General features: G+C 43.3%; 2 protein-coding genes across 2 annotated transcripts; both read right to left on the bottom strand.

The window, feature by feature from the left end:
- Positions 1 to 36,067: 36,067 nt before the first annotated feature.
- LOC146350290 (maestro heat-like repeat-containing protein family member 6) lies at positions 36,068 to 70,713 on the bottom strand. The gene is made up of 15 exons (XM_084845528.1): positions 70,351 to 70,713; positions 68,329 to 68,481; positions 65,947 to 66,101; positions 63,461 to 63,626; positions 61,130 to 61,299; positions 54,509 to 54,643; positions 54,316 to 54,430; positions 46,603 to 46,746; positions 44,484 to 44,654; positions 43,128 to 43,283; positions 42,528 to 42,620; positions 40,786 to 40,888; positions 38,850 to 38,915; positions 38,276 to 38,387; positions 36,068 to 36,131 (listed from the first exon to the last, which is right to left on the bottom strand). The coding sequence occupies exons 1-15, from the start codon at positions 70,711 to 70,713 to the stop codon at positions 36,068 to 36,070; spliced, it is 2,166 nt and encodes a 721-aa protein (XP_084701654.1).
- Positions 70,714 to 169,754: 99,041 nt separating this feature from the next.
- On the bottom strand, positions 169,755 to 453,945 carry NALCN (sodium leak channel, non-selective). The gene is made up of 44 exons (XM_084841809.1): positions 453,838 to 453,945; positions 451,851 to 452,033; positions 430,802 to 430,858; positions 418,894 to 418,977; positions 417,277 to 417,416; positions 411,987 to 412,115; positions 405,902 to 406,056; positions 358,778 to 358,920; positions 358,534 to 358,638; positions 356,817 to 356,903; positions 313,463 to 313,594; positions 308,061 to 308,228; positions 296,210 to 296,401; positions 274,545 to 274,682; positions 269,326 to 269,400; positions 233,491 to 233,627; positions 230,780 to 230,921; positions 218,743 to 218,816; positions 215,537 to 215,638; positions 215,062 to 215,131; positions 209,395 to 209,486; positions 207,474 to 207,596; positions 206,473 to 206,529; positions 206,090 to 206,210; positions 205,860 to 205,991; positions 202,035 to 202,202; positions 200,161 to 200,265; positions 198,362 to 198,468; positions 190,649 to 190,769; positions 190,457 to 190,555; positions 189,420 to 189,513; positions 188,631 to 188,737; positions 188,363 to 188,437; positions 186,180 to 186,299; positions 184,553 to 184,621; positions 183,266 to 183,414; positions 182,527 to 182,620; positions 181,569 to 181,701; positions 180,264 to 180,379; positions 179,761 to 179,918; positions 177,690 to 177,840; positions 172,969 to 173,118; positions 171,968 to 172,085; positions 169,755 to 170,004 (listed from the first exon to the last, which is right to left on the bottom strand). The coding sequence occupies exons 1-44, from the start codon at positions 453,943 to 453,945 to the stop codon at positions 169,811 to 169,813; spliced, it is 5,274 nt and encodes a 1,757-aa protein (XP_084697935.1). The 3' UTR covers positions 169,755 to 169,810.
- Between the last annotated feature and the right edge of the window lie 122,771 nt (positions 453,946 to 576,716).

Genomic DNA, 576,716 nt, shown 5'->3' with positions numbered 1-576,716 from the left:
TGTCAATACACGTGGAGTTACTGTGCTGTGAGTCGCACTGTGCATTGTACCTGGGACCAGCCCACTTTGAAGGAGGCAGTCCACAGTGCCCTGTGCAGAGCGATCTTCCCCTTGGCACATGCTTTGGCAAGAGAGGGGGAGGATTGTGCTGCGCTTGCCAAGAGAGGGCAGGGACCATGCTGCAAATTGCCTCCTTTCACTTGGCAGTTCCCACTTGAAAGACAGCAAATATTTTCGTTCCTGTTTGTGTCCCCCCTCCCTCTTGAAAAATTGCTGGAATGGGTGTGTGTGTGTGTGTGTGTGTGTGTCAGTTTGTGTGTCTGTGCAAAGGCTTTAGCAAAAAGAGGCCCCTGTTTTGGCTTAGCCCTAGTTAATTCCTTTTTAACACCTGTACTTCTTATCTGTCTCTTTGAGGTGTAATGTCTTTGATGAAAATATCATTTTTTTAAAACCTCAACTTTTCAGCATTAAGGATAATATCCAACAGGCTGTTTACGCCCCCGCCAATTCTCTTGCAGCCTGCCAATTCTGTTGCGCAAGTGGTGGGTCCCACCAATTCCATTGCGCAAGCAGAACACACTGCTTGCACAACAGAGATTTTACACTTCTTGAAGGAAGCCCAGAAACAAGCGGAAACACTCGTTTCTGGATTGGGGCAGGTTGGTGGAGCTCCTTTATGTGAGCTCTGTTGACCTGCCCCATTCCAGAAACATGCATTTTCACTCCTTTCCAGTTGCCCCCCAGAAGCGCTAAATCTCTGTTCTGCAAGCAGTGGGCACTGTTTGCGGATGGCAATTGGCGGAGTGCAAAAGAATCAGCAGGGGCGTAAGCGCCCCATTGTATACTGCCCAAAGTCTACACATTCCATAAAACATACTTTAATTTATTCCAGGAAATGCTGATTATAAATTGCATAAATAGAACTCAGAATATAGAGTTTACAGGCAAAGATGGGTCTTACCATTAAATTAATGAGATTCATTTAAGCAGAAATTCAAACAAGGGAATCTAGTATATGGGAGATTTTTTTTGTAACCTAACAGATGTCTTGGCAATGGTTTGTGGGTCAAAACAAGGCTGTATCAAACATCTCCCAATTATGCTGTTGACAACGTAACTTAGTATCTTCACTAATCTATACATGCTTCTCATACAGAAGAGCTTTAATTATTCTAGGCATCAATGGATAAATAATATTTTGGAGCAGGGCACATATAGAGGCTAATAGGGCATCTTGCACATCATTTCCAGGCCAGTGAGCAAGTCAAAACATAGACATCATGTTAGCACCATTCCCAGCCTCCACCCCCACCCAACTAAATAGGCTTGAAGTACTCAAGCACTATGCAAACCACTTCCAATAAGAATAATAGGGGAAAAAGCAGGGTAGAGAGGTGGGGGTGGACAAAAAAGACAAGCCAGTTTGATCATCTTATCTATCTCTTTGACAACGTTCCATCTGGTTTATATTGAATCGCCCACCTGCACCCTATGAATAGATTCTGTTTTCTGTGCTGTTCCTTTGTGCAGTTTTTTGGGTCAATCTTTGTGCATTCAGTTTTTGATGCCATTTTAAAATTGTGCTCCCTTATATAGTATTTTATGGTACTTTAATTGTGTTTTATTGTTCACTTATTATTTTGTAAACATGTGGGATAGTAAATCCCTGAGTCGTCCGCTATCTTTTCACTGACGTTTGCAAATGCATCACCTGCATCAGATCCTGTTGATCTAGAACTGGCCTCTCCAGACACTAGTGGAAATGTAATACCAATTAATTCAAGAAGTGCTGAGTTCAGTACATTACAGAGATGGCTGGTTGCCACAAATGGATAATTTAAGTTCACTGCCTTCATAACTTGCCTACAAAGCTGAATAAACACCTTGTAGGAACCCTAGGCACCTGCCTGCTCTTTTAATCTCTTGTCTCCTTAAATATCAATGCATTGTTGGTAGGGGAGAATGATTTAGTGAAGGCAGTGCATACTATCTTGTTCTTCTATGACTCATATTTATATGGTGATCTACATAAAGTGGTTGTTAGTGCTGCTCAAGTTATTAAGTCTTCATAGAATAATGCACACAGATGCTTTTACAGTTTCTGGCACTTTCCCCAGTTTCAAATGTAGGTGAGGTGTATATGACTGATTCCCCTATTAGAACACATCACAGAACTCAAGTATCGAAACAACCTCTGATTCTGCATAGTTTTACCAGACAAGTGCAGAAAATGCTGATAATAACCTTTCTACCCAGAAGAGACATGTTTTCTGTGTCCTTTGCTTATGCTGTTCTGATCCATGTTTCCTCGATCTGTCAGATGAGAACAGGTGGTGGATTAAGGTCTGAGGGAGAGGTGGAGATAGAGAGGAGGCTATTAAGAATGTATAAAATCTGGAATTGAGATACTGGTGGGTCTTGAAAGTGCCTAAGAGCAGGTCTTTGGTGGCCAAGGCTACCCTGCACATTAATGTGGATGCCGTGGTATAGCAAGGCCTTGGATAAGGATAGAGCCAGTCCTACTATGAGGCAGAAATGAGCGGGCTGCCTCAGGTGGCAGACTTGGTGCACTGCAAAAAAGCAAGCAAGCAAGCAAAGTAACAGATCTGCAGCTATTCCATTTATTATTTTATTTTTCTACTGTGAGAGCATGAAGTGCTGCCTGGATTTTCTTCATGAAATGCCAAAATATTTTGGACTGGCCCTGCGGGGTGGGAAAAAGCTTCTGAGTAAACCACCAAACTGCCCTTACAGCAGATTAAGGGCATAGTAAAACTCAGAGGCAACAGGCAACAGTTAGAGAATTCTGTCACGGATCCCAGAGAGGCCGAATTCCAGTGAATTCGGCCCCCCGGAATCCATGGCGGAACGGAGCAACCTGCCCCACCACCTTGCAAAAGCCCTGCGAAACGGAGCCTACCTGGCTGCGGTGGTGGCGGCTCCTGCGACTCCAGCCGCTGCCGGGCTGCGGCTGCCATTTGTGCCCTGGCAGGCCGTGATAGACTACGTAAGTATCTACGTAGCCTATCACGGCTCAGGGCAGGGACACAAATGGCGTAACCGCCGCCATTTGCATCCGTGTCTTTAGCCGTGATAGGTTATGTATATATTTATGTAGCCTATCACAGCAAAAGACAGGGGCACAAATGGCATAGCGGCCGCCATTTGCACCCATCTTTTGCCGTGACAGGCTACGTAAATATATACATAGCCTATCATGGAAATAGGAAGGAACGCAAATGGCGGCCACCGTAGCCACCGCCATCTGCGTCCGTGTCTTTAGCCGTGATAGGCTACATGTATATTTACGTAGCCTATCACAGCTAAAGACACGGACGCAAATGCATCCCTGTGCAGCCCAGCAGCCGGATGTCCGGCTGCGGGCGGCCCCGGCCGGTGGCTCCACAGAGTCGCAGTGGAGCGGAGCCGGCTGGGGAGGATTCCGGGCGGAGGGACAGAGCGCCTCCCCCCCACTGTGGATTGCCCGGCGCGGAGCCAGGTAAGAGTTTCGTACATCCCTATTAGGGACATTCCAGTTCTGTGCTAATATTGTACATGAGTATCAGGAAGGATGACATATCCAAAATGCTCTTGGGGTGCTCTTGGACCCAGAACTGTCACTTGAGGCACAGGTGAACTCAGTGGCACGGAGCACTTTTTATCAGCTTAGGCTGGTATACCAGCTACGCCCTTATCTGGACAGAGATAGCTAGCTACAGTTATCCATGCTCTGATAACGTCTCGCCTGGATTACTGCAATGCGTTATACGTGGGGCTGCCTTTGAAAACGGTCTGAAAACTTCAGCTGGTCCAAAATAGGGCAGCAAGATTGTTAACAGGGACTGGCCAATGAGCTCATATTACCCCAATACTTTTCCAGCTGCACTGGCTGCCAGTCCATTTCCGGGCCTGATTCAAAGTCCTGGTATTAGCATTTAAAACCCTTAATGACTTGGGGCCAGGTTATCTGAAGGATTGCCTCCTCCTATATGTGCCTGCCCGGACCTTACAATCATCCTCAGCCGCCCTTCTCCATGAGCCCCTGCCAAAGGAAGTGAGGGGGGTGGCTACTAGGAGGAGGGCTTTTTCTGCTGTGGCACCCTGGCTGTGGAACGAGCTCCCTAGTGAGGTTCGCCTGGCACCTACATTGTATTCCTTCCGGTGCCAGGCGAAGACCTTTTTATTTTCCCAGGCATTTTAGCATTTTAGACTTTTAGCTTTGCTATTTTAAATCTGTATTTTAAATCCCTGCATTGCTGCTAGGTTTTATTCTGGTTGCATTGTTATACTGTGGTTTTCATGTTTTATATATTTTGTATTGTTTTATTGTGTGCTCTTTGGTTTTAATTTTTGTGAACCGCCCAGAGAGCTTCGGCTACTGGGCAGTATAGAAAATAAATAAATACATGTTCCCTGTGTACCTCACCTGTGCTCCATCAGTCCTCCTTGGGTAGGAGAAACAACAGAGAAGGAACTATACTTTTGTTAGATCTTCTAGACTTCTGCTCTACAAACAACATTGCTTTATGCTGCTTTGTGATTTGCATGGGGTGGGGAAGAGAACAGTCAGTATGCCCCACCTCAAATATGTTTTTGCTGGCATAGCTAGACTTTGGACCAGTAGTAAAAAAAAATTCTGGCCTTAGATTTATTTTCTGCCTTTTAAGAAGCAAGACAATGGACCTTTGCTGATATTTGAAGGCTTTGCAAAGTAAGGGGACCATGATCAGCCCCCCCACGCCTTGCTGCCCCAGTGCACCTGCCCTGCCTGCTGGACTTGCTTGACGCCCATGAATTGGACATCATGTTTGCATAGGGACTGTGTGCGTAGAAGAAACACGTGACCTGCACTAGCAGGTGGCATCCTTGCCTAGCTACAAGGACATAGCATCCCAGCAGGGCTCACTGGGGATGCCTGCCCTGGGCTCCCCTGTCTAGCCCCAGTGCAAGCACTCTTGCTGCCTGAGGCAGGAGAGAACACACACCACTGCATCGCACCTCCCTTCCCGTTCCATTGCTGTTGCCACATCAGCTCTATGGAGAGCCGCACAGCTGCTTCTTCCAGATGTGCGGCTCTCTATAAGGCCAATGCAGCAGCAAGGGGAAGGGAAGCATGCTGGAGGCAGCAGGGCAGCAGTGGCAGTGGGTCCTCCTGGAGTGGGGGCATGGCACAATTCACAACTCCTGCCATTCCACTGTCTGATGCGGGCACCTCACCCTGAGGGTCGGCCCTGCCCCTTTGATTCTTTTTTTTTTCTTAATGGCCCAGCACTCTAAGCACCACTGGGTGGCTAGATCTTGCCACTCTTTAATTTTCCACTATACCCCCAACCTAGTGTTGCTTTAACACATCATGTGAAATTAAGAGTGGCTAGACCCAGACACCCGCCCCTGCTTGAGCTCTGCTGCCAGGTAAGCCCATCAGGGACCACTGATAGAGGAGGGCCCCCAGCAGAGGTCACTTTGCCAGGGCATCCTCCAACCTGGCACTGGCCCTGCATGCACACCTACTCTGTGCAACTTGAATACCTGATTTTGTTATTTGCACAGACTCTTGTGTATCAGGTCTGCCCCCACTGGGCTCTACACACAAAGGCCGCTATATAGACATGACAACTATCTGGCATATGAACTCAGTCCTCTCATCACCACCAGCCCTCCTAACATGTACCTAGGGTATATTTTGTTTCTGAAAGAGTTTCATCTCTTGAAAAGACCAAATAACTCAAATATATTTACCTTTCTATGATAGGTGCCTTCTCATGATTTTCTAATATGGATTCAGCTGCTAGACAGACATAGCAGCTGGATGCATATACACCTTTTTGGGATAAGCAGCAAACAGCTGGACAAGGGCAGAGAGGAATAGCAAAGATGTTTAGGCCACCTGAAATGGCAAAGGCGTCAATGCAACATGGGATACATGACTTTGATCACTGCAAATATCGTGAGCAATCCAAGGAAAAAATGAAGAAGAAACACTCTGAGGATGCAATTGGGACCATCGTGGGATTATATTAGGCTTGGCTTCAAGGATTTTCTATTCACCAGAGGAGGCTAAAATTACTTTTGATGAGATGATGTTAGCAGCTGCACTATTACATTATGCAAAGGGCTTTTTATTACTCATGGAAGGAACAACAACACTATGCCATCATTTGCTATATTTTGAAATAGATTGTCATCAGTTATGTGTTCTAATTTTACATATTGTGGTTTCCTATTTTGTTATTGTTGTGATGGATACGTTGAGGTGGGGAAAATAAAGAATTCTTCTACAACATCATATTACCCCCAAACCAAGGGCAATGCACTGGATGGAAAAAAGAGAATTGCATTTGTGAATTTACTTTGCTTGGGTAATCTGACATCAACATGATAACTGAGGTAGACTTGTTTTCTTGAAGCAGGCAAAAAAGAAACATATCTTGGTACAATACTGATGTGTGTGTTTAGAACATCCTTTCCCATGATGATGGGAGTTGCACTCCAACACATCTGGAAGGCACCTCGTTGGGTCAAACCTGGTTTAGAAAGAGCACAAGGCACCCTTCTGCCTATGGCAGCATACGGTCACACACACATACACACACACACATACACACACACACACACACACACACACACACCAATTCAACAGTAAAACAATATAAAACACAGAAATGGTCACATAATTATGCAAGAAACAAGCCAAACTGTGAAACAGCAATTTACACCAGTTTTTCCAACATGCTAGAATGCTTAAATAAAATGTATTTGCCTGATGTCCAAAAGTCATCAGAGTGGGTGCTAGGCAGGTTTCAATTACTTGAAAATGTGGTAAACCAGCCCCACTGTGTTTGGGGGCCTTCCTGCATATTGTGCTGAGTGGAGCCCTGGACATATGCCTCAGAGTTCTGCCCTGATGAAACCACTGGCTGTTGTGGAATAAATGAATGATTCTCATTGTAAGAATAATTAGTGCCATAAGATTGTCCCTATGTTCATCTGTGAAATATTGGGAGGTATGCATTTTAATATGAATATCTTAATATGATATCCCTTAGGGCTGGGATTGTCTGTACTGTGTAAAGTGCCATATACATAGATGGAGCTAATTATTTAATTCATATATTGGAATATTACTAAAGAAGTAATTGGAAGCAATACAGTCTGCTTTGATATCAGTGCCTTTATGTATGATATCATTATCTCTTTGTGACTGAATGACTCAAAGCAATGTGGGAGCATATTTTCTTCAGTGTCCTGGAATTATTTCAAATCATTTCATTGTAACATAAGTAAGTAAGAGAAAACATTTCTACTCTTTCTTTTGCGAAGGTACCAGGAGAAAAGGGGAAGGACAAACTCACTCCTTTGTTGCCATGGAGCCATACCCATGATCCTGACTTCTGACCCAACCAGTAGGGAATGCAGTATAAACTTCCCAGCTCTGGATTTTATTTTGCATACATTTTTCCCTGCAGCCATCTCACTAGGGGACACAAGATGGTGTGTCTTGGGCATCGCTGGCAGATATCAAAAGGATAGTATTTCATTTTTAAATGTTTCACTGTTTTTCTTTTTCTGGCAGCCTGCCATAAATTATCAATTTCTGAGTGCAGTGAACAATTCAGCCTCGAAAAGTTGAATCTCTTTTCCCATTTTGTATAGGAAGCCCCTCAGCTTGAACTCTGAGGAGCAATGAAGGTTAATATATAAACATTGTGTTTGATATCCTAGCTTTTCTGTTAGCATATGGCCCCAGGACTCAGAAACTAGACTTTGAAATGTTGGTGTGAATTTTATATCTATATCCAGGGCATCATTGTGCTCTATGCTCCAAATTCTATGCCACAAAAATCTGAATGACTTCATAGTTGTATACTCTGGCAACAGCTGTCTATGATGGTGCTGTGCAACTAGTTGCTATACCGTTCTTGTGCGGCTACATACCCTCCAGCCCAAGTCATTTACACAATGCAGCTGCACAAGGTAAATCAGAAATAGGTAAAGAAAGAGTGGTAGAAAATGGATGGGTATTTGTGGCTATGTTAGGCAATCATCCTAGGATGGGACTCACTTCTGGCTCCAGGTTTTGAAGGCACTTGGGCAAGACACCCTCAATGGACTCTCTCTCTCAGTGAGTCTACCTTCTCACCACCATTTGCTTGCTTGACAGACAGACAGAGAGCCAGTGATCAAGTAAGCAGTAACTTCCACTGCTCCTCCTTCTCACCACCACTGCTGTCTGAGCCAGGGTGTGGCAGGTGAACAAGCAGCTTTCAACAGTGAAGAGGAGGAGCAACTCCAGCGGGCTCTTGTCAGTGGGCCCCTGCTGGGGTGTGGGCCCTCGACAGATGCCCAACCATACCTACTTTTGATGCCAGACCAGGGTGCTGCACTTATGATCTTTTTAATGGTGTGAACTACATTGTTGAGTGAAAATAGGGCACTGTCTAGCTACTTTAGTCATCTTAGTGGGCCCATAGGGTCAGACTGGCCATTATGCAAATAATAATACTTGGCATTTACATAGCATTCAACGTGCTTTACATACATTATCTTACTATAACCCTGTATGGTAGGTAGGTCAGTATTATCTCCATATTGCAGATGGGATTGGGCAGACTGGAGGCTGAGAAAGAATAATTTGCTGCCTAAGGCCATAAGGTGAGTTCATTTGGAAGGAGCAAGGCAGGAACCAAGGACTTCCTAATTCACAGCCCAGTCTCTTAGGGTCTGATCACTCAATAGCCTTGGTGTGGGCGCAGCTCTTTGTGTTCCATTTTTTTCTTTAAATGAGGAAATTCACACTATCTATCATAGTATCGATCACACTGTCAAAGTTTTCCGCCTGCCACCTAGGTATGTAATGTGATTTCCTGTCCGCATACCTACCTTTAGTCCCACCCCCCTGCCACCTTTTCCCCACCCCTCCACTACTATTTTCCTTTGCCCACTTCTTCTCCCTCTGTGGGCATATGCACAGGTGAGTCAATTCACCTGTACACACACCTTTCTTTTAAAAATGAGGAGGAATTGCACAAGACTGTTACGGTGGAAGTCTGCAAATGTGCATTTTCAAAAGGAGGTAACCCCAGAAGTGTGCAAGTATTGGGGCATTAACATTTAAAATAAGGGGAAAACAGCCGTGGTTGTGCTATGCCAATTGGAAATGAAATGACACAAAGGAGAGCAAAACTGTGCTACGTGGACACACCCATTCAGAACATCCCAACCACACCCCCACAGAAATTCCACATGGTTCCGAAAACAGAGATCACACCAGTGGCTTTTTGTTGTATTTTGGCACATCAGAAAAAGTTAACAGATTCTCCTCATGAAAAAAATACAGGCAAAGCTGGGGGAAATCACGGGGTGGCTACAAAACCATGATGTCATGTGGACAGCTCGTGAAATCCGCATGCAGGGCAATGGTGCATTAAAAGCTTGATCTGCTCAAACCCTTAGTCACTGTGCTATACCAGGTCTCTACTAATAAATAATAATGCACATGTGTATATTTTGTAGGGGAGAACAAACTCCATGACTTCTGGTCTGGGGGAGAGGTCCGCAGCAGGGAAATCAGGGCTGCTTAAGGCCCCGCAGATTTCCCTTACCGCATCTGCTGGATTTTGCGAGGTGGCTCTCCTCCATGGGGCTGGCCGTGCCAGGACCCTTCTTCCCTGTGCTGGCTGTTAAGGAAGCCCCACCGGGAGGAAGGGCCTTGGTGGCGCCCCAGCACTCTTGCCCCAGCACCATTTAGAATGGAGAGCCACCCCAACAGACCCAGAAGTGAGTGGGGTTGGTCCACTATGGACTTCGCAGGTCAGATTCCTGAGAATCTGGCCTGACTTGAATCTACAGCAGATTTCTCCGCCATCCCTAATATTTTGGCATGGTTTCTTACAGGAATGCTGGTGGTGGTGTGGGTGGGGCATGGAGAAACCCTTCTCTTGTCCATTTGAAAACCTGCTTTGGCTTCTGAGATTTTTACATATTTTTGTTTTGTCTGTTAAAAACTGAAACCAAAACTTTGGGTTACATTGATAAGATATATTTGATACAAAAGATAACACAAAGGCATACACCTGTTCACCTTTTTTTAGTTGCATGTGTGCCTGTGCAGGAGTGGAGGGGGTGATGAAATAAAGGGAGTAAATATAAATTTGGTGTTTTTTTAAAGTGGTATAGAAATCTTCATAAAAAATAAATATAGAAAATATGAAAGATCAGTAAACAAATATAAGTTTGAAACCACACCTTAATTAAGAAACAGGATTAAAAACAGTTTAAAATACCCAATTTGAGGGAGTATTTCTTGGCTTTCCTAGCTGAATCTATATTTGTTTCTGATAAATAAATGGAAACCAATGGTCCACATAGGTATCAGAAGAAAGGCCCCCTGCAGATCAGGACTTGGACAATTATATTATCTATTATGATGGGCTCCCACATTCTTACAACTCTACAGAAGACAATACTTTTGATTTCCACTGCATGAGGGAAATTTGGAGAAGGTCATGACTCTGTTCTGCTGAACTATTAAAAGCTAGAAACAGGAGAGGGGATGCCTTTTTTTCACTGCAAATAAAGTGCCCATAGGTCAGTGGTAGAGCACATGCTTTGAATGCAGAAAGTCCCAGGTTCAATCCCTGATTTCTCCAGGTAGGGCTAGATGTTGCCTGAAACCCTAGAGTGCTGCTGCCAGTCAGTGTTGGTAATACTTGGATAGATGGACCAATGGTCTGGCTCAGTGTAAGGCAGCTTCCTGTGTGCCTATGTCTTAGAAGTATAAAGACCTGGTCCAGGTTATTTAATTATATATAAATTATGTACTGATAATTTTCTGTGTGATTTATCATTTAAATGGGCATTCCAGCAGACATCAGTAAGCACAACCTCAAATGTAAGGCCCTCTTGTATCCTTAAATACACCTTCCTATCCCCTGAGGCCGATTATCATATAACATAAACAACAGGTATTGTCCCTCTCCAGCCAGTGGCTTTGTGCTGAAAGGCTTTGAAACTGATCATTAAAGAGTAATTTGAAAATCCTCATGACCTGTAGGCAATATATACAGCTTTAATTGAACAAAAGTTGCTCATTAACCTTAGAATTCCAATTTTAAAGCCCCCTAAATCCCCTTAGGACTCAACTGTCTAGCACTGGGCTGCACCACCCCTGTGACATCAGAACACCTCACCTAACAGCAAGCAGAAGGGTCATGACTTCTGACTGCCAAATACTTAAAGGCTATGCAAAGTTGTCCTGTTTGATTTAAACGGAGAGTAACGCTATCCTAGAGCTGTCTTCTCCAACCTGCCCCTCCAGCTATATTGGATGACAACTCCCAGCATTCCTGACAACTGGCTATGTTGGCTGTGGCTGATGGGAGCAACACATCTGGCAGGCACCAGGTTGGGGAACACTGTTCTTGAATCAATTATAAATCGGTAGGGTCCTGTTTTAGTTTGCAATGAGTATTATACTTGATATTATTGTAAAATATTGGACATAGCAATGGATTGTTATTAGGTAACATTTAATTATATTCTGAGTGGTCTGTCCCAATTTTTAAAAAATGTATTATTGAATGACTGGGGATATGTAATAAAGATGTGATTTGCCAGAATGTCCAGAACAGATATACATGGCATTATTTTATTTTCCTTCATATAAATACTATATGGACTCACTAGGTTCCCTTCTGGGTATATAAGATGAAAATGTTTACACTCAAGGTATATTCTCATACTCTCCAGAAGGCAGTATATTGACTCGCAACTGATGGTTTGAGGATACTGGGGGACTACTGACATGGAAACATTCTATAGATTGGTCAAGTTCACCACAATAAAAGCAAAGCTAAGCTTTGTGGGGTGGTTTGGGAAAACTGGATATTGATTTATGTGCAGGGCTGATGATTTTTAGTGTTGTTATTATATTCAACTCAGTGGTACTAATCTAGGTTTCACACATTCACAGAAGATTACAGCACTTACCCACACAATGCTAAAGTTCAGACACCAGATGTGTGATTCTTAGGATCATTTCTTTCAGAGAATGTTGTGAAAACTGTGATTAAGCAAAGCAAATTGATTTTCCAAACTGCACATTGCACTCCTTGTTCCTCCCTCCTCACTATGTTCCACTTATGCTAGTTAGCGCTGTATTTCATAGCACAAAAATTAGAATCCTATTGTAAAATCTCACTTAGTGATTCAAGTTAGTATTTAAACTGCAATGATTTTTTTTCCTAAACAACATTTCAAAATATACATGATAACTCTACCTGCAAAAGAAGGATATTATTTTTCATGCAACATCATCTATTCCTCCTACAAACTTAACTAATTTTTTCCACATACCATTTGTTTGGAAACTTTTAATCACACCAAATATATTAATAGACAGAAACAGGATATTTTATTAAAATGTACACACAAATAACCTTTGTTAACTTGATAAAGGAATGCATTTTTAAACAATTATTTCATAAGCACCATTTCACCCTTGGAAGTCTTTCCATGACACTAGTGCAGTTTACTTCTGCGTAACTGAGATTCAGAGACTTGTGCGTGCTCAGATATGCGCACGGGCTTTAGCTCAGTGGTGCAGCACATGCTTTGCATGCAAAAGATCCCAAAGTTAATCCTTAGTTTCGCTGTGTAGGGCTGGGAAAGACCCCATCTGAGGGCTCGACTATATGTTATTTTTAAGATGTAGGTGTTATTATAATTATTACTATTAACATTTCTATACCTCCCAATAGCCGGAGCTCTCTGGGCGGTTTACAAAGATTAAAAACATTAAAAATACAATATACAGAGATTAAAAACCATTCATATAAAAAACACATGAACAGACAATATACACAAAAGAAACGTATATCTAAAACAATTTCAAACAAACAATCTCAAAAACAACCATAAGACATTCCAGGATCTATTAAACACTTACCATATACTGTCAAATGCCTGGGAGAAGAGAAAGGTCTTACCCTTGCCCTGAAAAGATAACAATATTGGTGCCAGGCAGACCTCGTCGGGGAGATTATTCCATAATTTGGGAGCCACCACCGAAAAGGCCCTCGCCCTTGTCTCCGTCTTCTGAGCTTCCCTTGGTATAGGCAGCCCGAGGAGTGCCTTAGACGGTGAGCGTAGTATACAGCTAGGTTCGTGTCGGGAGAGGCGCTCCATCAGGTATTGTGGTCCCAAGCCGTGTAAGGCTTTATAGGTTAAAACCAGCAACTTGAATTGGGCTCAGGAACATACAGGCGGCCAATACAAGCGGGCCAGAATTGGTCTTATGTGCTGAGACCTTCTGGTCCCAGTTATTAATCTGGCAGCTGCATTTTGCAGAAGCTGCAGTTTCTGAATAGTTTCCAAGGGCAGCCCCAAGTAGAGTGCATTGCAGTAATCTAACTTGAAGATTACCAGAGCACAGACAACTAAAGCCAGGTTATCCCTGTCCAGATAGGGGTGTAGCTGAGCCACCAACTGAAGTTGGTAGAAAGCACTCTGTGCCACTGAGGTCACCTGAGCCCCAAATGACAAAGATGGCTCAAGGAGAACCCCCAAGCTACGAACCTGCTCCTTCAGGGGGAGTTCAACTCCATCCAAAACAGGTTGAGCACCCTCCATCTGGTCAGCAGAACCACCCACCAACAGCATCTCAGTCTTGTCTGGACTGAGTCTCAATTTATTAGCCCTCATACAGTCCATTGTCGTAGCCAGGCATTGATTTAGCACATCCACAGCCTCACGTGAAGAAGATGAAAAGGAGAAATAGAGCTATGTGTCAGCATACTGATGACAAGGTGCCCCAAAACTCTGGGTGACCGCACTCAACTGTTTCATGTAGATGTTAAATAGCATGGGGGACAGAGCTGACCCTTGTGGCACTCCATCCTGGAGAATCCATGAGGCCGAGCAATATTCCCCAAGCACCACCTTCTGGAGCCGACCATCCAAGTAGGAGCGAAACCACTGCAATACAGTGCCTCCCATTCCCAACTCAGACAATTGTCCCAGAAGGATACCATGGCTGATAGTATCGAAAGCTACTAAAAGATCAAGGAGAATCAACAAGGTCATACTCCCCCTGTCTCTCTCCCAACGTATGTCATCATACAGGGTGACCAAGGCTGTTTCCATGCCAAAACTTGGCCTGAACCCCAACTGAAATGGATCTAGATAATCAGTCTCATCCAAGAGTGTCTGGAGCTGGTTGGCAACCACCCACTAAAAAACCTTGCCCAGGAAAGGAACATTTTCCACTGGCCTAAAATTACTAAGATTTTCCAGGTCCAGGGAGGATTTCTTTAGGAGTGGTCTCACTACTGCCTCTTTGAGGCGGCCTGGGACCACCCCCTCTTGCAAAGAGGCATTAATCACTTCCCTGGTCCAGCCAGCTGTTCCTTCCCTGCCAGTTTTTATCAACCAAGAGGAGCAAGGATCCAGTACGGAAGTGACTGAACAAACTTGCCCAAGCACCTTGTCAACATCCTCGAGCTGTACCAACTGAAACTCATCCAGGAGAACAGGACAAGGCTGTGCCCTGGATACCTCACCAGATTCACCTGCTATAACACTGGCGTCCAAGTCCCGGCGGATGCAAGAGATCTTATCCTGGAAGTGCCTAGCAAATGCATTACAGCGGCCTGAGAGGGATCTCCTTAGGGCCAGCATGTAATAGCCCCTGGACAACTCTGAAAAGCTCCGTTGGGCAGCAGACAGAAGATTCAATAGAGGCAGTAAGATGATGTTGCCCTCACTGCCCCTGAATAAACGTTACCATAGGCACATACCAGCATTCGACTGCATCTACTAGGAGTTCTTCCCCATCTGTACTCAAGCTGTCTCCTATATTGCTTCATGGCTCTCAGCTCTGGGTTATACCATGGAGCAGTTTGAGCTCTACTCAGGAGAGGGCGCTCAGGTAGGGATGGGCGGAATGCTTACCTGCCGTTCCGGGGGGGGGGAGGTGATCTGTCCCACCCCCTGAATCCTGGCCGGCCAGCTCCGCTCCATGGCAATTCTGCGGAGCCACTGGCTGGCTCCAAAGCGCCAGTGATATGGCTGCCATTGCTGTATCGCTGGCTGAGGGGGACTGTCTCCGGCCGCAAATGGCGTCCAGTATGCCATTTGCAGCCGTAAAGGTCTTAGTTTAAGGTAAATGCAGCCGTAAATGGCTAGACGCCATTTGTGTCCCTGCTTTTTCACACGATAGGCTACGCAAATATTTTTTGGTGGCTTCTCACTGGCAGCTACACAGTCCCAGGCAGGGCCAATAAGGTGGTAATTTGGCCCACCTTCCTCTGCCAGCTGCCTTCCCCTGCCTGTCCAGGCTTTGAGGTAGCCTGCTCCAGGTAGCAGCTACATCTTTTTTTCTTTATTTTTTGTTACAGTTCTGATTTGGGGGGTGGGGGTGGGGAATCACCCTCTATGAATCCTTCTCTTCCCAGCCTTGATGTTTTCTAATCCTCATAGATGCACCAAGGGTGGAGGATTACAGGTAAAATCAAGCCTGGGAAGAGAAAGATTTAAGCCTCTCTTCTCCATGTGGGGGTCCCAATAAAAAATGTAAAAAAGGGGGGATGCATGGCTGCTAGCTACACATGTAGTTCATCCCTGAATGACTCTTCCGCTAGTCATTGTTGAGAGCTAGATGAACCAATGGTCTGACTCGGGGTAAGGTAGCTTTGTATCTCCTGCATATCATTTGAGAGGCGCAAAGGGCTTCACCACACCAGGCTTTTAATCCCGCAGTTTACCAGGGCTTTTGTTTCTGGATTCTTTGCAGGATTAAGCTCGGCTCCTTTACACATGCTTTGAATTGGGAAATTCCTTTCTTGGCAAGTTCTATATGTTTCATTTTACAGCCTCTAGATGGCGCTGTGGTTATAGTGGAACTGCACGACTTCACCCAGCCGATATATCAGATTAACATTCTTTACCGAGTTATCTCTGATCTTTTAAAAAGTGGGATAAAGTTCAGAAAGTGCAGGAGATGCCCTGGAGGTTGATGACATCATGTAATGGACCCACAAACGTCCGTGAGTGACCAATCACGACTGTGCAATAAACGCCTTATTTAGAAACGCTTAAAGGAATGAACATGCCAATCAGACTCCTCCACTGAAGTGAGGGCAGTGCCAGCTCTGGATTTTGGGGGGAGGGAGGGTTGGGCAAGATGCCCCTCAGTGTTCTCTTCTCTCAGTGGGGGAACCTGCTGATCCTCCTCACCATTGTTGCTGCTTGCTCACTTCTCTGCTTTCTCCTGAGAGGGCCAGTAGGGAAGTGAGGGAGTGGCAGTAAGAGAGGCCACTTCTTGCTTACCTCATCCTCTCCCTCTTTGAGCTGGCTGGAAGTGAACACAAGCTGGGCCCAATCCCCACCACAGCTTAGAGGGAGAGGGCAGGTGAGTGACTAGATGGTGGCTGATGTTCCTGCTCCAAAAGAGGAAGACACTGGGCAAGTGGACAGATGGCAACAGCAAGGAGGAGTATCAGTAGGGGACAGGGAAGTTAGCTGGCAGTGGACCCTGTGCTGAGCCACGAGGTGACAAACTATGCTGACTGCTGATGCCAACCCTGAACAGAGAAGCCATTGTGGGAGAAGCAATGTGTGTGTGCATATGATTTCCTGCACTCAAACGAAAGAAGCACATTAAATGAATATGTTCAAGATAACAGGGCTTGTAGTTCACAAAGCCTGGAAAATTTTATCCGGCATTTATCAGTAATGTTTACAGTGGGAAATGCATTTACAGAAGGATGTTACACTGGATAAAATACAGATATTCTCCACTGAATAAAAGCAAGAATGTCCCCTCTCCAAAACTATTGGAACTCCATCCATATTATGTTCTCCTTTACCTTTTTTTAAAACTGAACCATCACTAGTCAGTCTGATCAATAGCAAACCACTACCCACATTTAGGTTAGATATTGTTCAAGTACTGTACCAAACCAAGTTCTTGGCTCACATCTTAGATCCAGGGTGTATCCTATGGCTTATTCACACAGCAGGGCAGGCTCAAACTACTATACTGCAGTGGCGGCAGAACAATCGTAAAGGGGGAGGTCATCCTTGGCGGAAGATCCACCACTTCCCAAGCCCTGATGTCTTGCTCCAGCCAGGGCAGACAGAGGAAACAGCTCGCCACTCTGCCCCAGGAGTTCTTCATTGTTGTTATCTTCCCTACCACTGGAAGCAACAGGAGAAAAAACAGCCATGCCAGATCTAGGTTGACAGAGGTCTAGGGACATGTCAGGGGAAGAAGGTTTAGGGGCCTAGCACCAACAAAAACAGTGCTGGTGGTGCTCCTACACCTCTGGGGCTTTCCACTGACATACAGCAGTGCTTCTACAGCAGATATGCTGCCCCAATGGCAGTGTTCCTCTCCACCGATGGAGTGGCACTGCCCCCCCCATCCTAACTCCCTTCAGCCCACCTTCAGCACAGTTTGAGATTGCACTCTAAAGTTATTCAATGAAAGGCAATAAAGGGAATACTTATATATGAATGGTTATAAGATCAAATACATATGACTATAAAAATGATCACAAGTTAACACTAATTTTAAGAGTGAACTAATACATTGTGTTAAGTGTTTCAGTTTTGCTTTCTGTCCCAGCATACGTGCAAATCTCTCGAGACCATTCCAAAGTAGATGTTTTACAGGAAGAAATAGGTGCTGTAACCACAAAGTTGGAAAGCACAGAAGTAAGATAAAAACACACATACTGTGGCTGTAATAATGTGCTTTAACAAAACATACAACGTGTTGATAGTTTTAATAGCTGGATTGTAATGGGGATATTACAGGTATCTTCCTCACCATCTCACCTATAATGGTGATAATAAGTGTTGAAAGAGATTTAGCAGTTTCTGAAAGTCTTCATCTGTTGTTGTCGCCACATGGGGCTAGAACTTGTATCCCAAAGAATCAAGGTTCGACCTGCAATGACCTTGATCCTCATGCAATAATAGTCCAACTTCTACCTCTCTTAGTGTCAGCTTCATTTTTGGTGCCATTTCATTGACTGAAAAAAGATATTATGTCTGAGGACCCCAAAAGAATTTCTCTTTCACTGCTATCACCAAGAATGTAATGAAAGGTTCTTGATCAGGCATAAGGAGACCTGTCTATTTTTTTCACATTGAGGCAAAGTGGACTGATGAGTTTTTGAGAAGGGTGAAACCACAGACATACGCTTACTTATCTGCTGTGGTTGCAGGCTTCTGGGACACAGCAGTTCTAACAGATGTGGAAGCTTGACAATAGAAGTCCCAATTGTTATTGGGGTGGTCTTGACAATAACAGAAGAACAAGGGCTGGCAAAACTTTACCTCATTGCTTAACATCTTAGGCGCTTTCTGCCTCACAGCCAAATAGAGCAGATTCCTTTTGTAATAGGGTTGGAGAACAATGCTTGTCCTAGGCCTCAGGGGTTGGGTCTCACTGAAAGAGTCTGTATTGGAGGGCAAATTCAGAGGGTTGGGAATCCACACTGGCCACCACCCCAGAACGCTGCTGGGGGCACACCTCTCCCCGACACTGGAAATGGCCACCGCTACCACCAGAAGTAGCCGCACTGCCAGAATCCCAGCAGAATTCTGTTCTCTGCAGAAACAGCAGATTTATTTATTTATTCATTCATTCATTCATTCATTCATTCATAGAAAGCATTTCTATCCCGCTCCTCCTTCAAAAGACTCCCAGAACAGCATACAAGAATCAACAATCAGACAGTCCCTACCCTCAGACTCACAATCTAAAAAGATAAAAGACACAAGGAAAGGGATTGGGAGGGAGATGGAGGGGGATTCAGTTGCCTACATGGATGGAAATATATCAATTGAATTCCACATCTATTGTCCTTCTGGGCTGACCTGTTCCTCTTTTCTTTCTCCTCGTCTGCAGTTTCTCTTCTTTTGAGTTAAACCTTAATCTGTTTCTTTTCCTATCCCCTCAGGGCAAGGTGTTTCCTCAGAAGCCCTTCTGGTGGCAATTGGGAAGGGAGCAGCCACCACTAGGAGATAGATGGTGGCAGCTCACTGAGCTGTGTCTGTTTCCCAGTTCTACTGGGACTGCACATTGTTTCCCAGTTGAATCATGCTCCCGACAGCCCACCAAACAGCTGTTGGGAGCCCTATTCTGGTGAGAAACAAGGCACGTTCACTCCCCACGTGCCTTGCTTCCCAGCAGAATTGCTGGGATTTCAGTAGTAATGGTGACAAAAGCGGTGGCAGCGGTGGCAGCAGCAGAAGGGAGCAGGTGGGGATGCACAAAGAGCCATGATGGGCTGCATGTGGCCCACATGGCTGCATGTTGTCCACCCCTGCTCTATGGTTACAAATGCAAAGGACAAGCCAACTGAAGACCAATATGCAGATGTTTTTGAGGGCATAAGTAAATTAGGAACTGAATTCAAAATAGTTAGCAGAACCCAATCATCTAGTTATCTGTGCCCCCAGAAAGGTCCTATTAACTACAATAGAAAGGAAGGAAGGAAGGAAGGAAGAGCTAGACAGAATGATGGCCCTACCTGTCCTTATACTTTTCTAGGCTGCTTCCTCCTGCTCACTCCTCAGACTCTGCTCTCACTTCAGGCTCTGTCTGTCTGCCCTTACTGGCTCTCTTGCTTTCTCTATATACCCCCCTCCCTCAAAACTGAAAGTATCGCTTCAAACCTGAAGAAATGAAGCCTAAGTGGAGAAATGAAACTGACACTTAACTGGAGAAATGAAACTACTCCTCTCAGGGTTTCCCCCTCCCAACAGAAAACTCCAGGCCTCTAAGCCTGAACTTTTTTCCCATTGCCTCTGTTGGCCTCAAACCTTCACAGCCTTAAAAATCATTGACAAGGAACTCACTGAATGGGTACATTCATTAGCCATCATTAAAAAAAAAAAAGAACTTAAGACTATGTTTATATCCCCAAAAGCTTGCTAAATAAGTTAAAAGACAGCATTTTCCACTGGCCACAAGAGAGGATATATTTAATTAAATTGCTGGTGCAAAATATTTTTCATTTCTGGATTCATCCTCAGGATTTTGGTAGGTTCCACCATATGAGAAAATTTCAAGGCTATATCAGCAGAGGGTGGTGGCTTTGATTTTAGTGGAGCTCTGAATCCACTCTGGGTTTCAGTCAGAACCAGTCAGAACTCTAAAGGAGCTATCGAAGGTGCTGAACCTATTTTGGGGATAGGGTTCAGCACACTGGATAGCTCTTTTAGAGTTCTGGTGGGTTTAGACTATAAAACCCAGAGTGGATTCACAGCCCCACTGAAATCGGAGCCACCAGACTCCCCTGGGCTGTGTACTTTTAACACACCTTTCAGGAGATACAGCTTTCACAGACTCCCATTTGGCCTCAAATCTGTACCAGGAATGTACAGTTCCTAGTGTCAAGGTACACATGAATCATAGCCTTGTATGGAGCAGAACTAAAGAGGAACATAATCAGAGGTTACAGGAGGCCCTGGAGAGGGCTAGGAAAGCTGGGCTGAAACTTAACAAGCAAAAACACAAATTCAAAGTTTTAAAAAATCACCTAACTGGGGGAAAGAATATCTGAAAATGGAGTGTAAATTGATCCAAAGAGAATAAGAACTATCTCAAGCATGCCATGACCACAAGACAAGGAAGGGGTTCAAAGATTTCTAGGGATGGTAACTCATATAGGCGGGTATAATGAAAGCCTGGCAGAGCGCACTAGCAGCCTTAGGGCGCTCATTAAAAATAATTATCAGTGGACCTGCAGTGAAATCATGGACAATGCTTTTGCAAAGCTAAACAAGTTAATTGAAACAACTCCACTTCTCAGGTGTTTTGACAGCAAGAGAAAGATTGTCCACAAATGCTTCCAAATTGGTTATGGGACAACACGCTAGAAAAAAAATTGTGATCATTGGAGGTCAGTAGCACACACATCCAGAGCTCTCACAGGCATAGAAATACTATATGCACAAAGAAGGAAAGTTGTCACTCTTGTCAATGGATGCAAACAGGATGTTTTTATATATGGGAGGTCTGCTGGGTCTGAAACTGACCTCAAGCCTTTGGTAATTATTGCTAGAAAAGGATAAGCTGCTATACCTCCCAGACATCAGAGACTTTTTTTTAGTTACAACCGCATGATTTGAGATGGGAATACAAACCTCATAAGGACCTGGTGGTTGCAGACACTTTGTCTAGGCTGGTTGAAAATGTTGTTGTTGATGATAAATTGGACATGAATATTGTACAAATCAATGAAATATGACAAAATTACCCAGTCCTAGTTGAGATGTGCCAAAAATGTTTTGTGGCAAACGCATAGGACGGTGTGTTGCTAAAAATTATAAAAGCTGTCAACTACGGCTGCCCAGCTCATTGCCTCCCTTCTCCATATTATTAATGGAGCGTAAGCTCTTGCTAACAGGTGTTTTGTCCAATGGTCAAACAGTAGTATTTACAGCACTAAGAGCATTCATGATTGAGACAATTCATGCCGGTCATCTGGGCACTGAAAAATGCAGACAGAGGGCCCAGCATGTCTTATATTGGCAAGGTATAAATACTAAAATAGAAAATGCTGTTCATAAATGTAACACATGCCAGATATATTAGCCTAAGAATAAAAAGGAACCTATGTAGATAGATGATGAAATACAAGAGCCATGGTATAAAGTGAGAATTGATTTATTTACCTTAGCATGCAAAGCTGCTTTGAATGCCATTTTTCTTGATAGAAAGGTGGTGTACAAATCAAATAAATAAATAAATAAATATCTGTTATTTCTAGATTATTTTTCTCACTACCCTATGATCACTTCACTGGATGGCACAATCATGTCACAGTTTATACAGTATAAGTGCCAGTATACGGCACTCAAAGCAGCCTCTTCATAAAAATGCCAGGGCAGGTGATAACATTACTGTTACTTTCCATGGTGTTTATACCTATTGAGAACACAACATGAAATTCAACAGAGAGCAGTAGAGTGATCGACTCATTCACCCTGAAAATGGACCACTGGATGACATAATACCAGCTTGTTAAGTGACAATGAAAATAGCAATGTCGAAAAAAGAGCATTACAAAATTCTTCAGGAAATCTTGGAGATAATGTGCTTCCATCTGGCTTGTGCTGGTAATACATTATCTTTTCCAAAAAAGAGGGCAATACTGAAGGTGAAAAATAATCTTTAAACACATGAATCCATAATAAACAAAATGGCACAATGCATTTTAGAAGTGTTTTTACACTGGTAAAGTTACAACAAGCCTCTCAGTATAATTGATTGTCCAACATCTCTTGAAAAGATCATTCAGCTGCTAGGGAGCCATAGCCAAGCGGGCTACCCATTAGTTAATTCCCTTGCTACCTAGGCTATCTCTAACACACACACACCTGCCTTAAAAGAATCCCTAAAAGAGAGAACAATGGAGGAAAGGAAAAATGCAGGTATCCAAAAGTGGAAATGAAAGAATCTGTGTGGAAATCTATCTATCTGTCTGTCTGTCTATCATCTATCTGCCTGTCTGTCTGTCTATCTGTATATCTACATCTGTCTTAGTCCAAATGGCCTTAATCTGGAGGACAATTCGTAAGCAGTATGCCAATCATACCTCTGTTTTTAGTTCTAAGGAACTTTCATCTCCAGGCACTCCAAACTGCCACTCCTGATACCCATTTAACAGCATAGCTACTGATGAGAGGGGAAGCTGAAACGTTTAGCTTAAAATATTTTCAAATACTCTTGTTGTTAATCTTTCTATCTTTCTTATACATATTACCTTAAGACTGACTGCATCCACAGTGGATCCAGAGCCTCCTTGTTGCTTTGCTGTTGTGCCACTTTACACCAACCTCTACATTATTTTCATAAAGCAACTAGCATCTTTAATGGATCCAGCACCCATGGAGTTGAAAAATAACAACCACCAAAGCCATCCTACGTATGCTGTATTCCTTCAAGAAAAAAAATATCACCAAAGATATGCTTACTACTGAACATCTTAGAACCTATACATCCTTTTCTATCATCCCCTTGGGCCTCGAGTTCCACACAGCCTAGCCATCTCTGAAAGGGTGTCTCCCTCTTTAAGCTGGCAGTTGAAGAGACACGAAATGGATATGTGCCTTTTGTCATCCTTGATTGACCACTGTGTACATAAAGTGGGAAACCTAAAAAAACAAAATTACAACAAGAACTTCAAAACCAAGCAATGCACCTAAATATGCCAGACTTTGGGTGCAATCCTATCGAGATAGGCATCCGCCTCCAAAATCGGAGGTGACCACCTATCCAAAGCAAGGCAGGAGAGGCACAGGGGGGATCATTCCTTCCACACCTCTCCTGCCCTGCTATTTTCCGCGGGGGGGGGGCGGCGACCAGGAGAGAAGGCTGCTGTACGACACACTGGATGTGTCATACACACAGCTCCACTCTCTCCACCCTGGAACGCCCCCAGCCCCACCCCTTTTCAGTCGCTCTGTGCTCCTCTTCCGAGCATGGAGGATGGGGCGTCTCTGCACTGCCTCTGAGGCAGTGCGGACATGGGGGGAGGTCAGTTTTCTGGGAACCAACCTTGGAGCCCGGAACTCAGCATATCCTATGGCCCTCTAGACAGTGTCTAGTGGCTATAGGATTGCTCCCTTTAGCTCTGTTTTTAAAAAGTGTATTTAAAACCAAACAAATTACTTTTCTGAGAACATTCAGAGAAAAAAGTCAAAAAGTCAGAAAGGGTGTCTTATCTTAATCTTCCTGTGCTCCCTAATAATAGCTAGGTTAGGAACTCCATCTTTAAACACATTTTTATACATACATTGAAGATGGTAAATCCTAAGAAACATAAAACAGACAATTTAGAAGACTTCAGCACTGTGAGACTATGTACCAAAAGTACTCCCAAAACTTCCCAGATTCAAAGAAGACTTTTATAGTGGATCTCCTACAAAAATTAAACTGCTGTCTAAAGGCCTTAACTTCTGCCCTACACCTAGAGAGCATGACCTGGTCCAAATGAATGCTGATGTTAAGCCATTTGAGAGAAGATGCAGGTTAAAGGAATATTTCCATGATAACAAAACTCATATTTTGAACCCATGTCATTATCCTCTCTCACAATTTCTGCCCCCCAAAACCTGGACTAGAATAGAAATCCAGTATTAGACACCTTCCTTAAGGGCACAATCCTATGGGGATAGGTGGCTGCCTCTGAACTTGGAGGCGACCGCCTATCCAATGCAGGGCAGGAGAAGCATGGAGATTCCCACCTGTACCTCAACTTAAATTCATGTCATCAGAACCATCTTTAGATGGTTATATATATATATAACCTTATATATAGTTTGGCTCTAGGATAAAACACATTTGTAATAACAAAGAAAATTTCTCAAGAAGATGTAATGAACTTAAACGTAATGAACTCCACGAGACCAGGGTTGTTGAGTGCATGTATTGGAGGTTGGGCCCAAAGGGCAGTCTGGGGATTCTGCTCGCGTACCGCCCACCCCGCTGCATGACAGACTCCTTGGCCGAGGTGCTTGAGGTGGTCTCTGATGTGCGTGTGCAGTCCCCTAACTTATTGGTCTTGGGGGACTTCAGTGTACATTCAGAGGCCATCCTCATGGGGGCACCTCAGGACTTCATGGAGACCATGGCTTCCTGGGAGCTGTACCCTATTCCAACTGGGCCCACCCATGTAGCTGGTCATGCACTAGACCTTGTGTTTGTTGCTGGAGAAGTGGGGAGTGATCTGGAAGTCAGGGGTATATCCACCACCCCCTTGTCATGGTGAGATCACTATCTGGTGACGGTGGACTTCTCGGTTCCACAACACCACCGCAGGGGTGGAGAACCCATTAAAATGGTCTGCTCCAGGCGTCTTATGGATCTGAATGGATTCCTGAACGCGCTTGGGGATTCTCTGGAGCACGCAAACGGCCACTTGGTTGAGACCCTGGTGGGTGGCTGGAATGCCACAATCACTGGGGCATTAGATCGGGTGGCTCCGAAACGTCCTTTCCCTCTGAATAGGGTTTGAACTGCACCATGGTTTAATCTGCAGTTATGAGCTGTGAAACAAGAGGTGAGATGGCTAGAGCACTGGTGGCAGAAGTCTCGCTCCGAAGACAATCGGACATGGGCTAGAGCTGTATCTTCAGCCTATCATGTGGCGATGAAGGCAGCAAAAAAGGAATATTATGCTGCCTCTATCGCATCTGCAGAGTGCTGTCCCAGGAGGCTGTTCCAAGTGGTCCGAAGCCTGGTCGGTTCAGTTGCTCCAGAATCACTGGAGCATTCTAAGGCCTCCTGTGAGGCCTTGGCAAGGCACTTGGCAGATAAAATTGATCAGATCAGGAGTGTTATTCCATGCGTCATGGGTACAATTAGCGAGCGAGAGGCAGCCTGTGGCAAACCAGTTTTGTAGGATCGGTTCCAGCTTCTTCCTTCTGATGAAGTGGACAAGGTGCTTTCATCTGTAAAGCTGACCACTTGCTTACTTGATCCTTGCCCATCTTGGCTCATTATGAGCTGCAGAGAGAGATTGGGTGAGGGGATCAGGGCAGTGGTGAAAGCCTCCTTTAAGGAGGGAGTGATGCCATCAGCCCTCAAGGAGGCAGTGATAAGACCACTCTTAAAGAAGCCCTCCTTGGATCCCCAAGTTTTGAACAACTTTCACCCAGTCTCAAATCTGCCATTTTGGGGCAAGATAATGAGTGGGTGGTGGTGATGCAGTTGAAGGCACACTTGGAAGAAGCTGATTATCTAGATCCATTTCAATCAGGCTTCAGGCCTGGGCATGGGACAGAAATGGCCTTGGTCGCCTTGGTAGATGATATGAGGAGGGCTTTGGATAGGGGTGAGTGCTCCTTCCTTGTTCTCCTCGACCTCTCAATGGCTTTTGATACCGTTGACCACGGTATCCTCCTGGACCACCTGGAGAGGCTGGGCATTGGGGACATTGTATTATGGTGGTTCTGGTCCTTCCTCTCTGGCAGGTACCAGAGGGTAGCACTGGGAGAGGAGGTTTTGGACCCATGGCCGCTCACTTGTGGGGTACCACAGGGTTCCATCCTCTACCCAGTGCTATTTAACATCTATGTGAAGCTACTGGGGGCTATCATCAGGAAGTTTGGGGTGCACTGTCATCAATATGCGGATGACATGCAGCTCTACCTCTCATTCAAATCTTCACCAGGGTTGGCTGTAGAATCCCTGTCCAAAGATCTGGAGACGGTGAGTGGCTGGACGGGGAGGAATAAGCTGAAACTGAACCCTGACAAGACCGAGGTACTTTTGGTGGGAGACAAGAGGAGGCTGGGGGATGTTGACCTGGTGTTGAATGGGGAACGGCTACCCTTGAAAGACCAGGTCCGCAGCCTGGGGGTCATTTTGGACTCCCAGCTGTCCATGGAGGCTCAGGTGTCAGCTGTGAGCTGGACAGCGCTGTACCAATTCCATCTGATACGGCGGCTGCACCCCTACCTTCCCGACCATCTGCTCCCATCACCTGGTCTCCTCTTGTCTAGACTACTGTAACGCACTCTACATGGGATTACCCTTGAAGACGGTTCAGAAGCTGCTGCTGGTGCAGAATGTGGCGGCTCGCCTGATTAAAGGCAGCCGCCGGCGTGATCACATCACTCCAGTGCTGGAGTTGCACTGGCTACCAGTTGTTTTCTGGGCCAAATTCAAGGTGTTGGTTTTGACCTTTAAAACCCTATACCGTTCTGGCCCAGCTTATCTCAAGAAGCACCTCCAGCAACACCAGACAGGCCACTCAACAAGATCAGCCTCGGATGGCCTTCCCTCTGACCCATCAGCCAGGACAGCTAGGCTGGTGAGGACAAGGGAGAGGACCTTTTCTGTGGTGGTCCCCACTCTATGGAACTCCCTCCCTAGGGAACTCCGCCATGCCCCCTCTTTAATGAGCTTCCGCTATGCATTGAAAACTTGGTTGTTCAGGCAGGTATTTGGGGTGGGTTAGGGTATTTTTAGATGATGTTTTAATGTGTAATTTTACTGTTTTAAATTGTACTGTTGTACATCGCCCAGAGAGTGGCCGGGTGACTGGCCAGATGGGTGATTAAGAAATTTAATAAATAAATAAATATAATTAAAGAACATCTCCAACAATGCAGATAATCTAGTCACATTATTGACTACAACATCAATCAAGCATCAGTAATATCCAGAGACAGCTTTTTTTATGAAGTAAAGGCTAACTCTTTGAAAGGAAATCGTATTCCATTTGTTGTGGACTACCATCCTGCTGCCCCAAGTACCACAAGATAATTAAAGATAGCGATCTTATTATATCCTATTGTGCTCGTTTAACGGAAACCATCAATTCTCCACCATGCATCGCATTCAGAAAACCACCCAATCTGTGTAAATCGTGAACGCTGCACTTAAACAAGATATTTGCAACTCAGGATCATACCACTGTAAATCAACACACTGCAGTACCTGCAGTTACCTCCAAGAAACCACTTCTTTCAGGAGCACAATTACTAACAACTTATTGCATTAGACAATCGTTAACATGCAGTTCTGCTTGTGTGATTTACTTAACAGGAGGTTAAAAAAAAAAAAAAGGATGTTGTATGCAATATGTAGGGAAAACTACAACGGAACTAAGAACAAGATTCCAAAACCACAAATCTGCGATTCTAACAAAAAAATTGGAGCAGCCTGTGGCAAGACATTTCAGCTCTTCTGCACATAGTCTCTCGGTTTTACAGTTGGTTCCAATAGAACAAACAAAAGACACGGATATGTTTGATAAAAGGGAAAATTTCTGGGTCTATAGACTCAGAACTGTTAGTCCAAATGGCCTTAATCTGGAGGACAATTGGTAAGCAGTACACCAATCATACCTCTGTTTTTTCTCCTAAGGAACCGGGATGGTTTAGAATCCTGTTTAGTTGTGGGAAGCCTGGGGCCTGAGAACTTAGTTCTGCCTGGTTTCTCATCCGATGGCAGGCTGAGGGAGCAGGGGCTGGTTTGGGCGTGCTCAGGGTGTGGAACATCAGAATAGTGAGAACCTCGCCCTGCCTGGCCTCCTATCTGATTTTTAGAACAGTGGTTGCCTGGAATCTACTCTGTTGAGATTCTGACTTAGAATCTAATGTTGGACTTGATCTCTGACCATGTGTGATTTCTAGCCTTGAGACTGCCTCTTGAACAAAGCAATATGCTGGTAGCTTTGCTTAAACTACCGGATTTACAGTGAGATTATGAACGTGTAAAGCTAAGTACTGTGGTCTCTGAAGTGCTGATTTGTGTAACTTGGTCTGCTACAATAAAGAGCTTCACTGAGATCTTTGTCCATGTTGGTTACCAAAAGCACATCAGAAAGCCAGGCTCTGACAGAAGGTAAATGAGTTCTTAAATATAATTTCATTGATCTACCTGGAATAGGTTCAACCTAAGTTTGTAAATGAATTTTTTCCCTGTCTGATGGGATGCCAGCAAAAGCCTTATTTGTGAATTTCCATATACTACAGATCAGTGAATTGTAGATCTCAACCATAACATAATTCATATGTGAATGTTGGAGCCCCAGATAAATTTTATGCATGTCTGAAAGCGCAGGGAAGACAATGGTGTATACCGATAGCAGAATGACGTGACTGTTAGTATTTAAGTCGGAATATTGAGAAAGTGTATCGATTTTTGGACACACTCAATATTTATCTCAGATGGTCCATGTTTTACATACGAAAGTCAGCCTTCGCTATGTTTTGGACATCAGTTGTAACATACATAACCAGGTTAGACCTGCTCAATTAATTGTGTACAAGCTGCTGGATTAGTAAACCCAACTAATGCATCTCAATACATTGTTTATGCTGTGTGTTGCATTAAGATAGAATCCAAACTGATTTTGCAGATGAGGGTGAGATAGCTCATATTATTATGTTTGAGAAAAGTACTGGATGTATGTCAGAGGGCAGTGGGGCAATAATTAACACAGCCATGGTCTCCAATGTCCGATTGGCAACGTCAATGGCTAAAATAACCTAGAGGAACATAATAAGAGACTGTAGAATTCACAACCCATACCTACTACAAATTACCACATTGGTTGCTCAAAAATGTAATCTGTTTATCACTTTGCCATTTCACATCCATTAAGCATGCTTGTTGAATACTGCTTCATGTATACATAATGTTAAAACAAACTCTGTTACTATGGTGATTTATTATCTATTTCTCTTCTTTACTTAAGAAAAACCCTTTTCCACGGTACATACTTCAGTTAAATCCTGACAATTTGTTTAAAATCAAGTTTGAGAGAGAGAGAGAGAGAGAGAGAATGAGCATCATTTTATTTTAATGAGATTTCAGATGCGTTGTACAGTAACATTCTTTCTTTACCCAAGTATTTTAACCTAACGCTTTAGCGAGTCAGATTTAAAGAAATTATGACAGGCACAAAAAAGAGAAGGCCATAGAGAGATCCCATATATTTCACATAGCTGTATATTTCTTGGTTCTCTTCTCCAAAAACAGTTTTCTTTCTGGCAGGCCACCCCAACCCTCTGCAAATTCAGCTATTCATGTCTGTGTGAGAAAGTAAAGGTGTATACTTGGTAACACCATTGGGATGGAAACCCCCTGTTTCAACCGGTGGGGGGAGGGAGAAGAGATTTTGCCCCTTCTTTCAAAACACATTGCCAATCAAGACAGGCTGACTGTGTTCCATACAGAACTCAATAGGAGCGTCTGAAAACTAAAACCAATCCAGTCTGCATAGCTCTGTCCCTTAATTTATGTTGCCCTGTCTCAAGTTCCATTTCTCTGACTTGATTTAAAAGCGATGCTGCAAGTGTAAAGAAACTCATCCTTACAGAGTTACACACAGCTGGTGCTATATTTAAATCAGGTTCCCAGTCTCTCAACTTGCAGCGTTGGCACACCAGGAATCAGTGTTCTGGCTGCACACTGTATTGGTGTATGAACATTATTTACCATTTAAGCATGATGCCAGCTATATGTAACTGTGCATGGGTATTATGAGGGCTTTTCTCTCCCCAGTACTTCCACCACCTATGGGGTAACTGCTCTTTCAGTCGGCAATCCCACTGATGGGGTTTCTTATTTATACCAATGCTTTCAGGGCTGTGGGAACTCTCTGCCACTGTAACTCAGAATTCCACAGGCTGACCTTTTCTGGCTGCCACCAGTTTTGTTAGAATACTTTAAAACCTCCTAGTAGCTGGTATAAGAGGCTTAGGCACCAACACATTTCAGTTGGAGTTCAGGCCAGGTTTGGGCACAGAAACTGCTTTGGTTGCCCTATATGATGACCTATGTTGGGAGAGAGACAAGGAGAGTGTGACCCTGTTGATACTCCTCTATCTCTCAGCAGCTTTCATTACCATTGACCATGGTATCCTTCTGTGACAACTGTCGGAGCTGGGAGTCGGGAGTACTGCTTTGCAGTGGTTCCACTCCTACTTGGAGGGCCAGCTCCAGAAGGTGGTGCTTGGGGAATACTGCTTGGCCCCGTGGACTCTCCAACATGGTGTTCCTCAGGGGTCAGTTTTGTCCCCCAAGCTATTTAACAGCTACATGAAACTGCTGAAACCGGTCATCCAGAGTTTTGGAGTGTGTTGTCAGCACACAGCTGTTTCTCCTTTTCATCCTCACCAGGTAAGGCTGTGGATTTGCTAAATCAGTGCCTGGCCACAACAATGGATTGGATGAAGGCTAACAAACTGAAGCTTAATCCAGACAAGACTGAGATGCTATTAGTGGGTGGTTCATCTGACCAGACGGAAGGTGTTCAACCTGTTCTGGATGGGGTTGCACTGCCCTTGAAGGAGCAGGTTCATAGCTAGGGGGTTCTCCTGAAGCCATCTCTGTCACTTGAGGCTCAGGTGGCCTCAGTGACACAGAGTGTCTTCTACCAGCTTTGGCTGGTGGCCCAGTTATGCCCCTATTTGGACAGGGATAACCTGGTTTCAGTAATCTACGCTCTGGTAATCTCCAAGTTAGATTACTGCAATGTACTCCACCTGGGGCTGCCCTTGGAAACTATTCAGAAACTGCAGCTTGTGCAAAATGCAGCTGCCAGATTAACAACTGGGACCAGAAGGTCTCAGCACATAAAACCAATTCTGGCCCGGTTGTATTGGCTCCCTGTATGTTTCCGAGCCCAATTCAAGTTGCTGGTTTTAACCCATAAAGCCTTACAGGGCTTAGGCCTGCAATACCTAACGGAATGCCTCTGCTGACCTGAACATACCCAGACACTACGATCAACATCTGGGGCCTCCCTCTGAGTGTCACCTCCAAGGGAAGCTCGGAAGGTGGCAACAAGGGAGGAAGGTGGCCTTCTCAGTGGTATCATCTTTTCGGCTCCAGTTAAGACCACCCTCTACTTTGAGGTATTTAATGGTATATGATGGGACATCTATGTCTGCTGTTTTTGAACAAGTCTATTAGGAAAATGTTGTTTACTTAAATTGCTTTTAGCTGCTTACATTGTTTTAATTTTTCTGTGTTAAAAATTTTAGGCTGTTTTTCCTATGTGTTTTTACAATCCTGGTGTATTTTTTATAGATTGTTGTAAACCACCCAGAGAGCTTCAGCTATGGGGTGGTATAGAAATGAAAGTATAAATATTATTATTATTATTATCATTATTATTATTATTATTATTAGAGACAAGACAAACTATTAAACAAGTAATTTACTAAAGGGATATTTTGTACATAAGGGATTACTTTACTTTAAAGTAAAAAGACTGCTTAGTGACAATTCTTAAGGACTCTGCTGCTACAAGCCTCTCTTAATGAATTCTTTTACCTCAAGCCAAAGTCCCCAAACCTCCACCCCAGCCAAATGCAATCTTCTGTTGTATTTCTGGCTGCTTGGACAGTTTATCCAGGTTTTTACTGCCTGCTTGCATAACCTTCTTCTGACAAGATGATAGGGCAGCCTTCTGGCACAACACAGCCACCTGCTCCCTACACCTGATCTTCACCAGCCATGTATGCTTATCCCAGAGAAGGCAGAGCTTAATACCCAGGCCTTAGCCATTCACTTTCTCCTCAGCTTTCTCCTAGTCCTCCCAAAACACTACACACCAACCTGAAGATCTCCTCCCTCTCTACCACAGACTGACTCTCTCAACTGTCAACTATCATACCTTAACTGTCACTTCTTTAGAGGCATATTTCTTTTACACAGTCCGCAGCATCATTTTTAAATCAGTCCTTAGTCAGGGCAAAACTACTGGAGATGTGTGAATGCATCTCTCGATGTTTCTTGTTATTGTTGTCGCTAACAGCAACACAGGACTATGATTTAGGGCCTGGCATGAGAGGGTTTTTTTAGATACTTTCTTCCCACACTGATTTTGCAGTGTAAATTCCTCCTCCCAGAGCTTCACTGTCGGAGAGAAAGCAAATATACAGGAACAATATAGGTTCTTGTATGTTTTTACTCTTGGGTGCAATTTGCATTGGGGAATTGGCATGGGGAGAAATAACCCCCTGAGCTATGGTTCCAATATGAATTGCTGCCCCCACAGCTGCTTTTTAGAAAAACTATGATCATTATGATAATGATGATGGGAGATGATTCATACATATTTAATGTCATATCTAGTTTGCCCATCACACTAGTGTGACAAAGAAATGTGGAGAGCTGACCCTTATGTATATAGATAATTACCCTGATCCAGAATCCATATAATCAGCATGTGAACAGCCTTTGCCTTCTATGGCAATGGAGGGGGAAATCCGCCTAATCCCCCAAAGTCACCTCTCTTCTTGGTGGACTGGGAATCATGGTCATAAATCAGATACATGCATGCAAGTGAGAATATAATATTTTTGCTCTGTCTAGCTTTGGTTGGGATGCACATTTGGATATGCATTTGAATGTTCATCCCTGTCCACGTCCACACATTTTTAAGTGCAATTAGAACTTTGTTGCATTTATGAAATAGTTTATATCATTTTATTATAAAGATTATTAGCTAATCTAATAATGGGTTGTACTTGGAAAATAATGGTGGGATATAGATTTTTAAAATAAATAAAATAAAAACAGTACTAAATCAGGTCCAGTACTGATGACTGACCACTGCATAATATGACCTAGAGGAAATAAATGCGCCATTTTAGATTCATTAAGCCTGTCCGTTAGTATTGTGTATACAAGTCATATGACTCTGCTGTCATTGATAACATACAGCTTTCCCAAGAAACGCATTCGGACGCACTCATTTTGCTTGCTTATATTAGCAAAATGGTATGGGCAGGGTGATTCATCTTGTGAGAATCCGTGGGTTCTTGGCACACAGTTTTCACTCCAGAGAATCTCCACATTCCTTCAATAGCCCCCGACCCCAAGCAGCAAACATAGTGGCTAAGACAGGGGTTTCCAGCCTTTCTGGGGAATTGTGCACATTTGGAATTTTGATAATGTGCCATGGGTACCATAAGGATGTGCCCATTCGCAAAAAGGCTGCTGTGGTGAGCATTAAACACCCATTTCACAGAAAGACAAACTGGTTATGCGAAAAGACAAGTAACTTGCCCAGGGATCTGAATACATGAAGAGGTGGGATATGGGCCCTAGAACACAAGCCTGCTCCTTTGAACCCACACGCTCACCCCACACTTCCAGAACACAAGGTCCACTCACCCCACATTCCCAATCACCCGAGTCTCTTCCCCCCACACACACTTTTAAATCTGGATCACCTCTCCACAAAAAACTCTTCTCTCTAGATGAGAAATGAGCTGTGAGATAAGTCCCTGGTTCAAATGTCCATGCAGCCATGAACTCACTGGATGGTCTAAGGTAAGCAACTACATCTCAGATTTAGCCCCCTATCTGCTTATATAGCCTCTTGTGTGTAATATGAAGATCATTTTGGCATAGATTTCTTAGCTGATATAAGAAATGAGCTAATATATATGAAGACTTTTGAGTACTCAGGGAAAGTGCTTGATAAATATTTGGCATTTTTTAGCATTACTACTGCAAAAGGCTTTTCTACTACAAATGTCAACCTCTGGGTTTATGTAGGAAAAGTCACAGCTTCGGGTGATACACCAGTTACAGCTACAGAAACTATACCTGGCCTTCTTCATTCATGTACTAGAGCTAAACTACATAATACTTTAAATATGTAGCATGCACATGAGTCTCCCGTTCTTTTTTACTTCCAAGTAAGCGCATTCTTCAATATAGATCTGGGCCACTGTGTGAAGGTGAGGTTTAAACCTTTCCAGTCAGTCACTTCCCGGCCTTAATTTGCCCCCCCACATGCACACAAAGGGATGGGGGGGAGTACAAAATTGCTATCGGCACCAATGGAGGTTTCCTCCCTCTTTTAACGCCCCAGTGCAGGGGGTAAGGGGAAGCAAATTTAGTGGAGAAAAGCAGCCGGGTATGAAATTTTAAACCTCCCTGGCCCATGTGTGGTGGCCCTGATCCAGACTGAGGCCCATACGGTTACTTGGAGGTAAAAAAAACAGGATTGGCTACACATTATGTATTTAATGTAGTGTGTAGTTTAGCCCTTAGTTACAACAAGATATTAATGTACTGTGCCTTACATGAAGTTGTCTTTGAAGACACTTTAGAAACTTCAATTTGCTGGTGCTAGTATTTTAACTGTGACAAGCCAAAGGGCTCTTTTTTTACCTTTAAAGCATTATGCAGTGAGTGGCTAGGATATTCCATATGAGCCTGTCCCAGCTTTAAGATCAACAACAGAGGGGCCCTGTTCTGTGTGCCATGACCATCAGATGTATGCTTGGTGGGTGCATAGGACAGTGCCATTTTTGTGGTAGTGCCAAGGTTACAGAATACTCTCCCTGGGGATGCTCTCCCTGGGGAAACCTGCCTCTCCATCATTGTTTGCCTATTACAAGGCAGTCAAGACATATTTACTCCAGCAGGCATTTGGTTAAAACAAGTGAGGCCATAGCTCAGTGGTAGAGCACACACTTCTTACGCAAAGGCTACAAAGTACCCAGGGACTTAATCCTTCCCATCTGGATTTGGGCCTGAAAGACCCAGGAAAAGTGGGGGCACATGGAGGGCAAGTTGTAAGCAAGCACAATTTGTGACATTACAGAATATTGTTACTGATCACCGGGCATGTCAGCAAAGGCATCAGCCTTGGTTTCCAATTTCCTGGCTTTGTGTAGCTTGAGTCAACATGAGATAGCCTTAACTCTTGTCTTCAACTGGTAGGTTTTTAAATAATCAAATATTGTTTATCAGTGAAGCATAATGAAATATTACTTTTTTCCATTCTGTGGGCATCTCTACACCAGCCTAAAATCCTGCATTTAAAATGGGGCTTTCTGCATCCGTTTTAGATGCAGGATCACGTCAGACTCCCTTTACACATGCTTCCTCCCCCCTTTCCCCCTTATCGAAGTCTTCCATATGTTTTATTGGTCTAGCTCCTCTTATGGCGGGTTTTCTTCTTTTCACAAGGGAACTGAAGTGGAACTCAGGCGCTGTAATTTGATAGCTCATTATGTCTGATCTATTTAAAAATGGAATAAAGGTCATTTAGTGTGGGAGATATCCTGGAGGTTAACGACGTCATCTAAAGGACCGGGTCTCCATGTGAAGAAGCCCTGTGATTAAAGTACTGTGAATAATATTGCCTGCGAAGTGACACACAACAGCCTGACAACTTCGTATTTATGAGGCAAATAGAAAGCTTGTTAGGAAATGTTAGAAGCAGTAGTGCAAACTTTCTGTTCTGCCTTGTGCACTCTGGACAGCTAACAAATCAGTTAACAAGCGAAGTGAATATGCTAGTAACTTCCTATCTGGAAAGATCAGGCTCAGTAATTACTGCAAGACATCAGTCATTTTTATTGCTCCAGAGAGCACACGCCAGGTGAACTGTTCCAGCAATTGTTAATTTCCCTTCCACTTCACAGATAAATATACCACTTGACACATTGTCCTTGGTGATGGATGTACTTGACCCCCAAATCCCTCTTTGTTTTCTTGTATATTCCCAAACTGGGATTTCACCCAGCTCATTCTGCATATTTAACATGGTGCTAGGACAATCTAGACATCTTTATGGCTGAATGATAAACAGTTAATGATTACTTTTTCTTCCTGAGAGCTAGCACTTAAAAAGAGAGAATCAACCAGCAAACTACACATTATACTCAAAAACATGTAATTAAACCCCAATTTAAAAACAAAACAAAAGCACCCTTGGGAGACTGTGATTTTGAGTGGACCAATGGCAGGGAAGGAGTGCTTAACCTTTACTTTTCCAATAGCAGAAACCTCCCAGGTGGTTCTCCACCACCACCATCCCCTCACAGGGTTCTAGATGCATATTTACCCTTGTAAATATTAAGTTGGAACCCTGCTAGGTGGGGGAGAAAGCAGCTGGGAAGTAATTTTGATCAGAAAAAAGATCACTAGGAAAATACTTAAGGTCACTACACACGCACACCCCCACACACCCACCATACCACCCTTCCTCCACTCAAATTTATAGCCTCCTGACTCTACTTTTCATTTTAAAATGTCAAGATTTCATTACAGTCATTACATGTAATACATAGTTTGCATCTGAATACTAGACCTTTCTCAGTTTCATGAACATGTACAACTCAGTTGCAAGCTCTCCTGTCTGCATTTTTACCCGTATTCTGGAATCCGTCAGATTTTGGTCAGTCTATTTTTTCCCTTCTTAAGCATCACTAGTATTACCTGCTTCATAATTTCAAGCTAAATGACTGAATGAATAAATGAATGAAAGGAGCGCTGGCAGCTGTGGGCAGCAAGCAAGCTAGCTGCTGGAAGGAAACACGACTGAACACTTCTGACTGAAGGAGCGTTTTAGGAACATAGGAAGCTGCCTTATGTGAGTCAGAGCATTGGTCCATTTAGGTCAGTATTGCCTGCACTAACTGGCAGTGGCTCTCTAGGGTTTCAAAGAAGGGTCTTTCCCAGCCCTACGCAGAGAAGCCAGGGATTGAACCTGGGACCTTTTACATGCAAAGCATGTGCTCTACCATTGAGCAACAGCCCTTCCTCAAGTAGTTTTGATTACTATTTAGAAGACAGATTTGACTGAGATAATGCCAAAGAAGGACAGTGGAGGTTTCACCTCTGCCTGAGGTTTTACCTCAGTTCTACTCTCCTGACAGAACTCTTATCTAATTCTAGCAGCAAAAGCTGCCTAATACTGCAGAAGGACTCTTGAATAACCCTTCACCATGAAATTTCATACAGTGCTCTTTATTCAGATGGATATTAGGTTCAGATACAGCCATCAAATACAGGACCTGTGAAGTAGGAAGTCAGCAAGAAAAGGAAACCTAGTTAGAATTTTAGTAGTGATAACAAACATATCCTTTTGTGCTCTGAACTATTTGTTCAGGTCAGATTCTCTAAGAACAGAGAGATTTATGCACTGCATAACAACAACAACAACAACAACAACGACTAGTCTGTATATTCTGGGGGCCAAACCAGATAGGGACAGTTATGGGAGACCATCATAATGCACCCATCTTCTCCATAAAGCGGAGGTGAGTGAGGTGGCTGCCTCAGTGGACTGATTCTGTGTGTCACAAATAACAGCAAATTGCTAGTTATTTATATTACTCTTGTATTCTTACTGCCAGGGAAGGGGAAAGGTGCTTGTAGGATTTTGTTCTTCAGGTGCCAGAATAACTTGGCTGGCCTTGGGTATATGTACCTTGACTTTGGAGGGGATGGGGTGGAGATGCCACTTGCTGCTATGTCTCAGGACAGGTAGAAGAATCTCTTGGTCTGGCTCTGCTTACTTTCTTAGTAAGTGGAGTGTGTAGAAGAAGGGTTCTCAGCTCTCCCCCTCCTAAACATTGTTACTCTGTAGTTGGGTGCTTCAGACACTTTTCTGCCTTCCTGGATCTTAGCCGCAGAGAGCTCAGTCATGGGAGGGATGGGTTCAGCAGCCCTCTTCTGCATGCTCCTTTTACTATTAAAGTAAGACCCCTTTCCACATATTCACCCCATTGTCTTATACGCCTTATATATGCTTATAAAGTAATAAAAAGGCAATGTGCTTATATTGCCTCATATGCAAACAGGATGGACATATGAAAAGAAACCTGTGTACATCTCCATCAATTCATGTCTAGTCTGGCCCTTAGGAACAAAATTGTTCTGCAATGCACCCTGCTTTCTATCAGCATGTTTTCACTTTTTTGTCCTTGAAAGCAATCACATGTATTGTTTCATTTCCACATTACAAGTTGAAAAGAAACGTACCTTGGGAAATAGCGGGAACATCTGAATAGATCTGGGCAATACCTGTGTACTTTCTCTGGTTCCAGAACCACAGGGACAGGGCGCTGTTTTTCTGATGGAAAAGAGCTGAAAGCTAAACCAAAGATCAAAGGGCAGATCAACAACTTAATGCAGGAATGACCTAGTTCTGCTCTCTGTCAACTACACCACCTGCTTTTGACAGGGCTAGATTAATTGAGAAGCATTCCATGCTGTAGTGGTGGGAACTACAGACTAGAGAGAGACAGAGAAAGTGCTGTTTTTTCTGTATGTATCAATGTTTTTATGACAAAGGTGGGAATGAAGCAACAAAACAAATGTTGCGATGAGTAAAAATACACAAGTTCTATAAATTCTTTGATAAGAATTTGAACAAGAACTCTCCTGACACTCTCCTAGAAAGGATGATCTTAAACATGCTTTGGGGGGCAGATCCTCTATAGGTATCCTATTTGTATGCATATTTTATTCCTGTTCTTTTCTGGATAGGCAGCAATAGGCAGCCAAATCCAGTAACAACACAAGAAAATCCATTGGAGTATATTATTATATTTACCTTGCCTCAAGAAGTCCACTTCTGGCTTTGGTACAGGACTGGATTCCATGAGCTGCAAGATGGAATCTAGAGATATGCCATACTAAATGTAAATAAAAAGACCATTTACATTACTTTCAATTACATTTTCTCGTGCTTTCTGGTGATGGTGGGTAGTATTTATGTTTGACATCAATGTCTGCAATAACCCAGATTGTTATCTGGAGATTGTGCCTAAAATGTATTTATTGTTTTTCTGAAACAAACAAACAAACAAACAACACAGCTCACTTGAACTCCCAGGGTGGCTCCTCAAAATAATATTAAAAAGAAAAGCAAAAATATAAATAAGCAAAACTGAAGAATAGCTTTTAAAAATAATCAGCTGAAAACAGCAGGACAATAAAACCAATCCCCAGGTAATTACATAGGTATAATAAAAACTAGGTCAACTGCCACCCCCAGAAGCCTGATGGAATAAAAAGGTATTTACAATAATTTCAAAGTGCATAACAAAGTAGTCCTTGCAAGCATCCCTGGGGAAGGAGCTCTGGGGACCGAGAATTTGGGAGAAAGAGTAGCTCCTAGACATGACATGGCTCTGGAAAATGCTGGACAGGTGGCACTAACAATCCCATCATTGTGGGGTTTTTTAATTTTTAAATACTGCAAGTACCAATTCCCTCCCTAGCCATGATCTCAGTAAAAATCAACCCCTGCATAGTAATTAGCAAGAGGAAACAAACCCTTGCCAACAGTTTTCCCCTCCTAATGTCCAATAATACCCCTCTCTGTGCTCCTGATACTTAATTTAAAAAACATGTTGCTAATTTGCTAATTAGCAATTAATTGCTAATCATATTGTTAGCCTCATGTGTAGCTAGGCCTTGAAATTTCCTCATGGGGAAGTCTAGAGTTGTAGTTGTTGAGCTTCCTTTCCTCTGGGAACCTGTTCCACATAGAGTTTGTTCCAGTGGATTTTGGGGTGCATACACCCAGTTTACATGGAACACCACCCAGCCTTGTTAGGCTCTGTGATTGCCCACTTGAACTGTTAGTATGCTCTATAGCACCCTCCCCCACTCCCCTAAAACTATACATTGTAAGAGAAGAATGATAATGGTGGACAGAGGTCAATCTGTCTCTCAGAGAAGTTTGTCTGCCAATACTGTTCTCTTCAGTGAGGATCCCCTGATAATCTTCCAAGCAACCTTATGACACCTCAAGATACCATTTGAAAAACCACGCTTTTCTACATGAAGCTTTTAGCTGCACCTTTACCAAGGCTTCTGCTTCTGGACTCCTTGTGGGATTGGCTCCTTTACATGGTTTTTTTTCTCCCCAGGGATTTTCTTTCTCTGCCTTTCTATATGTTCCATTATATAACCACTAGGTGGTGCTGTGGTATAGCAGAATTGTGCAATTACACAAGATTTCTATGGTGTTGTAGAGGCCTTTTGGAAAAAATAACACACTTTCTCAGTAGACAAAAACCCTGCGATAATGGTCACAAAGCATGGGAGAGACCCTGGAGAGGATGACAGTGTTGTGTAAAGGACCCATAAACTACCATGAATAAGCAATCATGAGTGCACAATAAAATCCTTGTGTAGAAAGGCTCTTAGAGGGAGTGAACTGGGGAGAGACAGATCATGTGTCTATAATGTTTTTCTCAAGTTACTAATGAATATGGATTGAGTGGATTAAAGGCACAATCTTATGTATGTTTAGACAGAAAAAAGCCCTATAACTCCCAGCATGCCCCAGCCAGCCATGCTGGCTGGGGCAAGCTGGGAGGTGTAGGACTTTTCCCATCTAAACATGCATAGGATTGCGCTCTAAGTGACTTATGAACGGGGCAAAGGGATGAGCTTCTCACCCTGACAAACACAGTAGCCTTGGGAGCTGTGGTAGCAGTGGGGTGGCAAATTGAGATTAAACAATCATATTGATATACCTATGAACATGGTGGCTGCAACCCTTGAAGACTTTTGTGGGCTTTGGCTATGGTCCCGTGCCTGGTCCAGAAAGCTCCGCACTTTTCCTGGGTGCTCCTTAACCTAGAATGTGAATATTTTGATAACTGTTAGCATGACCACCCACACTGGGTGTTTTTGTCTAATGCCTGTTGACAAGGGAACGTTTTGAAATGAAAGCGTAACTTTTAAAGTTATTGGACCAGATTGGCTGATCCCCCCCCCCCCATCCAGCCACTTTTGTAGACGGGAACATGTGCACACGCACCCTCCCCATCCACTTGGCGCACCAGCAGCCCTGCCTCTGAAATCCTTGATTATCCATTTGGGGATGCTGTATTCAAATACATCTTTATGCATGTATAATCCAATGCCTGTAAGCCAAAACCGTGAGGTCAACGTCCTCAAAAAGTATACATCCAATAATCGCCCATGTGATTTTTGGACTACATGTGTTGGATTTTACATGTATATGCTGAATTCGAATGTTACATCCTCATCTGATTGGCCAGGGATGTTGGAGGTTGGTATACTTGGTGGGTGGGCAGGGCTAATGTGCTTGAATTCTCTTTCATACAGTGGGCTGGATTGGTGTGGGATATATCCAGCTCATGGAGAATAACTTTCTTCCTAATAACAAGTAAGGAAAAAAATGTGGCTGTAGATTGACTGATTTATGTTTGAAATACATTTTTAAATGTCATATTAAATTTTATTATGTAACAATAATGCTGTCCTGCTGAGTAGAGATCTGTCAGGGTGGACACTGAGCCCATAGAATCCCAGAGTAGTTCTGATTCTGAGGAAGAGCCGTCGCTCCTGGGAGAGGAGCGCGCTCCTTTTTCCCAGGGCCAACAGCTGATGGAGATTCCTCCCACCAGCATTCCTAGCTTAGATAGCAGTCCTAGGAGTGACAGAGCGCAGGAAGCAGACTTGATGGACACGCGACGCCGACGCAGAGAGCGGCACCAAATGGAGGGCGCAGAAAGGAGGCGTAGTGCTCGGTTGGCGCGCAAACAACAGCTGCGCCCAGAGGATCCAAGGGAAAAGGGGAGGGACTCTCCCTAGTCCTTAAGTTCAGGGGTCTGCCAGTAATTCCCTTTCAAACGGGGACCAACTGTTCCAACTTAGGGCATAGGTATTCTGCTGCTCATATCTAGTTGCTAACGGTAGAGTTGTTAAGTTGTAAAAGAGGAATAAAGCTTTGAAAAGAATCCCTTGTCTGTGTCTGGACTTGGCTACTGGATTAGACTGAGAGAGGCCTCCAAGGAGCCCTTGACAAGATCCAACACAAAATTTTGCGAGTCAGGTTTTGACCTGATCCTTTCAGCTTCACTATAAAGTTCAGTAAATCTATATTTGAAACAATTTTTGCAGTGATTGGTCATGTCTCTCTCTCTCTCTCTCTCTCTCTCTGTACCCATAGGTATAATCAAATTTGTGAAACATTGGCAATATGTCAAATAAATCTGAACATGGCTTGAAACTTTTTCACCTTCCGAGCTGGACAGCAACAAGGTTTCTTAGTGGGAGGTGAGGTAGAATGCCAGTCGTCCAGTTCTCCAAATCCTAGAGAAGGGTTTCAAATTGCTCCCTAGTGAGGGGCATTCAAACTCTTCATTGTACCTGCAAGAAGTCTGTCTTCCCCTCCCCCTATTTTTGCTGACTCATTTGAAATCGCAGATAATGCTGAAAGAGGACCAGTCTATTTGAATGGCCTTACAAGGTGCTTGCAAATCGTGTTCCAAGAGTCCTGGTTGTCATTTGAAGTCCACCCCAAGAAGATTTTGCACTCTTTTAAGCTGTCTCTACGACTCTGTAAAACAAGAGGAGACAAGAAGCTTTTCCCAGAATCAATGAGAACAGAAATGATTTTAAAATGTATGAATAAGTGTAAACCAATTCTAGAGTGCGGAATTACAAACTATATCTATTTGCCCCAACAATACAGAGAAATGTGATATAGAGCTGCCATTTAAATTTCCCACAATGTCCCAGTGTAGACACTGTGGGGGATGGTGGAAAATTAAAATTGTGGCTCCCAGCTGCCCAGCACTAATTCAGAGCTCAGCTACAACTGCCTGTTGTTGCCATCACTGCTAAGGCCCATCAGTGTAGGAAGGGACCCACTAGAGAGCACTTTGCTGAGGGTCCCCTCAAACATAGCCCCGGGTCTCACCCTGTTGGAAGTATGTCCCTTGAAAAGGCAGTTGAATGGCGTCAGGGAAGCCATTCATGTTTTTGTGTTAGTCGACGGAGCTTGGTTGTGTCTTGCACCGGTGGAAGTGGTCAAAGTTTTGCAAGTAGGTAAAACATCAATTACCTTAGCCACATCCAGATGCGAATCTTGCAGATTTAGCATCAATGTCACAATACTGGCAACAACCTGGTCCTGCATAGGGGATTTGTCTTTCATGTCTACATTCTTAAGCATGTCTTGAAACAGCCTATTTGCAGCATAGCAGACTTTGCTCCTCTCCTGGGAATGAAAGATAAAAGGAAAGACTTTACTTCATGACCTTCCCAAGGGGACTTGCAGATAACTCAGACTGAAGCTCATGACAAGAGGAAAACCTAGATAAATTTCTAAGAACTGCTTTCTTCCCTTTCTGTATAAAATAAATCTAAAATGCACAGTGATTCAAACATATGTTTAAGGTTGCAACCATAAACATACTTAGTAGGAAGTAAGCCTGGCTGAACACAACGGGACCTACTTCTGAGTGAAGATGCATCGGATTGCATTGCGTGTCTGTTGCCTTCCTGCAGCTTGGCTTCTGCTTTTGGGAATGAATGCCATGACTTGTGTGTAATCATGGAAGGGCAAAGCCCACCTGACATGGTTGGAATGCAAGTCTATTGTTTTGTTTCACCAGTTCAGGCTGGTGACATTTCCTGTGCCTACAGCAATAATGGTAACACCATCTACTCTCCATTCCCTTGAAAATAAAGAAGCTACTAATGTTTGAAAAAGAGTACACAGAGGGCATATCTTCATGAGAAACTGATAGTGATTTTATAACACTTTAATTGTCATAGGCCACCTGCATAAGAATATTGGGAATTGTATTTTGGTGAGGGGCACTCAGAATTCTCCATTAGAAATGCTGAGCCTCTTTTCTATGAGGAACAAAAAACAGCCTGACATGTAACCTTCTTGTATTGAATTGCTAGTATTCTTTAAGTAGCTCTTGAAGGCTGGAAGAAAGAGTAAGATCTCAACTGGTCACTTGGAAGCAATTTGTGTTTGTCTCAGTCAACCAGGCCAATGACTAATTGCAACCCTGACAACTCTAGCAAAGTCCATGTAAAAACACTCTATGTGCATATTATCTGTGACTGTCATAGCAACTAAAAAAAATTAAATAACTTAATTCGGTGGCCGAGTATAGATACTTTGAATGGCAAAAACTCTTGGACAGACAGATGAAGAGCAAACATCATCAGGCAATGGCCATTATAAGAACATCTATTTTAATTCAAAAGCTTGCATAATCTCAGTCAAAAGATGTCACTTTTCATAACAGGGTGGAATGCATTATGCCAGAGGCTATGGCTATTTCCCCAATATTAGACTCCAAGATAATTTTTGAAAGGACTTCCCAAATTCATCCTTTAATCTTCCCTTCCATATTGAAAAGCTTATCCCATACTGATGAACAATTCTTCTAAACCTTACATCCGCCAAGAATGGTTGAAGCTGTTTGGCGATCTTCACATATACATTGACATTGCTCTTGTGTTGTGCAACAATCTTGGTTATAACCTCAATAGCTGTGAAGGTCACCTTCTCATCAGGGTCATTGAAACTTTGAAGGATACTCAGAATTAGGCTTGTGATTTCTTTCTTCTGAAAGGACACAATTTATTTATTTGATTTAATATAATTTATATCCCCCTCTTCCTACCTAAGAAGATTAGAATGGCGTACAGTAAAAATAGTGAAACAATATAACAAGTAATAATAAACAGTAAAACCCACAGCAGCCAAAATATCTAGGAGGGTCCAAAAGCCTGATGAAAAAGAAAAGTTGTAACTGCATCCTAAATGTCAGTAGTGAAGGAGCCATATGAATCTCCCAGAAGCAGGAGTTCCAGAGGCAGGGGGCTGCCACAGAAAGGGCCCTCTCACACATTTTCACATTATAATATTGAAGAGACAGTGAGAAGGGTCTCTGTGGAAGATCTCAGTTCTTGAGCAGGTTACATGGAGGAAAACAGTCCTTTGGGCAATCTGATCCCAAGCCATTTAGGGCTTTATAGGTGAAAACCAGTACATTGAGCTGTGCATGGAAAAAAAGAGGCAGCCAATGCAGTTAGTACTGGGGGGTGGGGGGTGAGTGTAACATGAACCCGACATCCCACCCCATAAGAAGCCTGGCTGCAGCATTCTGAACCAATTTAAGTTTCCAAACTGTATTCAAAGGCAGTCCCATGTAGAGCATATCTACTCTCTAATTAGAACACTAAGTTCTAATTAGTGTTCAGGACTTGGACTAAAAGCATGTGCAGAATCTTATGTTACATTCTCAGCTGGGGAAGAGCTCAGTCAAATGACATTTGATTTGTAATACATACAAGCATTGTGAGTTGGACAAATTTGTATTCCAGGCCAGGTAGTTATGGACTTCGGTGATGTCATTAGGTACATATATACTGCTTAGACCAGCCTCCCACAACCTGGTGCCTATGTGATAGACTACAGCTCCCATCTCCCAGCCAGCAATAGGCATCCTGGGTGGGGATGATGGGAGTTGAAGTCTGATGCATCTGGAGGGCGCCAGATTGGTGGATGCTGTCTTAAACAATTATTCATTTTTAACATGAGAGATATGGGGTTTAAGCTTTGCCATACCTAATAATGTGGAAGTTCTTCCCCTCATGTGAGAACTGAATGCATTATTAGGTTCTTCGGTGTGACAAATTATTGGACTATTTTCAGAATTAGGAAACTGATCCTGTTTATGTAAAGGAGGTGATTCATTCATAGCTGCTCTAGGTTGCTACAGGAACATACTATGTATGTATACATAGGCTTTGTTCAGAAAGAATGATCCCAGTCCAGTAAAACAAGATTTACTGGACTGAAAAGATATATTGTTCTTACACACTCCCTCCTCCCCTCCCCCCTTCTCTTGCATACCATAATGCAAAATGTCAGGTTTGTTAAACCACATTTTCTTGTTTCATTTGAACTGGGAAACTGTGGTTTCATTTCTGACTACCAGGATATGAAACCCATTTTTAATTTACATCTGAACTAGCCCATTATCTGTTTTTGTTACCATATTTATGGCATAAATGTTTAGGAAGAAAGAACTTGCTAAAGCTGAACTAATTTTTCCAATTTTAATCTCTAATTGAGGTGGAGTTGATAGTTGGAGACGTTTTTGTTTACAAATCATGGGCATGGTTCCTGAGCATTTACTGGGATGAAAATGTAACCCATATGAGTTTCACATCTGTGCCATAGTCTCAGGATGGTTCCATCTAGTTGTGATTGTTCAGTGATGAGGAAAGGTACTTTGCACATGCGAAAGGAAACTCCACATTTCTTTTTTTCTTCTTCACATATTCCAAAGTTTGAGCCCGGGGATCCAACACTGGTTTTGGAGCTCTCAAAATTCTTAAACATAGTCTCCCCAAGTCTTGATTTCACTATGGTTTGTTTTATTTCTGCAGAGAGAATCTGTTTATTTTGGTTCACCATGTCTGCCTCATGTTTACCAAGAGTTTGCTTTTTTAAAAAAGAAAATGATAGGTTCAATGGTTGGAGGGGAAAAAGCAGTACCACTCACATTTTGCAGATGACGAGCTACATTACCCATCCCATGGAGACTGAGCCAGCGGTAGGTTGAGCTCGAATCAGTCTGCCAGTTCTTTAATAGGCCCAGAATGTAATGTTTTTGTAGCACTGTGTACGTGGACTCAGAAGAAAGAAGCTAAACGACACAAAATAGGAAATATATGGCAGGAAACTCACAGAACTTTTCCTATTAATTGCTTGTAATAGAAAGGTAATTAGAATATTATAATTATTCTCAACTATTGCTGATGATTTAGTGAATGGATAAGGATTTCCCCCCTTTTTCCCAAGCCACAACAACAACAACAACAACATCTTGGTAACGTGGCAGGGTGGGCTGGAATATTATTAATTGGTTTTTACATTGTAATCATAATCTGTTTTAGCCACCTCTAGTTTTTCTGCTAGGGAACTGGCTACAATTAGTTTAGCTGGAAGTGTCATGCAGACTTTTGGAGTAGTTTTTCACAGTATGGTTGTACTTCCACAACACACACAAATAAAATATGGGTTGGTGCTGAGTTGAATGGATGAGGACCATCCCCAACGTTTCTTTTCCAGTGTTAAGTGACCAGAGTGGGGTGGAAATGCAGAGCTCCTCCTCCTACCTGGCTCACAATGGGCCACCCCAGCCTTCCCCAACCTGGTGCCCTCCAGTTGTTTGGGACGACTTCTCCCAGCATTGCTGACCATTGGCCCTTCGGGCTGGCGCTGTTGAAAGTTGAAGTCCTAAACATCTGGATAGCACCAGGTTGAGGAAGGTGGGGCAAGAACAACCACCCTCTGGGTCGACAACCAGCACTGTGCAGCCCTGTCCAGCTACAGCCTCTGCCTTTTCACTCTGCGGCTACCAAACAATATCCTCTGGCAACCAAGGGGTCCTTCCTACTCCCTTGATTGCCATGATGCAGTCATGGCAGCTATGTAAGGAAATAACTTTGAAGCAGAATGTTGACCTGGGAAGGGGACAAAAATAAATATACTGGAAAATTCTGATTTTCTGTTCATCACCCCTTCTTTCTCTTCCATTTTCTTCTTGTTTTATTTTTTTACCTACCCAGCTGGGTGGGGAGGAATGAATTTCCCTACTAACAGTAAATTGTTTCCTGTTCTAATGGAAAGTATTTTGGGTGACTTGCTCCTGAATGGGCAATTAAGCCTTGCAAAAGGCCTGCTCCTGGTGAAGATGAAAACTGCTACCACTGGTTTGTTGATAAAGATCAACACAGCTGCCTGCATTTTTGGACTCTCCCTGGGGGTGTGCCTATAGCAACTGTCATGCTGAGCACCTGCACTTCAAAATTTACCACTGCACCAGTGTACAGAAGGCAGAACTTAAGCATGAAGCATGGGGGCCAGAACATACCGAGGCTGGGCGGCAGGCGCTGGCGGAGCGCTAGGGGCAGGCCATGCCAGCTAAGGGGAACGAGGGAGAGATGTGTAGTATCTGTCCCCTGCTCCGGGCCTGTCCAGAGCCAAAGGATGGCTGGGGGAGGCGTGACCCCATCTTCTGGCCTTCGTTTGCTGCTCTGCAATGCCAGGTCTGTTACCCAGAAAACCTCCCTCATCCATGACATGATCCTGGATGAGGGTGCAGACCTGGCATGTATTACGGAGACCTGGCGGGCCGAGGCTGCTGCTCCAACCCTTGCAGCCATGTGTCCAGCTGGATTTTCGTATGCACAGCAGCCGAGGGCTGGGGATCGGGGAGGGGGAGTGGCTGTTATCTACCGAGAGTCCTTGGTCTTCACCAGACCCCCTCTCCGGGAGACCAAGGTTGTTGAGTGCATGTACTGGAGGTTGGGCCCGAAGGGCAGTCTGGGGATTCTGCTCGTGTACCGTCCACCCCGCTGCACGACTGACTCCCTGGCCGAGGTGCTTGAGGTGGTCTCTGATGTGCGTGTACAGTCCCCTAACTTACTGGTGTTGGGGGACTTCAACGTACATTCGGAGGCCATCCTCACAGGAGCACCTCGGGACTTCATGGAGACCATGGCCTCCTGGGAGCTGCACCATATTCTAACTGGGCCCACCCATGTAGCCGGTCATGCACTAGACCTTGTGTTTGTTTCTGGAGAAGCGGGGAGTGATCTGGAAGTCGGGGGTATATCCACCACCCCCTTGTCATGGTCAGATCACTATCTGGTGATGTTGGACTTCTCGGTTCCACAACCCCTCCGCAGGGGTGGAGGACCCATTAAAATGGTCCGCCCCAGGCGTCTTATGGATCCAAATGGATTCCTGAACGCGCTTAGGGATTCTCTGGGGCATGCCAACGGCCACTCGGTCGAGACCCTGGTGGGTGGCTGGAATGCCGCAATCACTGGGGCATTAGATCAGGTGGCTCCGAAACGCCCTCTCCCCCTGAACAGGGCTCGGACTGCACCATGGTTCAATCCGCGGTTACGAGCTCTGAAACAGGAGGTGAGACGGCTAGAGCGCCGGTGGCGGAAGTCTCGCTCCAAAGACGATCAGACACGGGCTAGAGCTATATCTTCAGCCTATCACGTGGCGGTGAAGGCAGCAAAAAAGGAATATTATGCTGCCTCCATCGCGTCTGCAGAGTGCTGCCCCAGGAGGCTGTTCCAAGTGGTCCGGAGCCTGGTCGGTCCTGTGGCTCCGGAACCACTGGAGCATTCTAAGGCCTCCTGTGAGGCTTTGGCAAGGCACTTTGCAGATAAAATTGATCAGATTAGGTGTGTTACTCTGTACACTGTGGATACAGTTAGTGAGCAAGAGGCGGCCTGTGGCAAACCGGTTTTGTGGGATCGGTTCCAGCTTCTTCCTCCTGATGAAGTGGACAAGGTGCTTTCATCTGTAAGGCCAACCACCTGCTTACTTGATCCTTGCCCATCTTGGCTCATTATGAGCTGCAGAGAGAGACTGGGTGAGGGGATCAAGGCGGTGGTGAACGCCTCCCTTGAGGAGGGAGTGATGCCATCAGCCCTCAAGGAGGCAGTGATAAGACCGCTCTTAAAGAAGCCCTCCTTGGATCCTCAAGTTCTGAACAACTTTCGCCCAGTCTCAAATCTGCCATTTTTGGGCAAGGTGATTGAGCGGGTGGTGGCGGTGCAGTTGAAGGCACACTTGGAAGAAACTGATTATCTAGACCCATTTCAGTCGGGCTTCAGGCCTGGGCATGGGACAGAAACGGCCTTGGTCGCCTTGGTGGATGATATGAGGAGGGCTCTGGATAGGGGTGAATGCTCCTTCCTTGTTCTCCTCGACCTCTCAGCGGCTTTTGATACCGTTGACCACGGTATCCTCCTGGACCGCCTGGAGGGGTTGGGCATTGGAAACACTGTATTGCGGTGGTTCCAGTCCTTCCTCTCTGGCAGGTACCAGAGGGTAGCACTGGGAGAGGAGGTTTCGGACCCGTGGCCACTTACTTGTGGGGTGCCACAGGGTTCCATCCTCTCCCCGATGCTATTTAACATCTATGTGAAGCCACTGGGGGCTATCATCAGGAGGTTTGGGGTGCAGTGTCATCAATATGCGGATGACACGCAGCTCTACCTCTCATTCAAATCTTCACCAAGGTTGGCCGTAGAATCCCTGTCCAAATGTCTGGAGACGGTGAGTGGCTGGATGGGGAGGAATAAGCTGAAGCTCAACCCTGACAAGACCGAGGTACTTTTGGTGGGAGACAAGAGGAAGCTGGGGGATGTTGACCTGGTGTTGAATGGGGTACAGCTACCCTTGAAAGACCAGGTCCGCAGCCTGGGGGTCATTTTGGACTCCCAGCTGTCCATGGAGGCTCAGGTGTCAGCTGTGAGCCGGACAGCGCTGTATCAACTCCATCTGATACGGCGGCTGCGCCCCTACCTTCCCGACCATCTGCTCCCATCGGTAGTACATGCCCTGGTCTCCTCTCGTTTAGACTACTGTAATGCGCTCTATGTGGGGTTACCCTTGAAGACGGTTCGGAAACTGCAGCTGGTAGAGAACGCGGCGGCTCGCCTGATTAAAGGCAGCCGCCGGCGAGATCACATCACTCCAGTGCTGAAGGAGTTGCACTGGTTACCAGTTGTTTTCCGGGCCAAATTCAAGGTGTTGGCTTTGACCTTTAAAACCCTATATGGTTCCGGCCCAGCCTATCTTAAGGAGCGCCTCCAGCAACACCAGACAGGCCGCTTAACAAGATCAGCCTCGGATGGCCTTCTCTCTGTCCCATCAGCCAGGACAGCTAGACTGGTGGGGACGAGGGAGAGGGCCTTCTCTGTGGTGGCCCCCACTCTGTGGAACTCCCTCCCTAGGGAACTCCGTCATGCCCCCTCTTTAATGAGCTTCCGTCGTGCATTAAAAACGTGGTTGTTCAGGCAGGCATTTGGGGTGGGTTAGGGTATTTTTTTAAAAAAAAATTATGGTAAAATTTTATTGTTTTAAATTGTTTATGGTGGGTTGTACATCGCCCAGAGTGGCTGGGTGACCAGTCAGATGGGCGATTAATAAATTTAATAAATAAATAAATAATAAATAAATGAAGGGGAAAATTTTTATTTTTCGAGGAGCTGAACATGTTTATTTGTTATTTAGGTGACATATGAATCTCCCAAATAAAGCGTTTGATGCCAATTGGTCTTTGATGATAGAGGGGATGTACACATGACTCTTCCTGCTGAAATCATGTGTGGAGGGAGCAGTAGCGGCTAGCCCCGCCCACTGCCTTCACCCCTCCCTTGAGGAATGTCCAGCTGATGTTTGTGAGAATGAGTACTCCACGTGGGAGCTCCTACAGTCAAGAAAGCACCCTACCCAATCAGGGTGTCTCCTCGAGCATAGCAGCTCTCCATGTATGCAGATGTGCGTATGGAAATATGACTGTTAGGGAGGAGGGGCACAGCCTACTGTTTTGGCAGTGGGCAGCACTAGCTGGTGAGGTCCTGAGAGCCGCTCCATACTTTCACTGAATGCGTGGAGGGCTTCTTGTGAACCCCTCTCATGTGATACCGAAATATTCCTCTAATTTGCTCAGATAAATTTATGCAAGTATATACATGGATTTGTAAATTATGGCTGGGCTTCATAGCCAAGCATTAGTTTCTATTGGTCGGCTGAGAAGTCCAGTTCCAGCAGGGCAGCACAATATTATTACACAACTTTATCAACACAGTTATTTCTGATGAAGTTACGTAACTCAGGCTTTATGTAAGTTAATTATTTTTCTTTTAAGCTGACATATATTCCACAGCTTTTGACAGGTTTTTTCCCCATTTCAAATTGTTAGGTCTTGATTTTGCACCCACACAAGTATGTCAAATATTAAACAAATTTTACATTGCTGTTTTCAGGTACAATTACAAAATGTGGGCAGCATGTGGAATTTGGCCAGTAAGATGTTTATTTTGGTTTTCTAACTAAGACATGGAGGGAGCAATCCTATGGCCCCTAAACAGCTTCTGAAGGGCAATAAGATATTCCGGTTTTCCTGATCTGATGTTGGAGACAGCGCTCTGACATCAGAGCAGGAAATCAGAGCTCTTCTCCCCCACCCCCTTGCAGCCAGTATGGAAAGAATGGGGGAAGGGGAGAAGGGGGCATTTCAGGGCGGGGGGAGGAGACTGGAGAGGCCAGGATGTGAGTTATCCTGAGGCCTCTCCAGCCTCCTTTCCTCCCCCTCTGACATGCTCCAGCTAGACGAGTAAAAGGTCCTCTAGTGAAAAATGCAAGGTGAGTGGACGAGGAGGCGAAGATTGCCTCCGCCACTCCTCCCACCCTGCACAGGATAATTGTAAGGCTCTGAGTTCGGAGGCTTATGAGCATCAAGGGTGCAACTCATAGGATCGCACTCTTAACTGCACAAAGGAAGAATGGCCAGTTTTTCAAGGAGGAATCCTATGGCATTAAAAAAAACCACTCTTTTGTGCATGAGTTTTCAAAGGCTAGAGTCTATATCTCAGATGCAGTTTTTTCCAGGCTGGATCACTGAAACTCTCTGCCCATGAAATTTGGAAAAGGTTTGTCAATTTTTAAAATCATAACTCATGAGGAAACCATTGTTTTAGCATGAGAGCTCCTTCATTTGGGGCCTTGAGAATGGTGATGTGTTTCCTCCTCCAACAACTTGCACGACCAGTAGACTAAACCCATAATGCTATCACTAGTACATGCCACTTTGCTGTTAATGCTTAGCCCTAGTGTGAACATCCAAAATTACACAAGATACAAAACTGATTTACAACGATTGTCAGATGTTGTTAATTTTATTTTTAACTGAGTCAAGTTCTGTGATCAAACTGGGTGATGGCTATTGTATTCCAATTATAATTAATTGTTCAACTACATACTTTAATTCTTAGGGTTCTTCCAGTAGAAAGAACCATCCTGCTGCATTCATGGAATTTTACATGTGTGTGTTGTGTGTCTAGATGCTGTTATCTTCCACATGTAACCCTCCAGTGTTTTCCCACCACTTCATCTCTTTTTTCTTACCACAAAAATCTGTTAAGCAGGGAAAAACAGAATAGCTGCACAGTGGCTCTGATTGGAAGCACCAGGGGCTCTCCATCTGGAAGCTCCCTAAGGGCACAATCCTATGCACTTTTAGATAGAAGAATTCCTATAACTCCCAGCATCCCTCCAGCTACCTATGCTGGATGGGGCATGCTGGGAATTTAGGACTTTTTTTTTGACTATGCATAGGGTTGCGCCTTAAGACAGCTATTTATGTATATTTACTTTGGAGTAAGCTCTACTGAACACATTGGTGTTTGCTTTAGAGTAAATGTGCATGGATTGAACTTGTCAAACACACTGAGCATTTGTTTAACAAGGTCTATTCTTTAGCCAGCAGAAATGCAACCATTAGTATTTCTTTTAATTAGAAATGCAAACAACCTCACAAAAGACTTTTACCATTTAAACTCACTTAATTTCCAGAGAGGGTTGCCGCCTTATGTCTGTTGCAGCAAACGCAACAAATAGCGTAATCCTATATCCAGTATGTCTAATCAAAAGTAAGTCCCACTGAGTTCATTGGAGCTTACTGCCAGATAAGTGGGTATAGGGGTGTGCTTTGCGGCACCATAAAGGCTAACACATTTCATTATAGCATAAGCATTTGTGAGCTGGAGTCCACTTCATCAGATGCAACTTAATCCGATCCTAGTCTGAAGTCGGTACATCAAAGGAAAGAGAGAAGTATTCTTCTGCTTTATTCTTTGCACCCTCTCTGTTTTATTACTATTTCTCTGTTCTTGGTATTTAGTCCCGTGCAGTTCAAACTAGTAGAATTAGAAATATTGGAACTCAGTGACTTGCAAAAGAGTTGCAGATGGAAAGAGGATCAAGCTCCACCCTCCATTTCTCCAGCCTTTTTAAAAGGTGGAATCCTGGCTTGCTCCGATAGTTTAGCATTGAAAAGATCAGGGGTGGGCAGAAGGTCCATCAGGATCTACTGATAGATCTCTGGGTAATTTGCAGTAGATGGGCAATGATTTCTGATTCCCATTAAGTCTACAACAGCAAGTAAAATGGAAAGTCTCTGCCATGGCTGGCTTTGTGCTAACTGCTTATCTCTTAGCCTCAGTGCCCCTGGCATCATGAGCTGGTCCTGCTTGCTCCTAATGATGTTTGAGAGCACGGACTGGACATGGATACATTCACTGTTTTGTGTGTCGTTTCCTATCATGTTCTGCTAGGACTATGCCTCTACTCAAAAGAGCTAGTAGTACTAGGTGCTAGTCAAACAAGAAAATAGACCTACTGCAGTGAAAAAGGCCATTGCTGTTAGCTTCTGTTTTTCATCACCATGGTGGAGAAGTGGTATCACCTTGGTGAATACAGCATAATCAAGTCCACGATGATGTTTGACAAGGGCTCTGGAAGGACATCAATAACGCTTTAGTTTTATATATAGAAATTATGCTGCACACAAACTCAGATCTTCCCTTATTTACCTGGCCAGGAGGAGAACCCCGTCGAGGTAATTCTCTGGTGAAGACAGAAGGTCCCAGCTTCCCGTTAGACTCGTAAAACACGTCTGAGGAGTCTTCTCTCTTTTGACTAAGGCTTTTAAAGCTTCCATGGTACAACTGAATTCAGGATAAGAAAAGCATTTGACTGGTGGTGATAACTTCCCTTCAAATCTTGTGGTCCTGAAGCCCTAATTCATGAGTTTTGTTAGATAAAATGATTAAATCCTTTACAAATGCTTTTGGCTTGAACAATCTGTATATTGTAGAAATTATGTTTCCTGGAAATAAGCTTACTATCTTTTGTCTTGCTGACCAGAAAAAACAAAAGCGTGTTTTTAGGGCAGAGATGCGGAACCTCCGACCCATGGGCTTAATCCCACCCACAGAGTTTCTGCATCCAGCTGACAGAGCCTCCTTGGATTCCTCCACCCCCGCCCCCAGAGAAATCCATTGTTATCTCCAACCTGAGATCAGAGATAACAGCAGGGATGTGGGTGGCAGGAGACTCAGCTGGTGCTAGGAGTGGCTGCTCTCCCCAGTGCTGGCCGAGGGGATTCACATGGCACATGCTGCCCCTATGAGGGCAGTGTGTGTTGTGCAAAGCCAGGGACTTGGCTGGCAGTGAGAGGAGTGAGCGCTTTTCCCAGAGTCAGCCGAGTCCTTTTGTGCGATGGGGATGGCACATACTGCACAAAGCCAAGGACTTGGCCAGGTCTGGGAGGAAAGCTCTTCCCAGTGCCATCCAAGTCCCTTTCTATGTGCCTCTCCCAGCACAGAGAAAGGCAAAATAGCCCAGGGGGTAGGGTGCTAACATCAGTGGCCATGACCACACCCACTGACATTATCTGGTCTGTGAAGGGCCCAGTGGGGGGCAATTCCACCTCCCACCTGAAACAGCTTCTGCAATGATTTTAGGGCAACATGGTAGTTACTGAGCACCACAGAAGGCCACTTTGATGGCTCTAGATGCTTTGTATAATGCAGTCCCATGTAGAGGCCAGTTTCCTATTACAGTTTTAATTCCCTGCAATGCACTCATAGGTCACCCCCATGATGAAAATCACAGGTAAACGATGGAGAAAAATTGACATTTCAATGACCGACAGAATCGTTAGCATGGGCAGAGATCCATCCCACCCACACTTCAATTATCTATCTGATTAAAACTGGCAAACCTAGTTCCAATTAAGGCTCAGTCCAGAGTACTCTGCTCTTCTTGGGAACATTTCCAGCACTGTCAAAAACAGGGCTGCAACATTAATCCATCTATCATAGAACACTTCAGTTTTTCAAAGTCATTCCTCACCTAAGCATGTGCAGTGGGTTAAAGCACATATGGAAGAGAAACGTCTCAGGAGTCTGGAACAAAGTTTTTATTTGTAAAAAGGTGCTTTTAAACAAATAAAATCTTTGTTCTAACATCTTGAGACATTTCTTTTCCATTTGTGGGTCTATTTTAGATGCTCTCCTGCTTTTGCACTTTTTGTTTAAAGCACATATGGGCAACCTGCAGCCCTTGGGGGCCTCCTGTGCAGTCCACTGCGGGTGCCCATTCCTGCCACTGTCCCCCAAATCCCCCCACAATTTCCCCTTGTGCCACCAGTGCTACCGCCACGATTGTGTTGGGGCTAAGGGCCCACAGGGATGATTCTCTTCATGTGCCTTCTGCCTCAGCACAGTCGGGCTCTTGCCAGCCTGCCAAATAGCTGTTTGGTGCGCTGCTGAGAGCGCAATTTAAGTGGGGAAGATGGTGCAGTTGTAGTCTTCTCCATTTAAGTCGGGTGCCATCCTCCCTGCCCAGCTGATTGGTGGAAGAGAGGTACAAAGTGCTCTCCATGTGCAGGGAGGGGAGGTTTATGTTGCAAGACCAAATGAACCGCTTTAATCAAATTTAATAAATTTGCTGTTTAATAAAAATAGTAATTTTTAAAACCCTGGCTCAATGAGAAATTGGCCCTCATTAATCGAAGCAACATTCCCACCCACCCTGCAGACCTGCTGACTACCAAGACAACCTGTCCTATTTAGAAGGTTTGCAGTGCATGTGCCTTCCTCTCTCTCTCTCTCTCTCTCTCTCTTTCTTTCTTCAGCAAACACCTTGGAAGTGATGAGGCACCAACTCTGACCAAGGAAAGTGGCCAAGAAAGACCCAGGGAATGTGGAAGAGAGGCATTGGCACTGCAATGGGCTGAGCTTCCTTTGTCTCTTCCCTTCCCTCTGGAGCAGTAGCAGCAGTGACCCTGACATGAGAAATAACTGAGGCGCAGCCAACCCCCCAAGCTGCTATGCCATGGACTCATGGGGAGATCCTCACTGTCTTCTACAGGGGAGGCTTTCCTGCAGCTGAGGCCTCCTCTCTCTCCCTCTCAGGTGATTTGCTGCTCTCTTATTGAACCTTCGTATTTTTGACTTTGAGAACACTTCTTTCTCTCTCTCTCTCACACACACACACACACACGCACACTCACATACCCACACACACACACACACACATACCTGCCTGGTGGCAATGTGTCCTACTTTACAGAGGACAATCTTCTAATTGAAGGCACCCTCTATTTAAAGAGCAGTACAGTGCAAGATAAAGAACCTTAAAAAGGGAGAGCAGGGTCTCTGAAGTTGCCCATCAACATGTTGCAGTTTTTTCTTTCTCCATGCAGAGAGAGGCATGGACATGTGCCCCTCTCTGCACAGAGAACAGCACTCAACCAGTGGCCCAAGGAGCAGCTTCCTGGCTGAGTCCATTCATCTACTACTCACCATCCTGATCAGAATGATGAGTGACAGGTGAAGAGACTCCGGCAAGCATTGGCTGGGGGTGCAGGCACTAGGGATGTCGGGGAAACCCGCAAAAGGGTTCAAATGAGTTTGGATTTCTATAAATCTGACCTGCGGATTCCACGGTGGACTGGCTTTTTAAGAGTTGCACAGATGCTGTGCACAAATGAATCCCCACCCAAAATTAAGGAAGCTATGTCCTATGCCCATGATTTCCACATTCCATAGAAACGGAATGGCTGGAACGGCGGACATTTGGGGGCTATTTATTGAAAGTGGCTGCCAATTGTGGCATTGCTATTGTTCTACAAGTCTGAGCTTTCAGGAACAAAGTGTTATAAAATTTGGTAAATGCTTTAAAATGGTGTCCTCACAAATGGATCCCAGTTCCACTGAAAGCAGCATTTTAAGGCTATATGCCTAAGTACACATATATGGTATAGGATCACTTAAGTCATGACTAACTCAAGTCCCATCAATTTCAATGGGCCTATCCTATGCATGATTAAGTCTGGATCCAACCCCTGGAATTAAATTCTTTTTAGAGCAATGGGACTTATTTCTTGTTGTTGATTATTCGGTCAGTCGCTTCCGACCCTTCGTGACTTCATGGGCCAGCCCACGCCAGAGCTTCCTGTCAGCCGTCGCCACCCCCAGCTCCCCCAAGGTCAAGTCCGTCACCTCCAGAATATCATCCATCCATCTTGCCCTTGGGCGGCCCCTCTTCCTTTTGCCTTCCACTTTCCCTAGCATCAGCATCTTCTCCAGGGTATCCTGTCTTCTCATGATGTGGACAAAGTACTTCAGTTTTGCGTTTAATATCATTCCCTTAAGTGAGCAGTCTGGCTTTACTTCCTGGAGTATGGACTGGTTTGATCTTCTTGCAGTCCAAGGCACTCTCAGAATTTTCCTCCATCACCACAGTTCAAAAGCATCTATCTTCCTTCGCTCAGCCTTCCTTATGGTCCAGGTCTCGCAGCCATAGGTTACTGCGGGGAATACCATTGCTTGAACTATGCGGACCTTTGTTGTCAGTGTGATGTCTCTGCTCTTCACTATTTTATCAAGATTTGTCATTGCTCTCCTCCCAAGAAGTAAACGCCTTCTGATTTCCTGGCTGCAGTCAGCGTCTGCAGTAATCTTTGCTCCTAGAAAGACAAAGTCTGTCACTGCCTCCACGTTTTCTCCCTCTATTTGCCAGTTATCAATCAAGCTGGATGCCATAATCTTGGTTTTTTTGAGGTTTAACTGCAACCCAGCGTTTGCACTTTCTTCTTTTACCTTTGTCATAAGGTTCCTCAGCTCCTCCTCGCTTTCAGCCATCAAAGTGGTATCATCTGCATATCTGAGATTGTTAATGTTTCTCCCAGCGATTTTAACTCCAGACTTGGCGTCATCAATAGGGATGTACGAAACACCTACCTGGCTCTGCGCCAGGCAATCCGCAGTGGGGGGGAGGCACTCTGTCCCTCCCCCCGGAATCCTGCCCGGCCGCCCGCAGCCAGACATCCGGCCACTGGGCAGCCCTACAGGGACGCAAATGGCGGCTGTCGTAGCCGCCGCCATTTGCATCCCTGTATTGAGCCGTGATAGGCTACGTAAATATTTACGTAGCCTATCTCGGCAGGGGGAAAAACCCCAGCGTACGCAAATATGCTGGGATTTTTTCCCCCCTGCCGTGATAGGCTACATAAATACTTACGTAGCTTATCATGGCAGGGGGGAAAAAACCCCAGCGTACGCAAATGGCGGTAGACGCCATTTGCGTACGCTGGGTTCCCCCCCCCCGCCATGATAGGCTACGTAAATAATTACGTAGCCTATCACAGCTTCTGCAGAGACGCAAATGGCGCCCCTGCGTTAGCCGTGATAGGCTACGTAAGTATTTACGTGGCCTATCACAGCTATGAAGAGGAGGAAACGATTGGTGGCTGCAGGACGGCCGCCATTCGCAAAGCAGCGTGGACGGGAGCAGGTAAGTGCTCCGTTTTGCACGCCTTTCATGGGGTGGGGGCGGCAGGGACTTTGTCCCATCCACCTTTCGTGGGTTGGGGGGGTGGGGGCTTTGTTCCGCAACGGATTTAGGGGTCACCGAGATCTGTTGCGGAATTCTCTGACATCCCTAGTCATCAAGCCCAGCACGTCGCATGATGTGTTCTGCACGTCGCATGATGTGTTAAACCAGTCCGTTGTTCTGTGGTGTGTTCTTACCGTTGCTACTTGGCCGTTATACAGATTCCTCAGGAGGCAGGCAAGATGACTTGGTATCCCCATACCACCAAGAACTTGCCACAGTTTGTTATGATCCACACAGTCAAAGGCGTTAGAATAGTCAATAAAACAGAAACAGATGTTTTTCTGAAACTCCCTGGCTTTCTCCATTATCCAGCGGATATTGGCAATTTGGTCTCTAGTTCCTCTGCCTTTCCTAAACCAAGCTTGTACATCTGGCAATTCTCATTCCATGAATTGCTGGAGTCTACCTTGCAAGATCTTGAGCATTACCTTACTGGCATGTGAAATAAGTGCCACTGTTCGATAGTTTGAACATTCTTTGGTGCTTCCCTTTTTTGGTATGGGGATATAAGTTGATTTTTTCCAATCTGTTGGCCATTCTTGTGTTTTCCAAATTTGCTGGCATATGGCATGCATCACCTTGACAGCATCATCTTGCAAGATTTTAAACAGTTCAGCTGGGATGCCGTCATCTCCTGCTGCCTTGTTATTAGCAATGCTTCTTAAGGCCCATTCAACCTCACCCTTCAGGATGTCTGGCTCTAGCTCACTGATCACACCATCAAATCTATCCCCGATATTATTATCCTTCCTATACAGATCTTCCGTATATTCTTGCCACCTTTTCTTGATCTCTTCTGCTTCTGTTAGGTCCTTGCCATCTTTGTTTTTGATCATACCCATTTTTGCCTGGAATTTACCTCCAATGTTTCTAATTTTCTGGAAGAGGTCTCTTGTCCTTCCTATTCTATTATCTTGTTCCGCTTCCGCGCATTGTATGTTTAAAAATAATTCCTTATCTCTTCTGGATAACCTCTGGAATTTTGCATTTAATTGGGCATATCTCTTCCTATCACTGTTGCCTTTTGTTTTCCTTCTTTCTTGGGCTGCTTCCAGTGTCTCAGCAGACAGCCATCTTGTTCAGGAGGCGGCAACAAAAAACGTCCCAAAGAAAAAGAAAACCAAAGTTTTCTTTTTCTTTGGGACGTTTTTTGTTGCCGCCTCCTGAACAATGTTGCGAACTTCTGTCTATAGTTCTTCCGGGACCCTATCTACTAAATCTAGTCCCTTAAATCTATTCTTCACCTCCACTGCATATTCATTAGGAATATTCGTGAGCTCATATCTAACTGATCTGTGGGTCTTCCCTATTCTCTTTAGTCTGATTCTAAATTGTGCAGTAAGAAGTTCGTGATCTGAACTACAATCAGCTCCAGGTCTTGTTTTTACCGACTGCATAGATGTCCGCCACTTTTGGCTACAAAGGATGTAGTCAATCTGATTTCGGTGTCGACCGTCTGGTGAAGTCCATGTAGAAAGTCATCTCTTAGGTTGTTGGAAGAGAGTGTTTGTTATGCACAGTGAGTTGTCTTGGCAAAATTCTATCAGATGCTTTGTGGTAATGTCATAATGGAATGGACAATCTTTCAAGATTAGGTGCTATCGTACTAGGACATTTTAATGACAATGATTCGCATGCTGAGGTACAGGGATAACTCCCCCAGAGTCTTTCCTTAAGAGCTAGAGAAAAGAGTATTTCATTTCATCGAACACAAATATTTACCTGCTTGGTATCCCATTAGCTGTTACCTTATATAGCTTGATGCTTTGAGTATATCCTCCTGTCCAAATTCAATGTCTGAACAGTTCATCAAGTAATGCAGCTGAATCACCAGGAAGATGATCACAGATACATAAAAGCTGTTCATAGGGATTTTGGACTTTTTATCTCTAAATATAATGCATAGGGCCTTTGTTGCCTGAAATAGAATTTTAAACAACAATATTACTTCTGGACAATTCGACTGCTGTCTCACAAACATGTTATCACTCTTTATTTTGGTTCTCAGATCAGTGTAGTTTAACCCTGAAACCAGGGGTTAGGGTTGCTGTATGGCCACAATGAGTGCTATTCTAGCAAAAGCTGGAGACAAACATCCTAGAACTTTTCATGATCTTTTTTTCTTCCCTGGTTTTGTCATCTTTCTCTAAGGCCTAATTTCTGTAAATGGGTCATCTGCAAACTAAACAACCAATATTGCTGTGAGTGATGGCACTCTGGATTGCATAATGGAGCACACAGATGCTTCAGCACTGGCACATTGGAATATCATGGTATAAAGAGCAAGTCTGACCACAAACTGTCCTATTTCAATAGTTTTAAGTGCAGGGCTGGCCCAATCCATTTGGTTGCTTGAGGAAGTTACTTACAGTGGTAGAGCAGATGCTTTGCATGCATAAGGTCCCAGGTTCAATCCCCGGCTTCTCCAGGTAGGGCTAGGAAAGAATCCTGCCTGAATCCCTGGAGAGCCTCTGCCAGTCAGTGTCAACAGTACTGGGCTAGATGGACCTATGGTCTGACTCAGTATAAAGCAGCTTCCTATGTTCCAGTGTAGCCAACCAAACTGGCAGTTGAATGTTACTTAAACAATGGGGGTTACACAGTGTACTTCAGAGCACTGGAGGCAGCAGGGTAGCTTAGGGGGCATGTGGCACAGGGCAGGTCTGTTCTCAAACACCTTGCCTCTGCTCGTTCTCTGCTTAAATGCAATGCAGCAGCGCCAGATGATCAGAGCAATGCATATACCCAAATGATGCCTGCCAGAGTACAAACTCTGGGCAGATGCCTCTTGCTCAGTTAGGGGCATCTCCTAATGGCACGGTGATGCTTTGGAAATAGGCGACTAGGCGAGACAGACAAGAGAGACAGCCCAAGTCAGGAACAAGCAAGTATTGCTGCCATCAGGGCACCAGCTCTGAAGGCTGGAAATGGGCTTGCGAGGGATGGGGCAGCTCAGGAGGTACAGGGGTTCATCACATGGAGCTTTTATCCTGCTATTGAGATGGCTCTCTCTCGGACATTTGCGGACTCTTTACATGACGCAGTTACCATCCAAGGTGCCTCCTGCAATTTCCCCCAGGCTATCTTGTGTTTTCCCCAAACACAAAAAAAGTGATATTTTTTCCAGCCCATGGAACAGGAGTGCCATAACCTCCCAGTGAAATTCTCCAGTAGTGGAAGAAACTGCTGCATCTGCCTGCTGTGGGCATTTGTTTTCAGTTGTTGGGGGTGCGGTCAGGATGACAAAGGCATTGAGGATGGGAGCGGGGTTGCACGGAAGGAGACCCGAGCAGATTTGACAGGCACGGGGGCAAGAATCGCCTGCCAACTGTGTCTACTGCCTCTGCATTTCTCAGTTGGAGGGAGAAGAGGGTAAAATGCCTCCCTGCAATGAAGGGAGACACATCTGATCCCCCACCCCATCAAGCTCAGAAGCAACATCCTCTGTTGTTTCTGAGCACCCTATTAAGTTCAGTGGGGCTTACTCCCATGTAAGTGTGCCGAGGGTTGCAGACTTACAGGGTGATCTTATGTCTACTCAGAAGTAAGTCCCAATGAATTCAGTGGGGCTTACTCCCACATATGTGTGCCAAGGGTTGCAGACTTACAGCACAATCTCACATTTTATGTCTACTTAGAAGTAAGTCAGAGGTTTCCTGGGGGTTGCAAGAAAACAGTACAGCAGAAGTTATGCTATGAAAACAAGATTCCTCCCCCTCCTTTGCACACATACTAGGAAGAGAGGGAGGCACTCCCTCAGTTCAAACCATGTGGCTGCTGTGTAAAGAAGCCCTTCCTAATCCTGCAAAGAAAATGAAAGCAGAAAGCTCTGGAAAGTATGTGGGTTTTAGCTTAATACTGAGACACCCACAGGAAGCTGCAGCGGCTTCCCAAACTGCCTGAGGCAGTTACTTCACTCTGCCTAATGGTAGGGCCAGCCCCAAAGTGCACTTTAGCTCTCCATTGGATTGTGGCTCTTGATCACAGTTAGGCATCTTTCTAGATCACCGTGTGTGCTCTTTCACAGTGCAGCTTGTCACACGTGGAGGTAAGTAAATAATACATCTTTTGTTGCTCACTGCTAGCGGTAGAAGGGAGGAATTATCCTTAAACTTTGTGTCCAAATCAGGGCATTCACTGCTGAGGCAAGGTTTTCTTTTCAGCATGTCAAGAAGTTTTGCAAGAACCTGGAGTCTGACAGGCTGTTTAGCTTGGCCCAGAGCTTCCCAAATTTGAGTGACATGCCTGAAATTAAAACAACAAATAAACAAAACAAATACATACTAATACAGATACAATCATTGCTAATTTCTTCCCCTTGCCACATGACTAGTATGATCTAAAGTGTGGTTTTGTAGACACACACACACATACACAGAGAAATCAGTAAATGAACAAGATGTACCCATGGTCGCCATCAAGGATAGGCCTGGTCAGACACCTACCCACACCCCAGCAAGGGCCCACTGACAAGAGCCCCCTGGAGATGTTCCTCCTCTTCATCACTGCAACCTGTTATTCACCTGCCTCTTGCTCTGGCTGAGATAATAGTGGTGGTGAGAATGAGGGACAGTCTCCCTGTTTGCTCACTGGCTCTCTGCCTGTCAAGCAAGCAAGAGGTAGCAGTGATGAGAAAGAGGAAGAGGAGCAATAGCAGCTAGTGACAATGGCAGTGAGAAGGTATGCTCACTGAGGGAGGGAGCTCGTTGATGGTGTCTTGCCTAAGGGCCCCCAAAAACTTGCAGTCAGAGCTGGTTGTGACCAACAGATCTGGAAGTTTGTTTACCACTAAGGATCACAAATGATTTGCTGTCAGATTTCCACACTCACCTTTTCAACCATGAAGGTAGAAACTTTTTTTTTTTTTTTTTGCATTGACATCAGTCTAGCAACACCCCCTCCTCACCAGACTGTACAAAGCACCCTAGAGGCAGCCTTTCACCCATCCTGTTTCTCTGCTGTATAGTACTCATCATTCTTTTGTTGATGTACATTTTTCACATTCTTCTCCAATATCCCCCTTCTCTATTTGTGTAACACTTGCTGCCTTGTATTTTTAGTATTTTGAGCAGAAGATGGTTCACTCAGCATACTGCTACAGCATAGATCACTACCCTGAGGACTCGGTTGGACAATGTGGCAGAATACAAATAACATACAATGGATCACGCAAAAATAAATAAATTGTCCTGTAAACTAGTCAATATTTAGTCTTCCATGAGCAGCCTAAGTATGCCTCTGGGAGGCAATCTTATAATGCAATACCTTCAGAGCAGCAAACTTCTCCTCTAAGACTGTCATGCCAGTGCAGCTTGCATATAACTGAGCTTCATGCAATGCAATCCTATGCATGTTTACTCAGAAGTAACTTATTGTGTTCAGTGGGGCTTACTTCTTATTAAGTGCATTTAGGATTTCAGACTTCAGCATGTTGCTGTCCAGAAAATGGCTCCTCTTTTCTATTTGTGTAGACCAGACTCCCAAACCTGGTGCCCTCCAGATGTTTTCGACTACGACTCCCAGAATGCCTGACCATCAGCCATGCTAGCTGCAGCTGATGGGATTTAAAGTCCAGAACATCTGGATCAGGTTGGGGAAGGCTGGTGCGGATCAATCCCTGGAGCTCAGCCCTCATGGTTCTAAGTTAGGAGACTGAATATGCTGCTTCAGCACATCAGACCCAGGATTCTTCACCTAATGCTACCAACTCACTTGATTAGGGAGGAGAAAGGGACACAGCTTAGTAGCAGAGCACATGCTTTCTGTGCAGAAGGTCCCACATTCAATCCCTGACTTTTCCAAGTAAGGACGGGAAAGACCGGTCTGAAACCCTGGGGAACTTTTGCTGGCCAGGGTAGACAATACTGAGCTAGATGGACAGATGCTCTGACTCAGTGTAAGACAGCTTCTTATGTTTCACTTGGCTGATGCAGATGATGGTAAGACCACTGGAGGCAATGTGTGACCCTCAAGGTGGTTTGGCCTAAAACTCCCATCAGACTTAGCCAGCATTTGATGATGGGAGTTGTAGGCCAAAACATCTGGAGGGCCACAAGCTGCCTGCCCTGGACTGAAGGGCTCTGCAGACTGCTGGCTTCTCATGGCAGTGAAGGGGCTTCATAAGCATATACCCCAAGCTGGTATACCTTGGTGTACCCTTGCCTTTGGTCTAAAGGTTCCCATGAATAAGATAAAGAAAAACCTTGGGGTGACAACTGCCTCACTTCAGGTGCTACGCCAAGATAGCCGCTCAACCTTCCTGTCAGTTCAGTGGAACTGAATTGCCAGTAATCTATACATTGGTTAAATTTATTTATTTATTTATTTCTATACCGCCCAATAGCCAGAGCTCTTACTACTACTTACTTACTACTAAATAAGTGATAAAGGGTACATTTATCCACAATATTCTGGTAAAAGTTATGAATGGCAGGGTATTTGGAAGATGGAGTCAGCTACATTGTTGTTGGCTTGGTCCACCGATTTCTCCAGCAGAGGCAGCAGGTGAAGAAACTTCCTTATAACTTCTCCCTTGGGAACCATGGACATCAGCTCAATTCCTCACCTGTCACAAAGCAGTGAGAGCCTCAGAAGACTTGAAATGGCTTCATCTGTGTGTTTTTCAGCCAGAAGGCACACAGCCCCTATGGCTGCTTCTCTTGCACTAGGTTCCTGGATAGCACGCAGGTGGAAATAAATAATCTCAATGATTTCTGGCACCTGGAAGAAAACAAAACATACACGGGCTTGTCACTGATGATTCTTCCATGGTTTCTGATGCTTGTTCCCATTTATATTTTCGGTCCTCATTTATGAAGACAGCAGTGCTTGGCATCTGGGTGAGACTGGTTGGCAGTGCAGCAGATAACATAACTGTTACGAAAAATGGCAGTGCTCTTTTCATAACGAGGTTAGAAGACCATGTCTGCATCTTGCGAGCTGTAATGATGAGGTATGCTGCACCTCCAACCAGTAGGTGGTGCTGCACTATTTCCTTACTACTTAGGTACTGTTCTGTATGTTCTGACCCAAGAAGAATCTTGAAGTTTAGACATTTTCTAGACATGGTTGTGACTAGAATGGCTCGCACTATACTGAACAAACCATGGTTTTTAAACACAAGCATTACAGTTAGTGATTGGGTTGAATGCAGAATTGGGGGATGTTGGAATATGAAACTCCCCCAGTGTGGACAGCTTCACACCATTGCACCTGAGTCATGCTCAGACTGCTCTGAATTTGGATCCTTCTCATAACTGTGCTCCTTCTTGCTGCTAGGCATCCCCTCCCTGCCTGTACTACACACCCCTTCCAAGCAGAAAATGCCCTTGAGAAGCAGGAGGGGGTAACCGGCAGCAGCAGAGAGGGCTTGCTATTCAGAAAGGAGGTGTCACTTCCTGTTAAAGAGCAGCCAGCAGTGCATCTTCTACATCTGATGAGTCCTCCCTACTGTTGTGCATCCCTCTACTTTCTCAAGGGTAACTTTTTTGCTTTGAAAGAGGGTGGCGGAACTGCCGGAGATGGGTTTGTGGGCACTTCATTATTGTTTTCCAAGCTGCCTTGGAAAACCTCAAAAAGAGTTGAGGCGGGGGGGGGGGGATTCCTAGGAAAGCTAAAAAAGAAAAAAAGGATTTGGAGGTGAGCCAAGGGGGCTTGTCTGTCACTAATACTTACCTTCTTTTCCAGTGGAATTCTAGCGCCATTGATTGATGTGGCCTTGGAGTGTATTTGGAGGGGCCTTTGCACTTGCAATTTGGCATAGGGCCATAGACTGCTCTACCCCTTGGTATAATGTATATCAAGGGGTAGATCAGGGTGGGCGATGCGCAGCTAGTGGGTCATGTATGGCTCCCACTGCCCCTTCAATTGTAAAAAAATAAAAACTAAAATGGCTTCAGAAACAGCATGTTCAGCAGTACCTGGCATAAGTGGGAAGAACTTGGAACTACTGTCCTATGTATCTCTGACATCATCATGATTTGAAACATCTGCTGAAGTTACTCCAGAACCTTAGAGGCAATACCCTGCTAATGTGAAGAAACCACCTGACAGGCTACACCTGTAACCGGGCTAGCAGATCAGCCAGCAAATGAGAGAGAGCCAAGTAGTTCTCCTAGTTTATAAGTGTTAAATATTATCTCGTCAAATGTGATATTAGGGTATTCTTAAATAAGAAGTAAGGGAAGAATTGTTGAGTACGTTCCATATCAAGCATACAGAGCAGGGATGGGAAACCACTTGCCCAAGGGCCAGATGCGGTCCTGGGGGTTCCCCATCCGGCCCACAAGCGTCTTCTGCTGTTATATCTGATCAGTGATTGAAGATAAGTGTATTTAAAGGCACTTTAAATACCCTGCATAGAACTGAGCTGTGTTTTACAGGCATGACAGCTGTTACACTGGAGCTTACTCCTGAGTAGGTGTGCAAAGATTTGAGCTGTGGCTTGCATGCTTGGTGGGAAAATGTGCAAATTAGTACACATGACATATGGCTTCACGCACTTCACTTTGGCCTCACCAACTCTGCCTTTGGCCCCACCCACTGCTGGAACACATTCTTTGAGACCCTTCCCCAATTGGTATTTTGTCCTGAGGCCAAAAAAGGTTTGCCTCTAGAGCAGGGGTGGGCAGAAGGTAGATCTCCAAAGGTTTTTCACTTCAGCTCCCCAAAGCCCCTGCCAGCATAGCCAATGGTCAGGAATTCTGGGAGTTGAAACATCTGGAGATCTACTTTCTGCCCACGCCTTCCCTAGAGGGCTTCAGTTGTCTCTGTGTTAGTTCAGAATAATGCAAGGCTGAAAATAAAATATCTTACTAACAAACAACTGCTGCTCCAGTACTCTGTCTCCTGATTTCATCACTAGGGCCCACAGAAATAACATATACAGCCCCGATTTCTGAAACCCACAGTAGGAAAAAAACCCTGCAACTTTCTCATTTCTTTGTACCTTTCCCCTCAGTTTGTTCTTCTCTTTCTTCAGGACTGAATTCAACATAGCTGCAGCTGCCTGGATACTGGTTTTGTCTGTGTCCCTCAGGCTAGCCACAGCTAAAAGTACCTGACCAGTCACTGTGGCTGTTGCATCAGCTTGTTGAGGTCTCTGAAATAAATCAAGAAGAGGACGTTTTGGGTGATTCTTCTGCAAATGTCAGTACTCAACATGGGTGACTCCAGCCTCATCCTTTCTGTTCTTTTTTAAACAACTTTAAATGTTTGCTAAAATTGCCCAGCATTATAAAGAAATGTGGCAGGCAAGTCTTTCTTATCTCCAATGCCTTTGCCCCCCCCTCCCCCATTAACTATTAGTTTGAGTTTTGAGATGTTTGTCCTGCATGGGACTCGGCAGGGGGAGGGAAGGGGGGAAGCACAGTGGAAGGAGAAGGGAACTGCAGTTATGTCTGGGAATGGAGCTGGAGAGATTCCATAAAGTGGTTCCAATGTCATGGGCTAATGAAGCCAGAACCAGATAGAACTCTAAAGGAGCCATCCAGGGTGCGGAACCTATTTTGGGGATAGGGTTCAGCACCTTGGATAGCTCCTTTGGAGTTCTGACTGAAACCCAGAGAGGATTCACAGCCCCACTGACACTGGGGACACCAGCATCCAATCCTCTTTGGAAATACTGAAATTCCTATCTTATGGAGTAATGAGCAGACCTAAAAGCCAGCCCCAAGGTGTGATCCAGGGACAGGGCTCAGAGAGATTAAGGATAAGGAAGAGGATGGCAGTGGCAGCAGCTTTAGCTGTCTTGCTTAGCACTTCTCTTTACAACAGGGATGGGGAATGTGTAGCCATCCAGCTGTTGTGTTGCTGGACTGCAGCACCCATTATCCCTCATCATTGCCCATACTGGCTAGGGCTGATGGAAGCTGCAGTCCAACACCTGGAAAGCCCAATGTTCCCTATCCCTGCTTTACAGGGGCAGGCTGAAGGAGTACCAAACACCTGGAACTGTGCTGCTTTCAGTACCACTGCCCACCCCCTCTGCTAAACTGCTGTCTATCCCCTTCTGCCCCCTGGTAAGCTTTGCAAGAGCTTATCAGGGAGGCAATGGGATGGGGTGGGGTGGTGTCTTACCAGGGAGGGTGTTTGGGGGACTCACCAGAGGACACCTTGCCCATGGCCCTCTCAGACTTGGAGCTGGCCCTGAAATGTATCCATCATCTGAAAGAATAATATCCACAGCAGACTAGCTAAAAGCATTGATAGACTGGAGAAGATTGGCGCTGGGTGAAATTAATGCCTTAACTTCTAATATAGGTTCACATATATTCAGACATCACATTTATTCCACTGTGAAGCAGTGTCAGAAATGCTCTGAAAGCTTCCCTAGACTGTGTGCCTTTCTAGTGGCATTTATTGTGCACTCAGGAATCCTCACTCACAGTAGTTTGTGGGTGTTCTATGTGAGATTCTCCTCCTCCAGGTCCTCTCCTATTCTTTGGAATTATTTTAACATTTTGTTTTTCAATGAGCAAAGTCTGGTATTTCCGGGAATGGCAGTATGGAACCCTAGTGTAGTTGCGCAATCCGCTATACCATAGCACCACCTAGTGGTTGTGTAATGGAGCATATAGAAAGGAAGAAAAAGAAAAACCCTGGGAAAAAGAACTTATGTAAAGGAGCCAATCTTAATCCCAGAAATAATCCAGAAGCAGAAGCCTCAGTAAAGTGGCAGGTTAAAAGCCTCATGTAGAAAAGTTCTGTGTGAGATGTACAGGGAGAACAGCCTAGAGGTCTGAGACAGAGTTAGATGCACTCATTGACAATTGTGCCTTAAGAGCTGCAGTCTTATACCCACTTACTTGGAAGTAAGCCCCCCTGAACTCAGTGGGATTTACTTCTGAGTAAACTTACATAGGATTGTGCTGCATGTGTGGCATTGCGAACACAATGTATGAAGAGGTGGAGCGTATGGAGAAGACAGACTGGAAATAGAAGTCCTACTATCTATACTGAATACTTGTACCTTATTAAATTCTTCCTTAGCTGGCTGCAAGGAGATATCCTGATGATCCAAGTGCTTGCCTGCATCCTCTTGTTTCTGTTTCTCCTTTGGAAGGACATTCCCAAGCTCTGGCTGGACAGTGGAGGCTCTCTCTTGTATCCTGGTTTTAGTTTTCAGCAGATAATACTTGTCTTTACCAGGCAGAAACTTATGAGCTGTATATGAATTTGCCTTCTTTTCCTGAGTCAAATCATCTAACTTGTCCTCAAAGGAAGTTTGCGTAGCCTGATCTAAGCAGATAAAGTCTGGTTCACTGGCAAATGCCATGTTCAGCCCAACGTGAAGTGAGCCATAGGTCTTTCTTATCTTCTCTTTTACAACCATCGTTGTTCTTGGAGAAAAAAAACAATCCTGCTTTATCCTGTTATTATCACAGAACTTATGGATGCAATTCTAGACTGGTGAATATGGAGTTGCTGAAGGAAAGCCCATGACAAAATCCCTGCTACTCTCTCAGTAATGTATAGTTAAGGAATTATCTGATGGAACATCATCACCTCTTGGGTTTCCTTACATCACCTTCCAGTAGCAGTCCGTAATGTGGAGTGGATGTGGAATAGATGCTGCAGATGACCATGCTAACACTTGGACATCCGTAGGTGTGACTAGGCAGTGCATCCAGCATCAGGGGCAAGACAAAGAAGACTAAATCCCTACTCCCAATTACTCACATGATTCCCCCTTCATGAGACGAAAGGAATTTCTACACAAGGCTTTTATTGTGTGCTCATGATTGGTCAATCACATTTTTTGTGGGTCCTTTATACAAAGTTGTCAACCTCCAGGGCCTCTCCCTTGCTTTCTTGCCATTATAGCAATGTAATTCTCACCAGGGATAATGCAATAAGAGATTTTATCATGCTTTGAAGCATGATAAATTTCCAGTGAATTTCTGGAATCCCACTTTATCACAGCACCATCTAGTGGCTGTTTAAAGAAACATATAGAACTTGCCCAGAAAGACAAAACCCAGAAACAACCACACGCAAAGGAGGCGAGCTTAATCCCTCAAGGAATCCGGAAGCAGAAGCCCCAGTAAAGGTGTGGGATTTTAACCTGGTGTGGAAAAGCTCTAAGAGTGCTTTCTGGACAAGGCTTTGATAGTGCTACCACCTTGCCTCAAAATTGTCAGGATTCCCCTGTTGCCTACTGAATACTCCAACAGCCAAATCAACACTCAGACAAAAGGGCTGCTTTCCAAGGCTTTAATTCCATTTACCCTAATGAGGCATGCAGATGCTAATTGCTAGAGACTCAGAGAACTACAAAGGAACAGCCATCTGGGGGTTTCTGAGGGTTAGGACGTCAGTTGATCTCCGTTTGGGAAAAGGGCAGCAATTCTCTGAACTTAAGGGGTGGGAGGGGAAGATCTCCCCCTCTCCCGTGATGCTTCTGGGCGCAGCTATTGAGGTTGAGCCAATCGGGCTGAGCGCTGAAGCTCAGCTAATGCGATCTCCCGCTTGTGCCTGCGTCTGCGCCTCGCATCTAAAAGTTCAGGTTGTCCTTCCCTTTCCACGCCTTGTTTGCTGTCACTCCCAGGGATGTGAGAAGGGGGGGAGCGTCTCCAGTTGCGCCTCTGAAGTTTGGGAAAGTTCCTCCTGCACGAATTGCCTCTCTTCCTCAGAATCAGAGCTGCTCTGAGACTCTATGGGCTCAGATACAACCCTGACAAAAGTCAGACTACACATTATGCAAATTGTGTAGCATGTAGCTGAAGGGTAGCTTTCCATTTCCTTGAGTGTAAGCACATGTGGCCCTGATTTGAATCAGGACCACCATGCACCAGGAGTGAAGGATTAAATCTACCCTCCCAATTCTGCCCCCCAGTTGCCCCCTGGGGGGGGCAGTTAAAAAAAAGTTTCCATTAGAGACTTTTTTTTCTTTTGTTCCCCGCCCCCCGGTGGTGATGGTAGGGAATTTCAGGAAATAATGGGAGGAGTTTAATCCTCCCCTCCAGGTGCATAGTGGTCTCAATCTGAATTGGGGCCATGCACGTTTACACTAGACTAAATGAAACGCTAAACTTCAGCTACACTCTACATGATTAGCATAACATATAGTTTAGTCCATATTCACAGAATTTTACGGGGCGGGGGGAGATGATTTCATCTTCTACTCGTAACCCTCTGATGTTTTTCCACGGTTTTTTTTTCCTTACGATGGGAAATCCGTTAAGGAAAAAAAGACAGAATTGCTGCACAATGCCTTCTGACAGGAGCCTCAGTCTGGAAGCATCATAACATATGAAGGGGACTTATATATTTTATCATATTATTCCATAGCAGCATGTTACAAATAGAGAAGCAGAAACCTGGAATTTTTACCAGACCTCCAATTTCACTGCAGTGTCTAGTTCTACCTGATGTAAGAGTGATGATCTAACTGTTTGAAGCAAGCCAGATATTGATCATTCCTAGATTTTAATTTAGCAGTTATCAAAGTGCATTACAAGTCTCATACATAGAGAAGTGGAAATTCATTCCAAATCACATGCAGTTATGTTTTTAGGGATTATTTCCCTCCCGGACATAAAAGAATGGCCAAATCCAAATGCCTTGGATTTTCAAACACCTACAAAATAAATCTGGATGGACTAGAATCAGACATCTAGCATAAAATGAAACAAAGCTTAACACACCCAACATACAAGGATGTAGCTACTTGGCCATCAAACTAAAAAGAATGAAAATACACATTAAGTAATCAAGACTTCTGGAATGTTTCAACAGAAAAGAGTTCGAATTGACTAAAGAAAGTTCAAAACAGCAGCAGCAGCAGCAGCAGCAAGAAGAAGAAGAAGAAGAAGAAGAAGAAGAAGAAGAAGAAGAAGAAGAAGAAGAAGAAGAAGAAGACTGTAGAACAGATCAGCTGATATGCCTGGCACCAGCAAAACCCTGATGAGCTAATGGAGGCTACAGAAGCAACTGACTACATGGGGCGATCTACTTACAAGTCTGCATGGTTGGAACCAGTGTTATATATTTCCCTTTCTGTTGCAGCAGTTTCTGCCTCACTGGAATGTGGTAATGAAAGGATCACTGCTCATCAGGGCACAGGTCACAATGGATTTCATCACGTCACAACTTTTGTGGCTACCATGGAAACTATATTACCAAGGCTGCCCCGTGTGCCAATGGTTGTCATGGGTATCACTGGGGCTACCAACTGAGGCAGAGTTATTTTCAGTGGCAGAAACTCAAGAGCCCAAGAGATTTTAAAGATTCCCTTTTATTGAAAAGAAGACTAACTAGAACGGCTTCAGGAATGGAGAATCTCTCTTAAGCAAAGGACAAAAGAAACCTGGCCTGTTTTGACTTTGAAAAAATAAGATAAAGAGAGAATAGGACTAGTTTACAAATTCACTGGAGGGGCTGCAGGGATTTTAAACAAAGAAGAATTAATTGGGGTGAATAAGACCATGGCTGCAACCATAAAGGGCTACCCACTAGTTAATTAAAAAAAAAAAAAAGTTGGAAATCAGAAGACAGTTTTCTACCATTAGATTAGGTGTGGGCAATTTGTGGCCCACCAGATGCTTTTGCCTACAGTTCCCATCAGGCCTAGCCAATGGTGACGAATAATGGGAGTTGCAGGCCAAAATATCTGAAAGGCCACAAGCTGCCGCCTGCTGCATTAGAGGTATAGAATTCTAGAATGGATTCTCACAAATTGCTATTTTGCAATGACAACAAAGAACCGAATTGGTTTTATGACAGAGCTGGATCTATTTATGACAACTATTTTTGTTTCCTGCAAACACTTTACAAGGGGTTATCTGAACAGTACAGCAAGACAGGTACGCATTCATAGTTATTCACTCTTAGGCAAATGACAACACTTTCCCAGTATGGTTCCTGGTGGTTGTAGTCCTTTCATCATTGGCTTGTTCTGAGGACAATAACCACATATTGGGGGAGACCTTAACGATGAGGAAAAACTCAGCTCAGTCTCCGATGAAGCAAAATCCACTGGAGATCGAGAACACCCTCAGATGCTGCGGTAGCAGTGGTTGTCAAGGAACTAAGGGGGAAGAGTGGGAGACACACCTTTTGAGCATGTGCATTGAAGGTAAAGGCCCGGTTCCCATCAAAATTCTGCAAAGGTCGAGAACAGGGGTGGGCTCCTGCAGCCCCCCACCACTGCTACCACTGTGCTGTTGAAATTTGCAGTGACAGCAGCACAATAATCACCGATTGTCAGTGATTTTCAGCAGCAAACCGCTACAGAATGCCACAATGGCCAAATTTAGCTTGTTTTCAACCTGAATTTGTGGCAACTCTGTAATTATTTTGCCACCACCAAATTGCATAGTGCTGTGGCAGGAATGCAGCCTGCTGTGTGCATGAAAATAACCTCCGGACCTGCTGAAGTTGCCAACCTCTGCTCTAGAATGTTCCGGATGAAGCTCTGCACAGGTGCGAAAGCCAAATGTGCAAGTCACAGAGACCACAAAGGAGAACAGCAGAGATGCTGAAATGATAAATGCAGAATTTAAACAGCTGCGTATGTCTGTTTGCAGCAGACTTATCAACGTAAGGCTATTCCCACCCATGCAAAGCCGGGTCCATTCACTAGTTACAAATAAACTAAGGCAAAAACAAATTGAAGCAGCAGCTTCAGATGTGCATGCTTGATCATTATATGGCTTTTGATTGAACTGTAGACACCAACCCTATAAATAGAAAGGAAAAGAAAAATGCACACACAATTATTTGGATGTCAGTTCATAATAATGCTTTGCACAAAGTACTTGTCATTAAAATCCATCTGGACTGAGCTGATTAATTCTTGGAGCACAGGTGCAGGCTTCATCAAGTAGGAGATGTGAAGATGAAAGGATCTTTGACAGCAGAGAACCAAGAAACAGCACTGTCAACAATATCAGTGCATACATGATGCTGCCAAGCCCTAGATCGCTATGATTTTCCATTATTTATGTCATTACTTGTATTTTCCACAAGCCAACTATATATACTGTATGTTTTAAAAGTAGCTAGGGAACAAATGCATGTCACTGGGTCATTCAAAAGTACCTATACAGCTGGAATGGTTAAAAAGTAGCTTCTGTCCCATATAACCCCCACTTCGGCACTGTGAGATGAATGGATGATTCTTTGCATGGAGAGCTGCCTCTTTCTGTGGTTACATCATGTGGTTCTTACTGAGTCAAAGCTTTCTCAGTAGTGCTACTATGCAATAGCTGCTATGGTTGCCAAGCTCAAAGCTGGAGGAGAAGATTTACAGAACTTTAAATCTCCCAATGTGTCAGAAGAGGAGGCAGCTTTCACTTATTCTGCCTGTTTCCTCCCCAGCCATGTCAGGGCCGGCCTGACCAGCTGGCAGAATGAGGCACCTGCCTCAAGCAGCTGATTTGAGATGTCATGAAAGGGGAGCAAATTGTTGGTTATTTGATGTATTATTGTTGAATTTCTAGTCCCAGGGAGATGCGCTTGTGGGATTTTCTGTCTCAGGGGCCAACATAACTTGACCAGCCTTGAGTACCATCCACCTTGAGCTGGGGACAGAGGGAGGGGGGCGCCATTTCCTATTCCACCTCAGGTAGCAAAATGTCTTGGGCTGGCCCTGAGTTATATCATCCAGCACCCTCCCCTGCTTGCTGTGTGGCATACCTGGAGCCCTCATTAATTACAGCAGGATGTGAGGGGATGGATGGAGGACAGGACAAAGGAGGGAATGGGAAGGAGAAATTGTAGCTGCCTTATCTCCTGCCACATTGGGAGATCTGAAGACCCAATTGAAGCATATTTTCCAGCTTCAAATCTGGGTACCCAAACAACTGTCCCCTCACCTGAAAAATCCTTTATTTTATCACAGGATTTGGGCAAGCTAGCTTTTAGTCTGATAATATGCCAGTGACGTTACTAGCTCAGGAGTGGGGAAGAACAGGCCCAAGGGCCAAATCTGTCCTCCCTGGCGTCCAAGCCAGCCCTTTGGGATTCCCCAGATGGCTCCACCCCCTTCCAATGGCTCCACCCCCTTCCCCCAGCTACCAGTCATTCTGTGATTTCCTAGTTTTGCATGTTTTCTTCCCATTCTAAAAGGTTGAAATGTCTCTCCTAAGGCTACGCTACTGGAGTAAGAGCTTGAAGCTAAAATATGCTGGGGAGGTTTGTATATTTGGCCCCACCCTATTTGCCTTTGCCGCTACCCACTGGAACGCGGCTCCTGAGACTTTCTCTGAAATGGCATTTGGCCCTCAGGCTGAAATAGGTTCCACACCCCTGTACTTCGGATGTCAGTAGTTATGATGGGAAGGATTAACATTCTACTGCTATGCATCTATTTTCTCAATATTCCCTGTTTTATATTCAGCATCAACATTTCACATCCAAAGTGAAACAATTAACACTGTGGGTTCCAAAGGTGCACTTCCATGAACAGAAGGATTTGGTCCAGTGGAGGCTCCTGCCAATGCAGAGGTGGGCAAACTTTTTGCTCCCAAGAGATGCATGTAGCAATAGGCAGTGGCTTGGGGGTCACACCCCACATATTTTATTTATTTATTTATTTACAATATTATATACTGCTCCACATCAGAAGATTTCGGTGTGGTGAACAACAAAGATAAATGAATAAAACACCAGGTTAAAAAAGTTAAAACATTTTTTAAAAAGAAATTCCAGTAAGGTTGAATTTAATAACCTGGCCTGCCTGACCTCCAAAGGCATGGAGTTTCACAGGAAGGGGGCCACCACACCGAAGGCTCTTTTCCTGGTGGACTCCAATTGGGCCATGGGTCCATGTGGAACCACCAGGAATATGCCCTCTGATTACCTCAGTGACTGGGCAGGTTGGTAAAGAAGGAGGCGCTCTCTCAGGTATCCTGGTCCCAAGTTGTTTAGGGCTTTGTACACTAGTACTAATACCTTCCCCTTCATAGATCACTGCCTTGTTGTGGAGAAGGGGCTTGCGTAACTCGGTGAAGCCATAAGCTATGCCGCTGGGGGGTATCATCAGGAGGTTTGGGGTGCAGTGTCATCAATATGCGGATGACACGCAGCTCTACCTCTCATTCAAATCTTCACCAAGGTTGGCCGTAGAATCCCTGTCCAAATGTCTGGAGATGGTGAGTGGCTGGATGGGGAGGAATAAGCTGAAGCTCAACCCTGACAAGACCGAGGTACTTTTGGTGGGAGACAAGAGGAGGCTGGGGGATGTTGACCTGGTGTTGAATGGGGTATGGCTACCCTTGAAAGACCAGGTCCGCAGCCTGGGGGTCATTTTGGACTCCCAGCTGTCCATGGAGGCTCAGGTGTCAGCTGTGAGCCAGACAGCGCTGTATCAACTCCATCTGATACGGCGGCTGCACCCCTTCCTTCCCAACCATCTGCTCCCATCGGTAGTACATGCCCTGGTCTCCTCTCATTTAGATTACTGTAATGCGCTCTACGTGGGGTTACCCTTGAAGACGGTTCGGAAGCTGCAGCTGGTACAGAACACGGCGGCTCGCCTGATTAAAGGCAGCCGCCGGCGAGATCACATCACTCCAGTGCTGAAGGAGTTGCACTGGTTACCAGTTGTTTTCCGGGCCAAATTCAAGGTGTTGGTTTTGACCTTTAAAACCCTATATGGTTCCAGCCCAGCCTATCTTAAGGAGCGCCTCCAGCAACACCAGACAGGCCGCTTAACAAGATCAGCCTCGGATGGCCTTCTCTCTGTCCCATCAGCCAGGACAGCTAGACTGGTGGGGACGAGGGAGAGGGCCTTTTCTGTGGTGGCCCCCACTCTGTGGAACTCCCTCCCTAGGGAACTCCGTCATGTCCCCTCTTTAATGAGCTTCCGTTGTGCATTAAAAACGTGGTTGTTCAAGCAGGCATTTGGGGTGGGTTAGGGTATTTAAATTTTTTTTTATGGTAGAATTTTATTGTTTTAAATTGTTTTATGGTGTGTTGTACATCGCCCAGAGTGGCTGGGTGACCAGCCAGATGGGCGATTAATAAATTTAATAAATAATAATAATAATAATAATAATAATAATAATAATAATGCAGGGCCACCCAAGACGGACAGGTCATGGTGGAGAGTTCTGACAAAATGTGGTCCACTAGAGAAGGAAATGGCAACCCACTCCAGTATTCTTGCCAAGAAAACCCCATGGAACGTATCACAAGGCTAAAAGAGATGACGCCGGAAGATGAGCCCCTCAGGTCGGAAGGTGTGCAATATACTACTGGGGAAGAGCAGAGGGAATTTTCAAGTAGCGCCAAAAAGAGTGAAGCGGCTGGGCCAAAGCCGAAAGGACACTCAGCTGTGGATGTGTCTGGTGGTGAAAAGAAAGTCCGATGCTGTAATGAACAATATTGTTTAGGAACCTGGAATGTCAGATCAATGAATCAAGGTAAGCTGGAGGTGGTCAAACATGAGATGGCAAGATTGAACATCGACATCTTGGGAATCAGCGAACTAAAATGGACAAGTATGGGCGAATTTAATTCAGGTGACCATCATATCTACTATTGTGGGCAAGAATCCCTTAGAAAAAACAGATTAGCCCTCATAGTCAACAAAAGGGTGGGAAAAGCAGTACTGGGGTACAATCTCAAAAACGATAGAATGATGTCAGTACGAATCCAAGGCAAACCATTCAACATCACAGTAATTCAAGGACAAAGGCTAATAGAGTTTTGCCAAGAGAACACACTGATCATAGCAAACACTCTTTTCCAACAGCACAAGAGGCGACTCTACACATGGACATCACCAGATGGTCAATATCAAAACCAGACTGATTATGTACTTTGCAGCCAAAGATGGAGAAGCTCTATACAGTCAGTAAAAACAAGACCTGGAGCTGACTGTGGCTCAGATCATGAGCTTCTTGTTGCAAAATTTTGGCTTAAACTGAAGAATGTAGGGAAAACCACTAAACCATTCAGGTATGACCTAAATCATATCTCTTATGAATATACAGTGAAGGTGAGGAATAGATTTAAGGGATTAGACCTGATAGACAGAGTGCCTGAGGAACTATGGACGGAGGTCCATAACATTGTTCAGGAGGCAGCAACTCAATCCATCCCAAAGAAAAAGAAATGCAAGAAAGCAAAGGGGCTGTCTGATGAGGCTTTACACGTAGCTGAGGAAAGAAGGGAAGCGAAAAGCAAGGGAGAAATGGGAAGATATACCCAACTGAATGCAGATTTCCAGAGAATAGCAAGGAGAAACAAGAAGGCCTTCTTAAATTAACAATGCAAAGAAATTGAGGAAAACAATAGAATGGGAAAGACTAGAGATCTCTTCAAGAAAATCGTAGCTATCAAGGGCTATATGTGTATAGCCAAAAAAGTGAAGTGTAAATATAATAAGCATGTCTTGCATACTAGGCAGCTGTGATTAGCTGCAATGCCTTGGTGTGTGTAAACTGAGGGGCAAACATGGGTTTGCCTCTACATAATGGGCACAATGGCCCTGGGTCAATTCTGATGCAAGGGCAAAGTAGAGGGATTGAACTTCTCATCTGCCTGGGCTCCTTTCATTGAAAATATTTTTTATTATTTTATTAATTTTTTAGGCTACCTTTTAGGGTACAAAAACTCTTCAAGGCGGCTCATGAGGTAAAAATAATAAAACAACAAACATCATAATAAAAGCCACTGACAATAATAAAACAGACATTCCGTCTGGAAAATACTCAAATAAACAATAATGGTGCAATCAAAACAATCAGCACTCCCACAAAAAGCACAGCTCAAGAGAAGGCTGTGGAAAATAATGGAGTTTCGAGGGATATTCCAGAGATGTGGGGACACTGTAGAAAAGGCCCTCTCCCTCATACCTGCCAACCTGACCGTGCTCAGAGGAAGGCAAGTGAGAAGGGCCTCCGCTGCTGATCTCAAAGTGTAGAAAGATTGGCAAAGGAGGTCCTTCAAGTAGCTTGGACCCAGACCATGTAAAACTTTAAAGGTTAAACCCAGCACTTTAAATTGAGCTCGGAAATGCACTGGTAACCATGCAACTGGAATAATATTGGTGTCACATGAACTGACTGCCTACCCCCCCAGTTCTTGAGTGGCCTTATTCTGCACCAGCTGAAGTTTCTGATCCAGCTTTAAAGGCAGCTACACCTAGAGTGCATTATAGTAGGTCAGCCTAGACATCACTAGTACATGGATAATCAAGGCAAGTAGTTCGTAGTTAATTTTGCTCTTCAAAGCTATGGTGAATTAATTTCATGATAAGAGCATTCAGGAGCAGCCATAGTAATTATGGGGGTCAAGCCAAGGGAGAGGAAGTTTTCTTACAAAACATTCTGGTCTGCCTGTGCCTCTATCACCTGTGATCAGCAGATATTGGGCCAGTTAGAAGTTTCACATTGATGGACAAGGGACAGAGGCTGAAGGTGCAAAAGAACAGGACTTTTGGAATCCATCATCATTAGCACCTCTGGTAGTTTGGTAGCTATGGCTATAAGGCAAGATTGCTTGAGGCCATTAGGTCAGTTGGAACAGGCGCACAGAGAATACACAGAACAATGGACAAAGTGTGATTACCGTTGGTTCATCTCCTATTAATCACAACTGGATCCCTAGACCTTTAAGGAGTAGGGTCTTGCATGGCTACATCTGTTGCACCTTCCCAGAGCTATATTAATCTATGGAAGTACGGCACGGATAGTGGGCTAGACAGATAACACAAGTGGAACTAAGCAGACACACATGGAGTTAGTGGTTTTGCGGGTGTGTGGCAAACTCCCTTCCTTCCATACTGCCACCTTCAGAGGTGTGTTTGGTGGCGACATGAGAGAGGGCCTTCTTGGTGGCTGCCTCTAGGCTGTGGAACTTCCTGCCAAGGGAGGTTAGGTTGACCCCCTCTCTGCTGCCCTTCCGATGGCAGGCAAAGACTTTTGTATTCAGGCAGGCCTTTGGAATGTAAGCTGATCTCTTGGGTTGGGTGCTGTTATTCTGTTATTGTTGTGTTTTAATTGTGTTTTATTATTGTTTTAATCAAGTTTCTATTAAACATTTTTTTACGTTCCTATCATTTTAAGCCACAGTGAGTGCCATTTCATTGGTAAAAAGGCAGGGTACAATCAAATCAATCAGTCAATCAGCTCCACCCACCAAATCTTCCAAAACAACCAGCAGTATTCCTAAATCTTACACAATTTCTGTACACAAGCAAATTATGTTGTGTCTAGAATACCACTATTTCTGTCATCTGCCATAACTCTGGATACTTCTGAAATAATCAGCTGTCATACAAGACAAGTAACAAGAAGAATACCTGAGCATCAAACATTCATGTTTCCTCTAAAGAAATCTGTTTTCTCATCCACTTTAGAAGTTGGATGTCAGCTACATGGTTATAGGTGGTTTTTGAGGAAGATTCTTTAGGGAGGGAGAGGCAAAGTTTAAAATACTTTTTTTTGCCATGCATTGGTCTTTCATCTCTTCCCATGTTTCTGATTGTTTTGTCTTCTTTAGTCATTCTGCATAGATTGCTTGGAATGCAAATGAGTTCATATTTGGTGCACTTGAGAGGTAATTAATAGTAACAGCAAACATCCAACTTGCACTACATCTGATGTGTTTTGGATTTGAGACTTCAGACAGAGATCTGTTTAGCATTCTCCTGAAACTGCGGAACTCCCACGCCTACCACTCCCTAACCAACAAAGTATGGCATGGTTTTAGCTTTGTTCCTTTCATTTCTGAAAAATGCATGGAATACAGTCCTATGTCTATACACTCAGGGCTAAATTTTACACGGTTGTATGTAATGCGGGGGTGCCTGGGGTACAATAGTCGGCAGCAGTGTGTGTGTGGGGGCACTGCTGATCCCAGTGTCCCTGAGCCCTGCCCCAATAATGCAGCAGCACCAACACAAAAGCCAAAACCAGAGTAATGGCAAGGAAGATAGCAGTCATCAGCCATTACCGTAAAAGCAGAACCATTTTAACCTGCTGTCTGATCATAAGCGAAACGGGATGATGAACCTCCCAAAGCAGTGAATTCCATAGTTTGGGAACTGCCAGCATAAAACCCCATCCTTGCTTCCCCATCCGTCACACCTCACAGAGCGGAGGGACATGTGGAAAGGTCTCTCTCAATTATTTCAGTGTTTAGTTAGGTTCATGCGCAAGGAGATGATCCCTCAGATATCCGGGGATGCGTGCACATTAACCCAGAGCTGGGAATGAAAGAAAGAAAAAAATGAATGTGAGTAAAGCTCTTGTTCCAACTTAAAAAAAGAGGCATGGAGCCAACAACAGATTGAGGGAAACAATGGCTGTGAACAGGTGGGAAAAAATAAAATAAAATAGAAGGTTTTCTCACTGGCCTTTTTGCTCCCACTAGAACCATAGTTTCACATTGAAAAATCAAACATCATGAACATTTGGCACAGTACTGGCTTGTGGAATTATTTAAAACATGGCCTGTCTCTTCCCCCACCCCTTTTCCTCAACTTAATCCTTCCAAAGTGTGCAGCCATGGCAAAATGAATATTATTATTTGGCAAGTTCTAAAGTTGTGTGTACCTGACTCCCTCTGCTTCCCTCACTACTTAAATAAGTAGAAAAAAACAAAACTCTTAGCACTGAGTGAGAATTCCAAGCTTGCCATGACAAGCCTTTCCTCATCTTCCTCTTCTTTTTCCTCCTCCTCCTCCTCCCCAATATAAAATCCTAACTAAGTCTCTTTTGGCAGTTGCCATAATGGCATGTCTGATTTTTGCTGTAGCAATGTCTTCTGCAATTTAAATTAGTCGTGGACCAGTTACTGTTCATGCACTATGAAAAGAGCAGGACAAGGAAACAAATGTATCTTATGGCAGTCGTTAACATGAGCCTCTTCAGCTAGGCAGTGCAGGGCAGTATTCCTGGGTACAGAATGGCTTAAGCTGCATCTCTTTTTACAGTCACCTATTAACTGGGCCATATACTATATCAATAAACCTCAATTACACTTAGGAAATTTGAAAAGTGAAGCTCAATAAAACCACACAGGCATATTAGAGCTGTGTGGAACACTGACATCCATCTGGTATTTTTCCACGATTTCTAGTCAATTACAACATTTCATCATCTGTAATCCTCTTTTATCTTCAGTTCCCGCTGCTACGGTAATTCTCACTCTGCTATATCTATGGCTTCACTGTGAATTTTTATCACCTAGGAGTAAGTGGATTCAATTCTCTCTTTTGCTAGCATCATTTTTTTTTTAAGTTGTAGCAGCTAAAAAAGAAGAAGCTTAATTGCAAAGGGAAATGAAACAGATTCGAAGATGTTACGGTAAATATGTAAATCACACTGACAGCAGTAAGAGAAGCAATTTAATACTGAAACCGCAATAAAACTAAACATTCAGTAAATTGGTGTTAGCTGGGGAGACCCTCCTTTTTAAGAAGTAACTCCTTGTTCCCTTTTATAAGCATGTTGAAAACCCATTAAAAATGAGAGGCTGTTGGTAGAGACAAATTCTATTTTTCCTGAGACAAAAATACAGTTTAGAAATGTAGTCCAGGACCCAAAGAGCCTTGCAACTGGTTCCATCTTTCCAAGGCAGCACTGGGCTTCTGTTTCTCAACACACAGACCCATGGCAAACCATTCTTGAAAGGAAGCCTTCCCCAAACAGTTTGTGATATGACAAAGGGAGGTCTGGTGTGTTCAAAGAAAAATAATAATCAGAAACCCCACTGGGTGTGCCCAAACATTTGGGCATACCTAAAGTAGCTCTTTCTTTGGATCCCAGACTTGCCTTCATTTCATTTTTAAAACGATATTCTTTATCTAACAGTGCAATCTTATGCATGTTTACTTGAAAAAAAGTCCCAATGTGTTCAATGGGGCTTACCCCCTAGTAAGTGTGTTTAGGATTGCAGTCCTAAATATTTTTAATATATATATAACAAGGGTACAGAGGAATACATAACAACATATAGCAATGTATAAAAATACATAACAATAATATGGAACAAAAGGGCATTTACATGTAATACATAACTATGGCTGCAATCCTATGATACCTGGGAGGGTGTCCCAGGGGCCATAGGATTTGTTGGATCTCCCCCTGTGAAGTCGGACCACAGATTCCCCACCTCAGCTACCATGAAAACTTCCATAGTGGTTATTTTCCGACATCGGAACTCCAACAATGGGAAGGGGTGAAAGGAGGCATGCCCAGGGCAGGCCAGGGAGCCAGGAAAGACTGTGGATCTGCAGGATCTACAGCTCTTTTGTCCCCCAGACACATCCCCCAACCAATAGCCCTGGAGTTGCTGTCAATCAATTCCCTCCCACTGATTTCAATGGGAGCAAATTCATTATAAAAAAAAGGGCAGGGGGACAGTCCTGGGGAAAAAGGGAAAAAGCAAAAATGCTGCTTCTCGTCTTCTGTGCCATGCCAGTGGGGCTTTTGAATTCCTCAGTTTCCCCCTGTCATAGTTATCCCAACCCTACTGCAGCAGTATTATTAATAATTCGAGCTGGAGCTATAATCTCTAGGGAAAGAAAACACAGGCAATAATTTTTCAGCATTCTTTGACTCATTTCAGCATAAACAAAGGAGCAGCAGTACAGAGAATTCTTAGGGGGGGATGATTTCAAGCTAGCAAAATTCCTCTCATTATGGTAGGCAAAGTTTACATGAAAGGGGGCAGGCGGTATGTCACAGAGACCCCTGGGTCTGTGTAATGTGTCTCTGTGTATTATTTGTACATTCCAATAAACAGAGATTTGAACACAGTTTATATAATCCGAATGTTATCTTCTTTTAGTTTGCATTGTCACACAGATACAGCAAATCATTTCTATAGGCTGAGCATTCACATGTTGAGCAGAAAGATCATCCTCTGGTATGAGTAATGCTCTTTGGTTTTGCTTTTATAACTGGAAGGAGAATTTATAATGTTACCTCCTTAGTAAGTTTTGGACCCATCTGAGTACAAAATTAAGACAAACATCAATTCCAATGTCTGCTAAGAGAATGTATTGGGGGCAAGCCAGTGTAGTGTAGCACTTAGAGTTTTGGACTGGGAAGACTTGGGTTCTAGTCCCCACTTAGCTATGGAGCTGACTGGGTGACTCTGGGCCAGTCACTGACTCTCAGCCTAACCTACCTCGCAGTGTTGTTGTGGGGATAAAATGGAGAGGAGGGGGACTATGCAAGCCACCTTGGGTTCCTTGCAAGAGGAAAAAAAAGTGGGATATAAATGTAATCATAAATAATAATAAATAATAAATAAATAAATAAACAGCACAAATATATCACAAGCGTATTACCTTTTTATGTTCCCAGTGTGGCACACAGTAGTCCTCTGGGGATAACAAAAGGAGACCCCAAAGGGCCAAACTGCACATTACATTGGAGCTCCATGTTTATTTATTTATTTATTTATTTATTAAATTTATTAATCGCCCATCTGACTGGTCACCCAGCCACTCTGGGCGATGAGTTTAGAGAGCTTTGGCTATGGGGCGGTATAGAAATGTAATTAATAATAAGAAGAACAATAACAATAATAATGTAATTCTATGGGGCTGTCCTCATGGGAGATTTGCCGCAAATTGGGAGCATTTCGAGGTTATTGGCGGCAGGTGACACTATGACCAATCTGCAGCCACCCCAAATATTTCCGGTGGAAAAGTCAGATTTTCTGAGACTACTTTTACTCCATTTGATTTCTTAATTTGGGTTCCCCACACTTCTGGTGCTGTGTGGAAAAAGCGGCCAATTTGGATTGAGGCTGTGGCACAAGAAGAAGGGGATCTAACCTTTTCTCCCTGTGGCACAGATCCAATCCAGATCCCCCCACTCCATAGCTACTATTAGCCATAGAGTTTTCTGCTCTGTAGCTGTGACCAGCTACAGCAGGGTCATTTGGATTGGAGCTGCAATGAGGGAGGAAGGGTTAGATCTTGCTCTCCCTGTGCTGCAGCCCTGATATAAATCAGCCCTGCCCCCAAGCAGTGGTTGCTTTTATGAAAAAAGAAAACTATACTGGGAGGTCCGAATATGGAGCTCTGAGGGAATGTGTACTTTGTCCCTTAGATCATGCAGAAGGGGGGATGGAAGCAGGTGGGGGTCAAAGTGTGAAGGATACAGGAGGAGAGGATGGGCAGAGGGAAGGTTCTGCTAAGGGGGGTAAAGTGCTAAAAGCTAGACTACGCATTAGAAGGAGAACAAGGGAGAACATAATTAATCAAGGCTGATGGACTTCAATGCAAAAGTACAGTGTTCTCTACCTTTCCATGCTGGGCTGGCCCAAGACATTTTGTTGCCTGAGGCAAAGGATAAAATGCCCCCTTCCCTCAATTCCACATACAAATGGTGACTGCACTGGTCTCTGAATCTTATTTCATGTAATCTTATTTCAACCACAGTAAGATCCTCCACCACACGAGAGGGCAGCAGGCTCGCTTAGATGGTGCAGGGCGACTCACATGACACACACAGCTCTGTCCTGCAACACCTCATCGCTTCTCCCCACTACTCAGCACCTCCTGCCTCAGGCAGCCACTTGACTCTATCTTACGGTACAGCTATCAGTGCTCAAGGTTCCATGCATGCAAAATCATAGTTTTCCCTTTTGAGGAGAGCCCTTATTCTGAAACAAAAGCAAATGTCTTTTCACCATCCAGTAGTCAGGATTCTGGCTTGGTTCCCACAGCCGCCCTCCCCTGCACCCCCGCAGTGAAAGTGCCAGAGCTGTCTTGGAGTGTGAGTTGACCTCAGATATTGACACATATTAATTCTGTCACAGAACATGGTGAATAAGTTAAAGGAGGTCTGGCTGCCCTGAAGAAGTGCCTTCTTGTTGCTGTGTTTGTCTTGTTGTGATGACTGTTGCTGAAGTAACCATTGAGAAAATATTGTGTTATTTCCTTTATACTAGTTCAGGACACTGTGACTTGCAACCTCAGTTTGAGGACCAGAGCAGTACAGACTGATATGACAACTTCAGTAATCCTTCTCCAGGAGCCCCCACCAAGGGAAGTGAGGTTGGTGGCCACTAAGAAGAGGAATTTTCTGCAGTGGCACCCTGATTGTGGAATGAACTTCTCAGAGAGGCTCGCCTGGTGCTTACACTGTGGTCTGTTTGGTGCCAAGTGAAGACCTTTTTATTTTCCCAGGCATTTCTGATTTTCAGTTTCTGTTTTAAATCTGGTATTCTATTTTAAATTATTGCACTGCAGCTAGGTTCTATTTGGTTATTTTTATACTGTAGTTTTAAACTTTTAATTTTTTTATACTGTATTTTACTAGCTTGTATTTTATGGTTCTAATTGTTGTGAATTGCCAGAGAGTTTCAGCTATTGGGTGGTATAGATATGTAATAAATACATACATACATACATACATATTTGTTTTCAATTAAGGACACAGAATGAGAATTACTGGGGGTAATCCTAGTACAAAAACCTCCATTTTGTGAACTGCCCAGAGAGTTTTTGCGATTGGGTGGTACAGAAATATAAATAAATAAATAAGAGACAATTCCACTACCTGAAATTGCCTCTCAACAGAGAACAGTTTCCCCCCTTTGGAGGAAAAACATTGGCCTTGTTCACACATAACAGTGGCAAATTAAGGGCTAATTACCCCACAATTTGTTGTAGTTCATGCTCCCGCCATTTTGAATATGCAACCTCTGATTGGGCCAATTGGAGTTGCTCCATGACATCCGAACCCAGACACTATGGGTTACTTCATCCATAATTTGGCGGCATTACGTGCGTACTAGGTGATTGTGTACCATAACCCAGGCTTTTTACAAAACACCACCAATTATGTTTATAATCATCACTTCATTCTTTAGTGCAGTGGTGTGACCCTCCAGATGTTGAAGTACAACTCCCCTCAGCCCTAGCCAGCAAAGCCAATGGTGAGGGATAATGGGAGTTGTAGTCCAGCTACATCTGGAGGGTCACACATTCCCCATCCCTGCTTTAGTGCATGTTCTCAAGATCATTTCTTAACCTGAACAAGTTACACTTGAACACACTTTGTTTTCTTATGCTCACACAATCAGAGTGATTCTAGCATCATCAAGATCTAGATAAGTTTCCTGCACCTTTTTTGATGTAGGACTATACTCTCAATTTCAGCTCTTTTATTTTATCTACATTAATTAACCTGGAATGTTCTCATGGTCAGCACAATAGTTCAGAGTTACACCCTACACTTTAAATGTTAGTTGAAAGTGTGGAAGTCTCTATTCTTTATTTGCAATCAGACGAGTGAACAAACGTTGAGTAATATGTGTGAAAAACTAGGTATTGCTGATTCTACACACACACACACACACACACACACACCTGTATTCACATGTGGATTATGATTCAGCATAACAAATCACAACAAAATGTTTCCACATGGTGCTGTCACCACTATGTTTGCAAGCTGCTTACCCCAGTTTCATCACTTTAAATGTTGCATTTGAATTTCAGCTTTGAAGGATACTTTTGAGAACCTCAGAAGTTAAGGACATAGGGAGAGCCATGGTGGATGAGACCAAGCATCCATCTTGTCTAGCATACTGTCTCCAACAGTGGTCAATGGGGTACCTCTGGAAAGCCAAGAAGCAAGCACATAAGCAATAAACAACGCTTACTGTTCGTCTTTAGCATCTCTTTTCACAGGTATTTTCCTCTGACCATTTAGCTATCATTGTTAGTAGCTGTTGACAGATCTATTTTGTTGATGAATTTCAAGGCAGCAGTGTTAAGTATCTGCTTCCCAGATTCAGATGAGTAACTCCTTTTTCTCTGAAGTCCCTAAAGCCAACAGCAGTTGTCACTGGGACTGTTGAGGGGTGAGGGGAATCAAATTCTTTTTGCAATCAAATCTGAGTTAGGAGAATCATCCCTCTCCCCCGATTCATTTCAGCTCTGTATTCATCATATCCAAAGCTTTAATGAAACATCTGTGGCATACATTTAGTTTCCAGGCATAGTTCTTCTTCATTAAGCACTGGGTATTCTGCATATTTCTAGTGTTTAGGAGTTCAAATGTTCACACTGTGAAATGTTCCCAGCCCTAATATTCACCCTAGCTCAATGTTCTTCTTGCCATTTTATTTATTTATTTATGATGTACTGCATTAAAATAAAGGCTTGTCACTGCAGAAACAGTCTAACGCCTACCCCCTGCATTCCGACTGATCTCCAGATTACTAGCAAAATTGCTGCCTTTGTATAGTTACGGACTGATGTGATAACTGAAAATAACTTCCATTAGCACTACAGAAACTCCAGCTGATACCAAATGAATTTCATTTGATACCAGCAGAGAAAAATATTGGCTACTGAGATATTTTTCCTTCATGGTCATTTACAGTTAGCTGGGACCCATGCACCATTGAGGAAGTCTCCAGATGTTTTCTTTTCCTTAAGATCCTTACTGAAAGCTTTCCCACTCTCAGGTCGACTGACTGCAATTTATTTAAAAGATAACATTTCTCTCTTGTTCTGGAGGTCCCTAGGATATGGACTGTGAGGGGTAATGTGAATTGTTTGGAAGCATTACCAAATGTACTTTCTTTTGAATGGTGCCTGTTTTGGATGTTTTGCAGTTGTGCTCTCTTGACTGCTCCTAAAAGAGGCAACTACTACCATACCATTCTCCTTTCACTGTATCAATGACAAACCAGGTGGTTGTTTGTACAATAATGCACTCTGATCCTCTGCGCATGCAGAGGCATAAGCAGTGGCCAATGCAAAATCTTAGCCCTGGCAGGCAGAAGAGAGTTATCTGGTTCTGTTCTTTGCCAAAAGAAATCCCCTACTCTGTCACATGTATATAACGCTGCTAAGCAGAACAGCTTGAATTCATTATCATCTAGGACTCAACTTGCCAACATCGTTTTCTTGTGCAAAAAGAACCTTCTCTGGTTTGAGGCCACAGCACAGGGGAGGGAAGTTTTTTAAAAGAAATCCTCCATTCCTAAATGCAAATCCCACCCCCACTCTCAAGATGTTATTAGCTATGGAGGGGGAAACATTTAGGCAGAAAAGAAAAGAAAGAGTGAGCCATGGATGGCACAAAAAATCCACCTGAATTCCCCCACCACCACACACACACACAAAAAAACAATAATATGTACCATTAAGATTTTCTTCTACCACTAGTACATTTTCCTGCATGCTACTGGTTCTTTGGTTTACATGTACAGCACAAAGATAACTGTTCAATTTTTAAAAAACCCCTCAAGGAACAGCATCTAAATCTATATGCTTTGATAGGCAAATGATAGATTTATTTATTTATTAGATGTATTAGCCGCCCATCTGGACGGCTATGCAGCCACTCTAGGCAGCGTACAATGGTAATTTACAGATTGAAAAGATTTGGATGTTAGGTAGTTATTGCACAATTGCTCCAAAGTTTGTAGTTTGTTTGCTTTTAATCTACTGGAACCCAGTGAATGCATTGCCTTGGCTTTTGGATAACCATTCTTTTTCTAATTGCTTGCTTCCTGTCAAGGATGCAATCCTATGCATGTTCAGAGAAAAATAAGTGCTATAACTCCCAGCATGAGAATGCTGGGAGTTGTAGGACTTTTATTCTATCTAAACATGCATAGGATTGTGCCCTTGGCTGATATTTTTTCAGTGGCAGTTAATGGCTAGGAGATGATTTTCCTAAATGGGCAACTGATCTGCAGGTTGAGGTCTGAGAGCAGCTCAACAGGGTAGGGTGGGTGCAAGAAATGAGTTGGCAATTTGAATTTGGAGACAGATAGCTGGGAGAGCTGAGAGTTCACTGTTGTGTTGCTATCTTTGAAGTTCTGACTCAGAGTTAATAGCTATGCTTTCTGTTAAGAAAACCTATTTGCTTCCCAAGAGCTCTACTTGGATATCTGCAAATAAACAAATTTTACAAAGACATAATCAGTGGTCTCTTATCCAAAGGAAACTAAACCCTTCAGCTCTGACCTTAAAAAAATGGGCAGCGCTTCAACACATACACTCTATTCTCTGGAAGGCATGCATTGATTCCTATGTTACACTTGTAACTTTTCTAGAGAGAACGCTGTTATTCAGTCTTCTGAGATTCAGAGTCTAATAAACTGGGTCAAGGTCATTTCTAAGGTACTTCCAATCCAAGATGGCAGAGTTGGAATGCTGGTTTTAAAGGAGAACATAGATACAGGGGGCATAATGGAAACCTGGTGGAATGGAGAGAACCAGTGGGATACAGTAATCTCTGGATACAACGTCTATAGGAATCAAAGGGGAGAGTGTACTGGGGGGGGGGTGTTATTCTGTATGCTAAAGAAGGCTTCTGTTAAACTAGAAACCTCGAACTGGGCAGACTCCTCCACAGAATTGCCATGGGTGACAATACCAGGCCCCAAAGTAATGTAGTTTTGGGGACATGCCTCCTGAGCAAAATGCTCAGGGAGTCCTTGACACTGAGAAGGAAATCAGGGAGGCCAAAGGAGGAAGGGTTGTAGTAATGGCTGACTTCAGTTACCCTCACATAGGCTGAATAAATGCATGTTCCTGTTATGAGAAAGAGGTACACAATTTGATACCCTAAATGACAGTGTCTTAGAATAGTTGATGATGAAATCAAGCAGAGGGGAGGCAACCCTAGTTTTAATCCCACAAGGACTTAGTGGGATTCACACTTAGTGTGAAATCTAAGTGTTGCTGAACCAACTGGAAACCAGGACCAAATTTAATCTACATGTAAGTGAAAAATTACCAAGGAGGCCCAACACAATCACATTTTGATTTCAAAAGAGGAAACTTCTCAAAAATGAGGGGATTAGTAAAAGGAAGTTGAAAAGGAAAGTCAAGAGGGTGAAATCTTTCCAGAACACTTAGGGGTTACTCAAAACCAGGATAAATAGGTGTTCAGCTGCAATCTATACTGCAGGTCAGGAAAGGTACTACCAAGTCGAAGAGGTCACCAGCATGGTTAATGAAAGGGACACAAACCTGCACAAAAGAAATGCAAGCAGACAAGGGATCCCCCCCCCGATTTTGAGGTGCATATTATTAATCACATTAAGAGTAACATAAAAAATACATAAGAACAGGAAATTCACTAGGGAGGCAGTTGTACTATTGGATGACAATGGAGTTAAAGAGAATAACGAGATTGCAGGGAAGCTTAATGAGTTTCTTATGTCTGTCTTTACTGCAAAGAATCGAATGTAGGGCAGATATCCATACATAAACTGACATTTTCAGGATGGGAATCTGAGGAACGGGGGCAAATAGTGGTAGGAAGAAATGTAGTTCTAGGCCTTATTGACAATCTGAAAACAAAGAAATCACCAATCCAGATTAGCATCTGAGAGTTCTTAAAGAACTCAAATGTGAAATTGCTGATCTTCTAATAAAAATATGTAATGTGTCCCTAAGATTAGCCAGAGGAGTGGAAAGTGGCCAGTGTAATGCCAATTATTAAAAAGAGACCGGGGGAGGGGCGGGAATCCAGGAAATTACAGGCCTGTTAGCTTTATGTCTCTTCTGGGTAAACTGGTAAAAAGTGCCACTGAAGATAAAATTATTAAGCATGCTGAGACTTTCTACATGAGGCTTTTATTGTGCACTCATGCTTGCTCACTCACGGTAGTTTGCAGGTCTTTTACAAGATGCTGTCCTCCTCCAAGGTCTCTCCTGTGCTTTGCAACCATTATTGCAGGGGGTTTTAGAGTGAGGAAAGTGCAGTAGTTTTCTGAATGGCATTATATTTATAGTATGTAATTGCCCAATTCTGCTATATCACAGTGCCATCTAGTGGCTGTATAATGAAATATAAAGGAAGGCAGGGAAAGAAACCCCTGGAAAATAGCCTGTGTAAAAGAGCGATGTACATCACTGTGGTGTACTGGGTGGATTTCGGGCTTGGTTTTCCTATGTATGGATTTACTAACCTGTTTTCCATTTTCTCAATGCAGCTCCAAAATCATGACTCATGAAAGGGGATCACAGCACAGAGGTAGAGGTGAAATAATAGACTATTCCAAGTTCTCTACCCAGGTCCTCCTCTGCAGAAAGACGAAGCGAACAATCACCATCACCTGCTACAGCTGAGCCTACCCACCTTTTTCAAATAATTACAGCTTCTTCTTTTGAAGAAGATGCTTACTAATAAATGAACTTAATAGGCATTTTAAAAAAATTAAATACAGTACAATATTCACATCATCATGTAAGTTCAATTCACAATAAAAAACTTGTTGTTTAGACAGTGTTTATTATAATCAGTCATCGCTTAAACATGATACATATATATTCCCTGACTGTTTATTTTTTTAAAAACAGTAGAGTACAAAAAGGTGAGAAAGAAAATAGATTTGGTCTATAGCAACAACACAATGACAAACTTAAAAGAAAACAGTAATGGCTTCCTTCTAAGAACACAGAAAGGAAGGGAAGTTATTTGTGTGTGGCAGCGCATAGCTAATCCCTTTAGGGCAGGACAGGGAAGTGGAGAAACAAATTCAGACATAGACTTGGATGGGTTAAATAATTGGCCACAATTTTATTGGTTCAGCTTGGAATAGAGTTGGCAGGGGCATAGGGCACGGATCTGTTAATCGGACTACCCACCTGCAGTCCAATCTCGTCAACCTGGCCCGCCTGCCAGGTGCTTCATTGTGGGGGGCAGGGGTCAGAGGCACACCCCACAACGCTGAAGTGAGACCCTTTCTGCTTCCCTGGGATATGGCCCAGATTGCAGACCCACTCTGAGCTGGGTCTTAATGCCACCCCCCCCGTGGTCCCTTAAGGGGGGGCCCCTCTTGAAGGGGAAAATGGGACACCCAATCTCCTTCCCCATGGAACTAGCCCAATGCCTTCCAAACCTACAAGTTGTGACTTAGAACTGAAAGTTTTATAACCACCCTTACAATTATACTTGTCAAATCTAAATATCACCAAGTTAATATTCTTGCAATGGGGAAGGTAAACCCCCTGCACACTGGAACCAATCTGTGAGCAGGTAAAATTCCTTCCCAGTCCCGTTGTCTGGCGACTAACCGTAATCCATGGCACTCAATGAGTTACCCTGGAGTGGATGGGTGGGGAAGTTGGTGCAATGCAGAAGCCACATGGGCCGCTCTTAACAGCCTCTGGCAGACTAGAGGGAGGGAAGTTTTCCCTCCCATCCGCCAACAAAGCCCTCTTCCCGCTGAGCCAATTTAGCCCTAATTGGCTCCCTGTCTCTCATGTGGGTGCACATTTGGCGCCACTAATGCAGCTCGGCTGCCCCCTCCCTGCCTCCCCATTGGGACTGCGCACCACCACAACATTGCTCCTTAGGTAAGACGGGAGCTGTGTGGAATGAATCCTTTAACTCTCACCCCTCATGTTTTATGTGTACCCCAGAATGGCAATGCAGAGTGCCGTTGGCATCTGCTTAAAGTGTCCAACAGATGCTTGTGCTTAGTGTGAACCAGAGTTACGCCATGTTTGTACGCTAGGTCATCCTGCCTTAGCTCCACAGTCTCTGTGAGAAGCAGATTACAACCTGTCAGCAGTTTCTCTGAGAATTGTAAGGGAGGATGGATTCCTCCCCAGGCTGCGGGCTGATAACATTGTACTTCGTGCAGTAACTGAGTGTCAGTAGCTGGCAAGCGTCCACCCCTGTCCAGGGAAAGAACATTTAGTCCCTTTCCAAATAACACACTGTGTGAATGCCTCCAAGTAATGCGGCTACTAGAGCATGGCTAGAGTTCTTCCCTATATGTGACGTATTTTGCTGTATAAAGGCCTGCCCCACTGAACACTCAGGGCTCTCTGCCCCTTTGCTGATAGAGCGCCTTGCTGGCCATGCAATAAAGCGCTTTCAGATCCAGAGTCTTACCCGTGTCTAATGTGATCCATTGTCCGGCTAGACAACTAACATGTGAGCATGTTCCGCTCTAAACAACAATTTGGCAACCGCGGCAGGACCGTCTGGCTCGTGTCTGTTTTCTCCTCCACCCAGAATCGACACCCAGCCGCCACTAGGTGAGTTCAGTGGTGAATAAGGGATGGGTCAACATAAAGGGTAAGACAGATCACAAATAAACCAAGTAAAGAAAGGTGAAACATTGTGTCATTTTCCGGACTGTTTCCGAAAGACTGGGGTTGAAGTCCCAAAGTTCTAAAATTAGATTTTCGGGTTTAAGTCTGAGAAGTCAGAACTTGGGTTGAAGTCCAAAGTTCTAAAATTAGTTGCGAGTTGAAGTCTCAAAACCAAGATGAGAAACACGTGTGCTGCCCCATTGGGCAGTCCTCTAGAGGTGATGATGAAGTCTTTCAAGAATATGTCTGGTACTGCTGGTTTGTCACAGAAACATATGTGTATTTTGTGTTCTGAAGAATGGCCGGTCACATCTCATTCATAGCCAAACACAGGATCCTTTCACCAACAAAAGTTGAGAGACTTAAGACTAGTCTTAGAAGATAAAATTTTCCTGGCCAGATGGATTACTTTGGGCAGATGAGGCTTATAAACAGAGCCAAAGAGGAAAGGTTTTTGCCCCAGAAAGCCTTATCTCCCTACTAATGGCTCCGCCTGGTTATTTAGCTGCCTCTGCCCCATCTGGTTTGTATCCCCTTTTTAGTTCCACTATACAAATTTTTAACCCCCGCTGTCCCAGGTGGAGATAGAGCTCCTGGCAATCCTGCCAGAACCAGCTTCTTCGTTGCTAAAGTTTTTTGTTGTTGTTGGCAATTTTCATGATTTTAGAGTTTGTTCTCATAGCTATATTCACATACAGTGAAAGCCACGCTTTTTGCTACCAACAGAAGCTAAAACAATGCACCATAATCACTCTTCACACTGTGTACCTTCTAACTGATAAGGGATGCTTCTTTCTGTACTGAGAGAACATATTTTGCTGCCAAAAGAGAAAGGCCTTGGTGAAGGGGGGGCAGCAGCGTATGTACTTCCTGTCAGTTTTCTAACTCAGTGAGACTTGCTCTATAGAATCCTGAGCATATTAGCCAAATACCCCCTGCCTTCGTGAAAATCGTAGTAGGGTTATAACCAGAGTTAGAACCATTTTCGCACCCACCGTCTGTCTGTGGTGGATATAGTTCAATTGTTAGAAGTCCTTTTGGCTACTGATGAAAGGGCAAAATTATACACCAGGAGAGTTTTTCTCCAGACTCGTACAGCGGTATGGACTCAGAAGTTGAGCAGAGAAAAAAATGTTCCTGGGTGGCAAGGAAAGTCTGTGTCAGAGGTTTTGAGTTTGGCAAACACTTTTTTTTTAATGGTAGAGATGAGAGAGAGAAGAAAAGAGAGAAGGAGTGAATAAATAGTGTGAAAATGCTGGCCACAGGAATTTCTGAAGGTAGATTTTACAAGACACGACGGAGAGGACGTGAGCGAGGAAGAAGCCGAGGAGGCCAGCCACAGGGCCCCCGGCAGCCACCTCAAAATGCCCGCGACATCTGTAATTATTGTTTGAAGGGTTAGCAAGTGCAGAAGGAGAAGACAAAGTGCAGAAAGAGAAGAGAGTGGGCAATGACAGTCCCAGGGAGATTTCTACATAAAAGCCAAAAAACCCTTCCCCGACACCTAACAGTTGGAAACTGAAATTGAATCCCCGTTCTTGAAAATCAAGGTTGGAGAAAATGAGTACTCTTGTCTAGTTGATACTGGCGCCAGTTGTTTTTATGCTAAATACCAAAGAACTTCCCCTCTCGGGACGCCAAGAGTGGGTGATGAAATTGATGGGATTCACCAACCCCTTAATAAAGAAGTCATGATGTCTGTAGGGCCCTTTTAAAACAGACCATGCTTTTATACTAATAGACCATAGTCCTGTACATTTATTAAGAAGACATTTGTTAGTAAATTTTGAGCTGAATTTAAGTGTGACCCTAATAACTTGTGGGTTTTGCTGCCATCCACTCATTTGATGGCTCTTACTGAAGGAGTGGAGCCAAAAAGTTCCTCCCTCCCAGAAGCCCTTGGGAAAATAGAAAAAAAAATGCTGATCTCCTTAAGAGAAAGCCACCCCTATTTATCTCGTGTAAAACAAATGAATTTAATAGAGAAACAAAATAAGTTCCGTTAGAATTTTAGAGATGAAGACAATCTCTTGTTGTTTCAGTCTTGTCAAGCTTAAACAAAGAAACAAGCCCAAGCACAGGCTTCGCCAAGAGCGTGTGTTGAATTGTGTGCTATTGTAAAAAGATGTTACAAGTTGGCATATACCATACAATATGAGAAAGGCAAAATTGTAGCTTAGACTGCACTTGTGTTTACCAGAAAGGAAGATATTTTTGAACAAAATAATGCAAGTAAAACTGAAGGTTTGTGAAGAGATAGTATATGTGCTAAAATTGTTATGATTAAAATGGGATTTTTATATGGTTAAAGTAAGTGTAAACTTTTGCTGAAAGTCACCGGTAAGAAGCAAGTAAACAGGAAGCGTAGAGAGGGCACCAGGTTGGAGAACGCTAGAGTAGAGGCTTGTAGAAAACCGGAGTGTGATAGAAATGTTGCAAAGCATAGTGAACTAATGAAGGTCAAGCGAGAGTTGCACCAGGAGTGTAGGAAGAGTTGCTTTGTGTGTAGAACATATAACCACAAATCATTTATGGGTCAGGATGTACCCAAAACTGGAAAGTTCAAATTAGTGAGTTGCTTAAGAACGTGTGCTTTGTTCCACTGAAACAAGAAGTGTATACTGAATTGCTCCTTTTGTTTATGCTGTTGCTGTATAAGTTTAATCTCTGAGCATGTGCAGATGTATTTCTGACTATGCTGTTACAATTCCTTATGAGAGTTTTGAATCAGCTAGTCTCTCCGCTCAAGTAGCTGAGCTCATTGCTCTAAAATCAAAAACTGTTCACTGATTCACAATACGCTTTTAGAGTAGTTCATGATTTTGGTCAATTATAAGAAAAGAGAGAGTTCATGACTTTTGCAGGAACCCCCACTGAAAACAGAAATATACAGTGCTTCAGATTTGTTAAAAAGCAGTTCTCCTGCCATCTTCCATTGTTATTATTTAATGTGCAGCTCATACATATGAGCAAGGTGTTGTGTCTCACTCAAATTCCCATGCTGATGCAGCTGCAAAGGGCTGCTGGCTGCACAAATATCTTGTTAATCTTTGGGACCTCAGCATAGCCCAAGATCTTGCCCCCAAACCTAATGAATCCAAGTGGATTCACGCAGGTTGTTTTTTACACCCAGACTCTCTTTGGCGCTCCCCAGGCAGCCGCTTGTTAGCGCCTGGGTGACTCCATTTCCTCTTGGCCAACATGCTTCGTCCCTTTCTGCATGCTGGCAAAGAAGGATAGGCTGTCCATCAGGCCATCCGTCTCTGTTGCGTCACCTGTCAGTCCCACAATGCAGAACATCTTGTGAAGGTTGCGCAAGGATACAGAGGTCTCTCAGAGGGTCCGTTCTGACATCTGCAAATGGATTTCATTCAAATGTCCAAGGGTCGTAGGTTTGAATATGTGTTAGGAATTGTGTGCCTGTTTTCCGGATGAGGGTAAAGGCATCACCTTGCGGGAGGGCAGATGCTACCACAGTCACTAAGAAACTTTTGAACTTTGTAACTCCTAGAAACAGGTGTGCAAAGTGATGAACTTTCCCCGACACTTTCACTGCCCACGCCCTCGAAGTTTGGGAAAAGCGGAGAACAAATGGGATACTGAAGAGCAAAATGTCAAAGTTATGTGCTGAACTGAACTCTGATTAGGTAACTATTTTGCCATTAGCCGTGATGTCTATGAGGGCCACCTCAAAACAGAAAACACCACTTGTCTCCATATGAAATTAACACTGGCTGGCCAATGAAATTAACACCGGCCGGCCAATGAAATTAACACCGGCCAGCCAATAAAATTTTTTTGTCCTCACCTCCCGAATATGAGGACTTTGCCTACACTCATTCACTGACCATAGACTAGCGTAAGAAGTTAATGAAATGTGTTAAGAACTTTCATTCACAGCACATCCATTGTGTCCAATCATGAGCAGCGTCACAGCCTAGAAGTTAGAGATGGGGTCTATGTGCAAAGACATCAAGAAAAGGAAGCCTGGATCCATCCTACCCGATGCAAGCGTGCCAGTCCACCAGATGACGAGGTAGCCAAAACCTCCACCTTCTTTGGACCAGAACGAGAAGCAGACGACAACGAGGTAGCCAAAACCTCCACCTTCCCCAGGCCAGAGGAGCTGTGACAGACAGCTCTGTAGAGTCAGGGCCAGAAGAAGCTGACATCACAGGATCAAGCTGCCCTTCCCCTGACCAGGAAACAGGGGGACTTGAAGCAGCCGGCAGCGGACTTCGAGGGAACCTCACTAAGCCACCTGACCGCAACAAGGGTGTGCCAGAAGCAGACGAAAAGTGTGCCGCATCATGGCAGGCAACAAACCTAGATGGACTCAAGTTAAAATTACAGCACTTGTCCTAAGTATGTTTCTTTACTGTACTGTAGCCTTAGTCAACCTGTTCCTTTGCGCATACTGCAAAGTTATGAGTATACTTTCTGCAGGGGGGAGAAAGCTGTGTTATTAATTACAAAAAAAGAAAGTAGGGTTATCTGCACCAATCCAGTGAGCCCTTAGGTGCAAGATGTCATAAAATAATTTTAGAATAATGAAATGGGCTCCCCTACTTCCCCTCCTATAAATATGGGCATCCCAGGGGAACGCGAAAAACTGGCAGTCACCACCACACCTGAGCTGATTCCTGGGAGTTGGGGTTCAAACACATATTGACATTTATTAAGAGTTATAGCTGCCAAGATCGACCACCCTTGTTATGTCTGGGCTCACACCCCCACTCATGGCCATGGTGGAGTCCCTCTAGTGGGTATCCCAATGACCATTTCACAGTTGGCACAAGTACAACAGTTAAACTTGACATCTTCTGACATGAATGGCCAGGCCAGACTGTCCTTAAGTGGTGAGGTTGTTGTCCCCTTTTGTGTTACTTACCTCCCTGCCAACCAGTCCAACATACACCACCACAGTTGCAACGTATCACTACAGTTTAATGAGACAAACTGGACTGTAGAAACAGAATTTTCTACAGAAGTTGTGGCAGATGTGGTTAGCGGTTGGGCAACTGTTTCCCATAATGTCTTTTATCCCTTTACACAGAATGACACTATTTCCACTTTGAGGCTGCCAGCGGGAGTTTGGTGGCTATGTGAACACACAGCAACACTAGCGCTATCATCTTTGAGTGCTCCGTGGCAATGTGCCCCAGGGCTTGTTGTGCCAGGTATGTGTATTGTTACAGACCATCCCCAGGGCCACCAATGCAACAAACGCAGTTGGGTTGGGTTTGGTCGTGGCCTCATACCCACATATGGAGTTGCAAAAAATTATGTTAATTTTTATTTATCTATCTGAATCCCTCACTCAGTTCATTAATGAAAGTGTTGCAATTACCAAATCTCTCTCCTGTGAACTAGCCGAGGTAAACAGGCTAGCTCTAGACTACCTCTTAGCCCCGCAAGGAGGTGTGTGTTTTAATTGGGAATAAGCGTTGTACACGAATAACAGATAACCAACCTGACATCTTGCACCACCTCAATAATATAAACAAGATCTCTAAAGATGTCTCAAATATAAGCAAGGATGCTTTTAGGGATTGGCTGAGTTCCTGGCTTCCCTCTACTGCTTGGGTAAGAAAACTAGTTATTGCAATTGTTATTATTCTTGTGTTAGTAATTGCTATTCCATGCTTTGTGCAATGTTGTATAAACCTTGTTCCTCCTTTATATAACGGCTGTCAACTTCCTACAGGCCAGTATGCAGCCATGCCTGTGAATAAGTTCCCCCTAATTGAAATCCAGTTCTCTAGTCCATTGCCTTAAACTTAAAGAATTCTATTCATGATCCAAGAATGTACAAAGAGTACTATTTGGCTCAAAGGGCAGATTGTGGAAAGAATCCTTTAACCCTCACCCCTCATGTGTTATGTGTACCCCAGAATGGCAATGCAGAGTGCCGTTGGCATCTGCTTAAGGTGTCCAACAGATGCTTGTGCTTAGTGTGAACCAGAGTTACGCCATGTTTGTACGCTAGGTCATCCTGCCTTAGCTCCACAGTCTCTGTGAGAAGCAGATTACAACCTGTCAGCAGTTTCTGAGAATTGTAAGGGAGGATGGATTCCTCCCCAGGCTGCGGGCTGATAACATTGTACTTCGTGCAGTAACTGAGTGTCAGTAGCTGGCAAGCGTCCACCCCTGTCCAGGGAAAGAACATTTAGTCCCTTTCCAGATAACACACTGTGTGAATGCCTCCAAGTAATGCGGCTACTAGAGCATGGCCAGAATTCTTCCCTATATGGGATGTATTTTGCTGTATAAAGGCCTGCCCCACTGAACACTCAGGGCTCTCTGCCCCTTTGCTGACAGAGCACCTTGCTGGCCATGCAATAAAGTGCTTTCAGATCCAGAGTCTTACCCGTGTCTACTGTGATCCATTGTCCAGCTAGACAATGAACATGTGAGCGTGTTCCACTCTTACAACAGCTGCATTTACACAATTTAAAATTGCCTGGCTAGGCTTTCTTCCTTGGTTTGGTCTTGAAAACAAAAAGAATTACCTTGGTTGAGAATTAGACCTTTTCATCTGTTCCACTGTTGTCCTGTGCAGGCGAATGACCTTTGTGGAAATACATCTGTTCTTCCTTGTGAGTTATCCTCAGTGTTCTTTGCCAGACACCTTGCACCTCATTCCTGGCTATAAATCCTGCAACACCCCCCTACTCCGAAGGAACACGTAACTCTGACAGCACAATCCTATGCACGTATACTCAGAAATCAAGAGTAATTTGCAATGCGTGTTCAGCAGGGCTTAGTCCCAATTGTGCTGTATTACTGTGTTGTACGACACTGACAGGAACTTCTTTTTAGACAGGAGACTGCATTCAGGGTGAGGGTTGTGTTCCCAAACCTTGCCATTCCTGAGTCTTAACACTGCCCACGCATTGGCTGCATTTGCACAAAACAGTAAGTCAGTATTCTAGAGAATTTCTGCGTCAGTACAGGTAACATATGGCACAGCTTCATTAAATTAGCAAATTATGTGTGAAAAGACTCTATAAATTGTACTGGAGTTGTAGCATACAGTTTTTCTAGATCGCTCATTCACAGGAAAAAAGCACATTATTGAGCAAGACTCATGCCATGGCAGAACACACTCAACATCTGCTATTTCCCCTACAAACGGGTATGTTCACAAAACAGCCAGGCTGTTTGTGTTTGGCATTCATGGGATTCGCTACAAGTCATCCCAGCCTGGAGCTCAGCTTTTAACAGGTTCTTCTTTAAAAAAAAAAGTCAGGCCAAAACAAATAGTCCAATAAACAAACAAAGCAGAATCCCAGAAGAATCTGGGTGACCTGCTGTTCCAAAATTCCTTAGCAGCCAGGCCAATTTGCAGCAGCCAACATATACTGAAAAACTGCACTATTGTTAAGTGGTCTATATTACTAGTGTTTAGTGAAGGGGGTTGAAACCCACCATCTTGATTTGGCAGGGACCCAGTCTTTCTGAGCTTTTAAACAGAATTATTGGGGAAATCCCGCAATTTTTCCAGAGAGTTGTTCGAAAACTGGGCCTGTTCTAGACCTCTGCTACCCCAGTCTTCCTTGCCATCTCTCCCATTCTTCTCCCTTTATTGAACTTACCTTGCGGGTGAGGGGAGAGAAGCAAAAAATAATTAGAGTGCTGACAAGAGAGGGCCCAGCTTAAAGGGCCCACTGCGCTCCCAGCATCATCAGTGGAGACTTCCAAGCATGCCCAGAAGCCTTAGGATATGTAGTTTTAATTCTTTGAATGGATTGAGCAGTAACAGAGGGCTTCTAAGCATTCTGAACCTCATTCACCCACATTGCCAGTGAATGTGGTCAACTATGGTGATACATGTGATTTTTTAAACAAATGTTCTATGACAACACTGCATAAGATGTAGGATTATGACATCGCTAGTAGAATGAGGTGAGACACTACATCAATTAGGATTAAAATGACTGCACAAACAAATGAATCTGAGGGCAGTGATGGCAAAGAGTAACAAGAGCACTGGAACAATACATTTGCAGCAAATGTGGAAAATTGCTAAAACAGGAGGTGCTTGATGCTGTTAGAAAAAAAGAGACTCCATAACCGTTGGCGCCTCGGTTACGTAGGAGCCCGAGTGGCAGGAAAAATGTGGGCGAAGTCAAAAGGAGAACCATAATGACGCGCTCATGACTAACGGCTTGGAAAGCTGATACTGACTGTTTATTGGCTATTGACTTGCTAAGCTGATGCTGACTGTTTCATTGGTTACTGGCAAGAACAATAGAAGTGATATGGTATAAAAGGCTTTTGCACACGTGTCTCGGGGTCCAGACTGCTCTGCACCCGTTTTGCAAAACGTTCAATAAAATAGTGTTGGATCCACTGCTGCCTGCCTGGCATCCTTTTCTTCTAAACCGAAGAAAAGCCGAAACCACGGCTATTGGTGCCGTGACTCGGATCCTGCTTCGGGGCGCGTCCCCTTCGCGCTGAGCCGAGGGGCCGCGGAGGAGAAGTGGCCACAGGCGGTTGTTTTACACTGCCTTCTCCTCACGACGACGGCGGGGGAGGCGCTTGGGGACCAACGCCAGAGGAAGAGGGAGACGTGATCACTCCTCTTAGGCACCGGCAGTGGATTAATAAGCAGCTGGATGCAGCTGCGGGCGGGACAGAAGAGGCTTTTGGGGTAAGTGAAACAGCTTACATTAGGGGATAAACGCGGGACGGTGGTGTGTTTGTGATTGTGTGAGACGCCTACAGGCGAAGCGAGTGGGGAGCCCCGATCTGCATTTCCCTACCACGGAGACGGGCTGGGTCAAAGGAGGGCGAAGCGCAAGAATTGCTGACTGAAATTCCCACCGTCATGGGCGGGTCCCAATCTAAGTCTGTGAAGAAGTCCCATACGCCCTTGGAGTGTTGTTTGCGCAATTGGTCATGTTTTAAGCAGGATTATGGAACTAAGATGACAAAGGATTGTCTTGTCTTTTTTTGCACCCAGGAATGGCCAATATTAGAACCCAAATGGCCACCCGAGGGGTCTTTTGACCCAACCTTGGTATCTGATGTGCGAACAACAGTAGCACAGAGGGGAAGTTGGGACCAGTTCCCTTATATTGATTCATGGGCAACTTGTGTGCCCCTTGGCGGCAGGCCCGCTCCATGGGTTGTTGAATGCATGTCCCTTGCCCTTCCCGTGGTGGTCAAAAGGAAACCACCAAAAGAAGGACCACCTAGGGTCGTGGCCACAGCACCGGAGGACCTATTGCTTCCTCCTCCCTACGGGACAGCCGTCGCAGGGCGACCACGCCCGTTGCAACCACCATCTTCTCCTGAGGGGCCCGCCCAGAGGTTAGATGCCCCTGAGAAGGGCCCCTCTCACGAAATAGTACCAGAGGACTCCACCCCTCTAGTTGAATGCCGGGACACTCTCCAAGATCGTCTACATTCCCTAGAGGAAAGATTGGAGGTCCTACAAAGAGAAGCAAAAGGGGGACCTAACTATAACCTGCGAAAGGACCCCCAACCACCGGTGAAGTTCACCTTCCCCATCAGAGAAGTCCCCGACCCTACCGCCCAATATCCTCAAGGGACGATGTTTGTTTATGTCCCATTCACGACATCTGATTTGTATAATTGGAAACAATTTAACCCCTCCTTTGAAGAGGATCCCGGGCCACTCCTGTCTCTGATGGAGAATGTGAGGCTTACTCACAACCCCACATGGGACGATACACAAATGCTATTGAACACCTGTTTCCTCAGCCAAAAGCCAACCATCCTTGCGGGGGCGCAAGCCAAGTATAGGGAGGAAAATCCCCAGGCAATTGAGGAGGAGACGGCAGAGGTTCTGCCCACAGGGCGACCCAATTGGGGGGTGGCCACAGCGGCACATAGACGCTTACATGCTGACTATTTTCGGCTCATTTTAGCAGGCATGAAGCAAGCCGCGAGAAGGGCCCCCAATTTGCAAAAAGTCCTGACTCTAAAGCAAGACAAAAATGAACCTCCTGCCGTGTTCCTCCAAAGGCTGAGGGAAGCCTTCGCTAAATATACTGACATTGACTTGAATGATCCAAATAATTTAAGGATCCTCATGACTCAGTTCGTGGGAAATAGCTGCCAGGACATCAGAAAGAAGTTGCAAAAAGTTGAAGGAGGGTTGGCAGCTGACCTAGGAGTTTTAGTTGAGGTAGCTCAAAAGGTTTATGAGAGGCAAGAAGAGGAAGAAGGAAAAGAAAAAGACAAGAGGCAGGCCAAACTCCTTGCTGCGGTTCTTAGACCTGACAAAGAAGGAGCTAGAAAGGGGAGGAAAGGGGGAAGGAAGGGATCTCCCCTGGGGAAAGATCAATGTGCCTTCTGTAAGAAAATGGGGCACTGGAAGCGTGATTGTGAGGCTTTGAAGCAGAAAGAGAGAGGGGAAAATACGGGAGGAGCAGAGAGAGTTCTGTATGAACAAGAAAGAGATTAGGACAGACCGGGGCCCAGCCCCCTCTTAGCCGTCTCTGAGGCAAGACGGGACCCCATGGTCAAAATAAAGGTTGGGGGCCGCTCCTACAAAGCCCTTGTGGACACAGGGGCCGCCCTGTCCGTCCTCCCCCTCAGTGAGCCCCCAATGGGAGGTGGGGGGTTCACCACCATAATGGGGGTCGAGGGAAGGACAACCCAAGTGCCCCTCTCTCGTCCCCTGTTCACCAAGGTTGAGAAAACACACCTAGAACATGCATTTGTCTGTACCCCCTCCTGTCCGGTGGCATTGCTAGGAAGGGACTTATTGACTAAACTCCAAATTGAGATTGCTTTTACTCCTGACGGAAGGATGGAGATACGGCTCCCTAAACAGCAGAGTAGTAACTACCAAATGGCCCTTTTGAAGGTTGCAGAAGAATCCACCCCAGAGGCCACCGAGGACTGGAGCCTAATAGAAAACAGAGTCAACCCTCTAGCTTGGGCCGGGATTGGAGGGGCCTCTCGTGCCAAGTCGGCAGCACCATACAAAATTCCCCTCAAGGAGGGAGCAAGGCCTGTTCATGTGAAACAGTATCCCCTTTCCCGTTAAGGAAAGGAGGGCCTACATCCAGTAATAACAAAGCTCCGAGAAGAAGGCCGGCTCACTGAGATAATGTCCCCTTATAACATGCCCATCCTGGCTGTGTCAAAAGGGGGGGGGGGCAAGGGCTTTCACTTAATGCAAGACCTCCAGCTCATTAATCAGCAAATTGAGGCCCCCCATCCTGTGGTCCCCAACCCACACACCCTCCTTGTAGGAATTCCGGAAGAGCACGCCTGGTTCACTGTCATAGACCTAAAAGACGCCTTTTTCAGCATCCCCCTCCACCCTGATTCAAGGCCTTTGTTCGCCTTTGAATGGGAGAGCCCAGAGGGGGGGGGTGTCAAAAGTTCAATTAACATGGACAGTAATCCATCAGGGGCTGAATCTCTCACCGTCTCGAACCCTGGGTCCAGCAGCACTCAGAGGTGCATCTCCTCCAGTACTGTGACGACCTCTTGATTTCAGCCAAGGCAAGAATGCGTGCCTGAGTGGGACGGTTTCCCTCCTCAACCATCTAGCGGGGGGGGGGGGGCGTTATAAAGTGTCAAAAGAAAAAGTACAGTTGGCCCAACCAACTGTAAAATTCCTAGGCTACCACTTAACTAAAGGGACTCGGAGCCTAGGGCAAGAAAGAGTCGAAGTCATCCGTGACACTCCTGTACCTAAGTCCCCCCGCGAATTGAGGGCCTACCTGGGGCTGACCGGATTCTGCCGACTATGGATAGCAAACTATGGGGAGACAGCGCGGCTGCTGTATGAGGCGCTGCAGAAAGATAGACTGGATAAATGGAAATGGACTAAGGAAATGAATAAGTCTTTCCTCAGTCTTAAAGCTGCTCTTGTGTCACCACCCGCACTGGCCATACCAAATCCCAGCTGGCCATTTAGACTTTATGTGCATGAAAATAAGGGCATAGCTTCGGGACTGCTTTGCCAGCGAAAAGGGCCCTCTTGGAGACCAGTGGGATATTATTCCAAGGTCCTAGATGTCGTAGCACGAGGATGGCCAAGTTGCCTGAGAGCAGTGGCGGCAACAGCTCTGATCTGTACCGAGGCCGAGAAAATGACAATGGGAGGACCCATTGAAGTTTGGGTGCCGCATGGGGTGCCACAAATTTTGGGATCAGGAGGAGGAAGCAAATTTCTCAACCCGGCCCGGCATTCCCGATATGAAATAGGTTTACTAACAAATGAAAACCTCACTTTTAAGGCTTGCTCTAGCTTTAATATCGCCACACTACTGCCAACATTACTGGGCACAAACGGATCGGGACTCCCAGATCATGACTGCCTTGAAGTATTAGACCTAGACACCAAAGGCCGACCGGACCTTGAGGATGAACCAATAGAGGGAGCCAGAGACCTGTTTGTAGATGGGTCTAGCTATATGCTGGATGGAAGGCGCTACACAGGAGCAGCCGTCGTTACTCTAGACGAGAATGTGCAAGAGGAAAGGTTGCCTCCTCATTTCTCCGCCCAATCCGCTGAACTGGTAGCCCTGACAAGAGCCCTGCAAGCCAGCAAGGGAAAGCGAGTAAATATCTATACCGATAGCAAAAATGCCTTCGCCGTTGTGCATGCTCATGGGCAACTGTGGAAAGAGAGGGGATTCCTTACAGCAAACGGATCTCCAGTGGCTAATGGCGGCCTAATAGTGGATCTTCTGGATGCCCTCCGGCTACCCTCACAAGTGGCTGTTGTCCACGTCCGAGCCCATGGGAAAGAAAAAGAGGAAAAATGGAGTTAGGGAAACCAGAAGGCAGATGAGGCCGCAAAAAGAGCAGCCAGAGAGGGAATCCAAGGAACATTCCTCATTCTACCCAAAAGAAAAGAGCGCCCCACATACTCCCCTGCTGAATTACAGATGGCACAAGAACACGGAATAAGTCCCTGCGACGACGGATGGATCCAGATGACAGATGGAAGACTGCTTCTTCCACAGACCATGCAGAGGGTTGTTCTAGAACAAGTTCACCATTCTCTTGGACACCCTGGGGCATCAGCCATGATTGACTATTGCAAGAGGCTGTGTGTCTCCCCTGGCATAACTGTATGCGCCCACCGACTGGCCGCAACCTGTGAAGTCTGCCAGAAAACCAACCGTCCCAGGGCACCGCCTCCTCCAAAAGGAGGGCGACCATGGGCCTACTATCCTTTCCAGAGGGTGCAGATTGATTTTGCTGAAATGCCACCATGTAGGGGTTACAGCTATTTGCTTGTAATAGTGTGTCAAATGACAGGGTGGGTAGAGGCGTTTCCATGTAGGAACTGCCAAGCTAAAACTGTTGTTGCTAAATTGTTACAGGAGGTGGTGCCCCAGTTCTCCCTGCCCGAAGTTATAGAGTCCGATCAGGGCTCACACTTCACCTCAGTTATTACGCGGGGACTGGCACAGGCTCTGGGAGTAGAGTGGCATTTACATTGCCCCTGGAGGCCCCAGGCAAGTGGACAAGTTGAAAGAATCAATCGGAGCCTCAAGGAGACTTTAACCAAACTCCAACGAGGGGTGAAGCTCACTTGGGTTGAGGCTCTGCCAATAGCTTTAACGAAGCTTCGAAGGATGCCAAGAAAGGACATAAAATTGTCCCCCTTCGAACTGATGTTTGGGTTCCCGCCTCGGGTACACTGCGGAAGGAGGGAGGAAGTCAAGTGGGAGATGGGTGATCAGATGCTAAGGGATCAGTTGACTTCTCTACAGTCTGTTCTTTCACAGCTACGAGCTTATTCCGTTCCGTTCCAGAGATTGCCGTTAGATGCACCTATCCATCTCTTCCAGGCGGGAGACGAGGTGTTGCTGAAAAAGTGGAATAAAGAAGCTTTAAAGGAAGGGTGGGAGGGGCCTTATTTGGTGGGACCAACCAGCCACTCGTGTGTAAAGCTTGTGGGTTCTAGCAAATGGACACATTGCAGCCGGATAAAGCCATTTAGGCGACCCTTGCTTCCTTCTGTCACCTGGAAAGAACAGAAGGACACGGGCAACAGTCCTTTGCTCCCTGGCACCCCTCCGGAAGCTGCCAGGGACACAGGCGAAGAAGCCATCCAGGAGCCACAATCACCTGTAATATACAAGTCACAACATCTGGGAAAAGCTCGGGTTCGAATTACAAAAAACTTGTAATATGAAGCAAGTATTGTGGGTGGTGTTGGTAATGTTAGTCAAAGAAATATTAACATGGATGGTGATACCTCAAGGACTTGGGCTTGACAGCTTTAAGATAAAACCCCGAAATGTCACACCTACACCCCTCAAGGATCTGTACCACTTCTGGTACAGATCCCCGAGAAAGAGAGGCGTCCCTGGAGAACCAGGTTAGGAATCCCAATAACAGAGGAAACTGATAATGTGTGGTTAGAGTGGATAAAGTATACAGCCAAGTCCTTAAATAAGTCTGACTGTTTTGTTTGTGCCACAGGAAGATCAGTAGCAAAGATGCTGCCTTTTCCTCTGGGGTGGGACACTCCTTCCCTCCTCACCTGCGTGATCCGTTTGTTCCAACACCCTGATGCATGGGGAGAGGAGGAATGCCAAACCCTCAATAAATTATACCCCCCACTCAAATTAAAGGATCACGTCAGACCTTCCACAGTCTTCTTGCAAAGAAGAAACCATACCGGATGCATACACCGAAACCTTGCAGACACAGAGGGGCGTATAGGGAACCTGACGAGTAAAATAAGATGTGTTAATTCCACCCGCTTTAGGAATAATTCCCTTTCAGTTCCACGGGCTGATCTCTGGTGGTATTGTGGTGGTCTAGAGTTGTATGAGGTATTGCCCTTCAATTGGTCCGGAGCTTGTGGGTTAGTTCAGTTGGCAGTCCCCTTTTCAATTGCATATCATCCAGCAGAGAAGACTAGCCAACCCCGGCAGAAACGATCAGTAACCCCTTTTGATGATCAAATATACATTGACTCCATAGGAGTACCAAGGGGAGTGCCAGATGAGTTCAAAGGAAGAAATCAAATTGCTGCAGGATTTGAATCTACCCTGTTTTGGTGGGTGACCATTAACAAAAATGTAGATTGGATCAATTACGTTTATTATAATCAACAGAGATTTATAAACTATACTCAAGATGCTGTAAAAGGATTGGCTGAGCAGCTAGATGCCACCAGCCAAATGGCTTGGGAAAATCGGCGTGTTCTTGATATGATGTTAGCATAAAAGGGGGGGGGTTGTGTCATGCTAGGTGGACGGTGTTGCACCTTCATCCCTAACAACACTGCCCCAGATGGCACGGTAACAAGGGCTTTGCAGGGCCTCAACGCCTTGTCTGAAGAATTAGCTGAGAATTCGGGGATTAACAACCCCGTGACCGCCTGGTTAGAAAAGTGGTTTGGAAAATGGAAACACCTAGCAGCCTCAATCCTTATCTCGCTTGTAGTGGTAGCAGGAGTTCTGGTATTATTTGGTTGTTGCATTATCCCCTGTGTTAGAGGCTTATCCCAGCGATTGATAGAAACCGCTCTGTCAAAACAGATGCTCTTGCTTTATTGTACCAATAAAGAGGCTCCGTTTTAAACGCTTTAAGACGTGAGTAAAGACTTAAAGGAGGGAATTGTTAGAAAAAAAGAGACTCCATAACCGTTGGCGCCTCAGTTACGTAGGAGCCCGAGTGGCGGGAAAAATGTGGGCGAAGTCAAAAGGAGAACCATAATGACGCGCTCATGACTAACGGCTTGGAAAGCTGATACTGACTGTTTATTGGCTATTGACTTGCTAAGCTGATACTGACTGTTTCATTGGTTACTGGCAAGAACAATAGAAGTGATATGGTATAAAAGGCTTTTGCACACGTGTCTCGGGGTCCAGACTGCTCTGCACCCGTTTTGCAAAGCGTTCAATAAAATAGTGTTGGATCCACTGCTGCCTGCCTGGCATCCTTTTCTTCTAAACCGAAAGCAAGAACTTTTTATCTAATAATGCTAGCAAAAAGTACACAAAATGGGACCACTCTAATAACCAGTTAGAAAGAAGCTGAGGGCCAGCTGAGCATTTTTCAAAGATGCCAACCTCAGCTGACTGTGTTTGTTTTGAAGACAAATGGTAATGTTACAAAGTTTGAAATGCAGGTGACTGTGTTGTGCTTGATGAGAAAACTCATAAGCTCCGAGGTTCTAATTGTGCCAGACGGTGTTCATAGTGCTAAATTATCCCAAGCAATCTGAGGGAAAAAAATCTCAGGAGTAATGGGAGTAAATTAGGTTTCAATAGCAAATTCTGCTGTTTGGGAGGAAAGACACATCTTAGAAAATAATATAATGTTAAAAACAAACAACTTTTGTTGTCTTGAAATCTCTTTTCTGGAGATTGCTTATTTTAGACTGAGGTGGTGGTGTTTTTTAACAAGCATTAGGTATCCACAAAGGTGAAGGTCTCTTGATAGGCTACTAATGTTGTTTACTGAAGTATATTCTTATATTGCCAAGGAGACCAGATACTCTATTAAAGAACATCTTAGCAACAAAAAAGCACTTGCCACATTTATGGCATCTTTGCCTGAACATTTTCTGAACGCATTTTATGAACCCATTTGCAGGAAATGAGTCAATACTAGACATAGGTATTAGGTAGGAAAGTGGAATAAGCTGCTATTTTGTTGTACTCTGACCTCAGAAATGATATCAGATTGACTATCACACTGCAAATCATCCACAGTGCAAAAACATGAGTGATTTATTCTGGCACACGTACTGTTGGGTTCCTACTGATAACTGTGGAATTATTGCTGTTTCATTACAGGAAAGTGTGCGTCTCCCTAACCTCAAAGAAATTGAGAGCAGATGGTAGACAGAAATAATTGAAAGAGGAAGGTAAAAAAGGGCTGGGGTGTGTGTGTTATGAGCTTGGGTACAGAAGCCTGCTTTCTAATTCCCTTAAAGGCACCATTTATGGCCTTTAGGAAAGTGCTAGGATTTGGCAGGCACTCTCATCATTAGGCCTGTTACAGTGCAGTCCTGTGCACATTTACTCAGAAGTCAGCCCCACTGTGTTCAATGGGCCTTACTCGCAGGTAAGTGTATATAGGATTACAACCCTAATCTTGAAGGATGGGGCATACAAACCCATAACTCTCCCAAGCTGCCTCTACCTGTATTTAGGTGTTGTGTGCAAACTGAGTATGATAACTGTCTTGGGTCAGTGGGCCCTTTCCCATTCTAGGTTCCCCAGAAAATGCCCAGTTTTGCCAAGCTCTGGAGCAGGCCCTGTTTTCAGAAGAATTTACAAGGACATGAATATAGAGAGGTCACACATTGTCAAAAAAGAAGAGAAAATAGGACTCACATTTGCAGAAAAATTGCATATGCTAATTCATCTATGTAGATACACATTTCGAAATAATTACTACAATTTAAATAGAAGTACACTTAGGGCCAGTGCCAGGCTTCAGTGGACTGTCAGCATAGTGCTGCCCCTACCACTGAAGCCCCTTGCCCGCCTGCCTGCTTGCTGAAGCCACCTGCATCCTGTCTGACTGCTTGATGAAGCCGCCTGCCCCCACATCCACCCACTGAAGCTGCCGCCTGCCTGCTTGCCAGAGTGGTGTAAAGACTGCCCTGCGTCCTCATTGGTTGTGTGCCCCCCAAGCCAGCATCTGATTGGTTCAGATTGCTGCTACTCAAAGTATAAGTAAAAAATGTTTTGTTTTGTTTTAAATGGGGTGCCGCAGCACCTGCAGACTCAGCCATTGGAATTCCTTTTGTCAGTGGCGCTGGTTGCGAAGGCGAGGAAGAGGATGGCAGAAGCTGCAGCACGCTCAGGGACAGATGGGCCCTTCTAAGTGTGTGGGCCCTCGGCAACTGCCCATCTATGCCAACCGCTGACACCAGGCCCGAGTATACAACATCTAACCATAGTGGAGAAGACTGTGACCATTAAGTTTGCTCACTCTGTTCTCCAAGTGCTAACTGTTGATGAGCAATTTCAAGGCCCCTGCCCTCCCTTCTTATGGTTCTTTATCTTTAATCTAGGCTTGGTCTGGACAGCCCATCAAATAGAGGACTGTCCTCTGTAAAGTAGAACACATGGCCACCCTAGTTCAAGCAGAGCATTTCAGTCACAGGCAGCTTTACTTATGCGGACATTAGCTTACACAGCCTTTGATATGTCTGCACTGGAATAACAATAACAAAAAAATTAACATGCCCTGCTCTGGGTCTGGAATATATATATATATATATATATATATTTCCAGCCCCAGAGCAGAGCATGTTAATTTTTTTGTATACATATTAATGGCAGTTAGGGGCAAGAAAATTCCATCTCCTTTCGAATCTCCATCCTTCCTTCTTGCTGTTTTCCTGTCGTCTGAAAAGGAGCTGCAGTCTCAACTACATCTTGTCCAACTATATTACACTACTTATGTGAGTAGACCACCTTAATGAGCAGATATTTTGCTGGCATCAACTGGCTCTTTGAATCATTCTCTCATCATAGGGGAGACTATGAGCATCTCTACACCAGCCTAAAATCCCATATTTAAAATGGGGCTTTCTGCTTCCATTTAAAATGCAGGATCATGACGGACACCCTTTACATGCGCTCCCCTCCCCTTTCCCCCCTTATCTGAGTTTTCCATATGTTTCATTAGTCTAGCTCCTCTTCTTGCAGCTTTTCCTTTTCCTCAGAGGGAACTCAAGCGGAACACAAGCGCAGTAATTTGATAACTCATCATCTCCGATCTTTAAAAAAAAATGGAATTAAGGTCATTTAGTGCAGGAGATGCCCTGGAGGTTAACGACATCGTCTAAAGGGCCCACAAACTTCTGTGAGTGAGCAATCTCATTAGAAGGATAAAACTTCCATGTGAAGAAGCCCTATGGGAGAGTGTAATTCTTGATCCTCCCTTTGTAAACAGAATGAGTGTTGAAAGTATGTTAAATATGAACAAAATCTAATTAGGCTGACATGTCATACACACTTACTTGGCAGTAACATCCAAATCCTGGGGAAGTCTACTTGGAACTAAGTCCCATTGTGTTCATTGGGACATACTCCCAGGTAAATATGATTAGGATTGCCGTCTAAGGACCACAGAAATTACTCGGACTTATTTCCAAGTAAAGATGCATTGGGTTGGCCGGTACATGCTGTTTTGGAATACTCACTCAACAGTGGAGACTGGTGGCTCCGATTTTGGTGGGGCTGTGGATCCATTCTGGATTTTAGTCAGAACCAGTCAGAACTCTAAAAGAGCTATCCAGGTGCTGAACCCTACCCCAAAATGGGTTCAGCACCTTGGATAGCTCCTTTAGAGTTCTGGCTGGTTCTGACTAAAACACAGAATGCATTCAGAGCCCCACCAAAATCGGAGCCACCAGCTTCCACTGCCACTCAAATTGAAATTGTATGCTGTTAGCTTAGAACAGAGATATGGAACCTCTGGCCCATGGACCTAGTCCAGCTCACGGAGGTCTTGCATCTGGCCTGCAGAACCTCCAGGGGGTGGAGCTTGGAGACCAAGCCCCACCGTCTGGAGGAATCCCTGCTGTTAGGTCTGATTGGTGATAATAGTGGGGATTCCCACGTGCACTGCTCCTCCTCTCCACTAGAAAAGGGAGCAGCAAGCAAGGGAGTCTCCGCTGTTATCTGAAAGTGGAGATCATAGCAGAGATGCAGGAAAATGGGGATTTGGCCAGCACTGGGAGGAGCGGCTGCTCTCAGTGCTGGCCAAGCGGCTTCATGCAGCGTGCAGCACACCTATGGAGATTACGAATGCTGCGTGAGGCCAGGGACTCAGATGGTGCCAGATGAGTGGCTTCATGCAGCGCCCACATGGGGACAATGTACACCACACAAAGCGAACGTAGTTACACGGTTGCTTCTTTGTTTCTCTTTATTATATGGCCTGAGTTAAGAAATGCGTTAAGCTCAAACTGTCTCTCACTGGATCTAAGATTTCATGGGATCTAAGTTTTTTTTTTAACTTTTGCAATTACACCATAATTGCTTGATGGAATGGTTTATATAGATAAGAAAACCAAAGCAAATTTAGCATATTTTACACTGTTTATATGAAACAGTGTAAAATAATGTAAATAATGTAATAAAAAAGTACCCTTAAAGATGCAGTACATGCTTTTCAGCTTACTATTAACAGCTCATCAGAGCTCATCAAGCAGTAATGTTGTCATCAAACAGCAGGCAACTTGTTTTATATTTTAAGATGCAGTTTAGAGACTATTTTCACATTCTTCTTGAGAGGTTAATGTGTAGAAACCCCCCAGCTACAGCAACAATTAACAAAGAGTAGTATCAATGATTCATAATTTGGCCATAGAATTTGAGAAGAGTTGCTTCTCTGTGGCTCTGGTAACATTATGGGACAAAAGTTATTAACTTGTTTCTCATCAACAGGAATCTATGAGACTACAAAAGAAATGAGATAGTAAGCATTTAAACTTTGTCGTTAAAAATCCCCTAAATAAATGGAGTAAATGTGCATATCTTTTAATCTAGAAAGATGGTGATTTGCCATGATAAAGTGAAAGTCAGCATTATAGGTGCATTGATTTCAATTTTTTTTTTAAAGCAAAGGTGTTGGACCATAAGAAGAAGAAAAAACCACACTCCAAAATCTATAACTGGCCAATACCTTTATTAGGACCAATCAAAATGTCACAAAATAGTGAGCACATTTTTAACTTCTCCAGAAATCTTCATCAGGTAAACAAAGCAGGTGGGTGGGAAAAAGAGGAAAAATAAACAACAAAAATACAAAACGTATGCTAGAGGTTATAGCTATGAAGCCTGGATTTAGACCCTGTTTCAAGATGGAGATTGCAGGCTGAATGAATCACTACTAGGTGCTGCAGATATCAGGTTATACTTAGGGCTCCTTCAAGTGGAGCTTTTATCCTCCTATTGAGATTGCTCACTCATGGAAGTTTGTGGGCCCTTTAGATGACATTGTGAACCTCCAGGGCGTCTCCTGGCTCTAAACAACCTTTATTCCATTTTTAAGTAGATTGGAGATAATAAGCTATCAAATTACTGCACTTGTGTTCAGCTTGAGTTCCCTCCTGAAAAAGGAATAGCTGCAAGAAGAGGAGCTAGATCAATGAAACATATGGAAGACGCAGATAAGGGGGAGAAGAAGGGGGTGGGGAAAAAGGAAGCCCGTGTAAAGGGAGTCCATTATGATCCTGCATTTAAAACGGAAGCAGAAAGCCCCATTTTAAATGTGGGATTTTAGGCTGGTGTAGAGATGCTGTTTTGGTTCTGGAACAAAGGAACAATGGCTTACCCCCATTTTTGAAAAAATAAAGCTCCATGGTTACCTAGATCTGTCTCCAGTCTTAAATGAAACACACAAGTTCCTGGCTAGGCAGAGAGCAGAAGTGAAAGAAACATGACTATATTACCAAAGCCAGCGATTAATTTAGGGTGGTATACTAAGTTTAAAAAGTCAGTTGAAAGTACATTGTATATTATCACCTAATGTGTGGAGGAAATGGAATCCTCAAAATGCAAGGTGATAGAAAATCATCCTCATCTTTTCTGCAGGTAGTAGGAAACAATCTTACTCTGGTTGTAGATCCCATAAGTATATAGGGGGAGGGACCACAGCTCAATGGTGGAGCAGACACTTTTCATGCAGAAGGTCCCAGTTTAAATCCCCGGCATCTTCAGTTTAAAATGTTCAGGTAGCAAGGGGCAGGGAGGACTCCTTCGCTTGTGACCCTGGGGTAACGGATGCCAAATAGAGTAGAAATAAGAGTTACGTTTGTCTATCTCAGAGCTTTCCAAACTGTGTGCCGTGACACATTAGTGTGTCGGCAGCGGTGTGTAGGTGTGTCATGCGAAATGCAGAAAATTGTGCGGAAGGGCACTGCGGAGCTCCCTTACTCGTGTTTGCTTCCCTTGGCCCCTCCCCTGGAACTTCCTAAAGCAGCTAATGTTAAAGCAGCTTAGCTGCTAAGGCTTAGGTGCTTTAACATTAGCTGCTTTAGGATCACGTGGCGACTTGACGTAGGACACACGTGATTGGCAGTGTTGGAGCAGTACGGTGAGGAGTGTGGTAACGCTGGCTGCATGAGGAGTGTGGAGAATTCGAAGTTAGCGGAGCAATTAGTCGAGCAATTTTCAATCAGCTCGGGCGAGAGGCTACCCTGCATCCTCGGTGCGGCTGCAGGGCAGCGGGGGAGAACAATGGCCCGCTGGATGCCCCCAGAGCAGGGAGGGCTGTGCCGGGAAGGCGAGGAGCTTCGAGCCTGCACTCACCGGAAAGGTAGAGGCGCGGGGCGAAGGAGGGGAAGGGAGGCACTGCCCTGGGAGCAGAGCTCAGCCAACACTGGCGCGGAGAAGTGGCAGTGGCCACCAGCCCTGCGTGGTTTCGGGCGTGCCCTTCGCGGACTTCTGCACCGCGCTGCAGCGCGGCCAGGCCAACTTAACACGCAGGTGGAAACGCCACCTGGGACTGCACTGAGCGGGCCATCCGCTATCTTGGCCAGTTGGAACGGAGCTCAGTTGATTTCTGCCATTTATTTTTATTTTTACTCTGCTGTAATTGTGGATTAACCACCCACTGGCAGTGTACCACCGGAGAGTGCTGGAACTGGACTCTGGACATAGGCATTGCAAATATTTACAGCAGTATAGCCTTGTAGTGAGGCATATATATTTACACCATTTTTGTTGGACTTTTGCTTCTCTACTTCATGTCTTTTTGCAGCTGAGCTTCTACCTGGACCTATGTGTCCTAATATGTATTGTAAATACTTTAGTTAATTTTGTTTATTTTTCACATTTTCTCCAGGTCCTGATTCCTATCTTTATCTCACTTTATCACTGTGGGAGTGGAGCGCAGGTGCTGTTATTTTCATAAGAAAAAACAGAGAAAGATAAGTGCTAAAAACAGTCCTGTTATTTTCATATTTAGTTAATGCTAAAACCTAGAAATAAATTTGCATAGATTTATTCATTAAATTGCAGTTGAATTACCCATAAAATGGATACCTTTCTAATTAAGAAAAGGAAAGCTGGTAAAGATGACGTTTGCAATGAACAAAATGTAGCGGCTATAGAGGAAGCTACACAAGAATCAACTGTTGAACGGTCTGTATTAGTACGTAAGAAGTGTAAAGGAACAATTTCCAAGCCTCGTTGTAAACGAGGCAGTAAAGATTATAGTAAAGATTATATGAAACTATAATCATATAAACAGTAAAGATACTGTTATCAGATACAGTAAAGATTATATGAAACTGGGGTTCACATTTTCTGGTAATGAAAACAATCCTTGTCCCCAGTGTTTAGTTTGTGGGGATATACTTGCAAATGAAAGTATGGTACCAAATAAATTCCCCTTCATGGATCACTGCCTTGTTGTGGCGAAGGGGCTTGCGTAACTCAGTGAAGCCATAAGCTATGCCGTGCAGGGCCACCCAAGACGGACGGGTCATGGCAGAGAGTTCTGACAAAATGTGGTCCACTGGAGAAGGAAATGGCAACCCACTCCAGTATTCTTGCCAAGAAAACCCCATGGAACGTATCACAAGGCTAAAAGAGATGACGCCGGAAGATGAGCCCCTCAGGTCGGAAGGTGTCCAATATGCTACTGGGGAAGAGCAGAGGGTATTTCCAAGTAGCGCCAGAAAGAGTGAAGCGGCTGGGCCAAAGCCGAAAGGACACTCAGCTGTGGATGTGTCTGGTGGTGAAAAGAAAATCCGATGCTGTAAAGAACAATATTGTTTAGGAACCTGGAATGTCAGATCAATGAATCAAGGTAAGCTGGAGGTGGTCAAACATGAGATGGCAAGATTGAACATCGACATCTTGGGAATCAGCGAACTAAAATGGACAGGCATGGGCAAATTTAATTCAGGTGACCATCATATCTACTATTGTGGGCAAGAATCCCTTAGAAGAAATGGAGTAGCACTCATAGTCAACAAAAGGGTGGGAAAAGCAGTACTGGGGTACAATCTTAAAAATGATAGAATGATCTCAGTACGAATCCAAGGCAAACCATTCAACATCACAGTAATTCAAGTCTATGCCCCAACCACTGAGGCCGAAGAAGCTGAGGTTGATTGGTTCTATGAAGACCTACAACACCTTCTAGAACTAACACCAAAAAAAGATGTCCTCTTCATCATAGGGGATTGGAATGCTAAAGTAGGAAGTCAAGAAATCACTGGGATAACAGGCAGGCATGGCCTTGGTGTACAGAATGAAGCAGGACAAAGGCTAATAGAGTTTTGCCAAGAGAACATGCTGATCATAGCAAACACTCTTTTCCAACAGCACAAGAGGCGACTCTACACATGGACGTCACCAGATGGTCAATATCGAAATCAGATTGATTATGTCCTTTGCAGCCAAAGATGGAGAAGCTCCATACAGTCAGTAAAAACAAGACCTGGAGCTGACTGTGGCTCAGATCATGAGCTGCTTCTTGCAAAATTTCGGCTTAAATTGAAGAACGTCGGGAAAACCACTAAACCGTTCAGGTATGACCTAAATCATATCCCTGATGAATACACAGTGGAGATGAGGAATAGATTTCAGGGATTAGACCTGATAGACAGAGTGCCTGAGGAACTATGGACGGAGGTCCGTAACATTGTTCAGGAGGCAGCAACTCAATCCATCCCAAAGAAAAAGAAATGCAAGAAAGCAAAGGGGCTGTCTGATGAGGCTTTACAAGTAGCTGAGGAAAGAAGGGAAGCGAAAAGCAAGGGAGAAAGGGGAAGATATACCCAACTGAATGCAGAGTTCCAGAGAATAGCAAGGAGAGACAAGAAGGCCTTCTTAAATGAACAATGCAAAGAAATCGAGGAAAACAACAGAATGGGAAAGACTAGAGATCTCTTCAAGAAAATTGGAGATCTCAAGGGAACGTTTTGTGCAAAGACGGGCATGATAAAGGACAAAGAAGGCAGGGACCTAACAGAAGCAGATGAGATTAAGAAGAGGTGGCAAGAATACACAGAAGAACTATACAGGAAAGATCTGAATGTCCCTGATAGCCATGATAGTGCGGTCACTGAACTTGAGCCGGACATCCTCGAGAGTGAAGTCAAGTGGGCCTTAGGAAGCATTAGTAACAACAAAGCTAGCGGTGATGACAGTATTCCAGCCGAGCTATTTAAAATCCTAAAAGATGATGCTGTTAAAGTGCTGCATTCAATATGCCAACAAATCTGGAACACTCAACAGTGGCCACAAGACTGGAAAAGGTCAGTTTACATTCCAATTCCAAAGAAGGGCAATGCCAAAGAGTGTTCAAACTACCGCACAATTGCGCTCATTTCACATGCCAGCAAGGTGATGCTCAAAATCCTACAAGCTAGGCTTCAGCAGTATGCGAACCGAGAACTACCGGAAGTACAAGCTGGGTTTAGAAGAGGCAGAGGAACTAGAGATCAAATCGCCAACATTCGCTGCATCATGGAGAAAGCAAGAGAATTCCAGAAAAACGTCTATTTCTGCTTCATTGACTACGCTAAAGCCTTTGATTGTGTGGATCACAACAAACTGTGGCAAATTCTTAAAGTGATGGGAGTACCAGACCACCTTACCTGTCTCCTGAGAAACCTGTACGAGGGTCAAGAAGCAACAGTAAGAACCAGACATGGAACAACCGATTGGTTCAAAATTGGGAAAGGAGTCCGACAAGGCTGCATATTGTCACCCTGCTTATTTAACTTATATGCAGAGTACATCATGAGAAATGCCGGGTTGGATGAATCAGAGGTCGGAATTAAGATTGCTGGGAGAATTATCAATAACCTCCGATATGCAGACGATACCACCCTAATGGCAGAAAGCGAAGAGGATCTAAAGAGCCTCTTGTTGAGGGTGAAAGAGGAGAGTGCAAAAGCTGGTTTGAAACTCAACATTAAAAAAACTAAGATCATGGCATCTGGCCCCATCACTTCCTGGCATATAGAAGGGGAAGAAATGGAAGCAGTGACAGATTTGACTTTCTTGGGCTCCAAGATCACCGCAGACGGTGACTGTAGCCATGAAATTAAAAGACGCTTGCTCCTGGGGAGGAAAGCTATGGCCAACCTAGACAGCATAGTAAGAAGCAGAGACATCACCTTGCCGACAAAGGTCCGTCTAATCAAAGCTATGGTTTTCCCAGTAGTAATGTATGGCTGTGAGAGCTGGACTATAAGGAAGGCTGAGCGCCGAAGAATTGATGCTTTCGAACTGTGGTGCTGGAGAAGACTCTTACGAGTCCCCTGGACTGCAAGGAGGTCAAATCAGTCCATCCTAAAGGAAATCAACCCTGAGTGCTCATTGGAAGGACAGATAATGAAGCTGAAGCTCCAATATTTTGGCCACCTAATGCGAAGAGAAAACTCCCTGGAAAAGACCCTGATGCTGGGAAAGACTGAAGGCCAAAGGAGAAGGGGACGGCAGAGGATGAGATGGCTAGATAGCATCACGGATGCAATGAATATGAACTTGAGCACGCTCCGGGAGAGAGCGCAGGACAGGAAGGCCTGGCGTGCTATGGTCCATGGGGTCACGAAGAGTCAGACACGACTGAACGACTGAACAACAACAACACCAAATAAATTAAAGCGTCATTTTACCTCAAAACACTGTCATTTGTCAGAAAAACCAGTAGAATACTTTATTGAGCTTTCAAAATCTCTAAAGAAGCAGTCTGTATCATTACAAAGAGAATGAAGGCATCAGCGAAAGCTCAAAAGGCAAGTTACTTGGTTGCTCAAATAATTGCCAAAAACAAGGACCCACACGCTATAGCCGAAACCACCATAAAGGAATCTTGCTGTGCTATTGTTCGAACAATGTTTGGGCCCGAATTTGAGATAGAAGTTAATAAAATCCCTTTGGCAGATAACACAATCGGAAGACGTATTCAAGACATGTCTGATGACATTAAGCAGCAAATGAAGGATATTTTTCAAGACAATAATATGATCTTTACATTGCAATTAGATGAAGCAACAGATGTCAGTGGGTTAGCACAATTATTGATTTTTATACGTTTCATTCATACTTACAGAATTACTGAGCAATTCTTGTGTTGTCTAGAACTTCCAATGAGAACTAGAGGTGAAGATATATTTAAAACTGTTGATTGCTTCATGAAGGAAAATAATTTGAAATGGTTAAATTGTGTAGGAATATGCACAGATGGCGCACACTCAATGGTTGGTTCAACAAAAGGTTTTATAGCTTTAGCAAAGAAAGAGAATGAAAATATTATAATTACTCATTGCTTTTTACATCGCGAAGCACTAGTCGCTCAAACTATTGGAAATGAATTAAGAAAAGTTTTGGACAAAGTGGTTCAAATGGTCAATTACATTAAAAGTAGACCTCTTCAATCAAGATTATTTGCTCATATTTGTGAAGACATGGGGGCAAGGTTTAAAAAGCTTCTACTACACACAGAAGTTCGTTGGCTCTCAAGAGGTCGAGTGCTTTGTCGTGTATATGAATTGAGGGAAATGATGCTTAAACGTTTTGAGGAAAATCAGCAAAATGAATTCTGCGATCTAATTCAAAGCAAACTTTGGTGCACAAAATTGGCATATCTTGCTGAAATATTTGAACATTTGAATAAAATAAACACCAGTATGCAAGGAAAAGGAGAAAATATCTTCACAGCAGTAGATAAAATTTGTGCTATGAGAGACAAAATAGCAATTTGGAAAATGAAAGTGAAAGAAGGAAATTTTGAAATGTTTTCCAAAAATGCTGAGTGCCAGCTAAAATGTGATGTCAGCTCGCTAATTGTTGACCATTTAACATTGCTTGGAGAGAAAGTTCATCATTACTTCCCAAATGTTGAAATCCAAGACTATGATTGGATCAAAAATCCATTTCTTTCAACTGCAATGAGGAATTTTTCACTTATTGAAGAAGAATTAGCTGACATAAAAAATGATCGAAAACTGTTAATGATGCATGAACAGGGCGACTTAGACAGCTTTTGGATTTGCATTTCAAAAATGCATCCAAACATAGCTAAAAAAGCGTTAAAAATTCTTCTGCAGTTTTGTACTACATACATTTGTGAAGTATCCTTTTCAACTATGGCAAACTTAAAGACACCGAAACGTGGAAGCTTAAAAATGCTTGATGACGAAATGCGAGTGTCTTTATCTAATATTCCACCAAATATTGAAAAGCTGTGTTCATCCCATCAACCTCATACATCCCATTAAAATGGTAAGTAGTTATTGGTGTTATTCAACTTTTTAAAATTCTTGCACATATTTACATACTGTTACTCATAAATGACAACAATGTATGTTATTATCTTACAAATCATATATTTTTAAAAATATAAATGAAAGGTTTTCATGAGATACGTTGTATCCCCATACATTTCGTTATTACAATTTATGTATGGGGATTATGTATTATAATTATGTATTCATAAATTATGTATTAATTTAAGAATTAAACCCAAATTGATATGTAGTTTTCAAAAATGTTATGTAGATTGCTATGGGCTGTGAATTTCCAGATGTTCCATGCTGTTATGATCAGAACTGGTATATGTGACTTCCCAATTCACTACAAAAATTGGGATGTTGAATTGTTATCACCAAAGTCTCTATTCTCCTGTGTTTATTCATACATTCCTGAGTAGCCACACTACAGTATGAGAACAGGTTAGATTATTCATTTATTTTTATTCATTCATTTATTTATTTATTAAATTTATTAATCGCCCATCTGGCTGGTCACCCAGCCACTCTGGGCAATGTACAACATATAATAAAGCAGTTTAAAACAATAAAATTCTACAATAAAAACATTTTCTAAAATACCCACCCCAAATGCCTGCCTAAACAACCACGTTTTTAATGCATGGTGGAAGCTCATTAAAGAGGTCATTTACAACAGGAAAGTTTGCACCTACGGTTGAGCACAGATCATAGCTTTTCAGATATTTTGAGGCAGTGTAAGTGTGGGGGTGGGAATGGGGTTCAAAGAAAATGTCTGACTGAATACTTAAATATATATATATTTTTAATGGATGAGGGGAGCTTCAAGGCCATTCAGGCTAGCCCTGGCTGCCAACATTCCCAGTAACCATACCTGTCTGCATGTTCAGTGAGCAGGAGAAAGGGCTCTATGAGCATACCAGTGTACTTGTGTAGAGCTGGCAAAATCTGGGTTTCCTCTTGGAAAGAGAAGCTCTACACACATACTTCTGTATGTGCCTAGAGCCCCTCCTAACATGCACCAAACACATGGACGAGGAGGGTGGGGGAATGGCTGCCAGCTGGCAGGGAGTGTGTCCAGTCTGTGAAGTCCTGTGCTTCAACCCTTTCCTTTGAAGGGAATGGTTGTCTGTACAAGAGAGTGGTTGTCTGAACTCCCCATATTGTAGCCCATGGTGCACATGGTCATTGTTTCTGTTCTGTCATTTGATCCAGTCAAATTGTTTTAATAGATTTTCATAGCTGTTCAAATCGTTTTCATAGTTGCCTCCCCCCAACTCTGATCTGTGTGTGAGCCTAACACATAAGGAGCCATAAGAGTGTTTTAGCATGAAAATAATGGGGCCTGTCACTGCCAAGCTAAATTACACTTATGGATCCTACACTTGAACTTAGTGACCACTGTAATCTTTCTGATAAAATCCAAGAGGCAAACGATCCATAGGGCATTTGTATCATTGTTAGCTGCAATCCTATACTGTTAGGTGTGTCCAAAATCCATTTATCTTATGGGAATTTTGAACATCTTATCATGACCAGGATTCTCACCATTATTACTGGCATAATTGTTAATTTATGTAGTGCTCCTAAATTATGAGCACTACATAATTTATGTCTGGTGCTTGCCAATGTAACATTTCCATGGTTAAGACATCACGAGTGCAATCTTTATACTTCCCCTTCTCTCCTGTTTGTTCCCCCCACCCAGATTTGCATGTTCCTTCCTTTTCAATCCTGTTGAAATTCCCAGTCCTTTCCTCTTTCAGTGCCAGCCAATCTTCTGGTACTGAATTTAACACTAACCATAATTTGTTTTAACTAGGTGGCCACTTATGTCTTACCAAAAAAGAGGAAATTCATCACCAAAAAGGACAAAAGAGGACACAGATGTATATAACATGTGCATATGCAAAAGTATAGGTGCAAAATTAGAAATAATAACCATAATTTAAATAGAAATACAATATATCTCACCATAGTGAAGAAGCCTGACTAGGTGACCTGTGCCTGATCAGTCTGCTGTCCAGCTCCTAACTGTTGATGGGCAACCTCAAGGCCCTTGTTCTCCCTCCTGATGGGTATTTGACTTTACACCAGACTGAACACCTTTTCAAATAGAGGACACCTTCAAATAGAGAATTGTGCTCTCCCAGTCCTCCAAAACAGAGGACTGTCCTCTGTACAATTGACACCTGGCCACCTTAGTTTTAATCCAGTGTATGAAATCAAGTTCCAGACCTGGTTCCAAACTCTGGTATAAAGCAAATGTAATGATAAACTTGCTTAGTGCTGAAAAATAGGGGACATTTGTCAAGAGGAAGGCGGCGGGAGGAAGAGGGTAGGAGCACATGACTCTTAGGGCACTCCTAATCTTTTAACTATGGTTAAGAAATCATGAAATGTTAGGTCTGCAATAGACCATAAGGTGTTACTTACTGGTCATTCCACCAGTTCTTCCTTGAAAAGATGAGGAACTATTGAGCCTTCAAGTAGATGAATATGGAATTCAAATATACCATGCAATATTTGAAATAAGAAACATTAAATACAGGAGGACAGTGAAGTGAGATAAGAAATAGATCCAGATAAGAAATAAATCCAGTAATGTTCATGTATCAGCTGTGTTACACTGACTGAATTATGCAGTATTTTTGTCACAGATAGAAATTTAGGAATGTACTTCCCCGTATTATCCACTTCATTGGATAAGCGACATATCCTCTTTGTTGCAGACTGTTTTTGCGACAAGCATTCTTGCTTTACTAATATAGATTAAAGTTAAGGCCACAAGTCCCTGGCTTTGGTTTTTGAGGCTCTGAAGTAATTTACTATAAATGGCGCAGGATATAACATTAATGTGTTTATGATTATTTTCTTTAAATCACTCTTATATGGTTGATACAATTTTTTAAGAGCTGTAGAAAGTTGTGCATGGATAATTGCAAGTTCACTCTCCAAACAAGAAATAATAAAGTACATGGCGAGTATGAGGTTCCTTTCATGTTATAAAGAAGTGCTCAGTTTCCTGGCCAACCTTTTCCAAACTGAGTCTGACATCCTCAAATTGCTTTCCCTAGAGTAGTTCTGTTTGAAGTCCATGGAAGTAGCAGTCAGAGCAGGGGCGTTGCTAGGTTCTTAAAAGATTCGGGGCACAGGCCCATAACACAAATTTGCATACACATACACGAGTCTAAGCGCATGTCTAATATATATGTGTGTGTGTGGTGTGTGCATGCAGTGTGCTTGCGTGTGTGTATTGATTACATACATACATACATAAGAAGTGTGCACTGACCCCCCACCCCGCTTCAACTCAGACCCTGATTCAGCATTTTGGAAAACATCCCGCTTCTGTTCTGGCCAATTTGTAGTCAGACCACTTCAGCTCAGCACCAAACCTGAGTCAATGTTTGGAAAAATGAATCTTTGTGCTATGGGAAATTAGAAAAAAACTGTAACTTTTTTCTCTTGGTCAGAACTGGATGATAATTTCAGGCATAGTAGCCCCCTAGAAGGGGATTACACCTGCCCAATGTCAGAAAAATAGGTGCAGGGCTTATATTTTGATTTTCTTTTAAAGAGAACTGCCAATAACATTTTAATTCCGTGGAAGAATTGGATACACATTTCAGGATTCATTGCCCCATCAGAGGAGATCATGTCTCCAAATTTCAGAATTTCAGAAACCACAAGGGTTTTTGTGCAAGGGTGGCCTTGACATTTTGAGGCCTCCAAAAGAGGACATACTTGTCTCCCTATGTTCCCTGTGGACCATTTTTCTGAAAATTACAGACAGCCTAGAAGTGTCCCTAACTAAGAAACCAGCAAAGTTTCAGAAGGATATGTGCAGCGGTTCATGTGGAAGGGGAGTTCTCCAATTTGGAGGAGGGAGTGATTTGCTTCCCTTTCATTCTCCTCTTCCCCAATAGTTTTTGGGTAAATTTGTATGAAAATGCATAGGTCATTAGAGGTGTCCCCCAGGCAAGAAACCTGCAAAGTTTCTGAAGGTTATACATGCATGCAAATTTAGAATGACTAGAATTTATTTACATTTCACCAAAGTTAGCGACGGGAATGTGGGTGGGAAAGTGATACAGCACTCATGTCCTGCTTGTGAGTTTTCCTGTGGGCATCTGGTTGGCCACTGTGTGAACAGAATGCTGGACTAGATGGTGCTTGGACTGATGCAGCATGGCTCTTCTTATGTTCTTAAATATAGAGTGCCTCTAAGCATGTGCAGAATGTTTTTCTTTCACCACTGGGCACTTAGTTTCTTGCCCTACCAATTCTATTCCGCTCCATGCAACCATCCCTTCTCATCCTACCGCCCTCCAGCAACTCTTCTTAAAAGCAGATGTATTGTTTCATGCAACTCCTCTCTACCTCCTTGTTATGCACAAGCTCATATTGTATCTTCCTCCTCATAACTTCATTTGTGCCAAGACTTCACCAGGATTCAGCCAATGAGTCTGTTTTCAAAACTAGGGCTAAGTTATGGAGAAACTCTGAGCATGTACTAAGTGCCTTTCCCTCACCACTGAAGCTAGAGTTCATGCAAAAAAAACCCCAAAGCCACAAATGACAAAACATGCATAGGACTGAGCTGAAGGGGTAGTCAATTCATTAGGTGGAATTGGGTAGGCACTGTGTTAAGCTTGCAGTACCATGCTCACAACTCAGGACTTATTTCTGAGTAAACATGCAGAACATCAAAGTGCAAACCTCCCTGCAAAAGTAACTTGTGCTGGAATCCTGTGCCCACTTTCCTGATGGTAAGCCTCATTAAATGTAATGGGACTTCTCAATAGGCATACATAGCTGTCAGGAGTGCCCTAGCTGCCTCTTGCAGTCCCCACCAATAGCCAACTCAGGACACAGATGATGAGGATTCTTTCTGAGACTTTATTCCTTTATTACTTTATGACTCTTTCAGATACTAATCACTAGCAACAAAGCAAGGAATAGCACTGGGGAAAGATAGCAGAGTAGCCTAAGCTCCAGGTAAGGCAGTTGGTCCCCGTTTGAAGGAGAACCATGGGAAGACCCTGAACTTATGGGCTAGGGAGAGATCCTCCCTCTTTCCCTTGGGTCCTTGGGATGCGACCGTTGTTTGCGCGCCAAGCGAATGCGACGCCTCCTTTCTACGCCCTCCATCTGTCGTCGCTCCCTGCGTCTGTGCCGAGCGTCCATCAAGCCCCCCTCCAGCGCTCTCTCGCTGCCAGGGTCACTATCTATCCCAGGAATGCTGGCAGGAGGAATCTCTGCCAGCCGCTGTGCTTGTGAGAGATGAGCGAGCTCCTCTCCCACGGATTGCTGTTCCTCCTCAGAATCAGAACTGCTCTGGGGCTCTATTGGCTGAGTTTCCACCCTGACAATAGGATTGCATAAATTAGCAATATTTATCTCCCCTCCACTTAAAAAACAAACCAAAACCTCCTATTTTTTAATTAAAGCTTTCTGTTCATAGGAACATAGGAAGCTACCTTATAATGAGTCAGACCCTGGGCCCATCTAGTGCAGAATTGTTGATACTGACTGGCGGCAGCAGCTCTCCAGAGTTTCAGGCAGCATTCTTTCGTAGCCCTACCTGGAGATGCTTGGGATTGAACCCGGGACCTTCTGCATACCAAGCATGTGCTCTACCACTGAGCTACAGCGCTTCCTATTGCTGGATAATGGCAACTGACAAACAAAACAGCCCCAGATTTGTTTCTCTGCAACCATGTGAACCCACACTTCTCAAAGACTGGAGTGAGGAGAAGGAGAAAAACCAGCCCTCTTGTCTGTTTGTATAAAGTCAAATACAGTTCAGAACTTCTCTTGCCCACTGAAGAGAAGTTTCTTTAAGAATTCCCCAAGATATGCTCTGGATGGAATAAAGAAGAGAGAGAGAGAGAGAGAGAGAGGGAGAGAAAGGAAGGAAGGAAGGAAGGAAGGAAGGAAGGAAGGAAGGACAGGGGAGGGAAGAAGAAAAGAAGAATGGTGATTGGAAATGTGCGTGGGGTTGGGGGGTAGAGGGAATTCCCTAAGCCTAGTGGCTCCTTTCAAACAGGTGGTACTTCAGAGGAATTTAGGAGGCTGTGGTGGGTTTGTAAGGATTGCACGTACTTAAATGAACTCTATGAGGTGAGGTGGCTGAGGGTTTTTTCCTAGCTTTTTTAAAACTGTAGAAACTATTTAAAAGCCCCAGCAGTTTCTTGATCTTGACGCCACATAGTCCTAACGCTCTCTTTGGGATTATTTGGGTCCTACAGCTATTTAGGAGAAATTAAAGTGGAGGGGGAGAAAGAAGTTTGTGGAAGCTGATTGGATCCTTTGCTGTACTGAAGCTACTAAACTTCTGCAGAAGCCACTTCGGGGCAGTAAAATCAGATGCAGTGTGAAATACCAGTATTTCACATGGAGCTCTTTCTTCCCTTCCTTCTCACTCCTCAAAATTTTATTGCAGGCACAGTGGGCATGTAAGAGCAGAAAAGTAGGGGGAGAGAGGATTTTTGCACCTCAAAAAAAAAACCCTACACCAGAAATTAGGGATAGTGACTAGGGATGTACGAAAGTCACTTACCTTTTGACGAAATGTGATTTGAGGTGTGGGGGAGGTGCCCGTCCCTCCCCCCGAAATTCTGGCCAGGGGGGAGCTGCCCTGTCCCTCCCCCCCAAATTCTGGCCAGGGGGGAGGCGCCCCGTCCCTCCCACCGCGAATCCTGGCCGGCCGGGTCTGCAAATGGTGGTGGCCATAGCCGCCGCCGTTTGCGTCCCTGCAGTCAGCCGTGATAGGCTACGTAAATGTTTACGTAGCCTATCACGGCTGAGTAGAAAAACAAAACAAAACCGCACGTACGCAAATGGCGGTGCCCATGGGTGCCGCCGTTTGCGTTCCTTATTTTGGCACGTCTAGTCTACGTAAACATTTACGTAGACTACGGCGAAAATAAGGGGACCACAAATAGCGAAGACACTATGCTATTTGCGTTCCCCTTATTTTCGCCGTAGTCTACGTAAATGTTTACGTAGACTAGACGTGCCAAAATAAGGAACGCAAATGGCGGCACTCATGGGCGCCGCCATTTGCGTACATGCGGTTTTGTTTTGTTTTTCTACTCAGCCGTGATAGGCTACGTAAACATTTATGTAGCCTATCACAGTATTTTTTAAAAATCTAGCCGTGATAGGCTACGTAAATCTTTACGTAGCCTATCACGTTGTTTTTTTTTTTACTGGAAATGGCAGTGGCGGCAGCCGGTCGGAAGACCAGCCACCGCCGTGCCGCTGCCAGAGCTGCCGCCGCCGTCAGGGAGATTCGCCCAAGGTAAGTCCCATCCCGGGGGGGGGGGCAGACCGTTTCGCCACTGATTTCAGGGGACCGAATGCGCTGGCATTCGGCCTCCCCGAGATTCATGGTGAAATTCTCTGACATCCCTAATAGTGACCTCCTAATGGTCACCTTAAACAACTTTTGATTAGGATCCCTAATCCCCTGGGTAGCTTGACAGTTTTTACTTTTTGTTTTAGACTTTGAGAAAAGGAAACTTTATGCATGGGTAACGCAAAAGCCACTGGTCCTAACTGTCTGAAATTTGGCAGGCTCAGTCATCTCTATAGGGGCTGACAGGTCCCCAAATTCCATGCACATATGTGGAAGCACAAAAAAATTATTGCTCTTTGCTTTGACAGATTTTCTTGAAAATAACAAATTTTACCTGTGACTAGCACAAAAGCCACTGGACATAACTAACTGAAATTTGGTATATTCAATCAGCTCCATGGGAGCTACCAAGCCTCCAAATTTCATATATTTGTTATACACACTAAAAAAGGTATGGCCGTTTTTGTTTTCCAATGCAAGTCTATGGGAAAATGTTAAAAAATGGCCATTAGGGCAGCTCAAAAGATCCGGGCACAGCTCAAAAAAACATCCAGGGCCCGTGCCCAGGTGAGCCTGTCATAACGATTCCCCTGAGTCAGGGGAATAAAATGTCAGATGTCAACACAGCCATGTGAACGTTCAGCAACAACAGCATTCCCCCCCTCCCCGTAATCTGTTTGGATGTGTTAAATGTGCTACTTTTGGAATGATTATTGATAGAATGCCAGCAGTGGCTTTCTGCTATTTCACATTTGGCACATTCATTTATTTATTATATTTATTAAACACCGCATAAAATAAATTTCTCTTGGCATTGTAGAGTTTGATTTAAAATAATAAAATAAAATAAAATAGTAATACAACAAAATCATAATGAAAACATGAACATCCAGCACAGCATAAAACCAAGAGACATTTACCAACTCAGTATAAAAACCCCTAAAATCAGGTGCAATAGACAAAACCCCAATGTAGAGACTAAAATAGTAGATATTAAATACTGAAAATACTAAAATACTTTAAATGCCTACGATAACAGAAAAATCATGAACTTCTGTAGGGGGAGCATTCTAGGGATGGGGTGGCACTAGGGATGTACAAAAGTCACTTACCCTTTCGCAGAATTGATTTGCGGTGGGGGGGAGGCGTTCCGGAATCCTCAACGCGGGGGGAGGCGATCCGGTCCTCTCCCCCAGAATCCTGCCTGGCCGGCTCTGCTCCGCGGCGGCTCCGTGGAGCAGCCAGCCAGGGCCGTCCGCAGACGGAGTTCTGGCCGCGGACGGGCTGCTGCGGACGCAAATGGTGGCCGCCGTGATAGGCTACATAAGTATTTACATAGCCTATCACGGCTGGGCAAAAAACCAAACAAACAAAAAACAGCGTACACAAATGGCGGTGGCTACGGCGGCCGCCATTTGCGTTCCCTATTTTTCGCTGTTTTATCTTATGTAAATATTTATGTAGGCTATTACGGTGAAAAAAAGGGGAACGCAAATAGCGTAGTGGGCGCTATTTGCGTTCCTTTTTTTCCCGCCATAATGGCGTACGTAAATATTTACGTAGGCTAAAATGGCGAAAAAAAAGGAATACAAATAGCGCCCACTACGCTATTTGCATTCTCCTTTTTTTTCCGCCATAATAGCCTACGTAAATATTTACATAGGCTAAAACGGCGAAAAATAGGGAACGCAAATGGCGGCCACTGTACCGCTGCCATTTGCGTATGTCGTTTTTTTTCTTTCCCCTTGGCTTGCCATGATAGGCTACGTAAATACTTACGTAGCCTATCACGGCAAAGACCAGGATGCAAATGGCGGCCGTGGCAGCTGGTCGAAAGACCAGCTGCCACCGCCGCCGGAGCCGCCACCATCCGGAACATCCACCCCAGGTAAGCTTCGTCCCAGGGGGAATCCGCGGGGGGGGGGGGCGGGGGGGCAGGCCGTTGTGCATTCAGCCTCACTGAAATCCGTGGCAGAATTCTCTGCCATCCCTAGGTGGCACTAGTGAAAAAGCCCTTTCTCTTACTGCTACCTTCTGAGCCTCAGAAAGAAAGAGCACTTGAGGAGGGACCTTAAGTCACGGGTAGGTACATATGGGAGCAGGTGTTTGAGAAGCTTACCTTAATTTTACTATGGGGACTTCTGAAATACATGAATATGTACATTCTCCCTACTATGTTTAATTGGCTATATTTACTGTTCGTTGATTTATTTTGTTGGGGTAATTTGTTATTGTCACCTCCTTCTTCCACCCACAACACAGGATATGGGTGTTCTGAAAGCCTGAATAGGACTATGGAATGAAATCAGTAGCAGTGTCCTTGATGAAAATAAGTGTTTGGATTCTTTCACTTTTACAAGGGTTGAACTTGAGCAACACAGAATGACAAACGTTTTTTAAAAAAACCTAGCTAACAAGGTACATCCTGTACTATCACAAGTCCTCAGACATTATACAGACATTATACATTATAATACAATATTTCTTCAACAGCTTTTGGGGAAAACTGTTTATACTCTCCTTGGGAGGATGGTCATGTATCGCTTTTAACACTTCCTCCCAGCATCTCTGATAACTGTTGCTGCCATTGCCCATAATCCTGACCTGGTCAGTGGTTTAGCAGTTGGCCTGCCTCTAACTAGCCAGCAGAACATCATCTCAACCAATGGGTAGTTCTATTCATAGCTGCCTCTCTGAGGGCACTCATCAGCAAGGGAAGCTGGGAGCAGAAACACCGAAGGAAGAAATGCATGAAGAGGACAGAAAAAGAAGATACATTCAGCATCAGCAAAGAAGGGTTTCAGAGTGTTCATTTACAGCAGAAAGATTTTATCTGTGTTGTGTATGGTCAACTACTTTGAGTCTTTGTGAAAAAAGTGGGGTACTGATGTTCCAAAATAAACAGTGCTGCAGCCAGGGTTGATGGGACCCTGGGCATGATGCATTCCACGGGCCACGCACACTCCTAGCTCCACCCAGTTTCTCTCCCCTCTATTTCTCCTGCTGGTGCCCTTTTTCTCCCCCACCCCAACACTCTTCCTCTGTCTCCCCCCCCCACTCTCCTTTTTCTCTCCCCACCCCACTGATGCTTTCTCTCCCTTTTTCCACTCCCCTGGGACACTCTCTCCCTTTCTCTTCACTCTTTCTCCCCCCACCCCCACCAGTGCTTGCTCTCCCTCCTCCTTCCCAGGCTGTGGAATCTTTTATTTCTCTTTCTTTTAACTGTTAGAAAAGGTTGAGCATGCTGCAGAAGAAGGTGCAGCCGCACCTGGCATCTTGATTTCCCCAGAGTGCCTCTGGGACCAAATGGGACTGCCTAGAGCGTCTTTGGAGAAATGAAGATGTGGGGCATGCCTGCAGCTTCTTCTGCAGCACGCCTAATCTTTTATACAGGTTTTGCTTGGTAACAGAGGGGTGTGTGTGTGTGTGTGTGTGTGTGTGAGAGAGAGAGAGAGAGAAATTTATTTATTATTTATTATATTTATTTATATCTCTCCTTTTCCCCAATACTGGGACTCCCAGTATTATTTATTAGCACTCCCAAAGTGAAAGCAGGGCCCCATCTACGTGAGCCTTTTACTCCAGAGCGGCCGCGGGTTGAAGTCCCTCGGGACAGATGACGCAGTTGCCACTTCACATCCATTTGTGGTTTTCTCCTGGAAAATGTGGATTTCCATGGAGGCATTTTGCTATGATGTTTTTAGTTTGCTGCAGGTTTCCCCACAGTTGCGAGCCGTCTATCCCTTCCCCAAACCGACTTCGCATTTTGCAGTGGGCGTGTCATAGCCATGCGTATTGCTTGCGTCATTCTGTGACACACCCCTTTACTTCCCCTGTCCCTTTGCAGCTGTGCAGTTACAGAGGCACAAAGAGGCATTTTCATTTATTTAATCACATTTACACACATTTTTGCGGCTTTGTATCTTCGCAATGGTTGCTTTTGGACTCAGTGCCGAAGTGCCAGGGGGGTCTTGAGGGAGGACCAACTTCGCTCCGGCTACCATTTTGGAGTGATGGGTAGGCACGTACTGCTCAAGCTTGTGAGTGCGAACCATTGCGAGAGTCTCAGGCTGGGGAACTGACAAACAGATGGTGTGGAAATGAAGGCACACAGAACACCTACTTTTTACCTAACGAGGGACAGAAAGACACAACAGAACCCCTAAAATACAAAACAGCCACTCGGGTGTCACATCCCCACACTCACAGGACCGCATAGCTGCGCATTAAAGTATAATGGCAAAAAAAGAGAAAAAGGGCACGACAGAGTCTGTTAGGGAAGCCTGCAGTAAATTGCGAGTGTATCCCAGCAGAAGCTAATTCGAAGCTGAAATGCTGTGCAGTTGTGAAGGAGTGATGGGTGACAGCAGTGCCACGGAGATGGGGCCCTAGTGTTTCTTGAGGGATTTGTTTCTCAGTTTCAGTGTGGAAGCTGGGGAAAAGGTGGAACCTCAGGCAGGAACGCCACAGTGGCCATCACTACATCTTGTGACATTCAGCATTGTGAAATGCTGAATCAGTGTCAGGGATCAGTGAATGAGGACCATAAACTGAAGCTCAATCCTGACATGATGGAGGTGCTGTTGGTGGGTGGTTCATCTGATCTGGGAGGTGATGCTCAACTTGTTCTGGATGGGGTTGTACTCCTCCTAAAAAATCAGGGTCACTCTCTGGGGGTGCTGATTGAACCAGCCTATCACCAGATCCAACCTGTCACTGGAGGCCCAAGTGGCATCTATGGAGTGTGGCACCCTTTGGGCTGCTGGTGCTTCAAGTGTGACCCCTCCTGGATAGTGAAAGCCTGGCCACAGTTATCCATGCTCTGGTAACCTCCAGACTAAATGATTGCACTCTGTTATTGGGTTGTCTTTGAAGACTTCTTGGAAACATCAGTTAGTTCAGGATAGAGGCTGCAAACTGGGACTGCCCCTCTTGAAATAACTTCCACTGGTCTCCAGCCCATTTCTGAGTGCTTATATTGATAGCCCCATATAGCTTGGGACGTGGGTAACTGAAGGACCATTATTTCCCATATGTGTCAGCCCATGTTTTGAGATTGTCATTGGAGGTACTTCTCTGGCACCTGGCCTCTGAGGTTAGGTGAGTGGTAACTGGGGAAGAATGCCTTTTCTGCATTTCAACGGCTTTGGGAAGCTCTCACCAGTTTGGTATTCCTGGTATCTACTTTGATGTCTTTTATAAGGACCTTCTTAGTTTTCAACATCAGTTGGATTTAGTTTTATTTATTTCTCTTCAATGCTCCCTGCTTCTCTAATTCTTATTTCTAGTTATATGTTGTTTTATACTTTTAACTGAGTTTATTGATTGTTAGATTCTTTTAAAGAATATTACTGAACAGGGCTGGCTTCCAGTTTGAAAGGGCCCTGAGCAAATTGCACGCTGTTAGGGCCCCTTCTTTGTTGGTGGCCCCTGGCAGGTTCACCTGGCAGTGACCGAGCACCACCATCTAAATTTCCCATAATGCCCCACAGTGACACTACGTCAGGGCCATTGTGGGAAATGAAAAGAGCATCTACACTGACTCAACTGTCTGGTGATACTCAGAGAGCTTGGCCCACTTTTTTTAAAGGGGTCCTCAGCAATGGACTCTGCCAGGGTTTGGGCAGCAGCTGCCCAAGTTTCTATGCTAGGCCTGTCACTGAAGGATGGTGTGTACACCCCCCGCCCACATATATTGTAACAGACACACACAGAGTATGTGTGTGTGCAGATATAGTAAAAATAAAAATAAAATAAATAAATCTGTCTGCCTACTGATGCAAATGGGATTCTGGACTAGATGGAAATTTTGTCTGATCCCACAGGGCTCCTCTTATGTTATTTGAATTCTTACAGCTGCTCTTTACATAGAATTAGCCCTTATTTAGAATTTTCTTTATTCTTGCCCCCACCACATATCCCCTTCCGTTGTTGCTGTGCAATTGAGACTGTTTAAACTACTGAGCAAATGCCTAGAGAAAACTTGTATATCTTCTAGAGCAATAGTATAGTCTTGATATTTGTTTCATGCTGTTGTGATATAGCAAAGATCCCAAGCTAATTCTGTTGGCACTTAAATGGCTCACTGATTCATAATAGCTTGTTCCAGAATTTTTTTGTTAGCGGCGCTAAAAAACAAATAACGGTAAGTGTTTCTTTGAAATGCAGATCTGGGCACACGGAGGGATTTCTGTCTAGGGATATAGATTGCTACTGATAACTGTCTATCTGCCTGAGCGGCTCTGGGTACTCGAGTGTGGAGCCACACAGCTTATTGTAACACGTCCTAAAAATGGCTAGACTAGCTGGGTCCAGGTAACGACCCAAGAGGTCCTGGGCATAAGAAACGAATGAGGAAATAGATTCGAAGAGAGGCCGTCTCTGTGGATGATCTTTGTCAGCTTGGGTGTCCTTATTAGAAGAAGCTGGTCAGGGCTGGAGTGGGTGGAGAGTGTTTTCTTTTTTCTTTTTACTTGCCACTTATATTTGCTCTTTTAGAAAGCTGCTCATTTGTTGAGCATAGAATAATGAAGAAATAAGCCCCTGGAGACCTGGTGCATTTAAAATGTGCAAAGCAGGCAGGGCGCGATGCCATCTTTCCCCCTCCATGGGATTCATTTGGAGAGTTCAGTTCCCAAAGAACTGTCATCCTGACACGTTGCATGGCATCCTTGCCTGAGTGTTTGTTTAGGAATGGAGGTAGGAGGCATTTGAATCAGTGCCATGGCCTGCCAAGAGCGAAGGAGGGGGCACGCAGTATCAAATAAGCGTAATGTGACAGAACATCTAATGGCCACAAGTGAGACGGCATTGTTGGGATTGCACTCAGAAGTGCATCCCATGAGTGGTTTACCTCTGTGCCAAAGATAGCTGCCACAGCCAAAAGCTGCTTCCCACAGCGAGAGGAGAGCATGTGTGAATGCCTGAGTGGCAAATGGTGATGGACATGCAGCTGAAAAGTTTGAGGCTGGAGGACTCAAAGCCTTGTTTGTATTCACTGCACACTAAAGCTTTTAAAATAAGTAGCTTCTGATAGAAAACAGAAGAGATTTCCAAGTCATGGGGTGGTATCCACCATGGACTCACAAGTGGGTGGATCACTAGATTGACGCTAGTGAATGTCAGGAGCCCTTTATTTAAGAGGAGGTGGCTCCTATGCACTGCAGCAGCTCTGAGATTTAGAAGGTCTGGTGTAGGAGTTGTGGGGAGGGCTTCCACTAGAGTTGGCCGAGGCCAGCTGCTTGTGCAGATGGGGAATCGTGGTGTTTTTTTTTTTAATGCTTCTGTTCCTGCTCTGCAGGAAACTGTGTAGTGCATACCAGAGAGAAAGGAATTAAAAAGCATTACTGCCTGCAACCCTGAACTGGCCAGTTAGATGGGGAAAGGGGAGGCTGCGCAGGGTATGCGTTTGGGGCTAGGTACATGGAGCAGCTGGGGGTCCATAGGGATGGTGTCAAGACTAGGGATGATGTCAAGACTAGGCATCGTTGAGCACCTGTCAAGGGCCCACACTGTTCCTCTTCACCACTGGAACCTGCTTGTTCACCTCGCTCTGTCCCAGACAATGGTGGTGATGAGAAGGAGGGGCAGTAAATGCCACTGCCTGCTTGCTCACTGGTTCTCTGCCTGTCAAGCAAGCAAATTATATCAGTGATGAGAAAGAGGATGAGGAGAATTAGCAGCTGGTGAAAATTGCAGTGGGAAGGTAGACTCATTGAGGGAGGGGGCTCACTGAGAGTGTCTTTCCCAGGGGTCTTCAAAAATCTGGAGCTGGGGCTGGGAGTACATCAGATGCCTGGTTGCTGTCTGGATAAGGGTCATGAAAATTACAACTGTGGGAAGGGATTTTGGAGGCAATGTTTATATATGCCCCCTGAGAAAGGGTGTAAGTTGGTTTTTGTTTTTTTGTATTTTGGCAAAACTTTAAGAACTGGGCAGATCTTCTGGGAGCCAGCTAGGAAGGAGGGAGAGATGGAGATCTGAGTGGTGCCAATGAAAGAAGAGTTCCAGTTCTTGCTGATATACTCTGATTGCTCTACTTTCTTCCAGGCAGATTTAATTGAGAATTGCCAGACCTCAACTAGTGTATCAGGGAATACCTGCCAATGGCCATTAGGAATGAAGGAAGTAAGAGGAGGAGATGACCAGATTCCACATGCAGTAGCAGACATGCGGGGAGGAGAAATCTGCAACCTGAGTTCCAGTCACTAGGGCAAATGTTTAGGTGTCAATGGCACATAGAGTTTTGTACCCCTGCCTTTCAATAATGAGGTATCTATGGAGGATTTTATAAACAAAGATCAACATAATACTGGCCAGCTTGACATTAGAGCCTTCCATTTAAAAAGTGCTCTAAACTCCATTTTAGAAAGCTAGCACAGCCTGCCAAGCAGCTAGATCTGTGTGTGTCACACTTTGTATATCCAGTCTGCCAGAGACAGTGCCATGCAGTGTCTGCTGTCACACCTTTTCCCTGACCAGGCCCGCCTCCTAGGAAATGCTTGTGTGTTGTCTGCCTGTCCTCATGATTTGCCATGTAATATGTCTGTTAGTAGGCAAACATATCTACTCACCCTTCAATACATGAAAAATGGAAAAACATATTCGCATCAGATCTCCTGCTTGGCTTTTCAAAGCCCTGCCTCTTGTGATCTCTCTCTGATATATGCTGTTGATGGGTTCACGTTACCTGGGTGGTGGACATCCTCTTTCCAGTCCTCATGAATTGCTTGAAGACCGACTCTCAAGAGAATCATGGCTGATTTCTGGATTTGTGCAATATTTGGGGAAATGCATCTATGAAATAGTGAAAAGTAGTATGGCACAGTATTAGACTGCTGTATGTGTGAAGCCCACAAGCAGATCCCTGCACATTTATGAATATCATTGGATAACCTCAACAAAGCAGTCTCTCAGCATAACATACCTCATGTTGTTGTTGTGAGGCTCCTTGGAGGAAGTAGATGAGAAATAAATAAAACAACAACAAAAACAAATGTACACCAACAAAAATCAAGGTTCCCTAATAAAAATTCACACACACAGTTTCAGCTACCACCAGCAAACTGCAATAAATTTCAAAGCATGCCCTGGCTGCACTGTTGAAGCCTAGCAGTAGCTAGTTATAGGTTTAGTTGACATATCTCCTATCTGTCTCCTTTAAGATATTACGTGGGAAGAGTAGAGGCTCTGTCCTCCAGTCATCATGTGAATGACAACTTGTCTTTGGCACTACATAAAAAAGATAGTTTTATCTTTATATCTTGCACTGCAAAAATAATTGAATTGACGTCATGGCAAAATAAATAGAGGTCTAATAGCCGGGTGCCATTACAGTTAACGTAGGGTTAATGGCTGGGTTATTTTACCTCCTTGTCCTATTTTGTAGGTTATCTTTTTCATCTGTAATTGGTTTGACCGTCAAGATGAGGGTGGCATTTCCAAAATGCCATCCCATGTATAGGTCACAGCAGTAATGAAACCAGAGAAAATGTAGGCGTATTTCCTCTTAAAAATGAGGAATTTTGTGGCCTGTGGACAGAAGAAAATAAAAGGCTAACAGAAAAGCCAACAATTACATTATTTGGTGATATATGTGTGTGTGTATGTGTGTGTGTGCGTGCTTATCTGCAATGTCACTAAAAATGCTCTTGGGGGATGCTGGGAGTTGTTGGACTTTTTCTGTCTAAACATGCATAGGATTGCACCCTTATTCATTTATCTGTTTTTATATGCATAGCACTCAGGTCTTTGCCAGGGTCTTTGCATGGTAAATGAACTGGAGCGCACTGGATGAATGGCAAAGGTCTCAGTATCCACTCAGTGCCACAGGTACTCATATTGTGATAGTTCTGGGGTGCCAGGGCCAACTGTTGCCTCCTGTTCCTGGTGCAATATAGCTTATATTAGGCGTATGTGAAACCTGCTGGAGGAATCTGTTTTTCAGTTCCGTTCTTGAGCAGCAAAACTCCACAGAATATACAGGTGCCAACTGCATATTTTAGTGGGTTTTGATTGTACACCAATCTGTTCAGAAGACACCATACTTTGGTACGCTTGACTCACTTTAAAGTTTAAAAGAGGGAAAACACTTGTCTAATGTTAAGTATCAACTTGTGCCCCCACCCACTCCAAAGCCCCCATATTCTGGCCACATCTTTGGGGGAATGAGTGGTCCTGTGAAGGGGTGTATGTGTATGGAGAATTTGCTCAGCCTGTGGCAGCTTGTTGCAGGTCCCACTTGTTACATCATCATCATCATAGCCACACCACCCACACACAAGTGAGAGAGATTGGTAGGCTCAGCATAACTCCTAGGTTTGCAGATGTTCAAAAAATCTCCAGGGAAAAGAATCCTAAGGAAGTGAAAAAATCCCAAAGAAAAACTCCCATAATAACTCAGTGGCATAGGCTATTGAATGAGTGAGAGGAAAACTGACAGGTGCATGGGAGAGGGGAACAGAATGGTCAGAACAAAAGGAGTGGTCAGAACAAGAGGACAGGTATATATATTTCCCCTAGAAAGCATCATCTCATTGTCTGGATAGGTCACTCCCCGGTTCATGTAGAAAAGCTATTTTTAAAAGTTTCCAAGGACCAAAAAGAGAGCTGCACATAGACATCAGTGGAGAAAATAAAGACTTCAGTATAGCTGGGATTGGGCACAAGTGTGTCCTCCCCTGCCCCCTGCAACTAATGGGAGCAGCAAAGAGAAGAGTTCCTGATCTCAGTTTTTATTTAGTGTGAAACAATTAAAAAATAACCCTGCTAAAAAAAATTCCAAGGCAAATGAAGCTCATTGTCCCCAAATTGCAGGTTAGAAGGGGCTGTTGCTAGAAGAGAGTGGCTTATTACAGGTCCATAGTGTAGTTCCCCCTGAATACCATAGGGCAGGCTCTAACTGGTTTACAACAACCCTGCAGTTGTTGTAAACCAATTAGAGCAACCCTTGATGCTCTGACTTGGATTCCTGCATTGAGCAGGGGGTTGGACTCATTGGTCTTATAGGCCCCTTCCAACCCTACTATTCTGTGATACTATGATTCTATGCAGTGTTATCCACAGATATTAGACCCTTACTGCAGGTTGGGGGATGGGCTGAAGCTGAGAGAGTAGCTTACAACAACCCTGCCATTTTGTCCACTTATTTATCCCCACAGTGCAGGTTGGGCTGAGAGAATAGGATAAAACAACCCTGCAGTCCAATTCACTGTTTTAACCCCATTAGAGTTGGGATTGCTGTGCTGTGAAAGAGTACCTGCAGCCCTGCAGTGCAGCAGCCCTGCAGTGTATACTGCAGTTAATATTGCTGGCCAGAGTTGGGGCTACTTAAATTGCACCCTTAGACCTCTTCCTAGGCCAAGTCAAGTGAGAGATACTGGCAGCCTCAGAGTAACCCTGAGATTTGCAGACATTAAAAAAAAAAATCTTTAGAAGAACCTCCTCCTAGGCCAAGTCAGGCACTTAACTGCATGGAAAAACCTCATGCTCAGTTGACTTGCAGGCAGACTGATTGTGTTTTTTTAATATTCAAAAACTTCATATAAATAAATGAATAAAATTTGCACATGAAGTAAGACACCAGCTATTGCAAGGAGTCTTGATGTGAACTTTACTTTTTTCAACACCCGCAGCCACAGGAGCACATAACACATGCATGACGAGGATACACTGCAATATTTTGTGAATGCTTTTGTTGCAAGAAGTCATTTTTGTGAATACCTTCATTGCAAAAAATCCCTCTGTGAAGAAACCCTGTATTTTTACCTGTTTTGTAGTGTTTGTATTCTGTAAGTGACCTCTGAAGTTATAATGTCACTGAATAGGCCAGAAGCCTGGCTTTGCTACTATATATTGAGCATAAGACAGTGGTGGGTGCCTTGGTTATGGTTGCTATGAGAGGGTGGCTTTGACCGTTTAAAAATGACTAGGGGGTAAAAGCTGCCTTTGTTTGCATTGGTTGTGGGGTGGGGGCAATAATTTGGATTGGTAGTTAGAAAGTCCATGAAGAATATGATTGGTCATAGGTTCTGAGGAGAAGATTTGGGCAGATGGGGTGTCAGTTGGTGACAATACTGTGGCTGCTTAGAAGAAAGCCGTAGAACAGAGCTGGTAAAGGAGCAGGTCTTTGAGTCTGACACAACCCCATGGGAAGATCTGAAGACTGGAGCTGGTTGCTGAGGGGAGCGTGAAGCTGTGCTGTGAGTTCGTGGTGAAGCTTCAAGCAGGCAGCAAAGCCCAGCACCAGAAGGTTTCAAGAAGAGGCCTGACCAGAGCAACTAGAGCAAGTAGTCCTTGAAACAGAATCCCCCTAGAAGCCAGAGCAACGGGAACAGCTAGAGGCAGAGGAAGAGTGCTGTACAGTTGTGAGGGATGGGGTGGAGTTTAGGGATCTGGTCTGGTGGAAAAACTGTTGGCTGGGGAAGGCCCTCTTACAGCTTAGGAACACTAACCAAATGTATTTAAGTAGTTTTAAGCAATCGTAACCCATTGTTTGAAGAGTGACATTTTATTCCCTTTTTGCGAATAATTCCCTTCATATACATCTCAGTTTTGTGAATCTTAAAGGTTGTCCATTAGTAGTGGTCATACTCCCACACCGATGTTATAAGTACCAGGCTACTGAGTTTCTTGTAGGGAAAGAGGATTTATTTTAGTGGCAGCCATTAAGGGTTTCATAGTTGAGACAGCATTCTGTAATGGTGATGTCTGTCTGGGAACTTTATTGAAAACCGGCAAGGAATTCCGTAGAATTCAAAGTATTATAAAAAGTAATCATAGGTGGGATATCCAGTGGTGTCTCATCTCATGTGGTCACAGCGGCTTGATAACCTATGTTGTTCCATTAAACCCTCCAAAAAGAAATTTGGGTTGCTGGTGGACCAGTGTCCTCGAGGGATTTGTTAGCATATGTTATGAAAGGGAACCATACTTCTTCAGACTAGTCAGACTTTGTATTCCCCTGTGCAAGTTTACTGTGCTGGGTTAATTGTTCCCCCAGATTGTTCCAGTTTCCCATATCCTTTCAAACCAGCCCTTGAAGGTTTACCCTGATTCCACATCTACTGCTGCCAGGAGGAATTTGATCAAGTTTTTGTGTAACAGATGACTATACATCTGTAGTGTAATTGATAGCAGCACCATTAGTCTGTCTGGGTGCACTGGTTGGATTAACACCCCAATGATTGTAATTCCATCACACGTGGTAAAAGGGCCCCACTTCTTTACAACCACTCCAGCAATATCATACTAGCATGAGGTGCCATCAATAATAATTGCTTTCTGATAATGTTGACTTGTTCAATCTGAATCTCTTTCCAGTCCCTTCAAATTTTCAATTACCTTCTGCCATTTCTTAAATCACTTAAATCACATTTCTTAAATTGCCACTATAAGTACTTGGAAAAACAGAGACATTTTGGAAGAAGATACATTTTTAATGCTCCAATCCTGCCTAACTATGAGAGCCTTAGACATTCCCAGGACATAATTTCTTGCTTTAAATCTTGCATTAAGGGGCCTTTTTGTTTTTGCTTTTTGAGCTGCTTCAGGACTTTAGGAATGACAACTTCCAAGTATCTAAAACTGCAGTCAAATATTTGAAGGGTCCTTCACACAAGTTCGCAGTCTTTTTTTATTAGTCCAGTAGCTTTGCTGATAGTGACCTCTGAAATCCAAAATACCGTATCCCTTCATTGTATCACAAATAGACCTGGCGTTGTATTTTGACAAAAATAAACAGTGAGCTCCTCTTTAAGTTTATCTCTCGGACCACCTTATTTGAAAGGTAATTCAAGTTAAATCCCCAAGTGAACGTATGGGATTGCTGTTTTTGTCATATAATGTCTGTCAACAGTAGAGCTTGGTCTGAGAAAGAGATTACTCTGGTTTTGCCTCCGTTACCTTTGGTCACAGCTCTGTAGTCTACACTGGAGTACATCTTGATGAGCAGTGAGTATAATCACTCAGTGTTAAATGTTTGCTATACCACGCATCATATTACGTGAGAGAATGAAATCAATTGTCCAAATCATTATTCAGTGCAACGTTTAGGTCCCCACCTAATTGATTCACTTTGCTTGATGGCTTGCAATTTGCTAAGAGTTACATTTAGAAATACCTGCTGTCTTGCATTCAGACAATAGATGGAGCCCAATGTGAATTGTTCCTTTCCTGTGCTGGCCTTAACAAATTCCAATCAGCCCTGTGGATCTGCTTGTCAAGTTTCTGTTTCTCCATGAGCAGGAAGGGGTATTATTTTGCTATGAATACTGCTACCCTCCTGGATTTAGAAGGCCCAGTTGAAAAAAAAAAACTGTTCACCTAGCCTCGCAGCTTATTACTGCTTGGGGATTTTTTGATGAGTCTCTTGCAAGAAGATAATATTTGAATTCTCCATTTTCAACATTACTACAATCCAGGATCTTTTAATGACAGTGCCTAAACCTTTTACAATGAAGAATATTATACTTAATTTATCTGACGACATCATTATGCTTCTGGAGTGAGTGTCCAAATATGCACAAAATTAGTACCTTTATGTATCTGTCAGAACAGCATTCTCTACTTATGTATTCTAGAACATACGTGTAAACTTAACCATCACCACATTAGCATATAAAAACAATCAGTTCTCAGGATAAGATAGCTGCTTAATAGCATGATTTTCCGAGATGCTGGGCTGGAAATTACCACCTTTCTCCTATAGCAAAGGTGTAGTCTTCAGATTACTTTACACTGCCTTCCTCCAGCTAAAGGACCTAAGAGTGTTAGGCGATTTCAAGGTTTATGATTTAAAGTAGCCTTGTTTTCCTGTTTTGTTTTAACTCCATTAAGCTTTTGCAAATGAACATTAGTTCCAACATTATCACTTAATCAGGGCCAGCCTTTCTATGAGGTGGGGTGAATCCCCTGCTGCAGGGGGTGGAGTGGCAAATTGTGTGCTCCCTCTCGCCATCTAAAGGGACCCGGCCACTCTTCCACTGCTGCCTTTGCAGGAAAGCGGGGCCGTCATTCAGCCAGTGGCACATAGCAGGTGCTCTGGGGCAGCCACAGTGGGAGAGCAACTAGCGGGGGTCTCCAGAGCAGCTACCCGCCTTCTGGCTTGATCTAAGGATCCCCTAGGAGCATGTCAGAGGGTGACCTGCCCCCCTGAAGAGCTGTGTTGATCAGGAAGCGCAGCATCACCCCCCCTTTGCTACCACTTCCGCAACAGCCATCGCCCCCTGCCATGTTGCCCATAACTCCCTACCCCTGCTGCTCAGCTTATTTAGATTGAAACATTTTAAAAAATAACCCTGCTGATATAAATTCCAAAGCAACCAGTTCATTGCTCCATCCCCTGATGGAGAAGGGGGATCTCCAGAGGGTATTTTGCCCAAGCCCCCATCAAACCTGGAGCTGGTCCTGACTTCAGCAACCAGATTTTAGCAACTTCCTAAAAAGTTTCATCAGTTCACTTAAATTTAGTAACTAATAAAATAGTTGTTCTGAACTTTTGGATCTGAAGGTTCCCATCCATCATAGCTAGGAATTGAGCTATGGCATTAGCTGATATTCTGCATAATGTTTTTCAAAACACATAGATACAGAGCCTTTTCTGAATGAGTTCTGCCAATTGGTTGGCAATGTTCACATTAGGAGAGTAGGATATCGTTTGGCCTTGTTTCCTTAGCCATTTAACTTCTTTCCATTCATTCTTCAAATCAACAGAGTAATATCTTTGGATTCCCAATCAAATTATTAGAACAGTACAACAAATTGCTGCCTTCTATATACAAGACGTGTATGAATGGATATTGTAAAGGGTGGAGGGGACAACGAGATCTTCTCCCTTATTTATGTAACTTTCACATCTTAGTTTTGTTACAAGAGTTACAGACAAGTGGGTTGTATCCAAAAGAACAACACAGAAAGAAAAATGGCTGATGCATATTAATTTATGTTAATACATTCTTTTCAGAATATCAGAATGATGATATAAGGCTACCTCATTAAAACTGAAGAATTTGGTCTCTAGAGCTGATGAGTCATTTAGATATGCCACTAAATAACCTCAAGCATAAAAAAGAATACAAAAGCCGAGAAAAGAGATTTAAGATGTAAATACAGAGCGCTAAGCCTTGTTTACAGAGGTAGCCCTCACTGGCTCTCCAATGCAAAGCTTTGTTTACCATGACGCAAGATGAAGCAGAAGCCTCAAGTGACATGCTTTTAAAGCCATTAGGGCAACAGGGAGGAGGAGTGAAGCAGAATCTGACCCGCTGAAAACTTCTCTTGTACAAGCCTCATAGAAATGAATGGGATCTGTGCAAGAGCACTGTTTGAGGCTTCAATGAGGCTAGTGCAAGACATGCTCCCTTTGGATTGTGTCCCACAGAAATTAGTGGGAAGCGGTGCCACCTGAATTTTTTACGCTAGCACTGCTCCTGTTCGGTGGGATATGCACACTGAACTCCTATGTATGTTGGCTCCCCTGTTCATTTCAATGGGGGGAACCGCTCCATGCCTATAAAGGAGTACACGAATAGAGATTCCCCACCCCTACACACACATACACTGAAATAAGTTTGCATCAGAACCTCTGCATCTGCCACAACTCATGACTGGATGCAAAAGTGGTAATTTCATCCCTATCGATATAAAAAGAACTCATTGAAAATGTGCCCACTGAAGTAAATGGGATTGAATACACAAAGCTGGATGCAGGAACACAGCGTGTGTCACTTTAATCTACAGTGCTTGTACTGTGTTGGCAATGGAACAGCAGAGATTTCTATGTGTGACCCACAAAGCAAAGGTCTTTGCTGTTCTTAGCTAGCGATACAAGCCATAAGTATGCAGGTTTTGCTGCCAACTTGTATGTGGCCTGTGATCAGCTCCCAACGCTGCAGATCTTAAAAGGACTTACTAGCTAGTAAGTCCCATTGAACTCAATGAGCATTACTGAATTTAATAAGTTTTAAAGACTCCTTAAAAGTCATTTTAGGATTTTTGAGAAAAGAATCAGTGGCCTTGTAAAATAATTCCCAGGCAATTTCCTCGAATTTGAAAATATTGATCAATATGTCTGACTGCCTTTTTGGCTAAGGTGTTCAGAAGAACAGGGGTGGTTGGTCTTTTTCCTGACTTGAAAGTCTGGCCCTTTCTTCTCTCTCATTGGCTTCCTTTCATTTAAGTGAACCTCAAGTTAAAATGAGAGGTTGGTCATACCCACAGGTTGCTAATAAAGATGTTGAAACCTTCCAACAAATAGGATTTAGTAGGTGCTACCATTTTTATATGGGTGAGTGATTTTTCTCGAATTATTTTTATTCCTGGACTTGGAGCTAAGGAAGGGATTCATGGAAATACACTTCCAGACAATACCTTCTTCATATTTGGATGGGAGGTATGCAAATGTTCTGATATTTCAGCTTCTTTGTATATGTGAGGCTCCACAAATAAAGGATATTATTCATTATATTCCTCTGTGAATTGTACAGTGACTCCAGGAAAAGATCTCTTGCGCCTTTGTTGGGAGAAATGTCTGATAGAACTTTGGCTGAGCAAATGTATAAACTACTTGTAGATAACGATCTGTAATAAGTCAAGTAGCTTTATTTGTTGTGGCTGTATGGAGGGAGATGAGAGCCATTCCATCAGCCTACTGAAAGACTACTTAATTGTTTCCTCTTCCCTTCCCAGACCTGGCCCCAGGCATCCTGCTGCCTCAAGCAAGGAGGCAATGTTGCCCCTGGTGCTGGCGCCACCACCCTGCTTCTTCTGGAGGATGGTGGCGGTAGTGGCTCCCCCCCTTCCCTCCCTACTTGTCAGTCACAGGGGCCTCCTGGCAGGGGGCTAAAGGATGGGAGAAACCAGTCTGGGACTGTCACGCACTAAGAGGAGATCAGCTCAGGGCATGTATTTCTGGCACTGACAAGTCCTGCATTTTGGATTCCATCTATAGCAGGCCATGGTCCACCCAGCCAGCAGCATCAGTGTCTGTCAAGAAGACAGTATTGGGCAGTGAGAAGGAGACAGTCTACTCCAGGCTGTGTCCCACCTACCAGATTCCTTCCAGCTTAACCCAACAGCAGGATTCCAGTCCTCATCAGGATGGAAGCCAGAGAGGAGCTGCTGCTGCTGCTATCTCTGAAGGGGCATTCAGCCTAAGTGAGAAACAGTGAGGCCACTTCCCTTTCTGTTTCATTACAGGGCTTCTGCTGCACTTATGTGGAGGCAAATGGTGCATGAGAAGGATTTTCAATGCTCTTTAAACAAGTGGTGGCCCCGTGCTACCTGCCTTCACCCAGAACTGTTATAACCTCGGCTTAGTAAATGAGCATCACACAAGACAGAGCAGTTTTTGTCTGAGCCTAGGAGACTGTGTGTGTGTGTGTGTAGAGAGAGAGAGAGAGAGACCTGCATCCATGTGGCGGTTCTGCTGTTCCTTTCTCTCTCTCTGCCTCCCCGTTTTGAAGCACCGAGTATGAAGCCTGAGGAGGAGCTGGATGTGAAGTATAGCAGCAAATTTGAAATGTGACATTCCCACTTTTTTGTTGTTGTTTATTTGCTCAGTCGCTTCCGACTCTTCGTGACTTCATGGACCAGCCCACGCCAGAGCTTCCTGTCGGCCATCACCACCCCCAGCTCCCCCAAGGTCGAGTCCGTCACCTCCAGGATATCATCCATCCATCTTGCCCTTGGTCGGCCCCTCTTCCTTTTGCCTTCCACTTTCCCTAGCATCAGCATCTTCTCCAGGGTGTCCTGTCCTCTCATTATGTGGCCAAAGTACTTCAGTTTTGCCTTTCATATCCTTCCCTCAAGTGAACAGTCTGGCTTTATTTCCTGGAGTATGGACTGGTTTGATCTTCTTGCAGTCCAAGGCACTCTCAGAATTTTCCTCCAGCACCACAGTTTAAACGCATCCATCTTCCTTTGCTCAGCCTTCCTTATAGTCCAGCTCTCGCAGCCATAGGTTACTACAGGGAATACCACTGCTTTAACTATGCGGACCTTTGTTGTCAGTGTGATGTCTGTGCTCTTAACTATTTTATCAAGATTTGTCATTGCTGTCCTCCCAAGAAGTAAATGTCTTCTAATTTCCTGGCTGCAGTCGGTGTCTGCAGTAATCTTTGCTCCTAGAAAGACAAAGTCTGTCACTGCCTCCACGTTTTCTCCCTCTACTTGCCAGTTATCAATCTAGGGATGGCGGAAAATTTCTCCACGAATCTCCGGGAGGCCAAATGCCGACGCATTCGGCCCCCCGAAATTGGTGGTGAAATTCTCCCCCCCCCGGGATGGGACTTACCTCCTTCGAATGTCCCTCTCGGCAGCGGGTCCCGGTGGCGTTTTGGCGGCATTTTGGCGGAGGCGGGGGCTGCGGCCGGTCTTCCGACCGGCTGCCACTGCCACCATTACAAAGTAAAGTAAAAAAAAACACGTGATAGGCTACGTAACGATTTACGTAGCCTATCACGGCTAGATTTTCAAAGTCAACCATGATAGGCTACGTAAATCGTTACGTAGCCTATCACGGGTTTTTTTATTATTATTATTTACTTTTTTAATTTTGCGGCCGGGGAGACGGGGTGCTCCCCCCTGGCCTGAATTTCGGCGGCGAGGGATGTGGCACCTCCCCCCCGGCCTGAATTTTGGCTGGGAGGGACGGGGTGCCTCCCCCCCGCCAAGAACTTCGGGGGGAGAACCGAAGCGCCTCCCCCCCACCGCGAAGCAAGCTGTGGGACCAGGTAAGGGACTTCCGTCCATCCTTATATCAATCCAGCTGGTTGCCACAATCTTGGTTTTTTTGAGGTATAAATGCAACCCAGCTTTTGCACTTTCTTCTTTCACCTTCGGACATTCCCACAGCCTGCACTATCTCTGGGGTACCATCTTTGAATTAGTGACTGATCATGTCTCTTTACAGTGACAGTATAGAATGAAAGAAACAAATCCTAGATTAACCGGAGGCGAGGGTACTTCTATTACAACCATATGCTTTTATGGAGTCTCACTGTAAAGGGATGCAAAACGTTAATGCTGATTTTTTTCCTCTTGCCAGAATGAACAAACAGGTTCCCTGGAGCCATCTGAAGACCCCAGTGGACCTCTCTTATGGGGAATCATGTCACCTGTGAGAGGGTTCAGTTCCATTGCAACTCCAAAGATAAGTCATTCCAAAGATAAGCTGCTGCTGGTGGGCCCCTCCATCTGATTTGCAAACAAGCAGACCACAACAAAGTCTCGCAGTCCAAGCTGGAAGTGGTGTTGTGAGTAGGGCAGGGCAAGGCTACTGGGGAGAAAGCTTTAAAATGGCAGGGGAGACCAAGGAGGGCAGGGGGAGACACAGTGGAGGAGGATGGGGGAGGGCGAGAGGTAGCACAACGGAACAAAGGACAGCTAACAAACATAGGCAGAGACGAACAAAGAGGGAAAGGAAGTTAGAGGGAAACAAAAAGAGGTTGTGAGAACAATGGGTTAGGGGAAAAGTGTGCCAACTAGACTGAAAGCCTCTGCCTTGGAAAGCAGGAAACAACTAGTGGGGAAGATGAAGCTTCACCACTTATACTGGCGTGGCTGGCTGAGCGTTCACAAAGGCATTTAGTCAGACCAGCTCCTGCTTGCTCTCACCTTTCCCAGATCCTTTATTTTCATGTACAAGGAAGAGGATTAACCAGTATAAAGAGAGCCAGTGTGGCGTAGTGGTGGGAGTGTTGGACAAGGAGCCGGGAGATCTGGGTTCTAGTCCCCACTCGGCGCAATACAGCTGGACTTTAGGGCAAGAGGAGGGTTTAATTTCCATCCCTAGAGTCCAGCCCAATACTTTCAGAGCGGCAGAGCGCATTCCACTTGGGAGTCTCTTGCCAATCCCAGGAAATTCTGCCATCACCTCTCATGCACTCCGATGCTTGCACCCCACCATCTGCTCCCTGTAAGAAGGGATCTGGGAACTCACATCTTGGACTGGGAGGAGCCAAGTGTTTTCAGCAAGGCCAGGGTCTCAGCACCCTCACCAGACAGTGAGTGAAATGGGCATCATCAGCCAAGACACATTTGGACTAGACATATCTCTACTTCTTGGGCCAAGTCATACTCTTTTCTACTGATGATAAACTAGAGTTACTCAGATTGTATTTCCCTCTTTGCCCCCTGCCCCCAGTTGCTGCTGACCTCCATCATTTTGCAGCTAACCAGCCAGAATCACCACATCAGAGTAAGTGGGCTAGCAGCCACTTTCCAACTAGTGGACAAGGTTGAGAGACATGAGAGCAACCTGGGGGAGTCTCTGATGTAGCACAGCGCTGCCAAACACTCAAGGCTGCTTCTTCCAGGCCCAGCATGCATTAAAATTCACTATGCTTAGCACTGAAATAACACCTGAAAGCACTTCATGGACAATCAGCAACCCCTACAACACCCTGTAAAGGTAGGCTAGTATTATTATCTCCATGTTCCTGATGGCAGGGCTGAAGCTGAGACAGAGAAGCTTTTTGAAGGCTTTAGGATGAGTTCATGAGTAAAGTGTGATTTAAATTAGGATCTTCCCAACCTACATTCTCCTTCAGGAAAAGCTGAAACCAGCAATATCTATGAATTAAATTTGTTTTGCATAAAAGTTCTCCTAGTTTGCATAAGTTATGCTGCTTCTGTGAGGGGCAAAGAGGTGAAGCCCTCTCCAGACCACTGGAAATTATTCAGCCAAGTTCTGGCTTCTGAGATTTCAGCAGATGTTGCTTTATGCACTTCCAAACAAAGTCTGCTGCCATAAGAACTAGAAACTTTAAAACAGAAAAAGAAAGGTGAATTCTGTATCCAGTACTAGCTTCTGTGCCTATTTCTTTCTGCGGTTCTGCAGAATTGCAGTATCCACCCTGTGCAAGCAATCACTGTAGATGCCCAAGTGTCAGGGATCCATTCTATGCCCTGGCAGGTGTCCTGGAACAAGGCTTCTCCCAAAGTTCTTAATGGCGGTGGGGATGAGGGGAGCAATATATGGGTAGAGCAGCTTCCTGGGGTGCCTGGGATCCAGCTGCTTGGATCACACTCCAGAGCTAATGGGAAGCTAGCACAGCCAACATCTGGACCCTGATTTTCCCAAGAACGTCTTCTGCCTGGGCCAAATTGCAATAGAGCCATCACAGTACTTCTACCTCTTGGCAAAGTTCTTAGCTGCACTTATTGCATGGCCTGTTTTCTCCTGCACCTTCTTGTAGACCCCCTTCCCCCAACAGCATCATTACTAAATCTTTTATCAGCTATGTTTTTGCAGGACAGAAAATACAGAACTAGCAAATCTTTCAGTACAAGTACGTTTGCAATATGTATACCAGTCAGACCTTCTAGCTTAGCAAAATCTACTCCACTTGGTCAGTTCTCGCTGTATGCGACCTGAGACTGATTCTGTTTCATATGCTTTGGATGGTTCCAAGTGCGGTTTGCACGGGAACTATCCCTATCCCTTCTTTACCCTTTTTATTTTTTGTACTGATAGATCACTTACCGCCCAGTGTCCATGCCTTGGTTGCTGGGAGAGAGAGAAAAAAGGGTAGTGGGTCTTTATATGTCCAAACTTATTGTGCCAACGAACAGAATTTAAGCAACGCTTTCTTTGCATTGCAGTTTTCCAACATTTAGATGCTGCCAAATTTTCAAATTTGGAATTGGATTTTGAGACCAGAATACATGGGTTTCCCTTGATTGAATGAATGAATGAATGAAGTTGATATAAAATTTACAATGGCTGCACCCTATGCTCCCTTAAGGTGCAATCCCATGCATGTTTAGACAGAAAAACGTCCTACAACTCCCAGCATTCCCCAGCCAGCCATGGGGAATTCTGGGACTTTGTAGGACTTTTTTCCATCTAAATGTGCATAGGATTGTACACTTAAGCGATGAGTCAACCCACTGAACACAGTAGGATTTACTTCTGAGTAAACATGCACAAGGGACATTGATTGTGGCAGTGTGATACCTCCCTGGTGCTGTCAGACATTGCTGCTCCATATCAGATTCCTTTAGTGCTGGCTGCTATCGCATGCCAGCCATCAGACACTATTGAATGTCAATAAGCATCAGATGTCAATTGCAGGTACCAAATATTCCCTCAATATGCTGAGAATATTCACTCCCAAAATTGTCAGAAGAGAATATTTAGGGGCAAATTCTTTTCAGCTCTATGTGGGACCATTAGGAATCTGATGTCAAGCTGTGTTTCCATAAAGAGAGGCCTGAAGAAGTATGTAATTAATTCCAGGTGCCTATGGGCTTTTTGGGCCACCATTTCTAAAACAGCAGCTTTCTTGGTCACATAGCAAACTGTCTTTGAACCTAAGGGGATGTTTGGAAGCACTTTGTCATATGGCAGGACCTTAGATGGCTTCAAACAGGATTAGGCAAATTTATGGCTACTAGGCATGATTGATATATGGAGACAGAACCTTTTAGGATACTTTTAGAATGCATGAAAGGCTTTTAGGATGCCTTGTAACTGAATGGTACCATGTGAATTTGCAACTGAGTTTGTTTATATTTGCTATACATTTTACTATTGTTGCTGTTTCATAATACATTTTATAATGTGTTACAGCATCATTTTTTAAAAACTTGTAAGCCACTTACAAGGTAAACCATTAAAACATGCACACTGAAATTCTGTGCATACAGATGTACACAGAAAAACAATTTGGTTCAGAAACATTTGGATCTTTAGATAGGGAACTGCTTCAGCCCAGAGCTTTGGATAGGTGTCACACTTTGGTTGAGATCCGAAACAGAGCCTTGGTTCAGTACATTTTTCAAAACTTTGGAAGTATCTCCATTGAGTATAAAGGAGAAATCAACAAATGGCTATACCTTTTTAATGCATTGTCAGAACTGGATGAATTTACAAACATAGCTGTCCCTTCTGAGGGGATGAAGCCCACCAAATTTCAGACAAATAGTTGTAGGATGTGTGTATCTGTGTGTACACAAGGGGAGGTTTTACGATTTGCAGAACCCTATCTTCTCTGTGGTCTTGTGGGCAATTTGCACGCCAGTGTGCTCTACCCATGAGCTATAGCCTCTTTCCTGGCTCTTTCCTATGGGGACTTTCTGTGAGCATCTCTATACAAGCCTAAAATCCTGCATTTTGAACATGGCTTTCAGCTTCCGCTTTAAATGCAGGATCACGACAGACTGCCTTTACACACGCTTCCTTTCCCCCCTCCCCTTTCCCCCTCCTTCTCCCCCTTATCTGAGTCTTCCATACGTTTCATTGATCTTGCTCCTCTTCTTGTGGCTTTTCCTTTTTCATGGAGGGAACTCAAGTGGAACACAAGCTCATTATCTCCAATCTGTCTAAAAATGGAATAAAGGTCATTTAGTGCAGGAGACGCCCTGGAGGTTCATGAAGTCATCTAAAGGGCTCGCAAACTTCCATGAGTGAGCATGTGAAAAAGCCCTTTCTTTCACTTATTTTCTGCCTTTTCATAAAAATGGTGCTCAAAGAAGCTAATAACAATGTATAAAACCAGATTAAAAACAAAATCTTAATTAAAACAATATATAAACTAATTTAGAACAGAATTTAAAAACACAACAATGAAAAGCATGGACTTGTCTCAAGATAAACCCCAAAGCCACCATGCCCCTAGACCAACAAGCCTGAGCTACATCTGAGTGAAACACGACTCTGTGGTCCATTTCTGCTCAACACATCTGGATCTCTCAAGTAAGGGCTCTTTCCTATTACACCCTTGACTCCTAGTGTACTTGGCAATTTTCTCTCCTGGTAATGCTGGCCTTGTTTTGGTTACAGGAAGCCCCTGGAAATTCTGCGTCTCCTCCTGAAGACCATTTGTGGAGACTCCACACTGCTGGAAACAGCTAAGCAGCCCAGAAAACTTACACTAGAGTGTATCCAGATTAGTGGGGTATTAGGAAGTATGTTTTTGAGATCTTTGGAGGTGAATTTTTAGGATCCTATGAAGTTGCTGTGACTGTCTACATCAGTGTGAGGGGTATAAAAATTGTGGGGAATCTCTTGACAGATGAGGAGAGCAAGCCCTATACCTCTTTCTTGGGATGTTGAATATGAACTTTAAAATAGCTGTTCCCCATGTTTCTTGAAGAGAAACACCTGGCATTGCTTCCTTTCCACTAAGTGTAGAGGGCCCTTAAGGCCTAATTCTGGGTCCCAGCTGCCATACTTGTGCCACCCTGTGTAAGGGACAGTAAAACATCTCCAGGAATGGAACTCGGAAGCAGCCAAAGGAAATCAAGGCCAACAGCAAAAAACCCCAAGGATCAGCATTCAAGTTGGGAAGGAAATTGTTCATCATCCATCCACCCATCCCACTGCACTCCAACAGAGACACTTATCAGATTCTTCTTGCAACCCATGTAGACAAGAGTCAAGTATGTGGCCAAAATTGAGGCCAACTGAGAGACCCTGAACTGGTTTGAGGACAGCAGCCAGTGCGTGCAGAGCAGCAGCCTCAGAGGATTCATTTATCTGAACAGCAACTTCAGAAAGTCACCCAAAGCATGAATTCATGCACAAATTCCCTTGTTGTCATATTTGATAGTAGTTTTTTTGTTTTGTTTTTTTAATGAGGGCTGACTTGGAGCTTACTTTAAATTCTGGTTAAGTGGCAGTCATGATTAACTTTAACCCTGGTTAAATGTAGTTAAGGTTAGGGCTGGGAATTTGTGCTCCATGAGGAAAAGATGGGGGACTAGAATCCCACAGCTTGCTGCAGGTTGCTTAACTATGGCACATCCATCAGTAGCAGCATTACCCTTTGTCAGCTTCGGTAGCCGTGTCTCATTACCTTTGGCAAGCAACAGGCTGATGGGTGAAAGTGGGTGGAGATGGTGGTACTTCTTGGCATACGTGAGGTCCCAGATTCCACCCTTGCATTTCCAGTTGAAAGGATCTTGCATGGCTGTTCATAATAGAAGGGCTTCTCAAAAGTGCTGATGGCAAGTACAATCTTCAAAGAGGCATTCTTCTCTCAGACATAGGAGGGGATGTCTCTTCTGAGGTGAAGTCTGTTTGAAAGACAGAAAGCTTCTTGCTGCAGAAATATTGTTTTACCCATATGCAATCAATTAATCATCTCAAAAGTTATATGATTAACCAAATAATGTTTGTTTACCCCAGTATATGCAGTAGGCTCTGTCCAAAGTGCTGAATTCTAACAAGTGACATCCTCCCCATGGTCATGAACACTGTGGAGCTAGTTCTCACGGTCGGAGAGGTGAGTGCTACATATATGAAGAGGCTAGCTGCAAGCTACTGCACCCTGAGCAATCACATGAGTATTTTGTTGTTGTATACCAACCACTGTGTGTGTAGCTCACTCTTTCCTTGGATAATGGCACACCACAAATGTGTGTGTGTGTGTGTGTTCTGAATTCACATAATAAATTTATTTATTTAAACTTTCTATCCCACTATTTGGCTCAACCTAAGTCCACAAGGCACTGAGAGGAAGAAAAGCGGGTAATTAGTAAATCAGTTCTTAATCCACTGAAATGGAGCCCCAATTAGTCAGGAAACAAATTATTTGAAATCATGGTTATTCGTAATAGAACTACTTCTCAAAACTGTCAATAGCAAGCAGAATCCTAGAAGAGGCATTCTTCCTTCTCTCAGATGTAGGAGGGAATGCCTCTTCAGAGACAATGCCTGCTAGAAAGCAAGCAAGCAAGCAAGCAAGCAAGCTTCTTGCTGCAGAAATATTGTTTTACTGATATGCAATCAATTAATCTCCAAAGTTACGATTAACATTTCTTTAATTGGGTTTCAGCCCTAATAACCACAGAATCATTTTTTTAAAAATTCCCTACCTAGATTACCCCTCCCTGAATCATTGCCTGCTCCCCAAAGACCCAAACCTTGTGGGCTAGCAGGAGAAGAATCCCTGCTGTTATTTCCGATCAGTGATGGGAGATAACAGTGGGGATTCCTCTATGCGATGCTCCACCTCCAAAATGGGGGGGGGAGCGGCACACTAAGTGCTTTGCCCGCCCCGCATCCTCCCCAATGGGGGAAGGTGTGGGGCAGGCAAAGCTTCCCTGACTGAAGTGCCGGGTAGGGGAACTCAGCTCAAGTGCTGGCTAGAAAGACCCACAGAAATGGCCCCACGCATGTGCTTCTGGGCTTTTCAGTATCACACTTGCATCATCAAAGGAAACCATGGCAAATTGCCTCCCAAGATGCTCCTAGGTACCCAATATATATATGACAATAGGAAGTGAAGCTAGAATGAAATTCCATTTCAGGCCACGTCAGGAAATCCACAGGGGAGAGGTTTCATGAGAGGCAGTCTGGAAAAGGCAGGCTGATGGTTGGGATGTGAGGGAGCCAGGCAAGACTGCCAGGTCCTGGTCCAGAAACGGTGCCTAAATCTTTCAGTGCTGTGAGACACAGCATCTGGGGCTAACAACCTCATCCTCCATAGTCATCTGTGAAAGCTATATTTCCTGCTCCTGGCAGTTTAGGTATAATACCCAGCAATTTAGGGTTGCTTTATTTATGATCTCCCTTGTACTGAGATATGCACATGCAGTGTAAATCAGATGCCATGAAGCTACTGACCACTGTAAGCATTGGTACTTGGGGAAAGGTTTGGGGAATGGCCTCAGGCCTCAGATCACTTAGGTCCTTTGCTTGATAGAGGGTACTCCCAGGCCGAGGGCTCTTGCACTAATCGGCAAGAAGGCATTGTGCAGCAATTCCATCTGTTCTTCCTTGATGAATTTTCCACACTAAGGAAGGAGATTGAAGAAGCAGTGGGAAAACATGGGAGGGCTACAAGCAGATGATGTTGATGTTCAGATCCCCCATAAAATTCTGTGAATGAGCCAGGGTGATGGCGCCATATAAGCCTTGTCTGGAAGCACCCAGAGTATGTTGTGTTATACTGAGCTTTGGCTGTTCTCAGCCCTGTTTTGTGTCACTAACAACTTAGGTCTCATTGTTCTCCTCCCTCACCCATGATATTGTTATTTAATGGTGCAGATCAAGGCACTGAGTTGGGTTTTCTGCTTAAGTGTCAATGATGTCAATTTGTAGGACACCAGAGATGATGGACCTTACACCCAGTTTTCACTGTATTTGAGCTGTCTGTTTCCCATTTCCTCTAATTGCACTGTCATTGTTCTCTGTCCAGCACTCTTTGTTGTGAATGCTTGCATTAGGCCAGCTGCCTTTATAATTCATGGACCTACTTATGTAGTGATGTATATTCAGATTCCATAATATGTGAGCCTAGGTCCTTCTTTGCGACTTTAACAAGCATAAAATAATAATTCCATGATCGAAAAACCTGCCAATTTAAGACCAGAGTTAAGGCCCTCCCATGTTGGCTCAAGCTCCAGAAAACCAGAAGATTGGAAGCTATGGCTGATGCCTTAACAAATATGCCCCATGATCAGTAATGTGAAACACATGCTTGTTTACAATTTACTCTCCATACACCCATACTTTTCCTGAGTCTTTCAGGCCCAAATCCAGATGAGGAGGATGGAGTGGCTAGGACCAAGAAAGATGCCCCACATTGTCCTGGCCCTGTATTGCCATATTTATTTAATTTAGGCTGTCCTTAAGAGTGGAACCCCTGCAAGGTAGTGTACAAGGTAAATGCCATACAAGGTGGATACAACAAAAATCATTAAGTACATATTCAATTAAAAAGTCCATTAAAAGTCCTTATGAGGCAACTAGAGGAATCCTTCCGTGAGTTGACCCATACCTGTTTGCTTGACATTCCTCTTCAACAAGAGATGTCTCGCCAGCCTCCTGCTATTCCAGGGGCTCAGACTGCAACCATGTTTCACACCATTGTTGGGAGACCTCCTGGAAAGAGCTTCCTAGGGGCTGATACTGCCACTTAGCATCATACGTTTGAGATAGAAGACCAACCTACCGTTGATATTGGGCTTCATCAAGATACACTATCCATGGCAAGCAGTTCCTCCCCTGCTAATTTGTTCCTTATAAATAATAAACATCACCATCATAATAATTCTTTTAGTGTCATTACAACCTGCAAATGAAGGATGAAAAGAGAACTGAGAGGAACAGGGAAGATGACTCGAGTGTAAGACCTCATGGTGTTATGCTTATATCAGTAAGGCAGAGAATCCTTCAGAAATTTATTTGCTGGGTTTGGAGAAGTTTTTTTTTATATCTCTGTTCCCAGAAGCTGGGAGGAAGTTCATATGGGGTGTTATATGTAAGAAAGACTGTTCTCGTGGTCTTTTTTCCAGGCCAGTTTCAGAATAGCACCCCACCCCCCAGTTCAAATCTTCCTCCCATCTTTCTTTAAGCCTGATAGACTGGAGAGTTCAGCATCCAAAAAATTTGCAGAGGTTTTACAGTAGTTTCACCAATGCCAAGTGCACCTTAGTAGTTTTTACAGGTAAAAAGAGAGAAAACTGACAGATTTTCCAGCAGATTATCAACACCAGTCTATCTATGGAGGCAATGGCTACATGGTCTAGTGTGTGGTTTTCAGAATATGTAAAAAGTTCCAAATTCCTCCTTAGCAAAAGAATTAGGGGGATGAGATTTAATTCACCATTTTCTTCTCCTGCCTCCCTAACATTTGCCTTTGTCTCAAGGTTCAGTGATGGCAACAGCAAAAATTAAATAAACTTGCCTTGAACATTCTCTCATATAAAATGTGAGCATCCTGTAGGCATACAAGAAAGCAGAAAGGCTGTGAGATTTTTCATTTTTTTAAAAAAGGTTATTGATTTTGATAATTTCTGGCTAAGTGTACTGTATGTTGGAATCTCCAATTAACTGAGTGGGGAAGATTTTTTATAAGCTCATGCTGAGAGCAAGGAGGTACCAGCATGTAAAGGTTAAGAAAGTCTGTAAGAGACTCTGCTAGAAAACAAACCACTTTTGTACATGTTGGAGGTCAAGTGTGAAAACAGTTTCCTACTTAGTCTAGGTTTATCTACAAGCTGAAGATAAATCAATAACCTGATCTAGTGTACAGCCCTGAATAAGAACGAATGGGTCTATTCATGTTGCTTTGATGTGCAAAGAAAGAGCAAAGAAAGGTAAGACAAAGCAAACTAAATAAATTTTCTAGCCACCAGTCTGAAGTGGGGAAAGTGCAGTGTTGCCATCATACACCTTCACCCTTTCCAAAGGCACAAGGGGCAACAGTACAATTGTTCAACATTTAATACGGAAGCATCTCTGGGAATTGCAATGCATACAGAATTCCTGTACAAACAATAAGCATCATGGGAAAATTGGTCCATTGGATCAGGGTCTTTTTTGCCCTGCCCCCAGTGTTAGGTCACTTGTGATCAATAACATAATTTCACCCACCTTCTTCCACAACTGAACATTTTCCACTGCTGGGTATTGCTTTTTTCCCCCCTTGAGCAAATATTGATTTTATTCTCTGTTTCTTATGGCGCTTTTACTTTTCAAGGCCCATCTTCTTTATACTGTGTTACTGCCAGCACCATCAATAATAGTAAGAAGAGCTTTGACAAGCTATGGTACGAACTGAATAACTGAAAGCTCCCACACACATATACCACAGTTACAGCTCTAAGTTCCATATAATTACATAATAGTTCACAAATGCAAATGTATACTAGTAAACTGCCTGAAACTAGAAATAGTTTTGACATTTTTTTTACCAGCCCCTATTTGCTGTACTTTTAACAGCAGCTTAATTTGCAGACATTTATTTGTGATATTTATTTTCCACACCACAAAAAGTTTACATGCTGATTTCTGCAAATTCCACTAAGATTACATACGTTCTCAAAATACAGGTCCCGGCCTGTATTTTCTGGTCAATTAGCACTTTCAGAGAAACGGTTCTGTGTTGGAACCTCCGCTATACGTATTACTGTGGCTGTGTTGGGTTTGGACTTCACCAGCAGTAATTTAATGTATTATCACTAGAAGATCCAGCATTAGTTTCAGGCATTGCAAGGAAAACAGAAGTAAAGAGACAGTAGGGATGGTGCTGGAGAAGATATGGGCTGGATCCAGACTTAGTCATCTTTAGAGTAGACCCACTGAAATCAATGGGACTTGTTAGTCATAAGTCCTATTGATTTCAATGGGTCTACTCTAAGTATTACTAAATCTGGATTCAACCTAGTAACTGCTTCCAACCAGCAGACCTGAGTAACAAGCCTTTTCAAAACCAGTGTCCACCATATACCCTTCTTCCCCATCTGGCCTGCACTGCTGCGCTGCCTTGGATTCCTCTAGGGGGCAGGACTTGGCCTCCAACCCCCACCCCCTGGAAAAATCTCCCCCAGAGGATTTTCAGATTCGATATAACAGTGGGAATATGGGTGGTGGGGGACTCGGACCCTGGACTGGGGAATGGTGCTGCACCTTGCCACTTCAGGAAAGCCCGCGTACAGCAAAGTCAGTCCCCAGCCAAAACGCTTGGCTGGAACTCCAGCCAGTGCTTCAGCCAGCAACCAGATGATGTCAGAGATGTGGCCATGCCCCTGATGTCATCTGATCTGAGAAGGGCTGGGTGGGGAATCATTTGGCCTCTCACCCAATTCCCCCCCCCCCGCCTTATTCAGTCGAAGGAAATATGAATATGGATTTTCTCAATGTGGAGACAAAACAACATAGAACAAGCAATCAATTCACACTGAAGTGGTGATGTACAGGCAGTCCAGGATAGAAGTATTTTGCTCCTGGAACAATGTGGGAGTAGACTAAAACCAATAAACAACAAATACACCCTTAAAAATAACCAAGTTGGCCTATATATGGCCTGCCTTCTTGATCTCCATTTTCAGGTTTAACACTTGGTTGAATGCCAATGGGCAAGACTTGGACTCAGAACACTTTATGGGTACTGCTTTCTTCCAATCCAGGTGGAAAACTTGCTCATGGTGAGGCCGTTCTTTGAGTGGTATGTGTCAAGCAAAGACTGGCTTTTCATGCTGTGACTCCACCCACAGTTGGGAGGTTTTCAGCAGTGCAAGATGGTGAGCCGTTCACATCCAAAGTACATTTGAGTCCAGCCTTCCATTGCCAACTCTTTTCATGGCAGGGCTCCTGGGTCTTTTAACAACTGAATGCCAGGCAGAAGTTTAACAAGTGACCCTTTTCCCAGCATGGTTATGAAACGGAAAAGCTCTACCTGCTTAAGAATTGTGCAGAAGTGGGATTTGGGGCAGATCCAGCTTGTCACACAGAGGTGAGAAAAGTTATGCTTTCTGAAAATTCCCTCACATGCAAGCATTGGAGACACAGGAGCCATGTTCTCCTTTACATCTGGTCATCCTAATCATGATGCATTCTGGGCAATCTTATTTCCTTATTTATTTTAAGAAATGTATATCCTGCTTTACTTCAAAAAGATACCCAAAGTGGCTAACATGAGAACATTATAAAAATAATATATATTTAAAAAATAATCAAAGAGACAGTAAACAGCAGCCAGCTAAACAACTGAGCAGTACAGGAATAAAATCATACCCTGGGACTGGAGTGAAATCAACATGGCATGACAAAACTTGCTGGAATAGAAACATTTTCCCATCTGGTGGAAAGGTAATAGATGGATCTTCCTGGGAAGGGATCTAAAGCCCAGGCGCAGCCACTGAGAAGGCTATCTCTCATGAGCCCACTAAATGTGCCAATTTGGTGCCTCAGCCACCCTTGACAACTGGCTTTGCCTTTTACTTGGAAAACTAGCACTGTTCTAAACAAAATATACTGAAATTATTCCTTTTTAAATTCTGAAATAACAATGAGATGTTAATCTCTTAGATATTTCCAGTTAGGACTGAATGATCACAAGACCTCGCAGACAAATCACAGCAAATACAAAGCTCTGGTCTTAGAACAAAGCTTTTACAATGTTTTTGCTACCATGAAGAAAGTGGACAGGCTCCCATCTCTGATTACTCTCATCTGGAGAAATTCACAGTAAGGTAATGCTGGCCCTCTAGTGTTCAAAAATTAGAAGTTTAATTTTCACCAGTCTGGAGTACACAGATACAGCATCAGGCAGATTCACACATAAATGTACATCATTCAGTGAATAGCTCATAGCTGAATGTGCGAAACAGCATCTACAGATCCAGGTGGCATGGCATGAATGCTTTAACTGTGGTGTTTGGTTTGTATAATGCACACATTCAAATAATCACTTGACATTGTAGTCAATCAAAAGTAGAGATGTTCCAGAAACAAAACTTGGTGATTTGAAAGGCTCACTTGTAATACATGCAAGCATTGCTATCTCCTGAATACTTCAGATGAAAAGGAAGGTTAATGGTATTCTTCCAGCCAGCCTCCTTTGGCTGCACAAGAGTTGAACAACGCAAGACACAGGCCCAGTATGTATGTATCGATCTTTAAGCCATGGAATTACACTCGGAAAGGAATTACACGACAGCTTATTATTCCTGTGAATCCAGCAGATATAGACATCTGGCTGTGTATAAATGACAAGTCAGCATGGTTTTCTGACCTCAGAGCTTGAACGATGTTTGGGGAAGAATTAAAAGGCACAGCACATTGGGCTGCCAACTCATGAGCCAGCCAGGTGGGGGCCTCCGGTGCTTTGAATAGGTGTATAGCAGATGGCAGGTGCAGCTTTGTCCACTAAGGTGCTGCTGCAATCTCCTATCTTCCCTCCTCCCAATCTGCTGTATCTCAGAATACTCCAGCTCTGCCCTGTAGCAGATGGGGCCAGATGGTTGCAGCACAGAGTATAGGAGAGGCCATAACGGCTGTCTCCCTTGCATCCATCAGCTGAAACCACAGCCTGTCCCTCCCTTACAGTCAAGAATTGGAAGGCCTAGCAGCAGAAGCTCAGACCAGAGAGCTGCTTTCAAATAGTTTGCTGGATTCAGGAATCCTTAGATTACTGGCTTGGTCTGTAACCCTCTGGACCTTTTCTGTAATTTGGTACTGGTCCTATAAAACCATTACAGCTGTTTGGTGCCATTGTAGAACAACTTGGGGTGCCCTGGAAACCTGTTCATGCTGACGGTCTGAGTAAAGATGAGAGTGACTCAAAGAGGAGGGGGAGGGGGAGGGAGGGAGCAGGAGGAAGAAGCAGAGGAGAGCAACCATCTCATAGGAACTCACACCCGGGCAACATTCGTAGTTCTCTTTCTGATAATTATAATTCTGGGGGCTGTCAAACCATGAAGTATTTTAGCTTAGTTTATCATTCTTTCCACAACTTAATTGATTTAAGTTAAATAAATGTAGACATTATTAAAATCTTAATGTAGGCATCCTTTTGAAGGTAGTTGCACTTTAATAAACAAACCCTATCATAACCCAGCTCTGTTCATGCTTTCCATGCACTGACAGGTTGAAGACAGAGCGGCCTTGCTTGGGAACTTTTAGCAGTAGCCTGACACAAACATTTAGCAGGTGATGCTAATCTTCAGGTCAGAAAAAGCTTCATCTAAGTTTTGTGTGCAAGGGAGCAGGGCTAGGGGGGAAAAGTGACATGATGACTGAGCTGCTGCCTCTGCACAGCTGCCCAAAGGATCAGGCAGTAAGTCACAAGACTCCAAATAGCATGCGGCATGAGCACTCTCTAATGGGCTGTAGTTCCCAATGGTCAAGTGCCTTGCAGAGGGGTCATAGCTCAGTGGCGGAGCATATGCTTTGCATATAGAAGGCTCCAGGTTCAATCTACAGCATCTTTCGTTAAAGGCTGTCAGGAAGGGTGATGATGTAAAGTCTTGTCTGGAGAGCTGCTGCCAACCAGAGGTGACAGGGCTAGCTAGACAGTCTGACTAGGGTATAAGGCAGTTACTATACCTTCAACTAACTGACACAACTTTTCCAGTTCCTATTTGTCAATGCTTGTTTTGACCTGTAGGGCTTTAGATGGCTTGGGAGCTGGATATTTTAAGGACAAATGTGCTCCCATATAAACCTGCTCCCAGAAGGCCTTCTCCTGAGGCCCTGTTCTGCGTGCCTCCACTTTCAGAGGTAAGGTGGATGGCTATGTGGAATAGGAACTTTTCTGTACTGGCACCCTGATTTTAGAACACCGTCCTCATTTATTTGTGAACTACCAGCATTATTAGTGTCCAGGTGCCAGTTAAATACTTTCCTATTTGACCAAGCTTTTGATGGCACCTAACTGATCAACTGTTTTTGTTCCATTGGTTTTGTCTGTTGCTGCTGATTCTATTTTCTGTTTTAACCATAATTGTTTGAATTACATTGAGAGCTGCCTCAGAGACCGATATTTGGTAGGAAAGTGGTATGAAATGCTTTAAAGCAATAAATAAATTGTTGAAATATTCACATCGCATCCAACATGTGAATCACATGTAGTAACCACACTGAAAATGAAACTTTGAAGAAAGGCATTCCTGAAAGCAACTTACTTTTATTGACACAGTATGGCAAAAGGGTAATGTTTGCCAGAGGTTTAAAAAGAACATTTGCCATAGTAACAACTAGGAAAGGTTCTGCAGTTCAGCACATTACTGAAAATTCAAGAAAACATATTTTATAAATCCAACAATGCTCCTGTTGTCTGCTTCTTTTTGATACAAAATCTGAGGTTCAAATGGACATAAAAGAAAAGACAAAATAAAAGTCCTTGACAATAGTAGGAGTGACATTAAGTCTTTGCTGCAATCTAATTCAAACAATTGAATGCACAGATTTAGTAAACACACTGTAGGAACTTTGACTTCTCAATCTAAATGTTAAACATAAACTGTAAAAATGTACACACAGACAAGTACATCATAATGTTTTAAAGACAACAGCATTTAAAATAACATGTGGCCAAAAAGCAGATCGAGAATCAAATGTTTTCAGAGTACATGGAAACACATCTTTTGGTTCCGACAAATTTTGCATTAAGAGCAAAAGCGTGAGTAAACCCCCAAACAACTCTTGATCATTCAGTGTTGCTGGGGGAGTATTTTTGTCCATAAGGCTATCAGAGAACATGGACAATTTCCAGGTTTTTTAAAATTAACATTTTATTAGCGAAGTCTTACATTTCTGGTGAGTCTTTTAGAAGATCCAGACCAGACCATAGTAATGCAACATAATTTCCATAGGAAATAATGGTAGTGGCAAAGGTCCCATCCCAAAGGTGCTGAGGTTGGGAAGCAGTTACAAAATCCTAAAAGCACTATTGTTTGTACGAAGGCATCAGAATCCTGCCCCAACCCCCCAATACATTTAATTGTATTGTAGAAGTAATAAGATGGCTGTTATTCTTTACAGTTTGGTCATGCTATATATGACATCCAGCTACACAGGAAACTGTTAGTTGTTCAAGGATTACTTTTACAGTGCAATAATATGCACGTTTACTCAGACATATGTTCAGTCCTAGGTAAGTATGTATAGGATTGCGGCCTCAGTCTATTAGTCTTTCCAGGAAGTGGCATTTATTCTTCCTTAATTTAAAATAAAATAAGGTGACTGAATTTTGATATAGTAAAATAAATGAAACAAATCTTATGCTGTTCACTTGTGTTATGGGTTTGGTATTATCTTCAGCAGCAAAATAACTGGTAACCATTAAAAGGACAGCACTGCCAAGATTTGAAAGAAAGCATTCCACTTCCTGGTGGGATCAATACGCTGATTTGATGTCTGTTCTATCACCCTGTAAACTTTAATCTTAGAGTAGCAGATTACACTTATCTTAGTGCAAACACAAGCCTTGCCGTCCTGTTTTTTATTTATAAACCAGTCTGTTTTAGTTTTATATGTGCAGGTGTGTGTGTGTGTGTGTGTGTGTGTGGTGGGGGGAGTATTTCAGAGGTTGTAAAGAGAGGGCCTTCTTAACCTTGTTTGTAAGTGAACTTGCAGATACGAAACTACAGCCAGGAAGATGGTTGATATGTCATTTTTTGACATGTCAAATTGGCCCCTGTCGGTAGCTGGATTGTTGTTGCTGGGATTGCTCACTTCTGGTATAGCTGTTGTACTAGATCAGTGGTTAGAGACAAGTCTTCTTGTGGGTTTCCTTTAAGGCTTTTGATATCTTTAACTCTCCCCTGTATCCAGTGCTTCTCTCTGTGGTACTCTGATGCATATCGAAGTGTGCTCCTACATGTTCCTTTGCTGCCACCCCCTGCACAAACGGTCTTGAACTCAACAGGCTCCACGTTTACCAGGGTGACCTGAATTTTAGAACTCCAAACAACAATTTGTATCACACAATTCTAAAAATTAAAAAAGACATTTCCAGTGAGGACAGGGAACCTGATAATGGCATAATGTAAATGTCAACATCACATGATTAATATACATGAGAAATATAACACAGTGATAACTTTTACACAGTGAATTATCTAAAATATACGTTTTTTTAGTCTCTTTAATAAAACTTGTTCATTTTCCACAAGACTGATCAAGCACTATGCTTTGAGTAGATTGCCTTTCTAGATGTGCTCCATGTGCCAAAACGGTGTTATACTGCACACCAAATACCCCGGTAGGTGCACATGAGGATCCTTGCTAGATTAGGCCACCAATATCCCTTAAAACCGCCAATGTGCTTAACTCTGTCAGCTTGGAACATTTGTTTGGAAGGAAGGATGAATCAAATTCAGACTTCTCATTTCCCGGTCCCAAAATTAACAAGTGACTAATATTGGCAGAGATGGCAGTGCTAGAACCTATTCAGCGGGTGTATGAGCAGGTGTATGAGCAGGAAATCTGTGCAGTGTAGTTAAGTTCTTTACATTAATAATAAAAATGAATGATAAATCCCAATTAATTATTTTCTGTTTTTTCTAAAAGAACTACCCTATATTCCCATATTAAAAAGAAAAGGTAGATACTTACAATTAAGAAGCTGAAATACTTGCAAACATACTTTCACTTAGAATAAATTCCAGCTCATTCATCAGTACTAATACTGTATAGGCAGAGGATTGGAGAAAAGGACTATGTAATCTACATGGTGGTTATTTCCAGGCAAAATAGGCGTTGACTGGGGTAGAAACAGATGTAATACCTATGCACGCATACTTTGCTACAAATCAATTATGTGACACTTCTCAAATTTGTTTCTTAAGTGTGCAGAAGGGGGCTTGTATATATTCAATGGGGACTTACATTTTTTCCAGTAGCAACCATCTCATTGTATTGCAAACTACTTTCTTCTTTAATTTATATATGGGGGGGGGGGATGATTTAGAATTAACACAGAAAAATAATCAATTTACATCCATAAACAAGAGCACATATAAAACATACATAAACTATGTGTAAAGCAGGTTCGTTTCTCTATCGATCTCTCTATATGAAAAAACTTGAAAGTACTCAAATCCTAACACTGACAACATTTCCATACAAGTATTTTATTTCAGATATTTTCACTTCAATGGCAGTTTTCTCCCAATGCACCTTAAATAAATTCATAGTGTTCTCATGGCCTGTCCATACTTTTAGAATTGTAGAAACGTTTGGCATAATCAGCTCATGCCAGTTTTTTCTACATCAGTCATCAGTGGCTTTGGGTTTTTCCAGGTTTTTTCTTTTTTGCAATCAGCATCAAACTGCTTTCAAAGGTTCCCCCAATTTAAAAAGCAGCTTGGGATGTGATGTGGAGGCTGTGGAAAGATAGAAAGCCTTGCTAAAAGCCTGATGTTATTCTCCTGATGCTTGGGACTGGGGCCAAAAGCCCTCTGCTTTTTATGAAGATTGTAATTCTTTGTTGTTCTTTCTTTACAGCAATATCATCATATGGGCCAGTTCAAAATAATTAGTAAGTGGTATACCTTGTCATATTGAAGGACAGTGAGTTCAAAGGTTTATCTTGATATGAATGGCCAGTCAATAAGAGCAGCAATTTCAAAACCAAGAAAAATTGATTTCATTCCATATGTATGTTGCATAAGGGGTGACATCAACTGGCATCTTTTCCCAGTCAGATATCAAGCAGGTCCTCTCCGCTCTCATCGCTCTCCACAGTGAGTTGCCGTGTCCACCATTTCTTGACTTCTGATCCACAAGAAGTCACGTCTGACATGGGATTCATCTTGTACACAACAGACTTCATAGTTGTACGGCCACCCAACCGTAAATTGACTGAAGACACTGAATGGCTTATTGGCTTTGGGGCTAGGAAATTAAATAGAAGACTACTTACTACCACAAACATGTTTCACTCAATTACTGTTAGGCAGAGCAATCCTATGCAGGGCGGTGGGAAGAATCCATGATGGAGGAACTGCTACTTCGTAAGCCCTGTTGGGTCGCACTGGCCAGGGTGGACGGTGGGGAGGGGCGGGGCGGGGCGGGGTTGAGTTTTTCCTTTCCCCTTACTCCATTTTTTAAATTTGTTATCTCCAATTGACACAATACAGGGAGGTAAAATTACTACTCTAGCTTCAGGGCTGGCATTGTTATCGTCGTGTGTGTGTGTGTGTGTGACGGAGTGTGTGTGTGTGTGTGTCTCTCTCAGAGGCATGAGGGGCCTTTTAATCCCCTGTGGTTCCAAGGCCTCCCCTGATCTGCCCCCAACTCACCCTGGAACTCCCCTTTTCCTCCTACAGCCAGCAAAACACCACTGGTGTAAGCCTACAGAACTTTCCACTGGTGTACCAGGTGCTCCCGGGGGTGTGCCAGAGCCTTCCGCTGAAGCTCTTCTTTGCCAGCACAGTGGCACTTCCGCTATATTCTACAGCCTGTCGGAGGGCAGCTGACTGGCTGAAGGGCTGCATCCTCACTCTTCTATATGCAGTAGTTGGGGTGTTTTTATATGCACTAAATGTTTTCACACAATAAAATGCCTTTGAGACTCTCAAACGCTACATTGTGCTGTACCCTAAGTGCATTTACATTGTATCCTATATGGTTAATATACAGAAGAAGGAGGAAGAGAGCAACTTCTAAATCTTATGTATGCTCCAGCCAATATAGGCCTTACATATGCATTACAAATGTGGAAACCTTGCACTTTCTTGCCCTTGGCTTCCCTTGTATCATGTGATTTGGCTTGCTTTCTCGAGAAATCTGGAATGACTGCTCTTTCTTTTCTTAGTTATGGCACAATAGGGACTGGATTGTGCAGTGTTTTAGGGGTAGATAGATGGTCCTGAGGCAGGGTGGGGGTTTGAAGTAGCCACTTGTTCCCTTTCAATTCTGTGATCCTACATTAATTCTATAGATTTATTTGGGAAGCTGTTTCCTATAGATGAGTTATTTTCAAACTGTGTTCCTAGGAATGTAGGGATGTCTCTCAGGGCTCCTCAAAGATCAGTAATGGTGGACAGCCTGTCTGCCACTATTGATCTTCTGAGGAAGCGTGGCCACAGGGGACACTCTTCCAGTTTGCATGGGGCACCAGACAAACCTAGCAGAATTGTGTAGAACTACAAGTGGACCAAGAAGGTGATCCATAATCTTTCCCAATGGTCAGGGAACCCGTTGATGAAGAAGATGGGTTCCACAGCACACAAATCGATGTGGAAAGTGTTCCCTGAAGGCATGAAGTTTGAAAACTACTGCTGTAGACTAGAGGTGGGCAGAAGGTAGATGTTTTGGACTTCAACTCCCAGAAGCCCCTGCCAGCATGGCCAATGTTCAGGAATGCTGGGAATTGATGTCCAAAACACTTGGAGCTTGATAGGTTTTACTCCTCCCTTCTTCTTTCAGATTCTACTAAAGAACGTACCTTTAAGGTGGCAAAATTCTGTGCCTGGGCATGTTCTATTAGGAATCAGATGGTTAAATCTTATTACAATTCATCTTAGTATTAGCTGATACTAATAGATACTGTCACTGAAGCTAGTTCTGATGTGAACTTGCTATTCTACGTATGCTTGTATTTGTTAGCCTGATCCAACCATCCGTAGTGGTTGGTCTGTGACTGTAATTAAATTTTTAAAAATGGAGACACACTTTCTGCCCACTCCTGATGTAGATCACTCCAGTGGAGAAGGAGCAGATCTTCATCTCCTTTCCCTTTGGGGTGCATGCTCCCACACCTTTATGTTGATTTTCTGGATTTTCATTTGCCAAGTCCATTTGGTGTTCATTAGATATGATAATATGATTATCCTTTATGATAACCTTCACCTACCTGATGGCAAACGCCATTGTCCAAACTTTCGCTGAGGTTTTCCAGCTTCAGTAGAGTCTTGCCGATAACCACCTCTGTCAGAAAGGGTTGGACTAAGGAGCTGCTGTTGACTACTTGTCTGAATAGAACAAAAGAGAGAGAGAGACATTAATACACATTTAAGTTAATCGTATCTGAAATGTGCAAAAAGAAAATCAAACAACAATGCCTTTTGTTGCTGACCCTTATTTAGCTGGTCATAATGCACTAGAAAAATTATATTCATTGTTGCTGGAAAGCTTTTTGGATCGTTTATTCTGGGACAAGAAAGGTTGGAGGCTTAGTCATTCTCACACTGGTCACATCTTGCTGATGAAGTAAAGGCTGGTTGGACCTGATACTAGTCATACCACTGCCACACTTCACGTGGAGGGGGCTTAGGGGTAGGGCACATGCGTTCAATGCAGAGAAGGTCCCAGTTTCAATCCCTGGTAGTGGTATCTCCAGGTAGGGCTGGAAAAACACCTGCCTGAAACCCTGGAGAGCTGCTGCCAGTCAGTGCCGACAATACTGGGCTAGATGGACCAAGGGTCTGACTCGGTATAGGGCAGCTTGCTATGTCCTATGTGTAGACTACAGAACTGATTTATCTTCTAGACCACTGAAAAATGAAAAAATGAACAGAAAACATGAATTGAAACACAGGAGAAAAAATAAGGAAAATTTTAAAACCCTATAAGCCTAGTTTGCTTGGCTCAGGAAATCAAGGCAACACTCTTCACAACATTAATGCTGTGGGAGCTGAAGAAGAACTGAGAGGGAAGGTGTGGGAGCTTCACCTTTAGGCTTGAGCTCTGGACCTGTGGCAAAAAATGTCTAGCTCTCCTTCTGAGATGCTATACACAGGCTTTCCCATATGTAAGTCTGCAGAAAGACCGTGAAGAAGAACAATTTATCTTAACCCTTCCAGTCCACTGGGTTACACCAACCTTTTGAAAATAAGGACTTGAGCCAAACAATACCTCAGGCTGTGTACTGTTATCCTGGTTATTAGCATTCATATCTTCACTTGGTTGTGTTGTCTCAATGCTTGGTGGATTTAGGAAACGGCTAAGCTCTTGTTGTTGACTCTCTCTGAGACTATGGATAATGCTGCATGACTGCTGCTGTTTCTATAAAAAATAATAAATACAGTAACTATTCCACTTTATTTTAAAGTGCTCTTCAAAAAATGAGGTTTGCTCCTGTTTGCTTTGTTCTACATTCCCTTTATTGTGTAACAGTCATAGTGGCTTCTTCCTGTGTAATTTTCATAAAGCTACATTTGCCATTTAATTTTATTTCAGTCTGCCTTATGATGCTACCCAAAGAAACATTTAAAAGAAAATGGTCACTTAGAAGAAAGAAGCTTTTATAGAGCTCATCCAGAAGATACTGAAGTAAATTGCTTTCAGTGGTAGTTAAATTAAACACTAGATAAGTTTAACAAGATGGAAACTCCCTTAGAAAACTATCAAGTGTGACTTTCATGTTGTGCATTTTATGTATCAATGACATTTATCCAAAAGGAATGCATAATGGATATACCAACATTCTAAACATCTTATGTACTAGCTGGAAATATTAAGTTTTCTGCAGTTTTATGCCATTTATTTATTATTTAAGTATTTATAATACTTCTATACTTTTTAATATATTTTTTACATCCCTTAGTGGTTCACATGTACAGATAGTATTGGAATAAAATCCAAAACCAGGGAATTCTTGAAGAAGGGAATTCTTCCCCTTCCCCTCCAACATAGAAGTGGAGCTTTTTCAGCTTCAATGAATAAAAATCTGGAATATTACTCTAATCCACACCCCAAATTGGGAGTATGTCTCTCTGCAAACTGGAAGAAAATATATTTTAATGGATCTCCACCAAATCTTGTATGGGAGGGTGTCCTTTTCACCGTATTTATAGGGAGTATCAGTGCTACAAAATACCAATTTACAAGCTGATTTTCACATTTTGAAAAATTGGTATGTTTTTGCCATAAACGTTATAAAAACCATGAATCAAAACAACAAAAACTGAAAAGCAAAACAAACCTTTCCCTTTGAAGAGAGGAAACAAATATTGTAGTAAAAATAGTTGACACACATCCAATCCTACAATTGAACTTCAGAGGAGGGCTTTTCAGATAATAAACATATTGCTCCCTTGATGGTTAATCAATCATTTTTAATGAGCTTTTTAATCCAGCAGTGTCTTATACATCTGAAAAGACTACAGTGATGCAGCTAATGATTTGAATCCAATCCCTTCCTGCTCATGAAGATTACAGACATTCCTGGCTTTCTGGCTTCAGCTTCATGCAAACACAGTAACATCATTGGAAACAAAACAAATTAGATAAAGCAAGGAGATGGCATACTCTGTCTTGCAATGTCTTTGAAATGTCTCTTCCTCTGTGCGTTAAGGCCACCCATGTTTGTTATCCCTACTTATCCTTTTCTCTTCCAGCTGCCCAAAAGTCTCCAAATGCTAAACAAATAGACCCATTTCCCTTTGCTGCTCCCTATGTCTAGAACTAGCTCTCAGAACACCTACAGTACCTGGTGCCATATGGCTTCTTTCAGAGCCCTGCTCAAAACCCACTTTTCTCCATGAAGCTTTTCACGAACATTTTAGTCTTCATCTCGAATAGAAATGAAGCCCGAGTTAATGTAACTGCATTCGTTCACATTCATCCCTTGTTACTAGTGATGGGTGAAATCCCCTCTATCTCGACTCATAATTGGCTCAGATATTCCAGGCTTCTTGGATAAGCATTTTTAGAGTTCCCCTAAGCTCAGAAAGACCCAGCCCAGGGAGCATCTTTGCCATCATAATCCCTCTACTGCCTGTTTTACTCCTTCGGCTTTCCCATAGTTTTAAAATGTCTCCAGGTCTGAGGGTGTGGATGAGGAAAGGTAACTACTAGCAAAGAAGATAGTGAGTGCTTATCCTAAGTTTCCATAGTTCCTGTTTGCAAATAAGGTTTCATAGAGTCATAGAGTTGGAAGGGACCTTGGAGGTCGCCATGTCCCCTACTAATGCAGAATCTGCAATGCAGGGTGCAACTGCAGCATCCCCAAGAGATGGCCATCCAGCCTCTGCTTAAATATTTCCATTGAATATTTCTGCCCACCACCTCCTGAGGCAGACTTGTTTATTGCTGAACAGCTCTCAGTGTTAGGGTTCTCCTAATGTTTAGCCAAAATCTACTTCCTTGCCATTTCCCCCCCACCCATTGGTTGTAGTCTTACTCTCTGAAGCAACAGAGAACAAGTCTGCTCCACCTTCTGAGTGACAGCCCTTCAGATATTTGAAGACAGCTATCCTTCCCTGGGGTAATCCAGTGTTGGTGCCTGCTTGGTGTCTGAAAGCTGAGTGAGGAGTTGTTGTTGTTAAAATTCCTTTTAATATAAGAACAAGAACAACAAAACAAAACCAAAAACACCTTGTTCAGCTTTCAGGCACTCAGCAGACATCCACACTGGAAAGCCCCAAGGGAGAAAGTCCTGGTTCAGTTCTCTAGTGGGCTTTCCAGGAAGTACAGGCAGCCAAGAAGACTGCAAAGCACAGAATGGGACAAAATTTGTAAAATAAAGAGCGCATACAGCCCCCACCCCCAGCTACCTCCTTACAGGAAGGTAAGCACTGAAGCCCTGTGCACTGAGAAATTTCTGTGAAATTCTTAAAATCCCAGTGAAAGACCCAGGAAAATGATTGCCTCTTTCTCAGGGCAACAAAGAGGGTGCAAAATGCCAGGTGGTTTTTCATCACAGCACTACTAAAAATACAGGCTTGGAGTTTCTGACATGCTTGCAGCTTCCATTGCAAACTAGAATTTTGGAATTGTAGTTTCTCTAATCCAGTGTCCCTCAAACTGTGGGTTGGGACCCACCAGTGGGTCTCAGCCCACTTTCAGGTGGGTCTCAGTGCTGTAGACTGCCCAGTGCCTCTTTCCTTGACGGCCTTTGTGCCACAGCCACACAGTGCGCACTGCATAGGCAGGTGTGGCAGCCGGAGTTGGGTAGAGAGCAAGGTTAATGTTTTTAATAAATAATATTTTTAAATGGAATAAAGAGGAAGGGGATAAGAAAGGGATGCTGCTTTAGGAGGAAGTGAATGTAAAAGCAGCAGAAGGGGGTTGAAAGAAACTGGCAGCTGGGGATAGGGTACTAGTTAAGTGTGAAAGAAGAAAAGGAAAAGATGTAACAGATGGGTAAGAAGACTTTGAGAGGCATGTGAAGGGAGAAGAAAGACAATAGAAAATAAACAGTTTTCTCTACTTAGAGCAGGAGTCCTTAACCATTTTGTTTTGGTGGGCACCTTTGGAATTTTGAGAGAATCATGGGCACTCACAAAACAGCTGCCATGGAGGGGCTTGCCCATTCATAAAATGGCTAGCATGTGGGTACACCCAATCACAAAACCTTTGTTTCCCAAAAGGCAAACTGGTGAGACTAATAGAAAAGGAACTAGCCCAAGAACCCAAGTACAAGGCAGAGGGGGGCAGGGTCTGAGTTCCAGGGAACTGTGCTCCTCGCCCACTTGTAGCTGGGGCAGAGAGAACTGCGCCGCTCCCGCCTCCGTGCTCATAACACGGAGCACAGAGGGGTGAAAACGGGGCATTCTTGGGGGCAGGGATGGGAGGGGACTATGGAAGCTGTTTTAGACAGCTTCCTATGTGGTCTCCAGCCCCGTTCCCATTCCCTCCCTGAAGCCGCACTTAGACATGCAAAAATGTGCATCTAAGGCAAAGTATAGGGCAGTTGCAGCATGGAGGGAACCCTCTCCTCTGTGCTGCTTCCACCCTGCATTGGATAGGTGGTTGCCTCTGACTTCAGGGGAGGTCAGAAGCTCCTGTCTATCTCTACAGGATTGCACCTTAAGATATTTAATTCTCTGGATAAGCTTGAACCAGTCCCCATCCCTCAGCCTAACCTACCTCCCAGAGTTGTGAGGATAAAAGTGTGTGTGTGTGGAGTGGTGGAGACCATGTATGCCTCCCTGAACTCCTTGGAGGATTAAAATTAATGATGATGATGATAAATTCTGTGGAGGAATAAGCAGAGTTCCCATGCGTAGGGGCTTCAAGGATGCTCAGAAGCCTTCACTACAGACAGAAACCATGGGAAACTTTGCCCTCATCAGTCTTCTCTGTTGTCAGCTTCCCTCCTCACCTCTCTTGCAACTTGGTCCGTTTGGAAAGGGGGCAGGGCAGCATAAGCAAAGGGCTTGTACCAAGCCATTACAAGTCAAGCTAAAACCTGGAGTGAGGTTTGGCTTGGCTCATAACGGCTTGGGGATGTTCAGACTTCTGAACCCCAGCCCCATTTCCAAAATGTGCTTCCACCACTCATTCTTGCCCTCTCCTCTCTCTTTCTGCTCCTTCCTCTCTTGTGTCCTCCATCGTCAAAATCTAGATGGTGAGCCCCTTGGGGCAGAGAGACCTATCTTTTTTGCTTATATGGTTATGTAAAGAACCATGTACGGTGATAGTGTTATATAAAGAAGCGAATATGAATCATTATTGCCCATGTCTTTTATGTACTGAATGTTTGATGACAACTTTTTAGTATGAAAATCAAATGTAGCATGCATTTGATGAGGAGCACTTAAGGGGTATGCTACACAAGCTTCTGCTATTGGTCGGTATAGAAATGTAATAAATAACATAAATAAATTTTATGTTTCCCTGGTTGAACTTACTGCTCTAATACGCTTCAAACACTTCTTCAACCACATGCGTATGGTCTGTTTGGCCACTTCTTCTTCTATGGTGTACTCCAGTTGTTCCCTGGCAAGCAGTTCTTCCAGCTGAAGACTTTTTCTGATGTCAACTGATCTATAGGAGAGCATGCTAGAAGAAATGTATATTGTCATCGTCATCATCCATTGATAGTTATAAGTGAAACATGTGAATTATACAGCCGCCCCATTATAGGAAGTGTAGCATGAAATTAGGTTTCTGTACACAAATATGTTCAACTGTTAGTGCAAATGAGGTAAAACCCATCCACGCCCTGTGACAGGTTTTTTAAGGAGAAAAGCAATGCTGGATCAGATAAAAAGCCTGCCTAGTCCATCATCCTGTTCCCACAGTAGCCAACCAGATGCCTATGGGAAGCACACAAGCAGGACATGACTGCAATAGCACCCACCCACTCATGAACCCCAGTGTCAGGATTCCTTTTACCCACACTGAACTTCAAATGCCGAATCAAACACAGACAAGAAGCTTCAATCTATGGCTTTTAAACCATTACCACAAAAGGTCATACAGATGCAAATTCTCAGTGACTCTCAGTCTGCAAGGAAATGCCTTCAGGGGGTTCAAAAAGTATGTACGAAAGTTGCCCACCATTTGAAAGAAAGGCGGTCAAACTAGCCTAAGTTAAGGGGTGGGGGGAAGTCTCTCTCTCTCTCTCTCGCTCGGCGTCTAAGCACTGCTGTTCATGCAGGGCCAATTGGGTAGACCTTCTAAGTTCCGCCCTGGCCTTCTCCCTCTTGGCTCTGCGTCTGCACCTTGCATCTATTAATTCAGACTCAACAAACACTGCCTCTCCCTGTTCGCTGTCTCTCACCAGGGTGTGTGTGTGTGTGTGTGTGTGTGTGTGTGAGAGAGAGAGAGAGAGAGAGAGAGAGAGAGAGAGAGAGAAGAGGGGCCTTCCTCCTCCAGCTGGACCTTTGAAACCTGAGGAGCCTGCCTAGCCATGTCTGGACTAGCCTGGGAACATACCTCCCCCATGTCTGGTGGTTCTTCTTCAGAATCTGAACTACTCTCTCACTCCCTGAGCTCAGAAACACTCCTGACATCCAGCAACTGGTATTCAGAGGCATGGTTAATAAGTAATCAGCACTGACAGCTCTCATAGTTCCAGTTGGCTTTTAGGAGAGGAACAGGAAGAAGAACTGGATCTAGTTACCTGAAATGGTATAGCAGTAAATTTTGAAGTACGGTGCTTCTCATGACAGTCTCAATAGCCATGCCCCCAAGGAGAGTCCAAAAATGCAGGTGGCTGTCTTGGTGTGTGTGTGTGTGTGTGTGTGTGCGCGTGGTGTCTTTTGTAAAGCTTATAAGTGTTAATTATCCATTCAAGACCAAGCCACCCCTGCATTGCACCAGGGATAACTCACAACAATATATAGTTGCTGGGGAAATCCATTTCCCCACAGCTACTGTGAGGATTGCAGCTAAACTAAGCTCAGAGGGAACAGGGAAACCTGAAGGGGTGGCTGATGGCATCATTGTCCTTGCTAATCAAAAAGTCACAGTGCTTTGACTCTGTAAACCCGGGCTCTACTCCACCAGTGGCTACAGCTCTTATCATGAATAGAGCAGCAAACGTGCTGTTCCCCAGACAGAGTATTTTCCTTTATTTAAGTTCTTTCTTCTGCTGAAGTGGCCGTTATTATGTGATAAATTCACCTTCATTGATAATAAAACTCTTTTGATAACAGAAATGAAATGTCATGTGATACTTGCAGTTATTATGCGATGAATATAGTAGTTAGAATTGGCACTCCAGACATTTGTGTATTAGGAAAAGTGGCTCTGAATGAAATCTGGTATGTCCCTAAATGAAAATTCTCCACAACCCCTATAAACATGTCTATATTGCTACTCTGTTTCATATGCAACATTTGTAACGGAACCATAACTGATTTAGAGTCCAATCCTTTACAGGCTTAGTCATATGTAAGCTTCACTGAGTTATGTAAGGCTTCCTCCCAGGTACGTGGGGATAGGCCTGCAGCCTTGGTGTACCAGCCAATATACCTCAGCACATCGTGGAATGTTACATCTCCGCCATTATGCAGCCTCTCCATTTCATAGCACATGTGCTTGAATAAGAGTTTGTCCTTATCCAGATCCACTTCCAACCTCCCACGCAGCAACCTCAGCAAAAACTTGACCCGGAAAGTAGGGATCACTCCCTGGAAAAGAAGGCACAACAGCTTGTAAGCCATCGACACTCGCAAAGAGCTTCAGGTGATTACATACCGTTGCCCCGAAATACATAATTTAGTGACACGGAGATGCGCATCCAGTCCTTTCGCTATTATACATTATTGTAAATCCATTCACACCTTTGAAGCTCAAACGTGCTTGAGCATACGGACAGAAAGGAACAGATGTTGGAAGAGTTTGCTGTTCCTCTTGATATGAACATTCAGTTCCTTTAAGGAATTAGGAATGCTGCAGTCTCTTTTCCTTGCTAGCAGTTAATTCAGAGAGCAACAACCGAATGAAACTTGTTGAATTGCAGTTAAACCTCTTACCTCCCTTTTGTCATCAACCATGTTCCATATAATTTGAAAATGTCTAAGATCGTTATAACTTAAGAGTTGGTCTTCCTCCGTGGAATAAAACAGTGAGAAATTTTCCACAATTATAGCTACAAGAAACAGAAACATTAAACAAAATATAAGAGCTTTCAAATGATATGTGCATTAATAATCACATAGTTCACTAAGGAATGAATGTTCACTTGGATTTATGAGGCTGGCAAAAATGTACAAATATGCAATATACTAGCCTCATAGTAATATATTTCATAATAATATAAATAATAAGATGTTCAATATATGCAATATATGTTTACATTAGGTAATTTCATCCACCAATATTAATTAGAACACAATGTTTAAACTTAAAATTTGTAAGTGTTCTACTGACATCAGGGAAAATTAGACAGCATAATGGGCTCTCCCAAGTCTACCAGTACACTCAGTTCATATGCACATACAAAGTGGGAGTTATTCCTATTTAATAGTCATTTTTGTTTCTGAAACGTATTCTCACCTATACTACTGAACAAAGAGTAAGCTTTTTATTTTTTAAAAAAGAGGCTGAACTCCTGCACATACAAAATAGCAGCAAGGTCATCCTGCCAAAAATAAAAATTCTTTTATTGAGAGAGTTCAAAAACGGAGTGAGCTGAAATTCCTTAAACACAGTGCTCATAAGCCTGTTTTAGTGAGCACCTTCTCCCATATGAATTCCCTACTCTATACATGGGATCTTGAACTGAGGCCTTGGTCCACTTACATCTTCCTGATGAGGTCCAGGTTGATAATTACAAGGGGCTTTCTGTGGGGCTTTCTGTGGTGGCATCTTCTCTACAGAATTCATTCTCAGGAGAGGGCCACCAGACCAGTTGTTTAGAAGGCTTCTAAAACTCCTGCTTGGTCTTTTGGGGTTGTTTTGGTGGTTTTGTTATCAATCCTGAAACTGACTGTGTTTTACTCTTTCTTATTTTTCAGTTTTATGATGCATTTATGTTATTAGTCATTGTTATTTCAATTACCATATTTATGGTTTTGGGTTATGAACAACTGTGAGGGCCATAGGAGAATGAAGAGTAAATTCTAAATATCTAAAATAAATGTATATGTAGGGTTGGATCCAGACTTAGTCATACTTGGAGTAGACACATTGAAATCAATAGGATTTAAGGTAGTCATGACTAACCCATTGATTTCAATAGGTCTACTCTATGTATAACTAAGTCTGGATCCAACTCATAATACAGTTAAATTAAATAACGCATATTTCTATTGCCAAATTCTGCGATCGAGACTTACCCACAAGCAAATTTAGCATTATGTATGCAATGATGACATAAAAGGAACAGAAATACATAAGAGCACCAGCATAGTTCCCACAATCTGTCTTCCAGTATGTGCTGTTATCTGGAGTACAAAAAGGAGGCTGAACCTTCGAAGGAAGGAAATTAATTAATTAATTAAAAGGCATACGATTGCATTTGTGCAATTAACCCAACATATGCACATGCATACGCTTTGAAGTGTAGGTCCCAATGAGAGAACAACAATGGCATTAACATGACAGCAAGAGGAGCAATAGTTAATAACGCTCTGATGTGGATGCCAGGACAAGAGTGAGGGCTAAAGTAGGTGCAACGGTGGCTGGTCCATGTGTTCCAAAATGTATATCTCTCACAATCATTTTGAGAGTGGTGTGGAGCTCCACTTTTAATAGCAAAAGGGGTACACCGATGGGGAGCAGAGATCCCTCCCTCCCTGCCCACTGCTTAGCTCCTTGTCTACCCTTGAAATGTTTTTTCTCCCAGCCAAACACACATTTAGTGTCTGAAGCAGAACTCAGCTGAGGAGAAAAGCACACGTAGAGTGGGATGGGAGGGGTGGGGCCCGTCATGGAATATAGTAGGTGGTGTGATTCTGGTGCACCGTGCTTTCTCCTCCTATCACCGCAATGAAGGACTATACATTTTTCCTCACAGTCAAAGTGAGTTTGTACTGCTAGATGGAGGCTATGTAAATTGGCAAGGGGTGGACTCTCAGGGGCAATAAGATAAGCCCTTCCAAGTCAGACCAAAGCTCCATTTTTATGGGAGTTTATGCATTTATTCCTATAACACATTTAAAGAAAGAACAAATGAGAGTTTGTGTGAAGGACAGCATTTGTTTAAAAGCACAGCATTGTTAAGATACAAAGCTAAGGTGCTAGATGTGGAGAGGCCTCAACATTATGTCTATTTTAAAACTGTGTTCAATTTACCATGCAGTCATGCATTATCTTGTTCCAGTCTTCCCCAGTGACTATTCTGAAGAGCACAGTAATGGCCTTACCAGCTGATGAAAAGTTGGCATGCCTGTTTTTAAACAAACAAAAAACCTCATTCAGTGTTTCAAAAGGAAAATCTGGCATAGAAAACTTTAAGGCATTGAATCTTCTCTCCTCCCTCTCCTCCCTGACTAGCCCTAAGCATGAATATACCACAGTATCCAGACCATTACTTATGAGAGGTCAGATTTATCATCATCATCATCAACAACATTTCTATTCCGCTCTATAGCCGAAGCTCTCTGAGCGGTTTACAGAAGTTAAAACATTAAATACAATATAAAAAGTTTAAAATCCATTTACATAAAAACACACGGACAATATACACAAACAACATATAACTAAAAACAACTTTGAACTGTCAGTCATAACTAAAGACACAGATTAAACCTCCTATATATCTCCCTGGCCTGCAGAGTAATCCTGATATATAAACAACATGGACTAGGTACACACACACACACACACACACACACACACGACTGAGAGTAGCACAATACCACTGTTGCATGGATTTTGTACGTTCTTAACTATACTGCACAAGCATGGATTGTGATACTCGGCACAGGACCCAATTTCCTGAGAATCTCAGCAATACAACAAACATTCTAGATCTACAACAACAATACCACAATACCAATTACTTTCTGATGGAGTAAAAAAAGTGCCATACCTATTGATGTTCTCTCCATATTTCACAGTGCCAAATAAAACCACACCAGCAAAAGCATAGCAAAGCAACAGTAAGAACATCCCTACTATGATGAAAAAGCTCTTGTACATGCTTACAACCACTGTCAGCAGCAGCATCTTCAGGGTCACCTGGAAAGATATAAGGAAAGCAAAGGAGAAGAATGTTTGATACAACACACGTGGAGCATAATTAGAAGCCTGTAGCCAATGAATTGACTGGATAGTTCTAATCATATATTAGCCCTTAGCTTGTACTGCTTCTTGGCCTGCATTATATCCTTAGGGTTGCCAGGATATGCTCCAGTGACAGCAGAAATAAAAACAGCACAACAAGGCATGCTTGCAAAGAGCTATTGTACCCACTATTGCTTTTGATCTGCAATCAGCCATAGATCTAGATGCACGTATGTGTTGTTTACCCAGACATGAAGTCTCCTGCTTAAAAACTCTAGCCAGCTCCTCCTATTATCTGGGACAAAAGGACAACAATTATTTTGTTTTTAAAGAAGTCCTGGTATCTTGACATGCACGCTTGGTAATTCACAATGTGACTCAAACAAACAGCCATGGAGCAGAACGTATGGTCCATAATTCAAGCCTTCAATCATCACAATCAGAGGGGTCCAAATGGTCCCTCTGGCATGATTTATTCTGAGCAGCCCCAACAATGATGTGGTTAGGTATGGGGTGTTTAAAGAGGAAACTACAGCTGTCCCCCTGGATCTGATAGAGATACACAAGACAGTTGGGAACAAGGAGATTGGTACCAACAGTGCCGTTGTGGTGGAGCATAAAAGGATTAGTGCCTGGGGACGAGGCTGATGTAACAGGTTTAGCACCTTGTCCAAGCATAGTAGCTAACACCAACTCAGAAATACTCTCAGGGAGAGGAATGCTCTCAGGAATACAACTCAGTAGGCCTTGACACAGCTGTAGTGTACTTTATTCTTTTAAAATATTTGCATTGTACTTTACATTTTTAACTGTGTGTACTGCATTGTACTTTTTCAATTGTTTGTAATCTGCTCGGAGAATGTTAGGGGACAGATTAAAAATATAATAAATAAATAAAACTTTGCTGTGACCAGGTACCAGTGATGGTGCTCCTGGAAGCACAATGAAGGGGATCTTCTATGGTACAATTACCTGGACAGTGACTGACCCCAACCCCAAAGGGTGTAGGTGTCACAGGCTGTATTCCGACAAATAAACATTTTTTTTACTCAATATTTATCCAGTATTTTTTTAAAATCATAATTGTACTCACATGCTTTCCACAGATTGAGAAAAACCTGAAAACGATTACACATGCCCCCATCATGTATGTGTAGGCATTCTGGAACCAAATACAAGAGTTGTTTTTGCTCAGTATTGCTTCTTAAAGAGCAGCTTATGAATTACACATTCTATAATCAGGAGAAAAAGTACTAAACAGTTCAAGAACAACTTCTAGATGTAAGTAGAGTTGCTATGTCATTATTTCATTATTATCTCATTCTTACATGGAGCCTGCAGGGTAGTAATAGCCTGAGAACAAAAGCATGGCCAATGATCAGGTATACTGGGGGCTGGAATGGCAACCTTGCTCATCTGACGAGCATCTGGAAGGCCATAGGTTCCCCCACCCCTGCTATAAGAAGAGCCCTGCTGCAAGACAGCAAAGGCCCATCTAGCTTACTGCCTTGTTTCCAAGAGTCACCAGCCAAATGCTTACAGGAAGCCCACAAGCAAGGCGTGAAAGCAACAGCCCTACCCCACTGCTTGTCCCTGCCATCTGGGACTCAGAGGCATACTGCTTCTGAACATGGAGATTCCATATAGCTATCATGGGTAACAGCCATTGATGGATTATCCTCCATGAATTTGTCCCAACCATTTTAAAGCCATTTAAGCCAGCAGCCATCATGGCAGCAAATCCCACAGTTATGCTTTGTGAGAAGAAGGACTCTGTTTCATCTGTCCTGAACCTTGAAAATGCAGCTATATGGAGACACAGTTCCAGTGGCAAACAGTTTCTATCATGCAGCTCCTGATAGGATTCTGGCAGTTTTTATTTCTTTTCTGCAGTTTTGTTACCATGATGGGAGTCTCCTAAAATGTGCATGCATGTGTGTGGAGCATCTCATAGAAATGAGGATGCCTCCATGCTGCTGCATTTTCAAGTGGGTGTCATGCCACAATGTGCGGGTGTGTACTAGCCTAGGACATGATAACAACTGCACACACTGCATATTTTCCCCTAAAGCTCAGTTCAATTAGCTGGGTAATTATGAACTTGCAGAAACTGCATGGGCCTACCTAGTGTGAAGGACATACTGGGGCCTGATTCACACGACCACGTAGCAACTTGTACTTAGCCAAGGTCAGTTTTCTGCTTCACTGCATACCAAAAACCAAGTGGCCTAAGCCCTATGTGTAGGGCAAAAGTGTGTAGGGTGATGTGCGTGCACACGTAACCCCTCCCCCAAAGTACCCGCACATCCTGCAGTCAGTTAGACTTTTGTGCATTGAGCCCTGTGAAGGGCTCTGTAAGTACATTCAGCTGAATGTACTCCCAGAGCTCCTGTGATTGTGCTGAACGTGCTTGCAGAATCCTTTACAAGGCTGAATGCGTGACGGTTGGGAGTGCTCCTGACTGACTATTCTGTGATGCCAAGCATATGCTAGAACCTAGCATAGTTGAAGATTGGACCTCAATAATTTCTCCTTTTTTCCAGCCTTGCAAAAACGATCCCACCCTCCTCCAGCTGCCCAGAGCTACCTGGTTCCTGGCTACCTATAAGAGAAGAAGGAACCACTCCACTGGTTCTACTTGGAATGGCTCCAAGGAGCTGCCATGTGGCCTGCTCTGAACACATACAGAAAGGTTGAAAATGCAGTGTGTGGGTACTTACAGTTATGGCAAAGTGGAGTATCACCCATATGACACCTAACGATGTCACCAAGAGATCATAGCGATTTCTTCTGCTCTGCCAAAATCCAGCAGGTGACATAGCAATTATTTTCATGGTAACCTAGAGGAAATAAATGCATATATTGTAACTTTTCTTTGAGGCACCATTCATCATTACACAAAGGTAATATTCTACGCATACACAGAGACATTTCATTAGTATTTCAACTGGGAATTATTGAAAAATAAATATGAATCTCATGAGGTTAAATAGTAAATTTAGGTTGATATCCAACACCAAAGTTGATGTAAGAGGGAATGATATAATATTTGCCATTTGAGTGCTCCTGGTTGACTTTTTGGTCACAATTGTTAACTCAGGAGAGTAATTCCATCTATTTTAGTGTATTGCTTCATCTATCTATCTATCTATCTATCTATCTATCTATCTATCTATCTATCTATCATCTATCATCTATCATCTATCATCTATCATCTATCATCTATCATTATTTCTAGGCTGCCTTTAAGGATAAAACCCTTTCTCAACAACACGAAGCAGTGACAGATTTTATTTTCTTGGGCTCCAAGATCCCAAGACCTCAGACGGTGACTGTAGCCATGCAATTACAAGACGCTTGCTCCTTGGGAGGAAAGCTATGGCAAAACTAGACAGCATAGTAAGAAGCAGAGACATCACCTTGCCAACAAAGGTTCGTATAATCAAAGCTATGGTTTTCCCAGTAGCAATGTATGGCTGTGAGAGCTGGACTATAAGGAAGGCTGAGCGCTGAAGTATTGATGCCTTCGAACTGTGGTGCTGGAGAAGACTCTTATTTATTTATTTATTTATTTATATCCCGCCTTTTTTCCTCTTGCAAGGAACCCAAAGCGGCTTACATTATCCTCCTCCTCTCCATTTTATCCTCACAACAACAACCCTGTGAGGTAGGTTGGGCTGAGAGTATGTGACTGGCCCAAAGTCACCCAGTGAGCTTCCATGGCTGAGTGGGGACTAGAACCCACATCTCCTGGCTCCCAGTCCAACACTCTCGCCACTGCACCACACTGCACTCCCCTGGACTTCAAGGAGGTCAAATCAGTCAATCCTAAAGGAAATCAACCTTGACTGCTCATTGGAAGGACAGATACTGAAGCTCAAATATTTTGGCCACCTAATGCGAAGAGAAAAGTCACTGGAAAAGACCCTGATGCTGGGAAAGATTGAAGGCAAAAGGAGAAGGGGATGGCAGAGGATGAGATGGCTGGATAGCATCAGCGATGCGATGAATATGGACTTGAGCACGCTCTGGGAGAGAGCGGAGGACAGGAAGGCCTGGCGTGCTATGGTCCATGGGGTCATGAAGAGTCGGACACGACTGAACGACTGGACAACAGCAAGATTACTAATGCATACCACTTTCTTTTAATAACAGAGAAACCAAAGACATTGACAGAACTTTCCCCTTTGCTGCTTATCACCACTTTAATTCTTTTCATCCTGGAAATTTTCTTTTCCCACCCATTAATGTTGCATCTGGTGTGATATAGGGTTGGCACAGTGGCTGTGACATGAGATCTCCATGTCACATGTTTGGAGCGACTGATGTATTTTTGCCACTGTGCCTTGTCCCCAATCCAAATCATTTTACCTGAAGCTGCTATAAGCTGGAAGATAAGGGTTTAGGCCCATTTTTTTCTCTCTCTGTGGTTAATAGCAGCTTTGCATGTGTGTGATTGGGACTGGGAAAGTGATAAACGGTTTAACCGCCCTCCTCCGTGTTGTGGCCCTGATACGAACTATGCCCATGGATTCTTTTCCAGATACAAAAAGATGTTGGGGCTCCAAGCATGGTGCTTCCATGTTGTGTCTAGTTTAATTTACTCCTAAGAGCTAGAGCTGCAAACTAGAAGTTTCCTCATTCAAATTTTGCCTGTGCTATGAACTCAGAAGGTGGTTTTAGGCAAGCCACTCTCTGTCAGCCTCCATCTCATCTACAATTATAGTACTTGATTTCAGGCCAGAAAAGGCCTTCACTTCTTTGAATATGTATCTCTTTCCTCTGGAATCACTATATCACAGGAGATCTGAGTGGTTGGTATCTATGGATAGTGACATTTCTAAATGTATGAAACAGCGATAATCTGGTCGTATTAGAAGAAATGATTAAATATTAGCCTTACCTCAAGAACAAAAATGAAGGTGAAGACAACAGACATTGCAGCCAAAGGACCAGTCACTGGGTCTTGATCATCCCACTTATGTAAAAGAAGAAACAGGGCTTTATAAAACTTCAGCTTCATAAAAGTTTTCTGAATTCTTTTTTTTTCTGTTCTAAGTGTTACACTAATCAATAATGGTTCTGTGGGCATGATGGTCTCTACAAAAAGCTGTATCACATTTTTTTCTATCTATGTAATCGGCAAGATGTTCACAATCACACTGCAATACCTTAACAGATAACAACACGGACTGGGCCAAAACAAGCACAGCGATGGTTCTCTTAAAGAATGGGTGCTGAGTTATGTCATACATCTTAGCCCGAAATCCATCATTATCTGGAAAAAAGTTAAAAGCAAACAGTTTAATAAAGCATATAATGCTTTTGTTTCCTTCTCTATTTATCTAAATCTTGTCTAGTTTTCAAATAAAAAAAGGTAAAGGTGTCCCCAGCCAGTCGTGTCCGACTCTAGGGTGTGGTGCTCATCTCCATTTCTAAGCCGAAGAGCCAGCGCTGTCCGAAGACGCTTCCGTGGTCATGTGGCCGGCATGAGTGAACACCGAGGTGTACGGAACGCTGTTACCTTTCCCGCCGAAGCGGTACCTATTTATCTACTTGCAATTTCTTGCTTTCGAACTGCTAGGTTGGCAGAAGCTGGGACCGAAGACGGGAGCTCACTCCGTCACGCGGCACTCGGGTCTCGAACTGCCGACCTTCCGGTCTGCAGTTCAGCATCTTAACCACTAAGCCACCGCGGCCCCACTAGGTCCAAATACACCAGGGTAAAAGCCTGTAACCATCTTAAAATGTAAACAGTGTTTTTGAACATGTAATTTCAAATACTGAACATCAAAAGGACATTTCGGGTTGATATTAATGCTCTTGTGCAACAATTTATAGCACAAACTCTAAGTGGGTTCATGAATTTTATTCCTAGATTCTGAACTTTACTGTTCCACTGAACACTAAATTCTGAACTTTAGTGTTCAAGATGAATCAAAGTGAAATAGCCTTGATACCTGGGCGAGGTGGAAGGTGAAGAGGTTGTGCTATCTTTAGTCTGCTCTTTAGATCTTCCCATCGCCTCTGATCAACAGTCAGCAAAGCTGTTCCCTAATGAGCCAGAATAACAACACAAAATAGATTTTAAAGAAATTACTTGAATGGACATAGCCTATTTCATATCTAGGAACTTGGTGTGAGTGGCTGTATACTAACATTTCTATTCTATTTTGGGCTGCCAAAATGGGTTTGAATAAAAACTTCTTACACTACTTCTAAAAGACACATGAGCCCTTTTCACATGTGTGTTTTTAGATTAATATTTTTACATTCTTCTTCACATGTTTAAAGGGGCAGTGGGGCTGCACTGCTGACCCTGGTTTTAGGCCGAGCAGCTCTACACCTCCTGGCATACATGCACAGGCTATGGATGATTGGGAAAGGAAAGCCTACGTGTATAGCCCTCTACATGCATAGGCTTCCATGGGAGCTGGAAAACTGATCATGTATTAGCTGCAAACAGACTTCTCAGGAAGGAATTCTAGAGCTTGGATGCAAAGGCCATTCCTGTGTACACACCTGCCTAACCTCAGAAGGCAGGAGGAAGCAGAGCAGGTTGTCAGCTGATGACCGAAGAGACTGAACAGGCTCACATGGGAGAAGATGGACCATAAGATAACGAGATCCTATTTAGGGTTTTAAAAGTTAACTCTACTACTTTGAATTGGGCCTGGAAGCAAATAGGGAGCCAACACATTTGATGCAGTAACAGTGTTATGTACACCCTGTGGTTGACTCCAGTTAGAACTTAATGTCACATTATGTACCAGTTAAACCTTGTGAACACATTTTGGAGTGGCCAGTCAAATGTCACCTGGAAGGGATTCAGCTGATGGACCAGCCTAAGCTGGTAAAAAGTGTTCCTTGTCATCTTTCCGTCAATCACAACCTTAGGTTATACCTTCAATATTTTCTAATACTATATGACCACACTTAGAAGATGCAACACAATATAAACATAATTTAATGAAAATTAGAAAGCCTGTGCTGTTACCTTATTTTCATTGAAATTAGCAATGACAACTCCGACAAAAAGGGTCAGCCCAATCATGCAGCCCAGGAATACAAAAACATGAATATAGATGCCATGAATCTGCATAAATAATTTTAAAAAATGGTTATTCATCTCTAAAAATTAAAGGAGGAATTAAAAGTCTGACAAATGCTGAGTAAGACAAATACTCACCGGCCCCACACGGTGAATGATAACGTCTCTGACTTCCACCCATCCCTTTAGTGAAAGGACTTCAAATAATGCCAACATTGCATTTCCAACATTGTCAAAGTTAAAGTTCCGAGGATTGGCCCTGCAATAGGAATGAAGAGTAAATTGGCCAACATAGGAATGAGGAGTAAAATAAATGCTTTCAAGGTCCCTATATAAAGCACTGGCAAATCTCTGTGTAACATCAGTGAGTAATTTAGAACCAAGCTATTTTCCTCTCTTTCAGCCACAGAGACAATCAAGAAGTCCTACTGATATTTTTAATATCTCTGATTCTTTCTCTCTTATTTTCTTGGTCTAATGAAGAGAGACGATAGGAATAACAGTGCTATTTGATTCCTGAACATCTAGAAAAGTAGAGTAAGGCTTCAGTCCTGTACAGACTTACCTGGGAGTAAGCCCCAATGGGACGTACTTCTGAGTAGATATGTATAGGATTATAATGTAATGTAAAGATCCCCAGAAGATTTAATGATGTGAACCTCCAGTCCCACATTTTATATCTCATAGTATGCTGCCAAGTGTGTCAATATGTAGTCCATGATGCAATCTGGGTTGCAGAGAAGCCCATGGATAAAAATGGAGGATATCAGGTTTTCAGAACACACTACAATAATATATTTATTAATTGCTTAATGCAGCTGGGCAGCTTTGGGGCCTCTTTGAAGTGCAGTCAGAATCAGTAATACTTTATCATACTCGACACTGAACCATTCTCTGTGCCAAACCCCCCAGTCTCTTCACTTATCACATGGTAAATACATTTTCTCACACTAGCAAAAAGGGTTCGTAATGTTGTGTTGGATCCAGACTCAATCATACTTAGAATGCACCCATTGAAATCAATGAGAGTTATGTTAGACATGACTTAGTTAATTTCAGTGAGTTACTCTAGGTATGATTAAGTCTGGATCCAATCCATTGTTAGTGCTGCTGATTAACGGAAGTTAGGCTGCAATCCTATAAACATTTCAGAGTAGACATACATAGGATTGCACTGTTAGTTATTTACGTTTCAAAGTTGATCGCTACTGATGTGTGCTTAAGGGTGCAAGCCTATGCACGTTTTAACAGAAAAAAGTCCTACAACTCTCAGCATTAGCCCAGCCAACATGGCTGGCTGGGGAATGCTGGGAGTTGTAGGACTTTTTTCTGTCTCAACATGCATAGACTTTGCACCCTAAATTGTTTACTCATACAAAATTGGCTTCTGGGTTTTGTCTAAAGGAAGCTGAGGCTAAAATAATCCTGCAGACACCACAGCCTTACCAACTGTTCAAATCACAGTTCTTTATTTCATCAGAATTGTTGTTCAGTCATTCAGTCATGTCCGACTCTTCGTGACCCCATGGACCATAGCACGCCAGGCCTTCCTGTCCTGCGCTCTCTCCTGGAGCGTGCTCAGGTCCATATTCATTGCATCAGTGATGCTATCTAGCCATCTCATTCTCTGCTGTCCCCTTCTCCTTCTGCCTTCAGTCTTTCCCAGCATCAGGGTCTTTTCCAGAGAGTTTTCTCTTCGCATTAGGTGGCCAAAATATTGGAGCTTCAGCTCAGTATCTGTCCTTCCAATGAGCACTCGGGGTTGATTTCCTTTAGGATGGACTGATTTGACCTCCTTGCAGTCCAGGGGACTCATAAGAGTCTTCTCCAGCACCACAGTTCGAAAGCATCAATTCTTCGGCGCTCAGCCTTCCTTACAGTCCAGCTCTCACAGCCATACATTACTACTGGGAAAACTATAGTTTTGATTAGACGGACCTTTGTCAGCAAGGTGATGTCTCTGCTTCTTACTTCGCTGTCTAGGTTTGCCATAGCTTTCCTCCCAAGGAGCAAGCGTCTTTTAATTTCATGGCTACAGTCACCATCTGCGGTGATCTTGGAGCCCAAGAAAGTAAAATCTGTCACTGCTTCCATTTCTTCCCCTTCTATATGCCAGGAAGTGATGGGGCCAGATGCCATGATCTTCGTTTTTTTAATGTTGAGTTTCAAACCAGCTTTTGCACTCTCCTCTTTCACCCTCAACAAGAGGCTCTTGAGATCCTCTTCGCTTTCTGCCATTAGGGTGGTATCATCTGCGTATCTGAGGTTGTTGATAATTCTCCTGGCAATCTTAATTCCGAGCTGTGATTCATCCAACCCGGCGTTTCTCATGATGTACTCTGCATATAAGTTAAATAAGCAGGGCGACAATATGCAGCCTTGTCATACTCCTTTCCCAATTTTGAACCAATCGGTTGTTCCATGTCTGGTTCTTACTGTTGCTTCTTGACCCTCGTACAGGTTTCTCAGGAGACAAGTAAGGTGGTCTGGTACTCCCATCTCTTTCAGAATTTGCCACAGTTTGTTGTGATCCACACAATCAAAGGTTTTAGCGTAGTCAATGAAGCAGAAATAGACGTTCTCTTGCTTTCTCCATGATCCAGTGAACATTGGCAATTTGATCTCTAGTTCCTCTGCCTCTTCGAAACCCAGCTTGTACTTCCGGTAGTTCTTGGCTCGCATACTACTGAAGCCTAGCATCTAGGATTTTGAGCATAACCTTGCTGGCATGTGAAATGAGTGCAATTGTACGGTATTTTGAACACTCTTTGGCATTGCCCTTCTTTGGAATTGGAATGTAAACTGACCTTTTCCAGTCTTGTGGCCACTGTTGAGTGTTCCAAATGTGTTGGCATATTGAGTGCAGCACTTTAACAGCATCATCTTTTAGGATTTTAAATAGCTCAGCTGGAATACTGTCATCCCCGCTAGCTTTGTTGTTACTAATGCTTCCTAAGGCCCACTTGACTTCACTCTTGAGGATGTCCGGCTCAAGTTCAGTAACTGCACTATCATGGCTATCAGGGACATTCAGATCTTTCCTGTATAGTTCTTCTGTGTATTCTTTGCCCCTTTTCTTAATCTCATCTGCTTCTGTTAGGTCCCTGCCTTCTTTGTCCTTTATCATGCCCGTCTTTGCATAAAACGTTCCCTTGAGATCTCCGATTTTCTTGAAGAGATCTCTTTTTTGTTGTTCAGTCGTTCAGTTGTGTCTGACTCTTCGTGACCCCATGGACCATAGCACGCCAGGTCTTCCTGTCCTGTGCTCTCTCCCGGAGCGTGCTCAAGTTCATATTCATTGCATTGGTGATGCTATCTAGCCATCTCATCCTCTGCCGTCCCCTTCTCCTTTTGCCTTCAGTCTTTCCCAGCATCAGGGTCTTTTCCAGAGAGTTTTCTCTTCGCATTAGGTGGCCAAAATATTTGAGCTTCAGCTTCAGTATCTGTCCTTCCAATGACCACTCAGCGTTGATTTCCTTTAGGATTGACTGATTTGACCTCCTTGCAGTCCAGGGGACTCGTAAGTATTCTGTTGTTTTCCTCGATTTCTTTGCATTGTTCATTTAAGAAGGCCTTCTTGTCTCTCCTTGCTATTCTCTGGAAATCTGCATTCTGCATTCAGTTGGGTATATCTTCCCCTTTCTCCCTTGCTTTTCACTTCCCTTCTTTCCTCAGCTACTTGTAAAGCCTCATCAGACAGCCACTTTGCTTTCTTGCATTTCTTTTTCTTTGGGATGGATTGAGTTGCTGCCTCCTGAACAATGTTACGGACCTCCGTCCATAGATCCTCAGGCACTCTGTCTATCAGGTCTAATCCCTGAAATCTATTCCTCACCTCCACTGTATATTCATCAGGGATATGATTTAGGTCATACCTGAATCGTTTAGTGGTTTTCCCTACGTTCTTCAATTTAAGCTGAAATTTTGCAACAAGAAGCTCATGATCTGAGCCACAGTCAGCTCCAGGTCTTGTTTTGACTGACTGTATAGAGCTTCTCCATCTTTGGCTGCAAAGTACATAATCAATCCGATTTCGATATTGACCATCTGGTGATGTCCATGTGTAGAGTCGCCTCTTGTGCTGTTGGAAAAGAGTGTTTGCTATGATCAGCGTGTTCTCTTGGCAAAACTCTATTAGCCTTTGTCCTGCTTCATTTTGTACACCAAGGCCATGCTTGCCTGTTATCCCAGTGATTTCTTGACTTCCTACTTTAACATTCCAATCCCCTATGATGAAGAGGACATCTTTTTTTGGTGTTAGTTCTAGAAGGTGTTGTAGTTCTTCATAGAACCAATCAACCTCAGCTTCTTCGGCCTCAGTGGTTGGGGCATAGACTTGAATTACTGTGATGTTGAATAGTTTGCCTTGGATTTGTACTGAGATCATTCTGTCGTTTTTGAGATTGTACCCCAGTACTGCTTTTCCCACCCTTTTGTTGACTATGAGTGCTACTCCATTTCTTCTAAGGGATTCTTGCCCACAGTAGTAGATATGATGGGCACCTGAATTAAATTAGCCATTTTTGTTCGCTGATTCCCAAGATGTCGATGTTCAATCTTGCCATCTCATGTTTGGCCACCTCCATCTTACCTTGATTCATTGATCTTGCATTCCAGGTTCCTAAACAATATTGTTCTTTACAGCATCAGATTTTCTTTTCACCACCAGATACATCCACATCCACAGCTGAGTGTCCTTTCGGCTTTGGCCCAGCCGCTTCACTCTTTCTGGTGCTACTTGGAAATACCCTCTGCTCTTCCCCAGTAGTATATTGGACACCTTCCGACCTGAGGGGCTCATCTTCCAGCATCATCTCTTTTAGCCTTGTGATACGTTCCATGGGGTTTTCTTGGCAAGAATACTGGAGTGGGTTGCCATTTCCTTCTCCAGTGGACCACATTTTGTCAGAACTCTCTGCCATTACCTGTCCGTCTTGGTTGGCCCTGCACGGCATAGCTTATAGCTTCATTGAGTTACGCAAGCCCCTTCACCACAACAAGGCAGTGATCCATGAAGGGATTCATGGCATGGCACATTTTTCTATTCAAATATTATACTTTTTGCACATTTAAATTATTTGACTGTTTAGCTGAAATTACAAGAATCTAACCTAATTTCCAAAATGCATAGAAGAGAATTAAAGAGAATTTTCACATAAAAGTAGTGGATGTTCCTTTACAATGATGTTTTAGAAAATAATAGAAAAATGGCTCCTACGCTGTTATTTGGAAAGTAATGGAAATTTTAAAAACACAATACTATGTGTTGGATCCAGACCCTGAATACATGAATCTTGTGAAGAGATGCTTCATGCAAACAACTTCCAACATGAATCATGATTGCATTTCAAGTGGTAAACATGTCACTGTCTGGATATATGAACTATGCGATAAAGCCAAAACCATGTTACATACACTTAGGTGTAACATTAGCCTGATGGTATTTTTTTTAACTGAAGTGGGGATAGGGAGCCCTTAATCCTTTCCCCACCCATCGGTTCTCTGATCCAAATCTCCCTCCCTCCCTTCCTCACACACACACACACACACACACACACACACACACTGTTCAGGGCTTTCAAAAGAAGAACTAGATATAATCAATCAGTCAATAAATAAATTACTTGCTCTCTCCTATAAATTCAAAGACAAAGATTCCATAACTTCCCTTGGAACATTTAAGTCTTTTAACATTTGGGGATTTTGTTATAATATGGTTCTAAATCTATGTGGCTGCAACTTAAAAGCCTGCTCCCACAGTGACAAGGCAGAGCTATTATATCCAGCATCTCTATCATAACTTTTATAGCTCTTGAAAATTGCTTTGTTTGCCTCAATTTTTACAATTCTCCCTAGGTTACATGTACTCAGTTCCATCACTCTCTAGGCACAGATAAACTACTGGAAAACTTTGTTTCTTTTAACCAACCACTACTGTCATTTCAATTATTTGTTGTGCAATATTACTAAGCACGTGTCCAGATGTGCTGCCGGTTGTGTGATTTAGTGCTAATACGAAAGTGTGAGGAAGGATACTTGGGGGAAAAATCACATTGGGCCAATCCTCAGGTTCTTGCAGCAATGCTAGCACACAAATTATATCATGTGTGAGCTAGGCATATCGACAGACAGATGTATGTGCTATTTGCCTGCTTTCCATGACCATTCCCCTCCCCAAAGGGGTGGAAGTATCAGGGAAACTGGGCAAACGCACAGCTCAGACACGATGTCATTTGCTTAGCAGCAGTCCATCCATCCCCCGCCCGCCCCACCCCCAAGTTGCTTACTGCCAGGATGAATTTCAGAACTGGCCCAATCCTGCGTCACATTTTGTTCAACAATCTCTAGACAAACTTTCACGTGGACAGTGGCATCTATATTGCCAATTTCTCTGGGCTACAATCTGACAAACCAGGCTCAACTCCACATGTGTCTTGCAAATGCTGGGTGAGCTTAAGCAATGGGTCAGGCCCAGATTTAGTCATGCATAGAGCAGACCCACTGAAATTAATGGGACTTAAGTTAGCTGTGACTAACTCGTTCCACTGATTTCAGAGGGTTTACTCTAAGCATGACTAAATATGGATCCAACACAATGTCTCTGAAATCTGAAAAATTATCTATCTGGGGGCACTCCAATCTGTTTCCAATGTTAGCCACCTTTTTAAAAGCGCAATGTATTTAGAACTCATGCTCATCTTGAGATCCCAGTGTAGCCTAGTGATGATAGACTGATGAATTTAGGGCAGATCCAGCTAAAAATGGCCTCTCAGCCATGTAGCTCAGTGGGTGACCTTGCACCAGTCATACTCTCTCAGCATAACCTACCTCACAGGGTTGTTGTCAGGATAAAATTGGTGTTGGAGAGAAGCCATATAAGCTGCACAAACATTCTTGGCAGAAGGGTGGGATAAAAATATAAAGGTGTTAAATGTACATACCTGATGGAATGTCTCTCCTGACAAGAACCTACCCAGACAGTACAACCAACATCTGGGGCTTTCCTCCAAGTGCCTCCTCTGAGGGAGGCTTGGAAGGTGGCAACAAAGGAGAGGGCCTTCTCAGTGGTGGCCCTCAACGATGGAATGAGCTCCCTACTGAGGCCCACCTGGCACCAACACTCTTATCTTTTCGGCAGCAGATTAAGACCACCCTCTGCACCCAGGCATTTAATGGTATATGATGGGGCACTTATGTCAGATGTCTTGAAATTGTTAATGAAATTAATGAAATTTAATGTTAATGAAATTGTTTACTGAAATTGTTTTTAGCTATTTAAACTGTTTCAGTTTTGTATGTTATACATTTTTAGACTAGGTTGTATTATAATGATGTATTATGTAATGGTTTTTATAATGTTGTAGTTTGTATTTTTGTGTGTGTGAATTGTTGCAAGCCGCCCAGAGAGCCTCGGCTATTGGGTGGTATAGAAATTAAATTAAATGAAATAAATAAGTAATAATGAAATGAAAGATGTAATTTAACATGATCCACCATAATCCTCAGATCCTTTGTATGTCAATCATGCGTTTCTCCTCTTTCCTGAATATTATACAATATTGGACACATGAGCAGGATGTTTATTGAGTCCCTAGCAGGGCACAATACTTGGCTGGTGGGCTGCATTTGATTTGGTGGGCACAAATTGTGCAGGATTATATGCATGAGAATTACTCCTGCCAGCCATTTTCATTTTGCAAGCAATGAACAAACCCTAAAGCTGTAGTTATCACTATTTTCTGGTTTGCACAAGTTAGCTATCAAAGCCTAGTTTATAGTGTCCACTGCATACCCTAGATTACTAACTGAATCTTCTTAATAGTACAGCACAAGTGAATATATACTACTCACCAGACTCGAGGGACCCAGAATCCAGGCTTTTTTTCACCAGGTCTTAGTTTTAAATTCAGATTTTTGGAAACACTTACATTTATTCGGAATATGCCATGACAGTCTTCCTATCATAAACATAAAATAATTCTTGTGAATTAAGAGTCTGCATATAAACAAAAATATTCCATATGACAAACACTACAAAATCTTATCATAAAAGACATGTAAGTATTATGCTTAATTTAATTTAAGGGGTCAACACTTAAATTAACCATCATCCACATATGAAAGATGATCTGTGCATGAAAAAGGGTACTACTTATGATAAGAACCCCTCCCCTCGCACAGTCAGCAAGCTGAACTGCATCATCTGTGATGATGTGTCCTTGATTAAGTCTGCATGTACATAGTAGGCAACATCAGATCAGCAGCACCAATTATGTGCTTAGTGAGGTGGAGGGAATTAATCCAGCCTCCTGCTTTCCCTGTCTACTTACGAACTGCTTTCCTGATCAAGTTGTCAGCATCAACAATCTGTTCTGTAACCACATACATGCACACTTAATAGGCCACTGCTCTGTTATGGGGGTCTGTAAATCAGGACCACAGGACTGAACATACAGCTCTGTTTCACAGATGCAATGTAAGTTTGTCTTGTCTTGTATTTTATTTATTTATTACATTTATATCCCATCTTTTTTCCTCTTTAAGGAACCCAAGGTGGTGTGCATAATCCTTCTCCTCTCCATTTTAGCCTCACAACAGTAACCTTGTGAGGTAGGTTGGGCTGAGGATCTGTAATTGGCCCAAAGTCACCCAGTGAGCTTCCATGGCTGAATGGGGACTAGAACCCAGACCTCCTGGCTGCCAGTTCAATGCTCCAGCCACTACAGCACACTGGCTCTCTCGTATCACACTTAATGTCTTATGCAGGTCTCACGAGATACATAATCATTATTAGTGAAAGATGTGGTTGAACCAAATAGTAGTTGTGCATGGGCTCGCTATGTCAATAGGATTCCATGTTCAATCCCTAGCATCTCCAGTTAAAGGATCTCAGGTCCCTGGCACTGGGAAGACCCCATGAGATGCTGAAGAACTGCTGCCAGATACAACTGGGCTAGACCCCCTTCACCCATACCAGCCTGGCTACACTTTAGAGACCAGCCTCAGAGACCATGCTTGCGTGCCTGCCTGTGGAAGCAATCAGGCTGGTGAGCATGACAGACAAGGCCTTTTTGGCTGTGGCCCCACAACTGTGGAACTCTATTCCAGTTGAAATATGTAATGCCCCACCATTGCAAGCATTCAAGTGGGCTCTAAAGAGCTATTTGTTTATAGCTCCCTTCTCTTGAATGAGGATCTTGTTAGGTTGCTGTATATATGATGCTACTGTTGTTTATAATTATTTGATTTTACTGTTCCTGCTGGGCTGAATGCTGTTTGTAATTAGTATTATTAGTAGTTCTTGATTTTTTTAAAAAAAATCAACTGTATTTTAAGATGTTTTATGGTTTTAAACTTGTATTGGTTTTATAATATGGATTTATATGTTGGAAGACACTTTGGGTGGGTTTGACCTGGAAAGTAGCCTAGAAATATTTCACATACATACATACAGGAAAGGAGGAAGAAATGGTCTGACTCAGTATAAAGCTGCTTCATATATATTTGCCCTTTCTATGCATTTTCTGTCTGCCTTCATCAAACCTCAAATGTCTCTTTCTTCCCCTGGCTCTGGAATGAGGCCTCAGCAGCCAATGGGCAAAGAAAGGAACGTGTACGAACAGACTGATGAAAGCAAAACTTCTTCTTACCCTTGCAGTAATATGTGGATCATTGCACTTAGCCAGTTTCCCAGCAAATAGCTGAACGCCAAAGCTTGCAAAGACAAGCATTAATGTCAGTAAAAGAATGGAAACCTGTAAGAGTAAATTAAACGTGATCATTTTTGGTTCAAAACAGCCTTTTGTTTAATGACTGATCTTCTGTGGATACCTCCTCTTAAGCCATCAGTTTGGTCAAAAGGCACATGGAATTTGGTGCTGACTGAGCCCCTGCCTGGGTCTCCTCTTTTATTCATACAGTGGTGGCTGGTGCCTAATAGGACTGGTAGGGCAGAGGGCAAGGCAACTAATGGTAGACAGAGCCAAGGGGTCACATTTATCCACAGCAGCAACCCATTGTACAGAAAAGGAAAACTGAGGCAAATTTGAGATCATGCCTGCAAAGCCGAGGATTGGGTGGGGGCAATCCACACTGCAACACAGAAGTACTCCTTTGGACCCACATTGTTCTGTTTCAGCAACAACGCCTGTTGCACAACAAGGAGAAACTAGACAAGTAACATCAAGATTATTCATGTAAAGCGAGGGGGTGTGATCTCGGTTTTACACACACACTCAATTTTACACTCTATTTTTTACTTTAAGCACATGGGTCCCAATCCAAATTGGCGCTGCCCCACTTGCACAAAGCAACAAGCTGCCCCTGTATTCATATATGTATAGTTGAGAAAGAGAGAGAGAGAGAGATTCCTTTGGGATGTGGCATGGAGTTTCCACAAGATCAGTGGCTTTTTCAACCATATTGAACCACAAGAATATATCTTCTATAATAATATGCAGTATGCAAGTGACTTCCCATTATAAGATTGCAGGGCGGGAAAATAGCTTACAAAACTAGCGTTTTCTGAGGAGGATGGCAGCTAAGCGCTTCATTCTTTTCCATTAATTTATGCATTCTTCCATGCACTCTTCCATCCCTTCACCCATGTTCATGTGCATTCCCTCACCTCATGCTGTCCCTCACCTCATTTGAACACACTCTTCACTCCATCCAGGTCTCCAGCCACATGCCCTGTATTTCATGCCGACAGATAACCCCTTTCTATAGTCACACACACACACACACACACACACACACACACACCACCCAGTAAGAAGAGTCCTGCAGGTTCAGTCCAAAGGCCCACCTAGATCAGCACCCTGTTTCTCGTGGTGGTCAACCAGATACCCCCTGGAAAGCCCACAAGTAGGACATATTCATATCTATACCCCTGGCACAATGGGGTGCAATGGGTACTTCAAAATTTGGTGGATTCTCCCCAACCTGTATTCAGAATTTGGGGGGGGGGGCATGGAATAGTTGCACAAAACTAATTGTCTTGTTTTATTAATTGCATGTAAGCTGCTCTGGGAGTCTTTTTGGCTGAGGAGTGGGATAAAAATACTTTAAATAAAACAAACAAACAAACAAACAAACGACACAGCAGCATTCCAAGCTGCAAACACAACAGAAATTAACGCACTGTCTAGCAAAAATAGAACACTTTCCCAGGTACAAAGTACTGCACATGACATGTTTAGAAAATGTGATATCACCACAACAGTGGTACTTCAGTCTTAAAGGAAGACGTATAGACTGTCTGCCACAAATAAATCAATCATGTGGTGCGAGCAGCATTGTCTCCAATTATTCTTGACTTCCCCTATTCTCTGGATACGGTAAGAACTTATAAATAGATAGGACTAGAGAGTTACCAGATGTAAGAACAAATGGGATTTTAACCTATACTCTTTAGGATGCATTAACCTTAAAACTATTGAACAGATATTGTTGGATGTAATACATTTTAATCGTTTTACTTTTAAAACTGTTTTGGAACAGAAACAAAACAAATTATACTTACTAGAAAAATTTCCTTGAAGCCACTGAACAGCTCTCGGACAACCTTTCTCATCTGAGGCACCAGTTTAAAGATTCGAAGGGGTCGGAGACACCGTAGCACCATTAAGAGCTGAGCACCAGATTTAGCAGGAACATTCTGTGGCATCCAGCAGAGAAATATCAAGCTTACCTTTTGAAAAAGGAGAAAGAACAATTGGGAATATAGCGTGATGTTTTTAAATGTTTTCTTATATATTGTTAGCAACAAAGTAATCTTTCATGAGTAGCTTCCTTATTAAAATGATGTTTTCATGTTATTTAAGAATATGAAGGGGTTAAAAGACATGTAAGAAGTGATCATTAATTTCAATAAGACTTTACCACTCCTTTTTTTGGAACTGTGACCCATTGATTTCAATAGGACCTAGCGCCAAGCAAAGGGATTTAAGAACTGGAGTATGTATCTTTTGATTGCTTTAATTATTTAATTAAAAAAGATCACTGGAATGTTCTCCACTGCCAAATAAAAGTGTGAAATGTAAAATACTTACTACGCTGAACTTCATTGCATGACCTTTTGTCACATTTTTTAAGATGTTGGAATTTTATAGAAACTGAAGGTTCAGTGCAAATTTTTGTTATTGCTGTTGTTCAAAGAAAGAACAGGAGAAGAAGAATTTCTGAGAAACGACCTCATTTTCTGCCTTCAGACACGCAAGGCTTGAATACAAATTGATTGTGACAAATTATATTCATTATATCTGTGACAGCCTAATATCTGCAAGATTTAATCTAACTCATAATGTTTTCACTTAGAAATCTTGTGGAGATACATTGCTATGAATTTTTAAAATATTCCCTTTTAGAGAATGTTTTAGGGAATAGGGATTCAACCTGTGCTGGATGCGGTTACTCTCCCCCTGAAGAGTTAAGCTCGCAGTTTCCATGTATTCTTGGACTCAGCCCTAACCCTGAATGCCTAGGTCTCACCGGTAGCCAGGAGTGCATTTGCATGGCTAAGGCTAGTGTGCAAACTGTGTCCATTCTTAAAGACATCTCATCTGGCCATGGTCACACATTCCTTAGTTACATCCCGTTTGGAGTACTGTAACACGCTTTATGTGGGGCTGTCTTTGAAAACTGTTCAGAAATCTCAGCTGCTGACTGGGGCTAGTTACAGAGAGCACGCGACTCCCTTGTTACAGCAGCTTCACTGGCTACTGGTCTGTTTCTGGGCAGAATTCAAAGTGCTGGTTATGACCTATAAAGCCCTATATGGCTAGGGATGTGGCTATCTGAAAGACCACCTTTTCCCATAGGAGCCTGCCCAGTTCTTTAGGGGATCCTTCACATGGGGCTTTTATTGCACACTCATGATTGTTCACTCACAGATGTTTGAGGGTCCTTTACACGACGTTGTCAACCTCCAGGGCACATCCAGGTTTTTTTTGCCTTCATTCCACTTTTTTTAAAAGGTCAGAGATAATGCAGTGTTTAAATGTAAATCTGCTTTAATGGCAGTGTGAAATGGTGCAGTTTTGCTATAACCACAGTGCCATAAGGTAAATACAAGGTGGGTCCATACGATAAGCTACTCTGTCATGGAGGAAGGGAAGATACTCTGGGTTAGTCTCCCCCCTCCCTCTAAAGTGCCTTGCAGGATTTTTCTATAAGGAAAGGAGACATGTATGCTGCTCTGTGCTCTTTGGAAGAACAGAGGGATAAACATGTAATATGGAGTTGATATTCTGGGTGGTCCTCTCTGACTGGATAACTTGGGGTGCCCTCTCTGCTACCTCACTGGAGTCAGCAGGATAAGGAAAAAAAGAAAAAGCACAGCACATTCTGACAAAGCATCCCCCTCTCAGCATTTTCTCTCCCCCCCCCCACTCCTAGACCAAGCAGAGAGAGACAGCAAATTCTGAGGAGGTGGCAAAGAGGCTGCGAGAACCTGCCGAGAAAGACAGCCCCGAAAAAATAGCCTGTGTTAGCCCATGTAAGGGAGCTGATCTTAACCCTGCAAAGAATCTGGAAGCAGAAGCCCTGGTAAACTGCAGGATAAAAATCCCCATGTGAGGAAGCCCAAGATCTTTAGGAGAGGCTCTTCTTTTGAAACTGCCATCTTCAGAGGCATGTTTGGTGGTGATCCGAGAGAGGAACTCTCTACCAGTGGAGGCTAGGTTCGCTCCCTCTCTGCTATCCTTCTGACAGCAGGCAAAGATCGCTTTTTTCAAAAAGGCCTTTGACCTGTAAGTGGGTCTGTTAGGTTGGGTGCTGTTTATATTATTATTCTGTAATTATGTTTATCGTATTTTAATGCATTGCATTGTTTTAATCAATTTTAATTATGCCTGCAAGCCATCCTGAGTGCCATTGTTTGGTAGAAAGGTGGGGTACAAATCAAATAAATGAATATTAATTATTTATACACTGATGAATAAGGACAGTTCAATATTAAATAAAATAAATTGTGTTTATTAGGTGCCCAGTATAAGAATGGACTACATCACCTTAAAGTATTATAGATCCTTTAAAAAAACTGCAAATACCATCAGCCAAGCCTGGGTGGAGGCTGACAATCATTGGGATCACAGCCAGTTTGGAGGGGGAATTTAACCCTTCCCTCTCTTCCTGAAGTTCTGAGGAACATTCCACTTCTGAAGCTGGGATTTACTTTTGTTGGGGGTGGGGGGAGGTGGGGGAGGATGGAATCCATCATTGGTGCCAGTGGGAGATTTCCTCCCAATGCAAATCCCAGGTTCAATAGAAGGACTTTCCTGAAGACCACAGCATTGTAGGAAATGGTTAAATTCCCCTGTCATGCCTGTTGCAATCCCCGTAATTATCAGTTCCCCAGCTGATGCCATTTACATTGTTAAAAAACAACTGCATGTTACTAGTTCGGCTTTAAAATAAGGAAAAGTTAGGCAGAAAATGTGGATTTAATGGTGAGAGCAAAGGAAATATTGCTAATGTTATTTTGGAATGGAAGTTCAGCTGCAAGGAAGAATTGGCACTAGAAAATGAAGGTTACTTCATACAATGGTAGCACATGGAAAGCGACGGGGGCAGCACAAATTTGCAGTGAATACCATCGACTGTCATCGATGAATGTGCATGCATGTGTGAATAAGCACTCAGCCACCCAAGAAGTAACAATTAAAAAACTGCAGTGCAAGACTGAATATAAGAGGGAAAGATGCATTTGAGAGGTGATGGAGACCAAGAGACTGCAAGTAGCAAAAAGTGTCAATTGATTTGGGGTGCCATCACATTTGTCAACAACACCCCTGCTACTCCCATACGAGCCTGCCTGGTCCTTAAGATCTTTTGGAGAGGCACAGGTCAATCAAAACCATTGTTCAGCTATTTTTTCTGGTTCTACAAATGGAAAACAATGATGTCTGGACCCCCTAAAATTTCCGGGAATGAGGCAGAGCCATTGCACTATAAGAGCCTCATCTCGAAGCACCCTTGCTGTGGCTTCTTTCCCCACTTCTGGAATAATGTGGTGATTCAGAATGCCAGAGTGCAGTGAGATGGAGATAAGCTAGTAAGAAGCATGTTAACAGTAACAGTGCAATTGAACAATACCTTTGCATATACCTTTGTGAAACATCTGCATGAAAATAGGCCTTTGGATGCCTACATATGATGGATATACTACTGAAAGTATTTTGAGGTGTAGATGAAAGTTGGAACTAAGTATGCACATTATTTTTGATTCCTAGTGTGGGGTCCAATTCTTATTAGTTCAAATTTAGCCTGAATTTTTTTTTAATTAACCGTGTGAGGCATAGAAAATTATGCATGCTGGAGAAAAAAATAATAAAGAAAGAAAACTTACAAGGTATATAAATATATCCATGACACCCCCAAAGTCTCTTATTACTGCCGTTGGAGTAAAAAACAAGCCATCAGCCATAATCTTCAAATTAAGTTCAATGCTCATGAATATTACAAAAACATATTCAGCGATCTGAAAAGCAAAGGGGAGACCAATGAATATTTAGCACTATACTTAAGAAACCAAAAAACCTAATTATTTTGCACAACTAGTTACTTCCATAGATTTACCTGAAGTGTTGGTGCATGCATCACTCTTCGAAAGGGAGATTCAAACATCATTGAAATGCAGGAGCATATAGTAACAATTATCATTACCCAGTCCAGATAAGTAACCAATCCCAGCAAATCACTGCAAACCAAACCAAAACAAACCCCGTTAGAGACACCAATACTGATGACAAATACCTATCCAACATGCAGCATGGACTGGAAAGGCAGCCATAGAAAATCTCCCTCAATTTTGACATGTTAGAAATGCATAATAAAATGATTCCAGTGACATATTCCTAAAGATATTAATCCCATGACATATTAGCAAATCAACATGTTCTAGAGAAATGTATATTTAAGAAATCATGCACATAGACATATCATTTCCCCCCTATACTTACTACAGTTGATGATATTTGGTATTTTTCACTGCTCCAGTAACAGGGTCTGTTTTAGAGCTGTAAAAGAGGAAAGATGTCTTCAGAATCCTAAAGTTCAAGCTCTGTTATGCAATGTTATGATTAGATAACAGAGTCCTAGGTCTGCATTTTTTAAACTTAAAGCACTCACAACTATGGTCATTTTAAATCAAATTACTACCCAAATGCATTCCTTGATGGCAGCCTTTCCAAACCTGGTGCCCTCCAGATGTATTGAACTGCAATTCCCATCATTCCCAGCCATGGCAGTCCAACATACCTGAAGGGCACCAGGTTGGGGAAGGCTGATTTATGGCTTGCCAGAACTGAGAGAAGTTATCTAAAAACCAATCACAGAAATCTAATACAAAGTTAAGTTTAGAGTGGGTTTTAATTTAGAAACAAGAAGACTAGGGGGGTGACAGATGTGGTAGAAAATTATGGATAAAGCAAAATGTGGCTCCATCTTTCATAATACTTATAATTTGGGGTCACCCAATGATGCTGAGTCAGAGTGGGTCCTTGACTGACTGACTGACTTATTCATACAATATGTAATAAATAAAAATAATCAATACATATATGGGGTTGACTACCCCAAGATACGGTGATGGCCATTTCCTTAGATGGCATTGAAAAAGAGTTAGTCATATTCATGGGGTTGGATCCAGACTTGGTCACACTTGGAGCCGACCCATTGAAATCAATGAGACTTAAGTTAGCTAGTGGATTTTTCATTTATTTCAATGGGTCATACTCAAAATATTACTAAGGGTGCAATCCTATAGAGACAGTCGTCAGCTTCTGAGTGGTGACTGTTTTAGGTGTTACAGCATGGGGTGAAAGACATCACCATCAGGAAGAAGCTGGGCTGAGCATAAGGCAATGACCAGATCAACCATATTACTTGAAGTACAAGGTTGTGAAGGAGTATCCTGGGCCAAAGCAACAAGTATGTTATTACAAAGTACTCATATACTTACGCATTAAAGCGAGCTCGCACAACCACTCGGCAGAAATTTCTGAATCTGTGTTCACGACCAACTATGAAAAGCGGCTTGTCAAAATAGGGGTGATTCTCTCGCAACTCCTCTTCTTGGACTTTTCTTTTAAGAATGATATAAAGGGGTGTAAGAAAGTCAATCACAGACAAAGATGTCAGTCAAAGATATACATATTCAGTTTGTTTTTAGACTGAAGTAATAGAACCACTGGGATGGAAAGAAGTGTTGAGCATGGAGCTTAAAAATCCTCTGCTCTGCTATGATGATCACTGGATGGCTTTTGGCAAGTCAACATCTCTGTCAGTCCTAACACAGTCTGATGAGGAAACTTTCCGCATCTCTTGGTGTAGGTATATATGAGCTGGATGACCAAGGCTCAGGAGGAAAATAAGCTGGGAAGTGGAGACAAAATCTTCTAGCAGGGAGTTACAGAAGGCAGACCTACCTTGAAGAACCAGAATGTGAACCTGCAAGAACCAGAGTGTAAGTTCTGCACCCAATTTCAGGGCAAGTTTTCATCCCTTCAGGAGAGCTCTAAAGACTCAGTGTTGTCAGAGGCCATACCTGTCTAGTGGTGTTCTTGAGCTTCCTTCTAAATTCCTAGCTCATATTATGTGAAGACATTTGAACCTAGGTGGTTAAATCCTGGACACTTCCTTGCTCACACATACATAATATAAGTTAAATTGGCTTGGAATAAAAGAACAATGAAAACTATTGAGGTTGGACTGTTGTTGATTACCCCCTCAGGCACATCTCTTCTAGAGACAAGTAGCAGAATGCTTCACAGGATTGTTGAGAGTATAAAGCCCACCTGCCCCAGTCCCCAAGTTCCTGAAGAGAAGGGCAAAATACAAATAAATATTTCTTGCCACTTCAGATGAAATTTTTTTATATTCAAAAAATATTCTTGAATAAGAAATACGCACATACAGAGTTGCTTATGAACATGCAAGTGAAATCCATTTTCTGTTCAGCATCTGCTCATATTTGAAAAGAAAAGCTACAATTTATATATGTGAGCTCCCAATGTAATAGACACCGTACTCTCGTGTTTTGCTTTTGTGAATCCATTCCCAAGTACAAAAACGATGCAAATGGAGTAGCACAGCTCTGCTCCATCCATCAGTACAGATTAGAGCTACAACATTTACCTGACTAATCAGTTGGATTAACTTATTATTTTTAATTTTTTAATTATTTTTTTCTTAATTGACTAAAAGATACCCCTGATTAATTGGGCAGCAAGTATGCGGAATGGGAGAATCCAACTAAAGTTCCATTTGGACAACTATTGCACAACCAGTTACAGTTCTTAGGTTTATGAAGTGGCCCGCTAGCGCCTGAGCAACTGTTAGCACAATGGGAACAGAGAGCACAGCAACTTCTTTCCCGAATGGTACGTTGAATTTAGGCCACTATATTTAATTGTTGCTGTTTTTTTCTTTGTTCATTCTTGTTTTTGTTGTTTACATTTATACGTTTTTATTCTGCTGATATTGCTCAATTGCTGCTGATATAATATTGTTATTATATTTTTAGATTAAATAATAGTCTTGTGGCACCTTAAAGACTAACATATTTATCATAGCATGAGTTGTTGTGGACTCTGTCCAATTTATTTTTAGATTTTGGTTTTATAGACTGTAATTTGTTATAGTGAAATTTTACCTTTTAATATATTGAGAACTGTCTTGGGATGGTTAACCCCCCAAAATGGGTTTGTTTGTGTGTGTGTTTTTTTTTTACCCATATACACCTTATGCAACTTTAATCAATACGTTAACTGGCTAGCCAACTAAAACTCATCTGATTAACTGATTAAATTTGTTCAACCGGAGCACAGCCCTACTGAACATATTCAATGTAAGAAAGCCATAGAAATTGAAATTGTAAATACCTTTTCATTTCTGCTTGTTCTTTCTTTTCTTGTATCATTTTTATCTCGCTGTCTTCCCTCTGTGCATTTCTGTACCTCACTGTGTTAGAATGCTGGAAGGAGAACAAACATTTTATAAAATTGGTTCTGTTTTTCAGTATAATATCAAAGCAAGACAATGTATGCAATTACATGGAACATTTTTTTAACCAAGTAATATGAGGAAAGGGTTTTCTTCAGGTTGTGAGAAAATTCATAACTTGATTAGTAATTACATTCAGTTATTGCCACCTTGTTACTCCACCATTATATATATTAGCTAAGGTCATGATCCATCCAAAATTAATCACCTTTACATCCCACTGATTTTACATGAGTTTTACATGTAGGCAAATTATGCCTACATTTGTACCACTGATATGAGTGGGACTTTTAAAGTGTTTATCATTGGCTAGATTGTACAACTGGTTAATATCACTTGTTCTACTCAACCGCAAAGTATTATGTGATATATATACAGAAAAACTAAAACGTTTATTGCTAACTATTCCTTACATCTTTGAACCAAAAGGTTAACCTCAACAAAATGAAATCATACATTATTTATTTACTGTTATGCTTCCAAGTGCCTCCTCCAAGGGAGATTCAGAGGATGTCAACATGGGAGAGGACCTTCTTGGTGGTGGCCCCTCGAATTTGGAATGTTTTCCCCACAGTGAGGTTCACCTGACACCAACATTGTCATCTTTCCCATGTCAGATTAAGACTTTCCTTTATTCCCAGACATTTGACAGTATACAATAAATTTTTAATAGGTCCTGGTATTTTTATTGTTGATGGTTCAAAATGGTTTTATATTTTTGTATGCAAATAGTTTTATACTACTTTATTATATTGTATTTTAGGGTTTTAATCTTTGTAAACCATCCAGAGAGCTTTGGCTATTGGGCAGTATAGAAATGTAACAAATGAAAGGAAATAAGAGAGGCTTTGTGAAAAAGCATTAATTATATGAAAATATCTCATAATAAAGTTTCTTTCTTTTAAAATTATGGCTGCTTTAGAAAACTTGAAAAATAGTACATCTTCATAAGTATAATTATATGAAGTTTACTTATCTGAAGTTTGTTTGATCTTAGCAAAGTACTAGTTTAGCTTATTTTACATGCTGGGAGAAGTCCCAGGAAACTACACTGGATTCACAGAAGCCAATCGATAAATACAAGATAATTGCTACAGTCTTCCTGGAGAACCCTAAATTGATGCTCACCAGGTGATTATCAGCTCCATCAAAAATATAAAGATATATATCCCTGTGAGGAGCCATTAGAGGTCACCATACAATCTCTCAAGTTTCCTAGGTTACCCAGCAACAGTGGCCAATCACAAGTAGAGCTGGGTAAACAGAAGAGGGAATCTGGACAAGTGCTCTTAAATGGCTCAAAGACTATGAGGAAGAAGGAAGAGGCAGGACAGAAGCACAGGATAAAAGTCTGAATGCTGGAAGCACAGGAGAGGAAAAAAGACAAAGCAGGAGCAAAGAATATCAGGCAAGGAACAAAGACCAGAAGGTACAAAAAGGGATGGCAGGAAGGAAAAGGGGCCAGTATCCTTATTAGAAAGTAAAGGAGTTAAATCAGAAGACTTGCTCCTAGGAATGGTGAAAGAAACCTTCTAGTACAGGCAGCAACAGACAGAAAAGTACAAGACCAAGAGGACAAGCAAAGCCTTTCCCACCTCTACAGCGAGCTCAGTACCAGATCATCCTGACCCCACCATTACTTGCCTACAACTTGTACTGCTATGTGGGCAAGTATTCTGATCCTGTGGCTACTTACCTGTGTTGCAGTGTTGGCATCCACCCTCATCCTGCAGCTACTTACCTGGTCAGTGGGCATTCCTTCTAATTCTACCAATACTTAACCATATTGCTCCATAAGCATTCATCCTGGTTTTACATCTACTTACCAGTGTTACTCTGGGGGCATTCCACTTTATCCTGCAGCTACTTACCTCGGACCCTAAAAAGGGACCCTTCTCTGGGGGCATTCCACCTCCTCCTGCAACTACTAACTTCAATTATTCTGTGTTGTAACAAGGATTAATGAAGACTAGAGTTGTTGTACTTATACTGTCACATCCTTCCTTCTAGGGGGGAACAGGGGAAGTGACATGGCCCCCTGATGGAAGGGACACCCTTTGTGACAATCACCTTTTCCTTTCAGGCCTCTCACTAAGACTGAAATCCTGTGCAAATGTTGCTGGGAGTAAGTCATAGAATCATAGAATTGTAGAATAGTAGGGTTGGAAGTGGCCTACAAGGCCATCGAGTCCAACCCCCTGCTCAATGTAGGAATCCAGGTCAGAGCATCCCTGACAGATGGCTGTCCAGCCTCGTCTTGAACGCCTCCAGTGTGGGAGAGCCCACCACCTCCCTAGGTAATTGGTTCCATAGTCGTATTGCTCTCACAGTCAGGAACTTTTTCCTGATGTTCAGCCGGAATCTGGCTTCCTGTAACTTGAGCCCATTATTCCGTGTCCTGCACTCTGGGATGATCGAGAAGAGATCCTGGCCTTCCTCTCTGTGACAACCTTTCAAGTGCTTGAAGAGCGCTATCATAACTCCCCTCAGTCTTCTCTTCTCCAGGCTAAACATGCCCAGTTCTTTCAGTCTCTCTTCATAGGGCTTTGTTTCCAGTCCCCTGATCATCTTTGTTGCCCTCCTCTGAACCCTCTCCAGTTTGTCTGCATCCTTCTTAAAATGTGGTGCCCAGAACTGGACACAGTACTCCAGATGAGGCCTAACCAGTGCTGAGTAGAGGGGAACTAGTACTTCCCGGGATTTGGAAGCGATGCTTCTATGAATGCAGCCCAAAATACCATTTGCCTTTTCTGCAGCCACATCACATTGTTGGCTCATATTCAGCCTGTGTTCTACAACAATTCCAAGATCCTTCTCGCTTGTAGTGTTGCTGAGCCACATTTCCCGCATCTTGTAACTGTGCATTTGGTTTCTTTTTCCTAGGTGCAGAACTTGGCATTTATCCCTATTAAATGTCATTCTGTTGTTTTCTGCCCAGTGCTCCAGTCTATCAAGATCACTTTGAATTTTGTTTATGTCTTCCAAAGTATTAGCTAACCCGCCGAATTTTGTGTCATCTGCACATTTGATCAGCATTCTCTGCACCTCCTCCTCCAAGTCATTAATACAAATGTTGAAGACCACTGGGCCCAGGACTGAGCCCTGCGGTACCCCACTCATTACCTCTCCCCAGTTTGAGAAGATCCCATTGAGAAGCACTCTTTGAGTCTGATTCTGTAGCCAACTGTGGATCCATTGCTAGTTTGCTCATCAGGATATCATGGGGCACTTTGTCGAAAGCTTTGCTGACGTCGAGGTATATTACATCCACAGCATTCCCACAGTCCACAAGGGAGGTTACTTGATCAAAAAATGAGATCAGATTTGTCTGGCAGGATTTGTTCTTGACAAATCCATGTTGGCTTTGAGTAATCACTGCATTGTTTTCAAGGTGCTTACAGATGGATTGCTTTATAATCTGCTCCAGCAGTTTCCCAGGGATTGATGTCAAACTGACTGGTCTGTAGTTCCCAGGTTCCTCCTTTTTACCCTTTTTGAAGATAGGGACAACATTAGCCCTCCTCCAGTCATCTGGCACTTCCCCCGTCCTCCATGATTTCTCAAAGAGAATAGACAGTGGTTCTGAGAGTTCTTCTGCCAGTTCCTTTATTACTCTAGGATGCAGTTCATCTGGCCCTGGAGATTTGAACTCATTCAAAGTAATTAGGTGTTCCTTGACTATATGCCTATCGATCTCAAGCTGCAATCCTGCTCCTTCAGCCTGTACTTTGCCTTTGCCAGGGGGGTCATAGACCCTCTTTTGGGAGACAACTGAGCCAAAGTAAGAATTGAGCACCTCTGCTTTTTCTTTGTCCTCTGTTATCATTTTGCCATCCCTATTTATTAGCTGAACCACCATTTCTTTCCTCTGTCTTTTACTATGCACGTAGCTGAAGAAAGCCTTTTTGTTGCTTTTAGCATCCCTCGCTAACCTCAGCTCATTCTCAGCTTTAGCCTTCCTGATGCCATCCCTGCAATTCTGTGCTACCTGCCTGTACTCTTCCTTTGTTGCTTGGCCTTCTTTCCACTTCCTATATGTGTGCTTTTTTGTTTTCAGGTCATCTCTAAGCTTTTTGTGAAGCCACATTGGCTCCTTCTGTTGTCTTCCACCTTTTCTTCTTGTTGGAATTGTTTGTAATTGTGCATTGAGAATTTCCTTTTTTAAAAGCTCCCACCCATCTTGGACTCCTTTTCTTGTTAGAGTCTCTTGCGATGGGACCTTACTGATCATTGTTCCGAGTTTATTAAAATCAACTTTCCTAAAATCCAGGGTACGCGTTTGACTACACTCGGCATTTGCTTCCCTTAGAACCAAGAACTCAAGTATAACATGGTCACTTTCCCCCAGAGTTCCTGTAATTGCTACTTTATCCACTAAGTCATCCCTGTGGGTTAGGATCAAGTCAAGGATACCCAATCCTCTAGTTCCTTCCTCTAATTTCTGTAGGAGGAAGTTATCTGCCACACAAGTCAGGAATTTCCGTGGGGGGCATGTTTTGCAGAATTTGTCTCCCAACAAATATTGGGGAAATTGAAGTCCCGCATTACTACTACATCATGCTTCCTTGAAACATTGGCTATTTGCTTTTCAAAAGTTTCATCCTCATCTTCTCCTTGATTGGGTGGCCAGTAGTAGACTCCGACCACCAGATTCCTTTTATTCTTTGCTCCATTTATTTTGATCCAGATGCTCTCGATGGAGCTATCAAGCTCATGCTCCTGTATTTCTGTGCAGAGATATTTTTCATGTACAGTGCAACCCCACCTCCCTTTCTGTTCCTCCTGTTCTTTTTGAACAAGTTATATCCTTCAATTGCTGTATTCCAGTCATGAGAGTCATCCCACCAAGTCTCAGTTATACCTATCAAGTCATAATTTCCCTCTTGTATTAAGAGTTTGAGTTCGTTCTGTTTGTTTCCCATACTCTGGGCATTAGTATATAGACATCGAAGACCATGGGCTTCATAGTCTGGCTTTCTTCCTACATGTGTCTGAAGACTATTATTGGGCGCTATTAGAGCTGTTCTCTCCATTGTGGTGCATGAGCCTTCGTCCATTGTTACCCCCAACTTTACATCTCCCTTCCCCGAAGGATTCAGTTTAAAGCCCTCCTGATGAAGTTCTTCATGCTGTGGCCAAACATATTCTTCCCAGCCTTTGTGAGGTGCAACCCATCCCTTGCCAACGGCCCATTGAACTCAACAGGGATAGGATTGCACTGTAAAAGAGGTTTTGCTTTCTTGTAGCTGAATAATTGTCACTCCCTGCCTTACTGTTTTCAGTTAAACTGATCACATCTGTATTTTTCCATATGTTTTCTTTTACCCCTGAATTTAATACTAGCACTCTTTTTGTACTTGGCTGGAGATTCCATTTAAAAAGATCAGTTCACAAATGAATGTATGAAATGAAAACCAATTTTATAATGTTATATAATCATTATTGCAGTATTTACTATTAGTCTTGGATATCATAACACTTTAAAATTCATCAGTTCTTAATTTCATTCAGATATTACTCAAACCATAATATCTATATAGACTTACATCTTGAGTTAAGGTTTCAAGAGATTTTCCTCTGCTGATTCGTTGACTGTTGGAACCATGCCTTAGCGACCTGCAACAATCACATTCATTTGGGTGATAGATACTGAAATCAAGTGTTGATTGATACATGATGACAGCATACAGTGCAGCAATACAGAGAGCTTAGTAATCAGTTTTGCTTAAGTTTACATCAAAAACTTTTATAGTCTTCAGCCTAGTCTAACCTACTATATAAACCACTTTTTCTGATCTTTTAAAATAATGGCTTGGATGGCATGGAAATAAATAACATTTGAAATATAAAAGCCTTTCTCTGCTTTCTCATTCACAGTGCACTTCATTGTTGCCATAAAAATGTACAGAGTGGTTCTTCGTGCAACTCGGTTCTAATTTATAGATATTTGATACACAGTCTACAAGTGTTTGATGCACATGGCAAGATTTTCTTAGAGGATTTTGCTGTAACTGTATTTACCTGCGCTCTTGGCGTATATGATGCTGGACGCTAAGAATCGACCTTTCTTTTGCAGGCTGCCCCTCGAAGGATCCACTCAACATGCGCTGACGAGTGCATGCCCTAGGAAAATGAGTAGCATTACAGTAGGTAATAAGAAAATCTAATGGACAACCAGACAATTCAAGGAGTTGTTTTTAAAATGCAGGACACAATCCATAGCCTTATGGGTGCTCTTCTTGGCCATGTATGCACTCAGAAGAGGCCAGTGTCTAGCCATCCATCCACCCCTGTCCTCCTCAAGCCTATGACTTTGGCATACAAGTTTGTCTTGCTCCAGTCAGGGCAATGAGAGAAGAGTTGTGGCTATTAGGGAAAACACCAGCATCCCAGTTTAAGTAATAGCTGGATGGGGAAGGAAGAAGATCTCCATGGAATCTGATCCTTATCGCCTCCCATGTAAATCACTTTTTCCTAATCTTTTAAATTGAGGGATTGGATGTAGGGATATATGAGAAATTTGTTTCAGCTTGTTTATATCAGGAGTTTACCAGTTCATACCTTCTGGACCGAACACTGACTCAGACACAATCTGCAGTAAAAGTCTGTACATTTCCAAGCTTGCATTGCGATTCATGGACCAAAAAACCCAGCATGAATACATTTCAAAAATGCAAACAATTGATGCGTACATTTGGAAAAATATGAACGGAAATACGCATGGATTTTCATGTGAAAAGAAAAAAACAAAGCTCACAACCTGATACGGCCTCGAGTTGGAATGAGCTTCGAGACGGAATTTGGAGAACTTCGGCGAGCTCAAATTTTGCTGATTCACACATCCCTACTTGGATGTCATGGAAACAAACAAATTAGATTGTTTTTCTTCAATGTCAATTTGTGCATGGAAAAATGAAATATTCTGAAGGTAGCTTTTGCTCATACATTTCAGGTGCAATCCTATGTATGCTAGCTGGGGAACGCTGGGAGTTGTAGGACTCTTTTCTGTCTAAACATGCATGGGATTGTGCCTTTAATTTTCTAAGAATTATTTTCTGTCAGCAAATACTTTTACTTGAGTTTTTTCCTCTCTAAATAACTTTGTAAGTAGAAAATACTTTTGAAGTATTTAATGCATTTAATACGTTAGAAGAATTGTGATGTCACAGAACTTAAAAGTTGTAGTCCTATGCCCACTTACCTGAAAGTACACTCTATTTAAATCCATGAGACTTATTTTCAAGTAGACACATATAGGATGGCATTGTGATACATTTAACAATGCACTGGATTACCCAAATAGAATCTCTAGATATTTGAAACAATGAAACAATCTGGCTGTAAGTCAATATGCTAAATATTTTCAAAGGTACATTATGCTTTGCCTGTTAATATTCTGACAAGTGGAAAAGGTCATTCCATTTCAAATAATATTTTTAAGAGCAGCAGTTTGAAATACCAACAGACTGCCAAAACTGAATTTATATTTCTGGCAAGGCAATAATATATTTCATTAGAAGCACCACTTTCAGAAAGGTGCATCTAATGCATTTAGCTGGTTATACCAACTGAAAACATAACTTGTGCATGTGATATGCTATTCAAATCAAGCAGAGTAAAAACATCAGAGGAATGTTGTCTAGAGAAGGAAGTACATTGTGGTTTGTCTACAGTGACAAATAAATGAAAAAAACACTTTATTTCTTACCTCTCAAAGTTAGAAATCATTACACACCTATGATGAAGTTGGCTTTCTTGTGAGCATACTTTTTTCAGCAGTCTTTGAAATTCACAAGAAAGTATTTAAACATTTGGGTTATGATCCAGCCCTCCTCATTTTTGTTCTTGGACTTGCATACTTTCTTACAGGGGAGGGAGGAAGAGCCACTAGATGACCCATGGAGAGAAGTGGAAGGGCTTGAAGGGTTGCTGTGCTGTGACTTAGTGTACTGCTGCACACCTGGTTTGGCTACAGCATGATGGATGGGACAGGCAGTCTGGATGACAATTATAGAAGACCTCCATACCTTGCCATGGTCCAGTCCATGATGAGTAGCTTAGAACGAGTGTGAGGTTACAAATGTAGAATGCATGAAGCTCTTAGAATGAAGGTTTCTGATCACCTAGTTTTATAGAAGGGCCACTTTGTGGACTGGAATGAGGGTATTGGGACAAGATCTCCCTAGCATCTCATAAAGTGGACTGTCAGCAAATCCCATTGGTACAGCAATCACCTTCTTCACTTATCTCATGCATCAGGCCTGAACACTGTGGCCAGCTGTAAGATACGTAGGCTGGATTTGTCACTTGGACCTCTAGCTTCTGACCTCTCTGTGGAGGCCCTCCATGTAATAATCAGAGTTCTAAATCATGTGGAGAGCCTCAGAGGAGTCAGAGGACAGAGGAGGCTTGTCCCTCCAGAGAGTCTCCCTTTACACATGGAGGGCAACAAGAATGGTGACAGAGGGGGTGGAGCTTGCATGCTTGTCCCCACTCTCCCTCATCACATGTAGACCCTACCCACTTTTAGAACCACGAAGAGAGCTTTAAATTAATCCCTTTTACCCCTGCTGCCCTTATCTGTGAGCTTTCCCCACCCATCCTTTCCTAAAACATAAATGTTGAGGTATGAATGCTGCCACACAAGCATGGGCAGCAGCTTCCAGGTGTTTTAGGGAACATGGGAGATGTAGTTTTCCAGCTCCCCAGCATCCCTGGCCTGCACATGCTCATGGCAGTGACCAAGCCTCAATCAGGGGTCTTATGATTCCTGCACACCTTCTCTAATAACCCTGTGCCTTATGTTTGGGGGAGGGCAATGGCAGAGAGAGCTCATGTCTGGAGTGACAGTGACGGGGAGGCCTCAATGCATTTCTGGTGACACAATCAGTGGTGCAATGGGACTGAGGGTTCTTGCTAATGTGGAATTGACCCATTTTTAATTTAGATTCATTTGAATGTCCATTTCAAATCGAACAACCATTAAATTCATCCAATCTAAATTGATCCATTTCAAATTAGACAAACTGGGATGTCTGTCCATATCTAGAAGCGTTTTAACTGGTTGAAAGCTTTAGAAAACATCAAGCTTTTAGTTGCTTTATGGAGAGAGAGAGAGAGAGAGAGAGAGAGAGAGAGAGAATATGGGACTAGGCAAAATGTTTCATTATTCAGCAGCAGAAACCTACTTGTAAATTAAATGAAAATGGAATATCCAGAGTTATTACCTAAGAATTTTATTGATTGCAGTTTCCTTTTCCAGAAGATTTCTTGCCCTAATGCTGAAAACAGATTTGCGGAGCTGTGAAACAAAAGGAAAAATAGCTTTACATAGTTGTACATCCTCTTGGGGGCCAGACTACTCACCTACTAACAGTGTGAAGTTAAATTGTAAAAACTAAATGTGAACACAGAAGTCCTGTTATGGTGAACCAGGTATCTTTACTTATTTGGAATGTGCACCTCCCATGGAGGCCTTCCTTATAAATCTGGAGCAGCCGTGTTAGGGTGATACTCGTGGGAAAAAAATAGCCTACTGTGATTACCCATAGCTACCCGTAGATTACTTGGATTGTTTGGGGTGGCTTAATTTGGAGACTTGGATTGTTTGGGGTGGCTTAATTTGGAGACTTGGATTGTTTGGGGTGGATAAATTTGGCAACTTACTTTTAAAGAAAGACGCCACCAAGTTTATATGCATGCTCTGAAAATATAGCACATTTCTTAATGTGACAAGATGCACTTGAGCACATGTATGTCCACATAAGAAAGTTTAATTCTACCTTAGATCAGTAGTTGTAAGGTTATATGTATTTTGTGATGTTAGATCCCTTCCATTTGTATTTTGTCATGCACTAAACCTAATTCTATGGCCACAGAATATAGCTGCTCTAAAAAAAATCTGATTATGACAGAAAATCTGCTGAAGCTACCAGGATTATAAAATTGCTTTAAGGAAGGCAGATGGTTTCAGCAGAAAGGAATGACAAAAATGCATCTGTTATATGAATGGTAAGCCACCACATTTGACAACAACCCACACTGCTATCTTTTTGGCACTAGCTAAGACTTCCTTGTTCTCCAAGGCTTTTAAAATCCTTTAAAGTATTTTAAAATATTTTTGTATTTTTGTGTTTTATTAGTTTAGTCCCTGTAATGTGTTTTTTACTTCTTATACCTGATATTTTTATTTATTTAAAAATATTTCTAGGGCACCTTTCAAGGCAGAAGCCCTCCCAAGGTGGCTTACATCAATAAAATCCCATATAATAAAAAACACTAAAGTAATAAAGCAGCAAAAAATCATAAAAACAACAAACACCAGCAGTAAAACATCTCATCTAGACAGTACTAAAAACCTACAACATAATTGTGACTACATACAATTGCAACTATAAACCAGAACAGTCCAGTCAAACATTTTGACATATTTTTTGACACATTTTCTTGTGAGTTGTTGTGAACTGCCCAAAGCCCCAGCTATTGGGCAGTATAGCAATGAACTAAAAAAATAAAAACATAAAAACATAATCAGGGGAAGGTGATAGTAAATAAGTAAGTCTTCAGGGCTTTCCTGTAAGTTTGCAATGATGTTGCAGACACATTGGCAACACATTCCAGAAGTAGGGGGCCACTGCAGAAAGGGCCCTCTCTCATGTACTTGCCCACCTAAATATGTGCTATTATCATCTGTTTCAGAGGGTGAGTATAATTATTCACCATCTGGGAATGAATCTATCTATCTATCTATCTATCTAGAGTGAGTTTTGGTCTGAGTGAAGACTTCCCATCTGCTCTATTTTCCCAATCAACATTCCTCCCCCATCCTCTCCAGTTGTATATATCATGGTGTAATACAAGAACCTATACTTTCCTTCTGCAGGACAAACTACAGTCTGGACAGAGGGGTGTGCGATCAAGCAAACAGCACAAAGGAAAAGTGTTAAACACCCTTTCACATCCCCCCCCCCCCCCGCTGCAGGGATATTAGCAGCCTCCTAGGGCTGCATTTCACTATTTAAAAACCCAACAGGAGAACAGTCATGGATCTTTCAGCATAATATGCAGTTTGGCTTTCAGAATTTTACCATTAGTAAGATTTCTCAGTCATCTCTGAATGACATGAGAAGGTAAGACTGGCGCATAAACCTGTGTTTAATGCAAGATCAAAGTCACATCTAGGTCAGAAGTTCTGAAATGAAAGAGTAACCAAGCAAACATTTGGTATTAAGTCATCACTCAACATTCATGTCAAAACCCACAAAATATAAAAATAAGGAAGTCAAAAACTTAAAATTCAAAACCCAAATTTTAAAAGTGTCCATGATTCATGTGTGTTGTTGTTGGGGGTGGGTGGGTTGTTACATAAATGGGCCCCCGTTTAAGTAAAAAGGTTCCTGAAGTTTGAATGAAAAAAAGTTACCAGAAGAAATGTACAGTATTAAAGAGAGAAGAATTAGAAAAAAACAAGGTATGTGTATGTGCAAAGCTAACCAGAAAAACAAACAACAAGATGGATGTAACTAGCTGAGTTTGGGGGAAAACTCTGGACAAAAGGACTTCCAAAGATTAACCCAAAACCTGAAGCAAAGGTCATATAATTCAAGAACGTTGCCAGCAAGTGAGGGCTTCTAAAGAAAAGGTGATGCTCTTTATCCTCAAACAGCAACATTTCCAAAAAATCTAGTTAATATACAACCAAGACACTAGTCAACAGGTGTATTTTTCCACATCCTACAAAGGCAAAAGCTTAGGGGGAAAAAAGGATTTAAGATACCCCCAAATTAACAGAACTCTGAGAAAGACCGGAACACCAAAAGAAGGAGCTGCATGCAGCATATCTCCTGCTTCTGGGTATACGATCTGCCTGGCCACCAGATTCTGTTGCTCCAGCATGAGTAACGATCTGAGTAAATGTAGAAAGTGTGATTGGATTAAACTGCATTCTATTCAAATAAAGGTGTTCTAGAAATTGCATTTGGATTTTGAGTCTCAGTCTGAATATCACTCCAGCTATTTATAATGGGGAATTAATTTTTCATTATCATTCACATTATTTATTATTTTTTATTCACATCTTTTACATCAAAACCAGGTGAGGCAGTGACTGTTCTGAACCAGTGCCTGGGCACGGTAATGGACTGGATGAGGGCTAATAAACTGAAACTCAATCCAGACAAGACGGAGGTACTGTTAGTGGGTGGTTCGTCTGCCCGGCTAGGTGATATTCAACCTGTTCTGGAGGGGGTTGCACTCCCCCTAAAGGATCAGGTTCGTAGTTTGGGGGTGCTCTTGGATCCAGAACGGTCACTTGAGGCACAGGTGAACTCAGTGGCACGGAGCACTTTTTATCAGCTTAGGCTGGTATACCAACTACGCCCTTATCTGGACAGAGATAGCCTAGCTACAGTTATCCATGCTCTGATAACTTCTCGTCTGGATTACTGCAATGCGGTATACGTGGGGCTGCTTTTGAAAACGGTCCGGAAACTTCAGCTGGTCCAAAATAGGGCAGCAAGATTGTTAACAGGGACTGGCCTGCGAGCTCATATTATGCCAGTACTTTTCCAGCTGCACTGGCTGCCAGTCCATTTCCGGGCCCGATTCAAAGTGCTGGTGTCAACATTCAAAGCCCTTAACGGCTTGGGGCCAGGTTACCTGAAGGATCGCCTCCTCCCATATGTACCTGCCCGGACCTTAAGATCATCATCAGCGGCCCTTCTCCGTGAGCCCCTGCAAAAGGAAGTGAGGCGGGTGGCTAATAGGAGGAGGGCTTTTTCTGCTGTGGCACCCCGGCTCTGGAATGAGCTCCCTAGTGAGGTTCGCCTGGCACCTACATTGTATTCCTTTCGACGCCAGGTGAAGACCTTTTTATTTTCCCAGGCATTTTAGCATTTTAGCTTTCTAAATTTTTATCTTTGCTGTTTTAAATCTGTATTTTAAACTCCTGCACTGCTGCTAGGTTTTATTGTGGTTGTATTGTTATATACAATTTGGTCTTATGGATCCAAATGGATTCCTGAACGCGCTTGGGGATTCTCTGGGGCATGCCAACGGCCACTCGGTCGAGACCCTGGTGAGTGGCTGGAATGCCGCAATTACTGGGGCATTAGATCGGGTGGCTCTGAAACGCCCTCTCCCCCTGAACAGGGCTCGGACTGCACCATGGTTCAATCCGCGGTTACGAGCTCTGAAACAGGAGGTGAGACAGCTAGAGCGCCGGTGGCGGAAGTCTCGCTCCAAAGACGATCAGACATGGGCTAGAGCTATATCTTCAGCCTATCACGTGGTGGTGAAGGCAGCAAAAAAGGAATATTATGCTGCCTCCATCGCGTCTGCAGAGTGCTGCCCCAGGAGGCTGTTCCAAGTGGTCCGGAGCCTGGTCAGTCCTGTGGCTCCGGAACCACTGGAGCATTCTAAGGCCTCCTGTGAGGCTTTGGCAAGGCACTTTGCAGATAAAATTGATCAGATTAGGTGTGTTACTCTGCACACTGTGGATACAGTTAGTGAGCAAGAGGCGGCCTGTGGCAAACCGGTTTTGTGGGATCGGTTCCAGCTTCTTCCTCCTGATGAAGTGAACAAGGTGCTTTCATCTGTAAGGCCGACCACCTGCTTACTTGATCCTTGCCCATCTTGGCTCATTATGAGCTGCAGAGAGAGACTGGGTGAGGGGATCAAGGCGGTGGTGAACGCCTCCCTTGAGGAGGGAGTGATGCCATCAGCCCTCAAGGAGGCAGTGATAAGACCGCTCTTAAAGAAGCCCTCCTTGGATCCTCAAGTTCCAAGTTCAAATGGCAAAAATCTGCCATTTTTGGGCAAGGTGATTGAGCGGGTGGTGGCGGTGCAGTTGAAGGCACACTTGGAAGAAACTGATTATCTAGACCCATTTCAGTCGGGCTTCAGGCCTGGGCATGGGACAGAAACGGCCTTGGTCGCCTTGGTGGATGATATGAGGAGGGCTCTGGATAGGGGTGAATGCTCCTTCCTTGTTCTCCTCGACCTCTCAGCGGCTTTTGATACCGTTGACCACAGTATCCTCCTGGACCGCCTGGAGGGGTTGGGCATTGGAGACACCGTATTGCGGTGGTTCCGGTCCTTCCTCTCCGGCAGGTACCAGAGGGTAGCACTGGGAAAGGAGGTTTCGGACCCGTGGCCACTTACTTGTGGGGTGCCACAGGGTTCCATCCTCTCCCCGATGCTATTTAACATCTATGTGAAGCCACTGGGGGCTATCATCAGGAGGTTTGGGGTGCAGTGTCATCAATATGCGGATGACACGCAGCTCTACCTCTCATTCAAATCTTCACCAAGGTTGGCCGTAGAATCCCTGTCCAAATGTCTGGAGATGGTGAGTGGCTGGATGGGGAGGAATAAGCTGAAGCTCAACCCTGACAAGACCGAGGTACTTTTGGTGGGAGACAAGAGGAGGCTGGGGGATGTTGACCTGGTGTTGAATGGGGTACGGCTACCCTTGAAAGACCAGGTCCGCAGCATGGGGGTCATTTTAGACTCCCAGCTGTCCATGGAGGCTCAGGTGTCAGCTGTGAGCCGGACAGCGCTGTATCAACTCCATGTGATACGGTGGCTGCGCCCCTTCCTTCCCGACCATCTGCTCCCATCGGTAGTACATGCCCTGGTCTCCTCTCGTTTAGACTACTGTAATGCGCTCTACGTGGGGTTACCCTTGAAGACGGTTCGGAAGCTGCAGCTGGTACAGAATGCGGCGGCTCGCCTGATTAAAGGCAGCCGCCAGCGAGATCACATCACTCCAGTGCTGAAGGAGTTGCACTGGTTACCAGTTGTTTTCCGGGCCAAATTCAAGGTGTTGGTTTTGACCTTTAAAACCCTATATGGGTCCGGCCCAGCCTATCTTAAGGAGCGCCTCCAGCAACACCAGACAGGCCGCTTAACAAGATCAGCCTCGGATGGCCTTCTCTCTGTCCCATCAGCCAGGACAGCTAGACTGGTGGGGACGAGGGAGAGGGCCTTCTCTGTGGTGGCCCCCACTCTGTGGAACTCCCTCCCTAGGGAACTCCGTCATGCCCCCTCTTTAATGAGCTTCCGTCGTGCATTAAAAACGTGGTTGTTCAGGCAGGCATTTGGGGTGGGTTAGGGTATTTAAAAAAAAAAAAAATTATGGTAAAATTTTATTGTTTTAAATTGTTTTATGGTGGGTTGTACATCGCCCAGAGTGGCTGGGTGACCAGTCAGATGGGCGATTAATAAATTTAATAAAATAAATAAATAAATAAATAAATATTGTGGTTTTAATGTTCTGTATATTTTAAATTGTTTTATTGTGTGTTGCTTGGATTTAATTTTTGTGAACCGCCCAGAGAGCTTCGGCTATTGGTCGGTATAGAAATGAAATAAATAAATAAATAAATAAATAAATATTGTGGTTTTAATGTTCTGTATATTTTAAATTGTTTTATTGTGTGTTGCTTGGATTTAATTTTTGTGAACCGCCCAGAGAGCTTCGGCTATTGGTCGGTATAGAAATGAAATAAATAAATAAATAAATAAATTATTAGACATTTGCATTAATTTAAATAAATATCTATTTTAGCTCTAACTGAAGGGGAACTCTGAGAATAAGGCCTCTTCTATTTAGGATAAAAGAGACAAATACCGTCAGGCACTTTGCACACTAAAAAGGGCAATATAAACAGTAACTTTTAAGAGCTGGAGGATGAAGAGGAGGGGAGGGGAAGAAAAGAACAACTCCTCAAGTTCAGTATCACCAATCCAGCTCTGTGCATGTAAGTATATTTCAGCATATGCTGCAGAGCGTATGCTTGACATTAAACTGTATATACCTGTGCCGCTGAATGATCCATTTCAGTGACCTAGACTATGTTATGAAGCACACAATGTCATTTTATTGCACAAAGCCAAGAAAGTATGGCCATACGGTGTAGAGCCAGTGTGGTGTGGTGGTTAAAATGTTGGACTGGGACTTGGGAGATCCAGGTTCTAGTCCCCACTCAGCCATGAAGCTCACTGGGTGACTTTGGGCGAGTCACTGACTCTCAGCCCAACCTACCTCACAGGATTACCTCACAGGGTGGTTGTGAGGATAAAATGGAGAGGAGGAGGACCATGTAAGCTGTCTTGGGTTCCTTGCAAGAGGAAGAAAAGTGGAATATAAATGTACAAATAAATAAATAAATAAATAAACAAACAAACAAATAAACAAAATGTACTGGCTGCCAAGCTATGCAAGCTGTTTTTTGGACAAAGAGAGGATTATGTTATTGTCCCCCTGTAATATACATAGCTGGATTCGGAAAGCAAAGAATGTTTATTTATGTAATACGATAATGACAATGTAGATATGAGCTAGTCAAATTATAGACAAAATTGTTCATCCACAGTAGTTAAAATAAAAACAAGTACTGCATCAAGAAGTGTACATTCTGCATTAAGGATAAACCATTTGGTAACAGTAGTGTGGTTACATCACCCCCAAAATTGACTGCATAACTAGAAAATCCAGTCAGGGTTGGGAGGGAAAGCACAAACAGGAGGACTGGGAATGAAGGATGCTGAGAGACAGGGCTTGGAAGCCCAAGAAAAGAAGAACTAAGGGCACAATCCCCTAAGCATGTTTAGATGGAGAGAAGGCCTACAACTCCCAGTATTCCCCAGCCAGCTTTGCTCCATCTAAACATGCATAGGATTGCACCTTAACTGTGTGGTATACAGAAACTGTCTCCTATAATCCTCTCCCAGTCCTACATGTGCTTCTGATCTTAAAGTGAACACTGTATGCGCACACACACACACACACACACACACACTTCATCTATATTCTCCCCCAAAGATGAAAGTTAGTATCATGGAGAGTTAGGAACAGAACATATTATGTTACAGAAATGGCACAGAATTCTCTGTTTATCTGTATAAGGGAACTATCCCTCATTCAAGGTTATCCTGGGTGTTAATTTCACAACAAAGTTTCCTATAAATATACAGCCAAGTCTTTTGTTGGGGGGCTTCTGTCTGGAATTAGTAGAAGCTATGTTCCCTAGATTCTATACTGCATCTACTACTAAGAGGGCACTAAGGGCCGAACTAAACTTTATGTTAACCATGCATAGTGCTAACAAAAAGGGGGGAAAAATCAATTGACTCCAATGGAGAGGTTTTTTTGTTTTATTAATCCCCCCCCCCCGTGGGGGGTGTAATTTGATTGGGGGGAGGAAATACATGTGTGTGTGTGAAGGCTTAACCTCCCTCCTCCCAGAGTGCCACGTGAATCAGGGCTGCACATGCTTACACAAGAGTAAGGGAAACTATGATGTATAGCTACACTCTGCTTGATTAGCAGAATGTTTAGTCTGGCCCCGAGAGACTAATTTCTGACTCCAACTACAGCCTTTGGCTATGGATCAATAGCAGTCATGTAAAATATAACCTATCTGCCTACTGTATGTACATTTGGGAAAGTACATGAAACTAGAATCATTTTTCTCTTTTATTTAATTGTGATTCTATTTTCTCTGTGTTTGTTAATAAACCTAACTTGCATTCTCATTTGAGGGGGGAGGATTCTAATTAATCTTAATTTTTGTGAACCGCCCAGAGAGCTTCAGCTATTGGGCGGTATAGAAATGAAATGAAATGAAAGAATGAATGAATAAATAAATAAATAAAATCCCACCTCAGTAACCCTTAAGGGGTGTTGGTTGGTTAGATTTTTGGAAGCTGACAGTTTCAGTTGGTTTCCTGTTAGATCCTTCCTTCACACATAAGAGCCTTCTAGCTCTTTAACCTAGGGTGCGATGCCAGGGTGTCAGGGTAAAGACAATGGGCAGGGCTTCCAAGAACCCCAGGGACAACAGAGGACCAGTTTAGACATAATAGTTAGTCAGACTTCTTCAGCATGAGCAAATGTGCTGGTGAACACTGCCCAAACACTCCCTTGTGGCTCCTGCCAATAGGAGCGGCTAAACCAACCCAGGCTGTGTTTCCACCAGCGATTTACTTCAGCCTGGCTGCGTGGTGAGGTCTCTGTGTTTCCATGACGTTGTGATCATGCAGCACCAGCCCCGCATTTTATCACGGAAAAACCACTTCTTCTGCTACTGGTTATAGTCCGACTTTTTCTGCTTACTTCAGCTCCATTACTGACCTGTTTCCACAACCATACTGGGTTTGGTATCATAGTCCTGCCCATGGGTCGTGTAGCCCAGCCCTTGTGGGTGTGTCGCTCACCTGCCCGTGACCTCACCAGAAGCAGCGTGTGAAGGAGAGGGGGAGATGACACTGGAGGGAGCAGTCAGGCAGAGATGAAGAGATGCACACATAAGCACCCCTGACATACCAGTGCAGTGTCCGTCCACCCTGGGTATCCATATGAAGTTCCCAGTGAAGGTGGTGGCAGGGAAATCAGGAGATCCTCAGTGACGAGTTGTTAGGGCACGTCCCCAGTTTAGGGGAAGAAAGGGTTTAAGGGGGGGGGATGCTGCACACACGACTTTGTTTCTTCGCTCATTAAAGTGAAATTCCACTTTAAAACTCACTTTAAAGGAAAAAACCAAAGGGATCGGAAGGCAGAGAGGAGACTGGCCAGAGTGGGAAACTGGAGCAGAGCAGAAGGGGCAAGGGGGGCAGAGATGAAGGGATGCACAACTAGTATACCATCCACTGGTTCTCTTTGCTATTTCCTCCCTATGTATTTCCCCTTTAGCGCTTTGCCCCTCTTTGTATGGGTGTATGCTAGGGGGTGTTACTTCTGAGTAAACTCATTGGCTGTAAGGCTTTCCTTTCCTGGGGGTAAGTGCCATTGAAATCTGTGTGGCTTGCTTCTGAATAGGCATGCATAGGAGTGCACTGTAAGTCTACTTAGAATAGCAGTCTTAAGGTCTCCCATCCCCTTCAATGCATGTATTTGGAACCTCCCTCTCCCATTGACTTCACTGACGGCTTCTTCTCCCTTTTGCTCACCAGACTGATGGGCTTTTTTCCTCCCAGGTGATGGGGAAGTCTCCCTTCTCAGCCATGCAATAGAAAGGCTTGACAGTTAGGATTTCAACAGGGAATTAAAAGTGCCTTTGATTGGGAAGCCAGCCAGCCACTACCTCTTCTTCTAGCTCACCTTGCATGGTCATTGGGAAGCCAGAATAAGGGGGAAGAGCAACAAAAGTGCGGGGGGCAGGGGAGAGCCAGCCACCATCTCTTCTCCTAGTCTACCTTGGAGGGCCATTGGGAAGCCAGAATAAGGGGGAAGAGCAACCACAGTGCTGGGGGCGGGGAGAGCCAGCCACTATCTCTTCTCCTAGTCCACCTTGCAGGGTCGTTGGGAAGCCAGAATAAGGGGGAAGAGCAACCACAGTGCGGGGGGTGGCGGCGCAACAAGCCGGATCTAATTAAGAAGGTGTCCCAGCGAAGTGGTCGCCTGCGTGTGTGGGGGGCGCTAGGGATGGGGATGCTGCACACACAACTTTGCTTTTTCGCTCCTTCATTGAAGTGAAATTGCGCTTTAAGTCCCTGTTTTAGTGGGAAAGGGGGTTTAAAAGGGGGGGGAGGCTGCACACAGGACTTTGCTTAAAGGAAAAAAAAGGGGGGGCTTGGAAGGCAGGGAGGAGACTGGCCAGAGTGGGAAACTGGAGCAGAGCAGAGGGGGGCGAAGGAGGGGGAAATTGGTAAGAGGAGGAGGTGGGAACAAAGATGAGGTAATAAGACCCAACCCAGACTCCGCTCAGACTCCACCCAGCCATGAAGAAAATAATTTGATTAGAGCTCAGTAGAAACAGCACAGAGCCCCAGGCTACAGAGATGATAAGCCAGATCTTTAAGGGCTGTGGAAACAGGAAAAGGAGAAGATGTGATCAGGGAAACATCGCAACAAAGCTGCAAACAAAGTGAAGCGGATAGCGTGGAAGCACACCCCAGGAAACCTCTGTTTATAGTTTGTTTAGATCCCAGGCTTGTTGCTCTCCTATCCAGGCTAGAATCGTAAGCCAGGAACAAACCCTGGCTTATGATTCTGGCTTGACAAGAGAGCACAAACCAAGGATACCAGCTGAGAGCAAATGCTAAACAATTCACATATGGGAGTTTTCTGGTTAGTTTAGCTGCTCCCACTGGCAGGAGGAACCAAATAGGAGCAACCAGCTGGTCTGCACCAGCAAGCCATAGTAATAGATACATCTGAACCAGCCCACTATTAGAAACTTGACTTTGTTACATGATGAAGTATAATTCTTCATTTTATATACTATGCAATGTTCTAGCTTCTCCAATTCATGTTGCATGAAATATAGAGATAGCATGCACAAAGGTGGCTGCAACAGTCAGCAGAACTGCTCTTTTATTATTGTTGGTTTCCATGTCGTGTGTTTAATTAACATCCCCCTCATAGCTCATGCTTCTTTCTGTTCTACTGTGTACGCTGACAATTATCCATTTTTAAAGTTATTATTTCAAATCTGTCTTGAAGAGAAGAGAATTTGAAGGAAATTGGTACATTTAAATGGGATGTTGCTATGGTAATTATAACTGCGGAAAGCCAGAATCAGACTAAAAAAATGCAGCATAATGTTCCATCCAAATGGATGAAATACCCACTTGGTATATAAATACCCACTATCTTGCAACAAGTCAGTCAATGTAGTGCAATATTGTCTGCCAGCAGTTTTCCAAGGCTTCAGGCAAAGGTCTCTCTCTCTTCCAGATCAACTACCTCCTTTTAACGGAGATGCTGAGTATTGAACTTGGAACCTTATTCATGCAAACTATGTGCTCCTTGGTATGGAGCTTCAATCACTGTGGCAGTGCTTTGCTAGATACGTCATTTTGTCTTTGTGTTTCACCTGTTCTTACAAGTCTCATAGTTATGAATCTTATATATGAAGCATGCCTATTGGTGTGCAAAATGTGTTGATGGGGAACTGAACTCCTGGATGGCTTTGAATGAGTGAACAAAACAAGCTACCCATCTTTTCACTACAGTGCAATGTCATTATGGAGTTGTTAATATTTAGAAAGATTGTGGAGCTTTTATTGAAGCAAATTTATTTTAAAAAATTATATGCAGGCCCCTTTTATTTATAGCATTAATCAGAAACCTGGACCATAGTCTAGCCAGGTAGCCCCCTCCCCAATTCCAAGCAGGGCTTTCCCTGCTGGCTACAAAAAGGGTCATGAGTTCCATGCGCTCTGTCTGCCACATTGAGCAATACAGGCCCCATGTGCTTGCAGGACTGTAGATCATGGCACACATGGAAACCTCATTGACTGCTATGTATTGCTGTTTACCTTCTGGTCAATGTATTTGTTGTCTTCAATTGCAAGTCTTTTAGAGTGGTCACATGAGGAGGAAGAAGCTGATGGAAGCCTTCTCAGTAAACAAGTTGTATCTTGTTGCTGTCGATCAATAAACTGCTTCATAAAGCTTTCCCTTGAAATTACAAAACAAAGACAGAGAGGGGAGTATTGAAGGAAAACTGCTGATTCACTTTGCCTTGTTTATGCTTTCTTTGTTAGTAACTAAAATAATCGTAATGGTCCTTGTCCGTGACATGTCATAATTTCTTACTGCTAGGACAAGAGGTAAAATGAAAACTCAAAACTATACAAGGCATAATATGCAGAACAGATATTGATAAAATCACCAAAATAACATTAAATTTGTATGCAGCTGAACTACAGTCTAAAGCAGGGGTGGGGCAGGGTGGCCATGTGTCATTCATTCATTTTCATTCATTTCTTTCATTTCTATACTGCCAATAGGTGAAGTCCTCTGGATGTTTTACAAAAATTTAAACCTTAAACATTCATTATAAAAACCATTTACATATAAATATATAAACAGACAGCACACACAGAGACACACATCTAAAACCATTTAAAACATTCAACAATAAGAAAAACCAGGGATATGATTAAATCTTTTACAGATAGTCCTCTGTTTGAAGGTGTTCTCTATTTGAAGGGCTGTCTAGTCCAATTCCAGTTTAAAGAGCCATAAGAATTGTTGCCCCTCATCAGTGAGCACGGGACAGCAGACTGAACAGGCTGAACACAGGTCACCTGGTCACAGGCTTCCATACTATGGTGAGATGTATTGTATTTCTATTTAAACTATAATAATTCTTTCTAAATTTGCATCTACACCTATCAATTAGCACATGCAACTTTTATGCAAATCTGTGTCCTCTTTTGTCTACTTTTTTGGTAATGCATTTCCTCTTTTTTTTGGCAATTCCTAAGTGGCCACCATGTGTGTGTGTGTGTGTGTGTGTGTGTGTGTGCGTGGACCTGTGGACCTCAGCCTAATTTCAAAAGCCGTCTGCAAGTGACCAGTTCAGAGCAATCCGATCTTCCCAAAAGGTTAGGAAGAGACAGACAGACAGACAGACAGACACAAGGGGGTGTCAGGGAGAGAGTGAGCAAGATAAAAGTGGAAATCTCATCCACTTTTGGGTCTTGTGCCTCAACAAATGACCCCCAAGGGAATGTGGCCATTGACCAAACAATGTCCCCCACTCGTGGTCTAAAACAAGCCTTTTCTTCTTTAGTCATGCTTTCTTTTAAATATTTACCATTTGTTTTGCACTTTACATCTCTTTCCAAGTTTGAAATGTGATAACTTCCAATTTAAAAGCAAAACAAATGCTGATATAATCTTAGAAGTCCTCTCTCCAAATATATCTATATCTATCTGTATCTATATATCAATCAATCAGCAGGGTTTCAAATTAGATCTTTTTTGTGAAAAAAAAATCAAATTTGACTTTTGAGGTATTTTGTCAGACTATGCATGACTAACTAAAGCTTCAGTCCTACACATGCTTACCTGTGAGTAAACCCCATTGAACTCATTGTGACCCACTTCTCACTAGACATGTATAGGATTGTACTGCTAGCCTGGATGAATCCACCCCATTGATTGTATCCTGTTTGCCATAGCCTGCACAGGACTCTTGTCTCTACTTGATGGTTGCCATTTTGTGAAGGATAATTATTACTGCATCTGGTGAAAGATGAGCCGGGCAGAAGATCATATAATCAAAGTGAAGACGAGGGTGTGTGAGTGTGAATGACCATAGGAACAAAGGAAGCTGCCTTATACTAAGTCAGAGCATTGATCCACCTAGCTTAGTATTGTCAACACTGACTGACAGCAGCTCTCCAGGGTTTCGGGCAGGAATATTTCCAGCCCCACCTGGGGATGCCAGGGATCGAACCTGAGACCTTCTACATGCAAAGTACATGCTCTACTACTGACCTACAGATCCTTCCCTATGACATACAAAGATTTAGGTTGAGTAGAGCCAACCACCTGATACATATTTACTGTGTGCTAGTCATAATCTAAACCAGGGGTAGGCTGTGGGCACATTTGGCAATTTGAGAAACTGGTGCCATGAGAAACACGGCAAACCACAAATGACCTGCCCAAAAGACTTACAAGTCAGAGGTAGGGTCTGAGCCCCAACGCCCTAAAGAACTCCTTTGAAACCAGTTTTCAGCACCAACAGAAATCTATTTCACACCAATCCCAGCTGCTGGTAAGAAAATACATTTGTTTGGGTTTTTTAAGTGGGAGGGATGGGTCACCTTGGTGGGTGCTACAAAAAGTGCCTAGGGGTGCACTGTTACCTACGGGCATCATGTTCCCTACCCCTGATCTAAACCTTGTGGTCATGTAGAAAACATTGTTTGTATTTCAAGTTGGGTCTGGGTTAGAACAACTGAAAAACTACTTATTCCTCTGCATGGATCTCTTTCGTCTGCATCTAGATGTACATACTGCCTTATGTGAATTGACTCACAGCAGGGATGGTCATGCTACTTTGAGGATTCAATTGGTAGTCCAATACTAGAAAGCCAACTGGGTAAGAGTCAGATAATTCTATAAAAAAACACAAGAACAAGAGTAGAAAATCTGAAGAAAATCTTGAAGCTAATTTAAAATGTTCTTCACATTGGCCCAGCATATAAAGAAATATGAAAAAGGTTACTACCTTATTTTGGGAACTGTAAAATCCGAAGGGAGTTTGGAGATTTTTACCATTTGTGGTCTGTTAGGGAATTTTTCAAAGATCCGTAGACGTAATGGGAGCTTTTCCTTGGTATCTGCATTTGCTTCACTTTGTTTCAGCTAAAAAAAAGAAAGAAAGAATACAGGAATGATCACGTTTTGCTTTTTCAGAAGTCAAAGAACAACAAATGCAACCAGTTGAAGAAACACAAGATGGCAGCAAAGAACTACAAAGGGTACTTATTTTTTACTTCTGACATCACTTTCTTAGTGTTTTAGCTCTATTCACACAATTGAAGCTGAAGCAGTCTACTTCTTGAAAGATTTAAAATGCAAAGAATGTTGTAGTAAATATTTGTATTTCCTTTGTGGATTTTTTTCACAGTTCTCTAACACTCTAGAAGGAAAATAAATATTACTTCTTCCCCTTATTAGGCTCATCTGTTGTGAATAAATGGAATGTTGTATATATGCTTAGCTGATGGAAATATTTTTTTTTTTAAATGGCAGTATCATGTAAATGCTTAACCCGCAATACATCACGACTAAATTAGGTTTTGGGCTCAGTATCCAAAGAGAATCCCCATCCACAAAGGAGTCGCTAAATTCTTAGCAGACCAAAGAATCTAGCTTTGGAATTCCTTGCTGATCCTTAGGGAGTTGCCACTCCCTGCTAATACACTTGAAGGCAATATAGCTGGCTCAGTAGTTTGTTTTCTGCCATTCAAGGACAAGGTAATTGGTATTCCAGCTAATCCTGGAGAACATTCAGCCTAGGAAGAAAACAGGGCAAGGAGGAGGAGGAGGTTAGTAAGCTAGCGATGAAAAGTATGAGCACGTTGTAATAGGAATGCTATTGTCTTTTCTCTAGGCTTTTGAATACCTAATAGCTAAAGGTATTCTTTTAGACCAGGGATGGGCAAGTTGTGGCCCTGGCCAGTATAGCCAATGGTGAGTTGTAGGCCAAAACACCTGGAGGGCCACAAATTGCCCATCCCTGCTCTAGAGGCACTGATGCCAAGAAGATACTTTCTTACATGAGCACTGGTGGCTACTAACTACTCACACATCCCATACACTTGGGCAGGGGTTGGAAATAAACTGTTTATCAGAAGCAGAATGTAGACAATAAAGGAGAGAGATGTCTTAGTTTGGACTGGGGAACGTGATCTTCTGAGGTAGAAGGGACCGATGATTTAAAATATGCACTGTCTGCTGTAGTGCTCCCTTTTCCCCTCATGCTTGGCATGTGTATTTGTAAATATACTTATAACTAAATGGGTATCATAAACCATCACAAGCCTCCAGTACTCCTACCTCCCAAGAAAACTTACCCAGTCAAAGGTTGCCCCCTCCAACTTTTAACAGCTAAGGAAAGTAGGAGAGCCACCAAACAATGTAATTAGATTTCAGCACAATCACTAGGACATCTGATGGAGAACATCTAATCATAGATAAGGACTTGAAGGAGCTTGAAGGGCAGGCTCCTGTTCCTAGCCCCCAGTGTAGAAGGACAGCAACCTTGGAATAGCTATCACTGCTGCAAACGAAGTGCCACATGGACTGAAAACACTGAGTATGAGTATAAACAAAGGGGACACCCTAATGATAGTGTAGTGAGCGGGGGGAAAGGAGTCCTTTAAGGGCATTGCAAGGGCCACAACTATGTTCAACCTTATCTTCACTAATGAATTCTGAGCATGGAAGCTGCATACCAATTAGAACAGCTTGGCAATAGATTGGGAAATGCTGCAAGTGTTTAAGAGAATCAAAAGCAGGGCAAGCTTTTGAAGATTAGAAAAAAGCAGTGACAAAAGATTCTTCACCCCAAACTGCAAGCTAATATTTGGTGATGGGGGAAGGGAAGACATCTGGCATCTGTCAGAGAAAGGAAAATAACTTGAAATATGTTGGGCAACCCCCACAGTAAATAGTCGGGGTGATAGGGGAAGGGAAGGCTTAACAAAATGTGTTCCCAAAAAGCAAATATGAGAGACAATTGTTCTGTTTAACATTCATATTATAGAAGCAGCCCAAAAGCTCTGGAGACCTCAGCAACCAAGAGACTGCACAACACAGGAGGATACATGGGCCCATGGAACGATTTACAATGGCCGCAACCGTGTCCAAAGAACCAATGTGACTAGTTCCATGTCTCCATGGGAGCTCTGGATGTTGTTCTTGAATAGGAGCACCCCATGCTCCATGGCAAACGTCTTCTGAGGCTGAGGAAAGTTTAAAAAGCAGTTTGTGATACAGCATCAGGGGCTGCTACTCCAGGGGAAAGAGTCAAAACATTTCATTAGGCATGCTCACGCCTTTGTGTACACCTAAATAAGCTCTTTGGACCTGGCTACTGAGTTGTGAATACCACCTTTTTTAAGGTAGTGAAACATGGGATTGAGTGTAAGGGAGGATCATGAATATAAGAGTTTTAGGAAAACATAGAAGATTAAAATTTGTGTCATTATAGTAAAAGACAGAGGTGAAATACACAGACTGGGCACATATTTGAAGAGGAACTTTTAAATGCTAATATAAAGATGGCTTCTGACAGAGGAACAGCATGAGATGCAGGCTTGCACTAAAATTTAATAAACTGTGGATAAATCCAAACCAAGTGGTTCATTTGGGGAGGATTTTCTTCCAATTACATATATTTTCTGATTGACAGGCTTCTTTTGCACACAAAAACAGGAGCTCACAAGGAGCATATTTTATCCATCTATTGCAATGTCATAGACAGTTGCATGCATCACCATTGCTTTTGCACACCATTCCTGTCAGTTCAGTGAATGGAGAAGCTGATGTTTGCTTGCAGCTTTACATGTGCATCAAAAGATTTGGGGGACCCAGCCTGTGCTCTTGAATAGCAAACAACTAAATTGTAGCAATCCAGGTTGCATTCCATTACCATCAAAAGAAAAAATGAGACTATGGTCATGCCTGAGGATATTTATGGAAATTTATTTTCCTGTATCTATATACCTTTTGTGCAGTTCTTGTGAGATTTGCTGGAGCAATAGTTAGAGCAGAAGAAGCAACATTATGAACAGAGAGTTGGTGGCCTTCTCTAGAACAGAGAGAGTATGTTCGTGCAGTTAAACAAGGACGTGTAGTTTTGCAGCACAGAGATTTGTGCTTCCTTATGTATCATGCTCTCTCAAGAACTACTAATACCAGAGTTTTTTGTGTATGGGCAGATGGGAAGGATAAAACACTACAATAATCTGGTTCCAGAGGAATAGCCATGTTAGTGTTTTGTAGCAAATACACACTGACAATTAACCCATGCAGGAAATGTAATCCTGGCAGGTGTATCATGGGATTGATGGACTTCCACTCTATTCGGTTAAGTCTGGAGCCACCCATTGTAACAATTTACAGAGGGGTGGCTGTGTTTGTTCCCAAAGACTGTGCTGCTGATAGAATTTACAATAGGATTGCTATTGTCACTGTTACTGCTGTTATTGTTATTGCTGGTTTTATTGTTGGCTTTTATTGTTGTTTTTACTGTTTTTATGTATTTTATTGATGTAAGCCGCCTCAGGAGGGTTTCTGAAAGGAGGCCAAGAAATGTTTTAAAGAAATTAATAAGATTTAAAAAATTTACAGACTTAAAGTAGATGTGAGTAAATTCTGCTTCATACATACATAAGTGCAAACACACACAGTACTGCCATGTTTGGAGCATGGTAGTATGGGGCATGATGTAATTTCAGAAATGCAGAAATATCATTTCAGAATTAAAATAGAAACTTTTCTTTCATGACTCATGAGTTCGTATATACGGGATGCGATGTGTGGGAGGAGGGTAGTGTTACAAGTTGTATTGGGGGCCCCCAAATGATGTCCCTGGAGTGCTGGTGCAATTGTCATCACCTCCAGCAGCACTTAAACAATGGCCCTGGAGAGGGGGCAGTCTTCTCCTTCATGGAAATGTGATACAACAAGGTGATTGAACTATACTGATATTGACCTGCCCTAGCAAGAGCCACTATTTGTCGAAGACAGTGAAGATGACACATTCTACCAAAATAAAAAGGTAATATAAGCTTTTATATTAATATAAGCAAAACGGAAATACACACACACACACACACACAATTTTGGAACCATGTAGCTGAATAGTGGTATATAGCCAAGTTTATAAAAAGGCATCTCATTGAAAACAACACAATGATTAATACCATGTTTTAAAAATAATCTAAGATCAAAGCCATTCTACAGTACATTTCAAATCCATCATGCTGAGATAATGCTACATGTTGGGCAGTGCAAGGCATTTAACTTCACTTAGTGCCTCTGAACACATTCTAGGGTAATATTTGCTCTGCATGATACACATCCTGTTCAACCTCTACATTGTTCAATTTATAGAAAATGCTTAAATAGTTTTAACACCCCCACCCTGAATTTGGAGTCATACCTGAATCGAAAAGGGTATAAAACATGTGAAACTTTCCTCCTAGTAACCTTTCCCCCCTTCACAGTCCATGTATACACAAAGAGTGCAGTCATAAGTGATTGCCACTCGATAGACAGAGAGCTCCCCAAGTTCATCTGACGAGGAGCCAGACAGGGCAGGAGAAGGATGCCTCCTGTTTCTCTTTTTCTTTTCTTTACATTTTGTAAAGAGCCTCTTGGCTCATCAATCTGACCTACCTTGCTGTGGGTGGGAAGGGTGACAGGGAGGCTTTAGGATCCTGTGGATCCTGGCCTCTCCTTCTCTCTTCTTTTCCAGCCTCCGTCCTATCCTCTTTTTCCTCTCCCCAAACTATTCAGATGTCACTGTTGCAACCTCAGGAGAGCAGCTGCTGTGGCGCTTTCTGCAGCAGCTGCAAGAATGAGGGCAAGGGTGAGGGGGAATGAACCAATCACAGATTTCATTTCATATATTTCTATACTGCCCCATAGCTGAAGCTCCCTGGGTAGTTCACAAAAATGAAAAACCATTAAAATACATCCCCCCTTCTGAGCTTGTAGCAGTGTCTATAGCTTTGGGAGGGGGGATTCACCATATCCTATGGCCCCTGGGACGCTCTCCCAGAGACCATAGGATTCTTCTGCTCAGGAGTTTATTATTCTTTAGTGTTTCAGCACCCTCATGTATTTGTGTTGAATTTGAAGTTTTCAGTGAAAACAAAATGTAAAATCCTGTATCACAGAAAACATTTATGTATGTATGTATGTATGTATGTATACAGAATATTTTTGGATCGCCACACCACCAATGAGTGCTTAAGATAATGTACAATAAAAATAAAAATAACAAAATACATAGAAATACAAAACTTAAAACATATTTTAAAGCCAGGGATTAATAATAAAAACAGAGAGTGGCATTAACTATTAATTAGGTCTCTTAAGAATGTTGGTTAGTAGATGGAATATAAACACCCTAAATAAATAAATGAATGAATGAATGATTGAATGAATAGGCATTGGGGTCAATTAGACCCAAATCACTGTGTGTGGGAGAAAAATGAAACACTGTGTCATGGATCCTAAGATACATTAACATAAGGATGTTTACATAAGGATGTCCACATAAGGATGTCCACTCTTCCCCCTTACAGCACTGGCCCCAAAGCCTTCCTGGAGGTTTAGGGACTCCTCCTGATCAATGCAAGATGGGAAATGGGGAGAAGGGGGTAGAAAACTTTCTTTCCATGAACTTCCTTAAATTAACTTATCGTAGGATCCAAGCTGATTTGAGGCGATTCCACCTTCCCCAGCAGACCCCTTGCCCCAAACTGCATTGTTCACGAGGGCCCCCACCCCTCTTTTCAGGGGGAATGGGGGGGGATGCATGGGGGAGGAGGGGATGGGAAACTTTCCTTCCATGAAGTTCCTTAAGCTTAGGGTCTAAGGATCTTAGGATCTAAGCTTGCATGTCTAGTATGTCGGCGATGAAAATACTTTATAAAACAGCTACTTTATATCGGCATAGCAATTTAAGATAAGCAAGTATTGTTGTATTTATTTATTTATTTATTTCTATACCGCCCAATAGCCGAAGCTCTCTGGGCAGTTCATAAAAATTAATTTTTTACAGAATAAAGTACTATTCTGATTTTTTTATTTATTTCTCCATGAGTTTTGGAGTTGAAGGGAACAGTACATGAGTAAGGCACCAAGTAGCATTGGGAGTAATTAGGAACCCCTGTATTATAAACAATAATTCTTACTATGATTTCATATTTTTTCTTTAAATTTGAGCCATTGTCAAATAAATCTCATTTTTAAATTATTCCTTAACTGTGGTCCATTTGAGCTCATTAGTGGACTAACCAAGTGATTTTTACAAGCATAAGAGGATTAAGATATATTATGTTTCCAATGTTTCCAAATCAGGAGTTACATTCAGGAAGTGACTAGGAGAATAGATATGGATGGAATGTATACCACTTTTTCAGAACTATTTATCTTGGGGGTTCAGAGAGGATTATTGTCTAAAGTAAATAAAATATTAACAGATATGCTGGATAATGGAACTGAACAATTAAACAAAAGTGGGAAAGATAATTTAATGTATCTATTTCAGAAGCACAATGGAATTATGTTTGTATGACATCATTTAAAAATGTATTAGATGTGAATTCTAAAGAAAAGTGATATAAAGTAATATACATGTGGTATTATACACCTACCAGGATTTCTAGAATGTTCCCAGCAGTAACAAATAGGTTTTCTTATATTACTGTATTTTATGGTTTTATGTTCTATTTTGTGAACCACCCAGAGAGCTTCAGCTATTGGCAGTAAATAAATGTTGGAGGTATAGAAACAGGAGAATTTTTGCTCACTTATGGTGGCATTGTAATCTGGTTAAGCATTACTAGAAGTAGGTCATAGGTGCTTTTAGAGAAATCACAAGTGATGAGCTGCAATTAACTCCGGGAACTATACTTTTAGGAGATATCAAAGATCAGATCCCTAGAGATTCTGTTGTGATGGTGAGTTATATGTTATTAGCGGAAAGGATTCTGTTAGCAAAAGCCTGGTGAACAAATTTATTCTGTCGTTTCACAGTGGAAAACGAAGATCTAGACTGTTACATTGATGAACAAAATACCAAGTTGTTATGGGGTGGAAAGCAATTGGTTTCTATTTTACCAATAGAACAGACATAGGAAACCTGGTGAGCTAGCGACCTTGGATATACTGTAAACAATTTAAAGCTACTGCATAGAAATTTGTAAGACTCACTATATAGGAAAATTTATTTAAATTATTATTATCATTATCATCATCTTCATGTAGTATGTGCCCAAATTGGATAGCAATATGTTTAGATTAGCAACCAATATGACCGAATCAATTTTGCAATCTTCCTCTGAGCATGCACAGAGGAAAATATCAGGTCTAATACTGTATATACACGTGCACTTGCAGGGATGCTGCATATTATGGTGGCGGGATTTGGGACAACAGTATGTCTTGGGATCACAAATTGGTTAACACCCTAGGCAAAAGAGGACATAAAATTGCAAAGAGGAAGTTGCAGTGGTGTAAGTCTGAAGTTGAATATCTGCGACACATCCTGTCTTGTGGAACTAGAAAATTGTCTCGTAAACATGTGCATGCCATTACAAAAATGAACGCCCCATCTACTAAAACCCAGGTCAGAGCCCTGTTGGGCATGCTGGGGTATTGCAGAGCTTAGATCCTAGTTTCTCTGAAATTGTGAAGCCATGGTTAAACAAACGCTGCAGCCCCAGTGGAGTGTGAATGGACAAAGCTTGACTCCCAGGTTTGGGAACAAGTAAAGACTCTCCTTATATCCACTCCAGCTTTAGGTCTCCCAGATTATACTAAACCTTTTATTCTATTTGTACATGAGAAACATGGTGTGGCTTCTGGGGTTCTCTGTCAAAATTTTAGACCTCACAGGAGGCCAGTAGGGTATTACTCTGGGTACCGCATGCAGTATCCACCTTGTTAACCCAGCGAAATATCGAGCATTTTTCCAACGCCCATTATACCAAATATGAGACTTTGTTGCTCCAAACTCCAGAATTAACTATTTCACGGTGTAACGTGTTAAACCCCGCAATTCTTATGCCTGAGCAAGATCCAGATCTCCCACATGTCTGTAAAACAGTTATTCGTGAAGTGCAAATGCCTAGAGATGATCTAAAGGACCCACCTTTGCAAAGTTCTGAATTCATTTGGTTTGTTGATGGGTCTTCCAGGCTGGTGGATGGAATCTGTAAGACAGGCTATGCAGTAGTGTCAAACACAGAAGTAATTGACTCTGGACCCCTGCCAGGAAATAAAAGTGCACAAGCTGCGGAACTGACTGCTTTAGCCGGAGCTTGTGAAAAAGCAGGAGAGAGATCTCTGACTGTCTACACTGATTCTAAATATGCCTTTGAGTTTGTCATGCTACAGGTGCCCTATGGAAAAAGCGAAGATTCATCACAGCAGCAGGGAAACCAATTTCCAATGGCCCTGCAATCGACAGGCTGCTGAACGCAATCCATTTGCCTCAAGAATTAGCAGCAGTACATTGCAAAGCTCATGGGACTGGTAATGACCCTGTCACCCAAGGGAATGCCAGGGCAGATAAGGAAGCAAAATCAGCTGCCCTTCGTCCACTGCCTCCTGAACACCACCTCTGCACTGTGATACCAGACCCACCCTTATTAACATGGTGGGAACTTGCCAGTGCAGAGGAGAAGAAAGTGTGGCAAGCGGCTGGAGCTACACAAGATAGCACTGGAGCCTGGGCTGTCCCAGATGGCAGGCTTGTTTTACCAAAAGCAGGCCTAAGGCCAGTATTACAACAGCACCACAGCCAGGGGCACGTGGGTAGTACTGGGTTGGCAAAGGGAATTTGCAGAGAATGGTTTGCCCCAGGTATACATCAAATGGCTAAGTGGGTGGTTTTTGCCTGCCCTCAGCGTGTGAAGGAGAATGCAAAAGTCATACCCCTTGGGCCTCAAGGCAGAAGGCCATGGGTGTATTTGCCATTTAAATCCATTCAGATTGATTTCACTCATTTGCCCCAAACACAAGGATTCCAGTGGCTGTTTGTCATTGTAGATAAATTATCGGGATGGGTGGAGGCTTTCCCCTGCAGGAAAGCCACAGCCCTAGAGGTGGGGAAACATTTAATGAAGGACATTGTCCCACAATTCGGCCCGCCTTGGTGTGTGTTCTCAGATTTAGGATCACATTTCACTGCTGCACTAACAGCAGGCTCTGTCAAAATTCTTAGGGGTCACCTGGCATCTCCACACCCCTTACCACCCCCAAAGCGCTGGGCAAGTAAAAATAAAAATAAAAATGAATGGCACTCTCAAAAGGAGGTTGGCTAAGATCTGCAAAACTTCCCACCTCACCTGGCCTACTGCACTTGTTCTAGCCTTACTATCAGTAAGGACCACCCCACGACAGCCCATGGGTCTGTCTTCTTACAAGATTTTATTTAGAAGGCCTCCACCAATTGGCCAATAATGGGCTGTTCCTCATGTTACGCTGCTAGGAGAGGATGAACACTTAACTGCTTATACTATTCAGCTCCAGGGCCAGTTCCAGCATATCTGCAGGCATGTGGGCAATGCACAAGCACTGCCCCTCGATGCACCAGCTCATCCATTCCAACCCAGAGACGAGGTCTACATTCGTGCATGGACAGCTGAAGGCCTCCAAGAACGCTAGACCGGTCCCCATCTTGTGTTGCTGATGACTCACACAGCAATAAAGGTGAAAGGAAAGTGCTTGGATCCAGTACACCTATTGCTCAAAGGGTCCGTCAAAAGGCTTTTCTGATCCTGCACTTGCAGGAGGGAGCGAAGGTGAGGACCATGTGCAGCAGGGGAACAGCACCGCTAGCCTTTCTCCGGACTCTGTGGATGAAGCAAGGCCAGAAGTAGAAGCAGAGGAGGAACAGGCTCATCATACTGACCTGTCTGACTTTTCACAACTCACACATGCAGTGAACCATTGGGAAGCTGCACATGCCCCACCAACTGACAGGGCTTGGCCAGCTCTGCCAGACTATCTAAGGGTCCACCCACAACCTCAGTGGGTGACTGAACATTATAAACAGCAGGATCAACCTTTAAAATTTAAAATTAAAAGAAAGTAATAAAAATTGATCCTATGTGGTGATACTAGGTAATAGTCGAATTTGGGTTGCTAGTAAGGTTAAGTGTTACAGCATGTATGTTGGAGGAAAGCTTGTATTGGCAGAATGTTTGGACGTGTTGTTTTGATCTACCTTCTATCTTCTTGTATAGGTAGTCCTCATGAGCCAGTATTACAGACTGATCCTTCCCCAAGTAGCATTCTCAGTATAACTCAGAGCATCCAACAAACCTTTGCACTTTCAGACTGTTGGATCTGTTTAGCGGCCTCTAAGGCTACCTCGGCTCCAGTGCCTTTGAGCGCAGCTAACTTGGTAAGCCCCCTGGTTCCTTTAAAGTCAGATAACAGCACTTGAAAGGATTTGGGGTTTCCAAATGCTCACACATGGAGGTATGTAATTCCTACATTGGGAACATTCTGTTTTAATAGCACCCATAAAGATGGACCGTTTTGGGGTAAGTCCAGCTGTCTTTGAACCCAATATAGTAGCACGAGATTTGACATTTCTCACCAGTAGACTTATCAGGCTACAGGCAGTAGTTGCCAATCATACTGCAGATGCCTTAGGCCTGGTTGCTACTCAGATGACTCAAATGCAGGAAGCCATCATCCAGAACAGAATGGGTTTAGACTATCTGCTGGCAGCTGAAGGTGGCCTGTGTGGAAAATTTAATTGGTCTGACTGTTGTCTAAAGATTGATGACAATGGAAAAATTGTAAAACAATTGGCAGCAGACATTAGGGAAGTAGCGCATATACCTGGACAAGCTTGGAAAGGATGGAATCCTATAGATTGGCTAACCGGATGGCTCCCAAACCTTGCCTGGTTGAGGCAAGGCTTTCTCGTTGTGCTGGGTATTCTATTTGTGGTATTGTTCTTACCCTCTATCTTTGCATGCTTTACGTCTTGTATAAAAAGACAAGTTAGCCAGCAATTTCTTGCTATGTATGACTACGCTAAAGCCTTTGATTGTGTGGATCACAACAAACTGTGGCAAATTCTGAAAGTGATGGGAGTACCAGACCACCTTACCTGTCTCCTGAGAAACCTGTACGAGGGTCAAGAAGCAACAGTAAGAACCAGACATGGAACAACCGATTGGTTCAAAATTGGGAAAGGAGTACGACAAGGCTGCATATTGTCACCCTGCTTATTTAACTTATATGCAGAGTACATCATGAGAAATGCCGGGTTGGATGAATCAGAGGTCGGAATTAAGATTGCCGGGAGAATTATCAACAACCTCCGATATGCAGACGATACCACCCTAATGGCAGAAAGCGAAGAGGATCTCAAGAGCCTCTTGTTGAGGGTGAAAGAGGAGAGTGCAAAAGCTGGTTTGAAACTCAACATTAAAAAAACTAAGATCATGGCATCTGGCCCTATCACTTCCTGGCATATAGAAGGGGAAGAAATGGAAGCAGTGACAGATTTTACTTTCTTGGGCTCCAAGATCACCGCAGACGGTGACTGTAGCCATGAAATTAAAAGACGCTTGCTCCTTGGAAGGAAAGCTATGGCCAACCTAGACAGCACAGTAAGAAGCAGAGACATCACCTTGCCGACAAAGGTCCGTCTAATCAAAGCTATGGTTTTCCCAGTAGTAATGTATGGCTGTGAGAGCTGGACTATAAGGAAGGCTGAGCGCCGAAGAATTGATGCTTTCGAACTGTGGTGCTGGAGAAGACTCTTACGAGTCCCCTGGACTGCAAGGAGGTCAAATCAGTCCATCCTAAAGGAAATCAACCCTGAGTGCTCATTGGAAGGACAGATAATGAAGCTGAAGCTCCAATATTTTGGCCACCTAATGTGAAGAGAAAACTCCCTGGAAAAGACCCTGATGCTGGGAAAGACTGAAGGCAAAAGGAGAAGGGGACGGCAGAGGATGAGATGGCTAGATAGCATCACCGATGCAATGAATATGAACTTGAGCACGCTCCGGGAGAGAGCGCAGGACAGGAAGGCCTGGCGTGCTATGGTCCATGGGGTCACGAAGAGTCGGACACGACTGAACGACTGAACAACAACAACAACAATCAAGGCTTGCCACAGGAAGAGGAAGAAAATCGGAAAGAACTGCTGAAGCAGTGCGCTGACGGCACTCTCTAGGTGATCCAATATGAAGAATTCAGCTCCTATTGGATCAAATGAGGGAATGTGGAAAATAACTAAGGCAAGGCCATGTCATCTCGGCTTTTTCGTGCCTATATGGCAGATTCCTCAAAAGCCTAAAACTGTTGTCTTTGTTTCTTTCATACAAAAGAAGAAACTGTTAGGACAGTAGAGATAAGTTATCTTGTTTCCACAGCAACTCACCCCAGACCTATGAATCATCATCCTTGCAAACGTTATAGGGCACTGAGAGAAGAAGCTGGGGGTGGTGGTCCAGTAAAAGTTTAGTTGATAATGAGCAGACATGCACGCTAGGTTTGGCTGATGCCACTTATTTAGCCACATTATGATTATAAATGTAACTGGTGAGTGTTGATCTTGGCTGCCAGAGCTGCCTTCGTTGTACACAATTAAACTCGAGTTGAATCTTACCCACATGTCCAGAGCTTAATTGGAGGGCAGCTGGGCACGGACCTCCAAGTCCAGTTTGGACTTTTACCACAAAAGAAGCCCAAAGTTTTCACAGTGCTCTGAAAATGTTTTCCCTATGTCAATTTTTTTTTAAAAAAGACAAGTGCCAATAAGATTAGGTGTACCACCCCACCCCAAAATCAGGCATTTCCATTTAGGTAGCAATACATCTCAATGAAAAGTACTGAGAATACTTAAAACCTCATGGCACAATCCAGGCATATGTGCACAGAGGGCATCACCACAGGAATTTTAACGACCCCACCCCCATCACTGGCTCTCAGCCGGTACACCACAACATGCCCTGCCATTGCTGATAACATGAGGCACCTCTGACCCTCATGTAAACTTTTTCTATGCCCTGCTCTTCTCTATGCTCCTAGCAAACAGCATACATATGCTCTTTGTGAGATTATTCTATATGCTAGGGGCCTTAAAAAAGAACAGGCCAGCTTGGGGGGGGGGCATGAGGAACTAGATGACTCATAGCATAATGCCTGTGAGGGTCTCCTTTACATGCACAGAACTATGCGTCTGAGAAGGAACGGATCAAGACATAATTTTACTTCCTTAAATAGTTTTGTGTCACTTTTTCCTACAAATATTTCTCATGTCGTCCTTTGGTCACATGGGTCCACAACCCAGTCAAATTCCATGTGACAAATGAAATATACTATGCTCTCATACAAAACTTGGTGATGTTGCTGGGTGTATACCGACACAAGAAATTGTAGTATCACAACCTTTCTGAACATATTTATTATATTTTGATACCATCACATCCAGTACCATTACATACGTCTGATAATCTGGGTTAACCCACATAATTTTATTTAATGAAGTCACCAAGGCATTTTTTTTTTAATGTAACCAAAAAGAATGTTGGCCCATTCCAAGTTACAGCAGACAATGACCTGGTTCCGTTGTAATGATAAACTATGGTTTGTTATGAGAATGAGGCGAGCCTGCATGATCCTAGGCCTTGATTGCTCCCCTATCCTCTTCCTCCTTGACAAGTACAAGGGCAGTAAAAGCTTCCACTTTTGCTTTTGAACTAATCACAGTTTGATCCTGGTTTGTTTTACCTAACTGTACAGTTAGAACAAACCAGTTTTCTGAATTTGGACATAATGGGGAACTGTGGTGTATGCAAGCACCATCATTCCCTGAGAGAAATGCCTCTCTGAAAGTGTTATTTCCTGCTAGATGGGAGGTCAGATGGGCTTCTCATGACATTGCCAGAGTCCTCCTCTACTTGCTACCCACTCCCTCCCCAACATGAGTCTTCTTTGTTTGTGGGAGAGAGAAAACAGGGTCATGTTTGAGGCAGGCTGTGCTGCCTCGATTCTGCTTGTAGCAATTTATATAGGACTGCTTGTATAGCAGAGCATCCATGTCTCAAATGCCCAATCTCTAGATATTTTATTTCACTAGAGATGAAGGGATTGTTTCCGTAAAGCTTTGCAATCCTAAAAATTACTACTTATACCTTCCTTTCTATTTAGCTGCTCTAAGAACCATTACAACAGAGTGAATTTTGGAATATTTGCGCTATCTTACTTGCATGAGAGAAGATTGTATGAGATTCCTGCGACACATATAGCTCTGTTTGAAGGTGTCATGGTGGCTTCCTTTTGTTAACTAAAATAAGCCTGCCACTTATATGTCCTGCCAGTTGTTATTTTTTCCATTAAAAAAACCTATTTGCAAGGATCAGATATATAATAGGAAGCCATTTCTTTTTTTACACTCCCTTTTCTGGGTATTTCCTATTTGAAATTGCTTGAGGTATAGTCTCTGAATAGCAATGCTAAGTAGTAGCTATGCAATTTTTTTAAAAAAAACACACTCAGTTCCACAGCTGAGAAATATTACATAAAATATGGGGTGGTCTCAAAATAATTCACCTCAGGATACATTACAAATCGCAATTGATGATGAGATCCCTATGGAGCAAAACTTGTAGACCTCCCTGCAAATGTACCCAAAATGTCTGTAAAGACCATTAGGATAAATTAGTTTATTATTACCTAAACAGATGTTTAAATGTCACATATTAGTGAAAGAAAGCCACAGAAAAAATATGGGAAAAATGCAAGCATTCTACTTTGAGGATTTAGCTTCTTCTGTGTTCATAGTGCAGTATCTGATGATCAAGCAGTGAGAGAAGAAGCATGAGGGACTATATCCACTCTTAGTGTATCCTGTATATTATTGGGAACTGGAATCTTGAGCTTCTCATAGCAGGGGAGATGCATGAGCCTCAGAAGTGCAAAGAGCAAAGTCATCTCTTTGTGGGAGAGATGAAAAAGTTTCAAGTTGTGTGAAAAGAAGACAGGGGAGTCATTTTTGCCCTTTTTTATTGACACTTATTTGTAACACCAGAAAATGCCCATATGTAATTATAATGTGGGACGGCACCAATTGTGTTGTGGCAACTATGATGCATCTAGGGTGGTGGTGGAAAAGTAACCAGAAGAAATTTGCTAGAGTGATTCTCTAATTGTTCAGTTTGGCCTCTCTAGCAGCATTAGATGAAAGTCTCCGGCTGACTTGTGAACAGATTAGCAAGTTGGATACACCAAAATGAGAATGACCTGAATAGTAGGGATGTATGGATTCCCCACCGTCCGTTCCAGTGGGGAATTCGTGGGGCGGAGGAGGCAATCCTTTTCTCCTCCCTGGAATCCACGTGGAGCGGTTCCGCTCTGCAAGGATTCCGCAGAGCCGAGGGCCGCTCCATTCTACCATCCACATGCCCCGGATTCCCCTGTTTTTTCCCCTGGCTCCCCGAACTTACGTAAATAATTCTGTAAGTACTGCCGAAAAATCCTTTCCGTGCACCTGCCGTCGGTCTCTGTAAGCCTTGGGTCATAGGGAAAATGCATATTTATTTTCGTAAAAAGGGTAAAGCCCTTCGCAGGGATTCCCCACGTAACTTCCAATCACCTGACCTCACCGGACCTGTCCTGATCTCACCTCACCGGACCTGTCCTGACCTCACCTCACCAGACCTGACTTGACTTGACCTGACCTCCACAGACAATAAATAGAAAAGATGGAGGATTTCTGTGGCGTTCAAGACTCAGCCCCAGCGAAAGAAAGCCTCGGATCACAGGGAAAATGCCTCGTAAAAAGGGTAAAGCTGGTCGCGGTCGTCTTCCTCCATTTCCAATTTATGGGATTTCTTTTCGTAATTATCGGCAGACAAAAAAAAAGGGGTCTGTGTGAGCTCCGGTCTGGATCGACTGGGCTGCTCCATTCTAAGGAGGATTCTGTGGACCGGATTTGTCAGAATTCGATCCCATTTAAAATTCATGCAGAATTCTCTGACATCCCTACTGAATAGGTATCTTGGTAAAAGGGGGAAAAATGTACACACTGCTGTGCTCTCTCCTCCATGATATGAAAAAGCCATGATTCAGTTCATGCACTTGTGCAGCCTTTATAGAACCACAGCTCTAGGTGGACAGAAGGGGGTAAGCATGGTTAGTAGAAGGGGGTGTGCATGGTTAGTAGTAGGATGGACGGATCTGTTGTCAATTTGTGTGAACCGCCTAGATAGCTGTGGCTATTGGGTGATATAGAAATGAAATACATACATACATAAATAAATAAAATCTCGGTCTTGCTCCTTTTCTCATGTTTCTGCATGAGCTTGTGATTGTTTTTTGTTTTTTTGTTTGAAAGCTGTATGGAAATTTGTACCTTTTTCACAATTCACACATTAGTGCATGCATCATAATGCATGTTTTTGTTGCTGTTTTACTGTAAGCTTGATGTAATGAAGGGCCAGTAAAACGTACCCCCAAAATAGTGTTGCAGGAATTACACCCCCTATGCTCAAATACTGTATGAAAACCACCTTGTCACCCTGCTTCAGTCTCCTTTGGCCATTTAAAAACTTGAGATTATATGCCTGTCTCTCCTGAGACTAATTATTATGTATATAGTACCATCAGCATACATAACACTTTACAATGATAATGTAAGCAAAAAAACAGGTCCCTGCCTCAAAACGTCTACAGTCTAAGAAAGTAGTACATTCTTTAGAAAGTCATTTTATAATGTGGCAGAAAACAGATTTCTCTTCTGCTTATCTTTCAAAAAAAGCCTAGGGTGGGCTTAAAATCAGACCAAATATCAATATAACTAATTTATTGGCTTACAAAATGCCTCTGTTGTCCGTTCCCTTCTTATGAAATAACATCAGAATTAAGTCAGGAAGGGGAGGGAGAGTGAAGAGATTCTTGTGACATTTTGACTGGTGGTGTTTTGTCCTGAAATTCACTGCTTATGCTACAGCCCGGAGGGTATTTTGTTCTGCCAGGATTCACATATTATTTTTAGAGCAAAATGGAATGTAGCGCATTTCAGGAATTTTAAACTACCTTCTAGGCACTGGAAGAACTTCCACCAACATCTTGTTTTTATTAGTCAAGAGAAACAAACAGAAAAAAAGATTTACTTATGAAATACTGGTAGGTATGCATTATATATTGTCATTAAAATAAGTTTTAGCATGATAATTTCCTTTCAGACTTTGCTAAAAGAGTCAAAGGTTATATCTGATATTAGTCTAGCTTGTCCCATTCATTTCAGTGGGTCTACTTTAAGTAGGACTAACATTAGATAGAACCAACTTATTTGTGTGTGTGTTTTAAAGATATCCATGAATGGATAATCAAATACTGAGACATAAATTTGAGATGTGAATTTGTTACTAGCTTCCTAATTCTTCTTGCTGAGGCAGTGGAGAGGAAAAAGGGGGAGGGGTTGGAACATAAATGCCCCAAGCATTGGCAAGGCATTTATAAGCCAGTATGTAATTAAGGGTGCAATCCTATGGCTGCTAGTCAGCGGCTAGACGGCTATAGGTCAGTTCCCTGAGAACCGACCTCCACCCCCTCCCGTGCTGCCGCATAGGCAGCGCGGCACGGCCCCATGCTCTGCGCACGGAAGAGGAGTGCGGAGTGGTGAAAATGGGGGTGTGCTGGGGCAGGGAGGGCGGAAGTGCTGTTCCAACGCTTCCTATGCATCGCTCCAACTTTGGCTGTCTAGCTGCAAATGCAGGGCGGCTGAAGTGCAGAGGGGACGATCCCCTCCATGCTGTTCCTGTCCTGCACTGGATATGCGATCGCCTCCAAGTTCAGAGGCGGCTGCCTATCCTGGTAGGATTGCACCCCAAGAGTATGATTCAACATGCAGTTTTGTAAGGCAGTTTTTCATTTAAACTATGCCAGTTGTACACAAGGAAGAGAGAAAAATAGGAGATCACATGAGTCTGTAACCTCAGCTTTCTAATCCATCCTGTTATCTGAAACATGTGACAGGAAGTGCTAACTAGGCATTTTCATAACTAAAATTGCCTTTATTGGTACCCAGTTTTAGCCACCACTACAGGAACACCCCCTCCAGCCTTGGTCTTTACTATAAGGAAAGCTGTACTGGGCAGGGCAAGTGTCCTTGACTGATTAATGACATGTGTTCTGGTGCTCTTTTAAGAAGCTCAGAATGACATGCATCATTCTTACATCACCAGAATGGGAATCCCAGGAAGCTGCTTCAGATCAGGTCAGGTGATTTGTCCACCTAGCCCAGTAGTGTTTACTCCAGCAGCTCTCCAGGATCTCAGGCATTTCCTCATCGCTTGGAACATGATCCTTTTAATTGAAGGTGCTGGGGATTAAACCCAGGACCTTCTCCATGCGAAGCATGTGCTTGCTACCTCTGAGGTATGGACCCATCACCACTGTCTTCCATTCCCCACCCCCAAGCTGTTTCCCAGTCAGGCACAGACAAACTGAAGTCCTGAGCCACGTAGTGCATTATATGGTCTCAAGCCATTCTCTTATGCAGCACAGGTGCATCAAAATCACTCCTGGAAGTTGTGGTTTGCCTCTATAGTAGCACCAATAGCTGCCACTATATCAGTGCTACATGTGCAACCTGGGGGAACTGGCATGCTGCGTGTGGCTTGATCATTTACACATGTCAGGAGCGCCCTAGCTGCCTCTTGCAGTCCCCTCCAATAGCCAACTCAGGACACAGACGATGAGGATTCTTTCCAAGGCTTTACTCCTTTATTACTCTTTCAGATACTAATCACTAGTGACTAAGCAACGAACAGCACTGGGGAAAGATAGCAGAGTAGCCTAAGCTCCAGGTAAGGCAGTTGGTCCCCATTTGAAGGAGAACCACGGGAAGACCCTGAACTTATAGGCTAGGGAGAGATCCTCCCTCTTTCCCTTGGATCCTCAGGACGTGACCGTTGTTTGCGCGCCAAATGAGTGGAACGCCTCCTTTTGGCGCCCTCCATCTGTCGTCACTCCCTGCGTCTGCACCGAGCATCCAGCAAGCCCCCCTCCAGCACTCTGTCGCTGCCAGGGTCACTATCTATCCCAGGAATGCTGGCAGGAGGAATCTCTGCCAGCTGCTGTGCTTGTGAGAGATGAGCAAGCTCCTCTCCCAAGGATTGCTGTTCTTCCTCAGAATCAGAACTGCTCTGGGGCTCTACGGGCTCAGTTTCCACCCTGACAACACGTTCACAAGGAGAAGTGACTTACACTATGGGCATAATTTATTTATTACATTTTTATTACATTTACATCCTGCTTTTTTCCTCTTGCAAGAAACCCAAGGCTTCTTACATAATCCTCGTCCTCTCCATTTTATCCTCACAACAACCCTGTGAGGTAGGTTAGGCTGAGAGTCTGTCATCCTGGGACCTTCATGGCCAAGTGGGGACTAGAACCCAAATTTCCTGAATCCCAGTCCAACATTCTAACCACTACATTACACTGGCTCTCTTAATGATTCTGCATAGCCTATAGATCGGTAGTTTGATGTAACCATGCCCGTAAATATTGGAATACTACAAAGGAAATCGCTTCAGAACAAAATTATAGCTTGTTTTCAGAAAAGGACCCACAATTTGTTAAATAGAGCGCATGTGTGTGTGTGTGTGTGTGGGGGGTGGCATGTGTGTGGTGGGGAGGGTGAGACACCGATTGGGTAAAGTTAAAATCTATATGTCTGCAACTAGAGCTGTGAAATCCAACCTCCTTCAGGTGGTACTGGCTGAAAAAGAATTTTCTCTCTGTTGGGTTTTCACAGTTCTGGATGACGGCAGTGTTGTAGTGGTATAGCACTGTGCCTGTTGGTTTTAAATTGTGCCAAGGTTATTGCATTCAACAGGAAAATTGGTGGGCCTGAAATATTAAGTGGCTTGAGAAAATCAGCCCACAAGTGACCTTGCAATAGAAAGCTTCCTGAGACTCGCTATCAGTAACAATGTGAACACACCAACATGTATATATTATGTTCAAACCGAGCATGATGGCAATATTCAGCCTGAGCTAGCTACTCCTGTATACTGTTTAATCAGAACACTATGTGCTCTCGTGACCCTCAAAGCAAACAAGCTCAGAGTAACTGGAATGGTAGAATCCTGAAGTTACAGTAGACTGTACCATGTTAGGCTGCAGATGGCAGAATGGTCCACCTGATAAAGGAAAAAAACTCCTCACAAGCAAAGAAGAGCAAATCATGGAGAAAGTTTCAGCCCTCTCTCTGCCGTACAATTTTTCTACATATAGGGTTTGTTTTTGTTTTGTTAACAGGGGAGCATTAAAATCTTCCTGTGATAAACTTACTGAAGGTTTTGAGCAAGCCTGCTTACGTTCGAGCCTCGTGTGGCGCAGAGTAGTAGGCAGCAGTATTGCAACCAAAACTCTCCCCACGATCTGAGTTCGATCCCAGCGGAAGCTGGGTCCCAGGTAGCTGGCTCAGGTCGACTCAGCCTTCCATCCTTCTGAGGTCGGTAAAATGAGTACCCAGCTTGCTGGGGGAAAGGTAGTCATGACTGGGGAAGGCAATGGCAAACCACCCTACTATAGTCTGCCATGAAAACGCAAGCACAAGCGGCATCCCTCTAGGAGTCAGCAATGACCCAGTGCTTGCACAGGAGGAACCTTTCCTTTCCCTTTCCTGCTTACCTTCTCTTCCACATCTGTTAAATGGCAATGCAATTATATACTTCACATGGTTGTTGTATGGATAAATGTGGGCTCATTCTTTGAAACAAGGGTGTGTCTTTGGAGGAAAAGGAACATGCTGTTGGTAGCATCCAAAGAGTTTTAGTGTGAAATGGGCAACTATGATTGAAGACTTGAAATAACCGGGAAAATATGACCTACTTTTCCCCAGGATGCTTCTGGCACCCCTGGTTGGACACTACACTGCCCAAACCAGGAATCACTGACTGGATAGGCCCTAAGAAGAACATATCTATGAATCTGCATTGCTTATTTTTAGGTGTAATCAATTTTGGGTTTTGTTTAAAAAAAGACAGGATTTGCTTTTAATGTAAAAACATTTTGATACCTTAAAAACACTTAGAAAAATGTGTATAGGGTTTCACAGTGAAACTTGAAAGATAAAAAAATAGGATGCTGTGATCTCATGGAGTATCTTCATTTACTCCATAGACAATCACATTAAAAATCCAGCAGCAGCAGCAGCAGGAGTGTCTAGCAGCATTTATAAAAATAGCATGTTCTTTCACTAGTTTTTTTTTTAAATAAGTAAGCTGTATGCTGTAAAAGAACATTTTTACCTAAAGATATTATGGCTTTTTGCAGTGCCATCAGAAACAGTATCCTGTCAGTTTAATATACAGCGACATTTAAGAAACAATCCCCCCCCCCACACATACACAATCTCCCATACTGATTTCTTCACATATTTTAACACCTGGAGAGTGTTCTAATGAAATGGCAAAGTGCCAAGGTGGAAGAGAAGATCAGTATTATAAATGTCGAAATAGTGAATGGGATCATGTTCCAACAAATGTCTGTCTGGAGGCTATCTATAGTATCAATGGTAGGTTATTTGTTACTTCCCAAATATCTGATGAAAAAAATATCATTTGAAAAGTATGTTGCAATTGTTTTTTTTAATAGAGCCATATATTTTGTTTTATTTTTGCAGCTTCTGTTCACAACAGCTTTATGTTTATGCACAGATTAATGGCTTATACCTAAGTGTTCTTCAAACATGCATTTGAATTTGATTCAGGCATAATAGTTCTGTTTCTGAAGGTCTGACTGAAGTTATGGTCTGGATCCAGCATACCTTTGAGAGTTTCCCTTCCCATATATTCCTGCCCATGCTCTTAGATCTGTTAGCAGGTGTCTGAATAAAGCAGACAGAATCCAGAAAGTGAAGGGCTTGGCAAACCTTACTGAGACAAACAAAACTGTAACAATAAGGCAGGGTAAATAAGAGTTTATAGCCAAGTCCTCTGGCTAAGCATCAGACCAAATTAGACCAACTTCTACAGAATGAAACCACTACTACTACAGAACATACTGAACATGGTAGTCTTTTTATACACAAGAAACCCAGGCTAAAAGGAAACTTATTTGGCTTGTCATACCCCCTCCGTAACATGTGACTTGTTTGCATACAAGGCTCACTCATGCATCCAGAAGTGTTAATTAGTTCTCACCCTGAGTGACCCACCACTGTACCAATTAAATCATTTAAAAACTCTAAAACATTAACCTTTAGCTTGCACCATTATTTGGTGTGATCCCCTGCTAGTGCTATTCCAACAAGATCAAGGGATAAAACCATGCTTTATGTTCCATAAAGGGAGCTGTGGTCTCACCATCCATGAAGACATGTTAGTAGTTCCCTTATATTGTGGAAAAAAACTCCACAAAGAGGCATAATAGTACCCATTGCCATCTATATTACACCAGAGAATGAAAGCCATAATGTTTCAAAAGCCATTAGAACTGTGTTGGGTGCCTTCGAGCCATTATTCAAGGCTGAGCAAAGAATTCGAAAGCACCCTGTATCCTGCACAGTGTTACAGAAATGATCCTGTTACCTAAAGCTTCTTCTCCTTTACCTGGAAAGGTATCAAATAGGTGGGCAGTTCTACCAGTAAGATAGACTTGTCATGTACTCAGTTATGCAACTACTTTGCTTCATTGACTTCATACACTCTCAGTGTAATGCTATACATGTGTACTCAGAAGTAAATCCCACTGAGTTCAAGGACAATAAACTAATTTGGAGCTCTCTGTGATATGCTTCTAATACTTGGATGGGTTGAGAAAAGGATAGACATTAGTCTATCTAATAATTGACGAAAGAGGTACACGTGTTTTGGGGTTTCAGAGGTACGAAAAAGCCTTTGTAAAGTTCTGCCTATGCCAAATGTGCTATTGAAATCTGAAAACTTGTTGCTGTACAATATTCTTTCTTCAGTTTCATTAATTAATTTCCCTCTTCTGTCAGAAAATATGCTGGTTTCTTTCCCCCCTGTTCATAGCTATATTTGGGATCTCCTTCAGCAAAATAACAACAAATCTCTTGCTTCTGATAAACATCTTCTTTCCAATGAAGAAAAATAACAGTTTTTAATGGCTGCATGACAGGCCAAACTCAAACAGGTTTCCTTACACTGTAAGGAAACATGTAAGGTTTCCTTACACTGCATCTCCATGCTTGGAAAACATTGCCAGCTGATTCCTGCCTACCATGCAACTGTTAAAGGCAGGGAGACACTGACTATATAACATGTGGCAGGCCTGTGCAAAATGGCATCCTGCTTTACAACTACAGCTGGCCAAACTGTTTCTCATAACTATAACAGAAAGCTACACCGATTATGACAACTTCCTGAGGCCAAATGGTCTTTAGGATGCTGTACAGTCAATCAAAGGGAGACTCAGTCCCTATTTTAACTTCTCTGCCACACAGGATCTGAGATAAGGAATCTTATGCATACTGTTATGCATGCCCCAATTCCCTGAAGAGGGTGGAAGTTCCAGGGAAGACACTTGTGATTATTTCCCTTCAAAGGAGAGATAACTGGAGACTTAAGGTGTTTCTATAATATGTTGAGCAAACATATACAAACAAGTGGGGCCCTGCAACTAAATGCTGTGGTGTATCCATGGCGTGCATGTCTTACCTGAGCCTGCGGCTGAGGGGGCTGAAAAAATAAAAGTTAGCATCTAAAGTCTCTTTTGTACCTTGAGTCTTACTTTATGTGTATTTTTTAAAATGTTTTTGAATATTTAAAAGTGCAACCAGTCTGCATAAAGGTCAATGGAGCATGGAGCTTTTGAATGCAACTGCATGCTTGATTTGGACGGGAAGAAGTCCAAGGGGGCAATTTAAGTAGATTGACCTTTGTGGCAATATTTTTTGAATGGAGATACAAACCAGCCGGATAGCATTGAGCCAATGAAAAGGCTGATTGGCTCGGCTGGGGTGTGGCCATGAGGAGACAAGCTAAATGGGAGCAGTGGCAGGCAGTTCCCTCTCTGGTCTTGCCCAGCTTGCAAAAGAGTGGGGCCTTGTGTATTAGCCATTGCCTTTGCCGGCTTCCCCTCCCACTCACACCTGGTAATGGTAGATCTTGCCATGGAGAGAAGTCAGTCGCCAGTTAACAGGGCCGGGAAGGAATTTTATCTGCCTTTAATTAGAAAGAAAGGGGGACAGGGCTTTCACCTTCCTCATTGCAAGATTAGTCTGTGTGTAAATAAGCCGAACTAGTTATTTGTGTGCTATCTTGGTGGAATTGTACTGTTTATGTCACAAATTTGTGGGGCACATAGGGATGTACGAAACACCTACCTGGCTCCGCGCTGGGCAATCCGTGGTGGGGGGGAGGCGCTCCGTCCTTTCCCCCGGAATCCTTGACGGGGGGGGAGGTGATCCAGTCCTCCCCACGGGAATCCTACCCGGCCAGCTCTGCTCCGCTCCGCGGCTAAGCCGCAGAGCCGCCGGCCGGCTCTGGCCACCCGCAGCTGGACTTCCGGCCGCTGGGCAGCCATGCAGGGATGCAAATGGCGGCTGTCGTAGCCGCTGCCATTTGCGTCCCTATATTGAGCCATGATAGGGTACGTAAATATTTACGTAGCCTATCACAGCAGGGGGGAAAAACCCAGCGTACGCAAATGGCGGTAGCCGCCGCCATTTGCGTACTCTGGGTTCCCCCCCCCCGCCGTGATAGACTACGTAAATACTTATGTAGCCTATCACGGCCTCTGCAGGGACGCAAATGGCGTCCCTGCATTAGCCGTGATAGGCTACGTAAGTATTTACGTAGCCTATCACGGCTATGAAGAGGAGGAAGCGAATGGCGGCCGCAGGATGGCCGCCATTCGCAAAGCAGCGTGGACGGGAGCAGGTAAGTGCTCCATTTTGCGTGCCTTTCATGGGTTGGGGGGGCGAGGGCTTCATTCCGCGACAGATTTCGGGGGGCCGAATGCACTGGTATTTGGCCTCATCGAGATCCGTCGCAGAATTCTCTGACATCCCTAGCCTGGGCATGATAGGCATTGGGCTGGATCAATTTGGGAGGGAGAGTGGGATTGGGTTCCCCACATTCCTGTGGTGGGATCCCCTTAAGGGATCTGAGCGGGTGTGGCACCAAGACCAGGCCATCACAGTGGCTGCAAGTGTGTCACATCCAGGGTGGAGGGAAAGGGTTCACGTTAGTGGTCTGTGCCTTAGAACACTGACCCTCCCATCCACCACCAGCTTTCCCGGCAGGCATGCCAGGAAGGAAAATCGGACAGTAGTCTGGCTGCCAGATGGCAGGATCCATGCCCTATGCCTCTGCCAATCCTATTCAAAAATTAATAAAGTTGTGTCCAATTTAATAACCCATTTAAGTTGGTGTCTCTGGTTTGTTCCACTCATCCACTGCATAGACACGATTAGATGCTGCGCCACACAAATAAAAACTGAGCTAGAAAGAGCAGAAACTCTGCTGCTACTTTTTCATTTTGTGTGTGTGTGTGTGTGTGTGTGAATACAGTGGTGGCCAATCCCAGCTATTAAACTTTGGCTTTCTCTGTTGACTTCTTTGGGCAACTCTCACTTCCATCCCCGGGGACATTTAAAAATAGCTTCTTGTGTGAACCAGTAATTATCCAGATAATGAGATGGTTCTCTCTACTGTTTTTTATATCAGTGCAAGATGTTTTTATATCTTGCTTTTCCTGTCCCCTGTCTGCCTGTAAGCCAATCAGCAGCATTTTGAAGACTTCCAGGCTGCCATGGCCATAGACTTCTCTTCAACAGCCACTTCCAGCCAACCAGCCAATTCTATTCTTGCCTCCCCTCCTAGTTTTCTTTCCGAGATGACTCAATGTTCCATGGCTACTGAGCAGTCCCAGTCCTCATTGGGTCCACCCCTGCTTAGGTTTTTTCCCCCCTATTTTTGAGGGGGTGTACTTTTGCAAACCTTGAGGTTCCCCCAAGCTTGCTGATACCTCCCTCTTGTTTATGAATGGTCTTCATGGTGCTAATTTGACTATATGAAGATCAACACTCACTCCTGAACTTTGCAAATAGAGGCAACAAATGGGACCTCCAACAAAAAGTTGTAGGGCATCCTCACCTCCTAGCAGGAGTTTTCCTATTCAGGGTCCCTGCCAGTCAGCCAGCCATGTCCTCCTCCATTCCATACTCAATGTTCCATAACTACTGAGATTGCTTAGTTCTCATTGGGGTGGTTTGGGGGATGGGGGTGTTGCCCACTTAGGTTTTATTTTTAGAGGCTTTCTGTACTTCTGCAAACCTTGGAGTGCCCAGAGCACGCAAATACTTCCTTTTGGCCCCATTTTTGGCTACACCAACAGTATGTCAGCACTCACCATCTGAGTTTGCTATTAGAGACACTGATGATGATATACAGGTGAACTATGGGTAGTTTTCCTTTGTTCCTTTTCAAGAGAACCGTGCAGATCATCCTTACTGGGGGCACAAGTATGTTGCCCACCCATATCAGAACCCAAATAAACTGTGTTTTATTGTTGGATTGTTTTTAAAAAAATGTTTTTAATTCAAAGTTGTTTTTAGTTATATGTTTGTATATATTGTCCATATGTTTTATATAAATGGTTTTTAAACTTTGTATATTGTATCTTCATGTTTTAACTTTTGTAAACTGCCCAGAGAGCTTCGGCTATGGGGCGGTATATAAATAAATAAATATATAATAAATAAATTATTAATATATATAGTATATAAATAAATAATATCTGAGAATAATCAGCCAGCAGTCTCCTTAACAAAAGAGTTATCCAGACTTGACCAGTGAGTTTGGCCAACTTTAAGCAGTCCTTCCTGCTTCAATAATCTCTTCTGTTCAAACCCCCAAACTTACAACACCATGAAGCTCTCTGACACAGCTTCAGACAGATCTAACGCAGTACTGTCTACTCCAACAGGCAGGGTCTTTCCCAGTTCTGCTACCAAAGACAGGGCCAGCACCGGCCTTCCCCACACCCTCAGCAAAGTGCTGTGATGGGCCACCTGTAGGCACACCACCTGGGTGCTCCCCCACCACCACGTCAGCCAGCTCTCCCTCCTTCCCTCCTTTTTTTTACCAGGCAGCAGTGGCAGCTCCTCCTTCAGTTTTCCTCCTCCTAGTCTGGCCAGTCCCACTAGCAAAAGGAAGCAGAGGGGCAGCTGGGTGGACCTGCAGTGCTATTTTAAAACAGAACTTTTTTCCTTTAGGTTTTGAGTAGCATCCATTAGAACCAATCCGATGCTGTCTTGGGGGAGTGCGGCCAGTGAGGGAGGAAACAGGTGCGGCGAAAGGGTGCTTGCGATCACTGGCTATGACGATTGTGTTCGCCAGTGAGGCCAGCTGGGTGAGAGGATGGAGGGAGGAGAAGCAGCTGCCATCACCACTGCCACCACAGCAGTAGTAATAGTCTGGCTCTGGAGACAGCTGCAACAGGGTCAGGACTGGGCCCCTTCCAGTCGCTGGGCCCTCGGCAGCTGCCCGCCCATGCTGACCCCTGATGCCAGACCTGACCAAAGATCTTTTAAGCAGAGATGCAACTGACTGAACCTGGGGATATATACATGCAGAATACAACCACTGAACATGCGCTTGCTGGCACAGCAGTGCTGATGGCTGGTGCTGTGATGTGCTTCAACCTACTGTGGCATTTCATTGTTGGAAGGAGCCTCATGGCCAATCCTAGATAATGCTGGGGGACAGAACAGAGTCACAAGCCAATTTTCAATGTGGTACAATGATAATAGTATTAGGAAAGCAAAGAAAGAATGATTAAAGCTTCAAAGATAGCAGTAGCAAGAAAAGCTGGTTTGTAGTATCTTATCTTCATGTGCACTGTTATGATGAAAGGTTGAGAGGAAAAGCAATTTTATTAAGCAAATTGGGTGAACTGTTACCTGATGCATATGGACATAGAGAAAAATTACAGGTAAAAAAGTTAGTGACAGACAGAGAGATTTCTATTCATTTCAAACAATACATTTCCTGCAAATATTCAAGCTTTCTGAGGAAACGTATGGTTGTAGGTAACATAGCACATCAGTTCCAAAAATGTTTTCAGTAATGAACATCTGTATTTGAGTTATAAATATGCAGTGGGAAGAGATAGATTGGCAGATGTGAGAAACTGAGTGAGAGAGAGAGCTGATCTTTCCCAAGGGAATATTCCTTTGAAAGAGTAAACCGAACAGAATGTGAGCTGCAGAAATTGTAAAAAGGCAGAAGAGCTAGATTATGAGTCAGGAGATCTGGGGATCCCTCCCCTGTTCTGTTAAGGGTTTTATGTGTGACACAGGAAGAATTCCAACGTAGAGTCTTGTGACACGTTAAAGACTAACACATTCATTATGACATAAGCTTTCATGGGCTACAATCTACTTCTTCAGATGCATGGATAGGATGCACATTATCCTGACACGGCTGGCAATGGGCAGGATTGTAAGCAGTTTGGTCAGAGGGAAATGAAATGCAGAAAGTACAGACAGTGACAATCATGTTATTAACAGTGGCCATTAACAAAATAGTTGTTGCTGATAGCACAAACACTGTGGCATTGGGTAAGCTAATACATGTAGTGCAGTCAACTCGCCCCCCCCCCCCCCGCACCTTTATTGTAATCTGTAATTATTGTGATCATTTTTTTTGTGGACATGCCGTAATATTACACAGGGGCTGTTGGAGGACAGTAAGGCCTGAGACAGCTGTATAACTGACAACTGCTTCTGCAGATTAAAGTTGTGTTTTATGCTAGTCCTCATTCTGTGATTCCTGTCCATAGACCCAAAAACATTACTTGTATGTTCTCCAGTTTGGAGCCCCTGAAGTGAATGGATGGAGCAGGCTACCCTGTTGAACATGCAAAGGCCTGGGTCTCAGTATTTATATTAGAGCTGTGCATAAATGGCCTCTCAAAATTCTCCAGCCTATCTGTGGGCAGAGAAACTGGGGTGACAATTTCACTGAATTTCTCCTTGGGGGGAGAAATTCTCCAACAGTTTCTCACAGATAAGGCTCACTATTGGCAGGAGATGTAGCACAGCTTCTTTCTTTTTTTCTTAATGTTTTTTGGTTTATTACACTGGTTCTGTAGGTGGAAACTGCATCAACTGTGTTGAGGCTTCCACTCTTTTTGAGCTTACCTAATCACTGCAAGGTGGCTGAGGGTGCTGTGTGAGTTTCCTCTCTCTATTACACATCTTTCCATTTCTCTGCAGCCTCCCAGGTCACCTGCACTTTCTGAACTGAAAAAGCCCCATGGGAGGAATGGCCTCATGATGGTTTTAACCGAAGTGTGGGAAACTGAGGCGGCTACAAGCTGCCACAGAGATTATTGCACTTGTGCACACTCCTCAGCCACCTCATAAATAAGGTAAGCACAAGAACCTCAGACCCAACCCATGAGCATTACTCCAAAATTTCTCCTCCTTTGAATTTCTTTTCGAAAGCAATTTCTTTTCTATCAAATCGAATGGGAATGGTAAAAAAAAATGTGGGATAAATTTTCATCACAACACTAATTTATATCATGCCTGCTCTAAGGGCATCATACTGTCTGGTAATTGCAGGAGATGATACTGACCATTACTATTCCCTCCTGTGCCTGACAATGACTTTGAGACCTGAGCACATACAGTCTATAGTGATCATTATTAGGTTAGCTCTCAGATTAAGAGGCTGGTTCAGGCTTTGGAGTCCCTAACAATAACATTATTATGGTACTGTTGCTCAGAATGCTTTCAATTAGAGAATTCAACAATTTGGTAAAAGTGCGGATATTTGTCAAGTACATTCATTGGAGTAAATGGAGTGAGGAAGGACAAATCTTCCCACTTGAGATCAATGCTACTAACATAAAATAACCCACAGTGCAATTGTATGCATGCATCTGTGTAGTTTGGCTGTGAGGCAACTCTAACTTCAGTAAATTTCATACTTAGGCATTGGTTTCTTTTTCTTCTGGCATCAATGGAGGATTTCCTTCCAATGCAAATAGATGCTTCAGAGGAGGAAATTTCCTCAGGATCGCAGCTGGGGAAGAAAAGTTAAATCTCCCTCTACACCTGCTTCAATCCCAGTAATTGTCAGTGCTACCCTCCTCCCCATGCCAGTTGATGTTTTTTGCCTTTAATAGTTTGGCCTGGAGGGAAATCTAAGTTCAGTGAATATTGTATTATACTTTTGCAGCATTCACTCTGTTTTCTCTAATCTTTTAACCTCTGGTCATTCTCCTGAGGCAAACAGAGGGGGGAAAACAGCTAGGAGCAATCCTAGGGTAAGAATTCTAATTAGCGTTTAGTCAAGGGAAAGATAAAAGAAGTGACGACTTTCTCTGGAATTCAAAATCCTGTAACACACCACAGTACACATCCCGCCCCCATTAAATAGACTACAACAGGCTTCAGAACACCTCAGAATTTTTGTTATGTGTTTGTTTAGCTTGCCTGTTGGCCTAGGTGCTTAACAATGAATGATGGCCTGTGACGAGTGGGTGCCTACCTCCTTCCTGAGTTAGAATACCACCTTTGAGCAACTGTATGTCAAAGCCATGACCCCCACCACTTGAGTGTCTGTGTGTCCTCACCCTTAGTATACAGGGTTTTTCTCAAGATTTGTCTGCTCCTTCAGTTCTTCTTTATGCATTTCATAGTCCTCTAGGGCAAGGCCTTATACCTTTCAAATATAGCAGCTACTTTCTGACATATATTAGGTACAAGACATAATATCTTTTTAACCAATTCCATGACCTTTCAAGAATATGGAATCTTCATAAATGTTGACACTCATCATCCTGAACATTTCTATTCCATACCTATTGCTCTTTCAGCCCCCAAGACTTTCAGCTGAAATAAGGCCAACTATAATATTAGCAACAGGTGTGCTTTCCTTCGACTTTGTAAAGCTTCAACCGAACCCTTTTAATTTTAATGAAATATTTTATGTGTTTTTCTCAGAAAGGAAATGAGGTCCTAAAAAATGAGTTAAAAAACAATCTGATACTGGTAACATAAAACCCTTAAGGGGAGATAAATTCAGAATGAACTCCAGAGTGTGCAATTTTGTCCACATGAAGTCAGAAGGGATTTTTCCATTGATTTCAAGTCAGAAAATTGCCATGAAATATTATTCTCCTGCATAGCATAATGCAGCATGTTCATAAGTAATTTCTGTATTGATTTCAGGTATTTATATGCCACATTTTCAGATTTTTTGTAATATATAAATTAAATAAATAAAGGGGAAAATGCTGGTCAAACAGAATGCGATCAGATATATTGCTATTTTTTTCTGTTTATGACAGGGGCGCAGAACCTTTTTGCCTTCCCTCTCCCGAGGATTGCATATGATGCTGTCTTGGGGATTGGGGCTGCACACACAGGCATACATATATACATGCACGCACACAGCGATCCTGATACAGAATGCTTTTTTCTTGCTGGTAGCAGCTGCGGGAAAAGAGTGATCTGTATGAGGATCTCTGGGGGACTGAGTGGATAGTACAGGCAGGGAGAGAATTTGGAGGCAGTAGTTTAGCGTGCCCACGGGGGGGATGCAGTAAAGGCCTTGGGAGATGCATGTGGCCCCTGAGTCACAGGTTGTGCATCGCTGGTTTATGGGAACACTACAGTCACCATTATTTGTGTTTAAAATGATTTTAAACAAATTCCTTACATTTTGTTTTCATATCAGAATAATAAATACTACCATTTTAATGAAATTTATGTTCTTAAATCAGTACTGGGAAAAGAAAAATCTTTACTGTTTATGGAAAAAAATTAAGGACAAACAATACAAATATTTTCTGATTAGCAGATGGTTTACAAAAGTCATATACTTTTTTAAAAAGCTGAAGGTTGTAGAAATGGTCACTAACAATTGCTGCATCCTACTTTTGGAAACAACTTGTGCTGAACTCCTCGCTATACTTACTAGGAACTATATGACACTGAAATCCATCAGACTTACTTCCAAGTAACACTGGTTAGAATTGGGCTACAAAGGAAGGGGGAGCAGATGTTATGAGCGTGTGCATCTGTGCTGTACAAAATGGCCGGGAAAGGCAAGTCAGCAAGCAATGAGAACCTGGAAACCAACAGGGATCAATCAGTATAGCATACTTGGACAGTACGAGTAGCACATAGCACTTTTCACTTACTATCACAATATATAGGCCCCAGTGAACTTTATTTGGAAGGGGTATGTGTGGCAAGTAGTTACTGACATTTAATTTAACCACCATTAACATATTACAGTTAACACTTCCTGCCCCCTGCTGAACACAGAGCAGCTGCTTGATGTTAAGCACCCACTATGCTTCTCATACAGCAAGCGCTTTCGAATAAGGCAACCATTTTAATGTTTAAATTAGTGGGTATTTGAACCTGGCTAATTCTGTGATGTTTGACATTGCCTTAAGAGAGCAGCCATAGCACTGTAGTATCAGTCATTTCCCCAGAAATAATGCATAGTAAGAATAAGCTGAGTAGAAGGTACTCCTTCCAGGCAGTCAGTTATCAAATAAAGCCTCCACTAGCCTTGATCTTTATGGCTACAGCAGATGGAAAATGAAAACAAACACAGTCAAACTGAATTCTGTACAGGTTGAATTGGTATGCACAAGGCACTTCTGAAGAATCAGCACACTGCAAATTAGCCAGCTATCTCCTGGCATTCCAGTTAGCTTTTTAATTACAGATCGGCAACAATATTTTCTCCTACAATGATACTAAAGCCATTTCCATTAAGAAAATGAGCCTCATTAAAAAAAAAATTGCGCCACATCATTTTCCTCCTCCTTGTGGACAGCTTATAATGGAGAAGTCAAAATGTCACTGAATTCATTCACACACACACACACACACACACACACACAGGGCATTTCTACACCAGCCTAAAATCCTGCATTTAAAATGGTGCTTTCTGCTTCCGTTTTAAATGTAGGATCATGACGACTCCCTCTTTCACGTGTTCCCTTCCCCCTCTTCCCTTCCCCCCCTCCTTCTCCTCATATCTGAGTCTTCCATTATCTTTCATTGGCCTCGCACCTCTTCTTGCCGCTTTAACTCTTTTGAGGGAGGAAACTGAAGTAGACCACAATGGGGTAATTTGATAGCTCATTATTTGTGATCTATTTAAAAACCGAACAAAGGGCATTTCGTTCAGGAGAGTCATGGCAGGGTCACTGCGTCATGTAAAGAGCCCACAAACTTCCATAAAGGAGCAATCTCAATCGCAGGATAAAAGCCTGGTGTGAAGGAACACACACACACTTTTCTGGTTTATCTTTCATGATAAGAAACCAATATTTCAGTAGAAGAGTTCACAACTGCAATCAGTGCAAACCTACAAATTCCATTATATTTACCTCAACGGAAACCTTTTCTCATGGAGTGACTTAATCAGCTGGACAATTGTCTAGTTCAATGGAGCAATTTCTTAATTTCCTCATCCTAAGCAAACCTTTCAATGGAAATTTCCAATTAGATGTTAATTACATTGTGGGTAAACATATGAAGAAGAGAATTTTAAGAACACTGAGTACAGAGTTGTAAAGACATCAAGTTAGAGAAAAATTGTGTGTGTGTATGCAGACACCCCTTGAGGAATAGATATTAGTACTACGTCATTCAAGAACTTCCAGTCTTTTGAAATACTTTCTAGTCCTTGTACAGAAGAGGGAAAGTAAAATGTCAAATCTGTTGTGCTCCAGTGTGTTCTTTTCTTTTTTAAAAATTATTTATAGGGATAAAAAATTATGTAAATCTTTTCCAAAATAATCTGGACAGAAGGCTCATTTATCAACATACTTGTTCTTGACCTTACAGTTTTTGCACTGGGACAAAGAATGGACAGTAGAATAATAACATTTGCAAAGACACAAGGAACAGCTAACAAAACAATGTTACTGGGACAGTATAAAAGATCCTTGATCACTGTAACATCAAGGCTAACATTGTACTGCCCCAGTAACACTGAAACAACATATTGTGAAGTCTCAGCTGTATGATAACAAATGACGGACACGGGAATGCCCTATCTTTGTGGAAGGTAAGGGACAGCGTACTGTTAGGCGTATTTACAAAAGTGAGTGTTTGGAATGTGATTCCTTTTACAATGGTGAAATAGGAAGACCTCTCCTAAATATAAGGAGCACTTGGCTGATATTCAACATAATTCAATACATGCTAGACATTGCTTCCATCATATGAGGGAGAAACATGCTGGCAGAGCAACTTTAGAGAAGATCTCTGTGCTAGCAATTGAACAGAGCCTCCAAAGGAGAAAGATTAAGGAGGCAATGTTTACCGATCAGCTGAAATCTGGTATCAATGTGAAGGATGAGGAGAGGCAAGCTATGATGTTTATTAATGCAGATTGATTGGCGGATGAATACAGGTGCTGATTGTTCATCTTTGTTTCCCCCACTGAGGTTTGTCCTGTTCCTGACTGGTTCTGGCTCAGTTTATAAGGGGTGTCGTGGCGTGCTCTTATTTGTGACTGAAGCTGGTGTTTTATGCCAAAACATTTCACTTTTTAAAATCTATTTTTAAGTATTGTAAACTGGATGTGCTATTATTGGTCATTTGTTTAAATAATAAGTAAACTGAAAGGAAAGGAAATACATTTCCTCCAGTAGGGGTCTTGAACTTGAGGCCTGCGGGCCAAATCCAGCCTGCATGGGGTCCCAAACTGACCCTCCAGTGTTCCCCAGATGGGTACACTCCCTTCCACTGGCTCCACTCCTTACCTCCTACTGCGGATAGTTTGGTAGTTTCCTGGCTTTTGCTGTTTTTATTCCCATTCTAAAAAGTTGGAATGCCTCCCCTAAGGCTTAGTCACTAGCAGTAAGTGCTTTAAGCTACTCTATGCTGGCATTTTTGTGTTTTTGCCCCTGCCCCCTTTTGCCTTTGCCCCTGCCCACCACTAGAATGCAGCTCCTGACAGCTTCTTTGAAATTGAATTTGGCCCTTGAGCTGAAAGAGGTTCCACAACCCTGTCTTCTAGAATAAGAGAGGGACAGCTGAAGCCATAGTGCAAGGTAGCTCTGCAGGTGCACTTTTGAGCCATTTGTGAGATGCTACTGTCCATGCAAGGGGGGGGTGCACATGTAAAGCAGCATACCATAACTAATTTTGCCAGCATGCTCCCCCCATAACACACCAGTGCCAAATAAGTGGCCTTGTGACTGCTTTTATTGCTGGTGTGGTAAACAGAAGCATATTGGTTAAAAATATGCAATCATATTCTAATTGTTGTAATATCCTCTTTTTCTGCAATTCTGAGTGGGGTCAGATGTATGGCATATGCCAGGACCTACTGTGCATGGGGGCTTCATTTCAATAGAGGGGGTGGCTTCTTTACACGCATCTTCTTGCAATGTTCAGTGGAATGCCAAGCTCTTGTAAGGGGTCACTGGACTGGATGTTTGTACATAGGTGCTACAAAGGAAACGTGAACCGCCCAGAGAGCTTCGGCTATTGGGTGGTATAGAAATGAAATCAATAAATAAAAAACGTGCTACTTGCTATTTTTTTACTATTTGATTTGGGCTATGGTAAAAGCATAAGGGTAAGTCCAGTATTTAGCAAATGGTTCAAATAATTGTAGGAAAATCTGAAAGAAATAATTTTTACTGATGTTCAAAGCTTGAGTTAGGTATTTCATGTTCTATTAAACTATATACACAACTTATTTAGTTCGCTTTTCTGAAAAGGTATTTGGCATCTGCATTTTTGTAGAGAAATGTGGATACAATATTCTTTTGTTGTAATTAATAGCCATCATGAAAAGCTTACTTGCTTAAGTTTCTTTAGATCTTCATCAAGTTCCAAGTTGTCCAAAATAACTGCAACAAACAAACTCAGCAGAATCTACAGAAGAATTAGAAAAAAAACAACAACCAATATTGAATACAGAGAAGGTCTCTTTCCACTGAAGTAAAAATGGCTTTGCCAGTGACAACAGGTAGATCGAGTTTCATTTTCTCTTGCATCCTGATATATCACATGTAATAAAATGATAAGACTTACTTTACATACATGGCATTTTGCAGGGTTTGGTTTCATACATAGGCTCTAGCTAGCAGTCAATATACATTCTTAAAAACAAAAACAAAACTAAATGGGTACAGTCCTTCCCCACATGGGCATGACAGCTGTGTGGGGAATGATCTCAATGAGGCTCAACACAGCCCTATTTCTCTCCCTTCCTCAGGGCATGTGCACAGATGAATGCACAAGCATCATGACTAGCTCTTGTGGAATGAAAGTTGTGGTAATTTATCCCATATCCCCAGAGTTATGAGCTCTAGAGCCTGCATAACTGGACCAAGCAGAGGAGATATGGGTGGTATGCACACACCTCTCATTCCTCAAACTGCCCTGGTATGGTAGAAGCACTTGCTTAGAGGGAGTAGAGGAGAGGTATGGCTCTCTTCAGCTCTATGGAGATCCTTCCAAGTAGAACTGTACCCAATTATTTGAGTTAAAATTCTATTAAAGGAAGCAGAAAATGCACTCTTGAAGCTGCTTGTAGGGCTCGTTTTGAAATCATTGACAAGCAACCCATGCAGGAGTGGACCCACCAAAACACCATGCCTCCAACTCCCAACTCAGATAATCTATCTATCTATCTATCTATCTATCTATCTATCTATCTATCTATCTAATGGTCTATCTATCATTACATTTCTATACCACCCAATAGCTATCCAGAAGGATACCAAGGGCAATGCCAAAGAGGTGTGTGCTAAACTGAGTGCAAAAGTTTTCAAATGAAAAATGACTCCCCACCCCAATGAAATGGGGTGGTGGTGGAAAATTTTACAGACTATTTTACCCATTCAAATGGGGCTTTTTTGACTGCAAAAATAAATGTTAAAATGCAAAACTTTGGCTCAGCCCTATTTCATACTGTGGTTCTACCTAGAATCGTAATGAAAAATTGTGCCTGATTTTATCAAGAAATTGTGCAGCAGGTGTGAAATACACTGCACTTTAATCTGTGGTTATTTCCAATCTCTATAGCTGAGAACGACAGGCACACAATGAAGATTTCTTCCAAACGTCAAAAACAAATCTAGAGCATTATCACAAAAGAACAGTTAAACCTCAACTTATTATTTGTTTAACTTCCTCCATTCCCTTCTGGATTTTATTAACAGACTTCACTCCTAACACATTTCTTGTTTTTCAGGCCTAAATTCTATTCCAGCTTCTGCTGTGAAAGTTATTCACTTCTCTCCAGCTCTCTATAGATCCTGTTTCCAAGTGCATACAATTAACACTTCTGAGTTTTACCCCACCTTCTCATTCCGGCTTGTAGAAGTTATCGTTTAACACAACATGCTCATGTTCCTTTATCCACTTGTCACTCTGTCACCTTATATTCTTGGGGCTGCTTCCCCTTTGGCATTATGGTGAAGTTGCTGCACTCCTGAAATAGGGACATGATCCCTGTTCAAATGTACTGGGGGATTGGAGAACCTCACTGCAGTTGGCATAGGCTTGCTCTGTGTGTGTGCGCGTGTGTGTGTGTGTGCACGCACACGTACATGCGCACCAGGATGTCTACACTTTTAAAAGGGAGATTTTTGCTCTGAAAGGGGAAAGAATGCAAACTCTAGGAAAACCCAATCTGCATCCCAGATGTAGGGTTTGCTCTTTCCAATCCAGAGAGGGAAAGGAACAATCCCTCCTTCATTGGACTTGGGGTACACTGGGATGAGGAAGAAGTTCATGCAGTTGCCAAGGCTGCACTAGAGCCCTTTCATCCCAATGCTGCTCCAATCTAGTGAGAAGGATGCCTATTTGCCTATTTCTTACTGGATTTGATATCTATGCTCCTTGGAAAAGAAGCACACTTCACATCGTGGAAGGAAGGCCTGTGATGTAGAAAGGAACTGGTAAATGCTCCACCCTTTCACTGTGGAATGAGTTGTAGAACCTCTCTGGCTTCTGTAAAACACTTCAGTTTGGTTGGAGTGTAACCAGTTGGTTCTGCCCATCCCTAGAAATTGAGGAGGGGGGAATTAAAGATTTCTTGAGGCACCTGGGGCACCCTGAAAAACCGCTTTGCCGGTTTTATAGAAGTGCAAAAGGGAAAAGAAATTTCACATCTTGGAAAGATGTCTATTTGTCCAACCGGGAGCAAGGCTGCACAATGTTGGAAGGCCACGAAGAAAAGAAAGAAACTTGAAAGTTTATATGCATGTTGCATTAGTTGTTAGTTTGTTTCTCCTGTTAGTGTGAATGCTGTAGCATAATGTCATTTCCCATGTGCTCATTTGACATCATACAACAGGAAAGCATTCTAAGTTTAATTATCAGTTGATGCCCCAAGGCATTATTATACATCAACTTTCAATTTAATTACAGCTAGAGGAAGAGAATGGAACTGTCAGGGCCGAGCTTCAGTACTGCAGTGGGCCTTGTAGGTTATAGCCAGGATTTGGTTAGAGGTAGCCTGGAAGGGCTCAGGCCTATTCAGTTTCTGGAATGTCAGAGTCTGTGTGAGCTTATCTCCATCAGTGTTCTCAGAGCAGAGCCAGGGGGAGTCACCCAACTCCCTGTCCACCTGCTAGTCTGCCCTTGGCAGGCAGGGAGGCTGGAAGCTGTCCGTGAGAACCTGACAGAGGTGGGGTGGGGTTTGCAGAAGGGTTGCCCAGGTTGAAGTGTCACTGCTGGAAGGCTGAGCAGGGGCCTTGCTGAAAGGGTAAAGGCCTGTGTCTGTCAAAGGATCTGGAGGGGGTATCCTACAATCATGCCTTCCCTTTTAAGCTGATGCAAAGGCAAAGAGCCTTTTCTAGGAACATCTCATCTTCATTTCCTGAAGTCTTCTCTGTTTGGATCCATCATCGTCTGGGCTTTTGGAGGCACTCTGCACATGGACTTGAATTTTGGATTGTTAAGGACTTGCCATGAAAAGTATAGTGAGGCTTTTCATAGACTTGAACTCTCGTTGCTGTGGATTGTGTGTCTATGTTTGTAGTCAGCTCAGTGTACGGCAGACTGGGTTTGATCTACGACTTTTGGACTTTCCTCTGCCAGAACTCATGCAATGCATAGTTGCCAATGTGAAAGTGATGGCCTGGAACTCCTTGCATGTGTGGGTATGCCCTTCCCTTGATCTTGATGGGCCTTGACCATGTAGCCTAGAGTTATCAACAGAAGATTCAAAGTTGGATTCTCTATGGGTGTGGGTTGTTTAGGCTTGATTGGCTGATTGATCCCCTGATTGGCTGATGGGTTCATTCCTAGAATCATTCCCTTTCCATGTCCAGGGTTGGAGCCCCGTGAAAGGATTGCCTGGGTTAGGTACCCAGGAATCCAGAGTCCCTTCCCTTGAGTTCAGAACCGTGGAGATGGCAATGGAGAAACCATGTTGATGCAGATCTCAGTCATGGTAGTAGTGTTTAGCTTGGGACTGTTCTGGAATTACATAGAGCCTGTAGTTACTGACCATCAGCTATATGATTTCTGAAGAGTGTAACCATTAAGCTTTCGCTGTGGGATTCCCTGCAATAAAGAAATCTCACTGATGTGGGTGTCCAGTGTCAGATTGCCTGAGCGTTGGCGCTGGGGGGATTGGGAAACCTGATGGGAACTGTAGATTCTACCTTGATGAGAAGTGTATATTTCTGATTCATTGTGACCCCTCATTCGCTGTGATTCCAGCTGGTTAACAACAACTACAGTATTACCTTAAGAGAGGGGGCATGGTCTACTTTAAAATCACCTTGTTGTGCTAGTGCAAAGGTTGACTACCACATATTGCAGGGATGAACTCCAGATTCTATGCAAAAATTCACATAGTTGCCCTGATCCACCAGGCAAATACAGCCACAGGGAAGCAAGCTTCCATCTGAAAGACAGTACTGCAGAATCATTTGCCTCACTGGATTCCCATATCTAGAACCCAAGTGGCACACGCAGTAGCATTCTTTGCTTAACACGTACCCAAAATGCCAGCAATAAAATGCAATGAACAGCCAATAAAACTCTACAGACTGTCAAGAAACAAAACAAAAAACCTCATGCAAGAAATCCACCAACCAAATCAGAAAACTAAACCTAGCATCAAGAAAAGTTTTCTGGATATCAGCCATTGGGGAAAGGGTGTTAAGAATAAAAAGGTTTTGGCTTGCTGATGGAGCACAGCTATGGCTGTAGCCAGGCAAATTTCTTTAGCAAGTACACCCAACAGTGTGGGTGCTCTCCCCACCCCCTCCCACCCCGAGACAAGATTCTGCTCTTTGTTCTTTCTGCTTTCATCTGGGCAAAAGATGCAACCTAGAGAAGAGCTCTACCCATATCAGTGGACAGGGAGGAATGTGTGGCCTTGTCCCCTTTGTTAAATTGTGCACACAGCTCAGCTCACTTATTTGTTGGGGAGGGACTGAATCCACCATGGCCCTTCATCATCTCCCAAACAGGTGATCCACACTGCTAGACTATCAATTCAGGGAAGAGATAATTGTGTGCAGCATTCTATGCATAGCCTACTGTTATTTGTGAGTTCCTATATTACAAATCCAACGCGCTGTAGGGAGGGAAAGCAAGATACATTACTGGCAAATGCTTGCTCCCAGCCCCACGCTTGTTGAAATAATGAGAATGCAGGAGTGGAGAGAGGCACTTGCAAAGGAGGATCTGTGTCAGGAAGGGATGTTTAATCATTCTGGTTCCTGACAATTCTCCCCTGCAAATGCCCCACTTGTCAGCTGTCCCACCCCTCAGCTGTGGTCAACTTTGCAGTCCAGGAGGGTTAAAAACAAATTATTTAAAACTGCCCAAGAGAGAACTGACAGGCAGAGGAAGGGTTAAGCACCACCTGCTGATTCTCACCTGCAAGTCTGTCCTGGCTTGGTATAAGGCAACTTCCCATGTTCCTATGAGGGGAAACATAGGGAAGGAAAACCCGTATTTTCCTTGTAATGTCTAGTTTTGCCCTCATAAGCCAACATGAGAAACATTTTAAAAGGTAAATAAAACTAAATGTGAGGCATACAACTTACCAGGGTAGCAAAAAGATGATAAAGTATGAAGTAGATGGCGACAACAGGTGCCCACATATGTCCTACAGCATTAAGAGTTTGATCCATGACATCTACCCATCCTTCCTGTGTAAGGATCTGGAACATTGACATAAAGGCCTAAAAGAGAACATCATCAAACACACAGTTCAGTCGGAGATACTTTACTGAAATAAACTAATAATCATTTGAATCTAGTACCAGTGCTGGCAATCGTATACGGGGACAGTTTGGTTAGCCAATATGTGTCTGCTTTTGGCTTCCTGCTCTAAAGATGTTGTGGGCCTCCAGGTATCTTTTAGGGTGCTTCTAGGTAAGGCTTTCATGGTGTCATTGCCCTGTCTCATTCACAGAATTTTACAGAGGTCCAGACGACATTGTCTTCATCCTGAACCGCCCCCCATGTTTTCTGCTGCTTCTCTTATCGCAGAAAATCCATTAAGAAAGAAAAGATGGAATAGCTGCACAATGCCTTCTCGTTGGCAGTACTAGCTGTCCTGTATCTGAAAGCACCCTTAGATTGGGTTGGCTTGCTAAGACACCAACTTCCTTGGGCTGCTCATATGTGTTTTTAGCATGCATATCCATCCAGAGAACACCCAGCGCATTTATACTAGTTTTTTTCCTCACCACCAACAGCTAACCTGTGGCTGAAAGGAAGGATGGGTAAATCCCTCTATAAAACTAAAGGAGTAACTTTGCATTTGAGAAGGGCACTTAGGAGTTCTTTTTAATGCCACTTTTAAGTGCCCTTCGTCTTTCTAACTACTTCCAGCAGGCTGAAGTTCATCCCTACATCCAGTGGTGTAGCTAAGGATGGACTTGGGCCCCAAATCCAGGGCCCCACAGCCCAGCCCCCAACCCCAAATGATCATCCAGAGAGCAGCAGGTGATAGGAACACTGGCAAATAAGCCTGGTGTCCACACTTGGGCAAGCATGGGCACACCAGACCAACTGGGGCTGACGCTGCTTGCAGATGATGCAGCATCCTTTGTTTCTTATTTTAAAAAAAAATATTACAAACTGGGATGCAGATGTGAAGACCTGGGAAAAAAAACCCAGAAAAATTCAGAAAAAAAATACGTTTTTTTCTATTTTTTCCCAAGGACTGTTGTTGTTTTCCAAAAAAAAAAAAAAATTGGAAAAATGGAACAGCTTTGTATTATGAAATATTTTCTTTTAGAATTTAAGACAAGCTCTTTATATTCCTTTACTCCTCCCCCCACACAAATTATTTCTAAAAACTATGTAATATGAAAACTTTTATAGAAATACTGGAGATGTAAAATGTCTGGAAATAATGAAGCCATGCGGAAATTTTGTTTTAATTCTCTCTGTAAGACTCTCAGCATATTTATTTCTTTCATTTCTTCTTAAAACTATTGATCCAATGTATCTTTTACTGATAAACATTCTGGGACGCTCCAAGTCATGCTCAGTTTCCCAACATGTGAACAGAGTCACCATATCATAATATGGAAGAATTATATTATTATTATTATTATTATTATTATTATTATTAATTACATTTCTATACCGCCCCATAGCTGAAGCTCTCTGGGCAATTTACAGAAGTTAAAACATTAAATACAATATAAAAGGTTTAAAAGCCATTTACTTAAAAGCACACAGACAATACACACAGCAACATGTAACTAAAAACAACTTTGAACTGTTTGTTGTTGTTGTTGTTCAGTCGTTCAGTCGTGTCCGACTCTTCGTGACCCCATGGACCATAGCACTCCAGGCCTTCCTGTCCTGCGCTCTCTCCCGGAGTATGCTCAAGTCCATATTCATTGCATCAGTGATGCTATCTAGCCATCTCATCCTCTGCCGTCCCCTTCTCCTTTTGCCTTCAGTCTTTCCCAGCATCAAGGTCTTTTCCAGGGAGTTTTCTCTTCGCATTAGATGGCCAAAATATTTGAGCTTCAGCTTCAGTATCGGTCCTTCCAATGAGCACTGAGGGTTGATTTCCTTTAGGATGGACTGATTTGACCTCCTTGCAGTCCAGGGGACTCATAAGAGTCTTCTCCAGCACCACAGTTCGAAAGCATCAATTCTTCGGCGCTCAGCCTTCCTTATAGTCCAGCTCTCACAGCCATACGTTGCTACTGGGAAAACCATAGCTTTGATTAGACGGACCTTTGTTGGCAAGGTGATGTCTCTGCTTCTTACTATGCTGTCTAGGTTTGCCATAGCTTTCCTCCCAAGGAGCAAGCGTCTTGTAATTTCATGGCTACAGTCACCGTCTGTGGTGATCTTGGAGCCCAAGAAAGTAAAATCTGTCACTGCTTCCCTTTCTTCCCCTTCTATATGCCAGGAAGTGATAGGGCCAGATGCCATGATCTGAGTTTTTTGAATGTTCAAACATTCAAACCAGCTTTTGCACTCTCCACTTTCACCTTCAACAAGAGGCTCTTTAGATCCTCTTCGCTTTCTGCCTTTAGGGTGGTATCGTCTGCGTATCTGAGGTTGTTGATAATTCTCCCGGCAATCTTAATTCCGACCTCTGATTCACCCAACCCGGCGTTTCTCATGATGTACTCTGCATATAAGTTGAATAAGCAGGGTGACAATATGCAGCCTTGTTGTACTCCTTTCCCAATTTTGAACCAATCGGTTGTTCCATGTCCGGTTCTTACTGTTACTTCTTGACCCTCGTACAGGTTTCTCAGGAGACAGGTAAGGTGGTCTGGTACTCCCAACTCTTTCAGAATTTGTCAGTTTGTTGTGATCCACACAATCAAAGGCTTTAGCGTAGTCAATGAAGCAGAAATAGACATTTTTCTGGAATTCTCTTGCTTTCTCCATGATCCAGCGAAAGTTGGTGATTTGATCTCTAGTTCCTCTGCCTCTTCGGAACCCAGCTTGTACTTCCGGTAGGTCTCGGTTCACATACTGCTGAAGCCTAGCTTGCAGGATTTTGAGCATAACCCTGCTGGCATGTGAAATGAGCGCAATTGTACGGTAGTTTGAACACTCTTTGGCGTTGCCCTTCTTTGGAATTGGAATGTAAACTGACCTTTTCCAGTCTTGTGTCCATTGTTAAGTGTTCCAAATGTGTTGGCATATTGAGTGCAGCACTTTAACAGCATCATCTTTTAGGATCTTAAATAGCTCAGCTGGAATACCGTCATCTCCACTAGCTTTGTTGTTAGTAATGCTTTCTAAGGCCCACTTGACTTCACTCTCAAGGATGTCCGGCTCAAGTTTAGTGACCGCACTATCATGGCTATCAGGGACATTCAGATCTTTCCCGTATAGTTCTTCTGTACATTCTTTCCACCTCTTCTTAATCTCATCTGCTTCTGTTAGGTCCCTGCCTTCTTTGTCCTTTATCATGCCCGTCTTTGCACAAAACGTTCCCTTGAGATCTCCGATTTTCTTGAAGAGATCTCTAGACTTTCCCATTCTATTTTTTTTCTTCAATTTCTTTGCATTGTTCATTTAAGGTGGCCTTCTTGTCTCTCCTTGCTATTCTCTGGAAATCTGCATTCAGTTGGGTGTATCTTCCCCTTTCTCCTTTGCTTTTCGCTTCCCTTCTTTCCTCAGCTACTTGTAAAGCCGCATCAGACAGCCACTTTGCTTTCTTGCATTTCTTTTTCTTTGGGATGGATTTCGTTGCTGCCTCCTGAACAATGTTATGGACCTCCGTCCATAGTTCCTCAGGCACTCTGTCTATCAGGTCTAATCCCTGAAATCTATTCCTCACCTCCACTGTATATTCATCAGGGATATGATTTAGGTCATACCTGAATGGTTTAGTGGTTTTCCCTACGTTCTTCAATTTAAGCCGAAATTTTGCAATAAGAAGCTCATGATCTGAGCCAAAGTCAGCTCCAGGTCTTGTTTTTACTGGCTGTATAGAGCTTCTCCATCTTTGGCTGCAAAGGACATAATCAATCTGATTTCTATATTGACCATCTGGTGATGTCCATGTGTAGAGTCGCCTCTTGTGCTGTTGGAAAAGAGTGTTTGCTATGATCAGCGTGTTCTCTTGGCAAAACTCTATTAGCCTTTGTCCTGCTTCATTTTGTACACCAAGGCCATGCTTGCCTGTTATCCCGGTGATTTCTTGACTTCCTACTTTCGCATTCCAATCGCCTATGATGAAGAGGACGTCTTTTTTTGGTGTTAGTTCTAGAAGGTGTTGTAGTTCTTCATAGAACCGATCAACCTCAGCTTCTTCGGCCTCAGTGGTTGGGGCATAGACTTGAATTACTGTGATGTTGAATGGTTTGCCTTGGATTCATACTGAGATCATTCTATCGTTTTTGAGATTGTACCCCAGTACTGCTTTTCCCACCCTTTTGTTGACTATGAGTGCTACTCCATGTCTTCTAAGGGATTCTTGCCCACAGTAGTTGATATAATGGTCACCTGAATTAAATTCACCCATGCTTGTCCATTTTAGTTCGCTGATTCCCAAGATGTCGATGTTCAGTCTTGCCATCTCATGTTTGACCACCTCCAGCTTACCTTGATTCATTGATCTTACATTCCAGGTTCCTAAACAATATTGTTCTTTACAGCATCGGACTTTCTTTTCATCACCAGACACATCCACAGCTGAGTGTCCTTTCGGCTTTGGCCCAGCCGCTTCACTCTTTCTGGTGCTACTTGGAAATTCCCAGTAGTATATTGGACACCTTCCGACCTGAGCAGCTCATCTTCCGGCGTCATATCTTTTAGCCTTTTGATATGATCCATGGGGTTTTCTTGGCAAGAATACTGGAGTGGGTTGCCATTTCCTTCTCCAGTGGACCACATTTTGTCAGAACTCCCCACCATGACCTGTCTGTCTTGGGTGGCCCTGCACGGCATAGCTTATGGCTTCACTGAGTTGCACAAACCCCTTCGCCACAACAAGGCAGTGATCCATAAAGTGGTTTGAACTGTTAGTCATAACTAAAGACATAACTAAAGTCATAACACTTTAATCCAGGACTGATTAAAACTCATCATGTGCTGCCAGATGCCTGGGAAAAGAGATAGGTCTTAACCTGGCGTCGAAAATATAATAATGTTGGCGCCTGATGGACCTCATTGGCGAGCTTGTTCCACAGATGGGGGGCCACCACTGAGAAGGCCCTCTCCCTCATTGCTGCCTTCCGAGCTTCCCTTAGAGGAGGCACTCAGAGGAGAACCTTAGATGCTGAATGTAGCATATGGATAGGTTCATTTCAGGAGAGGTGTCAGGTATTGCAGTCCCAAGCTGTGTAGGGCTTTAAAGATTAAAACCAGCACCTTGAATTGAGCTCAGAAGCATATAGGCAGCCAGTGCAAGCGGGCCAGAGTCGGTCTTGTTTGCTCGGACCTTCTGGTCCCTGTTATCACTTTGGCCACTGCATTTTGCATGAACTGCGGCTTCCAAACCATCTTCAAAGGTAGCCCCACATAGACTGCATTATGCAGTAATCTAACTTTGAAGTTACCATAGCGTAGACAACTCAAGCTAGTTTATCCCTGTCCAGATAGAGGTGTAGCTGGGCCACCAACCAAAGTTGATAGAAGACACTCCATGCCACTGAAGCCACCTGAGCCTCAAGTTGCAAAGACAGTTGCAGGAGGACCCCCAAGCCATGGACCTGCTCCTTCGGGGAAGGGGGTGCAACCCTGTCCACATCAGGTTGAACACCCTCCATCGGTCAGCAGAACCACCCACCAAGAACATCTCAGTCTTGTCTGGACTGAGCTTGTTTATTAGCCCTCATCCAGTCCATTGTTGCAGCCAGGCACTGATTCAGCACATCCACAGCCTCACCTGAAGAAGATGAAAAGGAGAAGCAGAGCTGCATGTCATCAGCATACTGATGACAACGCACTCCAAAACTCCAGATGACCACACTCAACAATTTCATGTAGATGGTGAACAGCATGGGGGACAAAACTGACCCCTGTGGAACCCCATACTGGAGAATCCACGGGGCTGAGCAGTGTTTCCCAAGCACCACCTTCTGGAGCCGACCCTCCAAGTAGAAGTGAACCCACTGCAATGCAGTGCCTCCCACTCCCAGAGCCGTCCCAGAAGGATACTATCGTCGATGGTATCAAAAGCTGCCAAGGGACCAAGGAGAATCAACAGGGTCATGTTCCCCCTGTCTTTCTCCCAACATAGGTCATCATACAGGGCAACCAAGGCTGTTTCCCTGCCAAAACTTGGCCTAAAGCCTGATTGAAATGGCTCCAGATAATTGCTGTCATCCAAGAGTGCCTGGAGCTGGTAGGCAACCACTCGCTCAAAGACCTTGCCCAGGAATGGAACATTTGCAACTGGCCTATAATTATTAAGGTTTTCCAGGTCTAGGGAGGATTTCTTCATGAGTGGTCTCACTGTCACCTCCTTCAGGTGGCCCAGGACCACTCTCTCTTACAAGGAGGCATTAATCATCTCCCTAGCCCAGCTGGCTGTTCCCAGCTAGTTTTTATTAGCCAAGAGGGACAAGGATCCAATATGGAAGTATGCATGAACCTGTCCAAGCACCTTGTCCATGTCCTCGAGCTGTACCAACTGAAACTCATCCAAGAATACTGGACAAGACTGTGCTCTGGATATCTCACCAGATTCACCTGCAGTAATACTGGAGTCCAAGTCCTGGCCGATGCAAGAGATTTTATTCTGTGCCTAGCCAGTGCATTACAGTGGGCCTCAGATGGTTCCACAGTGTCCTTAGGGCCAGAATGTAAAAGGCCCTGGACAACCCTAAAAAGCTCTGCTGGGTGGCATATGGATGATTGAACAGAAGCAGTGAAATTGCCACTTTCATGGCCTTTGAATATACCGGGCCATAGGCATGCACCAGGGTTCGAGTGCATCCACTAGGAGTTTTTCTCCACCTACACTCAAACCATCTCCTATTTTGTTTCACCACTCTCAGCTGCAGGGTATACCATGGAGTCGTATGAGCTCTACTCTGGAAAGGGTGCTCAGGAGCGATCATATCAATCACCCAAGTCATTTTTGCATTCCACAGGTTGACCAGGGCTTCGACAGCAGCACCAGCCATATCAGCCAGAAAAACCCCTAGAGCCCTCTGGAAACCATCCAGATCCATTAGCCTCCAGGGGCAGACCATCTTAATAGGTCCCACACCCTTGCAGAGGGGAAACGCTGCTGTAAGTCTAAACCTCAGCAGGCATTGATCTGACCACGACAAGTCCCCCACTTTCAGATCATCATCTCCATGTCCAGTTGAAAAAACCAGGTCTAGAGTATGCCCCACTACCTGTGTTGGGACAGTCCTCTGGCTGTCATGGAGACCATGAAATCCTGAGCTGCCCCAGACAAGGTGCCCTGAGTGTGAATACTGACATCTCTCAGAACCAACAGTATGGGGGATCTCAGCAGCACACCCGAGACCACATCCGTCAGCCAACCTAGAGAGTCTGGTGAGCAGTGTGGTGGGCAGTATACCAACAGAATCCATCTGTCCTGCTGACCCAACATAAGGTGCAAACACTCCAGACCAGTACATAATATAACCTCAGGAACATAATGGCTGCTTTACATTCCTAAGGGAGCAATCCTATGGGGATAGGTGGCCTCCTCTGAATTCAGAGGCGAGCACCTATCCAATGCAGGGCGGGTGGAGTGCGGGGGGGATCTTCTCCTCTGCACTCCAGCCATCCTGCACTTGTGGCTAGATGGCCAATTTCAGGTGTCTAGTCAAAGCACTTCAGAGTGTGTGTGTGGGGGGGCAGCCAGACAACACATAGGAAGCATCGTACCGGCCCTCTGGAGGTCCCCACCCTTCCCTCCCCACGGGAATGCCCCCTTTCCTCCTGTCCTGTGCTGTTCTTATGATCCTGGAACCTGGGATGATCTGCGCCGCCTACAAGACAGCAGGGGCGGGGAGGCAATTTTCTAGGAAGCGACCTCGGAGCCCATGCTCCGAGATTGGTTCCTGAAAACTAAATAATCCTATTGCCGTCCAGCCGCCCTCTAGTGGCCATAGGATTGCGCCCTAAAGTGGCCTTGCTCAACCTGGTGCCCTACAGATGTTTTACACTACAATGCCCAGCATTCCTGACCAGTGCCTTCCTGCCTGAGGATTATAGGAGCTGATGTCCAAAATATCTGGAGAGCACTACATTGGGGAACCCTGTCCCTGTCTGAGGGATGCCAACATTCATACTGAGGGTACCTTGTCTGGGGCAGCTCTAGGTTGGCTGACAGAGGTGGTCTCGGGTGTGCTACTGAGATCCCCCATACTGTTGGTTCTGAGAGATGTCAACATTCACACTGAGGGCACCTTGAACTCAAGAGTCTAAAAGTACCTAGCTGCACCACTGACTACATCAGCCATTCCAATGTGGTTTTCCTCACATATGTCCCCCTCCCAACTTCTGTATTGTCATCAGGCCATAGATGCTACATTCAAGTAAGTCCTACATATCAATGGCCCTGATTGTAATTGCAAGTTATATGAGCATGTGAGTAGTGGTGTGATAATATCAATGGGAATGTGCATTTGAATGCATATCAGAATGTGTTTCCCATTCTAAGCAATTCAGTACATTCCATGTATATCTGCATCCATTTCCAATTTATTATTATTATTATTATTATTATTATTATTATTATTATTATTATTAAATTTATTAATCACCCAGCCACTCTGGGCGATGTACAACATACAATAAAAACAGTTTAAAACAATAAAATTCTACAATAAAAACATTTTCTAAAATACCCTAACCCACCCCAAATGCCTGCCTGAACAACAGCGTTTTTAATGCACGACGGAAGCTCATTAAAGAGGGGGCATGACAGAGTTCCCTAGGGAGGGAGTTCCACAGAGTGGGGGCCACCACAGAAAAGGCCCTCTCCCTCGTCCCCACCAGTCTAGCTGTCCTGGCTGATGGGACAGAGAGAAGGCCATCCGAGGCTGATCTTGTTAAGCGGCCTGTCTGGTGCTGCTGGAGGCGCTCCTTAAGATAGGCTGGGCCGGACCCATATAGGGTTTTAAAGGTCAAAACCAACACCTTGAATTTGGCCCGGAAAACAACTGGTAACCAGTGCAACTCCTTCAGCACTGGAGTGATGTGATCTTGCCGGCGGCTGCCTTTAATCACGTTCTGTACCAGCTGCAGTTTCCGAACCGTCTTCAAGGGTAACCCCACGCAGAGCGCATTACAGTAGTCTAAACGAGAGGAGACCAGGGCAGGCACTACCGATGGGAGCAGATGGTCGGGAAGAAAGGGGCGCAGCTGCCGTATCAGATGGAGTTGATACAGCGCTGTCCGGCTCACAGCTGACACCTGAGCCTCCATGGACAGCTGGGAGTCCAAAATGACCCCCAGGCTGCGGACCTGGTCTTTCAAGGGTAGCCGTACCCCATTCAACACCAGGTCAACATCCCCTAGCCTCCTCTTATCTCCCACCAAAAGTACCTCGGTCTTGTCAGGGTTCAGCTTCAGCCTATTCCTCCCCATCCAGCCACTCACTGTCTCCAGACATTTGGACAGGGATTCTACGGCCAACCTTGGTGAAGATTTAAACGAGAGGTAGAGCTGCGTGTCATCCGCATATTGATGACACTGCACCCCAAACCTCCTGATGATAGCCCCCAGCGGCTTCACATAGATGTTAAATAGCATCCGGGAGAGGATGGAACCCTGTGGCACCCCACAAGTAAGTGGCCACGGGTCTGAAACCTCCTCTCCCAGTGCTACCCTCTGGTACCTGCCGGAGAGGAAGGACCGGAACCACCGCAATACGGTGACCCCAATGCCCAACCCCTCCAGGCGGTCCAGGAGGATACCATGGTCAACGGTATCGAAAGCCGCTGAGAGGTCGAGGAGAACAAGGAAGGAGCATTCACCCCTATCCAGAGCCCTCCTCATATCATCTACCAAGGCGACCAAGGCCGTTTCTGTCCCATGCCCAGGCCTGAAGCCCGACTGAAATGGGTCTAGATAATCAGTTTCTTCCAAGTGTGCCTTCAACTGCACCGCCACCACCCGCTCAATCACCTTGCCCAAAAATGGCAGATTTGAGACTGGCGAAAGTTGTTCAAAACTTGAAGATCCAAGGAGGGCTTCTTTAACAGCGGTCTTATCACTGCCTCCTTGAGGGCTGATGGCATCACTCCCTCCTCAAGGGAGGCATTTCCCACCGCTTTGATCCCCTCACCCAGTCTCTCTCTGCAGCTCATAATGAGCCAAGATGGGCAAGGATCAAGTAAGCAGGTGGTCGGCCTTACAGATGAAAGCACCTTGTCCACTTCATCAGGAGGAAGAAGCTGGAACCGATCCCACAAAACCGGTTTGCCACAGGCCGCCTCTTGCTCACTAACTGTATCCACAGCGTGCAGAGTAACACACCTAATCTGATCAATTTTATCTGCAAAGTGCCTTGCCAAGGCCTCACAGGAGGCCTTAGAATGCTCCAGTGGTTCTGGAGCCACAGGACCGACTAGGCTCCGGACCACTTGGAATAGCCTCCTGGGACAGCACTCTGCAGACGCGATGGAGGCAGCATAATATTCCTTTTTTGCTGCCTTCACCGCCACGTGATAGGCTGAAGATACAGCTCTAGCCCGTGTCTGATCGTCTTTGGAGCGAGACTTCCGCCACCGGCGCTCTAGCCGTCTCACCTCCTGTTTCACAGCTCGTAACCGTGGATTGAACCATGGTGCAGTCTGAGCCCTGTTCAGGGGGAGAGGGCATTTCAGAGCCACCAGATCTAATGCCCCAGTGATTGCGGCATTCCAGCCACCCACCAGGGTCTCGACCGAGTGGCCATTGGCATGCCTCAGAGAATCCCCAAGCGCGTTCAGGAATCCATTTGGATCCATAAGACGCCTGGGGCGGACCATTTTAATGGGTCCTCCACCCCTGTGGAGGGGTTGTGGAACCGAGAAGTCCAACGTCACCAGATAGTGATCTGACCATGACAAGGGGGTGGTGGATATCCCCCCGACTTCCAGATCACTCCCCACTTCTCCAGAAACAAACACAAGGTCTAGTGCATGACCGGCTACTAGGGATGGGGGAGAATTTCTCCCCGAAACTTCAGGGGGACCAAGTGCCAACGTGTTCGGCTCCCCGAAGTAGTTTCGGGGAGAAATTCTCCGCCCCCCCCCCCCCCAGGACGGGACTTACCTTTCCCGAATGTCCCTCCCGGCGGCGGGTCCCGGCAGTGGTTCGTCAGGTCTTCGACAGGGGCAGAGGCGGCAGCCGGTCTTTCGACCGGCTGCCGCCGCCGCCATTCCAATAAAAGTAAAAAAAAAACAAAACGCCCCCGTGATAGGCTACGTTAATCGTCACATAGCCTATCACGGCTAGATTTGCAAAGTCAGCTGTGATAGGCTACGTAAATCGTCACATAGCCTATCACGGGTGACTTAAAAAAAAAAAAAAAAAGCGCGTACGGCTAATGGCGGCCCCCATAGAGAGCCGCCATTCGCGTTCCTTATTTGGTCGCTGTAGTCTACGTAAAGGGCGAAAATAAGGGCAACGCTATTTGCGTTGCCCTTATTTTCGCTGTTGTCTACGTAAAGATTTACGTAGACTACAGCGACCAAATAAGGAACGCGAATGGCGGCTCCCTATGGGGGCCGCCATTAGCGTACGCATCTTTTTTTTTTTTTAAAGTCACCCGTGATAGGCTACGTGACGATTAACGTAGCCTATCACGGCTGACTTTGCAGATCTAGCCATGATAGGCTACGTTAATCGTCACGTAGCCTATCACGGGGGCGTTTTTTTTTTTTTAACTTTTTATTTCGCGGCCGGGCGAGGCGGGAAGCCTCCCCCCCAGCCTGAATTTTGGCCGGGCAAGGCGGGAAGCCTCCCCCCTGGCCTGAATTTCGGCCGGGCGAGGTGGGAACCCTCCCCCCCCGGCCTGAACTTCGGGGGGAGCAGCGAAGCGCCTACCCCCACCGCGAAGCAAGCTGTGAGACCAGGTAAGTGGCTTTCGTGCACCCCTACCGGCTACATGGGTGGGCCCAGTTAGAATATGGTGCAGCTCCCAGGAGGCCATGGTCTCCATGAAGTCCCAAGGTGCTCCTGTGAGGATGGCCTCCGAATGTACGTTGAAGTCCCCCAACACCATTAAGTTAGGGGACTGCACACGCACATCAGAGACCACCTCAAGCACCTCGGCCAGGGAGTCAGTCGTACAGCGGGGTGGACGGTACACGAGCAGAATCCCCAGACTGCCCTTCGGGCCCAACCTCCAGTACATGCACTCAGCAACCTTGGTCTCCCGGAGAGGGGGCCTGGTGAAGACCAAGGACTCTCTGTAGATAATAGCCACTCCCCCTCCCCGATCCCCAGCCCTCGGCTGCTGTGCATACGAAAATCCAGCTGGACACATGGCTGCAAGGGTTGGAGCAGCAGCCTCGGCCAGCCAGGTCTCTGTAATACATGCCAGGTCTGCACCCTCATCCAGGATCATGTCATGGATGAGGGAGGTTTTGTGGGTAACAGACCTGGCATTGCAGAGCAGCAAACAAAGGCCAGAAGATGGGGTCATGCCTCCCCCAGCCATCCTTTGGCTCTGGACAGGCCCGGAGCAGGGGACAGATACTACACATCTCTCCCTTGTTCCCCTTACCTGGCATGGCCTGCCCCTAGCGCTTCGCCAGTGCCTGCCGCCCAGCCTCGGTATCTTCTGGCCCCCAACACTCCCCCCACTGCCTCCATCAGGTGGACACATGCCCCCTCGCTCCCGCCTATCAGGCAGGCTACCCACCCCTAAAACCACAACAAAATCCCTCAAGAAAAAGAAAACACACACACACACACAAAACAATTAAAAATCCCCTTAAAAATAATGCCAGGCCGGAGTCCACAGGGAAGGCCAGGTGGTGGTGGTGGTGGTGGTGGTGGTGGTGGTGGTGGCGGCGGCGGCGGCAGCAGCAGCCGCAGGCCCAGCAGCAGCAGGCGCGCCTCTTCCCCGGTGGTGGTGGCCTCTCCTGCAGGCCCTGGCTCTCCCAGGCCACCTCAGCCAGCCAGCTTATGTAGCCCCTCCAGGGAGGGCAGGTGGAGCAGCACAGCTGGCTTGGTACCTGGGGGCCTGGTCCTGCAGGGACTGGTGGTCTGCCAGGCAGAAGTCTCCAGGGAAGGCCTGGTGGTGGTGGCAGTGGCGGCGGCGGCGGCGGCGGCAGCAGCAGGCCCGGCAGCAGCAGGCCCGCCTCTTCCCCGGTGGTGGTGGTGGCCTCTCCTGCAGGCCCTGGCTCTCCCAGGCCACCTCAGCCAGCCAGCTTATGTAGCCCCTCCAGGGAGGGCAGGTGGAGCAGCACAGCTGGCTCGGTACCTGGGGGCCTGGTCCTGCAGGGACTGGCGGTCTGCCAGGCAGAAGTCTCCAGGGAAGGCCTGGTGCTGGTGGCAGTGGCGGCGGTGGCGGCGGCAGCGGCGGCAGCAGCAGCAGGCCCAGCAACAGCAGGCACAGCAGCAGCAGGCAATGTTCGCAATTTCCAACCCAGAGTGATATGCAGATAAGCCTGCTAAGCCATATCAGGGCAACACTGTACATATGTGAACAGCTAGAGTTCATTTGATCTTTTCAGCACTGATACCTCTTCAATTTGAATGCGTAGAAATTATGGGAAGTCTTGCTTAAAAATAAAAGATTGTCTTTAAAAGACTTTCTTAATGGCAAATGAATGGCACTAATATTCTATGGTACCTCGTTCATTTTAGAAAGAACAAATGTTACCTTAAAACAAAAGCTAGATAACCTTTTCATTCGGAAGAAAACCAAACCTTCAATTTAAAACATATTTCATTCTAACAGTATCCCAAGCGAATTTAAGCCTTTCCTGTAATTGAAGTTATCTGTACTGGAAAACACAAGTTTTAAGAAAATAATATGGCAGTGTACAGTGATTTTAAGTTCAGCAAGTAGCAATCTTTCTTTCAGAGCAAGGTATTTTTAGTTAAAAGGTACACTTTCCACCATTTATGCTAAAATGAATCTGAAATGCAGCTATCTTGCTGACAGAACCAACAGCTGTGAAAATGAGACCTGGAGATGTATGCAAATAAGAGGGTTTTTGAATTAATTCATGTTATGCCGGGGGGGGGGGAGCGGGGGGAGAACCCTGCAAATTTCTTTGAATTTTTTTTCTTGAACGTTAGTTCATGGTTCTGATGTCGGTAGTCAAATAGAAATTCTTCATTCCCAAATACGGTATGAATCAATAAATGTTAAAATACATCTAAGAAATAAAATACATTTAGTTAACTGATCACATCCAATGTTAACGTCGGGGGAAGAGGGAGGGGAATTTTAATTTTTGCCAAATCTAGAGTTTATTCAGGAACAGCTTGCTCAGACTGGAATGATATAGTATATAAGAAATAAAAGACTAGCTGCTGAAAACATTAGGCCCATATTGAGCTCTCCCCCTCCATAATATGTAATGCTACTTGTCTCATGTCCTGATGTCTTCATTATCCCTCTTCAGACATTTACCTTATGCATTGGACCAATGTGTGAGGGGTAGGGATGTCAGAGGAATCCATAGGGAGGTCAAGTCTGCCGAGCTTTTGGCAGCTTGGCCCCCCAGACTGTGACTCGCTTGTCCATGAGCTGGCCCAACTCGACCTGTGCAAGTCGGGCCAGCTCATGGACTTCTGCCGCCACCGCACCCCCCTCGTGCTCTCCTTGTCCATGCCGACACCAGCAAGGAAAGCGTGAGGGGTGTGTGCAGTGCTAGCAGTGGTGGATGGAGATGGTTGGGAGGGAGGACTCCCTCCCTTCCTGCCGTCACCGCGCTGTGCATACCCCTCACAGTCTCCTTGCTGGTGCAGCATCAGCAAGGAGAATGGGAGGGGTGTGCGTGGTGCTGGCAGGTAGTGGCAGCGGTGCGCACTCCTTAATTTACACAAAATAAGGCAAATTACAGCCATAATTTGCACAAATTGCGGCTGTAATTTGCGGAAATTATGGCTGTAATTTGTGGAACAACACAGTTCTGCAAATGGGGGAAACGTTCCTGGATTTCGGGAACAAACCCCCAGCTTGGCTCACAAAGGAAAGCCGAGCTGGGGGTGTCACAGGAATCTGTCAGAAAAAGATAGATTGTCCTAAAAAGGTCAGATTGTCCCGAGACACACATCCCTAGTGAGAGGAAGCAGCGTTGACTTGCCCTGCCCTCGACACCTGTGTATGCAAAGCAGCCCCTTCCATTGGCATCCATATGTACAGGAAACACCTGCAGGAAGGGAGCCTTGATGCTCACAGCTGTACATATGAATGCCCCCTCCCTGCAGGTGTTGGCATTGTATGTGCAGACGCCAGAGGAAGAGGTACTTGGCACATGCAATGTCATGGGTGGGGCTAATTGACACAGCCCTGTTCCCCCATCATGCGTTGATCCAGCGTATAAGGGAAATGTCTGAAGAGGGCTATTATCTTGAGCATTTCCCTTTCCCCACCCCTGCTCATGGGGGCAGCCTCATGTCTCTTATGATGTATAGGACTGCCTTCAATAAGCACACTTTTCTCATAGAGTAAGGCATCAGAAGACAGGATTCTTGCTGTAGCAGCCAAGCCCTATGAAACTGATACCATTTCTCCTGAGATAAGACGAATTTAAGACCACAGTTCACCAAAATATCAAGATTATAAAGTAGTTTTAGAATACAAGCAGTGGTGCAGTTAGGGCTGGACCAAATGACTACCCACAGAACAGTAGCCATCAGGGCAGCAGAAGCAAACTCCATTTTATTCCTGTAGTTATAATGGTGCTATGACTTAAGTGAGTTTAAAATGCAAAACTGCACATGCTCAGAGTATTTTTAAAATAAGGAATGGCAAATTGTTTTCTTATTACTATTTAAACGTATCAGGAATGTAGAAGCAGGTGTAAAGCATGGAATGGTGGTTGGGGGTGAAGAGAAATTTTAGTTGTATGCTTCACAATTGAAATAATACACATGGCTACCTAAAGCCCCTCCCCACCCCCCCAGACCATTAAGTCCAGGGTCTAAAGTTACTTAGCTGCACCACTGAATACAAGACATATTCCTTTTTTTCTTCAGTTTGGACATAACTTCAAAAATTACAAATCGAAGAAAAAAGAAGTAAGAACACTTCGCAAAAGTCCATTTTAGAGGCCCATATTGACTTGAAAACAAATCTATTAGATCACGCAGGCTGACAAAAATGGGCCAGAGAATGCTGTATTTGGTAACCATAGCAACCATAAGCTCCTACTTATTTGTCAAGTAACCATGTGAAAGCATGCAATTTAGAAGCTTTAGGGAATGAAGGTTGTCTGCCTTTTCTTCCCTTTTCTTTAAAAAAAACCCCCATCATGTTTTTATAGTGCTTGTGCTGTAGCCTTCTGATTCAGGGACATTATTGGGAAAGAATAATCAATTGTTCTCATTTGGCTAAGCATACTTGCTTTTCAGCATCAGGGGGAAATAGAAATGTACCATGTCAGCATGTGACTGCCATTTTATGTTTGCTCTCACTTAGTGCCCATACAGGGCAGCATTAGGTGTCTTCCATACCCAACCAAGCCACTTGCTTCCCTCCTTTGTCTAACAGTAGATCAAATAGGTAAGCCTACAATGACCTTAGGGATATTGGAACACTTCTAGCAACATGCCCTGATCACTTTGCCTGACACATCAGTGTTGCACAGTGACACTCTATCACCACATCATGGCAAATGGGCAGAAGCCTCTATGGGATGAAAGAACCCGAAGGACCAAAACAAACATTATTTTAAATCTGTGCCAAGCAACTACTTCATTTTTCATTTTCACTCTAGGACCCCCAATCTGGATCTTAAAAGCCCTTTTGCCCCCATGCTGGGGTCCTGATCCAAATTTACTGTAGAGTAAAAATGAAAAAAAAAAAGACACAAATTTAAAGTAATGTATGTGTGGGCCCCAAGGCACTAACCACAGAGAAGAACCTGGAGGTCCATAGTGAATGTAAATTCAGTTTCTGGGCTTCAGCTGTAGAACCTCTCTGGCTTCTGTAAACCACTTCAGTTTGGTTGGAGTGGAACCAGTTGGTTCTGCCCATCCCTAGAAAATGGGGAGGGGGGATTAAAGATTTCTTGTGGCATCAGGGGAACCGTGAAAAACTGATTTTCCAATTTTATAGAAGTGCAAAAGAGAAAAAAGGAATTTGACATGTTGGAAAGATGTCTATTTGTCCAACAAAGAGCAAAGTTGCACAATGTTGGAAGGCCATGATGAAGAGTAAGAAACTTGAAAGTCTGTATGCATGTTGCATTAATTGTTAGTTTGTTTCTTCTTTTAGTGTGTATGCTATAGCATAATGACATTTCCCATGTGCTCAATTGGACATCATTTAACAGGAAAGCATTCTAAGTTCTAATTATCAGTTGGTGCCCCAAGGCTTTATTATGCATCGACCTTCAATTTAATTACAGCTAGAGGAACAGTGGAATGGAACTGTAGATTCTCCCTAGATGAGAACTGTATATTTCTGATTCACTGTGATCCCTCATTCACTGTGATCCCTGCTGGTTAACAACAGCTATAATAGTAGCTTAAGAGAGGGGGCATGCTCTAGTTTAAAATCACCTTGTTGTGCTAGTGCAAAGGTTGACCACCACATACTTCAGGGATGAACTCCAGATTCTATGCAAGAATTCACATAGTTGCCCTGATCCACCAGGCAAATACAGCCACAGAGAAGCAAGCTTCCATCTGAAAGACAGTCCTGCAGAATCATTTGCCTCACCGGATTCCCATATCTAGGACCCAAGTGGCACTTGCAGTAGTATCCTTGCCTAACAGGTACCCAAGTGCCAGCAATAATATGCAACAATGAATGATAACTGGAACAGCCAATAAAACTCTACAGACTGTTAAGAAACAAAACAAAACAAAAAACCTCAGGCAAGAAATCCACCAGCCACATCATAAAACCAAAACTGATATCAATCACTGGAGAAGGGATGTTAAAAATAAAACATTTTGGCTTGCTGATGAAGCAGAACTAGGGATGTGGCCAGGCAGACATTAATTTAAATCTGAGTCTATCAACTATATCGATTTGGATCTTAAAAGCCCCTTTATCCACATTGTAGAGTCCCAATCCAAATTTACTCTAGAGTAAAAATGAAAAAAGAGATAGCTGCTAGACACAGATTTAAAGTATTGTCTGTGCTGGCCCCAAGGCACTAAGCACAGAGAAGAACCTGAATAACCACAGTTAATGTAAATTCAGGTTCCTGTCTTAAATCTATGAGATAAGGATCAGCAGGACTCATACTGCTCACTTTCCCATAAATTAAGACTAGCTCTACACATTTATTTTCTTATTTTAACACATTTATATCTTATTTTTTAGTTCTGAGTGACCATCCAAGGCAGGGTAACCGTAACAAAAAAAAAGTAAAACATACTTATAAAATGAAGTGATACAAATAAAAAAATCATGATCATAAACAGAATGCACAGCAACAGAGTAAAAAAATTACATAATCACATGTGCCTTAGTAACATGCAGCAGAATGAGGTGATACTCTGAAGTGACAGCTTGGACTGTACTACTTCAGAATGCTGGTGGGAGATCTCATTTTTACATGCATTCCTATGTTAAAAGAACTTCCTTCAAGTAGAAAACTAGCAAATCAGAGGGAAATGTTCTAGCCCATCCTTCTCCGTGTTATGCTAGTTTTCTACCCGCCTAAAAGTTTGTTTTGTTTTTTAAAGTAGGACAGAATTTAAAACCATGATCCCCTACCTGGAGCATGTAGGATCTATTCTATTCTAGTCTAACAGGACTCTAATGCCTCATTTCCACTTTATACTGCTGCATCTGTAATCTACATATGTACCCTCCAAAATGGGTTAGAAACAGCCATCAATTATTTTTTTAAAAATTATATATATATATATATATATATATATATATATATATTCTGTCTACAGCACCTCAACCAAAACTAACTGCTTTGCATAAGAGAAAAAGAAGGACATGCCTGGCCAACAGTCATATAGTCTAAAAGAGGCATAAGTTAGGGCTGTGACACAAAAGGGTTGGGGGACTGTGATTCAAACAATATGACGCAAAGGACTAATGAGCTCCTTGATGTTCAGATCAAAGTGATGGGCATCTCATCAATGACAAAATTCTATTCATGGGTCTCATATACTTAGAAACCATTTTATGAGTGTACCATCATAGCCATCCCAATTATTATTTGTAAGTCTTTCAGCAATGCAGAATATTGTCATCCGTTCTCAGTGTTTAAGTCTGAATTGTAAGCTCCCACCTATGTTACTTTGTAAAGTGCCATGTACATTCACAGTGGTTTACTAATTATGAATGGAAATCTGACAGTTCTGGAGTATGTGGTGAAAAGATTATGCCTTTTCCTCTAGAACCAATAATTTTCTTAACGCAAGGAAATTTATCCATATCCATTTCAAGTTTCCATTATATCTGCATAATCGTTAAAAAAAACATTTTTCGTAGTGTTTGAAAAAAAACCCGCTCACTTTAGTCAGGCTAGTCAGAGTGGTTGAATAATATATTTTCTCTCTCACTTGCCATCCTACATTTGCTATATTGGGAGCTAATTAGAAATAGGTGCTTAACTCTTTTATACATGATTGTGACACTTCCTTATTCATTCCAGTTTAATTGCTCTGGCCATCATACCTTCAATAAAAAAACCAGTGATAATGGGAAACTAACTTTGGCTCACTTATATCAATAAATTATTTGGGACTCCAATCCACATAAATTCAGTCTAGCAGATCATTGAGAAAACTGCATTATTTTTCTTCAAAGCAGTGTGTTTCACTTATTACATTAGCACCAGTTGCCCAGTGAATTTCCATTTCTCATTCTGCTGTGAATAAATTAACTATTATTTAAGTGTAAGTGTAAATCATATGCAGGTTAAGAGCAACCATTTTGGGAAATGCAGTCGTGTAGTTCAATCTGATAGCATGTCAAAGTTTCAATAATGTACCCATCAGAGTGGCTTCTTATACACAATTGTTTCAGAAAAGAGTTATAAAATTTGTTATAAGCATTTAGTGCTTGTATCTCCTGTCAGATAACTTTATAACATCCAGCACCACAGGAGCTATTAGCAGAAATAATACCTATTGTGGTGCATAAGAGACTATCCAGGACTGTATCCAAGAAAATTGTCCACAAATCACCAGGTGTAAAGGGAGAAAACCAGCCACACAAGCAATGAGGCTTAAATGCAATATACTGACACTGATAATTTATTTCTATACAGCAGCCTTCCCAAGCTTGGTGCCCTCCAGATGTGTTGGACTAACACATCTGGAGGGCACTAGGTTGGGGAAGGCTGGTATACAGGGTGTACCTATCAAGTCAATGTGTCACCAGCAGATTGTCACCACTATTGACTATTTACAGTGCAATCCTAACTACGTTTACTCAGAAGTAAGTCCCACTGTTTTCAACAGGGCTTACTCCCAAGGAAGTGTGCATAGGATTGTAGCCGATGGGTAGTATCCAATGTTAGACCCATTGAAATGAATGGGTCATGACTAACCTAAGTCTCATTCATTTCAATGGATCTACTTTATTTATTTATTTAATTTCTATACTGCCCAATAGCTGAAACTCTCTGGGCGGTTGACAAAAATTGAAACCACAGAGTGCAGTTAGTCTATGCAGGACTAATGTTGGATACTACCCTTAGGGAATAATCCTATGGCCGCTAGTCAGTGGCTAGACGGCCATAGGATATCTCGTTTTCTGGGTACTGACCTCAAAGCCTGCGCTCTGAGGTCAGTTCCCAGAAAACTGACCTTTTCCCCTTCTGCGCTGCCTTGTAGGCAGCACAGGACAGTCCCACACTCTGCGCTCTGAAGAGGAGTGCAGAGCGGCCAAAACAGGGCATTCAGGGGGCCGTTCCAGGGTGGGGACGGTGGAAATGCCAGTATGACACATCCTATGTGTTATCCGGCAGCTTCCTCCCCCGCTCCGCCTTCCCGCGGCTAGATGGCCGAAATTGGCTGCCTAGCCACAAATGCAGGTCAGGAGAAGCGCAGAAGGAACGATCCCCTCCATGCTTCTCCTGCCCTGCATTAGATAGGAGGTCGCCTCCGAGTTTGGAGGCGGCCACCTAACCCCATAGGATTGTGCCCTTCAACTTCTTAATAGGGTGTGCTTGTCAATAATATTATTTTCAAGATGAGAGTCCCACTTTGCCACAGCTTTAAACTCCCTGGAATCTTGCCTCTGGCTACCTCCATTCCAGAGGAAAAACCTGAAAATTGAAGTGAAGACCAAGACTACCCCCAGCAAATAATTTTGTCCTAAAGAACCAAACCACATGGTTGCTGCCTTGATGAGTCTGTATAAAACTAAAGTGCACTTTTCTGTTAACCAATCAGTTGCTAGGACAATCTTGTGGTGAATGGCAATGCCTTTTGCTTTTTCTGTCCAGAAAGGAGCATGGAATTTCAAATTAAGTAAGAGAAATTATCAAAAGGCATTGTATATCTTTACAGAGTACATTCCACAAAGCAAGAGAAATTAGAAACTCATTTTAACCCAACCAACACACAGGAGCAACAGAATATTTTTTTCTACACCTTCCTAATTGGTGGCATTAACAAAACTAGAATAAAAAGGCATTTGTAAGAAAAATGACAGCTGTGTAACTGATCAGTTGGGATGGTGTGTGTTTTTTTTTACACTTACCCTTGGAAATGTTGTAAATCTGTCTAGTTCTTCCACAAAACAGAACATCTGCAAACTGATTGCTGACATTACAATTAATAAGCTGGCAGTAAATACAACTAAACTCCCAAGCTTTTTCCCTGGTCCAAAAATCTTATATACAAAGTCTTCCAGGGCAGGAGAAATCTTTATAAGTCGAACTACCCGAAGCACCTGCAAGGAGAAAGGAAATACATTTATTGATTTTGCTGTAGGAAGTCAAATGAGTATAATAGATAATGTTTTATTTTAAGTAAACTCCTGGTGTTAAGTACCAACTGTTGAAGAGGAAAGTAACAAATATTGATTTCATTGATTTCACTGACGTTTTCCCTCAGTTCTTATACTATATTACACTTACACAATAGTAGTAAGAAAAAGCTTCAATGGGGCTCAAAAAAGAATGACTCTGAACTGTTGAACGACAGGACCATGTGTTCAAACAAGGATCAAACAAACCATGACTTTGGTCTTGAAAAAACATACATAAGCTCTTAAGTTCTATGTTAATTGATTGTAGAAGCTTCCATATGATTTGAGGTTTAAGACCTATTTTTACTAACCATCCCATCTCTAGCAAAGACAAAGGACTTTGGTTAATCATGGCTGATTCAGTTATATTATTTTTGTTTTCTGTTTTTGAAGATTAAAAAAAATACATAACATTTGTTTCAAAAAGCAGTCCACCTTAAAATAAATATGAACACCAACGTGGACAAAATATGGAGACAACTATATAACCATTGCTTAAAACAGAAATTAAAACAACATGGAGTGAGGGCTACAAAATCAGTGACTGGGTTTGGTGATCATTGCCACCCATGGTGGCTTAAATAAGTCACTGTAGTTTGTGGCATGTGCCAGGGGCCCATGGGCACCCATTCTGCAACCCACCTTCCACCCTCGTAGGTTGTCATGTCATTCGGACCTAGCAAGGGTTGTAGATAGTTTGTTAACCACGCTAAAAAGCCACCCTCAGTGGGTTCAGACAACATGACAATCTATGAGGGGGGTTGGGTTATGGAATGTACATTCAGGGGCACCTGGCGCATGCCACAAATCACTGTGGCTTATTTAAGCCACCACGGGTGGCAATTATCTAAACCTGGCCAGAGTTAAAGTTGTAAATTAATGCAACGTACCCCAAGAATAGTTAAACTACAATACCGCAAGCATACTAGCTTTTCTGAAATTGAACACTGCATTTAAATGCAGCTATTTGAACACTGATGTGACCCCACTGAAATCTGCCTCTTCCTGCCTGAAAACCTGAAAAACCTGAAAACCTAAAACCTGAAATGGTCCCTCAGGGTTAAACATTTTGGCAACATTTCAGAAAACACTATTTTCAAGACACAAAACATTTTAATGCAAGTTCTAGAATGTCTTTGCACTTGTTTAATTATGTGATTAGCACAGACCTTAGCCTGTGGTGATGCTAAACATATCACTAGAAATTGCATTTCTCATTGTTTTTGTAGTTATTGCAGGGGGTGTCAGGATCAAGACCATGACATGTAAGGAAAAAGATTAATCCTTTCCTCCTGCATTATGATCTCTATGAAAATGCTCCACCCCAAAAGTGACTATTTGGCTCAGGAGGTAAATTTCCATTGGTGCCAATGGGAGCTTCCTTCTCCAGGTGGGTAGGGGGAGGCTCATTGGGCCCATGAACAGGAAAAAGGGTTAAACCTCCCTCCCTGTGCACCATGGATGGTGGACTTGATCCTCCCTACAGCAAGTAACTGTTGAGTTTTTTTTTAAAAAGAGACATCATCCAATGATGTGTTTAGTGTTACATTAGTTTGACCCTTACCACACTTGTTTTCTGTTTCCTTCCTCTCTAGCTCCAGGATTAAAATTCCCACCAGAACTGCATTGGTTATATCTATCTATCTATCTATCTATCTATCTATCTATCTATCTATCTATCTTGCACAGCTTTTTAAAGGTCTGAGAACCTCAGCAATCTTGCTTTCTTGGGACCAGGAGGAGGCTATCCAATGTAACTATCACCCCACAATTATGCAGAACTGAGATTCTGAGACAAAACATAACAATAACTGCATACAAATTTTAAATGGGATAAATGGACTTTAGGGTGAAACTGCTCTTAAAGTAGTTTCTCCTTAAATACCCTTGTTTTGTTTCACAGTTTGAGTAGCTTTCCACTTAACTGTTTTGCTATTGGTGCCCCCACCCACACCTAAATTACCTTAATTGACATTTAAGTAGCACATTAATCTTTCCAGGAACTGTTTTACTAGCCCATTTGTTTTCACTAAGAGAGAAAAGGGCAGGGCACTATTCAAAGCACTCTGTCACCACCAATCCCTAGATTTATTCATATGAACATGGGCCAGGTACTTTGAGGATCAGAGGCAAGCAACTGAGTACCATGTAGCTCAATGAAGCTTGAATCATTATGGTACTGTGAGGACTGGCTTACATGCTGCAATTTTAAATTTTAGTTTGGCTGCACTGGATTACATTTAATATTTATACTTTCTTGCAAAAATTACACCAACGGTGTCCAACACACTTAAGATTGTCCATGCAAAGAAATGATAATTTTACTACAGGTGAGGATTCTGTGATGCCTACTGCTTGTATTATTATTTATTACATTTTCATTCCACCTGTCCTCCAATGTACTCAGAGCACCAGATATGCTCCCCATGTTATCCTCTCAACAACCCTGTGAGGTAGGGGAGAGAGAGAGAAAGAGAAAGAGAGAGAGAGATTGCCCAAAAATCACCAAATAAACTTCATGACTGAGTGGGAATTTAAACTTGGATCCCTCCAGTCCTATCCAACACTCTATCCACTGCATTACACTGGCTCTCATACTCCACTTTCAAAGTATACCTTCTGCAATACATCAAGTAAGAAGGTTTCAGTTTTCTGTAAGTAATTAAGGGTATAATCTTATGCATGTTTAGATAGAAAAACATCCTACAACTCCCAGTGCTCCCCAGCTAACATGGCTGGCTGGGGAATGCTGGGCATTGTAGGACTTTTTCTGTCTAAAAATGCATAAGATTGTGCCCTAAATTGTATTGGTTGTTGAAAGGAAAGGCAACGGTGGCCAGCCGAGAAAAGAATCTACTTGGAAATATATGAGCAGTTGGGTGAGTTGTATGTTCAGCCCAGTCTGGATCTTACAACCACCCACCTAGAGCAAGGCTGCTTCTTCATTTTCAATCGGAGGGAAGAATTATTAAGAAAATTCTTTGCAACAGGAACATTGTTGACAGTGGTCCCCAAACAACTAGATCCAAATGCAACATACTACAGCACTAGTCTGAACCTCTGCTGCATTTGCTGGAATAGATCAACACTAGCCAGCCCTAGCTTCCAACTTTAATCACATTCATTCATTCAGCATCTTTCCCGCAGCTTTGATTTTCATGATTCTACCAGTGTATATACTTATACTTCCACCAGTGGTAAGGCTGCCAAGAGAGGTTACTGACCCGATTTGCACGTTGTCAACAATCTACGGTTTGTTAACCATGGGTTGTTGAAAATGAAGAAGGAACTAACAAGTGAGTATGCTGGTTCCTGGCCACCCACCTCCTCCCACTGCACTAAACAATCCATGGCTATTGGCTCAAACTCTGGGTTCTCTCTCCCCCAACAACAGAGAGTTCCAGGTCTGGATGTCACGATAAACAATCACAGAGGGAACAGCCAGCCAGCCAGCTGGAAATGAGCACACTTGCTTGCTCCTGCTTGTTCAGTTACTGAGGGTTTAAACAAACCTTGAAATGTGAACCATCATGACATGTGAACTGGGCCAATATAGTACTCCAAGGACCTTGGAAGAAGGGCATTATACATATGTAGGGCACAATTCAACCAAAGCTAAGCACTTTTAAATCCTGTTGGTTTTAGTCGGGAAGAACTAAGCATGTGCTTAATTCTTCTGCTGAATCACTGAAGTCTAACTGGATTTAGTGGTATTTACTCCAGGATAACTGTGCACAGGACTGCAACTAAATTGGGCTGTTTGTGTCACCTATACATACATTTTAAGAAGAACAATGTGGAATTAGAATACTGGTTTTCTTTACAAAAGAGCACACAAATTGTGTTGCAAATAAAAGTACTTGTGTGGTTTGGAAGATGAGTGGCAGCCACAGTGGTTAGAAAGAGTGACTGATGTACTGAAGAAGAAAAATAGGGAAGACTAATAAATATTTCAGTCTCTGATACACAGTGGGGAAGCCTAGGCAGGTGAAAAATAGGTCTGGCGGATAAATCGGTGTGTGTTTAACATGGGAATTCCTTTCCCAGCTACTTCTTTGCTGCTTGGCTGGAGATATTGTAGACCTGTCATCATAAATATTAGAATGTTGGAGGATTTGCCTAACCACCAGAAGTATCTAGGTGAACATAATCATTTGACCCAAGCTGAGAGATACGTTACATCATTCCCGAGGAATTTGATTGCTTGCGGATATAGTGGATTTCCAACTTGCATGCTGACACAAATGGTAATGTATTTTTCAACCTCCCCTGTCATTTGCTGGTAGGAGATTTGGATTACAGAAGGTGACCTAAATCTTTCAGTGTGGCAGATGCTTCTGCTTGCAAAACATATGTATCGTTATACAGTAAATTTAATGAAGATGGCTATAAAAAGCAGATTTGATAAGATAAGCATTATTTATAATGGTGTGTAGGATCTATGCTTTGCTACGCTGACTGATTCAAGAATAATTTCTAAAGCACTTGCAGTCAGGTGTCCTCTGGTTTCATTTTATTAAAAGAACACCCCTCTTTTTCAAATATCAAATAAAAAGGTCACACTTATCTTGAGTGTATCTATTGCTAAAGGAAAAGTCAATTGTATCTGGCTTAGAAATTATTGCAAGGATTTTCCTAACCCACCAGAGTATCTAGAAATTTACAGTGCAATCTTACACATGTCTCCTCAGAAGTAAGCCCCATTGAGTTCAGCGGGACTTACTGCTAGGTAAATGTTTATAAGATTGCAGCCTTAATTATCTAGAGCTGCAGTTGATTAATCAGATCTTCTTTGATTAATCCGTTAATACGTTACATATTGCAAAATCTCAAGGAAAAGGTCTCTTTAAGGAACTTGAGAAGGACAGTTTCTATCTAAGATGTATATGAGCTAACTTATAAGTTGACAAAAATAATCTACTCATTCTTAGATGGGAAGGCTGTCTTCAATATTTTCTTTTAAAATCAAATTTGGGAATACAGAAACTTTCGTATTATAGTAGAACACTCAAATACAAATGGCTTCAAAATAAATTGAACTGATTTTAATCTGGAATGGAAAAATAATGTGTATTCCTGTATTTTAATAAATGTGAATGGTGCTTTAAAATTCTCTTTCACATTTAAAATCCTACATAATTTAGGAGTGCATACTTTACAATACTGGTCCATTTAGATCCAACAATTTAAGCTTTATTATTACAGATTGTTTCCAATGAAATGTGGCCCATGGGAACTATTCTGTTAACAAGACTTTCAGCAGCCGTGAAAGCTGCTGAATTTAATTATATATTTTTAATTATATATTAAAAATATAATTTTTTATTGGTAGATGAAAGACTAATGCTGCAATCCTATACCCACTTATCTAGGAGTAAGCCCCATTTGACTTAATGGTACTTCTGAGTAGATACTAGGGGGCGTGTGCAAAAAATGCTTTAGATCCTGCTTCAGATAAAAGGTTGCTTGATCTCCGACCACTTCCAAAGTTGGCAACATATGGCCCTCCACATGTTTTGGCCTATAACTCCCATGCTCCTTCACCATTGGCTGTGCTGGATTGAGCTGATGGGACTTGTATGTCAAAACATCTGGAGGGCCACAAGTTGCCCAACCCTGGCTTACAGCCTACCCTGTGCTCTGCCTCAGATTTGGAAAGCCTGAAGCTTCATATGGCTCCCCATTGACTATAAAGGGGAAATAAACAAATGGATGTAACAGTAAATTGTTATTTGCTAAAATGTAGAATCCTCATATGTTCAAGGACGTTTCATTGCTGGCACATTTTCTGGATAGATTTTGCAGTTCATCAGTTGAATATGGAAAAGTTGTTCAGATTTCCATAAGTTCAGAATACAGAACTCTTCTCAGTTGACTGGACTCTGTTCACAATTTTTAAAAGATTTATCTGCGCCATTCATTATTTACCCTTTATGTATTATTAATTACTTTCATTTCAATTTCTTTATCCATAATTTATGAGTGTGACTGAGTTTTTTATTTTTAAAAATGGAATTCATTTGTAGCATTGGCTGTGGCTGAAAACAGTATTTTTGTCTCTCTAGAATTCTTTTTTCCTGAACTTCCTTATCATGCCAAGTGTTTGTCTAACCTAAATGTTGCAATTTCTGTGTTAGCAACTAAACAAACAAAACTATTGGTTTAGGATTTGGTAGCAAGAGTTTGCTACCCCTCCATGGATCACTGCCTTGTTGTGGCGAAGGGGCTTGTGTAACTCAGTGAAGCCATAAGCTATGCCGTGCAGGGCCACCCAAGATGGACAGGTCATGGTGGGGAGTTCTGACAAAATGTGGTCCACTGGAGAAGGAAATGGCAACCCACTCCAGTATTCTTGCCAAGAAAACCCCATGGAACGTATCACAAGGCTAAAAGATATGACGCCGGAAGATGAGCCCCTCAGGTCGGAAGGTGTCCAATATACTGCTGGGGAAGAGCAGAGGGAATTTCTAAGTAGCGCCAGAAAGAGTGAAGCGGCTAGGCCAAAGCTGAAAGGACACTCAGCTGTGGATGTGTCTGGTGGTGAAAAGAAAATCTGATGCTGTAAAGAACAATATTGTTTAGGAACCTGGAATGTCAGATCAATGAATCAAGGTAAGCTGGAGGTGGTCAAACATGAGATGGCAAGACTGAACATCGACATCTTGGGAATCAGCGAACTAAAATGGACAGGCATGGGTGAATTTAATTCAGGTGACCATTATATCTACTATTGTGGGCAAGAATCCCTTAAAAGAAATGGAGTAGCACTCATAGTCAACAAAAGGGTGGGAAAAGCAGTACTGGGGTACAATCTTAAAAATGATAGAATGATCTCAGTACGAATCCAAGGCAAACCATTCAACATCACAGTAATTCAAGTCTATGCCCCAACCACTGAGGCCAAAGAAGCTGAGGTTGATCGGTTCTATGAAGACCTACAACACCTTCTAGAACTAACACCAAAAAAAGATGTCCTCTTCATCATAGGCGATTGGAATGCGAAAGTAGGAAGTCAAGAAATCACCGGGATAACAGGCAGGCATGGCCTTGGTGTACAAAATGAAGCAGGACAAAAGCTAATAGTTTTGCCAAGAGAACACGCTGATCACAGCAAACACTCTTTTCCAACAACACAAGAGACGACTCTACACATGGACATCACCAGATGGTCAATATCGAAATCAGATTGGTTATGTACTTTGCAGCCAAAGATGGAGAAGCTCCATACAATCAGTAAAAACAAGACCTGGAGCTGACTGTGGCTCAGATCATGAGCTTCTTATTGCAAAATTTCGGCTTAAATTGAAGAATGTAGGGAAAACCACTAAACCATTCAGGTATGACCTAAATCATATCCCTTATGAATATACAGTGGAGGTGAGGAATAGATTTCAGGGATTAGACCTGATAGACAGAGTGCCTGAGGAACTCTGGATGGAGGTCCGTAACATTGTTCAGGAGGCAGCAACGAAATCCATCCCAAAGAAAAAGAAATGCAAGAAAGCAAAGTGGCTGTCTGATGCGGCTTTACAAGTAGCTGAGGAAAGAAGGGAAGCGAAAAGCAAGGGAGAAAGGGGAAGATATATCCAACTGAATGCAGAGTTCCAGAGAATAGCAAGGAGAGACAAGAAGGCCTTCTTAAATGAACAATGCAAAGAAATCGAGGAAAACAACAGAATGGGAAAGACTAGAGATCTCTTCAAGAAAATTAGTGATCTCAAGGGAACGTTTTGTGCAAAGACGGGCATGATAAAGGACAAAGAAGGCAGGGACCTAACAGAAGCAGATGAGATTAAGAAGAGGTGGCAAGAATACACAGAAGAACTATACAGGAAAGATCTTAATGTCCTTGATAGCCATGATAGTGCGGTCACTGAACTTGAGCCGGACATCCTTGAGAGTGAAGTCAAGTGGGCCTTAGGAAGCATTAGTAACAACAAAGCTAGCGGAGATGACAGTATTCCAGCTGAGCTATTTAAAATCCTACAAGATGATGCTGTTAAAGTGCTGCATTCAATATGCCAACAAATTTGGAACACTCAGCAATGGCCGCAAGACTGGAAAAGGTCAGTTTACATTCCAATTCCAAAGAAGGGCAACGCCAAAGAGTGTTCAAACTACCGTACCATTGCGCTCATTTCACATGCCAGCAAGGTGATGCTCAAAATCCTACAAGCTAGGCTTCAGCAGTATGCGAATCGAGAACTATCAGAAGTACAAGCTGGGTTTCGAAGAGGCAGAGGAACTAGAGATCAAATCGCCAACATTCGCTGCATCATGGAGAAAGCAAGAGAATTCCAGAAAAACGTCTATTTCTGCTTCATTGACTACGCTAAAGCCTTTGATTGTGTGGATCACAACAAACTGTGGCAAATTCTTAAAGTGATGGGAGTACCAGACCACCTTACCTGTCTCCTGAGAAACCTGTACGAGGGTTAAGAAGCAACAGTAAGAACCAGACATGGAACAACCGATTGGTTCAAAATTGGGAAAGGAGTACGACAAGGCTGCATATTGTCACCCTGCTTATTTAACTTATATGCAGAGTACATCATGAGAAACACCGGGTTGGATGAATCAGAGATCGGAATTAAGATTGCTGGGAGAATTATCAACAACCTCCGATATGCAGACGATACCACCCTAATGGCAGAAAGCGAAGAGGATCTAAACAGCCTCTTGTTGAGGGTGAAGGAGGAGAGTGCAAAAGCTGGTTTGAAACTCAACATTAAAAAAACAAAGATCATGGCATCTGGCCCTATCACTTCCTGGCATATAGAAGGGGAAGAAATGGAAGCAGTGACAGATTTTACTTTCTTGGGCTCCAAGATCACCACAGACGGTGACTGTAGCCATGAAATCACAAGACGCTTGCTCCTTGGGAGGAAAGCTATGGTAAACCTAGACAGCATAGTAAGAAGCAGAGACATCACCTTGCCAACAAAGGTCCGTCTAATCAAAGCTATGGTTTTCCCAGTAGTAATGTATGTCTGTGAGAGCTGGACTGTAAGGAAGGCTGAGCGCCGAAGAATTGATGCTTTCGAACTGTGGTGCTGGAGAAGACTCTTACGAGTCCCCTGGACTGCAAGGAGGTCAAATCAGTCCATCCTAAAGGAAATCAACCCTGAGCGCTCATTGGAAGGACAGATACTGAAGCTGAAGCTCAAATATTTTGGCCACCTAATGCGAAGAGAAAACTCTCTGGAAAAGACCCTGATGCTGGGAAAGACTGAAGGCAAAAGGAGAAGGGAACGGCAGAGGATGAGATGGCTAGTTAGCATCACCGATGCAATGAATATGAACTTGAGCACGCTCTGCGAGAGAGCGCAGGACAGGAAGGCCTGGCGTGCTATGGTCCATGGGGTCACGAAGAGTCAGACACGACTGAACGACAACAACAAGCAAGAGTTTACTATACAATACTTGAGAACTAGAAGCTTGCTGTGAAAGAGCTGGCTTCTTAATTAAAATCAATAAATGGGATTCAATCCCACCATTATCCAATTGTTGCCACCCTCTGGGTTGTCAGGTCACAATGCTGCAGTGACAACAGAAGCCACAAATGCACAAAATTCCCCATCAGGATCTAGAGTCTAGACTATAGACCTAGCAAGCCTATGCCTCTTTGGCTCTATCCCACCGTTATCCTCTGTCTCATGGAGAATAAGGCTATCAATGGCTACTAGTCATGATGGCTATATATTACTTCCATTATCAGAGACACTTTGCCTCTCAGTACTGGATGCTGGGGATCATGAGCAGCAAGATTCATGTCCTGCTTGTAGGCCACCCATTGGGACATCTAGTTGGCTGGACTAGATAGGCCAGGGGTGGGCAATCTCCAGGAGCTCGGGGGCTGCCCCCTCCCCCACCAAATTTGCTGCTGAAATTCAGCAGCACAGGGACAGGGGGAAAAGCTGCAAAGTAGTCCTCCTTTTAAAGGATAAAGTTGGTGGTTTGCCACTGAAATTGGATGGTGTGGTGGCAATGACAAAAAGGGGCTATTTTGCTTTCAAATAGCCTGTTAGCCACAGCCACCACACAAGAATTCAGTGGCAAACCACCACTTTATCTTTTTAAAAAGGGGCTCATTTGCTGCTCCCTCGCCCTACTGCAACCACCAAATTTTGTTGGCAACAGAGAAGCTGGGGGCTTGGGGAAAAAAAGGCTAGGGGGGCATATGTTGCCTACCTCTGAGATAAGCCTTTGGTCTGATCCAGCATGGCTCTTTTTTTGTTCTTGCCCAATATTGCTCCATTTGGTTCATCTTTAGGAACTGCATAATGCTCCTCCTCAGTCCTAGGGGATCTTCACGACAACGAAATGAGAAGCACATTGGAGCATTACCTGGATTTTCATGAAATCAACTTTGGTCTATCAGGGACACACGAAGCAAGGTAAGCCGAGAGTAGTGTACCTTTAAAATCCGGTTTTCAGAGGTCACACAGCACTTGAAAGGAACATACTTCCAGGTGGGGTGCGGGGAGTAGAACTGAACATCATCAAACTGGCAAGGGCTGCTCAACCAATGAGAAGACTTGTTTCCTGCCCCAGTCCAGGCTCCCCACTGCTACTACATTATTATGAACAGAGAGCAACTAATTTTCCCCATGCATGCAGATTTCCCTGAAGAAGCCCAAATCCCCAGTTCTCCAGTGCAGCATCTGAAGGCTCCCCCTGAGAGCTTCCCCCCACCCCAATTTCATCACATTCCAGCAAAACTACTTCCATTGGGGAAACAAGAGGGAATGGGGCGTCCCACCCCCTTGACCACATCACTGCCAGGGGTACACTCAGGATTTAATGTGGGGGCGACATGGCACACTGTGGTAAAACCACCAGGGAGCCACTTTCAGTAAAAAAAGTCAGAGTAAAAGGAGTTTCAGAAAATGCGGCTTTTCAAGAGGGAAGAGGCTGGTTGACAGCAGATTGGTGACAATGTCATCTGTCACAAAGGAACTCAAACTGCTCTAACTTTGCAATAAATCGCTCGTGAAGACAGCCCCTTACTCTCTCTTTGGCTCCTCCTTTCTTCAACTTGGCCACTCATTTAGGTTCCTGCTTCTCAGGTCTTTGCCTACTTTGCCCCACTTCCTCTGGTCACTTTTTCTGTTGTGCAGTCTTCCTAGCATTCTTCCCTCCCATCTCCCATAGCATATAGCTCTTCCTTATCTTAAGTGCTATGAGGTTTCTTCTGATCTTCTTCTTTTATTGACTCCCTCTTGCCTCAATTCTATTGGCAGGCAAAGATGTTTATATTCAGGCAGGCTTTAGGCACTAGCAGGTGCAGTTTATTTTTTAACTGTATTGATATTTTAAAGAAGTGATTTGCTTTTATATTTTGTTGGTAATTTTGTATTTTATCTTGTATGTTACTTCTAGTGGAAAGGTGGAAGATAAATGTAATAAAAATGAAATAAATCAATACTAAATCAACCTTTGACATATTTGAATGTCATATTCAGAACAAATACAACAAAACCACTGCCCATAAATATGTATGACTTTTAGTGGCTAAATTTTGTGGTAATTCCGAACTATATTTTCCTCTTTTATACAGAAGTGAGAATTTGCACTGTACCTGAAAATATGTAAACTGTGAATGGTAGAGGTCAGGATAAATATGAAGAGTAGTTCCGATAACCAGTAGCAGTTCAAACTTGTGAAGCGACGAACTGATGTATCCCGTAAAGCCCAGGCACCAGATCTTTAGGAGAGCTTCCAGATCAAACAGGACGGTAAATGCAACCTGGAGGAAACGTATATGGAGGAAAAATACATCCTGAAATGAGATCTAGAACCGTTCTGCATAACCATTTTGGCATGACAGAATCAGGGTTCTGTGCTCATCATGCACATGCCCACAGATGGGTATGGATGAGAATGTTGTTTTTGCTTGCAAAATGTGCCTCGTTCGAAGCTCCAAGTGCAAGCACGTGACTGAAGCAGCCCAGCTTTAGCCCAGGGAAGAAAGTTGCCAAATTAAGAAATTTATGCAAATTTGGGGAACTTTGTGCAAATCTCCCATTCAATTGCTGCTCGATTTGCACAAGTTTCCCATTCATGCAGAGCAAGCAGCCAAGGTTCCCATTTGTGCAGAGATCACAACTGTGAACGGGAATCAGGCAGGAGACAAGCGGCGAGAAAGAGTTTGGAGAATCCTGGAGATCTTGGATCTGGCTCGTTTGCCCATCTCTACCGTCAGATTTAAGCCCTTGGACTGCAAAGCAGAAGAGAAGCACATGCTGGCCTCTGCCAGTGGATCCTAAGCCACTTGGAGGTTGTGTCCTGTGCCTGCCTCCCAGAAAGAACATCACAGCAAGGGGAAGACCAGCCTGGCTGTGTCCATCAGCCAGAGAAGGAGTAGCTGCAGGTGATTTGCTCCCCATGATCTCTGCCAGAAAAGTCACTCTGTTTTAACTGCCAATTGCACTTGGACTGCAGAACAGAAGGGAAGCATGTTCTGGACTCTGCCATGTGCCAAACAAGGACTGCTGTGTCAGTTGCAGCATTTCTATCCAAGCAAGACCACCAACAAGGGAAGCTCAGCCTGGCCCTAACTGGACATGTAGTCAATAAATAAATAAATAAATAAATAAATAGTTTGTGCAAAAGAGGACTGGCTTCAAGGGTAGGCATGGTTGGGCTCCTGCCAAAGACCCACACTCCAGTAGGGTCCCACTGACAAGAGCTCCCTGGAGTTGTTCCTCCTCTGCACCACTGCAACCTGCTTGTTCACCTGTCTCTTGCTCTGCCCCAGACAATGATGGTGGTGAGGAGGAGGAGCAGGAGATGTTACTGCCTACTTGCTTCCTGGCTCTCTGCCTGTCAAGCAAGCAAACAAGCAAGCAAATGGCAGCAATGATGAGAAAGAGGAGGAGGAGCAATAGCAACTATTGGCAATGATGGTGAGAAGGTTGCGAGATACTCATTGAGGGAGGGGGGCAGTGAGGGTGTCTTGCTCAAGGTCCCTGAAGAACTTGGATCTGACACCGGTTCAAAACACGCACCTGAAACATGATTGCTGCATGATTTTTTTTTTTTTTGCTTAATATCCCTGTGATATTAAACAAATAGCAAATAGACTTCCAGTCAAAATGAATGTGGGGATGTTTGTCACCACCCCATAACCCCCCTTTGAAAGTTACCTATCATGCTTAAAGCATCTTCTAGAATGTTGACACTTTTCACTGTTTCATTATGAGAAGATTAACAATTAGAGAGTTAAATATATTTTAATTTATTCCAAAATTGTGTGGGATGGATCATTTGCATTTTAGATGCTTGTCAAAGGCGCTCAAAACCACTAACAATTAAAAAAATGCATCAAATGGTTTGCATAACATTTGGTTAAATTTAAAAACACCTGACTTTCCCCCCTAAGCATAGAGATAGGAGTCTGTCTGTCATCACTATTTACAAGAGAAGACTCTGAATCCAAACAGGCACTCCAGCTCTGTTAGTCCTGAAATGTAATATAAAGGAGACCTTGGCACTGCACAGAGTGGAGAAGCTGTAACATAAATGATTGAAGTTCAGCATGCTGTCACCTTTTCTTCTGCCAAAGTAGCAGAGAAACAATGCAGAGGTGGGGGAACTGTGGAAAGCCTAGAATGTGGGATGTCACCCAAGAGCACATTTTCAACCCAGCCTTTGAGTAGGCTCTGGGAGATGGCCAACCTATGCACTCCAAATCGTTTATACTATGTGAGTGGGGTGGTGTTTGATGTACCAAAATTGTTCTGTTTGAAAAACTGCAATACAAAATACTTTGTACTGTAACATTTATATTGTCACTGTCATTCCTTTGAATGCTCAATTCAGTCCCACCCAATCCAAAATAAATGCATTCTGCATTTCTGCATCCTGTATTTATGGGAATCCAGGCATGCAGAAATGTTCTAGCTTGCAAATTAATAGAAACAGGCAATTAAAAATACCCCCACACACACATGATCTGAAAAAGACACATGCTCAGTGGCTTCAAAGAGCTATGGAGGAGACGGAAGAAAGAGGGCGGTGGCAGAATTGACTGTCTTGACCGTCTTAACAGTTTATAGTATTACTGGAGGTGGGCATTTGGGTTGAGGTGATATCCACCATGAGGTTGAAAAACCCCTCTCCCTGGGAGATTTAGGAGGAAAGAAAGGGAAAATGCTGCCTTTCCCCTTTTTTCCCTTACAGGAATGCACCCTTCCCCCTTTGTATAGCAATTAAATGGTCAAGTTAGGGGTTGGCAGCCTCTGCTAAACCCAAGCCTCTTTAGCATTGCATAGCCCAATGAGGAAAGGTTTAAAGTGCGGTGGAAAGGAAAAAGACACCTTAAACCTCCCCTATCCATTTGCAAATTCCAAAGTGTGTTACAAGACTTCAGGCTGGTCAGAGACTTGCAGTTCTGTTCGGAGCTAACAGTAGAACATGATATTTTAGGGCCCAGCTTGTATGGGTTTAAAAGCCAGTTCCTAAGATACAGGACCACTCTCCTAACTTTCCATCCCGTTACAGTGCGATCAAGAAAGAGAAGGCAGAACATGGCTGTTCAGGATAGGATCCTGCTTGATTCTTGATGCTTGGGATTGGCAGAGACAGCAAAAGGTTTAGCTCCCCAGTTGTGCCCTTAAAGAACCTATTTACTTTCTCCCATATGTAACTGGTTGCAATTCCTTCCTTTGAAGAAAAAATTAAGGTACTATATTTAGAACACAATGTAGCCATGAGGTAAGGACAGAGCCTTCCTTCCATCTACCCTTGACACAGGAGTCCCTACACGTATATCATTCATCCTATTGATGCATATTTGGCTAGTAGTTCAGTAAATTAATAAAAGTGGCCTTTTTTCTCTTGTGAGAAGGGGAATATTCTACATATGCAACAGGTACCTAGACTGTGCATTGAAGCCAGGGGTACTGAACCTGTTTCAGCCTGACAGCAAAATTCAATTTCAGCGAAGCTCTTGGGGGCCACATTTCAATGGTAGACAAGGCTAAATACCAGCATGTTTTAGCTTAAAGCTCTTATTCCCAGTAAGAATAAGCCTTAGAAGAGGCATGCCAGCTTTTGAGAATGGGGAAAAAACTGCAAAAGTTATGAAAGTGACAAGCTATTGGCAGTTGGGGGAAAGAGGGTATGGCCATCTGGGTAGCCCCAGAGGGCCAGATTGGGACCTGAGGTGAGCCAGATTTAGCCCATGGGTTCAACACCCCTGGTTTAAGCTATGAGACCCATGAACATCTATTATGTATTGTCATTGGGAGGGTTCTCACGTCACACTAAGCCGCCCTGTATAAGCCACGGAATAAGCCACGGTGGGTTGTTTGTTTGTGGAACAACCCACGGTATGCTGGAAAATCGGGCTTGCCATGGCTGGTTCTCCCCCTCCTTCCCACTCAGTCCTCCACCCAACTCTGGCATGTATTCTGGGGATTTTATGGCAAAACCCATCTTGTCTCCCGCTCCCCGCTCCAATCGCTACCTTTTCATTCCCCAGCTTTTTTATTTTTTGGCGCCTCAAAAATGCGCCAATGAGGTAATAATTTTTAAAATTATTATTATTATTGTTCTTCCACAAATGAGCAAGTGCGCACTTACGGCTGTCCGATATGTGTAGTCTTGCTTGGTCACTTTCCTTGTATGTTTCAGCTGTCAAAGGGAGTGGTGAAGAGGAGTAGGTAACATACAAGAAAATTGACAAGATGAGGTTGCATGTAGGCTAATTTCTGCACATTTGTGAAGGACCAGGAGAGAAATAAAAGTAAGAGAAAGGAGGGACCAAGTAGCACAATGCAGAAGCACCAAAATGGGGGGGGGGTTCCAAAGGAGTAAACGGGCCAAAAGTGAGGGGGTATTTCTCCTTGGCAATGTGATCCTCTGGCTTTTAAGTGTTGAACTGATACTTCTCAGTATCCTCCACCTTTTCAACACTTCCCTTACTACTCTAGAAAGGGAAGATATTAACTCCCCCACCTTTCGCAGCTCCTTTTTGGTACTCCCCATTTTTGGTGCTTCTCAATTGTGCTACTGAGTTCCTCCTTTCTCTTACTATTACTTCCCCCCCAGTCCTTTGCAAATGCGTGGAAATTAGCCTATACATAACCTCATCTTGTTGATTTTCTTATATGTTACCTACTCTGCTTCCCTGCTCCCTTTGACAGCTGAAACATACAAGGGCATTGACCAGGCAAGACTACATATATCGGACAGCTGTAAGTATGTACTTACAAAGACCGACAAAAATAATAATGTAAAAATAATAGTTATGACCCCAATTGTGCATTTTTGAGGCAGCACTCTTGCTGACTGGCTCTGTAGCCTACCATGGTAACTTACAAAAAAACCATTCTCCCACGTTCAGATGACACAACAGATCGCCATGGGTTTGAACAATCCTACAAGAAGCCATGGGTTCTCTGCATAGCTTGTTCATGAAAAATAAGCCACCCTGCGAAAATGTGCTGGCTTTGGATGGCAGGACAACCCATCATGGCTGGCTGCCCATGGTGGGTTGTTGTGTCGTGCGAACCCAGTCACTGACTTTAGTGGTACTAGTACATAGTAAGTGGTCCCTAGGTAGGCCCCAATGCAGAAATAATCAAAGCATCCTTTGAAGTAATGAATATTTTCCTACGCAATGGTGGATTTCCTAAACTTAAGTTAACTTTGTGGTGAGGCATTAGTTCTTTCTGTCATCCATTTGCGACATTCCTGTTGTGAAAAGCCTTAGCTGGATGAGGCCTGCTGATGCTACCCTCCTGCCTCAGCTCATTATTGCTGACATTTTGTCTGAGGAAATGTTCCTTTAGAAAAGTGTATAGGGGACTTGTCAGCTGTTGTGAGAAATCTGGACAAATCAGTAAAGAATTCTTACTGTGCATTAAGAATAATAATCACAACAAATAACAGACTTTTAAAATGGCTTGACATTTGCCTGGGCTCCCTTACCTTTCCTTATTAGAAAAAATCTCTGACAATTTTCAGGGCACTCACCTCTGCAAGGTAGAATTCATCGTACTGGCTCTTAAAAGTCTCTCCTTTGTAATAGTTGCTAGCAGCGACAATTACATCCACTGCCACCATGCTCAGGATAAACATATGGAAAACTGAAGACCTCATCATTCTCTGCAGAGGGAAAACACATGTGTATAGAGAGTCTTCTTCATTGGAAAATAAAAAAAAAAACACTTCTTAATCATACACAGAAATAATTATACATGAATTCTGACAGCTGTAATAGAATAACTGCATGGAGAAATCTCCATAAAATCTCTTTAACACAGGAGGTTAAGGAACTTTGAACAAGGAAGATCCCAGATTCAGTTCTGGGCATCCCCAGTTAAAATGATCAGGTAGTAGGAACATGGTGGAAATACAGGAAGCTGCCTTATACTGAGTCAGACCATGGGCCCATCTAGACCAGTATTGTCAACACTGACTGGCAGTGGCTCTTCAAGATTTCAGGCAGGAATTTTTCCAGCCCCACCGGGAGATGCCGGGGATTGAACCTGGGACCTTCTGCATGCAAAGCAGGTGCTCTGCCACTGAGCCACAGTGTCTCCCTTGGTAGATAGGTAGCAAGTGGGATCATATCCAGTAGAGGTGAAAGACCTCTGCCTGAGACCCCAAAGAGCCACTGGACTAGATGGACAAATAGATGTGGTATAAGGCAGCTTCCTATGCCTTATACCACATATTCATAAGATTTGTGGATTTGTTTTCTTGTTTTATGGGTAGCGTGTTTTTAATCTTGAGGGCTGTGGAGAAAATTTGAAACTATACAGGGAATGTCTTTGTTAAATGCTCTGAAACCAGAATTGGTCTCAGCGTAGTGCTTTTTTGAGCTCAGCAGGGATGCAAATTAGTAGATCCAGATATTTCTTATATCATAGAGAAATAGGATAAAATAAAAGCTGATTTGTACATGCTACTCTTAATATAACAAAATAAAACGACAAATATTAAGATTCTGTGCATGTCATCAGAAAAACTGGACACTGTGTTAACAAACTAGCTGTATTCCAAGATACAACAATCTCCATGATGTCATGACTCTGAAGTACAGCAGTGACCCAGACCCAGAGATGGACAGACCAGTGGTATTGAAGGAGGAGGCACTGTGCCTGAGAACCACCAAACCAGAAACTATGATGCCTGGAGACCCCCAAATCTGGACCAGAGCCTACAGCCCAAGCCCAGGTCTAGCATGAGGTCAGCATACCCGCCGCCTCCAATGACCTCAAGCATCATGAATCTGTGCACACAGATAGCATACCTGGCATGAGCTTACAGGGGGATGATGGAGTACTAGGCTTCTAGCCAACAACGACCCCTTTAAGACTCTACTCCTCAGCAAGCGGGTGGAAATGAGAAGTGTAGTCAGGCTCAGGGGGCATAAAAGGGCTCTGTTGAGAAGAGGCTCTTGTTCCAACAAGTTTTCTGCTCCATGGGCTCTCTTCAGAGCCCTGAAAGACCTGCCATTGTCCTCCTCTGTTTTCAGGCATCCTAACCTTAATGAAACCCTGCCTGTCCTTCTTTCTGCTCTGCACCCCTTTCTGAATTTGTACCCCCGAGTCATCCATGGCCTCTGCTTTGCTAAGACAGGCCACATTAACTCCACATTGCAGAACAGAAATTTCTTGGGGGCAGCCATTCATTTGTGTAGACATGGGATTTATACTTTGTGTACATCTGGTGCATGCATTTGATAATGGGCTAGTGCTGTAGCCAGATTGGACTGGCTACATAGTGTGATAGTGTTTTGCTCACTGCATGATCTCTGGTTAGCTGCAATCACATAGGAAGGGAGACTAAAATGGCACTGGAGAAGCAGCAAAGCGGAAAAAGAAAGTGGTTGTGAACAGTTCTTAAAAATAAGGAAAAATGTTTTAGGGGGGCACTTTGAACCCTTCTGCCCACCTCTCATGTTAGTTTGAATTTTTTCATGAGCAAAAATTCAGCACATTTCTTTTTATTTATGGCTCTGGCATATGATGTACTCAAGGATATACATCTATTTAGCTTTGAACTTTCTATGCTATAGAATTTTAATCTAGCATTCAAAGGCTACATGGGGGGAAAAAAATGGCACCACTTCAAAATGTTAACTTTGCCTCTACATACCTAAGCCCTATTCAGGCATTCTATATCTGAAACTATTAAATATTCAAGGTGGGGGTGAGTGCTGGAAAATCAGTGCTCTCAATCCCGTGGAGAGCCTCCAAGGATACATGAGACTCTCCTCTTCAGACAGTTGCCCTCCACAAGTAGAGGGCAACGAATGCGATGACAGAGGGGGGCAAGACTAGCGTGATCCTCACGCGTTTAGTATTTTCAGATATAGAATGCCTGAATAGGGCTGTACCATGTCTCCAAAGTGAAATGTATGAACAGGGTGTATGCTCACTGACATCATGGAACTGTACAATATTTTCAACTGCTGCCTGGTCAGCTGTGTGCCATTTGGATTTCAGAGGTTTTCAGAGCATGTACTGTGGGAAGCTGTTGTAAAAACTTGAGAAAAGAGGTGTTTTTCCAGGTGTTGTTCTTGCTTAAATTACGATCTTTTTTCTAGTGCTTCAAAAAGCTTTTAAGACAATATAAGAATGAGATAATAGCAACTCACTGATTTAAATGCTAGGAATCTGTATGATAGAAGAATTCGGTACAAGCCAAAGATTACTTACACTGAGGAAGTTGCAAGCAAAATATTTTTTAAGGGCTCATAAATTATCCACAAAAATAAGGCTGCAATCAGAGGCGCACTTACTTCAAATTAATTGCCATTGCAATCAATGGGGACTTGCTCCTAAATAAAGTGTCAAACTGAGAGTGTCCTGATATTATGGTAAGTCATTTATTAATGTGAAAAGCAGGATGACATTGTTCCGTGTCTGGAGGACATTGGGCAAGTGATTAAATATGCAATCTCCCTAAAAGCATACGTCAACCTGTAATAAGCCATTTTTAATAATCTGAATGCTCTGGGAAATAAATAAGGACATCTACAATGTGATTAAACTAGAAATTTGTAAAAAAAGAAAAAAAGAAAAAAAAAAGAAAAAAAGGAGGACAGAATGCCAAAAGTTTTCTTTAATTTAAGGAGAAACTGCAGCTGAAACAATGCATGAGTATTTGGGAACTATGACCTTAATTTTAAGCACAGCTAGAAGGCGGTGAGAAAGTTGGATCTAAACCATACCCGAGTGCTTCCTCTATGGAGTAAATGAAAACCACCCCAGGGAAATTATGCTTGAATCAGCAGAAACAGATCCAATGTGGCCAAGCGCTAGCAATGTCAGGTGTAGATGGCGGGAACAATAGATGGATTCTGAATACAACACAATATTCTGTGAGCAGGCCAGACCTTTCTAAAATAAATGAGAACCATTGAAAACTGGCATTTGCTACTTTTGAACACTTGGAGTAATGTTAATACCTCTAACTCAACAAAACACATAGACCCACTAATAATAACAGAAAGAACCAAATATGAAATGTCACCTTTTGCTTAGACTTTATGAATGACCCCATTACATGGCTACTGTCCATATCTTTCCATTGAAGAGACTTCACCATTTAGTTCCCTTGCCCAGGCTTCATTGAGAGGGATGAGAGTGGGAGCTGTGCAAAAGCATGTTAATTAAGAGCACACTAACTAAGTAGAGTGTTCCAAGAGATAAGCAACCCCCCCTACAATTAATTACTGGAGTGGAGGACAGAAAGGAGCAGGAAAGGAATTCACTGGCTGTTGCTACCGTTGTTGTCCCCCTGTGATGATCACTGCTGAATATTGAGTGTATCAAAGCTCAGTTTACATGGAATGGGACTGAACACTGGTTGTTCACAAACCCGATTGATGGAGTTGGCTGAATGACAAGCAGTACTATCCCTTGGGCATCTGAGCATCCTAAACAGATGTTCAGATCTATCTGTGCTACCTCTTCAACTCCAGTTCTAGCATCTGCTATCTCTCCTTCTCTGCAGCCTTTCCTACCAGTAGTATGTCTATGCTTTTGCTGGATTCATGTCAGCCTCCCTTGCTACTTCTAACATCACCACTCTGAGAACCTTCTACATCCCCATCCTTGCCCTCTCCCCAACACAGCAGATAAGAAGAGTTGCCTTGCTGGATAAGATCCAAGGGTCCATCCAGTCCAGTTGTGTCTCCAACAGTGATCTTCAACAGTTGGATCTAAACCATGCCCCTCAATGCTTCCTCGAAGGCGTAAATGAGAACCACCCTGGGGAAAATATTCTTGAATCAGCTGAAACAGCTGGAGAAAATAGATCTACTGTGACCCAGTGTTGTGTGATATGTGCGATGCTCACAGGCAGGACACGATGTAATAGCCGTTCGCTCCATTTGCTTCAACAACTGCCCATCAGAGGTACACTGCTTTTAATCACGGAGGCTCCATTTGGTTTGACATGACTAAAATCAATTGCCAGACCTATCTTCTATGAACCTGCCTAAGAGTTTTCTAAAAACAAAATATATGTGCTTGAGGCATATGATGCTTGGATAAAGTTATGAAAAGGATGTTACTGTGACGCCTAAACAGTGCTGTGATCACTGCTGAGAACTGAGTGAATCATCATTCTGTTTATATCCATTATATAGGCCTTTTACTCAAATTCAATCCAGCTTCAGGGAGCAAAAAAGGGTTGCTTATTGTAGTAAGTTTTAAATGCTCAGTTTTTCCTTTAAGGCTGCCTTCCTACTTTCATGGGAGTAAGCCCCAATGAACTCAGTGGCACTTACTTCTGAGTAGACATGTATAGGATTGCACAGTTAGATACTCTGCTTACAGATGAAGCTGTAGAAATTCAATTTCTATCATCTTCCTAAACAAACAGAATTCAATACCTCACATTAAGGGGCACATCTGACTGGCAGCGTCTTGAGTCAATGAATATTTCAGCAACAACAAACATTGTAGTAACAAATTAATACAAATTGCAGGAAATCTTCTGTTCTGTTTGCAAGCTACCACATGGCATTTTTCCATGCTGTGCAACTGTTTTTCTATAGTCCTGATGGTGCCATTCTTCAAAGTAAAATGGTACCTTGGTCTGTCTTGAAGAATGGTACCATCTACCTCTTTTCATTATATCTTCTTTCTTCCCTTAGCCTTGAAACAACTCCTGCTTATTCCATGCTCTGTGCTTTTACCTCTCCTCAGGACATCAAGGCATTTGTAGAAGTACATAAGCTGTTTATTATTTGTAGAAGTCCATGAGCTCTTTATTATGGCTTGTCCTCCATATTCCATTAAGTTCCCCATTTCTTTTATGGCATTACATATTTTATTTTAACACTTTGAGTTGGATTTAGTCACACTTTAGCCCCATTGAAACCAATGGGACAAGTTACTCATGACATGCTTGAGACTTATTGGTTTCATTGGGACAAAAGTGTGGCAAAGTTAGTCTGAATCCAACCCTTTATTTTCAGCGGTGCTTGTTTGACATATTAAAAATACATTATAGCAGGACTAATTGAATTGTTGTTAGAAAGGTGAAGATTAATATTTATTTAAGAGTTTCTTGATTATACTATCTTATAGTGCAATCCTATGCATATCTACTCAGAAGTAAGCCTCATTGAACTCAATGAGATATACTCCCAGATCAATATGTGTAGGATTGCAGCCTTAGTCTTGGCAGGCACATTTTAGCACTATCAATTCTTGCCTTTGTATCTTCAGTTATTTGATTGTGTCCAGCAACCACTTGTTCCTAGACATATGAATTTCTCTAACTTCTCTACTTAGTTTTCTGTCTTCTTATTTTTATGATTATCTATACATTTCTAAATCAATGAAAGGATTCACAATGAAATCTGACTCTCTCATAGGTGACTGAACATCTCAAAAACTAAATGCAAAACACTGGTGTCAGCAGTGAGATTGGGTTTCCTAGGAGGGGATCTATAGAATCATAGACTTGGAAGGTGCCTCAGAGATCATCTAGTCCAATCCCCTGCTCAGTGCAGGCAATGCACTGCAGGGTGCAGCTACAGCATCCCTGACAGATGGCCATCCAACCTCTGCTTATGTACCTCCAATGAAGGAGAACCCATGACTTCATGAGGCAATCTGTTCCACTGCTGAACAGCTCTGAGTGTTAGGAAGTTTCTCCTAATATTTAGGCAAAACCTCCTGCCCTGCAATTTCCACCTGATGGTTCTAGTCCTGCCCTCTGGAGCAACAGAGAACAAGTTTGCTCCATCTTCTGCCTGACAGCCTTTCAGATTGTTACCATGTCTCCCCTTAATCTTCCTTCCAGGCTAAACATACCTAGCTCTTTCAACTTTTTTTCATAGGACATGGTTTCCAGATCCCTTACTATCCTAGTTACTCTCCTCTTGGCATGATCCAACTTGTCACCGTCCTTCTTAATATAGGGCACCCAGAACTGGACCCAGTACTCCAAATGCAGCCTGATTAACATAGAATAGCATGGAATGATTACTTCCTGTGATCTGGACACTATGCTTCTGTTGATGCAGCTCAAGACTGCATTAGCTTTCTTAGATGCTACATTGCACTGTTAGCTCATATTCAGCTCGCGATCCACTAAGGCACCTAGGTCCTTTCCACATGTACTTCTGCCAAGCCAGGTCTCCCCCATCCTATACTTGCATCTTTGTTTTTTGTACCTAAAGACTTTACATTGATCTCTGTTGAATCTCATCTTGTTAGATTTAACCCAGTGTTCCAGCCTGTTTGGATCCTTGGTCCTATCTTCTATGGTGTTGGCTATCCCTCCTAGCTTCATGTCATCTGAAAATTTGATAAGCAACCCCTCTACACCCTTATCCAAGTCATTTATGAAAACACTGAACAGCACAGGGCCTAGAACAGGGCCATGTGGCATTCCACTCAACACCTCCCTCCAGGAGGATGCTGAGCCATTAATTAGTACTCTTCGAGTATGGTTGCTCAACTAGCTGTGGATCCATCTAACTGTAGTATTGTCCAACCCACATCTGAACTAGTGTGGTAGAAACAAGACAGAATGTAGGCTTTTAGCACAAAGAAGAGCATCCCAGCAGCACCATAACAAGAAAGATGGAGGCATCCTAGAAGAAAATGGAGCAGCAGCAGCAGCTCAAGGTTGTGGTGCAATTGATCGCAGTCATCCTACTGTATTGTGCACATCAGGGTGATTTTGATTTATACACCATGGCCAGGAATTCCTTTGCATGCCTGTAACTGTTGCTGAGTGTGCAATGCTGTTGCTGAATATAATAGTACTTTCACAAGTAGTACCACTGATATTCACTCTACTGCTACAATTCTAGCATGAAACTAGTACACATTTTGGTAAAACACACTTTAATTTTTTATATTATATTGAATGATGAACTCTGTTTTAACCTTTCCTTAAAAATGAAATCACATTCTGTCTTTGGTAAGTTACAAATTCAATTTTTGCAGAAAAAACATATTCTTTATACAATATCATAAAGATTTTTCAACTAGCTCTTAGTAAGAAGGAAGCTTTTTTAAAAATACGTAAAATATGAGCACTGACTGTGCCTACTTTGGAAAAGTTACAGTTTAATAACTGATGCTCTATTATGGTTATCTGCCGAAGATCAATCCGGCAACAGGTACTTTTTCCTGCTGAGTGTTTACAGGAGACCACTCTAAATTATCCCAGAAGTCATGAAATGTTGCATTTGAAACAAAATGTACTTCTCCTCATCAGCTTATAAACCAGCAAGAGTAGAGACGTCACATCATTGTCTCTATTACAAAGACGTTCCCAGTCTTTCAACAACTATAATTTGGTTCTGAGAAACTCAAAGAGCGACAGGTGTATGATAAAGAAAATCTAAAAATACTACAGAAACAGTTCACAACTATAACACATTAAAATGATTACCTTCCATTCAGGCCTTAAGATTGCTGGTATGTCATCACCTTCAGAACAATTTCCGGGGGGTAAAATCCTACATTATGCCTACATTGTAAAGTAAAACTTGAAAATCTTGATTAACTAGTTTCTTCTTTTGTTTAGCAACTACATTCAGCATGCCACAAAGAAACTGAATCAGAGAGTATTCTTGCATAAAGAGTACAAATAAAGCAGGTTAAATACTCTCCTGGTGTGAATGCATGAAAGATAGACTCATTATCCATTAAGTCCTGTTTTCTCCAATTAATTGTGTACGTTGCCTCCTAAACTGCTTTATTAAGGATACTTATGTGGGTGTCATCCAACAGCATCTGAATACATTGTAATCCTAGTCCACAATGAAGTGGGCTGTATATTGAATTGAGCAAGGGATGATGAAGAGCCAGCATCATTGGCTATGTCCACTGACTCACTTTGCTGTCCTTTCTTAGTGTGAAGAACAAGTAACCTTTGACAGAGTTCTCCACTCAGATGTTCCTTTGTTAAGTTACGCTTATTTTGTAAAGACCTTGACTTTACACAGTGAGCAGATGAAGTGCATAATATGGAGAGATCTCAGGAAGACCTGCTGCTGTTCATACTGGGAGGGAATGGTTAAAGAGCCTTTTGCCATGTCTCAAAAAGTACAGCATACAAAAACAGAGGATACTGAAATTAGCAACCTTGCTGGAAGAGAGGTTTGACCCATGGGCTGCTGGTTGCTTATTATATTATCATTTTTATAAGCATTAGTCAGTGTCAGTTTTCTGCTCTGTTGGAAAACCAGAGAGATAAAGATTATTGCTGGTACAAATCATTGTGAAGAAACATTGATATAGCACAAGACTATATCAATCTCTTGAATACTGTGCTAAGACCATCTCTCCTCTCCATGCCTCCATTCCATTTACAGAAGACCTTATTCAGTTGACTCTATCTATACAATACTTGCAACCTGTTACTATTATTACCTCTCTCCTGCTTCCTAGGAAACCCCTATACTTTTCCTTCCATACAGTTATGGCCAAAGCAGCGGATAAGATGCCACACAAAGGTAGCGAAAAGAACCTCATCCCCTTCCTGCCCCCATAGAGTTGCTCTAGAACCTTGCACAAGACATCTTTGCCATATAAGATCTTAGAAGGAAGGGAAACTACAGCACCCATCCTGGTGATAATGCAAGGAGATGAACATGTGCTGCTTCTAGGATCCCTTTGCTGAATTATATGAGAAGTGATTCATGGGATCAGGTCACAGGGCAAGATCAATTTATTTTAATAATGCCAGATAAACTTTCTCTCCTCTTGATGAGAATGATGGTCCCCAGCTGCTACCTGAAACAACCAAAAAGTTATGTTGGAAGAAAGTGAGCTGATGGTGATCAGTTGTACTCACATTATTCTATTTCATCCATAGCATGCCTTAAAAAGGCATAGAATTCACCCTTTTATTTTTCTATACCTCAGACTGTAAATATGACAGGGCAAAAAAAGGATCATTCATCCATTTTATGTGATCTTGAATGCATCTTTGAATGATCTGATATCTATCATTAGCCTATCACTAACGGAGTTCCATGTGGGGCATTCCAATCTAAATCTGGGGTCCCACACCAAAATTACTTTCTGGAAACCTAATGTGGATGTATTTCTCTTGTTGTTTTGTTGTTTATTCGTTCAGTCGCTTCTGACTCTTCGTGACTTCATGGACCAGCCCACGCCAGAGCTTCCTGTCGGCTGTCGCCACCCCCAGCTCCCCCAAGGTCGTGTCCGTCACCTCCAGAATATCATTCATCCATCTTGCCCTTGGGCGGCCCCTCTTCCTTTTGCCTTCCACTTTCCCTAGCATCAGCATCTTCTCCAGGGTATCCTGTCTTCTCATTATGTGGCCAAAGTACTTCAGTTTTGCCTTTAATATCATTCCCTCAAGTGAGCAGCCTGGCTTTATTTCCTGGAGTATGGACTGGTTTGATCTTCTTGCAGTCCAAGGCACTCTCAGAATTTTCCTCTAGCACCACAGTTCAAAAGCATCTATCTTCCTTCGCTCAGCCTTCCTTATGGTCCAGCTCTCGCAGCCATAGGTTACTGCGGGGAATACCATTCCTTTAACTATGTGGACCTTTGTTGTCAGTGTGATGTCTCTGCTCTTAACTATTTTATCAAGATTTGTCATTGCTCTCCTCCCACGAAGTAAACGTCTTCTGATTTCCTGGCTGCAGTCAGCGTCTGCAGTAATTTTTGCGCCTAGAAAGACAAAGTCTGTCACTGCCTCCACGTTTTCTCCCTCTATTTGCCAGGTATCAATCAAGCTGGTTGCCATAATCTTGGGTTTTTTTTAGGTTTAACTGCAACCCAGCTTTTGCACTTTCTTCTTTCACCTTCGTCATAAGGTTCCTCAGCTCCTCCTCGCTTTCAGCCATCACAGTGGTATCATCTGCATATCTGAGATTGTTAATGTTTCTTCCAGCGATTTTAACTCCAGCCTTGGATTCATCAAGCCCAGTACATCGCATGATGTGTTCTGCGTACAGTTTGAATAGGTAGGGTGAGAGCATACAACCCTGCCGTACTCCTTACCCAATCTTAAACCAGTCTGTTGTTCCGTGGTCTGTTCTTATCGTTGCTACTTGGTCATTATACAGATTTCTCAGGAGGCAGACAAAATGATTTGGTATCCCCATACCACCAAGAATTTGCCACAATTTGTTATGATCCACACAGTCAAAGGCTTTAGAATAGTCAATAAAACAGAAATAGATGTTTTTCTGAAACTCCCTGGCTTTCTCCATTATCCAGCGGATATTGGCAATTTGGTCTCAAGTTCCTCTGCCTTTTCTAAACCCAGCTTGTACATCTGGCAATTCTCGTTCCATGAATTGCTGGAGTCTACCTTGCAAGATCTTGAGCATTACCTTACTGGCATGTGAAATAAGTGCCACTGTTCGATAGTTTGAATATTCTTTAGTGTTTCCCTGTTTTGGTATGGGGATATAAGTTGATTTTTTTTCCAATCTGCTGGCCATTCTTGTGTTTTCCAAATTTGCTGGCATATGGCATGCATCACCTTGACAGCATCATCTTGCAAGATTTTAAACAGGTCAGCTGGGATACCATCGTCTCCTGCTGCCTTGTTATTAGCAATGCTTCTTAAGGCCCATTCAACCTCACTCTTCAGGATGTCTGGCTCTAACTCACTGACCACGCCATCAAATCTATCCCTGATATTATTATCCTTCCTATACAGATCTTCCATATATTCCTGCCACCTTTTCTTGCTCTCTTCTGCTTCTGTTAGGTCCTTGCAATCTTTGTTTTTGATCATACCCATTTTTGCCTGGAATTTACCTCCGATGTTTCTAATTTTCTGGAAGAGGTCTCTTGTCCTTCCTATTCTATTATCTTCTTCCACTTCCGCGCATTGCTTGTTTAAAAATAATTCCTTTGTCTCTTCTGGCCAACCTCTGGAATTTTGCATTTAATTGGGCATATCTCTCCCTTTCATTGTTGCCTTTTGCTTTCCTTCTTTCTTGGGCTACTTCCAGTGTCTCAGCAGACAGCCATCTTGCCTTCTTGGTTTTCTTTTTCTTTGGGACTTTTTTGTTGCCATATGTGTATTTCTCTTACACATAGTCAATTCCAATTATGTTCAAACTTATTGCTACAATTTAGAGCAGAGATGTAAAAAGTACAGTCTGTGGGCTACAGGTAGCCCATGAACCCTGTCTGGTGGCCCCTGAGACCCCCAGCATCTGCCGCCACTGAAAAAAAAAACCCTCTAGTAATGGGCTCTATTGTTCCTGCCATAAAAGCCTTGCATCCCCCAGAGTGTTCTAGGAAGCCGTGCACAAAGATTCCTGCCTGCTTCTGAGGTTGCTCTAGGAACAGTGCTTCTATGGCAGTAACAACAAAGCCCATTTGTAATTCTTTTTGGTGACTGGGTTGGGGTCGGTGGAGCAGGGAGGGGACTTCAGCCTCTTATCTTTATTTTGTTGTTCATTGTTGTTCAGTCATTAAGTTGTGTCCGACTCTTCGTGACCCCACGGACCATAGCACGCCAGGCCTTCCTGTCCTCCGCTCTCTCCCGGAGTGTGCTCAAGTTCATATTCATTGCATCAGTGATGCTATGTAGCCATCTCATCCTCTGCCGTCCCCTTCTTCTTTTGCCTTCAATCTTTTCCAGCATCAGGGTCTTTATCAGAGAGTTTTCTCTTTGCATTAGGTGGCCAAAATATTTGAGCTTCAGCTTCAGTATCTGTACTTCCAATGAGCACTCAGGGTTGATTTCCTTTAGGATGGACTGATTTGAACTCCTTGCAGTCCAGGGGACTCGTAAGGTCGTCTCCAGCACCACAGTTCGAAAGCATCAATTCTTCGGCACTCAGCCTTCCTTATAGTCCAGCTCTCACAGCCATACATTACTACTGGGAAAACCATAGCTTTGATTAGACAAATCTTTGTCGGCAAGGTGATGTCTCTGCTTCTTACTATGCTGTCTAGGTTGGCCATGGCTTTCCTCCCAAGGAGAAAGCCTCTTTTAATTTCATGGCTACAGTCACCGTCTGTGGTGATCTTGGAGCCCAAGAAAATAAAATCTGTCACTGCTTCCATTTCTTCCCCCTTCTATATGTCAGGAAAATGATGGGACCAGATGCCATGATCTTCGTTTTTTTAATGTTGAGTTTCAAACCAGCTTTTGCACAATCTACTTCCACCCTCAACAAGAGGCTCTTTAGCTCCTCTTCACTTTCTGGCATTAGGGTGGTATCGTCTGCATATCGGAGGTTGCTGATAATTCTCCCGGCAATCTTAATTCCGACCTGTGATTCATCCAACCCGGCGTTTCTCATGACGTACTCTGCATATAAGTTAAATAAGCAGGGCGACAATATGCAGCCTTGTCGTACTCCTTTCCCAATTTTGAACCAATCAGTTGTTCCATGTCCGGTTCTTACTGTTGCTTCTTGACCCTCATACAGGTTTCTCAGGAGACGGGTAAGGTGGTCTGGCACTTCCATCTCTTTAAGAATTTGCCAAAGTTTGTTGTGATCCACACAATATTTTACTTGCTGCCAAAGCTATTACAAGGGCACTACAAAAAAAGTAGCAATACTCTGTGGTTAATTAATGCTAATGTATCCTTAGATTGGGTCTCTTCCAACAGAAACTATGATATTGTATGTATGATTAATTGCTCTGGTAATTTATCAGATGGTTTACTGCATGTGTGTTTAAGTGGGCAAACTCCTATCCGTGTGTGCGAGTGGTATGTGTGAGGGTGAGTGAGTAGTATGTAAGGTGTGTCATATATGAGTTCTATGTGAATGTGCGTGTGCGTAGGCATGCATGTGTGAATACATGTGCATCCCCTGACATCCCAGCATGTGCAGCCTGACACCCTGCCCCCTGTATGTATGTGCAACCCCTGCAACCCCAAACCCTGCCTGTGCAACCCCTGCAACCCCACCAAACACCTGATGTGGTCTTTGGGGCTGAAAAGGTTGTGCACCCCTGATTTAAGGCTACGCATGAACGGTCTCTCAAAATTCTCCACCCTATTTGTTGGCAGAGAAACTGAGGAAACCTTTTCTCTGAATTCCTCAGGGAGAGGGTACATTCTTCAGAACTTTTTGGGGGTTGGGGTACCCCATTAGAAGTGGTAGTAGCACAGCACAGCTTTTCTTCCTGTTGAGGGGGGGAGCAAAAACCCAAGTGCATATCAGCATACAGTGTTACCTCCTCTGGATCATGCTCAATGTGGGTTCCCCCTCCCACCTGCATATAGTGTGTATTTTATCAGTGTATGGAATAAAAATTCTCATTATGCTTACAAAAATCAGGAGCCCAAAACTCATGCTGAGCTATGACATTTAAAAATAAACTGTCTTCTTCTTTTGCATTTTCAGAAAACTATAACAGAGTCTCTGCAAAAACAAAGGTAAAAACAGAAGTACATCTGCAAACCTGTTGCATGCTATTTTAGGGAATGCCATCAGAGCAGCATAAAGGTTATCTTATACATGTCACCCAATCTGGCAGCTCAAATTCTGGTCCTCTCCCTACGCTCCACATATACAACTAAACTGATTTCCTGTTGACATGTTTGCATCACAGCCACCTGTATACGTTCTTTTACCTTTCCTTCTCCTCCATCATTGTATCCTCTCGCAGAACTCTTTCAAGTGGTAAAGAGGTTTGACAGCTAGATCCTGGGAGGTTATGCTGGAACTTTCAGAGGCCTGTTGTGATAACTGTGCTAGGCACTTTGAGGATAAAGTAACTTGCATTTGCTCTGACCTAGATGCCGTCGTTGACCCAGTTCCACAGCACTGTCTGGTCCGGTTTTATGGGATCAGTTTCAACTAATGCAGTCTGAAGATGTGGACAAGGTGCTTGGAGAGGTTTGCCCAACCACCTGCATCACTGACCTTACCCATCTTGGATACTTACATCAGGTTAAAGGGAATTGACTGGGTTGGCCCAGGAAGTGATTAAATTTCTAAATTACGCCACATGAAATTAAGCCAACGGCCACATGAGGCCCTTGGGCCATAGCTTGCCCATCCCTCCAATAAACTATGATCAACACTAACCACAGTTCCACATTTACACATAATGGCAAACTGCAGTTAGTTGAAACTTCCACTCTCCTCCTCACAGCCATGCCAGATGATGAGAGAGGAGGGGGGAGCGGATGAGTCCAAGGCTTGTACAAATAATACTGAACTATCGTTTAGTGTTACATGCAAACTTAGCCTACCTGGGGATGTAACAGGGGTTAAGACAGATTGGCAGTAGCCATGGTTAAACATTATATCTGCACTGAGCTAAAGGACAGATGTACTTATTTTGTCCCATTGTTGCCCAAACAGGTTTTGCATGGTTTTGTTTTAGAACATTAGAAAAACCTGCAAAACCTCTTTACCAGAGGCAAAAGTAAGATAAAGATATACACCATGAGCAGTGAATGGACCTTTTTAAAAATTGCTTTCAATGCTCTGACACCTTGACTGCCTTGCAGGCAAATCTGGATAAAACGGGCACTTTTTGTCTTGAGAAATATTCCTCCTCTTGTACTTTTTCTCAAGCATATTTGATAAGTCTCTAATATTTCCTAATTCAAATTCATTTTTAATACTCACACCTGCACCCATGTCAGTACCAGGTGAATTGCAGTGTTCTTAATTTAGAAAACATAATTTATTCTCTGCTTCTCTTATTTGTATGTTATCACAAATAACATACTGTCAGCCTTAGTTATTTTTGCTGCTGAAGAGAAAAGAAAAATCATAATATTGTCCCTTACTGCTAAACCACCCCTTCATCCCTGGACTGGACTTCATTGTTTAAGTGACATATAGGTGCCTGGTTCTCACTTGAAGTAGTAAGACTGTGACTTGACTGTGTTGTAAGTAGCATATGCAGCCAATGAAAACTCAACTGGAAGCTATATGAAACAGATTTTTATTTATGTTTTGAACCAGTGCCTGGATGCAATTATGGGCTGGATGAGGGCTAATAAACTGAAGCTGAATCCTGACAAGACAGAGACCCTATGGGTGGGTGGTTCCCAGGTCTGGGAATTGGGTTGTTTACCTGTTGTGGACTGGGTTGCACTGCCTCTGAAGATGCAGATCCTTAGTTTGGGGGTGCTCCTGGATCCATCTGTCACTGGAAGCCAAAGGGACTATAGTGGCTCAGAGCACCCATTACCAGGTTCAGCCAGGGCATCAACTATGCACATTCTTGGATAGCGATAGCCTAACCACTGTGATCCATGCACTGGTCACCTCACTATTAGACTACTGTCATGAGCTCTACACAGGGCTGCTTTTGCACCTGGTTCAGAAGCTGTAGCTAGTGCAGAATGCAGCACCTAGGATACTCAGTCGAGCACCTAAATATACACATATTATACCTTGTGTTAAAAGAACTGCTCTGGCAAATAACGACTTGGGACCAGGATACATAGCTGACCATCTTTTCCTATATACACTCAGTTGACCCCCTGAGATCTTCTGAGGGTGCTTTACTGGTTGTTCTGCAGCCAATATAACGTCACTAGGTAGTGGCCTGTAAAGCAGGTTTTCTCAGTAGTGGCACCCATTCTTTGGAATACTCTCCTATATGTAGTTTGAAATGCAGAAACAGTGGCCAGTTTTAAATGCCTCTTGAAAACACACCTGTTCACACAGACTTTCCCTGACTTGTGATGGACTCTCTTACTACCCCGTTTTACTGATTATTGTGCTGTAATATTTTTAATGTTTTTGATTATGTATTATTTGTAGCTTGCTTTTTATCTTGTCATATTGAATTTTATTGTGAACCACTTAGGGATTTTACTGTATTAAGCAGTATAAACTATTATAAATATTATACAAGCTTATTTCTGCTCCTCTACTCTCTGTGTCCCTCCTGGTTTCTCATTCTCTCTGCTGCTGTATTGAATCAATTCCTGGTAGCAGTTCCCCCAGACTGTATCTTCTCTATGTGTCACTGTGTTATTCCCCTGGCTGCTTTCCGTCCCCGCTACATAAATGCAGACTGTACCACTTCAGGCTGCAGGTGATGGCAGCTCACATGATTATAATGCTCCTCCATACAAAATGCTGTCCTACACATATAAAACTGGTATTTGAGGAGAAGATTGGGTTAGAGTCTTTTCCTTCTCATTTAATGTCCTGATTTTATTTTAATTTTTATATGGAAGTGCATGCAGTCATGCAAGTAGCCACCTGCAGTCTGAAGTGGTACAGCCCAGAGACAGGTTTACCACCTCCAGCCAGAGGGGTAGAGGAGGGAAGCATGAAAAGTCCTACCCCTTACAGAATGAACAAAAACATTTATTTATTTATTTATTTATTTATTTGTTGTATTTTTATCTCGCTTCTCGGCCAAAAAAGCCCCCACGGGGGCTTATTTACAACCAGTAAAACAATATCTCCCTGCCTGTAGCCTTACATGCTTACACTAGAGTAAAGAACATGCTAACCCTCAGCTACAAACTATGCAGTCAGTATAATGTGTGGTGTGGCTCTTCTGAACAATAGTTTGAAGGATCATGAATGAATACTCCGTCTTCTCTTCATACATACTTCTTAATACATTATTTTCTGCTCCAATCAAACCATAGTCTGCCACTACATCCAGAGATCTATGGTTTGAGCAAGTGCTGTACACCAGGATTACAAACTAGGATCAAACCATGGTTTGCAATCTTGGTTTCAAACGCTCACTCAAATCACAGTTCACTGATTCACACATAATAACAAACAAACAAACAACATTGATCAGACCTGGAAGTAATTTATTAGGCCATGCACATGAGGGGAGGTTGGAGTGCTTGAGCTCATTGCTCATTACCAAGCCACAGTTTGGAGAATTGCCAGAATTGTCAGATTGCAGCTAGTATGTTCCCCCATAAAAGGGATTTTTATACCCATAATTGCTTAGGTCATCTCTTAACAGTTGGACATATAGGTTTGGGAACAAACTATTTTATGGATGGATTCTGGGCCACTTCAGTCATATGACAGCAGTACCGAACTAATTATACACAAATGTTCTCAGTCGGGAACTTCCTCATATTCCCATCGAGAAAGAAGCAAGTGAATCGTAAGTAGTATACCTGGTTAGACATGATTGCTGGGATTCATTGCAGTGATTCTAAAATGGGCTATTAGGTAAGCATGCATTTACAGTTCATGTGCTACTTCCTTCCACAAAGAAATCCTGTGGAGGTTGGGTGGAGGGAAGAATCTGTGGTGGGAGGGCTGCCACTTCCAAAATCTGAGTCGGGGAGATAGGCTCACTGCCTGTACTGGATGACGTAGCATTCCTTCTGAAAGATCAGGTTCATAGTCTGGGGGTACTCCTAGATCCATCATTGTCACTGGAGGCCCAAGTGGCCATGGCAGCTTGAAGTGCCTTTTACCAGCTTTGGCTGGTTCACCAACTATGGACTCTCCTCTTCGCCACTTGGCCACAGTGGTACAGGTGCTAGTAACCTTGAGACTGGATTACTGCAATGCGCTCTATGTGGGGGTGTCCTTAAGGCTGCTCCGGAAACTAGAGCTAGTGCAGAAAGCAGCAGGTCGGCTGCTGTTGGGAGCTGCTCCTTTTCAGCATGCTACTCCTTTGCTGAAGGAATTGTGCTGGCTGCCTATTCACAACCGGACCAGCTTTAAGGTTTTGGTACTAGTGTACAAAGCCCTAAACAACTTGGGACCAGGATACCCAAGAAAGCGCCTTCTCCCTTACCAACTTGTCTGGTCACTGAAGTCATCAGTGACCAGGCAGGTGGTTCCACATGGACCTATGGCCCGACTGGAGTCCACTCAGAGAAGGGTCTTCAGTGCGGTGGCCCCCTTTCTTTGGAACTCCCTGCCCCTGGAGGTTAGGCAGGCACCAAATACTGTGCTGCTTCCAGTGCCTCCTGAAAACAGTTCTGTTCCAGGAAGCATTCCTTAAATGACCAGCCACAGTTTTTATTGGCATTCTGTTTTTAATAATTTTAATAGGGTGTTTTAATCTTTTATCTTTTTTACTATTGTATCTTTTATGTTCACCACTCCAGAATCTGTGTTAGATAGGGAATGGTATACAAATGTTGTAAAACAAACAAATAAATAAATCCCATCAGGCCAGGGTGAAGGTGGATGGTGGCTTTTAAAATGTGGTCATCCTTTTAACCCCCCTTCTCCATCCCATTGGTTGCAGTGGGAAGGAAAAGTATTGTGCCAGCTCCAAGGTTGGCATAGTGTCTGCCCCCCCGCCGCTTGTTGACTGTGTATCAGGGGAACAGGAGGGCTTGGGTTCTTGCAGATCCAAAGCCTCCTCCAATACGCTCCTTTTCACCTTCTACTGTTGGCAGAGCAGCAATGGCAGAGGAGCCATGGTGGTGGAGCTTTCCGCTGCTGCAACGAGGAGACATCTGGCAGTGGAACTCCTTCATCGCCTCTGGGTGTCCCCTGACACTACTGGAGACGGAGGTTGGCGACATCAAAAGGCCCCTCAGCTGCCCTATCCGAGAACTTCGGATTGCTTCCTAATATGCATAGCCACATATTGCACGTTACTGAATTACTTGTTCCCAGAATACCCAGTAACTAAAAGATCTGTAATATAAGAAACTATTATTTTGTCTTGAAAGTTATTTAACAGTATGTAAGTATTTTGATTGTCTGAAAATCAACTGTGCAACGCAATGGAATTAAAAAAAAAAAATTCCAGGTAAGACTGTTGCCAAAATTTGTTACTGGCATCTCCTCTTTTATCAAATGCAAGGGAATTAAACCAGAAATGTCTCACCTTTTCTTGCATTGCTTAATTGCTATAGCCTTTTGTGAAGCTCAGGACAAAATTTGCATATAAAAGCAGAGGTTGCTCTGAGATAATCAAATGCTCCAGTAGGAAGAAAATGACCAGATGATTAATTTGTATTAATGAAGAATCTGTGGGGTTAGACTCACAGTCTAATCTCTAACAGAACAGCTGCTGTGCAAATAAATAGGCTAAAGATGACAAATATTCAGATCTCCATACAACTGCTAGAATCTGGGGTGAACAGACAGAGATGGCTCTCCCCATGACTGCCATCGGATTCTTCTGAAATATTCAGGACTAACTATTGCACTTACAATGCTACACTGGATGTCTAAAAAAGTTAGACAGGGCCACAGGGGAAAAGGTGATCCACACGTAGCCAAGACAAGAATAAACCAAAGTACATCCACGCCCAAGACACAAAAAGTGACTCCTTATAAATAAAACCAGAGAATATACTGTACAATCAACTGTTTAGTGCAGTTGATGAGATATGTGAAATATCCACATCCCAACTCATAATACTGGAGGATCATAATGTTTAAGGGGGAAAAGTCAAATATTTTCAAAAAATACTCCTCCCCAGGTCTAAATATACATTACTCAAATTATATGGAAATCTCTCAAAAATTACTGTTAATGTAGCAACTATCACTTCCACAGTGCTTTTCTTAATATTGTCTTGGCTAAGCAGAATGGGCTGTTGCTCTGACTCAAAATAGCAGTTGTCATCTTAAGGAGAGCACAGAGGCTAGATATCTAATCTATGGCAATTGTGGCTGGGATGGTAGTCCTCCCATCTCATTCTCACCTATTTTCATATTTTATGACTCTGATACTGAAACACCCTGGAGACCAGCAGCACCATATACAACTCATGAACTATGTTAGCGTTATATGCTATTATCTAGGGCAAGAATGGGTTTGTAGTTCTCCAGATTTTTGGACTTCAACTCCCAGAAGCCCCTGCCAGCACAGCCAATGGTCAGGAATGATGGAAGCTGATGTCCAAAATATCTGGAGATCTACTTTCTGCACACCCCTGGTACAGGGAACAACATTAGGATGTGCACAAAGCTCTGTTAGTAGGATACAACTGATATGGCCCCCAAAGTTCCAAGCAGCCTCTCACCAACATTCTGGTAGGAAAAGCTTTAGCAGGGGAGTTACAGGAAGCACGGCTGCTATCAGCTCTGCTCAGAAGCCAACATCAGGCTTTTCCTTCCACCAAATGTGGACAGCAGTGATTACATTACAAAGAACAACAGCAAAAGATCACAGCAGCAGCAGCAAGAGGAGGGGAAGGGATTGTTCATTTTGCCCTCATCCCCCACTGAGCTTCCCAAGCACTGTTATGGTGAAGGACAGCAAAAACACTAGCCAGACACCAAGAAAACCTCCATAAGGGGCCTAGAGCTTCTGACTTCAGGCCATTGTTGGGACTTGGTGCAGGCAGCCAGAACAACTACAAATTATTAGGAACCATCAGTGTTATAGCAGAGCCAGAGCCAGGGACACAGCACTGGCACTTTTTGTTTACCAGGGATACTGACATCATCTGCCACCCCTCTCAGAATTCACTGTTCCCTCTGAGCTTAGTGGCAATCTTCCCAGTAGCTGGGGGAAAATGGATTTTCCCAGCAACAATATATTGTTGTGAGCAATCCTGTTGCAAAGCCAAGTATTGTTGTGAGTTCCAGCCCACCTGCTTTTTCCCTCCGAATCTCTGCGCATAGAAGGGGACTCAGTCAGCACTTGCAGGAGCTGAGAGAGGGAGAGGTCAGAGAAGGAGAACAGGGAACATTAGGGAGAAAGAGGGAGTGGAATTAGGACGGGGAGTTAATGAGAGGAATTAGGGGATTGAGTTAGTTAAGGGCGCAATCCTATGCATATTTAGGCAGAAAGAAGTCCCATAACTCCCAGGATGCAGGACTTCTTTCCGTCTAAACATGAATAGGACTGCATGTCATAAGTTAGTGAGTAGAATCATAAAGAGGTTGTGAATGAGAAGAGAGGGAGAGAAGCTATTGAAAAAAGAGCTGTGGTGTTAGGTTTTTAGAACCATGCTGCTGCTGCTTTATCAGTTATTGTTTATTCTGAATGTTGACCGGTTAAATAAATGTTTATACTTTTAAATACCTATGTTCTAGTCTGGGTGGATTTGAAGATTGGCATGTCTCACCCCACATGCTAAGGATATAAAGAGGAGAGTCCTACTGCTCTGTATAAATCAGTAGGTGGTGGCCACTGGCGTTTTGGGAATCCTGGGAGAAGTCTGGACTCAGTGACCTCTAGAGAACAGGGCCACACAAGAGACCCCTAGTGATGTCACAGTTTGGTGACTCAGCCAGCACATGCCAATTGGGGCACAAGCAGCATGGGAAGAGACTTAACTTCAAGCCCCAGCCAACTCATGTGGTGAAATCCCCATGTTATCCCCAATTCAAAGTAGCAAAAATATTTTTGTAGCTAAATATTCTTTTAACCTTTTAATTCTAATGTGAACATATTGGGCCAAATGTGACTATCAGTTAAGGAATGGGGGATGGGAAGGATTAAAAACTTATAAGTCAAACCTAGACCATCAGCACATAAGGCTGGTTTAGATGCAACACCCCTGATCTCTTAATCATGATTAAAACTAGATTAGGAGTAGGTCAAAACATGACTCTCTTACCCACAAAAACTTGTCTGCTCATAGATGCTGGTTACTAATTCCTGGTTAAGAGGTTAAACTTGTTAAAATTAAAAATGGTTAATGCTGGTGTCAAAATAAGCTTAGTCATGGTTAAGGTCAGAGAGGGAGTGGGGAATTTGCATTCAAATGCTGAGAGTATGGGTTGGGATGTGATAGCAGACATGTGATAGAAACTACGGTTCAGAGATGGGATATCAATATTTTAAACAAACAAACAAACAAACAAACAAACAATTCTGAAGCCTACTCCTGCTGTCTTAGCTATGGTTAATAGACTATGCCATTACATCTGTCCATATTTACCTTTTAAACTTTAATTTGAATATTTAATGTTCAGGACATTTGAATGGCCAGAAAAACAAGTCCATATGAATTTAATTATACTTATGTTGTTAAAGTAGCTTATTAATAAATGTACTGCTGAATCCACAGCATAGCTATGCCTAAGCTCTTTGATTTCAGTCATTTTAGTTCCACTGAAGTGAATGAGACTAAAATCAGCTACTTTATCAAAATACGTATAATTAAATTCACTGGACTATGGGGATCATGCTGCAATATTTTTTTCTCTTTTTGAGAAATGTTTCCATTGAAGTTAACTTCAAAGGATTTTTTTTTAATTATTAGCATCAAACATATTTTCAGGCCACAGAGTAAAGCTCTGCAGTGGGAAAACTTTGTTCTACATTTGTGATGTGAAAACTCTTAATTGCAAATTCCCAACAGAATTGGTAAAATACCTTGAGTGAATTTTGGGAGCTATCGCATGATGTACTGATATGACATGAACTGAACAAATAACAATTCTGAAGCTCTTTAAATCTGTTTCTATTTGTGATTTCATTCAAGATACTTTGCTTTTCCTAAAAAGTAGGAAAACATAGCTCATTTACAACAACAAATCAAAGACTAACAAATGCATTGTTAGTCTTTAAGGTGCCACAAAACACTTTGGGGTTTGTTTGCTGGTTTGTGCTGCACACTATGAACAAGGCAGGCACTATATGTTTCTAAGCCCAACTGCTGCAGTGTTGCAGATACAGATAGACTGGTCTGGGTATGGCCTTACCGGTGGCAGTAGCATCAACTGCTTTGATGGAGTCTCCTTCTCCTCATACTTTCCTATTCAGTGATTTCTTCCTTGCTCAGTTCCTTAGGGCCAAACCAGACATTACAAAGGATGCATCACTGCTCATGTCTCCTCCTCTGCCTTACCAGTAACATCTAGTAAAAGCTGCATGGTATGACATCATCATGCTCAGAATTTTTTTGTGCCCATGCTCTACTTCATTGACTTCTTCTGGGAGTGGGAGAAAAAACTGAGCACAATGATATAATGTCATGCATCTTTTTTAACCATATGTAACTAGGGAGACACAGGGCTGCCTAGTAATCCCTTGTGGCAGCCATGTATCTTGTGGTACATTTAATCTGACTCTCAGAAACTGAATGGGAGACAGAGGGACAAACTAAATGTGACATGGGAGATCCATGAAGTTAGTGGCCATCAGCAGGGTGGCTTTTTTTTTTTTTTTAACCATGGGAAATCCTATTCATGAAAGGATGGAGCTCAAATACTTCCAGGGCACAATCCTATGCATGTTTAGACAAAAACTCTCAGCGTTCCCCAGCCAGCATGGCAGTCGCAACCAGGACTGTATTTATGCATGCAAAATACAAGCTGCATTTATATTGGATGCCTCACTGGTGTGCTGTAGTTAACGATAATATTGTTTTAATATACTATAACAAGCAGATTTTCAACGTAGCAGCTGTCCCTTTAACAAAGTAACAATGCTGCACATGTAGTTATGAGATTGATTAAATTGCACTGAAATCAATGGAATGTAAGTGCACTTAACTATGCACTAAATTAAGGCCAATATAAGTTATCTGCAGAAAACTGAGGGCTGAAACCAATGGCAGATGACACCAAGTGAGTACTTATATAAACAAATCAATAATGGGCATGTCTGGAAAAACTTGAATTGCAATAAGATGCCTGAAGAATTTGCCTTGAAAATTAAGTACGGGTTAGATTTTATACAATCTAACCAGCTAGCTACAGCATTGGTTTGAGCTACCATGCCACTTTGATCCCTTGTCTGCACCTCCTGGACAAAACTAGGTGGACTGCAAAAAATTTCTTCTAGGCTTGAGATGCTGAGGTACTGTCTTTGTCTAAGGGCACACTGAACTTCAGATGTGCCTACATCTCATGGCAAAAGGAAGATGGGGAAAAGCTGGATTCCTGGAATCAGGAGTGGCTGCTGTACCAAGAAATGATTCCTACCTTTGAGAAACATCACTCCTTCCTAAGAACCCCTGGCTTAGGCTATATAGGGCCCTTTTTTCTCTTCCCTTATGGACCACACTCACCTGGAACTGGAGGATCATTTGGGTAATTCCAACTGTTCTCCATCTCATGGAGTGAGTTCTCATACTGAGAGGGAACTTCCAGTGTTCCTGTTTATAGGCTCATGTACCAATGATCTGGGGCTGTCAGTTAGGTCTAGGTGCCTGGAGACTCTTGTATCATGCCAGGGCTGTGACTTCTGAAGCACTGCACTTTACACCCCCAGGGAAATTGTAGTAGGCCTTGGAAGAACATTTCCTATGGCCCACCAGGGTGGTGATGAGAGAGGGAAAGAAATGATAAACCTCCTTCCTCTCTCCTTATGTGCCGCCACTATAAAGAAAACGAAATGGTGGAGGATAATTGTTGGGGGGAGGCCTGGCTTCAAGGGCTGGTGGGATGGAGGGTCCATTTTTCCAAGTCTCAGATCAGCTTGGAAAAACCATCCAACTTCCTCCCAATTTTAAATCTCAGATCATCTCCACTGCCTGATTCTGAGAATCCACTTTAACCTCAATTAACAATTCTGAAAGGTAATTTGAGCCTTGTTGCTATGGTGCCATTTCAAATATTCTTTCTATATATTCTTTTCTACAGAAAATTCTTAGTATTGTACTGGAATAAAACAGGCCCACATTTAAAAGACTGTTATTTCAAAGAAAACACAGCAATTTAGCCACCTCCTCCACGGGGTGTGTGTGTGTGTGTGTGTTAAAGCAATGAGATATGTAAATTGGGAGGGGGGATGCTGTAAGAAGATGCATAATGATTCCCAGAATCAGTCAGTTTTACTCTATAACACTGAGCACAGTTTATATAAACACAAAGTAATCAAACTCAGTTTCATACAGCTGCAGGGAATTGAAAGATTTCCTACTTTGTGGGGCAGTGAGGGTGGGTGGTGGAGAATAAGTATTCCAATTGGCAAAAACATCAAAGACACAAATTATACATATTTTAGAAGAAGCATGCATTAAAGAATTTCAAAATGTACAATTACGTCAACAATGTGCCTTTTTCACTGACTCTCCGCACTTGATTGCTCTAAATAAACATGTGGACAGGGGTGATCCAGAAGACATTGTTTACTTGGACTTCCAAAAGGCTTTTGACAAAGTCCCTCACCAAGGACTCCTGACCAAAGTTAGCAGTCATGGAATAAGAGGAGAGGTCCTCTTATGGATCAGTAACTAGTTAAAGCTGCAGTCCTATCGATTACGACCTCACCTTTTGGAAGCCTCTGAACCTGGAGGCTTCCAAATTTCCTATGGCCTACTGGAGAGAAATCAGCAGGGCAGGAGGAGTGGTGGAGGCAATCTTCATTTCCCCATCCTCCGACTTTCCTTATTTTCACTAAATGGGCTTTTTAGCCTGTCTGGCAAGGGTGCTTTGGAGGGGGAAGGAAGGAGGCTGGAGGAGGCTCAGGATAATTCGTATCCTGATCTCTCCGGTCTCCTTCCCTCCCCATTTACCAGAATGCCCCCTTTCCTCCTCCTCCAAGGTCACTTTTTTGAATTTGGAGAGGCAGCTGGCATGGTTCTCTTTGCACCAGCTGTGTGGGGGAGGGGTCGGATCTCCAATGCCCCCTCAGAGTGCTGTCTCCAACCTCAGAGGGGTTTTCCAAACCATCCTATGGTCCCTAGGACGCTTGCCCATATAATTGCTTGCTAAAGAACAGAAAGCAGAATAGGAATAAATGATAAATTCTCCCAAAGGAGGGATGTAAACAGTGGAGTCCTACAGGATTCTGTATTGGGACCAATGCTTTTCAACTTGTTCATAAATGATCTGAAATTAGGCATGAGCAGTGAGATGGCCAAGTTTACTGATGACACCAAATTATTTAGGGTGGTTAAAACAAAAAGGAATCGAGAAGAGCTCCAAAAGGATCTCTCCAAACTAGGAAAATGGGCATCAAAATGGAAACCACGGTTCAGTGTAAGCAAGTGTAAAGTGCTGCATGTTGGGGCAAAAAACCCCAACTTCACATATAAGCTGATGGGATCTGAGCTATCAGTGACTTGTGGTGGATAGCTTGATGAAAATGTCGATCCAGTGTGTGGCCATTGTGAAAAAGGCAAATTTCATGCTATGCATAATTAGGAAAGGAAGTGAAAATAAAACTGCCAATATCATACTGCCGTTATACAAATCTATGGTGTGATCACACTTCAAATACTGTGTGCAATTCTGGCCACCGCACCATAAAAGGATATTGTAGAGTTGGAAGAGGTGCAGAAAAGGGCAACCAAAATGATCAAGGGGCTGGAGCAACTCCTCCATTAGGAAAGGTTACAACATCTCAGACTGTTTAGCTTAGAGAAAATGTATGAGAGAGGATACAATGTAGAAGTATACAAAATTATGCATGGTGTTTAGAAAGCTGATAGGAAGACATCTCTCTCTCTCTCTCATATATACACACACACACACACACACACACACACACACACAAGAACCCAGAGTCACCCCATGAAGCTGACTGGTGCAAGATTCAGGAAAGATAAAAGGAAGTACTTTTTTTATACAGCACATAGTTTTGGATGGATTTAAAAGGGGATGATACAAATTCCTGGAGGAGAAGGCTATCAATGGCTACTAATCCTTATGGCTATGTTACCTCCAGTATCAGAGGCGGTATTCCTATGTACATGAGTATGAAGCTGGTTGGCCACTGTCTGAATAGAATGCTGGACTAGATGGACCTTTGGTTTGATCCAGCATGGCTCTTACATTCTTACATTTAAAGATTAGCCCTAGGGCTACACATGAAGAAGAATGAGACGGTTTGTGGGAATGAGGTGGTAGAGACCTGCAGTGGTAGAAGGGACTATTTCATTTCAGACTGGAGTAGGGAAAGCACAATTTTGAATGTGTTCCTGCATCACACACACACACACAAGTAGAAAAATAACACAGCAAGGACTGGCTTTTTTCTTCTTCATATGCAAGGTGTTTTAAAACTTGTACTGAGTTGTTGTTGTTGTCTTTAACATGGAAAGCATTTAAAAATGGCATACCCCCATCTACACATTGAAGTGACACAGTTCATTTGACAACCTTAGGATTCTGCAACAACATTCTGCTGCATGTATAGATTAGGCCATAATGTGTTAACTGGCTCCGCTATAAAGCACTGTGTTTAAGGTGATGTGGTGTGATATGAAAATTGACCTGTGGTGTAATACCTCAGATGGCGCAGAGCCATTGTACACATTATGCAGAATGAGGTAGCAGAATTCTGGGCTGTACATCAGACATGTTTAGTATGCGCTCACATTAAAACAAAAACAAATGCACCCTTCCCTGAATGTAAATAAAGACCCTCAAGGACACCAGGAAAAGGGTCTAGTATGGCCATCTCTCTCATGTGATAGTTAATATATATGCAAGGATTTTTACTCTTGTTTTTACATGCATTCTAACTATGACCCCATCTGCAGTCAGCATAATGTGTAGAATGATGGCTCTCATTCACACAAGCAAATCGTCAATCCATGAGCATAAGTGTATGAACTGGCCTACAGTACTGAAAGTATTTCATGTTGTTTTGTATCTTGGTTGATAAACTCTCTCATCTCAACCTGATTTATATGATCTCCAAACAGGTTTTCTGTTTGATGATATTCAAATCAACCTGTGGAGAAACACTTCTGCAACAACTTACGGCCAGATTTTTTCTGTCTGTCTGTCTGTCTGTCTGTCTGTCTATCTATCTATCTATCTATCATCGCCCATCTGGCTGGTCACCCAGCCACTCTGGGAGACATACAACATTAAAAACAGTTCAAAACAATAAAATTCAACATTAAAAACATCACATTTCTAAAATTACCCTAGCCCACCCCAAATGCCTGCCTGAACAACCACGTTTTTAATGCGTGGTGGAAGCTCATTCAAGAGGGGGCATGGCGGAGTTCCCTAGGGAGGGAGTTCCACAGAGTGGGGGCCACCACAGAGAAGGCCCTCTCCCTTGTCCTCACCAGCCTAGCTGTCCTGGCTGATGGGACAGAGAGAAGGCCATCCTTGTTGAGGCTGTCTGGTGTTGCTGGAGGCACTCCTTCTACCCTTCAGTGACTTTTTCAAAAGCATTCAGTTAATTCACTGAGGATAAACTTATTGATTATTATCTAATAATGGAACGTCCATGTTCAGTGGTAATATACCTCACACTACCAGACACAACAGGAGATGACCCATGCCCGTCATGCCTTGGCTAGCCATAGTTGGAGACCGAATGCTGGACTAGATGGCTGTTTGGCCAGATCCAGCAAGGCCATTCATATGTTCTTACACCACTGGCTCACTATTATTTTACAGCCTCTGGGGCTGTAAAAATTGCATAGCTCATACACTTGAGATTTGATGAAGGGCAATTTACAAAATGTGCTTTGTTCCCTAAGAAATGCATGCAGTGATTTTAATACTGGACTGGGGCTGGGGAGCCCAGGGTTCAATTCCACTCTCAGCCATGAAACTCATTGAGTGATCTTGGGCAAGTCCATATTTCTCAGCCTAACCTACCTCACAGGATTGTTGTGAGGATAAAAAAAGAGGGAGAACCATGTATGCCACCCTGACCTCCTTGGAGAAAGGGCGGAATGAAAATCTAGTAAATAAATTCATCTCCCCTTTCTCCCTGTAGTGCAAACATTCACTTTATCTTCTTGGTTACTTCCATAACCATGAGGACTAGTAACTCAGGAAGCCAAACACTGAGGAGTGTGAAAACAGTCAGTAGCAAACTAAGGTGCTGTAACAATGATGTGTACTGAACAAAATTGACATTTTTAGTTTTACAGTTCTTTCCACTGGTGGGCTAATTCATTGATTCTGCTGGCAATCCTTTGCATTTACAAGCTATTTTTGAGCCACTTTGATGTCACTGGGTCCTAGGAGTATTCAATAGCACCATTAAAATGAATGTTTAATTTTAATTTTTTCTACAAAGCTTGATCTCTGGGGTTAACTATGTCCAATATTTCAAACCCCATCAAGCTGAGAACAGGCATTTAAATTGCCATGTAGGTTTTTCCTCTTTAGCACAATTATAGCAATCAAGGCATGCTGCTGACTAAAATGATCACCTTCATGAGACACCACTGATGACAGATCTGGATAAAATGGAAAGCTGAGGAGGCACAGAGTACAACTAGAATATGGCTGCTGCTGTTGTTTTTTAAGCAAAGAAAAAGGAAGAGAGCTATGGTGGAACCCTGGTAAAAGCATCCACGTCTCCTCCTAGAACTGGGGGGAGGGGCAACTTGTGGCCCTCCAGATGTTGTTGGACTGCAATTCCCATCAGCCCTAGCCTCCTGGAGTTACAGTCCAACACCTGGAAGGCCACAAGATACCCACCCCTGTCCTAGATAAATGTTATCAAAATTCTTTAAACTTCTCTCAAAATTCCTACAGATGATTTGCCTGAACTCAGCACTACAAATTAACCTCAGATTTCACCTTAGGTGAAATGTGGTGCCACCTCTTACCCAGAATGGCCATTAAAAACCCAGTCAGTGAAAACCAAATCTGTTGTATATTTGTAACAATGTCTAGAGGGGTAGCCATGCTAGTATGTTGCAGCAAAATGACAAAGCACCTTGTGGTACCTTAAAGAATAACAAATTTATACTGGCGTAAGCTTTTGTGGACACTGCCCAGTTCATCAGATGTATCTGATGAAGTGGACAGTGCCCACAAAAGTTAATGCCAGAATAAATGTGTTAGCCTTTGAAGTGCTACAAGAAGCCGTCATTTTTGTATATTTGTGTCTCACCTGCATTTTACATCTGTTGTTTCTGGCTTGGTGAAATACGCTTAGAAGCAAGTGAAAAATGCTATTAAAACAGATGCAGTCTTATACTAAAATGAACAAAAAGGATGTGTAAGGGGCTGCCTTTCCTTACCACATTGCACTGTACATTCCCTAGCGATCAGTATAATTGTCTCTCAACTACTTCTCTCAACTAATAGGAGACAGACTTATACCAAAACCCAAATGGGCAAGTTATGCCTGGCCTTTCCTCCATTCCTCCAGTTCGATTTCACTGAAGCCTGATTCACTTTGTTGTTGTTGTTCAGTCGTTCAGTCGTGTCTGACTCTTCGTGACCCCATGGACCATAGCACGCCAGGCCTTCCTGTCCTGCGCTCTCTCCCGGAGCGTGCTCAAGTTCATATTCATTGCATTGGTGATGCTATCTAGCCATCTCATCCTCTGCCGTCCCCTTCTCCTTTTGCCTTCAGTCTTTCCCAGCATCAGGGTCTTTTCCAGGGAGTTTTCTCTTCGCATTAGGTGGCCAAAATATTGGAGCTTCAGCTTCATTATCTGTCCTTCCAATGAGCACTCAGGGTTGATTTCCTTTAGGATGGACTGATTTGACCTCCTTGCAGTCCAGGGCACTCGTAAGAGTCTTCTCCAGCACCACAGTTCGAAAGCATCAATTCTTCGGCGCTCAGCCTTCCTTATAATCCAGCTCTCACAGCCATACATTACTACTGGGAAAACCATAGCTTTGATTAGACGGACCTTTGTCGGCAAGGTGATGTCTCTGCTTCTTACTATGCTGTCTAGGTTGGCCATAGCTTTCCTCCCAAGGAGCAAGCGTCTTTTAATTTCATGGCTACAGTCACCGTCTGCGGTGATCTTGGAGCCCAAGAAAGTAAAATCTGTCAGTGCTGCCATTTCTTCCCCTTCTATATGCCAAGAAGTGATGGGGCCAGATGCCATGATCTTAGTTTTTTTAATGTTGAGTTTCAAACCAGCTTTTGCACTCTCCTCTTTCACCCTCAACAAGAGGCTCTTGAGATCCTCTTCGCTTTCTGCCATTAGGGTGGTATCGTCTGCATATCGGAGGTTGTTGATAATTCTCCCAGCAATCTTAATTCCGACCTCTGATTCATCCAACCCGGCATTTTTCATGATGTACTCTGCATATAAGTTAAATAAGCAGGGTGACAATATGCAGCCTTGTCGTACTCCTTTCCCATTTTTGAACCAATCGGTTGTTCCATGTCTGGTTCTTACTGTTGCTTCTTGACCCTTGTACAGGTTTCTCAGGAGACAGGTAAGGTGGTCTGGTACTCCCATCACTTTAAGAATTTGCCACAGTTTGTTGTGATCCACACAATCAAAGGCTTTAGCGTAGTCAATGAAGCAGAAATAGACGTTTTTCTGGAATTCTCTTGCTTTCTCCATGATGCAGCGAATGTTGGCGATTTGATCTCTAGTTCCTCTGCCTCTTCTAAACCCAGCTTGTACTTCCGGTAGTTCTCGGTTCGCATACTGCTGAAGCCTAGCTTGTAGGATTTTGAGCATCACCTTGCTGGCATGTGAAATGAGCGCAATTGTGCAGTAGTTTGAACACTCTTTGGCGTTGCCCTTCTTTGGAATTGGAATGTAAACTGACCTTTTCCAGTCTTGTGGCCACTGTTGAGTGTTCCAGATTTGTTGGCATATTGAATGCAGCACTTTAACAGCATCATCTTTTAGGATTTTAAATAGCTCGGCTGGAATACCAAAGAAAACAAACTCAGGCTGAACTCCGATATACACTTACCTAGGAGTAAGTCCCACTGAACCCAATGGGGCTTACTTCTGAGTAGACATGTATAGATGTTCCAATAACAAACATCAGTTGAATGTCGTAAAAAGAACGGTTCACAAGGCAGGATCCATCCCACAGGAGAACAAAAACAGGAGCCAATTCTAGTTGCTCTTTAATATCTTGTCTACAAACACAGCGAGAGGAAGAATAATTTTGTTATATGGATCCCTGGTGCCCCATCTTGTTTCTATTTCTGTCCAACTGTGGATTATGACCACATTTTTCCTGCAAGGTAGATTGTCTGACATATCTGGAGGGAAGGAAAAGGACTCACAGGCAACAGGCATCTCTGCAGATATGGATAGGTAGTATTCAAGGCAGAAGCCAAAGGGAAAGCCAAGTCCACTCCATAGCCAGGATTAAACTCACTCACTCACTGCTTGCAATATTCCTTTGGATCGGAGGCAACTTCCACACAGACCAAAGTTGCAATAGTGTAAGACCTCAAAAATGAGTGAGGTTTAGCATTACCCAGGGGATGCTAAACTATACCTCCCAAGAGGTTGTGGAACAGGATCTGACCATATAGAGGAATCAGATGCCTTCCCCTATCCCTCATAATTTACAACTGGGTGGAAGGGTATTATCTCACTGTCCAGTATGGCAATCAAGAAATAATGCCTTCTTTATGCTCCAGGCTCCTAAGAAACTCAAAAGGATCAATCACTTCCCTCTCTTTGGTGCTGCCTGGTCCTGAGGAACATTCTCTCCCTACTTGTCCGGGTGTTCCCCCTCACGTGTCCCCCACCATCCATGTATTGGGGGAGCATGTCTTTAGAGGGGAGCCTGCCTTAGATGTGTCAGTCCCCACAACAGTGATGTGGAACCTTGCATTATCGGGCTTCCACATCATACAGGGAAGCCACATCTATCGATCTGTAGCATTTTTGCCCCACTCTTTAGCCCAAAAGGCTCCCAAAGTGGCTTATTAATATCAGTAGTAAGACAGTCCCTGCCTTCAGGCTTACAATATAAAAGACATGACACAAAAGGAAAAAGACATGGGGAGGGAGGAGGAAAAAACTGAAAGCTCAGGCCCCAGTTCTTAAAGTTACCATCCTTATCACAACCAACTGAGATGGAAACAGTTTAGGTAGACAGATGGAATGGTTGCTGACGGTTGAGGTGAGCCAAAGGCAGCTGGTCTCTCAGCAGAGCCAATGGAATAGCCCTCATAGTCTCCCCCTGCTGCAGCCTGGCGTTCATCCAGTCTGATATCCTGTCTCTTATTATGAACAAGTCTGATGCCTCAGAGGGAAGAGAAAACCATTCTGATCTTTGGCAAAAATTCTGAGAGGGCTATAAAGACTGGAGAAAAGTAAAATGCAGGTATTTGTTGTTCTTGTTCTTATTTTTTATCAGTGATTTTCAAATCATATATCTTTAAGGAACCATATTGGCTTTTCTGCCAAGAAACTCCTACATGTTGCAGAGGATTCTGGGGGTGTTTTAGTGTACACAATAGCTTACAGAAAGCACTGACCAGTCCTTTTGGGCCTTATCTTGGCTCTGTGTGAACTGAGAGCAAAACATAGCACACACCAAACACTTCCCTACCATTATACATTTCAGGAGAAGATTAATAGTGTCAGAGAAGCTTGTTTGCCACTACTGATCTCCTCACTGAAGGACCATAATGGATTTCTTGTGGAATCACACAGGGTTTATTACTTATGAATTTATTTTATCTCTGCCACTGTTTGACCAAATGGCCTTCAAGGTGGCTTACAACAGATCATAACAATACAAGAAAAGCAGTTAAATTATGTCTTGGAGCAGACAAGATTGATCCTGAAGGAGCATGATATTAAAGCTTCTCCCTAGCTCTCCGGTATTCTTCTGGGGCCTGTGGTAAACTCAGGGAAAACAGCGCTTTCTCAAGAAATGTACTTCCAAGCAGTATCAGAAGTCCCTGTTACTAGGAGTGGGGCTTCTTCTCACACAGCCCAGATGGAACGTGGCTCCTGGCTTGTCTCTTAGTGGTGAGGCAGTTAAGATGTTGCAGGGAGATGGTTAACATCTCTCCGCAGCGATCAGGTGCTCATGCTGCTGATGCAGGAGTCCTTATAAGGCCTGCGGTGATTTGCGGAGCATGGCTTGAAAAACACTTATTGATGTATGTTGAACAACTAGGTTTCTTACAAAAATGATTTTGTGTTTTCAATCTTACTCTAAGGAAGAAAACATTGATAACCTGAGAAACTGCCAGACCATTAATGGCTTCATATGAAGAAAATCAATGGTCTTTTCACATGCTATTAGTTTTGTAGTAGCCCCCTTGACAGTAGTATGGGAAAAAGGGTAAACAAGGTTCAATCCAAGCATCATACATCTGTGTAGTATGGAGGTAGTGTTGCTTAGTATTCACTCTCACAACGTATCCAACTGGTGTCATCATTTTCAGATGACCAACCTGTTTGAAGGAAACTACCAGTTTATTAGTTTTAGGCTTACAATGTGTATTGTGTGCATTTGATTCTGTGCAGATTTGTATTGAAGCCTACAATCTTTCAATGTAATGGAGTTTGTTGAACCTCAGGTCATGCTTATTTTTTAATTATCCAGAACCTAGATGAAAGCATTTTATATTATTGGACAGAGATTGCCATGGGAGCCATTAAGATATATTAGATGTTGCTGGAACACAATAAAAATGAAGCAAGTTGGACCAAGTTACTTCTCTGGAGACGTTCCGTTAGAAAGCACCAACAAGCAAGTTGGAAGAGTCTGTCTTATAGAGCCCGTTACCACTGAACATCAGTGGCATAGGCATTGCATGGGTGCAGGAAAGACTGGAATCAAGGCAAGCTCCATGAATTTCAAAATTGGTATTTGTTATGAAAGGCGAAGTCAGTTCAGTCTCCCCTCTGTTTCTGCCAAAATTCAATTCTGGAGGAAAAACAGATCATCATCTGGTTCTTACTCTCCTGCCCTTAACCAAGAATTCACCTCTCACTTATTCAGTCTATCCATCATGATGTAGCTCAGTCTTTTCCAGATCTAGTGAGCACGTTGTGCCCAGCTTCTTAAATCCTTTTACTATCATTCAGAAACCTTTAACCTCAGGGCTACGCTCCTTGTTACACATCCAAAGTGCCACACTGTAATTCAGTCATAAGTGTGCCAGCACAGTAAAAAATGAAACATTTTCTCTATTACACAGTTTCTTTGTTTTGGTCTTTATGAAGAGCATGAGGTTGTCGAAATTTTCAAGGGATTTCAATAGATTTAAGGTTTGTCTTATGGTTGTGGGTTTTTCTACATTGTTATTCTACAACAAGACTAAAGGAGAGGAAGGTCTGGGAGGTATGATAAGTAATCTGGGCTTGGACATGCTGAGTTGGAGATAGCAATGCAACATTTAAGTGGGTATGTCAGACAGGCAGGTGGAGAAGTGGGACTGGAGAGAGGGGAAGACATCCATGGTGAAAAGGTGGAGCTGGATGTCATCAGCACATAGGTGGTACTGAAATGCATGAGATTTCATGAGGTCACCCAAGGAGAACAAAGCAAAGGATCAAGAATATAACCTTAAGGCAGGGGTGCAGAACCCCTGGCCTGTGAGCCAAATCTGCCCTGCAGGGCTCCCCAGTCCAGCCTATGGAGTCCCCTGGAGGAATCCCCCCTGGAAGGCAATTCTGCTGTTATCTCAGATCGGAGATAACAATGGGGATTCCCCTGTGTGCTGGTGCACTAGCAGGGGAATCCTCACTGTTACGTCTGATCTCTTATGTCTGATGTAGGTCGTGGGGACTCTACCAGCAGCTGTAAGAACAACTGCTCTTCCCAGTGCTGGAGGAGTAGCTTTGCATGGTACGTGCTGTCCACAGGGGTGCTAGGCACCATGCAGAGCCAAGGACTAGGCCTGCTCCAGTAAGAGCAGCCAGTCTTCCTTGGAAGGGTCAAGTTGCTTTGTATGGCATCCATGGGGGTGCCGGGTGCTACATCAAGCCAGGGAATTAGCCCACATCGGGAAGAGCAGCTACTCCTCCCAGTGCCAGCTGAGCACTGGGTGGGGGGAGCAGGGTGGGTGATGCCAGGGGAGGGGCCGTGCTCACCGATATTATCTGTCCCATAGTGGGCCTGGTGAAGGCCGGTTTGGCCCCCCACCTTAAAAAAAGGTTCTGCACCCCTACCTTAAAGGATCGAAACAGAGTGGAAAGGCAAGGGAGGAACTTAGCACAATGGAAATGCTGTATTACCCAGTGTAAGCCCGCCCATGAATGCAACTTCCAGCTAGGATTGGCCCACCACAATTCCTGGCCCACTAGGGAAATCTTGTATAAGGTAGAAAAAAGGAGTCTGGCTCGGATTTGGCACTGCTGGTTGGGTTAGGGAACTTCTCTGATCATGGCTCTTAAGAACTGCTTCACATATTACATAGTTTCCTTTTCCTAAAGCTGAGCTGCTTCTTCCAGAACATTCTTTAAATGCTTCCTTGGAGATTGCACAGCTAGAAAAATGGCCTTAGAAGGCAGCCTAAGAAAGATGATTTTTTTTATTTTTTTGCATAACTTGCTTACTGATTTAACAAAACATTCTATCTTCTCAAAATGACAAGTTTTGATACAAAAGATTTAACACATGGAAAGTTGGCTCTGGGCTAAATTCCACCCCCCCCCTCAAATATTTGAGTCATAAATAAACCACGTCATTTCAAAATTATTTAAGGTGTCACTGTGTTTTGGAAATCAACACATAAAAAATCAAAACAGATGAACATAAATTTCATCTTAACCCTCTATGCCCAAAATCCAGTTCAAAATTATTCTTTACCTTGCAATTCATATGACATTTTAGGAGAGAAATGGCTGTACAAGGCATCTGGAAAGCATGCAGACACTGGCACTAATCCAGATGATAAGTAAAGTCTCTGGCTGTTACAAGAAAGACACAAAACTGCCTGGATAGCTGCTAGATGTTTTTCTGTATGTCTTTATCACACCATGCCTATTTTGGACATGATATCAGAAAAAGAAAGCACATTTGGCAATAGAAACAAAAAGAGAGAGAATGTAGTAATAATGAATCCCCCCCCCCACTCTTATTTAGGACTCTTAACCAGAGTAGAAACAATAAAAATGAAACCATGTCTTTCATACAGGATTAAAAGAATACATTGATTCCAGCAGAGTCTGGCAAAGAAATCGTTTGAAACCTGGTGTTTAGATTAACTGTTTCCATGAGACCAGAGAACTGCACATAGTGTGACAGCAGGAACAATTTATGGTGGGCAGGAAGTTACCACAAGCTAAAATACGCTATACCAGTGACAATAGCAAGAGCAAATAACTTATCCAAGCAGGTTCCCTGGTAGGTGGTTCTGCCAAATGATGCGTTACAATGGAAGAAAGCAAATAATTGCTAATGATTATTTTGCACTTATAAATATTCTAGATACCACGGGTAGCAAGAACAGAGCTTCATAGGGATAAAGTAGATTCAGCAAACACTTGCAGCCCACCTGCTACAAATATCAATTAGCCACAAACATATTCTTCATGATTCATTTTAACAAGATGACCCATCTATTTTTGTGTGTCAATTTCTTTAGATGAAACATGGAAATCCATTGTGCAGGTGACTGGTGATTTGGCAGATCACAAATAATCACTCCTTTTTATTAAAAACACTACCTTAAAGGCCCAAATCATGATGATGACGGGGGTGGGGGGTGCGTGAGTGCGTTTGCATGCATGTGTAAGGAGAGCCTGTATATCAGTGTAGTGTAGTGGTTAGAGTGTTGGACTGGGATTTGGGACACCCAGTTTCTAGTCCCCACTCGGTCATGAAGTGACTTTGGGCCAGTCACTGACCTTCAGGCTAGCCTACCTCACAGGGTTGTTGTAAGGATAAAATGGAGATTAGGAGGAGGATCATATATGCTGCCTTGGGCTCCTTGGAGGAAAGGTGGGATATAAATGTATATCCCCCCCCCCGTAGATTCCCCACAGGAACAGACGGTGGGGAATCTGTACATCCCTAGCCATGCCCAGCTCCAGTCAGAGGAACAGGGAGTGGGTAGGCACGCAATGGGATTGCAGTGTTGCCATCACACACCCCTACTGCCCAGCTGATTGGTACAACAGCTGATGTACACATAGATGGCACTCTCTTCAACTGTTTCCAGTGCCAGTCAGGTGAGTAGCGTGTGCCGATGGATGAATCTGTTAAGTTTGCTTTTGGTAATTTTTCCAAAGTTATGTTTGTTCCATCCTGTTTCCGAATCTGTTTGTGATTTTCTTTTTTAAAAAATCTGCATGAAAATTCATACGTATTTTCATACATATTTTTCAAAATGTATACATTTTTGTATGCATTTTCAAATAATACAATTTTTACAGGCAATTTTCCCTAAGATAAAGCATTGGGTAATCCTCTTTGTAATATACATACTTGTGTGCATTTTTCTGCACTATACGTATTTTTGTACGCATTTTTTTATGTGCAAACTTGGATCGTAAACTTCAGAAAGGTATGGATATCAATATTTAACTGCATTCTGGTTCACATATGTGTTTGGGTAGTGCGAATTTGGTACGTTTGCATAAAAATGTGAACTAAACAAAAATTTCTCCCCCATCCCTAGTACAGAGGGAGGAGACAAATCATTTGGGGTGGGAGCCAGCAGCGGGTTTCCAATCTGTGTGATAGGTTGTAACAGAATGATGGGAACTCTTGACAGAGAGCACACGGATATGAATTTGAGGTGTAGAATACATCTACAAATACCAGCACACTGGATTCCACCCCCCACCCCCAGTATATTTTCTCTCAGCAGCTGCCTTCCCAGAACCAGCAATTCACTTTCTAAACTCCTCTGGCAAGGGAGAAGTTTACACTTAATGGAGCCACCACTGGTATAGATACATGGGGTCCTCACTCCCTCTGAACTTCCCATTAAGGAGCTCTTTACCACCATTTAAATGTATTTATGTATGTATGTATGTATGTATTTGTGGCATTTATTTACTGCTGAGTATAATAGGATTTCTCAGTGGTCCACAATATTAAAATACAATATTAAAAACTCACCATTAAAACACAACATTAAAAACACTTCCAACTACAGTAAAAAAAATAAATTAAGGAGCAGTAAAATGGAGCAGCATAATTAATTTACTTACAGCCCAAGGAAAGCCTGGGTGTACAAGTGTGTTTTTAGGAGGCATTTGAAAGATGTCATGTTTTCTGCCTCCCAAACTACACAAGGGATGGTTTTCCAGATGGTGGGTGCTGCTAAAGAGAAGGCCTGCCGTCTGAGTATTTCATGGGGACATTCCATTCATTTTGAGTATTTCATGGGGACATTCCATTCATTAGCTACCGAGCCTTGTACATGGCTCGGTAGCTAATAGGCAACCAGTGCAGTTCTTTTAACACAGGGGTTATGTGGGCATAGCTAGGTGTCCCAGTGGGCACCCTAGCTGCTGCATTCTGCACTAGCTGCAGCTTCTGAACCATGTATGAGGGCAGCCCCACATAAAGCGAACTAAAATGGACAGGCATGGGCGAATTTAATTCAGGTGACCATCATATCTACTATTGTGGGCAAGAATCCCTTAGAAGAAATGGAGTAGCACTCATAGTCAACATAAGGGTGGGAAAAGCAGTACTGGGGTACAATCTTAAAAATGATAGAATGATCTCAGTACGAATCCAAGGCAAACCATTCAACATCACAGTAATTCAAGTCTATGCCCCAACCACTGAGGCCGAAGAAGCTGAGGTTGATCAGTTCTATGAAGACCTACAACACCTTCTAGAACTAACACCAAAAAAAGATGTCCTCTTCATCATAGGGGATTGGAATGCTAAAGTAGGAAGTCAAGAAATCACCGGGATAACAGGCAGGCATGGCCTTGGTGTACAGAATGAAGCAGGACAAAGGCTAATAGAGTTTTGCCAAGAGAACATGCTGATCATAGCAAACACTCTTTTCCAACAGCACAAGAGGCGACTCTACACATGGACGTCACCAGATGGTCAATATCGAAATCAGATTGATTATGTCCTTTGCAGCCAAAGATGGAGAAGCTCCATACAGTCAGTAAAAACAAGACCTGGAGCTGACTGTGGCTCAGATCATGAGCTGCGTCTTGCAAAATTTCGGCTTAAATTGAAGAACGTCGGGAAAACCACTAAACCGTTCAGGTATGACCTAAATCATATCCCTGATGAATATACACTGGAGGTGAGGAATAGATTTCAGGGATTAGACCTGATAGACAGAGTGCCTGAGGAACTATGGACGGAGGTCCGTAACATTGTTCAGGAGGCAGCAACTCAATCCGTCCCAAAGAAACAGAAATGCAAGAAAGCCAAGTGGCTGTCTGATGAGGCTTTACAAGTAGCTGAGGAAAGAAGGGAAGCGAAAAGCAAGGGAGAAAGGGGAAGATATATCCAACTGAATGCAGAGTTCCAGAGAATAGCAAGGAGAGACAAGAAGGCCTTCTTAAATGAACAATGCAAAGAAATCGAGGAAAACAACAGAATGGGAAAGACTAGAGATCTCTTTAAGAAAATTGGAGATCTCAAGGGAACGTTTTGTGCAAAGATGGGCATGATAAAGGACAAAGAAGGCAGGGACCTAACAGAAGCAGATGAGATTAAGAAGAGGTGGCAAGAATACACAGAACAACTATACAGGAAAGATCTGAATGTCCCTGATAGCCATGATAGTGTGGTCACTGAACTTGAGCCAGACATCCTAGAGAGTGAAGTCAAGTGGGCCTTAGGAAGCATTAGTAACAACAAAGCTAGCGGAGATGACAGTATTCCAGCCGAGCTATTTAAAATCCTAAAAGATGATGCTGTTAAAGTGCTGCATTCAATATGCCAACAAATCTGGAACACTCAACAGTGGCCACAAGACTGGAAAAGGTCAGTTTACATTCCAATTCCAAAGAAGGGCAACGCCAAAGAGTGTTCAAACTACCACACAATTGCGCTCATTTCACATGCCAGCAAGGTGATGCTCAAAATCCTACAAGCTAGGCTTCAGCAGTATGCGAACCGAGAACTACCGGAAGTACAAGCTGGGTTTCGAAGAGGCAGAGGAACTAGAGATCAAATCGCCAACATTCGCTGCATCTTGGAGAAAGCAAGAGAATTCCAGAAAAACGTCTATTTCTGCTTCATTGACTATGCTAAAGCCTTTGATTGTGTGGATCACAACAAACTGTGGCAAATTCTTAAAGTGATGGGAGTACCAGACCACCTTACCTGTCTCCTGAGAAACCTGTACAAGGGTCAAGAAGCAACAGTAAGAACCAGACATGGAACAACCGAGTGGTTCAAAATTGGGAAAGGAGTACGACAAGGCTGCATATTGTCACCCTGCTTATTTAACTTATATGCAGAGTACATCATGAGAAATGCCGGGTTGGATGAATCAGAGGTCGGAATTAAGATTGCTGGGAGAATTATCAACAACCTCCGATATGCAGACGATACCACCCTACTGGCAGAAAGCGAAGAGGATCTCAAGAGCCTCTTGTTGAGGGTGAAAGAGGAGAGTGCAAAAGCTGGTTTGAAACTCAACATTCAAAAAACTCAGATCATGGCATCTGGCCCCATCACTTCCTGGCATATAGAAGGGGAAGAAATGGAAGCAGTGACAGATTTTACTTTCTTGGGCTCCAAGATCACCGCAGACGGTGACTGTAGCCATGAAATTAAAAGACGCTTGCTCCTTGGGAGGAAAGCTATGGCCAACCTAGACAGCATAGTAAGAAGCAGAGACATCACCTTGCCGACAAAGGTCCGTCTAATCAAAGCTATGGTTTTCCCAGTAGTAATGTATGCCTGTGAGAGCTGGACTGTAAGGAAGGCTGAGCGCCGAAGAATTGATGCTTTCGAACTGTGGTGCTGGAGAAGACTCTTACGAGTCCCCTGGACTGCAAGGAGGTCAAATCAGTCCATCCTAAAGGAAATCAACCCTGAGTGCTCATTGGAAGGACAGATAATGAAGCTGAAGCTCCAATATTTTGGCCACCTAATGCGAAGAGAAAACTCCCTGGAAAAGACCCTGATGCTGGGAAAGACTGAAGGCAAAAGGAGAAGGGGATGGCAGAGGATGAGATGGCTAGATAGCATCACAGATGCAATGAATATGAACTTGAGCACGCTCCAGGAGAGAGCGCAGGACAGGAAGGCCTGGCGTGCTATGGTCCATGGGGTCACGAAGAGTCGGACAAGACTGAACGACTGAACAACAAGTAGTCTAATCATGAGGTTACCAGTGCATGGATCACTGTGGTTAGGCTATCCCTATCCATGAATGGGTGTAATTGGCATTCCAATCAAAGTGCTCCAGGCCACCAAAGCCACCTTGGTCTCCAGTGGCAAAGATGGATCCAGGAGCACCCCGAAACTATGGACCTGCTCCTTCAGAGGGAGTGCAACCCCATCCAGAACAGGCAGACACCCCAATTTCCCATAAAGCCCCAGAGCTCTGTTGCTGAAGTCAACATCAGGTAAATCTGTGGTGCCGGCGGGCCCACTGACATAGCAGGGGGCCCACCAGAAGGCACTTTGCCAGTGGCCCTATCAAATCTGGAGCCAACCCTAGTGCATGCAACATGTCTGCTCTAATAAAATGTCCATGAATTTAACATTTTGATGGTTACATTCAGGTTACATCTTTGTACCTTCTGTGCCACTTTGTTCACTCACTCTGACAGGACCAGCTTGACAGAGCAGTAAGGCCCAGCACTGGCCACAGGATCAAGCCTGGCAAAGGTTCCACCATTCTCACATTATGTGAAACATCTAAAAGGGCAGAGGCAGCATAAGAGAACTGCACACTTCAGCTGTTCCAGGTTGAGGAGACCAACTCAAAATGCTTTGGCCAAGGACCTAAACATCCTTGATGTTCCAGACCTGTAGTTCCAAAACTGAGGAGTATATCAATGGGAGCCTGACTATTGTTCTTGTCTTGTGGTCTCTTTATTCTGTTTTGTTTTGTTTATTCATACATTCTGCAGTAACAAGGCCCTCTCAAGGAACATCTAAAATCCCCAAAGATCCCTTTAAGTGCAAATGCTGCACAGTAGAACCAAAACAACTCATCCCTGTTTGTGGGGCGAGGCGACCCTTCTATAACATTTTCAATATGTTTTCTTTATAAAGAAGAGAATGTCAATGAAGAAGACAAAACACTAAATGAGGAAAGGCTACTACATTTCAAGAAATGTGTCCTCACCCCTCCCACTCCATCCCCACCTAGCTTTCCAAGCATAATTTTATGGACAGCTTCTGCTGAGGATGGTTTGTATCTATTTTATAGAACATACAAAATGCACAACAGATCTGGCAAGTAAAAATTTAATTTAGAGCATTTTCTGAGTTTAAATTGTGGTCATGGGGATTTTTCACTTCCTGCCTACACTCAAAGAGCAACATTTCCTCCTGGTTCACTGCACTGATAGCTTTATTGAGAAAGCAATACCCTACCTGCAGACATGCAGGAGCTCTGCCCTGAGGCTTATTCACATCAACATCTACTAGCTGCCATCCTCCCGTAGCATCTTCATGAAACATCTAAAGGGGGGAAAACACCTGTTAGAAGCGGTTTATGTGCTCAGATACACAAACAAAACTGGTGATACATTTTTTTCTTGAACATCGCTCTGTCTCTCTTGCGTTCTAACAAATACTCTCTTGAAAAGAATCAGAGTCCACTGCTGATATGTAATGTATACTGTCAACTGTACTGTAATAGTCGACAGTACAGTCGACATTTGAATGGTTACTGTTCTGTTGGCATCAGCTCCTAAACTGAAGGATCCCGTGCCAGAGCTGGCCACAGGATCTGCTGGGGCTGATACAAACAGGAGGAAAACTTAAGGTGGCTTCAAAATGTTTTGTTTCCCCTCTTTAAAAAGTCCTTCCATGTAGGAATGTATACACAACCCATGTGTATACAGCCAGATCTGGCAACTGCGCACACATCTCTTACAGCTTATATCAAATGCATACACAATACATACACATGCATTTACTGACATTAAACCAAGAAGAGCCAAGCTGGATCAGACCAAGAGTCCATCTAGTCCAGCATTCTGTGCACTCAGTGTTGTGTCGTGCAGTGCAATGTAGTAACATGTAGTGATGAAGAGATTCTGCCAGGGCCTTAGGCAAGCTACGTTTTCCTCAGTGTTATCTTTCTCCCTCACTCAGAGGAACTTAGGAAACTTCCATCAAACCCAGTATGGTCTCCTCCAACTGCCAGTGGTTCTCCGGTGTCTCAAGCAGTGTCTCATGGCCTTTCCCATCAACTGCTACTTGACCTTTTTAAATGGCGAAGCCAGGGATGGAAGCTGGGACTTTCTGCCTGAAAACCATGTGCCCTAGCATGGAGCTATGGTTCCTCTCCAGTCTCCAAATATGGGCACCAGAACATCTTACCTTAGAGGGCTGTTGTATAGATTACTGAGATAACATGTGTGGAGATAAACCCTCTAAACCACTATATAATTCTTGGTACTGAGATGACCATGTGGGTCCCACACTAGTTTCTTCATAGCAGAGCTTGTAGTGTAGAAATTTTGTAATATTTCAAGCAGCCCTTACAGTAAAGGATTCTGGGCTGCCCAAGGCCCTATGTCCATATAGACCTAACCTGGGAGGAAAGGTATAATGTAAGTGTGGAGGTCCAAGTCTTATCATAGATCGTTTGATTAGGACGTGGGTATCATGCTGCTAGAACAATTTAATGCATTTGCTGACGTCCTGCAACAATGTATGATAAGGCATTACCTTAAGGCTATGCCTGAGATTATTACTGCTTGAGCTAAGACTGGTTCACATATAATGAGAACCCAGAGTACAGGTTGTCATGGAATCATGGGTTGTTGTTACAAGTGAACTATGTGTTGTTAACCACAAACAGCCCATAGTGAACCCATGGAAGAGAACCTATGGTTTGTTGTTGGATTGTGAACTCTGGGTTGTTTGTGGTTAACAACTCATAATTAAACCATAGTGCTGCATTTGCATGTAATGACAACCCATGATTCAACAACAACCCATACTCAACCCATACTCTGGGTACTCATTATGTGTGAACCAGGTCAACAACAGGACTGGCTGGAGAATGCTGGGAGTTGTAGGACTTTTTTCTGTCTAAACATGCATTGGATTGCACCCTTAAATATTTAGCGATGTCTACCTGTGTAGTAGCTGTTGAAGTAGTACTGCTTCTGGACCCCCACATCTGTTGGAACTGCACACGGATTTCAGCAAATGTCTCAATGATGACAGCAATAAATACATTCTGCAAAAGAATTATAATTATAATATATATATAAAAATAGTGGTTTGCAGTGAAACATACAGATAGAATAGAGGGGGTGGGAGAAGCCGAAACATTATTTATTTTCTGAAGAAGTTTGCCAGAACCTCTTCGACAGTACCTTAACAAGCCAAGCAAGAAAGAAAATTAAGGTGATGAAATAGAAGTATGAGCGCCATCGGGGGAAGCTGTCAATCGCTCGGTACATCAGGAAGACCCAGCCTTCTTGTGAAGCAGCTTCGTAAACAGTAAATATGCTTGTACCTGTAAATTGAAAATGAAATATATATTCAGTGCAAATTAAAAGAAGAATTCTCAAAATCAGAAGTCATCATCCTTTTACTTCATTTTCCTTTCTTCCCATGAAATATGCCTCCAGAAAAAAGAGTTATCCCATTTTTCATTTATTATTCTTATGATTAGCTTTTAGATGTTGCAACGTTACAGTGCACGTTTGAACCTAATGGTATATGCATGTATCTGTTGACATTAATAAGTTCAAAGTGCTTAAATATCCGTGACCAGGATTTGGCTTTCTTTGTATAATTCAGTAATATCTCAGTGTATCCATATGTTCGCTCCTGTTGATCAGAGGCACTTAAAAGTATAAACCACAATTCAATAAAAGCAATCATTACACCTTATACTACAGATGCCCATCTGCTTGTTCCTACCCCAAAATGGAAACACAAATTCCTCCCTTCTAAAATGAAGGCAGCTACTAGACTTTTCGCAAAGCATGAAAGCAAACAAAAAGGAATTCCCTTGGGTCTCAACAGAATTTTCAAGAGGATCTCAACTCATCATGATGGATAAGAATTCAACAGGGAAAAAAACCCATTCAGTGTCATGTAAAACGAAGACACACATAATTAATTAGATAACGTTCATGCATAAATGGATGCATTATATTTTGCTTCTCTAATGGTCCAGTCTTATTAGCTACTTTGCTAGAGAAGTAGTTGATGGCTATGTTTGTTTAATGTCATGGCTATGTCATAAACCAATTCAGGATATTTCACCAATAAAACAATGTGGATATCTGAAGTTACTCTGAGAAGAGCCATTCTCCCAATGAGGTGCAAGGGAGCTGTATGCCCCAAAATTGGTAGGGAAGGGATGGTATGAAAGAGGCAAAGATAGTCCTACAAACCATCCTAAGGGCATCCCATCTTCACAGAAACATCCAAAATACATGCCTGAGATTTGCTTAGCACAGGCATGCACACAAAGTAGATCTCCAGATGTAGATCTTCAACTACCAGAAGCCCCTATCATCATGGCCAATGGTCAGGAATCCTGGGAGTTGAAGCTCAAAGTATCTGGAGATCTACTTTCTACCCACTCCTGGTTTAGCACATTTGTATCCCACTCTTTCTTTAAAGCGTTCAGGTGTCATGCATGGGTGTTCTCATTTTATTCTTGCAATATTTCTAGGATAAGTTCACCAAAGGCCAAATTACATGTAATAGTCATCATATAGTTTGCCCTTGACTGCACACTTATGCTGGCTATTTCTGAAAGAAAAACTGTGCACTTAACGGCAAACCATATGCTGATAAGTACATGTAGTATGGCCCAATGATCTCCATGCAGTGAGCAACATGGGTGAGCAGGGGTTTCAACTCAGGTCTCTCCAGCCTAAGTTCAATACTGCATGACTCCCCCACACTGGCATACATTCTATCAACTACAGTGACTTCATCACATCAGTTGTAAGCTGTTTCAATGGAAATGTGATAGGCATGAGGCACAGTGGGACTGATCTGCCAAAGTTGCAAGGGCTTATAACTGTGATTAAAAAGGAATACTCACAATAAACTATGGTGCACAAGCCTGCTTCCGTTCCCCTTCTCCACCATGGCCATGAAGAAATGGGAAGCATTTGCTTCCATTTTCAATTAACCACCATTTGTGGTTTATGTCCACAAAGAACTATGGTTTGGCTTGTTCAAACAAACCATAGTTAAAACACAACTAATCACAGCTTGTCCTGGTTTGGTCATAAAACAAACCATGGTTAGTTTAAAATGGAAGTTAATGCTTATTTTTTAAATGTAAAAAAACAATACTTTTTGGTACCCCACCCCGCATCCAGACCCATCCTATCCCTCTTCCTCATATCCATTGACTCCCTTAGAAGCAAATGCTTCTGATCTCCTCCTCATGGCTTCACCAGACAAGAGGGGAAGGGGGAGGGGTACACAAACATGAGGCTCATTGAAGTAGCATTAAGCCATGGTTTAGTGTTATGCCTGAATGTAGCCAATGATGTGGGTCCTCTGTGGAAATACCAACTTTCATTTTTGTCAAGTGCATTTAATCAATACATAGATTTGCCTGTGATGTTATTTAGGAGTCCCTTTCCCACACATTTCAAAATCACAACAAAAAACCTAATATTTTTAGGCCCTGTAATAGGAAAAGTTGAGTTTTGCCTATATACAGTCAGGGCCAGAAATATTGGAACAAGGATAACTGTTTTCTGTACACCACCACATTGAATTTGAAAGGAAACACACCCAGATGGGAGCGAAGTCAGGACTTTCAGCTGTAATTCAAGGGGTTTGACCAAAGTGGGGCACTAACCATTCAGGAAGGACAGCCAGTGGCATACACACACCCCCATTGTTGGTGGCTCATAAGTAATGGAAGGAATGGCTGACAAGCAGCTGCATGGCCAGGTGTGGCCTGTTTCCTGGGTACCCCATGACCAATCAAGCAAATAAAAGGCCTGGAGGTGGTTCTGAGTGTTACATTTGCATTTGGTAACTGTTCACTGGAACTCCCAACATGAGGTCCAAAGAGGTGTCCATGCGAGTGAAGGAAGCCAACATTAGGCTGAGGAAACAAAATAAACCCATCTGAGAGATAGCAAATACATTGGGAGTGGCCAACACAACAGTTTGGAATATCCTGAAAAAGAAGGAATTAACTGGCAAGCTCAGCAACAGCAAAAGGCCTGGAAGACCACGGAAAACAACTAAAGTGGATGACGGCAGAATTCTGCTCATGGTGAAGAGGAACCCTTTCACAACATCTAGCCATGTCAAGAATGCTCTTGTGGAGGCAGGCATGTCATTGTCAACATCTACAATCAAGAGACGGCTTTATGAATGTAAATACAGAGGCTTCACAACAAGGTGCAAACCACTGGTAACACTGAAGAACCGAAAGGCCAGATTAGCCTTTGCCAGCAAACACCTAAAAAAGCCTGCCCAGTTCTGGAATAAGATTCTTTGGACTGATGAGACCAAGATTAACTTGTACCAGAATGATGGGAAGAGAAAAGCATGGAGAAGGAAAGGAACAGCTCATGATCCAAAGCATACCACATCATCTGTTAAACACGGTGGAGACAGTGTGATGGCATGGGCATGTATGGCTGCCAATGGAACCGGGTCACTGGTGTTTATTCATGACCTGACTGCTGATAAAAGCAGCAGGATGAATTCTGAAGTGTATAGGGCTATACTTTCTGCTCAGATTCAGCCGAATGCTGCCAAACGGATAGGACGCCGCTTCATATTCAGATGGATAATGACCCAAAACATACAGCAAAAGCTACCCAAGAGTTTCTCAAGGCAAAGAAGTGGGATGTTCTTCACTGGCCAAGTCAGTCACCTGATCTCAACCCAAGAGAGCAGGCTTTTCACTTACTGAAGACAAGACTGAAGGCAGAAAGACCCACAAACAAGCAGCAGCTGAAGGCAGCTGCAGTCAAGGCCTGGCAAAGCATCTCGAGGGAGAAAACTCAGCATTTGGTCCATGGATTCCAGACTTCAGGCAGTCATTGACTGCAAAGGACTTTCATCCAGGTATCAAAGGTGATCCTTATATTTGAAATGATGTTGGTTTGTTCCATGACTTATGAGCCACCAACCATGGTGGTGTGTATATGCCACTGGCTGTACTTTGTGAATGGTTAGTGCCCCACTTTTGTCAAACTCCTTGAATTACAGCTGAAAGTCCTGACTTCGCTCCCATCTGGGTGTGTTTCCTTTCAAATTCAATGTGGTGGTGTACAGAGGCCAACTGCCAAAACAGTTATCCTTGTTCTAATATTTCTGGCCCTGACTGTAAGCTTGAACAAGGATTTATCTATTAAAATAGGGTTTTTTAGAATAAAACAACCCCTATATCAGTATTGGTTGATGTGCTTTTCATATTACATCCAGATGCTGAAATCTAGAATTTATATTTATTTTTCTCTTCTACTGTTTCTTTTTAATTACATTCTTTTTCAATTGCACTTTTTCCTCCAAATATACATACAAGATTACAGTTAATTTTTCCTGCTATGGTAACAGCCTCTTAAAATTTCTGTCAGGAAAAATTAAAATAAATGGCCCCAAGCTGACATTTGGAACACGAAGTAATACTTCAGGATGGGGTATGTGATTTAAGATTGTACAGATATTACAAATATGTCCTGAAGTGACTGAATAGGTGTGTGTCAAAATGTTAAACCAAAAAACTTGGTGTAAAGAGAATATTCTGACATTCCTGAAAATATTTTCTTAAACGCTGACATTTGAAAAACAGTGTCTGCCATTTTGGAGCACGGGTTATTACGTTTTCAAAATCCGCTGCTCAAGACTTGTTTCTTTTCATGCTCATTGTGTGCTTGCATCTACTTAAGGAAGCTGTCTGACTCAAGCTAAAAGGAAGAAAACATTTGACAAATGTCTGTCGTGAAGGTGAGGCATGCCTTTAATGATACCTATCTATTGCAATCTGTCCATCAGTTCTATCTCTGTATCTTGGAGCAGGGGTGAAAAGCCTCCACCTCCCAAGCCCATCACATTGTACGAGCGTAATTAAATATGGGATGTTTTATTTCTGGATATGTAGGCAGACTTTGAAGCGTCAAGATTTTAATTACTCTTAATTATGGTGTCAAAGAAATCACTAGGGATTTTTACTGAGCCCTGCAATCCTCCTCCCCCTCCTCCTCCTCCCAGATGAAGTTCAACAGCTGTTATAGAGTTACAGAAAAACAAATGCAAAATTAGGAAGGTTGCGCACACACACACCTATCTAGCAATATATTGGGGGGTGTATACACACACACACACACAGTGTGTGCGTGTGCGCGCGTGTTTGTGTGTGTGTGTGTGTGTAAGAGAGAGAGAGAGGGAGGGAGAGGGAGAGGGAGATGTATATATGAGAAAGAGAAAAGGGGAGCTCAGACGTCTCTACATCCTAATTAAAGCAAGATGACAGACAACACAGGTTTTATATATTGAAAGGAAAGTTGTTTTTAGGCACAAGACAAATGCCAGAGGCTTCATCACCATTACTGACTCCATCGCAAGATCTCTTAGCACTTTCAGAGACTACACAGGCATTACAGAGAACATTTGCCAAGCCCACCATTAATTCTTTCTTCCCAAGATCAACCAAACATCCTTTAAATATTTCTAGGGCATTTTCAGTATAGTTGCTGACCTCTGTTCCTTTAATCCTTTAACAGCAGAAACTACATAGTGGAGAGCTATACAGGTACACAGGAACATAGCTACCTGTCTTTTATTGTGTCAGACTGTCCATCTAGTCCAGTATAGTCGACACTGACTGACAGCAGCCCTCCAGGGTTTCGGGCAGGATTCTTTTCCAGCCCCACCTGGGGATGCCGGGATTGAACCTGGGACCTTCTGCACGCAAAGCAGGTGCTCTGCCACAGATGGAGGCCTCTTAGATGCTTCTCTCTGTTGTTTATCTCTATGAAAGAAAAAAGCTTCAACTTGCTAAATGTCTATGTATCAGGCTGTTGTTAAAGGAACAGGAGAAGAGCCAATAAAAAAGTTAGCAACCCCTGCCCTCAGAACACCTCCATACTTCATGCAGCTATTGTACATGCGTGTTTGAAAGATACAGACTTGTCATTCACACTTTACATCAACAGGTACTTGCACGGCCCCCAGTATACCAATGTTTTCATGACTGAGTTAGAACACTTTCTCAGCTCTTGTCACCAAAAGCCTCTTTTCTACCTGAGATACAATGATGACAGCTTTATTATCTGGGCTAGAAGTCCTGGTAAAGTTTCACTAGGACTACTATATCTTTCCCCCCACCATCAACCTGACCCTAGATCAATTGATGCAACAGGTTTACTTTCTAGGCACTACCGTGCGACTAGACTATGGACATATAAACACCACCTTATATCGGAAACTTACCACCCATTAAATATATTTACATGCTTCCAACTTCTACCCAGAACACACCACAAAATCCACATCTATAGCCAAACGCTACACTACAGAGGTATCCATTCGGTCTGAGTCGACAGAGATGCACAACTTGAGGATTTAAATCAGACATCTCTCAGAGTACGAAACCTACCCCCAAAAGTGAAAAAACAGATAAAAAGGTCAGACTGGTACTCTGGAAAAATCTATTCAAGTATAGACCCAGAAAAGAAAACAATATAATACCACTTGTTGTCATCTACAGTGCCCAGCTAAAAACCACTCAAATGTATCATCTAATATCTACAGCCTGTTCGGTACAATATTTATTTACAATTATTTTTAGGCTACCTTTAAGGGTGAAGATGGTGGTGTACAAGATAAAAGGAACACTACAAAACAATAAAATTCAATTAAAACAGTGATTACAAATAAAACCAGCAACCCAAAAATAAAGGAAAGGCCAGTAAAAACAGTCTTCAGAGCTTTGCTGAAAACCTGATGAACCTCCCAATTGAAGCTCATTTCAGAGGTGTGGGGCCACTACCAAAAAATCCATCTTCGTTGTACTCATGAATCTAACTGCACTTGGCAGTGGTCAAGTGACAAGGACATTTCCTGATGACCTCAGAGTACAGGCAGGCTATACAGGTGAAAACACCCTTCAGCTAACTTGGGCCCAAACCATTTAAGGTTGTTAATAACGAGAAGCCACCATGGGTGAACTTCTCTGCAGGGTTTTTTGTTGCGGCAGCAGCCACCATTTTGAATACTTGAGCTGCAGTGGGAGCATGTTGTAGCGTGTCATTATGTGCAAACCCGGCAAGGGTGGGTTGTTGGGGTGGTTAACAAGCCACCTGCAACCCTAAAACAGCCCATGGGTTCTGGGTAACTTGTCAACAATCCCAACAACCCACACCGCCAGGTTCGTACGTAATGACAAGCTACGGTGTGCTCCCATCGCAGCTTGAAGATTCAAAATGGCAGCCACCACTGCAACAAGAAGCCTCACAGGGAAATTCGCCCATGGTGGCTTCTCGTTATGTGTGAACTGGGACAAAGTGTGGATCTGCTTCCAGTGCACAAAGCTGGAAAACCTTTAAAGAGAAAGAAAAACCACATTGACCAACATACAAGAAATAAGCACCTAGCAGTTAAAAGCCTACCTGATGTTGTTTTTAGTTGCCATCTAACAGTGAAATACTATGCACGTCTATTTAGAAGCCACACTGAATTCAGTGGGACTTATTCCCAGGTAAGCATGAATAGGATTACAGCCTAACAAGGCGATCCTACTGCTAAGTCAGTCTGCTTTGAGGTCAGAGTGCTTTGACATTTCCAAAGCCCTGTAGAGTTCCTGCCAACAAAGCAGAAGGGAGGAAGGAATGGCATTTGCTGCTCCTTTCTTCCTGTTATTTAATTTAAACAAAAATAAAACCCCTTTTTTCTCCCATTGCTAATAATGGGAGGGAAACACTTAGACCAACTCCAGGGCTGGTTGAAATGTTCTCCCATGTTGTGGGTGGAGGGCTTTGGATAGTGCGTATCCAGAGTCTTATCTGTGCCATCCACACCACACCTCTGCTCTGCCCACTTTTTTCCTCTCCCAACATTGGCGTTCCAATGTCTAGGAAGTAAGAACTGCAGATCTTTCTGGGGGTGGGGGTAGGGAGTGGGAGATCCAATATCAGATCTCTCCCTTCACAGTTGGAGTTCTGTCCCCAACCGTGGAGAGGGAAATCCAATCCCTCCTATGGCCTCTGGGCCACCTTCCCAAGGACTGTAGGATCGCAGCATAAATTATTGGAGCCCTTGCACCAATAATTATGTCCTGGAAACAAATTCCAAGGATGATGGGCCACCAGTGATAAGGCCCTCCCAGCTGTAAAAGCCATCTGACAAAAGTGGTGCATTAACAAAGACATTACTAGACCCATAAGGAATAATGAGAAACGTACAGGAGACGGCCTCAAGTAATAGGGGGGTCTTCCTAACTTACATTCATTTCTCATGAGATTCATATTATATAGGAGAAATTACAGTAAAGCAACTGCAGACTTGTGCTCATTTGGGGGGAACACAAAGTTACAAGGACTTTTTAATGCAAAAAACAATCAATAACTCCACGGTAGGAAGTGAGGACCGGGTTCCCTCAATAAAACCCACTAGTTGGAAACATTATTCTCAGAGGGGATGAAGACACAAATGATTCAACATGGTTTCTTCCCAGAAGAAAAGTGAGTGTAATAAAAGCAGAAAATCCCACTTCGTTTCATTAGTTGGCAAGGCAATGAGCGGATGGAGTCAGATGGATGATTTTCTGTGTATCCAGAGATAGACCAGGTTCAGCATAAAGATATGGCTGCTGCAAGAATAAGATGAAAACCAAATGCTGCACACACTTGCTAGCTTTGTTTCAAATGCAAAAATCCATCTCCTTTGGATGCATTCATTCCCACTTGGTACTAAAGCAAGATTGGTATTTAACCCAGTAACTGCTAAGAGTAGCAAAATTAAGTAGATGGAGGGATAGGAAGGTACAGAGCACAAGGGAACTGTTAATGCTTTGGAAAGTGTAATGTCAAAACCAACCATTTGTATAGCATGTAAATCTTCAAGAGCGTGTTGTTAATTTGTTATCCACCACTCTTAACATTTACAACAGTTTGCCTCTTACTAGTGTTCATCAGCTATGTTGGAAAAGCATGAGCAGGCATTTAATTATTTATATATTATTTAAATTTATAACCTGCCCTTCACCTTACACTCCCAGATCATACATATTGATAAAACAATATAAAATAACTTAAAGCCACCATCAAAAGCTCAGTTCACATCAGCATACAAACACTGATTCAGTACACAGCTTCATTACAGGGGGGAACCAACACGATCTCATACTCTTCACCCACATCCAGAAACCTGGGTACTACACTCTAACGCTGTTATTATACACTCAACCTGAAGTGTTGGCATTAGAAGCAGCAGCTTCAGGCTCCTGTGCTCCCTCCTCCCTTGAATGTGAAGAGTAGAAACTTCCATTACCAGTTTGTGGCCAACCATAATTTGCTCTTTCATCCAAACAGGCAAACTATGGTTTGTGAACAAAGATCACAAAACAAGACCTGCAATCCTGGTTAGCAGGCCATTATAAACTACAGTTTGGCTATTCAGACAAAATGGTTCGGTGATGTCAGGAATGATTCTGAGCGTGTAGAGATAGTTAGCAACTCAGACTCAGAATGGGAACAGCCAGAACCAGGAGAGGCTTCCTCCATGGTGAGCTCAGATATGGATAGGCATTCTTCTCAGGGCCTTGGCACACAGATGGCTTGACCTAAAGCCCCCCCCTTCCTCCTCCATGAGAACTCAGGTTTTGGAGGAGGAGGAGAGTGCGGGGTGTGACCTGAAGGATGCTAGAGTCTGGCGCAGAGCGAAGCAGGAATAGTCAGATACGGAGCTCAGATGTTCCACCTGGTTGGCTATGCGTGATAGCCTACGTAAGACGGCACAGCTGTAAGGGAGGGGCATCCCCTCTAAGTTATTTTGTCTGGCAAGTTCCTGTTTCAAACTGCTGGCAACATCTCTCATTACCACTTGGCTCCTCTTCTGATATTCGTAATTGTGTGGAGTAACTGTTTCCCTTTGTAGCCTGAGAGTCTCCGAGGATTTGCATTTGTAAAGAACCTTGTCATTAACTAATAAAGTACTGAGCCTGAAGCCTGGTATCCTGGAGTGTGTGACTGAGAAGGGAGGGGACCAAGAGACCTGACAGGTATGGTTTGCCACAAACTGAGATTAAAGGTTTCTAATCTCAGTGCACAAGAGGAGAAGGGACAATGCAAGCCCCATGCTCATGTCTGTTCTTTCTCACAGTGCCCAACGATGGTTTGAGATTACAGCTCAATGCAGTTTTAGTGTATTTTTAATATTCTGAGATAGCACAGGAGTACTATCTAAAGAAGGGGAGAGATTGGTGGCTGAGAGCACCGAACCACCATTGCTTTCCCCCCTCTCCTCTTACCATCCCCACTGCGTTACCTCCAGTAGATTGAAATAACCTTGTTTGTTCTCCTAGCACACAGGATAACCTTGGGGATAATAACTGCTTTGAGATTACATCCTGGGGAAGGTGATAGAGTTATATTTAATTTCCTTCTGAAGTAAGAATGCTTAGACTTGATAGAGGATTTTAGTCATTTCACTGTTTTGCACAGGATAGAACAGAGCTGGAAGTTTTATAAGTGTTTTGCCCATTAGGGTAAGTGGAGGGGGGACGGGGGACACACAACTATTCCTGAAGCTTGCCATCCAATTTCACAAATTTGCTGACCAGGTGTTAGGCACAAAAACAGAAAGTTCTATAGCTTTGCTACCTGGCAATGATAAAAATGTGGCTATAGTTTAAACACGAGCAGCAGCAAAGACAAAATAAGTTTTCCCTCCACAGCTCCAAAGCTTGATTGAAAAAGCCCTGTGGACATCTTCCACATTACATCAGTAACAGCTAAAGTTCCATATTACCTGGGTTGCCCACATCACATGGATACTTCTCACACCAGTGTTAGTGACCCTAATTTCAATTGGGTACCGGGAGTCTCCAGCTTAGTGTTCTCTCATTAGATTAAGCAACTTCCCGTTCCTAGTAGGGAAGGAGGGATTTTGCCTTCTTTACAGGCTTCTTTGATGGCACTGAAAATGGAAGACATTGGACTCATACAGCTGCCCTTACATTTATGGCACATTTTGGTCTAATCTATTAGGAAAGGAGAAACCCAGCTGTACAGTATGCCGCAATTCACACCTGCTACTCCTGCACACTACCCCAAGGTGTTAGTGCAATTAAAACTGCTATACTGAAATGCATATTTTGTCTGCATTTCATATCCCCCTTAATTTAATAGAAAAATAAGGGGTTAACTAGACCTGATAGTGGCAGACCTGTGTGTTAGAACACAAATCTGCCACACAGCTATAAAGCAGGAGGGATTTAACATGGGAGAGTGATGGGCAAGAAGAGGGGTGAACCCTTCCCCTCCCACCACTTTTTTTTCTGCAACGTCTCCTGACAGCAGTGTTTCTCCTGGCCAGAAGTGAGTCCAGGCAGGAGAAATATGGCTGTGGAAATACGGTTTCAGGAACAAAATGGTGAGAAGAGTTCAGCGCCCAATTTCTTCCTGCAACACCTGTGCTTAAAATTATTCTCTTCTTGGCTTTACAACTGCGTGTAGTCCAGCCCATATTCTAAGCCCCCCCTCCGTTGCCTCTACCCTGAGCATCTCCCACTTCTGACCCCCACTGTGCCACTTCTCACTACCGACGGGCTCACCTCAGGATCAAGAAAGCACGAAGTCTGCCAACTTCCTGTTTCCTCACTGCCAGGCTGAGTGCAGCAGCAGGAAGCTGCAGTGGCAGAAATGGCAGTGGGAGTGAGTGGGGGGCCAATGCTGCTGGGCATCATGGCACCCATGGGTGCTGGGTTGCTGACCCCTGTTCTAAGGCATGGGTCGTGTAGTAGTTTTGTATGGGTCCCCTGTGCAATTACTCATGTGACTGAACACCTCTCTATTGACCATTCACCACAGCAGACTTCTGGAGAACAGTTGAACAGCTTTATTAAAAGGGTAACAAATATAACTGGCCCTGAGGCTCACAAACACAGGACTGACTGAAGGAGAAGAGAACAAAATATAAGTCCCACCCACTGAGTTATGGGAGGAGGGGTGGCTACAGCCACTCTCCTTTTAACCCTTCACAGACCATACACTACAGGTCATGCCACCACCACATCTAGTTAGCCCCTAAATTCCAAGTGGCTCTTCCACATTTCCTTTACACTAATCTCATAGCACTGGGTTACAAGAATGAGACTGGATATAAAACCCACACTTAAAAGATGAGAAAATACTTGAAAATATTTCATGTTTGGCTTCTGCTCCTCTTCAAACAGATAACAGCACCAGCTGAGGGAATATCTGTCAGCTCCACCTACAGCCTGATTGCCTAGCAAAGAACACCAAATGCTTGCAAAAGAATTGTATGGCACGGAATAGATCAAATTACTATTAAAAGACATACAGCACATTTTGACAAATAACATGTTTGACAGTCTTTACCTTATCCATCATTACAAGAAATTAACATGTGTGGCAACTGCTATTCCTGTTTCACAGGTAAAGAGGCTTACATCTACCCAGGGAGTATGTTGATGCTGAGCCCAGATCACAAAGGGTGAAGCTCTATATTCTAGGCTCAGGACAACAATAATCTTCTGTGCTGGAGATGTTTGTGCTACATGCATGGATGCCACAGGGTACAGCAAGCTTGCATCTGTGACATGGGCTAGTTGGCCTAGCACTGCTCTACACATTGATACAACGTATGAATGTTTATTCTGAAAGGGTCTACTAAGCTTTGGAAGGCTAGATTGAATAGGTAAATGAATTGAATCAAAACGGATTTGAAATCGACAGGTATTAAATACCCTAAAAAAAAAAAGCTGCGAAGTTTATGTTCTGTGGATTTCTGTATGTTCTACTGAGCAGAATATTATATTTAATTAGGAAATAAATAAATTGAAAATACATCAACCATACTCTTCACACATTCCCCCACAAGGTTTAATCTCAGCCAGCACAAGACAGCTTAAACATTCTTGTCAAAGCACACAGCTGTCTTGGGAAAGGAGGAATATGCCACCTTCACCCCAACAGATAGCTTCTCTCTATATTGGCTTTTTAAACTTCATGAGTGCCACTAGGTGGCGATCGTATACTTTGTGCATGCAAGAGACAGTGACTACTGGCTATGTCAGCATCTAGAGAAATAGAATGGGGTTAGTGATAACTTACATTCTTCTGGTGTTTTGCACTGATGGCCCAATGTCTCCTTATGCTTTGCTAAAATATTTAGAAAAGTTTATAAAGAAACAATTTGATTTAGAAGTAGTAGCTGAAATATTGCCAATCCTGCAGCATTTTTTTAAGTCCTGCACTTCATGGAAAAATGGTGGTGTTCAGTGAAATCTTTTACAATTCAGAAAACATTTCACAGAAGAGGTAACATCTTCTACCCTTTGAGGAAAATGAACTTACAAAAAACAACAAATGTCTACTATATGGCTCAAAGTCTCCATTTAGAGAAAAGTGGCAATTCACACATGTCAACCATAGTTCTGAAAGACAGTCAGGCCTAACACTGGAAGTCAACCTTATTTCCTCAGGGAACAGTGCCTGCAATTGGCATTGCCTGCAATGGCATTGCTGCTATTGCCAGGACTCCTGCTGGTTCTAATTACATCCCTACCAGAAGCCTTATGGGTGAGGGCAAAATTCCCTGCCTAGGTGGAATGAGAGAAGATAGAACAGAGGACAGGTGGTAGCTCTAGGTTCCTTCTCTATCACTTTTCAGGAGGAGATTTCACTTTCACTCCCAGGACATTCCATGGACATTCTCCATGGCTTTCCCATTCCTCTAAAGCAGTGTTTATTTATTAAAGCATATCCGAAGAATTGATGCTTTCGAACTGTGGTGCTGGAGAAGACTCTTACGAGTCCCCTGGACTGCAAGGAGGTCAAATCAGTCCATCCTAAAGGAAATCACCCCTGAGTGCTCATTGGAAGGACAGATTCTGAAGCTGAAGCTCCAATATTTTGGCCACCTAATGCGTAGAGAAAACTCCCTGGAAAAGACCCTGATGCTGGGAAAGACTGAAGGCAAAAGGAGAAGGGGACGGCAGAGGACGTGATGGCTAGATAGCATCACCGATGCAATGAATATGAACTTGAGCACGCTCCGGGAGAGAGCGCAGGACAGGAAGGCCTGGCGTGCTATGGTCCATGGGGTCACGAAGAGTCGGACACGACTGAACAACAACAACAAAATGTTTATTTATTTGTTACATTTATATCCTGCCTTTTCCTCCAAGGAGCCCAAGGACGTATACATGGTCCTCTTCCTCTCCACTGAATCCTCTCAACAACTCTGTGAAATGGATTAGGCTGGGAGTCAGTGACGGGCCGAAAGTCACCCAGTGAGCTTCATGACCGAGTGGGGACTAGAAATCGGATCTCCTGAGTCCCGGTCCAACACTCTAACCACTATACCACACCGGCACTCAAACATTCAAATAGAATGTTGTGATTCACTGATGTGACAAAAGGATTCCCTCCAAAACCCAAGCACCAAATTACAGTAGGGGCAAGCAGGTGGTAGGGAGGGCTCATTTACACACAGGGAGAGCATGCACAGCCCCTCCCTAGTTAAAAATTGCACTCTAACAGCATCGTTTGCAGCTAAGGAAAAGCTTTGTGGGGCCTCTCCTGAGTAGAAGAAAGCCCTCCTTGTTGCCTATTGCCTGCTCCCCCAAGGTAAGATTTAGGGTGCAACCTTCAATGCACTTACATGGAAGTACATCCCATGGAGCTCAATGGGGCTTACATCTGAGTAGACATGTATAGGACGGCACTATTATTTTTATTTGTGGAAAGTGGTGGCTGGGGACTGGCAGAAGGCGGTGGGGGGTGGGAGCTGTGCTTTAACCATTTGGTTAACACATTTCTACTAAATGCTTGAAACAAACCAACCATGGTTTTTGAGAGTTTAACAGGAATTCTAAAAACAAAAACAAAACAAAAACCCACTGTTTGGGGGCAAGTTGGTGGGAATCATATACCACTAGTAGGGAGAGTTTAGAAGAGGATACAAGGAATGGCTGAAAGCCATTTCCTCCAAAGGAGAAAATTCCACATGCTCACACGGCAGCTCTTTCCACTGCCAAATGCTTCTCATGCTTTGGAAGTTCAGCAATGGAATAAGCTATCTATCGAGATAGTTTATCATAACAATCCAAAATATAAGGGTTCCGCAATGGTTAGGAATCTGAGAACCATGAATATTAGATGTGTGCACTGACCACAAAGTTCGACTTCAACCCCAATTTAGAAAACAGCCTGATTCTGCTTGGCTGGATTCAAAGGCCATCCACTTCAGCCTAGGTACTAACCATGAGTCGAGATTTGGAAATCTGAGGCTTCATGCCTCTGATTGACTATCATGGAAAGTAAAAAAAAATAAAAAAAAAAGGATATGATTTTTTTCCCATTTGTCAGAAGTGGATGATATTAGCAGGGATAGTAGGAAATCTACTATCCAAATCTCAGGAAATTGGTATAATGCTTTTTATGCTAGGTACCTTTATATTTTGAGATGGGAACTGGTGATAACTGTTTTTAATTTCTTGGCAGCACTGGATGACATTTGCAGGAATAGTTGCCCCCTCTGATGGAATAAAGTGTACCAGATAAGTAGGTACAGGGAATTTTGTGCAAGAGCAGATTTGATATTTTGAGGGTATCAGAAAAAGGACATGCTTATTGCCCTAGGTTCTTTGTGGATAATGCTTCTGAAAATGACTAATAGAATAGTGGTTGACCTAGGTAAAAAAACCCCGCAAAGTTTCAGAAGGATAGCAGCAGCGATTTATGTGGATGGGAAGTCCTCAAATTTGGGGAGGGGGTGTGCTTCACTTCCCCTTTTCTCCCCGAATGGTTTTTTGAGCAATTTGTATGAAAACAGCACACATCAGAGTGGTATCTCTGGGCAAGAAACCTGTAAAGTTTCAGAAGGATAGGTGCAGGGGCTAGGGAGTTATAAATATCTGAAAACCATTTAAGGCTTTTTTCATAGTGAAGCCTTGTGGCATTGGAAGAATGTCCATCTCAGTCCCATCCTTGGCCTCCCCAAAAGCACAGTGATTGGATAGCCCCTGGTAAAATGTGTCCTATGATTAGAAGGTGGACCTGTCAGTCATTCAACCCCCTTTCCTCTCTCCCTCCCCCCCCATGAGCATTTAGCAAAAAGAAAGAAATCACTATTTTTGGAGACACGTTGCCTTTATGGAGCCAAATCATGAACGAAGCCTCATGCAGGGTCCAGCTCCTGTTTTAGACACTTTGGAAGCTAGCCCACTTTGCCTCAGGGAGCACCAGAAATGGTCCGAAGGGGGCTGATTCAACTCAGGCTTCAGCCTTTGGCAAATCCAATGCACACTCCTAATTAATCTGGTTGCATTCTCCTCCAGCTTACTTTCTCCAAACTAAAGGCCAAATTTAGCATAATGTTGGAAATGCGTGATCACATCTTTTTGTGTGTGGAAAAAAATAAAGTGCAAGAGGCCCCAATTTGGTTCAGGGCAATGGCATGGGGTAGGGAAAATGGAATTCACTCTGCACCAATGCAATGTTGCAACCACCACTCCACCCCAGCTGCTATAAGCTGGAGAAAGGAAAATATATATGTGTCCATAATAGCAACTCTCTAATTTGCATCAGAGAATCAGGCAGAAGGGAAGACTTCAAACCTCCCACACATCATGGCCCCAGTCTAAATCAGCCTCCTACCCTGGCAGCTGGTTTTTGCCAAACCCCACCCCAGAACCCCACATCAGAGATGCATTCAGCTCTAGAGCATTTCTACACCAGGCTAAAATCCTGCAACTTTACCAGAGTTTTCTGCTTCCATTTTCTTGGCAGGATTACGGAAGGCTACTTTAGACAGAGAGCACGTGATGTGGAACTGAAAACTTTCTTTCTCGACAATGTTCTATAGGTTCAATGAAACAGTGCCATCTAGTGGCTCAATTACAGTGCAATGATGGCATTTCGCACTGCCGATATGGCACCATTTAGAGTTATTACAGCTTATCTCTGATCTTTTTGAAAGTGGGATAACTGGAGAAAAGTGCGGGAGATGTCCTGGAGGTTGACAACATCACGTAAAGGACCCGCAAACTTCCATGAGTGGCCAATCATGAGAGTGCAATAAATCGCTCGTGTAGAGAAGCCCCTAATTTTGCCTTAGATGTATCCAGTTACTCTACAGCTTCCTCATTTGAATGGCCTTTGAGACCCTTTAGCAAAGGAGTGGGGAATTGTTTTCGACTCAAGGGCCAAAATGGCTCCGGGCAAGCAGGGTCACGCCCAAAGTGGGCAGTGCCATCACACTGCTGGGATGTGGTCTTCAACATATACCCAGACCACATTCTCTCTCTCTCTCTCTCTCTCTCTCTCTCTCTCACACACACACACTCCCCCTTCCTGAAAACATTCCCCTCACTCCAATCATGGTTTTAAAAAGCCTCCACTGGCACCAAATGGAGTTTATGGTGTCTCATTTTTTCACCTGGAATCCTTTCCAGCTTGCCAACATCTTTTTGAACTGTGGTACTGACTTGACCTGAATCATGTTTCGGTAATGGACATATGTTTTCAATATATAGAGTTAGTTGCAAACATTTTCAATATTTCAATCCCTGAATTCGCCTGTATTTTACAGCAACATGGTCACAACATCTTCTACTGTGCAAGTTATTCCTGGATTTTTATTTACAGTCCTATTTCTGGCCATTTTGCTTCAGTGAACATTCTTTTAAAAATAATTATTTTGTCAGGCAGCTCACAAATAATCCCAAAGTAAAAAGGATTGGAAATATCATGACAGTCGATGGGTGAGATTTTTCATGTGGGTAAATAGTCAATAATCTTCTCCCTAGTGCTAATATCCCCTCATGCATCCAGTAGCAGTTTAGAAAAGAAAAGGATTCAGAGAGCTGAAGAATTGTTCACACCTTTCATACTGCACCATCTGGATCTTTCACACAGAATAGCAGGGAATACAAAATATGAGGGCATTTTTCTCTAAATACTGTGCAGAGCACATATGCTACATAGAAGGGGGGGGGGGAAAGGCTTCAGTCCATAAATTGCTTATTTTGTACCACCTGCTACTTGGAGGGGGGGGCAGGAAAAGTGGACTCGTAATAAAGGGGAGAACCCCCAGTTCCTGTCAAGTGGGCAAAAGGAAAAAGAGACAAAGGCAAGGCAATACAGGAAAGAAAGCAAACTCATGAATGGTCCCTCACAGCAGAAGAGCCACCTTGTTGTTTGTTAATACATTCATAGCAAACCCTTCAGCTCCAAAGGGTTCTCAGGGCAGCTAAGAATTAAAACAAAAAACTAAACAAGAGTCATCAATATTGCAATATAAAACCACCAAACATTAAAATCAGAGAGAGTTCCTATAAATACATAAACCCAGAGCCAGGTGGTTAAACATATAATGACAACTAAAAAGCCTGGTGAAACAGAAAGGACTTCACTTGGCCCCTAAAAAGATAGAGTAGGTGACAAGCAAGCTCCAATAAGGAAGGAATTCCCAAAATGGGGTGCCATAACAGTGAAAGCCCTATCTGTTGTCACCTCCGACAGGATGGAGACTTGAAGAAGGGCTTCTAAGAAGATCTAAGTATCCAGGAAGATTCATACGAGAACTCAGACTTATAAGCAAGCCTGCCCTGGAAGCTTTTCTAGCAGGGGTGAGGAATCTGTAGCACTCCAGGTGTTGCTGGACTTTGAACTCCCATCAGCCCCAACCAGTGTGGCCAATAATCAGGGATGATGAGAGCTGCAGTCCAACATCTGGAGAGTCACAGATTCCCCACCTGTTTTACAAGGGAGAGACTATCATGTGGTCTCTTCTGTCCTATTGTTGTTACAAGGTTTCCTTGTTGACCTCACTGGTTTGCCCATAGTTCTCTCCTTTGGCTAGATCTGGATAGTGGCAGACAGGCTGAATTCCACCTGAGTTCCCTGACGTTTGGAGACCCACTGTAGGCTTCATTCCTGACACATGCCAACCTGAAGCTCATCTCAACTACTTCTAGATATTTTCAGGCTATACAAGTTCAATAAATACAGCTTTCTGAAACAGTCCATGTGAGGGACTGACCCAGAAAATCCTGAAGGATAGACTCCTTAAGTCAACCTTCCACAACCTGGTGCCCTTCAGATGTGCTACACTACAACTCCCATCTTCCCCAGGCAGCATGGCGAATGACCATGCTGGCTGGAGACAATGTGAGTTGTAGTCCAACATATCTGGAGGGCACCAGGTTGGGGGAGGTTAGGAAGCTGCTTTATACTGACTCAGACCATTAGTCCATCTAGCACAGTATTGTCGACACAGCCTGGCATCAGGTCTCCAGGGTTTCTGGCAGGAATTGTTCCAGCCCTACCTAGAAATGCCAGGGATTGAACCAGGGACATTCTGCAGGCAAAGCAGGTGCTCCACCACTGAGCCACAGCCTTTCCCTAAGGTTGACTTAAGTGATTCTCAAGGCAGGGTGACCCAGAGAGGCCTTGATTAATAAGGCTGAAAGGTTAAGAAATCTCCATGGCCATGATTAATTAACAAGTGTAGATCAGTTCGGTGTGAGAAGGGCGGGGGGTAGCTCCCAAGCAGTAGAGGTTCTGCATTTCCTTGCCTTCTTTCTGACTGCTTTAAGAGTCTTGACTGAATTTAAATTACTTATCCACCCACCCCCATACACACACAAACATGTCATTCAACAATTCATTCAGTATTGTATGAAGGAGAAATGAAGCAACCCCATAGTTCATGTAACAACTAAGCTAGCTTTTCTACATTACCAATAACATTTCTGTTCCTTGCCTTGAGAAAATTAAACTATGCTTGTTGTTTGGTGTTGGTTTTTTTTAAAGGGGGTATGTTGTATTATAAAATAGTTGAGAGCAGAGACATCACACTGACAACAAAGGTCCACATAGTTAAAGCAATGGTATTCTCTGTAGTAACCTATGGCTGCGAGAGCTGGACCATAAGGAAGGCTGAGCGAAGGAAGATAGATGCTTTTGAACTCTGGTGCTGGAGGAAAATGCTGAGAGTGCCTTGGACTGCAAGAAGATCAAACCAGTCCATACTCCAGGAAATAAAGCCAGACTTCTCACTTGAGGGAAAGATATTAAAGGCAAAACTGAAGTACTTTGGCCACATAATGAGAAGACAGGATACCCTGGAGAAGCTGCTGATGCTAGGGAATGTGGAAGGCAAAAGGAAGAGGGGCCGCCCAAGGGCAAGATGGATGGATGATATTCTGGAGGTGATGGACTCGACCTTGGGGGAGCTGGGATTGGCGACGGCCGACAGGAAGCTCTGGTGTGGGCTGGTCCATGAAGTCACGAAGAGTCGGAAACGACTGAGCGAATAACAACAAATGTTGTATTATTTGCAAACCATGTCCTCTGTACCAATGAATCCCTAAAACAGGGTTGCCCAACCTTTTGGGACTCGTGGGCACATTTGGGAATTTGAGAAACTGCTGTAGGCACTACCAGAAAATAGCTCCCATAGAGGATGTGACTAGCCGTATAACGGCTGTCACGGGGTCCTGCCTAGTCAAAAGTGAGCTAAAGAGGAGAAGGGAATAGTGGGGCTGGAAGGGAGGAGGAAACTGTAAGGCAAGGAGGCAGAGGGGAGAAAAAGAGGAAGGCTAGAAAGAGAGAGAAAGAAGACTGCTCTAACATTTTTCAAGTTTTTCTTTAAAACAATTTCTTTGAATGGGGCAGGGAGGGGAGAGCTTTGCTGGTGTCTTTGGAGGTGCAAGTGCCATGGCAGCCACGGGTGCTGCATCGGGGACCCCAGAACTAAAATATAAGTGGAAGCTTGATCTTTTCTATTTTCCTCCACTTTATATAAAGTACCCAGCATAATTTACAATTCTAATACATTCACCATTTCAACAGTAACATTAATTAAGAGCTCAAATATAAAAGGGCACTTGTTTCACATTTTCATGTCAATGATATTATGGTTCTTGATGATTTCTGGCCCTCCTCCATCCAAGCTAATTATGTCTAGAACAATACAATGCTGGCTCTTTTTCACACATCTGAGAAGAAGCAGAGTTCTCTGCTAGAAACTTTCTATTTTTCCTGACAAGTATCCTTGCTTAACAATTCTTTGTAATTGCTATTGGTGATAGCTATGATCTCATGAACCTCATTATCCAAGAAGAATAACAGTGGTTGCTGTTATTTTTAAAGGTTTCCGAATATAATTTTAAACTTTGTCTTCCACTTACCATTTATTCCATTGGTTTGCTTTCATTAACCCCCTGTGCCCTTGTGACAGAACAGGTCATATTTCAATATAGCAGTGTGGTTAAGTTCTCATATTTGAAAGGTTACCAGTTCATAAAGAAACTTCTGCACTCTAATCACCATTATAGCATATACACTTATTGGTGATCCTTGGATTAGAAAAGAAATTTGTCTGGTGTGCATATACTATATATATAAATATATATATGTATACACACACACACACACACACACACACACAGTACAATTAGTAATATACTAATTATCTAATCGGGCCGTGGTGGCTTAGTGGTTAAGATGCTGAACTGCAGACCGGAAGGTCGGCAGGACAGCAGTTCGAGACCCGAGTGCTGCGTGACGGAGTGAGCTCCCGTCTTCAGTCCCAGCTTCTGCCAACCTAGCAGTTCGAAAGCAAGAAATTGCAAGTAGATGAATAGGTACCACCTCGGCGGGAAAGGTAACAGCGTTCTGTGCACCTTGGTGTTCAGTCATGCCGGCCACATGACCACGGAAGCGTCTTTGGACAGCGCTGGCTCTTCGGCTTAGAAACGGGGATGAGCACCGCACCCTAGAGTCGGACACGACTGGTTGGGGACACCTTTACCTTTTTAAATTATCTAATCACATTTGAATGTCTGCACTAGCCATTGCCATTATATTATTGCATTCAAAAATAAAATCTTTTACTGTAATATCTTTGAGTAAAAATTGTAAACTGGCTTTGAGAGAATCAGCAACTCAATTCAGAGCTGACACAGGAAATGCCTCTTTTCTAGATTACAGAACCCTACAGACCTCATGAGGGTCATGTTGATTAACTCAAACATAAGGCATGGGTGCCAGGTCTTCTCTGCCTACCAATGGACTTATATGTTTTACCTAAAGTTTGAGACATCCAAGTCACAACTCAATTTATATTTTCAAACATGGGGGAATCAGCCATTATCTGTTTGCTTGTCCCAACGGTCCTAGGTGACACCTAAGTAGCCTAATCCAGTTATGCCTGCACCTCTTCCGCCACTCCATCTTAACACTCTCTGGTCATGCAGACTTCACAACTACATTTCCCCCCTCCTCCCCACCCATCCCCGTCCCACTTTTTTTAACATCTTGCCTGACAAAGAGACCTGGAGATCTTGAAAGCTTGCACACAATATTGTGCATTTTTGGTTGGTCCTAATAAAGGTTTTTCCTGACCATGTATTTTGGATTGTTTCTTATGGATCAACACGGCATCTTTTGTTTTAAATAAATAGTAATTTAATTCACTTACAAGAGAATCCTATGTGTGTTTACTCCAGAATGAGGCCCACTGTGTTCAATGGGATTACTCCCAGGAAAATGTGTTTAGGCTTGCAGTCTAACAGCCACTTCTACTTGGCAAATCACCAAGAATCATGGGAAGAATGAACAGGAGCTACATAGGTGCTGTGCCATTCTCTTGTCCAGCTCCAGGGCTGATAACTGTGGATGAGTGTCAAGTTTGAGTGTCTACCAGGATCCCCAGTCTGGCCAAGAATCCACCACTTCAGCAGTGCCACCACTTTCACTTTGCATGGAGCACGCAAAAAGGTCAGGAACAAGAGACTTCTTTTTCCATGCACCCTATGTTATAGATAAAGGGAGACCACTGAGAATGTCTTACCCTAAAGCTTCCATCATCCTGGAACTGGCACTGCTCTTGCACAACTTCCATTCATGTCAGTGGACATGGTGCAAGATCAGTTCCTGATGAAATGCACCCTAAATGCTTGCCCAAGTAAAAATGACTTGCTACAATGTCTGGAAAATAATGAAACTCAGGATAAATTATACCTGTGCCCACTCACATTTAACTGAACATGTTGACATGGATGAAGCCTGCACTACAGGTTCAATTATGTTACACTCACAGAGTGATACCCCAAACAACAGGAGATACATTTTATCAAATGACATATTTGAAAGTACAAATGACTACTGAAGTCCGTGTCATATCAGGGATCACATGCACTGTATGAGTGCATTCATTTCCCCAAATTTTATTTTATTTATTTATTGCATTTATACCCCGCCTTTTTTCCTCTTGCAAGGAACCCAAGGCGGCTTACATTATCCTCCTCCTCTCCATTTCATCCTCACAACAACAACCCTGTGAGGTGGGTTGGGCTGAGAGTCTGTGACTGGCCCAAAGTCACCCAGTGAGCTTCCATGGCCGAGTGGGGACTAGAAACTGGATCTTCCAGCTCCTAGTCCAACACTCTTGCCACTACACCACACTGGCTCTCAAATCATGATCATGATTTGATCATGATTTGATTATGATTTGAATCATAATCAAATCATGATTATATCATGACTTTAGAGCTGTTGGAGAGACTAGGGCAATGAGTCACTTAACCCAAACTTGAAGGGTTAATAATGTACCTGAGTAAGGTGGGAGGGGATCTCTGGGAGATCGTTCTGCCTTTTCCTTGTCTCCTCCCTCTACTTGCCTATCTTCTTTCTCCTGCAAGTGATGCTGACCAGGGGGCTGACCACAGCCAAATTACTTTGAGATGTGCGTTTGTTATATATCCAGTAAAGTCTATTTCTAACCCACCACTCGAGTGTGTTTTGTCTACATCTGTGGCTACTGATGGGGTGGGGCTTATTCAGACTTATTCAGGGTTGGGCAACTTGTGGTCCTCCAGATGTTTTTGCCTACAACTCCCATCAACCCTAGCCAGCATAGCCAATGGTGAGGGATGATGGGAGTTGTAGGCCAAAGCAACTGGAGGGCCACAAGATGCCCACACCTGCATTAGAGTAATGGTGATATTCATGTTTCAGTGTCTCCTACAGGAGTCATATCTAGGTGAGAATGGGGAACTCTAGGAATGGCATACATGGGGTAAAAAACACATTTTGGTCAGAGCAAATCTTTTAACTTTACAGCTATACTGTGAAAGCCTTTTTAATATTGTGAAAGTATTAACACATTGGATGGTAACCAAATACATGTGCTCCAAGCCAGAGAGGCAGATCTCACATGCAGCGGGATGAGAATATGTATGTAGATGTGCAGTCACATCATGATGCTCATACAGGCCTTCTTGAATTGTCTGAATGTGTCATCTGATGGGGATGGAGATGCACTAATAGTTGTTGCATGCATGTTGAGCTGGATTGAAGCTATTAAGCTAATCATTAGCTACAAGTGACAATTTAGAAACCCAAACATCAGTAGGAATTCATTCCTTTAAAAAAACAAAACAGAAACAACTTGTTATTTTAAGCAAGAAAATGTGAAGGATGTTTAATCCAGTGCCATTATACATTTTCACTCTTAAATGAGAGCAATACTAAAATTTTGGAAAATATGCTGAACTTAAAATCAATGGGTGTAGTGATGGATGTCACTGTCAAACAGAAACCTGAACACATGCAGAACTTTGGAAAAATCCATGTAATTCACTGTTGCGTTTCATTATCTGTCAATCAAAAATATTCAGTGACTGCAACCCTACTATTTTAAAAATCTGACAGAGTTGAGGTGATGCCATCCATTGTAAATAAAAAGGAAGTGCATTTTATGCTTGATATGTAGATAATTTGCAATAAAAAATGAACCACTTTATGCAGTTACTGTCAAGCCCTCCTGTTGGTAGGATGGATGGATGGATAGAATAAAACTAGCATTCACTCCACATAGAATGACTTGAAGGAAAAATATATATGAAGAAATCATCTAACATATTCTACAGTCTGATATAAAGAAGTACTAGCATTTTACTTAAGAGGCATCTGTAAAAAACACATAATGAAGCCCAGCATTAATATGCAGGTTTGAAAGTGTGACACATTTGACCCACGGCTATTTTTAAACAGCAATCATTCAGTGCAAATTATGCATTTTTTCATTAACTCATAAATTTTATTTAAAGGAATTCTTACTTCTATTTTAGAAGAAGAATACTTTGGAAAAAACATTCTCAAACCTGTAAATTATAAACGTGGGAATCTGGGGTCTCTAGAGTATGGTCAGAGTAAGCAGATTTGTTTCCTTTGAAAATATTTTTTTTTAAAGCTTCAGCTGTTAAAGAACAGCAATCCTTGGACACTGGTTTCTCCCAACTCTTGTAAGAATATTCTCATGCTCAGTTATATATAGGTTATCAAAACAATTCTGTAAAGACCAGAACTGACAGATTTACCAGTTGGCTGTTTCTTACTTAAGAGAGAGAAGTCAAGTCAAAGCCTTTGGCAAATGGTTTCTTAAAAACTGCCAAATAAAATGGGAGGACCATGCAAGGTTCCAACATTCCTTATTTAAACCTCATCTTTAAGTTCATCTACTTTCAGAAAAAACACTTTTGATCTTCATGCAAACTATTTCAGCACACCCAAGAAAAGAATTTCCCCATATCTACCCCCTTCAAATCTGACCTCTGACTGTTCTTGGATGGTGTTTGTATATTTAAAAAGTTAACATTAAAGTGTTGCCTTAGAAAACTTCTGACTTTTATGTTATTTTTTCTATTCAATGGAACATTAGTTAATCTATATCTACAATATTATACATCCTTTAAAGAGAATGTTTTTGACCAAGGAAGAAAATAGTTCAGTATGTTAACACAACTTTAGAAAATATTGTTGTATATAAATATATTTGAATTACATTATTTTAGTTAGTATGAAAAACTGATTTCCCCAAATTGCCATTCTAAATTTATCTCAATAAATCCAATCATTTACAGAAAGATTCCATTACCGATTGTTAAGAGCTTTTTCCCTACAAGGAAACAATTGCTTGTTGATAAAAACTAGTGTGAAGATGAAGACATTGATGCATTAGGTGCCCTAGCTACTCTAGAGATCCTTCTTATTCCAACACGAAAACATTTCCAAACATCCAAACCTTGTGGTAGCATTTTTGTAGCATCCAAAGCCAAATAATGTGGTCAAGTTCTATGATGTCCCATATCTCTGCCCTCATCAAAAAGCCTCCATTGTTCCTCTACTTCTGTCAGTTCTAGAGATTTCAGATAGTGCTTGGCTCCATTTGATAATTATTAGGGAAGTGCATCTGCTTCCGACAAAGCCTGAATACAGAACTGAAGAAGGCTGTGTTGGAGCTATCTGGATCTCCTCTGAAACAAAGTGAGTCTTGTCTGAACAGAATGTCTATAGGGAGTGAAGTATGTCTGTAAGGAGCTTGAACAGATCTGTGGCAAAGTGGGCTGCTCCTGAAACTTTGGACCTGTTTTGGAAGGTTGCTTTTACAGATTGGAATTACCTATATATTTCAGCTGCCGCATGTAAGTCAATACTTCCTACTATGATAGGCAAAAATACTAGAAACAGATCTATAACTTCTGAGGGAGAGGTTTTTCCCAGCCCTGCAACGTATGATACTTTTCAGCCTAATCCTATACATATTTACTCAAAAGTAAACTTTCATTTCAATTTGCAAGGGACATACCAGATTGCAACACTTTGCACTTTTTCTGCCCCTTTCAAAATGGGTACAGCATTAAGCAGGTATTCAAAGTTCCAATGGAAAATTGTGTCATCAATGTAAATACTAGAGTACTTTTCAGGTGGTCATTCATATGGAATAAATGAATGGGGAGCAAACTCCAGTCCCAAATTATGCACATCCATTAGAAAATCTGCAGAGCCTTGTAGGCCCCTTCCTACTTCCTTGTACGCCCCTTGTACGATGGCCTTGTAGGCCCCTTCCAACCCTACTATACTATTCTATGATTCCCCAACCTAAGACTGTCTAGATGTCTTGGACTGTAACTCCCATCATCCCCAACCAGCAATCATTGACCATGTTGGCTGTGGATGATGGGAGTCATGCGCCGACATGTCTGGAGGGCACCCGATCTGGGAAGAAATAAAGAATTTCTACACGAACATCTTTATGCACCCAGGATCCCCATAGACAATCTAACGAACATGCATAGCTCTGGGGTAGAGCCTGCTGCTGTGTGCACCCTCATCACTGCACACATTCATTCTGCAGAAATGAATGCCTGACAAGGGCTTAGGGTTCACTGAGATCTCAGAGATCTGAAACAGGTGTGATATGGAAAACCCATGATTGGATCTACTGATGGTTTTGTTTTTTGGTTTGTTTTTAAATTTAAAAGCAGGCATGGGGAGCTCTGGTATTACACTGTGAGATGTGTTTTTGGTGGTCTCAGGGCTGGCATCAAGGAATGGTTGGGCACCTGTCAAGGCCCATATCCCAGGAGGGTCCCACTACAAGAGCCCCCTAGAATTGCTCCTTCTTTTCACCTTTGCAACCCACTTGTTCATCTGCCTTTTGCTCTGGTCCAGACAACATTGGATGAGAAGGAGAAATAGATACCACTGCCAACTTGCTCACTGGCTCTCTGCCTGTCAAGCAAGCAAGTGGTAGCAATGATGAGAAAGACAAGGAGGAGGAGAAAGATCAGCTGGTGACAATGGTGGCAAGGAGGCTGACTAGTCACTGAGGGAGGGGGCCCATTGAGGGTATGTTGCCCAAGGGCCCTCAAAAACCTGGAGCTGGCACTGCCTGGCCTCCTTAAGAAAAGCAGTGTGTTTTTTTAGGGGTGAACGGTGAGCATAGGTTTCAGCTTCAACCATAGACTGGAGTCTTGAAAATGCATACCAGTTTTCATGCTGATAGGCTTTTATTGGACCAAATCAAATATTGCATACAGTTGCATATAACTTCCTCCTGACTTTTTTTTTAAACCAAAAGCAGCTTCAGGAAGCTGCAAGTAAAAAACAAAACACCAAAAAAACACCCAAATACAGCTTTTGGTAATAGAGGAAGAGGTGTGTGTGGTGGCGGCAGCTGGGGGAATGGGTGGGTTAGGGCTGCTTAACACTTTCCTATCTAGACATTTCTCTGCTCCAAATCACTCCTCCAGCTGCATTTCCACCCATGGATACACATATATTTTGCCTTACAGGAGAAAAGGCTGCTTAGGAAGGCCATTTTGAGCAGAAAAACAGAAGGGAAAACGTTAAGCGTGCCCCTGGTCTTCAGCTTAAACTCACAGTCACAGATGCTCAAGATTGCTTTTGGTAATTAAAAAAAAGTGTGAGAAAAGTTAAAATGCCACTGTGTGCAGTGCAGCCTTCCCCAACCTGGCACCCTCCAGATGTTTTGGACTACAACTCCCAGCAGCCTCAATCAGTATAGCCAGCCAATGGTCAGGAATGCTGGGAAGCTTAGTCCAAAATATCAGGAGGGCAACAGGTTGGGAAAGGCTGGTGTAATGTATATAGTTTCACCCTCTATCTTCAAAGCATATTATTTGCATTTTTCTCCCCATTTTGAAAACTGCTGTGAGGAGTTGAGCTAGCAATTAACCTAGAACACAGAACTGTGCCTTGAACATATGTACCAAATTTCATTCTGATATCTCAGATTAGACTCCCACCCTCATAGCTTTATAAAGAAATGTGTTATCATTATGGTGGCCAGAGGGAAGAGAGGACAGAGCTCTTATACCTTTACTAGTTGTGTAGAAGAGGGAATTTCAGCAGGTGTAGCTTGCACAACACGGTACTGTCACATGAAGCCAGCATTGTCTGAAATGGTCAGGCACAACTTTCCCCATCAATGCTTCCTCATGCTGGGCTAAGCTACTTCTGTTAAAATTGCACCTGTTATACAACTGATGGAGGCACAGAGCTTCTGTTAAGAAAAACAGTGGCAACCATACTTCAGAAATGTCTCTAGAAATCAATGGGACTCCCCTAAAAGTTGTGAAGAGGATCACAGCCTGATTTTTTGAAGGAAAAAATTATTATTGCTGACTTTAATAATAATAATATCATCAAACTGAACTCCTAAAAGAACATCAATAAGGAACCTGCATGTATAGAACACATCAAAAGCTGTCACACTGGGTTTGTGCTTTGTTTGGATTTCTCTCTTTCTCTGTCTCTCTCTTTTTAAATTAAAGCTAATAGCTTTATGCACTTGCGCAGCTGGAGTCTTTGTAGACTGAAAGACTTCAATTAATCAAGGCTAAATCGCATTTTTCACAAAGAATCTCATGCACTAGTACTTAAAAACAGGAGTTTGGAAGACAAAATAAGGTTCTGTAGCCAGAAGGCCTTGCTGGGACATAAGCAGTTAGTGGTATCTAAGGTTGAGTTTCTCAGGCCATTCCTGCCAGCATTTTTTGCACTCACATAGGACTTCTGGGTTTTAATTTGAACCACAGGTGACACATTTAAAATGGCAGGACTTAGCCATAGAACACAGAAAACAGAATATTAGCCCTCTATCAGTAGTAGCACTAATATCTGCCAGAAGCTTTTTCTAGATGCTGCTACATCTATACCACAGAGAATCTGGAAGAGAAGACTTGCGTTCTTGAAGTTGGTTATGAGGGGAACAGAACTGCAATATACCCTCATGGGCATCCGCAGGAATTTTTCAGGGGGGAAGGGGTAAAGCTGTACAGTGGTATGTAATTGTAATTCGGACGCATAGCACATGTGGCTACAACACATCTCTGCATTTTCTTTGTGTTTGTACATGCTTTGTTACTTCTTATATTCTGGGACATTTAGGGAGCAACACTATGCCCACTAGACAGCGACTAGATGGCCATAGGATACGTTGTTTTCTGGGAACCGACTGCAGAGGCTGTGCTCTGAGGTCGGTTCCCGGAGAGCCAGCCTCCCCACACTTCCACACTGCCTCAGAGGCAGCACGGAACAGCCCCATCCTTCACACTCGCAAGAGGAATGCGGAGTGGCTGAAAAGGGGTGTGGCTGGGGGAGTTCCGGGGCGGGCGGAACTGCATGTACGGCACATCCTATGTGTCGTACAGCAGCATACTTCCCCGCTGTGCCCTCCCACGGCTACACAGCCGCAATTGGCTGTCTAGCCAAAAATGTAGGGCAGGAGGAGCATGGAGGGAAGATCCCCTCCATGCTTCTCCTGCCCTGCTTTGTATAGGCAGTTGCCTCCGAGTTCGGAGGCGGCCGCCTATCTCGATAGGATTGTGCCCTTAGAAGCCTATACAAAGTGGCAGAAAATCCTGGGAATTTGACAGCACTAATGCAGAAGAGTATTCTAGTCAAGCTTCACACAAGAGGCATCATGAACCTTACCCACATGCACTGTCAGGGCTGTTTAAAAAAAGAAAAAAAGGATTAGTAAAACACCTGGGTTAGAAAAATCATTAACTCAGAGTCTTTGCTCCCACTTTTTCTTTTTGGGAAGACACACAATTGTTCAATCTGAGCTACACTAAAATCCAGGATTTTTGAACTGAGGCAGCAATCACTTCCTACCAGGGACCCCACCCCCCTATTCACCCCACAAAATACTTTAAAATGAACCAGGAAATTCCTTGTCCAGACAGTGTGTGTGTAAAATGTTGCCATGACTTCAATCTTTGGTGAAAAGCCCTGAAAGGCGGGACCGGGCTATTTTGTCTTACAAAACAAATGAGCAGAATAGTGGCTGTGCATTTTACCTCATATCTCCAGTTCTACAAGGGCTAGAGGCTTGCTATTTTTTTAAGGAAAGCTGGGAATTTGGGGATTATGGCTCATCCAGGGGTCGGGGTCAACTGACCCCCCTTTTGCCTTCCTGTGGATACCCATGGATACCCGCCAGCTAGATGTATGTGCGCAGAGCAGTTTCAGAGAGCGCCTGTTAGCTATATAAAGGGTGGCACCATGAAAGAATGTCATCCTGGTGGTTCTTGCTGCCCCTAAATGTATAGATTCTACATAGGATAGATGCATACCCTCCCACATATCACAGATGAAAATAGAGACAAGTTTGTAAAAGCCTCCTATTCTTATACTAAGGGCTACTGCCCCAAAGAGACTTTCTCATTCAACTTGACTGAAGGCTCTATTCTAGCAGCTCCATGCTATATTCAGTTATTTTGCAGTAGTCTATCCTGCACTATTTTAAAATTCAAGACAGTGACCTGGTTTGCACATAACACTAAACCACAGTTTAGCATTATGTGCACAAGTAACATGCAAACCTTGGGCTCATGTACTCCCCCCACCTTTTCTGAAGTAACCACAAGGAGGAGACTGGCCAGGGTCTGTCCCTAGTAAATAAAGACAAGTTGGACCACACGGGGATGGGAGCAACTCTGGGTCATCCACCCATTATCCATATGTAGAATGTTTACTATGAACCAATGCCTAATCGCACATATTTGGATGCAAGTAGGCTATGAGCACACACAATAGTATGGAGGATGGATCACATGGGCATGGTCTATTTACAAATGAATGCACATGTAGGACTTGGATCACACTAAGCTTGTACACAAGTGAGGAGGCAGTGCGCAAGCCCAAGGCTCCCTCCATGCCCCATTGGAGAATCTACACCAGGAGCACGGTGAATGGGCCCTTAGTCTACAGATGGCTGGAATCAAAGACATACTCAGGGTAGGACTTTAGGGCAGAAAGTCAGGGCCCCACTCAGCAGAATGAGCGGGAGGGCCCTCAAACCCAGCAGCACTACCTTGTAAAGCAAGTGAAGGAATACACACAGGGAAGTATCCAACACCACCGGTCTGCTTATGCTACTGATGTACTACTAGCATAAGCAACCTCTAGTGGTACGCCAATAGCATATGCTGGCGTGCCGGATTTTCCAAGGAAACTACAATTGTGTAAGCCGACTGGCAGTATTGGATACTATTACTATCTAAAGCACCCCACCCCTCCCTGGAAAGAAATTACATCCAGACAGGAGTTCCCTGTAAGTCCATTAAGTTCAGAGTTTAAAATTCCCTAATTGTCACTGGCCACTAGTTGGGATTAGGAAGCAGGGCAACTTGAGCCCCATTTCACACATACTTGTAAGCAATGCAGGAGCCCCTTCTCTGTGTTGCAATCTCTTCTGCTGCAATACACACACACACACACACACACACGTAATTACAAGATCTGTGTGGGTGGAGACAATTGTGTGGGCCTTTCCCCACCTGAGCTCTGTCAAACTCTTTCCCCCCCCCCCTTACTTTTACAAATTAAAAACAGGGCCATTGCTGCATGTGGGAAAACTTGAGAAAGGCAATTTGTTCTCTGTTGGTATATGATAGTTACTCAGAAAGGACATCCAAGAGCAAGTGAATCCAGATTAAACAAATGTGTCACCACCAAGTTTGTTGCTTAAAAATAGAAAAGAAAAGCTGACAAAAGTTAATATCCTTTTCTTTTCATTACTTGCCTATAATAGCCATGCATTTAATTGCCTCATGCATTTTCCTACCAACTCCTCTCATAGAAAAGCATTGTAGAAGTTTACCACCCTCTGTGTACAAATATTTTTGCTCGAATTGACTTTATTCCTGCTGTTTCCTTATTTTACTTAATGTTTATTTATTATCCCTATATTGTGTCCTGGGCTTAAGCAGTGAGTTCAGAGCTGAGCTGCATCTGTCATAATTGCTGAAAGAAACTTGGCAACCCAAATGTTCCAGTTGTGTTCTCTTAACTGTCTTTTCACAGCAAGGAAAATGATTTCATTTCATTTTAAGCCTATCTGTATGCATCTGTACTAATTCATGTTTTCTGGTGATTTTCTTTTGTTCTCCAGAATCCTGTCTAGTTCAAGCCTGTGGAGGCTGGTGGCTCTGATTTCGGTGGGGCTGTATATCCACTCTGGGTTTCAGTCAGAACCAGCCAGAACTCTAAAGGAGCTATCCAAGGTGCTGAACCCTATCCCAAAAATAGGTTTAGAACCTGTCTTGGGGGATTTTCACCAGCATCTGTATTCAGCATGGCTTGGATGTTATAAGGCAAAAAACAGAATCTTTAATCAAACACAAATCCTAGTTGGCTCCGCACTTGTAAGATCAGCGCGTAACAGCAAAAACGGGGCGTTCCTGGGGGCGGGGTGGGCAGAAGTGCCTTTCTGACACTTCCTATACATCATCCAGCATCCCACCTCCCCGCCGCCCGCTCCAACTTCCTGTAGCTAGACAGATGAAATCTGCTGTCTAGCTGCAAATGCAGGGTGGCTGAAGCATGGAGGGAAATATCTCCTCTGTGCTGCTCCTGCCCTGCATTGGATAGGCAGTCGCCTCCGAGTTCGGAGGTAGCCGCCTATCCCAATAGGATTGCACCCTCCATCAGTTTTTCTTAGTCATCATAGAATCTGTTTTGTTTGATTCCTGTCCTGAAAAGATGTGGAAAAGGGGAAGAGGGAACTTAAGGAGAAGTACATTAAGATCATCACTTTAGGACCTAAAAGTGTAAGGCCTTGTGTGTTCCAGGAACCCCACACCTTGTTCCACAGCCTATATGCTAGTCAATATCATGCTCAAAATGTTGTACAAATGTTGTGCTCAAAAGTGTGTAACTCTTACTTCGTTTTCTGATTATGAGGCCATTTTGTTTGGTTTTGCCCAGAACAGCACTTTCCAGATGTTTGCCCTCTTCATCTTCATTAAGGCTAATGAGCTTCTATTTCTTCTTGTTTGTGTTCATGCTTGTATGCTTTCCAACCCTGACTGTTGTACTTGCCCTTTTTAAAAAATTGTCTCTGGTCACCTGTATAACTTTCTGCAATATCAGGAAGCGTACATGGCCACTGCCAAGCCTAGACTTGAAAAAGCTTGCTTCAACATTCAAAAGGAAGTGCAAGAAATCCATTTGCTGTCCTAACTATGGCCATTCCAGGTGAACATCATTCATAAGAATAGCTCTAGATGTGCTGTGTCCAAGGCAGGACAGAGGATTACAAAGTGAAAAGGATTCTTAAAGCTGGTGCAGACTGGAAACAATGTACATTTATTTTACAGATTCAAATACTACCTGGGGGTCTACACAGCTAATTGCAAATATGGTTCTGGGAACTGTGGCTGCCTATTCTCCATGTGGCAGGGTGGGTAGTTAGCAGAGAAGAAGTGTCCATGAAGAGGCTGCTTTACTCTTGCCATGCCCATCACATTTCCCTTGCAAGCCCCTCCATGCACCTAGTTTTTACTATTTGTTGTGACGAGTGGAGGCTGGTGGCTCCGATTTCGGTGGGGCTGTGGATCCATCCTGGGTTTCAGTCAGAACCAGCCAGAACTCTAAAGGAGATATCCAAAGTGCTGAAACCTATCCCTAAAATTGGATGCCTTCACTGGACATGCACCCAGAAACCTGACTGAGGAGAAATGTACCCAGGGATGAGGTTGCCAAGGAAAAGCAATGAATGCAGAAAGGGTTAGGCACCTTCCCACCTGCCACTTTCCCCCTGCAAATCACCCCCCACTCAACCACTTCATAGAAAGAAGCAAGGAGCCAATGATCCCAGACCCATGTTTGCTGCCAACAGTGCAGTCCTACCCTAAGAATATAAGAACAGCCTATTGGGTCAAGCCAATATATTACTGTTCCAAATAGTAACATAACAAGATTATATGAAGTCCAGTGTCCCTGTTATGACATTGTCTAGTTCATTTTAAATAAAATGCTGTTAATCTGGATTTATTTATTTATTTAGATTTATATCCTGCCTTTCTACCAGAAAATGGTGCTCAAGGCGACTATTTCATTGTTAGCTGCCTTGAGCACCTTTTTCCACTGTTGGAAAGTTGGGATATAAATTAATTAAATAAATGAGTAAACAGTCCAGTGCCTGAGTCATTTTGTGAGAAAAAGAGGACTAAATATACACTATACTCAATTTTGCTCCTTCCCATCTTCTGGCATTTCCACATGTATTGTTGGTACAGCCACAAGATGAGGTGTGAAAGAAATGAAGTTGCATTTATGATGTTATTAATAACTTGTTTATGTTATCTATAGAAAAAGTAATCTTGGCAGGATTTTGAAAAAGAAAGGAAAACCACACTTCTTTTCCCTTCACCTATTTTCCTGTGAAAGCCCATGATAGGGCCTTTTCAGTTGCAGCGCCCCAATTCAGAAAGGCTGTCCCCACAGAGCTTCCCTTAGCACTGGGCTGAATATCTTTTCAGCACCAGGTGAAGGATCTTTTTATTTGCCCAGGCCTTTCAGATATTATACTTTATGTGTTGTTTTAATCTGCATTTTTATTATTTCTTTGCTGCTCCTTTCTTATTTATATGTTTTATGTAAGTTGTCAGGTTTTTTAAAAAAAATCTGTGTTTGGTGATCTGAATGTCTGTTGCCTGAAGAATGGGTATTTTATTCCCTAAATCAGGAGTCCCCAACCTTTTTGGATGTGTGGGCACATTTGGGAATTTGAGAAAATGCTATGGGTACCACCAGAAATGCCTAATCAGTGGATCTCCACTTTCGCATCTACTTGTCATGTCTGTGGATCTTAGGCTGCATCTTATTCAGGAAAAAACTTTTGTTTCATATCTATTGGACACTGCAATGTCTCTTTAATAAGGGATTGTCTAATTTGGCTAATTGCTGGCAGTGCAATACGGCTCATGCTTCTTTTAAACACATAGTTTAGCAATGTCCGGTAGTTGCTTCTTTGGGGGAGGACATTATACACACATACATTTTGTACTGGAACAGTCTTTAATATTCACTGATATACATGCTCTTTTACATTATTGGAGCCACACTTGCACTTTCTGCCTCCTTAGGGAGGACATGGTGTTAAGGCTTGTGAGCTAAATAAGCCTTTGCTCACAATTTCCCTGCTTTTTGGTGCTTGGTTCAAAGCTATATAGCCTTAACATTGTTTTGTAAATCATAGGTTTTTTGTTTATTGAATTATTTACCCTCTTCATGGAAATTAACAAATGGTCAGAGTAAATGGATTCTCTGCACCCTTTTGACAGCTAAAAGACTGATATTACAACATTGGAAGGCTAAGCAGTCACCTCCTATAATGCAATGGATTGATGACCTTACAATGCTTTCAGTATTTGAACAAGGTGGCATATGGACACCACCTTCAAATGGATACTTATTTGGCCTGCTTTTGTTGAAGCCTATGCATGATCGCTACAAAGTTGTATGTATTTCATGCAAATCCATGTACATACATTAAAACATGTACAATTAAAAATAAATAAAATGAAAAATTGGGTGCCCACAGGCACCATGTTGGAACCCCTTCGCAGGCGCCAGTTGAAGTGTCCTAGAGCACTACATTGAGGACCCCCACCCTAAACAAATAGGAAAAGGTCTGTAGCTCAGTGGCAGAGCACATACCTTGCATGCAAAAGATCTCAGGTTCAATCCCCAGCATCTTTAGGTAGGGCTATGAAAGAATCCTGCCTTAGGTCCTAGAAAACCACTGCCACTCTTATGGAGCTAAAAGCACCGATGACCTGACTTGATAGAAGGTACCTCCTATGTTCCTGTGAAACGCAAGAAGAACAGTGGAAATCCAGACTGCCAATGGTCATTAGCAGGCTGCCTGAGCTGCTTTATGTGCCTTTCTGAAAGAAGCTATTTTCTTTCATATTTAAGTGCTGTTAACTACAAAGCCACTATATCACTAACTAAAAGACATGGGAGGAGGGGGGAGAGAATGTAGTCCCAGAAATATTTTTCCCTTTCCAGCTGAGAAATTATGGATGTCATAATAAGACCATAATCTGGATGAAGTGTAATCAGCTAGGTCATTATTATGTATAGAAGCTCAGCCCTCCTTTGCATCTTGTCACCTTACAAATAACATCTCTGTTGAATAGTGTTGCTTTATTTCACTGTTGTGGCTCCTACAAGTAATGTACTACCCCAATATTTTAAACAACCCAAGGGAGCAACCCTATGGCCACTAATCAGTCGCTAGTCGGCCATAGGATATCTAGTTTTCCGGGAACCAACCTTCCCCCCTTTCTGCGCTGCCTCACAGGCAGCGTGGAAAAGCCCCATGCTCCGTGCTTGCAAGAGGAGTGTGGAGCGGCTGAAATGGGGAGTTCAGGGGTGACGTCCGGGGTGAGGAAGATGGAAATGCCAGTACAACACATCCTATGTGTCGTCTGGCAGCCTCCTCCCCTGCTCTGCCGTCCTGTGGCTAGACAGCTGAAATCGGCTATCTAGCTGCAAATTCAGGGCAGGAGAAGCACGGAGGGAATGATCTCCTCCGTGCTTCTCCAGTCCTGCACTGCATAGGCAGTCACCTCCGAGTTGGGAGGCGGCCACCTATCCCCATAGGATTGTGTCCTAAATAAGCTATGCTGCAATGCCCATTTCCAGTTGTGAAATTGGTGAGTAATAGACAGCTGTTAATGTCTTACCACCAAGAGTTATTTATTCTGACAAAGAGTTATTTATTTTATGAACAATGACAAAGTACAGCAATTTTTTTAAAGCAGTGTGGATTCAGGATTTGCAATCAGCATTTTTGCATGTGGTTATCCAGTGGCGGCTAAGTTACACAGCACATATAGGGCAGCAAACAGAAATGGCTCATCTCAGCATTCTTTGGATTAAAAGTACTCAGTCAAGCATGCAGAAAAATCTGACACAGCAGGACAATTAACATTTATTTTACTGGTAAGTGTTGAAATTGTTGCTGTTGTTGTTCAGTCATTTAGTCGTGTCCGACTCTTCGTGACCCCCATGGACCATAGCACACCAGGCCTTCCTGTCCTGCACTCTCTCCCGGAGCGTGCTGAAGTCCATATTCATTGCATCAGTGATGCTATCTAGCCATCTCATCCTCTGCCGTCCCCTTCTCCTTTTGCCTTCAGTCTTTCCCAGCATCAGGGTCTTTTCCAGAGAGTTTTCTCTTTGCATTAGGTGGCCAAAATACTGGAGCTTCAGTTTCAGTATCGGTCCTTCCAATGAGCACTTAGGGTTGATTTCCTTTAGGATGGACTGATTTGACCTCCTTGCAGTCCAGGGGACTCGTAAGAGTCTTCTCTAGCACCACAGTTCAAAAGAATCAATTCTTCGGCGCTCAGCCTTCCTTATAGTCCAGCTCTCACAGCCATACGTTACTACTGGGAAAACCATAGCTTTGATTATGTGGACCTTTGTCAGCAAGGTGATGTCTCTGCTTCTCACTATGCTGTCTAGGTTTGCCATAGCTTTCCTCCCAAGGAGCAAGCGTCTTTTAATTTCATGGCTACAGTCACCGTCTGCGGTGATCTTGGAGCCCAAGAAAATAAAATCTGTCACTGCTTCCATTTCTTCCCCTTCTATATGCCAGGAAGTGATGAGGCCAGATGCCATGATCTTCGTTTTTTTAATGTTGAGTTTCAAACCAGCTTTTGCACTCTCCACTTTCACCCTCAGCAAGAGGCTCTTTAGATCCTCTTCGCTTTCTGCCATTAGGATGGTATCATCTGCGTATCTGAGGTTGTTGATAATTCTCCCGGCAATCTTAATTCCGACCTGTGATTCATCCAACCCCACGTTTCTCATGATGTACTCTGCATATAAGTTGAATAAGCAGGGTGACAATATGCAGCCTTGTCGTACTCCTTTCCCAATTTCGAACCAATCGGTTGTTCCATGTCTGGTTCTTACTGTTGCTTCTTGACCCTTGTACAGGTTTCTCAGGAGACAGGTAAGGTGGTCTGGTACCCCTATCTCTTTCAGAATTTGCCACAGTTTGTTGTGATCCACACAATCAAAGGCTTTAGCGTAGTCAATGAAGCAGAAATAGACGTTTTTCTGGAATTCTCTTGCTTTCTCCATGATCCAGAAAATGTTGGCGATTTGATCTCTAGTTCCTCTGCCTCTTCGAAACCCAGCTTGTACTTCCGGTAGTTCTCAGTTTGCACACTGCTGAAGCCTAGCTTGTAGGATTTTGAGCATAACCCTGCTGGCATGTGAAATGTGCGCAATTGTACGGTAGTTTGAATACTCTTTGGCGTTGCCCTTCTTTGGAATTGGAATGTAAACTGACCTTTTCCAGTCTTGTGGCCACTGTTGAGTGTTCCAAATTTGCTGGCATATTGAGTGCAGCACTTTAACAGCATCATCTTTTAGGATTTTAAATAGCTCAGCTGGAATACTGTCATCCCCGCTAGCTTTGTTGTTAATAATGCTTCCTAAGGCCCACTTGACTTCACTCTCTAGGATGTCCAGCTCAAGTTCAGTGACCGCACTACGTTTCTAAATAAAGGGCCACATAAAATGTATGGTCATTTTATCTATTCTTAAACCAGCTCAGTGCCTTTTTCAAAACTTCATCTGTGTTCTAAAATTTACTTCCTGTACACATACATTCTTTTCAAATCACTTATACTGAATATAAAAAAAACCATGCAGAATTCTGTGTAGAGTTGTCAGGTTGCAATCTGGAGATTCAGGGTTAAATCCAACATCACACTAGCTAAAGTCTACTAGTACAACAGGAGTTTTTTCCCTCTGTCCTGCTTCCTACAACCCGCTGTGCCACCTGACAAAATCTGCTCCGTGGGGCTTCCCAGCCTTAGGAGCAGATTTTGTGGGTGCATCAGAGGCGGGGGGGGGGGAAGAATCACCCCCTTCTGGTTCCTCTGACAGAAACAGTTCTGTCAGCAGAACTGCACCACTGGACCCAATACTCACTCTTTACCTTTAAATCTATGGATGTAAGTGGGAAACAAAATAGCCATAGCTCCTCCCACTCACTGCCCAAGTCCTTTTGCCTGCCCTCTTTACATGCTGTAGTGAGCAGGAATCCAGCCAGGTCATTGCTGAGGATGGGGACAAGAGAGCCAGAGACAGGAAAAGGTGAGTCTGCTTCATCTTCTGCTTCAATGGTCAATTTAAAACCCTGTGAAGGTTTGAGGCTTACAGAGGCAAAGGGAAAAAAGTTCAGGCTTAGAGGTCGGGGGTGGGGTTGTTGGGAAGGGGTATCCCTGAGGAGTAGTTTCATTCCCCCAGTTAAATTTCAGTTTCATTTCCCCAGTTAAGTTTCATTTCTTCAGGTTTGAAACAATACTTTCAGGTTTGAGGGAGGAGGGTATAAAAAGAGAGAATCAGAAAGACCAGAGCCGTGACAGCAGAGTCAGAAGACCAGAGCAGGAAGAACCAGCCTAGAGGACTCTAAGCACAGCTAGGAAAAGGAGTTTGCATTTTGCAACTTTTATTTTTCTTAATGCCTTTTGTATCATTCAGCTCTATTGTGTAAATACCTTTAGTTGTGGTTTGCTTGTTTTAAATTTACGAGTAAACTGTTATGTTAAATCCCAGGTTTCTGGGGTGTCATTCACCCCACGTCTACAGCCTAAACCCTACATTATTAGTGTAGCAGCCATATCGGGGGTCAGACTAAGTAGCCTCATGCAGTCTCATGCTTCATGTTCTTGCTGAGCTCTTTCTCCCTTGAATATATTGTTGTAAGCTGACGAGACACAGGAATTCCTTATCTTGTCAAAGGTCATACAATTGTATATCTTGTTCTCTGCTGTTCTCTTCTGTTCTCTCCTTATCATGGCTACCCTATAACCCAGTTTTTGTATTATAAACAATGGTGCTAAGAGAAGAAATGTTGAGGACTGCAACCCCACGTGGGATGGGGAGGAGGAGCCGTTTCATATGTGTCACAATGTCTATAAAACCAATGTGCTGATGTATTTCGGGGCCTCTGGAAAGATCTGCTATCTTTGGAAATAATTCCAGCCTTAAGCTCGCGCGTTAAATAAAGAATCTCTTTTTCCTTCACTCCGTGGTCTCTCTGACTCTGGGTTCTGCAACATTAGGAAGGAGAAGTTTAAAAGAAGGAAGGTGGGCCTCTTAAGGAGACAAGAGACCCTTAAGGAGTTGCTCATGGGGTCCAAGTCATAAGGTGAACCCTTACATACCCAAACAGGAAATCTCTGGGTTGAAACCTGGCCACCCTATTCTGTGATGGCAGGACTTTTGTAACCATGACTAAAGGTCTGATTACAAACAAAGCAAAAGGGAGATGAGACCCAGGGGCTTTAGGGGCCTTTGTTGTTTTTGTTTTTTGGAGGGGTTGCTTATTTCAGCTGAGATTCTATTATTTATCAGGTGAGATTAATACCAAATGGTCTGGAATGCCAAGGGAATTTCTGTTCCACTGAATGCTGTTTACCAGCTGCAGAGTTTTCTTCTGACTGTCACTACAAGACAGCTGTACTAATCTATTCACATTACTTCCACCTGACTGCCTTGTTTAATGTAGGCATCAGTTGCTTTGGGATCAACACGGCAATCAATTAACATTCTGGAGTCTGATCTGAAATTTTCCAACTTTCTGGACTCCCCAAATTTGAGTTTTATATTTTCTGGAATGTATGACTGGATTTTGGGAAATACCGCTTTGCCTGGTAAAATAAACTGATAAAGAAATCCATTTTTAAAAAATTAAAAACGGCTTAGCATCTACACTGTTCATGTTCTTTAATGAGGGCACTAAGTGCTCAACTTTTTCAAAAATTGGGCACCAAGGAAAGATGAGTGTGTTAACTAAGGGACTCTGTAAAGTGGCAACAACTATGCTATTTGAATCCCATTATATTCTTAGTAGCAGATGAAGCCCTTCTTTTGGATGAAGCATGAACCAAATTGTGTCAATTCAGTGAGATTCAGGATTCATCCAAAGTGAAACAGATGTCTCCTTAATCTGTCTGAACTTAACCTGGCTCCTTCTGAAACTTCAGGACTAATTTTGCAGGCACAACATGTCTGCAAAGGTTGATATACAGTATCTCTATATAAGGAAAATGCCAGAGTGGGAAGAAACAGAGGGAGAAGGCGGGGTGGGGGGTAGTTCTATGATTGACGGCTCTAGCTTCCAACCAGGGAACAACTTTACCAGGGCTCTTCTTTTTTATTTGCAATTATAGTGGATGTAGAAGGACCTTATCAGAGGCTGGTCTTGTGCTTTCACTGCATTTTGTAACTGTGTGTCTGTGGCAACAGAGGCACCAGCAGCACTGAGAGCTTCCAGGAATGGCTTGAGAACCAGCACTAACTGGGAGGTGCCTGCACTCACTGCTGCCTGTTCATTGGGTGGCTGCTGTTGACATCAGGTCCCTGAGCAGACATGTGGAGTTCCACCAAGTCCCCACAACATGGGCTCCCCTTCCTCCTAAAGGCAATACTTGCCAGCAGCTTCTAAAAGGGGGACACACACAAGCTCAAGTCAGCCAGAGAGCGTAGCTGGGGTGAGGGAGAGGAAGAACTTGCCTTGACCAATAGAGGCTGGTGGCTTCTATTCAGTGGGGCTGTGCATCTGCTCTGGGTTTCAGTCAGAACTCTAAAAGAGCTATCCACAGTTTGGGTGTAGGGCTCAGCACTTTGGACAGCTCCTTTGGAGTTCTGACTGGTTCTGACTGAAACCCAGAGCAGATTTACTGCCCCACTGAAATGGAGGCGGCCAGCCTCCACTGGCCTTGATATCTCTGCTGCTTCCTCTCCCACTGCTTAATGAAGTGGTGGGCAACGTGTGGCACTTCAGTTCTTTGGCCTGCAGCTGCTATCACTCTGCACCATCAATTATGCTGGCTAGGGCTGATGGGAATTGTTGGCCAAAACAACTGGAGAGCCACAGGTTGCCCACCCCTGGCTTAATATAAAGCCCAGTGATAAGTTAAGCGTTTTGCTCTGAAACAAAAAGTGAGAAGGACACCCCTTCTTTGCCTGAAAGAGTATAGGGGGAGGGGTGATCTGAAGACATTACAAGCAAGCTGGATTTTATGGTTGCACCAACCACTGCTCTAACACACTGTGTGTGTGTGTGTGTGCCGTGTGTACAAGTGTAACACAGCCACATGACAAAGAACACAGAAAATTTCCCACAAAAGGGGGGGAATGGAATCCCTTTTTAAAATACCCCTTTATTAAAATCTTCCCTTGCACTATACAGTGTACACAAACTCTACAGTGTACACTTTCATATATTTTCTCAGTTGAGTCATACATCCACTCCATCAAGGATGAAGCACTTACGGCAGGGGTGGGGAACCATTTTTGGCTCAAAGGCTCCCAAAACGTCGGGAACTGCATACTGGCAGTGGGTGAGGCCACTACCCCAAGTGGATCGGTCCGCTACTGGCCTGCAGCACCCCTTTTCGCACACATCTATATGGACACATGCACACCCCATTCCCAGATGGCCCCTCCTTAGCTGATTCATGCGGATCAGCTGTGGAAGAGGGGAGAGGACTATTTTCATCTCTGTTATGGCGTGCTGGGCAAGGAGGTTTAAACCCTGCCCAGCATGCCATGATACACACCAGTCAGCTGAGGAGGAGAGAGGGCCTAATCTTGCTCCTGAGTGAACTGCTGGCTTGGGGAAAGCAAAAAGATAATGTTATAACTGGGCCAGAGATACAGCTATGGAACTGCTTCAGTCTGATTTCCATCCCCTCATCATCAACTTTGGAATTGCATTAGTAAATGCTGCATCAAGGGGGCACTTCCCATAGCAGCACTTGCTGCCCATTCAGTGGTATGAAAAGTGCCCACATGATTTCAGTAGCCCATGTGATGTGTAAATTCAAATGTTAGCAATGTGATGTGGGAATTGACCACAGAGGAAAGGCAACCACACTGCAGAGGTAATGTGTGGGCCAGACCTCTGTTGAACCTCAGGGATTGGGGCAGGATCCATAAGAACAAGTAGTCAAAAGAATTTGCCACCGCATAATGTAAAAAATAAACAAGCAAACTCATCAGACATTATTGGTGTCCTTGAAAGTTATTCTGCTTTTTTATCTCAGTTCGCAAAATGGAGGGGCATGTGATAAATTAAGTATATTTAAGATACTATGTCAATGTAATAAAGTACACCACAGGAAAAAGTAGAGGAAAAAGAAAACTAAAGACAGGTAGTGGAGGTAGAATGCAGGTATTCACTTGCAAACAGGAGATATTAAAGCCACAACAAGATTATATTAATAATCCTTTATCTTCTCCACAGTGCGAATCAAAGCCCCAAACCTTCCGGATTTTTCCAGTCAGAAAGCAAAACAACGATCACAAAACAAGCCCATGCTGGATTCATCAATTTGAACAACATACTTTTCAGGCCGCAAATAAGTGATAAAATAAATCAGCTTGGGATTGGCTATGTAAGAGTGTAGTATACATGTGAGGAGTTTTAAGTCAAAAAACATCACGAAGCAAGATAAACAGAACAAATCAGAATGTACATGACTCTCCTCTTCCCTCGCTGTGTCCCATATCTGTACTTAGTTGGGTGGTCACCAAAATCTCAGTCTGGTGGTCAGGAATCAGCAGGATCTCAGCCGAAACTCAGAAAGACAGCATCCATTCATGTTGATTACTAACTAGATGCTAAGAGGACTTCTTTTCTGTTTTTAAAGTATAACGCGCTATAGAAAAATTAGGGACTCCTTGTTAAAGGAGGCACACTGCAGTGCAACTGTGACAAACAGACCCCGTATTCTCAGTAGAGCAATAGTGCAGCCTAGAGCATTTGCAATCAGACCTCTACTCTGGAAGTCCGCAACAGACAGACATCCTGTGTCCCAGGGGTTTGGAACACCCGCAGGTGCTATGGCAGCCCACAGGGACCTCCAACAATGTCCATCTGCCCGCCCTGCCCCCTTCAAAAAAATTGTTTTAAGAAAAACCTTGAAAAAATGTTAGGGCAGTCTTTTTCTTCCCCACCCCTCCCAGCCTTGCTCTTTCTCTCCCCTCTATCCCTTTGCCCTGTTATTTTCCCCTCCCACCCAGCCTCTAGCCTCACTGTTCCCCACTACTCTTTAGCTCACTGTGTCTCCCCCTCCTAGCCATTAGCCTTGCTCTTTTCTACCCTTTCACCTTGCTGTTTCCCGCCGTCTCTCAGCCTCTAACATTGCTATTCCTCTCCCCACTCTTCACTTTACTGTTCCCCCCCCTTTGTCTTGCTATTTTCTCCTCCCTCTCAGCCTCTTGGCTCACTATTTCTCTCCCCCCAAACCTATCTGTTCGATTTTGACTAGCCAGGCTTCACAGCAGCCAATATATGACTAGCTACATCCTCCATGGGAGCCATTTTGTGGTGGTGCCCACAGCAGTTTCTCAAATTCCCAAATGCGCCCAGGGGTCCAAAAAGATTGCAGACCCCTGATCTGTTATGTTCCGCAATATACATTCTGAGGGTAATCCTTTAAAAAATATTTTTACTATACTTCCGCTAATCTACACTGGCTAGTTCTTTTATAATGTGAGTTACTAATTCTTAAGGAGGTGGAAACAACCTTTATGTAGATTTCTCACTGACTAGCTAGACTACTTCAGAAATGTAGCTGCTCTCACCACTGGACAAAACAAACCATCTCCATCAAAGGCCCAGCTTTTGCTGGTCTAAAATTTCTCTCTCAGACCATCTGCTCTACAAGGAACTCTGCACATGCTCTGAAACCCAGGGTTCTACTCAAGTAGATAAAAATGTACTAGCTAAGTTAGATGGTTGTTGTTTTTTAATTGTGTTTGGTGCCTTCATTCTCCTTTTTCTTCTCTTTCCCATCCCAAATAAACCACTTTTTATACCTTGACTTTTGGCTACAATGTTAAGGGAATTTTCACAAGAATCTTCCCCATATGCTAAGACTGCACAGCTGTTAAGCCAGCCCTTGTGTTCTCAGGACAACTCACAACATTTTGTAAGATTTGGTGTTCTCTGAGGTTTGGGAAAGGAAATCGAAACCTTCTTCCTTTTTTTTTTTTTCTTCTAGTGCTGGGCTGAATGGAGTACTCCTTGGTAATATGGCTTAGAAACTCCCCGAGCAGTTGGACAGCCTAGAATGTCAGACAATGATAAGCCAGTGGCTGCAGCCTATTAGTCATTCTTTTTTGAGGGGGATCCTAACAAAAAAGGGGGTTCACCAGTAAGGAAAAGCCCCCCAGATCTGTCACAATAACTAAATGTACAAATGTGTAAACCTGTAACACTAACATTGTTCAGAATCTAGCACCAAGCACTCTGTCTGCCTTCTGGTTGTTGCCAGTAATGGACCATTCAGAGAGAAAACCTATTTCAACAATATCAGTTACAAACCTAGCAGACCTACATCTACTTAATTTTGGTCTGCTAAATATCTGAAGGACAGACTTAAAAAAAATCACAATAAAGAATACTGCATTGCTGAATATAGTCTACTGAATCATGATTGCTTTCATCAGCAAATATATTTGCTAAACTTAGATGCACAATCACACATTTAGTTATGCTGAAAACAAAATTATACAGTCATGCCCACCTGACCTACTACTTTTCTTTCCCCCTCTTTGCTGTCATTTGGGTTCTTTGTAATCTATTGGTCTTTGCAGACACCTGTTGAAAACCTTGAAACCTATGCAGATGAAATCTCATACCTAATTAGGCCACTCAATCACTGGGGTTTTATCCATGGAACACAATGGCATGTTTCTGAGAGGTTAGCCTCACCGTGTATACAGTCGTCAAAACAGTTGGTGCAGGCTATCGAACTAAACAAGACTTGATAATGCACCAAAAGCCACAGAAGGGTGATGAACGGAAACAATCTGAAATGTCAGCAGATCTGACCCTTATCACTTCTTAATTTTTTAAGGAGGCTCTCTGTAGAAATCAAGATTATTTTGAAAGCAGGTGGGGAAATGGAACCAAAAATGAAAAAAAACAAATAAGAACTTCACCCACAAGCAAACAATACCCATTCAAACACAAAAACACACCTAGTAGGTGCGAGAGCCACTTTTCCATGATGATGTGGCCCCATCTCACTGAGGGCTGCACATAAATATGGGCTCCTGTTTATACCCGTGCAATTCTCCTTATGCACTCTTCAGCACAATTTTTCTCAGATCAGAAAGTAATACAAGCATCTATTTAAAGGGCCAAACTGTACATGACATCTCCAAGCTACAGCCCTTACTCACCTTCAGGGTGGGAAAACTCCTCAGAAAGGGTGATTTTAAATGAAAAAAGGGCTGGAGGAGAAAGGGTTAAGAAGCTTCCCCCGCCCCCTGATTTCTGCCGCAGATTGCAGCCTCGTGGCTGCACTTTGTCAAAGAAGAAAACATCAGAGAAAACTACACGCAAGTAGTTTTGGCCCTTAGTATACCAGGAAAAGAATAGCACAGATGGCTTGCATAGACAATACCCCTAAAGCAATCTCCAATTTGAGCACTGAGGGAGAAAAAAAAGATCTGTCACAGACAGGAACAGTCACCACATTAGTGCTCCTTCACTGTACATTCACAAACTGTCTATGAAGAGTCCCTCCTACATATTTTTAAACATTTCCAAATAGGTTTTGAAAATAGATTTTAATCAGATAGACAGACCTATCTCGTTAAAGCCACTGTAGCCCAGCTCTTGCCTGCTTAACCCCAGTTCTTCAAGGTCCAAGCATTCAAATCCCGGTGGACACTGGTAGCCTTCTTCTGAGACTTTGGAGCAATGTGTGTCTGGGATTGCTAAATTATTCCAGGTTATGTTTCTGTTGGGATAAAAACAGAGATCTGTTAGTCCAAATGAGCAAGACACAGGCTAATCACTTGGGTGACAGCCCTACCATAAAAGTTACACGTGTAAAAATTCCACCTATTTCAATGGGATGTTCAGAAGATGCAACTAGAACCATGCAGGAAAATGTTTCCCTAGCTCCTCTTCAGCATCCTGGGGAGTGAAAACAACAGGAAGAACCATCAATAGCTCCGAATTCCTTAGAATGAAATGTAACTTTGCGGTAAAACGTATGCACTGCTGGAGAACAGACGGTTAATATTTAGAGGTGGGGCCATGTGCAGTGTGGGAAGAAGAAGCTCTAAGGGCGTTTGTCAAGACAGCTGCTGGAGTTACTGTAGTCAGAGGCTCTGTGCCTCTGTAGTGTCACATCCTCAGTCAATGCTTTTCAATCCTTATTTGGTTGAGGAACCCCTGTAACATGTTGTGTTATCCTGCAGAACCCCAGTGCTCTCTACCTAGCACCCACTAACTTAAAAAAAACAAAGTAAAAACTGATAAGTAATTAATTTAACAATTATAAAATGCCCCTCCCCACACTCATGCCATGTTCGCACAAAACAATAAACCAAGATTCCAGCGAATCCTGGCTTATTGTGAACAAGCTGTGTGCTGGTGCATTTGTATTTATTTATTACATTTTTATATTGCTCAACAACCAAAGCTCTTTGGGTGGTCTGACAATGCATGCAGTGTTTTCCCTCCTTTGCTCCTTCCCTGGTTTACGATTCTGGCTTGTAAGGGGAGCAACAAGCCAGGATCCCCAGTTCAGATGACATGCTAAGCAAATTTCTCCTAGTTTATTTAGCATTTGCAGGAGCAGCAAAGTGCAGCAAACTTATAATTCATGATATATCAGGGTTCTCTGGAAACTTGATTTATCGTTTTGTGCAAATGCAGCCAAATACAAAGTAAAAAGCAAAGTAAAAACTGGAAATAAACAATTTAACAATTTTAAAAGTTCATAGAACTACTGGGGGATGTACATGGAAGCCTGGTTGAAAAAAAACATGTCCTAAATAAATAGCTGGCTTTCTTCATAAGAAGCTGGTCTGGCCTTTATGGAAGCTAGAGAACACTTCTTAAACTCTATTATAACAAACATGTGAACAAAGTGTTTGAGGAAATTCTCAGGTGAATCATAGCCAGACAGAGTTGGAAGGGACCTAGGAGCTCATCTAATCCAGCCTTCTCCAAGCTGGTGCCTTGTAAATGCTTTGGACTCCATGTCCCATTAGGCCAGCCACCATGGCCAATGTGAGAGTTGTAGTCCAAAACGTCAGGAGGGCAGCACGTTGGAGAAGGCTGATCTAGTCCAATTCCCTACTCATTGCAGGATTTGCAATGCTTCATGCAACAATAGCATCCCTGACGGATGGCCATCAAAGCTCTGCTTAAATACCTTCAGTAAAGGAGAGCCCACCACCTCCTTGGGCAGAGCTATTCCACTGCCAAATAACTCTTACCATTTCTCCTAATGTTTAGCTGACATTTGCGCCCCAGCAAGTCTGGAGCCACAGAGAACAAGTCTGCTCTATCTTCTGTGTGGCAACCTTTCAGATATTTGAAAATTGCTATCAAGTCTCTTAATCTTCTCCAGGCTAAAGATTCCCAGCTCTTTCAACTATTCCTCATAGGCCTTGGTTTCCACACCCCTCACCAACCGGCTTACCCTCCTCTGGACATGCTCCAGTTTGTCAATGACTTTCTTAAATCACAGCACCCAGAACTGGGTATAGTACTCCACACATGGCCTGACCAGAGTGATTACTGATACAAAGGAAAACAAAGCTCCTGTATCTTTAATAGTTTTGCAGAAGAGGGAATTTTAGTACATGCCAAAATTTGTCCACCCATGAGAGCAGTTTGACCACATGTGAGAGGGCTTTCTCTGCAGCGGCCCCACACCTTTGGAACAAGTTGCCATCAGAGGTCCGCCATGCTCCATCATTGCAGGCTTTTAAGAAAGCATTGAAAACATATTAGTTTACTGTGGCTTTCTCTTCGTATGACTGCTGTTGTTGCTATTATTGCTGTTGTTGTCGCTGTTGGTTTTATTGTTGGCTTTTGTTGCTGTTTTTATTGCTATTTTATTGTGTTTATGTTTTTATTGCTTTTAATATTTTAACTGTTTTTTTGTATTTTATTGCTGTGAGCCACCCAGCAAGGGCTTCTGACCTAAAAGGTGGCCAGTAATTTTTTAAAATAAAATGAAATAAATGCAGGTTGCCATGTAGGACAGGTGGGAGGGATAGAAATGATGTACCTGATTAAATTTCCTGTCCTAAACAACTATTAAACGCACAGGAACCAGTCCTACTTTGCTGCAGAAGAACCAGTGTGGCATAGTGGATAGTGTTGGAATAAGAATGAGCAGACCCAGGTTAAAATCCCTACTCAGCAATGACCTTCGGCCACTTCTGACCTTACAGGAGGGGGCCATTATATGCTGCCCTGAACTTCTTGGACAAGTGTGGGCTACAAATGTTATATCACTAATAATAATTTTAAAATATATATTCATCCTACTATCAGGTGAGCTTTATAGCTATGGCTCCAATCCTATGCACACTTATCTAGAAGTAAACCCAGCTGAACACAACACAACTAACTTCCAAATAAACAGGATTGCATTGTAAGTGGGGATCTGAACTGAGGCATCCTACATCCCGAACCAAAACTCTGGCCAATATGTAACATTCAGAGAGAGAGAGAGAGAGAGAGAGATGCTTTCCTCATTATTCAGAAGAAGAAACAAATATGAGCAAGAGGGTGAGCAAGAGAAAGTAGCCCACTAAACACCAAAACAGTTGTGGGGGGGAGGGGGGGAGGAGAGTGAGCCCAGTAGGAAAATAGCTGCCTCAGATAGAGAAGTGTAATAACAACAGGATAATGAGTGTGAAGAATGCTTGGCAAGAAAGGGATTCAGAATTCTCTCAAGGGAAAGGGGAGGTCTCAAAAAATTAGGACAAGCATTGCAGAAAATGCAGCACTCAAATGATTTCTTTAACAAATCTTGTTAGCAGTTAAATGGTTCGAGTATGCTAATCATATTGACACACATGTTCAGACTTTTACATAACCTATTTATGTTTGTTTTAAAATTTAACTTCTCACCCCGCAAGTATAGGTGGGACCCCAACTGCCTGTTCCTCTTGGGAAATCAACAGACTTCTGCTCTTAAGCTGGAGGCAGCTCAGAACTACTTCCTCTCTCGTGTGCCTGATTGCTGTTATTGGAAGGGACAGATGTTGGCCTAGTCACTTTTAGGCCACTGTGGGGAAAGCCGGCATGAAGATGGATGCTTAAAAAAAGAATATGCACTTGAGAAAGCTAAAGTACAGGCCTTCTGCCTTTTGAGCAGGCCTCTGCAACTTGTTACCCACCAAGCTGAATGCAGCCCACCAGGGGCGTGGTTAAACCCCTTTTTCTCCTCTGACTGCCTGGGTCTGTAAGCCAGAAACTAGAGGCCACAAAACATGTCTAGTGGGCTGCATTTGGCTTGATCAGCAACAAGTTGTGTGGCCTGATCTCTAAAGCAGAAAGTCACTGCTGTTTTGACCACGTGATAAAGTAGAATAAGACAATGGAACAATGTTTGTGGAGCAACACTGAAGAAATTTCTACAGCGATTTGGATTCGAAATCTCTCTTGGGCCATCATGATGTAGTGACGATACTATTCCTGTAAAGCAGATCACTGTCTATTATACACTGCCTAATAGGCTATCATTAACCAGCTAATGATTACTTCCCATGTTCTTATGGGTCATGTTTTGAACAGTGCTAAAAAAGACAAAGCAACTGGGTTCAACAATATGTGAGAGGTGGGAATTAGCACCCACCTCCCAGCCAGCTGTGGTTAAAAGGGGCCATTTAATTGCCATTAATGATGGCACCAAAGTTTGGAATTGGGAGGTCTGGGAATCAAGTAATAGCTGCCTTGGGGTTTGGAAAACTCCAAATGCATGACGAGCTGAGCCAAACCATCTCTGAACTTGCTTTCTTTATATATTTATTTACATTTGTTTATTCATGGAAGTTAATTTATATATTACCTTTCATAGCATTTTTCTCAAGGTGGCTTATAATCTAAAACAATAAAATACAACAAAACAGAAAAAGAAAAATATATAAAAGCTTCCCCCCCTCAAAACACTTAAAAACAACAGAGAGAAGTACACAAATAAAACTACCAGCATTTAAAAGTATACACGATATAAAGCGTGTGGGGGATTTTGTGCTGGTCTTCCCATTAGACCCTGATCGATCCATCTGCAGAGGCAAGGAGAACTCTGCCATGGAGGCCACACCTACAGAGAACCACTGGATGTTCCTTTAAATAGGTGTTGCATACACATTTACTCTGCAACTTGGAAGCTTTGATTACATTCTTATAGTAGGTGGTTAGAGGATTTTGCTGTTGTTGGAAATTTGGGAATTCTGGTGGCGTGGATTAGGCCCGAACCCTTTGTCCTCAGAGGATCCCAACCCTTTGCCCTCAGAAGAAGAGGCTCCTGATTTAATTGTTCAGGGAGAGGAATTGGTTACAGAGAAGTATTGCAAGTCTTCCTCCTCAGGAAGACCTCAGGGACCTGCTGTTCCCTGCATCCAGAGGAGATTGCATTGCCATTCGCAGATGCTGAGGGCTCCAGCTATGAAGACACCAGCATGGCAGAGCCCCCATTATCACAGCCTGGGGCTGTTGAAACAGACTATGCTCTTTTAAGAGAAAGAGTCAGTGTGGAGGTAGGGCTACCCAGCCTAAAGGAAGCCAAACCCCTTCTTAAGGCTCAGTCATGATTTGCTTCTTGTTGGAGCAAAAAACAGACAACCGTGTCTGGCTTCAAGCACCAGTTGGAACTTTCTGTGGTGGTATTCTATTCCCATTCCCGCCTCCACAGGAAACCTAACTTGCCCCAAACCCTAGGAAAGACCCTATCCAGACTTCACCAACGATGCTAAGCCCCAACAGAGGCAGCTATTTCATGACACTGACTCAATGGAACCCCAGACATAAAGCCAAATCCTACTTTTAGCAGACTTTGTTTGCAGCTCAAAGTCTTGCTTGATGGACTCCTTCCATATGATCTTTCTATTTCTAGTTTAGCTCTAGATCAGCAGAGAGGAATCTCCAGCCCATGGGCCAGATCTAGCCCACCAAGCCTATGGGCAAGGAAGACCCTTCCCAAAACTCCAACACTTGAGAACAGTGAGGGGTAAGGGAAGATTGCTCTGCTAGGAGCTGCATCAAGATGCCTGGAGCACACATGGGGGGGGGGGCTCCAGGCAGAGCAGCTCCCTCTTTGCCACTGCCCAGCTGTTTCTTGAGCAGCAAGGAGGGGGGAAGATTGCAGGGAGATGTTTAAACCTCCCCTCCTGCCTATTCAAACAACAGCTGAGCAGCAACAAAGAGGGAGCTGCTCCACCAGCTGAAGCAGCTCAGCCCCTCCTATGCCAGCCAGTACAAATGCCCATTAGGCTGGCTCCCTCTTGGACGCTGATTAGCAAGAGGAGAGATCACAGGGAGGGGAGGTTTAAACCTCATGATCTTTCCCCCTTCGCTGCTGATGAGGAAACAGCTGAGCAGCGGTGAAGAGGGAGCTGTATGTATGTGCCTGTGAAAGTGTGTGCGTGCATGCGTGTGTGCGTTAGAGAGACTGAGAGAGAGAGAGGGAGAGAGAGGGAGGAGGGGTGAATGTGTATGAATGGGTATGTGAATACGTATGGATGAGAGATCCACTTTTTAAATATGGCCCTGTCCACTGATGGCATGCCACCCCCCTCCCCCCGGGGAAGATTAGCCAGGAGAGAATGTGGCCCTCTGGCTGAAAAAGGTTCCCCACTTCTTCTCTAGATGGCAGAGCACTGGAGCAAATTTAGAGAAAACCTAATTTAGACTTACCCTGGCTTTGTATCATTCGTCACACAATGATATGTGAAAGGTCCAAACATCTGAACCCCCAGAATTCCATACAGAAGCAGAAAGAACAAAAGGAATATTGACACACTCCAGATTTGTTCGCCAGAACGCCTAGCAAAACAAGAAAGTGGTATTCATTAAATGTATGCATGATAAGAAACTACCTAGAAGAGCCATAGATTACTACTAATATGATTTATTTTTGAAGTGCCTAAAAATAAGTGTTGTATAAAACTCATTAAAAAGATAAACCAATTGGTCAGGGCCTACAATCCTAGTTGTTCCATTACATTTCTATACCCACACAAGACTATAATGCCCCAACAAAACTGTAGCATTTATGAAGTAACTTGCATAGGTCTTTCAATGCCAGCAGTAGAATATACCATCCACATGTACTAGATGAGCAGAGGATAGCCTTGTGGTAGAAGGGATAAACATGTGGTTTAGCACTTGAAAACAATGTTTCAGAGCAGAAAAAAGAAGCAAAAGACCTACAAAGGTAGATAAAAGGGATGGGCAATAAACAATGTGCAATATTTCAAGGCATTTCTTGGGGATTGCATAGAAAGAAGAGAGTAGGATTTGTTTTTAAATATCACAAGGAGTAAGCAAGTGAGGCCCCTTCATGGATCACTGCCTTGTTGTGGCAAAGGGGCTTGCGTAACTCAGTGAAGCCATAAGCTATGCCGTGCAGGGCCACCCAAGACGGACAGGTCATGGTGGAGAGTTCTGACAAAATGTGGTCCACCGGAGAAGGAAATGGCAACCCACTCCAGTATTCTTGCCAAGAAAACCCCATGGAACGTATCAGAAGGCTAAAAGATATGACACCGGAAGATGAGCCCCTCAGGTCGGAAGGTGTCCAATATACTACTGGGGAAGAGCAGAGGCAATTTCCAAGTAGCGCCAGAAAGAGTGAAGCAGCTGGGCCAAAGCCGAAAGGACACTCAGCTGTGGATGTGTCTGGGGGTGAAAAGAAAGTCCGATGCTGTAAAGAACAATATTGTTTAGGAACCTGGAATGTAAGATCAATGAAACAAGGTAAGCTGAAGGTTTCTGCACTAATGGCAGAAAGCAAAGAGGATCTAAAGAGCCTCTTGTTGAGAGTGAAAGAGGAGAGTGCAAAAGCTGGTTTGAAACTCAACATTAAAAAAATGAAGATCATGGCATCTGGCCCCATCACTTCCTGGCAAACAGAAGGGGAAGAAATGGAAGCAGTGACAGATTTTATTTTCTTGGGCTCCAAGATCACCGCAGACAGTGACTGTAGCCATGAAATTAAAAGATGCTTGCTCCTTGGGAGGAAAGCTATGGCAAACCTAGACAGCATAGTAAGAAGCAGAGACATCACCTTGCTGACAAAGGTCCATCTAATCAAAGCTATGGTTTTTCCAATAGTAACATATGGCTGTGAGAGCTGGACTATAAGGAAGGCTGAGAGCTGAAGAATTGATGCTTTCGAACTGTGGTGCTGGAGAAGACTTTTACGAGTCCCCTGGACTGCAAGGAGGTCAAATCAGTCAGTCCTAAGGAAATCAACCCTGAGTGCTCATTGGAAGAACAGATACTGAAGCCGAAGCTCAAATATTTTGGCCACCTAATGCGAAGAGAAAACTCTCTGGAAAAGACCCTGATGCTGGGAAAGACTGAAGGCAAAAGAAGAAGGGGACGGCAGAGGATGAGATGGCTAGATAGCATCACTGATGCAATGAATATGGATTTGAGCACGCTCTGGGAGAGAGCGGAGGACAGGAAGGCCTGGCGTGCTATGGTCCATGGGGTCACGAAGAGTCGGACATGACTGAACGACTGAACAAAGCTGGAGGGGGTCAAACATGAGATGGCAAGATTGAACATCGACATCTTGGGAATTAGCGAACTAAAATGGACAGGCATGGGCGAATTTAATTCAGGTGACCATTATATCTACTACTGTGGGCAAGAATCCCTTAGAAGAAATGGAGTAGCACTCATAGTCAACAAAAGGGTGGGAAAAGCAGTACTGGGGTACAATCTCAAAAACGATAGAATGATCTCAGTACAAATCCAAGGCAAACTATTCAACATCACAGTAATTCAAGTCTATGCCCCAACCACTGAGGCCAAAGAAGCTGAGGTTGATCGGTTCTATGAAGACCTACAACACCTTCTAGAACTAACACCAAAAAAAGATGTCCTCTTCATCATAGGGGATTGGAATGCGAAAGTAGGAAGTCAAGAAATAACCAGGATAACAGGCAAGCATGGCCTTGGTGTACAAAATGAAGCAGGACAAAGGCTAATAGAGTTTTGCCAAGAGAACACGCTGATAATAGCAAACACGCTTTTCCAACAGCAGAAGAGGCGACTCTACACATGGACATCACCAGATGGTCAATATTGAAATCAGATTGATTATGTCCTTTGCAGCCAAAGATGGAGAAGCTCTATACAGTCAGTAAAAACAAGATCTAGAGTTGACTGTGGCTCAGATCATGAGCTTCTTATTGAAAAATTTCGGCTTAAATTGAAGAACGTACGGAAAACCACTAAACCATTCAGGTATGACCTAAATCATATCCCTTATGAATATACAGTGGAGGTGAGGAATAGATTTAAGGGATTAGACCTGGTAGACAGAGTGCCTGAGGAACTATGGAGGGAGGTCCGTAACATTGTTCAGGAGGCAGCAACGAAATCCATCCCAAAGAAAAGGAAATGCAAGAAAGCAAAGTGGCTGTCTGATGAGGCTTTACAAGTAGCTGAGGAGAGAAGGCGTGAAAGCGAAGAGGATCTAAAGAGCCTCTTGTTGAGGGTGAAAGTGGACAGTGCAAAAGCTGGTTTGAAACTCAACATTAAAAAAAACTAAGATCATGGCATCTGGCCCCATCACTTCCTGGCATATAGAAGGGGAAGAAATGGAAGCAGTGACAGATTTTATTTTCTTGGGCTCTAAGATCACCGCAGACGGTGATGGCAGCCATGAAATTAAAAGACACTTGCTCCTTGGGAGGAAAGCTATGGCAAACCTAGACAGCATAGTAAGAAGCAGAGACATCACCCTGCCGACAAAGGTCCGTCTAATCAAAGCTATGGTTTTCCCAGTAGCAATGTATGGCTGTGAGAGCTGGACTATAAGGAAGGCTGAGTGCCAAAGAATCGATGCTTTCGAACTGTGGTGCTGGAGAAGACTTTTACGAGTCCCCTAGACTGCAAGTAGATCAAATCAGTCCATCCTAAAGGAAATCAGCCCTGAGTGCTCATTGGAAGGACAGATACTGAAGCTGAAGCTCAAATATTTTGGCCCCCTAATGCGAAGAGAAAACTCGCTGGAAAAGACCCTGATGCTGGGAAAGACTGAAGGCAAAAGGAGAAGGGGACGGCAGAGGATGAGATGGCTAGATAGCATCACTGATGCAATGAATATGAACTTGAGCACACTCCAGGAGAGAGCGGAGGACAGGAAGGCCTGGTGTGCTATGGTCCATGGGGTCACGAAGAGTTGGACACGACTTAACGAATGAACAACAACATGCAAGTGAGGATACATAACTCTCCCTCAAACAGTGGCTTACTCCCCCATAGCTTCTCTCCCTAAATGTTGTTCTCCTCAGCGAAGCTCTGACATTGAATCATGCTTGATTGAGCAAAATGGACTCATGCTGCAGAGAGGTAAGCAGTGGGTGTAGAGAGTGTTCAACATCCATCACACACACACACATTTTGAGGTTAAAATCAAATCCCCTTTCCAACTTGTTTTTCTTTAATTTTGTAAGCTTTATTATTTATATAAATTGGATATAATACATAATATTACAACTAAACATAGTACAAATTAAACCAGTAAGAAGAAATATCTTTAACAATGTTATGTAATGTGTGCGTACATTATAGATAGATGGACAGACAGAAACACACACATATTGACTATCATAACTTAAATATAAAATATTACAATCCTTACATTAAGGGAAAACTATTATACTTATCAATATCAACATTGTAACTTTATTTCATAAAAGGAACTAAAGGAGACCAGCTAATATTATTATTTTTTGCTTGCTCTCTCTCTTGTAAACTTATGACCTCCATAAATTTTGTCAATTCTACAATTTTTCAGAATTTCATAACCATTCTGGGAGTCAGGGGATGGATGTACTTCTCCACTTTTGCGCTACCAACACTCTAAAAACTTGTAGTCTTTGGGCAACTTGACTAATATGCCCCTTCTCCTCTTTCAGTGTGTCACATGGAACTGCCACCTCACATCTAGTTTGATCCACAGCAAACCTGGGTTTTCCAACAAGTGTACACTCAGGGATCTGCAGCAAATCATGGGTCTCAGAAGAGTGTACCTGTATGATAGATACACTTGTTTCTCCCATTCCTACATTACATGTTGGGTATATATTTTAAAACTCTCAAGTGTACACCTAAAAAGTATAGTATGTGAAGAGATCAATAGGAAATAACTTCATTTAGAGAGCAGTCCTATGGCCACTAGACATTGTCTATAGAGCCATAGGATTTTTTGATTTCTGGGAACCAAGGTCATCCAACCTCGGTTCCCAGAAACCACATTACCTGCCCCTCCCCCACCTCCTTTAGCTGCCATGGTTCTTTCCATGCTGCCACCGCCGCCTCCACACTCATAAACAAAGTGTGGAGAGGGCGGAAATGGGGCGTTCCTGGGGGCAGAGAGTGGAGGAGACAGCGGAAGCTGTTTTTGACAGCTTCCTATCTGGTCTTCAGGCCCCTTCCCCCCCGTCTCCGAAGCCACAGCTACAAATACAGGACAGGTAAGGAGTGGAGGAGAAGATCTCCTTCGCCCTCTGTCCACCCTGCATTAGATAGTCGGTAGCTTCTGAAATCGGACCAACTATCTCAATAGGATCACGCCCTTAGTAACTTTGACCACTTCAGACTTATGACATCTATAGCTATATCCACAACCACAACATCCATATTGACTCAGATCTCATGAGACACACTGGACCAATCAAACTTCCTGAAACCTTAAAAATTGTTTTCTTTCTCAGAAAGTGGTCTACAGGTTAGAAGGAAAAATAGGTAGGTCTGGAACTTCTTAAAAATCATATGCCACCTTCCCAATAGTGAACACTTCATAGTATATATCTAATAAAATTAAGTAATGAAAAATGTTTAGATAATATCAAACATCAGAAGGCAGTCCCCCCACCCCACAGACACACCTCAATATGTTCTTATACAATAGTGCCTAGATTTAGTAAAACAACACTTTAAAATTGAAGGTAAAGAACCCACTTACTTTAAAATGTTAGTTATCCTGGTTCTTGGCAACTCAAAACGGAAATAGATCCGGAACGCTCGAATCATAATAAGTGGTCGTGGAATCCTCAACATGCCCCAAGGTGACATTTGATCAACTATCTCAGCAATTTCAAACACCTAGGAAGAAAAGGAATGTCTTTTTCCCTCTGATTTGTCCTGATCATACCACTGTTCTTTTGGCTGATTTTTACATTATTATTCTTTCTGCGAAATAATACCATTTCCAGAACAGTGTATTTTCAATGTCAACCTTCCTTCATGGTTTTCAGTTAAATGATCTCCATATTTCTTGAATAAAATGCCTTTAGCAACAGTTATTTTTAATTCAGACAACTCAACTTGGAACATAGAATGTCAATTATCTGCTTTGTGAAGATGTGACTTAAAAGGGGAATTGAAATAATCTAGCAGGAAAGAAGAAGGAACCATATAGTGATCTAAAACACTCACATTTGGACTGCTGGGATATTCAAACAGAGGGCACAACAAACCCTCTTGCTCACATACAGCTATCCACATATAGGATTGCTCTAGGGCTGAGTTGGAGAGGGAGAACTGTACAGAGAAACAGGAAGTGTGCAAGCTTGCCATTTCAGGTAATGGCTAGTATATTGCACTGCACAGACATACACCAGGTTGGGGGAGGGATGGAAGAGGGGATCCACTGGACAAGAGAGACTGTGCCCATAGAATGTTTGAAAAATGACAATGCATTGATTTATCTAAGTTTGAAATAGATTAAATTACATGCATCAGTCACGTTGTAAGCATTTTAGTATTCATATGGATTGTTTTATGTTTCGTACTTTGTAATGAAGAGATCTTACAGAAAACCTTGTCCAGGCTATGAATAGTTTATTTACATTTGCATATATAGCCAACTTTTACTTTAAAACCCTTTTGTGGTTTCTGCAGGAGAAATGTCAGAATTTAGAATCCTTTCCCCCTTCAGTTTTGGCCAGCTACTGTCTGATCCAGGAGAACACCTGTCTGAGAGCAGTCAGAAGTGCAGAAGGTAACTGTGGTAGCCATCTCAGCATTTTAGGTAATTAAGCACCTAAAATGCTATCTGGGAGGCACCATAGCTCAGAGACAGAGCATATGCTTTGCATGCAGAAGGTCCTAGGTTCAACCCCCTGCTTCTCCAGGTAAGGCTAGGAAAGAATCCTGTCTGAAACCCTGGAGAGCTGCTGCCAGTCAATACTGGGCTAGATGGACCAATGGTCTCATTCCGTATAAAGCAGCCTCCTCTGTTCCTGAGAACTGATTTTTAAAGAACATTATTTTAATTGTATACTCAGCTGATTGTTGTGAAAACAACTGTGCAACCACTGAGTTGCAGTGGAACAATGAAAGGAGATGGAGAGTGGAGAGCATTGCTTTATTCCAGAAAGACCATTGCCTCAAATGTTGGGCCTTGAGAGAATCTTCCTGTTTGGCCTAGCTCTGAAGAATGAGACCAACACTACTGACAAATATTGGCTGTTACTGGAGGAGGAGAAGCTCTCAGAGTGTTTTTAATGCTTTTCTTATATTAAGCTCAGGACCTGGCCAGAGGTGGAGCATGTATTTTTGCCCAACACAACATAATTACCTGTAAAACTAATGACACCCAAAGACAAAAAACCATGAATCCATCGAACACACACCAGCGGTCCTTCACATAGGAGCTATCCCCCTACGGAGAAAAAAATTAAGTTGTATTATATCAGTTATTATTTGTGTTATTTTATGGCCATCCACTATTAAAGTAATCTGACAGCATTTTTAAAACACAGTATTTATAATATGACGAAGCAACACCGTTATAGCATTGGAAATTCTATGTCAAAAGTTGCTGATTCAAGACAATAAATGCTTTATCCAGGACAGAATGTAGCAAGTTGAACTTCCTGGAAGGATTTCCTATCATTTTCTCACAAAGAGAAGCTTATGCAGGGCACTCCATTTATACCACAAATACTTCCGCCTGACAGCTGCTCACAACAACCTTTGCCATAGGAGTCAATGGCCAGTATTTATAAGCTATACCTTCGATTTCTTGTACAGAAAATGAGTTTGTAACCAATACACATCTGGAAGAAGAAGAGTGGTTGGGATAACCCAAAAGGCAGAGAAAGAACGCAGACATCCATCTTGCTTTTCCCAAACTGATGCCACTTGCAGCCCAACCCACAATGTGCTATTCACAGAGCTCTTGCCATGAATGTGATTGAATTTGCTCATTATACTGTTTTGTATACTTCTTTTTCCTCATTTTGTCCCCTGGTAGGTTTTCTCACTGGTTGAACACAAAACTACATTTACATATAACCTGCAAGAAGTGGCTGCAGTCACATTGTGATAATGTTGCCTTTTTGCTGACCAGGAAAAGACTCTGAAAATCTGCAGCTATAGGAAATAGAAGAATGACTTATGGATTCTCTTTCCCAGGGTTCTTTTTGAAAGTACCTTAAAGTCAAGAATCTAAGTTCACTTAAACTTGCCCATGAACAACTTTTGTTCATGGGTGCATTCCATATGTCACTCAATACTCTTAATACTGAGTAATACTCTTAACATGTAAACATTTTATACTAGTGTCTACATCTGAACCAAATAAAGATATGTCCGTTCACTCCAATATTTTCAGTATACCTATATCCAATTCACAAGTAGATACAGATATAAATTCTTCATGTGTTATGACCTGCAGGGAATTATGTTTGGGACTGCTTGCAAATGAAAGTTGTAAAAATGAGAAATGATCCTTACTGGGGCTCTAGAATTTCTACTGAAATCAAATCAGAGTTAGAGCTGGCTGAGGGCAAATTCACAGAACTTTCTAAATCTGGCTTAAAAACTATCCAAGTTTAAATAGCAAAATACACATCTGACAGCCATTGTGAATGGCATCCATGTATTTAAATGGCCTGGTTACCTTACAGTAAATGCAGAAGAGATTAGGTTCTTTCCCCATCACCAATTGTGAGTATACCACAGGGAACAGCCACGTAAATGCACATGAACCATTCACAATGGATGGCATATGTATTTTATCATTTAAATTCCAAGGCCCAGATCAAGCACTAGTTATGTGCAACAATTATTAGATCTGAATAAGAACATGCATCCTTCTTCCACATCTGCATCTAGTTAGCTCCATGGAGATTGGATAAGCATCATAATAGCCCTTTACAGACTTCAAAGTAGGTACTTGTTCCAATATTTCTGGTCCTGACCGTATAATGAATACTGAAGGCCCGGGGGAGCAGCAACAGGCTGCACCCCTGATCAACCTGCATTCACTGAAACATCCCAAGAGATCTTACATGCATACTTTTGCATAGGATTGGGTTCACACAACACGCAAACCTATACTCAATGGTTGAATGGTGGGTTGTTTGTTGAACTGTGGCTTAGTGTTTTTTTCTGAACCCAGGACATTTCCAGAGGGTAGCTTGTTAACAATGCAGTGTGGCTTGTTAACCACTCTGAACAACCCAACAACAAACCATAGGTTCTCAAGGTGGCTTAAAAAAAAAAAAAGTGAGCCACACTGCATGGTTAACAAGCCACCCTGCAAAAAATGTCCCCAGTTTAAACAACATGCTAACCCATGGTTCAACAAACAACACATAGTTCAACAACAACCCATACTCAACCATTAATTGTGGGTTAGCTTGTTGTATGAAGAGCCCCAGTACGTGGGTTAGCGTGTTGTGTGAACACCCAGTCTATGTGGGGTCTCTTCAGACATTGAAATGAATACTTGTATGTTGGGGCAGAGCTCCCCCCCCCCACACATTCGTTATACCCATTTTGAATGTCTATAAAAACAAAATGAGGCTGTATGTCCAGAGTGACATTTGCTTCCATGCACAGATCTCCCTTGTAGAATAGGGATCCAGCCATTTTTCTACCTTCAGAGAGGAGCTATTCTCTTATGGATTTTTTTTTTAAACCCTGAGTTAAACCAGTAGAATGTGAATTGTCTCATACAAGATAATCCCCCCATATCAGTTCAATTCATATCAAGATTCAGAAAAAGTCAGCTTGGTTTGGAAGAACTCTGTGACCTCCAAGCAAATGCATTTAGCAGAGGAGGGATCTGTATGTTATTTTGCTCCAAGAAAGCCATGCATGTGATGGTGCAGTGTATATGGGATGACATCTAATACTTCAAATACAAAATGGTGCCTTTCAATCACTACTGATCCTAAGGGAGGAAAATTCCCCTTTCATTTCTCCAAAACTTTAATTATAGGAAGTTCAAAATTCAGGCCGCAATCCTATGAACACCTACTTAGCAGTAAGCCCCACTGAACTTAGTAAGACCCACTGGACATCCCTCTCTCCACTAGCAGTAAGCTTCATTAAACATCCCTCCATTCGCCCCAAACGGGGCTTCATCCTTTGAATGCACAGCAGATGAGGGTGGGCAAAAGACCAAGCAAGCGCATTCAAAATATTCACAGGCATTGGGAGCAACCACCACTTCCACTACCACAACCACCCCTGTCCCCTGCCCACCTCGGGATCCACAACCCTGAGAAAGCAGCAGCAGAGGTGATGGTGAAGATGCTCCCATCCCTTCCCCATGTGGGGGATCGATGCTAAGAATGTCCTTGCCAAGGCTTCTTCCACAGCAACCTCCCCTTTTCTTGCCCACAGGTATGGCTTGTGGGCCCTGGGGTATGCAGGGGAGGCAGCAGCATATGCCCAAGGCTCAGGTCAAGCAGAGAAGCCTGCTCATGGCCCAACCCTGCTCACAAGTGCCCCATTTGATTCCTTGCAATAGGCCTAATCAATGGGACTTACTTCTGAATAAACACGTGTAGGCTTGCAGAGTTTGATCCCTTTTGCCACAATCGTCTCTCTTCCCAAAACAGCTTCCAGAGCTCTGTAGTGCCAAAGGTTCTCCTGATATATTTCTTGACATACACTGAAGTCTGAGATTATGGAATACACTGAAGTCTGCAGCACTATTCCAGCCTATATGGATGCAAGACTGCAACCTAGGTCTTCAAAATCAGTAGTACATTTAAAAATAAATAAGTCTTATTCTTTAACAGGGATGTTACAGTTCATTAATTCTTCAAAAACCAGAGTTTTCACAATAATGGTAAGGTTAGAATGACAAAAGGTATTTTATTATGACTTTGAAAACAAAATAGTCATTCTTTAGAGCTGGATGGACATTATTATTATTTATTTGTTAGTTATTATAGTTCTATACTGCCCCATAGCCGAAGCTCTCTGGGCGGTTTACAAAAGTTAAACCTCCCAGAGTGATATAGATAATATAGATAATATATAATATAGATAACATTGATCTATATAGATTATAGATAATGGCTCATTATCTATAAAAGCCAACTCTTAACGTTCTGTCACAATCTGCATGTCCAAGAAACAGGACACAGAATGGGAATAATCACCCATGGGCTGGCTCTAAAATGAGACATTTGTGTGTTGTGGGGGTGGGGAGCATCTGCTCTCTGCTTCAGAGACTGAGATCACTACAAGCAGGTGTTGTCAAGTGCATAATTTATTTACTCCAATATTATTATCTGTGAGTCACTCCTATGTAGAGAACTAAAGCACAACCTTTGGGGACAGATCTGCAGTGGGGCCACATCCTTCCCACTGTCCTTTACACTGGGGGGGGGGGTGGTCTTCACCAACACGGAGTTCATGGGTGGAAATGCAAGGCATGTATGTGTGTGCAGAGCAGACATTGTGCCTCCAGCTGTTCTTCCAATAAGTGAGACTTCCCTCAGAATGACAGGCATTTTGCTAGTATGTACAATCAGGAGAAAGAGAGAGAGAGAGAAAACCACTGGTTCAAAAATAATTTCTTGTGATTTATTTCCACTCACCTGGGAACTAAACCTGGGAGCCATCATCGGGAAAGTAAAAACTGGATGTGTTGCTGAATAACAGAGGCCCCAAACAGCTTGCTTTATGGACTTTGTTTAAAATTACAGGATCGGAGAGGCTTTTAAAGACATTTATTGCACGGTACAGTACCAAAGATTAGAATAATTAAGACAATGGGAAGATGGGGCCAGAGAAGGAAGTAACAAAATATAAGAGGGACAGTGTTCTCATAATACAGGGACCTTTGGGGGTGAGTAAAGAACCAGAAGAAAAAAGTAAAACATTTCAAATATATAAACCATGAGGAAACATTATGACCTGGCACATACATAATGCTAACAATGTCCTAACCATGGGTAGGAGATTGGGAGCAAGCTGCAGGTTTGTGGGTTTCCTTCCTCTCTCGTACCCATGCAAATTTCCTATCCTTTCCCTGGCTAAATATAGTGGAGGTGTAGGTCTTCACCAGTGCTAACCATGATTATCTTTAACCAGAATGCAAACCAGCTTCATTCTAATCCTGGTTTCAAATCCAGAGTTCAGATCTAACGATGAGGAGAGTTAACCATGGTTAGCATCAGCACAAATATAATATTGTGCCACAGTTAACTCTAACCAGAGAAGAGATGGGAATACGCACAAATGAGGATAGAAGAGAGGAGGATCAAACACATGAACCAATGGCACGCTCTTGATCTCTTAACCATCATTTACATCTGTTCCTGGGCTATTCTGGTTTTTTAAAAACAGAAATGTTACTGGAACAAAGGTGGTGAAACATACCCCAGATCCCTTTATACCAGCCATGATTAATAAGCTGAGATATTAATGAGCAATCTGGCCATATACACAGCCCCCTCAGTCCTCCCTTTGCAGGAGCGAGCAAGCAAACCAACCAGGAAGTCTTCCATTAACTATACTTCCCCATTTTCTCTCATTTGGGAAACTGCAGTTAACGGCCTCAGAACAAGCCGGGATACAACGCCATGGTTTTAAGTTGGCTTAACATCCTGGGTTGTTCTGAAGCCATTCACCATATTTTCTGGTTCAGATGAAATAGAAAACTATAGTTCATAGAATCATAGAATCATAGAATAGTAGGGTTGGAAGGGGCCTACAAGGCCATCGAGTCCAACCCCCTGCTCAATGCAGGAATCCAAGTGAGAGCATCCCTGACAGATGGCTGTCCAGCCTCGTCTTGAATGCCTCCAGTATGGGAGAGCCCACTACCTCCCTAGGTAATTGGTTCCATTGTTGTATTGCTCTAACAGTCAGGAAGTTTTTCCTGATGTTCAGCCGGAATCTGGTTTCCTGTAAATTGAACCTATTATTCCGACTCCTGCACTCCGGGAGGATCGAGAAGAGATCCTGGCCTTACTCTCTGTGACAACCTTTCAAGTATTTGAAGAGCGCTATCATATCTCCCCTCAGTCTTCTCTTCTCAAGGCTAAACATGCCCAGTTCTTTCAGTCTCTCTTCATAGGGCTTTGTTTCCAGTCCCCTGATCATCTTTGTTGCTCTCCTCTGAACCCTCTCCAGTTTGTCTGCATCCTTCTTAAAATGTGGTGCCCAGAACTGGACACAGTACTCCAGATGAGGCCTAACCAGTGCTAAGTAGAGGGGAACTAGTGCTTCCTGGGATTTGGAAGCTATGCTTCTATGAATGCAGCCCAAAATAGCATTTGCCTTTTTTGCAGGCACATCACCTTGTTGGCTCATATTCAGCCTGTGATCTACAACAGTTCCAAGATCCTTCTCGCTTGTAGTGTTGCTGAGCCACGTATCCCCCATCTTGTAACTGTGCCTTTGGTTTCTTTTTCATAGGTGCAGATTTGGCATTTATCCCTATTAAATTTCATTTGGTTGTTTTCTGTCCAGCACTCCAGTCTATCAAGATCACTTTGAATTTTATTTCTGTATTTATTAATTTGTAATTTGTGTATTTATTAGCTATCCCACCAAATTTTGTGTCATCTGCAAATTTGATCAGCATTCTCTGCACCTCCTCCTCCAAGTCATTAATACAAATGTTGAAGAGCACTGGGCCCAGGACTGAGCCCTGAGGTACCCCGCTCGTTACCTCTCCCCAGTTTGAGAAGATCCCATTGAGAAGCACTGTTTGTGTCTGATTCTGTAGCCAACTGTGGATCCACTGGATCGTTGTTTCATCTAGCCCACTTTGAGCTAGTTTGCTCATCAGGATACCATGGGGCATTTTGTCGAAAGCTTTGCTGAAGCTGAGGTATATTATGTCTACAGCATTCCCACAGTCCACAAGGGAGGTGACTTGATAAAAAAAATGAGATCAGATTCGTCTGGCAGGATTTGTTCTTGACAAATCCATGTTGGCTTCGAGTAATCACTGCATTGTTTTCAAGGTGCTTACAGATGGATTGCTTTATCATCTGCTCCAGAATTTTCCCAGGGATTGATGTCAGACTGACTGGTCTGTAGTTCCCAGGTTCCTCCCTTTTACCCTTTTTGAAGAGAGGGACAACATTAGCCCTCCTCCTGTCATCTGGCACTTCCCCCGTCCTCCATGATTTCTCAAAGAGAATAGACAGCGGTTCTGAGAGTTCTTCTGCCAGTTCCTTTATTCCTCTAGGATGCAGTTCATCTGGCCCTGGAGATCTGAACTCATTCAAAGTAATGAGGTGTTCCTTGACCACATGCCTATCGATCTCAAGCTGCAATCCTGCCCCTTCAGCCTGTACTTCGCCTTTGCCAGGGGGGTCATAGACTCTCTTTTGGGAGAAGACTGAGCCAAAGTAGGAATTGAGCACCTCTGCCTTTTCTTTGTCATCTGTTACCATTTTGCCATCCTTATTTAATAGCCGAACCGCCGTTTCCTTCCTCTGTCTTTTACTATGCACATAGCTGAAGAAAGCCTTTTTGTTGCTTTTACCATCCCTCGCTAACCTCAGCTTGTTCTCAACTTTAGCCCTTCTGTGCTACCTGCCTGTACTCTTCCTTTGTTGCTTGGCTTTCTTTCCACTTCCTATATGTGTCCTTTTTCATTTTCAGGTCATCTCTAAACTTTTTGTGAAGCCACATTGGCTTCTTCTGTTGTCTTCCACCTTTTCTTCTTGTTGGAATTGTTTGTAATTGTGCCTTGAGAATTTCCTTTTTTAAAAGCTCCCACCATCTTGGACTCCTTTTCTTGTTAGAGTCGCTTGCCATGGGACCTTACCGATCATTGTTCTGAGTTTATTAAAATCAGCTTTCCTAAAATCCAGGGTACGCATTTGGCTACACTCGGCTTTTGCTTCCCTTAGAACCAAGAACTCAAGTATAACATGGTCACTTTCCTCCAGAGTTCCTGTAACTGCTACTTTATCCACTAAGTCATCCCTGTTGGTTAGTATCAAGTCAAGGATACGCAATCCTCTAGTTCCTTCCTCTACTTTCTGTAGGAGGAAGTTATCCGCCACACACGTCAGGAATTTCCTGGAGGGGCCATGTTTTGCAGAATTTGTCTCCCAACAAATATTGGGGAAATTGAAGTCCCCCATTACTACTACATCATGCTTCCTTGAAACATTGGCTATTTGCTTTTCAAAAATTTCATCCTCTTCTTCTCCTTGATTGGGTGGCCGGTAGTAGACTCCGACCACCAGATTCCTTTTATTCTTTGCTCCATTTATTTTGATCCAGATGCTCTGAAGCTAACTGAAGAGTTAACTGAAGAGTTCCTGGTTTGTTTACTCCCACTGAAAAAGGACAAGTGAAAGGGATGCATGCACACCTGCAAGGCTTGTTCATATCTTGGGTTATTAAGACTAGATAGGATCATCAGATTTCTGCCCACTTTGTTAGAAAATCTGGGGCTTATAGCCATCATGGCTAAAATTTTAGACAGACGGCTATGAACAAAACTAAGAAAATGTGATATTACTGCATCCTACAGTTTAAAATAACCCAGAAGCCAATTTAAACACACAATTTCATTTCAAACACTATGATTTCAGTCAGATGAGTTTGATTTGGTACCAAATCAAGTCTCAGAATGCTGGAAATTAGCAGTAATCATAATCTTGGTCATCTCCCCTGTATTAAAACCGTCACTGGAGACAGGCAAGTCTTCATCCTTCCTCATCTCAAGAATTCTATCCTAAAAGCAAAATACTCTGCACTATAACCTTATATTTTTGGCAGTATGTGCATTTTTGAGCAAACATTTTAATTGTTAAAAACTGAGATCTCAATTAACAAAGGGTCTTATTAAAAACAGTCACCCAATTCAGACATTACCTTGTAGCATATAGAGGAAAACATACTGGCTTAGATTCAGAAATATGCATGTTCAAATGTGACCAGCAACAATGGTGCAGTGTATCCTCATCTGCTAGCAAGAGCTTTCCTGTTTAGGATTTCTGCCAGGTTCCATATTATTATTATAAGGCATAAGGCGCTCAAGGAGGGCACTACATTCCCCACCCCCATCCTGCAAGCTTCCATTTTTCTTTTCCAGTTTAAACTCAACATTCCATGACAACTGAGCATGCTTAATCCTCATTGGGTGTTTCTTTCCCCACCCCCTAGTTTGCTTGTTTTTAACACAAATATTTGTGTATAGTCCTGCAAACTTCAGGGTTCCCTCAAGCATACTGATACCTCCCTTTTGTTTCTCAGGGGTCTTATTTTGGCTCCATTTCTGCTGGCACTCACCAACTGAGTTCAGTGTTAGAGGGAGTGATTGAGGCTTTTAAAGTTAAAAACACACACAACAGTTCCCCTAAAAGTTGCAGTAAGTCTGGCTTACCGACAAATCTATTTAATTCCCGTATTCACCTCTATTAGCACGTTAGGGTTAGTTTCCACAATCAAAAACCTATTTGCCCCATTTTCCTTATTGCTAGCCACCACAAGTCTTTGATAGTTTGTAGCACAGCCTACGTGGGTGAAAGTTCCTTGTATCATTTTGAATTTCCCTTTCTTTCTGTATAACCTTTATTTTCTGAAGGTCTTTTGATTTCCTTTTTATATAAATGGTAGAGACGACCCACACACAGATAATTTGAAATGGTTTTTAACTCACTTACAGACCCACAGCATTACACCTTTTACATGGTGACCTGGTTCACACATAATGACAACCCAGAGAATGGGTTGTTGCCTTAGAGTTTACTCATGATTTGTCTGCCAGACGATTGCACGAAGTGCAGGCTGCTTTTTTTAATTCCTGCATTGTTTATTCCCTCCTCCTTCACCTGCTCCTTCCCTGTATCACAAATGCCTTTGCATTGCTGTAGTACTGCCATGTAGAGTGGCTGGGTTTGGGTTGTTGTTTTTTTAACCATTCTGGCTTGCTGCTTCTGTAGCCTGGTGAGACAATCCATGGTTCTAGGTTCATATGTAATGACAACTCATAGTTAAAACAGTGGAGAGCTCACAACCCAACAACAAACTGTAAGTTCTCTTCCTGAGTTGTTCGTGGTTAACAACCCATAGTTAACCCATAGTTCTGGGTTCACACGTAATGACAACCCAGGATTCAACAACCCATATTCAACCCATACGCTGGGTTGTCGTTACATGCGAACTAGATCAATATGTTTTCCTAGGTATGCTAACATGGGAATAATTCCCATTCTACAAAGTGGTAATATCTGAATTGGTTCCCAAGTTCACACAGGAGACTGTGTAAGTGGCAGCACAGTTGCACAACTCATCCATTAGAAATGACCTGATGTCACAGTTTGTGAAAAAATGTTAATGATGCATAAATAAGGTACAGAAATTAGCGATGCCCTTTTGGCTCATTATGAGTTTCCACAGCAGCCTTCAGTTATGAACAAATTGCTATAACAAACTGTGTGTAGGTTTCTACTAGTCTGAGAAGGGAAAATATTCTAGAGAAAGAAAGGTCTGCATAGTAGTGGAAAGTCACAGAATAAATTAAATTTGCCTCTTGTTTCCCAGATCAATGAGGAATTTTGCAATCCTTGCCAACAGGTAAAGCTGGGAAGGCATGCTAAATCCAAGCTTACTACAGATTCTCCATATTGCACTGCCTGGCAAATTTAAGGCACTTGAAGCAGATTCTTCACAGCACTCAGCAACTAGCATCCTATTTCTTACCATGTGCCAGGCCTCTGGGGAAGTGGAAGTCTTAACAGCTGAGTTAAATCATTTGACAGTACCAGTTTAATGAAGACTGATGTCTCCTTCTCTCTTGATTGCCTGGATTCTTTAGATACATGGTTTCTGCCCCGAAGCAACAAACTATATCCAAAATTAAAAGGTTCTGTCTGTGCAAAATAAGAACACTGTGTGTGCGTGTGTGTGTGTGTGGTGGCGTTTCACCTGATTTGTAAATGTTTGATGGAGGCACGGTAGCCCTGACCTTCACAGCATTGGAGTCCATGAATAATAATGGAACAGTCTTAACAATACATGCAGGGGAGGAGGTCTGTGTTGCAGGAATCCGCACTTAACATTCACTAAGGGATTTTTTTTCAAGTCCTCATCCTGTTCCCAGCTGCTGCTGCTGCTGAATATTATTATTATTTCATTTATTACATTTCTATACCGCCCAACAGCCAAAGCTCTCTTTCTCTTCAAATTATGGAACTGGGACTTGGAAAGGCTGTTAGCGAAGGTTAACTGAGATAATGATGGCCATGCAATGAAGGCAAAACCTGAGCTGAGCATCATTTCCATATATTCAGTTCAATGTGCAGACATGCAATCCAGGATTTCATGCAAGATTCACCCTTAATCTGCCTACTGTCAGTTTTTGTATTTGACTTAGAAGAGAGTTTCTAACCTGCATGACTTCAGTGTGAAAAAAGGCTTAAGAACTGAGGAGGAGGGGTGAAGCCCCACACAACTTCCTCTAACTCTCCTCAATGGCTTCTATTTCATGCCCCCTTGAACATATTAGGCACCTAACCTCAGTCTCCATGCTCTTCCTGCTCTCCATTCAGTCCCCGTCCTAAACTCTATACACAATTTCCTTAGAATGCAGAATCTGGACTTTTTTTAATGCAACATTTGATTGCTTGGTGCAAAGCACACGCTACCATGATCAAAGCTTCCCCCACACCCCCAAATCCCAAAGTAGTCAGAATTTTAAACCATGGAAGCAAAATGAATTATGTCAAGCTGATCAAATGGCCTTTAAATAATGGATTCTGTTTTGGGGATTCGTCTATGTCAAATGTACATTTGGGGGTGGTATGGGTGTATGCAGAATAGGCACAGCTCACTCTATGGTGGCTTTTTCATAGAAGTTGCATCTTTGTGTCTATGATCTTTGTGAAACAACTGCATATGCAACATTTCATACTCATACATATAACAGTATGTATATAAGATTTTATTCCTAAACAATTATGATTTCAAATGTGTTGGACGATTATTTTCAAAGCACGAACACTTTGAAAACTGAATGCAGAAGACGTGGTACTGGCTTTCAGAATCGGTGAGAAAGAAATCATAACCATATATACACAATGATGACAGCGCTTATATGGGTTAATGTTTATGACACAGAAATTATGCAATAACATACAATCTGTTTCAGCCTCCATAAACCTTTGTACAAAACTCCACTTTGGCTTTGAAGACAAGCATATTCTGGTTTTAACTCTGATAAGGGAAATTTCCCCAAGCAAGGCGAACTTGTTCCATCTTACCTTGAACATCTGAAATGGCTGTGGTGTTGTTAACCTCCAACCTTTTCCCAACTCCATCTACAGAAAAAAGGAGATTACCTCCATTCATGAGCTTTGCACATTAGCAGTGTTATCTGTCAATGTACCAATGTAAGAGAGAGATTCTCATGCCATGCTATAATGTGGTCTGCAGATGCTAAACCTCACTTCAGTAATGCTCTTTTATAAAATACATTGTCAAGTTTTCAGCATATGAAGTAAAACTGGATTTCCAATCCAGGAAGAAATAGTTTTTCATTTAGTTACACTACAATTAGGAAGTCACGTTTTTCTTGGAACCATAGTTCTCTTATCATATTTAAGTACCCTCATCTGACCAAATCCAGGCCTGGATGAACATGCACCCACTATAGCAGGGGTGCAGAACCTCTTTCAGCCCAAGGACTACATTCCATTTCAGAGAAGCTTTCAGAGGCTGCATTCCAGTGGTGGGTGGGGCCAAAGGCAAAAGGGGTGGGGCCAAAAATACCAGTATGTTTCAGCTTAAAGCTCTACTGCCAGTAATTAAGCCTTAGGAGAAGCATTTCAACTTTTCAAAATGGGGGAAAAACTGCACCAAAGCCAGGAAACCACCAAGCAATTGGTTGCTGGGAGCGCTTTATGCCAGGGAAGGGGGCGTGACCATCTGGGGAACCTCGGAGGGCCAGACTGGGATCCCAGGAGGGCTGGATTTGGCCCCAGGCTTAACTCTACAGTTAAGCCTTGGCAAGTGGCAGCACCCAGTATCCTCGGGCAGTTACCAGGACCCAAGCCCCCCAGCAGAGCCCACCAATGATGCTATTTGGCCCTCCTTCCCTCCTGATCCCTTGGCTACAGGCTTATGCTGCCAGCAACAATGGCTAGGGAGTTTCCACGATTTTGATTTACTTACAATGCCCTGAAAACCTGAGATACTGTCAGGAGCACCCTTGCTGCCTTCTGAAATCCTCAAGTAGCCAGAATCAACACACAGACGATAGGGCTCTTTTCCAAATCTTTATTTCCATTCAGCCTAATGCTTACAGATGCTAATTGCATGAGCCTAATGAGGGAAACTTAAGAGAGCTACCTACTTGGAGTTCTAGCCTTAGTGAATCAGTTGATCTCCGTTTGGAGGGTAAAGGCAGGAAGCCTCTGAACCTAAGGGCTAGGAGGCAAAAGTCCACCCCTTTCCCGTGGAGCATCAGGACGCAGCTGTTGACATTGCGCCAAGCAGGCTGAGCGCCTCCTCTTGGCACCCTCCATCTCCCGCTTGTCCCTACGCCATCGCCTAGCATCCCGAAGCTCCATTCGTCCCTCCCCCTGCCTGCCAGGGTCACTACCACTCTCAGGAATGTGATCAGGGAGGGGCTCTCCCTCCGGCGGCACCTCTGAATAGCACGTGGGTTCCTTTCCCACGGTTTCTATCTCTTCCTCAGAATCAGAACTGCTTTGGGGCTCTATGGGGTCCAATCCAACCCTGACAGATACAAAGATTCCAAATTATGGAGAAAGCCTATGCTCATACAGCAGGCTCTACAGTTGTTTCCCTTGAAAATGCAGATGTGGGGCCAACGGCCATGGTCCTGTTCTCCCCTTCCACAAGGTTACAACCATGTAGAGAGGAATGCCTGAAGAGTGTGTTGGTCTCTAAGAGGATCAAATGAGGGAAGGGTAAATTGTAACCTACCCTGAAGACAGGATGGGTTAAAAAGCATAAAATAAATATTGGTGGAAATATGAAGCACTTGGAGCGGTCTTAGGATGACATCAATGATGATTCTGTTTCCCAAAGACTGTGGCAATGGGCTTCTGGAAGACGTGACAAACTCCAGACTAGAGGAGGAAGCGGCAACTAAAGAAACAACAAAAGGACTGCTAGGAAATACCAACATATAAATGTTGTGTTTTCCTCAGAACACTCTTACTGGTACTAGTTAACATGGGTTTAAATAGTTTGTTTTGGTCTTTAAAAGGTACTTATCTAATACCATATGTCTGTCAGAGAATTCCCATTTCAATGCCTAGGTGACTCACAGTCCTAAGACATGGATTCAGACATAACAAACCAGTGTTTTCCATTAAAAAAATAAACAATGCTTCGCTTTGGGCTCTCATGTTCCCTCCTCCCTTTCTCTCTTCCTTTAAGGAGAGGAGTGTTTAATGTGTTTGTATGACATTTAGACTTCACTTTAAAACTAGCTTGTTTCTTATATTTAAATTGTAACTATAACTTTTTAAAAATCCAATCTAAATTTTAAAAATCAGCTTTATTCACCCAAATGTAAATGCAGCCCACAAAATAAAATGATAAGATGGCAATATGATGCAGTGGAAGCAGGGCGCTGAAGCTTTTAATATATGAGGCAGGCATCCTTTGTTCCAGAAATGCTGGTGACTGCTTCAAACTTGGCCAGCTAGGCTTATCGTCCAAAAGACTCACATTGTAAGCTACTATCTCAAACCTGGGTGGCATACAACTGAGGGTAAACTCTTCCAGAGTCACAGGAAGGAAAGAATGGCTGCATTCAGATGATCTTCCAGACAGTGGTTTGGAGATATGGAAACAAGCAGCACCAAGCCTTGGGATCACATGCTCTCTCTTTCCATTACAGATGAGGAAAGGTGATAAGAAACTTCCAGTTCTAGTTAGCGGCAAACCGTAGTTAGCAATTCCATCCAAATGTAGACAACTATGGTTTCCCTAAATAATGCTTCTAGAATTAAGAATGCCTCAACTTCCTGCTTCCATTGCATCATATTGCCAATGATCATGTCATTGTCTATGGTAAATCTATATGAGGGGGAATAAAAATGGATGTCTTACCACAGCAAAATAAATAAGTAAATTAATTAATTAAAATGCTATCAAGTTTTTTAAAAATTTAACTGGATTTTTCAAAAAAAAAGTTATTTTAATTGTTTCTGCTTAAAACGAAATCTGAATGTAATAAAAACATCTTAATTTTTTATCAAATCTAAATTTGGATCTTAAAAACTCAAGATAATTTGAATAGAATTCAAGATAATCTAACACACTGATGAACTAGAGCCTCCTTTGCTATATAAAAGGAGGAAAACATATGTGGAAAATATCTCAAGTTTTTGTCAAGCATTATAAATATGATGCAGTATATCATGTATTATATTTATTATTGGAACAAATTACAAATCTTGATGATGCTATCCATCACAATAAATGACCAATACAGACATTTATTTTCCATCTTATCTCGGGAACATTTTGCCCAGTAATTACCACGTCTATTTCTGGAAAGTTCTGGGCACTTTGCTTACAATCCAGCGTACTAAACTCTGTACTGGATTGTGGCCCTTGCCTTCATATAAGTGATCTTGGTTACTGCCCTTCCATCTGTATGAAGTCTCTAACTAAAATCCATTAATTTCACGATTGGCTCCTTGTCTCTGAGGAGATAGGCACAGCAACCCTTGCTGAGGGCTGTTAGAAGGGGGCTGGGATGGGGCAGCCAAGCACCTCCACTGGTGGGTAGCCCATCCACAGCAGGGGCCCGCAGTGCATAAAAAGGGAACGCTCCACAGGTGCTGGCAGCAGGACCCAAAACAGGGGGCATTCTGGGGGCAGCCTTGGGACCCCTGTATCTAAATCCTCCTTGTCAGGCCTCCAGACCAGGCCTATCATCTACACCATCTTGGAGCTGGCCTAGGTATTTTCCCTCCTGTTGAAATCAGTGGGGGGGGGGGAATTATATTTATTTATTAGACTTACATACCACCCAACTGACCTTGCCGGGGGGGGGCAGTTTACAATCATAAAACCCCAAAGCAATAATATCTATACAATAATACAGGCAATGAGAATATCAAAATATGAAGATATTACAAACATTAAAAATACTGAAGTGCCAGCAGTAAAATGAATAGTAAAACAACAAATGAATGATTGAAACTCAAACCAAACTTCATAAAGGGATAATCAAGTTAGGTGTTGAAGTGGTGAGGAGGAGGTCACTATCCCTAAACTCTGCTGTAGGTTTCTTTGAAGTGCAAATAACCTCTTTCCCTAGTATTACTTTCCTATTCACAGTCAATAACCTCAGGGTCTCTTTGGCTGAATTGCCTGGGAAAACACTGGCTGGTAGGCAGGAAGCAAACAAAGACAGCAACCTGCCGGGTAGGCACACTGACTTGAATGAAGAGCAACGACAGTTGTCTGCTGGACAGCCAGAGGCAAGAAGCAACACAACCCTGCCAGGAGGGTACAGCAGCACCTCGCCCACCTCTGCCCCTGCCAAGACCCCGAAGATGCCTCATCTTGGGCTCGCTTTCTTTGCAACACACAGGTAGTATTATATTATTTAAATGATAGCTGTTAATGTGTATAGTCCTTTGCCCACTGTTTTTGGAAATGTGGACTGTGTGTACTCCTTTGACACACATGGTTTGCTTGTCCACACAGTACAAGCACACACACACATACACACACACACACACACACGCACGCGCGCGCGCGCGCAAAAGGAAAGCAAACACTAAACTACAAGCAAAGGGGGCCGAGGGAATAACTATAATCCCAACAGAAGAGAAAAGGGTTTTAAGGGAAAAGATATAAAAATGGGAAGGGAATGAATACAGGAATTGAGAAGGGGAGGTGAAAGGGAGCCAAGAAGGACAGGAAAGTACTTTCTCTCTCTCTCTCTCTCTCTCTCTCTCCCTCTACACACACACACACACACACACACACACACACACACATCCATCCATCCATCTATCTCCCCTAGACAGAATCAAAGGGCAAACTAATGGTTGAGAGAGAATTCAAAAAGGGGTGGGGGGAGATAAGCAACTACAGTGAAATTTTCTGGATTGTTAAATGATCAGACAAGAAGAATGAACTGTAAGCTTATTCCAAAAGGGTGGGGTGGGGTGAGACTAACATAGCTGTCATAGCACTTCTCAGCTTCCTTCTGCCAAAGGAGAATGGGAAGGGTTAATTTCCTTCCCGCTCTCCTTTGGCAAGATGGCAGCTGCTCTGGTGCCTCCGCCGAGCAAGCAACTGCACCTTTCTCTGCTGTGCCTGGTAGAGACTGGTGCGGTTGCTCTCGGTGGCCACAGCAGAGGCAGGATAGGAGTAGGACTGGAGCCAAGAGAGAAATGCCATGGAGCTTCCCTCTTGGCTCCTGTCCCATTCTGCTGCCTCCGCTGCCATCATTGCACACAATGGCAGGTTGTCAGGGCAGTGGGAGGCTGCTCAATTATCAGGAGGCTCACGCACCCAATGGATCATTTTGTGCACCCCTGGGGTGCGTGCACCCCACTTTGGAGACCACTGCTCTAGCCAAATGACATTCAGACAGTCTTCTCCTCTCCAGTAACATCACCTCTCTCACAATGAGCAAACAGAGGCTGACTCACAGCAAAGCTCCCTCCCTCCTCCTCCATTGCCCTTCTCCCCTCCTTCCTCATCATCTGCCCCTCCCAGTGTCCAGATCTCTCTCAAATTGATACATTTGGTGCCTCCACCTCCACCTCCTCTTCTCTCCCCCCTCCTCCTCCTACTGTACATGATCTTTCACAAGCTGGTACATTTTGGAGACAGCCTGTCTGGGCTGCTCAGAAGGCATAAAAAGAGCTATGAATCTCTGAGGCGGATGAGGCACCTTGTCAACAAGCTGCTTGGCTTTGGGGCACCTTGTTGCTATTCTGATCTGCTTCTGACCGTGACAAGGCACCTCTGAATCAGCCTGCTTTGCCTCGTTATTCGGGCTTCGGAATGAATCAGTACACAGCCCTAGTCCCTAGACAGCATCCCAGGAGCCATAAGACAGTTCAGAAAAAACCCTCTAAGATCTTACACAGAGCTTCTATCTCGCAGGGCTTTCCTCCAATGCCAGAGGTCCCCTCCTGGCTATTCCCAGCCGCTGTGGAGGTTTCCTTGGTGGCTTCCTCTACAAGGTTGGAATTCCCTTTTTGGAGGATGGAGAGGCAAAAAATCCCTCCACTATTCAGACAGGATGAAGTCTCCAAGAATGGAGCGCTCCATCAAAAGGGCGTCTCAGGATTGTCCAGTAAATGTATTTAATTAGGACATCAGATGGATCTCCATGGGAAGGGCATTCTGCAGATGGGGGCCTCTGCAGAGAAGGCTCTTTCCCTGATAGCCAGCCACCGCACTGTTGTGGGCAGTGGTACGCAGAGAAGAGCCTCCAAACTTGACCTTAACAGTTGGGCAGGAATAAATTTTTGTAAAAAAACTGAACTGCCACAAGAAGGAAAAGGAAACATACACACACCTCCTGCAGGCTTTTTTTTTTTTTTAGCAATACAAAAACCTGTTTATCAGAGGCAAATATAACCTGAGTGCATATACCAGGAGCAGTGTTCCCTCTCTGAAACTGCCTTCAGCTCTCTGAAAAAAAATATCTTCCATTTCCAGCCCCAGTTCCTCTAAGGGCCAAACTATGTTACATGGAAACAAGGGTAACAGTTGCCCAACAGGGGTGGATGACAAAAGAGGAGAGAAGTGGCATGGGATTAACCTGCTCCTCGCCCACCGTTTTCCTGCTCCAAATTGCCCCCCCCCAGTAGCTTTCCCACCATGGATATTTACAAGATATGCTTACACAAGGGATAAGGAATGGGTTAAGTATTCTTCCCATGCTACTTATCAACTTTAAAAAAGGGCTGTGGGGAAAACTATGACCTGCATTTATGCGTAACATGTAATCTGGCCTTATAAGTCCTTTTACTAAGAAAGAAGTCACATTGAATTCAGAAGGACTTCCTTCTGTGACCTGGTTCAGACTTAATGACAACCCACATGTTGTCTAACCCATGGGTTGTTGGAGCTGCATGGGAGGGCACGAGAGAGCAAGCGAGTGGCCTCCCACCCACTGACTGCTTCTGCTTTAGGTGTAAGGTGCAAACCTGGAACTCTGCATTGTTGAAGGGAAAACAACCCAGAGTTTTACCAACAACAAAGCACAAGTTAAAACTCGGGGTTGTTTCCCCTTCAACAACAGAGTGTTCTGGTTTTGCATGTCATGCCGAACAACCGAGGAACAGGGCATTTCTTTCAAGTGAGCGACCTCAGTGTCAACCTTGAAATCTCCCAGAAAAAGCAGCCTGGGATGATCTAGTGCCAACCCCAAGATGGCCTCAGCTAGCTCGAGGAGGAGGACTGTTGGACAGCAGGGTGGACAGTGCAGCAACAGAATCCCAACACTGTCCCAACCACCCAACCCCAGCAGCAAGCATTCGAAATTGGTTGACTGCTGAATGGAGCATCTTTAACAGTATTCCTAACTGCACTGCAGTTCCAGATGTAGAACACACAACTGTCCTTGCATTCAGTTCCAGGTGTAGCAGAATATGTGCAGATGTGCAAGACGGAGAACAAGATCTGAAGCAGGTTGGCCTTTGGTATTGTACAAATCACTCCTCAGTCTTGTTCTATTGACTTTTTAAGCCAAATGCACCTGGGAGTAATTTGTCCCCAGCTTCTCATAAGAGAAAGCAGGAAAGGGCTATTGAAGGCTGGTTAACAGCCTCAGCACTTGGAGATTTTCCAGGCTGCGCTTCATCAGCTCTGCACTCCTAAGCATGTCTATTTTGCTCCTGCATCTCTTTCCCCTGCCTTGCCCTCCTCCTCCTCTTCTCTATGGCTGTTTCCTTAATCTGAAATTTGTCCTGAATTCCTTTTTAGCCCAGTCCCTGGCTGGCCTGTTGTGGTTTGCCTAGTCTCAGACCCACATGCTGCTAATGCTGCTCACAATCTGGCAAGCTCCCTGATAAAATAACGCACTGAAAGTAATTAGAAAAAGCCTAACTCCCAAGAAGCCGGTTTATAAAATGGGAGGGTAAACACTATGAACACATCACTATTTATAACCATCCCCCAGAGATATGTCATTTCAGCTCAAAAATAATACAAACCACATACCATTCAATGCAATATAATACCAAAGCAAAACACACCAAAAAATCTGGCTTTGGCTCCTGTTTTCCTTTTGCCATAAAAGGAAAAAAAGGTCTGTTCGCTCAAAGGATTAGGAATCAAGGTGCTATTCTCTAAACAAAACTAGGTAAATCTATAAGAAAAGCTAACAAAGCTTTTAATTTTTTGAAGTTCATGAACAATATGAGCCGAATAAAAGGCAAACAATAACTCAAAAGCTCTTGATTTTTCTTTGGAGTACATCCAGAACTTAAAAATGGCCCCACTGTGTAAAATCCAGTCATTTTACACCTACAAGCACAAAAACTCATGCCAATATAACCCCAGTAATCAGCAAGTGTGTTCTAATTTATAAGATACTGCAGAGCTGTAGGATTAACAAAAAAAGAGAAGACAAAGGGGAAGAAGGGAGATCTGAAATAAATAAGAAAGGGAGAGGGAGCAGGAAATTAAGATCTGTAGGCTAAGCATATTATTTGCCTAAGATTATCAATCATATTTGCTATGAAAGATTTCACAGTGAGAGGCTGTCAATCAGTACCATGGTGAAAGACACGAGAGATTCTGAAATTACCACTCAAGTTTTGACAGGAATAACACAAAATTCTCCTGCAGCTGAATACAAAGACCCCACAATTCCAAGTTAGAACATTAAGCAAGAAGCCTCCATAAAATAAACTATAAAAAGATTTTGCACCATTCAACTAAGAAGTTTGCTTATAGCAAATACAGGAATAAATTGCCATAAATTTTATACATATTTATACATCTGGCAATGGACTGGATGAGAACCAGTAAACTCAGGGTCAATTCAGGCATGACTGAGGCTCTGCTGGTGGGTAGTTCCTCTGTCTGGATGGCGGAAGTGCAACCAACTCTGGATGGGGTCACACTCCCCCTGAAAGAGCATGTGAACAGCTTGGGGGTACTCCTGGATCCATCATAGTCACTGGGGTCTCAGGTGGCCTCTGTGGTGCAGAGTGCTTCCTACCAGCTTCAGTTGATTAGCCCAGTTGCGACCCTATCTGGATGGGGATTGTTTAGCATCAGTGTTCTATGCTCTAATAACTTCTAGTTTAGATTACTGCAATGTGTTATACATTGGACTGCCTTTGAAGATGGTTCAGAAACTGCAGCTAGCGCAGAATTCAGCAGCCAGGTTGGTGACTGGAACGAAATGATATGAACATAGAAGACCAGTCCTGCCTTACCTGCACTGGTTGCCAATTTGTTTCTGGGCCAACTTCAAAGTGCTGGTAAGTCCTACATGGCTTATGACCCCAGTACGTCAAGAACTGCCTCTGCCCATAAGAACCTATCTGGTCCCTGAGGCCTTTCTCTATGCCCCTCTGAAATAAGCAAAGGAGGTGGGGTGTCAGTACAGGAGTGAGCCTTTTCTGTGATAGCCCATTCATGGAATGCCCTCCTCAAGAAAGCTTACCTTGAGCCAACACTTGCCATCTTTTGGTCGCCAGGCAAGGACATATTTATTTTCCCAGGCATTTGAACATTAGCTACAGTCCAACTGTTGTGGGTCGCTTTGTGATATTCATTCTAGGCTGTGAGCAGGGGGAGATTTTGTGTATTTGTGGATGAGCAGTTTTCATATTGTATTGTTTTTAGATTATGTTTTTCTGGTACTTCTTTTTATTCTTTTTATGTGGTATTGTGCTGATTATAGTTTATATTGATTTGTGGGGGTTTTGCTTTTCTTCTTCCTGTTATATTAATCATGGATTTCTCTACTGTGTGTATAAGTTGCTTTAGAGTTTTTTTGGGTGATAGGAAGCAACACATAAACTGAATAAATAGTAACACCAATAACATGCCAGTATTAAGCAGATGGTAAGTCAAGAGCATTCCATAACCCTACTCTGTGGAGAAGAGTGAGTCATGTGCGAGCTGCATCTATTGATGCAGGATAAATTTGACAATGTGGGAAGGACAGTTTCTCTTGAAGGTTATTCCCCCTCCCAAATAACATTTCTGTCCAAACCAAACATCTTTGAGTAAAGATCTCTGTCCCCACTTAAACCTGTTTATGAGATTTATCTTGACATTAGGGAAATCAGTAGTAGGAGAGCTGGGTTATATGATTCCATGTCATTCATCCACTTGCCCAACCTCCAGGGTGCTGCAAGCTAAACTGTCCTTGCCTTCTATTGTAAAACTTCCTTTAGTTTATTAATTTTATGTATACCCTATGTATACCTTATGTAAATAAAACAATTAACAATGGTTTGTTTTCCCTAGGCATGTTTAAGCACTACATCAGTATAACTAAACCATGCTTAAAGATTGGCTGGAAGACAGGCTGTGAAACCATGGTTTGACATGAGTCTACAAACCGTGGTGTGGGGCTCTCTGAAAGATCTCAGCCCCTTAGAGCATTCTGAGCACCCTCTTGTGTCAAAAGACAGGGCTTGGAACCACTCCTGATCTCTGTTCTTAGACTGAAGAGGCCCAGTTCATCACAGGGGAGGTTTGAAGTCTAGTTATCCCTTCCTCCTGCAATCCAACTAGCTACTTCCAAATTCTTTCTTCTTCTCTGCAATTTTCACTGCCATGTCTTCTCCCTCACAAGCTCTCTTTGTCTTGTAGGTCTTCCCTCCTCACATTCTCTGCTGATTATAAAGCATAAGCAGCCCATCCTGTTCATCACATGCTCCTGCTTTTCCACCCATACCCTCATTTAGTCCACCTGGGCTTAATTCCAGCTGGCTGGCAGTGGCAGGAAGCCAAATTGCACTGCTGTCTCTTCTGAACCCAGCACACATAGTTTGCATTTACCATGGTTAAGTGTTATATCTTTACTGAGCAAACCATGGTTAAATCAACTCCCTCCCTGCCACCACCGCCTGTTTGCTTAGAAATGGCTGTGTCTTCCTATAAAGATCTTTTGGGAACAGAGATTAACTCAGCAGGCTAAACCAGGACCAACCAGGGGAGGGAAAGAATATTTTACTCAGATCCAGTGGTGCTCAAGGCACGGTCTAGGCTGCAAGCCCATTACCATGAGGACAAAACTGAGTCATACAGAACTCTTCATCTGGATCTTCAGGACTTCCTGTCTGGAAAAGGGTCCAATAGTTGGTCCAATAAAATATATAATCAGACACCATCACAACTACTTAGGGTCCAATCTGTTTTTCTTTGAAAGCAACACTCTTGCCACAACTTTCCCACTGGAATCAGTTTCTCAAATAAAATACAGCTCATGTTCTGTTTTTATTTTATTTTGTAGAGGGCTGCAAGCAACCATATGTTTAATACTATCTCCTGTACTGGAAATCAAAGTTTGACTCATCTGAATTTCCGTTGAACTATTTGTGAGCATGCCTCCTCCTACTTATTAAAACTTATCCTCTCTCTCAAATCAGGAGGAAGCAGAGGAAGAAACTGAGCACTGCAGGTGAACCAACTCGTTGGCATCTTTAAAAAAGTAAGTCAGTGGGCGGGAAAGTATGTTCTTATGCTAAAAGAATTCACATTTAGCAGATGGTTAAGCTGAATATTCTCCCCTTGGGCAATAGCAAATGAAGAAAGAATATTTCCAGGTTGTGAAAGCGTCTAGGATGCTTTTTTCCCTCATGCATAACTACTTGCCACAGTGTCCAATGCTATTTTAAGTTTCCTTAATTTTTTACTGGCTCTGTAGTTATTCCACTGAGTCTTTGGCTCAACCCTGTCATCATATCATATCTGTTTGGTTATTAGTATCAAAAGACTAACAAATGTAAATGGATTTGAGAGAGAGAGAGAGAGAGAGAGAGAGAGTTCAATAGAAATCGCTATCAAAGGCCTGAATCAAGATTCAGCAATTTGTACCCTGAGGGATACTTACCTGCCCCGACCCCATCCCCACAATTACCAACACAGTAGTGGGAAAGGAGCATGGATGAAGCAGCAGCTGTGGAAATAGGATCTGTAAAGACGCAGCTTTTGAAACAAGAACAAATGTGCAAGGAACAAGGAAGAGAGAAGGGGGGAAATGCATTCAGAAAATAGACTCAGCTGGGAGGGCTGTCACTGTCAGCCATCTCAGCCAACCAGAGTTGCCAATGATCACTCTGGAAACAGAATTGGCTGAATGTGTTAAGCTTAATCCACCCAACCTCCTATAAATCAGCACTTGCCAAGTGACACCAGGGCATCACGGATGGCTTGGGGCATGTGTGTGTGTGGGCTCCTTCATACGGAGCTTTTATCCTGCGAATGAGATTACTCCTTCACGGAAGTTTGTGAGCTCTTTACATGATGCCATGACCTGCCATGACCCTCCAGGGCATCTCCTGCACTAAATGCCCTTTGTTCCATTTTTAAATAGATCACAGATATGAGCTATCAAATTACCCTGTTGTGTTCTGCTTCTATTTCCTCCATGAAAAGAGTTAAAGCGGCAAGAAGAGGAGCAAGATCAATGGAAGACTCAGATACAGGGAGAAGAAGGGGAAAGGAGAGGAGGAAAGGAAGCGGGTAAAAGAGGGAGTCGTTGTGATCCTGCATTTAAAACTGAAGCAGAAAGCCCCATTTTAAATGCAGGATTTTAGGCTGCTGTAGAGATGCCCTTAAGCTTTCTTCACACTGAGCTTTTATCCTGCAATGATTGAGATTGCTCTCTCATGGAAGTTTGCCAGCTCTTTACATTTTTTTGTGAACTGCCCAGAGAGCTTCGGCTATTGGGCGGTATAGAAATGAAATAAATAAATAAATAAAATTTACATGACGCAGTGATCATTCAAGGCATCTCCTGCACTAAATGCCCTTTGTTCTGTTTTTAAATAGATCACAGATAATGGGCTATCAAATTACCCCATTGTGTTCCATTTCAGTTTACCTCCAGAAGAGTAAAGTAGCAAGAAGAGGAGCGAGATCAATGAAAGATAATGGAAGACTCAGATACGGGGAGAAGGAGGGGGAAGGGGGTGCAGGAAAAGGAAGCATGTGAAAAAGGGAGTTGTTGTGATCCTGCATTTAAAACAGAAGCAGAAAACTCCATTTAAAATGCAGGATCTGGGGCTGGTGTAGAGATGCCCTGTGTGTGGCCCCCACCACTCTGTTTTTCTGCAAGGATACATGCTATTTTTCTGCATGGAAAGAGTTTCCATGGTACAAGCCTACCTCTTTCCCCTGCCCCCACAGACTTTCCCATTTTTGTCCTCAGCCAACCTCACGCAGATTGACCAAGTTTGGAAATACGATGCAGATGTTCAGATTATGAAGGCACAGTCCTTGCCCATGTGTGGACAGGACCCGTTCAAGCATAGCAGAAACCTGTTCCTCCCCTGCTTGGCATGTGTGTTGGCACCACCCCAAGCTTTTATGGGGAAGGACAGGTCTGTGTGCAATTATCTTTCTATGCACAGGCTGTTAGATAGTCCAGGAACCAGCCGATTCTGCTGACAGTATAAAAAATTAAGTCTATGATTGACTAAGTATTGCATGCAAACAAAACATCAGGTATTCAGAGTATAAAAGCCAGTACATTTTAAAACCTCAAATGTTCTTGTGAGACATGTTAAAAGGTGAGGCATCAGCTCCTGCAGACCTATTATTATCCCACAATCCTCCTTGGAAAGAACCCAAGACTCTATTTTCTGCCTTCTGTTTTGGCTACTTCTTCCTTCACCAGAGATGCCATACCATGAAGTACCTGCCGGCACACGTGGGGAAAAATGTGACATCTGAGCACAGCCTAACATTATCATGTACCCATGGCTCCAGGATAAGAGCAATGAATTGCAGTAAACGATGACAATAAAGACATTCATGTGTTCAGCAAGCAACCCTAAACCGATTCCTTACAGATGTTGAAAAATTCACTAGACAAATGAAGAAGCAAAAACAAATAAATGCAGGAACAGGCATTTTGTCTATTTGCACATGCAAACTACTACCCTCCATGGTAGAGAGCCCACTGTTTTGTCGGAATGACCAGTAAGTGAGGGTCTCACTTGCCCATTTGGCGTCCTGTTTGGCTGTAATGCGATAACTCTGCTGAACACTGAGAGCTTTTCTACACGAGGCTGTTAATATGCTGTATCTACTTTCAGTTTTGTCAAATAACTGAGATCCAAGCTCTACACAAAGACCTTTTCCTTTCTCGCTTCTCTGCTACATAGCCTCTATATTCTGCACTATAGCAGAATATCATAATTACACAGGTAGGAAAATACATTTTCTTTCGCTTTCAGAAATAATGCACCATTTTACCCACTCTAAAAAACCCAGGAAAGTGTTCTTAAAAAACAGAACTGAAAGTGCGGAACAGGCGAAAAGGGGGCGGTCCTGGAGGCGGGGAGGAAACCAGAGAAGCACTGTTACGATGCTTCCTATATGCCGTCCGACCTCCCCCACCGCTCCAATGCACCCTGGCTAGACATCCGAAATCAGCCGTCTAGCTGTAAATGCAGGGTGGCCAGAGCATGGAGGAGAGGATCCCCGCCGCCCTGCATTGGATAATCGGCTGCCTCTGACATTGGAGGCAGCTGGCTATCCCCATAGGATTGCGCCCTAAATAGTATAGAGTATAGGGTATACTATTTTTATGTATTTGACTTCATGTAGTATGTGGCTTGCCTCACTACTTTGTCAGCCAGAGCCATCTGCTTGCATACTTTTTTAGGTCCTGCTTTCTATTTATGGCATAATGGCATGTGGGCTGGGTTGGCCCACTGTTGTCCACCAGACCCTGCTGTTGGGCCACCAGAGCCTGCCACTAGCCCCACCCACTCATGCACAAGAGCATCCCTATTCTGTGAAAATGTTGACTTGTTTGCGTAGGGATGTGCAAATCAGCAAAACTTGAGCTTGCCAAAGTTCTCTGAATTCCACGTCAAAGCTTGTTCCACCCAAGTCCGTATCAGAATGCGAGTTCTGTTTATTTCTTTGCACATGAAAATCCATGTGTATTTTCGTGCATACTTTTCCAAATGTACACATCAATCATACACATCTTTGAAATGTATGTATTCTTCTCTCATTGATTAAAATGTATTTGTGTGCATTTTTCAAAAGTACACATGCTGTTGAACGCATTTTTCCCAGTACTCAAATCACATTGTAAGCTCAGAAATTTACAGACTTTGGTCTCAGATTGCATATGAGTTCATGTTCGGTCTGAAAGGTACAAACTGGGTAAATCCAGATCAAACACAAACCGAAACAAATTTTTCGTACATCCCTAAGGTATGCCTGGTTACCTGAGAAGATTGTCAATATTGCAATGGAAAACTTTACTATCAATAACAACTTAAAAAAAAATACTTCATTGTAGGGATCGTGCAAGTAATCAAATAGAGGCATCTCTCCTCTGCAGGAAAGGCATCTTCTGCTGCCTCTCGCTTCCCATGTCCCAGATATGTGTAGTGGGCTCTGGTGTGGGCAAAAGAAGGGTGAGGTGAGGGCAGCGGAAGTGGCAGCAGGAGCTTTGGGCAACTGCAACTGTTTTGTGTGCACTCAATTGGAGACCAGGTAAAACATGGATCTTTTGTGCACACTCGCTTGGAACACACACAGAGGATCAAGCCCCTTGGGGGAGAACAAAGATTGCTTGTGTCACCCCTACTTTATTGTTCAGTTTCCAAAGTGTTGCGCTTACTGCATTTAAATAGGTATCTCATATTACTCAATTGGTTAGATGATCAGGCATCTGTTAGCCCTCTTCACAAACTATTCTTAGAAAGCATACTGCTATGGTGAAGTCATGCACTTGAAACCCTGAAATTCATAAGAAGTGAGATAAAAGAATGTGCGAAAGTCATTAAAATACTTGCTGTGAGTATCTAAGTGAAAGTCAAACAATGAAACACCCTGGATTGGGTCTGGAAGATGGAGAGCCTGTGCAGATGCTGAAGCACTTTGCGATACGCTCCTGTTTTCTAGGGATGTAAGAAAGTCACTTACCTTTTCAACGGGGTGATTCGCGGTGGGGTGGAGGCGCTCTGCACCTCCCCCCGAAATCCTGATCCAGCCAGCTCTACTCCGTGGAAATTCCATAGAGCCGCCAGCCGGGGCCGCCCGCAGCCGGACATCCGGCCACTGGGCAGCCTTCCGGGAAAAAAAAAACACGTACGCAAATGGTGGCAGCTACGGTGGCTGCCATTTGCGTTCCCTTTTTTTCGCTGTTTTATCCTACGTAAATATTTATGTAGGCTATTACGGCGAAAAAAAGGGGAACACAAATAGCGTAGTGGGCGCCATTTGCGTTCCTTTCCCCCCCGCCATTTTAGCCTACGTAAATATTTACGTAGGCTATTTGGGGGGGGGGGAAGGAACGCAAATGGCGGCCGCCGTAGCTGCCGCCATTTGCGTACGTGGTTGTTGGGTTTTTTTGCTTGCCGTGATAGGCTACGTTAAGTATTTACGTAGCCTATCACGGCAAAGGCAGCTACGCAAATGGCGTGGTGGCCGCCATTTGAGTCTGCAGCAGCCGGCCAAGAGACCAGCCGCCGCCGCAACATCCACCCCAGGGAATCTTTCGTCCCGGGGGGGATTCCGCGGGGGGGCGGGGGGGCCGTTCTGCCACGGGTTTCGGGGGCCGAATGCCAGTGCATTCGGCCTCACTGAAATCCGTGGCGGAATTCTCCGCCATCCCTACTGTTTTCCCACTTCAGGAGATGGAACACCACATTTTGCATATGCTGAAGCCTCCAGAAAAGTAGACTGAAGCCTTTTCATCAGGTAGAGTTGACCAAAAAGACTTCAGGCTGCTGCTTTATCCTAGAGCCTCAGGCACAGTGATGGGATACAAGGCTGAGGATTGCCAAAGTAAGTGGATACCCATTAACAGAAGATGTCCATATTCTGGCCAGGTCATAGGCTCACCATCTCTATTACTTCAGTAGTACATGGATTCTGACACATTTGGCTAGCCTGCACTGTTTCATCAGCCAGGGGCAGACTCAGAGTAAATACTGACAGTGTAGAACTGAGTCAAACTAAAAGCAGTGTCATTATTCCCATGCCTCCATGTAATCTTTTCCAACATCTTTATATACACATAGGGGGCCAAAGTACATATTACAGTAAATGCAGAGATTGGCAAAACATGCCTGCTTTTTAAACCTTAAATGGCAGCCATGGGGACAAAATCAGGATTTGAATTGCAGCGAGGGGGGGGCATCCTTTCCTGCTGTGCCATGATCCTGACAATAGCCTCCCTCCCCAGAAGCTGCTATGTGGCACAAGAGGGAAACAGCCTTGGGGGAGGATTTTACTGGAACCATGGTGACAAAGAAAAAAACCTTAAATAACAGCCAGTGTGGTGTAGTGGTTAGAGTCTTGGACTGGGACTCAGGAGATCTGGGTTCTAGTTCCCACTCAGCCATGAAGCTCACTGGGTGACACTGGGCCAGTCTCCTACTCTCAGCCTAACCTACCAGTCTCCTACTCTCAGCCTAACCTACTTTCAAAGGAAAAAAGGGTGGGATATAAATGAAATAAATAAATAAATAAATAAATAAATAAAATCCAGCTCCTTGTGTGCTACAGCCTCAAACCCAAATGCCCTTCCCCCTCCATGACTCCTATTTAAAGTTAAAAGCAACAACAACAAGCATGTGTTGCCAAACAACACACTGAACAAAATGTGTTGTTTGGCCCTGAGAGATGGGACAGGATGGATGCTTGCTACGCAGAACTAGACAAAAACACTTTTGTGACTGACTCAAACTGCCTAACAACCACCCAACCCATGTACTAATTAGGTTTTTGTTTGGATTTACACAGGATTAGGTCCAGTACATATGTCATGATCATTCCTTGTTTTGCAAAGAGGGAACCAACCTCAGGAACGTTAATCCCTCCTGTTTCTTCCAGCCATCTTTGGAGCAGATTCCCCCTCCCTTGTTTGCCTTAAGCTAGGCTCAGCATTACATGAGCACCAATGCTAACCACAGTAAAGAGTTCCCTCATAGTGAATAGTTCCCAAGAGCACTGGCTCCTGATTTACAAGCCATGGCTTCCAGGGAGCCAAGCATTGCATCTCTACCAGACCAGAGTCCTAATGAGTTCAAGTATTTCAACTTCGGAGAATTATGCAGGGCCTGTGTGTCTTCATTCAAGAACTGTACCAGAACAACTAGTTCATTTCTATGAGGCTTGTATGGAAGCAGCCATTGCTGGATTGTGCCCTGATTTGGTAAAAGATATTGAACTACATCAACAAAACTAACCAATAGTTTTTTACCCGCTTAATAACGAATATATTATCTTCATATTCTTTTCTAACTTCACAGATAAACTTATATTTTGAAACCACTAATACGCAAATCTAATTTACGATTTATTATTTAAGTCTCCGATCCTTCAGCTGTTCCATCAGTGCAAGTGTTGCACTGTTGAAAGCATCTCACACCAAAACAGCCATTCAAAGAGCAGTCTGAAATTACTATAAGCATCTGCAGGAGTCTTCGGGGAAAGAACATTTGTAGGGTAAAAATATACAATAAAATGCAGTTATTAAAATATATATGCAATGATTACTTTGAGTATATAAAGTCAGGATTCATTTAGATTTCAACTTGTAGAAGTACACTATAAGCTACCAATGAAAATGCAGAGGAACTTCACAGCAATCAAAATATTACTGGAATTAATTATTAGTATTACTAGAAGATAATAATGAACAGAAAATAATTGCCCAACTTAGATTTCATGTGAATACCAACATAGTACCTCAGATCCTCATATAGCCAAAATGGTCAATGTTCTTATTATTACTGTGAAAGCAGACTGTAAAAACCAGAAAACGCTTTTGATTATATTTAGGCTGCAATCCCATACAGACTTACCTGGGAATGAGTCTAACTGAATTCTATGGGACTATGGGAACCCAACAGATATGAATAGAATAGCACTGTCCAAGTATTAATGGCTTTCAGGATAGAACAGAATTTGCTAATTTGGACCTACTTGATATATATTAAATGAGGAGCTAGAACTGGTGTTAATGGGAGTATCTTTAAGTAGTTAAGGATGCCCACTCTTGCCTTTGTTGTTTAATTTGTGTATTGAAATTTCCAAATCAAGATACTCAAGGAGTCTGGACTGGAACTAACATTAATAAAATTAGCTTATACTAAAACGAGAAGGCTATTTTATTTTCATTTTAAGGAGCCCCATCTTGTCATTTAAATGTCTAATGATATAGTTTCAGAGAAATCTTGAGGTAAAGCATTAATCAGGAAAAATCTGACTGATGGGTATCAACATAAAGCAACAGACTAGTCTAGTTTTGGGAACAATGACAGGATCCAAACAGAAAAAAATGAAATTTGTTATTTGGGGGTCCACTTGACTAATGAGGTCTCTGATTTAATGAAATGCAATTTGACACCCCCCTTTTTAATGCCACAGGATTTAAAAAATAGATAAATTCCTCCACCGCCCATAAGAAGTATAGTCATAGTTAAAATAAAGACAATTCCAAAGTTAATAGTTTCCTAGGAGAAACTAAAAAGACTAATCAGACATGAATTACTAATTTCATTTCTAATTATAAACCAGCTATGATAACTAACAGAAAACTACATTAAGCTACTAAGCATAGAGGTTTTGCTACGATATATTATTATGCCACACATTATTAAATGTACTCTGTCAACAGTTTGTAAGAAAGCTCTGATAAGATAGTAAATGTTGGGACAGAGAATGACTAAGGGACACAGTATCCACTGCTCCCTGAGTATCCACTGAGTGGATACGGTTGCAAAAACAAAGCCATATTTATATCTATAATAACGTGGTGCATAATCTGTAATTAAAATATGGGATAGATTTAGATAACTCCCTGAATATTTCATCCTTTATCATCATCAGTGACCGATAGCAAACCCTTTCAAGAAGCAATGAGAAATAATAACTTTGATGGTTGGAAATAATTGTTAAAGGGTAATTGATTTCATTCTGAATGGCTCAACTGGAAATACCTGAGAATGTCAATCCTTTTGTTTCCAATATCTTTTGCAATTTGATCCTTGAAACAGTCCCGCCACAATCTGGGCTTAGTCAAAACACGAATAGTCACATGCAACATCTAGTTGCACACAACTAGGGGTTCCATATAGGGATGTGCATCTGCATCCAAGTTTAAAGGACCTAAGATGAGCACCACAATGCGGCCATACATCCAGATGTACATCTGCATCCACATCAACTGTGTGCCTGGAAGCCTGCTTCTACATATGCATCTTCCTTGTTCAATTAGGATGTATCTATGTAATTGACAAGGCTTGATTCAGAAGTGTACTTTCAGAAGAGAGCTGACATGGCCATTTCCTACCACCAGCAAAAGATGGCTTTTTGTAGTCACCTTAAAATGGAGATTCACATGGACCCCACCTCCCACCTCTTATGAACGGTTTAAAACAGGATCCAAGCATAAGCTAGTATGATTTTAATAAACCTGTGAATCCTCATGCTGGATCAAGATCACAGCGCACTTCAAAACCATTTGCAAGAGCAGATATGCAGCTCACAGCTGCAGGAAAATACAGTTAGAAAACTACTTAAATTTGCATGATATATTCAGGCTGCAATATCAAACTTTTCTTGGAGCAAAATCTGGAGTATCTTGATGCAGAAATTTTTGTGTACAAAGGAAAACTGATATATATTAATTTCAAAGTGATAACTATGTTACTCTAATATAACAAAACCCACAAAGTTTTGGCTGTAGTTTCTAAGGTACGACAGAACCCTTTGTTGATTTATATTCTGTTGTAAGCAGTTATTCAAAAGATAAATTATACATTATTCTGAGTGAAAGTTGGCACATTATCCAGTAATTTTATATGACGCAGTATGCATACACATACTCATTCTGTCTCTCTCATGTAAACACAAATACATACATACACAAAATAATGAAGGGAAGGGTTCTTTTTGAAAAATGATAAAACAAGAGTAGAGCAGACTGACACCCTGATCCTGAATTCTATTCTTGAAATCAGCAGGGCTTATATCAAATAAACATATTCAGTACTGGGGTATAACATGATGCAATGCAGGGGTTATTCAGATCAGCAGAACATACACTAGCTTATTTACTTAGAGTGTAAAATATATTTTTTTGTTGTTTACATGAAAAAAAGCAAGAGTTTTTGGAAAACTCACCTTGACAATGCCACGAATGTGCATCTTTGCTATCATCTCAGCTGTGTAGAGAAACATCAGTAATGTATCGAGAGCAAATGTCACATACTGAAGAGGAGGATAATGCTCAAAGGTCTTTGGGGTGTTCATGCAAACGGAAATGACACTGATGATGGCACAGATACGTAGTAAAGAGTGCACCCACTGAGGAATAAAAGGCAATAACAAGGTGTTCATCACTTTCAACGGTACAACTACGTGACATTTAACTATTCTTTTTAATGAGATCTTGTGACCTATAGTTTGAAACAAAATTCTGCACTCAAGAGAGAGAGAGAAAGAGAGAGAGAACTGAAGTGGTCTTTATTCATCATATATAACTAAATCAGATTTGCAAATTATTATTCACGAGTTTTCCTTGCCCTTTGCTCTACCATGTCCTTTTTTCTGTCTCCTGAACCGCACCATCATCATCAATGCAGACTAAAACTATTTTTAAACTGTGAAAAAATGTGGAACTAGGTACTTTTAGGGCACAATTCTATGCATGCAAAAAAAAAATCCTACAACTCCCAGCATTTCCCAGCCAGCCATGTACTGGACTGTGCCCTTAAGATATTATTCCACATTATTCCAAATCTTATACTCCGGGGTGGCTGAAAGGTAGATTGGGATTCTCAATTGTCGAACAATAGCAACGACTAGAAGCTTCCCCACCCCCCCACTCCAAATTAGGTTGCTGAAAAAGAACGGGGGGGGGGGCAGGTGGAGTTCTGCCAAGGGAGCGGGGAATCAGGATTGGATATTTGTGTGAAAAGGATTTGTGAGCTTAGTTTTGCTACTAATGAAATCCGTAGGTTGAACATATGCACAGGCATTTTGTTCCTTAATTCTTAGCTGGTGTCCACCTGCCTATGCCATTATTTTGCACCTGGCTCCAGTTGGTGAACCTCAGGGTTTTAGTAAAAAGCAAAGTAGATCCCATAAGCCTGAAGTCTGCCCACCCCTGTTATACTCCATACAGGGTCCCCCCCCCACCCCCCAGAACTCTTAAGGTATCCAAAAATATATCAAGGAATAAATAATTTTAAATTATTATTTCCAGACCCTCAGAACGTAAAAATATGGGAAATATTATTCAGCAAAATTCTGGATGTTTCTAACCTCAGACAGTTGATAACTTTTCTCACATGCTACTTAATAACATGCATTTCTAAATCTCCACAATTGTTGTGTGGAGAAGGAAAGAAGGAAGGGTTGAGCCATGGTGTAGTGGAGGGTCAAAGTGATGGAATTTTTTGATTGGCAGGGATGTCATCTGCCACCTCCCTCAGGCTTCTCCATTCCCTCTGAGTTTAGCTGCAACAGTAGCTGAAGGGGAAATGGATTTTCCCAGCAACAATATATTGTTGGGAGCTACCCTTGTTATAATGCAAAGTATTTTGCGTGGCTTGGTTTTGAATGGGCAATTAAGACCCATTAGCTTTACAAAAAGCCTGCTCCTGCTGGAGATGAAAACTGCTAGAACTGGTTTGATTAAATGCTGCCTGCATTTTTGGACTCTCCTTGGGGGGACAGCTATGACGAGCACCTGCACTTCAAAATTTAACACTACACCACTAGAGTCGAGTCTTTAGCTCCCATTTAATTTGGGAAGAAACAAGATCTGAGCTAAGTTCCCAATCTTTCTCCTTCCTTTTCACAATTTTTCATATATCCACTTATTTCTCCATAATGCAGCTGCTCAATGTTCTGGTACCCTATACATCCAAGAGGCGACAAGCATATGTTATAGGAATTAGCTATTTTAAAACATTTGTAAGATAAAATATATATGGCATGATCCAACCAAAGCTAAGCACCATTAATTCCCATTGAATTCAGTGAGAGAGATTTAAGCACATACTTCAATCTCTTGCAGTAAAAGTCAATGAGACTTTACAGTGCTTAGCTTTGGTTTGATCATATTATAATGGGTTGACATTTAAAACAGGTTTTTAAAACTTACTGGTTTGTTAATCCACAGAATATCAGCGTTGTCTGATAAAGATTCATCAGGACCAAAATCTGTCACTGGCTGGGCCTCTACCCTAGAACTCTGTTTCCTTTTAAGCATACTGAAATTAGCTTTGATTATAAAAAACTGTGAAATCTCCTGAAAAAGAAAAGTGGAAAAAATCATGTTAAAACAAAAATAAAAGTTGCTTGACCAGATTGAAGAATATATGAACATTTGCCCAAATTACATTATGCTAGGAATACACAGCTCACTCATGGAAATGAATATGGAAATTTGGCCATTAAGGATCCACTATAGCAGAGCAAGCCAGCCAAAATTTTTTACCTGCTCCCAGCTGGATTTAATATCTTTCTCTGGACTTCTCCTTCCAGCAGTCCTCCTCCGTTAGATTTCCTACTGCTTTCTTTTCCTGTGTCTTCCCTCAGCGCACTGCTACACTCCTTCACCTTATCCTCTGGCAGTCTTCTCCAATGCACCACTCTCCAGAGGTTGTGTACCACAACTCCCATAATCCCCATCTATCCTGGAAATGGTGACAGTTGTGGTTCAACACCTCTGGAAGGCACCGGGCTGGAGAAAGCTGTTCTATGTCTTCTCCATTTTCCTTTCCTAAGTCCCCAATTAGTGTTTTCTTAGCTTCTCTTAATTTAATCCCTGCTCCCTCAATCTAGCCTCTAAGGCAGAATCTTTCAGCAAATTCCCTCTTCTACAAACTGTTAAAGGTGCATCAGCCCTGTCCTCTTTTGCATCTGGCCACCTTACCAACACATTGAAATCTACTCCTATTGATCAAAATTGCCCCCAACTGATGTAACACCTCACATTCATGCTTTCACTTCAATTTTGAGCTCCAGCAACTGACAGGCATACAAAAGTCTTCCTATATGCACATATTTCCTTAGCTGGATTGGGGCATCAGAATATTAGATGCTGCATATAGTATAGGTCTACAGCTATACTATAACCACAAAACCAATTTTATATCCATTTAAGGGTGCAATCCTATGCATGTTTAAACAGAAAAAAGGCCCTTTTCTCTCTAAACATGCATAGGATTGCGCCTTAAGGGTGCAATACTTAAGCCTCCGAATTCAGAGGCTTACGGGTATCCAAAGCAGAGCGGGAGGTGCACCGCACCTTCCACTGCAAGTCAGCTAGATGGGTGTTTTCGCCCATCTAGCTGAGGGGTCGAGGAGGGGGAGGGATGGAGGCTGTGGATAGCTCATACCCTGCTTCCCCAGTCCTCTCCCCTCCCCACCCACCAGCACACCCCCTTTCCCTCCTCTCTGAACTCATGTTTACGAGCTCCTAGAGGCAGCTGGCGCAGTTCTCTCCACACCTGCTGGAAGGGAGTGGGGAGCCTGGCTCTGGCCTCGGATTCAGGAATCGAAGTATCCTATGTCCCCGCAGATGCTATCTAGGGGCCATAGGATTGCTCTCTAAGTGACTTAGCTTGCAAGAATGAAGCAACTTTTGTAGTGTTATGAGGGTGCTTCCATAGCTCTGTTAGAGATGCCTAGTTTTTAAACTAAAACTACCATCTCTACGGTCTCTTGAGGGAAGAAGCCAATACAGTCAACCCATTTCTCCATTTGTTGTGTATGTTTAGAACTGATGTTGTATCTTGTGTTTTTAAAAAGAAATCAGCACAGCAAGCCAGCCTACCATCAAGACTTCACCAATGTAATGGGAGTATATACTTAACAGGGACCATTAGTTATAGCTTTTGTTCAGTATTGGTTCCTGATGGCACACAAGACAAAATTCTTTTCTTAGATATTTCACAAGCAAACTCAAAATCTACCAGGAGAAATTAAACAAAATGAGACAGACTTAACAGTTTTAATAATTAATTCAAAATGCTAATTTTAGAATTTTGCCTATTACTGTATTCTCCTAGCTTGATCTTTTATTTTGCACACAGTTGAGAAATGATCAGTCAGATTCTCATCCTTGATTTTATATATATACACACAACATACAATGAGAGCTACATACCCTCCAGCATTTAACTAGATGAAACTAAATACATATTTACATATTAATTTGAATGTCAACATATATTTACTTTAAGATAGAACATACTTTTTAAAATACAAATGGGAGAATACATTTGTGTTATTATAACACATCATACTCCCAACATGCTTTCTTTTAAAATTCAGGAAACAACTAGCAAAGCTGTGGGATCTGATTCCCCAGAGCTGTACCACCCAAACAGATACAGCTGGCCAAGAAGCAGATTGAGGTAGGAATTCAATATACACCAAATATTTGCACATTTTAGCACATTCACAGGGAACACACAGTCCGTTGACTCCTACTTGGCTTCTCCCACTAGGACTCGTTTCCTTACCGTGTCATCCAAAACAGGGATCTTGGCTTGGCAATCACTTCACAAGCAAGGATTGTAAACCAAGTTTTGTTCTTGGTTTACAAATCCTAGCTTGTTTTGGAGCGACAAGCCAGGATCTCTAGTTCAGATGACACACTAAACTGGGGTGGGTAACTTGTGGCCCTCCAGATGGTTGGACTGCAATTCTCATCAGCCCTAGTCAGCATAGCCAATGATGAGAGATGATGGGAATAACCCTGGGCAGTTATACATTGGGCAGCATCCAGTGGTGACCGACTGCAAGCAGCCAGTCCCGCTGATTCCATTGCACAAGTGGCACCCACCACTTGCACAATGGATATTTAGTGCTTCCAAGGGAAAACCCTGAAGTGAGCAGTAATGCTTGTTTCTCGAACAACAAAATGCTCATTTCACAGAACAGAAGCAGCAGTGGGCTCCACTTGCGGACAGACAGCATTGAATATTGCCCATTGGGAAATGTATCAGTTCAGCTAAAAATGGTTGTTTGTTTCCACTCAGTTTAATTCCTCCTGCTAGATTTTAGCCCTGTCATACAACCAAGATGTGCTGTATATAATCACCTGCATACAAAGAACTTAAGAAAAGGAAGACATTTTCCTCTCAAAGGCATTCAGTGCAATGCTGAGGAGTCTGCACAGTCTGTCCATGTGCAACAGCAGTTTCAGTAAGCAGCTGGATGTAAACTTCAGTCTAGCTGGCAGGTGCTCCAGAACAAACTGTGCTGATATGGTGTGCAGAACAGAAACACCAGAAAAGTTAGACTGGCAGGAATAGGTGGATTTGCTAGGCAAGCTAAATATGTGCCAGAGAATGTATATGTGGAACTACATAAGCCTCTTCAACAACCAGATAATTAATATGCTTCCAAATAAGAGTGACAAAACAAACAGGCAGACAAACAGTGCTACAGACAGCTTGCCTAATATCAGAAGTATTCCTCATAGAATGAAAAAAAGATGAACAAGGGAATCAGTCTCAGTAAAACGGTTAAAATGTGAATAACCACTTGTTTTTAATGGTCAGAAGCAAAGCTACTTGCTCTGTTTTATATCTCAGCACTAGGCTGTGAAAGGTATAATCAGCACAATTCATATTTTGAGCAGAAAAATTTGAAAGATAAATTATATATTTAAGAATTTGTGAAACTTAAACATGGCATCTAAACTGTCTCATCATAACCCTGCACTTACCAGAAGTTTCTGCCATTTAATAAATCAGTAGCAATGGCCTCTGCAGCTCCAGATGCTGCTTTTCCCCATGGCCAAGGCAGAAGGTAGGGCCTGCCCACCTCCTGACTCCCACTCCTAGACAGTAAGAGGGGTACAAATCCAGTTCATGTGATATTGGCCCAGCCACGCTGTGTTGTGTAGGCCTGTTCCAATGGAAACAGCCATGTATATCAACCAACACATGCCAAATACAACCCTTCTTTTTTAGCTCCTACCAGCGATGCCAGGAAGAGCAAAAACCCGTCTACTCTTTGGCCAAAAAGCCCTGGCGTAATAATAACCAGTAATAACCACCAAGTAGTGTGTACTGCTACACAAAAATCAATATACAGATAGATATTTGTGACTGAATCAAGTAGCTATGATACAGGACTTTCCCTGGAGACACAGCTAAGCATATGTGACCAGGCCTGCTAAGAGGGTCAGAAAGGCCTAGTTCAGATTGAGTGAGGGAACCACATGCTCCTTTCTCTCCCATCGCCAGTGCTTACACTTGGTTTAACTAAACCACAGCTAGCCATTACATCTGACATGGTGAACTGTGGTTTAATGTTAGCTTATTAACCTAAACTATTAACCAGGATTTGAAATCAACTTCTAGCTGTGGTTTAAGATCCTGGTTAGTAAACTGAATCACCACTCCTGTTTTGGACAACACCACTAACTGTGGTTTAATTAAAGCAGGATGTCAATGATGAGGAAGGCTAGGGGATGGGGGGGAAGGGAACATGTGGTCCTGTTACTCATTCCCAGCTGCTAGACCATGGTTGAGCAAGCTGGGAATTAAACGTCTGAACTGGTCCACTGCCTTAATCCCAAAGCATACAGAGTTCAACATCTAATAAAGCATTCAAATGTGAATGTTAAGCATGTGAATGCTTAAAATCTCAAACAACTTCTGTGAGTGCACCAAACAGGTATATTTGTTGTTGTTGTTGTTCAGTCGTGTCCAAGTCTTCGTGACCCCATGGACCATAGCATGCCAGGCCTTCCTGTCCTGTGCTCTCTCCCGAAATGTGCTGAAGTCCATATTCATTGCATTGGTGATGCTATCTAGCCATCTCATCCTCTGCTGTCCCCTTCTCCTTTTGCCTTCAATCTTTCCCAGCATCAGGGTCTTTTCCAGGGAGTTTTCTCTTCGCATAAGGTGGCCAAAATATTTGAGCTTCAGCTTCAGTATCCGTCCTTCCAATGAGCACTCAGGGTTGATTTCCTTTAGGATGGACTGATTTGACCTCCTTGCAGTCCAGGGGACTCGTAAGAGTCTTCTCCAGCGCCACAGTTCGAACGCATCAATTCTTCGATGCTCAGCCTTTCTTATAGTCCAGCTCTCACAGCCATACGTTGCTACTGGGAAAACCATAGCTTTGGTTTTATATTATATGAACCTTTGTCGGCAAGGTGATGTCTCTGCTTCTGACTACGCTGTCTAGGTTTGCCATGGGAGCAAGGGTCTTTTAATTTCATGGCTACAGTCACCGTCTGTGGTGATCTTGGAGCCCAAGAAAGTAAAATTTGTCACTGCTTCCATTTCTTCCCCTTCTATATGCCAGGAAGTGATGGGGCCAGATGCCATGATCTTCCTTTTGTTAATGTTGAGTTTCAAACCAGCTTTTGCACTCTCCACTTTCACCCTCAACAAGAGGCTCTTTAGATCCTCTTCGCTTTCTGCCATTAGGGTGGTATCGTCTGTGTATCTGAGGTTGTTGATAATTCTCCCAGCAATCTTAATTCCGACCTGAGATTAATCCAAGCTGGCTTTTCTCATGATGTACTCTGCATATAAATTAAATATGCAGGGCAACAATATGCAGCCTTGTTGTACTCCTTTCCCAATTTTGAACCAATCAGTTGTTCCATGTCCGGTTCTTACTGTTGCTTCTTGACCCTCGTACAGGTTTCTCAGGAGACAGGTAAGGTGGTCTGGTACTCCCATCTCTTTCAGAATTTGTCACAGTTTGTTGTGATCCACACAATCAAAGGCTTTAGCATAGTCAATGAAGCAGAAATAGATGCTTTTCTGGAATTCTCTGGCTTTCTCCATGATCCAGCGAATGTTGGCGATTTGATCTCTAGTTCCTCTGCCTCTTCGAAACCCAGCTTGTACTTCCGGTAGTTCTCGGTTCACGTACTGCTGAAGCCTAGCTTGTAGGATTTTGAGCATAATCTTGCTGGCATGTGAAATGAGCGCAATTGTACGGTAGTTTGAACAATCTTTGGCACTGCCCTTCTTGGGAATTGGAATGTAAACTGACCTTTTCCAGTCTTGTGTCCATTGTTAGGTGTTCCAAATTTGTTGGCATATTGAGTGCAGCACTTTAACAGCATCATCTTTTAAGATCTTAAATAGCTCCGCTGGAATACTGTGATCTCCGCTAGCTTTGTTGTTACTAATGCTTCCTAAGGCCCACTTGACTTCACTCTCGAGGATGACCAGCTCAAGTTCAGTGACTGCACTATCATGGCTATCAGGGACATTAAGATCTATCCTGTATAGTTTTTCTGTGTATTCTTTCCACCTCTTCTTAATCTCATCTGCCTCTGTTAGGTCCCTGCCTTCTTTGTCCTTCATCATGCCCATCTTTGCACAAAATTTTCCCTTGATATCTCCGATTTTCTTGAAGGGATCTCTCGTCTTTCCCATTCTGTTGTTTTCCTCGATTTCTTTGCATTGTTCATTTAAGAAGGCCTTCTTGTCTCTCCTTGCTGTTCTCTAGAAATCTGCATTCAGTTGGATATATCTTCTCCTTTCTCCCTTGCTTTTCACTTCCCTTCTTTCCTCAGCTACTTGTAAAGCCTCATCAGACAGCCACTTTGCTTTCTTGCATTTCTTTTTCTTTGGGATGGATTGAGTTGCTGCCTCCTGAACAATGTTACAGACCTCCATACATAGTTCCTCAGGCACTCTGTCTATCAGGTCTAATCCCTGAAATCTATTCCTCACCTCCACTTTGTATTCAAATGGGATATGATTTAGGTCATACCTGAATGGTTTAGTGGTTTTCCCTAAATTCTTCAATTTAAGCCGAAATTTTGCAATAAGAAGCTCATGATCTGAGCCACAGTCAGCTCCAGGTCTTGTTTTGACTGACTGTATAGAGCTTCTCCATCTTTGGCTGCAAAGTACATAATCAATCCGATTTCGATATTGACCATCTGGTGATGTCCATGTGTTGAGTTGCCGCTTGTGCTGTTGGAAAAGCGTGTTTGCTATGATCAGCGTGTTCTCTTGGCAAAACTCTATTAGCCTTTGTCCTGCTTCATTTTGTACACCAAGGCCATGCTTGCCTGTTATCCCGGTGATTTCTTGACTTCCTACTTTCACATTCCAATCGCCTATGATGAAGAGGACATCTTTTTTTGGTGTTAGTTCTAGAAGGTGTTGTAGGTCTTCATAGAACCGATCAACCTCAGCTTCTTCGGCCTCAGTGGTTGGGGCATAGACTTGAATTACTGTGATGTTGAATGGTTTGCCTTGGATTCGTACTGAGATCATTCTATCGTTTTTGAGATTGTACCCCAGTACTGCTTTCCCCGCCCTTTTGTTGACTATGAGTGCTACTCCATTTCTTCTAAGGGATTCTTGCCCACAGTAGTAGATATGATGGTCACCTGAATTAAATTTGCCCATGCTTGTCCATTTTAGTTCGCTGATTCCCAAGATGTCGATGTTCAATCTTGCCATCTCATTAGGGATGAACGAAAGGGACTTACCTTGTCCCGCAGCTTGCTTCGCGGTGAGGGGGAGGCGCTTCGCTTCTCCTGCCGAAGTTCAGGTGGGGGGGAGGCACCCCGCCTCACCCGGCCGAAATTCAGGCTGGGGGGGGAGGTGCCCTGCCTTGCCGAAATTCAGGCCAGGGAGAAGCGCCCCGTCCCCCCAGCCGCGAAAGAAAAAGTGAAAAAACAAAACCCTGTGATAGGCTACGTAATGTTTAACGTAGCCTATCACGGCTAGATTTCCAAAGTCAGCCGTGATAGGCGACGTAAATCGTCACGTAGCCTATCACGGGTGACTTTGGGGGGGGGAAAAAAAGTGCGTACGCAAATGGCGGCGGCCCATGGGCGCCGCCATTTGCGTTCCTTATTTTGCCACATCTAGTCTACGTAAAGATTTACGTAGACTACGGCGAAAATAAGGGAACGCTATTTGCGAAATCTAGCCATGATAGGCTACGTAAATCGTCACGTAGCCTATCACGGGTGTGTGTGTGTGTGTGTGTGTGTGTTTTACTTTTTTATTTTGTAATGGTGGTGGTGGCAGCCGGTCGGGAGACCAGCCCCCGCCCCCGCCGAAACGCCGCCGGGACCCGTCGCCGAGAGGGACATTCGGCCACAGTAAGTCCCATCCCGGGGGTGGGGGCCGGCGGAGAATTTCCCCAACACTTTCGGGGGGCCGAATGCGTCGGCGCTCAGCCTCCCGAAGATTCATGGAGAAATTCTCCGCCATCCCTACATCTCATGTTTGACCACCTCCAGTTTACCTTGATTCATTGATCTTACATTCCAGGTTCCTTTACAGCATCGGATTTTCTTTTTACCACCAGACACATCCACAGCTGAGTGTCCTTTCGGCTTTGGCCCAGCCGCTTCACTCTTTATACTGCTCTTTTATTTGTTGTGGTTGTGCAATATTTATATATTTATATTTTTGTATTACTGTGTTTTATATTTTACTGTAAGCCACGCTGGGAAAGTTTTCTGAAGGAAAAATAAAATAAATAAATGAACAATTATTTCTCTCCTTTTTGGACATACACAAGTGAATACTGAAAATCACATTCAGGTGACTGTTAGCATTCCCTTCTGCATTTACAACCATCTTGATACCCGATTCTGGATTGCATGAAGCTAGTTACATTTTAGGTTAGGTCACATGTTGTTTGCTTTAAGGAGACCATTACACTTTCAGCTGAAGCATTTTATTTGCTGCAGGAATCATTTGGGCACATTGCCACTGCTTAATATGTAGGAATACACTCTCATATTTTAAGGGGTGAATCAAAATATCACCATTTATTTTCAGAAGCAAAAAAATAAAATAAAAAACAAAACAAAGACAAAAAAATACCTGACAAAAACACAAGGAAGTTTTTCAAAGGCTGTTAGTAACAATAACATGTATTCAACCCATGGGTGATTAAAACAGATTAACAAAAGTCAGAATCATTTCATAAAGGGGAAGGTCATGTTTTGAAGAAGGCCGAAACAATAGACAGAAATAACACAAATAACTATGATGTCCCCAGCTTCTCTTGCAGTTTATCTCCATGCATCCAACTGGCAATGTGACCGCTTTTCTTTAAATATTTTTTATATTTTATTCACCCATACTGTTCTTTTTACCTTCCAGGGACAGATGTTGAATTATTTCATTCTTTTCTAGCCACCAAGGATATACCTCAATGGGTATAATCATATATACTAATAGCGAACTCATTGTCTACGCGCCAATCCTTATGTAGCCAAAACAGCCCCAACCACGCACAAGAGGAAGGGATCAGCAGGCTTGGGGGAACCCCAAATGCTGTAGAAGTATGAGAAAGCTTTAGGAAAAAAAACACACCGACAGGGTGGAAACACCCCAAAGCACTGGCATGCTCAACGGCCACAGAATACAGTGTGCCAGTTGGGGGAGAAAGGGGAATAGAAGCACTCCTACTTGTGTACTCTTAATTGCAAACTGAATTTTTCCAGCACCTATTTGTGGGAATGAGAGCCAAAATGGGAGCAGCATTGTCATTTAATAAGCCAAGATTCCTGGGTGCAAACACAGCCAATATGGGAAGCTGAAGCCTGAAGTGCACTAGGCATTGCTTTATTGACAAGGGCAGAAGGCCAGGTTCCAAGTATTTTTTTTATCAGGCCTAGCCAATTCATACTGATCGCCTATCATGGGGGCTGAGACTTCAGATTCTTATTTCCTGATGTACCTGAAGGGGTTTCCATGGCCTGAGAGATAGTCCTAGGTAGCTCTCCAAGCTAGGTTCCTGCTTAAGACAAACAGGTTTCCAATTCAAGACCCAAATTTTCCCAGCAACTCATTAGTCTTATTAGAATCAGGAAGGCGTTTTCCCCTTCCAGGTTGTTTCTGTATCATATGAAAGTGTGTTGAGACTCTTGACTCTTCAGGAAAGGACTTGACATTTCAATGTCAGTATTCCATTCCCATGGAAGCTGCAAAGCAAACTGGGAAGGGAAGGGTGGAAAAGGAAGGAAGGAAGGAAGGAAGGAAGGAAGGAAGGAAAGAAGGAAGGAAGGAAGGAAGGAAGGAGCAAGAAGTGAAAATGCCAGGAATATATGCATTCAAAACTAGCACAAATCAGCAACCAGAAATTTTTGAATGAGAATATTTTATGATTGAGCCATTCTGAAGGTGGAAATAAGGTAACAAGCAAATAAAAGATAATTATACCAAAAGGGCATGTTCTGCCTTTGGTCCTTGTGCAAATCTCATTTTAATCCAGTGAGAATTCTACTGAGGAGTAGAGGACCATATGGCAACCTAACACCCTCTCCAGCATACTTGAAATATACACATACAGAATTACATGACTTGGTTCATAGAATCATAGAATAGTAGGGTTGGAAGGGGCCTATAAGACCATTGAGTCCAACCCCCATTGAATTACACAGCTCTAATATACTGAGCTACACAGCTCTAATATACTAGCATATAACTAGACAAGAAATTTCTAAACTTGCCATTCACCACACTTGTAAATACCATAACTCTGTTCTAAAAACATGGGATACAATCCCGGCACTTTGAAGTCCCACTGATTCCAACAATTGCTTATGTCCCTCCTGAAGACCCACTTCACTGAAGATTTTACTGCAGTCTCTTTACTTTCATGTCTACTATCCATTCTCCCAACTCACTGTCAATCTCTGAGATGTCTCCTCCATCACTTATTGATCCGTTCCTCAACACTTGATGATTCTCAGCCAAATATATGAATCAACAGCATATTCAAACAGTACTATGTTTGAATCAACATCAGGTGATAAAACTTTTCTATCTGGGGTGTAGTCACTTGAGAACTACATCATCAAGTGATGACTGGTATATGTGAATGGGCCATCACAGATCTAAGGTGAGAGGTAGAACGTCCTTATCACCTCACTGTGATTTTCAACAGTCAATTCACACATAGAATCATAGAATAGTAGGGTTGGAAGGGGCCTACAAGGCCATCGAGTCCAACCCCCTGCTCAATGCAGGAATCCAAGTCAGAGCATCCCTGACAAATGGCTGTCCAGCCTCGTCTTGAATGCCTCCAGTGTGGGAGAGCCCACCACCTCCCTACGTCATTGGTGCCACTGTCGTATTCCTCTAACAGTCAGGAGGTTTTTCCTGATGTTCAGCCAGAATCTGGCTTCCTGTAACTTGAGCCCATTATTCCATGTCCTGCACTCTGGGATGATCGAGAAGAGACCCTGGCCTTCCTGTCTGTGACAAGTACTTGAAGAGTGCTATCATCTCTCCCCTCAGTCTTCTCTTCTCAAGGCTAAACATGCCCAGTTCTTTCAGTCTCTCTTCATAGGGCTTTGTTTCCAGTCCCCTGATCATCTTTGTTGCCCTCCTCTGGACCCTCTCCAGTTTGTCTGCATCCTTCTTAAAGTATGGTGCCCAGAACTGGACACAGTACTCCAGATGAGGCCTAACCAGTGCTGAGTAAAGGGGAACTAGTACGTCCCAGGATTTGGAAGCTATGCTTCTATTAATGCAGCCCAAAATAGCATTTGCCTTTTTTGCAGCCACATCACCCAGTTGGCTCATATTCAGCTTGTGATCGACAACAATTCCAAGATCCTTCTCGCTTGTGGTGTGGTTGAGCCACGTATCCCCCATCTTGTAACTGTGCCTTTTGTTTCTTTTTCCTAGGTGCAGAACTTGGCATTTATCCCTATTAAATGTCATTCTGTTGTTTTCTGCCCAGCGCTCCAGTCTATCCAGATCACTTTGTATTTTGTTTCTGTCTTCCAAAGTATTAGCTATCCCGCCCAATTTTGTGTCATCTGCAAATTTGATCAGCATTCCCTGCACCTCCTCCTCCAAGTCATTAATACAAATGTTGAAGAGCACTGGGCCCAAGACTGAGCCCTGCGGTACCCCACTCGTTTCCTCTCCCCAGTTTGAGAAGGTCCCATTGATAAGCACTCTTTGAGTCAGATTCTGTAGCCAACTGTGGATCCACCAGATCGTTGTTTCATCTAGCCCACTTTGAGCTAGTTTGCGCAACAGGATATCATGGGGCACTTGGTCAAAAGCTTTGCTGAAGTCAAGGTATATGATGTCTACAGCATTCCCATGGTCTACAAGGGAGGTTACTTGATCAAAAAATGAGATCATATTTTTCTGGCAGGACTTGTTTTTGACAAATCCATGTTGGCTTCGAGTAATCACGGCATTGTTTTCAAGGTGTTTCCAGATGGATTGCTTTATCATCTGGATAAATCTGGATAAAGATCACATTCAGCAATGAGGCTTCAGTTGTAACAAACCATGAAGTTACATACATGCATTTACCAGCCAGGCACTACAGGCTATAGATTAAGGTAATTCATCATCACGTTTGAAATGGTTGCGTGTATCTACTTCACGATAGCCAATTGCCCTGGCTACAACCAAATGTAGCTTCATGTTGTGTATGCCCATGTGAAACAGATGTCTGTATATACTTCAGAACAGTGTACTCTTCAACTGAAACATGCAACTTGCAGTGCAACCCTATATATCTACTCAGGAGTACGCCCTACTGACAGCTTTGCGTTGACAGGGTACTAAACCACAGACAAGCACCACACAAACCTCAACTATTTAATGCTTATTTACTATCTATTTACTCAATCAGTACCAAAGGAAGATTTAAAGACAGGGTAGCTTATTAACGTGGCTACACAGCAAGGGGTAGCAGGAGACCGACCAAAGGGCACATCTATACTTCAGACAAGGCTGCAATCCTCTGTGCACATAGAACACAATGAAACTAATGAAGTAAACATCCATACGATTGGGCTGTTAAACTTGGGTAACAATCACTTCCGGTTCCCAGGGAAACCTGGGAACTGCAGTTCTATTAGGAGGACTGCCCTAACAGCAAACTACAATTCCCAGGGTTCTTTGGAGCAAGCCATGGTACTTATATTGGTATAAAATGAGTATTAATTTCAAGTCTGACATATATACCCATAGGGTGTTTTTACACAGAAGGCTTGTCTGTAATGCAAATATAAACCATACATTGGCTAAAATATATACTTTGATTATCACTGGGCTTTTCTGATTTTTCTCCTGCATTAACAATATTTAACAATGTGTATATATAGGAGAGAAGATCATAGGTGTATCACAGCAGAATCTTATGCATGTTATTCAGAAATAAGTCTTAGTTCAGTGGGGCTTACTTCCAAGTAGTTGTACATAGGATTGCGCTGTTGGTATTGCATGAAAATGCTCTCAAGGGACAACTATATACTTAATTCACTTTAAGTATCCTGATTTTCCCCAAGGAACATTGGGATATTTCAATGGTGACAAGGCAGGGGTGAAAGCAGACACGGGTAGCACTACCAGTTAGAAGGCACTATGCAGCTATTTCATCTTTTTCTCCTTAATAGATTTTCTGTGGTAAGAAAAAAGAGAAAGAAGTGGTGAAAAAACACAGAAGGGATATGAGTGGAAGACATTGTCCAGACCCCATAAAGTTATGTGAATGAAGCAAGGTGATGGTGCGATAAAATCCTCGCTTTATCGCACCATCGCCTTTATAGGCTCAAGTTACAGGAAGCCAGATTCCGGCTAAACATCAGGAAAAACTTCCTGACTGTTAGAGCAATACGCCAATGGAACCAATGACATAGTGAGGTGGTGGTCTCTCCCACACTTGGAGGCATTCAAGAGGAGGCTGGACAACCCTCTGTCAGGGATGCTCTGACTTGGATTCCTGCACTGAGCAGGGGGTTGGACTCGATGGCCTTATAGGCCCCTTCCAACCCTACTATTCTATGATTCTCACTGGTAACATTGGGGCCTTCAGTCTGAAAGTACCCACTGAGAATTTTCTCTTCAGGAGCTGAGTGCTGTAATTTCCACTGCTCCAGAGAAGGAGGCCCTGAATCGGATTTCAGTTGGTAAATGCACACACGGGCCTTCGAGTGCAACTCTCCTGACTTCCTGTTTTTGGGGGGACCTTTTTGCTGACATCACCAATGATGCCATGGGGAGGCGGAAATCTTAAATGACGCCCTGGTCTAGCAGTCCGACAAAGGGGCAGGGAGGTCCGAGAAACCTACAAGACCCCCCACAAAAATAGACCAGGCCTCTCTGTTTTAGGGGGCACCTGTGCAAAACAGGCATGTGTGTGCGCGCCAAATGTATCCCCAAATGTGGGCCAGTGGCCTCTTCTTTTCTATCCCCTATACATAAGCATTCCTACCCCCCTGCCATGCTCCTAATGTGTCCTCAAGAGTCTGCTGGATTTTATAGCCCTCATCAGGAGAAAGGACTTCCAGAGAGTTCTCGGCTCGACCCCTCTCCGAGGGAGGGCGATTTCTCTTTCCCACCCAGCCCCTTGCCTGGAAGGTGGAGAGAAGCGGCATCGTTCAGGCCCCAGGTAAAGTGGTTGCTTAGGTATATCAGCCCCGACCAAAACAAGGCGACAGGCCTCCTCCCGCAGTTGCAGCAGCGCCAGCCGCCCACCCCGCCCGCAGAGCCTCCCCCCGCTCGAAGAACTGCAAAGACCGCCAGGATCAAAGAACCGCCGCCGCTCCGGTTTAGCAGCAGTCGCTGCAGCTACGCGGTATTATTATTGATACAGGGAAGGGGAAGCAGTAGGATCATATCATATCATATATAGAAACACAACCTACCGCCTGCCTCTCCCTTCATGGCGTGATGGGATCGGGATGCTGCTCTGGCCTCTTAGTCTATTGGATGTTTGGGTTTGGTGTGGGGCTTGGGGCTTAGGTTTGGAGTGGTTTTTTTGAAGTTGTCCTCCCCGCGTCGTCGGTGAGCAGAAAGGGCGTGAGCCAGAGCGGTGGGGGAGGAGGACGAAGCGGCGGCGGCGCCCAGCAGTAAGGAGATCAGGGCGACGAGCGGTGGTAGCAGGTTTCTTCTCGCTCGCTGGAGCTGCAGCTTTTCCAGTCTCCCAGCAACAGCTGTTCCCCGCGAGCATCCACCGGCACACACACAAGAGAGCAGAGCGAGAGATGACACGCGCAGGCGGCGCCGCGCCTCCTGCTGCAGGCAGGATTGCAGGGCCGGCTCCAGGTTGAGGTGGGCACCGGCGACGTGGCCTCGCCTTCCTTTGCCCCCGTCTCTCCCCGCCGATTCAGCCCTGCTCGCCGCACCGCTCAGAAAGAGAGAGAGTGAAAGAGCCAAAGGAGGTGGCAAAAGCTGCCACCTCCAGTGGCTCGCCCGTGCCCTCCCTCTGAGGGCGCAGTGGCCCCCGAATTCCTTGCCGTATATCCCGGGGGGGGGGACGGGGGACGGGACTGCTGCTTGCAGGATCAGCTGCCTCCCCCGTGCCTGTTTTGCCCTTTCTTGGTGGCACTGTGGGGCAAATGATTGCAAGGAACAGCTGCTTCCAAGCACTCCCTCCCTCCCTCCGGAAGACTGTACTAGGCTTTCTAGGTGGTACACAAAGAAGACAGGACTCTGTGGTGCCAATCCCCACCCCGGTCTCCCGGGCTGGCATCAAGAGTAGGCATAGCTGGGCACCTGCCGAGGGCCCACCCCCCAGTAGGGGCCCACTGACTTGCTCCTCCTTGTCATCATTGCTCCTCCTGCTCAGTGGCTCCCTATCATACAAGCAAGTGGTAGCAATGAAGAGAATAAGAATGAGGAGCGATAGCAGCTGGTGACAATGGCAGTGAGACAGTACTGGGGGGGGCATTGAGGGTGTCTTGCCCAAGAGCCCTCAAAAACCCAGAACCAGCACTGATTGGTGACAATGGCTCCTGTTTGCATCAGTAGGCCACACCTTCACTCTCCCTCTGGACTCTTGTGGTTGGAACTGAGCCCAGGAGAAGCCGTCCTTCCCACCATACTACCCTACCAATAGAGAGGGTGAGAGGACAGAGGCTCCTTCCCCCTCTCACCTCAAGAAGAACATTCCACAGCCTTTGGGCAATTGCTGTGACACCCCTCCCCTCTCCATCTTTCTCCCAGGGTTGTTGTCACCTCACTTAGATAACTGAATGCAGCTGGCTTGGGTGTTGGTATAGTGTTGTGCGTGTGTTTCCACATGTTTTCCATGTAACATGTAGCTTGGCCTCTAGTAGGTGAAAGGAGAATGATGTCGTCATGAAGCAGTAAAAGCCAGTCTGTCAAGCTTGTCGCAGTTGCCCACAACTGTCAGTATCTGGAGCTGACCTCTCAGGGTAGAGCTACGTCTTAGAAAGAAAACGTGGGGGTAGGAGGCATTTTGCAGAGGAGAAACAGCAGGTGGGAGAGTGGTGCCTGCAACAATTCTGCCCAGCTGGCCTCCCAAACTGAAAGTAAGACTAGTTTGAGGAGGGAAGTTGTCAGAGGGGGCAATTGCAGGGGAGAATTGCACAGAGCAATTGCACAGTAGAAATTAAGCACCACTTTCTTCCACGCTCTGATCATTTTCTGGAAATGCCTCCCGTCTTATTCAGTAAGTGTGGGTGTGGGAATATGTCTTTTTTTTCAATCCTAGAGCTTTTCTACATGAGGCATTTCTTGTGTGCTTGTGATTCCTTATTCCTTACTTGCAGTTGTTTGTGGGTTCTTTAGACAACATTGTGAGCCTCCAGTTTTGCTTCTGTTTTTTCAGAGCACTTTCCTGTTTTGTTTTGTTTTGTTTTTTAGAACAGGATAGATGGGTATAATTTCTGAAAGTGCTGTTTCTACTTCTGCATTTACAATATTCTGCTATAGCACAGCTCCACCTAGAGGTTATGAAGAGGAAAAGCAAGAAAGGAAGAGCTCTGCGTAGAGCTCAGATCTCAATTGTGAAAGTAGATACAGTGAAACTGAAACTTACAGTAAACTGAAAGTAGATCCAGTGATTAACAGCCTTGTGTTGAAGAGCTCCTAATGTCTAGCTTTGCCTTCAGTCCATAAAGCTAATTATGCATAAAATAAGGGTGTGTGTTTACCACTGCCTTTGTTTCCTAGTCCCTCTCAAATGACTATCCCTGTTTTGTCTTCTCCCCCACCCTTTTGTTTGCCTTTTTGTGGATGGCTTGTTAAGATTTTTGTTAATGTGAGTTGCTAGAATTGTATTTTTTTTTAGGATTTAACCCCCCACCCCAGATTTCTCTAAAAGAAAGATCTCTGAATGGTGACCTGTTGCATCTTATTTTTATTTAATTATATTGATATCCCACCTGTTTTCCACTGTAGAACTCAAGGTGGCTACATGCAGTTCCCAAGTGGTTTTGCCCCCACGCACTGACCAGATCCAGACCTACTTAGCTTCAGCAAGGTGGCTGCTTCATGTGCCTTCAGGCCATGGCTTGGGACTGTATCTTGTCTTACACATGTATGTGAATGAACATGAAGGCACCATGGTGTGCACAGCTTGCTGTTTCATCATGCAGGACAATTAAGTGTCCAAGTATATATTTAAACCCCTAAATTGGAGGCTATAGCAGAGAGTAAGCAACTATAGCATGCAGCAAGTGGAACAGAAGCCTTTAGCCATGTATAATATTGTGTGGAGCAGAGTGGTGGAAGTTCGGGGAGTGATCCTTGATATTAGAATGAATAAATAAATAGAATTAGAGCAAACATTCCCTTACTTTCACCTGTGAAATGTTGGAGGCCCATAAAGGTACTTTCACACATGCCATTTTACCAGCATGGTTCTCAAGCTGCTCTTTAGCTGTGGTCATAGAACATGTTTGGTGTCTGCAGTTGTAAAAACCACAGAAGAGTCACACACCATGCTAATTTACTGCCTTGATAGCTTTTTACTAGATACAGTGGTATATATATAATGTTAATAATAAATAAGTAGCACAGAACAGTGGGTATATCAAAAGTTCTGAGTGGCCCTACTTGACAAAAACAGTGGTTTAGGGTGCAATCCTAACTAGATAGGTGGCCGCCTCTGACTTCGGAGGCGACCGCCTATCCAAAGCAAGGAAGGAGAGGCATGGGGGCATTGTTCCCTCCATGCATCTCCTGCCTTGCTGTTTTTCACTAGACAGCCATTTTCAGCTGTCTAGCGGTGGGGGGGCTGACGGGGAGAAGAAGCTGCCATATGACACATTGGATGTGTCGTATGTGCAGCTCCACTCTCCCCACCCCGGAACGCCCCCAGCCCCACCCCTTTTCAGTCGCTCCATGGTCCTCTTCTGAGCGCGGAGGATGGGGCTTCTCCACTCTGCCTTGGAGGCAGTGCAGACCGGGGGGAAGTCGGTTTTCCGGGAACCAACCTCATAGCGCAGGCTCCGAGGTTGGTTCTTAGAAATGAGTGTATCCTGTGGCCGTCTAGACAGTGTTTAGTGGCCATAGGATTGCTCCCTTAGGTGGTGAAAATGTATAAAATCTTGTGTGAGGATTGCACACTTCTCTATTTTTGCCACATAGACATATGTTGTCAAATTTTGGTGGTGAGTTCTGAATGCATGTTCACACAGCAAAATATATATCTGTGAGATATTCACTCATGACAGTATACAGAGCTGTTCATGCTTTATTCACTGTGCCCACCTCTCTGCTGCTATCATACATGGACACGATGACAAGGTGAAAGAGTTTCTGTGCCTTTAATATTTGTGTAGAAGAGGGAAGCTTTTGGAAAACTGAGGGCTCATCCTACAAACAACAATATTCATACAAGGAAAGTATGTGGCGTGCAGATCTAAATGTTCTCAGTACATGTCACTTAACAGGACACAAAGCAGATGCAGGTTCTTGTCTAAACTGAATTAAGCTTATTACATTTTAGCTGTTAGATATTATGCTCCAAACCAGTTTACCAATTAGGCTGAAGTTTGAAGGTCTTAGAAGGACCATGACATTAAGTGACCCATTAATGCCTCCAAAAATATTAGCAGAAAAATATACTTACTGACAAGTAGGCTTATACATAAACAATATCTTGCAGTGCAGTTCATACATCTCTTCTTCCCATTATATCTTATTCCTAGGAATATGTTGCTACTAGGGAGAATTATGCTGTGGGCACTACCATCTCCTTATGAGAACTGACAGCGGGAAAGTGAGACACCACAGCAAAATCTTAATTCTACACCAGTCAATGAGAGTTTGTGCAAGTCCACAGTTGATATGACATGGGCTTGAGGGCAGGGGACTAATAATGTTAATAAAGATTAAATTTCTTTATTTGCACAATATTACATCAGCTAATCTAATAAGTTATTACAAGAAATACTTTGCACTTGACAGGTGATTTATTTTAAAATGTATATCTTGCTTTCCTTCGAAGCCCAGACCTCAAAGCAGGTTACAATTCAAAGCATGTGACAATCATATTCATTCATTTGCATCTGGTCTTGCTCCAGGATCAAAGTGCCCCAACATCTGTCACTGAGATCAGTAGGATTGAAGAGTGTTTAACTCTGTCCGGATCATGCCCTAGATCTGTCAAATCTTCTTTAGATCATCAAATAAACCATGTAATGCAAAGAGACCTAGTAACAAAACTTCAAGTGTATTATAATGGAAAGCTTTCACAAACCTTGTTCTTCCAGCAAAATTGCAGTAAACAAAATACACAAGTAAATTTTAGGGCATCTTCCACTACTTTTTGGATGAAATTCAGTCTGTGCAGCTGCTTGTTTTTTTCATTACACGGGTGCATTAACTCCCTGAAATGTGTGTTGTGTAAGTGCATCCTAAGGGTTGGATCCCAATGACCCCCCCCCCCGATCATCTTGTAGCTGTTCACAATTTGAGTGCCATCTCACAACATAAGGGTGCAATAAACGTGTTGATCATTAGTTCCTTGCAAAAAGCCCTAGAGTGAAGCAAAATAAATCCCAATCACCTTCTATTTGCTGTTTTAGCAGGCTTGTAAATAGCCACTGGCCTGTTTGTGATTCTGATCAAGATTGTGATCAGATAACTAAGCAGGGAAGCCTTTTAAATTGGAAGGGAGATGGTTCCTCCCTCTCCCCACTCCCCCCTATCAATCCATCAATGTGTTAGAGAAAAACAACATAAGTATGTGTGGGTATTGGCACATGAGCAAGTAAAACATGTTTGTGGGCTGGTAGCTTCAGGAATCTTATTTGCAAGGTAGTGTTTTAGTACAGAAAACTTATAATAGTATTTAATTGCTCCACCTAAATAACATAGCTAAAAATAAAGTAGTTCTGTTCACTATTAACAAGTTTTTAAAAGGACATTGGCAGGGGTTAAGATTTAAGAAAAGAAAGAAGGGATCCTGGGGATAAAGACTGTCCCACTGAGTTCACAGTTGGCTATATCAAGAGTTATTTTTAAAATTACTGGAAATGTTACATTTGTCTGAGTCATAGATGTACGGCTAACATCTGTAATGTTTTTTCACCCGTCATTTATTATCTGTACTGGACAGCTGTATTGTAAAGATCTGTGCATATAAAAAAGCTGTTTGAAGCTTCAGAGCGATGAAATCTTAGCATTGCTCTGATAGATTTCAGTTTCCATAATTCTGGCATCTAGATAAATGTTGTGGTGCTGCAAAGACCAAACTGAGGCGAGTAGGCTTAACTCAGATATCGCAATAAACTATGGTTGTTAAGGAAGCTTAGATATGATTTGGTGTGCTGTTTGAATTGACAAACCATGGTTTGTGACCGGCCATTAAAACTAGAATCAGAAACCTTTGTTTGAAGTGAATTTGCAAACCATGGTTTGTGCTAATTGTGGTATGGCTATGGTACTTGCTATAAAAATGGTCTCTTGATTGCATTTATGAACTGATGAAACTGAGCTGAGAGGACAGAAAATGAAAGCAGACGAGGTGCTCTAAACCAGGCACGGGGAACCTATTTTGGCCTGAGGGCCAAATGGGCTCCAGGCAATGTATCAGGGAGGGCACATCCCCAAGTTGACAGGTCACCCACTGCTAGCATGTGGCCCCCCAACACAATTGCCCAGATCCCTTTCACACACACTCATACACCCCCTTTCATTCACATACAAACATAGAACACGTGCAGGCATGACACACACTCCCCACTCCCCAAAATACCCCGCACAGCAATTACACTTTTTAAAAGCCTTCGTTGGTGCCAGTTGAGGCTTTTTAAAAGCCTGGCTGCAGAGCAGAGGGGATTTTTCAAGGGGAGTTGCAGGTTTTCAGGCGGGAAGGGTGGGGCCTTCCTTCCCCAGCAGCACCCCTCCCCCAAATTAGGCTTTTTTAAAGCCTCCATTGGCACCCATTGAGACTTTTTAAAAGCTTGATTGCAGTGCAGGTCAGGGTAATTGGGGGGGGGGGTCACAGTTCAGGGAGGGGGAGGTTAGCCCTCCCCCCCCAGCAGTAAACCCCCAAATGTCAATGGCAATTTGGCTGTTACAAAGCCTCCTTAGGACAGGGAGTGCTGCAGGGGTAATCTCTCCAATCACCTGCCGGACAGGGAACCCACATGGTCTATATCCAGTCTGTGGGCTAGAATTTTCCCTGCCTGTTCTCAATCATAATTTATCTGTTGTTCATTTGGAAGCTCAAACCCTGGTTTGGCAAGAAGTCTGAAGGGGAGGGAAGGATTGGGACCACATTCTATGGGGAAGAAAGGTTACCCGCTCCCCCGCCTCAATCCTGACAACAATCACCTCCCAGAGCTACTATTTGCCATTGGAGAGAAGCTGCAATTGGTGCAAATAGCAGCTTTGAGAAGGGGAGATTCTTGTTTTGTCAGGATGGCAGCATAGGAGGAAAGAGTTGACCCCCTCCTCCCCATAGTGCTGATCCTGAGTGCCACCCCTCCCCTAGCTGTTCTTTATTAACAACCCCCCCCAAACATATGGAAGACGTGGCTGTGCATTTCACGTATTGTCTAATTTGCCCCTGAGCCTCTGACTGCAGTTGGCCTGGCCTAACCTGACTGGTGCTCTCACTATTTCATATTCATTCCTACAGCACCAGGCGCTCACCCTGAACCACATTGTGCATCTCAGATTATGTTTTTTGCGACTTAAGATATTTTCCATGAAAACCTAAACATGTAAATGTACCAAAAATGTATTTGCAAATCATGTATAGCATACCTGGAAACAGGACTGGCTGCAGTTCCCAGTCAAGTGTGGCAAGCCTCAGTTTGGTGCTGCTGCTGAGAGATATTTTTGAATATGTTCAGTGGTATATAAACCTATTATTAATAATAATAATAATAATAATAATAAATAATGTGTGAAATCCACCTAACTCGCTTACTTTGAGCAGGTGAACAATGATTTGACACTGCAGTTGCTGTCAGTGTGACAACCTTGAAGGTCAACCTGAATCGCTTATAACATTCTGCCTTTGCAAACAAAGACGGAGAGGAAGCAGACCTGTTTCTTCTCTCTTTTTTTCCAGCTAGCCTGAAGAATTTGAAACATTCACCTGAACTCTTAACATTGTACTCAGATACAGTTGGAAAGTGTTATTAGCGTTTTCTGCCAAGCTTGACAAATAATATACATTTCTCCCCGGTCACTTTGCTGCGATTTTCTCAAAACCTAATTAACCTCCATTCACTCAAGTGTACTTTCTTCAAATACTTACCATGTCTGTCTTTTGAAAATGGGTCTGTTTGCTCAAAGCTCTGAACAGGATACGTTATTATGTCAAAATAAACCATCTGGCCGTACAACTGTTTCTAATTACTTCCATGCCTAGACTGTAAACTTTAGGGTTTGGCACCAGCCTTTCCTTCCAGGATGCTGCCCAAATCCAGCTTCCAGGCAGCTAATCAAAGGCACTTGATGAAGCACAGGGGGAAAGAGCTGGTTTTGGCGAGATCGGAACTCCTGTAAGCCTTCCAGGTCTGTCTGTATTTCGGACTCTCCAGGATAGCTCTTCATTTACTGCTGCCCTGGGATCTAACCATGTATACACAAGGGCTCCTCAGCTTGGTGCTGCTCCTGTTGATGTCTTCACTGCTCGTCCTGCTGTCTGCTACTCCACAAAGTTTCTCCTTGTCCCTGCGGTAAGCTAGGATTTTAAGCTCCATTGTTTTGTTTAGCAATTAGCTTTAGGGGTGTGGGCAACAGGTTGTGTGGCAAGAAAGTGGCATTATGAGGCCTCTCTCTGTGTGTTTTTCTTCAACCTGCTTCTTGCCTCTGTAAAATTAAGCAAAAATCACATGTGAGTGCAGAAGCAAAGCTGTATATGTAATTTGCATTTTGACAATGAACCGCAGATGTGCATGATTCATAAACTGTGCCAGATCAGAGGGGTTATGCAGAGATGTGCCTTGAATTTTGAGCTTGACCCTCATGAGTGCAAGTTGGATCTCCTGGAATGTATTGACTTTGTTGTCCTGGGCTCCAATATCGTCTAATTAATCTGTATTAATATTATACCAGTTTTGCCCTCCTCCAGTTCACAGTCCTGGTGAAAGCAGCTTTTTGCAGAAATCTGGTACCCTGGACCAATTTTGGTCCTGACCTAGGAAAAACAACAAGGAGGAGGAAAATCCACACATTCCCGCAACAGTTATAAATTCAAATTAAGATGTATAGGAATGTGTGTAAAAATGTTAAACATTCCATGGTCTGGCATTTGTAACTTGACAGTTTGTGTTTGAGCCCTGCTCCATTCCATCACCCTGAGAAGGAAAATATTTAACTCTGTACTTTAAGAAGAACAACCAGAGTCTGATTTGGATATTCAAACACACTGATGAAACAAATATATTGGTCATGTCATCTGCTGGTTTCAGTCCTGGGTTCAATCCCATAATTCCAGGCATTCTAATTTGGGAGGTTATGGGGGAGGGAGGGGAACTGATGAGTTAAAATAATACATCCCCCAGTATTTTTCAGTATGTTGAGGGGTACCTTGATATGGAAAAAGTTTGCAATTCTGTATCTTCCCCTCCAGAACAGTAGTGCATTGCAAAGGTAGATATGACACCAGTTAGCTAGTTGGATAACTTACACAAAACTATTTGCTAGGTCCTAAGCTTCACACATGTACAGATCACACAGTACAGGTGTGACTATGTACCATGTATTTGTACTATGGTGCAGTACAAATATCAGTCTTTCCATGGCTCTTATATTTTCCCAGCACCCCCATGAAGGTGCTGTTCTTTCTATTTGCAGATGGGGCTAAGTATGAGTGTGATTCAAGTGGTAGTACATGTGTGGCTGAGAGAGAGTGGCTTGGCCAAGGGCCTCTGCCAGGTCCTTCCATGCAGAAGGAAAGAATAGTGTGAACCAGGCTATACCCACAGGAAGCTTGCACCCATTTCTGTGTCGTGATATTCCTTCCCCCCAGCTGCCAGAATCATAAAAATAGCAGCTGACTCCCCACGTGTACCGCTTGATTCACGCTAGCTTTCCTCCATGCAGTTGTGTGCCTGCGTACAAGATCACATGCAGGAATTTGGCAGTGTGAACCAGCCTGACAATTATCAGATGAGACCATGGCTGAATAAACTTTTTGATTCAACCAAGGTTGCAGCCTAGCAGCTTGTCCCCAAGGCAAGAAGAAATCAAACCTTCTCTCCACTTCTGCAATTCACCCATGCCCCACATTGACATTTGCTCTGCTTGGTCTGGCTGTGCTTCTCTTTTTTGCGTTTATCAGACAGGATGATCCAGTTAGGCTCAAAGTTTTGGTCTAGCCTACTTCAGAGGATTGCTGTGTGGATAAAATAAGGTAACACCCCATCCCCCAGTACTTTGCCCTAAGTACCCTAGAGCAAGGGCAGCATACAAACGTAATAAATAAATAATGTCTAGCAAGGTGCTTCCTTCGTCTTCATTTTGCACAAATAAATTGTTCCAGGAGCGTTTGCTCAAATCACACTAGGTTTTGTTCCAAGAAAGTATTTAGCATTGTGGTGTGGATTTTGCAGTCATAATTCACTGTTACTGTGGGATTCCACAACTGCTTCATCCCATTAGAACCCCAAATATGTGCATTTTCTAAAAACAAACAAACAGGGGTCTAGAAAATAGGTTGCCTGTGTTTAGTTCGAAACTGATCTATGTACTGATCAGTACAGTGGGTCAGGTAAGTAAGCCCCGCAGCAGCAGCTCCTCCAGCACTTGTTCTGTGATTCTTTTTGAAACTGGCTGTCTCTTTCATCCCCTGCAGGAGTGGTGTGGGAAGCGCTTCATCTTGCAGACTGTCCCAATCTGAGTCAGAGCGCAGGTGCCGAAGCCCAAGTGGAAAATTGTGCAGCGGCAGAGGCCAATGTAACTGTGGGGTCTGCATCTGCCAAGTGACCGAGCCAGGCAAATACTATGGGCCACTGTGTGAATGTCATGAGTGGGTGTGTGAAACCTACGATGGACAGACTTGTGCAGGTAAGCAAGACTCACCAGGCCACAAGGGTTTCAGAGCCTGGTCTTGGCATCCCAGCCATCTGAGCCAGTGGTGGCAAATGTGGGGCATGGGAAAGCCTTTTCTGTTGGGTTCCTGTCTGAGTAGAGACCTGTGGGGCTCCTGGAGATTCTGAGTGTAGTTGGGTGAAGGCAGCAAGACTGAGCTGGTTGAAGCCACTAGGGAAGAAAAAGCTTGGCTGAGCCACCAGCAGGGTTAGAATTAAAATGGTAGTCAATGGTTGAAGCTTATTTGATCAACTAGAGATCAAATCACCAACATTCGCTGGATCATGGCGAAAGCAAGAGAATGCCAGAAAAATGTCTATTTCTGCTTCATTGACTACGCTAAAGCCTTTGATTGTGTGGATCACAACAAACTGTGGCAAATTCCTAAAGAGATGGGAGTACCAGACCACCTTACCTGTCTCCTGAGAAACCTATATGAGGGTCAAGAAGCAACAGTAAGAACCAGACATGGAACAACCAATTGGTTCCAAATTGGGAAAGGAGTACGACAAGGCTGCATATTGTCGCCCTGCGTATTTAACTTATATGCAGAGTACATCATGAGAAATGCCGGGTTGGATGAATCACAGGTCGGAATTAAGATTGCCGGGAGAATTATCAACAACCTCAGATACGCAGGCGATACCACCCTAATGGCAGAAAGCGAAGAGGATCTAAAGAGCCTCTTGTTGAGGGTGAAAGAGGAGAGTGCAAAAGCTGGTTTAAACTCAACATTAAAAAAATGAAGATCATGGCATCTGGCCCCATCACTTCCTGGCATATGGAAGGGGAAGAAATGGAAGCAGTGACAGATTTTACTTTCTTGGGCTCCAAGATCACCGCAGACGGTGACTGTAGCCATGAAATTAAAAGACGCTTGCTCCTTGGGAGGAAAGCTATGGCATACCTAGACAGCATAGTAAGAAGCAGAGACATCACCTTGCCGACAAAGATTCGTATAATCAAATGATTCGTATAATCAAAGCTATGGTTTTCCCAGTAGCAACGTATGGCTGTGAGAGCTGGACTATAAGGAAGGCTGAGCGCCGAAGAATTGATGCTTTCGAACTGTGGTGCTGGAGAAGACTCTTACGAGTCCCCTGGACTGCAAGGAGGTCAAATCAGTCCATCCTAAAGGAAATCAACCCTGAGTGCTCATTGGAAGGACCGATACTGAAGCTGAAGCTCAAATATTTTGGCCACCTAATGCGAAGAGAAAACTCCCTGGAAAAGACCCTGATGCTGGGAAAGATTGAAGGCAAAAGGAGAAGGGTACGGCAGAAGATGAGATGGCTAGATAGCATCACCGATGCAATGAATATGAACTTGAGCACACTCCGGGAGAGAGCAGAGGACAGGAAGGCCTGTCGTGCTATGGTCCATGGGGTCACGAAGAGTCGGACACGACTTAACAACTGAACAACAAGGGTTTAGGGAAGAGTTTCCCAACATAGTGTCCTCCAGATGTTTTTGACTACAGCTCCCAGCATTCCCAACCGTTAGCCATGATGGCTGTGGCTGATAGGAGTTGATGTCCTAAACACCTGGAGGGCACCAAGTTGGGGGAAGCTAGTTTAGGGTTAAGTTATTAGAAACTGGTTGATTAGAACAGAATGTCAGGAGCTGGAAAAAACCAGGAGAATGTCAGGAGCTGGAAAAGGAGCAATTATGCATCAGTGAAGGTTCCTCCTCTTCTGAGTTGGAGGCCATGTGAGATACCTTGGGCCTTTCTCTAGCTAGTGAATCAGTGTGGTGTAGTGGTTAGGGTGCTGAACCAGGACTGGTGAGGCCCTGGCTCAAATCTTCACTAAGTCATGAAGCTCACGGGATGGGTCAGCCTCTATCGCTCCGCCTAACTTCCCTCATAGGGTTGTTCTGAAGATAAGAGAAGGAGGACCATGTGGACTAGGAAAGGCAGATTATTAATGCAAAAAAATAAATTAATAGCTATTGGCTCCATATACACTTAAAAGGGTGTTCAGTGTGCATGTTATTAGTTACATACTCCAGTAAGCCCAAACGTTGACTGAGTGCTACCTTTGGCTTGAGGTTGTAGGGATCTTGGAAGGCAATGGGACTATAGTCTAGACTGTGGCACATTGCAAGAGGGTGCGACCTGAGTCTGCCCTCACTTTTGGGGTGTCATTTAGGGTTGTCAACTGGCCCTGTAGCAGTCCCTTTAATGGCTGTTTGATATGTAGACATTAGCAGACAATAATTATTTCTATGCCATGAAAAACTTCACCTGCTGATTTCTGTATATTAAACCACACTTAAAGCTATGGGGACAGAACAGACAACCTTTTTTTCTGGCTAGTTGGCACCTTTTTTCCTGGTATATTGTCCTGAGATCACATAGATGACTTCTAGGGGAGTGTTGGGGTTGACGAAGAGTGAAGGTGTGGCCCCTAGTGTGGGCACATAATTCTTCCCAGAAAATCCAAGGGTCTCTCTGGTTTGTGTTCTGAACAGCTCAGTACTGTGTCCTCTTTTTTCAGGGTCTGTAGATCAGACCATGACAGTTTTTAGTAGAGAATATTGTTATTGGTGACATGATTTATCCTTTGAAAACAGTTTGTTTATTTTTTAGTCACATGAGATAATAACGTTTAACTAGTTGCAGCATAGGGAGAAAAAAGGATCACTTGCCTGCCTGTACAATTCCAGTTATGTACCTTAGCATGCTGGTGAAAGGCACTTGAGGCCACTGAGACCACTTTTGCTTCTAACGACAATGATGGCTCCAAGCTCTGCACCTGGTCTTTTGAGGGGTGCAGTCAAACAGGAGAATCCCCTCACATCTGCTCTGCGGATCAACCCACTAGCAGTGCCTCCATCTTGTCTGGACTGAGTTTCCATTTGTTAGCCCTCATCCTGTCAATTACCATGGCCATGCACTTGTCCAGCACTGCACAGCTTCACCTGGCTGGCTCTGAAGAGAAGGCGAAATAGACCTGAATGTCATCTGAGTCCCCCAAATGTCCCCACACGGTGACTTCATGTGGATGTGAGCAGCGTGGGAGATAAGAAAAGACCTTGCGGGACCCCAAAGGAGAGATGCTGCAGAGTTGAGCAGAAATCCCCCAGCAGCACCTTCTGTAAATGACTGTTGAAGTAAGAGCAGAACTACCACAAGTCGGTCCCATTCATATCCAATTCGGACAACTGTTCCAGGAGTATCTTTGGTTGATGGTATCAGTTGCACTCCTCCTAGCTCTCTCCTGACTGAGGTCATCCCACAGGGCAACCAAGGCTGTTTCAGTGCCATAACCAGGCCTAAACCTCAACTGAAATGGACTCAGGAAATCTGTCTTATCAAAGGGAGCCTGGATCTGGTCAGCCACCTCTGGCCCTAAGTGCCATGGAGTTGCACATTCCATAAGCTCTGTGTGGACTTGGTTATTCATTATTAACACTGTGATCCCTTTGGTCTGTTGTACAGAATATAGGAGAATAGTGCCTGTTAACTTAGGTCAGGAGTAGGCAGTGTGATGCCCACAGGCACCAATGTGCCCCCAGACCCCTTTCCTGGCACCTGCTTGGATGCCCTACCAATCCCACTTTAAAACACATGTGTGCACATGCACACATATTTTCTTCCGGGCAGCTGAGATCACCTCTAAACCATGTGAAGGCCTTCAGCTGCTACCATCTTCATTTCCTATGAATGTCTTTGGGCTACATAATGGGGCTGAGAGGCATTCTTAGCAGATGAAGAAGGTGAGTGGCTGCAGATCAATGCTTTCCTCTGCAGCATCCCTAGACTCCAAGAAAAAGGAGAGGGAAAAGGAAAAGGCACTGAAAACTGTGGGTGCAAGGATTTGTTTAGTCTGTTGTGGCTCAGACTCCACCTCTCCCTTATACAAAGTCGCTTGGGCAGGTTACTTGTCCTTTGTGATTAGCCATGCTTCTCATGGCAGCCATTTTGTGGTAATGCCCATGACAGTTCCTTAAATTGCCAAATGTGCCCACGGGCCCAAAAAGGTTGCCTACCCCTGACTTAGGTGCATCAAGACCACAGTCACCCAAGGTTCCATGTAGACATGCCATAATACATGTCCTAGTTAGACTAATGTGTAATTTCACCCTCTCTGCGCAGATCTTCTTTACTGTGCATTACAGAATAAGCTTCAGTTCTGACACCAGATTCTGGCAAGTGGTGTCTACCTGGGCTGCACTCCTAAACACACTTATTAGGGGGTAAGTCCCATTGAGCACAGTGGGATCTACTTTTGAGTAAACATGCATACGATTGCACTACACAAGAGACACCTACCTCAGGGGCTGCTTTGGCCTGATATGAATAGAAACTGTTGAATGGTATAAATATAACAGCATCAGTAAGTTCACTGTCTGTTTTAATTGCTCAGATGCTGTTATCAAGGTTAAGAATTTTTAAACACATCAATAACATAGAAGCAAAAGAAAATACTGTTTTCTCATTTGTCCAAATACTGGATGTCTTGTCTTTTTTCATATCACATCCTATCTACACATGTGTACCATTTCCATGTAACGTGTCAATTTTTCAGGCCAGGCCCCACAATTAGGTCAATGTGAATGTTACAGAGAGTGCCATTAGTAACAAATTCATTCCAGCAATGTGCTTGGCAGATTTCATAGGAAAAAGACAGCAACTTATTTTAGCAACAATGTTGTTAAGAATAAAAAGTCCAGTAATGACATAGGGGAGGGAAAACCCTACAATGTGGATGTAAGAAAAAGATTAGTTTGGTGCCTTTGACATTGTGTATTAAGCATTTTCTGCATGATACAGCATTCACAGAACACTCATGGTTAGGACAGAAGCCATGAAAGGAAAACAGCCATGCATTGGCACATATATGGCACTTATGATTGCATTGTATTTTCACACTTAAAATTTTCAGAGCAAAAATGCTGCTTTCAGGGAGGGGTGAAACTCACTAGGGGAAAAAGGTTTAATCTGTGTGTGTGTGTGTGTGTGCCTGCCTGCAACTATTTGCAGCCGGTGAATAGACTTCTTGTTTCTCCCTCAGTGCCATTTTTCCTCCTCTATTTGGAGCTGCCTTGCATGATCCCAGCCTGTCAGGGATCATGTAATGGATGTGATGACATCCCAGTGCCACGTAGCCTGACTGATTTGGCTATGGAGGGATGTCATTGAGGCCAAATGAAGTAGCATTGCCCTTGCTCTGAATACTGCTTCAGGGGAAGGGGGAGAGAACGTGTCCCCGTTGCTGAAGCAACCAGGCTGACGCTCGCTGCACCACAATGGCTTCAGCTCTAATAGTCGTGTGGAGTTTTCTGTATAAACTGAAACTGAAAGCTGCCAGTATCAATATTTTATCTGAAGCCTAACCGCCCTATAGTTTTATTACTATTGCCTTTTCCACCCTAATATTCACTGAGTTCAGTGACATTTTTGTGGGAAAAGAATGATTGTCAAATAATTTAACCCTCCAACACTTTAGGGGGTCATAAAACACTTGCTTCTGTTTCCCCTAAGCTGTACCACTTCATACTCCATGTCTTCTCCTGCAATACAGGGATCCGTTGGTCTGTAGTGCTTCAAAAACATCCCCCCTCCCTCCCCCCTCTGGGGTTTTTATTAAAGTAGTGGGTATTTTTAAGTGAATTTGGTTGCTGTTGTTGTTGTTACATTTGTACCCCACCTTTTTTCCACTTGCAAGGAACCCAAGGTGGCTTACATAACCCTCCTCTCCATTTTATCCTCACCACAACCCTGTGAGGTAGTGGGAGGCTGGGAGTCAGTGACTGGCCCAAAGTCACCCAGTGAGCTTCATGGCTGAGTGGGGACTAGAACCCAGATATCCTGAGTCCCAGTCCAATATTCTAACCACTACAACACACTGGCTCACACACTGGTTATGTTTGTGTGCTGCAGAAAATCTGTATGTATCTTGTATCTCTGTCTTGCTGATGGACAAACATTCATGGCCTCTGTATAATTCATGCAAAGCAACCCAAGTGGTAAAGTAGCATCTTCTGCCTGTCTCTCCGAAGACAACCTATATTCTTTCCTTATATGGATTCATTATTTAATTAATATATCATGTAACATTGTTTTATATAAAAATTGAGTTTCTTACTAACCAGACCTGAATAACTTGAGATCCACTAAACCAAAGGTAGCCCATCAGACATATTTGGTGGTCCAATGGGACTCAGTAAACTAGCTTGTTTCATCAACTGTCCAGGACTGCAAAGAACAACAGAGTAGCTAAGACACAGCTGGTGGACCACATTCAGTTTGCTGGGTCACAAATTTTTCAAGCTCATTGTTAGACAGAACAATAAGTATCAAGAATGATTATGGTGATATAGAGCATCAGTTTTGATTCAATATACTACATGTTAGACCTTGCTTCTATTTTTTGAAATCTGTTATATGTTGAGGTGCTTTGGGCATGATATTACTGTTGACTGAAGATTGATTGCAGTCTTATTTTTCATTCTTAGCAGAGTGTATGGGAACATTCTCATTTTGCTCCTATTGTACTGTTCAGTTTAATGAAGACCTTTTAGTTAATCTTTACTTGAGATGGATGCTGATCTCAGCGAGGTTAAACGAGCATATATTGAAAGGGTTGCTTGTAGTACAAACGTTGCAGATGTGTTGATAATAAAACAGATTGTAGATGTTGTGCCTAAGGAAAGTAAGGCAGCAATATTCCTTATTCCATAAAGTGCCATTTTAATGCATTCTATAAGTATGTTGGTTAAGCTATCTGAGATCCAGTGTGGCTATAATACATGACAATAACAGGCAGTGCTACCGGATGCTGGGATCACTAAAAAGGAAAGCAGGTCAGAAAACAGGGTGCTTGCTTTCAGTGTGAAGAGAGGAGACTGGAACCCTATTCAGGCACTCACCTGAACACAGTTGGGCTAAAACTGTTTAGCAGGCAGGGGCATACACACATAGATACCCCCTACAACATCCCTGTGTGTTGGTGCTCCTCTTCAGACTTTCAGCTAAACATGCTTCGAAGGCCCGGCATGATGGGGAACCCTGATAAGGTAGAAGAGCTTTTAAGTGCATTTAGTAGAATGCACTTAGAAATCCTTTTCAGACGTTTGTGCTAAACACACACAGTTCTGAAGAGGAGTCTGGGGATGCGGGGACATTGGGGGCATGGATTGCATGTGCACCCCTGCCCCCTACATAGTTTTAATCCACCAGTGTGGGCTTGGACCATCTTGTGATCAGTTGAGATCTTTCACATATCCCGGCTGCCACTTGGAATCTATTTACTAATAAGCAGGCATAGACTTGTGCAGCCTGTTGAAAACATGGTAAAATTCAGCACTCCTTGAACAATTTCAGAGAACATAATTACTTGATTGCTGCAAACATCAATGTTCATTATGGGGAAATGGGTTGCCTGAATCCAAGCTAGATTCACTTTGAATAAGAGTCAATGGTAAGCTTTAGCAATAGTTAGGGTAATGCTTCATTAATCTTGATTGCATTAGCCATGTAGGTGCTTTTGTAGTGTGTGAGGCTGCCATCAGTTTGGCACCCGGGCAGTGTTCATATGGACAGGCCATGTGTCAACTGCCGCTTTCCCATGGAGGCGTTATAAGCAGCCACAGCAATTTGCATAATCACACGTCTTCAAAAAAAGTGCTGCCATGATCAAAGAAACCATGATGGCTGCTTATTCAAACACACTGTGTCTCCGGGCATCTCTACACCAGCCTAAAATCCTGCATTTAAAATGGGGCTTTCTGCTTCTGTTTTAAATGCAGGATCACGACGACTCCCTTTTTCACGCGCTTCCTTTCCCCCCACCCCCTTCCCCCTCCTTCTCCCAGTATCTGAGTCTTCCATTATCTTTCATTGATCTTGCTCCTCTTCTTGCCGCTTTAACTCTTTTGACGGAGGGAACTGAAGCGGAACACAATGGGGTAATGTGATAGCTCATTATCTGCAATCCATTTAAAAACAGAACAAAGGGCATTTAGTGCAGGAGACACCCTGGAGGGTCACGGCATCATGTAAAGAGCCTGCAAACCTCTGTGAAGGAGCAATCTCAATTGCAGGATAAAAGCCCAGTGTGAAGGAGCCCTCCATGTGAAGTACCATCCAGGTCTGTGCTCAGGCAATGACTCTGCTTTTCATCTGGGAGTCACTGTCAGGTAAACTGATCTACAGTCAAGGCAGTCTTTAGTCAATTGTGCACCTGTGGAATGGCACATTGAGTTTTATGCATGTGCAGACAGTGTTTTCTTTTGTTAACTTGAGGGAAATCTAGGTCATAGCTATGGCATTTCTGAAGAGAGGTAAAAGAAAGCTTGTACTTATAAAGTTGTACTGAAGTACAATATTCGTTTGAATGCTCACTTCCACGTATTGCCCAAATGGTTTTGTATGATAATTCGGTTATATCATTTGTACTTTGTTCATTGTTGTTGGTAGTTTTGTAGCTGATGTATGTTACAAAAGTGTTTTCTTGTGACCTCACTGATTAAGGAAAAGACATAAAGTGAATGGTCTGAAGGCACACCATATGAGATGGTTCAACTGCTGAAGCAGCAGTCAGATGGGAGACCAGATGGAAAAATGAGGCTGTTCAGGTGTGACACTTTGGGCTTGCTTACATGCACTGTCCTCCCTTCTTCCTTCTCTCACATGCCATGATCAGAAGCATCTAATCACAGTTAATGGCAAACCATAGTTAATCTCCCACACCATTATTTGCCAGGGCTGGACTCAATGGCAAACTCTGATTCCAGTTGTGACACTCAATACGTAGGAGGGGGGCATGTCACCCCAAAGCTTGTAACTGTGCACATAATACTAAACCGGTCTTCCCCAACCTGGTACCCTCCAGATGTTTTAGACTTCAACTCCCATCAGCCTCAGCCAGCATGGCCAGTGGTCAGGAATGCTGGGAATTATACTCCAAAACATCTGGAGGACACCAGGTTGGGGAAGGCTGTGTGAAACCATGATTTAGCATCGGCCCGGTTCACACATAAAGCTAAGCCGGAATGAAACGGTACATACGCAAGGTAAAATGAAAATGTCAACGTTAATTCACATCTGTAGTGGGATTAAAAAACTGCTATCTTAATTTAGGCCACACATAATAGAGTTGGACTTCTTGATAAATAATAATACAGTTTCACAGTGGAGCCTTAATTTGAAGTTCCTTTGTTCCAAGAATGGCCCCTTTAAGCTCAGCAAAACAGTGTCCATGTTCTCCCACTTGTTTCTGAACAATACGCTTTATGTTCTTTTACCCGTTTCTCCTATGTAATTATTACAGTGGAAGGCCTATATATAAATTGGTTTGAGGTCCTTGAAGGAAAAGCAAGCTATACATTTAATAAATAATGAAAGACTGAATGGAGAGACAAATGTGGAAATGTGACTCTGTATTTGAGTTCTAACATCAGCAGATGTTAGAAGAAGGGTGCTGTGTGTGTGTGTGTGTGTGTGTATGTATAATGGTTATGATGACAAAACACAGTCTGTAGCATAGTAGACATTTATGAAAGCAGTTATCTTTCTGAAAGAATAGTAGTCATGTGCCTACAATTCCCATGCACATTGTGGCTAAGTCCAGGGTGAAACTGAAATACAAGCAAAAGATTTTCATTCTTCTGACCCTTAAGGTAATGGATAATCATCATTTTTTGGGTTTTTTATTCAGGAAACTTTTACAAACATTTTATATAGTATCAATATTTTGAGTTTTAAAAAGTAGTCTGAAATGAAATCATCTATCAAATTAGGCATGTTAATGAAGCAAAGCATAAAATTGTTTAGCAGCATAAAATAGAGACCATCACACCTCAACAGCAATTCTAGCACAAATGCTGACAAATTCCATTTGCTGGACTGCATGCTTTCTGACTTGTCTATGAAGTTTGTAAACATTTTAATCTTTTTTCAAAAAATAATTTTGGTCACCTTTAAGTTTCAAACCTATCTTAAATTCTTAAATCTCTTTTACAATCCATCAGATTTTTTTCCCCTGATGCTTCTGCTTCATTGTCTGGCAAATATTTCTGAATCTCATCTCACTGAGGCAGCCTTGCCCAATCTAGTGCCCTCCAAATATGTTGGACTACAACTCTCAGCTTTCCCCAGCCAGTCCTGCTGCACTGGGAGCTAGTGATCCATTTCACTGTCATGTATTTTGTTGCAACCTTATGAGTGATCAATGAATGACCATAACTCTGTATTCCTTCCTTGTAGAGCATTGAACCTTTAATTGAACACACAGTGGGACACCATCAGGGTTCACAGTAGATTCCCAACATGTGAGCATGCCACAAAATAAATGCATGCAGGATCTTCACACACAACAGTGTACTCAGCTCCACACTTTCCCCTTTATATTAGTTATGGAACTCCTTTCATTGCAAGCTTGGTAGAATTCAAACCAAAGGGCCTTTTGGGTGTAACACTCACCTGTTTGGGTTTGCCATGGGACCCTGGGGTAAGTTTGGGGATTTAACTTAATTCAATAGAATATTTATTTAAATATTTTACCTCACCATATATCCATACAGGACCCTCAAGTCAGCTAACAGTTGATCATTAAAGAAAGGTTAAAATACTGTCATAACATTTATGAATAAAACACCAATCAGCACGATTCAGCAGGAGGAGCAAGAAAACGAAGAAAGACTTCATAAGAAGATCAAATCCAGCAAACCCAGGTCAAAAACATATTGCAGTAGTAATATCCTGACCTCGCATCTAAAGGCAGATAGCAAAAAGCCAAACATATACTCTGAATCAAAGTTCCAAAAGTTGGGCACTAGCACCACCAGCACCGCCACCAAGGAGGCATCATCCCACGCACCCAGCCACTGCACCTTAGCCATTAGTCAAACAGCAGTGCGTGTGTTTTGGGGTTCAGGGTAGAGGAGATGTTCCTTAAGATATCCAGGGCCCAAACTGTTTAGGCCTTTAAAGGTCAACACCTACACTTTAAACTGGCCTGTGAAACAAGCCAATGCCTAATGAAGATGATAGAATATCATTGGTGTAATGTGATTTAAACAATAGGCCCAGTCTGTACTGAGCTGCCATCTAATGCACCAATTGAAGTTTTAAAGCATTCTGCAAATGCAGCCCTATATAGAACACATTGCACTAATCTAATCTGGATGTGACCAAGGCATGTGGAACAATGGCCAAACCTTTTTCCAGGAAAGAAGCTGGGCAAAAGGGTTCCTGGCCGCAGCTGTTATCTGATCATCAAGATGAGCACACCTAAGTAGCAAACTGTTTCTTAAGGGACAGTGCAACACCTTACCCTATACTGGCTAAATCCACTGACTAACTTCAGCTAACCCATCTTGTCTAGATTAAATTTATTTTACAGATTTTCACAGTTGTTACCTTCCCTGAGGTTTCTGGATAAGGAAGGCTATACATTGCAATTCATTTATAGCTGAAACCACCATTATATTCATAAAAAAGCAAAAGGAAATCTAACAACTGAAGGCAGGAATATACCCAAGTTAAAACAGAGTAGGGTCAGAATAATAATAATAACACCGCCTGGTATTTAGCAACTCATTGGTAGCCATAGGCAACCAGGAATTCCAGTCAGGCAAGTGAATGGGGCTGACAGAGGAGAAGATCACCCCCATTCCTCCTCCATCAGTCTGCTTCGTTTTTGTGCTGGCTGCAGAGGAAGGGAAATCCATCCCACAGTTCTGTCCCTCTTCCACTAGCCTGTTTGGTAGAAGGCAAATTTTCCTCTTCTCCCTGGCCAGCATGGAAACATAATGTACTAGGCTCTTAGCAAACCAGTAAGAAAAATCTCAGGTTAGTAAAGTTTGTGGGCTTATTTACAAGGCTGACTTAACATTATTTTTGAGTGTATTGTGAAAATAATTTTAAGACTCTGGCCACCCAAAAATAAGGGCATAAGTCCACTTGATTTCAAGCTCAAGATGTTACAAAATTAAGGTGTTATAGGTATCCTTTAAATCATACGCTAGTGCTATGGGAGCTGCATTGCTCTGGGTTTGTCTCATGATATGACTGTAATGTTTAAAGACCTGCAGCCACATGGGCATGGCCAACCGTGTAGTTCTTTAACATTAAATCTACATCCCTGATACTGGTGAGGCAATGATTTTGTGCTGAGGGCATTGTCCCTGCCTACCTGGTTGCAGGCCTTTAAATGTTACAGTAGCACCATGGGGTGAACCTAAAAAAAAGTGGCTTCCACAGCATTAATGGAATGCTTAATGTAACCTCAAAAATGCTTAACTTTGGCTATACCGTATCAGGATTCTCTCCCTCTTAATACACGTAGCTGTAGTGGAGGGCTAGTGGATCAAGTGAGAGCATCTGGTCCCTGAAACTTTATGTTGCATATGGGGGATGAGACCTGATTGATGCCTTAGATATTTGACAATGAAAAGGAAAGTGGGGTGTGGTTTTCTGTTCTGCTGTCACTTCATGTTTGTCTGTACAGAACATTGTGACTTGAGTACTTCTGCCCATACTTCTAGCTAAATCACACTAACAGCTCTGATAAGCTGTGACAGGTGGGGTTAGAGACCTTCTTCTTTCCATTCTGATGACTCCTGAATATTAGCAGTTGTAGCATCTGGTACATTAAGCAGAGCTTTCAGTAGTGGCTTTGGTTTATGTCACAGCTTCATAATGGAAGCTGGCAGGCTGACTTCTCACCCTGTGGGTGAGTGGTTCCCGAGTCTGGGAGATAGGCTCATTGCCTGTTTTGGATGGAGTTGCACTTCCTCTGAAAGATCAGGTCCGTAGTTTGGGGGTACTCCTAGGTCCATCACTGTTGCTGGAAGCCCAAGTGGCCATGGCTGCTCGGAGTGCCTTTTACCAGCTTCAGCTGATTCGCCAACTGTGGCCTCTCCTGGACAGGGATAGCTTGGCCACTGTGGTACAGGCACTAGTAACCTCAAGACTGGATTACTGCAATATGAGGTGCCCTTAAGACAGCTCCGGAAGCTGGAGCTAGTGCAGAATGCAGCAGCTCAGCTGTTGTCGGGAGCTGCCACTTTCCAGCATGTAACTCCTTTGCTGAGGGAACTGCACTGGCTGCCTATTCACATGAAGATGACACAGAAGAAGTCGTGTTTTATTGCCAAACAGATACAGCTACTAAGCAACTTCTGTTTGAACTCCACTCTCTGTCTGCCCTCTGCTCTGCCTCTCCCAGGGTACATCTTTAAACTTCCATCCCCTGGAAGGAAGTGTCTCTATATTACAACTATTACTACAACATAATTCTATCCTGGTGGTCTTGGAGCACATAAGGTAAGCCTAGCATGGCCTCGGTACATCTGCAGGACACTCTAAGCTGCACTGGATGCTATTACTGGCATGCAAGCAGAACTTACCAGAATGTATTGGGTCCTAGGTACAGATGCTATCATTCATAATTTCTGTGGACTTCATATTTTAGAAGCGCTGTCCATATTAAGGAGAAAACCTATTATAAACCTGAGGGAGAGGCAGAGGAAATATATAATGGAGGCCATAATATTCTTAGGGAAAACAAAACGTACAAGTGTTTAGAGAGCTCTATAATTAAACTATTGGATGAAAGCTATACCTGGTGATTGAATTGCACCCCCATACCAGCAGGTGATTGAAGTGTATTAGAGATAAGCACATTTCCTATGTACTCATTTGCGTCCCAATTGAATGTTTTAGTGCCTGAATACTGGATTATTCCATGGATACTGATGGAGGAATTCATTATTACTCTCTTGTGAAAATGGTCCTTGGCCATCCTTAATGATGTTCATGTCCTGCAGCCTTGTAGAAAATGCTGAAAGAAATAAGGTAATGTGTCCATTACCCTACAAGGGAATCACATCTGTAATAGCCTTGCAAACTTAGTCAGAGGTCACCATGTACAAAAGACATAACAGCTTCTTATCTCAACCAACCAGTTGCTGGGTAAGTTATAGAAAGCAATTGTTTAGTCAACCATTGCTAGCATGTGACAACTCTTTTTCTAGGAATGGTTGTACATAACAAACGAGTTTCCTGATTACTGTCAGGATTCCCTTTTTGCCCTGCTGAAAACTCCAATAGCCAAAATCAACACTCAGGCAAGAGGCTGCATTTCCAAGGCTTTAATTCCATTTACCCTAATGAGGCATCCAGATGCAAATTGCTAGAGACTCACAGACTACAAAGGAAAGGCCTTCAAGGACTTCAAAGGGGAGCTACGAAAGTTGGTCTCCGTTTGGGAAAAGGTGGCAAACTCTCTTAACTTAAGGGGTGGGAGGGGAAACTCTCCCCCTCTCCTGTGATACCTCTAGGCCACGCTGAGCCAATTGGGCAGAGCACCTAAGTTCAGCCCCTACAATTTCCCGCTTGTGCCTGCGCCTTGCGTCTAAGAGTTCAGGTTGTCCTTCCCTCGCCTCCCCCCATTCGCTATCACTCACAGGGGAGTGTGAAGGGAGGGCCTCTCCATCCAGCTGTGCCTCTGAAGCCTGGGAAAGTTCCTCCCCCATGTGTTGCAGCTCTTCCTCAGAATCTGAACTGCTCTGGCACTCTATATGCTCAGAGGCAACCCTGACAATTACCTGCTTTCTTAAAACTATTGACCATTTGCCACATAAACTAGGGACTGAAATGCATACTTACACATAAAATAAGTTCACATCCACGTACTGAGGATGAGAGGAATGGATCCCTTCAAAATAATTGTTTCCATGTTCATCTGTGGCTTATGTGAGAGTCATTTCACACATTGCACAGAAGCAAATCTGGATTTGCCACCAAACATGCAGTAAACAGAGTTGCAGCTAATTACAGAGCAGTGACAAGTGTGTATATATGATACACGTTTGCAAATAATTGTCACATCTGCAGTTTATGTACACCTAAAAATGTAATGTGTAAAGTGACCGTAGGATTATTTGTTCATGATTTACACTGGGGTGTTTTCACTTTCACCTCAGAACATGGCCTTGAATCTTAACGTAAGCTAAATTAAGGAAGTTCACAGAAGCAAAGTTTCCAGTCCCCCCCGCCCCCCACCAAGCCTCTCCAGACTATCTGGTGGCCTTCCTGATCCTGAACAAAGTAGGAAAGAACATGGGGGGCTGCTGGGGAAGGAGGGGATTGCCCCCAATTGAGTGAAAGTCTGCACAATTTAGGGCTGTTCTCTCCTCCATAGCATCTCCTCATGCCCACCCCATATTATTCAGGAGGGGCTCCAACCTCCAAAAAGGCTTTTTTGAAGTTGTGGAGGAGAGGAGGGCATGGGAAATTTTCTCTCTGTGTGAACTTCCTTAACTTCACTTCAGATCCAAGCCATGGGTTATGAAAGGGAAAATGCATAGGCTAAAATGCCACCATACTGAAAATGTTATTTGAAAGGCTAACACAAAGAAGATTTGCTTATCTGATGTTGGTGCTCTTTATCCCTATAGTATAACTCTTTATCCCTATAGTATAGTATATCTCTTTATCCCTATAGTATAACTTGTTTGGGAAGACCCTGGAGGCAAGATTTGATTGTAACAAGCAGAGGAGGTTCTGCTATCAGTCTTTGTTGCTATTTCGGTGCCTAAGAACATTTATTTTAGAGCTGATTATTTTTTTAAAATGGGAACAATTTTATGAATATAATGTAGTCCACAAACAAGGAGAATTTGAAACACCCAAATGGCGTGGTTCAGAGTAAGTGATTATGGTTTAGATAATGTCAAAATCAGTTTAGCAAAAAGAAAGTGAGAAAACTACTTTAAAAAATCACTTTAAAAGCTAAGGTGAGGAAATACATTTTCTTTTCTGACCTTTAATGTCCAAGAAAGATGAATTCCTTTCATAAAACCTATTTTTTCTGAAGAATTATTAAGGTTGCACTTCTATGCACATTTACCTGGAAGAGAGTCCTGTTGAACTCAATGGGACTTACTTCTGAGTAGACATGCCTAGGATTACATTGTAAATGAGCTTAGGATAGAAAATAGATACATGTTACAGAGCTAAATGAATGATTCAGGGCTTTGTCCTTCTGAGGCCCAACAAGAGGGTTGGGCCTTAGAACTCTGTGAGTTTTAAAGACTTTACAATCTTTAAATAACAATGAAAACAGATGGTGATGATTAAATATTAGTCCATTAAATGTCCAAATGCTGCAGCTCATGCAGCATCCTGCTGCTTGCCTCCTAACTGGGACTAGATATAGAGGGTGTATTAGTCCAAATCTTTGTCTGTCTATGCTGACTGCAAGTTGCTTTCCAGCCACAATTTGAGGTGTTGGTTATTACCTTTAAATCATAATATGGCCTTGATCCAGTGTACCTGGAGGAAAAGTTTCTCCCCTATGATTGTCCATTTTCTTGGCCATCTTCTGAGAATGTCTTGCTACAGTGTCTTGTTTTCGGGATGGGTGATTTTAGCGCAGGGGTGGGCAGAAGGTTGATCTGGATCTACTGGTAGATTGCTGGGTGATCTGCAGGAGATCAACAAGGAATTCTGACTCCCAGTTAGTGGAGGCTGGTGGCTCTGATTTTGCTGGGGCTGTGAATGCATTCCGGGTTTTAGTCAGAACCAACTAAAACTCTAAAGGAGCTATCCAAGGTGCTCAACCATTTCCCCAAAATAGGTTCAGCACATAGTTCCTTTAGAGTTCTGGCTGGTTCTGACTAAAACCCAGAATGGATCTACAGCCCTACCGAAATCAGAGACACTAGCCTCCACTTCTCCCAATTGTTTAATAGCAATAACAAAATTACTCTCTGGCCTAACCCCCAATTATGTTGTTTAAATGAAGAAAGCTTGGGGTAACCAGGAGTGGATATTTGGGTGGAAGGACTGTGAGCTCTATTTAGTTCTGGTACTCAAAGTACCTGGGCTCAGAATTCTTTAATTCTAAATCCTGTACACACTTACCTGGGAGTAAGTCCCATTGAACTACATGGGGCTTACTTCTGAGTAGATGTGCATAGAATTGCACTGTAAGCGTATTTCTTGTACACCAGGCTCAGTTTAATGGATCTCAAGGTTCTAGTGAAAAACAAATTAGATCCTGCAAGCCCGAATCTAATGTAACCCAGGACAAGGCTTTCTTTCTCGTGGGCCTGCTATAATAGAACAGCTTTTCAATAGAGGCCTGTAAAGCTGCCTTATTACAGTTTTAGGCATGCTATGAAAATATTTTTGTTGTTTTGGTTCAGGTATTTTAAATCCTAGAGCTTGCTGTTCGTTGGTCTTCCTGTATTTTTTAAAAATAGTATTTAATTTGTTGTTACTGAAAATCAACCTGAATTTTTTTTTTCAAAAATAGGGATGTGATACATCTATATTTTTTAGTAAATAGATAAAAATAAGTAAAATACAATCAGTACTCTTTCTCACTCTGTCCACTTCATCAACTAGCTGCTGATGTATACCTCAGATATAGTTATGGTTTCAGTGGGGTTGAAATTAAAGCAAATTTCTAGAGGAGAAATGCATATATTGGTTGCCTTGACTAACATTTTAAAACACACACACACACACACACACACACACACGGGTACACATTTCTATCCTGCCTTTCTTCCATCATGGAAGTCAAGGCACTATACATAGGGTTACCAGGCAGCCAATAACCTAACCTAGATCTGAAAGAAAACATAGAACAGTATCCATCTGATGCTTTGTTGCTTAGTCATATTCTATGACCTTTAAAAGTGTACTTACATAGCGGCAGAAAATTCTGGAAAATTGACAGCCCTAATGCAGAAGAGTACTCTTGTCAAGCTTTACACAAAAGGCATCATGAACTGCAACTAAACCTTCTTAGGAGTGAGGGATATAAAAAAAAATAAGAACAACAGGGGGAAAACAGATGCACAAACACAGAACAGCAGTCTTAAGAATGTCATATTGGATATTTTATGACATCACTGTTTTTATCATAACATTGACAACTTCACATGAGTCGTCCTAGAATGATTTCCTTCATCTTGGAAGTATTAGTGAACTCTGGCAGCGGGATCTAATGAGAGTCATTGGCAGCAGGAGGAAAACCAGGTATGCTTGATCACGGTTTAGGTTTCTACAGGAGCCTGGACTATTCATTTTACTTTTTACATTGTTATTGGCTACTTTTTACATCAACATAATTCATATTTGCATGGCTTGAGTTTTGAACTGCAGGAATGTTCTTTTGGAATTGCATTTTTTTCCTGGAACTGTAGATTTTGTGTATGGTTGCACATTTTGTATATATAAAAAAGCCAAAAGAACCTATGCTGGTCCTTCGTTGTTGTTTTTTCTTCAGTTTGTTGTATGAACAGCATGACCGCAGTTAACATGTGCTCCATTGCTGTAAAAACCTTATTGCAGAGTGGTACCCTATCACCCATCTGTGAATTCATGTTCTCTGGCAAAATACACTTCCAGCCCTTAGACCACTGTCTGCAGAACAGATTAGCCCCCAAGAATACAGAAGTTGGCCTTGCCATTTCAGCTGACATGAGAAACTATCTCTAGCCTTCTTGCCTTCCCTGCTGCTTCTCAAAGAATTGAAATATCTTCTAGCTGACAACTGTGAAAACTACTCAGGCAGGTACTAAGGAAAACTAGAGAACAGGTTGTAAAAGCAAACACTGTTCTAAGCTTATTTTCATTAAAAATGACATGATTATGAAGAATGTTCAGATCTGAGATGTAACAGAAATCAACTTGCCTGAAGCCTGACTCTGAGGTAACCCAATATATTTTCTCTGACCATTCTTCCTGAAGTTCTACGGTTGTATATGTAGCAATTTAAAAAACTCCAAACCAGATTTCTAAATGCTTTCATATGGTGATTAATAGGCTTGATTCGTATATATTTTATTTTTGTAATCTTTTATTTTGTATGCTGGTTTTGCGACAGTTATGGCTAGGCCACCACTATGGAGATGAATAATGTCTGTAAAAAGATACTTAATTTAGAAGTTATCAGATCAGCCTGGGGGTAGGTATTAGTATATTCACAGCTTCTAACCACACAAAGAGGCTTATAAAAAAAGTAAGCATTCTCTTTCCTTATCCTTATTTTGTCTCCCGCATTCCAAATTGAACATTCTCTCCGCCGTACCGTACTTCCTTTGTTTTAGATGACCAGTTGGTTGATTTTCTCTTCACAGTACACCTTCAAGCAGTAAAAGATGCAATATAGGTGGTCTTAACTGGCATTTGTAAGAGACAGCTCTACTGCCTGATGTATTTCCTTTCTCACTTTCATTTTGTAAGTGAGGAAAAAGGAAAAACTTCAGTTAGACAGTAGACATACAAGTCCAGTTTAAAGTCTGGCTTAAAGATTAAGAACCATAAGAAGGGAGAACAGCAGGGGCCTTGATGTTGCCCATCCACATTTTAAAAAAAATATTAAGATTTATATACCACTTCTCTGTTAAAAAGCCATCAATGTAGTGTACAACAATTAGCACCTCAACAGTGTACTGAGGAGGCACGCAGATCACCTGGTCACAGTCTTCCCCACTATAGTGAAATGTGTTGTATTTCTATTTAAATTATGTAATTATTTCTAAATTTGCATAAATACATATAAATTACCATATCTATTTTAATACATATGTATGACCTTTTTTGGTGATGCATAAGTGGCCACTCTAATCTCTGCTCATCAACGAAGCTCAGGGAGGAGCCTTGGCCATATCACTGCAGGCCTGTTCACATGCTGACAGAGATGGAAATAAGCCACAATGACCACAAAGCCATGTGTGCTGGTCACGTGAGGGGGATTAGCATAATTACCCTCAGCAGTGCAGCTTTTCATGTCATGTGGACCCAGCCAGGGTGGCTTGTTGCCATGGGTAATAAGCCACCCCAAACCCTACAACAGCCCATGGGTTCTGGGTGGCTTGTTACCCATGGCAACAAGCCACCCTGGCTAGGCTCACATGACACAACAAGCTGCTCTGCCAAGGGTAATTATGCTAATCCCCTGGCATGCAACAGGCATGTGCAGAGAGGAAATAAGCCACCGTGGCTTGTTTCCCCCTCTGTGATGGCGTGAATCCAGTCATTCTCTCAACTTATCCTATATCCTATAGTTAGGGAACAGAATAGTCCCATGAGGTTATTGCAAAAAGTTCACAATATAAATATGACAAATAAAATGTACAGGAGAGATCCTTAATCACTGACAATATAAAAAAATCCATAGGAACACTACTATTGGGAAACATCAGCATTTACTTAGACCCACTGAGGCTGCCTCTCTTATGCACAAAACTCTGAATTACTGGAACTGTAGAGTTAGAAATACGGAAAATAATCTAGACTCATTTCTTCTACTGTTACAGAATGTTTCAAACAAGTGCTTGAATTACAAGGATGGCAACGGCTCCCTTAGCTACTGTTTTTAGAAGGCTATGCAGGGCATGATGTAGTGAAAATTGATGAGAGTTAGGAAATGGGCTTGTACATTTACAACTGTGATTTGTCCCACAGAGGAACACTTATAGATACCATACGGGTACCTTTAAGTTTTCCTTCAAGGGACAAATAGCAGCTCCAGAGGGACAATTGTAATCAAGAAAACAACATGGGGGACAAGGATTAAGATAGTACCTTGGGGCCAATCTGAATCAGATTGTAGCTCCCTATTGTAGCTGGATTTACCAATAAGCCTCCTGCAGGAGAGCCAATCACAAATATTCCAGTGTCATATCTAGTTTGGTGCTATAACATGCTAGATCCACCTGACTGGAAAAGAACAACGTACTTGGGTGACAAGTGCTTTGCTGGCATAACAATCAATTTTAATTACCTAAAAGAAAGGGGTGTTTTTGCTTTACAAGTGCTATTAACAGATAAATAATAGAGCAGTCATCAAATGAATTATTCCATTTCTTGATATACAAGGGAATTAATGGCAACAGTCCTGCACCCTGTAGCACATTTCACACCTTAAATTTAGGGGCAGAGGGAGCAGTGATAGCACATGCTGACCCCAGTTCTGACCTCCATTCAGTGTAATGGGTACATACATCTAAGCGCACACAACTGTACATGGATAGAGTTCTTTCCACGAGATCGGAAGCTGTTTCTCCAAGCCTCCTGTTGTGAGGAAGCAGCCCTACATGCATACAGTTATATGTGCATAGGATCTATGCGCATACTAAGCTGAATGCATGGAGGTTGGGAGTGAGGATGGTATATGTGATCCAGCTCCTCCCAGATAAATTCAGTGAAACAAGTGGAAGGTGCTAATGGCACATGCATAAGTTCAACTGAAATTAAAAGGAACCAGTAGGATTTATGTGAGAAGACAGGATCGTACCCTGCTTTTGTAGTTTGTTGCAAAAGCAATATTTTTTTTTTTAAAAAAAAATTACTTACAATATGGGAAGTCCTTTATCCTCAGTGTAAAGAACATGAAGTCAAAAGCTGACAGCTACACTATTGTCAGCACTTTTAGATGAACTGAGAAAACATGCAGAGTTGGCAAGTCTGGCTCCAATGCCAGGATCAGGGACAATGAGCCAGATGCTGTTTGTACAAGGAGGCCAGTAGTACCAAAAGCTTAAAGAAATATACTGCCCTCTGTGAAACATAACAGTCAGTGTCTGCACATTTTTTTGGATGAAAGCTAGAAACTCTGGTGGTTTTTGAAAGTGAATTCTGAGTTTTTTGAAGCAACAAGACTTCACACTATATTAAGTTTGGTTCTGTGAAATCCCTTGCAGTCTTGATGGTGCAGATTTTTTAGACCCATCTGCCTTTTCACCTTAATAGTGACATTTTCTGATCATAGCACAAGCTCCACGTTTGCAGTTGAATGGATAGCAATGGAATCTGGTCCTGATTAAGAGCTCAGCCAATCATAGGTATGGGAAGAAAAGTGTAATACCTATCCTTGCTGTTACCTGCCATGAGCCTTTAGGTTAGAACATCCTCAAAACATATAAATATTTAAGAATTTCTGTCATTTTCCCCACTATGACCATACATGATATTTTAGTGCACAGTGCAAAAGCATTTTGGAAGAAAGGATCCTGTAGAGTACTATTGAAATTGGCAGGTTGCTCTTTAGGCATGTAGCATCTAGAAATAACACAGTAAAAGGTTAGTAGCAAAAAATAGGATGAAGTTATCATCAGACTTAAAACTCTAGCTTTTGTGTAGCTGAGTTGATGTGGGACCAATTTCACCAGTTCTGTACTGGGCTGTCATGAATAGAAAAGAAATCTGATAGAAGATAAGGTTTTGGAATCCACGGAGAGCTAATAATATCTCTTTTGCAGCTGCCATCCTGAGAGTTGTCACTCTTCCTAACATCTGCTTTCCTGTCCTAATACAAACAAGTGTTTTTTGCTGTTTAGTTAAATACTTTTTTCAAATACTCCAGCTTTACAAACTCTTCTGGTATTCGTGGTAGATTTATTGTATGCATGTGTAAGTTATACATAGCCTTTCCAAAGAATGTATCAAGTCTCAGTTGGGAAGTGGGAATGCAAAATAATGAATTATCAGAAGGTCTCAATAGCATTTTTGTTTGTACTTAGAAAATCTAAGAAAGAGAAAAAGAAGTGACTGTTGACATCTGTGCATTATAATTTGTGCATTACCATCTATTTCTAGTCTGGGGGGGAAAATCAGCAGATCCTTATTTTTAATTGCATTGTCTATCTACCAAATCTTCCCCTAGTTATCATTTGAAAAAACAACATCACCTTCCTCTAGTTATTATATTGAGGAGTCCCTGGATCCACCTTTAAACTTCCTATAATGCCAGAAGTTCTAGAAGCTCTAGTCTAGAGGCTTTCATGATGCAATCGTTCTTAATGCATATGTGGAGAGGCCTCTTGCATGAATTACATCATCACTCAACTGTATATTGTAGGCTCCTGCACATGCGCAATGCAGAAGTATCTGGAACGGGAATGAAACTGCACTGCATTCTGGGAAGTTCTGGGAAGAATGCAGTTTATTCAGAACAGATCACTGCAAAATTCCACCACTAGTTTATACACTGTTCAGCCAGGCTGACTAATGTTAGAGGTGCACTGTGAAAGACCTATGCAACTGTGACACAGGTACTTCATGGCAGCAGTCTTCAGACTCCTCAGACCTGGGACCAGCTGCAATCCCAAACTGCATTATGGGGCCCATTTGTAATTTTTTGCCATATGCACCTTTTCCCCCTTCTCCAGGTGCTATGTGTGCTATTGTACCAATAACGGTTGTGTAGAAGAAGGATGTTTGGCAGGCAAAATCTGTTATCCAGGGGCTAAAAAAAATTTCTACCTGCTGAAATTTCTACCCAAGTATCACCTGTAAAGCTCATTCTTTCATTGTATCTGGTCTCCCCCCGCCCCCTTCTCTCTGTTTTTGCTCCTCTCTCTACCTTTCTAAACAAACAAAAACAAAGAAAATGGTGCTGGTGCTGATACAACCCAGCTTAGCTCAGGGTGTGACTTACTTGTGGGTCCCAACCCCCCTGTTGCAAACCAGTGCTTATGATAACTCACACTGATCTCACTTTCATTGGCAATGTAGCGTTAATGGATGCTCAGTCATCAAATCGCTAAACAAATTCTAATTTTCCATTTCTCTATTGGATTCCTTCAAAGGAAATAAGCTAAGCTGTTTTCATAAACTAAAATAACTAAATTTGAAAAGAGACTTTAGAGACCTCATTTTGTTGTTCAAGTTCATTTATTAATGCATAGGCCATAGGATAAATGTATTTCATAAAATGCCAACATTCCATGTTGTTTAAAGTTAGGTTAAAAAAAGTGAAAAATCAAACAAAAGAATACAGAAAAATAAGTAAAACATTGTTCACATTTTGTAATGTATTGGATCCACATGAAAGGGATTGATCCAAAAGTGCCCTTCTACCAACGCAAGGACTCATTCTATTAGTGCAAGAGCATTTTTGGATCCAGTGCATAATTTTAAAATAACAGTTCATTTTCTTGCCCTCAAAGTAGAGTCTCTCCCTGCTTTGGTGGTGGTTGGTGCAAATTTCCTGCCCTTGAACTCTTCACATATTGACCTGGTTCGCAGGATCAAAAGACGCCACCATGGCTTGTTTTAATCCAGGGCATGTGCTGGGCGCCATTTGCCTAATTACCTGCCTGGACGCAGCTCGTCGTGTTGTCCAAACCCGGGCAGCATGGCTTGTTTGAGGGGGAAACAACCCTCAAATAACTCATGGGCTGTTGTAGGACTATTTGAAGGCTGTTTTCCCCTCAAGCAAGCCATACTGCCCAGGCTTGGACAACACGACAAGCCACATCTGGGCAGGTAATTAGGAAATGGCACCTGGCACATGCCAGGGCTTAAACACACCAGGGAGTGATTGTGTGAACCAGCCCGTTGAACCCATTGTGACAACCCCAGTATTCCAGAGTGATCTCTGTCACCCTGGGGTAGCTTGGTTATCTATGTCACTCTGCCAAGTGACAAGAGGATTTTTTAAAACCACAAATCAGTTGTAGATAGATGTACAGTAGGGATGTTGTGAAAACTTGATCTGCAGGCATCCCTGCTTATATCCTTGTGAAGAGACTCGAGATGGACACAGCTGGCTTTGAGCAGCCTCTGCTCACTTGATTCTGCTCACACACCCTTTTTCCTTCACCTGCTACCAACCCTGTCCCCATCTCCCAAGGAGCAAAGAACTCACCTGGGGGGTGTCCTGTTCTGGCCTGAGCAGAAGCCCACAGGGATCAATACCAGACAGCAAGAGGCAGGGCAGCAAGGAGTCAAGGCAGGAGAACTCCTAGTAAGCAACTTGCTCTGACAAAGTTTGAGGCCAGACTGAAGCCTTTTATGCTACAGTCCCAGATGCCACCCTTTCCTTCAGAATGGAAGCCTTAAAGGGACAGGCCCCTGGCTCATAGCCTAGCTGTCCTCTGTCTCTCCAAGAGTTCATGCCAGGCATGCTGCTGGCATTGGTGCACTGGCTCCCTGGAATGTGGGGCTCTTGTAGATGAAGGTGCTGGTCCAGTTTTGGGGCTAGGCACAGAGGTCTCTGGAGGCTCGGGCTCAGGGGGCACTGGCAGTTCTGCAGTGGTGTGCAACCCTGGAGTTTCCTCTGTTGGCACCACTGGATCTTCAGCTTCAGAGTCCATGTCACTGCTGGACTCCCAGGCCATGATGGGGGGCAGGGCAGCAGGCAACGGCAAGCTCCCTTGAAGATGGGAGAAGTCAGCTGAGCTTTGCGTCTCCCTTCCCCTAATTGTAAAGTGAAAGATAGGACATTTTCTTCTTTTTTCTATTGGAGATCAAACTTCTTATCCTTGAACTCTTCTTTTCTATTGGAGATCATGGGAGTTGTGGTTCAGAGAATGATTGCTATCACAGGCAGGCAATGCAATGGATATCTGGTGAAGTCTTTAAATCACACAGATCTCACAAGGAAATATGTTCAGGTTACTGGAAGAGACAAATAAATACTCTTCATAATGAGCTGTAGTTACTACTGATGCTCTAGTAAATCTGTGCAAGGAGCGGACAGGCAATGGCTTTCTTCACATGGAGCTTTTATCCTGCAATTGAGATAGCTCCTTCATGGAAGTTTGTGGGCACTTTACATGACACTGTGATCATCCAAGGTGTCTCCTGCACTAAGTGCCTTTTGTTTTGTTTTTAAATAGATTGCAGGTAATGAGCTATCAAATTACCCCACTGTGTTCCACTTCAGTTTCCTCTGTGAAAAGAGGAAAAGCAGCAAGAAGAGGAGCGAGATCAATGAAAGATAATAGAAGACTCAGATACAGGGGAGAAGGAGGGGGGAAAGGAAGCCGGTGAATAAGGGGGTTGTTATAATCCTGCATTTAAAATGGAGGCAGAAAGCCCCGTTTTAAATGCAAGATTTTAGGCTGGTGTAGAGATGCCCAATATGTGGTAAAAGGTCAAAGGTAAAGGTGTCCCCAACCAGTCGTGTCCGACTCTAGGGTGCGGTGCTCATCCCCGTTTCTAAGCTGAAGAGCCAGCGCTGTCCGAAGATGCTTCCATGGTCATGTGGCCGGCATGACTGAACACCGAGGTGCACGGAACACTGTTACCTTTCCTGCTGAGGCGGTACCTATTTATCTACTTGCAATTTCTTGCTTTCGAACTGCTAGGTTGGCAGAAGCTGGGACTGAAGACGGGAGCTCACTCCGTCACGCAGCACTCGGGTCTCGAACTGCTGACCTGCCGACCTTCCAGTCTGCAGTTCAGCGTCTTAACCTCTAATACCTCTAGTCTATGATTCACAATTTGCTATCCCAAGTGCAATGTAAGGAGTGTGCTTGCATGTGCAGGATGGGGAACCCATTGTGAATCCTACTATCACTGCTGTCACGATTTTTCAGTCCTTTATGAAATTTAATTCCGTGCTACTTGCTAATGCATCTTCCACATATGCAACACACTGAGATATGCTGACATTTCAGTCAATAGAAACCACAAGTTAATATTGTATGCTTAGATGAAGGCCATTTGGGGGAAATGTGTGGCCCTCCAAATGTTGTTGGACTGCAACTCCCATCAGCCGTAGCCACCATAGCCAATGAAGAGAGGTGATGGGAGTTGCAGTACAACAACATCTTCAGGGCCACATGTTACTCACCTCTATTTTATATGGATAATGAATAAGATATGCTAAAAATATTCAGTCTAAAAAACCCTCCAAAACACTAGATGCCCTCTCTAAATTTCTGTATTTTCCTGAATTACATACAGCTCTTTGGTTTCAAATACTAATAAATGGCATACATTACACTGAACACATCATAACAGGAAGGTAAAATAGATTAACTCAGTATCCAGCTTTATCTAAAAGTTTGCAAATGTGCATAACACAGCATCAACACATGTTCCATATTTTTAAGCTATGATTTTTGAGACTTCAAAATTGTTGTTGTTCAGTCGTTCAGTCGTGTCCGACTCTTCGTGACCCCATGGACCATAGCATGCCAGGCCTTCCTGTCCTGCGCTCTCTCCCGGAGTGTGCTCAAGTTCATATTCATTGCATCAGTGATGCCATCTAGCCATCTCATCTTCTGCCGTCCCCTTCTCCTTTTGCCTTCAATCTTTCCCAGCATCAGGGTCTTTTCCAGGAAGTTTTCTCTTCGCATTAGGGGGCCGAAATATTTGAGCTTCAGCTTCAGTATCTGTCCTTCCAATGAGCACTCAGGGCTGATTTCCTTTAGGATGGACTGATTTGACCTCCTTGCAGTCCAGGGGACTCGTAAGAGTCTTCTCCAGCACCACAGTTCGAAAGCATCGATTCTTCGGCGCTCAGCCTTCCTTATAGTCCAGCTCTCACAGCCATATGTTGCTACTGGGAAAACCATAGCTTTGATTAGATGAACCTTTGTCGGCAAGGTGATGTCTCTGCTTCTTACTATGCTGTCTAGGTTTGCCATAGCTTTCTTCCCAAGGAGCAAGCGTCTTTTAATTTCATGGCTACAGTCACCGTCTGTGGTGATCTTGGAGCCCAAGAAAATAAAATCTGTCACTGCTTCCATTTCTTCCCCTTCCATATGCTGGGAAGTGATGGGGCCAGATGCCATGACCTTCTTTTTTTTAATGTTGAGGTTCAAACCAGCTTTTGCACTCTCCACTTTCACCCTCAACAAGAGGCTCTTTAGATCCTCTTTGCTTTCTGCCATTAGGGTGGTATCGTCTGCGTATCTGAGGTTGTTGATAATTCTCCCAGCAATCTTAATTCCGACCTGAGATTCATCCAAGCCGGCATTTCTCATGATGTACTCTGCATATAAATTAAATAAGCAGGGTGACAATATGCAGCCTTGTCGTACTCCTTTCCCAATTTTGAACCAATTGGTTGTTCCATGTCTTGTTCTTACTGTTGCTTCTTGACCCTCGTACAGGTTTCTCAGGAGACAGGTAAGGTGGTCTGGTACTCCCATCTCTTTCAGAATTTGTCACAGTTTGTTGTGATCCACACAATCAATGGCTTTAGCATAGTCAATGAAGCAGAAATAGACGTTTTTCTGGAATTCTCTTGCTTTCTCCATGATCCAGCGAATGTTGGCGATTTGATCTCTAGTTCCTCTGCCTCTTCAAAACCCCGCTTCTTCCGGTAGTTCTCGGTTCATATGCTGCTGAAGCCTAGCTTGTAGGATTTTGAGCATAACCTTGCTGGCATGTGAAATGAGCACAATTGTATGGTACTTTGAACAATCTTTGGCATTGCCCTTCTTTGGAATTGGAATGTAAACTGACCTTTTCCAGTCTCGTGGCCATTGTTGAGTGTTCCAAATGTGTTGGCATATTGAGTGCAGCACTTTAACAGCATCATCTTTTAGGATCTTAAATAGCTCAGCTGGAATACTGTCATCTCCGCTAGCTTTGTTGTTAGTAATGCTTCCTAAGGCCCACTTGACTTCACTCTCTAGGATGTCCGGCTCAAGTTCAGTGACCGCACTATCATGGCTATCAGGGACATTAAGATCTTTCCTGTATAGTTCTTCTGTGTATTCTTTCCACCTCTTCTTAATCTCATCTGCTTCTGTTAGGTCCCTGCCTTCATTGTCCTTTATCATGCCCATCTTTGCACAAAACGTTCCCTTGAGATCTCCAATTTTCTTGAAGAGATCTCTAGTCTTTCCCATTCTATTGTTTTCTTCGATTTCTTTGCATTGTTCATTTAAGAAGGCCTTCTTGTCTCTCCTTGCTATTCTCTGGAACTCTGCATTCAGTTGGATATATCTTCCCCTTTCTCCCTTGCTTTTCAATTCCCTTCTTTCCTCAGCTAAAGTAAAGCTGAGTAAAGCCTCATCAGACAGCCACTTTGCTTTCTTGCATTTCTTTTTCATTGGGATGGATTGAGTTGCTGCCTCCTGAACAATGTTACGGACCTCTGTCCATAGTTCCTCAGGCACTCTGTCTATCAGGTCTAATCCCATAAATCTATTCCTCACCTCCACTGTATATTCATAAGGGATATGATTTAGGTCATACCTGAATGGTTTAGTGGTTTTCCCTATGTTCTTCAATTTAAGCTGAAATTTTGCAATAAGAAGCTCATGATCTGAGCCACAGTCAGCTCCAGGTCTTGTTTTTACTGACTGTATAGAGCGTCTCCATCTTTGGCTGCAAAGTACATAATCAATCTGATTACTGTGATGTTGAATGGTTTGCCTTGGATTCATACTGAGATCATTCTATCATTTTTGAGATTGTACCCCAGTACTGCTTTTCCCATCCTTTTGTTGACTATGAGTGCTACTCCATTTCTTCTAAGGGATTCTTGCCCACAATAGTAGATATAATGGTTACCTGAATTAAATTTGCCCATGCTTGTACATTTTAGTTCGCTGATTCCCAAGATGTCAATGTTCAATCTTGCCATCTCATGTTTGACCACTCCAGCTTACCTTGATTCATTGATCTGACATTCCAGGTTCATAAACAATATTGTTCTTTACAGCATCGGACTTTCTTTTCACCACCAGACACATCCACAACTGAGTGTCCTTTCAGCTTTGGCCCAGCTGCTTCACTCTTTCTGGCGCTACTTGGAAATTCCCTCTGCTCTTCCCCAGAAGTATATTGGACACCTTTCGACCTGAGGGGCTCATCTTCCGGCGTCATATTTTTTAGCCTTGTGATACGTTCCATGGGGTTTTCTTGGCAAGAATAGTGGAGTGGCTTGCTATTTCCTTCTCCAGTGGACCACATTTTATCAGAACTCTCCACCATGACCTGTTCATCTTGGGTGGCCCTGCACGGCATAGCTTATGGCTTCACTGAGTTATGCAAGCCCCTTCGCCACAACAAGGCAGTGATCCATGAAGGGGGACTTCAAAATAGACAACAGCTCATTTAGAAAAGACTACAGTAGCAATCCCACACACAATTCTGCTGTTCACATCACATCCAACTGAAGAAAATGGGACTTAAGAAGCTCAGCTGTGAGCAGGATTGGAACCTGCAATTAGTAATGGGCGGGGGCGATTCTAGGGAAATGTTGTTATCCATCAAATTGTAAGTTATTGTCTCAGTGTATTTCTTGAGGGTTTTGCACTGGAACCCAGCTATAGAATGAATGACTTACACAGCAGAAGAAAAGATTGATTTATGACATTCAGTATCTCTTAAGATTTAGAAAAGAAAAACTCGTCTGTAATAAACTCTTCATCTGGAAGATGATATATGATTCATGCAAAGCATCACAGAAATTACTGCTTACTGCTTGATTTTTTGTTCTATACTTTAATTACGTTGACAAAGGAAATGAACAAACCTCTTCCTTTAGGAAAAAAAATGCACACCAAGAAACTTCTACTGGATTAGCCTAGGCCCAATTGCAAACAGAGACACAATGGAGTGAGAGAGTTTGCAGGAGGATTTAGATAAATGTAATACATGGGTTAATAGATGGCAAGCGCTATTCCGCCTCGTGTGGCGCAGAGTGGTAGGTGGCAAATTAATGTGAAATGGTGTTTAGGTGTGATAAGGAACATTTTAAAACACACACCACAACTTTGGATTATTCTTGGGTATATTTATTTATTTATTTATTAAATTTATTAATCGCCCATCTGGCTGGTCACCCAGCCACTCTGGGCGATGTACAACACACCATAAAACAATTTAAAACAATAAAATTCTACCATAATTTTTTTTAAAAAAATACCCTAACCCACCCCAAATGCCTGCCTGAACAACCACATTTTTAATGCACGACGGAAGCTCATTAAAGAGGGGGCATGACGGAGTTCCCTAGGGAGGGAGTTCCACAGAGTGGGGGCCACCACAGAAAAGGCCCTCTCCCTCGTCCCCACCAGTCTAGCTGTCCTGGCTGATGGGACAGAGAGAAGGCCATCCGAGGCTGATCTTGTTAAGCGGCCTGTCTGGTGTTGCTGGAGGCGCTCCTTAAGATAGGCTGGGCTGGAACCATATAGGGTTTTAAAGGTCAAATCCAACACCTTGAATTTGGCCTGGAAAACAACTGGTAACCAGTGCAACTCCTTCAGCACTGGAGTGATGTGATCTCGCCGGCGGCTGCCTTTAATCAGGCAAGCCGCCGCGTTCTGTACCAGCTGCAGTTTCCGAACCGTCTTCAAGGGTAACCCCACGTAGAGCACATTACAGTAGTCTAAATGAGAGGAGACCAGGGCATGTACTACCGATGGGAGCAGATGGTCGGGAAGGAAGGGGCGCAGCCACTGTATCAGATGGAGTTGATACAGCGCTGTCCGGCTCACAGCTGACACCTGAGCCTCCATGGACAGCTGGGAGTCCAAAATGACCCCCAGGCTGCGGACCTGGTCTTTCAAGGGTAGCCGTACCCCATTCAACACCAGGTCAACATCCCCCAGCCTCCTCTTGTCTCCCACCAAAAGTACCTCGGTCTTGTCAGGGTTCAGCTTCAGCTTATTCCTCCCCATCCAGCCACTCACAGTCTCCAGACATTTGGACAGGGATTCTACGGCCAACCTTGGTGAAGATTTGAATGAGAGGTAGAGCTGCGTGTCATCTGCATATTGATGACACTGCACCCCAAACCTCCTGATGATAGCCCCCAGCTTTCAGGTTTTTTTTATTGTCAAAAAAGGAATGAAATTATGAAAGCAAACTATCAAGTGGTACTCTGGGATATGTGGTTCTCTTGCTTATGTTGGTTACAAAGAAAATCTATATACTATAGACCTTTTTCAAAAGAAAATGGCTTCATGTCTAGCCATCACCTCATCCATTCAGTTTCTAATTTACCATAGTCAATAACATTTATTGACAACGGGCAATATCCAAGTCTGCCCATGTGCCAACAGGACCCACATAATGCTCTCTGTGCCCTGATCTGGGTTTGGCACATGTCACACAACTTGATTATTAGATGCCAGTCTAAGGGCCAAACTAGACCTGATGGGGAAGCCACATGTACTTCATTCATTTATTTGTCACATTCACATATAAAAGGGGAGGTGTGTAAAATCGTGTTGTTGTTGTTAAATGAAAAGAGTATGCAGATAATCCCCTTCTCCATCCTTGTTTGGCTGTGCTCTGTTGCTTGAAGTATTTTCTCCCAGCCAGCTCCAATACCAGAAGAAAGCTGAACTAGGAAGATGAGGTCTTGAAGCACCAGAGCACAGCAACGTAAGCTGGACACATGCCTTTTCATGTTTTTTTTTCCCAGATGCCTACATATACCTCTTGTTTTGTATGTGAATGGGGCACATATATGAATAAAAATATACATGTGGCTGCCCCATCACATTTACTTTGGCTCTATGACCAATCTTGGGCAAAGTGTATAACATTTGCTTCTGCTTCTTTGCAGACAGCTAGTCATAACCTAATCCTTAATTGCCACACCACCAAATAAATGTGGGTTTTCTAAAAAACAAAATTTGAAGTGAAAATTGGAGAATCCTGCTCATCTGTAGGAATTCTGAGGAAAGCTGAACGGATATTGATAAGACTGGGGATGTTCCACTCGGTTGCGGGTGACGTGCACATCTAGAGTTGACACCCTTTTCTGGACAAAGGGCCAGTGCCTGTAGCAGCTGCATGAGAGACAACTTTCCCCATCACTTATGGTCAGAAATGCTTTGCCTGTTACTTTTCTGCCCTTCATGGAGCTAATTATAGGCATACAGCCCCTGCCCATAAAAAGGTAGCAACCAAACAAAGGCAAATTTTCTGAGTTCAGGGTGATTCTCACACAACTCTAGGTTAATACTGTGACAGATCAGAATAACTATGCAAAATGTTTAAGAACAGGCCTTTAGCAAAGTTAAACATATTGATGAATATAATAAATCCTATATTTTCTTTTATGACAAGCTAAGGAAACATAAGTTATGTATTGCTTGGTAGAACTGTAGAAGGTGAATGGTGCAATCCTATGCATGTTTAGACAGAAAAAAGTCCTACAAATTATTTAGCAGAAATGTTTTATCTTGCCTTTCTTCCACCATGGAACTGAAGACAGAGTTGTTTCTCAGATAGCTTACCCACCAAGGCACTGTTCATCCACAGACCTGCTTAGCTTTATCAAGGGTGCTTTTCGACATGTCTTCACACCACAGATCTGCTTTCCATCATGCTTGGAAATTTTCATTTTCATTGTTATTGTTTTTTTTATTATTATTACATTTCTATACTGCCCAATAGCTGAAGGTATATATTCATACCATTTTATCTATTGTTAATTAAGGTTTATGATCAGTTTTTCAGATATTCCTACTAAATGTTGACTATACATTTAAAATAGCATTGCTTATAGTTCTCCTTGCTACTATGATACTCTAGGGAAATGTTTTAAAAATGCAAGGTTCTATTGGACTGAACATCTTACAGTGCAATCCTATACAGGCTTACTCAGAGGTAAGTCCCATTGAGTTCAGTGGGTCTTAGGGTGCTTCCGGACAGATGGTTCCAGCCTAGTACTATCAATCAAAAGCCACTGTGCAGCTATTCCATGTTTCCCTCCTTAGCTGTTTTTTTTGTGGTAAGAAAAATGACGATGGGAAAACACAGGAGAATTATCAATAAAAGATGATGTCTGAACCCCCTGTAAATGAGGCAAGACAATTACAGAATAAAAGCCTCATGTGGAAGCACATTTACTTCTAGGTAAGTAGGTAGTACAGAACTGCATCCTTAATTTTCTTGTAGCAATGCTAAATAAGGTAATAAATGTTGATAAGAAATGCTTGAGGCAACAGAATACATTAACACTGTACAATATTGGTGTGGGACTTATAAAGTCTGATACATTTTTTAATGAATATGTTTTTATTAGTTGCTAATGCATTATGTGAGACAGAGATCGGAAAAAAGGCGGTGTTTCAAGCCCACATGCAATAGATTTACAGCTGGCTTTAGAACACAGGATGGGAAAGAAAAGCTTCATAAAAATTGAAAGATCTACACACTTAGGTCAATATTTCTAAGAACAGAAAATATCACTGCTAGTCCTAGTGGGATTCTATGTTAAGTGTTCTAATAGTTAGCTCATTGGCAGTTTTAAAAGAAATTTGGGTATTGTGAAGAGATGTCAAATGGATGTTGCTTGCTTACTAATCAAATAGTTTGATTTCACACCAATATATATTGAACCTATCTATAAAAATATTTGTTTTATAAATATTTTTGTGCTACAATAGGTATTACTCTCTGGTGTTGCTCTAGATTGTAATCAAATAATAATACAGATTTTACACGTATCAATATTTAAAAACTATGCAACTGACTGAATGTAAGGCATTTGGCAAAAGATAGGGTCAGACGCATTTACAATCCAAGTATTAAACTCCAAGGTCCTGATCTAGACTAAGTTAGTTACATTCTGTATGAGTTAGGCATGACTATAACATTGTTGGGAATTTGTTTTGTTGGGATTTCTGGCAATACAAGATAAATTAGTATTGTTATCATGTTAGGAAGTAGTTATAGTCAACATCAGAAGCTGAGTATTGAAATATAATTTTACAGAGTATGTATAAGGTTGTTTAGTTTTGGCAGGGGTGGGGGCAGAAAATCCACTTCAGGCATATAAGCAGAAACAGAGAGGTGTTAGACGCACTGGGAAATGAATGCCAGGTTTTTGTTCTAAATACACCCATTAATCTTGCTGAGAATCATCACTGAACCAGAAAAAACATAAGTAGTTATAGCAAAGGTACAAAGGGATGAAGAGAGTAGGAAAAGAAAGGAGTGTAAGATAATCCACCGCTTATTTTATTTAATCTACTTATTGGAGCATTCAGTATAACATCTACCTCAAACTAAAGCTACTTTACACATGACAATTTACACAGTTGTACAGGGAGATGTTCAGATGTGAAAGTCATGCAAAAGTCTTGTTTGGGACTTACAGGCCACATATAGATATGGTCATGTACACACAAGAGTCATCACATCATTTCCAACTTGATCCTTAACTGGAGATGCCAGGGACTGAAACTGGGACGATCTGCATGGCCAATATGTGGTTGACTACTGAGCTGTGATCTATAGCCCTATTTTGCACGGATGTAAATTCCCCTCAACACAACCATTCTGCCCCCTCCCCTTCTGCACCACCACAGTCAGCCAACCCTTGGCAAAACTTAAGGATACTTCATATTCTAGATACCACATGGCACAGTTGCAGTACTGCCACTGGTAAAGAATGTAAGAAGAAGCAGGACATGAGTACAGTAGTACCCCCTTGTTCATGTTCCCCGACAAGTGGTATTGAGATGGATACTACCTCTGATACTGAAGATAATATATAGCCCATCATGACTAGGAGCCATCGATAGCCTTATCCTCCATGGCTGGATAAGTTGTGACATCAACCAGCAAAGAGCTGTATGCTTATGGCACCCACGTCTCCCATGTGCTTACTAGGAGGTGTTGTGACTGTTTCAACTAGTTGCAATAGCTTCAGCAGGTGCATTATGACATCTGTGTCATGCTGTATCCCATATCCAGATAGGCCTGGGATTCTCAGATAGCTTTGTGTGCTTATATTGTGTGTGTGTGTGTGTGTGTGTGTGTGTGTGTGTGTGTGAATGGCAGCAAAGCATCATGGCTTTGTGGGTTATCATGCCGAATATCTACTAAAAGTGTCAATATTCAGGGGTGATGCTTCCATACCCAGCATGACTACATAGGATCAGCTATTAAGTTGGAGTGTATAATAGCAGAAAGGTAAACAATATAAACTTCACAGACAACTTACGAAGCCATAAAACACATTTCATAACCACAAAAATACACAATTCTCATATAAATGCCATGAGCCAGTGTGGCTGCATGCAGCCCTCCAGGTGGGGCAGCAGGCATGAAGGCACCAGCAAGTCAGGGCTGCCCAATAGCGCAAAGTTCCTGCACAAAGCCAGCTGGCTTTGTACTTTGCTGGTGCACGCCACCAGGCTGATGTGCAAGAGCCACAGTTGCATATGCAAAATAGTACCCTGCTTCTTAGCCCTATTTGTCAAATAAAATGAAACAATCATAGTGTAAAAATGGTGTCACCATCAAGATGCATAAAAATTAATTGTTAGGAATCATTAAAATTGGCATTAGGTGGTAGTAAGAACAAGAAAAAAATGAAAACTTAATCAAATAGTTAAAAAGGGACCTTGCCACATAAAGGCACTAACATACTTATAAGAAAAGCAAGTTAATAACCTCCAGATATCCACAATCCTGGGAAACAAATTGCAATTATAAATGAAAAGGTTATACCAAAATAGTTCAGAAAGTCCACACATCAACAACCACAAACTCAGCCAGAGGGACAGCACTATGAACATCAACTCCATTCAAGGGTATCAGGCAACATGGCTGAGAGGCTTAGTTTATATTTATATAGATCACTATAAATTCAGATAATTATATATTTGCTGTCTACCTTTCAGTACATACATTCTCAAATTTCCTAGGATTCCTTGTGCTTTATCTCACACAAAGGCCCCAAACACAAATCCTTCCCAAACACAAATCCTAGCTTGTAATCTTTTGACACTTATGGGACACTTTTCAATATTCCCATCTCTTATACTTTCTGAATAGCCTTCTCAATGAAGGTTTTAAGTTCCTCTGTATTCTTATGTTGCAGAACCCAGAGTCAGAGAGACCACGGAGTGAAGGAAAAAGAGATTCTTTATTTAACGCGCGGGCTTAAGGCTGGAATCATTTCCAAAGAGCCAGAAGCCCCGAAATACTTCAGCACATTGGTTTTATAGACATTGTGACACATATGAAACGGCTCCTCCTCCCCCTCCCGCGTGGGGTTGCAGTCCTCAACATTTCTTCTCCTAGCACCATTGTTTATAATACAAGAACTGGGTTTTAAGGTAGCCATGATAAGGAGAGAACAGAAGAGAACAGCAGAGAACAAGATATACAACTGTATGACCTTTGACAAGATAAGGAATTCCTGTGTCTCGTCAGCTTACAACAATATATTCAAGGGAGAAAGAGCTCAGCAAGAACATGAAGCATGAGACTGCATGAGGCTACTTAGTCTGACCCCTGATATGGCTGCTACACTTAAGCGACATGAATGTGTGTGTTTTTTCCCACACACACATTTTTGTTGTTTTCATTGCAAGAACAGCAAAGATGCCTGTGGCACCTTAAAGGCTAAGGCCCAGTTCACATTTGCAGAATCTTACCCAGTGGAGGTTCATGGCTCCGATGTCAGGGAGGCTGTGGATCCTCCCTAGGATTCAGTCAGAACTCTAAAGGAGCTATCCAAGGTGCTGAACCAAGTGTGGAGGCCTATCTCCAAAATAGGTTCAGCACCTTGGACAGCTTCTTTAGAGTTCTGATGGAAATCCAGAGCAGATTTACAGCCCCACTGAGATCAGAGCCACTAGCCTCCACTGATCTTACCCCACCCATAAGTACCTTGGGAGTGCACCAGTGCTGCACAGCCAGGCTTCACTCACACAAAAGCACCTTTTTCAAGAATCTGCTCCTTCATGCTGGGGCTGGAAGTGTGGCTGCTGCAATGCATACCTACCCAATGGTATGAAAAGGGGGGCCTCACATTGTACGCATTGCAGCAGCTGTGCACATAGACCTAAGCCACAGTCAGGCAGAAGGAAGATCTCCAGATGTTTTGGATTTCAATTCCCATAAGCCCCTGCCAGCATTGGCAATGGTCAGGAATGCTGGGAGTTGAAGTCCAAAACATCTGGAGATCTGCCTTCTGTCCACCTCTGACCTAGAGAGCTCTAGTGCATTGAGTGGGTTATGTCTGGCTGTGACCTTGTTGGCTGCTGCTGCACACCTGTGAGCAACTCCCGTGAAGGCCAATGTAAATGTAAATGTGAACCAAACTTAAATCAATTTACTGTGGCATAAGCTTTTGTGTATTCCTGGTTTATTTTTGGTTGCAACAAACCAACTTGGCTGGTTGCAACAAACCTCAGAAACGGTATGTATATTTGAGATCATTTTTCTTCCCTTCTGCTTTCTCTTTTCCTTTGTGTGCCTCAGTGGCTGACAATGAAAAAGGTCCCAGGTTCAATCTCTGGCATCTCCAGTTAAAAAAACCAGGTAGCAGGTGATGACAAAGACCCCTGACAGGTCTTTGATAGGCAAGTTGTAGTGCCCCCACTGGAGGAATCCTCCTCAGAGGAAGAGCTGGAGCTCCCAGAAACCGAGGGCACCCCAGAGTAGTCACTGTCACCAGTCCAGGAGGATCCCAGGCCCTCGGGGGAGATGGCTGCAAGTCCATCCTTGTCAGGGGAAGGGGGCTCTGCTGCTGAGGCAGAGGCTGAGCAGTCCCCTGGCCCCCAGCAGCCTGGTCGCCTCAAGTGACAGGCCAGTAGGGCTCTTGTGAGAAGGAGTGCTTGCTTGCAAAGAAGGACTCCTCAGGAGAAAGTGACTCCTCATGAGTAGGGCTCTGACCAGAGTGCTCTAAAGTACTATAGCTGGGCCCTGGGTGGGGCAGCAGGCTTTGGGGTTAGAAGCCTCCAGTGTTTGCCTAGCCCTTGTTGGAAGCAACACTATTCTTCCAGCTCCTGTGCCTTCCACCTTGCCCCCTCCCCTGCCCTTGTTGTGTGATTGATGCTCCACGCTACTGACCCCTGGACTCCTTCTTGACTCTGCTTCTGGACTGTGTAATGTGTCTGACTGCCTAACAATGTATTGACCTCTGCCTGCTATCTCAGTCACTCTTGCCTTAGCCTGACCCCACTTACCTGACTGCTTGCCTGTGCTTTGACCTTTGCCCGCTATCTTGACCACTTCTACTTAGCCTGAACCCCACTGGACTGAAACCTGTGTTCTTGACCATTTGCTGGCTTCACCTGAGCCTGACCTGGTATAAGGTAGCTTCATGTGGTTCTCTTCCCAGGAAAAGCCTCCTATGTTAGCAAACTCACATTTGTAAGTGTTTCTCTTTCCAATTTTTCTGTTTAATGTAGAATAATAAAATTTAAAACCCCAGACCATGTTAAGTTTTTAACATGTATTACTGTAGAGAGCAGTTAAAAATCATTATTAAATCAATGCATCACTGACCATTGGAAATGCTAATTTTACTATTTCATACTTTAGTGATGAAGAAAAAGAACTGCAAAACATTAATGGGAGATTACTCTAATTCATATCTATGCTAGAGAGTTTGATAGCAGAGCAGACTTTGTGGCCATCGTCTGTGAAATGCAAATCATTTAGGCTGCAATGCAAGATACTGCCTTATCCAATTTTACCCTGATATTTCCTAAGACATATACAGTCTTTAGCAGGGTTGGAAACCTATTTCCAATTGGTTACATTTTTAGGAAACCTTTAAGGATGACTGAAAAAAAGTTACATTTCTGACAGGGATGTCAACAATTTTCCCGAGACATTTTTCTACTCTTATTGACATTTTTAGTTTCCCTTAAACTCCTTAGGTACTTGTTCACACAGGAATACCTGGATTCACCTCAAATTTCCTAGATGGGGTATGTGAAGCTTCCCACACATTCCATAGAAATTCTCTCAGAGTTACTTTGATGCTTTGTCTTACTAAGGATGTTCACATAACATCTCCTCCATGTGTTGACTGGATGTGTGAGAGGGATTGGGACTGAGCCCGCTAGCCACACCAGCTGCACATTAACAGATTTGCCATCCATGACCCTCCAGCAGCCACACCGGCATTGGTGTAAAGAGGTACTACACGTCTGCCACTGTATACAAATAGATCCCTTCTCAAGGACACTAAAGACAGTGCCAGCTCTGGGCTTTTGAGGGCCTCAGGCAAGACACCTTCAATGGGCCCCCTCCCTCGGCGAGTCTCGCCATTGTCACCAGCTGCTCTTGCTCCTTATCCTCCTTCTCATCACTGCTATCATTTGCTTGCTTGACATGCAGAGAGCCAGTGAGCAAGGAGGTCATAACATCTACTGCTTCTGCTTCTCCCCAATAGAGTGAGAGGCAGGTGAACAAGCAGGATGCAATGGTGGAGCAAGTCCAAGGGGCTCTTGTCAGTGGGCCTTGCTGGGCTGTGGTCCCTTGGTAAGTGCCCAACAATACCTACCCTTGATGCTGGCTATGGCTGAACACACAGTCACTGGAGAGGGCATGGCCGTGCAACATTGGGGCTTGGAGGTACAGTCCCACTCTACCTCCACAGGTAAATGCAATGTGTGCAAGGAGCTCGAGTGAAAATACCTGCTGCTCGTATGAACATACAAGTTTGTCCTGTATTCTACTTTAGTTCAAATTAGGAGGCAGCTTTTGTGATGTATGGCCACTCCCCTGAGAAATTTGCTAACCTTTCTTTTGAGATTCTTTGAATTCCCCCTGCCAAACTCCTATACATGAGCGCAACCTTTCAAAGTCTATTCTATTTTTTTTCCCAAAACTCTGAGTCAAGCCTCTTTTTCAGTAAACCACTAAACCTCATTTTCTAGCTTTTCCTCATATCAAAAGTGAAATTCTCTTTAACTTTCCACTGGCTAGCTGTTCCCTAGAATTCTGTGCCTTTCTTGCAAATGCAGGTATAATTCCATTTTCATTCAAAAATACGGTAAAGTCACATACCTAGCATCACAGTGTTCCCCAGCACATAGAAGCTTAACCTTATTTGTGGGCCTACCTTAGACAACAGGGAACATAACTTTTAATTTCAACAAAGTTAAAGAAAAAGGGAAAAAATTATGTCCTCCTTGAGCATCTAGTAGGCTATCAAACAGCCCTAACTTGCTGTGTGAGCATTTTCAGGGCCATTTCAGAGATCCAAAACAATACATTTGGTTGAGATACACATATACTTCCTCTGGATGGAACTAGGGCTGATCTACACTTACTGGTTTTTTCGCTTCCAATGCGGTTTCACCACCCGTCTTTCACACTATGCAGTATCCACCTCGAATTGGACCCGGAATTTCCTGCTTCTGTGCTCCCGCTTTCAATACCCCGATATCCCGGTATTTCCCCTTAATGTGCTCTGATTTTCCGCCTTCGCTACCATATCTGGTCGTAGTCCCCTCCCCTGCCTGTCCATATATGGCGGTGTTTGTATTTCCCTCCTGTCTGATCACAGCTCTCGACGGCCCCATGTCATCTTCTGGTTACTGATCGCATAGCTTCCTCAGCCCTCAATGTTTCTTCAGCAACAAGCAAAGGGCTGGACGTGCCCATGCTTGTCTGATCTCAGAAGTTAAGCAGGGTAGGCCCCGGTCAGTAGTTGGATGGGTGACTGCCTGGGAATCAAGGTTCCTGCACTGAGCTGGGGGCTGTTCTAACCTTTTAAATGAGACTAAGTTTTACCTCCTTCTATCCCTCGCTTCGGCTTAAAAAAAAAAAAATTAAGGCATTATCTTCGAAGAATCATGGCTTCTGTGTGATTTTTTTTTTCTAATTCAGGCATGATCTTTGAAGCTTCGAAGCTTCACATCTTCAGATCTTTGAATCTTCAAAGATCATGCCAGAATTAGGGGGAAAAAATAGCGGAGAAGCCACAATTCTTCGAAGATAACACCTTAATTTTTTTTAAAAAGCTGAAGCATGGGATAGAAGGGGGTAAAACAGTCTCATTTGAAGGGATAGAACAACCCCCTGCTCAATGCAGGAAGCCTGATTCCCAGGCAGTCGCCCATTCAACTACTGACCGGGCCAACATGAAGCTTCGAATCTTCGAAGATGCCAGCAGCCCCCCCCAAATGTGAGCGCTGGGTGCCACCACCATTGCCCCTGTTCCTCGTGCCAGCTGTCAAGGGCTGGTGCGGGGAAAAGAGCATTGGCAGACACCCCCCAGCCGCTCGCCCTGGCCTCCAGCAGGTGGGGGGGAGAAGAGGATAGGTGCCTCCTTCTTCCCTCCACCCCCACCTGCTACAGCGGTGACAGCAAGGGACAAGCTGGTCGTTTTCCCCAAGGCCAGGAAAACATGCGGAAAACGACAAGCCTCTCCCGCGCCACTGCCACGCGGTGGGCATGGAATCAGGAGAAACAGGAAGAGTTTCTGATCCTCCAATGAGAGCTGCCATCTTTAAGAGCAGGAAAACGGCACAGCGCTCAAGTGTGAACCAAGCTCATGCATTCGACGAAGCACCGCAATGGGGAGAATAGCTGAGTGTGGATAATCACGTTTTAATGTGAGAGCATTTAACCCAACAGGACACCAAAGTCATTGTGATGGTGGGTGCAATGTAGATCGGCCCCTAGTTTCATTTGTGAAGCAGTAACATTGACTCTCTGGTGACAATGCGGACACCTTGGCTTCATGGAGGACAGTGATATGTAGGCTGTGACCAGGCTGATGGACACGAAGATGACACACTATTTAGAGGGAGAAAACTCAAAACTGCCCCAAGCTTGTGAAACTGATAAGGATGAAAGTGGTGATGACTCCTGCAAACTCTATACTAATAATTAGCTTCTGTTTATGACACCTGCTCCAAGCTCAGGCTGTAGTATACTTTTAAAAAAGCAACTGGGATAAGAAGATGAGGGCTGATCCTCATGCATTATGGCTTGGGTTGCCAAGTAGTTAATCAGGATTTGCTCTAATCCTATTCCCTCCCTAGGTGTAGGCTGACCCCTGTTGGTGCAGGGGTAGGCAACCTGATGGCCTCTAGATATTTGGTTTGGAACTCCATCAGCCCAACCTCTAGATTCTAGAGTAGGGGTGGGCAACTTTTGGCCTTCCATATATTTTGGCCTACAATTCCCATCATCTCTCCCTATTGGCTATGCTGGGTAGGGCTGATGAGAGCTGTGGTCCTCCAGATGTATTGGCTTACAAGTTGCCTACCCCTGTTCTAGAGGGTACCAGGGTGCCTACTCCTGGCTAGAGAATAATCAGTTTTCTTGCCCCAGGGTTCCCTATCTGAAAAAAAGGCCCAGCTGCATGTCCCCAGCTCCCAGATGATAGAAGAGGATTGTCCAGAGAAGCTTCTGGGAGCTTGCAAAGTCCTGGCCACTTCCTGCTTCTAGAATCAAGGTATATGCAATGCTCATCTATAACTTTCCACATCATCAAATGTAGCATAGAACTCAAACAAAGGCCATCTGCAATACCATTTTATAAAATATAAACAACACAGTAGGCATTTTATAAAATCCCTTATCCAAACTGGCAACAATGCAGGCCTGAGAAGACTTTTCCCTAAATTAGAATTTAGCCACCTCATTCTCAACTGTAAATAGCAATTGTGAAATTTACGTGCCAAGTTCTGGGTGCATTTGTGTAACTGGAGCATCTGGCTCTTTGGCAGAAACTGCAGACAAATCTATTGCCAACTGTGGATTGCCCTCCTGGTCTCACGCATAATATGACAATGCTGGCAGGCAACTTTGTCTTCCTTAATGCCATCTTATTGTTAATGTGCTTTGACTTCAGTGAATTTTGCATTTATCTATTTTGAACTGTGTTCAGAAGAATGCTCTTCCAGGACCTCATCTGTGCCCCATTATGGTCTACTATAACGATGAGTTGAGCTTGGTAACAAAAACAACAACTCTAATATATTGTTCCTTAAAATTGCACCTTCTTGAAATGAGATAACATAACTCCCTCCCTATTTTCCTCGCCCCTCTTCCCTCTCCCCATTCTTTCAGACCTAAAATCATTTGTCAACAGCACATGTTCCAAATCAGGTGTGGGGAACCTGTGGCCTTCAGATTTTATTGGATTCTAATTCCCGTCAGCCCCATCTGCATTGCCAATAGGTACGGATGATGGAAGAGTGCTCCAGATGTGTTGAACTACAACTCCCACCATTCCTGTCCATTTGCCGTGCTAGCTGGGGATGAAGGGAGCTGTGTGACAAACTCCTACTTCTGATGTCATTCCACAGTGCCCCCTAGAGCATCTGGTCAGTTGGAACCCTGCTGGGCAATCTGAACAGCTTTATCTAGCCTTACCTCACTTCTTTGTCCTCCAAAATGTGAACAAAACCGCAATCCCTTTTCTTGAATTGGTTGACTGGTTCCAGCCACCTTGGGCTTTTGGTAGGCCCTGTTTACACAACACTTTTTTTAGTTATGCTTTTTTTTTGCTAACCATGGTGGCTTAGCGTGTCGTGTGGTGGGAGAAAACCACATCCCGCATGGTTACTAAGGCACTCTGGGTAACCATCCCCTGCAGTAGGGTTAAGGGGCCCCGGGGAGGCTTACCGCATCATCTGTTAGGCAACTTGGTGGTTAAAACGGGCTTCGGATTACTTCCAGGCTGCGGCCATAGAGTCCACTGGTTAGAGTGTCCACTACTTCAGGTGACACTCTAGCTGCCACAGACTTTCTCGATAGTTGTGTGGCCATTCAGGACAATGGGATGGCCACTGGGAACCTGTTCATGCCGCAGAGGACGTCGGGATGCACACAAACCACACAGGTAGGCTCATCCGGTAACTACGGGGGTGGTAGTGGTAGTGAAACCATGTGGTGCTGTGTGGTTCCCAGTCAGGTGATGGGCCCATGTGTAGTGATTTCGCTAATCCTCCCCCCCTCCGTAGTTACCCTAACTACCCTCCCCCCGTGTGTGTGTGAATAGGCCCTTAAAGTACAGTTAGGAAGGTGGGTCCTGCTACTAGGTAATTTTCTGATTTCCTGGCTAGACCGCTGACATTAGAAATGGAAGCTATCATGTTATTGGACAAACCAACCATCACTCACCACAAAGGGACTGGCTTTTACTAAGCGGAGATCCCCATAAAAAAGATCACCTCAGTCCTTCTAGAGCTTTCCTATATACCATTTAACTGGAAGCCAGATGCACTTGCACTCTCTCTCTCTCTCTCGCTCTCTCTCTCTCTCTCTCTCAGATAACATCTTCTCTGCAATAAACTCAGCATATGCTCTAGGTCTGTACTCAAGTTGGTAATGTGACTATATAAGTTAGACTGACTTTTTGGTTTTTATTTGGAGTTCTGTGTATGTGTGTGATTGTTGCTTTCTCTGTTTTTTCCCCCTTGTTCCTCCTTTTTCTTAAATAAACTCATTTTTATATTTGGAAATGTTGTTGTTTTAAAAGGGATTTCTCCCTGAAATCTTCCCCATGTAAAAGACTGCATGGTTACAAAGCTACCACATGTGTTTTACCATTTTTAGAAGGGTTTTGGAAAGTTCTCTGTTTCTGGGCTTCAGGAAGGAAAGTCCAGAGCACCTGTCTTTTTCTTTTCTCCTGGGCTGGGAGGGATCCTTGGCAATAGGGCTCAGAAACTCTCCAAGCAGCTGGACAGACTAGGGTGTGTCAGGAGGTTCATCCTAACTGGTGGCAGCCTATCAGAGATTCTTTTCCTGGGAAACCCATGTAAAGAAGGGGTCCACCAGGAGGAAAAGTTATCTCCCCTCCTGGTTTTGTAACAGCAGCTGTAGTCCAAAAAATCTGAAGGGCGCCGAATTGGAGGAGGCTGTTGTAGTCCAACAACCTTTGTAGGGCCACAGTCCTCTGTCCTAAATACATCAATGAGCTTGCTCCACTCAAGATCCTTGTGAGCTTCTCAGCATCTTTTCTCTTGTAAAAGTTATCAGGGGAAAGCAAATAGCTATTGCTTACTCCAAAATCTAGGACCTAGATTCTAGGGTATGCATCATTTATGCTAGGTTCATATGGCTGAATTAAATGTAGATGTAGCTGTCCCTTCGCTGTAATGAATCTTGATAATCAGCTTTGCAATTATTTTAATGAGGATATGTCCTTCCTTGATGGCAGCTGAGTCTATTCTGTAAAGTCTGTGCATGCTTGGAGAGAAGGGTTCTAAGTATACCCCGGGATTGTTTTTATTTACAATGGGCTAGTCCATGAGCTATCATAATCACAATGTGACATATAGTGTTCACTCGTTTTGTGGACGCCTATATGATATATCCTATCATGTTGTGTTTCTTGCTGTTGTAAAGAAGAAAGCCAGTAGGGGAAAAACATATCTGAAAAGATCCTCTAGAAACTACATCTTCATTTAAAGGCTGTGTCAGTATGCTCTGTTGCTTCCCAGCCTGTGTTGAAATTTACCTTTCTTTCTTACAACATGGACAGCAACATATTTTTTTTTTTGCTAGAAGAAAAACAGAAGTTTGACTTGAATGTTGAGAACTCAGTTGTTGTTGTTGTTTTTAAAGTTTCTCTAGCCAATCAGCTTTCCCAAGGCTAGTCTGCACAAAAGAAAAAAATGACATACATACCTTTGCATCCCTGGATACAGTAGCTCACAGATGCCATTTGAATTGTCCTGCCAACAAAGATGTGATCCTAGCTAGGGTCTTGTTCTGTAGTGAACACAGTGAAGAATGCTGTTGTACAACTGCTGCCATGGTCAGACACAGCATAGTCACTTCATGCAAAGATGTTTTGCAGCACAGAATTATGGGGTGGAGGAATAAGTTGTAATGTGTGCATGATGAGCCTAAGAACCTTGCTAAGGATTTATCAGCTGCCAGTTGCATCACCACAAATCAAAACACCTAATACCTGTAGTATTGCAACTATGGGACAAAATGGTTACACTTTCCCCTTGCATAATGCCATTGTAGCACCAATGCCCCATTGTAAATATGAGTATTTTGAGCATTGGGAATTATAGCATTTTATGTCCTATGTGCAAGGACCTTGAAGATTTAGCATTCTTATCCTAAGAACCTTTACTTAGGAGTCATTTCCTTTGATCTCAATTCCACAGCGCATGGCTTAGGATCATAACATACTTCTCATTGAACATTTTAAAGCTACTTCATGAAACTCTTTGCTCTGAGGAAGGCCTGTTGACATACAAGAAACTGTTCTAAATAAAGGCTATTTTGAAGGAACATTCACCCTCTACAAAAAGAGACTTTAGTTTTTTTTCTAGGAAAATGGCTGCCATCAACAGTAGGCTCATAAATGTCAATTGTAATTGTATGCCCAACACAGGCCATTCTTTTCTTTACCTTTTAAAACCAGTAATTTGCTCAGCTGAGTGATAGAAAATGTGTATAATTAACTTTTTTTTAAAAGCAAGATAGTCTCTCTCTTTCTGTATGCCTCCATGTCTCTGTCAAATTATTTTTTCTTCTCCTCCCCCCCTCCCCTTCCCAAGCCTTCTCTGTCCACATTGTTATTTTAGGCTGGATGAATCACTATCCAGTGTCCATTTTCAAACAGATACTGTCAGCATCCACATTCACTGGCTGTTAAAACATATATATAATTAACAGGTATTAAAATGAATTCTAGACTAATGTGAGTGCTATTTGCCACTCCTCTGATCTTTGTGTTATTGTTCTGACTTAGAATCCACCATTTCACTTTTACATCCAACTGTTAACTGTTTGATCATTTGCTTCCTTAGCTTGTTTGGTCCTCTACCTTTTGAAATGTTACTTAACACAGAATAATGAGTGAATCTGAAATAGCATTTAATCTCTCAACATTGGCATGCATCTACCAAAGCGTTTGCTTTATTTTTTTCTCCTTTTAATTGCATCATTGCTTTACATGTTGTACAATAAAAATATTCATTACAAAATGTCAGTGACTATAAAAACTATTTCCCATGGGTTCAAACTGTAACAGTTATTGCTACTACGTAAGTGCTTGAAAAAGATCTTTTGAGCCCACAACCACAGTTTCAGGTAGCATGACTTCACCACATGTGGTGATGGTGGCACTGTAGCACAGCTTTGTGGATGTGCTTGTAATGTCACAGTTTGTGAGGTTATGCATGCTGGATTACCCAATCTGAAAGCCAGTGAGATAGGATTAAGCACAGAGGGGGCAGTGACAGGATTAGGAGTGACTCATGTAAGTTTAAGCTAGTATAATACTGTTGCAAGCATCAGATAATATTAGTGATGGGCGAATTCCTCCTTGGCTTGCTTCAGAAACGACTTGGAAATTATGAGCTTTCTTGGTGAGCATTTGGATGGGTGGGGGAGCCTCATCTGTTTTGAGCTGATGGAACTACATGCACGTTCCTTATCATTTTCCCCTGGGAATTGTAGTCCCCAGCCCTAGCCATGACAAACAGCCATTTAGAAATTTAAACAGCCCCCAAAGTACTCCCAGGAACTAGATGGTTTGAGATCTGGATTGGCAAAGCAATGGTCATGTATAACATTTTTGCATATTTTTTTTGAGGAAATTGACCTAAATAGCTAAATATTTTCTCCCTGCTCTCCCCCCCCCCACTCTCACACACACTGCTTGTTTGGATGGTTTGGTCACTCGGTTCACTGCAATCAGTGACAGCTTCAGCAAAACTATGGATGGGACATGGAGGGAGCAATCCTGTGGCCGCTAGACAGTGGCTAGACGGCCATAGGATATGCTGTTTCCCAGGAACCGACCTCGGAGCCCACACTGCAAGGTCGGTTCCCGGAAAACTGACCTCCCCCCACTTCTGAGCTGCATCCATCCTCTGCGCCGCAAGAGGAGGAGGGGCCAGAAAGGGGCATGGCTTGGGGCTTTCTGGGGCGGGGAGATGGTAGCTGCCTGTACAACACATCCAATGTGTCGTACATCGGCCTTCTTCCCTGCTCCATGCTCCTGAGGCTAGACAGCTGCAATCAGCTGTCTAGCAGAAAAAGCAGGGCAGGAGATGTGTGGAGGGAATGATCCCCTCCATGCTTCTCCTGCCCTGCTTTGGATAGGCGGTCGCCTCCGAGTTCAGAGGCAGCCGCCTATCTAGATAGGATTGCACCCTAAAGAGCTTTTGCATTTGCACCTACAAGACATCTAGCTCTATTTCATGTAGTTTCACTGCAGTCAAAAAGAATTTCAGTGACAGCATGGAAGCCCTTCTGTACACTATAACTAAGCTTAGGGTTCCCAACCCTTTTCAAAGGTTGCTGGCGATTTTCCTCTTCAAAGATTGCTGGCGATTTTCTTCTTTCTGGAAGATTTCCAAATTAAGCTTTGCAATATTATTGAAATGTCAATATAAGGACTATGTGAGAGTAGAGACTGACATTTTCAGAGGTAGAGAAAGATCAAGGTAATCTGCCTTCCTGCTGTTGAATCCAAACCTATTTGTGCCTAATGCATTAGAGCAATTATTGAAGAACATTAACCATGTGAAAATATGTCCTTTATAGCATGTCAAGTGGTAAGAAAGCTGCATCCCAAAGCCCTAGCCAGACAAATAAGTGCAGCTTTCATTCTCGCTCCTTTTGCCTCTAAATATCATACAAAACTTGCTCCTTTAAGCTAATTTGTTCTCGGTTCTTAATGCGTCTTCTCCATTTTGCTCCTCGATGTGAATGAATGTTCTTGACACGTTCATACAATCAAAAGCAAAATGAAGCATAATGAAAAGAACAGAATGGCAGAAGATCACGGGTGTTTTTCTTTCCTTTCCCTTGCTAAAATTAAATGCTAATTTGAGGCTAGCTTTAAGAGGATTATGGTGTTCGGTATGACTCCATGTGAAATCCTTGACACTTAAAGTGCAGTGCAGCTCTTGAAGAAGTTAGTACAAAAAACATTTTTGTAAAGCTTTGTGTTAGGCTTTTAACAATTTGGGCATCCGACATGCACACTCAGAAAGTAAAAAGCTTTTGCTTTACCCAACCATCAGTTATATAGACTTTTGCATCGCTACTGCATATTCAAATACAACCTTTTTCCTCCTCCACTCCTTACCTAAGCATTCTCCTAGTATACTGAGTTGACTTCTGACAGGCATAATTTGTTACGCTTAAGAAAAGGCTTTCCACATTAACTTCTGATTTGATTTTTAAAGTCTTCACTGACTCAGGCCAAGAGACCTATGTTATGGGTCAGCAAACTGGGATGCTAAACAGTACGTTATGGGATGCTAAACAGTAAGTGGAAAAGCTCAGGTGACATTTATGGAATCTTCTTTCCTATTTCTGGCTTTGCACTTGAGCCAGCTTGTAACAGTGAAAGCTCCAGTTCTGTTTCACAGCCAGTGAGGACCAGATAATAGACCATCCAACAGAATGCCACCCCAGAATTAAAAATGTCCAAATCCAAGAGTGGACAGGACACATGTACTTTCCTTTAATAGTTTTGCAGGTAGGGCTGGTCCTACCATTAGGCAGAGTAAAGTGACAGGTGGCAAATGCTGGAGGCAGCAGCCCCCTAGGTATTCCTCCTGAGCCCCTCAGGCCGTTCCCCTCTGTTGGAGGACAGAACACTGTCTGTTACACAATCTGCCTTGAGCCTGCTAAATTAGTCTGCAATCTGGGTTCAATTCAATGCAGGAAGCTCTCTCACCATCCGTGCTGAAGCAAGATTCAACTGGTCATCCAGTCAACCTTGGTGTGTGGACTGGGAACAAGGTGCCACCCTGTCCTGCACCCCTCAGGCAGCAAAATATCTTGGGCTGGCCCTGTCTGCAGGAGAGGAGAGGGAATCTCAGCAGCTACTGCTTTTTTCACCTCTACATAACAAGCAGCATTTGCTGACATTCTTGTTAATGTAGCTTTGCCCTGCTGTGCATCTGGCAACCAGAGCATTTAAAGCAAAAGGTCTTACCAGGTTCCTACAGAGCCTCTTAAATACTGCAGGCTGTTTCACTTGACTATCTATATATGGGAGGCCTATGGGAGGCTCAGGGACAGCTCATCACGCTGTACTGAATTTCTCCCAATGGTTTTGTATGTAGATATACATCACAGAAAGAAAGGGTAGCCTGGACTAGGCTGTACACATGGTGTAACACAATGATCTTTGTGTGCTGGGAAAAGATGGGTGTTGGTTCACTCCATGCCTGAATGAAACCAGTTTTCCATGCAGTCATCTGCCCACGCACACAACCACTTGGAGAAATTCAGCAGCGCAAGCCAGCCCTCACATGCAAAATCTAACTTCAAGTGTCTTCTTCTTGGTCTGTTATTTTGATGTCTTTTCAAAGTGGAACAATAAGCAAAAGCTTGCTCCTATCCCTAGTTTGATTCTTGGTATAGTAACAACGCTCCATTGACGATCAATCCCATGATGAGTAAGTATTCCTTTTAAAGTGGTAACAAAGCTTAAAAACTACATAGACTGCTGATCCAGTTCTCACTTCCTTAAACTCACTCACTCACTCACATAGGATTTTACCCGCCACAAATAAAATGTGTCCACAAGGGATGAAAGAGACACAGGGGGAAAATATGAAGTTTATGATGTAAAATCTGACACTAGTTGCAGGAAGGCAGAGCAGGGGAAGCAGCTGCCGGACAACACGTTGGATGTGTCATACCAGCATTTCCGTCTTCCCTGCCCTGGCAGACCCCCCCTCCCCAGGGTGCCCCATTTTTGCCACTCTGCACTCCTCTTCTGATCATGGAGTGCAGGGTCATTCTGAGCTGCCTGTGAGCCAGTGCGTGGGGGTGGGGAGGTCAGTTCCTGGAAACCAACGTATCCTATGCATTGGATACTATAGCTGGCTATAGGATTGCTCCCTTAGGCAGCAATATAGTTACCTGGGAGGAAGCTCTATTAAACAGTGGGGCTTACTTCTGAACAGACACATATAATTCCCTTCATAACAGGCTCCATAGACATTGAAGGAACTTTGGAAAGCCATGCCAATTTGCACTTCATAAATAATCTCTGGATCAGTTTTTGACATTTCATTTTCACTACTATTCAAGTGGTAATTAACTTTTTTTTTTTTGCTTAAATACTAATTTCCACCCTAATAATGTAAGAACTAGTGGTATTTCTCTGAGATCAGAACAGATTGTAATATATTATTACATCTAAAGATCACTTCTGGGGAGGGAGGAGGAAACAAACTCACTGCCAATTTGAAAACTGCTATGAAAATGATGTGGATTCCAAACAGGATTTCATTTTCAACTCTATTGCCAGTGAAGCCTGTTACAATTAAATCCCCCCATAATCAAACCACTATCAACAACCAAATGAATACTCTCCAGATAGGCTGCGTCTTTTGTCACTGATGCTTAAATATTGTTGTGTTGCGGTGCACTAATTATTTTCTTCTTCCTTGTGGATCTCTATATTTTCTTAGAACTACAGGAGTTGAGCAGAAGCTCCACATGGGCTGTACCATTTCGGATGTGGGGGGGACTGAATGATTGAACACCCTCTTTTGTAAAATACCCTGCACATTCTAAACTAGCTGTGCACAAAGGAAATGTTCGCTACAATGTTTTCACTGACAAGCTGTTTTTGTATGTGTATGAAATATTTTATGTGTGGGGAGCATTCAAACATACAGTCTGCTGCTTTCAGCCTGAGATGGTCCAGTCCAATAACAGACGCATTGCATGGAGCTTTGTTTCTTCTGCTTTTGCTCTCATGTTGAAACCACCATGCCACTTCAAATGATCCAGTTGACTTTGAATTATAGTAATCTTGACTGATGGACAATGCAGTAAAACAGAAAGCTCTCCAAACTAGCAGTACCAATGCTACTTAGCAATACTTAGCAATGCTTCTCTTTTTCCTTCACTCTGCCTACTGAGCACAGCTACATCAGAGTGCAAAAGAAACTGAGTTTAATTTGGGTTTTGTCAATAATTGCCTTGAAAAATTTCTTTAGCTTTTTCCTTCCTGTGTTGTTTTGTCATGAACTAGCAGAGTACCTGAAAGTGCCCTGTGGACCATTGGAGATGCATGAGTCACAATTTAGATTCACTAGCTTATGTACAGTCAGGGCCAGAACTATTGGAACAAGGATAACTGTTTTGGCAGTTGGCCTCTGTACACCACCACATTGAAGTTGAAAGGAAACACACCCAGATGGGAGAGAAGTCAGGACATTCAGCTGTAATTCAAGGGATTTGACAAAAGTGGGGCACTAACCATTCAGGAAGTACAGCCAGTGGCATACGCATACCCCCATCATTGGTGGCTCATTAGTAATGGAACAAACCATCATCATTTCAAACTTAAGGGTTGCCTTTAATGCCTGGATGAAAATCCTTTGCAGTCAATGACTGCCTGAAGTCTGGAACCCATGGACATGGCCATATGCTGAGTTTCCTCCCTCAAGATGCTTTGCCAGGCCTTGACTGCAGCTGCCTTCAGCTGCTGCTTGTTTGTGGGTCTTTCTGCCTTCAGTCCTGTCTTCAGTAAGTGAAAAGCATGCCCTATTGGGTTGAGATCAAGTGACTGACTTGGCCATTGAAGAACATCCTACTTCTTTGCCTTGAGAAGCTCTTGGGTAGGTTTTGCTGTATGTTTTGGGTCATTATCCATCAGCAATATGAAGCGGTGTCCTATCCGTTTGGCAGCATTCGGATGAATCTGAGCAGAAAGTATAGCCCTATACACTTCAGAATTCATCCTGCTGCTTTTATCAGCAGTCAGGTCATCAATAAACATCAGTGACCTGGCTCCATTGGCAGCCATACATGCCCATGCCATAACACTGCCTCCACCATGCTTGACAACTGATGTGGTATGCTTTGGATCATGAGCTGTTCCTTTCCTTCTCCATACTTTCTCTTCCCATTATGCTGGTACAAGGTAATCTTGGTCTCATCAGTCCAAAGAATCTTATTCCAGAACTGGGCAGGCTTTTTTAGGTGTTTGCTGGCAAAGGCTAATCTGGCCTTTCGGTTCTTGAGCGTTACTAGTGGTTTGCACCTTGTTGTGAAGCCTCTGTATTTACATTCATAAAGCCATATCTTGACTGTAGATGTTGACAATGACATGCCTACCTCCACAAGAGTGTTCTTGACCTGGCTGGATGTTGTGAAAGGGTTCCCCTTCACCATGAGCAGAATTCTGCGGTCATCCACTTTAGTTGTTTTCCGTGGTCTTCCAGGCCTTTTGCTGTTGCTGAGCTTGCCAGTTAATTCCTTCTTTTTCAGGATGTTCCAAACTGTTGTATTGGCCACTCCCACTGTTTTTTGCAATCTCTCTGATGCGTTTATTTTGTTTCCTCGGCCTAATGATGGCTTCCTTCACATGCATGGACGCCTCTTTGGACCTCATGTTGGGAGTTCCAGGGAACAGCTACCAAATGCAAATGTAACACTCAGAACCACCTCCAGGCTTTTTATCTGCTTGATTGGTCATGGGTTACCCAGGACACAGGACACACCTGGCCATGCAGCTGCTTGTCAGTCAGTCATTCCATTACTTATGAGCCACCGACGATGGGTGTGTGTGTATGCCACTGGCTGTACTTCCTGAATAGTTAGTGCCCCACTTTTGTCAAGCCCCTTGAATTACAGCTGAAAGTCCTGACTTTGCTCCCATCTGGGTGTGTTTCCTTTCAACTTCAATGTGGTGGTGTACAGAGGCCAACTGCCAAAACAGTTATCCTTGTTCCAGTATTTCTGGCCCTGACTGTACAAGGATGTGCTCAAGGCTTCTTCTCCCGACAAGGAATTGGGGTGATGTGGTTGTTACAGGACTAGCAGAGGTTTGCTTAGCTCCACCATATAATGATGAGCAGACCTCTGCTTCAGTTTGGTTAAAAGGTCCCAGGGCATAGTATGAAGGCACATGAGGCAACCACCTTGCTGAAACTAAGCAGGTTTGGGTCTGGTCAGTGCTTGGAAGGGAGACCACCTGGGAATAGGGATGTCACAGAATTCCGCCACAGACTCCAGTGAATCCATGGAATCCATGGCGGAATGGCCTCCCGCCCCCCCACGGAATCCCCCCGGGACAGAGTGTACCTGGTGGCGGATGCGGCAGCTCCGGCGGCGGCTCCAACGGCGGCGGCTCCAGCTGGTCTCCTGGCCGCTGCTGGGCTGCTGTGGCGTGGCTGCCATTTGCATGGCTGCCTTTTGCGTGGGCTGCTGTGGCGTGGCCGCCATTTGTGTGGCTGCCTTTCATGATAGGCTACGTAAATACTTACATAGCCTATCATGGCAAAGAGCAGGGGCGCAAATGGCAGCCGCTGCATCATTTGCGCCCCTGCTTTTTTCCATAATAGGCTACGTAAGTATTTACATAGTCTATCACGGCAAAAGGTAGCTACGCAAATGGCATAGTGGCTGCCATTTGCATGGCTGCCTTTTGTCATAATAGGCTACATAAATACTTACGTAGCCTATCACGGCTTGGCAGCCACACAAATGTCGGTCCGCGTAGCGGCTGTCATTTGCGGCCACAGCAGCCCAGCAATGGCCGGAATTCCGGCTGTGGCTGGCCCTGGCTGGCGGCTCCATGGAGTCGCGCAGAGCGGAGCCGGCTGGGTAGGATTCCGGGGATGGGATGGAGTGCCTCCCCCCCACCGCGGATGCCCCGGAATGGAGCAAGGTAAGTGTTTCGTACATCCTTACCTGGGAACCACATGTAGCCACCTTGAGTTCCATGATGGAAGAAAGAGGGGATATAAATGTAATAAAATAAACAAACAAATAAACAAAAGGTAAAATCATAAGGCGATGGCAAGCAGCTATTTCTGTAGCTATATCTAAATTTCTGTAGCTATTTCTAAATTTATATTTATGCCTATAAATTAGGTATAGATATAACTGGCAAATTGGTGTCCTCCTTTGTCCTCTTTTTTGGTGATGCATTTTCTCTTTTCTGGCAATTCATAAATTGGCCCTATTTAGTGGCCATTGGAGAAAGGTGCAATATGTGTGTTTATTCCTGTGGGACTAAGTCCCTAGTAAGTATGCTCAAGAACTTAAAGCACTCGCCCACACAACTAGTTCTTCCTTGTTCTGGTTCTTGAGATTTCCTCAGGCATTGTCCATATGCTTCCAACTCAAAAAACCTGTAAAAAAGAAGAGGGATTGAAGCAGTTCAGACATAACGATGATGAACCAATAAACCATGGTTAATCAGATCAAGAATGAGGTTTGTGCCTGTGTGCTCCTGCTTTGCTCCTCCCTTCCCCTCCTCCTCTCATGTGCCGCACTGAAGCACTGATAGCTTGTTAAATGATGGCTTATTAAATCACAGATAATTTCTTGGTTTCATATATTGGTTTGTAAGCAGTGCTTAAACCACAGGTTTCCAGGACAGTGGGGTGCTATTAGCTACTTGCCTGACTATTAATATGTGTTTCTATCATTTAGTAATATAGTAGGCTTTTGTTTACTGAATGGTTACTTACACAAAAGTCATCCAAAACTCTTAGCAGTTGTTCATCTACAATTTAGATTCTAAACAGAAGTGTGATATGAAGCTGTATGGAAAGCACTCCCCCAGTACTTCTAACTTTCAATAACCAGATCTCAGATGTCAAGATTGTGATACATATTTATTTCAAAAGTGTTACTTTGAGGAACATCTTGACTTTCTCCTTACAGCTGATGGTTTCTTATTTAAAGTATAAACTATAGAACTGCGATATGACTGGTATCTTGCCTTCCCACTTAGTGTCTGCTTTTTCAGATGATTACTTTCCAAGAGGAATACTGACCATTATATTGACTTGATGTTGTACAGTCAAAAGCCCTCAGGCTGCAAGCAGCTGGTAACCCTCTGTCTAAATGGACTTGTAAGTGCTTGTCTTAATGTGTCAAAAGATAATGTTGAATGCAGCACCAGACACTTAATAGCTCAAGCCTGAGAACACATTTTCATTTTACCCATCCTTAGTTTTGTGTACTTCTGTGTGATAGAATAATATTGACTCCTTCAAAAGCATTGTTTCTTCAAGCAATTGAAAGATTCTTAACTTGCCATTTCAAACAAGTGCTACTCCCATAAATCCCTTACATTAGATTTGTCAGATGTATTCAATGCTTTGGAGCAGAGATCCTTATTTATTATTTTTTTAAAAAAATAAACCACTGTTCTGGTGTTGCTTGTTTTTTGTGGGCAATCAATTTTGACTTACATTAAGATGGCCACATTTGTGGGTGTGTTGGCAGAGGCTTAAAAAGGCTTCTTCTTTTTTAAAAATATATTTTTATTTATTTTATCTTTATAAATGAAATATACAATACCAAACATACCAACAACCTGATCAATACTAGAATTTCCCAACAATACAATATTCTGATGAGGACACCATAATAACAAAAAGAGAAGGAAAAAGAAAGGGGGGAAAAAGGGGGAAAAGGCAAAGGTAGGAGGAAAGGAGGTGAAGAAAAAGGAAGATTCTTTCCCCTTCCCCCCTCCTTCTCCCTCCCCCTTAAAGAATTAAATTTAAACTCCAATACCCCCCAGCCTCCGATGCCATTCTATTTTACAAACTATATCTATAACCTTAACAATCTTACAGTTTAATAAACAACCTTACATTTCAATATCATATCATCAATCTTATATCCAAGAAACAAGTTCATTCCCAGTACACTACAGTTCATTCCCAGTAGCCTAGATTATTACTACTGCTACTAATAATAATAATTTTTAAAAAGGAAAATAATTTTATATAATAATAAAATTTAAAATAAACCTTCAACAGTCAGTAATATATTTTATATTTTATACTAGATATATAAGTACACATTGTGCCCTAAAACAATTAATTTAAATACAGCATACCATATCTATTTTGAAATTAAAAAATATAAAGAAAAGCAAGAAAAAACAAAAGATGAAAGAGAATAAACAAATATATATATAATCATTTATCTTCTGACCTAGCCTGGATCATGTAGACTAAACACAAACAGTTAACAAAGCTTGTTTAAAGATTCCAGTTCATGGAGTTGTAACAGGAATCTCATGCATTTTTACGTTCAACCCATTTCATGATTTATAAACTTCTTCATCTGACCTTCAGACACGATACAAAGTGTAGCAGGAAATTTTAAGTAATATTGTAAGTTCATTTGTTTTGCTATATTTTTTGCTTTGATAAATTGCCTTCTTTTATTTGCCACCTCTTTGATGTAATCTGGAAATAACATAACTTTATCTTGTTTCCAGGAAAGGCTTCCACCCTCTCTTGCCAAATGCAGGATATAATTCTTTGTGGAGACTTTTGCAAATTGGACTGTGATGGTATAGTCAGTCCCCTTCACATTTGGCACATGAAATGCCTGCTCAATATCAAGTAAATAATCAGATGGGATAGGGAGTATCTCATGCAAAAGTTTATCCACAAAAATAGGCAATTTTACATCATTAGACAGATTTTTAATCCCAATAATACATACACTGGATCTTCTTGTGAAGGCCTCCAGTTGAGAAATTCTGTCCGAGGTATTTTTAAAACAAATTTGTGTCGAAGTTTCACTCTCTGCTACTTGGTCTTCTAGCTCATTAATTCTCGTCTCCATTTTTTGCCATGATGCATTGACGGCTCCTTGAAGGCGGTGATGGAATTTTGGATTAAATCCAACCTTCTGGCTTGCTCCATAAATTGCAAAGATAAAGTCTTTATCAGAGTAACTAATTCCCTTATATCTTCTGTTTTCGAAACTTTTGACACAGGAGGTACGGGGGGGGAGTTGGCGGTGAAGCCATCCCCTTTCTTCTCCTCGGTGCATTCATGTTTCTCTCAAACAGATCTTACAGGTCCTCAGATGTTCTCAGATGTTGTTAATATTTCTTAAATCATCCCACAGGAGTTGTTGATATTTCTTGAAGCATATATTATTACGGAACACGTCAGCCCTGTTTTCTGCTATGAAATAGGAGTCTCATCACAGCTTTTTGTGTTGGTAAAGCTCTGGGGAGATAATCCTGGAATCCAGCCCCCCCACTATCTCGAGGGGGGTACTTTTCTCCAAGATGTTGTCCAGATTCCGCCTTGTCCCCCCTTTAATTCCAGGGGGGAGATGAAAAGGTTTTTCAACCTTTAAAAAAGCTGTTTGAGAAAGCTCCCATGGGAGAACCCATGGGAAGCTGCCAGAGCGACATTGGTTCCAACTGGAAGTCTCGCTTAAAAAGGCTTCTGAATTAAAACTGACCTTCTGCACTCATATGTAGCTGCACTGTACACTCCAGCCAAAATAATGGACATGTTGGGTGAACAGAAAGAGAGCATCTTGCTGTTCACACTAGGGACCAATCTACATGGGGAATTTACTGTCGTGCTATTGCATCTCACATATAGGTGTGACACATGATCATTTCCCCCGATCTGTATCAGTCCCAGGTCTCCTTGCCACAAAAAAACACATTTTTGCGAAGTCCTTTTATGACTGATTTTCCAGTCACTGCGACTTCCATGCATTTGGGACTTAGTGTATCCTAAATATGTGGTACTACTCTGCGGTGAACAGAAGGAGCTTCAGTGCTGCGAGGAGGAACAGAAAGTTGTGTCAGCTAAGGGTGGACCCGACAGGAAGGAAAGGAGTTAACCTTTCCTGTCAGCTTCACCCTCCACTGACCATCAGGTTTTTTGTTTGTTAATGCGTACCTGTGCATCATTGCACCTTCAAATAAGCTTAATCAATGAGACACGTTCTCTCCTTTGTCCTTTTTATTTCTTTGCCTCAATGAACAACTAGCTGGCATGGATAACCATGTCTACACAAAAGTAAATCACATTCTATCCAATAAGGCTTACTCCTGAGAAAGTCAGCATGTTGCTTTTGGGATGACTTTTTTTTTTAAAGAAAAAAATCTCCATGTATCATTGCACCTGCTTAATGAATGTAAGAAATGTTTAAAAGAAGGAAACTTGTCATTCAGTCGCGGGACTCTGCCCACATATGCACAAAATAATATTTATTTATTTATTCATTCATTTCATTTCTATACCGCCCAATAGCCGAAGCTCTCTGGGCGGTTCACAAAAACTAAAACCAAACAACACACAATAAAACAATTTAAAATAAATAGAACATTAAAACCACAATATAACAATACAACCACAATAAAACCTAGCAGCAGTACAGGAGTTTAAAATACAGATTTAAAACAGCAAAGATAAAAATTTAGAAAGCTAAAATGCCTGGGAAAATAAAAAGGTCTTCACCTGGCGCCGAAAGGAGTACAATGTAGGTGCCAGGCGAACCTCACTAGGGAGCTCATTCCAGAGCCGGGGTGCCACAACAGAAAAAGCCCTCCTCCTAGTGTTGCAGAACCCAGAGTCAGAGAGACCACGGAGTGAAGGAAAAAGAGATTCTTTATTTAACGCGCGGGCTTAAGGCTGGAATCGTTTCCAAAGAGCCAGAAGCCCCGATTTACATTAGCACATTGGTTTTATAGACATTGTGACATATATGAAATGGCTCCTCCTCTCCCTCCCGCATGGGGTTGCAATCCTCAACATTTTTCCTCCTAGCACCATTGTTTATAATACAAGAACTGGGTTATAGGGTAGCCATGATAAGGAGAGAACAGAAGAGAACAGCAGAGAACAAGATATACAATTGTATGACCTTTGACAAGATAAGGAATTCCTGTGTCTCGTCAGCTTACAACAATATATTCAAGGGAGAAAGAGCTCAGCAAGAACATGAAGCATGAGACTGCATGAGGCTACTTAGTCTGATCCCCGATATGGCTGCTACATTCCCCCCTTAAATGCATAATTTCATTACAATTATAGCATTTCTGATAACTATACAAAGCTTTTTGTGACATACATATTACTTAGCCTTTTGTTGGGCTATTAGAGCGTAGAGGGCAGCAGTTTTACTAGCTGAGACATAAAACAGATTGGTTAAACAGCGCATAAGACAAGGAACGCAGAGACATAACAGAACTTTTATGAACAATACTGGTAGAATTAGGATGAACAATGCTTTTAAGCTAGCTAAGATCTGGAAGCCAAGGGGTTAACTAATTTAGCTAATTGTTTTGTCTTATTGTTTTGTTAGCTACTATATTGTGCAGCTTGTTGATCTGTTCATCTACAGCATTGCCATTATCAGTTAAGTTAAAACAACAGAGCTTTTGGTGTGTCTCACAACTTAAATGATGAAGAAGGAAGAGGTAATCTATACTAGCTCTATTTTCTAGAACTGCACCTCTTAGATCACGCAACTCTTTATTTAACAATGACAATGCTTGTGAGGTGGCATTTATGCTTTTGGCTAAGCTGCAAGCTAACCAGTTGTTCTTTAGACCATTAGCCAAGGCTAAACCTGGAACCCCAACTAGTGACATTGCTAAGGCCAATTTTTCTGAGTCAGAATATAACTGCACATGACTATTACAATTTTTAGTTAGTTGGAGTGCTCGAGGCTGCCATTGACGGATTTTCTCGGGCTACAGGGGAAGAATTGGCACCAGTTCAATTGGCGGCTGAGGCAACATGGGTGGTTATCAGACAAGTTGGCAGGAATGAATGACCAAGTGCGGGAATTACATGTCTAAAACCATCCATGAGGCAAAAGTATGTGGGCATCATTAAAAGATATGTTTTGAATTTTATTACAGTGGAAGGGGGCCAGGGATAGCTTTGTATTTTCTGGAAAAAATTTTGACAATTAAGCATTTGTGCACACGTAGCATTTGTTTCAGCAACGATGGGGGTGCGTAGAGTGAACTCTGTAGGGGGTAGGATCTTTGCAACTACGCCCCAATTAGCATTTTGGGAATAAGTTAAACTTACACCATAAACTTTTAACATGGTATCTTTTTGCATTTTCCCAGGATGTCTACAGACAGGTATTAAGCAAGAGCTAATAAGCCTGTTTGCAGGTATACCTCTTGGCAAACAAAAATGTTTTACTCTCGTGATGTTAGCCAGGTGAAGCCAGTAATTATCAGCAAATCACTGGGACAAACTTCTTTTTCCAGGGGCAGACCCCCCTTTTTGCACCTTATTAAGGAAACACAATGCAACACTACTAACACTACAACACTACAATACGCATGTTTGATCTTCTTTGGGATCTGACCGTACGCTGGGCAGCTATTCACCTGGCAAGCTGCAGTAGGGTCTAGTCCCCTTCTTCAATTCTCCAGTTGCAGGTCTGACCGTACGCAGGGGGACAGTTTCCCGGTGTGTCCACAGTAAGGTCTAGCCTGAGTCTTCTTACTGCTTTTTCAGAATGATTTTTAAAGGATTTTCAGGATTTCTGTTTATGGTCTACTTTCCCCCTCTCGCTCTTTTGACTCGTGTCCAATGTATCCAGGGTTTAATTCTAGCTGCTTTCATAGCTGCGGGGGTGGAAAGTATGACAGTTCTGAGTTCTTTCCATCTGGGAGTCAAAGGGTTATTTTTCCCTCTTTAACTCATACTTTAACTCTTGGTTGGAAAGGATGAACTTCTGTGATGGGAATTGGGGGCTTATTTTCTAAGACAAAGCGACGCTGGGCTTGAAGACCTTTGTTTAGTGTTTGGACTTCTTGTTGCTTGCTTTTGATGCTGCTCCAGTGTCAATTATGAAGTCAATGTCACTGCCCCTCACAGTCAATGTCACGGCCCTTCTCAAGCTGTCTCCCTCTTCGCCCATTCTGGCCCCTTTGTTTTTCTCCTTTGTGTATTTGATTTATTTTATTTGGGCATTCATGCCACTAATGTCCATCTTGTCCACACTGGGCACACTGGTTCTTTTTTTTAAGAATCTTCTGCCTCTGCCGGGTCTTCTTCTTTTCCTTTCGTCCACGTCTTTTTGGGCCTCTGGGTTGAGGGAGGTATACTGGCGATAGGCATTTGAAAGACGTTCCAAGTACGCTCTGGGGCCTCGGTGGCACCTTGCAGCACTTTAGACACTTTGGTCATATTAACTGACTTTTTCATACCTGCTTTCATGGCTTCTAACAGCAGGGTTTGATACTGGGTGAGGCGCTCTAGCCCCACGTGTTTTGGGATTCCAGCGGGGGGGGGAGATTTATTTACAAGGAGACTTTATTGGGTAACTTACAGCACACAGGCGTACTTAATTTTTGGATCAGACAGCTTCTCTGAACCACGAGCTATTGCACTAAATGGGTTTTTATACTATACATGTTACCCATGAGGCAGCACAACACTAGCAAGCATTTTCAGCATAGGCTAGAAGTGCTTGGTTCTCAGGCACAGCTTCCTGTAAACAACTTCGCTTCCCAAAGTGCTTGATAACACTTTTTATTTATTAGTATGGGAAGACAAATTTTTTCTCTTTCTTTTGCTTTCTTTTTCTTTGCTGATCTGCCTGTATTGCAGATCATGTTTCAAACTTTTTATATAAAACTTTCTGCTCCATGCACCAGCCTTGTCTCTTTATTTGTCTTTTTCAAGTTAAACTCACTTACTTAAACCTTTCTGCCTTACACTAGTCCCAATGACACACATTTGGGATAGGCTCTTCTTCTCCTTCTAGTTAGATTTTCTTTATCTTAAAGAACTATTACATTATTGTGGCTACTTTACCCCAGGTAATAAGCTCCAGGCACAATCAGCTGCTTTTAATTTACCCTGGGGGCAACTATGGCCACGCTTCTTTTTTACAAATGTTTTTTCTTTGCCTTTTGCCTTTTCTTTTTCTCTCTTCTCTGTCTTCTACTTTCTCTATTCCTTCTTTTCTACTTGCTTTTGTCTTTTCGTCATCCATTGGGAACCACACTTAGTATCATTTGGAGTTGCAACTAACACTAATCTGCAAATATCACATATATTTTATGATATCTAAGAAATCATAAAATATACACAACAAACTTTTTCTGCAATTTAATACAATGAATGGAAAACACTTTTTGCATGGTAAGGCATGATGGAGCAGATCCAGCAATTATACTGCTCTTCTGGCTGAAAGCTTAGGGCTCATCAAAATCAAGGGACAGGCATACCCACACACACAAAGAGTTCTAGGTCACCATTTTTGTATCGGCAACTCTATGCTGCATGAGTTCTGGCAGAAGGAAATCTAAAAGTCACAGATCAAACTCAGCCTGCTGTACACTGAGCTGACTACAAACATAGACACACGGTCCACAGCGATGAGAGTTCAAGTTTATCAAAAGCTTCATAGCACTGTCCATGGCAAGTCTTTGACAATTTAAAATTTTAGTTCATGTGCAGAGTGTCTCTAAAAAGCCCAGATGATGATGGAGGCAAACAGAGAAGGCTCTGGGCAATGAAGATGCGATGTTTCCAGCAAAGGCTCTCTACTTTTGCATGAGTTTAAAAAGGGAAAGTGTGGCCCTACACCCCTTCTGACAGACAAGGGCCTTTAACTTTTTAGCAAGGCTTCTGTTTAAACAGAGCGGCACAGCTCAGCTCTCTAGCCATGATGCTTTAACTTGGGCAACTCCTCTGTAAATTTTATTTTACTTCTGTCAGGTTCTCTCACAGACATTTTAAAAACTTACTCTTTTTTTTTTTTCTCTTCTAACCTGGTACACGAAAGCACTGAAACACTGAGTGCCGAAACTCAGGATGCTGGGGGGTGATGGGCATCGCCTTATACTTGCATTTTTCAGGCAGCCATTAATCTTCGTGGAGGCGGTGGGGTGATTTGCAGGACTTCAAAGGCAAGCTTCTCAGTTTGTTTGTATTTGTAAATCCCAAGCTTAAAACAGGACAGGATGAGGTACAGGGCAGCCAAATCTTTGCTTTGGCACGGGCAACAAATAACTCGGGTCAGCTTTCTTCGCTGGGGTCTCAAACAGGAAAACAGTCTTAATTTAAAGTTGTAACATCACTGACAGCGTCAGCCAGCCAGCTACACAGATCTCATTGTTTTTCAAGACAGTTGCTCCAATATCTTCTTCTCAATCAGGTTGGGTCTTTCAGCTTACACAGTTTATTGTAGCTTTCAGGAGCATGGCAGTAGCATGATTTTGGCTTGGCCAGGAACATGCTGTCTGGTTTCTCGGTCTCTTTAGCACACACACTTAGGCAGTGTAACACTGGACACTCAAATCAGTGAGATTTCTTCATTGCAGGGAATCCCACGGCAAAAGCTTAATGGTTACGCTCTTCAGAAATCATATAGCTGATGGTCAGTAGCTACAGGCTCTATGCAATTCTAACACAGTTCAAAGCTAAACACGGTTACCTTGACAGAGATCTTCAACATGGTCTTTCCGCTTCATTCTGCTTTGGGACAGTCTTATGGCACACTTTTCACTCGAAGAGGGGTCTAGCCTGTGCTCTGGGGGCTGATTCTTCACCTTTATTTTCTATTTTGCCTTCATCTTCTGAGTCTTCATTTTCAGTTTCCATTTCTTAGGGATTTTATCTCAATTAGGCGAGGTGATGATGTTGCACAACTCAGAACGTTGTGGGCAATTTTCCTGCCCCCCCTCTCTCGGCGCGCTAGGCTAACAGCTACTTCTTCGGCCTTACACTCTCATGCTCCCACGCTTTGTTAAAAGCCAGACTGTCCTGCAACATTTTTCTAATTAACAGCCTCAGATCTTGTTTTTTTTCCTCTCAGCTCGACCTTGAGCTTTTTGCTGTTTTCTCTCTTTATTCTGAATCTTTTAAAAAAAAAACCTTTTTCCTTCTTTGTTTGACATACATCTCAAGGGGGTGCAAGGTTTGCTTCCCCCACCACCCATAGCCTCCCTCCTAAATTGAAGACAGACACAATTAGGGAATGGGAATTGGTCAGTGAGTAAGGGGTCTCACTGGCCGACACAAGAGGATTTTTCACACCACGCACTTTGCTACTGGCCTGGGCACCCGGACGGTCAACGGTATGCTTCAGAAACCGCAGTAGCCACTCACACAATCATCAATCTCTCCACTACATCCATATGTCCCTGCCACCCACTTTTCCCACTTTTTACCAGAGCGGAAAACGGCTTCCCCAGCTTCCTCAGCTTCCTACTGAGTACTGGCGTGCTAGGTACTGGCGCCCACTCGGGGGTGTGATCAGGCCCCCCTTCTACCCGCAAGGAGTAGGTTCTTTTGTATACGTATACCACCAACACTGACCTTCTTCATAAGGCGGGGCCCTCTTTTTTTCTGCCCAATGGCCTTTCTCCCTAAAGGCGGGGCCCTCTTTTTCCCATATACTTGCCTTTCTCCTGAAGGCTTCCAATGTGGGTTTCAACTCAATCGCAGCTGCGATACAGGCAGGGCTCAAGTTCCTTCCTCCGCTTCTCAAGGTTCTCTTGCCGCTCGCTGCCGTTTGGGCGATCCCGGTGCAGGCTTTCTCCCATTCACTCGACAAAAAGGTCGGTGGCGCCAAGAAAGGGAGGCATGCGCCGAGCTCGTCTTCCCGGTGCGGCGATCAAGAGCAGGCAACTGCCACCTGTCTGGCTCAGAGCCTGCCACATCCGAGTCACGGCACCATTTATGTTGCAGAACCCAGAGTCAGAGAGACCACGGAGTGAAGGAAAAAGAGATTCTTTATTTAACGCGCGGGCTTAAGGCTGGAATCGTTTCCAAAGAGCCAGAAGCCCCGATTTACATTAGCACATTGGTTTTATAGACATTGTGACATATATGAAATGGCTCCTCCTCTCCCTCCCGCATGGGGTTGCAATCCTCAACATTTTTCCTCCTAGCACCATTGTTTATAATACAAGAACTGGGTTATAGGGTAGCCATGATAAGGAGAGAACAGAAGAGAACAGCAGAGAACAAGATATACAATTGTATGACCTTTGACAAGATAAGGAATTCCTGTGTCTCGTCAGCTTACAACAATATATTCAAGGGAGAAAGAGCTCAGCAAGAACATGAAGCATGAGACTGCATGAGGCTACTTAGTCTGATCCCCGATATGGCTGCTACACTAGTAGCCACCCGCCTTACTTCCTTCGGCAGGGGCTCACGGAGAAGGGCCGCTGATGATGATCTTAAGGTCCGGGCAGGCACATATGGGAGGAGGCGATTCTTCAGGTAACCTGGCCCCAAGCCGTTAAGGGCTTTGAATGTTAACACCAGCACTTTGAATCGGGCCCGGAAATGGACTGGCAGCCAGTGCAGCTGGAAAAGTACTGGCGTAATATGAGCTTGCAGGCCAGTCCCTGTTAACAATCTTGCTGCCCTATTTTGGACCAGCTGAAGTTTCCGGACCGTTTTCAAAGGCAGCCCCACGTATAACGCATTGCAGTAATCCAGACGAGAAGTTATCAGAGCATGGATAACTGTAGCAAGGCTATCGCTGTCCAGATAAGGGCGTAGTTGGTATACCAGCCTAAGCTGATAAAAAGTGCTCCGTGCCACTGAGTTCACCTGTGCCTCAAGTGACAGTTCTGGATCCAAGAGCACCCCCAAACTACGAACCTGATCCTTTAGGGGGAGTGCAACCCCCTCCAGAACAGGTTGAATATCACCTAGCCGGGCAGACGAACCACCCACTAACAGTACCTCCGTCTTGTCTGGATTGAGTTTCAGTTTATTAGCCCTCATCCAGTCCATTACCGTGCCCAGGCACTGGTTCAGAACAGCCACTGCCTCACCTGGTTTTGATGAGAAAGAGAGGTAGAGCTGGGTGTCATCCGCATATTGATGGCACCTCAGCCCACACCTCCGGATAACCTCCCCCAGCGGTTTCATGTAGATGTTAAACAGCATGGGGGATAGAATAGAGCCCTGTGGAACCCCATGGCACAATTGCCATGGCACAGAGCAATAATCCCCCAGCACCACCTTCTGGAATCGGCCATCCAAGTAGGAGCGGAACTGCTGTAGTGCAGTGCCTCCAACTCCCAACCCAGACAACCTATCCAGAAGGATACCATGGTCGATGGTATCGAAAGCCGCTGAGAGGTCCAGGAGAATCAACAGGGTCGCACTCCCCCTGTCCCTCTCCCGGCAGAGGTCATCCCACAGGGCGACCAAGGCAGTTTCCGTTCCAAAACCAGGCCTGAAGCCCGATTGAAATGGATCTAGATAATCCGTTTCATTCAAGAGTGCCTGGAGCTGTCCTACAACCACCCGCTCAAGCACCTTGCCCAGGAAGGGGATGTTGGCCACTGGCCTATAATTGTTAACATCCTCTGGGTCCAGGTTAGGCTTTTTCAGGAGTGGTCTAATTACTGCCTCTTTTAAAGCAGCAGGCACCACTCCCTCTCTCAAGGAGGAATTTACAACCTCCTGGACCCAGCCGGACAACCCCTCTTTGTTTGATTTAATAAGCCATGAAGGGCAAGGGTCAAGCACACAAGTGGTCGATCGGACTTGGCCAAGCACCTTGTCTGCATCCTCAGGCCTCAGTAACTGAAACTCATCCAATAAAACTGGACCAGACGGTGCTCTGAACGCCTCTACCAATGGAACTGCATTAATCGTGGTGTCCAATTCATGACAAATCTGAGCGACTTTATCCTCAAAGTGCCGCGCAAACTCGTCACAGCGTGCTACCGAGGGTTCCACCGTCTCTCTCCCTGGCCCAGAATGTAACAGGCCGCGAACCACTCGGAAAAGCTCCGCCGGACGACACTGAGAAGATGCAATGCTGGTGGAAAAGAACTGCCTCTTTGCCACCCTCACCGCCACAGAGTAGGCTCGATAGTGGGCTCTTACCTGTGTTCGGTCAGACTCAGCACAAGTTTTCCTCCACCTGCGTTCTAGCCGTCTCCCCTCTTGCTTCATTGCCCTCAGCTCAGGTGTATATGAAGGAGCTGGCCAGGCTCTGCTCAGAGGGAGAGGGCGCTTGGGCGCGATCGTGTCAACCGCCCGAGTCATCTCTGCATTCCACAGAGCGACCTGGGCTTCGACAGGAGCACCAGCCATACCAGCAGGAAAATCCCCCAGAGCCCTCTGGAATCCATCGGAATCCATTAATTTCCGGGGGCGGACCATTTTAATAGGTCCCCCACCCTTGCAGAGGGGAAAGGCCGCCAGAAGTCGAAACCTCAGCAGGAAGTGATCTGACCATGACAAAGGGACAGATGTTAATTCCTCTACTTTCAGATCACCATCCTCCTGCCCAGTCGAGAAAACCAGATCAAGCGTGTGTCCTTTTATATGCGTTGGGCCGATGACATGTTGGGACAGCCCCATGGTTGTCATGGCGGCCATGAAGTCCTGAGCCGCCCCGGATACAGCGGCCTCGGCATGGAAGTTGAGATCCCCCAGGACCATCATCCTGGGGGTCCTCAACACCAAGTCCGAGACCACCTCCGTCAGCTCAGGCAGGGAGTCTGATGGGCAGCGGGGTGGGCGGTACACCAACAGAATCCCTAATCTGTCCCGGGTACCCAACACAAGGTACAAACACTCAAGATCTGCACTCGAATGAGCAGGAAGCCTGGAGAGGGAGATTGAATTCCTATAGACCATGGCAACCCCCCCTCCCCGACCCTCAAGTCGGTGTTGGTGCTGCACTGAGTACCCAGGAGGGCACAGCTGGGAGAGAGTGACCCCTCCCAGTTCCCCCACCCAGGTCTCAGTAATACATGCCAGGTCAGCCCCCTCATCCACAATCAAATCATGGATGAGGGAGGTCTTATTTTGGGCCGACCTGGCATTCAGCAGCAGCACCACCAGACCCGAGGGCAGACTGGTAAGGCTGTCAGGAACCATCAGGTTGGGGGAAGAACCAGAAGAGGGGACAGCTGTAAGGTGTCTAGCCCCTCTTCTCCTCAGCTGGCCTGTTAATCCCCCAATATGGTTTAACAATATGGTAATATGGTTTCTCCTGACATCTGCCTGGTGACAGCAGGTTTTCGCTCAGGTATACACTGCATTAGCTGGCCACATATGCCACAGGAGGAGCAAATTCAAAATGATGAAAATCTGGTGTTAAAATGAATCGCCTTAGAAAGCGTCTCTGTGTGGATTGGGCTGTTATCAGTGTCACTTAGGCTGGGTTCATACAACACGCTTACACACACTCAGTGGTTGAGCGCTCGTTGTTGTTGAGTTGTGGGTTGTTTGTAGACCCATGCATTTGCAGGTTGTCTGAACCCAGGGCATTTTCTGCAGGGTGGCTTGTTTATCATGCAGTGTGGCTTATTTTCCTCAAACAAGCCACCTTGAGAACCCATGGTTTGTTGTTGGGTTGTTCAGAGTGGTTAACAAGCCACCTGTCACATTCTTTCATCCTCTCCCTTTGCAGTCAACACACTCCAAGATACCAGATATCAGGCTCACTATTTTATTAGTTAACAACCAGGTTCCTTACAAATGCAAATTCTAGGAATCTCTCAGGTTACAAAGGAAACACCTACTCCACACAACTATGAATACCAATAGAAGAGCCAAAGTGGAAATTAGAGAAGTTGCCAGCAGTTTGAACCAGAACTTCCCAGCCAGACTAGCTTGGGCGCCCCCCCCCCCCGCCACAGTTGCTCCCTCCTACATAGGCTATCACTCATAGCCAACCTGGAGAAGCATCTGAGCTCTGCCTCTAACGTTTCCCGCTTTGCTGTGCGATGGACCTTAGCATCCGTCAAGTCATGCTCCTCTCTCTCCTCCTCCCCTGAGACCTGGGTTCTCATGGCGGGGGGGGGGGTGTCCTTCAGGTTGAGCCATCTGTGTGCCAAGGTCTTGAGAAGAATGCCTTGCCGTATCTGAGCTCACTCGGGAGGGAGCCTCCCCTGGTTCTGGCTGTTCCCATTCTGAGTCTGAGCTACTAACTATCTCCACATGCTCAGATTCATTTCTGACATCATCCCCACTCCAACAATTCCACCCCCCCTTTCCCCGTGGAGGCTCTGGCTTCTGGGGGTAGCGTTGGTGGAACCTGTGAACCAGCAAGGGGGCATGCAAATGTTCTGCTGGTTCCCAGGAGTGAACTTCCGGCCCATAACCCTCCCAGCAAACTAAATATTGCAGCCACCTCTGGAAAAGGCACAAGTCCAGGATGTCGGTGACTTCAAACTCCTCCTCTCCCCCCACCAAAATGCGAGATGGGGGCATGCAGTTGGAGTGATGAGGATCCCCAGAGATCACTGGGGAAAGCAAAGATTGATGAAAAACCGGGAGCACCTTCAGGGAGGGAGGGAGGGCCAGTCTAAAAGTGACGGGGTTGATTTGGGCCATAATCTGGAAAGGTCCTGTCCAACAGACTGCCAGCTTCTTACCTGGGGTAGGAGATAGGAGGTTCAAGGTTGACAACCACACCTGATCCCTGACATGCAGAGCTGGACCGGGTAGTCAGTGCCGGTCCACGGTTGCCTTATATTCTGCTTTCACCTGCTCAATGTTGTCCTGTAAAAGGTAATACACAGAGTGCAATTACTCTAAAAAGTCATGGGCAGCTGGCACCAAGGTAGACCTTAACGAGGAGGGGAAGGTCTTGGGATGGTACCCAAAACTGGCAAAGAATGGGATTTGGCATGTGGAGACATGACACACATTGTTGTAAGCAAATTCAGCCAGAGGCAACAGGGACACCCAATTGTGCTGTTGGTAGTTAATATAGCAGTGTAAGTACTGCTCCAGTGTGGCATTGGTGTGTTTAGTCTGCCCATCCATCTGGGGGTGGTGAGCAGAGGAAAGTCTTGAGTTCTACATTGAGTGCCGTAAGTAACTTCTGCCAGAATTGGGCCATGAATTGGGGCCCCTGATCTGAAACTAGCTCCTCTGGCCAGCCATGCAACCAGAAAATGTGAGTCAAAACAGCTCTGCCATTTCTTTGGCCATGGGCAGTCCAGAGCATGGTATAAAATGGGCCATTTTAGAAAATAAGTCCATCACCACCAAAATGGTAATCTTATCTTGTGAATGTGGCAAGTCGATGATAAAGTTGAGGGAGAACAGTTTCCAGGGCCCTGAGGGTGTAGGCAGGGGACGGAGCAATTCAGTGGGTTTGCCCGTGCGGTCCTCCGGCCGTTGACAGGTGTCACAGGAGGATACATAGGTTTTGACATTCTGACACACTCGGGGTCACCAAAAATCCTGACTGACCCCATATGACATTTTGGAAAAGCCAAAATGCCCAGCAGTGGATGAGTCATGGCACTGTCAGAGGACTTTCTCCCAAAGGCTTTTGGAAGGCACTTAGACTCTGCATGAGTGGTAAAGCAACCCATTTTGCAATGAAAAGGGGGTTGACTGGATAGGTTGACCTGTCTGCCCCAGCTCCGCCACTTTGTCATGCACAAAGGAATCCTTCACTTGTTCTGTGCGAAGGACCTCTACCCAAGATTGGGGAGCAGCTGCAGCCACCAGACTCTCAGGGGGGAGGATCGGAGTTGGGGAGGGCCCTGTCTGTAAGTCCAGCTTACGGGAAAGTGTGTCCGCCTGTTGGTTATCTGTGGCTCTAACATGGCAGAGTTTGAGGTTGAACCCAGAAAAAAAAAGGGACCATCTAATTTGGTGTTGATTCATGGCCCTGGCTGTCTGGAGATTTTCCAGATTTCCATGGTCAGTTCTAACTTTGGGTGCTGTGCCCCCTCTAGAAGATGCTGCCACATTTCCAGCGCCAACTTTATAGCTAAAAGTTCCTTTTCCCAGATGGTGTAGTTTCTCTCTGAAAGGATCAGTTTCCGGGAATGGTAAGCACAAGGCTGCAATTCTTTCCCCTCCTTTCCTGGCTGTAAAAGTACAGCCCCTACAGCAAAATTGGAAGCATCTGTTTGCACTACAAAGGGTTTTTGTGGATTAAGATGTAAGAGGATTGGTTCAGAGCGAAACACTCACTTCAGCTCTTCAAAAGACTGTTGGGTGGAGTGGGACCAGTGGAGCGATGATTTCTTGCCTTTGAGGAGGTCTGTCAGAGGAGCCATAAGTTTTGCATAGCCAGGCAGGAACGTTCTGTAAAAATTGGCAAAGCCCAGGTATCTTTGTAAGTCTTTCTTGATTGATGGAGCCTGCCAGGGCAGTACCACTTGGACTTTCGCAGGATCCATTTTGATGCCTTCTGCTGAAATAATATAACCCAGGTAGTCCAAGGCTATCAAATCAAAAGTGCACTTCTCCAGCTTAACAAACAGATGGTGCTTCCGGAGGCACTGTAAGATGACTTTCACATACTTTTCATGAGCCTGAGGGTCCAGCGAATAAATAAGTAGATCATCTAAGTAAATGATGAGGAATTTGTTCAAATAATCCCTGAAAATGTCATTCATAAGACACGAAAATGTAGATGGAGAGTTGGCTAACCCGAAGGCCATGACCAAATATTCATACGCGCCGTACCTGCAACGGAAACTTGTCTTCCATTCGTCCCCCTTCCGGATGTGTATCAGATTATAGGCACCATACAGGTCTAATTTGGTGAAAATCTTGGCTTGTCCCAGGTGCTGTAACATCTCAGGGGTTAGAGGGAGCGGGTATTTGTCACGTATGGTAATGGCATTTAGGTTTCTGTAATCATGCACGGGATTAGGGATGGACGAATCCCCTACTTGCCAGTTCGGGGAGGGGGGAGTTCATGGGGGGGAGGCGATCTGTTCCTCCCCCCAGAATCCTCACCAGCCAGCTCTGCTCTGCAGCAATTCCGCGGAGCCACTGGCCAGCTCCGAAGCACCAGCAATACGGCTGCCATGCCATATCACTGGCTGAAAGGGACTTGACTGACTACGGACACAAATGGCATCCAGGATGCCATTTGCGGCCATAAAGGCCTTAGTTTAAAGTAAAAAAAGGTAAAGGTGTCCCCAACCAGTCGTGTCCGACTCTAGGGTGTGGTGCTCATCTCCATTTCTAAGCAGAAGAGCCAGCACTGTACGAAGACGCTTCCGTGGTCATGTGGCCAGCATGACTGAACACCAAGGTGCACGGAACGCTGTTACCTTTCCCGCCGAGGTGGTCCCTATTTATCTACTTGCAATTTCTTGCTTTCGAACTGCTAGGTTGGCAGAAGCTGGGACTGAAGATGGGAGCTCACTCCGTCACGCAACACTCGGGTCTCGAACTGCTGTCCTGCTGACCTTCCGGTCTGCAATTCAGCATCTTAACCACTAAGCCACCGCAGCCCCTAGTAAATGGTGGCTTAGTGGGGCCGCGGTGGCTTAGTGGGGCCCCGGTGGCTTAGTGGGGCCACGGTGGCTTAGTGGGGCTGCGGTGGCTTAGTGGTTAAGATGCTGAACTGCAGACCGGAAGGTCGGCAGGTCAGCAGTTTGAGACCCGAGTGCTGCGTGACGGAGTGAGCTCCCGTCTTCAGTCCCAGCTTCTGCCAACCTAGCAGTTCGAAAGCAAGAAATTGCAAGTAGATAAATAGGTACCGCCTCGGCAGGAAAGGTAACAGCATTCCGTGCACCTCGGTGTTCAGTCATGCCAGCCACATGACCACGGAAGCGTCTTTGGACAGTGCTGGCTCTTCGGCTTAGAAACGGGGATGAGCACCGCACCCTAGAGTCGGACATGACTGGTTGGAGACACCTTTACCTTTACCTTTAGTAAATTTAAGGTAAATGGCTGCATTTACCTTAAACTAAGGCCTTTATGGCTGCAAATGGCCCATTTGTGTCCATGCTTTTCATTCACGCGATAGGCTATGCAAATATTTCATTCATGCGATAGGCTACACAAATACCTTAAACTAAGACCTTTACGGGTGCAAATGGCATCCTGGATGACATTTGCATCTGTGGTCAGTCCCCTTCAGCCAGCGATATGGCATGGCGGCCGTATCACTGGCAATCTGGAGCTGGAGGATCCGGCCGAAGAGGATTCCGTGCAGAGGCAGAGGTAAGTGTTCCGTTCCACCACAGACTCCGGGGGGGGGGGGAGATACTTTAGAATCCGGCTTCATTGGAGTCTGTGGCAGAATTCTCCACATTCCCTACATGGGATGGAGCTCCCCCAATTTCTTTTTTACAAACAGAGTCAGTGAACCCGCAGGGGAGGTGGAGGGACGAGTAAAACCCTTCTTCAAATTGGTGTCCAAAAACTCCTGTAGAACTTGCAGTTCCAGCTCTGACATAGACTACAGCTGCCCAGCAGGGATGGAAGCTCCTGAGATCAAATCAATGGCACAGTCATGGGGGGGGGGCGCAGTTGGTTGGCCTCCTTCTTGCCAAAAACATCTCTGAAAGCAGCATATTTGCTGGGTAGGGACACCGGAGTAGGAAAGCTGCTTTGCAGCAATGGTGATGGTGAGGGAGAGGAAGGGGTTAACGCCTGAGTTGTCACTGCTCCAGCTCCTGGGAAGCAATGTTATTGACAGTAAGGGGATGTAAACTGCACTCGATGAAGCTTCCATGAGATCTGAGGATTGTGCTTTGACACCCATGATATGCCTAGCACAACTGGGTACTGAGGAACCTTAGCTAGATGAAATTGAATTTGTTCTACGTGCCCGTGGGAACTTAAGGTGACTGGAGTTGTAATCTGAGTGACTGCTCCAGACAAGAGAGGATGCCCATCAATGGTCTCCACCTTCAATGGGGCGGGCAGGAGCAGAGCAGTGTCAGGAGTGCCCTGGCGGCCTCTTTCAGTAGATTCCAATAGCCAACTCAAGACACAGACGGAAGGTTTCTTTTCAAGGCTTTAATCCTTTTACAACTTAATGACTCTTTCAGATGCTAATCACCAGCAACTAAGCAAGGAACAGCAGAGTGGCCTTTGCACTGAGTAGTCAGTTGATCCCTGTTTGAAGGAGAGTCACTTGAAGACCCTGAACTTAATGGCTAGGGAGAGATCCTCCCTCTTTCCCTTGGGTCCACAGGAGGCGGCCGTTGCTTGCGCGCCAAACGGGCACTATGCCTCCTTTCCGCGCCCTCCATCGCTCGTTGCTCTTTGCATCTGCGTCGAGCGTCTAGCAAGCCCCCCTCCCGCACTTGCTCACTGCCAGGGTCACTATCTATCTCAGGAATGCTGGCAGGAGGAATCTCTGCCAGCTGCTGTGCCTGTGAGGGATGAGCTGGGTCCTCTCCCATGGATTGTTGATCCTCCTCAGAATCAGAACTGCTCTGGGGTTCCATCGGCTCAGTTTCCACCCTGACAAGCAGAGATATTGCATTGTCGAGCAAACTCTTCATCCATAAAACTGGTAGTAGCCCCAAAATCCACCAATGCCATGACATGTCCATCCCCCCGCACTGGGGAGATTGGAGATGCACAGGAAGTAACAGATGGGACCAGGGAGAGGTGTGTGCAAGGCTTACCCTGGTGGCGGATGTTCCTTCTTCGCTGGAAACTCCCATCAGACTTGGGGGGTGGCCTAGTCAGGCATGGGGGGCAGGAGGCGGTAAGGGAGCTGGGGCCTTTGGTTGGGATTGGCAGGCCCTGGCAAAGTGTCTTTTCTTTCCACATATGAAACACCGACCTTCAGCGTGCTGCTGTTCCTGCTCTGCCAGAGGCAGCCCAGATTGGGTTGCTCCCAGTTGCATTGGGGTGTCCTCCACTCCTGCAGCAGGGCTGCTGTGGGGAGGGGGCAGCAGCCTCGGAGGGATGGGAGGAAGGATGTCTCGGCTGGCAGAGCTTTTCTTAGCTTGTTGGCGCCCCTCCAGCCAACTGTTGATCTGCAAGCACGATTGGATGAGCTCAGCCAGTGTCAGTGGGCGTGAGGCCCGTGCTAATTCATCCAAGATCTCATCATTCAAGCCTTCCAAAAACTGGGCCACAAGAGCAGCATTGTTCCACTGTAAATCCTGCATCAGCAAGCGAAAACTTGTCACATAACCTGATACAGAGTCTTCTCCTTGCTTGAGGTGGCGGATTTCCTGGGTACCTGTCTCCGCACGAAGGGGGTCACCAAAAAAACCTGCCATCGTATCCAAGAATCCCTGGTAGTTTGCCAGCAGGGGGTCATTTGCAAGGAGAAGTGCTGAGGCCCATTTCACCACCACTCCTGAAAGCAAGTTAATGATAAATCCCAAATGTATCTGGTCCATCTGGCAGTTGTCTGGCCGTAGGTGCATATACAGCTCCAACTGGGCCTGGAAACTTGGAAACTGTCCCTTGTCTCCAGCAAGTTTCTCCGGCAGTTCCACTAGGCATTTCTGACAGGGAGGGATTGGGGGTGGAGTGGGTTGAGCAGCTGCTTGTAACACGTGAACAGCCCCCATCAGTTGATTCACCTGATCGCGAAGAGCCTGGTTCTCTTGCGTTAAGGTGGCTGCAGCCTGTTCCATGATGCTTTTGGAGAGGGCTCTCAGAGGAATCGACCGGTGAAACAGGGATTGGAGGGTAAGGGCTGGTGGGAAAAGAGAAAGTTGGTTGAAACTGCTGGCAAGCTGTCACGTTCCTTCGTCCTCACCCTTCGCAATCAACACACTTCAAGATACCAGGCATCAGGCTCACTCCTTTATTAGTTAAAGACCAGGTTCCTTACAAATGCAAATTCTAGGAATCTCTCAGGCTACAAAGGAAACAGCTACTCCACACAACTATGAATACCAATAGAAGAGCCAAAGTGGAAGTTACAGAAGTTGCCAGCAGTTTGAACAAGAACTTCCAGGCCAGACTAGCTTGTAGACTAGCACTGTAGGTGGGGGTGGGGCTTCCTTACATTTGCCCCCTCCTACGTAGGGTTTCATGCATAGCCAACCTGGAGGAATGCCTGAGCTCCGCCCCTAACTTTTCCCACTTTGCTCTGCGATGGACCCTAGCATCCCTCACGTCACACCCCTCACTCTCCTCCTCCCCTGAGACCTGGGTTCTCATGGAGGAGGGGGGACCTTCAGGTCAAGCCATCTGTGTGCCAAGGTCTTGAGAAGAATGCCTTGCCATATCTGAGCTCACTCGGGAGGGAGCCTCCCCTGGTTCTGGCTGTTCCCATTCTGAGTCTGAGCTGCTAACTATCTCCACATGCTCAGATTCATTCCTGACATCACGCTGAAGAAAATGTCCTGGGGTCAGACAACCCATTAACCTATGGTTCAACAAACAAGCCATGATTCAACAACAACCCACACTCAACCACTGAGTGTGGGTTAGTGTGCTGTGTGAACCCAGCCTTAGAAAACTGTCTCCTATGGAAAGTAATCGAACGGTTATAGGATGTACAAATTTTAACATTTCCTCTCATATAGGGACCCTCTATCTCAAACATTAAAAAAACTAAGATCATGGCATCTGGCCCCATCACTTCCTGGCATATAGAAGGGGAAGAAATGGAAGCTGTGACAGATTTTATTTTCTTGGGCTCCAAGATCACCGCAGACAGTGACTGCAGACATGAAATTAAAAGATGCTTGCTCCTTGGGAGGAAAGCTATGGCCAACCTAGACAGCATAGTAAGAAGCAGAGACATCACCTTGCCGACAAAGGTCCGTCTAATCAAAGCTATGGTTTTCCCAGTAGCAACGTATGGCTGTGAGAGCAGGACTGTAAGGAAGGCTGAGCACCGAAGAACTGATGCTTTCGAACTGTGGTGCTGGAGAAGACTCTTACGAGTCCCCTGGACTCAAGGAGGTCAAATCAATCCATCCTAAAGGAAATCAACCCTGAGTGCTCATTGGAAGGACAGATACTGAAGGTGAAGCTCAAATATTTCGGCCCCCTAATGCGAAGAGAAAACTTCCTGGAAAAGACCCTGATGCTGGGAAAGATTGAAGGCAAAAGGAGAAGGGGACAGCAGAGGATGAGATGGCTAGATAGCATCACCGATGCAATGAATATGAACTTGAGCACACTCCAGGAGAGAGCGGAGGACAGGAAGGGTCCATGGGGTCACGAAGAGTCGGACATGACTTAACGACTGAACAACAACAACAGCAATCTCAAATTTGGCAGATATGATACCTGGTGGATAGTAGCAGAATGCCTGGAAAGCTCATGCCATTTTGTTCAGGGACACCAGTGTTACAGGCAGAAGATGAGTGGCTGAGTCTCCCCACTGAAATCAATGGAAAACAAATTAAGAAAGCTGCAATTTCAAAAAGTGGACAATGAAACTTTAAAAACAAAAATGAATACAAAAGTGTACTGGAAGTGCTTTCCTAATGGCAGATTAAAGCAGAAGCAGAAACAGAACTAAATAAAACATAAAACATGCAAAAGATGAACAAAACATGCAAAAATGGCACAGACTGGAAATAGATTCATCTATCATTAACTAATCCTATGCATCAGCATAAATCATAGCAATGCGCACAGTAGCTTATGCTACTGCAGCCAAAGTGTAGTCACATTTATGGTGATACCTAAACTGACTGCCCAACCAGGCTTGTCATTGGATCCTCCTGGACAGGAAGGCGTATAAAAGGGCTTCCTCTTTGCTGCCTTTGTCCCATAGATCCTACTTCACCTCAGCCATGACAGAAAGCTTAGTTAGTACAGAGGTCCACAAGCTTTGTGTGAACATGCCAAATAAATTGTTATTATGTCAGAGAGCATTTCTACACAATGCTAAAATCCTGCACTCTTACTGGGGCTTCTGGATTCCTTGTGGGATTAAGCTCTGCTCCTTTTCACATGGTTTCATCCATTTTTCTTTCTTTCTGGGCAAGTCCTATATGTTTCATTATACAGCCACCAGATGGCACTGCAATATAGCATGACTCCAGAGTTTCCAGTCTCTTATCACATTTTTCCTGTAGAGAATTAAGCTGCTATAATGGCCAGGAGGGACAGAAGGGGCCCTGGAGATTGATGGCATCATGTAAAGGGCCCGCAAAAACCACGAGTGACCAATTATGAGTGCACAATAAAAACTTCATGTAGAAATGCTCAAAGACGCTGATATCTGTCTTCACTGGTGAATGCAGGAACATTACCGTATGCTTAAAAAGAGTGCCCCTCTCATATTGCAGTGTAACCAAACCAATTTAAATGGAGCTGTTTGTGTCTAGCCAAGTTCACATCTTCCTGTTCTGTACGTAGTAGTGCTCTGCTGAAATTGTCTCCTAATTTTTTTGTTACCATTCTCATTCAATTTTAGTAGAAAAGACATTGCTTTCAAAAAGAAATTCAGTGGTGAAGAAATGTTGCAGTAATTCTCGTGGGTTGGCTTTGGGTTTCTTGCACTTACCTTACTTAGGAGGTTACCGAGAAGTGTGCAAAGTGCCCTGTTTCTCATTGTACAATCATCTCTCTGGTAGCCTGTTGCCTCCTCGGCTTCCTGCACTTCAATTAAAGCCCAAGGGAAGACATCATGAGGTAATTCCTCCCATAGGGCTATTTCTGATCAGGAAGCACAGGCAGCCTGGGAGGCTGCACAGCAATGGAGAGTTGTGTAATACAAAGGAAACACACACACAGCGCCCTCGGCCACCTTGCAGTGATTAGGTAAGCTCAAAAACATGACAAAGATGAATTATAAAAAACACTGGGGGCCAAAGGCATTATGAGAAATAAAGATGGTGCAGCAGCTGGAGAGAGGTACTTCATTTAGCAGCATGCTGGCCTCCCAGTCAATTTTTAAAAATTTATAATGTTTAATGAGGTCTACTTAGTAACCATTAGTCCCAGCAGCTCCTAAAATGCAACCATGGCCTTCAAAAGCTACCTCATTTTGTTGTACAAGAGAAAAAAGCATGTCTCTCTTGCTGGTGATTCTTCCTTAAACCTTCTGAGGCAGTCTGAAATTGTTGCTCACTTTTTCAGAATCCTTAGTCCTGCAGTCAAGCATAATTTTTCACTACATAAAGCTTGTTTTTTTTTGGGGGGGGGAGTGCACCTTCACTCATACTTCCTGCATGCATCTTGACTGAGTTGGCTATACTGGGGCACCTGCCACCGCCTCCCTGCCACAAGCCATTTGCTCCCTGCCACCTCCTCAGGGAGGCCATTTTAAACTGCATGACTGGTGCTCCGTGCAGCTGCTATCTTAACTTGTCCCACCCGCCACATTCTAACTTCACTGGCTCCCAACTACTGTGCAGCTGCATAACTTGGACACGCGTCTCTCTGAATTAAGTGAAAAGGGAAAATTGTTAACTTCCTAAGTTTACATAATGGATTTTCACCAAACCAGCAAAAGATGCAGAACATTTGAATTTTTCAAATATTCAGCATCCACAAAGATGACTTTAAAGAATGTTATATTCCTGGCCAAAAAATAATAAAAAATAATAATGGGGAAAACAAGAACCACTCCTTTAGCCAACTTCTTAAAACTGCTGAAAGTCAGCCATTTTTCATGCAGAGTGACCAGGGCACATGGGTGGGTGGGTGTGGAGTGGGAGCAAAAGAAGGGGAGCAGCAGGGAGGTCAGGGAAGGAGCAGAAGTAGGAACTGATGAGGAATAGAGATGAAAGGAATGAAAAAGGGACAGTGGGAAGAATGTAAATTTGGGAATAGGGATGTCAGAGAATTCTGCCACGGATCTCGGTGAGGCCGAATGCCAGTGCATTCGGCCCCCCGAACTCCGTGGCGGAACGGCCTACCACCCCCCGCCCCCCCGCGGATCCTCCCTGGGACAAGACTTACCTGGGGCAGATGTTCTGGGTGGCGGCGGCTCCAGCGGTGGCTTCAGCGGCGGCTGGTCTTCCGACCGGCTGCTGCTGCCGCCGCCGTTTGCAGTGTGGTTTTTTGGTCTTTTTTCCTCCCCATTCGTGATAGGCTACGTAAAGACTTACGTAGCCTATCACGTCTGGGTTAAAAAAAATGCGTACGCAAATGCCAGCGGCTATGGCTGCCGCCATTTGCGTTCCTTATTTTTGGCCGTCTTAGTCTACGTGAATATTTACGTAGACTAAGACAGCGAAAATAAGGGGGAACGCAAATAGCATAGTGGACGCTATTTCCGTTCCCCCTTATTTTCGCCATCTTAGTCTACGTAAACATTTACGTAGAGTCAGACAGTGAAAATAACGGGGAACGCAAATAGCATCCGCTACGCTATTTGCGTTCCCCTTTCTTGTTTTCATCTTAGTCTACGTAAATATTTACGTAGACTAAGACAGCCAAAACTAAGGAACGCAAATGGCGGCGGCCGTAGCCGCCGCCATTTGCGTACGCATTTTTGGTTTTTTTTTAAACCCAGACGTGATAGGCTACGTAAGTCTTTATGTAGCCTATCACAGCTGAATTCAGGGTTGCAAACGGTGGTGGCTATGGCCGCCACCATTTGTGTCCCTGCTAGCCAGCGGCCGGATGTCCGGCTGCTGGCGGAGCTGGCTGGCGGCTCCGCGGAATCCCCACGGAGTGGAGCCGGCCAGCCAGGATTCCGGGGGGAGGGACGGAGCGCCTCCCCCCCCCAGCGGAACCCGGCGGAGCCAGGTAAGCGGGGTTTCGTACATCCCTAGTTGGGAAGCAAGAGATAGAGGGAAATAAAGACCCCATCCCTCACTGCTCTCGCCCTCATCCTCTCCCCCAATTATTTGCATGCTCCAGCTTTTTAAACTAAATGCAAAAGCTCCCAGTGGGGTTAGCAGAGCATACTATTCATGGATCTCTCCCATCCAACCCTGAGTAACATTCCAAGGAGGAAAGAAATGTGTGAACAAACCCTTACGTATGTGGCTCATATCTTTATGAACCCTAGCAACTTTTGCTTTAGGCTTTACTTTTTATTGCACACTTAGAAAATATTGGAACTGAACGTCTTCTGGTCGCTTTGAAACTACATTGTTAGAGGGGTTTTTAAACACACACACACACACATCATGTGAAAAAAAATTGGTTTTGGTTTTGTAAAGGCCTTAACTGTGAAAAATATTGCACAAGCCAGATTTATTTGAATATTCAAACTTTTAATCTCAAAAACCTATAGGACCTGATTTATTAACGAAAAGAAAATGCTGAGATAGCTTTGCTTGAGATGTCCAAAGCCACAAGACTGATCTGAATGTTCAGTACCTTGGGTTTTTTTAAAAAAAATTCATAGCATGTGTTATTTTCCATCAGACACCCATGGAGATGATTAAAAGAAAGTAATTATATTAATTGGAGTTCAAGGTGGGAGTTTTTAAGAGCTTTATTCTTCATCATCTATTTATTGCATTGAATATGAATTGTTAAACAGAACCACTAAGGAGAATTAGAAGAATCCCTATTTCTCAAGTCCTTTGTATATTTTTAAATATAAAACCATGACTGACGTGCCTTAGCTTTCAACCATTTAAATTAATTTGAATACTATTGGTAACAGAAATGGATCTAGTGAGAAAAATAAGCTTTTACCCAGGGCTTGGGAACCCGTGGCCCTCCAGATATTGCTGGGCTTCAGTTCCCATCAGCTCCGGCCAGTCTGGCCAATGGTGAGGAATGATGGTAGTAGTTCATCAACATCTGGAGGGCTCAGCCCTACTTTGAACTATTTATATGCACATTACTTTTAGCCATTGGAGATGTTATCAGCTAGCCCTTTAATATAATCATATTTCCATATATGTAAAACAACATAGGAAGATGCCTTATACTGAGTCATATCTAGCCCAGTAATATATACTCTGACTGGTAGCAGGTTTACTGCTGATCTGTGGCCTCTCCCCAGTAGAAAATGGATGTTGTTCTGTGACACAGGTCAGATAGAGAAGTCTGGAGCCAGTTCATACACTTTCTTAGCCAAAGATGTTCATTCCATGGCAGAGGGAGAGGATACTGTGTGAGATGAAGCTTCCATGAATATGCCTGTATACATGGAGAAGCCCAATTTGTGGAATCTTCTGGCTCTCACAATGCCTTATACACACAGACCCAGTTTGCACGATCTCTGGGTGGTTACTAAGCCAGTACCATTTGCTAATCACCCTGTGTGTGCCAGTTGCGTGCCAGACGAATTAGCATAATTACCCTTGGCACTGCAGGTTCTCATGTCATGTGAACCCAGCCAGGTTGGCTTGTTGCCATGGTTAACAAGCCACCCAGAAACCATGGGCTGTTCTAGGGTTCGGGGGTGGCTTGTAACCACGGCAACAAGCCACCCCAGCTGGGTTCACATGACACAGGAAGCTGCGCTACCAAGGGTAATTATGCTAATCCCCCCAGCACATGACCAGCATGAGCGCCAGGGAAAATAGGCCACCATGGCTTATTCACCCTGCTGTGACTGTGTGAACAGACCCAAAGTGGGGAGAGGCCCAGGCAAACCTCCTCCCTTCACTATAGTACAGTGATCCATGGTGAGTGTGTGAACCAGTCCCTAGATTCCCACCCCAACTCAGCTGTGAACTTGTGGCAAATAATTATTCATGCTTTTATCTGGAAAAGGCATCATGTTTTTGCCCAGTCAGAGAGATGAACATGACTAAACAGTTTTCCCACCAATACCCTTGAGGGAAATCAAAAGACTTTTAATAAGTTTAGTGCAATTTTTCTCCCTGTGTATCCACAAAGCCCTAAGTTGTCCGCAGAATTTGTCCCAAATGAAATTCAAATTGAAGTTCTTCCTGAGGCAAAATATCTGGGGAATTTCAAACAAAGCCCAAACACTTTTGATGAGATTCACAAAATAAATTTAAACCATTAATTAAACCTAAACAAAATGAATTTCTGCAAGCTAATTGAAGTTTGAAGGATCTGCCAAAGAACTGTACCTTGTCAAGCCACCTTGAGTGCCATTTTTCTTGGTAGAAAGGCAGGGTACAAATACATACATACATAAGTCATACATATATACGTACAAACCTTCCCCCAATTCTGTTTAATCTCTACTTCCTACATACCCTGCTGTGGTTTTCCTCTTCGCTAAAAGTGTAACTGTGGAAGTTGGTAGTGTGTTATTTTTGTCTTGGTTACTCTACTATCCCATGACCTTGAAAACTCTGGATATTGCCTCTCCTTTCCTCATCTCCTTTACTTTCACTTCCTTCCATTGCCAACAGTATTTGCAAATGCTGACTTTTTAATACAGTACGTAGCAATCTGAGTAAACATTTCATGCAAGATTCTATGTTCCTCCGAGATTTCTAAAATATACTTTAAATGATAGTGTTTGTACAGCAGTTAAATGCAATTGTAGAGTGATTTACTTGTATTTGCAGGGCTAAGCCGTACATGGTGAATCATCCATATGTATTAGGTTTCTGATGTTGACAGAACTTGGTTAATCTTGCATGACTTATTTCTAAAGTTGACTTATATATCCTATCATGTTGCCTATTTTAAACTTTATTGTGTATTGGCTACAGGTTGAGGGGGAAGGCCGGGAGGTCTGTGTGTGGGAGCCACAATCTTGAATAATGGCTGTAACATATTAAGTATGAAGATCCCGCTTATAAAATGTTAACAAAAACAACAAGAGCAACATTATACTAAACATGGATTCCAAAAGATCAGTTTTGGAATGCATGAGTTTTTTCAGGAGAGAGCACTGAAAACATATGGGCATGAATACTAAAATAAGTGAGTGGAAGGAATTCTCTACCTCCTCCCCCTACGGCCACCTGTACCCCTTTCTCTGGAGGGTGGAGGCCTCCAGATGGGAGACAGGGGACTGATAATAAAGGGAAGAATCTTTATGATTTTGGCAGCGTTGAGCAATGAAATTTGTTGATTCAGTTATCTACAGTCTTTTGCTCTTCCTGAATGTTCTGTTGCTCCTCTTAGCTCAAGAAAGACATCAAAATATGCCAGGCAATGTGTATTCTGAGAGAAAATACATTCTAAAAGTCATATTTAAATATTATTAAAATGCAGATTTTAATTTCAGGTTCAAATTCAAATTTCAGGCAGATTTTGTTTTTTTTTAAATTACAGATTAATGCAGAAACGGGACAGAATGGACTTATGAGCAAACTCATGCAAAGGTGACATGGACCAGAAATACACTGATTTGTTAGCTCTTACTCCCCGCTCCTTCCTATGCAGGGAGGAAGTTTAAAGCTTCCATTCATGGCTTTGAACAAACCACAGTTTCTCATTATGTTAGAATAAACTATGGTTTGTTAAAACCACAGTTGGTTCCCACACTGGAATCTGAAACCACAGTTTGATTTTGGTTTGAGTAAACTATGGTTGAAACAAACAACAGCACCCAGTATTTGGACATAATAGGAAAATGTGATTTGTTCAAAACCATCAACGAAAGCTTTAAACCTCCTCTCCTCATGCATGAAATTGGCAACAAGAGGTCAGGAAGCACACACACACCTGCTTATCCTTGTCATGCTAAATCATGGTCTGAACCTGGGCAATATCTTCATACTGTTTTAGTTACACAGAATGGGCACAATCGAGTCCAAACTAATCATGTCCAAGTCTCGCTGTTTTCACAGGTAGAGTTAAGACTATGCTTTGCTCTTTTCCACTGAAATCAGTGATGCCTAAAAGTGCTTAACTTTGGCAAGATTTTGCTCCAAGTTACTCAGTTTTCCTTAATTAATTCCCATTCAAGAAATATATATTATCTCTGTGCTAAAATGTGCATCAAGAAGAAGAACAACATGAAGGAACTGATTAACTCAATTATACCACCCACACCTACACACCATCCTTTTGACTGTGAGCCTGAAACATATTGTTTTGGGGGGAGAAAAGAAAACAATCTGTTCTTTTCATCCATTCTGCTCTCCTCATTTGACTTTTTGTGTGTCTCCCCACCACCACCACCACCACCACCACCACCACCACTCTAGAGAAATAAAAATAGATTTAATTTCAGTTTGTAATGCAATGTAGCCTCTGATATTTCCAAAGCATATAATCCATGTGCTGATTGCTTTTTGTTGTATCGCATGGCAGTCTGCACATTCCCTGAGTGTTAAGACCTGCCCCCACCTGCTAGCTGTTTTCGCCATTTTTGTACGGAGTGGTTTCCCCTTTTCCTTTTCTTTAAGCTGGCAGTATTTATTTTGTGACTGCAATATCAGCACCTGCTCTGCCATGGCGACAATCCCCCCCCATCTGTCTTCCTATATCGCTTGTTCTAAATTCATTTTTGTTTTCTTTTTTTCAAACCGATTCATTTTCCAGATGAACACTGTGTGCAGCCCAACAGCATCAAGTCTCTTAGCACCACCAGCAAAGAACTCTTCCCATTATATACACACAGCTGCACTTTCCATCATATGTTCAGTGTAAAAGTACATGAGATCATGCTCATACCAGTCCAGGCTATAGCAGATGGGTGTCTTTTTGTATTTGTGGCTGTGCACCATGGCACAAGTTGACACAATAAGTACCATCCCTTCTTGCACAGTGTTTGGGCATGGAGGGACCTCCATAGGACTCAATAGAGGTACACACACAGGCATAGACACAGGCATCACACCAGGGCAATCTGAGGAATGGGAGGTCTATATGTACCTGCCATCTCCTTACCCAGCCCTCCTCCACTCCTGCTGCATATGTGAGGTCTTCCATTCTCCAAAGCAGCCCATCATGCTGCATGCATACACACTCGCGCAAGCACGCTGACCGTATTGCCCTGCAGTAGGCTTCGAACTCTTAATTTAGAGGTGCTGAGATAGTGATAAATCAGATCCAGGTTTACTTACAAGGAGATACTTTATTGAGTACAATCAGCACACAGGCGTACCCAATGGTTGGATCAGACAGCTTCTCTGAACCCAGAGCCATGGGGTAAAATGGGTCATATACCATACATGTTAGCAGTGAGGCAGCATGACACTAGCAAGCGCCAACTAGCGTTCATTCCCAGCATAGGCATAACAGTGCTTGGTCAGAAAGGACACAGTCAGAGCTTTCCCACTATAGACACCTGCAGTTTTAAGACAAACAAGCCTCACTTCCCAGGCACATCTTGATAAAATACCCTCTAGCTTGTTAGTATGGAATGCGCTGAGGCTGCTCTCTCTGCCTTCTTACTCTTTGACTCATCTTGGTAAATCAAGAGGCCTGTTAGGGAAAATAGCAGCCTTCTTACCAAAGTTAGAGAGAGCATTATGGGGCATCTAAGCCCCTCTCAAACTACTAATAGCTAGGTTCAGGCCTGGGGCCTTACACTGACAAAGGAGAGGAGAAGCAGAACTCAGTGGGTGATTATTTTTTTTTCATACACAGGTTCTGTTCCCACATGGCAAGTTATCATGCCCACTGAGTGATAACTACGCTTGTTTATAATGTGGAAATGTGTAATTCTCCAGAGTTCTCTCTTTCTTCCTGGAACATGGGACAAAAATTGGGTTCTCTCTACAACAGACTTTCAGACCTTCTGACTCACCAGGCAGGATGCATCTCAGGGGCTCAACAACCTGTTTTTGTTGCCTGCCTGGAACTGCAAAAGCTGGTCCCGTCCCCCCCAAGTACCTGGGAGGTCACAACACATGACATTTGGCTTGATGGCAGAAGAAATTGTACAGGGCTGTGCTACTATGATCAGAGTTAGGGTAATCCCATTAGACAAGATCCAGTAACCTTTTTCTGCTCCTGGCTAACTCTTAACCCATGTTGTCTCTTTGGTTACATGAGCTGTTTAGTCTGGAATTCCCATCCTACTTTCTCTCACTTTTTACAGAGAATCTAGGTGACATTTGTGCCTACTTGTCAGGTGGGTTTTTTCCCCTTCCCCACCCCCTGTGTCAGCAGCAGCAGCAGCAGCTTCTGCTTCTGCTGCTGTTGCTGCTGTGATATTTGGCCATTTTTTCCACTTGAACTAAATTGCAGTATCAGCTCATCCACTGTGGATCAGTAAAATACTATGGAGGTTTTTCAGGGCTATTGTGCCTGTCATTAAAGTTTCCTTCTTGCAGCTTCTGCCTTCCTGTTTGTGAGATCATAGCATTACTGATCAATTGCCCTTTAATTGCCCCTTAGTCAGTTGCTACCTTGCAGGGATTGGGTCTTTAATTACTGGTATCCTGTCATAATTTTTATTATTTTTTATTGTGAAATAGTGCTATTTTGCACTCAAAAAGAGGGGGGAAGAATTATGAGAGGAAATGAATAGGTAAAACAATAGGATTGCTCCCTAAAAGATTTATACATATTTTTTTTGTCTTTATACATATTTTTATGTATATTTTAGTCTTTATACATATTTTTTTGGACTATTCTATATGGCAATGGGGGGAAACCATCTCTTCAGCGTATCAGGCTGCTCATCCTGTTGCTCTCTGATGATGATATTTGGGTGTGATACTTTGTTTAACATTTTAATCCTATTCCTGAAAAGCTAGCATTAATTTTGTTAGGCTGGTTAATTTCTCAGTTTCAAGTTCTTCAAACTTGTTTCCTTAAGATTTAATCAGCCCCATATCAGGTGCTGCACTCCAATTATTTTAGCCTGTAATCTGAATTCATTACCTCAATCATACAAGAAAACACAATTTTCTCCAATCATGGACAAAAATGCAAAGGATGGCTGGTAAACCCTAGGTGTTTTAACTTGTTTACCTCTGAGGAGCATCAAGCCTACCTCTAAATGGTCTAGAAGCAATTCACTAGATGTAGGAAGAATCTAACAAGGAAGGAGTAACTTCGCCTGATGATGTAATCCTGGAGGTGTAATTTCAGGAAAGACAACAGCAATCACTTGATCAGAATCTTAACAAAAAAGGAGATGGTTTTCATATAACGACAACAACCCATCAGTTAGAAAACTGATGCACCCACGTCTTCTGCTTTTACCTCACAACCAGCGGCTCCTTTGTAGGTTGTGGAGCATGAAGTGCGAACCCAGATTACTGGGTTATTTAAAGGCATAACAACCCAGCAGTTAACCTATGGTCTGCTCATCCCCGCTTGTGCATGACAAACCACTGCCTTTTTTAACCAGTGGGTTGTCGTTATGTGTGAACAGACACAAGGCCAAAAATACATAAGTGTGGAAAGTGCTTAAGACAGGCTCAACTTTCCACTGGAATTAAATTATAAAGTGCTATATCAGAACTGACCCATGGATGTAAATTATCATATTTGTCATTAATCATTCCTGCTTCAAAGTGACAAGGTCTTATACTAGTTGTGACTTATTGTTCAAAAATGCTCAGTTTCTGGTAGTTGAAGAGTAATTAGTTAACTCATTTTGCACGTATACCTCTTTCCTACGCAAGCAAATTGAGAAGGGCTTTAGTAGAAAGCCAAAGGTTCTTGGTGTGAGGAGCACTAGCTTGCTGTTAAAACCTCTAATGTAGAAATAGAAGTATTACAAAAGATCCAAAGGCTGTTATCTATCTTCACAGTGCTGACATTTTCCAGAGCTTTTTGTTCTGATCCTGACCTATTTTATTTATGGTAACAATACCGAGAATACATGCATATTTATCACTGAACCATGATTATAGCTCTACCACTGATCAACCATTTAGTTATCCATTTACTTATTTACACTTCCTTGAAAATGAATGGAATCTCACAAATCAAAGGGACAAACCTCAGTGAACTTCACTTCACTGAAGTTACAGATTAAATTCCTGGATATTGAATCCAAAGACTTTGGTTGTTCCAAATGCTGAATCTTAGTTTTGCAATTTGAATCCATGTCTACAGCTTGGACCATGAATGAAGTGGGGAGGGTTGTGTGGTGAAGTCTTAACTACCACTATATAACAGCGAATGGATAGAGGTTTTTGAATTTTAGTGTTTTAGTTGAGTCCATGCACATGGCATCCTTGGGTAGCTGCCAGCAGAGGGCACCATTTTAATTTCCCATAATACCTTCCAGTGATGCTACATTGGAGGCATATTAAAATGGTAGTTTCCAGTGGCCCCAGGAGCTGGTCAAAATGCAGCAGCAGCTGCCTCCTCCTCCTCATCTAGATTTCTTAGGGCGCAACCCTATGGGGATAGGCGGCCGCCTCCGAACTCAGAGGCGACTGCCTATCCAGTGCAGGGCAGGAAAAGCACGGAGGGGATTGTTCCCTCCATGCTTCTCCTGCCCTGCATTTGTGGCTAGACAGCCAATTTCAGCTGTCTAGCCACGGGACGGCAGAGCAGGGGAGGAAGCTGCCGGACGACACATAGGGTGTGTCGTGCTGGCATTTGCACCTTCCCCACCCTGGACTGCCACCCAGAATGACCCGTTTCAGCCGCTCTGCACTCCTCTTCTGAGTGGGGAGTGCAGGGACATTCCATGCTGCCTGTGAGGCAGTGTGGAAGAGGGGAAAGGTTAGTTCTCTGGGAACCAACCTCAGAGCATGGGCTCCAAGGTCGCTTCCCAGAAAACCACATATCCTATTGCCGTCTAGCCGCTGATTAGCAGCCATAGGATTGCTCCCTCTGGTGCCTTTCTCAAAAAAGACTCAAAGCAACTCACAACAAAATTAAAGCATACACAATTTAAAGTAGCTAAAAACAATTATCCACTAAAATATCGCCCCCCCGATAAAACAACTAAAACATCAGTGACAACAATAAACAATTCAATTGATGCATTAAAGAGTCCATCATATGCCATCAAATGCCTGGGAATAGAGGAAAGTCTATACCTGGGGCTGAAAAGACGGCAAAGTTCGGGCCAAGTGGGCCGCACCAAGGAGAACTTTCCACAACTACATAAGCCTGCCAGGCTCACCCACATAGGAGGGGGTCCACAAGGGGGTATTTTATCTCCACAGACCCCCTCCAACTTGGAGCCAGCCCTGCTGGAATTATTAATTTTTCATATGGTGGCTATTTGTTGCAGTGGGGGCTAAGAAGATCTTAGACGGGGCTGTGATATATAGTGGTGCTGCTGATGCAACTCAGCCATTCATAATGCTCACATTTGTAACGAGCCTGGATCGGTGTTTTACAAATTTGTTATTAAGTTTGGAATTGATCACAAGCTTCAGAGCACGTACAGTCTGTAGCTAAACAACACCATTTCTGCACATGCACTGAGTTGGTTGGATTAACCCTTTTCTTGCTTAAGGTAAAATGTGAAGATGTCACTTTAACCACAACCAATCTTGTTCAAAGAAATAGCCAGGTAGGTGTATACACCCCTCTTTTCTCTTGTTTTGTTCTCACATGCGGCTTGGTTTCCTGTCAAGTAGTCAGTCAATCAGGAAGGGAGCACATAACGTGATGACGCATGACAACATGATGCACTAAGCATTTCCAAACTACAGCTCCCAAGATGTACTTAGATATTGCATATACACGCAAATAATGTATATACAGAACGAGAGTTCATATTAAAGGAGAATTCTCATCCAAGCGAACATGGGAGAATTCGTTATTTTCAGAGGATGTAATGAATTCATCTGTGGTACGTTTGCCCATCACTAGTTGTATATCACTTTGTTTAGCTTCAGCTTCTGGTAATATAAAGTTGCCTAATGGCAGCTTGTTTTACATAGTTCATATACACAGATTCACTTCTATCACATTGAAAGGGACCTTTCAGAAACGTAGATTAAACCTCTAAATTACAAACAGGGGTCGCATGAGGGTGTATCTAATTTAGAAATTGGAGGACATTGTTTAGTTTCTCTTTCATAGTGCCCATTTAACCTTTATAGCTTGTAATCCCCTTTCTCGGGACTTTGAATACATTTTTCAACCAAGAAATAGGTGGATGAGTGGGAAGGGCAGTGGATTTTAAAGTGTGATTCCATTACCCTTCAGGAATTCCTGGAAAACTGGCAGCCTATCTTTTTTAGGCTGTTATTGCATTGGTGGACTGCCAGTTCCTGCAAATGGGCTGCATCCTACTTCCCATATTGCATGCTCATGTTGCAATTTAATTAAAGAGTTAATTATCCAAGGCTCTTTATGGGAATCTCAAACCCTGATAAGGACAGTTATTTATCATTATGGTTGTTTACCATTTGTATAGCACCAACGATATGCATGGCGCTTCACAGGCTGACATAAAAACAAACTTCCCAATATTTTGCACTCCATCTTTGTGGCTTTACTATAAATTTCAGATTGTCAAGCCAATTATTTATCAATGGCACCCACTAGCATCTTGCTGGCCTCTAACCTTACCCCACCCATTAGCCCTACACATTTCCCTGTTCCTCTTAGTGGGCTCTGAAGCACCTCCTAAACACATCTTTTTTTTTCTTTAGAGCATAAAGAAAAATGTATGCACATATACATATCACATTGTAGCGGAGGAGACCAACAGATCAGCAGCTGCAGGGATCAGCCAAAGTGCTGTTCCGCTGATGACACCACAATGACAGGTCACCACGAGCAGTTTAAGTAACACTGACCTAATTACATCTGGTTTAGGTGGTGATTGTGCCTCCCCAATTTCTAAATGATGCCTGTGAATGCCGGCCAGATATCTTTCCAAATGCAGCCACCATTTTTCTGCTTCTGGCCCAGCTTCAGCACTTCAGATGGAGGGGAGGTACTAGCATGTCAAGAAGAGAACAAACTATTTTAGAGTACCTCATCTAGAAATATACTGTCTGGTCATATCCTTAAAGCTAGGGGGTTTGACTAGATGTTGCTGGACTTGATGTCCCTTCCCGCTTTGATTCCATGACTACTTGAAAGAAGGTGGAAAGAGATATCAGTTTGAAATATTCCATTAATAAAAAGGAAACATGATTTCACTAATACAAATCTCTAGTTTATATATAGAATTGTGCATGAATCATGCATCTAAAATGATTATTTGCTTTATTAGTCATTGGCTATTTTAAAAAACTTTTATTTTTAAATTTTAGTTATCACATTTTTACATGTACAGAACACAATCAAGTAAATTCAACACAAACAGAATGAACCAGGGAAGAAACACATATCCAAAAAGAGATTTAAAAGATAGAAAAAGAAAGAAAAGAAGATTCAAGAAATAAAGGATAGAGAATATCATTCTACACTAAGGACCAGAATATAAAATCTGAGGAAATAATAATACAAAAAATTGAACAAAGAATGGCGCAAACCTTTTTAGACATCAAAATATAAATTTGTCTAGCATACATAGAATTTACCCTTTGTTTGCACTGAATAATATTAAATATAATCCAAGCAAATTATGAATGATGTGAGCCCATGATGATAATTTCCCCTTTCATTCCTTTTTTTAATGTCAGCATTATCCTCCAGAGGGCAACATATTTTTCCTTTTTAAATCTACAGCTCTTGTTTCTTCCTTTTGAGAAATGGAATGTTCATTTTGTTTAATATATTACAACAAGGCCGCCTTTTCCATTTTCTTAAGGAAGGAAGATTTAAAACCATCCCTCACAACAACATTTCAAATGAATGCAGTTTATTTTCTATACCACCATGTGCTTGAAAGTAAGCTTCACCAAAACCAAAGGCATTTACCTTCAAATAAAGATATTTGGATCAGATGTAGGCATAGTCATATGTTGCCAATGTTAATCAGAAGATTCTTCTTCTGTGTCTTCCAGTCTATAAAAACAATACTAGGAATTTGGATGGGATGGGAACAATAGGTCATGTAGTCCAATGCTCCCAGCAGCAAGGTAATAATATGAACACATAAACCTGCTTTACAAAACCATTCGTCCATGCAGTCCACCCAATACTGTCTATCAGATTGGCTGTGGCTTTCTAATATCCCAAGACGAGTGCTTCGCAGTTCTGCTATCTGACATTTATTAGTAAAACACAAAAACCAGGAGATGGTAGGGACTGAACCTGAGATCTTCTATATACAAGGCATGCACCCTACCACCATGGCTCCTCCCCCATTGTGGATAGCCTCAGTGCCAGCTCTAGGACTTTGAGGGTCTTTGGGCAAGACGTGCTCAGTGGGGGCCCTTCTCAGTGAGTGTACGTTCTCTCTGCCATTGTCACCAGCTACTATTGCTCCTCCTCCTCCTCTTTCTCATCAGTGCTACCACTTGCTTGCTTGACAGGCAGGGAAAGAGCCAGTGAGCAAGCAGGTAATGGCAGCTACTGCTCCTCCTTCTCACCACCACTGTTGTCTGGGCCAGATTTAGAAGCTGGTGAAGAAGCAGGTTGCAATGATGAAGAGGAGGAGCAAGTCCAGGAGCCCTTGTCACTGGGTCTCCGCTGGGTTGTGGTCCCTCAGCAGGTAATCATCCATGCCTACCCTTGATGCTGACCCTGTATAGCATCTCACGAACACTCCGCATATCAGGTTCCACGATCTGGACCCCCCACAGTGAGTCTGAGTACACGATTGCATCCGGTATTCAGCTGAATGCACTCGTGGCTTATCCCCTAGCTCTGTTCTATCTGAAGCCTCCCACCTACACTGGTATTTTGGTTGAAACTGGCCTGAAATTCTCAGACACCCCTAAAGCCACCTCCTGTTGCATACTCTAATATATCTTCCTTCATTCCCACCCTTCTAATGAAGGCATTGGCTGTTGCTGCCAGCTCTGCTCTAGAGATTTGTTAAATAACACCGTCAAGCAAAAGAAGGTGGAGAAAGAGTTTTAAGAATTCTAGGAAGTTTTAGGGTATCTGCTGTTAATCCAGGAAAGGGTCCCACTGTAGTCCTAATGAGCACTTCTGGTATTAAATTGAAATGGTTACTACTCTAATTTTAGTGCTCTGCCGAAACCCCGCCTGCCCTTTCACGACCTCTTTGTTTCCTTGCGAAAGAGGCTGTCATTTTTCTGCCTCTTTCACTGGGGTGTTGAGAATTTCTCCAACATTTCTGAGGGTGCAGGGCTTGAGTGCTTACCTTACTAGAAGGAGGTGGCAGAGGGGCTCCTGTGTGCTCTTTCTTTTACCATCCCTCCCTCCCCCATTCTGTCCTTGCAGCCTCTACAGCTGTTTGGGCTTTCCAGAAAGCCCTGTGGAGGATTTAGCCAAGACTTCCCCCCGTGGGGCTTCACTGTGCTGCTGAGAGAGGCATTTTTGGTTTTGCTTTGTCATTATTAAAAGGACGAAGAAGAAGAAGAAGAAGAAGAAGAAGAAGAAGAAGAAGAAGAAGAAGAAGAAGAAGAAGAAGAAGAAGAAGAAATCCTCTCTCAGCTTTCAGGCACTCCACAGGCAGCAGCACTGAAAAGCCCCAAGGGAGGAAGTCCTGGCTCAACTCAAGCAGCCAGAGAGGCTGCAAGGACAGAAAGGGAGGGGGGATAGTAAAAGAAAGAGCACGCACAGCCCTCTGCTACCTCCTTACAGTAAGGTAAGCAGTGAAGCCCTGCGCCCTGAGAAATTTCTCTGAAATTCTCACCCCTTCCCACAATTTTTGGGTGCTGTTCCTTTTTGCTCCCCCCCCCCTGATTGAAAATAAATAGGTCAAAAAATTCGGCACAGTGCTATCTAATTTCCAATGGAAGACATATAGGACTTGAAAGATGCCAGTGGTAGAAAAAATTAAATTGTCATCCATAGAGAATCATGGACAATGTCAGCTTTTAATTTAAAACAGGAAATTCCAGTGGTGCATGCCTCTACTCTTTTAGTGTTGCCATGTTTTTAATGACTTGAGAGAAAGGAAGAATTGTTTTTCGTTACATGGAAGGAAATGCTGTGTGTAAGGTACAGGCACTTGGGGATGTTAGAGTGGTGGCATCTCTATTAGAAATACACAGTCTGCACTCCAAAAGTTGTTACACTCACTGTTCTTGACTGGCTGACATCTCCTACACATATGCACATTATGTACTACTCCAAAGCCAATTACGTCACTCTTCTGCTGAAATAGATGGGGCTTTGAGAAGACTAGTGATTCATTGAGATTCCATACAACAAGAAATCTCATTAATCTGAGCTTCCAAATCTCTGTCCAAAGAAGACATAATAACAGTAATGGAGCTTGGCTTCTTCCCTTCCCTTCCCTGCCCTGCCCTGCCCTGCCCTGACCCAGTTTTATCACAGAATCCATTGGCTGTTTCAAATAGTAACAGATTTGGTATGAGAGAAAAGCAACTTTCCCCTCTATATCTTACTTTGCCTTCATCAGGATCCTCTCATCATCTAGAATCTTGATAAATTTGTCCTAGTTTTTGGTAGTTGCAAGTTGACAGCACTGGTACACAGAGTGGCCATGTGTCCCAATTTACAGAGCACAGTCCTCTATTTGAAAGGCCATCCAGTCCAACTCCAGTTTAAAGATAAAGACCCATAAGAAGGGAGAGCAGGGGACTTTGAGTTGCCCATCAACGGTTGTCACTTAAAGAGCAGGCATACAGGTCACCTGGTCACACTTTTCCCCACTATGCTGAGATGTACGGGTTTTTTTTCTGTTTTAATTATTGTAACTATTTCTTCATTTGCATTTATACATATAAACTAGCACATGTTATGCATATCTGTGTCCATTTTTTGTCCTCTGCTTTGGTGATGCATTTCCTATATTTTGGTGCTGCATACATGCCTACCTTTCTGGTATGGTGGAATGAGGACTTCCCAGTGTTGTGGGGGCTATTTTCTAATTCCTATGATGATCCTGAAATTAGTGTTTGGGTGTGTGGGTGCGCACACATGTGCAGAAACACACTTTTGTGCTAGCAGAGTATGGATCAGAGGATTATTTTCAAACTCACCAAGATAGGTGATGATCTTTTATTCCCTCTCTCAAGCTGGACAATAATTATAGAACTCTCCCATTCTCTCATTTTCTTTGTGGGCTTCTAAATCTTCTGTCGTTCAGGAGAGGATCAATCACAAGTGATTTCTTAAGCTATTCCATGAAACACTTTTCAGATTCTGATAAGCTCTTTTTGAAACATTCTGTAGTTCATAAAAAAAGAAAAAAACCTAATGAGCCCAATTTAATTACCATACCAGCTGCAGATTTATTTATTTTTATTCCTGGGGAGTACAGAAAGGAATCCCATATTTTAAGTCCTTTCACCTGCTTGCTGAACATTCAGTTGGTTTTAATATATGTATAACTTATAAAATCTAGCTATCACTCCATGTATTTCTTATTGCAAAGTAGTTTGCTTTGTTGTTGTTGTTTGCAGCTATAAAGAGACGAACTGTAAAAGTGAAAAATATGTGCTTTATCTACATATTAGAGGACGATGTTGCTGCCACCTCATTTCCTGCCCCTGTTCTGTGCTTTAAAATATCTGGCACATTGAAGTTTAGCAGATGAAGCTTTTCCTGCCATGGAGATAAGTGTTTGGAATAGCCTCTCCTGCTTTAAGGTTTGTGTCTGCGTGCTTAAGAAGAGCCAGAAAAAAACATTGGCAACTTTATATATGAATGATATTGTTTGGATCAACTAACTTCTCTGGTGTAGAGTAGCCATGTGTGCAACTTTATAGAGGACAGTCCTCTGTTTGGAGGTGTTCTCTATTTGAAAGATTGGCCAGTCCAAATCCAGTGTAAAGATAAAGAACCATAAGAAGGGAGGGAGCACAGGGGCTTTGGAGTTGCCCATCAACTGTTAGCATCCGGACAGCAGACTGAAGAGGCACTCTGGTCACCTTGTCACATGCTTCCCTACTTCTGTGAGATGTATTGTATCTCTATTTACACTACGGTAATTATTTCTAAATTAGCATCTATCCTTATTAATTATGCAAAATTTATGCAAATATATGTCCTCTTTTATCCTCTTTTTTGGTGATGCATTTACTCTTTTTTGGCAATGTGTAACTGACCACTGTTTCTCAGGGGGCCCTTCCAACTTGGTGGTTCTTGATTTTAAGAGAGAGTGGGCCTGAATGCTGGCAGGAAGGTTTGGTCCCAGGCCCATCATCTGTTTGAGCACATTCTCTTGTTAAGTAAACTAGAGGTGACAGGTTGCCATAGGAATGCAACAGGAGGCTGATAGCCAGGAAATATCTGAATGGGATGCCTCTCTCCCTTTCCCCCTAAGGAATGTTGTAATTCAGGTGCTTGTAGTTTTGGAATTGCTGATAGA

The sequence above is a fragment of the Heloderma suspectum genome, chromosome 3 (genome assembly GCF_057233095.1).
Source record: "Heloderma suspectum isolate Gila_16-S chromosome 3, 16-S_ref, whole genome shotgun sequence".
Taxonomy (NCBI): Eukaryota; Metazoa; Chordata; class Lepidosauria; order Squamata; family Helodermatidae; genus Heloderma; species Heloderma suspectum.
This window is presented reverse-complemented; position numbering and strand designations above follow the sequence as displayed.

Bases quoted from the DNA above. Each gene is read 5' to 3' on its own strand.
- LOC146350290 (XM_084845528.1), bottom strand. From the start codon at position 70,713: ATGGTTGTAAAAGAGAAGATAAGAAAGACCTATGGCTCACTTCACGTT. The intron at 46,747-54,315 runs GTAGGTCTATTT...TGTGTCGTTTAG, and splicing joins CAATGGCCTTTTTCACTGCA to CTTCTTTCTTCTGAGTCCAC. The intron at 38,388-38,849 runs GTAAATATAATA...TCTTTGGTTTAG, and splicing joins AGTGGACTTCTTGAGGCAAG to CTTTCAGCTCTTTTCCATCA.
- NALCN (XM_084841809.1), bottom strand. From the start codon at position 453,945: ATGCTTAAAAGGAAACAGAGTTCTAGGGTAGAGGCCCAGCCAGTGACA. The intron at 233,628-269,325 runs GTAAGCTTTTCA...TCTTTTTTTTAG, and splicing joins ATCTAAAGAAACTTAAGCAA to CTGAAACAAAGTGAAGCAAA. The intron at 188,738-189,419 runs GTATCAAGGCTA...ACTTTTTTCCAG, and splicing joins TCACCTTCCACCTCGCCCAG to ATAATGATGGATTTCGGGCT.